General features: G+C 48.2%; 26 protein-coding genes, 5 long non-coding RNA genes and 4 other non-coding genes across 83 annotated transcripts; 20 read left to right on the forward strand and 15 right to left on the reverse strand.

The window, feature by feature from the left end:
* Positions 1 to 3890: 3890 nt before the first annotated feature.
* On the reverse strand, positions 3891 to 30275 carry SETX (senataxin). 4 transcript variants are annotated; one of them, XR_010349137.1, is made up of 27 exons: positions 30163 to 30275; positions 28554 to 28740; positions 27245 to 27425; positions 25807 to 26014; positions 25538 to 25647; positions 24877 to 25096; positions 24618 to 24737; positions 23438 to 23609; positions 22785 to 22875; positions 18107 to 22336; positions 17185 to 17284; positions 16605 to 16781; positions 15723 to 15952; positions 15019 to 15186; positions 14750 to 14906; positions 13830 to 13931; positions 13288 to 13400; positions 12548 to 12619; positions 12101 to 12250; positions 11518 to 11625; positions 10603 to 10790; positions 9886 to 9978; positions 9122 to 9286; positions 8531 to 8668; positions 6112 to 6199; positions 5736 to 5829; positions 5493 to 5631 (listed from the first exon to the last, which is right to left on the reverse strand). XR_010349137.1 is itself a non-coding variant. In XM_064393899.1 (26 exons), the coding sequence occupies exons 3-26, from the start codon at positions 27422 to 27424 to the stop codon at positions 4633 to 4635; spliced, it is 8379 nt and encodes a 2792-aa protein (XP_064249969.1). In that variant the 5' UTR covers position 27425; positions 28554 to 28740; positions 30163 to 30275; the 3' UTR covers positions 3891 to 4632. The 4 variants fall into 4 exon arrangements, 3 of the variants coding, with proteins under 3 accessions (XP_064249969.1, XP_064249971.1, XP_064249970.1); XM_064393899.1 differs by lacking the exon at positions 5736 to 5829 and having other exon boundaries at positions 3891 to 5631; XM_064393901.1 differs by lacking the exons at positions 5736 to 5829; positions 28554 to 28740 and having other exon boundaries at positions 3891 to 5631; positions 30163 to 30235.
* A 451-nt stretch (positions 30276 to 30726) lies between these two features.
* Positions 30727 to 34253, forward strand: LOC135283034 (uncharacterized). Its single transcript, XR_010348960.1, has 2 exons — positions 30727 to 30870; positions 31476 to 34253. It is a non-coding gene; the product is annotated as an uncharacterized LOC135283034 (long non-coding RNA).
* TTF1 (transcription termination factor 1) lies at positions 32688 to 42000 on the reverse strand. Of its 2 annotated transcripts, none has more exons than XM_064393398.1 (12): positions 41957 to 42000; positions 41230 to 41330; positions 40328 to 41088; positions 39295 to 39539; positions 38791 to 38976; positions 37655 to 37733; positions 37246 to 37376; positions 36519 to 36747; positions 35398 to 35487; positions 35118 to 35183; positions 34637 to 34722; positions 32688 to 34252 (listed from the first exon to the last, which is right to left on the reverse strand). In XM_064393398.1, exons 3-12 carry the CDS (start codon positions 41077 to 41079, stop codon positions 34059 to 34061), a joined length of 2058 nt encoding a protein of 685 aa, XP_064249468.1. In that variant the 5' UTR covers positions 41080 to 41088; positions 41230 to 41330; positions 41957 to 42000; the 3' UTR covers positions 32688 to 34058. The 2 variants fall into 2 exon arrangements, with proteins under 2 accessions (XP_064249468.1, XP_064249469.1); XM_064393399.1 differs by lacking the exon at positions 41957 to 42000 and adding an exon at positions 41509 to 41938.
* Positions 42001 to 42642: 642 nt separating this feature from the next.
* Positions 42643 to 100628, forward strand: CFAP77 (cilia and flagella associated protein 77). 3 transcript variants are annotated; one of them, XM_064393563.1, is made up of 7 exons: positions 42643 to 42823; positions 75519 to 75618; positions 76754 to 76976; positions 88889 to 88991; positions 90246 to 90335; positions 90722 to 90817; positions 100399 to 100628. In XM_064393563.1, exons 1-7 carry the CDS (start codon positions 42698 to 42700, stop codon positions 100465 to 100467), a joined length of 807 nt encoding a protein of 268 aa, XP_064249633.1. In that variant the 5' UTR covers positions 42643 to 42697; the 3' UTR covers positions 100468 to 100628. The 3 variants fall into 3 exon arrangements, with proteins under 3 accessions (XP_064249633.1, XP_064249634.1, XP_064249635.1); XM_064393565.1 differs by lacking the exon at positions 42643 to 42823 and adding an exon at positions 54160 to 54245; XM_064393564.1 differs by lacking the exon at positions 90246 to 90335 and having other exon boundaries at positions 42647 to 42823.
* Positions 100629 to 105520: 4892 nt separating this feature from the next.
* BARHL1 (BarH like homeobox 1) lies at positions 105521 to 111931 on the forward strand. The gene is made up of 3 exons (XM_064393823.1): positions 105521 to 106320; positions 109457 to 109679; positions 111210 to 111931. The coding sequence occupies exons 1-3, from the start codon at positions 105873 to 105875 to the stop codon at positions 111502 to 111504; spliced, it is 966 nt and encodes a 321-aa protein (XP_064249893.1). The 5' UTR covers positions 105521 to 105872; the 3' UTR covers positions 111505 to 111931.
* A 5384-nt stretch (positions 111932 to 117315) lies between these two features.
* Positions 117316 to 160270, reverse strand: DDX31 (DEAD-box helicase 31). Of its 4 annotated transcripts, none has more exons than XM_064393998.1 (20): positions 160124 to 160270; positions 159267 to 159520; positions 159005 to 159080; positions 158604 to 158647; positions 158187 to 158257; positions 157844 to 157908; positions 157027 to 157071; positions 155739 to 155780; positions 154905 to 154969; positions 154000 to 154119; positions 153628 to 153734; positions 152711 to 152946; positions 152191 to 152367; positions 149735 to 149794; positions 143815 to 143865; positions 141716 to 141855; positions 136297 to 136378; positions 130081 to 130192; positions 124817 to 124997; positions 117316 to 117738 (listed from the first exon to the last, which is right to left on the reverse strand). In XM_064393998.1, the coding sequence occupies exons 1-20, from the start codon at positions 160157 to 160159 to the stop codon at positions 117588 to 117590; spliced, it is 2115 nt and encodes a 704-aa protein (XP_064250068.1). In that variant the 5' UTR covers positions 160160 to 160270; the 3' UTR covers positions 117316 to 117587. The 4 variants fall into 4 exon arrangements, 3 of the variants coding, with proteins under 3 accessions (XP_064250068.1, XP_064250067.1, XP_064250069.1); XM_064393997.1 differs by lacking the exon at positions 160124 to 160270 and adding an exon at positions 159662 to 160031; XM_064393999.1 differs by lacking the exons at positions 124817 to 124997; positions 160124 to 160270 and adding an exon at positions 159662 to 160031.
* On the forward strand, positions 119153 to 123212 carry LOC135283333 (uncharacterized). The gene is made up of 2 exons (XR_010349153.1): positions 119153 to 119256; positions 119364 to 123212. It is a non-coding gene; the product is annotated as an uncharacterized LOC135283333 (long non-coding RNA).
* A 141-nt stretch (positions 160271 to 160411) lies between the features above and the next one.
* Positions 160412 to 168623, forward strand: GTF3C4 (general transcription factor IIIC subunit 4). The gene is made up of 5 exons (XM_064393996.1): positions 160412 to 160746; positions 161844 to 163664; positions 164739 to 164869; positions 165937 to 166025; positions 166682 to 168623. Exons 1-5 carry the CDS (start codon positions 160444 to 160446, stop codon positions 166744 to 166746), a joined length of 2409 nt encoding a protein of 802 aa, XP_064250066.1. The 5' UTR covers positions 160412 to 160443; the 3' UTR covers positions 166747 to 168623.
* Positions 168624 to 172349: 3726 nt separating this feature from the next.
* Positions 172350 to 238031, reverse strand: AK8 (adenylate kinase 8). 11 transcript variants are annotated; one of them, XR_010349148.1, is made up of 15 exons: positions 237890 to 238031; positions 235517 to 235601; positions 231616 to 231665; positions 230818 to 230931; positions 225465 to 225533; positions 219469 to 219550; positions 217889 to 217960; positions 217095 to 217295; positions 214262 to 214393; positions 211994 to 212083; positions 198152 to 198293; positions 197946 to 198035; positions 195010 to 195133; positions 174568 to 174648; positions 172556 to 172606 (listed from the first exon to the last, which is right to left on the reverse strand). XR_010349148.1 is itself a non-coding variant. In XM_064394005.1 (14 exons), exons 1-14 carry the CDS (start codon positions 237968 to 237970, stop codon positions 172369 to 172371), a joined length of 1527 nt encoding a protein of 508 aa, XP_064250075.1. In that variant the 5' UTR covers positions 237971 to 238031; the 3' UTR covers positions 172350 to 172368. The 11 variants fall into 11 exon arrangements, 8 of the variants coding, with proteins under 8 accessions (XP_064250075.1, XP_064250074.1, XP_064250076.1 ...); XR_010349147.1 differs by having other exon boundaries at positions 197946 to 198050; XM_064394005.1 differs by lacking the exon at positions 195010 to 195133 and having other exon boundaries at positions 172350 to 172606.
* On the forward strand, positions 215182 to 217379 carry LOC135283330 (uncharacterized). The gene is made up of 2 exons (XR_010349150.1): positions 215182 to 215451; positions 216634 to 217379. It is a non-coding gene; the product is annotated as an uncharacterized LOC135283330 (long non-coding RNA).
* Positions 238032 to 238082: 51 nt separating the features above from the next.
* Positions 238083 to 240978, forward strand: SPACA9 (sperm acrosome associated 9). Of its 2 annotated transcripts, XM_064394021.1 has the most exons (5): positions 238083 to 238187; positions 238799 to 238960; positions 239821 to 240023; positions 240575 to 240713; positions 240816 to 240978. In XM_064394021.1, exons 2-5 carry the CDS (start codon positions 238817 to 238819, stop codon positions 240900 to 240902), a joined length of 573 nt encoding a protein of 190 aa, XP_064250091.1. In that variant the 5' UTR covers positions 238083 to 238187; positions 238799 to 238816; the 3' UTR covers positions 240903 to 240978. The 2 variants fall into 2 exon arrangements, with proteins under 2 accessions (XP_064250091.1, XP_064250090.1); XM_064394020.1 differs by having other exon boundaries at positions 238084 to 238187; positions 240575 to 240978.
* A 4481-nt stretch (positions 240979 to 245459) lies between these two features.
* TSC1 (TSC complex subunit 1) lies at positions 245460 to 272023 on the reverse strand. 8 transcript variants are annotated; one of them, XM_064393982.1, is made up of 23 exons: positions 271899 to 272023; positions 264739 to 264801; positions 263536 to 263711; positions 262589 to 262692; positions 261812 to 261964; positions 260062 to 260206; positions 258874 to 259028; positions 258507 to 258580; positions 256913 to 257091; positions 256360 to 256469; positions 256012 to 256135; positions 255531 to 255646; positions 255229 to 255301; positions 253822 to 253920; positions 253162 to 253729; positions 252893 to 252936; positions 252201 to 252367; positions 251157 to 251339; positions 250706 to 250816; positions 250109 to 250231; positions 248973 to 249160; positions 248705 to 248866; positions 245460 to 248440 (listed from the first exon to the last, which is right to left on the reverse strand). In XM_064393982.1, the coding sequence occupies exons 3-23, from the start codon at positions 263639 to 263641 to the stop codon at positions 247960 to 247962; spliced, it is 3465 nt and encodes a 1154-aa protein (XP_064250052.1). In that variant the 5' UTR covers positions 263642 to 263711; positions 264739 to 264801; positions 271899 to 272023; the 3' UTR covers positions 245460 to 247959. The 8 variants fall into 8 exon arrangements, with proteins under 8 accessions (XP_064250052.1, XP_064250058.1, XP_064250056.1 ...); XM_064393988.1 differs by lacking the exon at positions 271899 to 272023 and adding an exon at positions 271757 to 271848 and having other exon boundaries at positions 245460 to 248437; positions 255531 to 255643; XM_064393986.1 differs by lacking the exon at positions 271899 to 272023 and adding an exon at positions 271757 to 271848 and having other exon boundaries at positions 255531 to 255643.
* A 3745-nt stretch (positions 272024 to 275768) lies between these two features.
* On the forward strand, positions 275769 to 286428 carry GFI1B (growth factor independent 1B transcriptional repressor). Its single transcript, XM_064394019.1, has 7 exons — positions 275769 to 276295; positions 281232 to 281360; positions 282670 to 282816; positions 283370 to 283632; positions 283901 to 284038; positions 284485 to 284650; positions 285067 to 286428. The coding sequence occupies exons 2-7, from the start codon at positions 281246 to 281248 to the stop codon at positions 285243 to 285245; spliced, it is 1008 nt and encodes a 335-aa protein (XP_064250089.1). The 5' UTR covers positions 275769 to 276295; positions 281232 to 281245; the 3' UTR covers positions 285246 to 286428.
* LOC135283331 (uncharacterized) lies at positions 277515 to 298766 on the reverse strand. Its single transcript, XR_010349151.1, has 3 exons — positions 298633 to 298766; positions 297842 to 297970; positions 277515 to 278552 (listed from the first exon to the last, which is right to left on the reverse strand). It is a non-coding gene; the product is annotated as an uncharacterized LOC135283331 (long non-coding RNA).
* On the forward strand, positions 291613 to 300647 carry LOC135283323 (bile salt-activated lipase-like). Of its 2 annotated transcripts, XM_064394001.1 has the most exons (12): positions 291613 to 292417; positions 295065 to 295134; positions 296486 to 296636; positions 296875 to 296997; positions 297342 to 297539; positions 297638 to 297768; positions 298185 to 298292; positions 298522 to 298639; positions 298911 to 299097; positions 299340 to 299543; positions 299778 to 299975; positions 300415 to 300647. In XM_064394001.1, exons 1-12 carry the CDS (start codon positions 292407 to 292409, stop codon positions 300617 to 300619), a joined length of 1704 nt encoding a protein of 567 aa, XP_064250071.1. In that variant the 5' UTR covers positions 291613 to 292406; the 3' UTR covers positions 300620 to 300647. The 2 variants fall into 2 exon arrangements, with proteins under 2 accessions (XP_064250071.1, XP_064250072.1); XM_064394002.1 differs by lacking the exons at positions 291613 to 292417; positions 295065 to 295134 and adding an exon at positions 295991 to 296210.
* Positions 298789 to 307140, reverse strand: LOC135283332 (uncharacterized). The gene is made up of 3 exons (XR_010349152.1): positions 305764 to 307140; positions 304637 to 304765; positions 298789 to 299529 (listed from the first exon to the last, which is right to left on the reverse strand). It is a non-coding gene; the product is annotated as an uncharacterized LOC135283332 (long non-coding RNA).
* On the forward strand, positions 302739 to 307912 carry LOC135283329 (bile salt-activated lipase-like). Its single transcript, XM_064394022.1, has 11 exons — positions 302739 to 302829; positions 303097 to 303247; positions 303671 to 303793; positions 304137 to 304334; positions 304433 to 304563; positions 304986 to 305093; positions 305313 to 305430; positions 306268 to 306454; positions 306696 to 306899; positions 307137 to 307334; positions 307687 to 307912. The coding sequence occupies exons 1-11, from the start codon at positions 302764 to 302766 to the stop codon at positions 307889 to 307891; spliced, it is 1689 nt and encodes a 562-aa protein (XP_064250092.1). The 5' UTR covers positions 302739 to 302763; the 3' UTR covers positions 307892 to 307912.
* A 767-nt stretch (positions 307913 to 308679) lies between these two features.
* GTF3C5 (general transcription factor IIIC subunit 5) lies at positions 308680 to 315911 on the forward strand. The gene is made up of 11 exons (XM_064394003.1): positions 308680 to 308854; positions 309439 to 309661; positions 309880 to 310078; positions 310792 to 310987; positions 311401 to 311505; positions 312023 to 312137; positions 312801 to 312881; positions 313382 to 313479; positions 314126 to 314208; positions 314506 to 314648; positions 315247 to 315911. Exons 1-11 carry the CDS (start codon positions 308705 to 308707, stop codon positions 315402 to 315404), a joined length of 1551 nt encoding a protein of 516 aa, XP_064250073.1. The 5' UTR covers positions 308680 to 308704; the 3' UTR covers positions 315405 to 315911.
* Positions 315912 to 316526: 615 nt separating this feature from the next.
* RALGDS (ral guanine nucleotide dissociation stimulator) lies at positions 316527 to 374627 on the reverse strand. 5 transcript variants are annotated; one of them, XM_064393995.1, is made up of 18 exons: positions 374419 to 374627; positions 324453 to 324563; positions 323847 to 324040; positions 323415 to 323489; positions 323018 to 323211; positions 322544 to 322665; positions 322195 to 322410; positions 321974 to 322077; positions 321564 to 321648; positions 320861 to 320938; positions 320679 to 320765; positions 320317 to 320349; positions 320039 to 320160; positions 319806 to 319901; positions 319458 to 319659; positions 318886 to 319245; positions 318646 to 318760; positions 316527 to 318466 (listed from the first exon to the last, which is right to left on the reverse strand). In XM_064393995.1, the coding sequence occupies exons 1-18, from the start codon at positions 374434 to 374436 to the stop codon at positions 318291 to 318293; spliced, it is 2388 nt and encodes a 795-aa protein (XP_064250065.1). In that variant the 5' UTR covers positions 374437 to 374627; the 3' UTR covers positions 316527 to 318290. The 5 variants fall into 5 exon arrangements, with proteins under 5 accessions (XP_064250065.1, XP_064250063.1, XP_064250062.1 ...); XM_064393993.1 differs by lacking the exon at positions 374419 to 374627 and adding an exon at positions 358448 to 358836; XM_064393992.1 differs by lacking the exon at positions 374419 to 374627 and adding an exon at positions 339848 to 340243 and having other exon boundaries at positions 318886 to 319212.
* A 4233-nt stretch (positions 374628 to 378860) lies between these two features.
* On the reverse strand, positions 378861 to 389041 carry LOC135283326 (globoside alpha-1,3-N-acetylgalactosaminyltransferase 1-like). Of its 5 annotated transcripts, XM_064394014.1 has the most exons (8): positions 388772 to 389041; positions 386421 to 386700; positions 385746 to 385861; positions 384946 to 385008; positions 383830 to 383880; positions 383696 to 383731; positions 381583 to 381717; positions 378861 to 380428 (listed from the first exon to the last, which is right to left on the reverse strand). In XM_064394014.1, exons 3-8 carry the CDS (start codon positions 385808 to 385810, stop codon positions 379744 to 379746), a joined length of 1035 nt encoding a protein of 344 aa, XP_064250084.1. In that variant the 5' UTR covers positions 385811 to 385861; positions 386421 to 386700; positions 388772 to 389041; the 3' UTR covers positions 378861 to 379743. The 5 variants fall into 5 exon arrangements, with proteins under 5 accessions (XP_064250084.1, XP_064250086.1, XP_064250085.1 ...); XM_064394016.1 differs by lacking the exons at positions 386421 to 386700; positions 388772 to 389041 and adding an exon at positions 386214 to 386289; XM_064394015.1 differs by lacking the exons at positions 386421 to 386700; positions 388772 to 389041 and adding an exon at positions 386153 to 386197.
* Positions 389042 to 390007: 966 nt separating this feature from the next.
* On the reverse strand, positions 390008 to 392739 carry SURF6 (surfeit 6). The gene is made up of 4 exons (XM_064393517.1): positions 392553 to 392739; positions 391945 to 392160; positions 391263 to 391354; positions 390008 to 390808 (listed from the first exon to the last, which is right to left on the reverse strand). The coding sequence occupies exons 1-4, from the start codon at positions 392644 to 392646 to the stop codon at positions 390137 to 390139; spliced, it is 1074 nt and encodes a 357-aa protein (XP_064249587.1). The 5' UTR covers positions 392647 to 392739; the 3' UTR covers positions 390008 to 390136.
* Positions 392740 to 393255: 516 nt separating this feature from the next.
* MED22 (mediator complex subunit 22) lies at positions 393256 to 399318 on the reverse strand. 2 transcript variants are annotated; one of them, XM_064393528.1, is made up of 4 exons: positions 399183 to 399318; positions 398557 to 398637; positions 398081 to 398289; positions 393256 to 394580 (listed from the first exon to the last, which is right to left on the reverse strand). In XM_064393528.1, exons 1-4 carry the CDS (start codon positions 399303 to 399305, stop codon positions 394388 to 394390), a joined length of 606 nt encoding a protein of 201 aa, XP_064249598.1. In that variant the 5' UTR covers positions 399306 to 399318; the 3' UTR covers positions 393256 to 394387. The 2 variants fall into 2 exon arrangements, with proteins under 2 accessions (XP_064249598.1, XP_064249597.1); XM_064393527.1 differs by having other exon boundaries at positions 393256 to 394586.
* Positions 399289 to 403248, forward strand: RPL7A (ribosomal protein L7a). Its single transcript, XM_064393521.1, has 8 exons — positions 399289 to 399420; positions 399959 to 400079; positions 400342 to 400491; positions 401209 to 401349; positions 401677 to 401756; positions 402076 to 402206; positions 402571 to 402640; positions 403088 to 403248. The coding sequence occupies exons 1-8, from the start codon at positions 399304 to 399306 to the stop codon at positions 403190 to 403192; spliced, it is 915 nt and encodes a 304-aa protein (XP_064249591.1). The 5' UTR covers positions 399289 to 399303; the 3' UTR covers positions 403193 to 403248.
* Positions 400198 to 400270, forward strand: LOC135283423 (small nucleolar RNA SNORD24). Its single transcript, XR_010349197.1, has one exon. It is a non-coding gene; the product is annotated as a small nucleolar RNA SNORD24 (small nucleolar RNA).
* Positions 401072 to 401136, forward strand: LOC135283424 (small nucleolar RNA SNORD24). Its single transcript, XR_010349198.1, has one exon. It is a non-coding gene; the product is annotated as a small nucleolar RNA SNORD24 (small nucleolar RNA).
* LOC135283422 (small nucleolar RNA SNORD36) lies at positions 401440 to 401517 on the forward strand. Its single transcript, XR_010349196.1, has one exon. It is a non-coding gene; the product is annotated as a small nucleolar RNA SNORD36 (small nucleolar RNA).
* Positions 401928 to 402001, forward strand: LOC135283417 (small nucleolar RNA SNORD36). Its single transcript, XR_010349191.1, has one exon. It is a non-coding gene; the product is annotated as a small nucleolar RNA SNORD36 (small nucleolar RNA).
* A 590-nt stretch (positions 403249 to 403838) lies between the features above and the next one.
* LOC135283074 (surfeit locus protein 1) lies at positions 403839 to 409688 on the reverse strand. Of its 2 annotated transcripts, none has more exons than XM_064393519.1 (9): positions 409572 to 409688; positions 408082 to 408160; positions 407838 to 407965; positions 407400 to 407482; positions 406441 to 406632; positions 405840 to 405912; positions 405298 to 405460; positions 404693 to 404774; positions 403839 to 404314 (listed from the first exon to the last, which is right to left on the reverse strand). In XM_064393519.1, exons 1-9 carry the CDS (start codon positions 409632 to 409634, stop codon positions 404248 to 404250), a joined length of 930 nt encoding a protein of 309 aa, XP_064249589.1. In that variant the 5' UTR covers positions 409635 to 409688; the 3' UTR covers positions 403839 to 404247. The 2 variants fall into 2 exon arrangements, with proteins under 2 accessions (XP_064249589.1, XP_064249590.1); XM_064393520.1 differs by having other exon boundaries at positions 404652 to 404774.
* Positions 409608 to 415822, forward strand: SURF2 (surfeit 2). The gene is made up of 6 exons (XM_064393522.1): positions 409608 to 409818; positions 410185 to 410339; positions 410560 to 410663; positions 411080 to 411271; positions 411782 to 411933; positions 412565 to 415822. The coding sequence occupies exons 1-6, from the start codon at positions 409633 to 409635 to the stop codon at positions 412646 to 412648; spliced, it is 873 nt and encodes a 290-aa protein (XP_064249592.1). The 5' UTR covers positions 409608 to 409632; the 3' UTR covers positions 412649 to 415822.
* Positions 412920 to 425961, reverse strand: SURF4 (surfeit 4). 3 transcript variants are annotated; one of them, XM_064393524.1, is made up of 7 exons: positions 425807 to 425889; positions 424754 to 424830; positions 418778 to 418964; positions 417836 to 417912; positions 417198 to 417241; positions 416089 to 416275; positions 412920 to 415822 (listed from the first exon to the last, which is right to left on the reverse strand). In XM_064393524.1, the coding sequence occupies exons 2-7, from the start codon at positions 424778 to 424780 to the stop codon at positions 415556 to 415558; spliced, it is 789 nt and encodes a 262-aa protein (XP_064249594.1). In that variant the 5' UTR covers positions 424781 to 424830; positions 425807 to 425889; the 3' UTR covers positions 412920 to 415555. The 3 variants fall into 3 exon arrangements, with proteins under 3 accessions (XP_064249594.1, XP_064249593.1, XP_064249595.1); XM_064393523.1 differs by lacking the exon at positions 424754 to 424830 and having other exon boundaries at positions 425807 to 425961; XM_064393525.1 differs by lacking the exons at positions 418778 to 418964; positions 424754 to 424830; positions 425807 to 425889 and adding an exon at positions 418343 to 418504.
* Positions 425962 to 426042: 81 nt separating this feature from the next.
* Positions 426043 to 438544, forward strand: STKLD1 (serine/threonine kinase like domain containing 1). Of its 7 annotated transcripts, none has more exons than XM_064393212.1 (19): positions 426043 to 426257; positions 426877 to 426996; positions 427420 to 427464; positions 428763 to 428837; positions 429427 to 429531; positions 429716 to 429786; positions 430410 to 430525; positions 430889 to 431001; positions 431098 to 431258; positions 431717 to 431847; positions 432462 to 432545; positions 433243 to 433359; positions 433903 to 434037; positions 434809 to 434937; positions 435735 to 435872; positions 436472 to 436600; positions 436865 to 437002; positions 437327 to 437406; positions 438229 to 438544. In XM_064393212.1, the coding sequence occupies exons 1-19, from the start codon at positions 426135 to 426137 to the stop codon at positions 438289 to 438291; spliced, it is 2073 nt and encodes a 690-aa protein (XP_064249282.1). In that variant the 5' UTR covers positions 426043 to 426134; the 3' UTR covers positions 438292 to 438544. The 7 variants fall into 7 exon arrangements, with proteins under 7 accessions (XP_064249282.1, XP_064249284.1, XP_064249289.1 ...); XM_064393214.1 differs by having other exon boundaries at positions 426901 to 426996; XM_064393218.1 differs by having other exon boundaries at positions 426058 to 426139; positions 426901 to 426996.
* On the reverse strand, positions 437696 to 443505 carry REXO4 (REX4 homolog, 3'-5' exonuclease). The gene is made up of 8 exons (XM_064393220.1): positions 443241 to 443505; positions 442509 to 442858; positions 442082 to 442234; positions 440727 to 440920; positions 440196 to 440284; positions 439898 to 439972; positions 439564 to 439638; positions 437696 to 438951 (listed from the first exon to the last, which is right to left on the reverse strand). The coding sequence occupies exons 1-8, from the start codon at positions 443424 to 443426 to the stop codon at positions 438850 to 438852; spliced, it is 1224 nt and encodes a 407-aa protein (XP_064249290.1). The 5' UTR covers positions 443427 to 443505; the 3' UTR covers positions 437696 to 438849.
* A 137-nt stretch (positions 443506 to 443642) lies between these two features.
* ADAMTS13 (ADAM metallopeptidase with thrombospondin type 1 motif 13) lies at positions 443643 to 463533 on the forward strand. Of its 3 annotated transcripts, none has more exons than XM_064393211.1 (30): positions 443643 to 443981; positions 444288 to 444354; positions 445194 to 445477; positions 445609 to 445750; positions 446088 to 446227; positions 446833 to 446916; positions 446994 to 447118; positions 447393 to 447539; positions 447880 to 448014; positions 448521 to 448671; positions 449291 to 449395; positions 449816 to 449967; positions 450068 to 450131; positions 450643 to 450769; positions 451110 to 451258; positions 452603 to 452723; positions 453331 to 453411; positions 453670 to 453851; positions 454255 to 454390; positions 455956 to 456085; positions 456727 to 456916; positions 457157 to 457271; positions 457577 to 457706; positions 458541 to 458745; positions 459219 to 459516; positions 459976 to 460122; positions 460583 to 460759; positions 461069 to 461253; positions 461539 to 463024; positions 463137 to 463533. In XM_064393211.1, exons 1-29 carry the CDS (start codon positions 443916 to 443918, stop codon positions 461695 to 461697), a joined length of 4194 nt encoding a protein of 1397 aa, XP_064249281.1. In that variant the 5' UTR covers positions 443643 to 443915; the 3' UTR covers positions 461698 to 463024; positions 463137 to 463533. The 3 variants fall into 3 exon arrangements, with proteins under 3 accessions (XP_064249281.1, XP_064249279.1, XP_064249280.1); XM_064393209.1 differs by having other exon boundaries at positions 457154 to 457271; positions 463137 to 463532; XM_064393210.1 differs by having other exon boundaries at positions 446091 to 446227; positions 457154 to 457271; positions 463137 to 463532.
* A 316-nt stretch (positions 463534 to 463849) lies between these two features.
* Positions 463850 to 474892, forward strand: CACFD1 (calcium channel flower domain containing 1). The gene is made up of 5 exons (XM_064393400.1): positions 463850 to 464416; positions 468862 to 468934; positions 469356 to 469481; positions 469588 to 469695; positions 470337 to 474892. The coding sequence occupies exons 1-5, from the start codon at positions 464290 to 464292 to the stop codon at positions 470428 to 470430; spliced, it is 528 nt and encodes a 175-aa protein (XP_064249470.1). The 5' UTR covers positions 463850 to 464289; the 3' UTR covers positions 470431 to 474892.
* A 185-nt stretch (positions 474893 to 475077) lies between these two features.
* SLC2A6 (solute carrier family 2 member 6) lies at positions 475078 to 480521 on the reverse strand. Its single transcript, XM_064393590.1, has 10 exons — positions 480366 to 480521; positions 479670 to 479832; positions 479064 to 479270; positions 478048 to 478147; positions 477123 to 477334; positions 476833 to 476985; positions 476439 to 476547; positions 476025 to 476198; positions 475647 to 475792; positions 475078 to 475561 (listed from the first exon to the last, which is right to left on the reverse strand). The coding sequence occupies exons 1-10, from the start codon at positions 480464 to 480466 to the stop codon at positions 475406 to 475408; spliced, it is 1521 nt and encodes a 506-aa protein (XP_064249660.1). The 5' UTR covers positions 480467 to 480521; the 3' UTR covers positions 475078 to 475405.
* Between the last annotated feature and the right edge of the window lie 17918 nt (positions 480522 to 498439).

The following is a 498439-nucleotide window of genomic DNA, read 5'->3' on the forward strand; positions in this document are numbered from 1 at the left end:
GGAGGTGCTGTAACAACTTTCACTGCAGGGTGAAATGTGTGAGGAAAGCCTAAACCCACCCTTTTCACCACAAAACTGCCAGCAACAACGCCAGGCTCCAAAAGCTCCATCCTGACCCCACTCTGCGTCACTCCAGGGGTTAAAACAGAGGGGGAAATGATGGGATTGCTCTGTAGCTCCATCCTGACCCCACTCTGTGTCACTCCAGGGGTTAACATAGAGGGGGAAATGATGGGATTGCTCTGTAGCTCCATCCTGACCCCACTCTGTGTCACTCCAGGGGTTAACATAGAGGGGGAAATGATGGGATTGCTCTGTAGCTCCATCCTGACCCCACTCTGTGTCACTCCAGGGGTTAAAATAGAGGGGAAACTGATGGGGCTTCTCTGTAGCAAAGGGAGTTCTTGCTTCATGCCACAGTGAAATCAGTGGCAACGTTGCAGAGCTGCACCAGGCTATAAAATCAGGTTTTCTATGTTTTCCCAATACCAGATGTAATGTGCTCTCAGACCACCTTCATTTCTATCATGCTTTTCCTGGGAGTTGGTGGCAAATTAGCCACGGGCTGAGCAGCAGACAGGTACATATGGCCAGGAGGTCTCATGGCAGTGATTTTCAATGTACAAGGCTGCTTAGCTTACATTTATTTGCACTAAAGAATAAGGCACTGGGCTCCTTTCCAAGCAGCTTAAAAAGACAAGAAAGGAGACCCGTTGTGGCAAGAGACTGTATTATATCATTAACATTATAAATTCCATTTACAATCCAGCAGTCATTTCATCCATCATTTATTCATGCACAATGGAGAGAGCATCCTGCAGTTTTAGGACCATGGTTCTCCTCATCCATGGGGCTGCTGAGAATGAAGAGCCCAGCTCCAGTTTTGGCTGCTCTGGTCTCTGGCTTTCTCACATGCTTCAGAGACTGCCAAAAAGCAAAAGTCATCTCTGGCATTACTGGGGTTCCATGTTATTTTTCAGGTGTTGTCTGGGAATGTTGTTGCAGTCCCAAGTTCTGTGTTGCTCTGGAAGCTCAGGCTGCTCTGTGCTTCTCCCCAGGAGTGCAGCAGGGGTGGGGGCTATTCCCATTCCATGGATTAGCAGAAGTGCCTTGTCAGCCTGCAGCCCTGGCTCCCAGCTCCTGTGGCACCACTCATTAGACCCAGCTGTTAATTAGCTGCTGCTCCAGGAGACAGCACTGTAAGAACTCATGGTCCCACCAGCACTGGGAGGGAGTGGAGACTGGCAGGAAGGAGAGGCTGATGTCCCTCATGTCCCCACAGCAGCCTGGCACAGCTCCTGTGAAACCAAGCACAGTCCAGTGGCACCTCCAGCTCTCAGCATCCCTTGGTCCCACCCAGCAAGGAGCCAACACCTTCCTTCTGCACTTGCCTGATAATAAACTGATAAATAAGCAGATAATAAACTGATAAACAAACTGATAAATAAACAGATAGAACCCCCTGGTGCCCCACAGACAGCCCAGAGCAGCTGGGAAAGCAGCACAGGGCACAGTGACCCAGAGCTAAGGAACACAGACTAGACAAGTACCTGCCGTGCTCTCACATCATCATTGGGAGCAATGACATGATAAAAATCCACAGCAAACCTTAAAGGAAAAATAAACAACCAGTTACACCCCACCTTTACCGCAAAGCCTATTTTGTGTACAAAGAATAAATTAAAAAAACCTTCACACTCTGAAAATAAACAGCTGAACAAAACATAGTGCAGCTCTTACAAGAGACTTTCCCTCCTTCCCAAGAACACCGAGGGGACTGGCTTTGCACTGAGAATTAAGCTCCAAGCTTAGAAGCAGCATGGAAGCCTCTCTATAAAAACCTGGATACTGCTTCTTCCAAAGGGTTTTGGCACAACCTCCAATAAAATGTTTTACATAAAGTTGTGTTGAGTATGTTTTTTTACTGACCTTTCCAACTTTAACACTCAGTAACCACTGCAAAGCCTCCTCCAAGGGCCACCAGCTCTGAGGAGTTATAAATTACTCCAGCAAGTCTCTACTCACGGCTTACACACTGACTGCCCATCACTACTCACTGCTTTGTACCACACAGTGGGAACAGCAGAGAATTTATGAAAATTGTACCTGATCTGTTTGCTCCTCATTGCAGATTTGAGGCAGTGAGAAGTGTGCTTTGGATTGGATTTTGCTTGGTTTTTCAGGTATAAACAAGAGAAGGTAAAGCTACAAACCTACTCCGAGTGGTTTGTGAAGAGGGAAGAGTGTTGTGAGTGCAATAACCCAAGCATTTTTTTATTGACAGATACAGGACTAATGACACAGACTGACATGGCAGCAATAATCTACTGCTGAAGACTGACAACTTAAGTCAGATAAATCTAGTATTAAACCAACAAAAAGGTCTGAGCCACTGAACACACCTCAAAGATGATTTATGGAAAAACACAGGCATTATAGAGTACAACAAAAATGAAATGTTAAAACAAAATTCCTTCCAGCACGTGCCAAGTACTGCTCTCAGAACACGTTCTGAAATGCAGGCTAGGGAAGGAAGAAAACTGGAAGAAAAGTTTCACAGCAACATTCTTGTGACCAAATTGAATTTAATAACCAGAAAAGCATTTCCTCATTCATTTTGTTGCCAGCTTCACTTTATTTACATCAAGGCAGCCCAAATGGCTTCCACAGCCATGGGGTTTGCAGAGCAGCAGCCTCTTAATGTGCTAAGTACAAACAGCAGGCAGGGCAGCACAGCCCTGCCAACAAGAGCCAAGGGGCTTGGAAGATGACAGTTTTTAAATATTCCTATTAACATAAAGGGGAATAACACACAGGGTATGGAGTCTGTGATGGGGAGTGACTGAAATGTCCAGTTTGTTAAGGTCAGAGTCACTCAGCAGCCTCACGAGAGTCACAGCAGCTGGAGAAGAGCACACAGGGCTGCCAGGAGGAGTCAGGGCTCACTGAAGGATTCAGAATGCAACATAACAAATAACTAAAGCTGAACAGTGCACAATGCTGACCTCACCTCACAGGGATCTCCAGATTCTCCCCATTACACTGAAACACTCAGTCCTGCACAGCACAAGGAGCTGGACAGCCCCAGCCAGCAATAAAAGCCTCCCTACACACCTCCAAGGCAGCTCCTAGCAGTAGAGCATGTTTGTTCTGGGTGTGGATGCATTAGGGATGAGTTTTCCTGGCAATTACAGCCTGAACCAGGCCCTGGTGCTTGGCAGAGTAAGGCACTGGTGTCTGCCTGAGCTGGGCCACACTGCCCTGCCTGGCAGTGGGCTCAAAGGACAAAGCTGGAGTTATCCCTGCAACAAAACAAAAATGGAACTGAAGATGATGGCTAAACTCACTTGCTCCAGCAAAGCCACAGTGCTGTGACAAGGGACAGCAGGACACTCCCTGCTTCAGGCTGTCCCTGAACATGGCACAACCTGGCTGTGCACCCAGCTGTACCAACCCTGCAGCCCCTCCATCCCTGAGAGCTGCGCTCCCAGGTTATCTCCACACAAAACTCAGTGCATGTGAAATGCTGCTCTCCTCCTCCTGAGACACACACAGGCTCCAGAAAACAGAAAGGGATACTTCAGTGACCCAAAGGAATTCTTAGTAGAAATAATTCCAGTTTTATTGTGAAATGTTATGATGTGAGGAAGGTTTTCTTAAAAATAATTTGGTTTTTTTGCTGTCCTCTTTTACTGGCTGCATGTTCTTCATCAGCACAGTGGAAAGACTCCAGCAGTAACACCCTCAAAGATCTACCTGCCCTTTTCATCCCTGTAGATCTCCAAAAGCTCCATACAAAGAAACTCAAGTGATATTACCAATAACTGGTAACTAGACCTTGGACCAAGATTCCACAGTGCTGTTGATTCCTCCTCACAGGGACACAGTGGGACCAAACAGATCTCACAGGTTTTAATCTGCAGATTGTGTTGCCACTGCAACAAGAAAGGGATTCCAACTGATAGAGCAGCAGCAAGAGCAAAACTCAAGGCACGTTTGTATAAACAAAAACTTTTCTGTTCCTATAAAAACAGGCAATAAAATATACAAAATAAGTAGAATTCTCTCCATTCAACCAATGTACATCTGCCTCACTCTACCCTGAGGCAGTAGTGGAGCACTAGAAAAAACCTCTGTTACCACATTTCCAACATTCATTTTTGCTATGAAATAAATTAGACATTAGTGCAAAGGGAAAATAAGTCTGTCTTTTGGATTTTGGGGCTGGGTTTTGTTTTTGCTTTACTCTGGTTCTTCATAAAAAATTACATCTCTAAGAAATTAGCATTTACACAAGAAAACAAGAAGCTATGTATTTGCCAAATATCTTAAAATAATTCTGTATACTGTACAAATATACACTGTTAAACATTTACAACCTCAGCTTCCTAGATGACTAAACCCACTGCTCTTCCAAGCAATGCAGCTACCCAACTTCTCTTTTCAAAACCTCAAAGGTACCATCTGTCAGGTATTAAATCCCTTCACAATTAGGGACAGGATGGGAAAGAGATCTTCTGATAGTAGTGGTATCAATATATGGGAGTTCCAGCTGTGCTAAATAATTTAAAATACAGTCCTTGCTAGACAGAAATCTGGGAATAGATTTTCAGTAATGAGCCGATAGTAAAGTCAGTGAAAGAACTTTCTTCTCTTGGCAGAGCTTGATTCTGTGTTCTCTGCTGATTCCTGGGATGGTCTCCTTGACAAACCACGAGAGTCTTTGTTCCACTCACTGCTACTGCTCTGCCCTCCCTCACTGGGGGCTTTGGAACCGCTTTTGGGCACAGCTGCTCTCCGGTCGCCCTCGTGCTGGGCTGAGTGAGGGGCTGGGGGAAGCACGCTGCACTGTCCTGCTGTCTGCTGGGCCTTCCTGGCATTTTCTGCTCTGCAAAGCTGATCCCTGGCAGCTGAGGACACAGCCAGGCCTTGCTGTGGTGCTGATCCTGGATTGCTCTGGGCTGACCGATGGCTGTCCCTCGAGGGCTGCTCCTTGCCTTTGCCTTCAGTTCGGCTGGCCAGGCTCGCCAGCCTCGGGTCCCGCGGCTTCTCTGGAATGGCACCAAGGGCTGCAGCCCCCGAGGGTGCAGGGGCACTGCTCCTCCTGGCATCTGCAGCTGCAGCCCCCGAGGGTGCAGGGGCACTGCTCCTCCTGGCATCTGCAGCTGCAGCCCCCGAGGGTGCAGGGGCACTGCTCCTCCTGGAATCTGCAGCTGCAGCCCCCGAGGGTGCAGGGGCACTGCTCCTCCTGGAATCGGCAGCTGGAGCACCTGAGGGTCCAGCTGCTCCTCCAGCCCCCAAGGATGCAGGGGCACTGCCCCTGTTGGAATCTGCAGCTGGAGCACCTGCAGGCTGTGGGGGCCCTCGGCTTCCTTGGGGCACTGCATGGCCAGGGCCAGCAGTAAGTTCCCGTGGGCTGTTCCCAGAATTTCCAGGCTCACTCCTCTTGCCACTGGAAGAACCAGCCTGCACCACAGGAGATGTCATCGTCCCTCCTTTGGCTGGGGACTGTCCTGGTGGCCTGAGCTTCAAAATCCTGAGAGCCTCTTTCTTGTAATTTTTTTCTGTTGTCCTAATAATGGCACCTCTTTTCTGAGCATCCTGAATCAAGTGATTCCAGTTTTTATCTTCCTTTAAAAAAAAAAGAAAAACAAAAAAAAACCTTGTTACCAGCAAGAAATCAACACAAATGGACAGAGGTGTCAGAGGATGTATAACCTCTTTAATCAAGGTACCTGACACAACTGTCATGGAAACCAATGCTATGTTCCTTCTGGAATGGAAGAATCTTATGTTTCAGGTGCGAAACAGCAACAGACACTCTGGCTGCTGTAACACAGGGAAGGCACTTTGAGCCATCAGAACTTCCAAAAATGACAAATTCCTCAATTTCTCAATTTCCAGGGGCTCCCCTCAGAGGCGCGGGCCTTCAGCGCCCCCTAGCGGCGGACTAACACACCCCCCTCCCGCCCTCAGAAAATCCCAAAACCCAAGGGCCCTGCAGGACACAAAGTTCATTTTCTCGCACAGACTGCAGCAGTCTGAGGGTGGTGCTCGGTCCCCCGGCCCAGGGGTGGCTCACAGAGCCCTCTCCATCCCCGCTGCACCTACCATGAGCGTCTGCAGCCGGCCCAGGATGAAGAGGCTGAAGCGGGCCCGGGTGATGGTGACATTCAGGCGCTGGAGGCTCGCCAGAAACCTGAGTGACAAGACAAAAACTAAGCTCCTCAACTACTTCTTCCACAAGAAGGTTTAAAGGGTCAGGAGCAAAAGACATAAAACGAAATGTCACTGGAATTAGCAGCGGCAGTTCTTCCCCAGACCCCGTAGCAGCAGCCCTGCCTTATGTGAAATGCTGAGCATGAATTGTGTTTTCTTTCTTTCACCACTGATTCCTTGCAGGGAATTCCAGTTCTTTCCAGCTCTTGCCGTTGCTGTTTCCTTTCTTAGAGCAAATCCCCTCTTAATGCCAACCACTGCTTCCTTAAACGTTCCTCAAAGTACTGAGGACATCAACCTCACTTCACCTATCAAGACTTTAAGCTTCTTTTTGACTCAAACTGAAATAAGATTATATAATATTTGGCGGTATTAATGGGAAAACACCCTACTGAAATACTGAACACTGCACATGAATATTTTATTTTAAAGGTGACCTGCACTGGAAGCACATCAAGGCAGACTTTTGCTTTGTCATGCTTCAAGAGGGGAGAGTATATCCTTGCAGAAATCTAGTTTTGCACTAGGAAAATTGCCTAGTTTGGTTTTCAGAGATCACAATCCATAGTACTGAAACCCAAACAAATGCTGAGTGTATTCTTAAAGGCTGACTTCTGTTACCACTCATTTACCAGAACACCAAAAAAAAGGTTTGTGAGACTAATGTCAACTATTTCTTCTCTAATGAAAGAGCTTCCAAAATACACAGCTTATTCTTTACTAACAAAACCCACAATTCAAAAGTCCAACCTAATTTGAGCAGGTTCACTATCAATGCCTGACTCTGTGGTCACTGAGACCTCATCTGCAGCAAATTCACAACCCTGCAGTGAAGACTGCAAAAAACACAGAGTCACCTCAAAAAATTTGGACAGTGCAGGAAATAAGAGAAGGAGAAGCAGACAGCAGAGTGGATCCAGCAGCAGAGATAGAGTTCCCTAGGTCTTGAGAAATGAAAGAGGGGAGACCTTGAAAGTCTACTAAATATTCCTGACAGCTTTTACAACTGAAAGACAAGTTTATTTTACCAGGAAGGAGGGGAAAAAAACAAAAAAAAAAAACATTATCATCCCTTGCAGTTTTCTTCTCCCAGTTACTTTCAGAGTAAATTTAATGCTGGACTAGCAACCCTGGAAACAAAATACTTCACTCAGGCTACAGGATGTGGCAAATACCCCATCACACCTTGCCAAGGGCAGCTGACCCTGAAACAGAGATGTCCAAGGCAACAGCATGTACAGCTGCTAAGGCACTGCACTGGCACAGCTTAAATATATAAATATATTTATAATATATAAACCTTTATATATCAATGTATGAACACAGTAAGCTGGAAAGTTCCTGCTGAAAGAGCAGAGGTTAAATCTCATGTCAGCCAAAAGAACTGGCAGGTTCCAGCTACCTTCCATTCCCAAACTCAATCAATCAGATTTCAAGAAGTCTTCAAAAGGCATTATTGTTGTTTACCATAAGATTCCTTCTCTTCCCAAAGTGGATCAGCACAATTAAAAGCAATTTTTCTTGCAGAGAATGAGTATCACAGAAACATAAGCAGTTTAGTGAAACTTGTGTGTAGAAAGATTTTTGTTGATGTGACCAGATTTTTCCTAGTTTAACTTAGAAGGCAGTGAACTCTAAGGCATATTTCATATTTTCACTACCATTTTTTAAACTAAAATGATCCACAAGTTACAGAACTCAGCAACTGCTCTAAGTGCTCTGGGGGTAAACAGCACAATCAGTCGGACAGAAAAAACTATAAAATTAAGACATCTGCATTCCCGAGTTAAGACTTGCTGCTAATCTGCCCTTATCTTAGAAGACAAGCACACTCATCTACAAATCCCATGCAAGTCTGCTACATCACATTCCAAGTGACATACACAACTAATTAACAAGACTTTTACAGACATTAACAGGACAGCAACAGCCACAGAAAATGGGTTTCATTTTGAGAACAGCACGCAGAAAGTTACAAGGTGTACCAAAAGCCACAAGAACAGTAACTGCTGCAGTAATAATGCAAAGAGCCAAGATCCCAAGGCCAACCCTGCCAAATCCAGGCAGTGGCAGGATAAGGGAGCTGTGCAAAGGATCAGCACATAATACAGAGCACACCACCAGCATTTCCCTGTCCCTCTTGCTCAGAGATCTCAGACCAGAACACCAATTCCTGCCCTGAGACACCCTTTATTCACTGACTGGTAGAAGTAACTTGCTCTCTGTAACTTTCTAACCAGTCCTATTAAAAATAGGACTTCCTCTGCAGAGTCCCTGGAAATGGGACTGCAAATGGCTGCAGGACACATACCCAATGGATCCTTTGGTGCTGTTTGCCTGCAGATGTGGCAGAGAGGAGCCCTCGGAGCTGTTTGCCCGCACACAGGACACGATGATGCAATCCTTCTCCCGGCCCTGGAACGCGTCCACTGTGTCCACTTCTCCTGGGCTGTTCAAGAAATAGAATTGAGCAGCTTGATCATTATGACTTGGATTTTTAAGCAACACATTGATGCAAATAGTCTAAACACTATCCTTAATGCTCATGTCAAACCACCCAGGGTAAGTTTCTCCTTCAGTACATGAGCCTAAAAGCTGCATTCACTTTTCTGAGATCAGCATCATTCTGAAAATCTGTTTGGGTCCACACAGCATGGAATTTTAGGTTCTTTTATTCAGAACAGCACTATAATCAAAGCATGTGGGTAATAACTAAGAATGACACTAGGAGACCATGCCTGTTTTAAGCAAAAGGGTCACACATCCCATTTAAAGGCACAACCAAGTGCCAATTTTAGCAGTACAGGAAGAAGTTGGAGACTTTTTACCATTATTTAAGAGGATAAACAAAGGATTCATATGCAAGAGCCAAGGGCCATTTGAAAGTTCTTGGTTTCTTTACCTGTTATTCTTAAACGCACTGTCCAGTTGTTCCTGGATTTTCTTTTTCTGTGCACTGTAAGGGGTGATTATTCCAATGCGACGAAGGCCCAGATCTTTCCTTTTTTCTTTAATTGTTCTAATTAACTCCATCACCAGCTTCACCTCCCGAGGATTGCTGTAAGAGCTGCACAGGACAAAAAGGAAACATTACAGGAACACTTTGAGAGATTTGAGAGATCTTTCCAATTCAAAGCATTGGCCCAGTTTGTTTGGGAATTTTGAGTCACTGCCCCTGTTTTGAACTTCTGCAGCTTTTTTTACAGAGGGGATCAAAGAACTTGGCAAGCAGACCCTGAGGAGGGGCTACTAAGTTTGGGAAGTGCAGGCAGTGAAAAGTTGCACTTCCACATTCCCTCAGCACCTCCAGCTGTGCTCTCCTTACAGAGCAGGCAAAGGGGAGGGCTGAGCCTGCCACCTCCTGGCATCTCCTCACTGTGCACCCAGGAAAGGGAACTGATAAAATCAGCAATTCAAACTCTTGGTAAAGTTAACACAGACTGTAGGCATTTAGTGGCATCTAACAGTGAGTCAAACCAGGATTAAAACCAGTTTCAGATTTAAGAAAACCTCTGATTTTTTGGTGAAATTAAATCTTATCAGCTGGAAAATGCAGTTCTAGCTACTTGACCATATTGGAACAACGAAGGAGAGAACAAAGCTCTTCTGCAGGCAATTAATTCTCAGAAAATCTAAACTTTGGCTGAATTAGAATGCAGGACTTACTCATTGTCTCGCTCCTCACGACCATCAGCTACATCAAAAATCAGGTAGGGCTGGAATGGCCATTCTGAAGAACATCTGTTCTCCTCTATTGACCTGGAAATAATATTTTTATCACTAAGCAACTGTACAAATAAGAAATTCTAAGAACTTACATTCCATTAATTTATATAATGGTTATCAAACACAAGCAACTCTCCAGAAAGAGAGGAACTAGCCTAAAGCTCCATCAAAGGAGGTCTGGATTAGATACAAGGAATTTTTTTTCACAGAAAGGGTTGTAAAGGATTGGAACAGCCTGTCCAGGGAAGTGAGAATCACCTTCCTGGAAGTGCTCAAAAATCATGTGGATATGGCATGTGAAGACATGATTAAATGGTGGAAATGGTTGACATATGAGCTTGATGGCACTAAAAGTCTTTTCCAACCTCAATCATTTTATGATTGTAACTTTCAGCTCTTTTCCTCCCCAGAATCTTTAGTTTTCCCTGCTGCCCAAATAGACTGAGGCCTGAAAATGAACTCTCAGTACTCTGTATGCATAATTTTAAGGGCTCTTACCTATCACACCCAGCACTACCAGAGATGGAATGCACATTTTCTCCCATTAACAATCTCTCCCCCTCCCACAACCATTTTTAGACTCCCAAGAACACCCTGACATGAAAAAATTGCTTTGACATACCCTCTGCTCAGGAAGAGAAATAGAGTGCTACTCACTTGGCAGTTTTTAGAGTCCTGCCATAAACATAGTTGGATGGGAAGAGGCAGATGTCTGGGTGCATCCTGTACTGCACAGTCAGCTGCACCACAGGCAGGCTGTGCAGCATGTTCCTCTGCACTTGCTCCTCCAGGTGCCTCTGCAGACGGGCCATCAGGGACTGGTCATAGCCATACTGCTGAGCTTTCTGACACAGGGAGAACAGGAGAGTTCATTTGGGATCTCACTCCCCACCAGGCAAAGTGGTTTGGTGAATTTGAAAGTCAATTTGGTGCTTTAAACTTCTAAATCCTTGACAAAATGACAACTACACATGCTTCAGTTTTCTTTGTGTGCTGGTCTTACTTCAGTAAAGGCCACCTGCACAAACCTGAATTTTTGTGTCTAGTCTTTAACAAGACAACCTCTCCCTGTGACTCCTAACACAGCAGAATTTTAAGAACATCAACCATAAAAGAAAGACTTTCAAGTGGGACTTTCAAGACTTTTCAAGAGGAAGACTTACAAGACTGTCCAGGTGGGATCTTGTTAAATGAACACACAACCTCTAAACAATTTATTGCTCTAAAGAAGCCAGCCTGGTTTTCCTCCTTTCTTCAGAAGGTGTTTAACACAGCCCTTACTGCTGGAGACAAGGATGTGCTCCTATATATTCATTTTCAAACACCTGTAGGGTCAGGAAGTCCCCTACAAACAAGAAGTCTTCATCCTCAAGGAACAGGGTAGTGACTGAAGCTCCCAAAATGAGAAAACAGAACCTGCCACAACCCAATATCCCTCACAAACCAAATTCCCAGCTTCAAGTTTGTATTGCCTCATTGAAATGTATCTTTTCCCCCCTCTTCAAATATTTTCTACTGTTCTTTAACCATATCCATTCTATGGCAAGAAAAAAGCAGAGCTTGAACACTTACTACTGATTTGACAGTAGGAGGGAGCTGTTTGGGATCTCCAACGAGGACAAGTTTATTACAGCGATGGATCAGTGGAATCAGTGTTTCCACCTCACAGGACTGCCCTGCCTTTTGGATATGCAAACAGGACAAAAGTAGAAGTTGTAAGCAAAGCAGGGAAGTATATTAAATTTCTTGTAACACAGCTAGAATAATGCAAATGCTTTAAGTTTTCTAAATAAAAAAAAAAAATTTAAAAAGAAAAAGAAGGACTTTTCTCTAGTAAAAAACTACACACAGATTTATTTTATTATTATATATGCAAAGCTCTCCAAACAGACAAAAATATAACCAAACCATCTGGAAATCTTTAAAGCAAAAAACTATGGCTAAAATGTGGCTCTAAATAAAAGCTGTCTGCCATTACAGCACCAAACAAGAAGTCAGGAAAAGAATAAATTTAAAATTATTCTTTCTCCTCGTGGTTCTACCGGGCAAGCAACCCACAAATTTTGCAGCAGCAGCCAAAGAGCCCCAGGCTGGCCAAGCAGAGCCAGGGCAGGTGTGGAGGTGGAGGAGGGGAGTTCCCCCCTGCTGCACTGACCTCGTCCACGATGACACAGCTGAAGGGATCGAGCCCCTGGCGGGAGAAGGCGGATTCCAGCAGGCTGCCCCCGCTGGTGCTCAGCGTGCAGCAGATGATGTCAGACTCCAGGATGATGTCTGCCTGCACTTTCTGGGAGTGCACCCGGACCTTCAAGCACAACAGGACACCCTGGTTAAAATTCAGCTTTAACTGCAGCAGTGAATGTTCCTGTTTGGGCTTTTTCCCAATATGGAGCCAGAGCACACCCAGATTTCACAGCTAACTGTCCACAACTTATTCAGCTTATGGCCTTGATCCATTTACCTACAACTTTATAAATGCTCCAGGCTACATCAAAACCAAATTTCACCACAGTTAAAAGACACCAGGCATAAAAATACAACAGCTGAAGAATATTAGAGATATTATTTATCTCTATTTATTATTAGAGATAAATTCTCCTACCTCCTTCAGCTGAGAAGCGAGTTGTTGTCTCTCCTTTGCAAGTCTGCCAATTTCATCATTTAACATTTGACTCTAGATGGGGGAAAAATTAAAGAGGAGCCACCTTTAGCACCACCCATTTGCCATATACCTTCTCATGCCCTAATTAATTTCCTAAACATGTAGACTTGCTCAGTCTTTTAGTATCAAATGTGTCTGAAGAAGCCAATCAGTTTCTTGGAAAGCTGTCCCCGTATTTAGGCACTGCAACACACAACACCAGATCTTACACATTTGTGCAACTGAGAAGTGGTTTACCACCAGGAATCTCTTATTTGGCATAAATGCCAAATTCTTAGACAAAAAAATGGAAAACTTCAAGTGCAACACATATTCCAAAATCTCAGATCATGAGGTATCTTCCTGTATTTTCAATGAAACAAAAACAAGAGCTTTGAAACATATAATCAATTTAAAGCATTAAGATGTATAAATATTGTTACATTAAAATCTAACTAGTGACAGAACCAAGTGAAGGCTACTGAATGACAGAGCAACAAGTGGCATGATCAACCAGTGGAAAATACTGGCATAAATAAACAAAAAAATTCCTGATGTAAAGCTCTCCATTCCCTTTCATTGTGCTACCAACCTTTCCATTAGTTCAAAAAGTGGGTGAAGAGACAGTGACACCAAAAAGCAGAGTTGTTTTTGTGTTAGGAACACAAAAGCACAAAGAGGATTAAAACTTGTCTTGTTACCTCTCTCTTCTCACATCTGTGCATGGCACGCTCTCGAGAGAGCATGTCCAGCTTCTGATCCAGGGCTTCCTTCTTCTTCTGAATGTCCTGGTCACAGTCACCTGGCTTTCTTTCTGCAATAAACCAAAGGAGAACACAAAAGGAATAGAAAAGCTGTTACAGTGACTCCAAATTGGACAAATGATTTTTTTTGCTGCATTTTCCTATTTTCTATTCAAGTTTTATCTTGTACAATGAAGACAATGAGAATTGATTCCAACTGTAGTTCTCAAATGCTGCACTGTTTCAAAAATGATGGCTTTAACATGTATGCAATGTCATTTATTAAAGAAAAAGGTCACTTTGCTTATTTTTTTTCGTTTTCCTTAGATCCTGGCTCATACATAAACTGCCATTTCCCCCCTAGGGCTGAGAAAAACAATGTTTTATCAAATACTATTTTAGAAACACCTTCCTTCTTACAGGACACATAATCCCATGTGGAAAACATCACCAAGCTCTTAGAGAAGAATGAAGAAAAGTCTGATTTCCACATTACTTACTCATTCTGTGTTCAACTTGCTTATCCAGGCTGAATCCCCGCACTTCATTGTTGATGGATTTTTCAGCACCAAGTCTCACTAATTTGATATCACCACAATTTCCTGTTTACAAAATCAGGAGTCAAAATACTCTTAAATTACTCCAACTGTCTCTATGCTTTGCTATGACAATTTAAAAAATATAAAACGTCATGGATATCAAACAAGGCTTTTCTACTTATCTGGAGTTTTCAACACTTGACTTGTACTTAAATGCAGCTACAAAAAATTCAGTAATTCCAAACTCTAAAAAATAAAGATGGTGCCCACATTTTAGTCGTGGCTAACATGAAGAATGTTCTTTTGAATTAATGAAACTACCTCTTATTCTCAGGTTTATCTAAAACTTCCAGAATTCCTAACTTGGACAATGCTGAGTCCCACCAAGTAATGCAATTGGTAAGTCAATACCAAAATAAAATTTGGTTACAATGCAGGTATTTTTCACCTTGCCACAAACTAGATGCCTTAAACAGAATTAATCTACTTTGTATTAGTCACAAACTGGGAGGAGGAAAAATGAGAAGCTTAGACATATTAACATTTTCACCAGTCTGTTTCCCATGACCCACAAAGTCCAATTTTATTCAAAATAAGGCAAGGGACTTCAAATCCTCAAAGAGTATGAACTTAAACTAACAGCATGAAGAAAGGGGCAATGTCTATACAAAACAAAGTGCAACTTATTTCAAAAAAACTCACAATACACCTTTAAGAAAATCACATTAAAGTTAAAAATGTAAGAGGATGCAGCAGTTGTGTTCTGCAAGAGGAAGAAGCTGCTCAGAGGAGCATGCAAGTACAGTACATGATCAAATGTTTCAGTTCCTCCTCCAGGTTTTGCCCATTTAACATTAAAACAATTTAAAAACAAACCATACCCAAAGGCTCCTGTTTGTTTTGGCATTTTTCCTTAAATGAAACGATGATCTTTTTCATGAGTTCATCAACAGCAGCATTTGATGGTGCACACACTAGAAAACGGTTTGGCTTAATCTTGGAATTTTTTTTCCGAGCTGTTTTCTCATTCCTAGTGTTCTGCAGATTAATTAACAACAAACAAGCTCTTTAGACTGTTTCCACCTGAGACTGAGAAGCCAGACTGTACATTCATCTGAACCAAAGCCCAGTACATGATCACATCACTTACTTCTCTCAAAACACGGGACAGGAGTCCTACAATAGTTTTTGATTTCCCTGTCCCAGGTGGTCCATGGATAAGGCAGATCTTGGGGAGTCCTGGGTGCTGCTTGACCATGGCATAAGCTGTCTCAATGGCTCTCTTTTGATCTTCATTGTATTCATTCATATATGAAACCTGAAGGAATAGACAGGGCAAAAAATAATGAAGTCATGTTGATCACACCTTCCACATCAATCTTCTATACTTTCAAAACGTCCTCACCTCTCTAGCTAGAACTCAAAAGCTGGAAGGGCAGGGAAGCTTTTGATTCTAGGTTTGCTCTAGACACACTCCCAATCCTCACCTGAGTTGTAACAAAAGTTTTGTTCACTCCCCACACCTTTATTTTACAATAGCTTTTCCATCCTATATTTTATTTCCTGAAAATTCCCCAGTAAGAGGAAAGCAGTTTGAAGCTCTATAACAATAGAGCACAAACTATAACAATAACAAAAACTGTAACAATAGAGCACAAACACCTGAGCAAGTTCAGACTCATCTCCTCCACCCCAGCAGCCAACTCTGAAGAGGGCAGTGTCTCAGTGAATTTTGAAACGTGGCTATTTTCTCTTGGTCATCTCAAAAACCAGCATGAAAAACCAAACCTGCAAAACTCACGAGGCCCAAATGCTTTTCCTGCTAACCCTGGCACTCCCAGCCTCACGACTTACAGCACTTCCTGAGGCAACAGGCAGATCTCTGGGACAGAAGTCATTGTAACTTGGATTTATGATGGGTCTAGCCAGGGGGCTCCTGCTCAGCAGCAGCAGACCTTTAAACTTTCTGTGTGTGGTCACCAGGGAGCCAACCACCACACACTTCACTTGCTTATGGACAAAGAATGACAGATTGCCTCGGGTTTGCACAGTAAGATGACAGGCAGTTTGCTGCTCTTTTTGTCCTGTTAAAGAAGAATAAAAAAAAACAAGTAGTTAATTTAAAAAGTATCCAAATCATTAATTGAAAGACACTCCAGGAAGTCACTCAATGAATTCACTGCAACAAGATGCTGTCTTCTGCTAGGGAATCAACAATGAATTCTTGCAAAATGCCAACACTTCCCACCCCACCAAAAAAACAAACAAACAGAAAACAAACAAAAAAAAAAACCCAAACAAACAAAAAAAAAGCCCCAGTGCTCTGTACAACTACTCAGATCCCTGCTTTAATAAGGCAGGCTCTGGGTCCTTGGTAATCCTGGTAACTCACAGTTTCAACTCCCAAAGACAGTGACAATTTTAGACAGAGATCACAGAAGTTCATGGCACTTCCTATCTCCTGGCAATACCGTCCTAAAGATGCTTGCAGAACATTGACTCATCACCAGTTTCTTTTTCTATGTGAAGTTCCAGAAAAATGATGGACAGCAGGGCTGCAGCTTCACTTCCTGATTTTTACAAAGCTTCTAGCACAGAACAGACCAGCTACAGAGGAAAAACAATTCCATTTCCTCTGAGGCCAGTGGTACATTACAATTACCAACAGCCAGCTAGGAAGAAACATTTTATGGCACCAAGAAGGACCCCATTTTTATTTCTAGCCCTGCTACTCACTATTTGCACAGCCAGATGCACGAGAAAAACGTGTCACAAGGCCAACATGATTCACTGTGTGGTACTCCATCCCACTTTCTTCCCCAAAAGTTTCCTTCTCCTTGTGGACCTTCAAAAGGATTAAGTCATCCTCCTTCGGATGAAGCTGCCTCGCCAAATCACTCTCTCGTAGATGAGCTACCCAAAAGACAAATTAAATCACAAGGTTGAAAAGAAAATGGTTACATTTTTTACGTGACTGCAGAAGTACTGTTAACTTTTTAAAGCTGTTAAAGGCTACAGCAAAAGATTATTGTGAAAATTTTAATTCCATCCTGCATTCTTAAGCCTGAGCACAGCACTGTATAAAAACAGAGCAAGTCAAGGACAACTTTATCAAAACAAGCTGAAAAAAATCCCAGATGAGAGAGATGGAAGAAACAAACTCCTTGCAAAATACATAGTTCTCTTACATGCATTCTGTAGCAAAATCCAAATCCTTCCCAGATTTAAAGCAAACACAAAAAACTCTGCCTCTAACTGCCAGCTCATTACAATGCATCATCTACTTGAAAATCAGATTAAAAAAAACAACCCTCACCTGTAAAATGTGCTGTATTCATGTCAGCAGAAAAGTTCTCTAAGTAGAAGCAATAACCTTTCTCTCTTACTTTCTGGTTTTCTACCCATTCTTGTGCCAGCTACATGTTGAAAAGGAAGCAATAATACTTTGAAGGGTTTAGTGTATCAGAAGAAAATCTTACCATGACTCAAAGGGCAATCAAATGAAATAAAACTATAAGACTGTTAAGTAAATATATCAAGAGTCTTACCCATTTTTTTTCTTTCACTTAAGCATACCCATTACATATAAACACACAGGGCAAACAGAAGTTCTTCCTTGCCACTCACCCATTTCATGTACTTTCTTAAACCTCTTCACAACTACTCTGAGTCTTCCCTGACTGCATTTTCACCTTAAAATATCAGTATTAACCTGGCATTGGCTTTATTTTCTAGCTTATTTCTATAGAAGTGATGCAATGACTGAACTTGAAAGCATTCAGGCATTAATTGAAGGAACACTGTTTTGTCACTATTAAGCTATAAACCAACAAAGATTAGGAAAAAAAAATACTTCCTGGACTAACCTTCCCTCTCATGTAAGTTCTCAACAGAAACCAAAACCAGGTTTTCATCCTCTGGCATTGAAAAACCTCAGTTTCTTAAAGATTTCTGTTTTGAGCTTTATACACTATAGAGAGAGGAACCACATTCTTTGCCACTCCTCTTACTGTGGGTGTGCACCCAGGAAAAAATAAACACTTCACTGAGGTGAGTAACTCTGGAAGTCCCTAATCTTAAACACAGCTGTTTGGATTATCTATCCCAAATTGCTCCTCTATTCTGATCTCTATCTGAACCTTTTCAAAGGTAAATAGAGGATGTAAACCAGGTTTTAATCTCTTGCTAAAATTTATCAGTGTTGATGAAACCAAACCAAAAGGCAGAAAGCTACTTACGGTTTCAAAGGCATTGAGCATCATCAAAGGAAAAAATGTGTTAAAATACTCATTGTAGCCCGGAAATTGGACAGGAACAGAAGCTACTATGGTCTGCAGAAGATTATTTGGAGTTCCAAAGTAGCTGAAGTTTGCAAACATTTCGTAAGTCCACTTTAGGACTTGGTTAACAAAAATGCTGTAATCGCGCTGCTGAGCACCAAGAAAAGAGGAGTAGGTTTCTCGGCCAGGCCCCCTGGAAATATTTGAAGCATTGTCATAGTGTTTATTTTGTGACTGGAGAACGTTACTGGAACTAAGGGGTTGAGGTACGTTACTGAAACTTGAAGATTTGCTCGTTGGATTTCCTGCTGGTGCAGGTTTTGGATACACTGGTGGCCTGACCACCGCTGGTTTGGCCGTGTTCACTTTGCTTTTTGAAGGTGGGGGCAACTTTCTGACATCTTCCAGATCTTTGCTGAAGGCTGCGTTCCGTGAAGAACTTGCTGAGCTGAAAATTTTGGTAGTGGAAGGCTTTTTTGTTTTAGGTGGTGGGAGAGAAGGCTTGGCAAACACGTGATCTGCCCCTGGGCTGGTGGTTGGGTGTTTACTGCAGTACTCTCCAGGTTTTTCCACCTGTTCCACACAGTCTTTGTCCTTACATTTCACAACAGCTGAAAGTTCATTCTGCTGAAGGCTTTCATCAACATCCATTTCCTCTGGGGTCTTACTACCTATAGCAGCATCTTGAACACTTTCCTCCTGAGAACATAACTCCATATCCACAGGATCTAACTGGGTTAAAAACAGATTATCATCACCTTCGTCACTGCTTTCATCTGATTTACACCCATTTTGCTTTGAAGTTTTCATCTCGCACTCAGGCAGGACAGTGCAACCTTTTCCTGAAGACTCCTCTTTATCACCTTCAAGTGCAGTGGAAGAGAGACTTGAATCCACAGGGACAGGAGGAACCACAACACTGTTACCCTCCCATTTGCTGTTCCAGTCTGAAGAATGAGGCATTTTAGAGGCATTTGCCACCTCCTCCACAGAGAGGCTCTCATATTTTCTCTCACTGGCAGAAGGACAAGAAGCCTCTTCTCTTTTTTTCTCCCTTTGGTTTTCAACAGATTCTTTAATAGCCACCAGTTCAAAACTTTGAGGCTTTTGTTCCACAGGTTTTGCACAAATTTTGGTAACTTTGTTTCTACTATGTGAACTTCCTGCAGAACTTTTCACACTTCTTTTGGCCCTTGGATACTGGCGGTCTTGGCAGGCTAGCAGTTTTTTGTTACCTTTTACAGACAAACGCTGAGCCTCGATCTGTTTGGTCCTTTTTTTCTGTGTCACTCCAATCCTGCCTGCAGCTTTGCCGTGGCTGCGCAGCAGAGCCAGGCTCTCCAGGGAGGGCTGGGACAAGTCGAACGCCTTGCGGGGGCCCTTCTTCAGGCCAAGCTTTTCTGCAGTGGACGCTGGAGCAGGACTCTGCCTCACCTTCCTTGGAGGAACCACAGCAGGCATTGACCTGCCAGGCTGAGAACGTTCTGTCGTGCTCTGGAGTGGTGTTTTGGTTTTGGCTGTTTTAACAACGGGAGGTTTTTTAGGACTTCTCTGAACAGACAATGCCGATTTACATTTTGCTGTGGTCTTCTGTGGGCTTGTGCTGTTTTTCTTAAGGGCCAACTTTGAAGCTAATGAGATGGGAGATGTAGATGCTGTGGGTTCAGGCACTTTTGGCTCCAGGGTGAAGCCTTCAGCAGTACCTTTGTCTGCACATTTCTCCAGTTGACCTTTTACATCTTCCTTGCCAACTGATTCTTCCAAGGTTGAATTAGTCACTTCTTTTGTATCATCATCTTCTTTCTGATAAGAAGTATCTTCTGTCTGCTTTTCTATTGAGCTTGCTGCCTCTTCCATGGCATCATCACTAAAGTAATGCACATCATAGCCCCAGTCATTCAAGTTATCATTCAGGCAGTCATCTGAATTACTTGTCTCAGGTGCTGGTGAAACACGATCTTGTTTATACTCCTGAGTTGCTTGCATAGCATATTCTTGAGTATCTTGCCAAGCTGAAAAAACCTCAGCTTCTGTTTCAAATTCAAAGTACTGAGAATCACATTCATCCAGTAACATGGGAGAGCCTGGAGACTTTGATTCTCTTTTAGTGTCACTATCAGAAGTGCTGCTGGAAGTTGAAGACGGCTCTGCACACACATTATTGTTCTTGGTTGTTGTTTCCTCCTTCTCAGCCACGTTTTTTTCCTCATCAGAAGAGTCTGAAATGACAATGACTTGATTGCTAGGGCGATCTCCACCACTGGGACACTTGGCAGTTTGGCCATCATTGGAAGATCTCACAGAACCTTTCACTTTCCTTTTAATATCAGATGCATTGTGGTACACTGAGCTTTCCTGGTTGGATGCAATGGGAAAATTAACACTTTTGGCATAAGCAGCTAAAGATAATTTACTGAGTTCTCTATCAACCTGGGAGTCTGATAATTCATCATCTTTAGAAGCCGTCTTCACAAAATTCTCATCTTTCTTCCCCACTGAACTGTTTTCCCTCCTGAAATATTCTGAAAACTCAAACAACCTGTCACTTGATTCACACTTCACTGACAGTGGCCTGATCATATCCCTCTTGTTTTCAGAGCTAAATGGAAAATAACCACTCGCTGAAACTTTATCCCTACAAAAGGTCTCCGAAAATTGATTTTTGCAGTCATATTTATCCAAATCATTTAAATTAGGCTGCTCCTGGTTTGAAGTTTGCACGTTACTGCTCCTCTTAAAGAAAGACAGCAAGGATGAACCTGATTTTTCTTCTGTTGATACTTTTTTCAGCAAGGTGTCATTACGCCCTAAAAGTAAAGTACTGTCATCTTCCCTCCCTTGCACACCAGCTTCATTTCTAGCAGAGTTAGAGGAATCCAGTGGTGCTTCCTTGGACACCTGTATAGTGGAGACCAGTCTGGACTGGAACACACTGTTTGCACTTGTCTCTTGCATACTTTTGCAACTCCTTGAAGATGGAGAATCAAGAGGAGTCTGAGCAGACAGATATGGCGGCGTTTTGGATTCTGCTTTGTGTTTCACTTCTGACTCTCTGCCTCTCCTGAAATCTGAATGCTCAGTATTCGAATTGAAGCACTGATCATTCGTATTGCATTTCCCTGCCACAAGATCAGAGCTCCTATTTTCCTGAACTTTCCCACATACTTTTGTTGCCAAAGAGTTCTGTGGGAAGACAAACTCCTGAGCTGATAAGTCATTAGGCTCCTTTTTAATATTCATCAAGAGGCCTTCTGTGGACGTGCAAGACGTTGAACTTCTACATGCATCTCTACATTCCTCTTCCCACGCATTCTTTCTCCTATGCAAAGGGTACTCTTGGCAATCTCTGCCTTCCTTTGACACGACAAACGGTGAATAAAGATCCCTCCTCTCATGTCCACTCATCTTGTATCCATCATCACAGGCATTCCTCTCGTGCTTTGTAGAGACAGTTGGCAAAGCTGTTGAGCTTGAGCCGCTCCCTCCAGCCAAAGAGGCGCTCAGTGCTTTACCCTTTATACTTCTTATAACTTGCTTTAAACACATTTGCAGCTCCTGGGCCTCCTGGCTGCTCAGCTGCCACCCCACAGCCCGATTTCCCCTCAGGAGGAGGTTGAGTTTGTCCAGGTACTGCTTGCAGAGGGCGTGCTGGCCGATCTGGTAGCCCTCCTTGAGCAGGCTGCGGATGAGCTGCACGCAGGCGTGCTGCACCGAGCTGGGCGCCTGGAAGGACCCCGCGGCCGAGCCCTTGGCGAACGGCCCCGGCGCCTTCTCGCTGCAGCGCGTGAAGGCTCTGCTTGGCAGCGTGGCACACCTCACCACTGCCTCCACCCACTCCTGGGAGCTGATCCACAGCAAGTGCAGGCACTTCTTACTTCTGTGCAGCTCAACGATGGACACCAAGATGAGGAGGAAGAACTCGGAGATTTTGTCGCACTCCTGGAATCGTTCGATGAGGATATCTTTGATTTCTGAGCAGAGGTAGTGGATGACCTCTACTATGTAGGCCACACCCAAGTCCTTGAGATCCATAAGGGACTGAACAAAAGGGATGAACCAGAGGAATGTGCTGTGATGGACACGCATGTCTCTGCCAATGTCAGACTGAAGCATGTTAGCCAGGGTCTGCATATCTTCATACATGTTGGGGCAGTACTCTGGGCAAATGGCAGCCTTCCAGCCAGTGTCCTAAAAACACATTCACCACACAACAGCCTCAGTGATATGCACAGTTTAATATGGCAGCTTTCTTGTAGCCAAGCTTTTTTGTTACTTCCTTTTATATATTTGTTCATTAAACAGTAACATCTCTTATATCCCAAAGTAAGCCATCAAAAAAAAAAAAAATAAAGAGCACACAGACATAACCAGGAACTAATTTCCTAAAATGTTATCTATTAAATTGGTGTGAAGTACTAGTTCCTTTAAAATTCATTGTGAACTATTCAAAGACACTGGCATGATGATATAATTTAACGTCAAATAATCAAAAACACATGAAAAGTCTTTAAAAGACACTTCATAAATGCAATACATTGACATCAAGAGATGACCACACTTGGAAATATTTATTCTTGACAATGTAATTAAGTGATCCCAGTTCAAAGAAAAGGAATATAAAATACTGGTTTAATACCTTTTGAGGCTTTTCTGTGTTATAATTATACACAATCTGACTGCAAGAAATCATGTCATCACCGTAGTCTGACTCTGGTTCAGCTTTTGTCCTGAAAAGAAACACAGATTACTACAGACTCCACAATTAAGACCCTAAGAAACTCAGGACAGACATTGCTTTCCAGACACTTAGTGAGCATTAGAACTTGTCAGTGATAAAACACACATATTAAAAAGTGTAGAGCTTGTTCTATCCAGCTTGTAAGAGGTGGGGGAAGTGACTGTCTCAGGAAAAAGCTTTCTATTGAGTTACAGATTTGCCTATATAGAACAATGCCCAGAATGCCATCTACTGAAAATTCAGGAATTTCCATAAATTTAGCAAACCTTGAACATGGCAATTTTCATTAACCTTCAGTGCAAGTTGGTTGTAGCACTAAATAAGCACTGAACAGTTAACAGTCTTCCCAATTCAGGGAAAAAAAACACTAACAAGTTTAACAGAGACACCAGAGTTACCAAAGAGAAGCAAGCATGTATTTTTTGAAGGAACATCACAATTCTAGGGGACCTACTTCAACTTTTCTTTGCTTGAAGATGGAAACATGATATTTTTTTAATTGCCACCTCCCTCCCCCAACACAAATTACAGCAGCACTGACAAGAACTGACCTCTTAAAGCTACTGCGAATATTTTTGATTTCGTTGTTGTAGCTGACACTGTTGATTATGGTTTGAAAGGCTTGGACAGGATCAATCAGCTGACCCCAAACTTTAGATCCAAGCTGATCCAAAATAACCATGAAACAGTGCAGGGCAGGCCAGAAGGGGTCAGTGGAATCATCTGAAACACAACAGGAACAGTGCAGAGGGTTGAAATGCAAGTCTTGGACATTCTTAGGCTAAGTAGAAATTGAAAGAGCTGGTTCTTATTGATTTTTCTAAAATATCAATAAAAAAGTATTCTAGTAAGTTGCAACAGTACTTTTTAGTGGAAAAATAATTTTAAAAGTCAGGCTCCCTCATTTGTACAGAGACACTGCTCCTCGTGCAGTCTTAAATCAACAGGAGCCTGGATGCCCATTATTAATATTAAATAATACTGATATTTTCCCACTCTATGAAACTGATTCTTTCACACTGGTTTTTGCAGGGCTGTGCTAAGAAGTGGCACAACTTACACAGTTATTTATACTTTCACTTACACAGCTAATTTCTACTTCACAGTTATATTAAAAGCAATTGGTACTTTCAAGTGTGTTCTTACTCCTTCATATAAGAAAATATCATACTCTCAATAATCACAAAGTTTATGAAAAATTTGTTCATTTAAGAGGCAATCCTGAGCTCACAGGCCATTCCCAGACTATGCCATGGAAACCCACGGGGTTACTAAGTCTAAATTCTAAAGTCCAAATTTACAGCTGCAAAAGGAGGTCCCCTCAAATGGACAGATGGAAAAGTCAAATTTTAAGGCAAACTGCAGCAATTCAGAAGGAGTTTCTTTACTTCAGGACTCAAAATTCAAACTTCATGCCACAATGAAACGAGCACTCTGTGTGCACAGGCAGCCTGTACATTAAATGAAAACAGTGACAGAAATTGCAGATTTGTTCTCTTAAAACCTCTAAGACGGATTTAGCAAAAGCACCACTATCCCTTCTTCACTGCAGACTTTGGATGTCATCTTTCAGTATTTGTCAGTATTGCCCAAATATTGCACCTTTCAGAAGATAAATAGGCCTCAGGTAAAATTACCTCTCATTACACTACTAGGAACTTAACAAGGAATTTCCTAAAGATGAAAAAATGAGCTATAAACTGTCTTAATCTCAGTATCAAAACTAGTTACCAGCTGCTTCTTTCTCCATAGTGTGAAGTATAGACTGCATGAAATCATTTTGTTTGTCTGGGCCCAGTAACAAAGAGTCCATTGCTTGTTCTTCCAGCACTGACAGCAACATGCAAATTCCTGCAGAAGAAAAAACAGAAGCAACCTGTCTATATTTTGAAAAAATACACAGCACCTATGAATTTGTACAGCTTTGACTTGAAAAAACTGCTCACAAATGGGAGACAACACAAACTCATTTCTGATCATAAATACTCACCCAGCCAATAGTTCTTGTAGTTGGCTGTATCATACAAATGAGCTGGCAGAAGGATGAGTTTACCCTTTTCAAACATTGAAGAGCTGTAAATATCTGGGTTCTCAAAAAGCCCCAACTCAATAACTCTGAACAAACAAGCCAGCACTTCCTCTAAGTCGTAGTAATCATCCCTGTCAACCTTTCCTAAATTCCTCGCTGTTAGGATGGCCCATCGACGAACCTAAGGATTGAAACAAATAGTTTTATATTAATAAAAAGAAGTAAATTCTGTAAGAGGAAGCACTGCTATTACAAATGGGACAAAGGCATATTTTTACTAATAGAATAATTAAAAATAAGTCATCAAAATAACCTTAGCAACAGGCTTGCTATATCTACGAGATGATGTTGGTGACAAGGAAGCTAAAATCCAGGGTAATACCTATAAAGGAAATTGCTTGGGATTTATGTGCAACAGTTGGTTTGTACTAATTTTATGTTATTTACATGAAACTGACCAAGATATTCTAATCAGAGAAACTGCATATTGTAACAGAGATCAAGTTTTATTAGCAGAAAAATGCACCACACATTTTCTAAAATCATGCAAGACAGCACTCAGTCTTTCAGTATTAGCATGTGCACATAACCAGGATTTAGCAGAACAGAAAAAGGAACTTACCACCTCATTTGGGTGTACCAAAAAGAGATAAATTCCTGGGTATTTCTCAAAGACCTGAAAGGAGTCTTGACTTAGTTCCATTCTGCAGAGCACTTCTACACACAGCTCACCTAAAAGGGTAAGATAGTTATAGTAAGGACTAATTTACAGGCTCACAAACAAAGTGTATTTAGTATCAAAATAAATTATACATTGTTCCTCTGGTTTAAGTACTGTTCATTTTCACCTCCTGCAGTGGAACACCACCACTCCCTTGCACAGATACATACTGACTTTCTCATGCAGCAGCAGGTATGGGTATTTCAGGATTTCCAGCAGGGGCACTCGCAGGTTGTTCTCAAAATTCGGGCCCACATAACCAGACAGAGGTGTCTCCCCATGCTCATCCACCAGAAACAGCTCATCCTCTCCTGCTTCTTCGTTCATGGATTTCTCCATGTGGGCAACAAGGCGGGAGGTTTCCAAGTCCCACAGGTCCTATTCAGTGGGGAAAACAACAATCAAAGTGTACTTGTGAAGAAAGTGATGAAGGACGTTTATTACCACATGCAGATAATTACACATTCAAAAATTGTAATTTCATTTTGCAAAGGTTCTTTCTACACATGGTCCAAAACAGGAAAGCTTTGAAATGGAATGCAACCGCACAAAGCACAAATATCTCACTTTAAATTGAGACTATAAAGTAATTTTTAAAAGAACAGCCTTCAAACCAGATGCAATTTCATCATTCTGTTAAATATTCATTTCAATACTTATTTTAGGTTAGTCACAAAACTTTGTTCCACTGGCCAATACACAGAAAGACACGATACAGGAAAAGATCATCTTCAGGAAGATAGGAAAAACAAATATAAAATCTTGCCTTTTTATAGATTTTGCAATTATTGGAAGGAAAAGAATATAAACAATGCAAAGAGACTGACTGATTTGCTGGATATTTGTAGGGATTCACCCACTTAACTTACTCATCTTAAGTAACTGCTCCAAACCTCAATTAGACACCAAGTTTATTCACTGCAGTAAATGGACACAAAAAGGAACTTGCAGTAGGTCCAGACACTTCCCTTATTTCCAGTCTATGGAACTTCCAGTCACATGGAATTGCACTCCAGAGCAATCTAGCTGACCAATCTAAAGAGCAACCTTTTAGACTGTGATCAATTAGCTAAAAATACATACTTTACATACACAGAAGGGAAAATAAGCTAATAATACAATAAGTTTTATAATAAGCTTTCCTAAAATATAAAATTGTATACTACTAAGGCAGAACTGCAAAAGTGCTTTAATTTTTTTGATTAATTGTATAGTCTTGCAAGGTCTGATCTCTGAAATTCAAACACAGGAGAAAATTACAAATGAGAAGTGAAAGCAAACAAAACAGGAAGAAACCAATAACTGAAGAGAAACCAGCGGAAAAGAGAAAGTACATTAAAGGAATGAGCTGTTAGTCTGGCAGATGTTCTTTGTTTCAGATGACAAACCATCAACAGCATGAAAGAAGTCCAAGCTATAGTGTCTAGTTACTGGTTTAGCTCCTGCTAATTTGAATATATGCAAAGAGGATCTCTGTTTTACAACCAGTTTGTAACTCCAGACAGTTAAAAAGCAACACAAACTCCCAAAACCCAATAAAACACAACCCCTCCCCTTACACCGAGGCTGGACCACAGAAGCCTCTTAATTAATCTCTTAATTAATTACCTCATGCAATCTTGGACATTCTTCCCTTGCTTTGTGGTATTCAACCACACACTCCAGGCAGTAACAGAGGTCATCATTGGAGCCTTCAAAATCTTCCTGGGACAGCCTTTGAGCAGCATAGTGCTTCAGGAACTCGGTGGTGTCAGCACCACTCTGTGTGCACCACCGGCATGTGCTCATTCTGGGGGGGCAAAGAAGCAGCAATTAAAGCCCAAATTAAAGCAGCAACTAAAGCCTTCAAGTGGCAAAATATTCCTTTCAGCCAGAACAATTTTAAAGTGTGGGGAGTGTCAGGATTTCAGTTACTCATTAGCAGCCTCCATGCAGGTGTTCTTACAAGATCCAGGTGCATGCAGTTAAAGAGATTAAAGCAATTAAAGGGACATCACACAAAAAATGCCTCTGGAAGGAATAGCACACACTAAAAGTAAAGCACTGTAATCAAATGTGCAAACTAGGGAAAAAAAGAGGTGAAAACTCATTTTATACATTAAAAGAAATATCATCTTTCCCATATATTGCATGATTTCCAGAACTACAATGCAATGCTCTTTATATTATTTTACTGGTGTCTCTGGAATCTAGGCCTAGTGGCACAGAGTTTAATTAGCTTCTTTCCTTAATCTCCTACTAAAATTTATAGGTCAACAAATCCCTGTTGTCACAAGCAAAGGATACTTATGCAGAACTTTCCTGTCTTTGTTATTTTTATAGACAGAAAGAATGCTAAAATTCTCACTACAGATTGCTTTCCTCTAAAAACAAAAATCCTTCACTAAGCAGCAATGGAGTCATCTCAGATCCTGCTAGCCTGAGGAATTCCACACAACACTGGAACCACAGAATGGTTTGGGTTGGAAGGGACCTTAAGGATCATTTCACTCCACCCCCTGCCATGGCAGGGACACCTTCCACTGTCCCAGGCAGCTCCAAGCCCCATCCAAACTGGCTTTGGACACTTCCAGGGACCCAGGGGCAACCACAGCTTCTCTGGGCACGCTGTGCCAGGGTCTCAGCACCCTCACAGGAAGAACTGTCTCCTAATACTCAATCTAACCCTGCCCTCTGTCACTTTGAATCCACTCCCCCTTGTCCTACCACTAAAGTTCCTGATGAAGCAAACTTCTCCTTGTAAGCCCCTTTAGACAATGGAAGGCTGCAAAAGCATGAACTCCTGAACTAACTACACAAAAAGAAAGGTGGTAACTACTTCTTTTATTCAGCATTAAAAAAAAGCAGATAAAGCCAAGCCATCAGTTTCCTCATACATACACATACAGTGGGAAAACCCAACAATTGTGGCATTTACCTTTGCAAAAAGCAGCTATTTGCTGTGCAGGTGTGCCAGGTCACATGGTGGGAAGGAGAACAGCGCTGCCCTGCAGCCAGGGAAGGGGCTGAGCCCCTCAGCCATACATGTCCTGAGTGCAGAGGGCAGAGCCCTATCCTCAGCAATCCACCCCCCGGTGACCAAGTCTCGGTGGTGTTTCAAAGATCTAGAGCAAAACAGAAATCAAACCACTGAATCACGGGGTCAGCCTGGCTGGAACAGACCTCGGAGATCCCCGAATCCAGCCCGAGACCAAGCACCACCTTGTCACCTGCAGCACGGTCGTGACTCCACAACCAAAGGTTGTAAAGTGTTTTATTCAGCGCTGGACGCAAGGGGAGAGCATCTTCCCAAACCCTGCGTACCCCAGCATCCGCAAATCCTCTGTTTATTCACAGAGATCATGCATATTCTATTAGCGCCTATACATATTCAGTATCTAACCCCGCCCATTCTCCGCACGGTGGGGAAATTAACTGCGACTGCACAGTTTATGCTTTTTATTGAGTCGGTGGTCTTTAAATGAGCCTGGGGGCCTGGAAAGATGAAGGCTCAAAGTCTTCATCGCTGTTGAACTTTCCAGCTCAAGTGTTTTCACATGCACAGTCTCTCTCTGCTTCGAATTTTCTGGCAAGCTCAGCAGTTTTTATCAGGGGTCTCTCTTATTTTGTGAGCTCAGCAGAATTTTGCAGTAACAGGTATCCTTCAGAGGGTCCCCTATCTCAGTCCCGTACCACAGAATAATGAATACCACATGTTCACATACATATTGCCCAAACTATCCTAAATTCCCCATTAAACCTCAATTCCCTTGTTTCAGCACTGAGCGCCACATGCAGCTGAACACCTCCAGGGATGGTGACCCCTGGGCAGGCCATTCCAACGCTCAAATGTTTAAGAACTCTTTCAGTGAAGGAATTCCTGCCTGAAGGATGCCCTCCCTGGCACTGCTTGGGGCTCTGTCCACTCCTGTCCCAGAGAAGAGGCCAACCCTCACCTGATATAACCTCTTCCCAGGTAGTAGATCAGCAGAAATCTGTTCAACTCACACTTAAGAACTGCTCTGGTATTTAGGTTAACAGCTGCATTAATGCATTTCACGAAGCGGTAAGCACGATTTGCAAGACAATCCCTTCTGCCATTCAAATGCGGAATTTTGCCTCGCTTTTCACTCGTAAATATTTACCTATGCCCTCTAAGCCAGGGAATGGCTGCAAGGAGCGTGGGCGGGCACACGGACGAGCCCCGGTAGGAGCAGCGCCGTGCCCCGCAGCGGCCGCGGCGCCTGGGCACGGAGCACCGAGAACTCTTTCGGTTTCGCGTCCGGAGCCGCCGCATCCGCCCCGGTACCGGTGCCGCCCCCATCGCAACCCCAATCCGCCCCGGCAGCACCGCCCGAGCCTCGCCCGCCCTGCCCGGTGCGCTCCGTCCCTTCCCGCCAAGCGCGACCCGGCCCGCCGTGAGGCGGCGTGAGGGACCCACACAAAAGGGCGGCCGGGCAGGAGCGCGGGCTCCGGGCGGCGGCACCAGCTCCGGGGCGGTGCGGGACGAGCGGACGGCCGCTCTGCTCGTCTCTCGCTCCGCTCACCTCACGCCGCTCCCGCGGGCCCCTCGGTCCGCCCGGCACGGCACGGCCCGGCCCGGCCCTCCCGGCGCCGCCGCTGCCGCCCTGAGGCCGCGGCGCTGCCCGCGCTTCCGGACGCGGCCGGAAGTGGGCGCTCGCTGCCTCCCGCGGGAGGAGCCTGGGAGGGACGGCCCTGAGGGGCGGCGGGGAAACTGAGGCACGGGCCGGGCCCGGGCGGGGAAACTGAGGCACGGGGCCGGGGCCGGGAAACTGAGGCACGGGGCCGGGAAACTGAGGCACGGGGGCGGGCTCGGGAGGGGAAACTGAGGCACAGGGCCGGGCCCGGGCGGGGAAACTGAGGCACGGGGCCGGGAAACTGAGGCACGGGGCCGGGGCCGGGGCCGGGAAACTGAGGCACGGGGCCAGGCCGGGCGGGGAAACTGAGGCACGGGGCCGGGCCCGGGGCCGGGCGGGGAAACTGAGGCACGGGCCGGGCCCGGGCGGGGAAACTGAGGCACGGGGCCGGGAAATTGAGGCACGGGGCCGGGCCTGGGCGGGGAAACTGAGGCACGGGGCCGGGCCGGGCGGGGTTATAGCCCTGGCACCGCCTCAGGGCCGGACGGTGATGGGTTCGAGCGGTGTTACAGCCCCGGCACCGCCTCACGGACGGACGGCGGTGCTCGAAAAGACTGGTTGGAAATAAACCACCATAAACTGGTGTCAACAGAGCAGGTATTTGCAGTGCTGGAGGCGAGGGGGGTTTCTGCATCTCCCTCATCCTTGTTAAATGCTGTGGTTTATTTATACAGTATTACTTAGTGTTATGTCATTATAACATCATATATGTGCTGGAGCTAATTTACATAATGCTCACTCATGCTTATAAATAGTTTTTTTCTACTAAGCTTGCTCCTCCCCAATTTAGGTGGTTTTGGGGGTCTTTGCAAATGAACTTTTCAGCTTTGTCTTCAGAGCATGTGCAGTTATCGTGTTCCTTGGTCTTTCTGGATCTAACCAGACTAAATTCTTCATTTTCTGGTTAATTTGCTTTATATTTGCCAATTTCTCATTTGTACATCCTCCTGCTTCCCAGTACAGCTACGCTTGTCTGTTTCTGAGGTTATTCACCTGGCAAATTTCTGTTTATTTAAGCATTAAGCAACTAGCTAACCATATACTGGCTACTGCATTGTAGAGAAAGTTATGATTCAGGTTATATAAATATACAAAGTTATGGTTCAGGTTATATTGGTGTCCTTTACCTCAAGCTACATAAGCATCTTGTAACTTTAACCCAAGTTAAATCAGCATCACCTTTCTCCCCCTCCTTGGCTAAGACCTTACAGGAAAGAGGGGTGAAAAAAGCAAGTCCCCGTTTGATCTTCAGCTGCTGCTTCAGCTTTGAAGTGCTGCAAACACAGCCTTGGAACTCGTCTGTCTTTGATATTGCCACACAGCTGAAGAGTTCTGTGCTGTACCACCACTCAGGCCATGAAGATGCCAGGGAAGTGCTTGGAGTGACACATCTGCTTGAAACACCCAAGTTTTTAGGGTGCTTTTACACCTGAAGGATCTGTCATGCTCTTATTTATAATGCAGTCTGATACACAAAGCTTTGTCAATGTTATTTTCTTCATCATTCTGTGAAGCCTCTTTGGTTTTTTGGTTTTTTTTAACCTCTGCAGTTTGCTCTGTTTGCAGTAATACTGAAATATCCACCTGAAAGAACTGCCTGTAATCCCATGGGTCTGGGGAAGAGGATGGCAAAGGGAAAAACTCCTCCTTGTGCCTTGCAGCAGCTGGGAAATAATCAACATGCAATTATTTACTCCTGTGCTCACAGATTGGACACCTCACCCAAGGAGATGAAGGGGAAGGAGTTTCCTTGCTCCATTCCCAGGGAGATGGAAGCCTCTTTCCTCAGGTTTGTGTTTGCCCAAAGCAGCCAGTGCAGTGATGGCTCCAAGTTTACAATTCCAGCCCTGGCTTGCTCGTATTTAGCAGAGAAACTGCTTTTAAGGAGTATCAGAAAGATTTTTCCTGGGTGGTTTCTGGGAGGGAGTAACAGGAGTGTTGCCCTGAGGTGACCCTTTGAGCTGGAATGCTCCTGGCTCACAAGGGAGTGAAAGTACCTCAGAAAAATATTTTGAAAGGTGGTTTTGAACCCCAAACATGCAAGATAATGAGTGGAGAATGAGCTAAAACAAAGGCATCTGTCCTGTCTGTACTGCTGATTAACAAGCACCAATTTCACCCTAATAACTGAATTACAGCTGGATTGAAGGCCAGGGGAATGCCCTGGAGCAGGGAAACCTCCCAGGCTTTGGGATCCCTTACTCACACCAGATCCTTGGTGAGTGACTGAGAGCAGCTGAATTAGTACTAACGAATAAATCATTACTAAGGTGAACTTCAAACCTTGGTAAACCACTGTTAAAGCTTTATTAAATTCCATCAACTTTATTGAACTCTGTCAAATTATTCTTTTCACTCTCTTTGGAGTGAGGTGCCACAACTGTTTTCTTTTAAAGCAAAGAATAAAATAAATCTCAGCATGGAGACAAAGTTTATTTCTGCAAGATTTACTTTACAAACTCAAAAACCAGGCATTGTTTGTGCTCTTGCCTGCACACAGTACAGAGCATCTCCATTTTCCAGGAAAAAAAGAAAAACTTTGAAAAATACAAACTTTTTAGGTTCAGAAAGTCAAGTTTTTCAGTTTTTAATCTTCAAACCCATAAAGCAACACACAAAGACCAAAGTGGAAGTGGTGTGTGTTTTCCTTCCCCCATCCCATTTCATCTCTTAGCTGGAAAACTTTTCCCTCAAAGCAGTGGCAATTGTTCCTGTCTCACAAAAATCCCAGTGCTTTCTCTCTTCAGAGAGACTAAAGCCAGACACAATTAAATATGGCAAATTTTTCTTTAAAATCCCTTGCTGTAAGTCACCTTCCAGACCCTCCAACAAGGCCTTTATTTCAAGCCATTGAAAGTTCTGGGTTTTCACTGATGATTATTAGAATTGAAGAGGGAAATTGTCACTTATCAAAATGACCCTGAAAAAGCAGGGATTGAGTCTTCTTGCTTCACTGTCTAGTACAGCATATAGGAAATATAAACAAGCCTCATAAAGAATTTACACAATAAGATACCTTTGGGGCTTTTTACATTAATTCAGTCAATTTACAAATAATCACTGCAGGCAGAGAGTTAAAATTATCATACAAAACACAAGTACAACCTCCATCTTATTACTTATTAAAATGTAGAAATTCTCCTTGGCAAAATAAAAATATATATGTATGCATATGTATATATATACAGTTTTGTCTCTGTATTCCAAATATTAAATACAACATTTTATATTATTTGTTTTGGTTAGCATGCAATGATGAACAGTAACAGACAAAAGTTTTTTTTCTATAAGGGTTGAGAAAAGTATAAGGCTGCATCAAAAATAAAATCAGTTGCTTTTAAGATACCTGTTAAAAAAAAAACTCAAAAGTTAGCTGTGGTGATGAAAACAGCACGTCTTAAGACTTGATTATTACAGTTTTAAAAGCAATTGAAACCTTTTTTCAGTGCCATGAATTTAAAAACAATAAAATTCTGAAAACCAAGTTCATTCATAAAGGGAAAACAGCAGCTCTGAACTCCACAAAAAAAGTAGTTTAAGACATTTAGAAAGCAACTTGTGTGCTTACATGAAAACTTGTAAAACCACAGCTGAATTAAATAAAATGTGGCACAAAAGCTCTGTTTAACTCAATCTTCAGGCTGAAACGAGGCAGTCAGAGGTGCTCTCCTGCCTCTTCCCCTGTCAGCAGCCTGGGTACCTGCAGGTGCTGAGCTGCACCCACTTTCAACCAGACCCATTTGCAGTTAGATATGCAAATTAGGCACTGCCTTTAGGACAATCCATTAATCACTCTCGTCACTGGAGTCAAAAATGTCATTGAGTATCTCATCATTGGAGTCAAAAATGTCACTGAATCTGAAAGCCTTCTGCTGCTGCCTGGCTGTTGAAGTGACCGAAGTACTGTGTTTCCCCTCTTCTTCCCTTAACTTTCCTTCAAGTTCTGGGAGTGCATTTTCATACAGATAATCAATGATTTCTATGAGAAAAAAACAAAAAGGGTTTAATTGGATCTGTAGAGGAACAGCATCTCACAGAAATTGTGTTGTCATTGTTAAATTCACAAAGTATCTGTACTGTTCTGATCACAGGGGATGCAGGGAGATCAGGCATGACACAAACATGCAAAGAGAAATTAAAATGCACAGTGTTAAAACTTTTCAGGCCAAGGTATTAAAAAGAACAGGTTCACAAGCAATTGCATGAAGAGAACATTGAAAGTTATAAAAAAAGCATTTAGTAAAATAAGTATAAAGACAAAGATTTTAGCCAATTTGGAAAAAACTGAACCAGAGTAAGTATCCTCTGAGATTCAAGCCAAAGCCTTGAGGAGCACATACATACAAACAGCTGGCATACTGACCAGAAAAAGTCCTTCTTTTCCATAAAGGGACAAAGGACACTTTTAGCCTATAAAACTTGGATTGAACATAGACTCTAGGAACATCTCTGCAAAGAGAAGAGTTCAAAAAATTAATTAGTGGTGCAAGGAACTATCATAAAGCTTAATTGTTACTGAGTTATCCATTCCTGAGAGTGATGCAAGTCAAACCCCAGCTTAGATTTAGGTAGAAAGGATGGAATACAAATAAAAATTATCCTGTAATATCAAATCATAATTTTTCCCATTAGTTGATGAACATTTGGAAGCACAGATACACAACACTCCAGTATTTGGAATGTTAAGGGTTTCAGATCTTGGCTTCCTGCTCAGTGCTATGCCAGGATACGCAACTGTAATGTTTCCAAACTGAACAATTCCTACAGTTGTAAAAGTATCAGAACTTTGATTCCTCTGCTTTCATTACCCTTTGAATCCATAGAAAGAAGGAAAGGAGGTTTACCCCATAGCATTACTGAGTTCATCCCAGTTTACTTCACTGGCATCCTCTGCTTTTGTTTCATACAACCTGTGAAAGTGAGACAGAAGCAGTTTGCAAGCAGAACTCAAGACATCATTCAGTGCTCCCAGCTCCCCCAGAAATTCCAGGACATTTTGTCCAGAGAAAGAATGATTACAAACCACGCATCAAGCTGCAAAGCAGGCTGTTCTCACCCTGCCAACTTTTATAAGCACAGCTCTAAAGTGGGAGATACAAAAACATCCCAGTGCTCAGGACTTGCCTTTTAATAAGAGTGATCTTGGTCCGTAATCCATTGGTCCCTCTGTGCAACCTCGGCGCTCTGGTCAATTTGTTTGTTAAAATTGAATTCCTTTGAAAACACACAAAACCAGGTTGCTATCAATCAATTCAAGAAATTCCAAGCATTAAGATGCTGCTGCTGTCACAGAGAGGCAGTGTTCTGCCAAGTGACAGGGGGAATTGAAGGGACACAGTTATCAATGGGAAGAATGGTCTTGTTTTACTACGAATATTAAGACAACAAAAAAGTAAAATGATATATTCAATAAAACTAGACACTTGGCTTTAACAACAAGCAAAACTATGCAAGAGAATGCACTAATCATTGTTATATGAGAGAAAAGATAGTGATTGAGAAAGATCCATCACCAATTGCCTCAATATTTTCCCATCATTCAGCTCCTGTCACTGGGGAGTCCCATTTCACAGCAGGACCTGGAGAACCCTTCCCAGCAACTGGGACATCCTACACAGTGTGTCCACCCCCAGGTGAGGTCTCCAAATTCACCCCAAAAGTGGGTCCAGCTTTTATAGGCCACAAATCAGCAAGACAAAGTGACTTGATTATATTTTTAGCTCAGGAACACCTGGATGTGATGGCACACTTCCCAACCAGCAGGGGCCAAGGCCTTGGCTGGGAGGTTTTCCCCTAAAATACCCTACAAAGAAGCTGCTATTCCTGTCAGTTGGGAAAGTTTCTCAAAATGATACATTTCTTGCAGATAACTACACAAGGTTATGTGAAAGTTTCTGAAGCAGCTGCTTTGGTGTTAAACAGCTGGCATAAGAGTCTCAATCATCTATTTTCAGCTAAATAATACTGCTGGTGTTAGTCACAATGCCCAGGGTTCAGCAGTAAGTCAACTCTGCTGCTCAGGCCTCAGCACACCAGGCAGAAATCAGAGCAAACAGATTGCTGTCAGAGAACTTGCTGCAGCTAGCAAGGAGTTATTTGTCTCAGACTCACCTGCAATTCCTCTTCTGTGCTCTACAGTCTCTTACCTGTCCTACCAAAGGATCATCATGGTACAAACCACAAGTTCTGCAGAATAAATACACCCCAGAACACATTTTATATGCCAGTTTAGTCCAAGCCCTCACCATTTCTGTTTGCACTGTCTCCAGTATCGACTTCCCACTTTGGTTTCAATCTCAGTCCAGGGCAGGGGCTGGTGCAGCTGCTCACGGTCAATCCAGAGATCTGTGCTTGACTCTTCCAGGGAGGAAAGAGAACTTGGGTTTTCTGTTCTCAGCTTTCTCCACATCACATCTTTCACTGCACTCATTAACTTCCGGGTCTCTTCCTCTGTCCAAGGACCATAGTTAATAGCTAGAATTGAAAACCCACCAGGTTAAGGCACAATTTATCATGAATGATTGGGGGAAAACAGGCAAAAGAGCAAATGTTTCCCTTTGCATGATTTTTATTTATGGGACCAACTCCTTAACACATGTCCTAGAAACCCTTCTGCATACCAAGCTTGAGAGTTCAGCCTAAACACTGAAGAACAGTCTGATCTCCAATTGTTATCTTTTTAAACCTGGCTGCCAAATTCCTTCTGCCTTTCCCATGAAATCTTCTTTTTTAGATGTCAGTTCTGTTAATAGAGTTATATTTGTTCCAATTTTTTTTCCATTTTCTTTCAGAGATCTTTCTTATCCTTTCCACATGAAAATGCAATCAGTGGTGTGAAGAAAAGAACCATCACTACAAATCAATTAATTAGACCTCATACTTGAAGGACTTTTTCCTTATGTTTAGGGCACCTATATTGTACAGTTCAAATAACATTACACAAAATGAATTGTTTTTCTTAAAATTACATACCTGACTTGATTTCAGAGAATTTCATAGCAACTGAGAGGTTAGAACGAGACATCAACTCAGAAATCTTCTTCCAATCATTGCCATGCAGAGCTTGGTACTTCTTTAATTTCTCTTTTTCTTCTGCAGTATACCTGGTTGAGGAAATGGGCACAGCTTCAGCTGTAAATTGAAACCATTTCAACCTCTTAAAGAGCTGTAACATCTGCAGGTGATCAGTGTTGATCATCACTATCACTTCAAGTCATATTTTAGAACAGAGGAATCAATAAGGGAAAATGAGCTATCAATTAAGTCACATTAACTGGCACAAATGGGAGAGATGAGCCTCATCTGAATCCATTTTTAATTTACAAATAATCAACACAGACTGATATTAGCATTCAGAAGCACTTGTAAAGTATTCCCTTACCTTCCTTTATAATTATTTGGGTCAAACATCTTCCTTGCTCGATAATATATCAGCCTCCAGGGCCGGGGTATGCCCTCAGCTGGAAGGTAAAGATCATTTTTAACAATCATTTCTAACAGTGGAGAGGCCACAATGAAACAAACCCCAAAACCCAACACCACACATTGTCATGGCCATGGTGCCAACAACAGATTCTTTCCACTCACCAGCTACAAACTGCATGGACTGTGCATTTGATCCAGGTGTGATTAAAATTTAATTGGCATGCTGAACACTCCCATTAAAGAGAGACAAGAGACAGCCACCAGGCAGGAGCTGAGGAGACCCTGGGTGCTCCCAGACTGTTCCAGCTGGGAAAAGCAGGCACTGGGGGCAGCAGCAAAAACCAAGTGAAGATCTCTGCTGCAGGGAAGATCCAGAGACCAACCCCTGGGATCACACAGCCACCCTGGGCAGCAGGGGGGACTGCAAGGCACAGGACACTGATGAGACTTTCTGCCAAATCCTCCCAGCCCAGGAGCAAACTCCCACACTGGAATCAAAGTCAGCATCAGGGAATTGTGCTGATGCAGAGGAAGGACTGTGTGGCTGAAATAACCACAGAGAACAAATCTGTAGTTTGATGCCAGCATCCTGATCCATGACAGGCTGCCCTTTACTCTGCCTTGCCTGAGATGATGGCACCAAACACAGAATAAAGCTCCTGGTGACTGAGGAGATCCCCATGCCTTGGAAGACTGGCATGGCTCAGTTCCTTCCACCCCCCTGAGTCCTGCACCTGCCACCTATTTATTGGTGACAATTTCACACAGGACTTAATCACTCACAGCTGCCATCAGTAACCTTAATTACAGTTTAGCAAATAATACACTTAAAGCCATAAAGCCCAAATGCAAGTCTGGAAGTCTTTACCATATTTAATCTCTAAACTCTTCCTATTTGAGATCAGATAATAAGAACAGTGGACTGTGCAGATTATCAACTACACCATGTCAGCACCTTCTTTTCTTACCAAATCTAACAATATCAGTGATTTTCAATTAAAAATACTTTACAGTATTATTATTTATTATTTTACAGGATATCACCAGGTTGCAGAATGCAACATTCAGCTGAGGATGAAGTTAAATACTCACAGATTTTTTCACAAAAATGATGCTCTGTTTTCAGGCGCTGGATGGTGTGTTTATCTTCTGGATACCTCGAGGTAAACAAAAGTTTTTCAGCACAGTCTATTCCAGTAAGTGCTAAGAACTCTTCAACGTTTTTCCGGATTTGTTTATTTTCCTTCTGGGTAAATCTGCCAAACTTGACAGCCATACCTAAAATACAGAAAGGTTAAAAAAAACAAAAATCAAACCTCAAGTACCATCTCTTGCACATTTCACTTATCAACAAATTCAGAGGGGAAAAGAGAAAACTGAAAGAGACAAAACCAGCTGGGAATCAGCAATTAACACACAAGTTTGGACTGAAATCTGCCAGTGTGGAAGCAGATGCTACAAAAGAAACAAAAAATCTGTCAGTGGAATGAAGTGAACCAGACCGTGGGTGCAACAGACACGACACAAGAGACTTGTCCCTCTGTCCAAACATCAGCACAGTCCCTCCTCACTGCAACAGGATTTCAGAGAGCTCACCCTGCTTTTTAAACTCCTTAAACCTCATGAGGTCTCTCCCAGCCATTTTCTTGATTGAACTGTCTGATATATTCTTCACATGAGGAATAAACTCTTCCAGTTGTTGTCTTGCAGTATCCAAATCCACAATTGAAGTCATGGCAGAAGAATTGAAGTCACCATCCACACTGACCTCATCAGAGGCTGCCAATTCAGCAAAGGAATTGTTCTGCTGCTCTTCACGTGATCCCAAGGCTTTTGGTGTCCTAATATAAAAAAAAGGCATAAAATAAAATAAAATACATCACTAGAACTCCAAATCAGAGATGTTGTTAACATCTCTACTATTAAAGGAATTAACATATTTGTTAATTACAGAACAAAAAATACTTCACACATCCACTGCCTTGCATTTCTAACCTTTTAACACAATAATTGTAATTTATTTCCAACTTTCTATACTTACAATAATCAAGGAGCTTTCTGAGGTTCTGAAACTCCACAAAACTCTCACACATGGGCACACTGAAGAATTAATGCCTCTTGCTAGCACTGGCCCACAGATTTTTTCCATCTGTCTCTTACTAGTGCTCCTGTTCTGTTTTCTAGACACTGCAAAGGCATCAAGAACTCCTTACACCAGCATTTATCTGCACACAACATTCAATGGTTCAGCTGACCTTACCAGCTGCTTGGTCAAAATGCACATGTTCACTATAAATATCAACTTGAATAAGTGAAATCCTTTTCTTTTCCCCCCATTTTTTTTAATGTGAATTGTTTGCAGGTAAGTTATTTCTATCCCTACAGTTCTAAAGAGGAGAAATGAGCCTACACTGAAGAAGAGCCTACACTGTTCTTAAAAACTGCTGTTGGATCTCCACAAGCAAACTGAGGTTTCAAAGCTGGTCTCTAACAGCACAAATGCTGTGTAAGTTCCAAATTTTCCTTTCAAACACACTCAAACCAGAATGAAGAAAAGACAAATAACACAACAGGAATGTATTTGGGGAGCAGAGGAAGGAAAAAAGCCCACAACAAAACCAGAACTTACATCACATCAGAGTCTGAGGAGCTTTCTTCCACGACGTAAGCGCTGCTCTTGGGGGCCTTTGCAGCTCTCCCAGCTGCTTTACTGGGTGTGGAAAAGGCAGCAGGGAGCTCCAAGGACACCTCAGAGGTGCCAGAGGCAGCATCACAGGCTCCATCCTCAGCTGCAGGTGAAATCCAGCCCCCGTCCTGCTCTGAGGGTGGCAGCAGTGGCTCAGCTGAGTCCTCCTGGCCACGGCCCTCCCTCCTCTTCTTCCTCTTCTTTTTGGCTTTCTCTTTGTGGCCCTTGTGTTCCTCAGGGGGAGGCAGCTCGCACACCTCATCCTCTTCAGGCTGCTGCTTCTCTTTCCTTTTCTTCTTGTGTGTTTTGGAGTACCCACAGCCAGCAGCACCCTCCTGGCTCACAGGGACACAGCTGAGCTCGTGGCTGCTGTCCTCTCCCTTCCTCCTCTTCTTCTTCCTCGGGGAAGCAGCTGCTGCAGTCCCATTGCTGACCCCCCGTTCCACCTTCACAAAGTAATTATCCAGCAGAGCCTGATGCTTCTCAGCCTTTCTTTTCAGTTTCTTCTTCTTTTCCCTGCCCTGTGCTGCTGGATCTTCAAAGAGCACTGGGGAAGCGTGGCCAGGCTCTGCATCTTCCACAGTTTCAGCATTTTCGTGGTTGTTGTTGGACTCATTTGGTTTCCTCTTCTTCTTTTTCTTCTTCTTGACAACATCCTGGACTTGAAAATCACCTGAATGGGCTTTGCCTTTCATTTTTCTTCTCTTTAAGTAAAAGAGAGGAGTTTTATTGAAGCGTTGTCATTTATACAGTTTCTGTTTACAATAAAACATCCCCCAACAAAAAGCACAAAACCCACCCAAAACCTTAACAATTAAAAACCCAATTTTATCTCAGACTCTTACTTTTCAATCCAGTTAGTTTTGTGAAGTGCCTAGGAAAAGCTGCTGCCTCCTTTGTCAAACAGATGTGCATCACAGCTGCCCCCAGCCTCCAAAGTGCTTTCCTACAACAAGAAACACTTGAATAAATTCAGTAACTATTAATAATTAACTATTTATAACTATTAATTTAATAACTATTTGGTTTTTAATAGCTAAGCAACGTCTGACTGGCACGTTCAACTCAGCTTTCAGCACTGAAACAGCGCCACGCCAAAAGCAACAAAGACATACGAGACTCACCAGCAGTAGCCCCAAAATTCCCTGATCAGAAGCTCCTGAGGGGCCGAGCTCGGCCCTGCCGGCAGAACTCAGTCACACACAGGAGGCAGGAACCATTCTGAGCACGTTTTCTACACCCAGCGCGTACACAACTCTCACCGCGCAGCACCCCCGCCCTTGAATCTCGCATGCCCAGGGCAGCTCGCCCCGCCGGCCGGTGCCGGGCATGCCCTCCCCGGCAGCGAGGGGAACGAGCGGCCCAAAGCCCCGCGGAGCTCCGAGCACAGCCCGCCCTAGGCCCAGACACCGATACACCCCGGCTGAGCGCGGCCGGGCCGCGCCCCGCCGCTCCGGGGCTACCGAGGGAGACTCCCGGCGCTCCCACGGCGCTCTGGGCAGCCCGGGGTGGGTGTGAGGAGCCCGCAGCCCGCCCCGGCCCCGCCGCCCCGCGCCCCCGGCCCGCCGCTACCTCCACGCGGTGTGCGCCCGCGCCGCCGGCCCCCGCAACCCGCGCCCCGCTCATCCGTTCCGCCCGGCGGAAGCGGCCCCAGCCGGACCCATCAGAGCGGCGCACCGCCCGTTGCCTGGAGACGGACGCCGCCGCGCGCGCCGCGAGTTCTGAGGGAGAGCCCCGGGAACGGGAACGGGAACGGCACCGGGGCCGTGCAGAGAGCCCCGGGATAGGAACGGCACCGGGGCCGTGCAGAGAGCCCCGGGAACGGGAACGGCACCGGGGCCGTGCAGAGAGCCCCGGGATAGGAACGGCACCGGGGCCGTGCAGAGAGCCCCGGGATAGGAACGGCGCCGGGGCCGTGCAGAGAGCCCCGGGAACGGGAACGGCACCGGGGCCGTGCAGAGAGCCCCGGGATAGGAACGGCACCGGGGCCGTGCAGAGAGCCCCGGGAACGGCACCGGGGCCGTGCAGAGAGCCCCGGGAACGGGAACGGCACCGGGGCCGTGCAGAGAGCCCCGGGATAGGAACGGCACCGGGGCCGTGCAGAGAGCCCCGGGCTCGGGATCCACACCCGGGGCCGTGCAGAGAGCCCCGGGATCGGGAACGGCACCGGGGCCGTGCAGAGAGCCCCGGGATAGGAACGGCGCCGGGGCCGTGCAGAGAGCCCCGGGAACGGGATCCACACTGCGACCACCGAGATAACCCCGGCACCGGCACCTCCGAGACTCCCCGGCTCCGGACCGGGCCCGGCCCAGCATGGCGGGCGGCAGAGCCGGGCCCCGGCGGCCGCCCATGAGCTTGGCCGAGGCGGGCCCGGGCACGGAGAACGAGCGGCTGGGGCTGGTCCGGCTCAGCATGCTGCGGAACCCGCTCATCATCAAGGTGAGCCCCGCTCCCATCCCTCAGCCCCGAGGGTGGGGGTCAGCGCCCCCGAGGGCAGCTCCACAGCTGAGAAGTTTCCCCTTAAAGCGGTTAAAATCAGCTTTTTCCCCCCCACGCTGATTTATCTGAGAAGGAAATTGTGTTTCCCCGCTGCTCCCTCACAAGCATGGCTGTGTGTTAACCAGGGCACAGGGCAGGATGGGATCTCCCCGCGAGGGTTTTCCCAAGTGCCGAGGGCTGGGAGCACTCGGGGACAGGGTCAGATGGCACTGGGGCTGCAGAGGGTCACACAAACGGTGTCCCCCTCAATCACACTGCCCTCGGAAGGGGCTGCCCGGGGCTGTTTGGAGCCACCGTTCTGGAGGAGTTGAAACTTGTTAAAAGTTGTTTCTAGTTCAGCCTCTCTCAACAATGTCACCTCTATTCCATGGCCTTCCCAAAGCAGCACAGCTCATCTCAGCTTGCACACAGATGTACAGACTGTGTGAGCTTTCTGTCAGGTGTGGAGAGTCCTTACAAATCCATCTCTCACATCTGGGTTCCTGTTGGAGTTGTTTCTTTGTTGGAAAATTATGTGGGAGATCAACTGCTGAACCCCCACTTTCTGCACTGTCTTTATTCTCCTGCTGTGATGATTTTTTGTCCTTGTGAAAGACCAAGCAACGCCTGGCACTCATCGCTCTGCTCTGAGCAACAAGGTGCTGATGGGTCACAGGCTGGACTCGATGATTTTGGAGCTCTTCTCCCCCCGAAGCCATTCTGTGGGTCTGTAATTAGCATTTTTAGACCTGCTGCGGAGGTTCTGCTCCCTTCCCGAACTCCCGGCACTCCTCAGCTCGTTATTCCCACTCCCATCCCTGCGCACCGGCGGCTCGCAAACTTTTAATCACCAGGCTTCGGTCGCTTCCTCCTCCTCCTCCTCCTCCTCTCCACCCCCGCAGCGGCTGAAGTGCAGCTCTCGTCCCCTGGATGGCACTCGCAGAACGGCTTCGTGCTCTCCCAGCCCGAGCATCCCCGGAGCCGCTGCTCCTCGCCTTGCCCTGCCACAATTCCTGCTCCAAGCCTTCTTCCCCCGCTTAAACCGCGGCTTTCCAGCCCGACTTGGGCTCTTGGGCTCCCTCCCTGATCGCAGCTGGCACCGGCGGGCTTGGAAGTTGGAGGTGAAATTAGGGAATTTGGAGTGTCACTGGAAATGTGAGGTTTTGCAGTGTTGAATTGTTTTGTTTTCTTATGAAACTCTAAAAATCGATTGGGGAATTTTGTCAGGCAGAGAAAAAAAGGCAGGCTTTGCCTCAGAATTCAAAAGCGGCTTCACTTGTTCAAATCCACAACTTCTACTTTCTTTCTTTTCTCTGGATCCCTGAAGTTTGATGAGAAGGAGAATTCTTACAGAGCATCCTGGCACTGGGAATTCTGAGCAATTTTAAATGGCAGGGTGTTTTAATAAATTAAGACACAATCTGGATTTATGGAATCCAGTGAAACTAAACTTGGAGCAAGTTTTAGAAGGAAGAGGTTGTGTTCAGTTTCAGTATTCTGGACCATTTCTGTTCTCTCGAGGCTTCTTTGCAGGAGGGTTTCTGCTGGTAGGGATGTGAGGGATGTGAGGAGATTTGCACCCACCTGCTGGAGTGAGCAGGGTGATAACAGGGACGCTTTTCACTCTTGGAACCAGCAGTAATTCCACTTCAGGTGGGTTCTGCTGTGGAGTTTGTGCAGCAAACTGCTGCCCCCCTGCAGCTGCTCCCACCCTGCCCCGGGGAGTGCTGGATTCACAGGGTGTCCCTGTGTCCCTGCCTGTGACAGGGCTGGGGTGGCAGCGTGCTGGACAAACGCTGGCACTTGGCACTGCACACACCGGTGGTGGCACACTGACAGCACCAGCCCTCTGCCCTTCCTCCTCCTCCTCCTCCTCCTGCTGCTTCCAGCTGCAGCCTGGAGTCCCCTCCTCGCCAGGACAGCCCTGGGGACCCAGCCCTCTGGGGAGGATGGCCAGCAGGACCCAGCACTCTGGGGAGGATGGCCAGCAGGTCCCAGCACTCTGGGGAGGATGGCCAGCAGGTCCCAGCACTCTGAGGAGGATGGCCAGCAGGTCCCAGCACTCTGGGGAGGATGGCCAGCAGGACCCAGCACTCTGAGGAGGATGGCCAGCAGGTCCCAGCACTCTGGGGAGGATGGCCAGCAGGTCCCAGCACTCTGGGGAGGATGGCCAGCAGGACCCAGCCCTCTGGGGAGGATGGCCAGCAGGTCCCAGCCCTCGTGCTGAAACCCAAGGACACAAAGATGGTTTAGGAGAAAAGGACAAAAGGTTTGGAGCCAACTGCAGCTTGGGGGAGTGCTGCTGGCAGCCGAGGGAGGGCATGAGGAGCACACAGCTCCAACAGCTGCCAGGGAGGGTCTCCGGGCAGCAAATCCACAAAAACCTGAGGCCAGTGGAGATGGATGGGACACTTAGTCCCTGATCCTCCTCCAAACAGCAGTCAGACCACAAAACAGTGGTGCAAGTGTGACAAATCTACTCTGCAGCTGCCAAAGGACATCCTTCTTTCTCTTTGAGTTATTTTATGTATGTTCTAAATATGGCATCACGTATCCAAACAAGATCCCTGGCCAGGCTGAGCCTCCTGCCTCAGCTCTGCCCAGCCCCACAGGATGTGTCTGCACACTCTGGCTATCACAGATCAAACCATAATCTTCTCATGTAAACATTTCTAGGGATGAATGCTCTGTTTCCCTGCTAGAATCTATGTTGTGTTTTAATTAATCAAGGAGTTAATTTAGTTATCAGTATATATTTGCTTGCAGCATAAAACTGAGGAAAGCATTTCATCTACTGATGCCAGTAAAAATCTGAGCAAAGCATTTTTGGTCTGTTTTCACCAGTAAAAGCCTTAGCCAAGCACTTTTCCAGTACAAACTTACTGAAAACTCCTGTGTTACAAAAATAAACCAGCTCTGGGCAGGAAATAAGAGTTTACCACACTTAACTCCTGGCAAGCTCAACACAGACTTCAGAAATAGTGACCCACAGCAGCTGGATTACATTTAGATTAACATCTTCTGTATTATATGGTACAATGAAGTTCAAGACATCACTGACAAAGCCATTGTGACCAGCAAGGAGTTGGATTTCCCTTCCTTAACGTGTGAAGGTAAATGGGAAATCCAGCCCCACGTGCCACAGCATCCCCTTACCTGTCCAGGTGGAGCCAGGGGCCATGCAGAGGGCAGGAACTGCTCTCCAGGAAAAGCCCTGAGAAGCTTCTGGCTCATCTTCAGAGCCCCTGCTGCTGCTCCCAACATGGAAAAGTTGTTCCCAAGCTGGCAGTTCTGAGGAGGAAGAGGAGGAGGATGGTGCTGGTGCTCTGCTGGCCAGGAAAGGCTGGCACCGGGTCCCAGTGCAGACTGCAGGAGAAGCAGATTTAACAAACAACCGCTGGAATGTGCAGTGTTTATTTTACAAGCTTGTTATTTACATGACAACTGATGCCAGGCTGTCTTTATTGGTCTGAATGCCAGGGCATTTAGGGTTCATTTTCCTAAGCTTTCCTCTACAGCCCTGAGGGCTGGAATTTTTTCTTTTTTTTTTTTTTTTTTCCAAATGAGATTGAACAGAAGCTACAGGATTCAGACAATACAATTTCAGCAGCTACGATCTCCAGAAGAAGAATATACGATCAAAAAGGCTCCCAAAACCACAGGAACAGGCACACTGATAGCCTTGGCTTTGGAATTGCCAGCAAAGGACGGATTAGCCAGGCCAGGAGAGTGAACTGCCCTTTTTGGTGGGTGAAGGGGATGAACAGAAGAGCTTTCCCTGGGCTCACACGGAGCCTGCTCCGTGCCCAGGAACAGCAGCTCCCTGTTACCCAAGGGACTCCACTCCCTGTGTGGGTACCAAGTAAAGGCAGAAATCACCCACCAGGTTTTCCTTTTTCCTTTTGTGCCTATTGAAGCTCATCATGAAGTACTTCTGAGCTGACTGTCACAGAGCAAGGCACTGCTGACAATTGTTGCAAAATCATTTTGACTTCTGGAAAGATCCATAGGATGGACACTGCAAAAGCAAGTGGGGCCATTTTGTCAAACTGAAATTTTGTCACATCGTGAAAAAAGAAAAGAAAAAGCTGTGATTAAGCAAGAGACAAAGCTGGACAAGTGCATGGTGTGAAAAATAATATTATAACTTCGAGCTGAAAACTGCATCATCACAAACATCTCTTGGAATAGAAATTACTGACAGGGCAGGTTTTCCATCACTCTGAAGCTTTTATTATTGACCTGGACTATGGCTGCAACAGGGCTTTTACATCTGAATGCTGTGCTTCATCTTTGAGCCTTTAACCCTCAGCTTCCTGGGTGATTTGTTCGGGTTTTTTTTAAACATTCTCTCCAAATCCACTCATCTTCTTTATCTCTTCTGGCACCAGCCTGTGGAGGAGTCAAGGTGAACTCGGCACGGTGAGGAATGGGACTGACAGGAGCAAAATCATTTGCACAGAGCACCCAGCCAGCCCAGGGAGGGCTCTCAGCTCCCCCTGCTCCCCTCGAGGGACCTGGGCTTCAGCCACACCAGGATCTCCCAACAATCCCCCCAGAGCCAAAGTGATCATCACAGCCCTGTGGGGCAGCTTCCAGAGGGTTTGGGTAACTCCCCTCAGGTGTTAGCGTTGATGATTTAAATAACTCTGCTCCCTCCCCTAACCCAGACCTGCTCACAGCTATTTGGGATCAATGCATTTATTGGGAACTTGGGCAGAAAGCAGTTTTCACTTTCTCTGTCTCTCCCTTGTAACAGAGCAGAGTATCCTGCCATGAACTCTATTTGGAATAATGTTGTTTGATTTGGTGTTAATTGTACTCTTTACCTCAAATGTGCTGAACATCCTGCCTTCTGTGCTTGCTGCTTGGGGACACTGAGGTTTAATTAGTGTTTATGCAGCATTTTGTGTGCTTATTGCTATTATTATTATTATATCATGAGTGCTATTATATTTTTGCAATCTAAGACCAGTGTTGTGCTTTTAAAAATGTATTCTGAGATGTGTATACAGTGCCTCAATAATTCATTAGAGAAATAAACTAATGAAGGGCTGGTTAGTCAAATAATCATTAGGTTTGATTCTCAGCTTTCCTTCCAATGCTCTGACTTCTAAGGGTTTTCTTCTCAGCATGAACTCATTTAAGATTTTAAATGAATTATTTGGTACACTAAGAATTAAACTCCTTATGAGCTTTAGTGCCCTCCCATATTTTGCACAGGCACTGCTGAAATAAATAAGGTATTTCCAAGAGGCAAGTAAACATTCTGCACGAATGAAAGTAGTGGGTTTTTCCTCCTGGCTGTTTGAACACAGGCTCCAAAGTGGCAGCTGTGACTCAGCAGGCAGAGGGACAGCCCCAGCAGCACGGGCCTGGGGAGCTGCTCACTCCCAAGATCCACAGGCAGGATGTAAAATGGAGCAAAAGGGCATTTTGATCCTTTATGTGAACAAAACAATGCAAATTGGTGAGACTAATAAGCCCACAAACATTACAAGGTGAATGCCTTTTATGTTTGTGAAAATCTTCTATGTTTATTTGTCTAATACAATGGAAATAAAGCTTCAAAGGCTCTTTGATTTAAAAGTGCATTATTGAAGTCAGCCAGCACAATAATAATGGTTAGACCAAATTGTTGCATTGTGACCCTGATAGCAGAGCTGCCAGAGCAGACAGCATCTGTACAGCCTCTTGCCCGACTTGGCGGGGATGTAAAAACAAAAATTCAGCCAAAAGATGAGAAGATGTAGGCAGGATAGGGAAAAAACTAAAATGAAATGGGTCACAAATGGATCCATACATTCACAGTGCACCCAGAGCTGCTGCAGGCTATAAAGTTTTATGATGAACCTAAAACTCAAGCTTTATTTTCAGAAAGGTTTAAGAAACTTTGGGGGAGAGCCACTGCCTGTTTTAGTGGTGTCCCCAAGCCACACTAAGCCAAGAGATGATTTTCAGATAATTCAAATTGAAGACAGCACAGAGAAAGTCAGGGATATCCCAAACCCCACTGCAGTGTCCTTGACCCAACCCTGCCCCAGGGACAGGGAGCCCAGCAGGCTGAGAGCAGCACCAGAGACCAGCTAAAACTTGTAACAGCACAGGAATATCTCTGTCCTCTTCCTCTCCAACCTCAGCTTCCCACTCCAACACCAATAAAAATTCCCCTTCTCTGGAAGGGGCACCACAAAGTTCCCTGAGCACAGAGGAAAAGCTGCTGGGGGCTCAGCGAGGACAGTGCTGGACAGGAGGGCGTTGGGCAGGCAAGCAGTTGGCAGCTGCCCAAGGAAAAGGTGAAAAGATTTTATTTTTAAACCTTTCCCACAATCTTTCCCCTTTTTTTGAGTGCAGAATGTAGAGCAAAGACAGCAATGTTGTCAGCAGTCACAGAGACCAGCGTTTTCCGTTCCTGATTTTTGGGAGTTTTTAGCCACACTTTTCCCAAGGGCAGATTGCTTTCCATGCAAATTCTTAGAGATGCTCTTATGCCTAATTATTGGATTTCAGAAGCTTTTGTCATCTTGCAGGGATTGTTTTGTTCTTGCTTGGCTGCTCGCATTGTGCAGATTAGACAGAACCTGCATTTCTGAGAATATTTTCCTTTTTAACCATTTGTACTTTATAAAATAAATTACACTGACTTTTGCATTCACATTTATTTGAAGTAGCAAAGATAAATGCAAGTGGGATCTACTACTAGATTTCCAGCAACAGCCTTTAAGAAAACTTCAATATCAAGGGAAATATCTAGTTTGATTTGTTTAAGCAAACCAACACGAGGTTTGTGCCTAAAAATCTTACAAGTGAAACCTGATTAAAAATAATAGCATAACTCCCAGGCTGGGGGGATAAAAACCCTCAAAGCAAACACAGGGAACCTTGCATTGCTCCATAAAGAGCAAACCAGCCTGAAAAATAACACTGGTTTTCATCAGGAGCTTTGGGTTGCTCGCCCAGGTAGAAGAGCCCCTTTGTTTGCAGCTTTTCAACTTCCCGACTTACATTTGCTGTCTCCATCACCCTCCTGGCTGCCCAACCCCTCTGGTGGCTCCCAGGGGATTCCAGTGGGATGGTCAGGACTGTAACTCCATTAATTACCACGTATTACAGTGTGTTTAAGCCTTAAGACAACCAGAAATGCAACTTTCCCTGCGTCCATCATCCCTGCTCTGCTCCCGGTGCTGTCCCACCTCTGCCACCAAAATCAGGCAGCTAAAATCGCTCCCAGCTTAGCCCCAGCCCTGAAAAGCACAGTCCCAGATCACACTGGCAGTTAGTTAGCATTTAGATAGGCTGGGACGGGGCTCTGTACAATAGGCATCAAAGCTGAACTCTTGGTGCAGCGAGAGGGATTAATTTCTTTAACCAACATGCCTGATCTGGCCTATCTCATTACCCTGCCTTGTCAGTGTCGATGTTAGATTTGATTGAAGATTATACCATTTAGGCCTTTCCCCTGCTTTCCACAGAAATCAGGCCTATTGAATTGCACATTCTTCCATGGGCCCCTGTCAATACTCAGTGGCCTGAGCCTCTAATTCTGCTTCATTTAAACTTCATCAACTTTTCCAATCAAGTGGAAGGATCTGAAATAGGCTCCGTAAGCAGAAAGGGCCTTTTTCCTTTTGTCAGATAATTTATTCTGTTTTCTCTTTCTCTCCCCCTCGCTTCCCCACCTCTTTCTCTTTTTCTTCTTTTCGCTCCCTTTCCCTGATGCTGAAAATGAGATTACAGTATTTAAATGACTATGATAATCAATCGGGGGACCTTGAGCCGAGATTGAGGTTAATTTTTCTTAGCAGAACAAAGAAGCGTGATGCCATCGGGGATTTGAAGGTGCAATCTGTGTTTCATGCTTGTATTCCTGCCCCCCCACACCCCAAAACTGCAGTTTTAGGAGTCTTTTCTTGTTACTAACTATGCAGTTGTTGTGATTTTTAAGAGGAGAAATGTAATTTTGGGGCTGATAAATAGCTAACAGCCTTCATTCAAAGATTTTAATAAGAAAAAACAATTCACATACATGGAGAGACTGCAGATCTAATGAAAGTGTTATCATTACCTTATTGATTTTTAAATATACTTGGAATAATTTTCTGCAGTGCTAGGAACAGTCCTTCCAGCCTGCACAGCAGAGTTGTGAACTTTTAACTGAATACCCCTTTTACTCAGCTACTCTTCCTACTTAGCAGCTTTCTTGGCTGCTTGGAAAAAAGTTGATGCTTTTGTCATGATTTTGCTAATCAGAAATGGAATCGCTTATGTTCATCTCAGAAGCTGCCTTGAAATGGCTTGTTAAGTCTTTAGATGATGCATTTTTGGTTGTAACACGCCAGCATTCGCTCACCTGGATCTTTCCCATTCCCTGCTCTGGAAGAGAGAAAGAGAAAAATATGCATTTCTTTGCTTCCATCCCAGCTGTCTTGTCAGTGCTGTTTTACATGCTGCCACCCAATGTTATCTTTTATTTGTGTCAGGAGAGAGGATTTGACAAGTTCAGTATACAATGTTCATTTGGCAAGGCAAATTTTTCATACCAATTTTGAGTAGAAAATGAAACCATCTTTCAACACAACGAGCGACATCATTTTTGGACAGACTTATTATGAGAAGAAGAATTGCAAAACTTTATTTCCCTGCACGATGCAGGAGAAAAACAAACCAGGAAATGAGACATTTAAACAAACAAACAAAAAAATAAAAAACCAAACCCCAAACATGTATGAATGTTTGAGGCCATCAGTTTGTTTTAGGAATAAAAAATAACCACCAGCTGCTGTCAGGTAGCTGTGGCCTCCTTTTTGTTAATCAGATGCTGCTGAATTTGGTTGCATCATAATGTAGCTTTGTTTCAAACCTTTTAAGCTCTCAGATACTGGGGAAGGCAGACCAGAGTGACTTTAGAAGTTTGTCAGCTTTTGCCAAGAAAAACAGCACTGGAGGTTTGGGAAGGGGCTCAGGGCCTGGGAGAGGGAGGGTCCAGGGGCATTTCAAAGACTCTGGGTGCTTTGCCTCCACCAAAAATCCCAACTGTAACTTCTGGCACTGCTAAATACTCTGAACAAGGCAATGAATGGACAAATCTCTCTGTAAATTGTGCTGTCCCATGTGTCTCACAGCAGGTTCCCTGGGATAAGGGATTGTGTCTGACAGCCCCCCAGCACAAGGGGCTTCTGCTCCACACCAGGACTTGCTGGTGCCACTGCAGAGCGGGGCCCAGGACACTTAAATGGATATTGCCTGAGGAGCACCATGCTTTAGACAGGGCTGTCAAAGCTCCACTGGGTGACAAATTCATTTTAGCCCCCAGCACCCTGCAGGGCTGGGAGGTGCAGCCTGAGAGCTGGGTGGGATTGGGCTGAATGTCTCCTGGTGGGAATTGATGCTCTCTGGTGCCCCAGCTTTGCCCCTCTGGGAGTTTTACCCCCAACAAAAGCAGCAGCAGCCCCAAAATGTTCAGCCCCACAGGCGTGTGTGTGTTTCAGGCAGTGTTTTGCTCTAAGAGTTTTCTGTCTTTAAGCGAATGTTGACTCACCACGGGGAAATTAAAACTCCATTAGACATTGCCACTCTGCAGAACAGACCCCATTACAGCGGTCGAGCTGCAATTAATTGGTTTCCTCAGATATTACTTAATTCTGGGAAGGCACAGAGAGATGGGAAGGACAAGGCTGATCTAAACAATAATTTCCTAAAATAATATAATCTAAATAAACTAATGAAGTGATTACATAGTTATTAATCTAATATGAAGAAGAGTCAGAAGAAAATATTGGGTATATAACAATTTAGAAAGAACAGTAGAGTTAATACCATTCTGGTTAGGCTCATCATGAGGCAATCAGCATTTGTGCTTAGGGATGGATGCTGGTTTTGCAGATTAATTATATTTTGTGCTAAAAGCTGCCATTTCAAAGTGTCCCATCTCCTGCTTTTTTTGGTCTGTTGTTCATACTCAACTTTTCAACGCCCAAATGGAAAGGACCACTGCCTATGAGGCACTGCAGGTTTGGGGGTTGTTTTGTTTTTAAAATAAAGTTAATTTTGGATTAAGAAATGTAAAGCAAAATAACCACAAAAACAGACTCCCTTGTGTGCAGATAGAATAATCAGCAATTTGAAAATATTCTGGCCCAGGGAGGGCTCTCCACAGGCAGTCCCTGTGCAGAGAGGCAGTGGGGAGCTGTGTGCTGGGGGTGCAGCAGTGCCTTGGGTGCTGTGGGGGTCCCCAGGGCCAGGCAGGGTCCCCCCAGCCTGGGGCCAGTGCAGGGAGCAGATCCAGCCATTCCCACAGAGCTCAGTCCCTTGCATCACCAGGGTAGAGAAAGTATTTGGCTTCAGGAGAATAAATAACTAGGCCTTATAAGTCATTAAAAATGTATTACAAGAAAAATACAGTGCAGCTATAAATAGAAAACAAAGCAACTCCTATATAAACTTTTACAATCCCTGCTCCTCTGACTATTTTTCACTGTCTGGTTGTAAGTGAGTTTAGCATCTGTGATCTCTGGAGACTGAGATCCCTTGAAGCTGCAGCTCTCCTGGCAGAGCTCTGGTCTCTGCCAGCTTGGGTGATGAGCCTTTGGGGACAGTCAGGAGTGTGACTGCTCAGCCTGGCTCAGGCTCTGGCCAGTCCCAAACTGGAACTTTGACTTCTTCTTCTTTTTAAAGTGGAAATACTTTAATGTATATTTGTGACAGTCTGACATGTAGCAGCTACTTCCACAAAAGATATCACCTGTCCCTGCAAGCCTCCACAGATACAGACCTTAATATGAAAAAACTCTATACAGCAAGGCATTAATCATTCAGTGATGCATCATTACTGTCTCCCTTTTGGTTATTACTTAAAATAGTTCACATAGGTAACATCAAGCGCTCAGAATAATTTTTAAACCTTTGTGAAGGAATAGATGTGGTTTTTGAAGAAGCCAGTATTTGTGCTCAGTGCTCAGCTGAAGTCAGGGTGAGTTTGTTTTCAGGGGAGATGAACTTCACTTTGTGCTTTCAGTGTTAAAGATTTTTGTCATCTGGTCTGATTTTCTTTTTGTCATGCCAAGCAATAAAGTGGAAGAATTTGGTGGTTAATACACCTTAATTCAAAGGTGTATTAACCTTACTCTGCTGGTACCCACAGCAAAGACAGCACCTCAAATTTCAGCTAAATTCAGCTGTGTGATGCTCTGAGTGTCAAAAATCAAATCCTGACTGTGACCCCACCATAAATACTCCACCACAGAGTACTCAGAGCACTGAAACTCCCACGTGTAGCTAATAGGGTGTTTCAAGGGAAGGACTGAGCTGCCTTGGCTGGACAGTGATGAACAATTAGAGGCTGCAGGACCCAGGTGTACTGAAGAATCCACAGTTAAATATTGAGGTCAGGGAAAGTAGGCCACGGATCTAAATGGTGAATCCTAATAATCCTAATGGAATCCTAATAACCCTAACAGAGTCGTGGAGGAGGACGTTTTGTGCAGCTCACATCTTAAGAAATGTGATGTTTTCATGTGTGAGAGATCCTGGGCTGCATCAAATCCCTGACTGCAGTGTAGTGACTCCAGCTGGTTTGAAAATAAACCCGGGCACTGCAGTGGGGTCACTCACACCTTCGTGGGTGTGGGGGAGAGCAAAGGAGCTCCTCTGCACATGCACCCTGGACTGCACTCCCAGCTGTGGAAACTGCTGGCTGAGGGTTTCTTAAAAGAGCAGACCCATTGGGTTAATTTCTACAGAAACGTGAAATTCAGCAAGCGATAATTGGAAAATGCAATTTCCTTTCCATGAAATGTGGGCTCTCACTTTGTTTTCCTCCTAAACTCTCAAAATCCTCTTTTCTAAAACACTCCCCCAGCTGGGGTCTCCTTGCTCACCCCCCTCCTGCAAGGCTGTCAGCAATCCACAGTCCCTTTAATTTAGGAATTTAACAAGTAATTCCAAATTGGGATGCTGGAAAACCTGTGATCGTATCTACCATGTCTATCCTATCAGATGTGGTTCTGTGCTTTCCCTGCCCTGAAAACAAAGGGGAAGAGAGTTGAACACATGGTATCCTCAGCTAGAAAGGACTTTGCTGTAAGAGGATATTGAGTTGTTTTGTAAAGCCCAATATTACGCTTGAATTATGCCTGAATAAGGAGAAAGGACATTGTTAAAGAGCCCTAAACATTGACCATAGTGGATCTTCTTTCTTCCAAGCCCTTCAGCAGCGTTGTTTTTGGCTGGTAATGATTTGGTATTGTATTTATAAGCCGTCAGGGTAATCCAGAGAGCAGCAGGAGGGGCAGTTGCCTTAAATAAAGCTTTACAATGCTGCTAATTAAAATGATCCTTCCTTTCCCTGTGATGACTAATGAGACAGAAAGAAGAACCAGGGAGGGTTAATGAAAATGTTGCAGTGAGATTCCCTATTTTTAATTGGTCTTTGTAATGTTTTAATCTTCTTTATGTTGTGAGAGTGGAAATGGAGAAATTTTCTTTCAACCTTCCTTGCACCGTGTAGCACATGGCATTTGAAACATCCAGTTCTAGCTTTATATTAGGAGTCTGTAACCACAGCTCTGAGGCAGAGTGTAGCCTTGAGATGGAAGAAGCAATTTCAGACTTAACTGAGACCAGAAAGAAGAAATGTGAAAGCTGGTTTTAAGCTCAAGCTTCCAAAGCTCCAAGGGAGCATTCATACCCTGAGGACTGGGGCTAAGATCTATTGTGAAGGATTGGCACTGATGCTCAATAGTATTTACAGCTTTAGGTCATGATGCTCTGTTAAATGCAATATTTATCCCATGAGCATGTCACAGTTCACCTCTGATGTCAAGAATTCAATTAATATTCTATTTAATAGAACACACCATGACCTAACCTTTTAATACTCTTAGTGCGTCTGAGCCCTCCTTATTAGTGTCACTTCCCAACTTTCCTTCTCAGCTGATGCATCTCACAACAACTGGGATGGGGAAATTGGGAGCAGGGGGAGAGGGGAAGAGATTTAAATTACTTTTGGACCTCACTGTGAGGATTCAGCAGCTTTATCCTCTGTAAAACCTGGCTCCCAGGGGTTTTGCACACCCTGCTTTCCCCGTTTTCAAGGGTTGGCGTTCTGCAAGTTTCAACTTTCTGTCGATTCAAACCCACAAAAGGCACCGCCAAATTTTTCATGGTTTGAGCTGATCCAGTTTCAAACAGCATTGCCCCTGCCTCACATCACATTATCGAGCTGGGATCAGGGGAAACCATTCATGTGAGCAACACCTGCAGGATTCAATCTTTGGCTTCAGATTTTGTCTGTGCGCTGTGGGGGTGGGTTATGAATACTCCAGGACAGGGAGATCAGCACTGCAGAGATTTCCCTGCACTGCATCTGGAAACTGTCTCAGGAAGTGAGAGTCCTTGGATGCACCATGATTTTACAGATCAGAATAGAAAATTGGGGGGCTCCTTCAGCGAGCAAACAGGGCTGGTGGAAATCAGAGCCTCAGAACCAGCTTTTGCCATCCTTGTGTCACCTCTAATGAGCTACCAGCAGAAAGCCATAAAAACCAGTAAATTGTGTGTTTCAGATCATATGAATTAGAAGACAGGCTTAGTAATCTGGTGGGATTTCTAGCAAGCTTTTTTAAAGAACAGAATTAATTTTAAAAACTCCTAATTGGGATCTGCTTCAGGCTGATATTTTCCTGCGCAAGACCTGCGTGACACATTAGAAATGGAAAGAGCTTGAAAGCAAATAAGTGTTTTAAATTACTCTGTGTTGTTGTAGCCTTTACATTTTGAGAAGAATTAAACAGCAAAGTGTTTTTGAAGGCAGCACTTGCCTGCCTTGAAGCAGGAGGGCAGGATGGGTTTAGCACAGAGAACACCTGGGAGGGGGCCACGCTATTACCACCCCTGTGATTTCAGCAAGATTTGTTGGGAAGATCAGCCAATAAATACAGAGCCTGTACTGCAGCTCCTTAGAGTGGGAGGAAGAACAGACATTGTGCCAGATATTTTCATGCAACTATATTCATTATTTATGCAGAAGAAGAGATATTTCAGGAAAACAGAGCTGAACCATGAGTGACAAGGTATCTTTCCAGAGCGTAGGGTGCAGGAAAATTGCACTGGGGTTGACAGTTTTTTAATGTAGAGTCTCTATTTCACTGAATTACTGCATGTTGGCATTTCAAAAGTACAAGATGACCTATTTATTAGCTGTGAATCAAACAGAAATTACATGCTAGAAAATAAAAAAGTTGTATGTTTATTCCAGCTGGTAAGATGCTTATCCTACAGAAATAATATATACAGTGAGGAAAACCTGGAAACAAAGGATCATCAATCACAAGGCACTAAATTTAACGTTGTAGGACCTGTATTTGTCATATAATATTGCAATCATATGTGCTGGTTCCCTTACATGTGATGTAATATTAAATGTATGTGTGTCATAATACTTTAAAATTTCACTACCCCTGCTCTGCTTAGGCTCCTATCACTCTCTTCCCTTTTGGAGAGGGAATAGTGGCTTGGAAACTTGGCTTTAACAGTAACAGGCTTGGAAATGGGCAGTGCCAGAACCTCAGGAGGAAGGTAACCAGCTACCAAACTAAATACTAGAAACTGCCAGGCCATGCAGAGGGAACATTTCCCTGTGGAAAGGCCAAAAGTGGGAGGAAAAACTGACAAAAGAGCCCAAGTAGTAACCCTGCACTTTGCTAGAGGCAGGTGCCACATCTGAAGGAAGCAGCATGCTATTTGAAGAGTGGAAATTCAGCTTTCCTTGGGAAGTTTGATACCTTGGATCTGAACAAAGGGCAGAAAGCAAAAGCTACAATTGTTGGATTTGCCAACTGACATTCAAATGAAGGTGGAACAGATTCCTGCCTTCTCTGCCCTCATGATTTTACATAAATAGATAAGTTACAGGAGCAAAAATGTCCAAGCACAAACCTGGAGCAGTGTCAAATGTAGCTTTATGAGTCTATTTCGTGTACCTTTCAGCTCAGAAAGGAAATCATTTTATACAGTTCCATTTTCCACTCCAAGAGTAAACACTACTTAGGAAAATCCAGCTGAATTTTTATCACATACATAGTGGCTATATTTTTTTTAAAAAGTAAAGTGAAAACCACAAATTGGCTGTGTAGAAAGAAGGTTGCTGCCAGATTTCTTCTCAAACCTGCCAGTTTTATACCCAAACCCATTCTGGAGTAGCAGCTTCCAAAAGCAGGGCTCTATTACACCCCAGTGACTCTGGCCAAGAGCACCAAACCCATCCTGACTTTGCAATAACCATGTCCTGAAGAGGGCAACTGAGCAATAACCTCCCAAAACAATTATAATTTCTGCTAATCCATCCATGTGGCAGGAAAGTGGAGGACAGCATTAAAAACTGCTGCTCCAGCAAGAATTGAAGAGAAGGAAAAACAGAACAAAAAATTACTGTTGACCATTAGCAGAGGCACATGGTGAATTTGATAAAGGCACCTTTGGTTCTGCCATTTTGCCCTTCTGGGAATGTAAAATAATCTTTCACCACCTTTAAATTTAAATCAGCTTTGTAATTGATCAGCACCAGTTGGATATATCTATTTTTACATATATATATATACTATCAATGTAATTTTCAGGCTTGTCACCACAGTGCCTGCTTCCTCACAATAGCTGGATAAAGCATATTTTTAAGTACATGCTGATCCAGGTACATTTGCAATAGAAGCAGGGCAGTTATTTCAGCTTTGCAAATTCATTCCAAGTGAACACACAGGATCTTGGGGGAGAAAAAAAAATCTATACATTAGAAACATTTAATTGACCACTTGATGTTATCCCAGTCCCTCTGTGTTGAATCCTGAATGGTAAAACTTAACATGACTCTTTTTTTTGCTTGAATTATCCTCCTGCTCTTGCATATATACAAGCTACGTGCTCTAATGCAAGACCCATCCATTTGTCTTAGTAATTTATCTCATTTCCTTTGGAATGGTGTCCCTCAGTGGCTCAGAGAAAGTGGAGCGGTTGTTTTAATAGATTTGAGTTTTATCTGCCTCTCTATTTGCAGCAGGGCATAATAATAATAAATTATGATACTAATAAGTAGGTTGTGCAGAATGGACTACAGTGGTACCACTTCCCTCCCCCTCCAAAAAAGTAATTTATGGGTACATTCTTGTGACTTTAGGGGTGTAATAAATTATCAGGGTTCGTTTTTCCATCCAATTTGAGGCAGTGCAGCTGTGTTTTGCAAGCAATAAACTCTCTTGTTGTATTTCTTAGCTAAGCACTGAAAAACACAGTGTGATTTTTTTTCCCTCCCTTCCCAATTATTGTTGCAACGCCTGGTAGCTTCTCTGTAGTTAAGGGTTTGCCAGTGCTTCTATTATAAACCTCAATTTTCAGGGGCCTATAACTTTGCTCTTTTAAATCATAGAGGGCTAGAACTTGGTGTACATCTCTGTCAATCTGGATGCTTTTTTTTCACAGAGAAAAAGGCAATTTATTTAAGGAGTCCAGACCTCAAAATCTGAGCCATGTGTGGAAGTCAGAGACACATGGATGTGAGTCGCTGGTGATGCTTGGATACCTTTTCAGCTCCTGAAAAGCCAAGGATCCCTCTTATTCTGAGCACATCCTGGGGCAATATTTGGATCCTAATTACATTTCTGACAATGCACAGGAAGGGTGGCACCGTGTGCCACTTTCCTGCTGGGGGTTTGGGGATCAAGGACAAGTCAGCCACTTGCAGGAGCTGCCTCCTTAAAGGTGATGCTCTGCAGTTGAGAGCTGCCCAGGGTTCAGGATGCTGAAAATACAGAGGGACTAAAGGAAACTGCAGCAATTCACCCTTGCCAAGCAGCCTCGTGCAGCCTCAGCCAACTGTATCAAAAATACAAAATATTGTCAGAGGGTCTCTGCAACAAGGAGAGGTTGAGAGTCTGCCTGGGCCTGGTTCCCATTCCCATTCCCATTCCCATTCCCATTCCCATTCCCATTCCTGCCCTCTTTGCAGTCAGCCTGGCACAACCAAGGGTCAAAGAAGGAAGGGAGAAAATGAGAATATACAACACCAACACCAGAACTCACAGTCTCTGCAGCAACCTCAGAACCTGGGGCTGGGAAGAGCAGTGTGTGTCCAGCTCTGCCAGGGAAGGGTGCATGACTTCCCCCTCTGGATGGGGGAAAAACCCACCTGATTTTCTCACACTGCTTTGTCCAGGTGCATTTATACCCTGCACAGCCTCTGCTCTGCATTAGGGAGCCCAAATACCTTCTAACACAAGGAGTAAAAACGATTTTGGGTTTCCAGGGTGCTCTTAGGGGGGCACCGTGGCAGGGAAGGAGCTCTGAGCCCCTTTGTGCAGGCTGCTCCTCCAGCTGCTCATCTCAGGCTGCACAGCCCTGCCAGACTAATGCTGCTGCTAAAGCTGCCTTCTACGTGATCAGCAATTAAGCTGTGAAGTCAGCCTCTTAATATTATGTTAACATAGTTCAGTATATTAAATGTAAAACAAGTCATAATTTTTAAAGGTACCTCGGCTTACTGAGTTTAAATGAAGGCAGCAGTAGGACTATCACAGCCATATGCAAATCACCTGCATTTTAAAGCTAACAATAGATTTTGCTTTATTGTTTTGGCATTTAACGAGTGGGAAAATAATAAATTAAGCCACATGGGGAATCCCTGGTGCTTTTACAAACTGAAGCAGTGCCCATTTGGAGAGAGAACATTCCCCATCTTTCTCCCTAGCTGCATTTCTCTTAACCCACCACCTTATTAAAGCTTATAGGGCAAAATTCTCTTCTCATATTCCTCTGGCAGCTCTTAGTCCACGTTCAGCTCTCTCTACCTTCCCAGCTGTCTTTCATCCTGCCAGCTCACTCTGCAGACAGGAAGCAGCAGAAGAGTAAAGGCTGGCTGGGCCATAGGGAGTCAGAAGAGAGATTTTGTCATAGTTTTAGGAAGGTTACAATAGCTATTAGAGCGTGGATGATTTTTCTACCTGTTGTAATAGGGGATGCAGCTACCAGAGCAAGGTCCATGGGAGAGGCAGCTGCATCAGGCTGTGGTCAGCAGAGCAGTGGATCCATGCAGGATCCCAACCAGCTCCTCTGCAGCTGCCTGGTGTGATCTCCATGGCTCTCTGGAGCTGTGGGGCTCCTTGGGGCTGCACAGCCAAAGGAAGGAAGGGGTTGAATGTTTTAGCAAGATGACCTCTGTTGTTTGAAGCATTTTTAAACATGTTTTTAGAAAATTAATTGGATTTTCATGTTAACTCAGCCAGCTCTTACTGATCAAAGCCCTGAGCCAAAAGTTAGGCTCAGCCACAGAATTAGAGTATCTCAGGGTGGAAGAGACCCATAAGATGGTTTGAATGGGCAGGTGTTGATCTTGCCAGTTGCAATGTTTGGCTCTCTTATCAACAGTGAGACATGGAGCTGAAAGCAGATCTTGACATGCATGCTTGCTCCTGAATGCCATCCTGGATGTGTCTTCTCCAGGCCATGTTTTTACAAAGTCACCAAAATGAAAATACAGCTCTTGATTGTCCCCACAGCTCCTCTGTGAGGACAAGCACAGCCCTTCCTTGTGCAGAGCAGCTCAACACGTGCTTGTTTTCTGTGTTACCTGGGAGAGGTATCAATTATGCACATCCATGAACCTCCCCTGCACCTGCATTCCCCCAGGAACTCTTTGCCAGCACCAAAAGATGGAGCAGAAATCAGGAACCAAGGCAAACCAGACAGCCTAAAGTGAACAACAGAAAATTACCAGGCAGAGTGAAAATTTAAACAACAGGAACACAGAAAAATACTTTGAATGGAACCCTACAAACCTCAGAGAAGTTTGGGATGTGCTTGGGGATAATTCTTCAGCTTCCCTCTCATGGCTCTGTACGAGCTCTTAGAAAAGCTCCTGTGGTCTTGCCACACACGTCTGTTTTCTGTCAAATCTGCTGTTTGTCCCACTCAGTGCATTTCATCAGAGGTGTGGAACGTTTGCTCTCACACCCACTCCACGTGGGGAGATGGGAGGCAGAAGGTTTGTGCAGCCCTGTGAATACATGAAGCACTCCACAAGGATTATGGTTATTTTCATCATAATTCTCCTCCCCTGCCTACGTTTGAAGTCAGGGATGTCTGGTGCTGAACCAGACAAGCAGAACACACACAACAGCCCAATTAGCTGTGTGTCACTAAAGCTCTTACAAACACTAATGCATTCATCATTGTGGAACTGAGATCAGCACTGGTCTGTGCTCCTGGCTCAGTTCAGTCAGGTTTAACTTGACTGATGCTGAGAGTTCCGTGATGAATCTCCTCCATCACCTCCACTGTGCAGGACAGGAAACAAAGGCAGACCTCAGTCCTGGCCACCCTGACCTCAGTCCATGCTTCCTTTGTAAAAACTGAACAAGTCTTAGCTCAGGAACAAGCACATCCTAGGCTCAGGTCCAGAGGAGTACCGGTCCTCCATGCAATGCTTTCTGTTACCCTGTTAGAAAATCTAGATGTTGCTTAAAATCGTGGAAAGTCTAAATAAGACATGAGAATAGACAGGGAAAGGCTAAACAGCAAAATAAGTGTTTGGTTCTGTAAGAGATGCACAAGCACACAAAAGCAAGCTGGCTCTAGGTAGAGCTTTTCACATTACTTGAACATCTCTTTAAAAAAATGGATTAAAATACAGATTCCCCCTATTATTTTTCAATAACAGAAGTGCAGCACAGAACAACTCACTAGTGCCACAAACTACTTTTTCATTCCTGTTTTTGTTTCATGCTTCAATATCTTCTTCCAGCTGCTCACGTCTCCTTTTTCCTTCTCCTCACTTTGATCTATTAGTTTTCCCCAGAAATGGGGTTTATAAATCATTGTAATGCAGCCCTGGGAAAGACGGTGCTTAGTGCAGGGAGAAATACATTGCAGCTAACAGCCACGGCAGGGAGGAAAACTCTCACCTCGGAGAGGGGCTTTGGCGACAGGTTACGGATGGCGCTGGGTTATTTTATGGCTGCATTCCTGCCATCAGGGGCAGGGCCACAGGGAGCGCTGCCTGCACCCCTCCACTATATTTCAAGCTTCCTTCTGCAGGCAAAAACAAACCGCCCAGGGGCTCACGAGGGAAAGGAAGAGAGGGAAAAATTGCTAAAAAGAAAGGGAGGGGAGGTAGGACAGGTGGGGATGGATCGCTGGGCTCCTGCTTTTGCACCATGGCACTTTTCTTTTCAGAAAAAGAGATGTTTGTGTGTCTTGCACCCTGAAAAGATGCCATTTCATCTAGATCACCATCATCAAGATGCCATGCTAATTTCATGCGGGCCCCATCCATTGGCAGCAGTGGCAGGATCCAGCTCGCCCAGGAGCATTCCCACCCCTTTGTGCCAAGGCTTTTGTGTTCCCATTTTGTACTCCCAGGACAAGGCTGAGCCCACGGCCACCCCTCCAGTGCTTCCCCACTTTGATCCTATGAGAGCAAATTCAGATGCTGTTTTTGTTGTTCAGAAGTTTTTTTTGTATTTAAAACCCAAGGACTGAGCTTCTCTCCCCAGTCAGGATTTTGGAAGTTGGCTATTGTTATTAAAAATATCATCTTGAATATGAAGCTGGGAGCAGTGCAAGGCTGGGCACCAGGTCACAGGGTGATCTCAAAACAGCCTTTCCAGGCCAGGTTGGTGGCAGGGCTGTTTTAGTGTTTGTGGCACAACACTGTGGCCAGCTGGATGAAGGTCTGAGCATCTTCCCAGCAAGGACACATCCCCCGAGTCTCCTCCGAGGAGTAAGAGTTAGTTCTAAATGCAGAAAACCCAACGTCATCACCAGCCAGAGAGACAAACCTTCATCAGCAGAGGTTTATGTACTTATCTCCTGCCCTGGAGTGCAGCATGGATTAGGGGAACCCATTGCCAGCCCTATTTAATTAGGGAGGAAATCATCATAAATTCCTAAGAGCAGCACAGTCACTACAAGCTACAGGCACTTTGAAGCACTCGCTGTGTTTTTAGGATCACCAGCTCCTAATAAGACCACCCCAGGCAGACACACCATCCTTTAGTTCCTAAAGCACACAAAAGAGACACCATGCTGGAATCTTAGCTCTATCTTTAACAAAGCATTACCCCCTCCTCACCCTCTTCCCCATAATTGCCTTGTTATTGTCATTGGTGCCATTGTTCATTGGCTGGGCCCTAGAGAGGCCCGAGGGAGCACTTCTGCCTTAGCTAAACCAATATCTCCTGCAATAACCCCCTGCAGTTTCCCCTTTGCTATCCCATGTTGAATAAATCCTCCATCTCTGTTTGCTGAATGATCATAAAGATATGATTGAAGTTTCAGATTTATGGTTTCCCTCGAATCGAGGAGCAGCTCCAATCATGCCAGAGCCTGTTTGCTGCCTGTTTTCTGACAGGATACACAGAAAGGGAGATTTGTAAGAGCAAAAACGAGAATGCAGAGATTAGAGGCAGGTATTTTCTAGACATGCAGTGCACACATATGCACTCATGTTGGACTCACACACTGCCAGAGCATCCTCTGTCCAAGGATCTCGCTGTGCTTCCCAAGCACCCTGCCAGGCAGGGTGTGCACACAATATTTCACTCTAACAGCAAATCTGTCTCCAGCAGCCACACAAGGGAGCCACAAGAATTGGTTGCTGGGTAAATGAGGATCCTAGCTAAAGATCTCGCTCAGCTGTACAAAAACTGAAGTGGCTGCTGAAGGCTGGCAGAGGATCCATGTTAAGGTGGTCCTCACTGTCAGCCTCAGGCTCCACATGCCATGAGCTCCCCCAGAGCTGTGTTTGTGCAATCCTCTGGATGCCTGGGATGCTCTTTGGGGAGTGCAGAGAAACCCTCTGGCTCCTGTGGGAGAACATCCCAGACGTTTGCTCTGATCAAAGCACCAACACCCAAAAAAACCCCACCACAGGGGCACTGCACTTACAGAGAAAAGCAGCTGCCCCCTGAGGACACCCAGCCTTGCTGGGGAAACAGCCTCCCAGGGAAGCTGGTGCAGGATTGTGACCTTGGGACAATTATCACCTTCCCCAGTGCTGTTGTCTTGGCCTGGGTGTCCTCCTTTCCCTTCAACCCATCCCAGCAGCATTTAGTGAAACAATCTCCATTATACAGCTGGAATTGCACAGCATGGGGCACGTTGCTGTTCAGATTCAGGTCAATATTAGTTTTTTAATGAATAAACCACCACAAAGCTGCAGTGAAAACAAAGTTTGTGACTTTGGTGTCAAAAATCTGAGCAGAACATCCAAAACACCTTCCCTGAGCCTTGTGGACACAGCACATTTGCTTTTCCCTGATTCACAGCCATTTATGCTCATTCCCACTTCAACAAAAACCTATAAAACTCTTACAGCGTGATGCAGTCCTAAATTAAATGCACTTTAACATTGCTATATAACAAGGGAGTCTTAGCTCTTTTAAATTAATGCATGCAGCTGAGAAGGGGACCTTTCCTGGAAAATTTATTCCGCTTTATTTGGAGAAAACCCCACCTCGTTCCACCTTCTCTGAGAGCAAAGATGATTTTGTGTGTTATAATGAGGAATTTGTAATAATGAGAGCATTGTGTGTTCCAGTAACTACGAAGCCAACAACACAAGACTTCTGTGAGCAGCAGTGTTTGTGTGATGTATGGTAATATTTTTCCTCAGTGCATTACAAAAGAAAAAAGCAAGATAAAAATATCTTCCATTTTCTCCCTAATTTGTAGTTTTCTGGTGTTAGCAAGGCTTATAAGACACATGCTCCCAATTAGCTGCTCCTCTTAATTTAAATGCTTCATAAATTATCTCCTGCGCTTGTGGATTATCACTTCATAATGCGAGTTAGCATTTAAATAAATAGCTGCGATGTAGGAAATTAGAGAGGTTTACAGTCTGAGGCAGCGGCATAATGAAGGAAAATACCACAGCAGCTGAACAGGGGTTGGGAGAGATGTGATGAGGCAGATATTTTTTTTTTCCCCCCCTTTTTTACCTTTTAGCAACCAAATTTGGACTGCAGCAGGGAAAATATGGGTCAGAACTCCAGCAGAGCAGCAGCCTTTTGTAATGGCTGAACACGATGGGAACATGGAGAATTCTTCAGCACGTAAAATGTCTGATTTAGCAAATATGATGCAATTAGGAAGTGACTTTTTTGAGCCAACTCTTGGTTGCCTCAGAAGGTTGCACGTTTGAAAGCAATTGGGCTGTTCATGTATGTCATACCTGAGCAGTACCCAACCCCTTATGTTCTATCCTTTAAAAAAAAAAAAATGGGACTGGAGAGAAAAACAGCAGAACAAAGCAGAGCTGGAATTGTATTGAGAAAATTTGGTGGGGAAAGCAATGAGGGAGTCAGATGTAGAATTATGTGGAATTTTAGAAATATATATATGTATATATATCGAGAGTGAAGAAAACAAGCATTAATTTATAAGCCACATAACTTCTGCCATGTTTTTAGCACCATTGATATGATCAACCTATAGGCAATGAGAGTTTTTAAGCATTGGTAGCAACTTCCCATTGCTATTTCAGTCCACTTTCACAATTATTGTCTTAAATGTAGAAAATTATGAAGACAGGGCAGGGAAAATCCTCATGGCAGCTCCTTGGAGGATTAAAGCCCTCTCCAGTGCTTGCTAGTCTTGCCTTTGGTGTCACTTCTGCTTTTTCTGCCACAGGAGAAAACTCTGGGCAGGAGTCAACCCTGTTTGACTGGCACTGGGCTCCTCAGGAGCTGAAAGCAGGCACCAGTGGGCTCAGGACCCTTTGGTGCTTGTTGTGCAGAGCACCCAAGGTTGAGCACTGCAGCTCTGGCAAGTTCAGCTCTCACAGCTCCCTGCTTGCTCACACACACAAAATGTCAAAATCATGGATTTTTTTTTTTTCTCAAAAACACTGGAAAATCATAGAAGCTTTGACAGCCTTGACCAAAGTCCAGCCTTAGGCAGGAGTAAAGTTATTAGTTCCCTTATTTCCTGGAGAAAGCCTGACACATTAGGATTTCACAGCAGCTGGCTGTAAGTGTAATGGGCAGGGTGTGATTTTGCTCCCTGGGTTTTGCAGTTACATTTCAGCAGGTTGAATACATTTTGCTGTAGGACAGAGCAAATTATTTGGGCAGGTTCTTGCATCAGCACAAGGCCCCTGGTGCTTAATGGGAGTTGTGCCCAACTGACAGCACGATTTGAGTGTCTGCTGTATTTAATATTCTTCAAGAGCAGGGTCAAATTGTCTCATCATTTACATCCCTCCAACCCTGCTGATCCCAGGGGATCTGCACTTCCTCTGAACTCAACAGGAATGAACATGGGCAACTGGACTGAAATGTGCTGGAAGAAGATTTCTGCCTGGACCCCTCAGGATTCAGGTGGAGTCTGCAGCTACACAGTTCACCCTGCAGAGAGTTCAAGTCAGCACAGCAGGAGCCTTGTTTCATCCCATAATTTTCTATTCCAACACGTAGTGTTTAGAAAGTGAAAAAGGGGCTGATCCCACTCCAACCAGCATCTGAAAGTTTACAGCTCTTCATCTTCTCCAAGTCTGCAGGTGCTAAAAGAAAGGCTCTGGGGGCCAAACTGTACCTGAGCTGAGCCCTGAAGTGGCTCTGTCCTCTGGGGCATATTTGCATCTCTGTTATCACTTTGTCTTCTGAGCCAGGCAGGAATGGCCACAGGTGCTCCTGGCTTATTCTGAGCCTGATAAGCCTCAATTTCTCTGGACTACGAGTACACAGAAAGCAGCTCTTCTATCCCAGCTGCAAGGGCTCTTCAGGTCTAAGAAAAACCTGGCAGAAGTCTTGAATTCTGAATGCAGGAGACAGCACTGGAAGCACCAACACTGGATTCCTTCAGGGAGGTGGTGCCACTTTTTTTACAGAATCACCTTTTCTTCCTAAAGGGAGTTTTAAATAATAAAATTGGAAGCTGCTGCATATCTTTCCAACTGATCTACTAATCATATTTCTTCAAATTTTATATCCCTGACCCTTGTAAAGGGATTGCAAGGAAGGCATTTTTTAAGCTGCATTTTAATAAGTCAATATGAAAGCTCAAAATTATTTAAAGCTTCTTAAATAGGATTATATTTGATTTCTTGTGGGAATAGTGAGGGATAGTCTAGTAAAGACGTTCTGTCCTGCTGAGGTTTTATTACATTAAAGAAACAGCATCCTTTTTTAACAGCAAAAACTTTATCTATTCTCTAATGAAAATGGAGATTATTCTGCACATGAGGTGACTGAAGTTGGTAAGTTCCTGCATCTTTGATCAGAGATTAGAGTTTCTCCTTGAGTGAAAGCTGAGAGATTCCTGAACCAGAGGTTCGCCTGAATTTAACAAGTTGTCTCCTCATCTCGAATATTTGAATTTTCTTCTAGGAGGTACCACAAGTGTATTGACTTCAGACAAATTCTGCTGTGAAATAACAGGTAGCTCTCAAGGCAGCCAGTATCTCATTTGCAGCCAGGGATTTAATTTGGCCTAAGAATCAGAGGTCTGTGCTGCTGGGGAACTATTTTACTATATAGGAAATGTCATATCCAGTCTGCTCTGAAAGACCCACAGTCAAATTCTCACTTGAATTCAACTCCTTTAATGTCAGTGTGACTTATATGAAGGCTATACTGGCAGCACTTAGCTTGTATGTTCTATTGCACCCATATAAAAGCAGGGGAGTTAAATAAAAATGACCTGTGTGGAGCTGGAGCAGCAGCAGGGAGTGACATGGTGTAAGCAGCAGCTTCACTGAGCTGGCTTGCTCTGGACATAATCTGGGCCAACATCTGGTCTTGAGAACATAAAGGGATTTTTCTTGAAGTAGCAGATGGGGAGGTTCAAAGAAAAGATATTATTAAGGATGAAAAACAAAGAAAAGGTCATAAGTGCTGAAAAGGACTTAAAAAAAAAGCCATTGTCCATTCTCTTTAATAATTAGAGAATGTTCTCTCATTCCCAAGTAGCCCATACCCCTCTCTCAGCCAAACCTCAGTGTCTTCACTGAAGCCAGTCACTGAGCAACAGCATTCCCTGGCAGAACGTGACTTCAGGGTTTGCAGCACAGCAGGTATCTCCAGGGCTGTGCTTCTCTGGGAAATGAAAACCCCTCTACACCCTTCCAGATCCTCTCTGGCCCCACTTTTCTCTGAGAAGTTAACAGCAAAAAATGTTAAATTTGGGGGGTTTTGCCAAGCTTCTGCATGCTATTCTGCACCCCGAGCTTCCAAATCTGCTGCCATATCAAAGACAGAATTATTTTCCTGTTTTTCCCACACTGATCTGTCCATCCATGCCTCCATTTTCCCACTGATGTTGCCTGTAGGGAGAACAAGGACTCAGAAAGGTCCTTCTCCATCCAGCTGCTCCAGGAGCACCCCATGCTGTCCCAAACCTCCCCTGCCATTGTCCCTACGTGTCCTCAAATCTATCCCAGGCCCATTGTGTCTCTTAGAGGTGAGTGATGGTTGTAGCTCAAGAAAAACCAGGCACAGGTAAGACCTCACTCAGCAGCAGCTGTAACCTGCACATTCATTTAGCCTGAATAACCCATCCCTCCTGCCAAGGGCTTTGTCTTCTGACTGCAGCCCACGTTTCTTCCTCAGGACTGAGAGCAGGCAAGGGCTGATGTGAACTTCACAAGCTGTGACACCCTCTACAGAAACACATGTGCTGCTTTGACCTTCAGCGCTGGCACAAAAACCTTACACAGACACAAATTTATCTGAAAGTCAGGAGCAGATTTAATAGAGCAGGAGAAGATCGTTTTCAATATTTCCATCTCAATTATAGTCAAACACCTCGGTGAGTCCCAGCCTTTGGGGCTGTACCTGGCCTGGCTGCTCCCAGCGTGGAGACTGTCGGCAGAATCAGCAGAAATAGCACAACTGGGCAAGGTGTTGGTGATTTATCAAGGCTGAAGTAATTCATCCTGACACGGAGGAGCTGAGGAGGAGCTCAGGGTCCAGCAGGTGCCCCCAAAGACCTGAGAGTTATACGGTGCCACACATCGACAGTAGCAGACCTGGGATCTGACTCCTTAGCAAAAAAATCCCCCTTTTTTTTTTTATAAAGCCATTTTCAAACAGCAGAAAGGCAGTCTTGTTACAGAGAGAGCCAGTTTTAACAGTTGCAATGCCATACTGCTAAAATTGTCCCTTCAACAGCACATTACCTGCTAACTCCAAAAAGAGTGACTAATATTCAGAGTCCTAGAATTTTGGGGCAAACAGGACTTTTTAATGGAAAATTAGAAGGTGAATACACCCATGAAGACAAATGCAAGTATTGTGTACACAAATACTTTCATATCTGCCTGGCCCTTTAAAACCAAAATGATAGAGTTCATTTGCATTTAGATCTCTTTGGCTCCTTCTTTTCATCTAAAGACAAATCCTCACAAAGGCTGCTTAATTAGACCAAATTAGATTTCCACCTAGTGGCTTGTCATTCATTAGAAAACGCTGTTCTTTTTTTCAGTTTTGGTAATTATAAGCTGGTCTCGCAGTGTTCACTTCAGGTTCAAAGTCTGACTTGCATTCATGATTTTGTGCAGATGAGAGGGAAATTATTCAGTCGCATCAAGTCTGCCCATTTTACAAGTTGGATAAAGATCATCGCTGGAGTCTTTTATGTAATGGGGTATACTCTTTCTTAAGTCTTTAATGATTAATTGTAATAGCATATCTCATGGCAATTTTCAAGACTAAAAGCTAAGTGCAAACAGTTGGAATGTGCAGGGAGTGCATCAGACAGTGGGTGCCTCCTGGACTGGGGTTTCCGTGTCAGGCTCTGTGTGTGGCCCTTGCTTGTTGGTGTTCCTTCCTTTTTGGGAGCAAGAAAATGGCAAGGGGCTGGTGCCAGGGGCTGTGCAGGGAGAACCTGGGCTGGAAGGGCTGCCTGCCTTCTCTCATTGCCCTCTAACCCAGCAAGGGGGACAGCTCTGCTGCTGGCCTCACACAAAACACGGCTTCTAGAGGGGAAAATCATTCAGATCCACACCTGACACTCAAAGGTTGGTGTCTAATCAGGCTGAAGCTCCTAGGGCAGGTCAGTCAGGAGCACAGGTTAGTGGAGATTGCACTTGTAGATGTACTCCGGGTTAGCAGTGTGGAGTGCTTGTAATGAAAGGAGTTAAACTCACAGCAAGATCCTTGAGCTTTGCCATTTCTGACTCCAAGGGCAGCAGTTTGCCCAACCCTTTTCTCTGGAAAGGGGAAAGATTCTTACACTGCTATAGGACACTAGAATGATTTGATCTTTGATCTCACTCTCTTCTCTCCCCAATCCAAACTCTGTTCCCTTTGCTGTCCTGCATGGGCACACTGATTCCCTGCCTCAGTTTCCCCTTTATTACAGAATATTAGTGCTCAGTGGCATGCTTTGAAGCTTAATAAATCAGGGACAGATCTCATGGTCGTCCATCAAGCAAACTTCCTTTGGCATTGACCTTTAATGCTTATGAAAAGCTTCGAAGACAACTGCCAACTTATTATTAATAATCTTCTTGGGAGTGGAAGTTACAAGCAGTTGGTGCCAGGCAGCCCAGCAGCCACCAGCCCCTGCTAGGATTTCTTCTGCACTAACAAACCCAGATTTTTCAGGTGTGTTTTTATAACAACACTCTTGTTTTACTTTCTCACCAAAATAAAAGGTAAGTTTTTCCTTCCACCTTTAAAAAAAAAATCTCATCAAATTTGCCTTTCTCAAAACACTGAACATTCCCTTTCTCATCTACCTAAACCTGATGTTGAGTTACTGTCCCCCAGAGGCTTTCAGTAGCTCAGTTCTGATGTATCCCTGCACTTTGTAGCTCACTGCCTTCTTAGAGTGTAATCAAACATCAAGCTAAGTAGCAAATAAATCTCCCGATCTCATAAGCTGCACAGCAAGATCATGTAAATGCAAATGAAGGGCTTGATTTCAAGCTGTCGCGGGGGGAAGGAGGGAAAAATGCTGGGCCTTGTCACTGCAATCACTTCACTCTGCAAGTGCAGTAAATCTGCAATAATAATAGTAATGGCAGCGTGACGGGAGGCTTTACTGTACAAGGGGGTGTAATGAAAAGGGGAACAGAAGGTAGGAAGGAGGCAGGGCTTGGCAGGATGAAAATGCACCAGCACAGAGTTTGCAGGTGTCCACAGGGCACAGACAGAGAGGAGGGGATGGGGCAGCCCCGGCTGAGTGGGAGCACAGAGGATTTAGGGATTTGCCCAGCATCCCCTCCCAGGGAAAGGCTGTGGAGGCAGGGATTAAAAATCCACATCTTGGTCTCTTTCTGTACCTCTCTGTGTGGACACGTCTCCTAGCTTTCTCAGTCATCTTTAGAAAATTGATGCAATGTGTGCTGCTGGGCCATGAACACCAGGGGACAGAACACAAATAAGTCTTGCAACACAGCCTAGAATTCTTAAAAATTCTGCACTTCCTTAAACCTTTGCAATGCCTCCATCTCTAGAAACAGTCCCATTTCAGAGCCTTCCTCTCCCTCCAAACATTTTCCAACACTCAAATACAAATCCAGGGCTCAAGCCCAGGGCTCAGAGATCAGAAACCGCCTGGCAAAGGCTCAGGATAACTCAGCACACCCAACAGCACTCACTTTTCAGCCAACCAAGGTATCCCCAGTGATCAAACACCCCCAGCACTGCACCATGACCAGTGGGAGCAGGGCACCCTCCAAACCCAGCCCAGACCTACTTCCACCAGGGAAATCACCACGTCCAAGGGGAAAGGATGCACCAGCCAAGCCCTTAAGGACAGTTTGAGAGAGCAAACAAAGCCTCAGTGCTCATCTCTCGTAGCCCTGAGAGGTGCTGATCTCTGCTGGGTGCTCTGGGAATGCTTCAGGATAAGGTCTAGAGCAGTCTTTTCCAAACTGGCTGGATAAACAGCATTTAGGATGCTGGATTTTCCTCACCGAGGTCGTAAAGGGAGAAAACTTGCAGAAGGTACCCAGAGAAAATTAGGACCGCCTGGGATGCAGAGAGAGACGGTTTTAATTAGAGCCAAGAGGTGGGAAATAAGGCAGAGAAATGACATCTTAATGAGGTTTAATGAAGTTGTCTGCTGATGGGCACAGCTGTCAGACAGATCTGTATTCCAGCCAAGCAGCTTTGTGACAGGCTAAACCTGAACACAGGGAACGGTGCTGGAACTGGGGGAGAAAGAAAAAAAAAATACCTTCTGCATCAACTTTGGCTCAGTTTCCCCACTGCTTTATGACAGAGCACACCTATAATGCCTCAGGAAAAACAAATGAAACCAGCCCAGGAGCTGGAAACAGCATTTTGCTAATTTATGAATGAGAAAGGCTGTAATTGTGGATTACATCGAGCAGGATTCATTCCTGCTACATCCTTCCCCGTCTTTGCTTTTGTAGGTAAAAAATGTTGGCAGGCAACCAGAATCCTCTGAGTTCGTTGATTTTTCTTCAGGCACAGATTCTCTCTATGTTTAACATATTGGACCAGATTTTTTTTTTTTTTTAATTAATTATCCAGCACCTTCAGCTTTATTTATTCAGTGCAAAGTGACTGTAAAATGCCACCTGATCATAAAAGGAAACAGCATGCACTCATTTTGTGATGGAGTAAACACCCAACTGTGTTAGCTTCAGGTGCTCTGCAGAAGGGACTCTTTAAATCCTGTAATTTCAGAGTTCTGCACTCGAGGGTCTGGAAGCAGCTTTGCCACAGGTTACAAACCTCTCTCCTGCCCCGCAGTTTCTCAGTGATTTTTCTCCCATCTCACACACCTTTGCCACCACAGCAGATTTCTGACCTCACTTCCCTGATCCGTTACCAGAAGGTGATCCCAGGAAAACGCCTTTTCTCAAGCATCTGAGGAACATTACACCATTTCCTTGCACACCAGTGCCAACCCACCTAAAAATAGCTGTAAATACAGGAGGAGCAGATCAGCAATGAAAGCTCCTTCATCGTGGCTGGCAGCGCTTTGCACGAGCTCCTGGCACACACAGAGTGCACACAGGGTTTGTCACTGCCACCACAGCCCTGGTGGCACTAAAACCCCACTCAGTCCCCCCAAGCTTGGGGCTGGACAGGGGACAGTCCCTCCCTGTGCTCGAGGCTCACAGGGGGCAGGTGGGGAAATGCAGCAGTGCTGGCATCACATCCCTGGGTCGATGGCTTTTATAAAGGACTGTTTGCAACAAAAAAGCTGCAGTTTCACACAGGGCAGGTCCCTAAAACTCATTTTCTGAGGAATTTGTGCTCTTGGGAGCAGTGGAAATGCCACACCTCCTTTAGAGTGTGAAGTGTAAAAGTTGGAGGAATTACAAGCACATTTTAGAGACCTCAATACAGAGCCCTCTGGAAGGGTGTCTGTTCTGGGCAGGGGTTATGAACCCTCACTCTCCCGGCAAAACTGGCTCAGTGAGAGTTCTGCCTGAGCTGAGGGTGATGCAGAAAAGCACATTGGAAAGCAGCCACCATGCTGGCAGTGTACAGGGGAGCCACGGCTGCTCTGAGCCCCTGGCCAGGGTCTGCATGTGCTGACTGGGAGTTAAATGAAAATTTTGGTGTGGATGATGCTCCTACACAAGCAGCTGCAGTGAGCTGGGTCCCTTATCAGCCTGCACAGCCTGACCTGCCATGGTGGCAAGCTGGAGGTGGCTCCTTTGCTGCTTCTGTGTCTCTGCAGAAAGGGCTGTGTTTGACTGAGCAGCTCCTGACCCAGAGTGTTCCCTCTGCAGTGTGACAATGGCCATCTCAGTGTCAGTGCTCAGCCACGAGAAGCACCGGAGTGCTATTTCAGCACTTCCATTCTCCCAGCAAGACCTGCCAACACCTACAACACCCCAGCTCTCCTAACACCCTTCCCATGGAAAATAACCTGTCCCAAAGCAGCCACATCCTGCCCTCAGGGCTCCTGGGGACTCTGCTCCAGCTTTCCCTGTGCCAGGCTCTCTCCCCTTCCCTCCCTTTCAAGCAGCAATGAGGTTTCAAGACACATCCTGCAGTGACTTCACCATGGAGATGGGAGGGGGGAGACAAAAGGGTGAGGGGAGGTCAGTTAATCCCACAGACACCACCAGGCTGGGACACACATGAGATGGGGAAGAGTTCATTTGAAAACTAAATGGAAATTATGTTACTGAGCTGAAGTTGTTTTCTGTGCTATAAAGCCCAGGCTCTGCTCTCCCTTCATCTCCCTTCTCCTGCAGCATGCCTTGTGCCTTGATTATTCCCAGGCAGGAGCAGCCATGTGATTGTGCCTGGGGAAGTTTATGTCAGTTTTTTTGGGAGGATGCACAACTTGGAAATGAAATAACTCAGTATAAAGTTAAGACTAGCTGCTGTCTCCCCAGCAGACACCACAGCTGGGCATCCCCACCAAAGGAGAGATTAACCAAACAAGACTCCAAGTCCATATCTCTTGAGTCAGGATCCCTATTTCCAGCAAGGCTAGGTCTCTTTATAACTCAAAACCCAACTTGTGTGAAATTCAGCATTCTTTAGGCTTTAGCTCCTTTTTGCACTGTGACACTCACTTGTGCAGTGGGATTCAAGCTCTTGCCAAATGGACACTCCTGGTACTTGTGGCTGTGTTCTATTACAAACTTCTGTTTTCAGGGGCTTTATCTTATCAGAAAAGATCTCTATGTTTCTCTATTAATGCTCTATGTGCTTCTCTATTCCTTTTTCTGCAGCCAGAACTTGGAAAGCCCATGAGAAACTGCTACTCCCTGCCAGGCCCTGATTTTACCTATGGGATATACATGCACAAGAGAGATGGAGGAGTCCCTGAAGGTAGGACACTGCCCCTAAAACACAGACCTGCAACAAAATCCTAATGCTAGTAGGAAGTCTCCTCTCCTTCCCACGGTTCTTCAATACTTCTCATCAAGCTAGAAGTGCAGAACTCCAACATTTACCCACTTTCATTAATATCACCCCAATTTCTTGGTGACCAGTGAAGTTTCTCCGTCACACTGGAAACTTTCAGAGGCTCACACAGAGCCCAAGCAGGGAGGATGCACCTGCAAAAGGTGATGCACCTGGGCGCTGTCATAACTTTTTCAGGGCTCCTGCTTTGTGCTCTCAGGGATGATTTCCCTTTAAAATCAGACATCCTGAGCAAGCCAGGGTGGAGGGTGAGAAGACATCCAGTTCAGATGGGTTATGGGATGCAGTGGGATGGGGTATGAAGCTCATAAAAGGAACCTTAGCCCCACAAGACCCCCATGCACAGTGCACACACATCAATCTGCTGTCCCAAAAGGAGCTAACCAAGATGCCTCCTCTTTTTCTCTGTTTCCTTCCACCTCCACTGGGACTCCATGAAGGCCAAGGGTCAGCCTCATAAAAGGGTCATGCCCTGAGACTTCATGGCCATGAACCTTAGCCCCACAAGATCCTCATGCATGGTGCACGCACATCAATCTGCTTTCCCAAAAAGAGCTAACTGAGATTCCCTTTCTCCTCTTTATCTCTGCTTCCTTCCACCTCCAGCCACAGGCCACTGGGACTCGGTGAAGGCCAAGGCTCACCCCTATAAAAGGGTCCTGCCCCAAGACTTTATGGCTGTCCTGGGTTGACTGGGTTCTGTCCCAAATTTACCCTAAACCAAGACAGTGGCCATGAACCTTATACCTACAAGACCCCCATGCACGGTGCACACACATCAATCTGCTGTCCCAAAAGGAGCTAACCAAGATGCTTCCTTTTTGTCTCTATTTCCTTCCACCTGCAGCTATAGGCCACTGGGACTCAGTGAAGGCCAAGGCTCAGCCCCATAAAAGGGTCATGCCCTGGGACTTCATGGCCATGAGCCCTAGCCCCACAAGACCCCGATGCACGGTGCACACACATAAATCTGCTGTCCCAAAAGGAGCTAACTGAGATTCCCTTTCTCCTCTTTGTCTCTGCTTCCTTCCACCTGCAGCCATAGGCCACTGGGACTCGGTGAAGGCCAAGTCTCAGCCCCACAAAAGGGTCATGCCCCGGGATTTCGTGGCCATGGGCCGTGCGGCCGTGGACGAGGGCTGCACCACAGCCCGGGAGTTTGCTCTGTACTACAAGCACATGGACATCCGCTGCAAGGACAAGGGCATCCTCACATATGGGGGCAAGGCACCTCCAGGCATGACCTTTGGCAAGCCACCACGGTAAGGGGGAAGGTTTGGGCCCTCCTCAGCATGAAATTATCCCTTCCTACCCTCACACCTAGGTCCCTCCTCAACCTCAGCTACCACAGGCCTCAAAACAGAAGTGTCCTGAACCTGGATATGCTGAGTGACAGCATCACATTTGTGTATGATGGCACTCCTGTCAGATAATCAACTGCCTGAATTTAACATACATGCCACAACACAGCCTCATTTCACCTGCAGTGGTATTGTATTTCCAGGGTGCACCATGGCAGGAAGGAATGATGAGTCTGACTCCATGTTCTCAGAAGGCTGATTTATTATTTTATAATACTATATTATAAAAAAGAATACTAAACTAAACTGTACTAAAGAATACAGAAAGGATACTTACATAAGGCTAAAAAGATACTAATGAAACTTGTGACTCCTTCCAGAGTCCTGACACAGCTTGGCCCCAATTGGCCATTGAGTCAAAACAACTCACAGCAGAAACCAGTGAAACAATCACCTGTGGGTAAACAATCTCCAAACACATTCCAAAGGAGCAAAACACAGGAGAAGCAAATCAGATAATTATAGTTTTCCTTTTTCTCTGAGGCTTCGCAGCTTCCCAGGAGAAAAATCCTATGTGAAGGGATTTTTCCAGAAAATGTGAATGCCACATAGTATTATGGGCTTGAAGCCTCTTAAAAATATCTTCAATGCCAACCCTTTAATCTAAAGGAATATGAAGAGCTGTAAGCCAGAAAATTGGCATCTCAGGATCAGAAAATCAGAGCAACAGCATTTCTACCTGTCTGCACTGGTAGAAATACTCTGGTGGAGTTAAAGATCAGTTCAAAGTTCTTTATCCTACTCTCTCCCACTTACTTCATTGCTCTGCATTGGGCAGAAATTTGGAATAGAGCAGGATAAAGGCAAAGAGGCTTCTCCCTGCCAGTGCAACTCCAGCACAAACCAGTGCTCAAAGCCTCTGAAAGTCCTGCTACTGCTGGAGCCCAGGGGGGTTCTTGCTCTGTGCAGGTCTGGACCAGACATTAGGTTTTATTTTAAGAGCTAGATAATAATCACTACCAGAAAAATAACAGCTACAAATTCTAGAGAAAAGACATGATGAACGGCACCGTGTATTTTACATGATAGTAAATGGGCTTTGCATATGCAAATTGAATGGATTTTAAAATGGTATTTAATGACAATTTTCGTAGCAGACATTAACATTAATTGCATCAAAATGAAAATGTAGCATTAGCTTGCTGTTAGCTGCAAATGCCCCAGCCATAAAGCTTTATCTTTATCAGTATCAGCCCTCATTCATTGACAGGGCTGCTCTGCAAATTGCAGGCAAAAGGGCTTTTATGTTGCAAAAGTATCCCCCAATGCAGGCCAAAATCAACATCAATTTTGCTTTATTTCTTCATAAACGGAGGTTAAATGGCTGCCTATAAGAAGCCCAGGCATGCTTCAAAAGTTTTAAGGAAAATCTGCAGACCCCACAACGGCAGAAGTAGTGAGAAAGGGCTTTTAATTGAAAGTTATTATTGTACAACTTGCCTTCTCCTTAATAGCTACCTTTTATGCAGACTGATTGTATTTATCCCTTTACTTTAAAAGCACGTTATAGATAAAAGCAAATTACTGGGATTATCAAGGAGTTGTTACAGCCATTTTGGTAAAAGTGGGAGTTTAACACACTTTTCCATGACTGGCAAGTTAGAGAGACCAGCTTTGGTGAGCATTCCCAGGACAAGCTGGTCCCTGGTCACAGCAATACCCACCTTCCTAAAAATGACCTGGCTGTCACTGAATTTCAGTTGGGTTTGGACTCTAAGCCCTGTCTGACTGATCTCACCTGGGAAGGTGCTCCAAGTGAGGCACGTGCTCGTCTGGGGACAGAAAAAAAGAGTGGCTAAAGGTCATTTTTCACAACTCCAAGCACTTCACATCTTTAAGAAATAACAGATCTGATCAACATCTAGGGTGCAGTGAATTTTCCAGCAAGAACAGCACCTGCCTGTCACCCCCCAGCACTGCCAGCACTCCTCACTGTGGCTGAGGAGCCAGAGAGCAGAGGTGCTTTCCCATGGCACTGGAAGCAGCTGAGACACCCTGCCTGATGATGTGGTGCTCTGGGACAGCCCAGAACCCCAGTGCAGACCCTGCCCAGTCTGCAGCTCTCTGCTCAGTGGGAACTGCAGCTGCTGCCAGCCCACAGCCTGCTTCCCTGGGAACCCAAATAACTCAAATAACCCAAATAACTGTCACAGGAAGGTGGCAGGGGTCGGTGGGTAATGGGCAAGAGGCTTCTTGAGCCCTGGCAACTCATCTGCAGCCCCTCCTCAGGCTGTGCTGCTAAAGGCTTCTGTCTCCTGGAGACACCAGGGTCAGGAGCTCTCCCTAGGCTCACAGGTTGGGGCTCTCCTGGATCATCCCAAATAGAAGCAAGCCCCAAAGCTGTGGTTGCTATTAGTGCCTTGTTAATCACTGCCTGGCCCTGCTGCTGCTCTAACCCAGATCACTTGTGCCTCTGAAGCTTTCTGCTCATGGTGTGTGCAGCATTCCACCAGGCAGCCTCAGACACTGCAGCAAGCTCTCTGAAGCTTTGAGGCCTCTTTCCTTTCTTTTCCTGGGATATTTACCTTCAAAGGTCACCCATACCCCTCTATATTCCCCCTGGGCACCTTCCAGGGGAGAGAAGCAGCGTTGCTTTTTGCTGATTCCCCCCCCCCCCATTCTCTCCCTCCCTTTTCCCAGAGAAATGTTTGCTACGAATCACGTGGCCAGCTTTGTTGTGAGAGTCATAAAAAGGACATTTTTCATCTCTCCTTTTTCCTGCTCTCGTTCCCTTCTCTCTCTCAGTAGCAGACAGAGATTTATTCCTTCCCTGATGCCTGTGGCATTTGGAGCTGGGAGGGGTCAGGGGAGGCACTGATGGAACATAACAGATAATGCAGTGGTTCCCCGGGGGCTTGTCCAGCTCCAGAGCCGATCCATCAGCAGGCAGTGCTCGTGCCAAGGTCAGCAGTAACGAGGATGGGGTGGGCTCCCAGCCTCCCCCGTGGGGCAACCTCCAGCCAGGCTGCCCCAGCTCATGCTCCAGCTCCTGAGCTCTCCAGGAGCTGCCTTGTGCAGCCACCCTTTGCAGGAGAGGAACGCTGAGTGCAGGGCTGGGCTCACAGCACACAGGCTCAGCTTCACCTCTCCCAGCCCTCCTTCCCATCACACACAGCTCCACAGGCTCATCTTCCGAGGAAAATTCCCATCTGTGACAGTCTCCTCCAGGAGCTAAACCCCATCCACGTGCTCTGTGCACAACACACTACAGAGCTGCTGAGGGCTGCTGTCCTCCCAGGTCTTTTCATTCAGAATAACCCCAGAGCTGTGTCCAGCCCCATACTCTGCAATAATGGCCTTGTTTTACAAGGAGGAGGCTGCAGGGCACTGAGTGGGCTGGGGTTTGATGATCCTGCAGACCCAAAGGCACAGAGGGTCTGTGAAGATCCAGGATCTTCACTGGTGTCACTCCAGCCTGCTGTTCAAGGTGCATTGGGAAACCTCAATAGATGATTTATCCTCCTGACCACCTTTTCTGGCTGAGCTTCACTGTGCACTGAAATCAGGCAACATTAAAGGACCATTTTTGGAGTGAGAAGTAAACACAAAGACGTGGGTGCTGTCTACAGCTGGATTTTAGTGCTATTGATCTGTGCAAGGTCACACAAGGAGTTTGAAGGCAGAACACTCCAGCACCAGCTCTGTCCCCAGGAGCGAGCAGGGCAGAGTGCACCCTCAGCATGGACACACTGCCCAGCCCTGCCAGGAGAGAAAACCTTCCAGTCACCTCTTGGTGAGCGTCCTAAATCTGCCTGCTACGCCCCAGAACCTGTTCCTGGGCAGGAGGAGTGCACAGACGTGCCATCCTGTGCCATGCTGCACCTGTACCTGCTCCAAACCCTGCATGGCCACAGCCCTGCCTCCCACGGGCTGCCATGCACTTGGCAGTTGGCCTGGAGGTTGGGCTGACCTTGGGTGTGCTGGCAGGATTTCCCTGGCACTCTGTCATCCCCAGGGCTCCTGCCGGGCCCTCCCCACTGTCTGCCTTCGCTTCAACTGTCCCTTTCCTGAATTTTACAGCCCATTTTCCTTCTGTCTTCATCTCCTGCCTCCATTCCACCTCCCATTCTCTGAAACTGCTCCTAATCCTTTGGCAGCTGTTTTCATCGTGTCCCTGCAGCAAACTCACCTCTCCAAAGCGTTTGGCCACTGCAATCTCTCTTCTTCAAATTGTTACACTTGGCCAAGGGCATCAGTTACCCAGTACCTCCTCTTTAATTGGTATCATTTGCAACCATCCCAATCTTTCACCTTCCCTGAGAAGGGAGATTTCTATGCTCATGCTCTGCTTAGCAAGTGGCCTTTCCACCCTAAGTGTCTGTGCTGTTTGCACACAGCCAGAACAAAGTTTAGAAAGCTGCTCAAGAGGTGCTGAGGAATTTCCACTGATAGATTTATTTTTGAGATACTTAAAGAACATTTCAGGTTGCTAATATTTGGCTGTGGAAAGAAAGCTAATCTAGATGTAGACCAGCTGCAAAGATGTCAAGGAAATAATGCATTACTGGAAAGAACCCACCAGGAAAAGCTGGACAGGCAATAAAATTGAGTATTGCAGCAAGAGTGCATCTGACCCATGATCGCTGGAAGCCAAAGAGAGTGTAAAGCCACCAAAATCCTAAAGATTAGGGCAAAAAAAGTTTTACAGAAAAAAAAAAAACAACAACCTAAGGACTGACAAACCAGATTGTAAAAATATAACACAGTGAGTGGAATCACTGTCAGGCTCATGGAGACAGAGAAACGCAAGCAAGTTAAAAAACACAGGACTCCCACCAGCTCAGATAATTACACATCCCATCCAATTCCACAGCGAAAGGCACTTGGTGCCTCTGCCATCATTCTCACACTGCTAAGACAAGAATTTCTATTTCAAGAGTAGTTTCCTTCTCCTGGAAACGTTCCAGGCTGGGTGCGTGGTTGCAGAGCTCCCAGCCCCATCTGCCTGCACCATGCCCTGGTGCCTGCAGCATCTGCTGGGGCAGGAGGACCTGTTACACCCTCCAAAAAACCCTGAGTGCACCATGAAGACACTGATTCCCCTCCAGAGTGGTCATTTGCTTGCTGTAAGAGTTTCTGACTGCTTCAGGCTGATGGTTTAAGAGAAAATAAACAGCCAAGTCAGGGTTTGACATAAGGTTCAGGTCCTGCACATCAGCCATAGAGATGGGAAAAAAAGATCTGAAGGACAGATTAGGATCCCTTATTACCAGTTGGTTTACACTGAGTAGGAAAGTAATTTACTCTCACACAGACTGGCTGTTGTCTGTGGGTTTATCTCCATTGATTACAGCCAGCTGAAGAATTTCTTCCAAAGTTTCACCAGCTAGAGCTACTTCTGGCCACAAGTGGACTTTTTTCTTTGCCAACTTCTGCTTTTTCAGCCCGTTCGATGAAAACCTGGGTCAGGGGGGAATAATCACAGAATCCTTTCTGTGAAAACAAAGCTCTTCAGCCCTCATCAACATCTTTTCCTTTCAAACAAAGTCATGTTCCCACCCAGCCAGAGAGATTCAAGCATGGGATGGAGGTCAAGGGGAAGACCTCGTGCTTTGATTTCTTTCGCTCAGCATTGGAGTGGTTTTTTTCTTGTTTTTTCTCTCGTTGGGATGTTTTGCATTTGTTGATGGCTGCAGGCTGAGCACTGTTCACTCTCAGCCATAGATCTGGACCTCCAGGAAGAACAGCTCTGTCCCACAATCACATCCCACCTGAGTTTCTCAGAGGACAACAGCAGATAACAGTAGACCAATGTGTTGAAGACAAAGCGAAATAATCTTCAATTAAGTCAGCCAAAGGGCATCTCCAACCCTAAAATCAATGCTGCACACAAATTCCAGCTTGCCAAGCCAGTTATTTAATGGGTAAGAGCTGGCTTGGTGTCTTCACTGCAAGACACAGGTTTCCATATGTGCTTTTAGGACCAGTGCAAGCAAACATCTCACTGGGCCTGGGAGGGAATAGTAAAGCAAATTGGTGCTCTTGTAACCATGTGTACTCCTAAGTACAGCTATGAGCATCTGATAAATCTTTTAAAGTGCATGTTTACAATGGATTTTATTCTTTTTACTGTTCTATACATATGAGCCCTCTGAGCAAAATAACAGATCCTCTGACACTCAGAAGAAGCCACTGCCTCATTGGCTGCCCGCAGTGAAATAATTTATATTGTTATTTCCTCACCCAAATTACAAGGATTGTAAAGAAGCTTCAGAAATTCAGAGTAATCAGTGCTTTGGAGGATCACATCCTGCAGCTGCCACACGAGTGGAAGACCCACTATTGTAACTGAGAGTTTTGCCAGCCCAAAGACTGCAAAAAAAAATTGGTCCCTGAGTGTTTTCTACCAATTTTTCTCTTGCTATTTTCTTCAATAGTTAATGGAAAGCGAGGACAAGTGGAGATCATTTAAAAATTATCTTTTGGGCCTCTCCATGGGTTTATTGCCAGGTCCTATTTAGAGAAGCATAAAGCTGTAAGGGGGCTATAACTTCACTGTATATTCCACAAGCTGTTTAGGAAAACGAGGAGCCTTTGGACTCACACCAGTTCATTTTGCCATGTCTCCCTCTCCTCACAAACACACCCACACACGTGTGTGCAGGGACTTGGAGCTGCTAATTGAATTCACCCTTATGAAAGCCTTAACAAATTGTAAGTGACCTTTTATACAAATTTCAAAGTCAAGGATTCGCCACTAACTGCACATCCCTCTTCTGCCATTCACTGTTATGCAAAACCCACAAACAATTAAAAGAAATAATGAAGAGCCCAGCGGCCCTCTTTCCTAATTAGCTGCAGGAGGCAGTGCTGGGGACTGTGGTTAAGTGCTTCAATTACCTCGACCCTCCTCGCAGCCCTTGTTAGAAGAGACAGGTCCAGGGGCCAAAGGGGAACAATTAAGGCGAGGCAGAGCCCGCAGTTTGCAGGGGGATGCCGGGGCCGTGCCGGCTCTCACTCAGGAGCCAGAGCTGTAATCATACCCCAGCTTCCTGCTGGGCTACACAGAGACAAATTAATGGGAGATAGATTGCTACCTGCAGCCCATCAGTAACCAGGGAGGCAGGAGGCAATGCAGCTCTACAAGGGAGCCATAACCTGAATTTTCCTCTGCTCTCAGCCCCCTTTTAGGGCAGAGGGACCTGAGCACTAACACCTCACTGCTGCCTGCATTGGGGTACCCCACATCCCCAAACAGAATCACAGAGCCCAGCCTGAGCTTTATTTGCTGAAGTTAATTCTGGCTGCCCCAAGGAGCCCCACAGTCCAGAGGTGCTGGAGACCAAAGTGTTCCCCAGTAAGAAACAGGTTGGACTCGACCTTGAAGGTCTTTTCCAACCCTAATGGTTCTGAGGAAACCAACCTGAGCTGCTGGGAGATTCTGTTTGGACACTTCTGTCACAGGACAAATCCTTCCCAGCATGAAGACACAAGTAAAGAATATAAAAGTGGTGCCCTTGTAGCTGTCTCCCCTGAGGACTGAAGGCCCCAAAGACAGATCCTGACTGTGCAGCAAAAGCACATCTTAGGTATAAGGACAGCAACAAGAACTAAATCCCCCTGTAACCTCATTAACCTTTCAATGAAGGGTTAAAGTTCCAGCGTAGGCAGTGGTGCAGCAGCACAATTTTAATGTCACAGGCACGGACAAATTCCATTCTGTGATGGATCTGTTGCATGAGCAGCTGTGCAGGGCCAGCCCTGCTGCCTGGAAGCTGCCACTGGGATTGGAGCAGTGCTCTGGGCAGAGCCCCCAGAGCCACTGCCTGCACCCATCCTCTGCTCCCTGCTCCAGCCCATCCCGAGCAGCAGCAGGAAAAGCTCTGCCCTGGCTGCAGAGCCACACACAAACCCCACGGGCTGAGCTCTGCACTGAAATATTTACGTGCTTTTGAATTATACAGGAAAAGAAAAAAAGCACTCGCCAGTCAAGTTTTTACCCTTTTGCCACAGAACTTAGCAATCAAATTGATTGCACCTTTCAAGCTGGTGTAAACCCCCTTCCTGAGCAAAGTCCTTTGCATCCACTTTAGCCAAGCACCTTTTTTTGCAGCTGATATAGAAACCTTTGAAAATAAGTTTGAGGGGAGACTGACAACCTTGAAACCTCAAGAGCAGCATGGCATTGACGGGCGCGGCTCCCTGAGCTCAGTATTATAGATAGATTTTAATTTTATTTTAACAAAATAGCTGTCTCCAGTGGAAGAAGCATCAAGAGCTAAATGAGGACCCGTCTTGAGCTGAATCACGTTGAACAGACCTCGGCACTGTCATTGATTTTCTGGGAAGAAAAAAAATGCCTCTGGCTACTAAACCAAATTAGTAGTCACTGATGACCAATTATTTTGCCCCACTGTGAACGGGGAGGCGTACTAAAATTCCAGTTTGTCAGACCCAAGGCTCTCTTCTCAAACGCCTTTCAACAAGCGTGTACCAAAAATCTCTCAGATGGTTCTGATGCCTTCCTGTTTTCGGCAACTTCTCCTTCTCCAAAGTTTTAATGAGCTGCTGCTCTGAGGACAGCCTGCCACAAAGTGAGCCCTTCCCTGCACACTGGAGCACTATTTGGCATTGGCACAAATCACAGCTGTCAGGATTTATACACACATACACAAAAAAAGTGTCAGCCTAATGTTTGCAAATTATAATTACCATTTCTCTTGCATGTCCCTGGTGCCTTCATTTTAGATAAATCCCAGCTCTGAGGTATCAGCTGCAAAGCACTGAAGGCTCATATTGAATGGAATAGATTTAACTAGTTTGTAGCTCATTTAAGGCCTACACTGTTTTATTTTAATATTGTTAATACTTTATTATACTTTTTAACACTGTTTTCACAGTAAAATAGCCTATTAGGAGGCTGCAGCTTCTTTTCCAGGGGATGTCTGGCAGACTAGAATTCCACATTGTATAACCAAGTTAGCAGGTGCTTGTCATTTCAGTTGAAAATAGGTCTGTACCCTGACTCTTGAAAGTAAATTAGAGAGATTCTATTAAAGAGACAGGAACTGTTTCAGGGATAATAGTTTTGAAAATGTGCACAGATAAATTTTAAAATATTTAGGAAATGTCAGCATTAGAAGTGGCTCCAACTATTTGACTATAAAAGGAAGCAGATGAGTATTTTTTTCCCCCTACAATTATAAATAATTTGTTACATCCTATCAGAACTTCTTTGCCTTTCCTTTCTGTGGCAGGGTGCTTGTGCCAAAACAAGGAGATCTGAGTTACTGTGACTGGGTTTTAATGTGCAATAAGCATTTCCAGAGGATGCTTCCCCTGCTCTCCCCGCAGCAACAGCAAAATCCTCCCTGTCCAGCAGCAACATCTGGGCAGGGTGACAAAAGGAAAGGGAACACACCAGCCATTGATCCCTGTCCTTAAGTAACACCAAGGCAAAAGGACATTTTCCCAAAGGCCAGCTGCAAGCCAGGGCTGTCACACTGCCAAGCAGCGCCGATGCCGGGGCCAAATTCCCCATCCCTCTGCTGAGATCAGGCTTTGACCTCCAGAGGAAAAGCCACCTCGCTGAGATCTCTGCAGTCACCTTAAAGAGGTGTTCCCTGATGTCCCCTGCTCTCTCAGAGCCTCTCTCAAAGGAGGAAAAGCCAGAGGAAGCCTCAGAGCCCCAGCAGGGCTTGCGTGGAGCAGACGAGTCGTTCGCACTGATTTGAGAGAGGCAGTTCATGCGTGCATCGTTCCAGGCATGACTCTATACTTTGCTGGATCAGGACTTAAATGTGATTAATCACACGGCAGGGAAGGATCTCTGAAGAGCATCAGCCCAAATGTGTCCTTTCGAGCATTTACTTACGAGCCAGCTGTGGACTCTCAGTCACCAACTGGCTGGTCCACTGGAGATGGTAAAAGTCACCTCCATAGAGATGGGAAAATACATTCAACTTCAAAAAAAAACCCCCAAAAATCAATAATCAAAGACTACACACAAAGGCTTAGTGCTTTCCTGCATCCCTCCCTGCTATTCCTGCACACAGGAAGGGTCCTGCCTTGGAGAGCAAAGGGACAGCAGCAAACAAGCAATGCTCACCACGTGCTGGTGTCAGGAATACCAACATTTACACCACACTACAAGACTGGAGACCCAAACAGATAATAACACACTTTGCCACACCTTTTAACCTTTTAAATATTTGGCCCAGCTGTGATCAGCATGAAATGCCAAACTGGAAGGGAAGGAGGGGAAAGAAAAGGGGACAAAGGGTAAATGTCAGCGTTGCCTTTGGCACTGGGTGTCTCCAGATAACGATCTGGAGCAGCAGAGCTGATTTGCAAGCAAAGGCTTGAAAAGCCCTGCAGCATGTGATCTATGAAACAGGAGGCCTGCAGAAGGATGTCTCCTCTGATATGAATGTCCCCTTGGGATGGATATTGCTGGATTGCACATCCAGCATCATTAGAAAACACAACCATAGATTAGGCTGTTTTGAAGCATGTGGTGTGCAATAATTAAGTAATAAAAGTCACCACGGGGGTGAAGGAACAAGAAACAGAAGAGTTACTATTTGCATACAGGCTGCTGGCGCCCTCAGTGATCATCAAGGATTCTCCAGGCTGCTAAAAGCTGGCAGCTGTCAATTCTGGACCCATTCCTGCCAGAAGCCAGGGAGCACCAGCTCACTCTGTGGCTTGTGGGCTCTTTGCAGAAACAGGTGGAGTTGGTGGCCCAGCAGCTCCCCCAAGTCCCCAGTGTCCTGCAGTTGGTCTGGATAGGCAGGGAAAGCCCTGGCTCTGCTGTGGGAGCTGCAGCTGGGGGCTCTGCAGGCTACAGTAGGAGCAGAGCTAGGGGTGAGAGCTCCACAGTCATCAGCTGCTGCCAAGATGGGAAAAGTCCCTCCTTAGCAAGGTGTGCAAGGACAAGGACCAAGAAAACTTGAGCTTGAGGTCCTTCATCGCCTTCAAGTGTTTGCTTCTGGGGGAAAGGAATGGCAGCAGGACCATGGGAATTACTGATTTGCTGTCCCTGCCACTGCCAGGTCTGCCTGCCTTGGTGGCTGATGAACTATCCTCACTTGCAAGGAGCAAGGCTCAGCAGTTTCAGGCTGCAGCTTTGCCACAAGCTGGTCAGGTTAATGCCACCTCAGAGCAGCTGAATGGGACACTGGCCAACAGGCAATTGCCTTTTGAGACTTTTTCTAGAACCAGGGTCATGGGGAACTCCTCCCCTCTGCTGTCTCCTCCTTGCTCCCTGAAATCCTCTTCCAAGGGAGCTGAGGCACCAGACCAGGGCTCAGCATTCCAGCTCCCCTTTCTGCTGCAGACACCTGCCCATCTGCATTGGGTCCATTTTTAGCCCTACTCAGACTGCTTAGGACAGCACTTACTCCTCCACCCCATCCATCATTGCACATTTGCAGCCTTTGGTGCATCACCAGAGAGATTTCAATGGCAAAAGCAGTGCTATTTTAGCTAAACACACTTGGAACCCAGGGGTTCTTGCCCTGGAGGGAATCCAGCCAGAGCTGCTCTCCTGAAGCTCTAACAGGGCCCAAAGATGAGCTGCAGCCTGTGGTGCCCCGTGGTCCTTCCAGGGCTCAGAGCTGCTGAAACCTGCCCTGTAAAAGGTTGTGCAATTGTTCCAGTCCTGGGAATGCCCTGGTACAGTTACCACAGGTGTGTGCAGGCTGTGGTGTGTTCACTGCAAATCATTGTGGGTTTGAGGTTTCCTGAGGAGGAGAAATCCTTTCCCAGTGCGAGGCTTCCTTCATGTTCTCACCAGTCACTTTCCAGGAGCAGAAATGTGAGCCAGCACAAGGAGACAAAGATTAAATTGGTGTCTTCTCAATGTTTTCCAGGCCTTCCACTCCCCTTTTTGACATCATGCAACACAGATACAAGGAGCTGTGGATGGAGGAGCAGAGAGCCCGGACTAGAGTCCAGCACATGGTGAAGAAAAAGGTGGGAATAGTCCAGCAATGCTTTCCCCTGATGTGCACAGCACCACTGGGCACAACCCCTCACTGTCCTACCCCCCAAGGGACAAATGGGCTGCTCCCAGCCCTGGGAAGGGCTCTCAACTGGGAAAACACCCCCTGACTACTAAAAGGCTGATGAAGCCTAACAAAGATGAGCATCCCCCTGCCAGGCTGTCCTTTGGACATCAGCTCTGCTCAGGTGACCTGTGACAGTGGCCACAAGAAAGGAACGAGCAGCAAATGCTGAAAGGACAGCCCCAGCCCTGAGCCTGGCGTGGTGAGGTTGATGCAGCACCCACAGCAGCTGTTGGAGTGTAAGGCTGTGCTGTTAAACAAACCAGCATTGTAATATCATTTAAAAGCAGCCAATGACTGTTTTATTAGTTAATGGCTCAAAGAAGAGTCGGGCTAATATGGTAATGACCAATTTCAATGGGCTTACTGCCATCACAAACTGTGCTTTATAGCTGAAGTGCAGGAATACAGTGTCCTTAATTAGCAGCTATTTTATCAATACACCAGCCTGGGACGTTGGAAAGTGCATCCCTACTTTATCTATTAATGACTAATGTTTTTAATCACTAAGTTGCCTCCATCAAGCTCCCAGCCACCAAAGCTTGCAGCCACCAATTACTGAGTTAAGCAACCCAAACCTGTATCCTAGACCACAGAGCAGACACACCCAGATTCTCAGGGTATCCAGGTACCTGCACTGGCTTGTGCTGGGATTATTGAGCACTGTGGCCTGCAATTAATCAGGAGAGCCAGGAAACCCCACCATGGTGGGGGTGCTGGAAGTGCCTTTCCCAGTTAGGGATGAGCCACTCCTGTAGCTCAGGGCACAGGGATGCAGTGGGCAGCAGTCACCTCCCAGGGATGCTCTATAAACTGAGACTGACAGCTGCTCGTGTGTTTTAGCTATCAGCATTGGCTGCATGGACATGGAAACCTCCCCAGATCATGGAATTGTGATCATCACCCCAAAGCAGCTTCTGGCCTGTCCATCCCAGTGTCACTGCATTGCTTGACACAGAGATGGTGTGCATGGCTGTGCAGCAGTTTGAGCCATGGGTGTTTCTCTTTGGCTGCAGTCAAGAGAAGTGCAGCTTTGTGCTTTCCCTTTTGTTTCATCCATGGCCGTGGTTGGGTTCCTGCCCCAGCCGCAGCTCTCAAACCTTCAAATCTTTCCTTCTTCTCTTTCTCCTTTTCCTTCTTCTCCCTTTCTCTTCCTTCCCAGAAGTGGCATCCAGAGACGAGGGACAGCTCACTTTGCACATCTTCTGCAGATTTTCCACACTCCTCCTCTCTCATTGCCCTACCCTGGAAGGTTTGTCTTTCCTCAGTTCCTCTGCCCTGGTGTTTCTCTGTGGTTGCCACAAGAGGAGTGCAGCAGTGTGAGCCCTGGTGTTTCTCGTTGTTTGCCACAAGAGGAGTGCAGCAGTGTGAGCCCTGGTGTTTCTCTGTGGTTGCCACAAGAGAAGTGCAGCAGTGTGAGCCCTGGTGTTTCTCTGTGGTTGCCACAAGAGGAGTGCAGCAGTGTGAGCCCTGGTGTTTCTCTGTGGTTGCCACAAGAGGAGTGCAGCAGTGTGAGCCCTGGTGTTTCTCTTTGGCTGCAGACAAGAGGAGTGCAGCAGTGTGAGCCCTGGTGTTTCTCTTTGGCTGCAGACAAGAGGAGTGCAGCAGTGTGAGCCCTGGTGTTTCTGTTTGCTGCAGGTCGGCGAGGTGCGCGAGAACCGCACCACGTTCCTGCGCACGCACCCGCTGCCCGTGAAGGAGGAGTCCTTCTGGCACCCCCGGCGCTACGAGAAGGTACAGGCCCCCACAGCCCATCCCCTGACTAAAGACAACTTTTCTGGGCCTCTACAAACACCTGACAAATCAGGGACACTCTCCAAGCTTGCCCACGTGCCCCAATAACATCCTTAGCACACAATGAATGAGGTTCTTAACTCAGAGCTCCCCATGTCCCAGACCTTAAAATGGTCCCAAATCTGTTCAACCTTTTGAGCATCAGGGTGGGATGTTTTTGCCAGCCATAAGCCCTGGAAGAGAGGCAGCAGTCGTCCAGACAATAACATAATTTTTAATATCACAATTTTTCTGTCACAAGCTTCCTGAGATGAGAAACATCTTTTTATATCTCACTGTGAGTACAGGGGTGGCCTTTGCTTTACAAGTGCCCCACACAAGCAGGACAGTCACACCTGCATTCTGGGACCCTGCCATTTCATCAGCTCTCCCCACAAACCACACCAGATGTTTCAAGAAGCTTTTCCACCCCAGGATTAGAGCTTTCCAGGAAGCTTGCACTCTTGATACCTCTCTAAACCACCTGATTGACAATATTCACCCTGAGACAAAGCAAAGGATCTGGCCAGGTTAGAGATGTCCTTGACACTTCCTTTAATTGATCCAAATAAGAGCCAAGATGAAGATTTCTTGTTCTAGTGATGGGACCTAAACATCTCCCTGAATTCATCTGTGCAACCTGCTGTGCTCTGGGATACTTGTTAGAATTCCATTAGCTTTGTTTGTGGTGTAAATTATATGGAAACTTCTCATGAAGAGCTAGGGGGGATTTTAGGAGAGAAGGGGAAAGAGCTGGACCAGTGGAATGGAAAGGAGACACCAGAAAGTGAAAGCACTGAAACCCTGCAGGGAGGTTTTTTTGCAGGTCCCAAAATCATATTTGGCATTGATAGATACCACTGCAAAAAGCTCTCAGCTCTCTGTCCTGGCCCTTCTTCTGGTGGGGTTATTTTTTTTGCCACGCTGTTGATTTCTAACGGCAGTTTAAACAGCGAAGAAGCCCTGTGGTTTCCTGAAGGTAATTTACTTGTACAAGTTGGAGAGTTTTGCCCAAGAAATGTGCTTTGCACCACCTTGATGTATTCCTCTCCTGTCCTGTCTAAGAGTGCCCGATTAGCATATGTCAGTAATCATTTATCCCCACTGCCTGTCAGCTCGGAGCTGCACGGCAGCGCGAGAACATGACCGATCGCTGTTAAACAGATTGTGAGAGTCACACGAGATCCTGGGGCAAGCCTCCTCTTTAGAGCTCCTCTCACCCCAGACCTTTCCATCACTGCTCATTTTTCAGCCTGGGTTTTGCTTCGTGCTTTCCCTTTTGTTTCATCCATGGCTGTGGTTGGGTTCCTGCCCCAGCCGCAGCTCTCGAACCTTCAAATCTTTCCTTCTTCTCTTTCTCCTTTTTCTTCTTCTCCCTTTCTCTTCCTTCCCAGAAGTGGCATGCAAGGAGGAGGGACAGCTCACTTTGCACATCTTCTGCAGATTTTCCACACTCCTCCTCTCTCATTGCCTTACCCTGGAAGGTTTGTCTTTCCCCAGTTGCAGATTTACCAGGCACAGCCCACATTAGAACTTGGATCAAGGAGTTTGTTACTCACTTGACCTTCAGTGCATGGTTTCCTCCATGGAAAAATAACTCCTCTTGAACATCCATAAATGTTTACCCAGTTAAAAGCAGTAACAACCTGGAGGAAGTTAAGGATTCCCAAAGATATTTGGTGGTCTCCAAACTGTTCTTCAACAACTCCTCTAAAGGAGGGTTCTACAGAGATGATGGAATGGTTTTAAAAGCCAGACTGGCCTAACCCAGGAACTCCAGGAGTCAATGTCTGTCCCTCCTTTACTGAGGTGACAAATGGCCAAAACACTGCCTCTAATCCATGTAAAAACCTCATCCTACTGTGCAAGAAGGATGTGAAAATCAACCACAAAAGTATCACCTCACAGAAAGCTTGTTAGCAGACTCCATCTGCATATTCCTTTGGTGGCTTTGTCCTGCTCTGACCAGTACAGAAGATGCTCATGACTTGAAAAATACTCCAGACCCTGGGCAAGAATGTTCAGAGACTCCATTGCCTGGCCACAGCCTCACTTTAAACTTTATTTCCATGTGCTCCAAGGCAGGTGTGAGGTGCAGGAGTGTGATATTCTCAAGCCACCCATCCTCCTGGTCACTCAGTCACCCCATCATCTGGAATAACACCTTTCAGTCTGGCCTGCTCTGGGTCTGAGGGGAGCAACACCCACACACTGAAATAGTTATAATCCAAAACAGGGGCAGCAGGAAGGTGAGATTTTGTTCTTTAGGCCCATAAAAATCATCAAGATGGATTTTTTTTATCCCCACTGTGACCCCTTACAGAGAGCTGCAGAAACTGGGCATGGATATCTCTGCTGGCTCTTAAACTGGGCTTTCCATTCAGTCCCTGGCACCATGAAATCTTGCCCAAGAATTGGAAGAGAAGAAAACAAAGGAGCTTTTCCCTCCCCACTAATTGCATCTGCTTGCTCCCTGCCTTGCCAGAGCTGCATGACATTACATAGTCATTCAGTCAGTAAAGTATGGACAAATTGACTATATTTTCATTTGGATTTAGGTTTCAGCCCCACTGCTTTAGAATAATGGCCCACACTGTTAAGCTAACTGGGTGATTTACAGGCTCTCCCACACCGGGTGCTCCTGCTGTCTCTGCAGGACTGACCTGGCCCGAGGTCTCCTGGGCCCCCCAGCTCACCAAGGCAAACAAAATCACAGGGAGCCACTCCTGTCCTGATGGGCAGTTCATTAGGGAAAGTTGCTGCATCCAAGTGGCTTTTTATTTATTTTTTTTAACTAAACCAAGCAGATGTTAACTCCTTACTCACCTCAGCAATATGCTTCTGCTGCCCTCCTCTTCCTCAGCCACCCCCAAAGCAAACAGCCTCTGCCTTGCTTTGCCTGCAGTGACACAATTCCAGGGCTCAAGTTTTGCCAGCATGGCTGGGACTGTGCCCCAAAATTTAATTTATTTGTAGATGTGGGACCACATTCCCTGGGGACTGTACTCCCAGGCACCCAGCATGGACATAAGTCATAGAATGGTTTGGGTTGGAAATGCACCTTGAAGATCATCTTGTTCCAGCCTCTCTGCCGTGAGCAGGGACATCTTCCACTGGACCAGGTTGCTCAGAGCTCCATCCAGTCTGGCCTGGAGCACTTTCAGGGGTGGGGCAGCCACAGCTTCTCTGGGCAACCTGTTTCAATGCCTCACGACCCTCAGGGGAAAAAAAATTTCTAGTATCTAATGTAAACATACTCTCTTTCAATTTGAACCCATTCTTCCTTGTCCTGTCACTCCAGGTTCTTATCAATGGTCTTGCCCCATCTTTCCTGTAAGTTCCCTTCAGGTCACCCCAAAGTCTTCTCTGTTCTAGACTGACCAATCCCAGTTCTCTCAGTCTCCTGTCCCCCACGTTTGTCCTGTCCCTGTGTCACCTGCTGGCTCAGGCAGAATTGTGTCAGCCGAACTCTGGAAAGGACATTACTGCCCAAATGTAGCATCTCCACCTGTGCCAGACCAGGGTGAGGCTCCAGCCACCTCCACCTGAACGTTTGGTAGTCACTGTCCAAACCAGTAAGCCAATGCTGGCCACCCCCAGTATATTTCCAGGGCTCTATCAAGTCAGGAAGGATTCAGGCAGCAACAAAGCAGCAGCACAGGACAGAATTCACCAACGTGTCAAAACAGCTCCGCGCACCTCCTGTCACTGACACACACCAGGGTTCTTCCTTTGCTCATTAGAGAATCCCAGCTCACAGACACACTCAGGTGGCTTGTTTACTTGACCAAGCAAGGGGAAGGAAAGGAAATGCAGCAACTTTGGACAAGACTTTTGTCACCGTGCGCTGCCTCCCCGAGCAGATGAAACGCGCGGCGCGGATGCGCGATATGAATAAGCGATAAGCAATTGACGAGCAAGTGTTCGGGTACCTTGGCAAAAGACTTAATTTGCAACCTGGCACAAAATCAAAGGCTCTGTCAACGGCTGAGCGGCTCTCCTGCGTACGCCTTGCATTACCTGGGAAAGCTCTGTCAGGTAAATTTCCACTGAAAGTAATTAGAGGAATCCCCACTGTATAAACTTTGCAGCAAAAATTCTGGGCTCCGGAATTTGATTCTCACCAGGGATCCGATACCTGCTCGCAGCCTGATCCTTCGTCAGAATTAACAGCTGAGGTTTAACACGTACACACAAAAATGTTCTGCATTTTTTTTTAATGCCTTACCTCTATTTTTGTCTATGGAGCTGAACTGACAAGCACAGCTCATGTAATCTTGCAGCTGTTGTCTTGTCAGAAAAGCCACAGATTCTGCTTAAATAACCTGGGCTTGGTACACACAGCACACAGGGCTGGCTGTTCAGGTGCAGCATTGGTCCTCCTGGGTTTGAGGGCAGAAAAACTTCTGGGACTTGGAGTGCTATAAAACTCATCTCCAGGGGCCTAAATAGTGCTTAAATAATAAAGCAATGTGTTCAAGAGCTTCCTGTCACCACACTACCAGATCAATCCTCCCTTCAGCTGGGACTTTGGCTGACCAAAAAGAATTAAAATCAGTGTCAGCTGCTGGTTGTTCAGTGGCCCAAGTGACACGAGCTGGTCGCTCCCAGCCCTGCAGTATCAATCCAAAGCAGCATCACTGGCCTGTGGCAGGCACGATGCAAACAGAGACCACAACACCCTGCAGGGCTCCAAACAGGCAGCACAGACTCAGCTGCCCTGGGCATGATCCCTGCACATCTCCTCGGGGCCCACAGCCACTCCATGGCTAGCTGCAGCCTCTGGGCCCCTGTCACCCTCACTGCATTTGCTTGCAGATTCTGGAGGTTTTCTTGGTTTTGCCTGCACAGTCAAAGATTCCAGCAACACAATTGCACAAATCACAGCAAAGCATTTTCATGATCCAGGTTTTCCCACTATCCCTTGTGCCCTCTGTATCCCCAACCTCTCATCCCACCCAATGCTGCCCTCTGTCACAGATAATTTTGGCTTGGAAGAAATATTTAAGGGCCTTCTAGTCCAGTTCCCCTGCAGTGAGCAGGGTCATCCTCAACCAGGTTTTGTTTCTCAGAGCCCCATCCAACCTGACCTTGACTGTTTCCACAGATAGAGCATCCACCACCTCTCTGGGCAAATTCCAAGTATTTCAACACCCTCATTGTAAAAACTTCTTATATCTTACCTCAATTGACCCTCTCTTTGTAAAAACCATTACCTGTCACGCTCAGCCCTTCCCTCAGAGACAGAGTGACCATCACTCCTGTGCCATTTCCATTGCTCTGGACATCTGATTGACACAGGAAAACAGCAGCCTCCTGTGCAGCTGTACAGCCTCGATCATCTCCAGGGCAGGCTCCACATGCAACCACACCCCAGCAGCCAAAGGCAGCACAAGGAAGAGTTGGCAGCCAATTCCCCTTGCTCTTCTGGAGATTCTCACCCACGAAGGAAGAGATTTTGGGTGCTCACGGCTTGTGGCAGGGTGAAACCACACACGCTGTGTTGGGTTATGGGTGAGCACCTGCCATTGCTGCAGTGCACAACTCCATGGAAATGTTTTTTAAATGGGTTTGGGGTTTCATTCATGGCTCCGTTCTGGCTTCTGCAGAAATGCTATTTATCAAGATAACTTTAAGTAAAACTCTTGCCTGGCATGAAAAGGGTCAGGATTCAGATGTCAAGCACACGAGGTCAGTGTGAAAGCTGCCAGCTCTGGTCTGACCCTGAAACATCTGCCAGGGAGGTGGGGGGCACACTCCAGGTTACAGCTCCAGTGCGTTAATTCTTCTTTCCTCATGCTGTTGTCCAGACCAAATGACCAGTGAAGCCCAGCAAATATCTGTGGCTATTATTTTCAGGAAGAAAAAAAAAAAACCAAAACCCACAAATCTCTATAGGACATTAAATACAGCAGTCCAAAATCTCCAAGCACTGTTTGAAACCTTCCTGGTCTTGAAGCAAATAAAGATCATTTAGCCCAGGCTCCCTCATCCTGCATTTCCCTCTGTTCTTGGAAAGGTGGGGAGAGAAAAATCAACCCCATTCGTTAAGCCAGTTAAGCACGCTCCTGGCAGGAAAAGCCACATTATTTGTAACCCTAATAATCCAACACTCACCTCTGAGCACAGCTCATCTTGGACAGAATAACGTCTGTTTTAAAAGTACCTGCCTCTCTCTAACTTGTCATGGCATTTGTTGACAACCCTATTGAAAGCCGCTCTCGGTGCGGCTGTGAAGGATCTTTCAGCACCTCTTTCTCTTTCCTAGACAGTTTTTGAAAGGGAGGGGAGAAAAAGAAAAAAGCCATCAATACAGGGGGAAAAAGGCATCAGCAGCCAACATCGGCTGATGAAGCGCCTCACCTGGGCCCCCAGCACACCGCCTCCAATTAAATCAAAATGGTTTGTTTTTAATGGTCTTTTACACTGACAAGTGGGCTATCATTCCAGGCCTAGAGAGCTGTCAGGGAGCCGAGGCAAATCCTCCGTTGATAATGCCCAATGCTTCCAATTAGGAACCGGGGCCGCTGCTGGCGCACTAACGATTCCCCAGCCTCCCCAAGGCCCCTTCGGCGTTGGCTGTTTGGTCTTGGCTCTTCCTCCGCCGCAAATTACTGACACAAAACGGAGGCGCCCCGGTGCCTCCTCACCACGCCGGGCCCCGGCCCTGTTGGATTTAATGAGGCGATGGAAGTTTTTGCGGATCTTTCGCTAAATTCTTTTCTTGTTTGACAGCTGCTTGAGTGTTGACCTTATAAAAGATTTAGTGTTTCTCATTATTTTCTGTCAAGCTTTACAAGCGGTGGCTTGGCGGAAAAATCATTTGCATCTCGATGCGTGCGCGCGCGCGGGGTGGTTTTTTTTTTATTTTATTTTTTTATTTTATTTTTTTATTTTATTTTTTTATTTTGTCTGTAAGGGGATGCTCGGCGCGCTGAGCGCACCCTACCCCTCTCTGTATTGTTTGTTTTGCTCCCTCCCCTTCCTGAAAAAAATCCACTGTTTTGTGTTGTTTTGGAAGAAAAAAAAAATAAATAAGCCCCAGGATTTGTTAGACTCCTGTAAATGAAGGAGGGTTTGGGAAAGGGAAAAAAAAAAAAGGAAAGAAAATAATAGAGATTGGTTTCCTGTAAAGTGAGCACAGGAAAGTGTTTTGTCACCCGCTAAAAGGATTCGATCAAATGGATGATGGAGGAAGCAGGCTGAGTCCCGGTGCAGCTTTGTTGTTAAAGTGAAAAATGGTGCAAGGCTGGGGAGCTGCTGGAGCAGCTGGGCAGAGCCAGGCAGGTGCTGGGAGAGCAGCAGGGACAGCCAGGTCTCCATGGATCCTTCCAGGCCACGGGGAGAGCCTGGTGCTGTTCATTACCTGCTTCAGGCCTCTCCATGGGTTCTTTCTCAAGTCACCAGGAACCATTACACACAGCTCTAGTAACTAAAACTCCCCACTTAAGCTGAGCTTATTTTGCACCCAAGGGTGCTCACAGTGCCCAGCACCCACCAAACCCTGCTCAGGCTCTGGGGTTTGCTGCCATCAGGGGAGCTCTGACCTCCCTGCCCCAGCCTGGCCTTCCTGCATCTCACCTGCAATTTATCAGCCCTCACTTAGCACACCTGCCTTAATGTGCCCTCCAATTTAACACATTATTGTAACTGTGAAACTCTAAAGATAATACCCTCCAAATACAGATTGAAGTTTTAGGAGTGGTAATTATTTTTTTTGCCCCTCTAATTCTGTGAAGCTAACACTGACATTACAACGTCCCAGCTGCAAGGGTCCTGCAGGTTTTCATTTGTCAATAATAAATGAAATGAACAGCAGCAAACATTGCTCCTCTGCAGCAGCTGGAGCCCATAGCAGCTCCATCATCCTGCAAGGAAAACCTTTCAGCTTTTTCCTACAAGCCATATTCCTGTCCTGCTGCAGCTCCAAACAAAACCCTGGCATTAACAACCCATAACTGCAGCAGAGTAATGGCAAAGATCATCAGCTGTCTCTAGAGGAGGTACCTTTGGGTTCATCATTTAAAATATGAATTAGAAGAATCAGAGATGAGGATTCATCACTGGCATTGACTGCTCAACACCAGTCTCTGTCATAAAAAGACCTTTGACCCAAGGACACCCTTATCTGGACTCTAATGACTGGGAGGGTTTCTCATTTTTTAAAGCAGCACTTGGCCCTGTCCTACACCTGGTGCTCCCCACTCACTCATGCTGAGGGCAGGAGCTGGCACCCCTCACAACTTCCTCAAGGCTCTGCTCACTTTAATTACTGCCAGTTGTGGCTCGGTGGGACATTTCTCACCCAGGAGCTTTGCACCGAGATTGGAGTGAATAAAGTGCTGTTTCCTCTCCTATGGCACCACCCCATCCCAGGCAGAAATGTCCCTGTGGCCAGCACTGGTGGATGAGGGAGCCTGATATTCACGAGAAGCAGCTCAGCTGTCCCTACCTGCAAGCACTGGATTTTTCTAAAAATCCCAGCTGCAAAGGAAAAACTGCTTCATCTTTAGTGGCAGGTTGGAGTTGGAACAAGCAGTGATTGTCCCTGCCAGCTCTCTGGGGTTACCCACCTCCTGCAGCAGCCCCTGCTTCTGCCTTCCCCACCTCTCCCTCCCCGAGAGGGGTTATGTCACTGCTGCTATTTGTGAAAGAAAGCAAAAACATCCAGAAACAGCTGTCTGAAGTTAGGCACTCAAATGCATATTTAAGTACCTGAACGCCTTCCTCCAGAGAGGGGGAATAGCTAAATACGCTTTGTTTGTCTTGATTAATGAGATCACTAGCAAGCTTTTCAGGGCAAAGACTGCTCTGTATTTTTACATATGCAAAACCTGCCATGCAGCCAGCCTGAGCAGGGTGGGTGGGGGAAGTGGGAGGCAGCTCAGCACAGGCACACAGGCAGATGTGTGGCACAGGGAATTGTGCTGGGGGCCCCCCCAGTCCCAGTCACTGCTCCTCCCGTGCAGTTTTGCTGCACACAGCTGTGTGTGAGCCCCACTGCTCACCCCAAAGGGCCCTGGCACCTTTCTACCCCCAGATTGCTTCCCTTTTGTTTGCTGTCATGGGCATTTTTTCACCCTGGCCTCACTCAAAGGTGATTCCTGGGGAGCTGCTGCTTTTTTGTTTTTAGGGCAGGTCATGTAAGAGTCCCTGACCTCATCAGGGACTTCTCTGGGAGCTCTGAGCCCATCCTGGCCCCTCAGTGAAGAACCCGAGTCTAATTTTGTAGAAAACAACTCATATTTACTTCAGGGCCCACCTTAGGGCATGGCACCCTTTGAAAATGTCAGACAACAAACACACAATAATAAAACTACAGGGCCTTGATGCTAGAGCAGGATAAGAATCTCCTGAAGTCAATCAGGAAGCTACTCCTCATTTTAAGCAGGTTAAGTGTTTAACTTCAGCTGGAGACACGTCTCCCAGTCAGGCAAAAGCTCTTGTGCAATCTGCAGTCTCCTCCCTCTCTGTGCTTCAACCTATTTTCTGTGGCTGGCTCCTGGCTGTAACCAATCCCCTCTCTGCTCCTTTCCTCATAGGCTGAGCCTCGTCTCAGGACTTTTCCAGACCCTGAATCCCGTCAAAAGGCTCTCAGTGCCTCCCACTGAGGAGTGCCTGTGAGCTGTCCCCTTCCCCAGAGGGCCCCCACAGCAAGGATGGTGCTGGGCACAGCCCTTGGACCCTGGCATTCCACATGCAACAGACTTTCAGGTTTTACAGAGTTATGCTAATGCAGATATAGCCAAATAAATCATAAATATAAGAGGAACAGTTCTGTCTCAGCCTGGTCATTGCTTTGTGTCAGGTGCACAGCACAATCCTGGTGATACCCAGGAGCAGGGCAGTGCTCACACCAGCACAGCCCCACAGGGAGGCAGGACAGGCTCCTTCCCTGCTGGTTCTGGACAAATAGATTGGATACAGCCACGTCCTAGCTGATATCAAATCTGTAATCTCTCATCAGGCCTCATTTCTTTGCCAGAACAGCTTCCCATCAGTGCCTGATTCAGCAAAGCCTTTGCCTGTGTGAAGGAATTCAAACACCTGCTTCGAGTGCTCTGCCAAACTGGGCCTCAGCACAGGCACTGCCTCTGCTCTAAGGCGGCTCCAGCCAGCTCCACACCCCCTCCAGCAGCTGCTGGTGCCTGCAGGCCCCGAGGGCTGAGCCTGTCCAAGCACCCACTGAACAAACTCAAACTCTACCAACACCAACTCAACCCACAGGCTCAGTCAGGAGCCAACACACATTTGGAATGCATCTCCCCCCAACAGAGCATTTCACTTCAAACACCACTTGGTTAAAAGTGCCATTATTTAAACTGTGGGTCTCCATTATTACTAAAGGAATAATTGGTACCTCTTACACAGTCTACTTCTCACATCTACCATGACAGCTCAGAGTTTACCAGCTTTTTAAGCCAAGTTATCTCCCAATTTTCATATTCTCTCTCCCATGGCACTTGGAGAGCTCAGGTGTGCTCACCCCAGAGCTCTGGGAGGTGGATCTGCTGTGCTGGGCAGCCCCAACTGCATCCTGAGCTCAGGTGGATGTGCCAGCATGATTTTGCCCCCCACGCCTTGGTACTGGGGTTAGCCCAGCCACCAGCAGCCAAAGGACATGAAAAACCCACACTGAGCTCAGGGCTCACTGCCCCTCAGATTTCCAGCCAAACCCCAAAAATAAAAGTCCTTTATAACGTCACACTGCATTGCTCAAGACGAAACAACAAAGTAAATTGCAAAGGCAGCTTTATTTTACCCCTCAGGACAAGGAAGGCTCCCCAGGAGCTGCTCCAGCATTTCCCACACCCCTCCCTAGGGCAGCTTGTACCTCAGCCTGCCCTTTTATAAGGAAGGAGCTGTAACAAACTCCACCCTGCCCACACCTGGGCTGAGGGAGGAACAAAATCACCTGCTCCGAACTGAGAAAACCCTGGTACATGTTTTCCCCTTTTTAGTACAGGCCTCTAAATAAAACCCATCTGAAATAGTAAGGGGGATAACAGCAGGGCTTGCCAAGCTGGCAGAGGTGGATTATAACCAGAGACCCTCCCCACCTCTCCAGGGAGGGAGGAAGCTGAGCCTAAAGTGACTTGTCTTGCTAAAAATGACACTTTTTATGAGAGCGTGAGAAGCCCAGGCACGAGGTTTGTCCTTCTGCCTGCTGGGAGCCACCTCCAACTCCCAGCCCAGCCACAGCATCCCTGTCCCCCTGCAGCAGCCACCGAGGTCCCCGGGGTGTGCTCAGGGAAGGAAGCACCTCCAGAGAGTCCTGCCGGGCTGGGAAGGGCTGGCACAGGACAATGTGAACCAAACCCCTGCAGAGCTGCTGCTCGGGACAGGCGCAGGAAACCAGCAAAGAAACCAGAAACCCGAAAATCATCCGACAAATAAACAAAGTGCGTTCAGGAGACACCTCTGAGTGCGGCTCAGAGCCGACAGATCTGACCACGAAACGCTGGGCAATGTGCCCCAACTGTCCGTGGTGTCACAGCTCGGATGGGCAGAGCCTGCCCCGGTACCCCCCGGCCCGAGGAGCCCTGAGCCCGCGTGTCCCGGCCCCGCGCCGCCCCCGCTCCTTGTCCTGCAGTGACACCCACCGGTAACGGGCTTCCACCGCCGCTGCAGCTCCTCCCCGGCCGCCCGTGCCCCCCTTGCCCCCTCCCCGAGCCCCCCTCCCTCTCCTGCCGGTGCGTTCGGTTACCGGAGCATCCGAGCATCCCTCGCTGCTCCCGCTGGGCACGGCGCCCCGAGCGCCCCGCCGCCCTTCAGGAGGGCTCCTCCCTCAGCCAGACCCTTCCAGGACAGCGGGCTGTGCAGATATTTCTGGGTTAACCCTTGCTCAGGCACCGTCGGAGCTCAGCAGCCCCTGGCGCAGCTGTGGAGGGGTCCCGGGAACACCGGGGTCAGCCCCGTCCCTTGGCCCCAGGGCCAAACCTGCGCTGGTGACAGGAACCAGGAGAGCCCAGCACCCGGCAGGGTGGGAACAGCAGCTCCCAAAGCTGCCACGATCCTAAATCCACACTGGATTGTGACTGAGGCTTGTGAGGAGGTGGCTGTGAATGCAGTTGGCATCAGGGGTCTCCTCTTGGCTGATTGTTTGTGGACAAGAACAGTCTGGAAATCGGGGTTTAAGGGCAGGCACACAGAGGGAAGGAGTGTGCACTGCTCCGTGGTCTGTGCACAGCATTTCCTCTCTTTGCTGGGAGCCACAGAAAAATCCTTGGAGCCCCACCTGTCCAGGGTCTGGTGATGGAGGAGGGACACCACACATGGGCAGAACGGGGCACATTTCTGCCTTGGGGAGTCTGAAACAGCTTAATAAAATAATGGCATTAATAGCTTAATAGTAATACTAATTTTAGTGTCATTAGAACAGGAGTAGCAGCGCATCTGTAGCTGCTGGGAGCCCCAGGTGTGGCCTAGGAGTGACATCTGTGTCCCCAGGGCCTTGGCTGGGAATGGCACCTGCTCTGGGAGAAGGGCTGTACCCCATAATCAAATACCCCCACAAACTTTGTGCATCGTGGTGTCATCTGGGGACTTCCTTGTGGTTCTTTGAAAGCAGGTGCTTTATTCAAGCCTCACCAGCCCTATCCCTGCATGGCTGATCCAAATCCTGATCCTAATCCCACTCCCAGCCCTGCTGCCTTTCCCAGTCCCGTTCCTGGTCCCAAATAAAACCTCAGCACTGGTCCTGATCCCAGTGCAAATTTCCAACCCAAATGTGGTCGAACAGGGAGGCTCCCAGAGCCCAAGAACCAACACAAGCCCTGCCAGGAGCTGCCAAACCCCATCGGGGTCTCAGCATCATTTCTTACCAGCACCACTTCCTGCACTCCCCGGTCCAAAGGGACACCTGGCCCAGTCCCGTGGATGGGGACATTGAAAAACTGACCTGGCCCCCATCCCCATCCCCATCCCGGCTCTGTGCTGGGAGGCAGACAGGGCACAGCAGCAGCAGGAGCCCCTGAGCAGGGGCAGGGAGGCTGAGCAGCCCTCAGCACGAGGTGCGGGCAGCCTGGGGCCGGGGCTGGAGATGCTGATTTTGTTCCTGGGCTTGTCCTCCTCTGAAGTTCTTTTGTTCCGCTGCCCCGACCGCAGCCGGCCCCGAGCTGCAGGGCCGAGGGCAGGAGGTGCCGGGGGCCCTGCCTGCGCCGCTGCCCGACAGCTGGCAGCCGGGCTGCCCCCGGGGGGCTCTCCCCTCCTTGGTCGCCTCCAAGCTGCCGGCCAAGGGCGGCTTTGGAAGAGGGACAAGATGCAGCTGACTGGCCGGGAAGGTGGGGAGCAGAAGAAATCGAGTGTTTGAGAAATAACCAGCGACATCGCTTTAAAGTGACGCAGCTTCACGCGCCCGGGTGTGGACATTTTCCTATCGCCGCGGAGAAGGCTCTATCCACGGGAAAAACCCCTAAATAAACCCTCGAGGAGACAGCAGCCAGTGTGACCGCCAGGAAGGTGGGAATCCTGCGTGAGCCTCTCCGGCCTGGGAGAACAACAACAGCAAACCCCCGACGGGGCGGGAGGGAGGAAAGTTGGTGTCCCCGGCAGGACAAGGCAGGACGGGGCAGCCCTGCCTGAGGCCATCGGTGTTTTATTTAAAACGCGATTGACGGCAGAAAAACCCCGCTCAGAGCGCGGTCCGTGCCCAGTTGCACCAGTTGCACCGCGGCTGGGCGCTGGCAGAGCCGCTCCGGCAGCGCTGGGCGGGGGTCGCGGTGCCCGGAGGCCCCCGGACCTCTCTGCTCGGCCACAACCGATTTCCAGGGCAGGCAACGAAATTTCGCAGCTCCGAGGCTCATTTCAGGCTCAGAGCAGCCGCCTCAGTGCTGGGGGTTTGGGAGGTTTCGGTGCTTTTTCGTTCCCGTTTTTTTTTTTCTTTAATTTTTTTTCCGGAATTTTTTGGTTTTAATTTTAACGCCCAGCAAAACTTTCCCAGCTCGGGAGGGACCGGCAGCTCGGCTAATTGCGGGGGGAAGCGCTCAGAAAGCAGTAACCCCTCGATAACCCACCCAACGCACACCCCCCCTCCCTCCGCGGCTAATCATCCCATTAAGAGCCCCATCAGCGGGATAATGACAGCAAAAGAGGGCGGAAACCGCCCGGAAAGCGCGGGGATCCGGACCGCAATTAATCCCCGTTAATCAAGCCCCGAGGTGTCGCCTGTTGGGGAGTGCCATCCCCCAAAACGCCGGGCGGCCAATGGGCGCGTTCACACGGCTGGGTGGGGGGCGCGGGGGTCCCCCAGCCGGAGCTGCCCAAGTTCAGGGTTTTTCTCCCCATTTCCCCCGTTCCCCCCCGGGGAGGGCGCGGCTCTCCCGCCGCTCTCCGAGGTGCTGAAGGCACCGGAGCGGCTCCGGCGCTGTCCGAGGTGCTGCGGGCTCCGGAGTGACTCCGCTTTCCCCCCGGGCTGTGTCCGAGGGGCTGGCGGGGAAGGGCCCGGCGACTGGCCACCCCCTCCGCCCTCCCCTCGCCCTTCCCCATTGATTTCTGGATCATTAAGTGGTTAAGGCGCTGCGAAGCCTTCACTATCGATCGCTGCCTCCCCACCTCCGGCTGGGAGCCCCCGGGCTGCCCCCCAGCCCCGCGCCAACGCCGCTCCGGGCACGGGTGGGGTGGCCGGGACCCCGGGTGAGGCTGGGGTCCGTCCCCCCTCACCCCACCCCCTTCGCGGCCAAAGTTTGACTCTGCCTCCCTCTCCCCCCCTCTCCTGTCTGTCTGTGAGTGCAGCTGGGCGCGATGCTGAAGACGGAGCAGCCCTGGATCTAACGCGCGGCGCCTCGGAAAGCCCTGCAGCAATTGTTGCCCGGATCCCAGACTGAACTTTGCTCTTTTTTTATTTCTTTTTACCTTGTTTTTAATTTTTTTTTTCCTTTTTAATTTTTTTTTTTGTTTTGTTATCTTTTGTTTTTTGTTTTTCCCTCCTGTTATCGTTAATTATCATTACCAACCCGCTTCCGCCGCGCCCTCCCCTCGCCAATGCCCGTGTGAGCGCCGGCACCTCGCGGGGGCCATGGAGGGCTCCACCGGCTTCGGGATCGACTCCATCCTCTCCCACCGAGCCGGCAGCCCAGCCGTGCCCAAGGGGGACCCGCTGGTGGGGGACGGGCGGTCCCCGCTGGAGCTGAGCCCCCGCTCGGAGGGCAGCAGCGGGTGCCCCTCGCCCCGCTCCCCGGGCCGCGAGTGCCTGGAGGCGGCGGCGCCGCGGCCGGGCCTGGATGCGCATCTCCAGCCGGGACAGGTCTCGGCTCCCTCGCAGTCCCGGACCGTCACCTCCTCCTTCCTCATCAGAGACATCCTGGCCGACTGCAAGCCCCTGGCAGCCTGCGCGCCCTACTCCAGCACCAATGGACCTCACCCGCAGGAGCCGGCGGGCAGGATCCCCACCAAGCCCGGCGAGGATTTTAGGGAGAAAATGGAAAAAAACACCAGCAGCTCCTCCTCGGACTCGGAGTACAAAGGTAAGGGCGGCTCGGGCGCTGGGCTGTGCGGCGGCCCGGGAGCCTCCCGGAGCTCTGGGGTCTCGCTGCTCGCTCAGGGCGGGTCACGGCACCGGCGGCCCCCGGAATGACCGAGGGGTCGGCACCGGCTTGGGGAAACTTGGGGGTTCGGGGCTCGGTGGGGCTCGGCTCGGTGGAAGGGGTTGGGGCAACGGGCGCATCACGAAACGCGCCGGGGAACGCTCCGGGGCCGCCTCCCGCCGCCAGGATCCGGCTCTGCCGTTCCACCCGCCGGGAAAGGAGCAGCCGAGACGGATTTCTGCCAGAGGAAAAGAAAAAAAAAAGAAAAAAAAGAAAAAAAGAAAAAGAAAAACCAAAACAAACAAACCAAACCAGAACCGTAATAAAATAATCGCGTAATTGCCAGGGATTTCCCCTGCTCCGGCGAGAAACGAGCAAGCCGGTCGGCGGGGTTGGATTCGATTGTTGTTATTTGGGTTATTATTTTGGAAATCGTTCAAAAGCGAGCAGTGCAGACGGGGAGCCCCGGGCCGCATCCACAGCGCCGGCGGGGCGTGGGGGATACGGGGGATGCTCGGGATGCTCAGCCCGGGCCGGGGGCTTCGGCCTCCCGGGCCCCCGCGGCCCTTCCCGGCCTCCCCCCGCGGCAGCCGGGGCAGGGAGAGGCACAGGAACAGCACGGGGGGATTCGGGGTCAGAGCTCGCCCCTCGGAGCAGTTTATCCCACCCTCGTCACCTCTGCAGAAACTTTTCTCCGGGAAAACTGTCCGCCGGCTGTTGGCGAGGGAAAGGAGAGGGAATCCATCCAGCTGGGCGGAGAACAGGCAGGTGATGGCACCTTGAGGGGCCGCTGAATGTGGGGGGATTGGCAGGAAAACAGGGGGGCAGGCTGAGCCCCGTCCCGGCTACAAACGCACCCTGGGCTCGCCCGGAGCCGCTGGGCTGAAATCTGATTAATGGAGGAAAAAATATTCACCCAATTTAGCCTCAAAGGCGGCGGCAGGCTCTGGACACCCAGAGCGGGATCCATTCAGGCTCTGGACATCCAGAGAAGGATCCATTCGGGCTCTGGACATCCAGAGAAGGATCCATTCAGGCTCTGGACATCCAGAGCGGGATCCATTCAGGCTCTGGACATCACGGGGCGATTTCCACTCCTAACGAAGGATGGATCCCGGGCTCGGGGCCGGTTCTGGAAGTGCCCCGGGGGGAAGCATCGCCCCCAGCTCTTTGCAGGGCCGGCAGTGCCGCGATCCCTCCTTGGCTGTTTGTTCTCACCCGGCCCGAATTCCTGCAGCTCTTCTCCCCCTGCCCCAAATCGCGAAAGAAGCGAGGGGAGAGAAGAAAATCGGGTTCTCTGCATCCCCTGAGCCGGCCGAGCCCTGCTTTGGGTTGGGGTCGTTTTCCAGAGCCCCTCGGCTCCTCTCCCGTCCCTGCGGCGGGACAGCCACGGCCGCGCTGCAAATGCCGTTTAAATGGGGGAAAAAATCCTTTAAATTGCGGGGGAAACACCGCTTAAATGGGGCGCAAAAAAACCCCACTGCTTAAATGAAAGGGGGAAAAGATTAAGCGGAGGGAAAAAGAAAAAAAAAAAACCAAAACCAGTTTAAATGGGGAGGAAACCACAGTTTAAATGAGGGTAAAACCCCCGCATCAGTGGCGGAGTGAAGATCCCGCTCCCAGAGCGATCCTTTTTGGGCGCTTTGGAATCAGCCTTTCCCGGGGCAAAACGCCCCAAATTTACTCCGCAGAGGGGCTGCGAAGCTCGGCCTAACCCCCAGCGGCCAAAGTGCCGGAAACCCCTAAAATACATATTTTTATATGTATATATTTAATTTTTTTAAGCTAGGGGTAGCCAGGGGCCGGTCCGGACCGAGCAGAGAAGCCGTGGCCGCCGTTCCTGCGGCTCCTTGGCGGGCAGGAACTTTTTTAGGAGCCGAGGATCATCCCAGGGGCCGGGGGGGATTTTCCTCCTCGGGATGCGAGAGGCCAGACCCGCGAAAAAGTCCTACAAACTTTGGGGCCGTTCCCGGGAGAGAGCGGGGCCGATCCCCTGCCCAAGGATCATCCCCGGCTCCTTCTGCCCGCTCGGCCAGAGCCAGGGTTTCTGGTTGAAGGGTTTCACTCCCCGGTGGCTCAATTAACCGGATTATTGTCTTCCTACAGAGAGAAATCAGCTCGCGTTCGGCTCCAGCCTTGTCCCTGCTCACCCCCGCCACCAGCAAATTTAACATAAAACCCTGTAAAAAAAACCAAAATCAGGAACCCAAACGCCGCCGATTTGTATAAATCGAACCTATTTGCTCCATGATCTCCTCCAGGAGGGTGGAGAAGGCAAGCACAAGCAGGAATTTATTTTCCCCCTTTTATTTTTGTTGCCGCTCCGTAATTTTCCCATCACCTTCCAACATTTTGCGGCGTAAATTCCCGCATCGTTCCGACCGCGCTAACGAACCGCCACCAATCCCTCTCGTTCGGCCTTTTTTAAAGATAAATAACAGCCCGGGCAGGGGTTTGTGAGCTCCTTTCCCCAGTTTTTCGTTGTGCGCCCTGGAGAAGGGAGGTTTGCTGCGTGCCCCGGCAGCGTCCCCGGGAGGACGGAGGATTCTCCGCGGAGGGGAGAGGCAGCACGGCAACATTCCCCTGCAAAAAATGTGGGCTCGCAATTTTCGGGTTTGGTTGGTTTGTTTTGGTTAAAAAAAAAAAAAAAAAAAAAAAAAAAGAAAAATAAAGAAAAAGAAAAAAAAAAGAGAGAGAAAGGTAGATAGAAAAAAAAAAAAAAAGGAAATTTAAAAAAATCCAAGCACCGAGAAAGCTTTTGAGTTTGGGGGAATACGCCCAGAGGAAGGTCCTGCCCCGAGAGAAATGAGGGGTGAGGGGGATCGGGGGGTCTGGGCAGGAGGGCGGCCGGGCCGGGGGTTCTCTCGGCACAGTCCAGCGTTGCTGCTCCGATCCCAGACCCTCGGGACGGGGAAAAGCCGGGCCCGGCTCGGGGAGCCCCGAGTTCCCCCTGGCAGCCGGGGTTAAAATTTACGGGGGTGCAGAGCGAATGTGCCGTGAGCCGAGCCCTGCACTGGGTCACCCTCTCTGCTGATGGTGATTCCCTTCCTGCCCTGACCTGGCCTCTTTTCCTCAGTGAAAGAAGAAGGGGACCGAGAGATCTCCAGCTCCCGGGACAGTCCCCCGGTGCGGCTGAAAAAGCCGCGCAAAGCCCGCACCGCCTTCACCGACCATCAGCTGGCCCAGCTGGAGCGCAGCTTCGAGAGGCAAAAATACCTGAGCGTGCAGGACAGGATGGAGCTGGCCGCCTCCCTCAACCTCACCGACACGCAGGTGAAAACGTGGTACCAGAACAGAAGGTAAAAATGCACCGCTCCCTCCTGCCCACAGCGCCGGGATCCCGCCCTGCTCCCCTCCCCGGCCGCGCACCCCAAACCCGGCAGGGCTTTTGCACCCCACAGCCGGGACAGGGGCGATGTGCGGCCCGTCCCCGCCTCTCCCGGGGCTTTTCACCCCAAAACCAAGGGGAGAAAAGCGATGCCGAGGCAGGGCGGGTGCGGGGCAATCCGTGCCCCCAGCCCCGGGGAGGCAGGAGCGGGCTTGCAGCTAAACACAACAGCATAACACATCGGCCCATTAATAATAGATACCAATTACTGCTTTGGGCATCAATAATTAACACCCTTTACAGTAATTACACAATTATTATTATGATGAATAATTTACTGGTGGAAATAGGTTTAGCGCTTCAGCGACAAATCTGTAAAAGGGCTGGCGACGCGGTGGCTTCGGTGGGTTTGTCCCGACAGCGCCAGCCCCGAGCTCTGCCACCGCCACCAAACGAGGAGCAGCCCCCGCCCTGTCCCCTCGCTCCTTCCAGGGTTTTACCCTCCCTCCCCATCGTTTGCAGTCCCGCTTCTCCACCTGCAAAGATCTCCCCATGTCGGGGAAGTTTAGGGGCGGCGGGGGAGGCTGTGATCATCCCTCCTCTCCCCAAATCCCTCCTGCAAGGACAGAGCCGAAACTGAGCTCCCAACCCTTCCCAGGCAGCCCGGCCCGGGGCGGCGTGATCCTGGGGCCGGGCTCCTCCACGAGATCCGGCACACACACATGAATATATATATATATATTTTTTTAAACTACATTTATATATATATTTTTATATATACAAGCGTATACCGATATATACGCATATAAAAATATACACTTGCATATATACATATATACATATGTATGTGTATTTAGACACAGATATAGATGGTATAGATAGATAGATAGATAGATAGATAGACAGATAGATATAGACATAGATGATATAGATATGCCGCAAACGAATTCCCCGGGCCCCCGCCCCACGGCTGTCCCCCCGCGGGACTCCCGCAGCCTCCCGAGCCCGGCCCCGGCAGCCCCGGCCCGGGGAGAGGGTCCCGGAGCATCCCCGCTCAGCCCACGGATCCCCCGTGTCACCCTCGGCTCGTGTGACAATCTGGGATTTACACGCCCAGGAAGGGCCGGAATTTCTGTCGCGATTTTCATCGCCGGGATCCTCATCCCGCCGCTGGGTCCCAGCCGGGCTGTGGCTCCGGTGCTCCCGGGAAAGCTCCGTGGGAGCTCAAGCCGGGCTGCCGCGGCGGGACCGCCAGGGAGATGAGCTCCCTGCCCCCATTAAGGGGGTCTGCATCCCATCCCGTTAAATCCCATCCCGTTAAATCTCATCCCGTTAAATCCCATCCCATCCCTGCCCCACAGGAGAGGCCGGCCCCGGGAGCGGGGATGCTCAATGAGAGCAGAGCCCGGGGAAAGGGGTGTGCAAAGGGTAAAAAGAGCCCGGGAGCGGCTTTGGGATCATCCTCCCCTCCTTGACCCCTTCTCTCGCCTTGCCCCTCCAGGACCAAGTGGAAAAGGCAGACGGCGGTGGGCCTGGAGCTGCTGGCCGAGGCTGGCAACTATTCGGCCCTGCAAAGGATGTTCCCCTCGCCCTACTTCTACCCGCAGAGTTTGGTCTCCAACCTGGACCCCGGCGCCGCCCTCTACCTGTACCGCGGACCCAGCGCGCCGCCCCCCGCCCTCCAGAGACCCTTGGTGCCCCGCATCCTCATCCACGGACTGCAGGGCGGCAGCGAGCCCCCGCCGCCCCTGCCCCCGCTGCCCGGCGTCCTGCCCCGGGCAGCGCAGCCCCGGTGAGCCCCGGGAGCCCGGGCAGCCCCGCCGGGTCGGGGGGCTGGAGGGGGCCACCCCACCCCTCTGGGGCCGCGAGCAAGAGACAGACTGCCGCTCATCCCCAAATATATATGTGTATATATATATATATAAAATTATAAATGAATCCACCCCCTTCCTTTTTTAAAATAATATATAAAGAATGCAAGAATCAAAGGACAGGCTTGGCGGGACGGAGCGGGCAGAGCTGCCCCTCGCCCCGCGGGGCACTCGCCACCTTCACCCCCTTGTGCCCCCGACGGGCAGCGGGGCCGCTGTGTCCCCTCCTCGGCGTGGGATGGGGTCGGATGCTCCGGGGGGGCTTCGCCTCTCCGCCCCCTCCCCAGGAATGATCGGGGGAGCCGAGCCACACCTGGGCGGCTCGGGGAGACCCCTCCCCGCTTTCACCGGCTCCCCGAGCCTGGGGCAGCCGCCGGGAGGGACCGAGGTGTGGCCCGGGCCGGTGGCCCCAGCGAGACTTTGGGACGTCCGTAACTTAAACTTAAAAAAAAAAAAATTAAAAAAAAAGAAAAAAGAAAAAAAAAAAGCGGTGGAATGTAAATACGGTGCAAAATGTATATGAATTATTTATTTGTGAACCCTGAGGGCGTATTTGTGTAAGTGATTCTTGTCAGTCTGTATCCCGGGGCCGGCCCGGCCGGGCTGGGGGCGCGGGGTTGGGGGGGGGGGGCTCGGGGCGCCGCGGCCGCTCCCGCTCCCCCCTTTTTTTTTTTTTTAAATGTGGAAATAAAACTTCTTTACAAACACACGGGTCTCGCCTCCGCCGGCCCCTTCTTCCCCTCCCGCTTGTTTGCTCTGGCAGAACGGCGCCGATGAGGGAAAGGGAAAAGCAGAGAGGAGTTTTCCCACCTCCCATCGCTCGGAGCCCCCCACTCCCCGGGGCTCGGTGTCCCGTTAGAGCTCGGTGTCCCTTTGGAGCTCGGTGTCCCCCGGAGCTCGGTGTCCCCCCGGGGCCCGGTTCCAGTGCCGGCATGCGGGACCGGCCACGGGAGCGGCGGGGGAACCGGGGCAGCCCGGCGCGTTGATAGCCGCGACTCCGGTGAATTAATAACGCTAATCTTAAGTGTATAATTGCCTAAAGTGCTTTAAATGACCGCTTTGGAAAATGGATTGTTTCCACCCTTTAAAAGTGTCGCTCAGCTCACCAGCGGGCCCGGCAGCTGGTGCCCGGGACAGCCGGGCAGCGGCTCCCGGCTCGGGGAGCCGACAGATGGGCTGCGGCTCCCCCCGGCCCGGCCGCTCCCCCGGCTGTCTGCGAGCCCCCCCGGCACCCACGGCCCTGCAGAGCCCCCTGCCCGGCTCCCCGGGCCGGGTCCCAGCGCGGTGCCCCGGAACCCCGCGATTGTCGGCTCGGCCAAATAAATGCGCGGCCACGCCTGGGGCCAGAGCCCCCGGCCTTTGTGCATGGCCGGCTCTTTGCATGTGAATAACGGGGTTTGGTAAATCCCCGCGCCTCGGCTGGGCGAGGAGGAGGAGGAGGAGGAGGAGGAAGGGGGGTCGCTGCCGGCTCGGGGTTAATGAAGTGGGAAAGGAGTCTTTCAGAGAGGCCTGCAAACAACCCCCTCCCCGGGCAACAACCCCCGTCCCAAATCCTACATGGATTGACTTAAACCCAGGGGATAAGTGCTTTAAATTAATCTCATTGAATAAGAATGAGGCCAAACAAAACTCTTTAAAATCATATTAAAAATCTATCAAAGGACAACTTGCAGTGGGTGTGCTTTTCATTTTGTGAGCGCAAAGGCAAGGAGCATACAGCAACCTTCCTCCCATTTACACAGCAGGAATGTGAATCAAAGACATTCTCTAATATTTAATTGTCCTTGTAGCCGTAGCAGATTCCTCCTCTTACATTAATGAAGTACAAGGCTTCGTTACACGTTTGTAATTGCAATATTTAAATTTGCCATTTCACATCTGGAAGGAGCTGTACCAGTGGAGCCAGCACCATAACAGGGTGCCAGGGTCCAGTTTGTGCTAGGAGCGTGGTAGGAGAGAGCAGGACAGAGCCCTGAGGAATCCTCTGCCCTGGGAAGGGGAATGTGCCAGGTGTGGTGGGGAGGAAAGAGAGCAGAGGGGACAGGAGGGCTGGAGCTGCTGCTGCCAGGGAGATCTCACAGCAGAGCCAAGCCTCAAGATGAAACAGTTTAGGGAAGACACCACAGGCTCTAAGCGGAAGCAGCACACTTGCCACATGAACAGCATCGTGTGTGGGAGCATCTCAGCAGCCTCAAAACCTGCTGGAGGACCAAGCTCACCTCCAGCCTGCGTGCAGGGACTGAGATGGGAGCTGGTGCCCCACAGCAGAACCCACCAGCACTGGCCCTGCACCTACAGCAGCCCCTGAGCAGGCTGGAAATGTTTCCAGAGGATGGTGCCAGGTGGGCGCAACCCTGGCAAAGCCCCAGGGGTAGGACAGGCTGTGCTGGGTTGAAATTATATGAAGGAAAAAAATGGAACAGTAGAGAAGCACCAGTCCCAGCAGGGAAACCTTTGGGTGTTGCAGCAGTTCTGCTCCAGAGATTTCTCCAGGGTAAGAGCCCAGCAGACAAACTGCTGCTGGTTGGGCTCTGTCAGCTCCAGGCTCTGGATGCAGGGAGTGCAGTGGGTTTGCCAGGGCCAAACACAGCCCTGGCTCTCAGGTCCCTTCCAGGCTTTCACCCAGCTCGAGTGCCACCTTCCTCCCCTCCTGGCACAGCTTTAACCAGGACCAGCACCTCAGAACAGCCACAGCAAGAGCTGCTGCTGGACATGCCAGCACACACAAAGCCATTGCAATCAGCAGAATTGTTTCTAGCCAAGGTATTCCATGGCTTCATCCAACACCAAACCAAACTGTGGCAGAATGCAAAGCCCAGAGCACTGCTGCTTTTCCTGCCCTCTCCCAGGTTTAAGGAGAAAACAAGGTGTTGTACACAGAGAGGTTCTGCTGCTTCCTACCCTGCCTAGTTTTGGTGCTCTCAGCAGTCAGGGCTTGTCCTGTGTCTGACCCAGCCCCAAGGTGACCTCCTTGCTTTTTCCTAATCCAAAGCCTTGCAGAGTGAGCTCGAGGTGCTCCAGCTGCAGAGGAGAGGAGGATGTGAGCTCCCACCACAGGTAAAGGACACGGAGCCAGAAGAGAGCTGAGAAAACACAAGAGCATCTCCTGCAAGCTCAGGGTGTGAGAGCAGGGAAGGCAAACCCAGCTAACCCTGGTCTGACTCACAAGCAGCTCTGTAGAAAAGTTACACAGTGCTATTATTTCCAGACCAAATCCAGGGGTTTTGGGCTGCAGGGCAGTGAGGCCCTTGCCCTCCACCACAATCCAGACAAGCAAACATGACCAAAGCCAAAACCAAAGCTGCAGCTCCACCAACAGTGCCAAACCCAGCTCCCCTCCCCTGCCAGCTGTGCAGGCAGCTCCCACCCAGCCAAGTCCCCTTCAGCACCATCACCTACCTCAGGGCAAGAGGAGACAAATTCAGAAGTTCAGGGCAACATCCACCTGCTCCATGCCACGGGAATCCACTGACACCCCTGGCTGCTCCTCTGGCATTGGGTGCTCAGAGGATTTGGGAACCCCTGCACAAACAACAGCCTGGTCCTGCTGCAGGTGGAGATTTTCAGGTGGTGGAAGTGATGGAACTCCAGAGCAGCTCACAGCTCCAAGCACCACACCCTGCCCTACCCAAGTAAAAGGGTGATTTGAGGGAAATCAACCCCAAACCTACCAGGTTCTTACTGAATTGAGTGGTGCACAAGGGTGAAGCCAGCTCAGAGCCAAGCTGGAGCTGCCCAAGTGTAAATAAGGGCACAATTTGATTCCTGCCCACCCAGCCACAATTCAAACACCTTTTTCTCATCAGCCTTCAAGTTTACTAGGAGAAAACTCAAATGCAATGTGCATTTAACTTCAGGTGCATGTGCACTTCTTTTAACACTTTCTTATTCAACAATCTCCTCCCCTCTCTCTTTCCCTAACCACTCAAGCAATCAAGCCCTATCTGCTACAGATGGTGAAGCTGAAAGAAAAAGGCACTCTAATATTTTTTAAAAATCACTTTATTCATCATAACCATTTGTAGTGTTTCATGCCCAGTCAATACAGGCAGCAATGAGATCTCCTGATGTCTCTCACCTATGTGCTGTTGGCTTTTTTTCCTACTATTATGAATTTGCCAATAGTCCCTATTAATTCCTACGTGACAGTCAGCCAGGAGAAGGTCATGTACTTTCCCTTCATGCACAAGATCATTCCCAAACTTGCACTCTCTGCATCATTCTGAGTCATTTTCATCCTCAGGGGTTTCTTTTCTGTTTAAGTTGACATTTGCCTTAAACCTGATTGCTCTTCCAAATAGTTCTCATAACAAAATCAGGTGGGCTTTGTTGTTATTTTATTTTAATCTAATAAATGATTGTAACTTCATTCTCTCTGAAAAATCATGGTTAATTTGATATTGGAGCCTTTCTATCATCTTTCAGAAGTGTTGAAAAAAGTACTGCACTGAAATTGAAGTGTTTGATAATTGCCAGGGAGGAAATAAAAATTCTGGTTTCAAAAGTTACCTTCACTCCAGAAATTAAATACTTTGGGGCTGATTGCTGCTCTCCTACAATCCTTTGTATGACTCACTACAGCCCAAAGTAGGTGCCCTCAATTCTGTATTTACAAGGCATCATTTTCATCTGTTTACACTCCTTTTTCAGTGCTTTTCTTCCTTCTGACATCTGAAATTGCCACTATTTGAGCACTTTCTGCTCCTGCATTAAACATGCCTGGCTCAGGCCATGGTGGGCTGCTCTTCCTCATCCCTTTCCTCGAGGAAGACACAAGCAGGGAGCACAAAGCTGTGTTTTGGCTGGGTTTGTGCTGTTCTCACCTGTGCCCTGCTTGGTGCTTGTGCTCTAGGAGGGGCTGGAAGAAGCAGAGGGAGATGGAGGGGGACAGGGGAGGCTCATCTGCAGGAGCTGGGAAATCTCCTGCAGGCTTTGGGGGCACCTTCCCACTCAGAGTGGGAAAATTTGGGTTTCATTTCACCCACTGTGGTGAAGAAGTGCCAGTCTCAGCACACTGGGGCCACCCTGCATCCCTTTTCCCAGTGTCCCAGTTCTCACATGGGAACAAGATGGATGGCAAATGGGAAAAGCAAGAAGTGAAATCCATTAGCTCAAAGCAGGCCCAGGCAAGGCAGGGAACCCCAAAAGGCTGGGTCATGACCGGCAGGGGTTGGCAGGAACCTGCAAAGGCTTTAATGTTCAGAGAGGTGAGACATCTCAGACTCCCTCTGTGTTACATAATCGGGAATGACAGCACGCTGCAGGCAAGGAGAAGTTTGGAGACTGCTGGGTTCCACTCTGGCTCCTTCCCACAGTGACAATGTTTGCTCCCGGGAGCTCTGACAGGGAGCTCTGTGCCCAGGAGCTCTGCAAAGGGACTGTGTGTCACTGCACTGAAGAGCTCTCCACAATCCTGCCACTGGCAGCCCTGCAGGTGGCAATTCTGACCAACAGTGACCAGGGACAGACCTTGCCCAGTGCACAGAGGACAGGAGAGGAGGTGGCAGCAGTGTGGCTTCATTGCCTGAGACAGGAGCAGAAGTGCTCCCTGCACAGTGACAGGGCACAGGGCAGAGTCCCCTCTCCATGGTGCTCCTGGGACACCTCCCCTGCCTTACCTGGCTGCAAACAGCAAGTGAAGGGATTGTGGAGTGTTCCTGTAACTCCACAATCACCTCCTGCCTGCCCAAATTTGTCTCACTTTCATGCTGCACACACATCACATTTCTCTGAGAATCATATTTAACCTTTTTTTTATTTTTCTTGCTAAAAAACCATCTTAGGAACACGGTGCATCTTCAGGAGGCCACATTCAATTGCAGCAGGACACGCCTAGATTCCATTCCACTTGCACCTATGGAATGAAGGGGAGGAGGCCAAGATCCCCAGGATCCCTCCCACGTTTGCCTGATAAATTGAAACACTCCTCAGCTGATTTGGCAGGTCACCCTGACCCCCAGCTGAGGCACTCAAGCAGCTTTTCCAGCCAACGACTGGAAGGGCCTGGCTTATGTTGGAATCTGCTGGTTGCCAGCTTTTCTCTGCTTTTTCTTCTTCTTCTTGACCTTGGCTCCAGCAGTGTCCATCCCACTGGAATATTCAGAGCACAGGAGCTCAGCAAGGCGGCGTTTGCCAGGGGTCTTCTTGAGCAGCTCAGACCTGGGCAGGGGGAAGAGCACAGGAATTCAGGAATTTGGGAATTGAGAACCCCTTCTCCTGCTGGGTGGGTTCCTGCAATGCCACTGACAGCTGCACATTGGAGAAGGAGCAGCTCCCTTTCCTTGAGGCTTGATTTGAAATTCTGCCTCGTGCAAAATTAGGTATTGTTGTGACAGGTTTTCCACAAAGGTGGCAAAATATCACGGCGTTTTTCAAAGCAAGCCTTTGTTCTGTACAAATGCTCTTGCAGGGTGGTGGGGAGAAGGAGGAAAGCTTGTGTGCCTGAAGGCTGATGAATGAGGTGACACAGCAGTTTGGAAATAAATAATAATAATAATAATAGCCCAATGACATTGAACAATGGAAACATTTTATAAACACAGCTTAAATCCAGAGCTTGAAAACACAACCCCCTCCCAAACAAACCAGGGGAAAATTAGAATGTCATGAGTCTAAACCCAACAGATCCAACAGATTTTCTTTTCTTGCAGTGTCCTGCAGCCATCCCATGCACCTCACAGCCTCCCTCTCCAGAGACTGGTTTTTGCAAGAGTAGCTGCATTTTGCATGGCCACCAAACTCCATCATGGATGTCCCTGCAGCCCTAAACTGCCAGCTATAAATACAAAAACCCACTCAGCATTTTCCCACCACGAGTTCTGCCACTGTCCTGCTCTATAACCTTGGGCAAAGCTCACCCTCAGTTATTTAAATCACAATTTGGGTGCAGGACCAGTCATTCCCTGCCTCATTCCCATGGTCCTGAGCACAACAGGGCGTCCACAGCTACTGGTGCTGGCATGTCCCACCCTCCTCCTCGTCACCACAGAGTCACAGGCTGGTTTGGGTTGGAAGGGACCCTAAACATCACCTCATTCCTTTCCTGGACCAGTCCAACTGAGCCCCTTCCAGCCTGGCCTTGAACACCTCCAGGGTGCACCTCTCTGAGCAGGTTCTAGTAAGGACCTGTAACAGAGCTCAGGTGTTCCCAGAAAAACAGAACAGAAACCTGTTTGTCCCTCTGCACACGAGGGAACTGAACTGAACAGCAGCTTTGGTGACAGCACAGGGACTCAGCCCTAAACACTCAGTCCTAAAGGTGACACCTTCCAGCACTGCCTCCAAGGCCCTTCAGGTGTCCAAACCCACCCTGGGTGTTGAAGGGAAGGCAGAAATTCTGGCTGCAGCAATGGATCAAGGCATTCAATGGCCAAACCCCCAGGGAGGACCAGGGAAGTGAACTCCTGGCTGCCTGGGCTGTTTGCTTGCTCCCTTCCCACAGCCTGTGCAGGGGTATCCTCTGCTCAGCCCCCTGCACCAGTGGGTGCAGTTCCTATCTGACACTCTGATTGTTGTCTCCAAGCATTTCCTACAGTAATTCCTGGGTTTCCAAGCAACAGACCAGTTTACTTAACAACAGGGAACTGTCTGCTGCAGAAGGACAAGGAATCCACCAGTAGCTGCAGGGCTGAGCTGCGGCTCAGCAGGGAGGTTGTCCAACACTTTATTATCAATCAGGTGAAATTGCTGCCCAATTAGTAAATCAATACTCCCTGCTGAGGTGATCAGCTGTAGGCAGAAAAGCAGGGATGCAGGGAAAAGGGAGCTCTCTCCCTCTAACCCAGGGCCACAAAAATCAATGGAGTTGTGCTGTGGAACCTGTGCTCATCACAGACAGGAGAAAAGCAGCTGTCAGGGCCCTGTGCAACCACGAGATGGAAGAGCTACAGGGAGCAGCAGCAGCCTGCAGTGACAGCACACCAGGAAGCTGCAGCAGGTCAGGGCCCTGATTGCTGCTGTAGAGCTGCAAATTCCCCTCTCTGCCCAACTGGTGACAGTCTCTGGGGCTCTGCCAGAGCAGCAGGACAACCACAGGACACCTTCCTTCCCTCACCAAGCTTATGAGACTAAGCCCAGGAGAACTGAGCAAGACCTTAACGCACCCCCTGAGCATCCTTGGGCAAAGTTTTTAATCTCTTTGGCCTCCATGTCCATTCTCCCAGCTCCCTGTGCTTTTTCCCTGCTGCTGAGGGCTGGTGGGATGTTAATTTAAGGGAGCTGTGTGGTGATACTGTGGCTAAAAGCTTCACAGAAAGGCTGTAAATGTAAAGATGCATTTGCAACACAGACAGAACCCATGTTCCCATCACTGGAAAAGCACATGGAGGATGAGCATCTCTTGCTGTGATCTCATGTCTCTATACTGAGACAGAGGAAGGAATAAAAGTCTCAGGTTTAGAGCTGCCTGTGCACATCTGTAATTAAGCTGCAACGTCACAAAAGCTGGTACCAACACCCTCAGCAGAGAGACAACAAGGAAAAAGAGGAACTATCCCCAGATGACTTTGTTATCTCCTGAAAGGCTGGAAAAGACCAGGCCAAAGTTTTAAAGACAAAAAAAAAAACCTCATATCCTCCAGAAAACTGGAATGATTTTATTTCCTGTCTGAACATGAGAAACTTGTGAATTGTACTAAATACATCACTGAATGATGAAAAGGCAGGAGAGGAACATCTGGAAGAAGAAGTGTCCAGCTTCAGTTCCCTTCTACACTTGCAGAGCTGTTCCCAGCCTGCTGCTCCCCTTCCCCACCAGGGATCTCAGGGATGCTGGTGCTGCCCAACCCTCCATCTCTGAGGAAATCTGAATGCTTTGGACTGATCTGCTGGCTCAGAAGATGCCCCTGCTCATCTTTCACCTCAGTGTGGGTGAGCTTGCTCCTGGAGGTGTCTCTGAGCCTGGCTGGCAGCACTGCCTGTTCCTTTGTCTTGCTGTGTGAGATGCTGCTGCAATGCAGTGCACAGCTGCAGTGACCTTTACCCAACTCCCAGCATCTGCAGCACCCAGAGGCTCCCAAACTGCTCCAGCTGAGCAAGGAGGAGGGTGAAGTCCTCACACACAGCCCCAGAACCCATGGTGTGTCTTTGGAGGAGACCCGAGGAGGCAGTTCCATTTATCAGAAAACATTTCAACGTGGATTGCACTATCAATCTGCCTGACAGCATCTCCAGCAGCTCCTTGACACCGTGCCAGCAGCAGAGCTGGGTTACCTCTGGGCCAAGGCTGCTGCAACACCTGCTTTTCCTACTTCCAGCATTGGATGAACCATCTGCAGCCAATGCAACCCTGTTTGGGTTGGTTTTGCTGCTGTTGTTTTTGCAGAGTGGGGGCAAGAAATCCATCAGCAATCCTCCCCTGCTCTCGACAGCTCAACAGATGGCCCAGGTCCTCTGCTCCCAGCTGATGCAGATGCTTGAGAAGATCAAGGAAAATTGATGGAATGAGCACCAAGCCTGTTCCAGAACACTCAGGGCAGGGTGGTCTCCACACTGGGATGTGCTGAACAGCAAAGCCCACCTTGCCCTGCTGAAGTCAAATGCATTTCAGCCACACAGAAACCCCAGTCTCACTTTCACTGCCATCCCTTGGTCATCATGCTATGGAAAAAGGACAAAAGCAGCACTGGGAGGCTGGGATCCTCCCAGCATTCTTGCTTCTGTCAGGCCTTTCCCAGCCTAGAGAACAGAATATATTTCAATTAGAGAGAGATGATAATTTTTGGTGCACAGCCCCCAGCACAGAGGTTTTCCAGCTCTGTGGGCAAGCACTGTTAACTTGATTAGAGATGGAGCAAAGGCTCTGTGCTGCAGCCACAGTGGAACAGGACAGTAATAAAGGGCACTGCTGTATGCAGGAAACAATCAGATGGGTTTTACAACTATAAAACTTTAATTTCATACGAGGATTTCTTTTATAACATCATGATGTGGTAGCCAGGACTCACCTGTGTCCCTGAACTGCCTTAATGAAGAGTGATGGTGATGTTTCCTTTCACAGCAGCCATGTCTTACTCTCATTTTTGGCTCCATTTGCCCATGCTCTCACCTAAGCTCCAGTTTGGCTTTCTAGAGCAGACTGCCCAAAGTGAAATTCCCAGTGGGCAGAATTCCAAAGCTGCATTTTGACTAATTAAGTGATATCAGGAAAGCTCTAAATGTGCACATAAAAACTGGCAAGCAAAGTGCTTCTAATGATGAGAGAATTGCTGTGCAGGGAGGCCCAGCTGCAGCCTTGAGTCACAAGCCCTGTATTTTTTCAAAATTGTCAATGCCAAGATGTTCAAAAGTGGAACCAAGGATGTGAGGGGGAAAAGAAGGTAAAAAGCCACGAGTTTGCACCCAAAGGAAACTGCTGCCCTGGCCATGTGAAGGACACAGAGCTCCTGTTTCCCAGGAGCTGTCTGATTCTATCTGACCATGCTGAAGAATTAACACAAAGATCCTGCAGCCAGAGCCTTCAGGCCATGCCCATCTCCACATCAGAGCAATGGCACTGTGATAATGATGGACAGCTCTCAAACTCCTCTTCCTGATCCCATTTCACTTGAGGGTTGGGCTTAAACTCTGAAGCACAAGGGGGTTTTCACCTTTGTTTTTATATCACTTTTTGCATATGCTGTAGAAATTCTTGACTCTCATAAGTAAATTCAATATTTCTGAGCATTTCTTGCATCAGAAATTCCTGTAGCAGGGAGTTCCACAGAATCAGCTGAACTAGAGTCACCTTTCTTTGTGATGGCTTGAACTCACAAAAAAGCCAAATTAAGTTGCAACTGCTCACTGCAGTGAAAGCCTTTGGGGGCACACACACTACTGGCCTGCCTGATTTCAAAGGGAAAGCAGACCCTCAGCTGATCCAGAATGCCTGAGCAGCACAGGGATGCATGCTGGAATGGCAGTGGGTCTTTGGTATTTGCATTTTGAAGGAGTTACAAGACAAGTCTATCTGGCCTGTCAGCCACTTCCTCGGCGTGCTGCGACTCCACGGTGCAGCAAGGACAGCTAATCCCTCAGTGGAGCTGGGATCAGCTTCCTTGCCTCCAGCCTGCAGTCAAAGCAGGAGCCCAGACACTGACTGAGCTGTGTGCTGTAATTCAATATGCAGTATCTGGTTCATGGGCTCATCTCTCACCTCAACACAGCGTTGCAACTTTCTGAAAACATCGCCGGCAATTATTTTTCCGTCTTCAGATCGGGTTTTGTGAGATCCACTACAGCTAAAGGGACAGCTGGTCTGCACAAAGACCTCTGAAAAATGCATGGAAGTGGACATGGGCAATGAGGAGAGGGCTGCTCCCACATTTCAGCACTGAAACATCACACACCTGGCTGCTCCCTCTCGCTGTCTCACCTTCCCCCAGCAGGCTCTCCAAGGAGGCGCCGAGCACAAAAGGAGACTTCAAAAAAAAAGAAAAGTTTTCTTTGTCCTCTTAAGGAAACGTTTAATGATTGCCTTTACCCCACTTTCAACCTGGAGTGCCTGCTCTTTATTCTCTAGGCAGGTGCTGAGAGATGAGGCTTTGGTGAGCAGCCTGATTAAAAACCAGTATCAGATGTTGGGAGACAATGTGTAATACGACAACCAGCACTCACAGCATCATGTGAGAAATATAATTAAAAAGATTGCTCTGTGACTCTGCTGTTATCATTTCAAGCCTTGCATTTTACAATTGGAAACCATTTGTCTTCTAAATGGCAGGCTAAGTTTTGCTTTCTGCTTTGTCAGTGTGAAATCAAGAGCAATTCTCTAAGTTAATAGCATAATCTTGGATTTATGCAAGTGCAGATTGAATTTGAATCAATATTCACTTTCTCTAAACTATCCTTATAAATACTAATATACCCTCTCTCTTTATTTATTTATTTTTTTAAGCACACGCAGGAAAAGCTGATTAAAGCCAAGTTTCACAGGCAGGAACAATTGTTGCACATCACAACTTTGGCTATTTTCTGTAGGGTCTTAACTTTGCAGATGCTCCCGGATTTGAAATCTGGAGCTTGAGCCGTGACAGAGCTGTGCAAAGTCTGCCCACTTTCCTTGAGCTGCAGTTCTGTGATCCACGTGCAAATGAGCTCCCAAATCACTCTCAGACCATTTGTTCCAACACCTCCACATCCCCCAGCCCCACACGCCCTGTGTGTAAATACCTACTGTATCTTGAGCTTGTCTGTGCTATAATGGGATGAAGACTTGGGGAGGAGGAACCCCCATCTAAAAGAGGTTTGTAACAAGGGAAAAAGTAGCTCTAACAGAGTAGCAACATCACAGGAACAGAGAGAGGCATTGTTACAGGCCAAGTAATCCTGTGACACGCTACTGTCAGTCATAGCTTGACACCCTGCTGGGCCAGCAAGACATCAAAGCCCACCCCATACCATCTTACATGCTCTTTATCAGCTAATCAGGCTATTCTTCCCGAAATAAAGCTCCCTTAAATCCCCTGCTCACAGGGGCATTCCCATCCTGTTGCCCATCTGCTGAGGAGGGTCAGCTGGAGCAGGAGGCAGAGCAGTGGCCTGTCCCTGGTGGCTGCTGAAAGCAGGACAATGCAGGCTCCAACTTTTTATTTTCAAATCCCTTCCCCTTGCATTTTTTTTTTCTTTTCACAGGATAGGTGCATGTGCAAGAGAAGTGCCCAGCCCTGGAACAATTATGTGGATTAGTGCTTTAATTGCATGGCTGATTTGCTAACAGGGTTTGTAGCAACAATTACACGGAAAGAGTCACAATTGATGCTGGTAAAGAAAAAAGATTTTCCTCCTTTGAATTATTGCAATGATTTTACTGAATCCTGCCATTGCAGTGGGGAAGAGAGCGTGTCCTCAGCACTGTGATCCCAAAAGAGAGGATTATCTGTCCTGTGGACCCAGCCCAGAGCAGGCAGGATCAGATGCACTGAGCACCTTCAGCTCCCCCAGAGGCACAGCAGAGGGCTCGGGGCTCCTCCAGCAGCACCAGGGAGTCTCCAGCTCCTTACACAGAACAGGACCCAGAACAGCCCTGAGCACACACTAGAGGAGACAGAGCTGCAGCTCTGGGCTTGCTGCACACTGTTCTCAGGAGAGATCCCACAGGATTTTGCAGAAATGCTTTGGCCAGAGCTACTCACACCTCCAGGTTTGCAGAAGGATCATTTCTACCAACAGATCTGCTTTTTTTACACTCAGTTCCTGGAGCAAGCCCAACCACCTTGAGGAGCAAAGCACAGCACAGCTCAGGAACATCAGACTGACCTACCTTTTTGGTTTTGGTTTGGTTTTCCTCTTTGAGCCTGCAGTTGGAAGAGCAGTCAGGTTCTGGGGGGCATCCCTCAGCCCAAAGCTCTTGGCCACATGACCCAGGTGGAGAGATCTGATGTGGAAGATGTGCTTGAGGTCCTTGGGATAGGTGGTATAGGCACAAAGGAATGACTGCAGTGCTGAGGGGAAAGAAAAACACCAGTGAATTCTGTTTGCTGCTGCATTTTTTTATAAATATACACACTTAAAGATTCAGCTGTTGCAGCTGAAGGGACACGGGGCTGGTCCTTTGGGACACCTTCTGGTCAGCAGCTGGCAGAAAAGGTTGGCATGTTAAAAACCTGTGAAGGTTGCACAGTACTGGTACAATCCCAAAAGGGGAAGGTAGGTGCTGGGGAGGTGTTAGGAACTGAAACAAAGCTCCACTGAGTTGCACTGGGTTTGGCTCCTGCAAGGCTGCTCCTTTGGCCACAAAAGCTGAGTTGGTGGCACTTCTCTCCAGAGTCATTGACACTGAGTGGCAGCAGATAAGAGGAGAGTGAGAACAGAGATGCAGGGATGAAGAAGGAGAAGCATGGAGATGGCACAGGAAGACTCCTCTGATATTAGAGTCCCAGTAGTCCATGCATTTTTCACCAGTTACCAGCTAGTCCCTTATAAATATCTGAGAGCCGGATGGATTTCCTGACTCATCAGCACACTGAGAACAGAGCTCACCTTCTCAAAAGGGAAAAATAATAGAACTGTGTGCAAATTTCCCTTCCCATCTTTATATTCCTGTAATGCCCTTCCCTCAGGGCTCATTGCTCTAAAGACAATCATCCACTAATATGAGCACTACCTCTGCTCCTCCCCGTCCCCAGAACGTTCACTACACCCGGGCTGGCCCTTGCTCTGGGAATAGAGGGACTTCCAGGAAGGAAACTCTGCAGCTCAGAAAATGCCTCCCCTCAATCCCCTGCTGCTCCTCTGCTTGCTAAACCTCCTGTGTGCCCCCAGCCCTCACTCCAAAGCACCTCCTGCACCTTCCTCTCCCTCTCACTCCGGCAGCAGTGAGCTCTAAACTCTCACCTCTCCTGCCCTTGCCTGTTGAGCCACCAGACCAGCAAGTTTGCCCACAGCTTATGTCTAATCTCTTGGCAGCAGCCGGAGATTGGAGTTTATGAACAGTAATAAAAATGTCATTTTAGCAGATCAGCTCCTGGAAGGACCCAGGGAATCCATCAAAGCTCTGTTTACTGAGCAAAGCGAACTCCTTTTCCCAATCGATGAGAAGAAAAGATTGAGTTTTTTGCACCTTCTTCCCAATTTCACAATGCTGCTCTTTTAGAGGCTTCTGAGCACCAAGAGACCTGTGTTTTCCCAAAAAAGAGAATGCTAAATTCCAAATACTGTCTCAGTCTCCTGTCTGAAGGCCATCCTTCTGAGGGCTTATAAACCAGCTCAAATGCTCTCAAAACTCCTGTTCTGCTGCTTTTTTTTTTCATAAAGTTATTGGTCAAATTCACCTATGAGAGAAGGTGTAACTCTTCAAAGGGAACAATAGGAACTTGCTCCTGCTTTGAATTCAGTCCCATTGGAGCTCATACAGCTGTCTGCCTCACAGCATTTGAAATGGCTGATATAAAAATCCCATTATTATGAAGGCTGAGCTCACCTCCCCCAGCCACGCAGAGAGGAAAAGCTGCTGGTTCCAACTCCCCAAATCAGAGTTAGAGAATCCAAAGTGTCAAAGGCTCCCCCCTTCCCCAAGTCCTGACAGACATCTGCCAGATCCAGCTGTGAGTCAGAGCACACAAAAGCAGGGAGAGCTGCAAGGCACTAACCCAGAGCTGAGCTGGAGCTGCAGGTCACAGTGCCAGCCCAGGAACCTGCTCACCTCCCAGCAGCTCAGAGCTGAGATGTTCATTACAGCACCCATGAGACTGAAATGAAGACCTTTGTGGATGAGATTCTTTTTAAAATCTTTACTATCAGGTCTTTAGACCTCTCAGTGTTGCCAGAGCCATGTTTTCTGGCTTTTATGTGCAATTAGAGTGGCCAGATACTGAACGCTTTATTGGATTTTTCTTTTTTTTTTAAAGTTGAAATTCTTTTATGATTTTGTGATCAAAGAGACAGAGCTTTAGGAAAACAACTCACAAAGACTGGTAACAGTGCTGGTCAGGCCATAATTCATGTACAGGGTTCCTTATCTTGATGCCACAGAAACAAACTGACTGAGCTGTTGAGAGTTTTTACCACACCATCACAAGTCTAAGGTAACATGTACTGCCTCGGAGTGGGATTTGGACTCTTACCCATGTAAGACAGAGGATTTAGATTGGTCCTTTGCACCCCTGCATCCCCATTTTTTCTCCAGGAAATGCAAGTGTGGAAAATCAAAGGAAGAAAAGAAAAAAGCCAGTGTGTTCTATGTATGATGGGGGTTAGATGGGCTGGTTTGTTGGTATTTTAACCAGGGGTAATGGGATATGAAAGGGAGACAGGTGACATAACCTGCTCACAGGTGGCAGCCAGCTCCCAGCACTGGCCCCAGGCAGGGCCTCAGCAGGGCTGGATAAACTGGGAGGCACTTTGCCAGGGCAGGTGGGAGCAGGAGGGAAGGAGGAACCAAAACCACCAGGATTTGAGCATTGTGCCACAGACCTGGGCTCCTGTGACTCTGCTGTGCCTCTCCACACACAGGCACTGAGGACAGAAAGGAGGAGGCAAAATGCTCAACTGCTGTAAAACTGGGAAATGAGCAGAGGAAAGCAGGGTTTGCTTCCTTACCCTCTCTGTAACTCAGGATCAGTCTCCTGAGCTCCTTCTGGCCCCACAGCCCCAAAATGAAGCACCTACCACCATGCAAAGCCTCGGGATGAGCATCCTCCACGTCCCAAAAGGGGCTCCACTCTTGCTGAGGTTCATCCTTCAGGTAGCAGGGCCCAGCCAGACCCCTCCTCCCACCCAGCTCACTGCTGATCAGTCAATCAACTTTGAAGGGCAGCACCTTCCCTGAACCATTTGATTTGAGTGTGAAAACCACGGGACCCAGAGGCAGAAGGGGAGAGTGGGCAGGGAGCCACTCGCCTTTTGAAAGCAGGCTGCAGTGCAAACATTGCTTATTAACATTGACTAGGTCAGAAAACGGGGAAAAACAGAAAAAGAGAGAGAAACAAATGCATCTCTGGCACAGTTTCCAATTGATTGTCTGCCATGAAAGCAAAAGCCAGCTGCCATGTTAATTATTCATGATGCCTGGCTCAGAGGGGAGGAAGAGGGGCTTATGGAAGCCACTCAGCAGTGGAAAATTTGCATATGTAGATAGCAGAGTTGGAAAAAGAGGTGGAGTGCTCCTCTACAAGATAAATGGGATGCACAACATTTCAGCATTTCCTGATGTATTTTCTGTGCTTCTTTTCTGTGGCTAAAGAAGTTATTAATGCTGAGGTCAGCAACAAGTGTGTGTGTGCACAGTGACACTGGGTAGAGAGGAACCACAGAGGGTTTTTAGGTGTGACCAAAGTTATTCTCTGGTTGTTCCTGTCACAGGCATTTCAGGTTAGAAGTTTGCATGGGGCACAAGAAATCCCAAGGGAGCAGCAAGAAGCTCATCCATGCAGAATGAAAGATTATGATCGTGCCAGTCACATGCTTTGAGATTGTGGATTTAAAAGGGCAGCTGCAAAACTACACCACACACCTGAAAATGGGTGCAAGCTCCTTGTGTAGCAAGTCCAACACTTCCACTGCAGGAGGAAGGTGTTTGAAAACCCCAAGGAACTGAAATCAGCACTGCAACAGCTGGAGGTGGGGTGAGATTTCAGCCCAGGGATGTGCAGTGGTGAGGGGGAGAACAAAGAGTGAAACAGCAGAATTTCAAATCCTCTGCCCCTCAATACAGCCACACATAAATAAAAAAGCATGCAGAATAATTGGGGTAAGCAGATAGTCACAGGAGATACTCTGATTGCTCTGCTGTGTCATCACCTGAGAAGGGAGCACAACTTTCAGAAAAAACCAGCACCTTCGACCTCCTGAACAATCACTTCTCAAGATTCCAAACAATTTTCATGCTGAACATGATCTTGAGAACAGCCTCTCCTTCTCCAGTTTCTCCAAACACTGTATAACTCCAAGAGCAATTTCCCCACATGGTTTTGGGCCCCTTGGAAGGTGCTCTCAGCAGGTGAGCACACGAGGCACACCTGTCCCACACCTGAATGCAGGTGCACACAGCAGGGACCCAGAATGATGCAGACCATTAAAATTCATCTCACCAGAATCCTCTTAAACTGGAAATGCTGCAGAACTGAAATAACTTCTACACAAGCTTGGAGAGCAGGGCTTGACTCAGAGCAATGAGGTAAGAAAGAAAACAATCAGGGAGATGTGGGAAGAGGAGACTCAAAAAAAGGGGAAAGGCTCCATCCTAATACTGTGAGCAGCAATGGCTTAGTCTTTCTCATAAAGGGTTTGCATTTTGTGGTCCTGTCTCAGTAACTCACACTCAAATTCCCAGTAATTGCCCAGGAGCTCTGGGGCCTGACTTCCCACAGTGCCTACCCTGCACCACCTCTATGGCTCCTCTCAGGGGACAGTTTGGGGTTCCTTTTCCTACCACATCCCCAGCCAGATTTTAACCTTTCTCCCAAATCTGTCTTCCACTCCATTTTCCAAACTGAGAGGAAGAGAGCAGAGTCTCTCATGCTGCTCAGTGACACCTGCTTGGAAAGGATGGCACATCAAACCCCAGACCTGTACACAGCTACAAGCATCAAGTCCATCCCAGTTTTTATTCTTCCTGCCTTTTTGAGTTGTTGCCCCTCTCTCTTTTATCTCCCATCCCAGTCAACCGTCTCCAATCCAAGATCCTTTCCTGGTCAGGGTTATGTGTTGCCTTTCAGGCTTCAAATTCACCCCTGGGGTGAACTGGAGGCATCTGATGGGAATTGCAGCAGGATGTGGTGTGGGAAGTCACCCATCCTCTTCCCAGCCTAACACACACAACCCACTCACTCCTGTGATTGGGTCAAAGCCCTTGGATGTGAATCCCACTGAAAGCCAAGACTAAATCTCATTTGCACATAATATGAGAACGCCAGAAATTAACATTTAATATCACCACAAAGCCTTCTGGGCCTGCCTCAGCCCCCTGCAGAGCCCAACGGCCCCAAAATGTTTCTTCCAGGCCTTTTCCCTGATGCTGTGCCCCAGAAGAAAACCTTGGCAGCTCCTCTGAGCCCTCGTGGGATGAGTGGAAGGAAACTCACTGACCTTTCTTTGCCCACTGGACAGTCCCCTCGCTGGAGTGGACGAGATTTTCAAATTTTGTCTGCAGGACTGTGGCCCTCTCCCGGACTTCCTGAGGGTTCTTGCCACAGGATTTCTACCAGGGAGGCAGGAGGATTAGAGGAAAGAGAGAATTTGAGTCAGGAATAATGAAGCAGTTTACAATAGATTTAATAACAGTAAAATCACACAGCAACTACCCAGGGGCCAACAAAGGTAATCCTCTCAATATTACTAGAGGAAAAAAAAAATCCAGATAAAGATGTTAAAGTCAGAGCAGCCAGCGAGCGCCGTGTGGTGGGGAGAACAAATCAGTTTTAATTTTGTGTTTTCTAACATCTATCACGTATCTTTTTTCCTTACTTTTCTTTTCCCTTCCTTTTTTTTTTTGGCTTCCAGGTACAACAGGCCAGATCCCACTGCCAGTTTCCATCGGAATTATTTGGAAAAACTCTCCCCAAACTCTAAACTAACAGTTTCAGAGTGAAGCTGCAAGCTCCCCTGTGCACTTCCCCAAAACACCCAGGGCAGGAGACCACGAGATCCACAATCACCCCCAATCACCCCAATCTCTCCAGAGAAGAGACCAAACTCAGCAGCTGTGAACAAAGGCAACCAAATGAACTTCTCATGAATTCCAGCATGGATTTCTACATGAAGTTTCCTGACTGCCAACACATCATATTTGACTGGAACTGCCATCACTTGGCTCCTCTAGAGCAGGACAAGCCCCTTGCACCAAAGGCACGACAGAATAAACTTCCTCAGGCCAAAAGGGCAATTTTGCACGTGTTCCAGCTTTCCTGGGATCAGACTGCAGGATGCAGTTCAGGAAATGGAAAACAAACATTCCTGGGAGCAAGCTGTTACTGGGAGGAGAAGAGAGGCTCTCTCCCTCTCTGAGGGATGCAGGCAGAGAAAGGAAATGTGGACCAGAAAACAAGAGAAATTTTTGATGGGAAGCTGACAGCAAAGTGCACAGCCAAGCATCCATGGATGTGCACCTCTCCCAGAAAAGGGCACAGCTCTCCAGTGTGACTCAAGACAGGAACCAGCATCCAAGTGTGAGAGTGCCAGATCCAAGGCAGCAACTTGGTAGTGGTCAGGCCCCTCACCCCAGCAGGGCTGACTGAATGCAAACACCCAGCTCCTGGGATTCTGCAGGAGCCCTGTGCCAAGGCAGCAATCCTGCTGTTCCTCTCTGGCAGATCTGCATGCTAATGCTGCAAACCCCTCTTTCCTCTGCACTGCTGCCAGGCCAGAGCAGCCACATCCCCCTGACACCACAACAAACCCCAGGGATGTGGGGCTGCCAGCACCTGACACAAAATGCTCTCCTGTCCCAGATGTGCCACTCTGTACCCAACAGCAAACGTGCCCAGAGACAGACCTCAAGTGTAGTTTAAATGCCCTGCACTGTGCCCTCTCTGAAACTCAGGATCCCACAGCTTCCAGAATTCCAGCAAACACACCTGGGGCTGCAGCTCCTGCTCCCTCACTGCCTGACTGACTGTCCACCTGCACCTCCACAGCCTGGCTATTTTAACTCATTAACTCCCAGGTTTCTGGTCTCTGATATTTCCCAGTCCCCTCAAGAAAGGCTCACGACCCACCTCACAGAATCACAGCATCATTTAGGTCAGAAAAGACCTCCAAGATAATTGAGACCAAACTTAGACTGATCATCACCTCGTCCAAACCATGGCACTGAGTGCCACATCCAGTCTTTCCTGAACACCTCCAGGGGTGGGGACTCCACCACCTTCCTGGGCAGCCCATTCCAGTGCTTGACCACCCCTGCAGTGAAGAAATTCTTCCTGATCTTCCACCTGAACCTCTCCTGGTGCAGCTTGAGGCCGTGTCCTCTCCTCCTGACCTTGTTCCTTGGGAGCAGGTCCTGACCCCCACCTGGCTGCACCCTCCTGTCTGTGAGCTCTCTTCCCTGATCCTCTTTTTCTCCAGGCTCAGCCAGCTCCTTCAGCTGCTCCTCACATAATTCACTCTCTGGACCTTCCTCAGCTCCTCTGGACACTCCTTTCACAGGTTCCTTTCACCTCAGGTGTGCCCTGAAGCTGAGACCCTCCCCAGCCCAGGGCCCTGCAGAGGTTCAGTGCCCCCCAAGTGCAGCTGCCTGCCCAAAGTGGCCACTCCTTGTTGTCACCACCAACTTTCCACCGATGTGAAACACAAAACTTCCTGGCCCCGCCTGCTCCTCCGGGCCCCCAGCACTTTCCTTTTGTTAAGCCTCCTGGCAGCACCAAGTGTCACCTTCCCAGCGCTTTTTAATATGAATGTGAAATTAGTGAGGTTTGCCCTTTCCCCTGGCGGACAGAATCCTCTGTTATTAAAAAGTAAAGCACTTTAATAATGAAAACTTTTTCTCTTTTTCCTGTGTTTTAACTGTTTAAAATTAATGAGAAGGGCATAACGGTTGTCAAAGCGATATTGAAAGCTGGGTAGCCAGGACCGAATAAGCACGAAAATCCCTCCAGAGTGTTAAATAAACAGTGCTTCAGCCCCCTCTGAATCCCTGTGTTGGTTATTGTATACATTCTGTAACAGCACTCAGAATAGATCTGAGCACCAGGGAGGCAGAAAGGTTTCAGAATTCCAATAAAGGCCTCAAATTAAAGACAGCCTGGTGCGAATTCCAGGAGAAAATTAAAGAGACCTCAAGCTTAAGTGACAGGTGACTTGCTTCTGTGTCACAACTGTCAGGGGATTTAGTGATAATATGGCAATATATTACAAAGGACTTTTCTTATTCCCCCCTTTAGGTTTCAAAATGAGGCATCTCTTCTTCCTGGTGCTGGGGGAAAATAAAAAAAAAAAAGTAAGACAAAAATGAGGGATAAAAAGCTAGGTGCATAATTTCCAAAGTGTGAGGTCAGTGCAAGAGATATAAATAAAAAAAAAGCAAATGGCAGGAAACATAATGTCCTCGGAAAACAGCTTCTCCCCTCCTCCCATCTCCAGTTTGTCTTTTATCCCCTTCAGACCCTTGAGACAGAACTCATTTTAAAATTGCACCCTAATGGGCATGAAAAAAAAAACTGTTTTTGATTCCTGTCTTCCAGGGAGGTTCATCTAAAAAAAACAAAAATCCCCACCCCAATAATAATAATAAAAAAAAAGAATCTAAATTTATAACTGACTCAGAGGCAAACTGTGAAAATAAAACCTGCCCATGACTGAGTGTCTGGACAGATCAAATAAATCAGTGCTGCTGGAAGGGCATGGAAGCCATTCCATGTGCTTTACTCACACAGGCAAGCTTTAATCCTGGTTTGGATGAGCAGGACAATTAATTTGAGACCTTACACATTTTTCCAAGACCCCAAAGATGAAAGCCTACCCCAGAGGTTTGCTTGATCTGCATCCCCATCCCTCTGTTAAATAAGCAGCACTGTTGCCATCAAGAAGAAACAGAGGGATAGGAGAACTTTTTCTGCCTTGTGATTCCTTAAAATCCTGTTCTGGCAGACCCCAAACCACTGGCATAATGAATGTGGACAATAACAGTATTTATGAGCTAAAAGAAGAAATGCAAGAGAAAAAAGTCAGGATGCAATGTTATTTAACCAGTTTGAGACATCAGGGTAACTCCTAAAAATGCCAACTCCACCAGGAAGAGATTTATGGATTTCAGTCAGAAGAAGGAAACTTCCAGTGATGAAGATGGCAGGTTTAAGGTTTGAGAGGTTGGGATAAGTACTGAAAACTTCTGACTTCATTAAGAGAACATGATAATGGAAAAAAAAATTGAAACACAGTAAGACTAGACTGAGGTAGAGAAGTTCATTCTTAAAACAGGAAAAAAAAAAAAGAAAGATGGGGAAACCCACCAAAAAGCCAGGCTGTAACATCTCCTGCTTCCATTATACTTCAAAACAAAATGAAGGATTTTGTTTTAATAACAACTTTTTACTAACCTCCACACACCTTCTCTAGAACTCACCAAGTCCCCCTTGCCCCCCTCCATAAAAGTTGAAAGATCAAATTTATTCTCTTTGTAGGCAGGTGAACATTCACACGCCCAGACATAGCCACATATATATTTCATATACCTAAATATAAAATATACATTTTACAGGCACTTCAGCTTGCTCCCTGGCTGCACACAGAAGCCCAAAAAATACATGTTCCAACGTGGTACTTATAATGGACTTGAGTTGAGGCAATGAGAACTGAAGAGCATCATAATGAGGTTCCTGTGTGCAGGACTATAATATATACATGACTCAGAGCACGGAGAGCTGAGAGCAGAGCTGAACCTCCCTCCAAAGGCAATGTCCCAACAGGATCAGCTCAGCTCCTCCTGACACCTCCTCAATCCCTCCTGTCCCACTGCACTCCCAGTTTGTTGTACTGCCCATGTGGCAAATTTAGGGAATTTAATAGAGATTAACCCTCCTGAAAATTGGGAAATTTTGCAGCTTCTGGCTGACCACTCAGAGCCTCCATGGCAATAGAAACATGCAGCTAACAAACACAACAAGTCCTTGATTGCATTAATATATTTTTCAAGTCATTCCTGAAGGAGTCTGTTTCATACTGACAGAATTGCTGTAATTCCATCCCAAATAACTGATACAGAGTTTTTCCCATATAAAGAAACTCTATTCTTAAATCCCAGGTCTTTCACAATTGAGTCACATAAAAACTGGTTATTCTGTATTTCTAAGTTCCTGAGAGAGATTAAAACCATCCTACAACCACAGTGGATGGATCTCAGCTCCAGTGAAGTCAACAGTAAAATCCCACTCGCTTTGATGTCAGAGGGAAAAGAGGAATTTAATCCCACCTTTGAAAGCAAAAGGAACCAAGTCCTTCTGTGCAAGTTCCTGTGTGCAGCACCTGGCATGGCAGGGCCTGCCCAAACCAGCAACTGCTCCTTTCAAAGAGGGGCTGGATTTAGAGCTTTTTGGAAGGATAGCCAAAAGATGTGTGTTTAAAAAATTCTGTGCTTAAATGGGTAGAGCATTTGACAATTTGGAAGCATGGTAGAAATACCAAACAGGCTTGGTTAGGTTTTTGTTGCTAAAAAGGGATTTTCTCCTGCAGCTTTTCAAAACTTAAATTGAAATTTCCTGGAACAAAATATGTTCTCTTTTTTGCCCACTTCCCATGAAATAACATTCATCCCCACATCTGGAACAGTGAATATTCTGTCCCCTGTCAGTAACAAATTTAAAGTACAATTTCTGCATAAATGGAATTGTTGAAAAAGTCTTCAAAGGAAATCTGAAGTCACTCTCCCTATAAGCACATTTGGGACAAAAGGAAAGTATTTATACATGGAACTATTTAAAATAATTTCTGCTCTAAGAAAGCACAACTGAACTTTGTTACGAGGCAATATCCTATGCACAATGCAGCCATTTAAAACACAGGCTTTACAGGCTGATTCCAGCCAAAAACAGTGGTGGGAGAGAGCTTTAAATAGAGCTGCATGTCAGCTGAGCTCAGGCCTGGCTGTGTGAGAGGTGCAGGAACACTGAACATCCTTCCCAGGCCGTGTTTACCAGGAACACCCCAGCTCCCAGCAGCCAACGCCTCAGACACGGGGTAACAAAAGCATGGGCAGGCAAAACAGCAACAAGAGAGAAAAAAAAGAGTGTGTGCTGCATCATGCTTGACACATTCTTGACTTGCATTCAAAATGCAGGTTCTGGCAGGATTTAATTTGCCAGAGCGCAGCAACGCCCGAGACATCAATTGCAAATGAGTGAATTCTGTGAATTAGCAACTTGAAGGCAGACCCAAAGCTTGCCCAAGTCAATAAAAAGGTGCCTGTCAACTCAGGGAGCTTTGTTTTAGGCTCCAAGTAAATACAGATGATAAAAACCCTTATGTAACACATCACCAAATGCATTTTCTTCATTTCTTCAGAGAGGTTTAGAGCCATTTGTCATCTCCAACAGTATTTTAGTGCAGAAACACAGGAAAAACAGGAACGTTGTGAGGGAAAAAACACAGAGCTTTTGCATCCAGAAACTTTCCCTGCCTGTTACAAAGATATTTGCTGAAGAGCTAGCAAACAGCTGCTTTCTGGGAACAACAAAAGACTGAAAAATTGTGATATAAGGTAGTTCTATAATTATTTACACTGTCTGACATCATGGATGTAAAGACAGATGCTGAGGCAGGAACACTTGTGATGTTGGACTGGAGCAATTCCAAAGCAGCAGAGTGACTCACCTTGCTTCCTGGTCTGTGCAATTTGAAGCGATCATCTTTCATCAGGGTGGCTAACACCTTCTCCATCTTCAGCTCTGAAACACTGAGGCAACAAAGACAAAAAATTACTGTTCCTCCTGCTTTGGAACACAGCGTGGAATGAGCCACAGACTGGTAATGGAGAGCAAAACAATTGACATTCAGAGTTTAACTTGACAATTTATTCCTGAAATACTCAAGGTCTTGGTGCAGACACTCCCTCATCACCCCTGGAAGTGGAACCACTGTAAAATCCAAACCCCTGCTTTCAGTGGCACAGAGACACAACTGACCCACAATTTTGTCACTGTTTTAAGTCACAGACAACACACACACTCCAATTCTGGCAGAGCATCAAAATAACTGAGGGTGGACCTTCCATTCACTGGTAGTCTCCTTGGCTCTCAACCAAGAGGAACTGATTAAAGAAATAAATTGGATTACACTTCCATTATTTTCATAGTTTTTCTTTCCTTGCACTGAGAAGCACCAGGACAATTGGGTAGCACCTGGTTATTCTTTTCACCAAAAGAAACTCAAGACAGAGCTGAAGCAGCTCATAACATTAATACTTCTTGTAAATTTGTTTTGTAACTATAAAGAATAAAATCTGCAACCGCCACCTTGAACCCAGGGGTTGTCCAACACTTCTTTTTTTCACTCAGGAGCAGAAGATTGGTTGTGTATCTGTGAAAAACAGGCACCCACAGGCTGGAAACACCTGCTCCACTTTGCTTGCTACTCCTGCCACATCTTGTCTCCTCCAGTTTAGCTCCCAGACTCTCTGGAATGAGACACAGTGCTCAAACCTCACTCAAAGAATGGTACTTTCACATTTACACACATTTGTTTCTACCTGTGTTAATGACCATTCTCACAACACCAAAGAGCTGAAACTAAAGGTGTGCAAAGACACAGCTCCTTCCTCTCACAGTCACTCAAGCTCAGAGGTAACAGCAAAACCCTGAGGAACTTTTCCCATCAGCCAATTCCCCTGCAGCTTCCTTCCCTCTGGTCACATTTTTCTTTCTTTCCCACAGGATCCTACATGACTCCAGCTCCTTGCTGCCTCACTCAGGTCAAAGCTCAGAGGCACTTCCCAATGGACAAACTCACCCTCCAATTCATTTATAGCCTCCAAAGCCACCTCAGACAACACAGTTTGATTTCCTTTCCTGCTCTGAGAACTCACCTCTCCTCTCATCTGAAGTGCAAAGCCAAAGCCCAGCCCATTAGGGACTCCACAGCATTTTTTTTTTAAATACAGGAGACTCATTCAGCTGTCCTAGCCAGGCTTCACACTGGGCATTTATTTTCATTCTGTCGACTCACATTCCTCCTGTAGGCTCAACCAGATGATTTATTCTCCAGTCCTGCTTGCATGACACTGCTGGGTCCTGCTATGGCCCAGATATGGAAATGCTTAGAAAACTGCTTCGTTTCCAAGTGAGCAGCCCTGCTTAAAGGTGCATTTACAGGACACCAGAAATTCTTTGTCCTCTTTAACACTGTCTTAAGGGGCACACACAGCCCAGGTGACAGCACAGGAACAGCTGTGCAGCTTCAGGCCATTAATATTACAGCTGCATCCAAACTGGGTCCCCTTTCCAAGGGAATTACTCAGGTCATAAAAGCTGATGTCTGTGGGCCCAAATTTTCAGTCATGGGCAAAGGTCATGTCTAGGAAAGAAGCCAAGGAGTTCATTTGGGATTAAACCCATCTAAAGAAGACAGAAATCTTTGGGGTCCAGCAATTCTCAGATGCCTGAATCTCAGCTGGTCAGAAAGCTGCCTGTGGTTTCTGAAAGGAAGCATTGCTGCTATTCTTCAATTTGTAAAGTACAGAAAGAAATTATAACAACAAAGGCATCTTCTTCTTTTCACTCCAAGCTCTCTAACACCTGGCTAGCAGGAATGGATGAATTTCTGCCAGTGTTTGACAGGATATTGTGATCCTCACCTGCTCCCCATCCTTCCCAGCTCAAGCAACAAAACCTTTACTTTTGCAACCTGCCTTTTCAACCTCAGCCAACTCAGCATCACAGCATAAGGGAAGGAGAAGGTGCAGAGGAACAGCCATCCAGCCTGGAAGGGATGGGCCAGGGTGGCCATAGGACACCCTACAAGGGAGAGCAGCCCCCCAAGTGCAGCTGGGGCACCCCATGCACAGATTCCTTCACAGAGGATGCAGAGACAGGCGGGGCAGCGATGGGGAGAAAGGGAAATGGAGCATAAAATGACAACTGAGTGTTCCTCTGTCTGGTTTTGAAAAGTATAACAGCAAATTAAAACATAAATGGTAACCACTTAAGCAAGAAGAAAGCAGACCTCCCCCTGCAAAGGTTGCTGTGACAGGGCTATGAATGAAAATGTCAAACCTTTGACATTGATTTGTAGGAGTTGTCACCCCCTCTCGGGTCCTCCCCTCCCCTGGCGTGTCGCCAGCAACAGATCCCTGAACTGGGTTCACAGCAGGGAGCAGGGAGGGGGAACAGCACAGCCGAGCAGGGAGGGAAACGACTGGAGCAGGGAGGGAAACGACTCGTGCCTTCACGGTGATGCCTCCTCCTTTATAAATTAGTTAGGCTGCTGTTAGCAGATAAAGAAATTATCTGATAGCTGTCGAGGCAGGCGCTGCGAGATTGCAGCTGAAGGGGCTAGAAGAGACATAAAGGAAAAAAAAAAAACCAAAACCTTGCATTTCTTCTGCTTGTTGCCTCCTCCCTTTGAAGGGAAATCTGTTAGTTTTGCTTGGAGCTGAGACAGAACATTTTGGAGTCTATCCCTTTTTTTTTTTTTTAAAAAGGAAAGAGGGAATGGAGAGAAAACATGAGTGTGCACGTGCCTGCACATCCACATTTACAGCTGGGCAGAGCAGCCACAACTTCCAGCCACACAAAGCCCAAACTGAAAGTTGCAGAGAGAAGGAGGCAGCTTTGCTGAGCCCCAACAGGAATTACTGATCTCAGCAGAGCCAAAGTGAGATCGTTTTGGCAAAGGCTAACGCTGCTTTTCCACACTGGAAGCCAAGGAGAGGCTTCAGGTACCGGTGAAAATTAATTGCAAGCGATTTCCAATTTCAAAGGCAGTCATCTCTAATTCCGAAGTGGATTTTCATCCAGGAACAAAGCCACGTCTGCTCTCATTACTTCCGACTCTCAACATTCCTGGACTTACTCCCATGCATGCTGGGGTGGGTGGAGGGGTTTAGGAAAAAACTCTGGGTCAGATCCTCATCTCCAGTAAATCAGCAGAGCAATGCTCATTTACACCAGCTGAAGGCTGCGGGGACACATCTCATGCTTTGTCTTCTTCAAAATACATATTTTATGAAGTATTTACATTTCAATAAACCCAGCGGGAACTTCATTTAAAAAAAGGAAAAAAAAAAAACCTCAACAAATTAAAAAAAAAAAAAAGATTCACAACACACACTCATCCTCGACAAAAACCCAAGAGATTTAAAAATTAAGCTAAAAACGGGGGAAAAAAAAAAAAAAGCAAACTCCAGTAACTTGTGCAGACCAAGTCAAAAGCTACAAAGACTTAGGGTAAAGGAACAGAAATGAGCAGTGCTTAAGAGGCTCGGTGACAGTCCAACACACGCTGTCTTTCGCCCTCACACTGAATTAAATTGTCAGGATTATCACCATAATGCTCTGTTTATGAAGGGTAACAGCAATTTGTGCTGATGGCACTTGCTGCCTTGAGCTTCAAGCTGCCTTCCTGCATCTTCTCAGTAATTCATCAGCTCCCTGCTCTATCCCAGTGCCCCTTCTCCTCATCCGTGTGGGAAGAGCAGAGAGGCCGGATTGCCCCGTGCCCGTCAGGCACTCGCTGCCTTCCCTCTGAGCATGGGGGTCAAGGAAGGCAAATTACACTCCTTTCTGGCAAGTCCTTCATCTGCAGGACATAAAACAAACAAGCAAAACAAGAAAAGGCAATCCCCAGAGTTGTCTGGCTCCGAAAAGCGAAGGAAAAATAAATTTACGTAAATCTCCTCCTGCTTATTCAGAGTCTTCAAGATTCCTGAAGACCGTGGCCAGCTCAACAACAGGTCTCCTTAGCAGATGTAATTACCAGCCTGAGTGACACTTCCCTAAACTTGTTAAAAAACAACAGCATTGGATAAAAGCATTAACATTTAAAATAAAAAGGAAGGAAATTTCTCTCTCCTTCCTCTAACAATACCAAAATATTATAAAATAGAAAAACAGAACTTTCTACTTGGAGTTAAAAATTCACAATTATGTGGGATTTCACCTTTAAATGTCAGTGCTGTTTGTTACATGAAAAAAAACCCTGTCAGCTTAGCCTTCCATGTCTTGCTGGTGTCTGCTTAATAGATAGTTACCTGGGATGATGGATGGCTCTTTGTTAGACCACTAAATGGCTCACAGCCTAGAATAAGCCTGTATTTACTGCCAACATTTGTTTGTTTCAAGGATGCAAAACCAAATTCGATTCCAAGCAGCTCCACCCGACAGAAACACAAGAAATAAAAGGGAACTAATTTGTGCATGAGTTTACAGGGCTCCATCAACACTGCTACAACACTGAAGGGACTCTGGTGATGTTCTCAAACGCTGAGAGACAGCAGAGCAGGGAGCAAGGGGAGGCACAAACACCCAGCTGGCTGCTGAGGAGGCTGGAGATCCTGCCTAGCGATGCTGAGCAGCCAGTTGTGGCTTTTCTCTACAAAAAGACCATTGTGCAGGCAGAGCTGGACTAAAATCTCATCATGTGTCAGCCATCAGGTACCTGACTGCACACTGGGCTGGTTCTTACTGAGCCTGGCTTGCTCTCCTTGCTGCTACTCCCAAGTCCAAGCCAGAGCCAGGCAGGCTTGGAAGCACACCCCACTTTGGGGCTGCAGAGCCCACCCTCCCTTTTTGCCTCCCAGGACCACACTGGGCTCTCACCACTTGCCAAAGCCTCTCCTGTTCCCGTCACAAGCCACTTAAACAACACATCTTGGTCAACTAACTGCAGATATGACCCACATCTCCCAGCAATTTCTCCCCCAGACCTCTCCCAAAGGGCCAGCACAGTCTCTGACAAGATGGTGCCACGCAGGCAGAGGGCCAGGGACCATCTGACAGGCTCGTCTGACTCGTGATCGCCACGATTTGAACCCAGGGCCAGAGAGAAAACAATGGAGTGCAAAGGATCTCTGACTATCCCTGCCCCTCACCACACACACTCACTCACGCACAACCTGTCAGGCTGATGATTTTCACACACTTCCCTCTTCTCCTTTTGCTAGTCTGGGGCCAGGCCTAGATCACGAGAATTAATAAATTCTTATTAAAACCTGCACGAGACACAGTCCCGCTGAAAGTGCCACGGAAGGTTAATTAGCAAGGATGAGCTGAAACTTTTGTTGGCGTTTCTGACTCACTTAATCTTGTGAGAAGCCAGCAAGCTGACATATTCTGCCTCCGAAGGCGCCAGCACGAGCAGGCTGCTCCCGCGGCAGCCGATGCGCGCCGTCCTCCCGATCCGGTGGATGTATTCCGCAGGTGAAGCCGGAGCGTTGTACTTCAGGAAGGGGAAAAGAGCAATTAACGGGATGTTAATTAGAAACCACACACCCAGCCCGCTCACCTGGAACAAAAGGCACACCCCACACGCTGCAGCTCCCGAGGAATTGGGCTGTTTGGAACACGCCTCATCCTCGGAACCATCACTCAGCCCCTCAGCCGCGGCGGTTTTTTGACATGTGGATGTGACATGTTGGCCAACTTTCAGATAATAGGACAGTTTTCCCCATCTCAGTGTCTCTCTCTGCCTTTTATATTTTATTTCTATACAGAAACCTGTTCACTTCCCCTAAAAAAAAAATCAAATCTGATAAAACCTCACACCAAAGAGCGCCCAGGACTGCCCACATGGAGCAGGGAGCTGCCTGCTCTGCATTTGGGAGAAAAACCACAAAACAAAAAAACAGCTGATGCCAATTTGGAATTGGGCTAAATTGCTTTGTTTGGATTAAAGCAAATCATAGCTGGTTACAGGGTAGAATAAATCTAAGAGAGAGGAGGGAGTGCTTTCAGCAGTCTGTGATACAGGTAGCAACTGTCTTCCCCTGTCCAACTACCAGGCACCATGAAAACGTTCCTTAAAGACCCCCCAAATCTAGCACTGCCTCTCATTTACCTCACTGGGAATCAAAACTGCCCAGCTATTTGCAAGATAGGTTGCAAGGGTGACACATTTCCCTCCCTTTAACCTCCCCCTATTCTTTCCCCCCCTTCCTCTCTTTCCTGGAAAAAATGAACAAGCACAGAGATACTGCTCAGAAATGAGCCCTCAGCAGTTTAACTGGAAAAAACCCAACAACCAAAGCCCACTCTAGTGTTTATACCTGTGCCCTCTGGCAAAGTTTCTACTGGCTAGAGGTGTGAGTAAGATGCTGTGAGCAATCTAATTGCTCCCTGCAGGTCCTTGCTCTTGGACACAGCTCTCAGGACAGCTGAGATTTCGCCTTCTGGACACACAGAAGTCTCCCAGGGCTTTAGGTAATTTGCACTGCGTTCTAACACTGGCAACTATATCTTTGGTTAAATTATATTAATATACAGATCTGGGAATTAAAGACTTCACTTCCACAGCCTTCATCGACTAGCTGGCTGCTATAATATCATTCTTTTTTTAAGAAACACAAAAATCAAATCAAATTTGTTACCTGAAGGGATGAGGTAGAAATTAAAAAGCTTTGTTGAGGCTCTGTGCCCTGTTCCTTTTACCCAGGTGTCGCTTGATACATGTGAATCTCTGGATCAGTTTTTCCTCTATTCAACTAACCTTTTTTTAATTATAAATCTTTTATAGAAATGAAACCTGTCTCATGCTCTCAGCCTCCTCTTTGAAACGACAGGCTGCTATTTTTAAGGTTCAATCCATCTTCCTTTGTTTCTATTTTTTTTTTCCCTAGGACTGTTATTTCTGTCAACAGCAATGCAGCAGTGTGGGGTTTTGTTGGGCTTGTTTTCTTCAGGGAAAATCTGAACCATGCAGTTCTGGAGGCTGGATGCCTGCAGCTACTCAGCCCCAACCCAGCCAAGCCTTACTCAAAACACTCAAGTCACTGCACTGGCACTACTGGGCAACTCAATTTTTAACATCAGGAATGCATTTAAACTCCTCATGGAACTGCCTCCCCAGCAAGCTCAGGAAAGCAGGAACAGAACTGCAAGAGATGGCCAGGATTTCACAAAATTTGGCTTCCTAGGTGGGGAAATGGAGGGTGCTTCATCTCCAGCCAGGAGAAACTCTGGTAACACCAGAGTTATCAAAGAGAAAAACAGATCAAGACTATCCTAGCAATGCTTTATCCTGCAAAACCCAGAGTCCCAGTCCTGCAGTCAGGAATTTGTGGGTCTCCCACACCTGCAGGTATCAGCACCAAGATCAGCAAACTGCAGGAAGGTTCTGGACTGGGAAGGGAATTCATGTGAGCAAGGCTGCAGTTAACACAGACACACACAGCAAACCCACCTGTACAATCCACGTCACTTGAGGCAGGTCCAGCCCCCGTGCTGCTACATCCTTTAAAATTAATAAGGAAATCACTTTAGTAAAAATCCTTTGGAGTAGAGTGAGGAGTCTTCTGGGATGGCAACTATGTCTGAAAGCAACTGGCTGTGCAAGTAGGAATTTTATATGTCTAATTTGGGGAGAGATGGACTAAAGGTCAGAAATAACATTGAGAGTTTAAAATGTAAGGATTGTTGGCAGTCAAAAATGCAATGCAATCAGAAATTATCCACTACTATGGCCCAAAGCCTGCAGGACACACCTATTTCAGGATGGTGGTGTTGAATTACAGCATTTTGCTACAGCCCCTGAGAGAATCCACTGTATAAATGGTAGTGATACCTTTGGTTCTTCAGTTTGTTTCACTGATGAAAAGAGATCTGCTCATGAGCACCTACTACCCAAACATAGAGAGGCAGAACTAAATCTCTGAAAGGCAGCACTAGTTCTCAGCACACCTTTATCCACAGCAAATCTAAGTACTAAAATCATGCTGCTTATGATGAAAAGGGGAAAAAAACCATAAAGGCCAATGGTCAACAATCCCTGGCCTTGGGTGGAATGTCCAAAGATACACTGATCTCTACCTACAAATAATTAGTTGTTTCCTAGGTGATGGTCTGAAGTTGAGGAGCAGATGACTTGCAGGTCATCTGGCCCTAAAATAAAAGGCAAACAAACAATTTAGCAGAATCTGCAGGAAGCTGGAGCACAGCTTGAGGAGAAGGGACTTCAGCTATGCCTTAGATTTGCACCAGTCTGGCTTTGATTTGGAGAAACAAAATGCAGCTACGAAGAAAAGAGTCTGAGGCTGCTGTCAGAGTGTTATCTGATGTGCCAGCTGGTGAGAAAACCCATCAACTTGGAGAAGGACTTGAATGAGACCCTTTAGTTATCCACAGCCAGATATCTCCAAAAACATACCCCCTTCTGAGAGAAAAGAGAGTTTAAATGCTATCCAAAACAGAGAGTGCAAACACATTTCAATCTCCCTTCTTGATTTTCTGTTCATTAGTAATGTCCTCACATACTCCTTGGATTTTACATTCACCAGGTGCAATAGCAGAGCAGGTGTGCAGATTTAACTCTGTTAGGAAATGTTTTGCAACACATGTATCTTTTAGCTAGTTGCAAAATAGAATATATTAAGGACGTAAGCAGGAGCTTAATGTACTAAAAATGTGTCAGCCACCCACTGAAGTGTTTTCATGCAACTCCCACACACGTTAAAAGAATGGGAAGCTGATGTTTTGGCAGCAAAGGCCTTCCCATAAGCACTAACCAGGCTGTTTTGTGGCTCCAACTGCAGTAAAAGAGGAGACACTTTCCACAGCGCCCACTCCGAAATAATGCACACTCGCGCTCCAACACGCTCATTAAGGAGTGACTTGTTCCCAGAGTCAGAATGAACAGATGTACAAAAAGCCATTTAAAGGAGGTTGGAGAAAATAAATCAAGGGAAGTCGGGAAGCGTGTAGAGCAGTTACCAGGATAACAAGGATATAAACTCTGCAGCACGATCAGACAGCAGCGCTGACGGCTGATTCCGAGCTGGCTGGCTCTGTTCTTCCACGCTGACAAGGCTTTGGTCTTTTCCCTTACTGTGCTCTTCCTCACCCCCAGGAGCTGAGGAAAGGCTGGCTGAGGAGAGGGCTCTGACCTTGGCACAGGGCAGTTTCCCCAAAATAAACCAAGAACCAAGACACCCCTGTGGTCTGGAGCACCTCTAACATGAGAAGGAGTGGAGAGCACTGGCAGGAGCCTTCCCTCTCATCCACCCAGATTCTTTCCCTACTATTCCAAGATAATTTTCTCAATATCTCAGCTTGGAAAATCACTGCCACACTCAGCATTTTCATGTGCATTTGTCCAAGCTGAAAAGGTTCACTAAAAGCCTCATAAACAGCCAGGGAGAACATTTTAGGGGAAGGCTTTCTCCCATCACCAGCCTTGCATTCATGATCACTTTCACAGTGCCACCAATTCCACTCAGTTGTTACTGACACGCAACAGCAGCTACTCTCCTGGGGTTTCCCTTGGCTCTCTTTCACAAGTCTCTTGGGATTTACTGGTAATTGGAGTGTTTTGCAAACTCTCAAAGATTCCTCAGTATCAGTCTACCCGTGTCTCCTCAAGCTCCTTTTCCTCAAAGACCCTGGCAGAGAGCAGCAAGGCAGGACTAGGGTAAAAAGTTTGAGTTGATTTGCTTTCCTCTGCTGGCAGAGCCCGTGATTTTCAACTTCTCAGAATTTTAGAAAAATATTTGTGGGTCACCTTTCCAGAAGAGAGAACACAACCCAAACAACAACAATCCAGTTTTACACTTATTCCACACACAGACACACTAACCTGCTGCCAGTACTCTTTCAAGAAGCCCAAGAGATTTCCAATGCACCACTGTCCCCTCTTTTCCACTGCCTCAGATGGCACTGCTCCTTCCATGTGTGACCTCACACCACCATTCCTTAATTACAGAGAAATCAAGGATATGACACCTTGGCAGGTCGCTGCTGCCTCCTTTCCACGGGCAATGGAAGGGCCAATTCTTCAGTGACCATCTCATGGGAGCAAAAACCCAAAACCAAACCTACACCAGTGTCATTTTAAAAGATAACCTGAAACCATAACCACGTTCCTGCCCTGATCCCAACTGCAAAGCACACAGGGGCATAGAATCAAGGAACAATCCACCTGAGGGATGCTAAATAGGCTAAAATTTCTGCTCTGAACAATTCATGTTACCAGCCTGTGCTTGTGGGTACAAGAATGGGGTACAGGGGTGAGTGCCAGGGAATGGAGGGCAAAAAGGTCACACTGAAAGCAAGTCCTGTCACTGCAGAAGATCAGAACCAACAGGGCCACAAAAGTTTTGCAAGGGCCTCGGTTTGCTCAGTCCCTCTCACACAATCTAATTAGGGCAAAGGAAATTGCTAAAGTTGCTTTTGAAAGACACTCAATGGTGAGGTCTTGAAGGCCCTGAGCTTGACAATTGGCTGCCTACATGAGGCCTAGAAGTACAGATGGAAGGCAGCTTGCTCAGGTGCCAGGCTGTCAGTTGGATTAAAATGACTCATTTATTTACCAAAGAACCTCACAAAGTGCTTTAGCTAACAGGCAGAGAGGGCCTAACGGCTCTCCAAGCTGGGGAAGAAGCTCTCGCGCCTTCCCGGCCTGCCAAAAGTCATTACTGCCGAGTGTGGAAAGCCATCAGCAGGGTAGAGACCCCCGTCGGCAGGGTGACAGATTGGGCTGCGTAATCAGAGGAGGAAGGGGAGAGCACAGAAGCTGTCAGAGGCGAAAGCTCTTGGCTGGGGCCGCCAGAAAACTGGCAAGATGAGTTAGCGTGACTGAGTAAACAGCAAACAATCTCCAAATGATCTTTCCTCCCTCCCTGGAAGAGATGAACTTGTTTAAAAGGCACATCCCAAAGGAAGCCGCAAAGAACTTTCAGTGAAGGAGAGAGAAATAAATCTGGATGAGGCCCTCTGAGATACATGGCCCTTCTTTATTTTCTTGTCTGCCAGCTTATATTGTCTGGCAAAAATATTTTATGGGCTATATTAATATACATATGACATAGAGCAAATTAATAAAAGGAACAGCAGGTCCCATTGCTTACTAGAGCGGAAAGATGGGTGGAGAACATGGCATAAGGGACAAGGGAAGGACGGCAACATTATTTGTGTTGCTCTTTTGTGAGCCAGGTTTCAAAATTTTGTGGGCACAAACCACGATTTTGCAATGAAAAGAACAGAACCACCTTTCTGCAGAATTTTTTTTTTTTTTTTTGCTGATATGGAGAAGAGTGTCAGAAAAAGCAATGCCCTTAGAGGCAGGAGGTGGTCACAGAGCCTGGCTGCCCTTTGGACATCTGCGTTGGGGAGGCACCTGTAATGTGGGACTGGTGCAAAGTGTATCTCTATATTAAGGTGTCCATATGGTCCCCATTACTGTGGTAACAGGCCACCTCCTGCTTTCAATGCATTTGTCCTCCCAACATCTCTGTAAGATGGAACTGTGCTACTTTCCCCATTTTACAGATGGGCAGATGAAGCACAGGGAGATTTTGGACTCAAGACACGCAGCTCACTGTGCTTAACGTGCTGACCATGTGCCAGCTGAGGCACAGTCACCAGCACCGGCAGGAGCTGCGTCCCTGCCTTGCAGGAAATGCAAAGCAGCTTAGATTGAAGAGGAGGAGGAGGCTTACAATAAATGTGTTACCTTACACCACCCTCATCATGGCAATCCAGGTTACTCCACGTTATCTCCCATTTATGACCATTATCTCCCATTTTTGACAGGTCAGGAGCAAACCCACAACCACTGCTGCTGAACTGACATGTGGCTACTTGCCTTGTCACCCCAATTCCACCTGCACAGAGTCTGTGGCATGGCAGGAAATCAAACCACATCTCCACAGTGTCTCAAGAGGGGAATCCCATCCACCAAGGTTTCTTTATCCAAATTCTTTTTCCTACCTCGTCAACAGTTGCACATTTCCTGACAGATTTTTCCTGTCACAGGCTGCATTTTCCCTTCAAACCTTCTCACCCAGGAATTGCTAGCCTAGTGATAGCAATGGTTTTGCTTTTTCTTTGTCTAAAATTGAGCATTTACCTTCCTTCCAAACCCATTAAATTGGAATTTCAAAACCAAGATGCATACCTGACATTTCTCAGTTATGTGCATCAAGGATAACAAAGTTTAGCTGTTTATTTTTCAGAATTTACCAAATCTTTGTATCTTCAAAACAATCTACAGCACTGAATGATTTAAGCTTTACTCTCCTCCCTAGTTCTGACACTCAAGTATTAACTCTATATACAAGGGAGCCAAGTTACAGTTCCACTTATGCACTGCAAAGATGCATTTTGACCTTGATCAAATCACTGAAAGGTTGTACACACAAAGCAGGACCAAAAGGTAACAGGTAGAATTTTACAGGTGACATAATAAATAATTTGGCAATGCTAAATCAAGCACTCCTATATACATGGCACTCCTAGTTTGAACTGTGGGCAGAAAAAAGAAAAAATTCATCTCTTCACATTCTGAAAAAATTGCAACTAGTTTCCTTTAAGAATAAGGTGCAGCAAGAACAGGAGTCATTTCAGAGCTGGAGAGGGTTTCTCAGCTCTAATTACTCCCGATCGCTGTAATTTACAGGTTTGCAGTGGGTAGAAATCGCCAAGATTCACACGTTTTCAGATCAACAGCTGCCACTATTAGAGAGCAAATCGTGCAGCCTTCTGCACCACTGCAGCAGCCTGTGGCCCTGGCAGGTCAGGAGCGAGAGGCAAAGGTGCCACCACAACCCAAGGGTGCCAGCAAACTTCAGCAGAGGACAAGAATTTCACCCTCAGCACCCTTGGAAGGAGCTTGAAGGGCACAAGGCAAGGAGAGCAGCAGAGCATGTGCTTTTCCTTCTCTGGTTGGGCTCCCCTTTCCACCTCTGCAGGTGGTTGTTTTTAACCTTGGGGTATTTATTAAGATGGGAAATACCACATTCCATCCAGTTTTCCTGGCAGTTCTGGGGCACACTACAAATCAGGATTGCATTCTACTGGCTGTATGTAGGGGGCAAGGTTCCAGCTTCAAAGGAACAGATTTTTCCAGACATAAGACCAAGCAAAATACTTGGTGGTCTCTAATATAAGACATACAATTCTTCCTGTATATGGTAACTCAGCAGAAGATCATGTTAGTAGTTTGCAAAGAAGGCCCCAGTCTTTACTGAACACGTGAGATGCAGAAAAAGGAGATGACTTTCCTCAAGGTCAGACAGTGAGCTGGAATTAGAGCTCAGTGCCAATTCCTTGGTTACCCTTAGGGATCAGACCATTAGTGTGGAGCTCCAAAGTGACTCCAAGTTACTCACAGTGCAAAGCAAGATGCCAGTCTTGGATTTTAGGAACTCCTGGAAGACCTCTGTCCTTTCCTAGAAGATTGAAAAGGAAGAATTAAAAGACTGCTTATCACATTACAATCAAACACAAAGCAAATTAGCTGGGGTAACAATTTAACTGGGTCTTGTTCACTAGATCATGTACAGATCCAAAAGCAAAGGAATTGGCCTCACAAGTGCCAGACTCTTACTGCAAATGGAAAAATCTGTGGCACACAGGTGTGGTCCCAGGTAGGAAGGCAGTGTCTGGGGAAGCCTGGATGCATTTGGACAAATCAGAGCAGCCAACACCTCCACAGTTTGCACAGAAGCAGAGCCTGTGTGTGCCAGCAAACAGGAACTGTTTTACATGGAGAGGGGATCCACAAAGGATTAGGCAGCACCAACAGAAGCACTGGCACACTTTATGGGCAAGACAGGCTTTGGTGGAAACAAGCAAAGCTGGACGTGTTCACTGCTGTCTGTCCAGTCACACGATGGGCAGGATAAGCCCATTTTGTTGACACAGTGATATAATCACATCACAAGAGATCAGCCTCATCATGTGCCCAATGGGGCATGCACACAGCCACTGCTCTGACTCTGGAATTAGAGTGTCAGGGATGCTCAGCTGCACACTGAACTGCTGTGGGACAAGGCTTCAAAGTAACAGGGCAGGAGAGATGGTCAGAAATCCCTGCCCAAGGGGAAAGGAGGCACCTTCCCATGCTTTCCCTTTTACTGGCAAAGGCCACCAATGGGGCTGATGACATTGGGATGGAGGCTGCTCCTTCCACCAGGGTCAGAGCAGCCTTGTCCCCATCTCTGCCCTGCTCCTGCAGCCCCCACTCCTTACATGAGCTCAGGCCCACAGGCAGGGCCATCCACAGCACCCAGATCCCAAATTACCCCCAGCAGTCTCTGAGCCATTAAAGGGAACTGCAGGAACCCAGTACAGCCCCTCAGCTCCCCTCAAAACCCTCCTGCTTTGTCAGTCCCCAAACCTTCCCAAGCACATTCCAATTATTTTAACTAACAGCTTTGGGGTGTGTTTTTTTTCTTGATGAAACCACAAAAACTGACTCTATAACTCACATTACACCACAATGATATTTGCTATCTCTGAGCACCAATAATCAAAGTTCTCAGCACAACTTGGTCTTCACTTGCCAATACCACCTCTGCACCTACACTCCTTTTTCTGCTCGCTTTCCAAAATATCCTTATTTCCACATTTCAAGCCTTTCCCTGGAGTTCTGGCTAGGAGCTAAGTGTTACACTGATGATAGAGGAGAAACCTTACACACTTGACTCCCAGCTAGAGGTGCTGTTCCAGAAAAGAAGGGAAACTTGGGCCTTGCTGACACACTGAACCCTCTGCTGACAAAAATTAAAGAAGAGAGCACGCTGTATCTTGTTGACAATGACAGCAGCCGTGCTCAGCAGTACCATATGGGATCCACAATTTAGCTCCATTAATGCTCTTAATTTGAAGACATCAAGCACTAATTACACACTGGGTACTAAAAAGGCAAAACCCTTCCCCTGGTGCCAGCTACTTAGTGGTGTTCTGTTGGCTTAACAGCTGGTCAGGGTAGAGTTGGGCCAGACCAGGCCTGCTCACTTGCTCAGGCAGGCAGGTTGAGGAAAGGCCAGACTGCAGGGACAGCAAAGCACATGTTTCTGGTCTCCACAGGATGGGAATGAGTGAGAAAAACAATGGCTCTTCACCTCTTGCTTCATCAGAAGAGCTTTATTCATTTGCCATCTCTGCTGTGCAGCTCAGAGTAGAGCAGCAGCTCTCTCCATCACAGACCAAGGGCAGGATCTGGGCCTGAACTTCCAAGGGAGGTCTCTCAGCTATTGTGAGAAACTTTGCAGTGACAGTTCATCTGACATTCTCCTCCTGGCCTCTCAGCCCTCTGTAGCAAGGCCCAACCTCTCCAATAGGTCCAAAACTATTTTGGGGTAATCACTGTTACAATATTATTATTCCATCCCAGGGAAAACAGCAGTCTGTCAAGACACTGCTCTTCAAAACCAAAGCAAAACTGCTCCAGCCTCATTTAATGGGGACAACTCATTAGGCAATAATATTTTGGGGCTTAGAAAAGGTTTTTCTTTGGCATTAAAAGTCCGTCTTGACTGCATGAGAGAGAAACACAGAGACATAAATGGTTTAGTGTACCCACTGGGAAGAGAGAATGGCTGCTCTGCCTGCTGAAATAACACATTTGCTTCTTCAGGTGTGTTTTTCAGATATGGCTACCAAGATACTTTCCAGAAATGGGACAATATCTTTATTCTCTTTAGCAGATGGAAGACTGAGGCCCCTAGAGGTGAAATGACTCTCTGTCCTCTCTTCTGCCCTCCTCCCCAAAATAGCCACATAATAAATCACAGGGAAAAAGGAGTAAAACTGCAGGTCCTGACATTTTGAGAGTGCTTACTTCCTGTTCCATGTTGCCGTGCAGACGTAGAAAACGTAAGCTCACAGAGGAGAGGGGTGAACGTCCAGCTTGTTCTGACTCTGGCCCTCCTGAAAGGACCTTTACAAGGAGCTCGTGGTAGAATTCCACTTGTTCACAGCTGGAGAAAAAGATGATCATCTTGTGGCGCTTTTCAAACTGCAAGAACAAGAGAATTGCACATGACCACTTCCAAAGGCCTCTCCCAATTCCCTGATCATGAAAAGATGCAGGTGGTTTACACTTCTGGAGATACAATTATCTGGGAAAGGATTACAGAGCCTGACACCAAACAGAGAGCCCACAACAGAAGAATGAGTACATGCTGCACAGGGATCTCTCTGCCAGCATGAAAGACACAACAGCACCTCAGCTCTCTTGTGGTTCAAGATGCACTTCAAAGCCCTGGATCTAATCCATGCTATCCTCAACAGAGGAACAGATAAAGGAGCTGGAAAGGGCAAAGGGCTACTTAGTAATATAAATGCAAACAGAGTCTCACCTTGCATTTCTGCAGGATAAAAGCTGCTAACGTGACAAGCCTCAGTTTGCTGGGCACCATCATGACATACTGCTGGAGTGTCTCTGGAACAGCAAAGTTTTCTTGCTCCATGCAGTTCAATGAACTGCTGGCTTCCCTGTCTGTTTGTGATGCTGGCTCAGGCACCTTCTGGATTTCATCTGCTATGGAGATGCTGACAGGGTCGTTCAAGCTGATATCAGCCAGGCGTGTCACCCCTAAACCACAGAAATGAGAGACACGTGAGGCCAGTCTGGCCTGGGATGATGAACTCACACAAAAAACCAACTAACAGAGTTCCAGTGAAAAGGAGTGGAGGGCAAGAACCCAGTGAGACACCCTCAGTCACTGACAGCACACCCTCACAAACCTCAGCCTTTTTAAGGCTTGGCTGATGTGGACTCCACCAGAACCTGGACAAGACACTACAGCTCACTGTGCTATTTTACAGTACATGAATGTCTTTATGGACAGACAGCATTTGGCAGGCCTACTTTTAAATGTGTGTGGGAAAATCCCAGCAGATCTTCACTCTGTCAGGAATACAGGAGTCAGAAGGCCTGGTTCAGTTCCTGCCTCAGCAGCTTGTGTGGTACAGAGCAAAGCATACAACAGCTTAGTTTTTTGCCTTAATTCTGCATTTGTAAAGCACACAGATGAACTTTCAGGTTCATGCTGACTTTGCTATGGAATTTGGGAGACATATGTGGAGACCATGGAAATACATACACTGACAGAAATTCCAGGAATAAAGGAAGTGCCATAAACCAAAGAAATTAACAGAAAATTAATTCCACTCCTGCAAAGGGCTTCAGACTGGGCTGTAATAGAGGCAGACTCAACCAACTATTCTGCAGTTATTATTCAGCTACAAGAGCCCCCATCTGTCCATAACCCACCTTCAGTGAGGGTGGCTGAGAGCAGCACATTCTGACGTGTCTCTCTCTCAGCATTTAAAGCATTGAGTATCACAGCCACATCCTTCTCAAAACCCAGGTCCAGGATCCTACAGAAACACCAGAGATGGTTAAAGGTGCTGTAGGAAGGAGAAAGTCTTAATACTGCATGACATCTTTGCAATGAATAATTGCCCAACAGTCTGTCCAAAGTGGGTATTTCATCCTAATCCCAGACATCTGGTGCTTGGCTGAGGCCACTGAGCATGAATGGATTAAAATCACACCCTCTCATCATTTAAAATAAATGTTTAGCAAATTATGATGCAGAGGGCATTGTAATAACTCTCCATATCTGAAGACTTGGAGGTTTACCTGTCTGCTTCATCAATGATCAGCCACTGAGTGCGACGGAAATGAATGCACTCCGTGGACCTGATGTGATCAACCAGGCGGCCAGGAGTGGAGATGAGGATATTGATCCCTTTCCTTAACCTGTGCAGGTTTAAAAACAAAAAATAAAACCCAGGGAAGAGAAAGAAAAGAAAGAAAAAACAACTCCATTCAGGTTAGCATGGAACAGGACCCAGAGTGAGGAACTGGAACCTACAGAGGGAAAAAGTGTCACAGTAAAATCAGGGACAGCACATTCCCACTGATAAAAACTGATTTGTTTTGCCCAGCTAAAATTTATCCTTGATCATCACTGATACTCTGATACTCAGAGGCACACTCAGTGCTAAGGACAGGGTGGAAAGAAATAATAATATATAAAAAAAAATCTAACACACCCCAGCTAGGTTTTCTTTTCTAATTGAGTACTTGTTTTACCGTCAAGAGTAAACTTCTTTTTGTGTATGATTATATAGAGAGATATGAAAATTCCATTTTGGATTACCAGCTTACAATTCAATTCTTGAAAAGGGGAAAGAAAGGAATTTTTAACACCAGGAAATCTCTTCTCCAGAAAGCAATTTCCCCCATAACAAATACAGTTGGTGGTAAGCAAATACAGGTGTTTGTCAGAAGAGGGAAAAAAATACTGACACAAGAGCTCATCTTCACAGAAGGCTCATCAACATTTTAGAAATAAATTCAACTGGGGGAAGTGAATGTTTCCTGCTGACCCAGCCACTGTGCCTGTGTAAGATCCAGGGGATCACAGCTTGATCCAAGCTCACCATCCACCCTCCCAGTAAGAAAAGCTAAAAAAGAGCAGCAGATAAAGAGTCTGTAGAGCAGAAGGATCCAAAACACAATTTAAGAAGTTGGTTTCCTACCTGGCTTTTTCTGATTTTCTCTTTTCTCCCCCCATTAGCACTCCAGGCACAATCCAGGTAAACGGCTACAGAAAAGAAAACCAAGAACAGCAATGATTCTTCTTAATAACAAGACAAAGCCTAATCAAAAAATGATGTTTCTTGGCAAAAAAGAGAGAGGATGGGGCTGACAGCAGAGTGCATGTGATGTGATCACAGCTCCAGCACTAAAAAAAAAAAGACTTGTAAGTCTCTTTTTAAGACTTATAAATTTATAAGACTTATAAATAATGAGAAAGTACCCTATTATTCCAAAGAAAAATGAAGAGGGGGTGGAAATATGGATCAGATAAATAAATGATTTAAACACCTTCTAGCCCAATGGTAAGATACTCTGCCTCAATTACAAGGAAAGCACTACCATTTAATGATTTTAAAAGCCTTCTCATTTCTCCAGTCATTCAGCTGGCAAAGCAGTTCCCCAAGTCCTGCTCCCCATCTGAAACCCATCTGTCCAGTATTAGTTTCAGTAAAACGGTCCTTGTCACCACCAGAGTTTCCATTCATAACTCAGCCCGAGACAATGAAAGGTATTTCTACAAACAAATGGCTCTGAAAATCAACTGTGCTTGTTTATCAGCACATGTGCAACTAGGGTGCCATAATTAATCACTTAATTGCTCATGTAATAATTTAAAACATGCCATAGGGAAATCACACACTTAAACACATTTATCTTTAAGGACCAAACATCTTGCCAGGTGCTGGATTTCCTTAAACCTCCAGCTGAATTCACAGGAACTGAAGTTGTTTAGCTCCTTACAGGAATAAGAACACAGAGCATTGAATTCTTACCTTAAGTAGTTTCTGGATTGTGTCAAAACTTTGGAGTGCAAGCTATGGAAATCAACAAAAGAAAATGAGCTCTGACAGTCTCTCTGGACCAAAAAGCTGGATTACAAATCCCTATGGCCCAAAAATCTGTAAATTAATCTAGTTATGTTTATCAGAATTCTAAATGCATCCTTAGTTTTTCTTTTAGAAGCTGCTTATTAATTTTTTCTCTTGAATAATCTCTCTTTTATTGTATTTTGACCTGCTCAAAAACCTCTCTACTGGCTCAGCTCCATGAGCCAGCTCTCAGGACAAGAGAGACTTCTGCTGGCTTCTGTGAATGCCCTGGGGAGAAAACAAGCTACAGGCACAGATGATTTTGCTTCAGAGGAAGAATAAAAGAGAAAATTATAGAAATTCTGGGGAAAAAAACCACCATGAAAAGGAAATACATAGGTCAATTCTCTTCTGGCAGCCCTCACTGCTCCTCACCTGACCCATGAAGTGATTGTGCAACTGGATCTTTCTGCATTTCTTTTCTCAAGGAAGGTTATTGCTTCCATTACAAAGTAATACCAATTGTAATCACAAATTATCTTCCTAAGCACTCTCAATGGCAGCCCTTTAAATGAGCTTACACAGTTTCCTCCATGCTTAGTATTCACATGGCATCCTAAAGAGGCAGTAAGTTGTTGCTGTAAAAATTTAAATAGCTTCAGAGCCTTCTCCTTTCAGGTAACAGAGCAGAGATATTGCACTGCAGGCTGCATAAAATATTGGACCCCAAATGAGATACCTGCAATCAATTCTCCACATGGAAGTTATTATCGTTTGACATACCAAACAAAAATAACAAAGGTTGATAACCTCTTCTGACACTGCCTTTGCAGTTGCAAATAATATAAATTAAATAGAAGAGTTCAATGGAGAAACCAACTCTTGGAGGCCTCAGCTTCAGCATTCACTTATGGATTTGAATAAACAGCTTTGAAAATGAAATACTTGTATAAAGCTACACATTTGCAAAGCTGAGTTCATTGGTTTTACTCATTCCCCCTGTAGGAGGGAAGCAGGAACCCTGCACTGAGCCAGGGAGCTTCTGCAGCCTCCACAAAGGTTTCCAACTGCAGGATGAGAACTGAGAAACTCCTTTCTTGCTCTGCTTGGCACTGAACAAAAGTGACAACACTTTCTGTGAGGGCAAGATCTGAGTAAAAGGACTGAGTGTTTTCTGATGTGAGGAACTCTGGTGGACCCACACCCCCAAAGAGCAGTGCTCAGACAGATGGAGAAAGGAAAAGGCACCTACCTCCCTGGTGGGGACGAGCACGAGCGCGTAGGGGCCGTCGCTGCGCTGCAAACACACAAGGGCAGGGCTCTGAGAGAAGGCAGCACTGAGCACAGCCCTCCACCTGCTCCCAGCCACCACTGAAGAGCTTCAGTGCAACTCTGTACATGACATTTTAGGGTATTTCTGCCCCACAGCTTTTATCAAATCAAGTTTTGCATGTATCAATCCTACGCTGCCTTCTTGTCCCTCTGGGAAAGCTGCTCAGAGTCAAAGCCAACTTTTTCTTGCACACACATGTTGTTGTTTCACTCCTGTGCTCCTGAGCTGCAGGGATGCTCTCCTGCTCGATGCACAGCAACATTCTCTAGGAGTGACAATCCAGGATGGGCTGGAAATGCTTCAACCCTTCAGTCAGGATGATCTCTTGCCATAAAATGCACAAGAACTGCAGCAGCATTTTCTGGTGTATGATCCAAACTGGGAGCATTACCCAACCCCACTCCATGCCAAAGGTTACCTAAAGACATGGCAGTAACCTTTGTTTTCAGTTCTTCTGGCTGCCAGACCATTTCTCCTGCTCTCTACCTTCTCCACACCTGATAATTTAGCCCATTTCCAATTTATCCTGCAGCATGGAGCAATGGGGAGTGGCTAACATTGATCTTGTACCATCCACACCTCAACAGAACTGGGAAATCCCATCTGTCACATGTACAAATAAAGGGGAACGTGGATTGCTTGTATGAAAAAGAGACAGCAATGACTACAGGAGCTGGATTTTATTTTTATTAATCTTAGTATCAAAAGCAAATTTGCTTAGTGCTGCTGGACCTACCTGTATTTTGGATTCCATTCCTTGCAAAGACTGCACAAGTGGAATCCCATAGGCAAGAGTTTTACCTTTTTGGAAGGGAGAAAATAAGAAAACTTTCCATTAAAAAAAAAAAAGTGGCAATTTCAACACTCCAGCAAACCAAAGCCCCATTTGCCCCACCATTCTTAAACTGCAATCACAGTCTGGAAAAGTTTCTATTAAGTAGAAAGTTTACAGAATGGAGGATTAAAAGGCAATTCAATAAAGGGGCAATTAGAAAAGAGAGGTGGTATCCCACTAAGATCTACCTAAATAAATGCAGTTAACACACCCTGAGGAAGGACAGTGACAGCTCAACACTGACCTGAACCAGTCTGAGATCTCACCAGGGCATCTCTGCCTTGCAGGAGCACAGGAATGGTTTGCTTCTGAACACTGGGTGACAAACAAAGCAGGGCAGGAATTGCAGATGCAACACAGGATGGAATTCCAAGATTTTAACACACAGTGACTGTCTCAAAATTCTTCACCCCAAATTCCCCATCTCTGCTGTGCAGCTACATCAGCTGAGGTGATTTCTAAGCAAAGCCACTGGATAGGCAGCAGATGTGATAAATTCAAACCAGATGGGATCATGATTCAAGTGCAGGAGTCCCTACAAATCCAACAGCAAACAGGACAGTGGTACTGTGGCCTTCAAAACCCATTAAATAGAATGAGATAATCACAGGTGATTGGCTTTTAGGGGTAAACTGCAAAGTTTTGATATTAATTGGCTTACCTGGTCATGCTGCATATGTTTAGGACAGTGTTTATTGTGGAGATCTAGAGAGATAATAAAGAGAAATAAAGGTTTTATTGTCAAACTGTTCCTTGTGTTACTTCTTGTACTGCTAAGGCAGAACAAAACCCACAAGACTGACATTTATTCCCTGCATAACTGGTCCATAAAGTTCCCATCTCCTCAAAATACTTCTTAGTTAATCAGAATTACACCACTGCTGATTTTCTGTGGTTTTTTGCTATTACAACTGCAAATAGTGAAGAGATCAGGACATGGACCAACACCCCGAGTGCCAAAATCAGGTGAAGTATCCAGGTCACCATGAATAAAGGCTCCCTGACCTGCTCCCCACCCAAAATCCCCAAGTTTCTGAGGCCTGCAGCCCTCCTGCCACTCACCAGATGTGGGTGCAGCTCCAGCTGGCTGAAGGAATCTGTAGTGAACACATTTTCCTGCACCTGCTGCACTTCTTTTCTGAGTTGGGGGAAACAAAACCAAAACAAACAGGAGGGTTACAAATGATACAACAGCATTCTACATAATCAGCAATGAAACTCCACCTACCAAGCAACTGCTCTGCCAAGCAAGGGCGAGAATTCAAGACAATGAATTTCAAGGCACTGCAAAGGGTTTTTTTTTCTCTCCATTTGTCTAAAATACCTGTGAATTTCTGGAATGTCTGGGTTGTTTTTAAACAGGCTGGATGTCTTGATGAAAGGTTTGTTCTTCTGGCTTTCATTCTGTTTGTCAGTCAGCTGCTTCTTGGGAACAGATTTTTGTGATGAGCTTCCCTCCTCCCTCCTGTCAGCCTCCGTGGCACCCTTCCTGAAGGTGTTTAAGGATAATTTACGTTTCTGTTTCACGGGTGGGCTTCCATGTGGTGAGGGCAGCTTCCTTTTCAGAGCACCAGATTGCTTTAAAGTGAAACAAACCGGTCAGCAGTGACACACAAACATCAGAGCCTTATTTTTGGAATCCCCCACTCCACGACTAAAGAAATCAGAGCTGGTTTCTGCAGCTACACAAGTCCTACCCCAGCAGTTCCACCACCACACCTGACACTTCTGACACTGCTGAAATGCCGTGAGCGACCTGAAGCCGTATCGAGTGCTCAGCCCTAAAGGATCCCATTCAACTTCTCCAGTGGCTGCGCGGAACATGCTTTAAAAATCTCTCTCAGAGTCACTTTAAAGCCCCTGCAGACGAAGCAGAGCGGGGAGAGCACCGCGCACCGCCCGTCAGAGGGAGCGCGGCGAGTCGGGGCAGCGCCGTCCGCCCGCAGCTCCCGGGGCTCGAGGAGCCGGATCCCGGGGCTCGGGGAGCCGATCAGCCCCGGCTCGGGCGGGGGAGAAGCCAAAAGCTCCATTTAACAACTTGAGGGACGCTGCCTCCCCGCCCGGTCACGGTCCCGTGTCCCGCAGGGTCCCGTGTCCCACAGACCCCACGCTCCTTCCCTTCCCTTCCCTTCCCTTCCCTTCCCTTCCCTTCCCTTCCCTTCCCTTCCCCTCCGCCCGTACCCTGCCGAGGCCGCGCATCCCCACGCCCGCCGCCATGTCCCGCCCGCTTCCTCCGCAGGGCCCCGGGGCCGCCTCCCGCCCGCCCTGCCCGGCCCGTGAGCGCGGCGCGGCGGCGGGTGCGGAGCCTCCCCACGACCCCGGAGCCCACCCGGCTGCCCGCCCACCCCGCGGCGCTGCGGAGCTCCGTGAGGGCTCTCCGCGCCCCGCAACCCGCGCTGCGGGGCCCGCGGGGCGCGCAGGCGGCGGCGGGGCAGCCGCGGCCGGGCCCGCCGGGGGCTTCGGCGGCGGCGCGTGCGCGCGGCCCGTGAGGCGGCGGTGACATGGCGGCGGTGGGGCGGGAGGAGCCGCCGCTGGCGCTCGAGGCGGCCGCGGAGGAGGCGGCGGCGGCGGCGGCGAGCGCCGGGTTCCGGCTCACGGCGGTGCGGCGAGAGCCGGCGGTGCGGCTGCAGCACGGCGCCAGCGGGCTGGAGCCGCTGGCGTGGTCCGAGGACCACCGGGTGTCGGTGAGCACGGCCCGCAGCATCGCCGTGCTGGAGCAGCTCAGCGACGTGCACAGCGGCGGGCAGGACATGGTGATCCACCGCACCGCCGTGCCCGCGCCCGCCGCCGCCTGCATGCTCAAGGTGAGCGCCTGGCACGGGCTCGTTCAGTGTGTGAATGTCTGAAGGGGGAGGCGCAGGTTGGACTCGGGAGGTTCCTCACAGGAGGGGCGGTCGGGCTCGGAATGGGCTGCCCAGGGAGCCCCGGGCTCGGAATGGGCGGCCCAGGGAGCCCCGGGCTCGGAATGGGCTGCCCAGGGAGCCCCGGGCTCGGAGGTGTTCAGGGAACGACTGGAGGAGCACTCGGGTGACGAGGTGGGGATGGGGCACGGGCTGCACTCCGTGATCCCAGAGGCTTTCCCAACTTTAATGGTTCTGTGGTTTTTCACCACGGTGCCGAGCAGTAAGACAAGAGAAACGAGTGTAAACTGATAAACAGCTGCGCCTGAACACGAGAAGAACTTTTTACCTGTGCAGAATCCACGGAAGGGCTGGACTCTCTCCCTCTGTGGTCCCTTCCAGCCTGACCCATCCCGGGATTCTGATCCTCCCCCTGGGGACCTGCCCTGCCCTGCCCAGAACTTTCTGCAGGCTCTCATTTTAAAAGCACAGGAGAGAGAAAACCATATCCCAGTGATGTGCAGGGGTTCTGAAGCTCTGCTGTTTTACTGAGAATCACTTGAGCTCCAGTACAGTCATTTCAATACAACTTTAAGTAGAATCATCCTTTGTTTTGCTACCAAAGCTGAAGGATTTTTGCAGCAGGGATTTCTCTGGCCTTCAGGGGAACATCTGACTTTTCACAAAGATGGCAGATGTGGGTGGATATCTTATTAAATAATACTTTTGTTGTTGTGAATCTGATTTTATTTTCCAAAACAATGCTGAGAATATGGAATGGAGTTGAGATACTGAGTATTTACATATTGTGCCAGGTATCTTTAAAGGAACAAAAGTATGAAGGCAGGCTCTTTGATTCAGCAGACAAAAATTCAGTAGCTGAGAGTCAAAACTGTGCAAATTCATTAATGAAGCTGAAGTCTTTAGGAGTGACAGCAATTAACCAGTGGTGGTGATTGGGGATGCTCTGTTTGAAGAGAGAATTCATTCCAGGAAAGTCTTCCTAAAAAAAAAAAACCAGCTGTACAATAGTTTTAAAGGCTCTTTGTGTTCTCTTTTAGGTCGGCCCAAAGAAGGAGGTGGCTGAGTGCAAGGAGAAATTCGCCAGCTCAGTGGATCCCACCGTCAGCCAGACCTTCATGCTGGACCGGGTGTTCAACCCCGAGGGGAAGTCGCTGACCCCCATGCGGGGTTTCAAATACTCCAGCTGGTCCCCTCTGGGCTGTGACGCCAACGGGAGGTGCCTGCTGGCCGCCCTGACCATGGACAACCGCCTGAGCATCCACGCCAACCTCAACCGGCTGCAGTGGGTGCAGCTGGTGGACCTGACCGAGCTCTACGGCGAGCGCCTCTTGGAGGCCGGCTACAGGCTGTGCAAGGCTGACGCTCCCTGCGGGGAGCTGGGAGACTTCCCCGAGTTCCAGCGGCGGCACAGCATGCAGGCCCCGGTGCGCATGGAGTGGTCGGGCATCTGCACCACGCAGCAGGTGAAGCACAACAACGAGTGCCGCGACGTGGGCAGCGTGCTCCTGGCCGTGCTCTTCGAGAACGGCAACATCGCCGTGTGGCAGTTCCAGCTGCCCTTCCTGGGCAAGGAATCCATCACTTCCTGCAATACCATCGAGTCGGGGATAAGCTCCCCCAGCGTGTTGTCCTGGTGGGAGTACGAGCACAGCAACCGCAAGATGAGCGGGCTGATCGTGGGCAGCGCCTACGGCCCCGTGAAGATCATCCCCGTCAACCTCAAGGCGGTCAAAGGCTACTTCACGCTGAGGCAGCCCGTGGTCTTGTGGCAGGAGATGGACCAGCTGCCCGTGCACAGCATCAAATGCATCCCTCTGTACCACCCCTACCAGAAATGCAGCTGCAGCCTGGTGGTGGCCGCGAGAGGCCCTTACGTGTTCTGGTGCCTGCTGCTGATATCCAAAGCGGGGCTGAACGTGCACAATTCCCACGTGACGGGGCTGCACTCCCTGCCCATTGTCTCCATGACTGCAGACAAGCAGAACGGCACGGTGTACACCTGCTCCAGCGATGGCAAGGTCAGGCAGCTCATCCCCATATTCACAGACGTTGCTTTAAAGTTTGAGCACCAGCTGATAAAGCTCTCGGAGGTGTTTGGCTGTGTCAGGACTCACGGAATCGCCGTCAGCCCCTGCGGGGCGTACCTGGCAGTGATCACCACCGAGGGCATGGCCAACGGGCTGCACCCGGTCAACAAAAACTACCAAGTTCAGTTTGTCACCCTCAAGACTTTTGAGGAGGCAGCTGCACAGCTCTTGGAATCTTCCGTTCAGAACCTTTTCAGGCAAGTGGACTTGACGGATCTTGTACGCTGGAAAATCTTGAAGGATAAGCACATTCCTCAGTTCTTACAGGAGGCGCTGGATAAAAAGATAGAGAGCTGTGGTTCCACTTACTTCTGGAGGTTTAAGTTGTTTCTCTTGAGGATTTTGTACCAGTCGATGCAGAAAGCCCCCTCAGAGGTCACGTGGAGACCTTCACACGAGGATGCCAAAATCTTGATATCAGATTCCCCTGGGATGGGCAGCACTGAAGATGATCAGGAGGAAGGAACTTCGAAACAAGCCAGCAAGCAGAGCCTGGGGGACACAGGCAAAGGTGTGGACATTGATGACACTGCAGAGGATTCTCTCCATCAGTCAGGTGACACTGGAGGCCGTGAGCCAATGGTAGAAAAGCTTCTTGAAATACAGGCACAGATTGAGGCTGTAGAAATGCACCTGACACGAGAACACATGAAACGGGTGTTGGGAGAAGTTTACCTGCACACGTGGATTACAGAGAACACCAGCATTCCCACCAGAGGAGTCTGTGACTTCCTAATGTCTGATGATGGCTACGATGACAGGACAGCACGAGTAAGTGGCACCACTGCTCAGGGGATTCTGTGTCACTGTCACTTCCTTGCCCCCACTCCTGAAAATACAGCTGGTCTGGGAAGGAGAGCTGTGGTCATGTCATCCTTGCCAGTGAGATTCTGTAGAGCATTCAGCTTAAATTGTCCTTCCTTGGTATTGTGGAATAGGAGGGAATGTAAATACAGATGTTGAAATTTGGATCAGGTGCAATAAAGAATAAAGATGCCTGAATTTTTGGAGAACTGGGGAGAGGACTGGGGTTACTGTGCTTCTGTCAGTGGTTTAGAACATGAACTGATTGAGGGATGTTTGTTTTCATTACTCAGTTTATTTAACCCATCATCTTTGCACAAGTTAAATTCAGGAGTATTTCCTCTAGTCAGTCCCACTGCAGATGTTAAGAGCTGGTGTAGTGTGGTGTTCTCCCTGCTGGCATCACAGCCAAGTGTGGCCATCAGTAACTCACTAGCAAAGTGCTCTGGCAACTGCTGGGTTCTTCTGGCATCAGTTGATATGAATTGAAAGTTTGAGAGGTTGCTTTTCTTATCTTAGAAGAATCTTGTTTCTTTTTTATAGCGATGAAAAGCAACTTCTAAATTGTATTTTATCTACTCTGTTTGCTGTCACACTTTAAAGGTCCCTGGGATGTGGTTTATATCTATTGAAATATCACAGACAAATTTGATCACATAAATGTGCTATAAACATTGTACTCCCAGATGAGTGCTGAAGACATCCAGGTAATTTCTGAACAGGAATTTTTTTTTAGCACATCCACTATGATAGGCATGAGGGAAAGCATTGCTGTTATGGTCAGTGATGTGATATCAGTTCTTTCAGTACTTTTAAAATTTGCAAGGAATTACTGTTTTTAAAGTCTGTATCCCTTTAGTGTGAGACAGAAATCTTTAGGAGAACAGGAGAAGAAATGAATACTTACGGATACATTGTACTTCTTACACTTTGATTTTTTGGGATTCAGCTTATTCTGTGTCACTCTGAAACCACAGTGAGGTGTTCCTGAAATACATTCCCACCCTGGCTGTGTCACTGAGTGCCTCCCGTGTGTTGCAGGTGCTGATTGGGCACATCCTGAAGAAGATGAACAAGCAGACCTTCCCCGAGCACTGCAGTCTGTGCAAGGAGATCCTGCCCTTCACCGACCGCAAGCAGGCCGTGTGCTCCAACGGCCACATCTGGCTCAGGTAATGGCTCAGGCCACATCTGGCTCAGGTAATGGCCACATCTGGCTCAGGTAATGGCTCAGGCCACATCTGGCTCAGGCAATGGCCACATCTGGCTCAGGTAATGGCCACATCTGGCTCAGGCGATGGCTCAGGCCACATCTGGCTCAGGTAATGGCCACATCTGGCTCAGGTGATGGCTCAGGCCACATCTGGCTCAGGTAATGGCTCCGGCACCCGGAGCTCGTCCCCTCTGGGCATTCACACATTCCTCAGGAGCTCCCTGAACCACCTGTTAGCACTGGAGTGAAAAGGCATGAGGCATCTTAGCCATGCTGCAGGTTTTTTCTGTCCTCTTCCATAAAAGCCAGGGCACTGGAGGTTGGATTGGTTCTCTTAGCAGGACAATGTTTTTATAATAAAATGGTTTTAAGCATCTTTTTTTAGGGGGAATATGGGGTCAGGGAGAAAGCAGGCAGGGGAAAATTGAGGATAAGTCATCCTTTGGAACATCACTTGAGGGAAGGTTTGTTCAAGCTCCTTCAGCATTTGAAAATAAAAGCAATTTAACAAGAAATTATTGAGAACAGGCACATTGAGAAGCCAGACAAATGAAATGAAATTTTAGAAAATGAAATATTAGAATTTGAAATTTTAGAAAATGAAATCTTTCTGTACCACTGTGGGAGGTACATGGACATTGTCTCTGGAGCTGTGTCACCAGTTTGTCACAGAAAAGCTGTGCCTAACAGGTTTTGTGTGTTAGTTTGGTAAATAGTCATGGCCTTAAGGACACCCTGGTTCTTCCCTGTGCAGTAGGGCCTCAAGCTTTTCACCTCCTCTACTGTATGCTAGAATTCTTTTGTCAATGATATATTGAGTTTTAACCTTGCATTTTTGTGTCCATATGCAATTTGGTACGCTAGGGAAGTTAATAAATATTAATTTTCATATTTAATGTGGTTCATTACTGCCTTTACTCTCATAAAGCAAACTGTGAACAGACCCCAGCCTCCAGTCAGGGCACAAGAGCAGGTGATAAAACAGTAAACCCCAAACCTCTTGATAAAACTGCTTGTCTTTCACAGGTGCTTTCTCACCTACCAGTCCTGCCAGAGTTTGGTGTACAGGAGGTGTTTGCTTCACGACAGCATTGCACGGCACCCAACCCCAGAAGGTAAAATGGTCCTGGGGCCAAAAGAGGCAGGATTGGGGCTTTTTAACTGTTACCTACAAAATGGCTTGAGTTTGTTTCACTGATTTTACTCTTTTAGGTAATTCCCATGTGAAGCTCTGCATTTCACAGTGTCCTGGCGTTGTCTGGGCATTAGTGACATGTTAATTGCAAATTAATAATTGTAGAAATTGAGGTATAAATCCACATTTTAATGAAAGCTGGGTAAACACATAATCTGTGCTGGAATGCTCCAGTAGTTAGTTTGATATTCAAGTTGAATATATCAGCATCCAGTTCTGCAAGAGGGATAAAGAAACAGGAACCAAGGACTGTGTTATGTGAGGGATCTAATTTCAGTTTAGAAAATGAGAACGCTGCAGTTCCATGATGATCCTTTACTTTTTTTTTTTTTCCTATATAGCTATGAGCATGTAAAGATAAAGTATGGAGTTTTCACCTTAATTGTGTCCCCTGCTGAGGTGGAATTTAATCTGGCATTACTTGAAATTTTAGGGCAGAATCAGAGTTGGATTTCACTGAATTCTCAGTCACTCCTGCAAACTGTCCAGGATTCCTGTTGAGTTTGTGCATCTCAGGTGTCATTCCTCTGTTCATCTCTGCCTCCAGATTGAAACAACTTGTTTTCTTATTTGCAGATCCTGAATGGATCAAGAGGTTATTGCAGGGACCTTGCACCTTCTGTGATTCTCCTGTGTTCTAGAGAAAAGCTGTGTCAAGACTGAAAGTATTTTCTCTACTGCATAAGCTCCCTTCAGCCTGGGAGGATACAGAGCCAGGAACACAGACTCTGCTGGAGGGAGAACACCTTGTCCACTGCCCTGTACATAGAACATCACAGGTTCTACAAACTCCTGAAATCCAGAGCCCATTCCATGCTCCAGAAACAGGAATGCACCTGGAAGAGCCAGTTTAAAGCTGTTTGGAAATGCACCCAAGGAAGCCTCAGCAGCTGGACACTGCCAAGAACTGGAGGGTTGAGCACAGTGGGAATTGTCCTTTCTGCCTGACACCAGTGTCAGTTCCCAAAAGTGGGATGGGAACAGCAGAGCTCACTCCTGAATGGTCTTGGTGGGCAGAGAAGGCTCCAGCTTGCAGTGCTGTCCTTTGCTTTTTAACCACCCTGGCATTTGCTGTAGAACATGGAACTCTCCAGATAATCCATAGTTCCAGTCCTTGCCCAGAGGAGCAGGTGCCAGTTACAGCCATAGGAGTGAGTTTGGCCATTACATGAATTTCACTGAAAGTCTAGAAGAGTAACAGCCTCAGAACTGTAACAGTGTTTCAGTCAGAAAGGTGATATTGGCTGCCTGGGATCAGTAAGGATAATTTTGAAATATAATAATAATAATTATTAAACTAATAGCAATTAGCTTAAACACTAATATATATACATATATATAAAATTTCCAATGCTCTTAATTCTCTTGCCCCACTTCCTTTTTCTGAACTAAGTTCTAACTCCTTCCCAGCTCTTGCCAAAGTATTTGCCTTTGGTTTCACTTAACCCTCTACCAAGAGGAATCTTCTTTTCCAGAGAAACTCATTTACCAAAAGCATTACCAATTAACACTACTGTCAATTAAACTGACAGTCTCCCTCATACAGCACCTGAGTTTTATACAAATCTGACACACAAATAATCACTCCCAGCTGACAGTTTTGTGAAGCTCTTTGTGTATCCCAGAACGGTTTGGGTTGGATGGGACCACAAAGCTCATCTCATTCCACCCCTGCCATGGCAGGGACACCTCCCACTGTCCCAGGCTGCTCCCAGCCCTGTCCAGCCTGGCCTTGGCACTGCCAGGGATCCAGGGGCAGCCACAGCCAGGGCCTGCCCACCCTCACAAGGAAGAATTTGTTTCTAATATCCCATGTAACCCTTTTGGAGCCATTCCCCCTTATCCTGTCACTCCAGGCTCTTTCTGAGAGGTAGAATTTCTCCATCTCAAGTGGCCGACTCCAGAAATTTATTTTGCCTTCTAATTGTCCTATCAGAAAAACCATCTTTTTTATCATCTGTTCCTACAGGGAGCAGAATCCTTTTCAACCTCCTATGCAGTGTTAGAGGAATAATACCTCCCAAATGTGTGTGGTTACTTGGTACAGTTTGTCTTGTTAGCTTCAATCCCTGCTGTCAAATAATCCTGAGTTTGTGTATTTCCATTCTGCAGAGTACCACTCGCAGAGGTGTCTCCCTGTCTGTGATCCCTGACACTTCCACTGTGTGGGAGGTGCTCTACAGCTCTTGAGAAATCATGGAATTGTGCTGACACTCAGTCTCCCACCAGTGCTTGTGTGATTGGTGCTTGTTTCCTCCATTCAATGACTATGCATATTTTGTTAATGTTCCTTCACCTTTAATTGGAGCAATTTTTTTTCAGCAAACATTAAAGAAGTCAGCTGTCCTTCTGCTCAGTGTCTCATGCATTAAGCATGATCATGCATTGACTGAGAAGAACATTGCTGTAGTAGCCTAGAAACAGCAGAAGCACATTAATCTGTAAAATAATTAGCCTTGTTTGTAAATATCCTTGGAAGTGATACCATAATTGTATTAAAGAAACATTTAGTTTTTTATTGCTGTGCATTGAAAATTGAAATTACTTCAGTGTGTCTGCAGGGAAGGGAAATGTAGCTCGTGTTGGTATCCAGTAAAGCCAGGAGTAACCTCAATACCCAACGTGTGTGAGTTTGGGGCCAGCTCTGGTACCTGGGACAAAACTCCCAGTGCTGGTGGGGCCTGGGGGAACAGAACCTCCCTTTTCCTATGAGCTGAGTAGGGGTTTATTCCTGGTGGTGGAGAAGGCTTTGTCAATGGAAGCTGCAAGTCCTTGCCCTGGCAGCTGTGAGAGCTCATCAGTAAATGTTCCAGTTTAGAAATTCTCCTGCCTGTGGAGAAGGGGAGGGAGCCCTACAGAACCCTGTCCCAGTGCTTTCAGAAAAGTCAAAGAACATTTCTTTGGCCATCCTGACCTACTGAAATGTTTAAGCCTGGCTGACCCAAAGGTTCACATGATAACAGATTAGATTGGTTCTTGCTGATCATTTCTGGCAGTTCTCTTGAATTTCCCTGGACTGAGTTTTAATGCTTTGCCATGGAGAAGCTCTAGCACACCTCACATTAACATTGCAGCATTAATGTTTATTTTCCCTGTCTTTCAAGGCACTAGATGCTCAGTCTGCCATTGCCAGTTTATTTAACCTGGTTTCAGACTTCTGGGAAAATGGATTTTTAAAGCCAACGATGTTGTCTTTGTCTGCCAGTGGAGATCCTTTAGCAAAAAGCTTTCACTCTTCCCCCTGACCTGTTCACAACAGGTACAGAGGAATTTGGATTTAATTTCTGTGTAAACCAGCACTTGTCCCTAAGTGCATTTTTAGCCAGAATTGCAGAGCCCACCTCACTCAGTAACATTTAACCCCTGCTGCTGACCTGAGTGGGTTTGGCTGCCCAGCGAGCACTGAGGCTGCTCCAGGAATCTTTTTATGCCTCAGATTTGTGAGGGGCAGTTCTGGGCACGCAAGGGTTGGTCCTGCTCTTGTCCTGAGCAAACCTTGCTGTCACCTCACAGGGAAGGGGAGCAAGAACGAGACCTGCTGCCAGACCCTTGTGTTACTTTGTCATTATCAGAGCTGCCTCCTCAAACCAACACATCTATCAAGGCCCAGTCTGTTTTGAGACATCAACTGAAGTGTTCAAAGAACAAATCCCACAGAACTGGAGTTTATCTCCTTAAGTTTTTGCCCAAGTTTTGCAGGATACTTCAAACAAGTGACTAGTTGGAAGATGTCAACTCCTTCACCATTTGGTGGTGAACACTGGGTGTTCAAGGGCCCTCATCTCCAGAGGGAGAGCAACATTCCAGCAGAGACTGAGGGTTCCTGCTGCTCTTTTTTTTTTAATGGATTATGATACTTGCAGCTGAGAATTAACAGGCAGAGATCCTGTTTGTCCGGAGCTAAGGTGTCATTTTCCCTGAAGAGGAGCTCCTGACAGCATTTAAGATTTGCTGCTCATGCTGGTATCACACTGGGAGTTAATCCCTCCTCCACTGGGATGAAGAAATCATACTAATCCAAGTTGGATGGATAAGTGGAACAGCTCTGGATTGTACAGTGTCTTGGTACTAGGTGCCATTCTTGGAACTAAGAAGGAAGTTTGGGGTCACAAGGACTCAGTCCTGTGTCTCCAAATTACACCCCCTGCTCTGGGATTGGTGGTGAGGGACCTCATTGCTGCCTTTTACCTCAGTTCATTTATGGCTCTGGGACTTCATCATTCAGTCACCCTTTCCTTTGGTGTTTCCTCACCCTCTTAATCCTATTGTGTATTTCTAGAGAGGAAATACTGTGGTTGTCAGTGCATACATAAAGACAATAAATATTCCTTGGGAGAGAGGAGAAGGAGGAGCCATCCCTGCTCCTCAGAGCCCTCACCACAGAGCAGGTTGGGGTCAACTCCATTCCCTCACAGGGAAAAGTGAGAGCAGGGAAATCCTTGGAGAGCCACAGGGAGTCCCTGCAGAGGTGCTGCTGGAGGAGGGGATCTCCTGCCTGGGGGTGTCCAAGTGTCCTTCCACCACTGAAGGATCTGCTGTCCAGAGCTGGTGGACACAAAACTTTGTGGAACAGTTGGACAAATCAACCTTGTTGCTAAAGTACGTAATTAACAGCATGACTTATTACAATTTACAGCACAAGCTCCAGGCAGCCCTCTCCACAAAGTGTCTCTGGGAAGCAGAGTGATGGAAGATGTCCATTCCAGAGCTGGGCAAAGCTGTGCAATCAGTAACGTCTGATCCCTGCTGTGCTCCTACCACCTCCTCTTCACCTTGTTTTTCTCATTGCTCAACATTTGTTTTGCCAGAATAAGATGCTAATAAAATCACGCCTAGTTACCAAATTGGTTTTCAAGTGTTGCATTCCAATTATAAAAGCCTAATTCCTGCTTCCACCCACTGAACCTTTTTGGTATTAACAGGCTTTACTATGCAAAGTCATGCAGGGGCTGTTTCGTTTACAGTAATTAAATGAATGTCAATTGTTTTAGTTGTTTCTGAGGGAGAGTTCTACATGAGTATTAGCATGTTCTGCTAACCCTGACGTTCTGCACTTCAGGCCTGCTGCAAACCCTTGGGGGTTGACCACTGACCTGAGACTCCTACCCAGACATGCCAAGTGCATCTCAATGAGACTGAGCTCTTTTTCTCAGTTTCTATGGAACCAGCGGAGCGGAACTAATATAGCATCCGCATATAGATGAAAGAATGAAGAGGAAAAAGGGCTTTACAGCTAAATTAATTAAGCAGATGTACCTGTCTAATTAAAGATGCGCTGTCCCTTTTGTACCCTAGCTGCAGTACAAACAGTATTTAAATACACTCTCTATCCATTTCATCTATCAAAATATTTAGTAGGAACGCTCAGATGAAGGTGATATTAGCAAGATGAGCTTCCCATGTATTATTAATAGAAGGGCTCCCAATTATGCATGAATGCTGCAGCACATCTTCGTAGCAATGGCAGAAAACCCAGCTGCCCAAGCAGTCACCAACCAGCACATTTGTAACAGGTAGGGCTGTTAAAGATGTCCCTGCCCAGCTGAACACAGGGTTTTGGCTGGCCCCTGTGCCTGGCAGCAGCCTCAGCCTCAGCCTGCTGCTACAGGCTGGAATTTCTCAGCTCAAGAGGCACCAGGGACTCAGATTGCTTGGATTTGGCTTTCTTAGGTTTCAAAGGTATTTATTCTGAGACTTATAGAGCTGCCCTCAAGGCTAGAAAGTCCAATTCCCATCCATCAACACCCCTCCCCTCCCAAAAGTATCAAAAATTCTGACTTTAAATTCTCACAAAATAACACAAAATCCCCATTGCCACTGGGACAACTGGGGTCTTTCCACCTGAAGTTCCAAGGGTTTGCTTGCAGGGACAGAGGGAGGCAAGGAGTGCCTGGGTGGTTTTGGTGGAGAATTAAGACACAAATACATCTAACAGCTTTAATACTCCAAACTGGCTTCATGGGTCTTACCTAGTGAAGACAAAACTACTATTCAGATACAGAAAAAAAATTATTAAATTAAACACAGGACTTCCCCAGCCACGGTGTTTTGTATCTTGCATCATGAAACAAAAGCCAAACAACTTTCCCAATTTCTTATCCTCAGTACTTCACTCAGCCTTGGTGAGCTTCAGATTTAGCACAGCTTAACTGAATTCCCCCTCCCTGGTGATAACCTGCCACTCCAGCAACCAGACTGCAAATATTACAGGGAAAAATTTAAAATCAACTCTTCCACAAATCAACCCTTTGAATTATAAACTTCTAATGTTTTTTACATGGAAGGGGCTTAATGATACAGCTTTCTATGAACTCAAAGATAACATAAGGGTCTTGGTCAGCATTGACATAAAAGGCATCTTGGTAAAAATCCTGCAGGGCCTTGACATTGCTGTAATAGATGTCCAGGCGCTTCTCAATATTTTCTTCCTCATCCTTGGGGTTCTGCCTGAGCCTGGCCTGGATCTCTGGAGTGGGAGCTGGTCTGAATGTGGTGTGGTATCTGGAGAGGAGAAGAAATGCCAAGGTTTCAGCTCAGCCTGGGGACACAGCAGCCAGTTCTGCAGCTACTCCGTGCTTTTACCTGCCACAGTCCCTTGGCCTCTTTCTGCTCCAGGCTGGGGTTTTAAAACAAAGATTGGAAATTTCAGGGCAGGTAATCTGTCAAGAATCCTGGATCCTCAAAGGCCAAGGGTTTCTCTGATGGTGACAATGGTTGTGTTCATCTGCTCTACACAAGGAGAAATTTCTATTACATGACCCAGTGCTCTGGGTTCAGAAGCATTTCCAGATCTTTTACTTGTAATCTTTGATTCCCATCTTTAAAAAAGCATCTAAAAAAACCCTAACCTTAAACATAAACACAGCCCTGTACCCAGCATTGCTGGGACCTGTCACTTAAACTGTGTTTAAGGCTCTCAGGCATTTAATTGCTAACATTTTTATGTAGTAGCAGAAGGTAAAAAGAGGTTAATTCACCTGAGATAGGTTTTGGTTATTTTTGATTTTCCAAATGCCAGAATTTGGCTTCCCTCAATTCACAGCTCTGGCTTGCCTCAGTTACTTCAGCAGGAAAGAGGATTTTCATCCTCAGAGTCCTGTAGCAGTGCCACAGCTCAGCTCAGCTGACACCAAAGGAATTCTGATGATGTTCCTGCATTGCCAAAGGCTCCCAACAATCTCTGAAAGTTCCTTTGCAATCAAGTGTTCAAATTCCCTGTTAGAATTGGTAATCCTAGCTCTGATTAAAGATCTCCTCTGCCCTAACACAAAACCAGCTTCTCCCTCTTCCTGTACAGACAAATTTCCTGAAATTTGGGATATTTTGGGATATATTCCTGATATTTTGGGATAAATGCAAAACCAAGGAGACAGCAGAGTTTGTGTCTCATTTAGGGCACAGCTGAAGGCCACCCCTGCCCTGCAGCCAGAGGGGCAGGCTTTACACATGCCAAGGATTAGACACAGCACCTAAAAGAATTCAATTCACGGAGAACTTGTGAGGAATAAACCCCAGAGTGTGGCAGAGGGAAGCGTGTGAAGTGGAGCAGATACTGAACAGCCTAATCCTAATGATAAGAAATGCAAAGATGTGGGAATGATTTGCTTCAGCCTGCTCCTTTCTGCTGAACAACCACATTGCTCATTACTAAAGCAAAGAGAGCAGTTACAGCAAATCACTGCTGCTGTCACAAGTTAATGCTGCACCTCGAGTGAGATGTCTGAATAATCATCCATCACTTTGGGACAAATCCACTCCTTCTGGCCTTAATCTTGGAGGGCTCAGGATTTGTCTTTGATGCAATAGGATGCACTCAGCCTTTAGAAAAGCAAAAGAAGGGTTTAAAAATTATGCGTGGGGAATCATAAATTTATTTGTGATTTGTTCCCTGGAAATCAAGTGTGGAGAAGGTAGGAAAGCTGAAGGTCACTGGTGGGACAAGGGGATGTGACACCAGTGAGAGGAACCACCCTTCCAGTGACTCAGTGACTCAAAGGAGTTTGCTCTACTGAGCAGGAAACACATCAATACCTCCCAGCAGACAGGACCATCACAGGAGCCTGGGGAAGTAAAATGCAGCAAGTTTTCCATTTTCCCCAGCTGGGAAACCTTCAAAATTCCCATGGGAATGTCTGAAACCATCTGCATTTAGGCTAGGTTTCAGACATCTCCCCTCAGCATTATTTTCCCAACCAATTGAGTTACCATTAAAATATTAGACTGAGCTATTTGCTGCTGTAGATTTCAGGCACCAGGATTTAAACCCCCCTGCTCTGAGCTGCTGCTGCAGCAGGAAGGTGGGCTGGTGCTTCAGGAGCTATGAAAGTTTTAACTCTTCTTTTAAGGAATCCCTAAGCAGGAGTAGAGCATTCCTGAGCTCCTTAGATTGCTAAGGAGCCGATTTGATGCTTTCATCTCCCTGGCAGTCAGGAAAACGTTCGACATGAGGCAGGAGTGCTCACCTCTCCCCAGTGACAGGATCCGTCCTCCGCTGGGACAGGCGCTCCATGATGGCCTCGTAGGGCAGATTAAAGAAGAACACCCTGTGGAGAACACAATTACATGAATTAACATCCTGAGAGCAGCACTTGTGACCTTCAGAGAGGGAGGTAATCCTCACCAAAGGAAGAGCAGCAGTGACAGTGCCCCAAACCTGCAGAGTCACGAGTGTGAGCAGAGGATTTCTGCACAGCCTCTCCTCGTGTGTTTGGTCTGCAGGCTCAGCAGGGCAGGAGCTCTCTGGCACAGGACTGTGTGTGCTGGGTGCTCTGGCAGCTCAGGCTGGGCAATTGCAGCTGGAGCCTCTCTCAGTCTGTCCCAGCCTGCTCACCACCCCAGCACCTCCCTCTGAACTTCTCCAGATCCACTTCCCAACCCACCCAGCAAACAGAATCACAACGACATGACCCCAAAGGTAAATAAAAACCTCTGCTGTTCCTGTCAAGGACAGAGAAAGACCTTGTCTGCCAGAAATATGCATTTCTCCAGTGCCCATGAGAAGGATTTTCCTCCTGCTGTTTCAGTTCTCTTGCACTCCTGTTGCCCTTGTCTCCCCCCAGAGTGAGTCCTCTGCTCTCCCACTGCTGCCCTGCATCCTTCAGAGCAGGATGGGTGCTAGGACACAGCACAAGCCCCACGATGCTGCTGACAATTCCCTGTCCCCTCCAGCAGCCCTGCCAGGGCACAGGGAGCAGCTCAGCAGGGCTGGGCCCTGCTGGTGACACTGCTAAAAGGAAATATTAACGCTGAATGCTTCATTTGAAGATCAGAACCTGCAATTCCCATTGAGCCTGAGCGAGGCAGAGCTGCTGAGCCTCTCTGAGGGGCAGCCCCACGGTGTCACTGGGGTGGGTCCCACACAGGAACAGCTTTTCACTGGGGGCTGGAGCAGGACTTGCCAACCCATTCCACAGAGATGACACAAACTCCCTTACGTGGATGCAGAACCAGAAAACAAGCCCCACATGCACCCAGACACATCCCACTGTTGCATAAAAACTGCTGTGCCCATCTCACATTGATTCCTTGTCTTTTTGGCTCATTACAGTGCTCCTGTTAATTTTACATTTGTGTTCAAAAGCTCCTCAGCAGAAGATTCCTGACAAACTGCTGAGCATGGGCAGACAGGAATCCCCTGTCCCCCAGCTATTGGAGCCTGGAGCAGACCTGCACAAAGATCACATTTAACAATTAGCTCAGAACAAAATAAAAAATAAGGCTCCTTTGAACCTATGAATATCATTTTCCCCAGCGAAGCACAAGCTGAAGGCTGTAAATACATCTTTCTTTACAACACACCTTCTCCTGCTGCTGCCTTCAAGGCCAGGCTTCCTGTTTTCATTTTTGTCTGCTTCTCACAGGAGATACTGCGTGGTTTAGACATTCACCAAAGGAACATTTTACACTGACTGGGTGGGATCAGACCAGATGAAAGGCTGAGCTTTACCTTGGCATGCACATAGCAGATTACTAGAATCCTTTGTAGGATTTAAAGTTATGAAAATCATCTCTCTTTTCAAATGTTTACAGATAATGACTTCTATTCACACTGTGGTAACAAAATAACAGCCAGGAATAAAACATTCAAGATCTTGGAGATTCCAAAGACAGGAAAAGAACAACAGTTTCAGCACTCTTTTATCCCTTACACTCTTAACATTTTGTTGTTCTTTGTTTCTGTTGCCCAACAATGGCACAAAAACGTGATTGTCAGAACAGGTAACATCTGATGATATGTCTCAAGATAAATATTCTAGTAGAGAGGAACAACATTTATACAGTCATGATAATTGATACGGCTTCCTATTATATCCTGAGATAAACAAACCCACTGAAGGATTATAACCTGGCATATCAAGAAAGCTTGTCGTAATTCATAGTTAGGAACACAAAAAGTATTATGGTATTTGAAACAGAAGAGCCTAAAAAACTCCACTTAAAAAGCTGCCAACAAAATGAACTCTGAAAGCCTTGTCTGAGGCTCCCTTCTCTTCCAAACAAGATGCTGCTTATTATCCAGTCTGGTGTCACCATTAAAGAGGAGTGAGGGGAGATGTGGGAGGGTGCAGACATCCCTGCTAATGTGGATTTTTTTCCCCCACGTGCACTGTGTAAGAGCACACACAGAATTTGCTGTACAGCAGCACAAAGTCCCAACCCAAGGGTCCTTCCAGTGGAAGGTGGGATGCCTTACCCTGCCACTCCACACATCTCCCACAGATGAGAGAAAACAACACTCCCCAGGGCTGTCAGTTTACAATCGTTCAGAAGCAAGGAGAAAAAAAAAGATGAAGGGGAAAAGCACTGACAGAACTACAGTCTAGACTTGAAACACTTCCAATTAGAAAGCTTTATTACCATTTGGAAGGAGACACACACCCCACACAGTCTATTAGGCAGCCCCAGGAGGTTTACTCACAGGAGTAAAGCCCATTCACATGGAGGCAGGCTGGGAAGGGCCAGCCTTGGCTATCTGACACATCCCTGCAGCTCCTCAAGGTGCTTGTGGGCAACGTTTGGCCTCTGTCCCTTGCTCAGGCTCCTGTGACTCTGCTCACATAACAAAGCTGACCCTCCAACTGCCCAGGGAACACATTGGGTGGGTTTCTCTTGGAAATCCTCATAACAGAGGGCTGCACCCATGACCTTGATCCAGCAGCAACTGGAACAACTCCCTGCATGTACTGGGTTCCTCTCCAAGCAGAGCTTGGCCCCTTCCACACAGCAGGCGTGGTTTTCTCACATAAATGCATCCCCTGTAAAGCTCACTTTAGGAATCAGCCAGGCTTTGCATGTTGTAATGTCACAACTCCTATCAAGGGGAAATATGAAACAGATGTCATCAGAACTGGTAGACAGGGAGGAGAGGAAACACGGGCTCATATCAAAGGACACGACATTACCCTGCAGGATTAGCATCCAGCACAGCTCCTCTGCCACAGCCCCCAGCTGCAGCAGGGGAGAGGTGTCACTCAGCACCAAGGGCAGGGAGGGCTGGCCACAGGGCACCAGGAATCCTCACTGCTGTGCCACAGGGCCAGAATCCACCTGTGGGCAACCAGAAATCGCTGGCATCCAGCTGGAGACTGTGGGGGAAAGTTGGTGCAGCCTCTGAGGATAAATGTCCCCCTGACTCCCACTGAGTGAAACCAGAGATTCCTAAGCACAGCTCTGTCCTCTCTCCTTTGTTCCATCTCCCAGGAGAGGGATATGTGGGAAAAGGTCCAGTCCTGTCAGCTTTTATAGATGATAAAACTGTGAACACAAATGTTAAAAGGCACAAAAAAATCCGTGTGTCAGAATCCTGCCTCTTCCTCACTGTACTTGACATCATTTATCTAATCTAGTGCAGCTTCCAGATACATTAGAGAGATTAAATTCCAACAAATTAATAATGATGATGACACCTTCACTGTGTACCCAGTCAAATGAGAACTTGCTGCCTTTGGATGGTGATGAAATGTATTCCAGCCCTAGCAGCTGGAATGTAACTCTGTTTTCCTACCAGCCATCTGGCATTCCAGAAGAGCATTCCAGCCACTTCTGACTATTCAGACAGTGTCATCTCAGAGCCTGGAGGGCACCAGAGCATCCTGCTGCTTCCCCAGGCAAATGGGGGAGGAGAGGGAAGAGCAGGGGTGGCAGGGGTGTTATTTCAACCTGGATTCTGAGACAGGGTTTTGGGGAAAATGTGTCCCAACCACGCCATAAGTGAAGGATTTGTGACCTACACAGCAGCATTCAGCTAATCCTGAGCTGCATTTGTTCCAGATGGCAACCAACCCATTTAATCCAAGTTATTAACAACTGGCAGTGCTCAGTGCTGGCCTCACAAGAATTTATTTGGTGGTGGTTTTCCTGTTTTCTGGAGATAACCACACTGGCTTCCAACACCTGGAAGGGAAACATTTTGAGTGCTGCTGTAAGAGAAGCAGGTGTGCCTGAACCCTGGAATCCTGTGAAAAAGGAATGCTCCTGCTAAGGACAGTCCCTCTCCAGGATGGCTCCACTGCCCTGCCAGCTGCCTGCACATCTCCAGGGAGATGTGGAGATGCTGGAGCTCTGCCTGCAGCCAGGGCTGTCCTTTAGGCACAGCTGCTTCGTGAGGCTGGCCTAGATGGATCCAGATGTTGGCTGTTCTAGACCTGAGCCATTTGCTCAGGTCAGATTCTCACCCCTGGCATTTCCCATTGTGAACTGGGGGAGTGGAGCCCAGAGCCAAGCCCTTTTTATAGAACTATTGTCTGTGAAATCAGATCATACCATGCAATCAAATCCATGCCTTGTTTTCATTTAAGGATGCAAAGACAACACAACTGAATATCTGAGACAGGATCCTGATCCCACCTGGCTTTTAAAAACAGAGACACTGACTTGCTTGTGGTTATACCAGGGCCAGGCCAAGCTTTGCAACAAAGTTAGGATGCTTGAATTAAAACAAAAACACACCCCCAGCCAATACTGGGCCACTTTTAATGCACCTTTTAAACTTTTGAGTTGAAGCTGCAACTTTAAAAATAGTAAGTTATTAATCTTTCCCTTATTTTCTGACTCCTATATATCTTCTCTGTCGCAGGCAGGTACCAGCTGCCATATTCCCATTCTTCATGCTCTGCACTCTGCAAAAAAAAAGAGGCCCCTGCTGGCCAATTCTTGTTTAAAATTGTGCATAATTGATAGTGGCAAATCTACCCCAGCTGTGTCTAAAACCTCTCCAGGGGCAAGAAAAACACTCTCTGTGACTGTCATTAAGTACTAAATTAGCAAGTGCTCCTGGCAGTTTACAACGTACCACATCAGTCTGCTTAAAAAAAGTGAAGAAAAAGTGAAGATCAGATGCCTTTGTGATGTCAAAGTTGCAGCAAACTTTGCTGGCAGAACTTTGACAGACCCTCAGCTAAATCAGAGCAAAAAAAACAGGAAGGAGAGAGTGAAAGAAAGAGAGAGGAAGAGAGGAAAAGTTATCTCCTTTTCCAGGCAGACAAATAGAAAATGTCAAACTCAAGGCTACAAATAACTGTGCCTTTCATGAGGCACAGAACATCTTACTCCATCTGGAGATAGCAACAGTGCTCCTGATGCTGTGGCACAATTCCCCATGGAAAACAGAGCTCCTGGAGGATGCTGCTCTGGCAGTGCAATGGCTGCAAGCTCTGTAATTGAAATATGAAGGTGAGAAAGAGCTGAGGGTGAAGTGCAAGGATGCAGAAGGTCCTGAAAGGCCACCACAGGCACAATCCTCGTGTGATCCCTGGCACAAACTCAAGCTCCTCCCTTTGGTTCACAAAGCAGCCAAAGCAGGTGGGGAAGGAAATCTCAGAGTTCTCACAAATGCATGGAAAAGCCTTGGGGGCATCATGGACTGATGGCAGAGAGACAAAACCATCCCTAAAAGCTGCCCTGAATCTGGGTAAACTCTAAGACTCCCATTGTTAAAACTAACCATATTATTAACTTTTAAAAGTTTCAAAAAGTGCACAAAACTGTACAAACTTCTGGATTTTAGAAGCAGAAAGGAGCTGGATGGCAGCTCTGGTCAGGCTACAAAATTATCAGCACTGCAAAAAGGTTTTTTCCTTGGGTAGCACCACTGAGTGATCACAACAATATGACAAATCAAGTTAGTGATCCAACTTGACAGGTACAAGGAGGTTCAGATTTGAATCCAAGTTATTCCAGATAAAACCCTGACCATTTTAGCTTTGTTGACTTTCCAGAGATCCTGACTTGGATCAACCAATTCCCCTAAAGAACATCCCCTGCCCTATGGCAAAAAGACACCTTGAACCTGACTGAAACCTTGCTAAGCCTCTTCTCAGGCACCATGGCCCAGACACAGGATGCCAAGCATGTTATATTTCCACAACTGCATTCTGCATCCCAAATCCCCCTCTTAAAAATGAAAACTGGTTGCACAGACCCCATCTACCTTCTCCCCAGGCCTGCTCAGGGCTCAGTGCAGCTCCCACCAGGTGTTTTGCCCATGAGTAACCAGACTCCAAAGGCTCTGCTGAGGCTGCACCCCTGACTCGACCTGAATCAGGGTTTATTCCCTACCCTAAATACTCCTCCTGCATGTCTCTGCAATGGATAAAATGATCCTTATCTCTTATTTATGGAAGGAGCTGTTGGGAGATTTTATTCACTGATTTCTTTCAAACTCTGGGATATCTCCTGATGAAAGATGCTTGATTCTATTTCGGGAAGTAATTTCACCCTCTAGGTTTCAACCATAAGGGAAAATACACTGCATAAACACTAAAACACAGGTTCATCAGCACAAGATGAGCTCTTACCACGATTCATGGCAGGACAAGCAATTTCCAGCCCCTGGAACTTCTCAAATGGATGCATTTCTGTCCAATAACTACAAAAGGCAGCTCAGTGGGGCACTATTCCCAGGACACAGCTGCTGGCCAGGGGAGTGAGATGAACAACACCCTTTGAGGCTGCAGATGTTCCTTCCCCCCACCAGCAGTGCAGAGTTCTAGCTCTGGTGGATGCTTTCCACCCCTGAGATGGATGAGCTGGGCTCCAGCAGCCCAGACAGCCAAGGTGACAGGGTCCCCCTGTGTCCCACCCAGCAGCCTGGTGGCTCAGCAGGGTCCCAGCAGGTGCCACACCAGCTCACAGAGAGGGAACAGGCACTGGTGCCTGTCTGACACAGCAATGGACTGGGTCTGGAGCTGGGGTAAAGCAAAGCAGCTCCACGGATTCACAGCAGCCCAGGCCTTTGGGCAGCCAGAGCCCTTCCATGGTCTGCAGGACTTGGGGCTGTGCAAACATCACAGAGAGAGGCACTCAGAGAGAGAAATGTGCTCGTAGGAGTGGCTTCAATGCATTTTTAAAGCTTCTTTGGAGGAGGCAACATTAACTCTTTCTGTGTGCAATCAGTGCCTTGGATGCATTAATACCTGCATTCAAAACTGCTTTACATTTCTCTCCTCATTTCTATTCTTTGCCTCCTCCTTACTCTCAGCTGTTATTCCAGCATCTTTGCATTCCCCCTGGAGTTCATTCCAGCGGTGCTTTATGAATCACAGAATGAGATGGCAGCCAGCAGTGCTTTAGAGGAGTGGGGCTGGCACCGTTTCTGCCCTGCACAAGGTTAATCAAACCCCTCCTCAGGTAATCCACAGCCTCTGCAGCCCCAGAGGCTCGAGGTCAGGAACCTGAACCCTCTCCCCAAATGCAGGCGTGTTTCCTCAGATCCCTGCAATAATTAGATTCTGCAAAGCAAATCTGGAGCAGAGCAACAACTCCAGGGTTAAGCACCAGCAAACTCATCTCAGGACTGATGCCTGTCTGCAGCTTGGCCAGCACCTCCTGCTCCTAACAAGGCTAAAACCTATACTCTTCTTAAATAAACGGAATCAAATTTAGAATAAATGATGCTTAACCCCCACCCCCAACATTTAAACACTAACTTTTGTCGTTAGTAAGATATTTGGTATGTAAAAATAAATAAAAGAACTGACACCGAAAAAGTGTATGATTTGGGGGCAAGGGGAGGGAATAAAAGAATGGATTATAATGTGTCATTTTATATATGTGTCAAAGGAAACCAATTTCATAATAGGGAATAAAAATTCCCTGTTTAAATACTGTCAAATAAATCCTCAAATGTAATAGGGTTCACTTGTGGGGAAAGGAAAACTAAATCTGATTAAATATTAATGTGGCGTAGTATTAATTAAGAGAGAAAAAAGTCCATCAAGAGAACCCCAATATGTTTACTGTGTCCCCAGGAAGCTGGAAAATTTCACAATCAAGTGTGTAAATGTTCTAAAAAAGGGTCCTGAATATTTTATGAATATTTGTCATAAAACAGAAATAATAACCACTGTGCAGAGCTATTAGAATTAATATTTATGCTGCCCGCCATGAAATATTCATGGGGACAGAGAAAGGGGGGCCCGTAAGACAAGAATTAATTTACATTGGGCTTGGTTTACCCGCTGGCTTGATGTTTAAAGACGGCTTGACAAGGCTCCATATGAATCCGTCAGTCACTTGCAGCGGTAGGTGGGGTGAAGGCAGGGGGAGGCAGGGGGGGAGAGCGGGTCCAGGCTGCTGACAGCTCACAGATTGAGTTTCTGACAGCCCTTAAAAAATCTAAACGGCCCCCCACCTTTTTTTCCTTCTTCCATTGCCCAAGGCGCTCTGTACTGCCACCGTTCATCCGATCTCCCCTTCCATCTGCTGAAATTAAGGAATTAATGAGCGCTATACACTTTACAGCAGGCCCCAGGAATGTTTACTGGTGATTAAATTATAATGCAGCCGAGCTGTATAATTCATGAACCAATTAAAGGAAGTGTTAGTTGATTTGATGGGATGAGGACGTACAAAAAGCATTTAACTAATAGGGAACCGTGGGCTGCCGGGCGCTTTGGCTTTCTCGGATTACGCGGCTAATTGCTCTGCTTTATAGGGCTGTCACAGATAGCCATACATATTTCATTGTTCTCAAATACTTCAATTGTTTGCTTTCGTGTTGCTGCTGTAATATGTAGAAGCCCAGCCAAACTTCAGTGTAGTTAAAGCACTACTCTGCAAAAGCAGGTTGCTCCGGGAGGAGGGAGGGACCAGAGGGGCACGAGGAGAAGGCTGGCTGAAAAGGAGTAACTTAAAGCCTCAGAGTTAAATGTCACTCAGCAATTACATGATTAAAAGGTGCAACATATGATAGTCTTTTGTTTTACAACTTTTTGGACACTAATATTCTATGCTGACTTCACCGTGGAGGAAATATTGGTGCGCTGAGCTGCTTTTTGTTTTTCTAATACCGAGGAGCGAACAAGGAAGGTGGAAAATGATTTAAAAAATCCAGCAAGGAAGAGCTAGATTGCTGTGGTTATCAAGAATAACACATCATGTTTAAACTTAGCTGGTTTGATATTCTAAAACACACGAGAGATGAAGGAGGTTGATTTCCCATCCCAGAGAACGCTCGGTGTCTAATTCCGAGAGCTGCTCATCCCAACAACTCCAGTTTGCTGCACAAGGAATGGGGGAATTTGCCATTCCTGCTGTTTCACAAAGGACTCCCCCACAGCTGACAGGCCACAGGGTTTGATGAAACAGATTCTCTGGATTTGAAGGGGCCTATCAGTCAAGTTATTCCTCAGTCGAAACAGGCACGTTCTTCCAGCAGTGAAATCCCCAGCCCATATCCAGAGGTATTGCTGAAGAAATTAGGTACCATCAGATAAACACCTCACACAGGCACGATTTTGTGTTTAGATCCTGGACTCTATTGAGTAAACAACAAGCTGGATGAATACTGGATTTCTTTAACTCAGTGATAAAGACTGCAGAGCTCCATGTGTCCCTGGCAAGGTGTTTTGTCACCCACCTGAGGGACTCTGTGGTAAGTCCTGACCTGTCTAATTTGGAGCTTTCCATCCCTAAGTGTTGTACAAACACCAGCTCAGCAACTTCCAAGATAAGTTATTATGTAAAGTTTATAATCTGCTTCATCCCTTTCCCTGCAGCTGTTCCCTGCAGGATCTGGGTTTGGAAAGCAATCCCTATGGAGACCCTTCCACCAGAAATCAGGATGTCTTTGCAGTCCAGTGCAGGTGTTCAGCAAGAGACCTACATTCAGTGAATAGTTACTTTTTTTCTAAAAAGCAGAGCAAACCTAAGTGGCCCCAGAAAGAAGGAGCTGCACATCCCATTTCCCAGGGCAGCACTCAGATTAGGGGCAGTCTGGGTGGAAAAAAAAGATTGGGGTGCTAAAGAAAAAATATTTCTCATATAGCTTGACACTGATGTTAAAAAGCATGCAAATTAAAAATATATATTTTAAATAATTTCTTTTATTCAGGACTACCATATATTGATAGTGTGTCCCCAGTTTCTGGGTTAAGTGATGCAAAACTTTGGCTTAGTTTAACAGGTAGGCTCCAAAATAAGGGATAATGACACCAGTCACACAGCAGGAAAACTTGTCATCAACCCACTGGGAGGCTGAGTAAAATGGAAATTGGATTGCCTGCTCTGGAAAATAGAAAGGTTAAATTGTCTGGGAGATAAAGTTGATCCTAAACTCACCTAAGTGGGCAGGGCCTCGGCTGTGAAATCTGACTTTCCAGATAATCATGGGGACAGTTCTACACACATATGATCTTGGGGGGCTTTGAAGTACCCACTGCAGGATTAAACACATCTGCATTTTGGTAAAATCCATTCAATTACGTTTCTGACATTCAGCACCTGGGACAGCAGCAAAGAGTGTTGGTTAATAATAAAAGTGTTTGTACAAACTGAGCTCAGAGACTGTCCCAGGAACAGTGAGCAGCACTGTGGGCATTACATGGGAGAAAAGCAGAGGTGAGGGCAGGCTCAGGAATCACTCTGAGCCAATGATTCCTAACAGGAAACGTCAGAACTTGGCAATGTCAAGGAATCAGAGGCACTGCAGAAAGTATTTTCTTTGTGTCTTTTGAAGTGCCCTGGATACAATCAATCATACAGAAAAAACTCCTATATTTCAGTTCAATGTGGAAAGGGCTATTTGCATTTCAATATGTTCAACTTATCCTGCCAATAAAAACATGGAATCATGAAGAAGAGATCAGGCCACTGGAGTGAAAAACAAGAGATGACATCCTGCAGACCTTTCAGATAAAACAACTTCTTGTTTGTAACATTTCTGTTGACGTCCCAATATTTCTGAATGATTGGGTTTTCAAATGAGATCAGTCAGCATGCAAATAAGGAAACAGGATCAAGACATCTCCCATATCTGATTGGATAGAGAAATTATCAAAAGACCCTTTTTTCATATCAAATTTCCATCACAAAAGGTCAAACTTTCAACTCCCATTACTTTTGCTAACTGCATTTCACTGTGCCTGCCAGCTCATTGCTGCTGCTGTTTTCAGAGGAAAATCAGAGAAGTAACAAACGATTCCATCTTCTCCCACATCTGTCAGACAGGATGGACAAACACTTTTTAATCTTACTCCATTTTTCTCTGCAGCCCTAGAAATCCTTGCAGCCAAAACATCCTTTCTAACCTGATTAGCTGTTCCTAGGTTGCTTTTATTTTTCTTACAGGTTCTCTTCTTATTTTCTAGCCCACAGACTGACAGAGCACCAGCTGTGTTGCCAGGATGTTTTGTCCTACAATTTGGCCATTTAAAACACTTTTTGATGTGTGCTTTCCTAAAATATATGTCCCTGTGTTGTCTGGCTGGACTGCTGCCTAAATACACAGGTAATGGATGTTCCAGAAATGGCCCAAGACTCAAACACTCAGCTCACACAAACTCAGAGGAGCAGCTCAGCATCCCGAGGTGCCATCCTCGCTTTTCAGGTTTAAAGCTGAATCCTGAACAGCAGGGATAGCAAGTGGGACAAGCACAAGAAAAATGAATTCATTAGTAAATTGGCAGGACTCGATGTATTTGTTGCTCCTGGTCCCATAAAAATTCTCCCTCACCATGATTATCATTGCAACATATATAACCCATCAGATCAGTACCTAGAGGCTTCTGTTACTCTGATTTTCACTGTTGTTCTTATTACTCAACAACTAAATGCTTCACAAAGCCATTTCCTGCAGAAATATTTATGTTCCCAAATGTTTATTGGCCCCTCTATCATGATCAAGCTTTTATGAGCACTCTATACAGAACTCTGAATTAAATACATAATTCCTGCTCTATCAGATCTGTGTTTGTCTATTCCACACAGCCAGGCACTGTGGTGAACCAGAGAACACCTTGCAGAAAATCTAATTTATATGGTAAAGATATTTCTATCCACACTGACTGTGAGGGCTGGTGATTACAGGAAGCTAATGAGAACGAGGAGGATGGAGGGTTTAAATTCCATTAAAGGCTTTTCTTCATTGTGCTGGTTGTCCTGAACAACCTCTCCCAGAGATTTCCACACAAGCACAGGCTCTGAACCATCACAGGCTGGAAGGAGATGGAGGAAATGTCACACAAGTGCTTCTGACTTGCTCCACACCACACAGGGACCACGACAGCTCAGCTACATGGAATAATCAACCCTCAGTCCCCTGGAATCTGCTCCTCCTGGCAGCTCTGAGCCAGGACCACTGAACAGCTCAGATCAGGAGCTGATTACTTCCTTCACCTCTGATTTTTCATTTTTCTTCTCCTGTTGACCAGCAGTGCTTGTGGTGATTTGTCAATGTCTCTTTGCAGCAACTAAACTGAAATTCTGGCCTCTCTACCAGCACCAGATCAATGTTCTCAGCTCCTCGGTGCCCAACAAATGCCAGATGCAGAATACAGGGAAACTTCTTGCAGATAAATCCTTGGGAATGGCTGGAGCTGTGCCAGGGGAGGTTTAGGGGGGCATTAGGAAAAGGTTCTGCCCCCAGAGGGTGGTGGGCACTGACCAGGCTCCCCAGGGAACGGGCACAGCCCCAGAGCTCCAGGAGAATTTGGACAGCAGGGACATGGTGGGATTGTTGGGGTCTGTGCAGGATCAGGAGTTGGGCTCCCTGATCCTTGTGGGTCCATTCCAGCTCAGGATATTTTATGATTCTATGAAAATAATAGTGAATACAATTTATCTGTAAGTTTCTGCTCTTCACAAGTCTATTACTATTGACACACTAATCATCAGGCCATTAAATGGATCAAAAGTCATTATCTGAAAGGTTAAAATCTGTAATGTTCTCTTTTTTCCTGAGACGTGTCTGGTCAAAGGTATTTTTGAGGATGAACTGAGGATTTCAGTCACTAGGTAAGATCTGGAGCTCATGGGATTTCATAATGGGCTCTTCAGAGTAGATGAAGAAAATATAAAAGATCTGCTGGCTGGAAACTATATTTGACATTCAGATACATTCATGACTGAGGTGTGGGATTCTAATAATGACTAACTGCATAGGAAGTTATTCACTCTTGGATTGATTGCACAGGCAACTTTTAAACAGAGTGATTTCTCCCCGCAAAGATACTCTAGTTCAAACAAGGCTCTGCCTGAACCTGTTGTGAATTACAATGTGTTTGGAATTAATCAGACAGAATCTGACATTTAACAAAACAGAAGAAGATGGATTTTTCTTCTCAGAACTATTTTAAATGAAGACTCCTGTTCCTTAAAAGGGCCACCCACCATGCACAAGTGTTTGTACCCAGAAATCAGCTGAAGGAAAGGGCACTCACCTCCACTTGCAGCTTGCACACAACAGGAAAATGTGAAAAGCTGAATGTTTATATTATTTCCCCACAAATAACACAGAATCCTGCCTAACACTATAATGAAAAACACCTTTTACAAAATCAAATCCTCTAGTTCTTCTGAGGGCAAAGCTTCCAGGCTACCCAACAATCAAGAATTTTCCAAATGCACAGTTCAGACAACCACACAAACTCAGCAGCACACAGACTCTGTGCACCTTGTAAGAACGAGGAATATTCACAAATATGAGCCCTTTGCAGAATGTTCTTTAAGGGCAGGAAGGAAACCAGAACAGGTTTTTGTGTTGGCTTCCAGGAAAGAGCTTACACTGCCATTACCATAAATCACCCCAGAACATCCACAGTGATAGAGCACCTTTCATTAAAAAAAATACTGCAGCTTCCTTCAGAAGCACTGCCACTTGCCATTTCTTTGAGGTAATCAGATAGCTGTTAATTAATAAACCTGTCAGGTGAATTGTCCTGCTCTGGTCATCATTATCCATTCTGTAACAGAATCCTGCTCTCATCACTGCTATCCACCCCATAGCTTCCAGCTCAATTAACTTAATGCTATGCAAATGAGAGGCTCTCCTCATCATTAGCTTATAGCCCACAAATGTTAATAACATAATTGGGCCTTCAACAGGGTAATTAGACACGATTTCTTCCATTAGTCTTACAAGGCTAATTATTGTTGATAGGAGAGAGGGGATGAGTCCCAGTGCTGCATGCAAAGAGGGGCATCTGGTTAAAGCAAATATAGACAAACCATCAACAAGGTAAAACAACAGTTGAGATCCAGAGCAGGGTCAGGTAGGGATGGGGCGAAGGAAGACACCACCAGGAGAAACTTAGGAACCACAGGAGAAAAGAAATCCTACAAGGCAAGAACTAAACCCAAATATCCAGCCTGATGCTGGAGCTCTCCTGCCCTGGGCAGTGAAACAAGGTGATGCTTAATAAATCCAAGGAACCTCCTCTCAAGATTTTGCAGGCAGGGCAGTTGGGAAGCTGTGCTGATCAAAATTTTCGGATTTGAGATACAAATGTGCAGCCACAGAGAAGATCTTAAGAACTGAATTTATTCCTCCACTTCCCATGTCATTGTGCCCAACCATTACTCCTGCCACCACTGGGTTGGTTGGGTTGGATCACAAGATTTTTCGAAGCAACACCTACTTGCTGTAAGAACCAGAGGAAATGGTCTCAAGTTGAGCCAAAGAAAGTTTAGATAGTAGGAAAAAAATTCTTCATGGAAAAGGTGGTCAGGCATTGGAACAGGCTGCCCAGGGAAGTGCTCAAAGTGCTCAAGAATGTGTGATGTGGCACTTGAGTATGTGGTTTAGTGGTGAACACCATGGTGGTGCTGGGTGGAAGGCTGGACTTGATGATTTTAAAGATTTTTTCCAGCCTTCAGGATTCTGTGATTCTAATTATAAAACTGGAGTACACTGAATTATTTAATAATCACAAAGCAAAATGCATGTCATCAATTTATTCACAGAAAGGTAAAAAAAATCTGGATTCAGTGTAATGGACTGGCAGTAATATTTCTAAAAAAAAATGGCAGCAAGTTTCCAAATTTAAATTCTGTTTTAGCTGGTGGAATGAAAGCTCAGGATTTGTTCCTGTGCCAGTAAAACCTGTGTGTCTGTGAGTTCTGTGAGAAACCTGGACTTTCAAAAGGAGGAAGAAAACAGAAATATGGCAGGTTCTCCACATCCACCACCTTAGCTTTTACCGTTCAGTGTCTTGCTGCAAAGTGTTTAACAAAAAGGTAAAACTAAGGAGTGAACAGGACTCAAGGGGTTGAGAAAACACATTATTCCTTTATTTTGTATCTGTTTGACTTTGGGGCACATTCATGGCCAATATGAATCCTTTGATTTCACTGCAAGTATGTGAGGAGGAACCTTTTCTAAATTCTTGTCCTGAAAATCAGCTTAAATTATGTTCACAGAAGTAGCAGCTTTTAGTAGAAGGTTAAATGAAACCATTACTCTTTTAACCTTCTGTACCTTGACCTTTGGTCAGTCTCTCAACAGAACAGGGTTGTTCACTCAGTGAATATCAGTGGGATATTAATCAGCATTATGTCAAAAGAATGACAGACCACAAGTTTTAAAGAATTATTTTTATCAAAGCATGGCAGTGCCCTACTGAGCTAAGAGGTACAGAACCTGTTAGGAAAGGGTAATGTTTAAAAGCCTCTGTGGAACAGATAAAAATCTTTCACAAGGTGTATTTCAAAGGACAGCATGCTGTAATGTGGAATTTTGCAAACCTAATGGGTTTAGGGACAGAAGTGATGATCCTTGCAAAGCATAAAAGCTCTGGGTCACCTCTTACACCTGAGCCAAAGGAGGCCAATCTGAGTGATGGTGATTAATACATTTATGTGACTCAGGTGATCCAAGCCCATAGAACTGGATCTGTCAGACATCAGGGATCATTCCCACATCTTTCCTGCAGAATAACTATTGCAGGATTGTTCCCCTCTCTTAAATTGCCCTGCACTTACTAAACTCACTCACTAGAAAATTCTGAGCAAACCTCTTGTTCCAAGGCAAACAGCAGTAAATCCACTGCTGTTTTTTTTAATGAAGATTACACTTTCTAATCCTCGTGGTAATGACAAAACAGTCTCCATTCAATATGCAATATTCCTTGTCAGTTTTAATCACCAAAACTGTATTATATTTGCTACAGACTGATGTACTTGTCTTCCCAGACCTTCAGCCTGGACAATCCAAGCAGAAGCAGCACAATTCCTGTTCTGCTGAGGGTTTTCTGCATGGGCCAATTTTGTCACATGAGCTCTGAGTAAAGCCTTGCTCTGGGATTGGTCCCAGATCCAAGGAGATCACTAAATCAGAGCACAGCTGGCACAATGCTGTCCATGTTCTTACCTCAGAAATTCTGAATTGCAGTGATGGCAGAGTTCATAAATTCAGTTTTAACCTGTACAAGATGTAAGGGTGGCTTTACTGCATTTATTCAGAAGGATATTCAGGCAAATTCAGCCACCACACTACTGAAGTAACCATGATGGGAGATGCTGTCCAGCACAGCCCTCCTTTCCCCTTGTGTTTCCTCAGCCACTAAATGTTTTTATTTACAGTTCTCACACATGCAAAACTCTCCTCAGTTTTATCTACACATGTCCTCTTAGCAATGCAAAGAAAATGTCCTGGTTAATTAAATTAAAATGCTCCCATATTTTATATTTAAAGTTTTCCTCCCTCACTCATTTTTCAAAAGTTTTTCTGGTTCAAGGCACATCTCAAAACCAGTATCTTCATTACAAAAACACTTCAAAGCCAGCCTTGCATGTGTATGGTTTTTGTGTGTTAACTCCTGAGTTAATTAAGGTGAAATTTTGAAAATGACTGCTTTATACCAGGAGAAAATAGTCAGAATTGACCAAGCACATCATATTTTACTTTATTTATTGGCTGTGAGACCCACCAGCATTGCACACCGTGAAATGCACTGATGGTGCAGGAGTGCAGCCCCAGCTTTTCCTAGGCTCACATCCCAGCAGAATCGTTGGTTCAGAGGGACTCTGGGCCAGAGAGGCTCGAGAGGAGCTGCAGGAGGAGCTCAGGCACTGCCACAGCACTGCTGGATCCCAGCCCAGAGTCAGCCAGGGGAGAGAGATGAACAGAGCAAACAGAGACCTGGGGAGGGCTCAGGGAACTCTTGGGGCTCCAAAATGTGTGAATAAAAACTGCAGCAGAGTGTAGAGGGGGAAAGCACAGGGTTAGAGTTAGCTACTATTTAAATGACAACACTTGGATTTCCTTGGCTGTTTCACTTCATTCCTTAAACCAAAGTTGTGTTTAGGTGAATGCCCTGAACAACCTTTGCTGGTTTGTAGAGATTGGCATCACAAATTTGTCATTGGACTGAGACATGACTGGCTTGCTTTGTCTTGTCTAAAATTCGCTACCAGTGCCAAAAAACCACCAAAATTAGCCCAGACTCTGCTGCTTTTTCAGAATTTTCCCTCTGCAGTTTGGTGCTGAGCCTTGATGTTGGTGGCATCTTCCAAGAGAAACAGCTCCAACTAAGGGCAACCAGGATAGAAAGGTTGCCCTTAGTTGGACTTGTTTCTCTTGGAAGTTGCCACCTTCAGGTTTCCTAATGTTTCTTCATTTGTGAGAGATAGTTCCTGCAGGAAAATCTCCCTCCTTTCAGCAGTAAAAGGAATGAAAGGGTTGTGCATGTGGTGTTGGGCCCTTAAAAATAACAGTAAAAATAAAAATACTGACTTAGAAGTAGAAGCTTTTCTTCTTTCTCTTCCTGGAGACGTTGGAAGCTTGCTGAGATCAGAGCACTCCTTAATTGCTGTATCCAGGATTTCACCACACAAACTCCATCAAGAGGAGCTTGTATGAGATGAGGTAACTTCTAAAAATAATCCCTGCCTCCCACAACTGAAGCCAAATATACCTCCTATCCTTGTTGGAGCAAAATCAGCTTGTGACAGCAAATGCAGAAAGATTTTAGAACTGCATTTGATGTTTTGTTATTGCTGGCTCAAGATGCATATTAATGCTTCTCCCCAGGAGAGAAAGGCTCTTAGGGGACCAATATAGGTCAGGCTGAATGTGCAGCAGAAGTGACATAATCTTTTTATTGTAATCATCCAATTTTCTATCTATTGGATTATCTAAGAGCAAGAGCTTCTATTCAGAGCAGTGTTAGGAGGGAAGAGAGAGCACAGTCTGAGGAGGAGGAGAATGGAGAGTGGGGATTCCCCACCAGTGGCTAAAGCTCACAAATCTGAATTAGGAGCTGCTGCCATTGGGTTTGTGTGCACAAAAGAATGAGGGTGGGTTTTTGCACTGTGTGGAACCCCTGGGAGTGCTGAGCAGAGCCCTCCTGCCACAGGGACACGGGAGGGAATGGGAGACTCCTGAATATATTTTGTCCATCACTCCATGCCCAGTGGTGCCTCTTGCACTGGAGGCAGATCAGGAAACAAAGGTAAATGACTTAATTGCTTAATTACAATCTTGTTAAGGAGCAGGATAAGTGTCCAAACACTTGCATCAAGAGAGGAGACAATCACTGAGTTAGTCCTGTGGAAAAGGGTTCAGCAGTAGGAACTGGATTAAACTGATCCCACTCCCTGAGTGAAGCAGTCTCAGGTGAGAGGAAGATTTGCTAATTCTGCCCAGTAAATGAGCAACTTTGCAAACATTGGGATTTTGGTGTGATTCCCCCCTTGGCCAGGGTGCTGTGGTCCCTCAGAGCAGGGCTGTGGGTGAGAGGGGCAGTGTCTCTGCTGGGGGGGAGCACAGATCAGGATTCCTCACCTAAACCACACTTCCCAGAGTTTCTGTTCCATCCCAGAGCTCTGCAGAGCTGCTCCTTCAGCCCCCACTGCCCCTGGATTTTACCAAAGCCTCTTTGTTTGGTTATGGAGGAGAAGAGCCCAGCTGAGATGGGAGCACTGGAATGCAAAGGGAAAATGAACCCAAACCAATTAGTGATAGTGAAGAGTCACTAAAGCAGCAGCCACAGAATGGCTGGAAGAGTGAGCTGAGAAAAAAACTGAGAATGACTGAAACAGAGAATTGTGCTGCCTATTATTTTTACTATTTTACAAATTAATCCAAATCCTACATAGTTCACTTGGACTTTTCCTACAGTTTCTCTGTCTCTGGTGCAGGCAAATTTTATTATACAGATTTAGTCCCTTGATTACCACATCATTTTTCTGTTGGGGCTTTTTTTTTGGCCTTAAAATGAGGGGAAAATAAGACATAACATTTCTTCTTTGCTACTTATCAGATTTTTGTATGCCATCAACTAAAACCACAACTATTATAAATGCACAATATCCATCATTTAAATTAGGTCAAAGTTTTTTAAATGCTCTGTAAGATTTTTCCATGTCAGAATAATTCAATCACTATCATGTTTCCTTGACGCAACTATTTTGGGATTTAGCTTGTTCCTTGATAGGGATTTAATTAAGTCATTTACATGTAATTTCCAAATAAGTAGCTGTTGCAAAAGGCAGCAAAGAAATGAAAAGGCAAAAAGGAGCCTGAAGGCAGGAGATCTTTAACAAAAATATTTCTGATATAGAAATGAATCTGAGGAATACATATTCAGCGATAAGTATTCCAGTCCATGTCTGGTAAACTCTCAGATAATGGCAGCATGGTGGGGTCACTGGGGTTCTATTAGCTCAATTAATGAGGAGTAAGATAAGGCTAACACCCAGCTCTTCAAACGGCTCAAAAATAGAGCTGATAGTAATGGAGTTATTAACCTTCGCCAGCCATTGAATTTTACTGCTGATTCCAACTCCATTTCCTAGTTCAGGCCTCCATTAATAGGCTGTTTATTATCCCTAATCCACATTGGGATCAGCTGCAGAAATATGAAAGCCCCATGTAAAGACTAAATAGTTCACAAAAATCTCCTTTTTTCCCCCCATCCTGATTTCTTCCTTTTCAACACATTCACAGATTCTTCCTTAGAAATTAAGGACTTCATTATCCTAAACTGTTTGAATACATGCTCTCAGCAGCGTGGTGAAAAAGAAGCTTTAAGTATATTATGTAAAAAGATGACATAATTGGGAACACAGCCACATCATTTTGAAGACCAAATAAAACCCTGCTGGAAAGCTTGCACTGGAGAAGCTGCTGCTGTTTATTTTCTCTATTGGGAAAGAAACAAGCTCAATTTTGGAAAAATGGGTATTAGAAATATAATATGGATGTATTGTTGGGCCAATCCTTTGGCTCAGCCCTCCCCTGCCCAGCTTTGTCTGTTCACTTGTATCATTTGTAATGCAATTAATCAACACTGAAAAGCAAAATAACTGACCCTGGATTCAGATCAGAAGGACAAAAGCAAGGAAATAATGGAGGGGGAAGTGGCAGTCCCAGGAGAGGCAGCAGCAGAGCCTTTGGCACTGATGGGAGGGCTTGAGGAGAGCTCAACACAAACCTGCTCCAACTTTAACACAGAAATCTCGAGTTAAAGGCTCTCTTTAGATCTCTCTGAGTTTGAACTCACCCAACTGAGATTTTTGACACTTTGTAAATTTTTTTGTCTATTTTCAGTGAAAGAGACAATGTTTAGTTACCCCAGTCTGCACACAGAAGTTGTTCTTCCAAAATCTGTCCCAGTAACATCTGACAGAACATCAGCAATTATGAGTGATGGAGTTAAGGTCAAAATAAAAATGTTTATTATACCCACCTCCAGTACACAGTACTGCCCTCAAATGCAGTTCTGGCTGTTCCACCTCAGCATAAAAAAAAAAAAAAAGCTGGAATGCCCAGAGAGGGGAGAGAACAGGATGATCAAAAGAGTGAAATGATTTCTAGGAAAAAAAAAAAAAAGGATAAACAGATCAAGGTTCTTTGTCTGGGAAAAAGGTGACTGAAGGGCAAATACAAGAGGCTGAGAAAATCAGGAGTGTTGGGAGACATGACCAGGGAAAGTCTGTAACTGCTTCTCAAGAGAAGAAATACACCTTGAAAAAATTATGAAGCATTTTGATATGACACCCATTGAAATAAGAAACTCCTTTCTACATGATTTGGTGGCCCAAAGGTCTAAAAAGAGATTATAAACTCAAGGAAAAGGGGTGATTAGAAGCTTTCCAGAGAATCCTCTGGCTCAGGGAATCCTTAAATTTCTGACTGCCTCAGCTGGCCCAGCAGAGGAAGGATCAGGAACCAGCTGAAGGTGACAACCAGAGATTCACAACACCACCCTGCTGCTGCTGCTGAATCTTATTTTAACTCCAAGTTTGAGAGAGAGAAAAAAGGATAAAAAAATACCTTGGTGGCCATTACACTGAATTTTCAATAGAACCACCCATGGCTATATTATACATTTATTTTTGTTGTTTAAGCACTGATTAAAACAGCTAAAACACTCATTTGGGTGAGGAACTGCATTGAGTCCTTTGTGTGCTGTGGATTGCAGCTCAGGTGGGCACTGAGCGGTTAATGGCACTCAGTGGTTAATCTCCGAGTCCCAGTTGAGAGGCCATTAACAGATCCAGCTCCTTATTTGCCCTGAAGGCTGCCCCGGTTCAATGCCAGCAGGATCCTGTCCACTTAGGCAGGAGCTGCTTCACAGGGGGAGCTCAGGGCAGCTCCCTCCTCTCTGGGCTCTTTGGGAGACAGAGTTTGCAGCTTTTGCTGTGCCAACCCTCATTCTGCTGCAAATTCTAATTTAAAGAAACCCCCTACTTCTTCAGTGCAAACTGAATTATTTTCCTTTTTGTTCCACAGCAGTTCTTTGGATGTGGTAGCTGATGCTGTATCAGGTTTTTTTTTTATTATTACATTTTAACAAACTTTATAGCCCATTTTGTTTGTTTTCAAATAACTTTATTTTCCTTCTTTTCTACCATCAATTACTAGGTTTGTTTTTCTTTCTGTAAGATGGAGGAGTCAGGAGACTGATCCTGCTCAATGCTGTATAATTTAGTATTATGTGTGGTAGCTTTATGAGGTGGGAGTCAGATAAAACATAGTATTTGAACACTAACCATTTATTAGCTCTAAGGAATAGATTTGTGACTTGACAAGCAGACAATAACTCTGGGTTCTGATCAGCCAAAGAGGTCTACTCTGAGTTCAAAAAGCAGAGTAACATTCTCTTTCACAAATAATTTTGTTTACTGATGTGACTAGATTTTAATAATAAACTTGATATATATGTAAATTTATTTTAATCTAATTTCATCAACAGAGCCCTCCTAAAAATGAGACTTTGTAGATTGTTCTATGTCTGATTTATAGATTTCTACATCCTATTCCCAGATTGATTTCAAGGCTATAATTCTATCAGGTTTTTCTCCTGATGTCAGAAACACCACCTCTGCAGATAGTGTTTTATAACTAGCATCACAACTGAAACTGAATTACTGCCCTGCTATCCTGTGCTGCAATGTGTCCTTTTGTTTATAATCACCCTCTCTCCCTCACATCCCTGCCACTTCAGCTTCATGGGAAATATCAGCTCTGAGATCAATCAGGGAGCTCGATGCCTATTTCTGTCCCTCACTTCAAGCCCTGTATAAAACAGGGACCAAATTCCAAACTCAGATGTGAATGTGCACAGCTCTTTAAAGTGAAGGGAGGCTGAGCAAACGGATCAGTGCTGAATTTCCAGCCATCCAATTCTATAATGAGTTGCTCTTCCTCCCTTGATGAGGTCTCAGTGCTGGAGGGAGCACATGGGGCACACTCCAGTATTCCCACTGATCTCAGGGACTCCGGGTGTTCAGGGATTCTGCACTTCCTTCTAAATGCACAAGAAGAATAATCTGTGGGAAATTATGTTTCACTGAGTCCAGCACAACTTTTGAGGTTCTTTCTCCATTTTTTTTTACATGCAATGGATTCCTGTTTAAGATGCACAAAGTCTTACTTTGGATAAATAAAGTTACTGCTGTTTTCACACATTCCCTTTTCACACCCTGATGGATGCACAGCTCCCTCCCTCTGCACTCCCCTCTGCTCTCTCTCTACTCAACCTCAACTTTTTCCATCCTTCTCCTACCCCTGTTCAGGAGGGAATCCAGGGCAATCGCACAGGAAGAGTAACTCTGCCAAAATTAAACACTGATGTGGGTAATGCACCTCTCCTACCACTACTTTTCAGATAAGAACTTCTTCCTCGGAAGCAGAAAATCACAAATTTCCAAGGTTTGCCTTTGGAATGGCCACTGTGCCAGCCAGTGGGATGGACAGAGCCAGGAAGGCCTGGGAAGGGGATGGAAAAGCCTCTGAGCTTTGATGAGTGCACCAGCACTTTAAATCCTCACCTTTGGACCAGCTGTGACAAGTAACTCTATTTTATTTGCTTGGCGCTCGTAACAGTTCTCTTTGGATGCTGATGTCTCTCATATTACATTTCTGAACAATTCATTATAGCTCAAATAAAATGTAATTCTCGTGTTGTTTTTAATTATTTCACAAAACCCAAAAGTCTCATAATGAGCTCCTTGCAATACCAATATATTTCCATGGTATTATGTCAATGCTGAAGAAAGAAGACGTAGATCCCCCCTCCTGCTGCAAATAAAATACATCTTCTCATATAATCCAAACTTTAATCCATTTCTTATGGTTTGGCTTTGGAGGCAACTCAAACAAATAACCAGGACAACAAACCTCTTCTCTCTCCCACAGTTTGGCCATCTGGAGCATTTGTCAGGCCAGGGCTCTATTTCCTCCTCTCCAGGAGCAGCACCCCTTCCCTCGCTAAGGAAACAAAAACTGAGATGCAGCAGCACAAACCACGTCAATAAAGGTCTGTATCTTTCCACAAACAAACCTTTCACATCCACAACGGTGTGATGGCTGGATTTCTCCCTTACCTGTTGGGATTGATCTGTGCTTTCTGCAGCTGCTCCCCCTGCTCCGCGTCCCTGGGGAAGCCAGAGAGCACCCAGCCATTGCTCAGGCAGTCGAGGGCGCTCAGGCGTTCTGTCAGCAGCTTCAGGACAAGGTTGTCTGGCACTGCAAGGGAGGAAAAAGGTGACATTTATTCTGTCTGCTGAGTCTGCAGTGAAGGGAGAGGCTCACAAGCCCTTCTGGAACCAAACCAAACAGTTAATCCCATTTAGGGCTGACTGGCGTTGGGCATTGTTGGGTTCTGCATATTTATTGTCATGGAACCTCCAAACTCTCAAGGAACTGTAGGAGCAAAGCAAAGGATTTGGTAAAACCTGGTGCCCACATAATTTTGCAATGTCCTTTTTCCTCTCAGCCACTCTGGACTGGTGGCACAGTGACGTGTGTGACACAATCTTATCAAAATGCAAAAACAATGACCTGAGGTGTGGAAAGCAAATCCTGAGACAGAAAAGGAATTTCTGAGCATTCTGGATTGAACTCAGCAGGTGATAATGGCTCTGCCACAAGTCTACATGTGCTATTGCTCCAATTTACCCAAAGGCTTGAAGATCTTACAACTGAAAAGAATTTTCAAACTTAATTTCAACAACCTTAACTACTGCATTGGCAAACCCTTAATTTTAGAGCTAAAAGCTCTTTTTCCTCTATTATTATTTTTCTTTAGGGCAAGAGAGAACATCAGCAAGAAACTGACTGGGATCTCAACTACTATGGAGCTTCTAAAATTCTCTTTAGTGGGACACAGTGGTAAGGAAGTATCCTGCACATTTTCACTAGAGTCTTTATAAAGTAAAATATTTCAATTAAGATACTTAAACTTTTGGGGTTTTTTTCCTTTTTTGGGTGGAAGGGGTGTGCTCAGAATTAAATTAAGATCAACAGCCAGTGGGATATATAAAAATATAAAATCTATAGAATCTATAATCTATAAAATCTATAGAATGACTATAGATTTTCCAATGACTGTTGTCATGTCTTGGGCTCAGTATCAAATAATCCCAAAGAAAGGACAGCAAAATCTCCTGGAGCTGCTTCCCAAAGCAGCAGCCAAACCAATTCCCAAGCAGCAAGGAGAGCCCCTTCCCTTTATCTGTCTGACACACCAGTGCCTCCACTGAAAACAAGAGAGAAATTGCTACATAAATCCCCTTCATGGCAGGTTGATGTTTTGATGCTCACCCTGCCATCACATCTGCATACAAAAATACAACAACAAGTGCTTGTAGGAGAGTGTATGTGTCAGATTTCTAGCACTGCACTTCTCTTCGGGACAAGCTGACAGCAATCTGCCTGGATTTTAGCAGAGTGAATTATTAGCAGTGCACAGTTCCACCCCAGGAACAAGCAGGTTTTAAACTGCAATGATAGAATCCATTTGCTCCTGGAATTTAACATTGTGCCTCTATCATGAAATTCATGGCTTCTCCTTTAAATAATCAAATTACTGAGTTTACAGAACTGCGCTCAGGATTCAATGTACCAGCAAAAAGAGAGGAAAACCGCAGGGAATTAATTAGGAAACAGATTAGTGTATTAATTGAGGATATCCACTTCACATTATAAAAGAACAAGTTAAAGAGAGTAATAATGTCTGTCTGCTGAAAGGAGAAAAAAAAGGAGTGGAATAAACCCACACACTGACAAAGAGCAAAATGACAATGCAAAAACTGGGTATTCTGTCAAAAATGGGATTCATAAAATTAACTGCAACAACAGCACAGCAGCAGGAAGGAATTTTATCAGATGGAAGCTTCTTCCCTATCCAAGACTGAACTGCAGGCAGGCAGGGCAGGGAGAGCAGGAGAATTTCTGTGCTTTTTCCAGGGCAGTTGTCTCCCCACCCTCCAGCTTACAAACACAACACATCCTAGCAGAAATAAAGAAAAACAAACAAACCCAAAATTTCTCTTTCCCAAAAACATATTCCATACAAAGAGCAGTGGAATTTCCCCATAGTCCAGAATTTCTGCAGCATTAAACTTTCTTCATGTGTGTTATTTTATGACAATTCCTGCTGGAATCATTGACATGGATTTACAGAGATGCCAGCTGACATGATTTTATTTTTTCATTTCGGAATGCTGAAAACAGTTTTGCAAGGAATTGGAATAAAACATACAAACTCATGAGTAGGATTCTGGCAGAGCTGACATCCCTGTCAGCTGAACAGGGATCAGGGCAGAGGCTGGAAGGAAATGGCACGGAAAGATGGGTGTCCTGTGCTGCTGAGCTTCTGCAGATCCTGGGAGATTCCCCAGTTCCAGATTGCTTCCATCCTCCACATGGGAAGGAGAAACACTGCAGCACAGGAGGAAATGAAACAGAAATTGTGACAGGAACCTGGGGCATCTCCTGGGCCTGAGCACTTCCCACAGCCTTCTGTGACCCCTGAGGACCAAAATCCTCCACTGTGGTCACTATTTTGGAACAAAACTCAAGCAATCACACAAGGGGGAAAAAACCCTGAGATGCAGAGACAAAGAATTAATAGTTTATCTAATGACATGCCAGGTTTGGGGTGCTCTGAGGGATGCTGGGGACACCTGACACATCTCTCCCTCCAGCCAGGAGTGACTGCAAGACACCAGCAGCACCATGTACACATATACATCACTGAATAATATAGATGCTTACATATTTTCTGTGCCTCCCTCTAAAGCTTGATGGTGAGAAATAAAACATAAACAAGTCAGACAGCAAGCTCTGCTCTCCTCTTGATTAGCAAACATACCTATCACTTCAACACAATGGGGGAACAGAGCTTGTTGGCTGCTTGGTGGCATTACAAAGTACATCAGCTGCCCTTGAACAGGAACAGTCACACTTAAAACAGCTGCATTAAAACTGTAAAACATCTTCCACAGACCAGAGGGAAGGAAAAAAAAAAAGAGAGGGAAAAAAAAATCAGTATTATTCTTATTTTGTAGTACAGACAGAGTAGGTAATGAAGAACTCTGCAGTACAGAATTCCTTTTCACTCATGTGGAACTGTCTCTGGAATGTAAGGCAAATTAATAACCTGTAATTGGAGGGGCACACAGCCTGTCAGGAACTAGCCAGAGGTCTCCTGGTCTTAAGCACATGACCCAATGGGCATATAGCAAAGTAAAATATAGAGATTTCCTGATGAGACAGTCAATCTACATGTTTTAAGGAGATTATGAAGCACAAGAGCTTTGAATAATCAATTCCTTTTCAACATAAGCTTGTGTGAGTTTCCAACTCTGAAAGTTGGGGGAATGAGACTCAGGAGAGATTTTACTTTATCATTAGAGAAGTCCAAAGCTAAGTTTCTTGTAAAAATTACAATGTGCTGCTGCAAAGAGATATCCAGACTAGCTAAGGTGGGAGCACGTCTCTATCAGGGAGAGAAATCGAGGCACAGGAGCAGAATTCAGCCCTCAGAAGTAAAGCTGCAGAGCCACTGAGCTGCAGTGACTCCTGAGAGCACCAGGCACAGCTGAGGACAAAAATCCCCACACAAACCCCACAGCAAACCCCAGGCATGGAAGAGCAGCAGGACGAGGCCACAACCAGCTCCAGATGGAAATGCAATTTATCTGTGCCTGCACCAACCCCACACTCCGTGTCTCCTTCATCTCCCAGCCTGTTTCACCACATTAATGATCAATACTGCACCCCTGAATTGGCAGCTGTGGATCTGAGAAGTGATTTAATCATTTCAGGGGTTTGATCAGGTAGAGGACAAGGCTTAAAGTGCTGCTGCTCGTGCTGGAGCTGCTGCATGGACACCCAGAGATTTTCCATCTCCAGGGCTGTAAAGCAGCACCTTCCAGCAGAGCATTTAAAAAATAAATTTACTTCTCAGAGCTTCAAAGGTTTTCACAGGTATCAGGTGCTTCTCATGAGAAGTGCGTGCTCCTGAAGCTCACAGGAGTGTGGCCTATTAGCTCTTCCCCAATCCGTGGATCTGCAGGACTAACAGAAACCAGGATCAGGCAATCAGGTACAAAATCAGGCAATCAGTTACAAAATCACACCATCTGCACCAGACAAAAGTAACAGAACATTAAAGGCACAGTCTGAAAGGGGAAAAACACCACTTGAGAGATTACAGGGCACTATTCTCCAATAACTTCAATGCTGTCAGTGCTCTGAGCTATGCAATTATCATATTTAAATTGATACCTCCTCCGTGTATTTCCCTTTAAAACAGACTTTTGAAGAGTATCAGCTCACTTCTCCAACCCTATAAAACCTCAATTCTAAGTACAGCATAAATGCATTTACAGATCCAAATTCTGTCAGCTTTGTGCTCTAAAAGGTCCTTTTGACAATCCTGTCCATCTATGCTTTATCCCACTTATTGAGATTATTTTTTAGCAAGGTCTGAAGACTTTCACAGCTAATTTAAATGCCTGAGGCTTGATCCCAGTAGTTGACAGGTAACATCTTGTCCTGAGTACAAGCTACTGCCAAACACTACTTTCCTGAATTGTCCACGAAATCCCAAATTTAGCAAAGCGTGAGATTTCCTTATTTTATTGCTCTAGAAACTCCGGATGATTCACAATGAGTAAATGCCCTTTTCTACTCTGTTTTTTTTTGCCCACATAAAGGTGCTCAGAGATGGTATCGATTGAGATTGTATAAATTGGTTTTTAATGTGTTTGAGAATGATTTTGCAGTGATTTACCACAGCGTGGGCTGATGGATAATTTCGGATATTCCTCCGAGCCGCCGGTGGGTGAGGATGAGCAGGGCTGTGGCAATAACCCCAAAAAATAACCCCAAAAAATAAATAACCCCAAAAAATAACCCCAAACACGGGGCTGACTGCCTGCAGCGGCGCCGGCAGGAGAACAGCGGGCTTGGCCTGGCTGCAGTCGGGAGAGGGGATCGGCTCCCCCGGGCATTCTCCGGGGGAATTCTCGGGAGGCTCCGACCCCACGCACCCCGAGGGTCCTGGGGAATCCAGGGGGGCTCCGGTCTCCGCAGCCCGCGGGGTCCCGGAGGCTCCCGGGGGTCTCCAACCCCGGGATGATCCCGCAATGGTCCCGGGGCTCTGAGCCCCGCAGGATCCCGGGATGGTCCCGGGATAATCTCGGGATGGTCCCGGCGGTCCCGGGATGATCCCGGCGGTCCCGGGACGGTCCCAGGATGGTCCTGGGATGATCCCGGGCTGGTCCCTGGCTGTCCCGGGCTAGTCCGGGTGATCCCGGGCTGATCCCTGGCTGACCCCGGGCTAGTCCTGGGCTGATCCCTGGCTATCCCGGGCTGTCCCTGGCTATCCCTGGCTATCCCGGGCTGGTCCCGGCGGTCCCGGCTCTCCCGGGCTGTCCCTGGCTGGTCCCGAGCTGTTCCCTGACTGGTCCCTGGCTATCCCTGGCTATCCCGGGCTATCCCGGGCTGTCCCTGGCTGATCCCTGGCTATCCCTGGCTATCCCGGGCTATCCCTGGCTATCCCTGGCTATCCCGGGCTGTCCCGGGCTATCCCTGGCTATCCCTGGCTATCCCGGGCTATCCCTGGCTATCCCTGGCTATCCCGGGCTATCCCGGGCTATCCCTGGCTATCCCTGGCTATCCCGGGCTGTCCCGGGCTATCCCTGGCTATCCCGGGCTATCCCTGGCTATCCCGGGCTATCCCTGGCTATCCCTGGCTATCCCTGGCTATCCCTGGCTATCCCGGGCTGTCCCGGGCTATCCCTGGCTATCCCTGGCTATCCCTGGCTATCCCGGGCTATCCCGGGCTGTCCCTGGCTATCCCTGGCTATCCCTGGCTATCCCTGGCTATCCCGGGCTATCCCTGGCTATCCCGGGCTATCCCTGGCTATCCCTGGCTATCCCTGGCTATCCCTGGCTATCCCTGGCTGATCCCTGGCTATCCCTGGCTATCCCGGGCTATCCCTGGCTATCCCTGGCTATCCCGGGCTATCCCGGGCTGTCCCTGGCTATCCCTGGCTGTCCCGGGCTGTCCCGGCCCGTTGTGTGTTCTCTGTCGCCACCCCGCGGTCACGGCGGGCAGCGCAGCAGCGCCCGCGCCGCCGGAACGCCGCGAAAAGCTCGGAATTCGGGCAAAACCGCGCCCGCTCCGGGTCTGCCGAGGCTCCTGAGCCCCGGCAGCGCCCGGCTGGCTCGGAAGCACCGAGAGCATCTCCGGTTCTGCCGGGCTGGAGGAAGGGACAGCGAACACGGCACCGCCGCGGGTGTCACAGGGACCATTCCCACAGAAATCCCGTTCCACTCGCTCGTTCTCACTGCCCAGAAGGGCTCCTGCAGGAATCGGAGTCATTCTTTCAATACACTAAAACAAATAATGCGATAAAATATTTAATTTCCACCTCTAATGTATTTTTGCTTCTTAGCAGATATTAGAACCAGTCTTTCCTTGATTTTATTTTTGGTTTTTTAGGTTTTTGGTCATTTAAAATAGGAATTAGCTGTATTAAAGTGGAAATGATACTATTTCTAAAGCAGGTACAATCCCAAATTATCGATCATATATATAATCATAAATGGATATTTGTGTTTATTTTTACTCCTTTTGTTTCTGCAGAGACACTACAGTTGGACAGAGAACAATTACACTTCAAACCCATTGGACTCCTCATTTCCATTACCAACCAAGCTCCTATTTCCTCCTTATTTCTAAAAGCTCAGCTCTGCTGAAGAACACAGCACAGAATTTGACCTACAAACCCTTCTTGACAGTGATAATATTTTTTAAAAAAGGAATAAATTGGTCTGATAAACATGGTGAAAAACATTGTGGCTTTTTACACCAAATCCTGCTCGTGCTCCAGACCCCCAGGAGTGGGATGGATCCTGCCCTGTGCTCTGATCCCCTTCTCCTGACACCTCCCAGCCACATTTAAAAATAGAAAAGGATGCACAAAAGCTGTTTCATGTTTTCCTTGTCAGGCTGTTCCATGCAGCAGCCTGGTTCTGTTTGTATTACACCCCGTGAAACAGAGCCAAGCCCAGAATTTTATGTTAAACTCCAAAAAAATGAGGATGCTGACAACATGCAATGTGTTTTTCCTTTTGGGTTTTGTATAAAGGCTCCTATGTTATCTCTCTGCACCCCAAACTCAAAACCACACAGAATTCAGGTTAGCAGCCCTTTGGTGAGGAGACAGTGCTGCAAGGAAAGGAGCTCCCACTTCCCTAAATTTTAAAGAATAACTGTCAGCAATGAAGATCAATACAAATATTAAAGATTAATACTTCACTTTTATATTGTACTTTGCTGATTAAATGCCTCTGACAACCACGAGGCCCCAAATGGCCAAGGGCCACATCTTCACTCAAATCCATGAGGGTTTGTGGCACAAATATTGGAAAATTGATCCTCCAGCAAGAGCAGGAATGGTGAATATCACTGCAAAACCATTCCACATAGCCAGGACCATACCCATGAGCTGCCTGATTATCACAATTGCTCCAGAAAACAACTGCACTCCTCTCTTTAGTCAAATCACATTTATTTTGCCTGGTCTGGCTTCCAGGGTTGGCTTTTTAGGGTGGATTTTTTGGTGGCTTTGTTTTTACTCTTAACTAGGGTGGTCTTTAAAAATATCTTTGTAGACCAAGGCTCACTCCAGCTCTGAGTATCTGCCAGACAGACACACCAATCTGGATTGCAGAATAAAGAAAAATACATTCTAGATTTTCAAATAAAGGAAAAGGGAATTCTGATTTATCATCTTGCAGTGATTCTACACACGAAAATGTAAAATTCAGGGAAGAAAATTACAACCTACTGCCTATACATCTGCATTTAAAACTTTCTGTTCACAAGCTTGCATTAAAAACATGGCCACCAAAGCCAGGAAATAAAAAAAATATATTTTATTATGTTCTCTTGACCACCAATTTTCTCCTAGTAGGAAAAAAGACTGCTACCTATTTTCCATAAAAAAACCTTTGTAGCAGTCCCAGAGGAAAAGTCAAAAGTTTGACTTGAAAAACGGAGCTACTTCAAAAGCATTGTCAAACAGAGGTGAAGGTTTCTTAAAAATGCATAAATTAAAGCGTGGTGTATTCATAAATATCTCTGTAACTTTACACAGTTTATTTGTGAGCAAGTTGTACATTTAGGGGAGCTATAGAATTGCTGTAAAACTAACTTAAATCAAGTAGAAAATCGATTTGTTTATTAGCTCCTGTTTGGACTCTGTGTGTGTGTGTGTGTGCATGTGTGTGAAAAATGAAAGAAAAATGGAGAGTTTTTTTCAATAATAAAAAGGGAGTTGCACTGCAGGGCCCCTAAAGCTTGTGAAAAATTAAACTCGACGGATTCAAACTGTCCTATTTCCACTTCAAAAGAGAAGAGGCACTGAGCTCTTCCCAACTTATCTTCAAACGCCCAGCACCCTAGAAAGTTTCTTTAAAAAAAATAAAGTCTCTAGTTCCCCCAAGCACTGTACCCGTTACTGTAGCTGCTGTCTCTCCCTCTTCTAATTATACCCATGTGAGTCTATTAATCAACTTGTAAATTATTTAGAGAGCCATGCGCTGTCTTCAGCCAGTACAAACACACTGCATGCAAAGGCTTGCTGAAAACCAATGGAGCTCCCAAAGGGTCTCTGCAATGTTCAGACAGCTTGCAGCTCGCCAGTACAGCGCTCTTAAAAACAAGAAATAACACTGAGCTTACCCCCTCAGATATCGAGATTTACTCGTCCTTTCAACTCGGAAACTCTCGGCGAGTTTTTAACAAAAGAGGAGCTGCTCTATTGTCAAATCTGTGCTTCGGGCTCAGTGATGAGAATATTAATTTGGTGTCAAAAAAATAAAAAATAAAAATAAAAAAAACAAACCCACCCCGAACTGAGCAAAGTGTTTTCAGTGAGACTGTGATCACAATCGCCAGGGGACCCCAACTTTCAGAGGCTGCACCAAAAAGCACCCCTTTAAAACCACTGCAATTTAAAATAAGGGGAGAGCTGTATTTGTACGAGTAATAGTTTTTATTAGAAAACAGGAGAAATTAGGGAATTCCAGATTTTACCCCCTACGTGCAGGCTGCCATTGGGGACAGCTTCAGATATTACAACTTAAAAAAAATAGAAGAAGGGAGAGGAAATAACCAACACAGATTGTGTGTGTTCAACTCTAACAGGCTGCAAACAGTGCAACGTTATGTGTGTTCCATGAATCACTTCTCTTACCTCCTGAATCTTCATTTTGGTGGGAAAAAACCCAATCACCCAAACTAAACAGCAGTTCTCCCAGCTGAAAAGCAGAATCTTACTGGTTTGGGAGTGGTTTTTTCCTTCATGCTGCTTTCCTGTCATCTCACTCTTCTTGGCTCTATTTATTAAAGCCTCACAAACTGATATATTAATTAGCAGTGATCACTCCACGCTATTTCACCACAAAACTGGACAGACTGACATGCAGATTCCAACTGACTGATGACCTTCCCTATCTCTGTGGTACCCCCAAAATGCTTCTGCTTGTCCTTTCATTAATACAGTGCAAACATCAGGGACATTTAGGTGGGGAAATAAAAAATACTTTCTGCATTTTTTTTTTTTTTTTGTTCTCTCAGGGTATCAGATTCTGACAGACATCTCTAAGATGGTGAACAAAGATCATGCAGATGGAACTTTTAATTAATGTTTGTCCATGTTTTCAGTGAGACATGTCCAGCCCTCCTCAGAATTGGAGCAACCTGAGGACAGGAATTCTGTTGAAAGGTCTCCTTCAGGCCTGTGGGGTCTCATCTGTCCAGGGGAGGCCCAAGTCTATGGAACTGCCTCCTCAGAACATTTCAGAAGGAATCAAACCAAATAAGTTAATTTATGGCACTTCTCTTGCTGCCTGTGGGAGGGTTCTGGCCACTGCACTCACCTCTAACTCCATTTCTTCCCAGGCTGCCCAAGGAAATGGTGTGTGCTGAATTTAGCATTATTGACCAAGAGTTAATCTAACTGGAGTTAGGGACCAGAAGATTGGTCTTAGACTGCAATGTTGGTGATTTTCTGCCCAAGTATAGTGAATAATAACTACCCAGTACTCAGTGAGACCACACCTTCCTAAAGGAACACTCTCTGCATTTCAGACTGGTTGTTTGTCCAAAGCACAACTCAGTGTTTATGACAGGCAGAAAGCTGTCAGGTTTCTGAACTTATCACCAAAAATGCGTTTTTCAATATCTAGTGTGCACCTGTTGTAGACTAGAATGTCCTGGGAATTAAAAAAATAATGGGCTTAAAAATATCTATGCTGTCTTCATTAGGTAAAATAAATCATCATACACAAAACTGAGGATTTTGACAAAAAGCAGGTCTTGATGAGACACCAAACATTAGAAAATACAGACAATGGTGATAGTGGGTTGCCTTTTGGGGTGAATAACAGAATTGTCTGGGCTGTTCCTGAAGTACATGGAAATACATGAAGCAGGAATACAGGAAAAACAGCACCAAGAATGTGGATGGACCCTAAAGCCACGAAGAGATGTGGGTTAGCCAAGCAGAGCTGGAGCAGAACAGGCAGTGGGCAGCCTCAAAAACCCAATAATGAGTCAGCTCTGGACAGGCAGGGCTTTGAGCCTCCTCACAGCACCACAACACGCCCTGTTGGCACATCTTAAATGACTAATTGTATGCAATCAGTGCTGTCCACAAGAAGGGAAACACGCTGAGATCAGTCCCCTGGGGGAGCATTTTAAGAATATATGAGGCATGTCCTCAAGATTTTATGGCGCTGCTTTCGTTTTGACAAGTAATGATTTGAGAACAACTTTTCTCCTGCTCTGCCTTTGGTTCCCCTGCTCTGCGGAATGTCACTTGCAGGATTCCCCACCCACAGGCACAGCTAAGCCTCTCAACAACCAGAAATGCAATGAAAAGGGTGAAGTTCTAATTGCTTTTCCACTTCCAACACTGTCTGCTATTGGCTGCAAGTGAGATTTTCTGGGAACTGACTGCAGTCAATCATAGCAGGAGAATCTTTCCCCTGTTTTAACCTGGGCTGCAGCAAGAGAGCAAAGATGCAAAGATTCTTTGCCCACCTTTCCTCTTCAGTACCCTGTGTTATTCCATTTTCTCCAAGCCTCTTGTGAGGGCAGTAATGAATTCTTGTTAGTGTTTACTAATGTAAATTCATTCTTTGTTATCCCTGGGAGAGGAGGATTAGCAAAATGACAGAACTTATTATTTCTGGTTTTGCTGGATGATATTTATCTTTATTCAGCCCTTAATTTTGTGCTGTGTCCCACCAAATAAAATATATATGTGCATATCAGCAAATCTAAGGCAGAATTTTTAGCATAATGCACAGAAATATAGTTATGATCCCTATTAATATTCAGAAGTGTTCTACAGCTTTTTCTGTGCATGCTGTATTAAAAAAATTAATCTAAATCTGAAATAATTTCTAATTTGGAGGAAGAAAGGAATTACAACTTCAATTTCATTTTCCTGAAATGAAAGCAGCTCCCTTGGACTAAGGATGTGCATATTTTTAGGACTGGCAAAAAATTATGATCTGTGCAATTATTTTACTCTACTGGGAATGCATCTCCTTTAAGGAACTTTAATGGTTAAGATGGAGTTTATAAAACACACAAAGAACATTTTAGTAAAGGAAGCTCTTAAAGGAGCTATCTTGGAATAAACAGATCATCCAAACTCCCATCTCAGCCATAACTGAAATTTAGAGAGTGAGGTATTTACAGTCCTCCTCTGCACAGAGAAGAGCAGACAGTGAAATTACAGCACGCACATAAGATTCTGAAATCAATGGGCACCATGGAAGTCAGGCCTAGAGCTTGAAAGGATCTCCATGTGGGAGTTGAACTGCACTCAAAACCAGCCACACCCAGGTCAAACCAGATCACAGGAAGGAATTGTGAAAAATGTGTATTTTATGATTGGCTTTTCGCAAGTATTAAAATGAATATTGTATGTGTAGGTTGGAAAGTTATGGTGTATTAATTTTCTTAAATAGAGTTTTGGTTTATAACATAATGTTTGAGTAGAAACTATGCTATGTAAGATATTTGTTTAAAAAGGATTCACACCAGATAGAAGCCACAGGACACCTAAATCTTTCAGAGAAAGGGAATTTATTGCTCCCTTATCAGCAGAAAACTAACTTCTTCCCACCTCGCTCAGACAGGAAGGCAGCATGAGGATTAAGAGGAAGAAGTTGACAGTGACCAGACAGAATCCTGTGTTTGAATGGAATTTATGCATCATGTATGAGATGTATGAATATGCAATGATTGTTTTTAAGGGTTAATTCTCTGTTAATGGGTGTCCTTTTTCGGGCTTGTGCTGCCCAGAAAAAGGTACCCGGACATCCGTATCTCTTTGTTTTTATTGTCTCATGTTGTCCTAATCTCAACTGTTCAAATTTTATTATTCTAATTATATCATTATTTTTATAACTATTTTATTACTATTAAACTTTTAAAATTTCAAAAAGAAGTGATTGGTGTTTTTCACAGAATTATTGCCACACCTGGAGACCCCGGATCCCCTGCACACCACACTCTGAGATCCCCTGCCTTTGAGTCAAACTCAGAAAATCCTCTCCTACATCTCTGTGCCCATTCCAGAGGACCCAAATTTCCCCTGTCAGGCTGCAGAGGTTCCTGCTGGGCATTGCCATGGCCCCAGAGCAGCTCCCAGCCCTGAATGCACTGGGCTGCTGACTGCAGCAGGGATAAATGCAACCCATGCACTGGAGATGGAGTTCAGAGTTAAAATCCATAACCCTGAGGCTTGATAAAGGGATGGCACCCCCAAAGCTGCAGGCTGCCAAAGATCTTTTGGAAAAAGTGCTGAATCTCAGGGTTTGTTATCAAGGGAACCTTGATTTAACCTCAGTTAATTTGAAAGGCTCGTGTTTCAGAGCTGTCTAATTCAGCCTCTAATTCAGAATTAAGCTTTTGTGCAAAAAACAAAAGAGATTTTCAAACTTTTCACCTTACCAAATACATTTTTGCTAAAAATAAAGGACAACACAGATTTTTCTCTTTGCTCTGGGGGGGCTTTGCTCAAAATTCCATTAATACTGAAGTTTAACAGAGATTTCCCCATCTTCAGCACGATTGTCTCCTGGTGTTTGTACCACTGGAAACCATTTGTGCTGCTCCCAAAAGTTCCTCTTCCAAGCCATTGCAATTGGGCAAAATAAACATTCTTCCACCCTCCTGCAACGTGACTTGTCCTCTTTAATTACAGATATTCTCTGATTTCTAACACCCACCACACACAGACAGCAGGACAACTGGGACAGACAGACAGGGTGAAGCTGCTGCCCTCAGGAGCTCAAAGTATTTTTGATTTATCTGAAATCCCTGCAGAATTTTCCAAAAGCAAAGTATACTCAGTATTTGTTGTGGCAGTCCCCTCCCACAACCAAAAATGCTGACAGAAATGAAGTATAAAGAAACTTTAAGTTTAAAATATTTACATGAAAGTAAAAGAAACTATGGTAGCATTCTAAAAGTCAACATCCAAATATAAAATGAAACACAATATTATTGTGCTTTGAAAGCAGTTTGACACAATGGTGTGCTTTAAAAACAGTTTGAACTGATACAGAATTTTAATTTAGATTTAATTAGAGATTAAAATATGGAATTCAGATTTCAGAATGTGCACAAGAAATCTGAATTTTGCTGGAGCAGTGAATATTTGCTTTGAGGATATAAAAAAACCCCTTAGAAATCCAACTTCTGTTACACAATGCTACAAACCCCATGGAATAAATGGAATTAATTGACTTTCAGGCTACTCTGACCAAGAAAAATTCACTCAGAATTTGGTTTTTGCTACAGATTTGTAACCACAGTGTAATGAGACAACAATGTGCCCTACCTGGGCATCCACTGTCAATGTAAGGCTTAACGAGTTCTCCAAGTTTTGTGTTGTCTGCAACAGCTTCCTTTAGCAGTTGCCCACAGCAAACTAACAGGAAGGAAGAACAAAAAAGACACAAGGTTAAATTTTAAAAAGGAGGCAACAAAGAAAAGAAAAGAAAGGAACCCAGAAGCTGCATACTGGAATAAGGTCACTGAATAAAATAAAAGTTGTATGTTTTTTGAGTTTGTTGTTAGGGTTTTGTTGGGGTTTTTTGGCCAAGCAGAGTGAAAAGCAAGCAGAATGAGGGTATGGAATGAAAAAAAAAAAATAATATATTTGGCAAAGAACGTATTAAAAATGGAGAGAATGATATTAATCAAATATATTTCTGAAATAACAACTCAAGGGATTGCTAGTGGCTTTCACTTTTTATAAACTTGTAATTACTGAATGAAGTTCCAGCTGCTGAACAGCATCTGAAGCACGCTGCTGGAGGTGCAGCATAATGCTCAGCTCAGGAAGGGCCTCCCTGGATCATTTAATGATCATGTAAGGATTACATTTAAAAAAACTGTGCTAATGCAATATTATCATTGATTCCAAACACACCCAGAACACCAGGAGATGCAGATTTCAGGTTTGAGCCAGGACAGCTGTACAGGAAATATTCCTGGTTTGGGCTTGGAGAGCAGTGGCTGCCCAGGGGAGGGAGGGAGCCACGACATGGGGAGGTCACACAACAGCAGAAATCCTGGCTACAACTCCAATCTGGTAAAAATATTAGCTATAATTCCCCCTGGAGATGATTCAATTAATAATCCTAAATTGATTCCTTTCTTCCTGGAATCAATAGCCCTGACAGGAACTGCCTTTGATGGGAGGAGATGGAGCCCTTTAATCAGTTTATTGCTGTTAATCACACTGCCAGGCCAACCCCCCAGCAGTGCTCCTGGGACAAAGCTGATAAAATTCAATGTTTAAGTGACAATTTGAACAGTCACCAGTTGTCCTGGAGAAGCAAATTCATATTCATAATAAATAGTGTAAAAAACACAACAGAAACTCAGTGCACAGACCCCAATTTAAGACACCTAATGAGTACACACCTAAATTCAACCCAATTCATGAGACTATTTAAATATAGATTTAAATTTTTGAGCCTGAGCTTCATGCCCAATGGCCTAATAGAAATTGTGTGCTGAATATTATTCTGAAAAGTGATGGTATTCCAGCTCTGTATTAAACACTTAATTTTTCCTAATATTTGAGTTATAGAATACTTAAAATAAAATGCAACATATGGGTAAAGCACTGGTAATGGTTTTTAATAAAAAGAGCTGCAACTCTCTCATATTGTAGTTACTTTAGAAAAAAAAAAAGCAAATTTTGACCTAGATGGAACACTATGAAACCTGCAGTTTTAGAAAAAAAGTTGAAAAAAATTCAAAAAGGACCATAATTTTTATTACAGTCAAGCATGATTTGTTTTCTTTAAACTAATTACATAATTAATAAAAATACAGCTTTGAAAAAATCTACAAATATTTAGTTTCTCACATGATATTTTAAAATACAGCAATGGCACAATAACTGACATCAGAAATATTCTACCAGAACTGCCTTTTGCTTAACTAGCATGATGTGACTAATCAGCAAATTTTACAGCTAGCAGACATTTGTTTAAAATAATTTATGGCCACTCCACTGTTAGAAGACATTATGAACATGGAAATTACTGCACTGATGCTATCACCAAGCTGCACTTTTATATACAGAACTTTTTAATATTTAAATTATAATCATGAACAAGGCTCATGCAGAAATTTCTGGACTTCCTTTACAGAAGAAAGATGATACACTTTTAACTAATTCCTTCATTTTCTCACACATTACTTGAGCTGTGCAGAGCCTGAGACCTCACTAAAGTTCAGAGTGAATTATATTTTAAAAGTGCCCCAATTTTGGTCAGAGAGCTGAAACTGAAATCATTACTCATGATCCACTGATCCACAGAAGAATTCAGAGCACTGCAGGAGTCTAACAATAGAAAAAATACAGATGTAAAAGGTATAAAAATGATGAAATGATGACTAAAAAAACCTTAGAGATGGTTTGTCACACCATATATACTTGGTTTACACTTCTTCATTCAAATACTTTTCACTTCCCTCCAAGAATTGACATCCACAGCAATGGACAAAGGTAAGAAAGACAGCAAAAGATAAAGGATCAAAAAGAGAGAAAGGGGGAATTGAGCAAAATGCATGTTTACTGAGAACTTACTGTTGACAAGATCATATTTCTGAGCTATTAGTGCTGCCTGCAGGCTCTTCCCACTGCCTGGGGGGCCAAAAAAGAGAACCCGGGGAGTGAAGGGGGCAGCAGATCTGTGCCGGGTTTGGACAAAGGCAAGAACTGCAACAGGGGAGAAAAGCAAAAAATTAACCCATTTCCTTAAAAAAAAAAAAATATATATATATAATAATTAACTACTCTCTTCTTTAAAGAAAAATGTTGATCATGATTTATTTTATCAATGTAACATCCAGACTCTGCACCCAAAATCAGGACACTGATATAAAACTGTCCTGTCAGCAATTCACTCTGAGAGGCATTTTAGAAATCTCACTATCATTACATTCCTCTGTCTTTCATCAGTGCCTGTCAAACCATTTTAAAGAGCAGATTCAATTAATAATTGTTCTCTTACCATGTTGTTTTTAGCAGAAGTAATTTTTGCTTGATAGCTACAATTTTACCATGCAAATTATAGAGGGCTGTAATTACATTTAATACTTTCTGCAGTTTCTGAACAAATATTTAAGTGTAAAAACTTGAGATGTTAAATTAATGACATTTATCCAGCTGTGTGTGATTAAGACTCCTAATTACAATATTACAGACTTGTAGCACAGTGTGTCATGACACTGCTCAGCCTTGACAAAGCAGAACTGAGTGTGGATGTTTTATTCTTTTACCCATCCTTTTTGTGTAACTTGTAAAGAATATTTGAGCTTCTCTGCCTGATTCCACCCATTTGCTGGACACCATCCTCCTAAATTTTGCTTCAAGCAGGAAATAGCACCTTCAGGTCAACCTGCAGGTTCGGAAAGACCACGGGACTTGTGAGGCATCATCAGCACTGTCACATCATAGAGACCTGGACTTGGTCACAATCCCAAAAGAGAACCTGAGAGATCACCAAGAAGCCAAAAGGTGTCACAGCACTGGCAGTGAGGACAAACTGGGGTTGTGTTTGGACATAGCTGTGCCCATCTGATGGCTGAGAATGCCAGAGAAGGGAGCAGCTCGAGCCATACAGGTTTTTCCAGGGATCAGTCAAATTCCAAAGCTAAACTGTCTGGCACTGATCCCACCTGCCATGGTTGGCCATGCCCAAAGCAGCCAGGACACATCTGCACAGGCTCTGATTCCCCTGGGATTGCAGTGGATACAGCTAAAGGTGAGCCCAGGTGAGCTGCAGCCTCTGTTTTTGTGAGATCTTCAGTTCCAATACAAGACTCTCTAAAGAGTCCTTGTAATAAAAAAAGAATTTTAGGCTAAGGAATAGGAGAAGCTTAAACATGACTGTTGGTATGAGTCATAAGCTGTATTAAAAAGCACAAAAGGATTGGTGGGCAACACCCTGAGGATCAGGATTTCAGGAGCCATTGTCAAAACATTGCTCTGCACCAACAATTTTTCAGGGAACCCTCCCTTTAATGCTTTGGTATGATGAGAAAATATTTTCTAATCAAGAAACACCTCCAGAAAACTGTAATTTCAACATAGCAGACCTAAACTAAAACTGCAGCCAGGTGGGATTGCATCCATGTCCTCCTGCAGAGCTGGGATCCTGCACTGCCCAGCTGCAGTGGGGGTCATTCCCACACCAGGGCAGCAGCAACTGCATGCACTTCACAACATTTTATAATTGTGTGAAACGACCCACAATGCTGCTCATTTTTGGGAGAGATCTCCTCTTTTTTTTTTTTTTTAATGCTAGCTGGGGCAATAAAAATCTAAACAAAAAACCCTGGAAAATCCTACTAGAAAATAGTGTTTGCTGCATGGCTTCCTAAACCCTGAGTATCAGCTACCCAAGCAGTGCTCCAGTTATTCTGAACATTTTCCACAACCCAGTGTATTGAAAAGCACAAACATTACAGGCAAAGCACCCTGCTTACAAATGATGCTTAATTTGCAGTAAATAACCAAGTTAATTAGGAGTAATGATCCCCTAGACAGTCTCCACATCTAATTATTCTTTTAAAAAAATCTGGCTGCTTGATGCACTGCAGAAAAAAAGATCTAGAGAGGATTTTTTCATTCCAGTTTTCAATTTATCTCACTACATTATTAATTAATAATAATTAATATTCAGGCACTCACATTTTTATTTACAATTCAAGGCATGAATTCTTTATGAATGATGATATGAACTTTTAAATTTAATTAAGTAATTTAGAGGTAATTAATGTGGAAATTCAGAATATAAACTTCCTACTTGTTTATCTTAAAAGTGCAGCACTTGTTATTAAAAAAAAAGACCTTTTTGAGATGCAAAATTACTGGGATATAAGAGATCATCTGCAGACTGACAGCTACAAAGTACATCAATTGGTCTTCCTGGCAGTTTCCTTATTCTCTTCTAGAAGGATCAACATTAAAAGTCAGACTGCATTACAGTCTAGCAAAGGCAAACAAGAACTGATGAACAGGAAAGCTCCCAGCACAAACAGCTTTTAAACAATGAAATGTTCCCAGCTTTGAGCTACTCCTCCTTGTTGTTCTCAGACTTTGGAAGGTACTGGCCCTTTGGGAGATGAACAATTGAGCCACAGGGCTCCCTTTTAGAAGAGACACTCACAGAAATGATGGTGACATTTGCTCTACTGAGTCAGCTCTTCCTTGGCAGGGCTGTGAGCTGAGAATTTCCAGTTATCTGCACTTACTCCAGTAAAATAATTACCAGGAGCAGCCCAAATGCTGCTCTAGAGAGAGCACAACTCAGCTGGGAGCCATCTGTGCTGCCTAATCCTACAAAGTGACTCTAACAGCCAGGAACCAGCCCTCCAACAGGACTTTCTCTACTTGCCACAAAGCACACATTTACCCTGAGAGAGAACATCCACGGAGGGCTGGTCTGCATTGATGGATTTCAGAACTTTCTGGTAGATGTGGAAAATCTCGGGGAAGTTTCTGTGATATTCCAGCAGCTTCCTGGACACCTCCTGCTCTGAGAGATCTTCTGGTTTCACCAGTCTCTGCTGCACCTGGGGGTCACTTGGCCAGTCAAAGGTTGTGTGGAAAACCTCTGCAGGGAACATGGTTAGGAGCTGAGAGCATGAATTAACAGATCTCTCATTAAAAATGTCCCTCTTCATTCCACTCCTCAAAACATCCAGTCTGATTTTTTTATTGAGCTATGGCAGGATTCTATCTCGTGATGGATGATTGATGATAAAACTCAACAGACAATACAGAGCTGAGTCGATTTGACAGTTTATTTTATTTAATAGAAATGCTTTTATTTAATCTAATACAAATTATTTTATTTACCCTAAGAGCATCCTTGCAACTCAGAAACAAAGCAGGACCTAGCAGAGATGCACAGGAAAATTATAAACTCACATGGACAGATCTAACATTTAAATATTCTGTACTGCCACAGTCCACTCTTTGCAGGCTCAACAGTGAGCCTTTTATTTCCCTGTATTTTATTGGCACTGAAAATAACACAATATCAACAAATACCATTTCCAAACAGCTGAAATTTATAATTACAAATTCCTACTAGTTCTTAAAGGGACCCCATTTAAATTTAACCCCATTAGTAGTACTACAATGTTTGTGAGACCAAGCAACACTGCAGTCTGCAGTGGAGGTCAGGAACAAACAATACTGCACCTTGTGTGAGGGGATCCAGCCTTTTCCCACCACTCCTCTCAATCAGCACAGTGTCTGGGGCATAGAGCATAACTAGGCAACAAAAAGGGAAAAGGAGAAAAAATTAAAAATGTAACTCTTGTTAATTATTTGTTTTATTCCCTGTAACTGTTCAGATGTAGCCTAATATTAAAGGCTGAATTTATCTTGAGCTCATTTCATTTCCCAGCATTCTCCCTGCAAATATTTTACTTCACTTTTAATCAGAATTTTGCTTCACCTACTAAACAATACAGTGGGATAAAATATCCATGAATCCAGTACCCATGGGCACTAACTGTCCCCATTATCCAAAAAACATCACCAGCAGCAATAAAAAATTGTCTCTGGAGCCTCAGACAGAAGTTCCCACTGAGCACTCAAGACTGATTCTCTTCTACACCACAAACATTACTTTTCACTCAGGTTCTTTGGTGGTGAGAGCAATGAAACTGATTTTTTTTTTATATATATATATAACCTCACAGAAAAGTGTTCCAACTTGATTAGAAAGCATCAAAAGACGAAGAACCTGTCAGTTCCCTGGGTTGCTTTTGGCTAATCATCCTTGCAGTTAAACACTGTAATTTAATTACTATTTTCAGTGCATTTGATTACAGGTTTCAAACAAGTTCTTTTTATGACTTTCTTCTTTGTATTAAATGGCTTTTTCAGGCACTTTTCTCCCTATTAAGGTACTCACACACAGTAAATCTCATCTCCTCTCAATCTCCTTTTTGATTAACTAGACAGACTGAGCTGTAAGATTCTCATTCAGGTCTTGGTGGCACAGATATAATTGTGAGCAAAACTCAACTTCAGATGTTATTAGGTATATTAAAAATACATGCAAGTACTAGACATTAAACATTTTTGCCTAACTCTACTGCAGTGATTCTGAGTTCTTCATTAACAGTTGAATATCATCCAAATCAAATCCAAAGTGACAATTCATCAAGTTGGATAAATTCTGTTCACTGTGCACTGGCAGCTCTGCATTTATCATTTCACACTGCATTCCACACAATTTTTTATATTCCAAATAGGTCCTTTAACTACAATTTGGGACAAGTGGCTTCTCCTCTATGGCAAGGGCAGCTGTCAAGGTCTGTTAAACATTCCACCCAAAACCAGCCAGAATCCAGCCCCACTCTGAAAGGTCAAGCTTAAAACCATCACATTTCCACTTCACTTGGTGAAATTTACATTCTCTAATTCAATAGAAACATAAATTTGTGTTTAGCACATGAGGAACTGGTTTAGTCTGAGGACAAAAGCTGATTTTTAGAGAGGGAAGTCAGGAGCAAAGCCACTTGTAGCTGCTCAAACCCACTTGGTGTAGGGAATGGAATTTACAGAGCTCTGACGTGGAAGGAGAAAAGGCTGTGAAAGACAGGGCTTAAAATCTCCCAGGTTACCTCAGACTTTCAACCCTACTGAAATATTCTGCTGTCTGGTGACTGTCTCCAGCATTGGTACTGAATTTATTGAGGATTTTTTGAGACAAACCCTTCTAGCCTTTCCTCCTGGATGCAATCACACACAAACCTTGTACTGCTTACCAACATGCCTAGGAAAAATGCCAGATGATTGCAGCAGCCATGCCTGCTCCTGATTTTCAGGGAAGCCTTCCAAAATCCATCCCTATTGAACAAAAACATGAAACAGTTATTGATCCTGGAAGGGAAAAAAACCCAAAATTCATACTAAATCTCAGTGCTGTTTACACAAAAATTACCTCATTCTGATCCTTCCACAGCACAGTATTTCTCATGGATGCTTGTGAGAGAAGAAAGCAAACATGGAGCACTGATATTTTTGTGAAATTCATGCACTGATTCCACTGCCACACAGCAATGGGAACTTATGGATTGTAGCAATGATTTTTTTTTCATGTTTCAATCTTAAAAATAAAAACAAACCAACTTCTATCTCAAATAAAAACAACCCAAAACAATTTCTACAGTTCTGAAATATTCAAAAGGACACCAGCCCACACTGTGTATATATATATTAAAAAAAAAGGAGCTAAACAAATCTAAAGACAGATTTAATGCCAAGAATACTGAGGGAAAATATGCATGCTTTCATTATTTTCTTAAATTATACAGGAAAACTCACAGTAATGGAACCAGCGTTCCCAGAGCTAATGAAGCAACAGAGCAAAAGAAAGAAAAAAGAAAAAAGAGCCTTTTGCTCCCTTAAGTCCTTGTTATAGCCAGCTAAGTGTTGGATTGAGCATCTTTAAAAAAACATTTACAGATCTGTGAAATACCGACGGAGAGCTGCAGCCTCGCTCAGTTTTTGTCTGATGCAGTGTTTGAAATCTAATCCACTTCCCAGGCTCACATCTGAATCTTCTGAGCTCTCCCTAATTTATCTGTCAGTTGCCTGAGCACACAAGTCCTTGCTGTTCTATCCCACCCCTCAAAATAACTTTGTGATACCACAGGAAATCTGGGAGCCATCTCCGTGCTGAAATAAAGGAGATATTTTAATATTGCATTAGCTGGCAATCACTCTCAGCTCCCTCATAAATCTGGTGCTCTGTCAGGGTGGGGTCCAAAGGTTCTCCAATATTTCAGGGAAATCTATCTCCAGGACTTCTGTGGGAGGGAATGGGCCATTCCAATTACACAAGGAAATAGAGCAGACTATTTAAAATTCCTTAATTAGCCTGGTTGCAGGAACATGTCATCCTGCTGACAGATGTAGAAAATACAAGACTCAAGTAACTGCAAGCCATTTTTGCCACTCCCAGTGTTTGCTCTGCCAAATTAGAATGAACCACTGGCTAAGGTCACACAGGTGCTGAGAAATCAATTTATCCCTCGGGACTTGCAGAAGGCAAAGCTGAACAATGTTTGTAGTGCTATGCCAGGGACTTCAGCACTAGTTTGGAATAACTGTGTACAAAATACATACATATAGACCCAGATCTTCTAGGGAGAAATGGCATCTGAGGTCTGATGGCAAATAAATCGATGCCAATTTACAAAGACTATAAATCTGGCTTGTTTTCTCCACTCTGAGTGTAACATTTTTGGAAACTAAAACAAAACAAATAAAAAAAAAATAAAATTGCCCCACAAAACCTGAAGTCACTACAGCTTATGGCTCAAATCACATAATGTGCAACAGGCAGTAAAAACAATACTGTAACAATAACCAATCCATACTTTTAACAATCCACAGCAAACTTCAAGAGGTTTACACACAAATTTCAAAGGTCCTTAAAACAGGCAATAAGCAATTTTACAGCAAAAAGTTCGGGCTATTTAGGAAAACAAAGCTCAATAAATAGCTCCCTGCAGAAAATATATTTTAAGGCATTAAAAAAATGCAAAACCAACACACAGTACAAAAACAGTGAGCATTTTGGAGCTGATTTCCAAAGGTCTCCGAGTTGCAGGGTATCAGTCAGTCCCTAATTAGAATATATTATCCATCTACTTGACACTTCAGTGAAATGTCTATTCCAGCACGGGGCTGCAGCTTTGTTCAGAACAGGTTTATTGATATTCTGCTGCATCCCCTCTCCATACCCCCAGTGGCTCGGTTCTGTTTTATCACACATCAAAAAGGCCGTATGCTCAGGGCACCCCATGCACAGCTCGGAGCTGGAGGTCTGAACAGCTGCAAGTGGTGTGCTATCACAGGAGGGACAAGCTCCAAGCAGATGTCACAGATAAAATAAAAAAAAATTCAAAAAAAAAAAAAGGGAGAAAAAAAAGAGTGAAAACGGAGTGTGGCTTGGGAACGGAGCAAGAGGAAGGAAGACACAGCAGAGCAAGACCTGACTTACAATATGCCTATCATGCTTTATGCAAACACTGGTCTTTTTTTGCCCTCCTGACTGTCATTAAAGTGTAATTAGTAACTTCACATGATAAATTTGTTTCTTTAAGAAGCCATCTCTTTTTGGTTCTTGATAGCAGTAACCTTCTATCCAGGCGTGGATTGCACCTTATCACACCAAGGCTGGAACAAAGCTAAAAGTGAGCAATTCCACGGTGCCTGCACTCTGTGGTCACTGCTCCCTCTGTCCCAGCTGGAACCTCCCTGCTGTCCCACATGAGCCCTGCAAGCAGAGATTCTGCTGCTGCCTTAATGCCAGGTGAGCTGCTCCTTGGAGACCCAGGCCATGCTGGAAAAGCAGCAGCAAGGATGCACTTTCAAAGGCATCACTTTCCTCTCCAGACTTCAGGAATCTGGAGAAAAGGAACTGCTCAAGGTCATTCCCAAATGTAAATCTCTCTGCTTTGCTGGCAGTTCTCTCAGCTATGATACCAAGCCTACAGACTTTCACACTTTCCACCACGATAATAATGACTTGGGTATTCAAGTTCCCTCCTGTTATTTGACCTGAACATCCTCCATATTTTTTTTTTAATTACCAAATCCAAAATTGACACTGCCTTTGAATAAAGAAAAAGAAGCAGCAGAAAGAAATAATGCTGAATTATGTGGCACATTAGGAAAAAAAAATCTTAGCTAGAAGCACAAAGGTCATGAATACAGCTGTTTTTAGGAAAACAAGTAATCACAACAGTTTTTCCACATTATTATTCAGTGGTTTTGAATAAGAATTACAAGGTTTTCACTCCCAAATAAAGAAAGGGGTCAGAAAATAAGACATACACCAAAAAAAATAATATCACTAATGGCTTTGCCAGTAGGGATCTAAAATTCTGGAGATTTTCAGAGCACAGCAGACTGAGGAGTGCAGCAGAAATACTGACAACCCAGCTCTTGCAGCCCATCAACATGAGCAGTGTAGATGATGGAAAGTGCTCAAACCTTGCCAAATTTCCCACTAGAAAGGAACCTCTTATGCCCCACATGAGTTCTGTCAGTGGAGTAAGGGTAAGATGTTTTAAAAAGTTCCATTCTTCTCAGAAAACAGAAAATGTGAACAGGCAGATTCTCTCCCTGGATAAATCTTTGTAAAATCAATGTCTTTGCATGGAGTTTCACAGAGAAAACATTATTAACTTTAGCTAACAAGGTAAAATCATTATTAACTTTGGTTAACAAGGTAAAATCAAACAGAACCAATCAAGGTAAACCCAAACAGAGCCAATCAAGGTAAACCCAAACAGAACCAATCAAGGTAAAACCCAAACAGAGCCAATCAAGGTAAAACCCAAACAGAACCAATCAAGGTAAAACCCAAACAGAGCCAATCAAGGTAAAACCCAACAGAGCCAATCAAGGTAAAACCCAAACAACCAATCAAGGTAAAACCCAACAGAACCATTGTTTTTCTTTGCCTTCCCTTTCAAGAGCAGCCACAAAAAATGCCCATCTCAGCTCATTCTGCCTCTCTTTGTGTGACTCACTGGGCTAAGCTTGGTTTCTAAAGATCCTGACCCTGCAGGAAGGTGGCTCAGCTCTCCCTCAAACACATCCTGAGCAATCTCTCTCCAGCTCCATGAATTCCCTCCACAACCCCAGCAGGCAGAGGGGCTGCAGCCAAGCTGTGCTAACCCTGCAAGATGAAAATTCTCTGTATCAGCCTCACAAGAGCCAGGCTCTAACATAATGTCTGCAATAAGTTTCCTGTGAGTGCTGCAAGACCTCCCCACCTGATCCCTCACAGCCCTGACTAGGTTTGTGTTACAAGAACACATAACACAGGGCCTCAGCAGAGCTGTTGATCAATAAAAATGTTCTCCTTAGAGAATGCCAGTGACATCTATAAACCTGTGAGTGTCAAAACAACGGCACAAAAAATCCTGTATTCCTACTGTCAGTGGGATGAAAGCTGCACAATTAATGCCAAGGCAATGACACCACAAGGAGAAATAAAACAAACAGCTGGTGGTACTGTGGTCCAACATGCTGCTCCTAATCTGGGAACATTTTCAGTGAAAACATGCTGACTCATGTTTTGAAAGAAATGGCATAAATCTGGTCAGTGATGTAAAAACCCTACAGCATTAATTCTGCTTTGAGTTACACACAGAAAATATTACATATTAAAATGCATAGATCCCTTTTCAAAGGAGAAAATAATTTGTGGTCACTTTGTGTGTATCTATATATTAATATTAAGATTTTTAATAAGCATCACACCTTTGAAAAACAAATAATGTGTTTTTTCTGAAACCAGTTGGAACCTCAGCTGGGTTGATAACATCCACTTCATTCCTGCTGCATGTCAGGGAAGCTTCATAAAGGTTTTTTTTTTATTTCCCTGGTTCTGTAAGACACCCAGCACTGATTCAGTGCTGCTGGTGACAACAACAGGAACACAAAATGCAGGCAGGACTCTGTGCAGCCGTTGGCATTTTAACCACCTTGTCACCTTACTCATACATGACCTAATACTTAAAATAACTCACTGAGAGATCCTTCCCTCATTATTGACAGGAGAACTAAAGCCATGCCAACAATTATAGAAAGCACAGGGAAAAAAAGATGGAAAATAAGGTGGATGCAGCCTGTGGAGAGCGATGGATTTTGCTTGTACACTGACAGTAAAACTCACTTTAACAAAGACTGGGAAAAGTAGTTGCTGAAAACATATGTTCTTTTAATCAGGGAAAGAGACCTGTCTGGAAAAATGAGCATTTTTGAGAGGTTTTAGAGCTCTTGTTATAAAAGAACTAAAAATACCACACAAATGAACAGGTCACTGTACCACAGGTGGTTTTATGCAGGTTCTCCTGCCAGCTGAAGGGCCTAGGTCCTGTGTGCATTTATTACAAATAAAAATACATTGAGTGCTACCAGATATATAATCTGGAGTGCTAAGTTACTATAGTGAGTTAAAGTGAAGTAAAATAGCTCAGCTGAAAAGACCTTCAAGGAAAACCAGACAGACCCATAGAATTCAAGCACAGTGAACAGCAATACAAAAGTTTAATTCAACCTTGCAAATTCAACATTAATAGGTCAATTATAGAGTAAGGTCGGCAGTGTTTTATGAAGAAAAGTTGATGCTATTTAGGATTTCTGCAAATCCCTTTACTTTTTTTTTCTTAAAAAAATCATTGTTTCAGTCTCCCAGATGATGAAACATAGAGCAAGAAACATGGGATGCCACAGCTTTGAGCACAACTAAACCTATTCAAGCTAAGAGTGAAAATATTAATTATTACCCAGAAGACAATATATTCAAATGCAGTGTTTCCTAACAGAGGAAGGAAAAAAGAGACACAACAAGAAAGAAATAAAACCTAAATTAGTAACGTTAAGACTCCTTTCCTCAAGAAGAGCCAAAACCTTAACAATATTGATTTCTATCTATTTTCTGTTTATCTTTTTTGTCCACTCCATCTCTGCCAGTTGCCCCAGGCAATCAACAAAGCTCTGCTTGTTCAGCCTTTGATCATCTCTGTGCTGGAAGATTAGCATATGCATACTCTCATCCTCCCCTTTATCCTGTTAATAAAGCTCCAAACTCCCTCCGCTGATGTTCAAGAAAGCAAGCAGCTCGGGAGCCCCGATGGTTTGCCCCCATTCCCTGCTCTGCTCAGGACTTGGAATGCTAAATACCAGGCACGAGTTGTGTAAGTGCTTATCCAGCAGCCCTCTGAGGAGCAATTCTTACTTGTTTGATGCAGTCCACGTTTGACAGACGTTCCTGGATCAGATTGGCCCAAAGCGCGTTGGGAATTTTCTAAAGAAAGAACAAAACAAAAAAAAAAAGAAAGAAAAAAAAAAAGGGCTGAATATTCACAATTGAGTTCAAAAGGAATTTCACCATGCAGGCACGTTGTGGTTAAAGGTGAAGTGAGATGTCTTCTTGGAAATAAAGAAATAAATAATTCTGTGCCAGTCCCGGGTCATTAACATGAGTTAACGACAAAGAGTTAATAAGGGCACAAAAATCAGTGTTAAAGGGAAGCTGAGCACAGAGCATGAATATCCATGAGGGTTTTGCACACTGACATGGAAGCAGTGCCAAGTTCTGCACACTGACACACACACTGGACATCAGACCTGCAAAGGGATCCAGAAGAACATCACATCCAGCTTCCTTTTAACCACACGGGTCTGACCCTGACTGCTCCGTGTGACACAGGGCTCAGCTCTCATCAGGGACCTGCCAGCTCTCAGTGACACAAACAGAACCTCAGACACTGAGCAAACAACACAAAGAGCCTGATTTTCAGGAGGTTTGTTTCATAGCTTCAAGTAACTCTCATCATCCAAAAGGTTTATTTAAAATATATTTTACAGTTGAACTTAGTTTATTTTTAAACTCAGGACTGTGAATTGGGATGGCAACTGCACCTGCCAATATTTTCAAAGTGCTGTTTAGTTCTGTGACTGCTGCTTTGCCCATCTCTAGAGATGTTTTGTAAGAAGGTATTTGCTATGTGACAGAAGAACAAAGTTCCTATACAGATCAGCACCCCTCAACATTTCTTCCATTGCATTTGATTTCCTAACAAGAAATCAGCAATACTCTCCTTTCCTTCTAGTAAGAATTTGCTCCACTAGCTTGTTAATTTAGGCTTTCATTCTGTGCTGAACTTGGTTAAACTCTGAGTTAGCCAGTTTAACTCAAAGTCTAAACTTCTGCTCATGCAGCTCATGACAGCCATTAATCATTTCAATAAATGACTTGTCTTATTTATTCTGTCATTATTGGTAAAAAGAATACTCAGGAAAAAAAAAAACAACAGAAAAACAACTTGCAATCAGATTCTCTACCTCCCAATTAAAATAAATTATCTTTCACTTAACAATGCGAGCTTGACTCTCTGTTCCCTTTAGTTCCACATCCTGTGGCTTCTCATGTCTTTTTCCTAACCACTTTAAAGGGTATAAACATAAAAAGGAGTATTTCTATAGGCTGGGAGGGGTAGACAGGGCAGGAATCAGATGCTTCTCTGTATTCAAGATAATCTTTCAACATGTTTTTCCGATCTATATATTATTCCAATCTAATTGCCACCAATTGTTAATAATTAGACAATTGTCTTTTAATAAGACAATTAATTACATTACAAATCAACTAATCCTGAGACTCATGGCACCTGGAAAAAATATTCTTTGGAGCAACTCCTTTGAACTTCAATTCATACAGTGAAAAAATCTGGCTGATGATGTGGGAGGATTTCATAAAATCATCTTCACTGGATGCTGAAACAATCTCACAAGGAGTGGTGGAAATGGTCCCAGAGAAGGCACTTTGAAGCAGGGTGGAGAAAGTGCTCCAGAACACACAGCAGAGCCCAGGAGGGCCAGGCAGGCAGGGTTTGATTTGTTTATCTCTTTTGTCCCCAGCTCTCAGTGCCTCTCCTCACATCAGCCAGCGCTGGAGCAGGCAGCAGAGCAGGAGGGAAGGAAATTGCAGGGTTTGCTGAGAGCCAGCGGGTCCCCAGGGTGCTCTGGCAGAGCCTCCTGCTGCCCCTCGCTGCTGGAACCTGTCACCTTCCAAAGGGGCACCACGCTGCTCCCAGGGACAGCCAGGGCCTGCCTGCTCCTTTCATGTGTCATGTCAAACCAGGCTGCACGCTGCTCTGCTCAGCAATGCCAAACCAATTTAAACCAAATTTATCCGCCCTCCTCTCTGTGCAGTGCTGTTCTTGCTCCTGCCTTTGGAGAGGGGTTTGCTGCACAAAAACAACCAAGGACACGCATTCAGGTATTTCAGAAATATTTCAGTGTTTCAGCTCCTTCTGCTCTCTGTGGCTCAATTCCAGTCTCATTTCCTGGGCAGTTTTCCCCCCACCGAGCAGTGGCCTACAAAATCATTTTCAATAGGCTGCTTGCAGAATGCCTAATTATTCCACTAGAAATCAGGATATCTGGTACATATCAGGCAGCCCATTTATAATTTATCTCTCATAAACACATAAATATATGGTGAGCCTGGGAGGTGGGATTGCACTTCCCAGAAATCTGCAGCAATGGACAGTGACACACATTTGATGAAGCCAAAGCACACCTCACCCACAGAGCTGTCCCAACACTCAGAGCAGGTAAAGGAAAAGCTTCTGTGGGATTTTGGTCAGGTTCAGAACCACTTTTCTGGTTTAATCACTATTTCCATACTTGCTGAAAAACTGTACCCACTCATGATTAATTTTAAATATTCCATGTTATTTCAGGAACATCATACTTCAATTTCCATGCCTGGTCTACTCAGAGTTCTATTTCATTTCCCTTTCACAAAATTCCCACACTTTTTTGGTAGGGCAGCATTTTCAGTAGACATTTTTCTTGGAAATTTTGGATATATTTGCTCTGAAAACAGCTTCAGCTAAAATTTCTGGCTTCTCCACATTGACACCTTGGAGAGAACAGCAATCAAGTTTGAAGAAATTTACTTTAGGATCCTGAATATCATGAATGTTTAGATTTAGTTTGTCCAGATAAATACACATGAAAGGCTTTTTTGGATACACAAACCTGGAACAGTTTATTTTTGTTCCTTCAGAGTGGCTTACCTTGGAATAGATTGGAATGCTGACCATGCATAGTTAAGGATGCCTTGGATTTATTTTTCTCTTCCATTTTATTTATTTTTAAAAAGCACAGGGACATGACACAGCTCTGGAGCAGTTTTAAGTTATTAGGTATTATGCCAACACCTTAACTGCAATTTAGTGTAGCATTAAGAGCACACCCATCCCATGATCCCACAATTACCACAGTTGTTTCAACTTCTTATTTTATCCAGTTAACAGGAAAAGTGAAACATGCAATAGCTCATCATTAGACTTCACTATAGGAAAACCTGAAGATGCTTCCTATTAACATTATAATAACTAGAGATGAGGGAATAATTTGCAATGATTTATCCAAAAATGTAGCCTCTTTTTCTGCTCATGGAATATTTATTGGTAGCTTGTGGTTCTTCAATTTACTGAATATTCAAAAATATCTGACTTCTTTTTGGAGTATTTTTACATGCAGAATGATCACATTTTGCTTTGAACACTCAGTATTTAAAATTCACTACCTGAGCTGTGCTCATTAGCAAGTGGCCAGGTATGTGTGGGTGAATGATTGCTTGTTCAACTTGAAAAATGGAGCTTCAGAGAGCAATAATGGATTTTAAAAATGCCTTCCATGGCTTCCTGTGCCAGGAAAACCCAAATGCTTTAATGGGTGAACACAAAAGAGATGAAAGCTTGGCTGAAGATGAGTAGGTAAAATATGTGAATCTTCACACCAGACTCTCCAAAAACCACAGCCTTAGCTCCTGCTTTTCCTCCTCATTTATTAAATTGCTTTGGCCAAGACTACAACTTTTTAATGCCCTGTTATATCCAAACTCATGTAAAAGCACTTGTTCTGCTCCTGAACATTCATCCCAACCTAGAGGAATCCAGGAGCTCCCTCCTAATTCCAGGTGTTACATTCAGAGAAACAAACTCATATAAAAGAACAAAATTATTTAGTGGAAGGGTCTAAAAATCAAATCCAAAGGCAAACTGCACAGTGCTGAACCACCAGCAGCCTCTGCTCTGCAGGCCCTCCTCACTACCTGATTAGCCTTGACATTTTTGACTTTCATCTTCCACACCATCCATCTTTTTAAATCAAATAAGCCCAAAAGGACACCCTTGAAAGTGCATCTGTATAGTCTGAAATATGTTAATAATTACAGTAATTAAACCAAAGGGAATTTTTGTTTTAAATTCTCCCCCTCCAAGTATAAATTTATGAACCTATCAAAACAATCTTTAATAATTAGAACTAAGATTTCAAAGTACATATTCTCAGTAAGAATAATTCCATATCACCCCAGCCAAATGCAAACATTTTTGCCAGTGAGTTCAGGGAGTTCAAGGAACTCTTTCCTCTCAGATCTTGAAGTGTGCTACTTGAGGCATCTCCAAACTTCATTCACTAATCCAGTATTTTATCCAATTTTATAATCACTACCCTATTTTAGCCAAATTTTCTAGGGAAAAAGCCCAAATCTGTGTATCACACTATCTGCCATCTCAGTAAATTACAAATATGTTGGCCAATTCCAATTCTAAATTGGATTTAGGAGGGGTGTAGAATTCCTACAGACAGGAAATTGCTTAAATTTTTATGAAAATGGGTGATAAGGGACAAAACAAACTCAAACTAGTGGACTTGTTAGAGAAAGTAAAAAAAAACCCAGACTTCTTCCAATCATGGAATGCCTTGACACTGGAGAAAGGAATCAGCCAAAAAGGCAGGAATCAGATACTTCTCTGTATTCAAGATAACCTTTCAACACGTTTTTCCAATCTGTCACTAATTTTTAATAATAAGACAATTAATTTCTGATCAACTAATCCTAGGAGTCATGACACCTGGAAAAAATGTTCTTTGAACATCAATTAGGATACCCACAATGAATGGATTTAAAAATCAGACTGGAGCAACTCAGGTGCACAGAATTGGGGAAAATTCAACAATCTGAGTCAGCTGCTCCTGCCTCAGCTTGAGAGCTTCCAGGGCTGTCAGGAGCTGACTGGATTGTCATCCTCCTTTTGAGTTAATGCACCAAGTAAGTTATTTGTGTCATGCTACAGAGAAATCAAGCATGCACAACTAAGTAGCACTGTCAGATCAAAAAAAGTTCTTTGTGTACATATTTTCCAGAGCATTTTGTACCAAAGGAGACCTCAGAGATTAATGCTTATTTTATCGAGATTATCAAACATGCCCAGATAGAAGACACTGTGTTTAATAATAGAATGAAGCATTCTCCAGGCTGGATTGTGCATTCCTGGATTTTCCCCAGTTCTGCTGCTTGTTCCAAGGTTGGGATTTTCAAGACCTCCTTTACTTTGCATTGTCTCCCTCTCCTGCCCCTGCTCTGTGTCCTGACACACCAATGTACAACACAGAGAGAAGAGAGACTTGGCTCTCACCTGCTCCACTCAGCAGTGGAAATCATGGGAATGCCACGTAATTCCTGTTCTGTGACATGAGAACAATTGTTATTATATTCTCTTACACACCTGGTTTCTTTCTTTATATGCCTTTGCTTCCTCTGTCTGCATTAATACTTCCTTGAATAACAAAGTCTCCTGAGAGACACGTATGGCATTGAAATGTTTACAAAGCCACATTGCCTGAGGGGAGAAAAAAAAACACAGGCTGAAATATTTGGTAAGAAAATGAAGCAATTTTTTTCAGAAGGCTGCAGAAAGACAGAGCTTTCCTAGCCATACATTTAAGTACACAGACATATATAAGCAACTTTAAGTAGTTTATTATAAAGATGTTAAAGAGTATCCAGCTTTGAATAACGACTTTTTCATCTTCTGTACCTTAACACAGAATTTAAAGAAGGAAATATTCTTCCTGCCATGCCCTCAGCAGCATCACCTGCCGTTTCTGAGGTTCAAATGCAACGCTGACCATTTAATGGTGCCAGTGGACATGAGATAACTGACCATGCAAATGGGGCAATTCACAGCCAGGGAACACCACAAATGTGTAATTAACTTGCTTCCCCCAGGCTAATTAGTCTGCTAAAAGGCTGGGAAAACAAGGCAGGCAGAATTCTGTTGCATTCCAGTAGTTTCACTACCTGAGTGAGTTCTCACAGACCTCACTTGAAAATATCTATTTAACCTGCAGTGTAACACGCAGGTGTATCCCTCAGGAATGTCGCCCTTTAATTCGTCTTGTGCTCATCCATCACTTGGCTAAATCTCAAAATTCTTTTCCCAGAATAAAATTAACCAAAATGCTGAGCTCAGTAGAAAGTAAGAGAGGGGTAAGTGCTACAACACTGAGGGTAAGGTACTCACAACTGTAGTTTTCCCAGAAGCAGGTGGACCAAGGACACAAATTCTTGGAGCTATGGAACAAGGATATGCAAATGTCAAGGTGCAGAACAGCAAAAATCCCCACCAGTTTCCCATAATATCAATGTAGCCACCATGAAACAATTATTTCAGCTGGAAAGCTGCCTCAGTGGAGATTTCAGGATTGGGCTCCAGTGGGAAAAAAATGGGGAACAGAAAATCAGTGCCAGCTGGGTCCTCCTTTAATCTCCGTGGTCAATGAGATTAACACTCTAACCATGCCACTTGGAGAGATAGATGAGATATGTATATCTCAATCCATTTAAACACATGGAGAGTTCAGTGGGTGAACCATAAGGTACAAACATTTTCTTTCCTGAGTTTGACTTTTATTCCTGAAACACTGATTCAGAACTAACACATTTTGTGATGAAAAAATATTTCAGTTTTTAATTTCACCTAAATAGGTTGTGTCAGGGCTCAGGGAAGATTTAGGTACTGCAGAATTAAGGACTCCCTCACTATGCTTTTTGACAGCTGCCTTCAATTTTTCTAGTCACCATTTAAAGTAATTTTCCTCATTTCTGTTTCTTGTGTTTCTCTGCTGCAAGTCCCTCTCCTTTCCCTGAGGGGGCAAGGTGCAAAAAAAAGCATCCCAGCTCTGAGGAATTCTTAATCCAGTGCACACACACAACACAATAGGCATTACTGCCCTGAGCTCGGTTGGGAATGAATTAGAGGCAAGACAAACACGAGAAAATGGAGTTGCTCTTAGGAAAGTATTTGGAACTTTTTCCATAAATACACTTGGGCTGCAATCCCTTGAACTGTCATTTTATATTAACAGCTTTGATGTTTTTTCCCCCTATGCCACAGGGAGGAAAAAAGCCCCAAATCAGAGTCTGTGCAGGAGGGACTGGTTAGTATTTACTGGGAGTAAGATGGGTCAGAGCAGAGGGGGGATCCACTCACCCAAAAACCTCCTCAGCTCTCCACAACCAAGGGAGATCGTGTCTGATGGGAGCAGACAGGCAAGGATGTGAAATGTATTTTCATGAGGCCTTCCATGCACTTAACAGTTATTGGGCAGGTGCAATTTTTAAACATACATGAAACCCAAATTACAGATTCATCTTTACAAAGTTATCTGACTTGGAAGGTTTAAGAACAACTCCCCCCTTATTGGTTCTTGCAAGTGCAACAGAACTAGTACACAATGTAGAAAAATACTTTAAAAGGATACATCAGCTGTTTTTATCACCTAATTTCTTTCAAATGTAATGTGATTAAATCCTAGGGTTTTTTTTAAAATCTAACACCTTGAAACTCCAGCCTGGTACTTAGGAATTATTTATAAACAGCGTCATAAAAGAGTGCTTGGGTGCCAACACTAATCAACTTCTTCAAACCACTTCAAAGAAAATCAAAAAACCTTTCCATCCACAGATCCTTTTGAGGTTTAACTAGGAGCATGATTTAAAATTCACAAGAAAGCCCTTAGGTATTGAAGCTTTAATACACAGCTTTCTTGGACAAACGTTTGATAAAAAACGAAACATACCATTATATACACCATCTCATGCTTTAATATTGCCCAGGGCTACTGTAAATGCTCACTTTGTACTAAATCTGGTTTGCTCTCTGCTTAGTGGCTGGCAGCAGATGGGGCAGTGTAATTCACTGATTTACTCATTTGCACACTTGTAGGACTCCTCTAAAGGCTTCTCCCCAAACATATGACACAGGGGCACTGCCAGGACACCACTGGGTGTAATGTTTAACCCCTCCAACCAACAAACAGTCCTTTTAATACTGTATTTAATACTGCAGCTCCAAAGCAGCAGCCACATGAAGGCAGGAAATTTTGGGAAATGCCTTTTTCTTCGGTAACAAATCATATTTAACTCTGTGTTAATCTCAATGAGATGCTACAGGATTTACTCGTCCAAGTAAAGCAAGTTCTAACATTCGACAACAATTTTAGCAACAACAAATTACTCCTTTTGTCAGGTGTAAATTTGGGTTCCTATTCCTAAAGATGGGTTCCTATTTGAATCCTGGAATAGCACAAAACAACAGCTGGACTCACAGAATTCCATTTAAATCCAAAAGATTCTATGATTAATATTAATACAGCAAAATTTGCTTAACTTGGAAGAGAAATCCTTTGTCAAAGAGGAGAAGCACAGGGTACATACTGAACATTCTTGCAGAACTTTTTTACATTCCTTCAGAGGTTTGAGTGCAAAGGAGCAGCTGACAGAAAAACCACTCAGACCCTGAAAGTCTTTTTCATTAACAAACCAAGATACCACGTAAAAAACTTGCATTTCTGAATATGAAAGAATTATCAGTCTTTATGTGGCCCTTGAAGGCTTTTAGAAGGAACACATGAAAGAACAATAGCACAGAGCCCGAAGCACAAACACTTTGCCACACATTTGACCTACAAGATTTTCAAGGCAGTTGTAAGCTATAATCACCATTAGACTTGTTTATATTTTTTAAAGTACTTTGGATCTTATTATTAATTAAAAAGGTTTTCTAACCTCACACCTGGGATAGATGCAATGCTTCTTTTCCACACATCTCTGTTTGAAATTTTCTCTAGGGCTAAAACTGTCTAGGCAAGGCAAGATCATGAAAATTCATCACTTTACTGATGGCTCTAATAAGGTTTTTTTTTCCTTCTAAATAGTCAGCACCTTCCGCCATGATCAAAAAGTAAAATCAACTCTGCTACACATTTCTGTTACATTATTTTCCATATAATTTAGTCTTAAAACAACATTTAGGCTTTAATTTTAAGTGGAGCTCCTCTCCTTCCTTAACAGGGTTTCCAGACCAAAAGCAGACAGCATTTTCCCCTTGACAAACAACTGCTGTAATTCTGTCTTTAGCCTCTAAGTACTGAAGTCATGAGATGGAAACCTGCCTAATTCTGTTAAAATAATACTGTGGGGCTTCAGGACAAATGTTAGCCCAATATGAAGAAATTTTATCAGCATTCTATCAGACTGCAGGAAATTCTTCCACATATTTTCCATGGGTTTACAAACCAGATTGATTATTCACGCTGCCTGCACCAGAAAAGGTGAAAAAAAATATTTTTTTTTTTTCCCTTTAACATATTTAGCAGCATTTCAATCACCATCCATCTGATCAGCACCACTCAGAGCACCTCCAGTGATAATGATTTCATTGATGCTGCAGCAGAACTTTCATAATGGTTTACTCAGGTTTTAAAGAAACATCAAAGCTCCATGACACCAGCTCTCCCTGACAGCTCACGCAGAACAAAAATTGCAGTTCACTTGTGCATATCCAAATATAATCTGCCTAAGGGTGAACAGTTTGTAAATCAAATAATTTGATTGAGGGTACATGCTTTTATTGTGCAGAATACAGACTCCACGTTCAATTTACCAGGTTTTGTTCCACAGAGCAGCAGACACACTCACTGCTCCTTCAGCTGAGGAACTCATTAACAGCAGCCAGTAACAAACTAATCAAAAAGCAGAGAATCTGCCAGCCCAGGTAGAATAGGAACCCAAATTTACACCTGACAAAAGGAGTAATTAGCGAGCTTAAAGACAACAGGAAATATCAGATGGGGCACAGAAGGCATTAATAATTGATACAGCAGAACTCTTTGTTATTCCCTTAGAGGGTTTCATTGTTATAACTGTTAAAGTGCATTTCTTATTAGATTACCCACTAAAAAAAGAAATTAAAAGCATCTTGCCTATAACTATTCCAAAATGCTCACCTTTTTTTTTGTTTTCCCCCTCCCCAAGACTCAGCCTGAAAAGTTTGATCCATCACTGCCAAGGGCAGCGCAGCTCCCAACAGCTGTTTACAAATCAGGAGCTGAGCTGCTTCTGGTGTCTCCATTCCCACTTACCATCGTCATTGTTTTGCTTTAAGTGGTTTATCATGAACTCAATGGGATCATCTGGCTTATGGATTAATAGCTCTTCAAGCATGTTCTGGAAATAAATAGGACAAAGTCAGGGGAAGGTTTAACACGGCTCTGCAGTCGTGATGTCTCGCATTCTTACAGCAATGTTACAGTGAGGATCCTAAACGATTTATAAATGCTTATTTATTTTCTTTCACAGACAAAATTGAGACTTCAGAGCCTATTTTAGATGCTGAACAACTGAAGATGGTCAGAAAATTGCCAGTGAAAGAACCCAGCCTATTTGTGTTGGCTCATTTATGGTACATATGGACACCAGAAAGGTTTGGCTGGAGCAGCCTGGGGTTGAAAATGGTTGAGGCAGCACTGACATAAAAACCATGCAAGGAGTTTGAAAACCAGAGTTAACTTCAATTTGTGTCTCTGCAGGGCAAGATGAACCTTCTGTAGCACATCCCACAAGCCTCTGACTAGCCCAGAGGAGTGCAGAAAGGACAAGAGCTGTGGGAAACAACCACAGAAATGCACATTTCACACCTGTACCAGCCTTGCCTCCTGCATGAAAAGCAGTGGGGAGAAAAAAGCAAAAAAAGGCTTAAAGCCTTGCCTTGAATTCTGCTTTGGAGCCCATTTTCATGTTGAAAATGAGGTTATGCAGAGCCTTGTTTCAGCTCCCATTAGCAGTGGGGAGCTTGCAGTGGTTTCAGGGAGGATTTGGGCTTTACAGGCAGAAAAAATAAAAACTCTGAGAACTCCATACATTTCCTAGCAAGACATTTCAGCCCAGCCACGAGTCCTGCAATTAAAGCTAAACATCAAACAGAACTAATGCTCTAATTTAGACAAGCTGCAGAAATGCCCGTGCTGGAAGAGACATTTCTAAAGAGCAGTCATAACACTCTTATATTTGCAACTAAATTCCATAAAGTCCATCCAGTCCATAAAAATTTATATCCTCACCGACTGATTGTCTCTTATTAGAGTGGCCTATTTTCCTTTTCTGCTTCATCCACTTCATTAGAATAATTGAAACACTCAGTTTTGTTTATGAACTGGTGATGGTGCAAGTTCTGATGCATCAAGGTCTGGGTAGCACAGAGCATAAATGATGAAATTTGTATTTTTATTGGAAGTTCATTAAAAAATTATTACTTTCCAGCAACATTTATTTAAACTAAACAATCTGGATTCTGCACTACAGTTACCAGCACCTTTATAAATAACAAACCTAACAAAATCTGGGTTTATTATAATTCAAAAATGTTCAGGCTGACAGTGATTGGCACTGTTTCTTGCCCAAACCCTTGTATTTATCCAATTCTGCTGAACTCAGTTTAATTTCACAAGAGTTGATCTGTTAATCTCTGGGGGAGGTTCATATTTTGGGTCTCACGTAGTTTTTACATTTTGTGTTCTGTAAATGTTTTAGCACAGCAGTTTCAAGCTCTGTTTGTGTCATTATTCTGCTCCAACACAACTGAAGCACAAAAATACCACCCTGAGTAAATCCCACAAACATTTTATGTCACATGAGTCCCTGCAGCGGCATTCAATGCCTCGTGGCGTGCAAAACACAATATTTCATTTTAAAAAAATCTCAAATGCTATTCTGCACTAGTCATAATAAACAGAGAAAAAAAAAATTATAGCAAAAAAAAAAAAAAAGGAAAGGAAATAAACATTTGTGTGCATTTCAGTGAGCTCCGAGCAAGTAAAATTGACATTTTAGCAGAGTTAAGAGCAGCTCTCCAGCAAGTTCTCCTGTCAGAACGGCACCAGGACATTTATAAATTCACACAAACCTCCCCACGCACGACACAAAGGCTTTTCCCGAACTTCCAGAACAAACCCCACCCTTCCCTAGAGCCGGGGAACCAGCCCGGCCAGGAACCGCAACCACAACGACGCCACAAGGGAACTTTTCTCGCTTTATTTTTGACACCTCGGCGAAGAGGAGGGCAGGGGGAAGGGCTGTAGCCGGGGGAGGAGCAGCAGGCGGTGACAGCCCCGGCTCAGCCCCGCAGAACCTTCACCGCGATCCCGTCTGGCATTGTCCCCCCTTCCTCCTCCTCCTCCTCCTCCTCCTCCTCCTCTTCCTCCTCCTCCTCCTCCCCGTCCTGCCTCGCCTTCCACCCACTCCTTTCTTCCACGGGACGCCAATTTCTTCCGCAAATCAAATTAAATTTAAAAGCCGCAGTAAATGCCAATTAAAATTATTAACTGGGAGAGCCCAGGCCAGCGTCCCGCGCACGGACACCCGCCCATCTCCGTGCCCGGGATCCCGCCCCGCTGCCCTCCCCGCCGATCCCCGGTGTCCCCGCGCCGCGGAGGCGCTGGCGGGCGCTCCCCGTTCACCTGCAGCAGCTGGAAGAGCCCCCGCTCCTCCGCGTAGGCGCCCGCGGGCGGCGGCCACGGCCGGGCCGCGTCCTCCGCCATGGCCGCCCCTAGCAACGCGACTCGTTGCTAAGGAGGCGTCATCACCGCGCGACGGTGAAAGACCAATCACCGCACGGGGGCGTGGCCACGGCGGCCTTTACAGCAACGGGATTGGTGGAGACGTCATGGAGCGCCGGCGGTTGCCATGGAGACGGACGCCGGGCCCGGCCCGGCCCGGCCCGGAGCTGCCGCCCCGCCGCCGCCCCAGCTCCGCCCGGTAGGAGCCGCGGGGCGGCCGCGGCAGCGCGGGGGGCGGGCGGGCCGGGCCCGGGCGAGGCCGCCCCGAGAGATTCGCGTCTTGCCGCGGGGAACGCGCGCCGCGACAGAAGGCTCGGCTGCCCCGGGGTCCCCCCGGCTCGGGCGCGGCCCCGCGGGGTTTGTGACACCGCATGGCCCGCGCTGCCTCTGCTGCGTGCCGCGGCAGCGCCGGGGCCCCGAGTGACTGCGGGGGCTGCGGGGCTCGGCACCACACAGCTCCCCTTCTTCCTTGTTATTTTCTTTTTTTTTTTCTTTTTTTTTTGTTTTTGTTTTTATTTTTTGGGGTTTTTTTATTGTTTGGTTGGTTTTTTGTGGGTTTTTTGGGGGGGTTGGGTTTTTTTAGTGGTTTTTTGTTTGTTTGGTTGGTTTTGGTTTTTTTGCGTTGTTTCTGTTGTTGTTTTTTTTTTTTTTTTTTTGTGGTTTTTTTTTTGTTTTGTTTTGTTTTGTTTTGTTTTGTTTTTTGGTTTGGGTTTTTGTAAGTTTTCCACTGACCTCCACAATTCCAGCTCAGGCAAACACAGAATCGCATCATTTCTAAAATGCAGCCTCCTGTCTCTCCTTTCCCCCCAGATCCATCAATAAGCCAACATGAACGAGGTGGTGGAGACCCTGAGGAAGATCGAGGACAAGTACAAGCTCTTCCAGCAGCAGCAGTTCACCTTCATCAGAGCCCTGGAGCGCAGCCGGGAGGAAGCCCATGACTTGATCAGGCCCGTGTCATCCATTGTCCAGGTACACAGCCCTGGGCACAAAGGGCTCAGCAGGGGCTGGGGAAATGTTCCTGCTGAAGGGAAGGTGCACACAAAGGGCCCAGGAAGGTCTGGGTGTGACTGAGGGGTGGGGAGAGATCTCCTGTGCGGGGCTGCCGGGATCCCAGCAGCAATCTCCAGGCTCAGCAGCACTTTGTGCTTCAGCTGAAGCTGCTGAGGCCCAGCCACAACACAGGGGTACAGGAAAACAGTGAAAGCAAGGCTCCTTGCCCAGCACAAACACAGGGGTACAGGAAAACAGTGAAACCAAGGCTCCTTGCTCAGCACAAACACAGGGGCTGCAGGAAAACAGTGAAACCAAGGCTCCTGTCCCAGTCTGTGACCCTCAGGCTGCAGGAGCAGCAGGCCTGGCCCTGCCCCTGCTCTTGGTGCTGCTGTGTCTTTCCAGAGTGCTCGTTCACAACAATGGCTGTGTCACACAGGGAGCAGCAGGGAAGGAGGGCTGGCAGTGCCACGTGGGCACGGCGTGTGCTGGGCTGCTGAGTGAATTCTCTGGGAATTTTTGGAGCTGAAAAGTAGAACTGAGAGCACCTGGAGGCAGAGGGGGGGGAAGAATCTAAATCAAATCAGAGCTGTGGATTTGAGAGGGCAGAGCTCGGGCCCCAAACCCAGCTGGGTGGCACAGGCAGAGTGAGAGCCAGGCTGCTGCCAGGACGAGGACACTCCATGAGCTGCTGTCCTTGCCAGGGCTGCCTCTCCCAGCCAGAAGGGCTTTGCTCGGTGCCTGGAGAGGATTGTGGCACGCACGGCCCCGAGCCTTTTCACCCCTTTGGGATGTTCCCATCCTGTGTTTCCAGCAGCACTGGCGTTCCCCCCGTGCAGGTGCAGTGCTACAAGGACCACCACTGCTACAACTCCACCGACAGGCGCGTCCTCAGCATGTTCGTGTCCATCTGCAGCGAGCTGCGCTGCCTCTGCCGCAGGATGGAGGCGGTGCACGCCGGGGACAGCGTCACCAAGGGCCTTTTGGAGAAGTGCAAAGTGCTCCTGAACGACAGCAACGACCTCACTGCCCTGCGAGCCACGTAGGTGCCTCCCCAGCCCGGCCCGGCCCGGCCCGGCCCGGCTCGGCTCGGCTCCGGGCATTTGGTGTCGCTGCTGGGGCTGGCGCTGCTCATTCCCCGCTGGTTTCACAGCAGCTCTGTCTCAGCCCCTGCCTGGCTCCATGAGGGCTCAGGGCGGTGCCCAGCTCGCTGTGGCAGCTCCTGGCAAGCAGTGCAGTGTCCCTGCACAGCGAGAGAGCTGCTGTGTCTGCCCAGCCCCTCTGGGGCGCGGGGCAGGGCAGGGGTGCCCCGAGGCCCCGGCAGTGCTCAGGCAGGGCCCCTGCTCCTTGCTGCTGCTGCTGCTGCTGCTGAGTGCACGGAGCTGATTTCCGCAGGGCAGTGTCTGTGTGGGCCCTGCAGCACTCCAGGCCTGTGCCAGGGTGGGTTTTGGCAGGACTCATCCATCCGTGGGCAATTCCATCCGTGCTTTTGGGGAATGGCTCCTGTGCTCTGCAGCTCTCCCCTGGGCTCTGAGGGCTGCCAGGGCTGCAGGGCTGGGGCTCCTGTGCCAATGGCTCCCCTCTGTCCCACAGCTACCCCCACCGTGTTGTGAACCTCCTGAGCCTGGAGGAAGCGAGGCATCGCTACGGAGGGGTGGTGAGCCTGCTGCCCATCGTGCTAGACAGCATGAGGGAGTGGGTCACACACTCCAAGAGGAAGCTGCTCTGTGTTGTGAGTCCCTCATGTGCCATGTGCAAGAAGGAGACACCTGCTTCCCAAACAGAACCTGCAGTTCAGACCTCCGATAGTAATGAAAATACTGTGCAATTGCAGGAAAAAGATTTCCAGAAATTCCTGGCGGCAAATCAACCTCCGCCAAAAAAGGCACCCTGGAGGCCACCAGGCAAACACCCCTATTAAAGGATCAGAGCTCCTGCATCGTCTGCTCACACCTTTAAGCACCTGGCTGATCAAATACAGTGCAATGAACACCAGAGATCCATCCTGAGCCCACTTTCTGCAGCCAGCCCGGGACACGTGCATTCCCCCTCCCTTGCTGATGTTCCCACTCTGCTCCTCACATCCCCACAGAAGCTCCCTGGGCCAGCACTGCAGTGGGAGCAGGGATCACTCAGGACTCAGCAGGCTCTAAACTCTCAGACATGAATCTGGGACAAGTCATTTGAAGCAGGATTTTAAATTTTCTAAGCCTTCTTCCTGACTAACATCCCCTCGTTGCTGCCACAGGCAGGGGGTGAAGAGGCTGCCTGTCTGCAGGATGGGATGCAGAGCAGCAAAGGGCTGACATTATGGATTCAGACACATCTTTGACATTTAGATTTGTCTCTAAACCTCCCTCACCCTCAGGGAAATCGTTTGTTTAGCTGGACCACAGAATCCCTGTTCACAGGACACTAAGGGGGTTTCCCATAGCTGCCACTGGCTGCAGAGGCCAGTGCTCTTCAGCTGGGCTCTGCTGCAGCCTCCGGCAGCTCCTCACACCTCAAAACATATCCCCTTACACCTGTTGACTCCTGTGCTGTCAGAGCTGGAGATGTAAAGGAGAGCAGAGTTCATTTTGCCCTTAGCTTGTGTGTGCTGAGAAGAGCCAAACAAAACACCCCTGTGCTCCTCAGACTTACACAAATTAAAAGCCATTTCCAGTCCACGTGATCCATGGGAATGTGGTGGGAGCATCATGCTCAGATGGTTCCTGTTCAAACTGCAGACTGACCTGCCTGTGCTCTCCCTGCTTCAGGGCAAGGTTAGTCTTACATTAGGCCAATGTCCCACCCAAGGGGCAAGCCCACGATGGCCCTGGGGCTCAAAATAAGGAGCATGAGGTCAGCACGTCCCAGACCCTACAGCCCTTCCTAAATAAGTGTCCTCCCCATGTCTGACTGCTCTTGTCCCCTCCAAATTACCTCCTGCTGGAAGACACTCCTGAACAAACAATTTCCCCTTTCATACCAGGATCAGTTTGCTGTGAGAAAGCTTTTGCCTTAAAATCACCAGGTTTTGGCAACAAGCAGCTAAATACAGAAGGAAGAATTAATACAGAGGAGGGGGCATAGGATGGAATAACAGCTCAGATGAAATGGAAAATATTTCCAGGAGCGTTTTTATTCCTCACATAACCCCACGTTGTTTTGCACTTTTTTCCTTTCCCCTATCCACTTGCACTCAATGCACCCACCCAGTCTGGAGCAGAGCCCTATTTTTAGGGAGATTTGATGCAACTGAACTGAACCTTAGTGAACTCAAAATGGTAACAGAGGGTCACAGAGCAGCTCCTGGGCACCACTGGGGCCACAGCCAGTGGAATGTCACTGTCACCCTCTCTGGCTTCACTTGAGATCCATGGTGCAGAGGCAGCTTCAGGCTGAAAAATCCAAGTTGTGGCAGCTGCCCTGTTGTGTTCCACGGTGCAGACAAGTGACAGTTGCTGCCTTGGAAAGGTTTTCAGGACAAGCTGCTAAGACTGAATGATGACAAGTGCTGGGGACACAAGAGATGCTATGCCCAGATCTTGTTTCCAACCTTCTTGGCCCTGTCCTATGGTTTAAATTTGATCACACAGGCTGTGAGGAGACCAAAATTATCCTCCAGTTTGTAGCTCAGTTTCAGCTTCCAGGGATGAGCACGGCACAAATGGTTTTTCAGAACAGTCCTACCAAAGCCAGTCCACCACTGCTGCTCAAAACTCCAGTGCAGTTGACATTTTGCACTTGACCAAGGTGATACACACAAAAAAGTTCCCAAATTTCAATAATAAGATTCATACATGCAAGAAACAGTTCCCAAATCTTAGTAATAATTTCTAGCCTAGCCCTATCCTTTCAGTCAGTGTCATGCAGCCAAAATTTTAAGACCCAAGCAGAAAAATGAGTGCATAAAACTTGCAGTCTGAGGTTTGATAATGACAAGACCAGAATCTGTTGGAAGACTGCAAAGTTAAGTCTCACAAAAACATCCAGACAAATTACTTAATTTCCATACAAGTTCTCCTCTTCCAGAGTGGATGGACACTTCAAAAGACAAAAAGATACAGCAAGAATTGTTTTCCTCTACTACAAATCAAGCTGTTTGAAGAATTTACATAAACAGGATGTAAATGCCACACACAAAAGTGCAATAAAGTTTTACTTTAGCCTCAGTGAGCATAAAATTGCAAGATACACACTGAGAAAGCAGGCAGGGCAGCAGCCTGACTTTCCTACAGATCTGTCACTTAGTCCAGGAAATAAATGCTGCTTTTTTTTGTTCAAAGGCTGAAATAGACACATGGGCTGGTAATAGATGATACCAACAGAATCCTGGCATCTGAATGAATTATCTCTGTGCTCCCCTTGATTGAGCTAAGGGTCAAATCAGGCTTTTGTCAAAATGAGGAACCTGATGTAGTTGAGGGTGTCCCCAGTCAGTGCAGGGTGGTGAACTGGATGAGCTTTGGAGATCCCTTCCAACCCAAAGAGTTCTGTGATAAATAAATCATTCTGTGAGAATCATTCTGTATGCTCAGTGTGGCTCCAGCCTCTCACCCACCGAGAGGCCAGGCCAGAGCTCAGCCCCCGAGGTGTCAGGAGTGGCAGAAGGGTCGGATCCAGGAGAGCAAACTCCGCATCCCAGAGATGCGAGCGAGGGATGGGCTTGGCAGGGCCTCTAGCGGCCGCCTCCGAGCAGTGTCCAAACCTCTCACCGGCAACTTCCACACAGCTCCAACAGCCCTGCTGTCCCCAGTCCTGAACCCACGGGGCTTTTTCAACATTGGTCACAGGTACCCAGCCCCGGGACACAGCCCAGGGCAGCTGCGGGGCCCACTCCCATCCCCAGGGCTGTAATTTCAGAAGAGCCAGCGGCTGTTCCCTGTCACCACCAACCTGTTCCCCGCATCATAAACACCCCGAGGCAGGAGAGGTTTTCCTGGGAGTCCTCAATTCCCCTGGTGGTGCTGCAGCAGCAGTTTGAGCTTTCAGTCAGCTGAGCATGGAGCACAGGCAGCTTCACAGAAACCAGGAATAGCGTCTGGCAGACAGGAGAGATCAGCCAGCCCAAAAGTGGAGTGAAAAGACCTTCAGGGGAAAAAAAAGTCCAGCCAGGTAAAGCCTACAGACACCAAAACTGTGATGACCACAAGTCAAGTATTTGAACAGTCTTGTCTGGAAAGGAAAGCCCATGGGAATGCAAACCAGGCTTCCTTTGCAGAGCTCCTGAGTGTGAACGGATAAAGCAACTCAACTGCTGTGATTTCCTATTTTGTGACCACTTTTAAAATCCACCATTGTGCCAGCAGATAAGTAGTTCCAACAAATCAGGATCAATCAGCACAGATATTTTAATTTCCTGAATTGGAAGTATTTCCTTCCCTAATGTCTCCTGTGTGATTATCAGCTGTTATGAACTGCCAGATGTACTGCTTGGCATTAGTGAGTAAGGAAGGCACTTCACTTTTCCTCTTTCTGTACCCCAGTAATACACTTCTGTGGGTAATTTTTATCTAGTGATTTTTTTACACTGGCAAGTGCAGCTTTGCTATGCCAGGCTTAAGGATGCCTTATTTTGAACCCATTCTGGTTAAGGGCAAGCTAAATTCACTTTGTGCTTTGTTTTCATTTTACTACCACATGCTGTAGAACTAATCCCAGTGCAGGGGTCCAAACAACTTCTTGTGTCACTGAACTCTAAGATGATGTTTATGGTATTTTCTATATAAAATTCTCCATAGACATTACAAAACATGCCAAAGCATGTTCACAATGTGCCACTTGCACAACTTAGACCCTTGTCTGGGTTGCCCATATTTAAGAATTATACTTAGTCCTTACTTGGAATGCTGAGGCTTGTGTATGGATTACTAAACTGCTTTGAGCAATCTTTCAAATATTCATTTATTTCAAGAAGAGAAGGGAAAAAACTCCAAACAAACAAATAAAAACCAATGAAAGACCAGAACCAGTGAGAAAGTGCCAGTCTGAGAAAAAAGCAAGAGAACAACCTTACCTCACCAGGTTAAGCTTAGAAAAAGTGGCCCCAAAATTCCACATGGTCTGAGGAAATGTCCTCGTGTCTGCACTGTATGGAAGGGAAAAGCACAGACAGAGCCAGCTCCTGACAGCAGCCCCAGCTTTGCAAACAAGGCTCTGACATTTCCAGCTATTAATTTCTCTAATCACTGTGCAGTCCTGGCCTGCAGGAGCAAGGCCATGCAGAAGCTCACCAGCAGACTTGCAGCACTGAAGTGTTTGCAGTTCATTTATGGATTATACTGGCACATTTTTGGTGAGTTTGTTTGGCACAGAAGAAAAGAAAAAGGCTTTGGCTCCATGCAGAAAAATGAGCTTCTAATGGTGAATCCTGTGCAAAGGGGCAGCAGCTCTGACCTGCTCTGGACTGTCCCATCTGGGAAAATGTTTGGACACTGAGCTCCCTTCCATGTGTTTGGTCCCAGAAAGGTCTGGCAGGGAATTTAACACAGAGTAGTGCAAAACAATACATTTTATTTGTTCACAGTTAAACACAAGCAACTGCCTTGACATTTTAGAACATTCTAATAAGGACAGCAAAACCTCCTTTTGGTTTAAGTTCTCTTTAGCTTACGATTGTACCATTTCCTCGTATTTCATATTTATGGCATTTAATGTGGATTGTTTAACATGCTTACAAAGAGCGAGGCAGGGAACAGATTAACTTGACAAAGACAGCAATTTTAGATTTAACTAAAAGCAGTCAGTTAAAAAAATCTGTTTCCACTTCACTGATGGGACCCCTTCAAACAAACTGCAAGTTAACTACATACAGCAGATCCATGATTTTTAGACTTAGGAAAGAAAATTGCAAAATTTGTTCCTCCATAATCTTTGTGGTCCATAAACAAACCTAAAGTGGTTTCCATTACTATCCTGGTACTAAAATCCTGTTTAAAAGAAGAAAAAAAGCCACCTTACCAAAGAGCTTGCGTTGCTGCCAGGGCATTTTTGTGACTGACACAAAACCTGCCTCTCCTGGGAACGCCAGACCCGGGCTGGGCAGAGCAGGATGGGAAGGAGCTCCTCCAGCATTCCCAGCTGAGCTGGCCCATCAGGCCCTTTGTGTGCAAACCGTTCACTGCCCAGGCTGGGATCCAGTGGGAGAGGGGCAGGAAAGCTCCAAATCCTAAACACGCTACCACGTTTGCTACCACTACGTCTGAGAAAGCCTAAAGACAAAACCAGGCTGCCACTTACAACCAACTCTCTACTCTCTACTCCATGCAGAGTCAGCTTTGACACAACCACTGAAGTTCACCTCTACTCTCAGAGTTCAGACTGACCAACTGAAAGGACACGGAGAATAATTTAAGACAGGCAGAAATGTGTTCAGACCTTGGAGTTACGGAGGAGGCGGGAAGGGGAGCACGAGGCCTGGCAGCAGGGAGCTGAGCTGCTCTGACAGCCTCGCTGCCTCCTGGGCTAAGAAGGGATTTGGACTACAAATGCAAGTGTGCTTGGACTTGATTTCTGTGTGAGGTGGTTCTTAAACAGCAGCTGCCACCCACAGAATGTTTAGGAGAAGAGGCCACGAGTGATGCAGGGGAAGTGTGAAGCCTGAACCATCTGAGTACAGCTGGACCCAGCCACGGGGGACATTTAAAACAAGCACTGCCTTCCTAACAGCAGGCCCTGTTCGAAGGAGATTGAGTCTGACCACTGACAAGCCCTGATCCCACAATCCTCCTTCACAGAAGGCTCATAATTGACTTAAAACATAATTAACACCAAAAGGCTTCACGCCAGGATTCTGATTTCAGTGTGAGCAGGATTCCTCCTCAGCCCTGTCATCTAAGGAAGGAGGATGAGGGTGAAGGGGAGAGACCTAGAGCCAAATTGACACTGCTGAACTCAAAAATGTGCTGCAATCTGAGTAGGAGGGCACTCAAAGGAAACCATGCTCTCCAAGGCAAGTCTGAAAAGGTATTGCCAGGAAGAATGAAGCCAATTTCTTGGACTCAAAACATGGTGGTCTTGTTCAAACAAAGAACAAATGAAGAAGGGTGAGGCAGCACATTTCCCTGATTAGAAAAGCAAATTCTCCTCTGCAGATCTTCATAAGCTTGGAATTCTACCTCCATGTTCTGCATCCTCTCCCTGCTTGAGTAAAGCTTCCTCTTCCCTCTTCTCCCACCCCAACTGCTCTCCCATACAAACCAGTGTGAGGTCAATCAGGCAAACACTTCAAACACCATGAAGATCTGAAGCTGGTGCTTTAACAAGTCTTCAGCATTTACGGTCTCTTCTGCATTACAAGCTCCAGTTCCTTTTTGTCTGTTCAAATGTAACTTCCCAGGAAATGTTAAGGACAATATAAACAATGATCATGAATTAGGGTGAATGAATCATTTTGCAGAGGTATAATGTTCTTTAAACATTTGGGTATTGAATCAGACTCCAACTTAATGAAGGCTGGGCTCTGAGGGATGTGGGACAGTGGACAGGCAAAAATAGAGAATGCACTGGAAAATCCTAGTGCTGCTTCTTTCCAGGATGAAAGGAACCAAAGTCACCTGGACAGGCAGCACAACCAACTGCTCTAAATGGGAAGCTTGCAAAGAAATACAAAGCATTCAGAGTAAACTCACAAATGTTAATTTGGCCTCATATTGCACTCAAGTTCATAAACGCAGCCACTCAACTGGGGGCAGGGAGAAAGGGAAAAAAATACTTGCAAATGCTAACAGTTGTCCCTTCAAATTAGTACACGCTGCTAAGGACTGAATTTGAGAAAGAAGCAAGAGTTAGGCTGGGCATTTTCAATTCCAGACCCAAAAATCCACTTTGCATTCATTCAGCAGCCTCCTTCCGTTCCTGGCCATCGATCCTGCTCCGCTGCATGAGCCACTGCTCAGACCAAAGAAACATAAAAGCTTTTAGTTAAACTTGCACTCACGCCTCCTGTTCTATGCCAAGAATATGAAAATAACACTGATTGACTATCTTCCTCTTTAACTGTGGTCATGATGAGTTTCATTGTAGTCCATGATATGAAGCTGTCCAACACTGCTTTCCTGGAGCTTAGGCGAGAGGTTTTCAGGGCTTGGAGGGGCCTTGGACTCCATGCTTGGATCTTTACATAGTTCAGTCTTTAGGGCATCAGACAGCCTGTTGATGCTGACCCCCTCCTCATCACACTGGCTCTCACTCTTGTTGCGAAATAATTCTCGTGCCTTCATTCCAAGGAAGCTCTTGGAGCTGGGGAGTGAACCTACAGTCAGTGGGACAGCAGTGGAGGGCTCCAGCAACACAGATGTGTCCCAGCGACTGCTCAGCCTCTGGTTCTGGGGTTTTTCTGGGGTGGAGAGCTCGCTGCTGCTGCCCCCCTTACTGCTACTGCTGCCTCGGGTGCTGGGAGGTTTGGTCTCTCCATTTCTACCAAGTGTTTCTTCACTGTGTCCTGCTGTATCTTCATTACCACAATCCAGCCTGCTTGGGGAAGAGAGAGGACACAGTGTCAGAGAAATTACAGTAATTAAACAGTGGAGAGGGAAATGCTGGCCAGGGCAGATTACTTTGGTTACTTTCCCTTTCTGCCTCTGGCTATGTACTTCAACAGGTTTCCTTTCACACTCTGGGAGAGACAGGGGGTAACCAGATGTGTCACACACTCAGCTTTGCACATCCACTGTTTTTAAGTCCAAAACTGACAATAATCCCCCATGGCTCCTGCAGATTTCACACCACCACCCTCACCTTTCTTCTGCTGCTTCAGCTGCTTCTGTTTTATCATCTTCAAGTTTTTTCAGTAGACTGCTCTTCTCCAGCCGCCCAAACAGATCCAAAATCTCCAGCTCAAATGCCTGGGTGATTTTTTTCTGAGCCTTGTACCTGCTTTCTACTGCCTGCAGCTGACCCCTGAGCAAAGAGAGAAACCACAATGTCCAAAATCTCCAGATTCTGCCTCAGCTGTGAGAGTGCATCTGTCAAAGCACAGCTAAAATGTTACACAGGAAACCCCTACCTTGCTTGAATTTTAACATCTTCCAGGTATTTCTTTTGCTCCAGGAAGAGGTGGTCCTTTTTTGCAAGCTGAGATTCCAGTTCAGCTATCCTTTTCTGGGAAGCATCGAGCCTTTGGCTTTGCTGCTGAACACACAACTTGGCTTTCTCCAGTTCTTTCCGAAAAGCAGCGTGCAACATTTCAACCTCCTCGAAGCAAACAACACAATGGTAAAGTCTAATTTGATCCTGTGTTATTTTTATTGGTGTTTAGACATGTTTCTGATGTTATAAATAGGCACATTTTAAAGCAAGCCAGAATAAAAGCAGCATTTCTAAAAGCAGATATAGAAAACCAGCCCTGCTGAGGATGTACACTATTAAAATAACTACACATCACTGGAATTTATTAGCACATTAATGTTCCTTATGAAAACCTCTTTTCATCAAAGCACTCTTGCCAGTTCTGCACTGGATTAGAGTAGACAAACTCTATTTTAAATCCATTTTCCAACACGACCTTCATTAAATACCAGTAGAAGATTTCTTTTCAGTGTATTATTCACCTTCTTTAATTACGTGCTCTCACGCAGGAACAGTTATATTGTTGTGTAATTTACTTGCTTCTAATTAGAAAAAGGTTTCTTTGAAGTCAGGAAGTAAAACCATATGAACCACAGTGAAGTTACTGTTAACTTTTAATAGGAAAATGACTGAGTGGGAAGGCTGAGATGCTCATTTTGAAGTAACACCTCACAAAAACCCGTAAAATCCTTGTTAAGATCTTTCCACAAATTCTGGCACTACTATCCTGCATTATTTTACCAACAATCTGCTGTCAGTTACATCTGAGCAGAGTAAAGTCTTGACTTTTGGAAAAGAAATTGTTAAGAATTTACATCAGTTGGCTAAAACAGGCCCCAAGTGTACCTCAACAACCCTTTCTTAACTTTCAGAAGGGGCACTGAAGATATTCCTCAAACCCACAGGGCACAAAACATCTGAACAGAAGATCAAACATACAATCAAATCCCTGAAAATCAATTTCAGAACAAAGAGTCTGTTAAGTAACAAAGCCTTTCCTTCTGAACTCAGGGCTGGGAACTGCTGGATGATGACCTCAAGGGAAGTCTCCCCGAAAGTCCTCTGCACTGGTACCTTTGTAGTGTCTGTGTGCTTGTGCTGCAGCTGCTCCAGGTACAGCTCATTGACCTCCCCAAGAACCAGCAGCTGCCTGTTCAAGAACTCCATCTGCTGTTGCACTGATTCACTGTTGGAAAGCTGGGAAGGGAAATGGAACAGAGTCCAACATTGGGATGAACAGTTCAGGAGAGTCACAGCTGACAGGCACTGTGTTCACAGAGTATTTTTATGAAGAAGGGAAACAAAGGCTAAAATCCAATGCTTCATAGGTAATTAAGTGTTAAATAAATTGTTTTCATAAAGAACTTTTCATTTCCATTCAACTTATGATATAAACAGTATCAGTTGTCAAGATTAAGCAGTTTTAATATAAATTCATAATGCTCAATCTGCAAATCCCTGCTGTGGAAAAAGCCAAAATAAGAAGTTTCAGAAGCTCTTTAACTGAGTTTAGAGTTTCTTCACCAAAATACATTTTTGTGTGTTGTTTTTGTGCAGTTAGTATCAGACTCTGGAGCTCAGCACAGGCTTCTTTCAGTTCAAGAAAGAAAAAGCACCTAATGGAAACTACCACATAAAAATAATCACAAAGACACAAAGGGACCCTCTTACCTTTTGAGAAACTTGGCTAAGCAGCAATTCAGTGTGACACACCTTGTTGTTTGCCTTCTTTAACTCTAACCTCAGATCTGCTATCATGTTCCTGCAGTCTTCCAGCTTGGTCTGTTCAAGGGACAAAAAAATGACTCAGGGTTCTGGAACTTCACTAAGGACAGCAAAGGCACAGAGCTGGGAGTCTGTAAACCCTCAGCAGTGGAAATCAAGTTATACTGACCCCTCTAAACCAGCTAAGAACCTGCCTTTTCCTATTTCCAAGCTGAAGACAGGACAAAACAGGATGATATTAAGTTAGGCACTTTCAATTATGCACTGTCTTATTCTGAATCAGGACAATCTCTCTAATAAAAATGTGCAGTTTTCTCTCAGGTATTTCATGCCTCTTTATGAAGAAAGTTATTTTTAAAACCAATAAGTAGACAACAAATTTGTTGCTGCTTCATACCTGCAATTCCTGGCTCTGGTTGTAGAATTCCTCCCGGTCGTGCTGCAGCTGTCGGATCTGGCTGTGAAGCTGAGCCACAATATTATCATGTTCCTCCTGAAACTGGTGGTACCTTGCCTGTTCTTTCTGCAGACTCAGTTTCAAGGCCTGGATCTCCTTTTCCTGCAGTTTCAGCTGATCTTTCTGTTAAGAATCCCACATGATTCATCAGACAAGACACCTGCTTAGCAGCTAGGACATCTATGCTCAGCCAAGCAAAGCTGTCATTACCAGCATGCAGGAAAACACTTTTCCACACACACATTTTATACAGAGCATGTTCTCAAGGCTGTTGGGGCTTGGCTTGGTTTTGGCTGAAAAGGAGATGAAATGGTGATAAGGGTGGACAGGCTGAAAACTCAGTCACATTCAAAACATGAATGAGCAATAGCCTATTTTTCTACTGCCTCTCATGCTTTCAACAGGAACTTGGGCCTCACTGCTGAAGCAACAGTTCATCTTTCAAAACCTACTTGGAAGTTTATTTTTGGCTCCTGTAGTTAATTATCAGGAGGTGAAACTGTTGATGGAATTAGCTATATATTATGAAACACACCTAAATTTGTACTGAGACATCTTTCAGTGTACTTATATCTTCAAATTCTATCACAGTGAACACCTCTGGAAAACAACACTTGAGTTTCCAAAGCTTTTGTTGTTAGTCCTCATCTGAGCAAAAGGACAATACTTCATCAAATATGCAGTAAGGTGTTTAGCCAGGCATTGAACAGCCACTCCACTAACAGGGAAGCCTTTACCATTACCCAAAGGCAAGTGCTGGCAGGGGTCAAGCAGGAAGGATTCAGATGCCTGCAGCCAACTCCAAACTCCTGGCATTAATAACCACAGCACACAGAACTCATGCACGAGTCACTCCACAAACACCGACTTCAATAAAGCGACAAATGAGGCTTCTTTGTTAATTGAGTGGTACCAACGGACACCAGCCAGGCCAATTAACACTTTTAGCAGCACCAGTGTGTCTCAGTCAGCTTCCCAGCTCACCATGGCAGCATTGTGCTCCTCCAGGGCCGTGGCTTTGATGACTTTGCGCAGGAGCCGGCGGTTGCGCAGCGCGTGCTGCTGCCTCTTGAAGCGCTCGTACAGCAGCTGGTTGTGCAGCAGAAGCAGCTGGTTCCTCAGGGTGTGAATCTCATCCGAGGGGGGAGAACCTGCAGTGGGACACAGGAGAGGTTACTGAGCTGCGTTCTCTGCTTTATTTTATCTTCAACACAAAAATCATAAACATTTCTCCCAAAGCAATGGGTATATGCCTCAAATGGATTGCTCCTTTGATTAAGAAAAATAAGCCAAGCCACCATCACCACAGAAGCCTCAGAGCACACAACTAAGACATGGACACATAAATAAGCAAGAAAAACCATCAGTTTTAGATTGAATGAGCAGTGAGAAGATGCAAGGATCTGTCAGATGACCAGCAGCACAGTGAAGCTTAGCCACGCTGAAATGGTCAAAAGCAGAAGCGTCGAGAATTTTGCACTTTTCCAAGATGAAAAAAGCAGCTCATCTCTCTGGAACACAGCTATTTGCTATGCAGATAAACCCTCCACTTAGTGGAGGGCATAATTTTTCTGCAGCATTAGTTAAAAACCCACAAGCAAAAAGTATGCAGGTCATTGTTTAAGCAAATCTAATAATAGAGGAACAGATTGCCAAAACATGAGAAATTTTCTCACCTCCAAAGTGAGTCCAGTCAGCAGATTTGCTTGGCAGAGACAATCTGAAAAAAGAAAATGCAGCATTAACAGGTAAGTTTAAGTTAAAAAAAAATGGAATGTTCACCTCAAAAGAGCTTATAGCCTGGTAAAAGTACAATTAAGGTCAGTGGGTATAAAAAGATTAGGGAGGAACTGTGCAGCTGCTTTTTTGGCACAACTTAAAATTAAGCCAGCACAAAAAAAAAAGTAACAATAAAGTCTGCAAAGTAAGATTTTCAGTCACCTACTTGTTCAGCTCCTTAGTGTGTGCATCTGCTCCTTGCTGAATCAGCCTGTCCAGCACTTCCACGGGAGAAGTTGAGGACATGCAGTCTTCATCCTGGGCTCCCTTGGTTTTCTTTAGCAGCTCCTCAGTCTTCTTGCCAACAAAGAGGTAGGCAGTCTTTGGTAATGCAACCTCAAAGAGGTGCTCATAGAGGGGAGGCTGCCCACTCCCAAACACCACTCTCCTTTGTGCTGGTACTTTACAGGGGCTGGGAGTGAGAATGCTCGGCTCCCCAGAGGTTCCTTCCCTGCTCCCAGCAGGGCTCTCCCCAGGGCCTCCACAGGGCTTGTCTATGGGAGTAAACGTTTGTTTGGGTGTTTCCCGTGCACCCTCAGGCCCAGGCTTGTCCAGAGATGTTAAAGGCTCAGAGGTCTGACTGTGTCCCTGAACACTGGAGGCTGCTGAGTGGGTCTTCTTCTGAGAGCCTGACAGACTTTCGTTTGTGCGGTAAAACGGGGAGTCAAATCCTCCTCTAGGCACCATGTGTTCAGCATCGGTCGTGATCTCGGAGATCTCTTTAGATATTGCATCTGAGGAGAGGGGGAGCACCATGATGCATCTGGTATTTCAACAGGACAAGCATTTCCTTAGCTAAGATGTAGGTAAGGAGGGCAGACATTACCTTCCTCTCTGTCCTTCTCAGCGCTATCTTCAAACGACAACCCACCTAAAAACTCTGGAAGATCACTTAAGGTTACTGAACTTTTACTACTGGGTATGTCTGAAAAATAAAAAAAGAAAAAAAAAAAAGTTAATTTTACAGGTGCTGTTTTCTCCAGGCTTAGCATAGCACAAAACACAAGTCTTACTGCTGTAAGGTCCTCAGAATAAAAGCTTGTCCCTCCTTCAGATGCCTCCTCAGAGGAGGAAGGTATCTGACTGTTCCACTCCACGTGGAAAACAGCTCAGAGATCAGTCACAGGTCAGACCTGATCCCAAACTGTAATTTTGTAAACTCAACATCTGCTATTGCACAACATGTGGGAGGAAGGATGTGCTGTTTGCAATTTAACCCATTAAATAAATAAAATAAGGTGGCTCCTGTGCACTGTGACTGCTTTACTTCCACATTAGCATTAACCTCCCCTTTAGCTTTTGAACTGGCTCCACAAGGACACAACACCTGCCTCAAAAAAGGAAGTTTAACAATCTGATGTAATACAAACTTGCCAGTATGTGGCTACTGATCAAAACTGAGACAGCAGCTGTGGGATACACACTGCAGGATAGAAATCTCATGCTCAGCTCAGTCACAGATCAGGAACTCAGTGAAAAACTTTGCCTGTTCATAACTTGGAATTCAAAATATTCAGATTCCAGTGGTACTACACAACTACACCACAGAAAACCAGCTTTAGATTTCACCATCATCTCCACTTTGAAGATGGTTAAGATTCACAGCACAGAAGTCTCAAATACAGTTCCAAAATCCCTTTCTACACCTGTCACAGAGGTAGATGACAGAAAATGGAATCTACATTTACCTATTAAAAGTTGACTTACTCAACCTACTGATTTCAGTATTCCAGGAGACTTTAAAATAGGTTCAAGAACAGGAATATAATTGTAGATAGAAAACAAAGTTTTTCCAGAGGCCTTTAAGTGGGAGCATCATATCTATCCTTATGTGCAGCCTTACAGTTTGATCCAGACATGTGACAGTAAGTTGATCTAGCAAAATTTAATATACAACTTGCTGCTTCTAATAATAATCCTCAAAAAAATCAGCTCTTATAAAAATAAATATCCCTTTTCAGCCTTCAGTTTATATTTGCATTTTTAAATATGCAGGAGAGCAAGGTAAAAAAATCTCAAGCTATTTCTGAACATGAATGGTTAAACTGAAATCAGAAGCATCACAAGAAGGTTTTAAGTTGAATCACAGTTTAAGGCAGGATCCTGGAACTACAAAGAACTCAGGGGAAAAAAGAACCCGTGGAAAAGTGTTTGGGAATTGGAACAAGTGTCAATAAAAACTGGAGTTGTTCACAATTGGCTGTAGTAATGGGGAGAGGAAAATGGAGTTTACCCAATGATTTATCGCTGTTTATGACATTTTGCTGTCGGTGCAGTAAAGGCCTCCCAGAATCTGGTTTGTCCTCCTGGAAAACAAAATAAACCCAGAACTCATTAACTGCCTTAGATTTCACTGGCAACTGTGCAGCTGGAAGTGGCAATAGTTGTCTACATTTAGAAGAGTTTTTGCAGTGAAGTGCAAAATTTTTTTATAAACCACCTACTCTGATTTTTCTTTCTCAGTTAAGGTCACTGCATTAAGAAAAGTCAATGAAAAAAAAACCAGATTAGTTCAGCAGAAGAATTTTGTAATACCTTTTTAGGAGGTGTGGCAGCAGCTGAAGGGAGTGAAACATGCACAAAGTCATCTGAAGTGCAGGGTGGAGGAGGAGATGTGGCTGGTGTTCCCAAAGGTGTTCCTTTCCCCCCTGCTGAAAAGGAGCACAAGTTCTCTCAGCAGGCTGCCCCTTCCTCCTTTCAGCTGAACATTGTATGTGAAGAATTGTACATTTAAACACCTCATAGCATTTATTTCTTAAATCTCTTTCAACTGTTCATCAACACAAAAGTGCAGTTTCCCAAAAGTTGTTTCAGATTTTGGCACTGAATTCACAAATTTCCTCTCAGTTTGCATCAGCACTGCTCCAGGTGAGGTACTCAGCTCTTAGGAGTAATCACTCATCCCTATCAACTGGCACGATGTGGCATTCCCACTTAAAAACTGCCAGTAAAATTTACAGCCAGAATTTCCAGTAAAACAAACCTCGGAGGCCTAATTCCAAAATGCAGCACGTACCAGATGTGCCAAAAGCTTTGCTGTAGGGCTGTGATGCAGACTGGGATGACTCTGATGGGACAATGCCGGGGGACGTCGGTGGCGTGGTCATACCACACACTGCAGAGGGGCTCCAGATGGTGACCTGGCACAGAGTGAAACACAGCACAGCTCACAAAAGGAACATGTGAAGCACCTGCTTCCAGGTCTGTACACAGTTCAACTCAGGAAATTCAATTAAATGTGAAACAAACACCAACTTCTGAAGAATTCACAGCACAGCTCAAAACCATGGATTTTTAAGACTGGCACAAGAAACTATGAAAGTGCAAAGAATGAAAACTTGCTGGGCTTCATCTTCTGCTTTACCTGCTGTGGCTCAGTTGACAGCCTCGTGGACTGTGGGCTCAGAATCTGAGGTAGCTGCCCTGGCATTTGTGATAGTGTTAACCGAGGAGTGGAGTATGGGGTAGAAGTCCCTGGAAGTTAAATAAAAGAGAAAATCAAAATTCCAAAGCATTCAACACATCAAATACAAATCCATTATTCTTCTGGCTAGGACTTAAAGGCTTTCAATCAAAGCATTTCAAATCCATTCAATATACACAATTGTAGCTAGAGACTTTTGTTCCAGCTCAAGAAAATATCTGTTGAATACATTATACTACAGCTTTCTCCTTTTTTTTTTGTTGTTGTTTTGAGGTAGGGAGGACAGGGGATGAAGAGATAAGGTTGAGAACATACTGTATGTCTGCACATAGAAAATATATCTATGTATTTATTTTTTTAATGATAGTTTATTTTCTGGTGTGTAAAAATCGGACTTCAAGTGGGATAAATTAGTGAGATGGGTTTTTTTTTTGCTCTATTGCCAGTTCTTCTCCAGCAACTGGGTATTGATTAGCCATCAGGCAGGTCTTACCATAGCTGCTCTGTGTGTCAATGTAAGAGCTGGCACTGGGGTCAGTTTGATGATGTTTTGAGCTTGTGCAGAGTTTCCGAGACACAGAGTAATAACCATCTTCATAGGAGGCTTCTGCAGGGTCCAGGGAGATTTTGGCACATTCTATCACAACATCATGAGTTTCTAGCCTTTTCCACCTGCAGACAGTTTTTGGATCCAAAAGAGTAAGTTAGTCAATTATTGTTAAAAACAAGAGTTCCTGGAGATAGGAGGAATTGGCTTGTAGGATGGCTCATTTGTTCCAGGCAGCTTTGCATGCTCCCAGCCAAACTGGAACAAGGCACCAGACAGAAATTGCAACCAGATGACTTGTGAGAGGGGGTCTCAAAGAGGAGACAAACAGCTTTGACACAGAGATCCATAAAGGTCTGCCATGGAGCACTCTGGAAAGGAGGAACAGCATACGAAGACTTGGTTGATCCTGAGCTTCAGCAGCTGTAGAAATCAGCTCAACTACACTCAGATGTTGGTAGTCAAAATTTAGACATGCCAGCAGTGAGGGAATCTGTATTATTTAAGCAAACACTGTCTGAAATGCCAGTTTCAGATCTGTGGTTTTCCTCCCAAGTTTGGGAAATGTTTTTTATTATTACTACCTCCTTTATCCTGAGAACTACTTCTCACTAAATTAAACAGCCAGATTAGATCTGCCCAATATTTCCGGGGATGGAAGTTCACTGTAAAGAAGAGAAAGCCCAGAAGGCTGTCTATGAAAGGCTGGGTTGCTTTGGAAAGTAAAATACTCTCTGTCCAAGATACCAAAAGAGAAGGTTTCCACTGGAAGGTTTGTGCCAATTGTGCTCCTGAGTGGTGCCACCCTCCCCCCTGCAAAATTGTGACATTCAATGGGTTCCCAGTTAGGAGTGATTTCCTAGTGGCTCTGAAAAGCAGGGCAAGAGCACTACTGTGCAGCAACAAGAGTCAAATTCTCCTCTTCAGTGGCTGGGCCTGTGGAGACAAGAGAAAAGCAGCAAGTGGTGCTGCTGCAGGCAAATGAGCCTATTGCTAAAGAAAACTAATACAGCTGATAATGTTAACACATACCTGTTAAAAGAACTGATCTGTTAAATGAACCAATATCTAGGTACCAAAACAAGACACACTGAAGCCATTTTGAACACTTAAATCCCATCAAATACTTCAAGAAACCCAAGGAATATGACCCAAACCTTCAGCCAATGAAGCATCTCTGGCAGTTTCACTTTACTCATAGGAAAACTGTTTTAAATCTTTATGAGGATGTTTGATCATTAAGTCATAAAATAAGATAAAGTAAAGTAGAAGACAGATGCCATCCCAGACACAAAATGAATTTAGAATCCAAACATTGTTGTTAATGACCTTTCACAACAGTTTCTGCTTATTCATCCAGCTGAAAGCTGGGATGAGGAAAGTCTACATGTTTACCTGGTGCACCTACAAATCTGGGTGGCAAAACACCCCCACACAAACTAATGCTGACAGAAAAGGTTTTGCTGCAACCTTCTGAAATAACCCCACAGAAAGCTGCTCGATTTGAGCCTTTCCTAATAGCAGAGAGAACATATAATACCTTCGTGGGTCCAGTTCATGGTCCTTGGATCCAGTCACTAACTCTGGATGAATTCGCACATGTTCCATCATTGGCTGTGAGGAAGAAGAAGGACTTGTTATCAGTGCAGCACCTTTGGGCTGCACTAAACCACACAAAGCTGATGAGAAACTACTGGTCTAATAGTTCAGGAAGTCACATTTAACAGATAATACACATCACCACAGCTTCAAGAGTTGATCCCAACTGAGCTTTCAATCAAATTGATCATTTTTATACTGTTTTGTTGAACAGTCCTCAGGTGAATTACCAAATTAATTGTATTAAATTGGAATATACAGCTATAAATTCCTTGCCTCAGATAATACACAGATGAGCAGCATTTTACCTTGACTACTTCTTCAAAGGTCTCCAGGTTTTCCTTCATACTGTAGTGAGAGCGCAGAAAGGAGACAAAATTGCAAGGATACATTCCATAAAGACGATGAAAGAGAGAATAAACGCTGGCATGAAGATGGACAAGATAAATCTCTGCCACATGACCTGGAAAAAGTAGTTAGAATCTTTTTCATTACATTGGAGAAAAGAATGAAAGTTCTAAGAAAGCAAACAAAGCACTTTTAAATTTGAAATGTTAACTGGAACAAGTCTTCTGAGGTACAAATAGTCCCTATAGAAACTGTGAAGTCTTCTCAGAAAACAAGCAACACTTAGTCATCAGCTCACAGCAAACCCAGAAATTAAGATAAGGACCACTAATTCCAACCAGTGTGCTGTCACTCTCAAAGCACAGCTTTGTTTTTATTCAAGTTAGTTAAAACCTGAAACTCCTCTACACAGTGAGCCAGAGTAAGACTGACTGAATGATTAAAAAAGGAAACTAAGGTTTGTTTCACTTTAAAAGGTAAAACCTAAAAGCTTGTAGCCACCAAAAGCAATCACAGCAGACAAATCTTAGTATTCACCTCTGAAGTTGCAATCCTACTTGCAATGCAGAATGGCTCTCTAAAGCAGTTCTATGTGCTTAACACAGCATTTGTTCATTCAGCCGTGAGCCTCACTCACAGATCCTGCTGCTGCTAGACATCAGACCCCTTACAACAAATTCAGCAAAGCCAGGGCTCTGAGAAAACCAGTTTTATCAACCTTCATCACTACTGATAGTTGCACATTAAATTAAACTCATATATGTTGCTTTTTTCCTCACCCCCCTCCCCCATTTATATCTGGGAATATCAAATTCCTCAAAATCTGCCTGAAACATTAGCATTTTCCCTTCTCTCTCCATTAAGATCAATCTCTGCCTTTCACTGTCATCAGGGCAGTACTTTGGTTCAGTGAAATTTCATGCAGTAGCAGCATCACATGGAAGATTCTAAGAGACTTCTAAATTCTGAGCAAAGAACTCCCCCATGCTCTCAAAGAACAGAACAGCTTGTGGGCTTAACACATCATTTTCTGTGTTTAAATCATCTCAGACCACTATGAGTCTCACAAAAGAATGTGCTCACCAACTGCACACCAGTCACAAGGATACTGCAGACCACAACTGCATGCAACAAAGTAGAAATCTCACCTGGATTCTGCAAGCACCAGGCTGAGAGACGCCCAAAGATACCAAAGAAATCATGAAGGTACTGTTTGCCAGACTGAGGGATCATTGGCAACATGGTTATTAGCACTAGGACACCTGTGGTGAGTACTACTACATCTGTGTCAGTCTGCAAGAAGGGAAAAAACCTGCATTAGTTAAATGTGTTGAACTTCATTTTTTCCAAGGATGAAGTGAACATTGAATCATCATCATCATGGAAAAAGTTCTCTATTGAAACAGTCCCTCTGAAACCTACCAGAATTTAATGATCCAAGATTACTGAGTTTTTCATAAACAACTTGAAGAAAAAATAGATTTGGGATTCTTGCTCCTACTCTGCTGCTTTTCTGTAGAAACACTTGGCTTAGTTAAAAAGGGAACATCACCACAGTTCCACAGCTGAGTAAAAACAATTACTGGTATGTGAAGCATCTTATGTGCCACCTTCCTTCCTTCCCACAGCTAAACACACACAGCACTCAGAGGCTCAGAAACTGCAGATCTGATCAGGGTGTTCAAGGGTGTTGGCCAGTTACCAACACAGGGGTCAAAAGCTTTTCTACTAAACCTGGCTGCTGGAAATTTCCCCCAGCAGTAATTCCAGCAATGACCAGAACACCTTGGTTTGTTCCACAAGAAAGGGATGTGGCAGTACAAACCTTTGGCTGGATGAAACAGGAAGAGAGAATCAGATTTTAGGAAAGGACACAGAAAATGTTCAAACTCTTTCCTTTCTTCCTCAGTTTAATGCACATTTTCTTTGGTAGCTCCTCTGCTTTGTCAGCACTGGGTGTCTCCCAGGAGCCACTCAGGCTGAAGGGACAGTCAGTTTTTAGGGATTCATCCTCCTCTGTGTGTCTACAGCCTCTACTCTCCCTCAGTCACACAAAACCTATCAGAGCACATTTCCTGTCCATCCCTACCCTCTGTCCACAGCCCCAGAACTTCCACACCTCTGTCCTACTCCCAGCAGCTTTCTGACACACTTCATTCCTCCCTCAGTCACACTGCAAAGGGCAACAGATCCTGTCAGGAACATCAGGAGTTCCAGTAACAGCAGCTGGAGCTGCTCCTTTGGCAGCTACAAATTTGTGGTGGTTTTGTTTTGAAGAGTGCTGGCACTTGACTGCATCGTGCATTTAAATGTGACTTCATGACTAATGTGGAGTCTTCACTATCATAATAAATTCCATTACTGACAATGCATTCTAGGTCTCAAAGCACTTTTCATTCCTTATTCACTGGTACAGTGCTGTACAGTATTACACCTCATCAATCTGCAGATGAGGGAAAAAAACCACAAAGCTTGGGGGAACAGCTACCTCCTCGTAATCCAGCATGTCAGTAGCTAAGAAGGGGAAGTCTGCTAATTCCAAGGTAATTTCATCTGAGCCCATCTACACTGCAAGCAGAGGACACACAAATTCAAATTGCACCAGTGGGAAGTTACTGTATTTCTCATTAGGTTCATATTCAAGATACCCATCAACTTCACCAAGGGCCTTCTTGTCTTTAACTTATTTTGGAGAAGTTTTAATAAACATTCCTAACTCACAGTGACAGTGGCTTTCAGAAACAAGATTGTCAGCAATAACAGCACCAGCACAGAGTATTCAGCTGATATTAATAGCACTGAGGCTTAGCTAAATGACATCAAAACAGGAATCAAATGCCTTGCATCTGTATGCAAGTTTACTCCAGGTGTTTTATAGACAGCCCTGACAGTTCTTACCTTGAGACATTTAAGTAATGAAAGCAGGAGAGGTGCTTGAGAAAGTTTGTGTTTCCAAGATGGTTGTCGTCTTATCACGTGTCCCAGCAGAGAGAGGGTGGGTAAACGAGTAGCAGCTTTGCCCATATAATCATTAATTTTGTCCAGTAGATGCTGACAAAGGATTTTGCAGAGTGGTAAAAAAAGAATAGTATTTATATTGAACTGCTCTATACCCTTTTTCACCAGTCTACATTCAGCAGTTTGTCAATATGGAAACTATGGGCATTTTACAAATATACAAGATCCCAGAGGAAACAGAACCCTGCAATAACTCTGAGCCTACTGGTAGACAAATGCAAACTATACAGGCCAGAAGCAGTCACTGCACTTTGAAATGTTTATAAGTAAATAATAAAAAAAAAATCATCTGGGCAGCAGCCAATTTGTAGTGCCACTTCCAATCTATTTAAAATCCTTACTTGCTCTCAAAATACCCAATTTGTTTTAGGCTAACACATCCTGCAGCAGGAGCAATGCAAAGAGACAACATTAATCCTCCAAACCCTTTCCTTTAGAGGTTCTTTGCTTAATTGGGTCAGTTTAAGCAACTCTGTAAGGAACAGAGACCTCTGAAGTTTTTTTTTTAAAGCTTAAACTACTCTTACTACAGAGATACTACATCTCTACAGCAAGGTAATTCTACACCAGAGTGGAACCCCTAGAGTTTTAATGGATGCTATTTAAAGGCTGCTTCAAGACCAGGCTAAAATCTGCCATAACAAGATTGTTTTTTACCTTGTCATGAGGCTCTTGCAGAGTGGACAGAATATGCAGTGCCTGCTGAGAATTGGTTTCCAAGTAATAGTCCACCAGGTTGTTGACAAGCATAGGCCCACGGTCTGTCAGTTTGGGGACAGCAAGGAAAAACCCAAAAACATTCTCAGTACACTAAAAATGAAGTATTTGCTACAAGGACATTGCAGAACTTTTAAGCAACTATTACACAATTTCTAACATAAAGCTTGGTGCTTAGGAGACCTTTGGGAAAATGAGACCTCTCAACTACATTTTCTGGTTCCAAACAATTCAAGTGACTGCATTCAGCTCAGGGAAAGGAAGCAGGTTTTTAACAACCAACAATTCCTGTCTAACCATAAAATCCCACAGGTAGCTGAGCTGCAAGGGTGCTTTACCCAGTGAAGTGTTCAGGAGTGACCTGATGTTCTTTCCCTTCAGCAGACAAAGGAGAGCAAGTTCAGGGACAAGGACACTGGCAGTGCTCTCATGCTCTGAAAAGGCTCTGTCAGCACAAGTGATGCCTCAACAGCAGCAATGACTTTTCACAAAGTCTCAGTCTGTTGTTTTGTTTGGGAGTAGGATTTTTTGTTATTTTTTTATTAACAAAATCCCACTCGTTCCCATCATGTGGGTGACACTTAATTCCTTCTAGATACACTTGACAAAGAAAGTTTTATCAGCTCACACTTGAGGCTCTGCCTCAGGAAAAGCCAGTCATTTTGTAATAGTGTTTTAACAATTATGTAACAGACCTTCCATTAAGCAAAATGGACTGAAGAGAAGCCTCAATCCTTAAAGCAATTTCAAACCCAAATATCAAGAGTTTCTTTTAAGCTCCATTTGTAAAGACAGTATTTGACAGCAAAAAAAAAAATCCCACATTATTCTACCTTTATTGATGTGAAAGCAAAACCCTTCCCAAAACTACACAAAAGGATACATACCACAAATGAGATTATCTTTGAATGCAGCTGTTATATCTTCCAGGACACCCAGAATTGGAGAATCCAGCATTGAGAGGAGCTCACCAACATTTCCTTGCTGTGCCATGATGCACGTACTGACATGAATGTGGAGGTTAAAACTTCAGGAAGTTCTTCATTGGTGTCTTTCTACCAGACTAGGAGAGAAGAGACAGCACATGAGTGAGCTTTTCCCTTTCCATACAAAATCTCTCATCTCTCCTATTCCTTTTCCACATAAGTGCCCATTTAACACTGAGAGGATTGTGAGGGTTTCCACACCTGCAATAAAAGCTGTAAGAATTTCCAAAAAGCCAATGAGTCATGAGCAGGGTTTTCTTCGTGTTTTTCACAAAGACATTAATCTGTTTTGCAGAAGACCTCAGTATCTACATTGTCTGAGCATTTTCTTATAATTTTTTTTTTTTTAATTTGTTCTCCAGGTCAGTAAACTGAAGCTAAAGTTTTTAATAAAATGTAAAAAGCTGCCTGGAATCCCTTCATTCCTGAGTTCTTACAGCAACTCTTCTTCAAACCACCTTTCCAGTTCTCTACATAAGACTAAAATCTGGAGAAAATACACACCTCCAGATCCTTCTCCACTCCTGTGACCAGGTCAGGAATTCACTGCCCTGGGCTCTGCATTGTTGCACTCTGAAAGATTTGGGCTTTAAGACTTTGCAACGTGGCCAGGCTGCAGCTGTTGGGAAACTCAAGCAGGGCTGCTGCTGCTGGGCAGCCTGAGCAGCACAACACACTCTGACTTCTCTGGTGTGATTTGTGACCACAAACTCTGCAGTGCAAAAACTGCAAAAGTATTAAATGCAACAGGGTGCAGATAACAACTGGTCAGCTGCACAGTGCTAGGAGCAAATCTAAGCCATGTCAGGCTTTTAAAATGGCTTCTTCCCATGCAGCAGCACCAGAGGGGTTCAGGTGTCACACTGACCTACCTACCACCAAATGAATAGTTTTTATTTCATCCAGAAGAATCCTACACCAAACCTTTCCCAGATGAAGAACAAATCTGGCTTTAGATCACACCTCATATTATCAGCAAGGGTTTCTTCTTCCCTCCCACTCCAAGCTAGAATACATTTTTCACTTCCCCCATGGAAGGCAAGACTGACACATACCAAGTTTACACACAAAATTATTTTTCTGCTGCACTTGTGTTTACAGCACCTGTTCTGTGGATGAGCTGAGCTTCTGTCTGCAATGCTGTCAGCCACACACCTTTCATGATCACTAATAAAGAAAAACCAGAAAGAGGTTAAGAAAAGGCACAATTTATGTCTTCCTTATCACACCAGGTATATGTTCAGAGCATCCCTAAGTTTTTTACACAGAACAGAAGAGTTGAGCACCCCCTGCATGAGAAGTCAGCCCTCAGTCTGAAAAGCACCAAATGGTGCTGCAGTTGCCCTTTCCAGAGCTGTCCACAGATTAAGCTGTGCAATTACCTCAAACTAGATGGTTTTCACAAGACCATGGTTTTGTACTGTGACCCTTCAAAAGCTGCTAAAGTTTCATTTATGGCAGGTAGAATCTTACACAGAAAGGATTCTTCTCTATTCTGAACATACAGTAATTAATTTAAGCCTGTAAATTCTATCCAAAACATTTTTAGGCATTAGCCAAGGACCACAGACCACTGCTCTGTTTTAAATAATAATGCTGTAATTACCTATATACATATAACTTTGTTGAATATTTCTGTTTAACAAAGTCATTGGACAGCAGGAGTTAAACTTTGTCATTTGCAACATATCACCCTGCAGTTGCAGAACTGCCCAAGGTCACTTTTCTTAGTGCCACCAGACATCAGCTTACTCAACCTGGCACTGATTGCAAATTCAAAGGTGATAATATGGCACCACACTCCCAACTGGCATTTCAGTAGCAACAAGCTGGCTGGAGCATTGCAGTAATCACCACTGCAAGAACATAAAACCTCACCCTCACTTTTCCATGATCACAACTGAATAGTCCAAATGAAACTCCAGGTCATGTACAAGCAGCCAGCAGAGTCTGATCACTGAAGTGTTTAGATTTAAATGTTATTTCCTTTCCAGTGTAGCTGGCAAAATGCTAAACCTGCAGACTTCAAACTGGCTGGTAGTGTGAGCAAGACTTGGATAATAATAGAATAGAGACTTGGGGTGAGGGAAGTTGCTTTGTACTGAAAGCAGAATGGTTCTATGCTTTTCACAAAATCAGAACTGGCATTTGTTGTGGTTTAGGATTTTGGTTTGGGGTTTTTTGTTGGTTTTTTTCCCCTACATTGTGCAGACTCCAAAGCTTCCACTCCTTCCTCAAAGCGCTTGCTGTTCAGAAGACAAACAATGCTCAGAGTGACACCATCCTTTCAAAAAGTTTAAAGCCACACATCCATGCAACCTAAGAAGTCGGCCCTCCACTCTGTTAGTCATTTTGAGGAATCAACTGATTTTTCCATTTCTAGTAATCATTTTAATATTGAATTGATTCAATGAATGCATTTGCAACATTGTATGGGGAAGCAGCTCCCCCCAAGGAATGTGTTCCTTCATTTCTGAGAACACACCTTCCAAACAGGCCTTGCTGGGCCTCCATTTCTATCAGGACACAGCCTCAGCTGTGGTCAAGCAGCAGATTCACCAGCCTCCTAAGCAATATGAATCAGTTCTTTAAAGTATTGTTAACAAAAGAGATGCATGGCCACACCCCCAGAGCAACTGCAAGCAAAACCTGTTTTAAGAATTAAAGCAGCAGAAACACACGTCTGCTTTTTTACCCCATAAAAACCTTGTCAACTCTCCTCTCTTTGATTCCCATCCCCTACCACTGAAAAGAGTGATTCTTTTCTTATTGTTCTTCAGCAATACCATTGTTTTGGAGGAGATCTTTGCCACACCAGTAAAAAAATCTCAACAGCAGTTTCACTGATTCTGATATTGCCAAAGGAAAACCTGCAGCCTGGTGAAATCATAAACCACACTTTGGATGGGCTCTGGAAGTCAAGCTCAACAAACCTCTGCACAGAGATGGGGTAAACCCTGGTTAAATGCTGAGCAGGTAGGAGGATTTCAAACTTTGTGCCATTGTGCTGCCACTCACAAACCCTGCCATCAGATAAGGGTGAGGTGATAAGGCGAGCTCAGCACTGATAACCCACACAGGTAACAGATCATTTCCCAAGCTCCCTGACTAAAACAGATGGCTGGAGTGACCTTGTGCCAATAAATCTAATAATCCATTATTTCAACTTTTATATCGTGCATTGGAGTTCTTTAAAGTAGAGCAGTCTCCATGCCTAAAGTATTCAAACTATGAATGAAAGTATTTCAAAGCACATCTGAAAATGGGGCAATGTTACACACAGGTACCTCATGAGGTGCAAGTTTATCTGAAGTTACACCAAACCAGTCAATGCTGTCACCCCACTGTACACAAATGGCCACAACTTTAAAAAAGCAAATCACAGCTTTCTCAAGGTAAAGGCATTTGTCATTTTAAACTCTAAGTAAGACTGAGATGCTCCAAATCCGTGCCCAACACAAACGAACAAGGCAGGAAATTCCAGCAATAGCCTTCAATCATGTCACACCTTTTTCAGGCAAAGGCAGCTGAGTAAGTAGTTCACAGGCAAGAGGCTTTTAGTCAGACAAGGCTGTGCCCTGGGAGCTCAGCTCCGTGGTGTTGGTGTGATTTATCACAGTCCCACCAGCAGTTTGTGATGTGATTTTCAAATCTTGTAATAAGCACAGCCCGGGTTAAGGGGCTGCCATCACCTTGTGGAACAGCCACCGACTGTCAGGGTATTTTGTATCTGGAATTGATACTTGTGCTGTGGACAGGACATCCCTGACACCTTTACAGCATCACATCACCAGCCAGGCTTTCTGCTCAAATACACAGTTACAAGATGAGCCTCTCTAATAATGCTTCCATCCCCACATATTGCAATCATTCCCTCATCAGAAGAATTTCCACATCCCTGCAGCCATTCTTGCAACTAAAAGGATTAAAGAAGTAAGTTTTCCATGTGATTTGAGTCACTGACTCCTCACTAACTTTTAAAACTAGTTTTATACAAAAGATCCAAAGTACTTGGTTAGTAAAGCATAGAAAAAAGTCTGTTTAAATACCTTTTAAAATGCAGCATTTTAATCTCGCTGGAAAATATCACACCCACAGCATTTCTTATATTCAAGAGCCTTCTTTAAGATCTACTTGGTAAAAAGTATTAAAGTATCAATACAGCTTTGGAGCCATCTTACAGAAGGAAAAGGAGAAGACAAGAACCGAGTCTAAATTTATTTTTTTTCAGTAGCTAATTTAACAACACAAAACAGTTTAAGCTACAAACTCCAGACAAAGGGAGAGACTGTAGAAATATTAATTGGAAAAGGCTAAACAGAGAAAGAGACAGCAGAGTATTCCCACAGATTACGACTTCTCTAAGTATTTCTGTCAAGAGAAGATGTTCTTCTGTTCAGTGTATTTTTATCCCAAGGCAAATGAAAAAGCAGCTGGTAGTGCCAGTTATGCTGCTCGCAGGGCTGGGGAGGAGGGGGACACACCACAAACACACCCTCAGCCTTTGCCGTGACAACACCCAAATTCAGACAGCAGGAGCACCTCTCCTGGGGGAGGGGGATCAGCAGCAGCATTTTAGCTCTGCTCATTAAGCAGCAGTTAAATTGAGGGTGTGTCAGTACCTGGTTATTGCCCCCTCTGCCCCAAGAGGAAAGGGGATTTCAACACCACAGGAGCAGCAGCTCCAGATTTACACTTTTCCATCAGATTTCTGTGGCAGGTGGGCTCAGGTCACGTCCCCAGGTACTGCTTTGGCAAAAGCCACGAACGAGGACAGGATTTTACAGCAATTGTGCTCAAAGAAAAATTCAGATTGACAACACAGCAGCCCTTTTCACTCCCATCTCAAATGTTGGTCATGAAAGGATTAAGCCTAACCCCCTCCCTTTCACCACACAAAAAACTGAAGCCCATTTCATGCTTCCTAACCATGCCCAATCTCACATTTCCCTCACAGTTAAAATGAACATTGCCATTACACAAGTGAACATAAGCAATGAATGAAAAGTTCCAGCAGGGACAAAAACCACTGGTGGCATAGGAAAGCAGGCAGCTGATAATTCCCTTTTTAAACACCCAGAAATAATTAAACACTCTAAACCTCATTTCAAACTGATCACTACAGCTGGCAATACAATCAATTTAATTTATTTATTCATCTTTAAAGAATGAAGGTGTCTGGCTGCTTCTAACAGTAAATATTTTCCTGGTTATATTAAGATCTAATACAAGATTCCATAACTGAATTAGATCATTATTTATAATTATAACTTGATATTATACACATTCTCTTGTACTTTGTTACAGGTGTTTAACTGACATGGGAACAGGAATATCACAAAAAAACCCCAAAACCAGCAAGCCCAAACAAAGAGAGAAAATGATATTCAGCAATATTTAAGATTCTTTGGGCTGTGCTAATACACTATTGCTAATTGCTACTCATCACATTTCTGTCAGAGGGAAAACTGTTTAAAAACAATCCATGTCATAAAAAGCCCAAACATGGAAGGGCTGTCACTTCACCCTCTGGCAGAAGCCAGGATAACCAGGCAGCCACGAAAGGGAGTCAGGGAATTATTGCAATTCCTCACACACAACTGCATGTATTAATAGCAAATAAATAAATAAGAACAAGCCCTGGCTTTCTAGAACAATTTAATTAACACTACACACAGAAAGTCAGCCCAACTATGGAATCTTTTTAACTACAAACAGGTGATCAGAGAGCTCTAAACTTGGCACTAACACAAGGACTGAGACTCCTAAATCTCTGCAGCATTTTTTTTTTTGATCCCAAGAGGATCCTTTTAAAACATTCACAGAGTTAGGCAGCAATTCAGTAAACCTTGAAACCACTGCAACCTATCTAATGTACTCATCAAGGCATTTTAACTGCTCCAAGAATTAAAGCCAGCATTACACAGAGCAACAACAAATGATGTGTAACTGTAAAGTAAAAACAAAACAGGAATAATGCCCAGGAAAGTGACAGCAATTCACCACTGCAAGAACTTCACTCTGGATCTTAATGTGCTGCTCAAAGAAATGCTTATGCTAAGAAAGGAAACGTCATTACTTGTCCTCATTATGTTTATTAAACTACATGAACACGTAACACCAGACACTAAGCTGTGCCATCCTTAAAATACACACCTGTCTGCAACTTGCCACAAAATCTGGTGCCCTCCCCTGCTTCCACCACTGCAAAGTGCTTGGATTATTTTATTTGCTTATTATTGAAGAATCCCAGAATGGTTTGGGTTGGAAAGGACCTTAAAGCTCATCCATCCATTGCATTATTCCAGCTCCCAGCCCCATCCAGCCTGGCCCTGGGCACTGCCAGGGATCCAGGGGCAGCCCCAGCTGCTCTGGGCACCCTGTGCCAGGGCCTGCCCACCCTCCCAGGGAAGGATTTCTTCCTAATAAATGAAAATTATCTTTTCCAAAGATGCATTTGTGTGTGTTTGCACCACGCTTGTGTTCCAGGCCACTCGGTTTGCACAGAGGCTGAATCACAGCCCCAGCTCCTGTCAGGGCTGACAAGGTGGTGCCTGGCAGTTGGAAGAATTTCAGGAATCAGGACAAGTCAACATCCCAGCAGCCCAGCTGCAAATAGAGCCAGCATTCATTTTAAACGACAAATAGTTACTGAAGACAAATATTTGTCCAAACACCAAAACATCTGCAGTTGGCCAGTGTATCTCTCATGGGAATCCATTAATAATGCCACTTTTTTAGTCACCATAAAGGTAACAAAGAGTTAAGGTGTCAGGATTAAACACAGCCAGAGACAAAATCATTTTAATTAAAGCTTATCTCATGACACATTAGATATTCTGACTGTACTTCATGGTGTAAGCCCCTGCAATTCCCCACAAATGCAGCCCTGGCTGAACTGGGCTCCTAAAAAACCAGAACAAATTAAAAAAAAAAGCAAAAAGGATTTTATACTGAGTAAAGGATTTTAAGCCCCTGATTTTATTTCAAACTTCAGTGTGGCACAGCTGTTTCTGATAAGCAGAGTACCTGACTGCTGCTCAGCAAAGGCAGCAGCAGGCAGATGGATTCCCAAGGTTTGCACTGATTATTAGAACTTCCAGAGTTTTCAGATATTTACTTTCTGGTTGTTCATACACGTAAATTGAAGAGGAATTTTTTTCACCTAATGGGATCCCTTCAGCAGCGCTTCAATTCTGACATTTTTCCAACAACTATCCCCAGAAGTTAATGCCAGGAAACTGCAGGATCAGAGCACACAAAGAATGAAAACCTGTATTAGCACCCACTGGAAGGTTCTCTGCAAACAGCAGCTCTGGAAAGAGTTCTGCACATCAAACCTGATCCTGGTTTCTGGGTCATTTCCAGGGGGTTTGAATCATACATTCCTTTAAGGCACGTTCTTCCTTTCCCTCACTGCCTCGTAAGAGATTCATGAAAAAAACCCAACCCCGAAGAGCAAGGAGAGAAGCTCTGCCCAAACTGATAAAACAATGACAGAGGCTGCATCCATAGCAAACAAAGGGTGAAAACTTCAGAACTGCAGCCTTCCAAGTTCTTTGTGATAACAGGAAGCAAAATGTTTTATTGTAGAAGTAAACAACATCCTGACTTCACATTACCTACCCAGGAGCAAGGAAATGAGAAAAGCCTTCCTCACCGAGGGGACAGACTTTAACAACTGCTTTATTTAAAGCCCAACCCCAGACAAGGGAACCTCCTCAGCAAGTAACCAAGGCAGGGGAAACCTGGAAATCGCTACTCAGCCTTTGCCATGGGGGTGCTGAGCCTTTTTCGATAAAAAGCACAGAATTAAAAGGGAGCTTTGGCTGGTGGGGGGACCCTGCAGGGGGGGTGGGGGGGAGGGGCAGCACCCCGGAGCAAGTTTGCGTGAAGGAAGGAAAGGGGACAGAGGGAGGCAGGAAAGGGGGCGCAGGGGGAACATCACCCCCCCGCCTTCCCCATCCCCCCGACCCCTTCCCTTTCTCCTGCCGCCTCCTCCCCCAGCCCTTTCTCCCTGCTTCGCCGCTCATCTCTCTGCTCTGCCTCCTCCTCTCCGTCCCCGCGGCCGTCCCCGGTGTCGCCGCGGCGGTGGCGGCGGGGGGCGGCCCGGCGCACTCACCTCGCCCTCTCCTCCCCTCAGCTGTTTACCACTCCGGGCTCCTCCGGCCCACAGGGCGCCGCCATCTTGGCCCTGCCTCCCCCTCCCATCACAGCGCTTCGCCCCTCGGATCCCTCCGCCGCACAACCTAGTCCCGCCTCACCGCCTCGCTCTCCGCTGGCTGCCCGGCTTCTCTCCCGCTCCCTCCCCGCTCCGCTCGCCGCCCCCGCCTCACGGGACGCTCCCTCCGCGGGGGGTGAGCGGGGGGGCGAGCCCGAGGCCGCCGCGCCCCCGCGGAGTCCCGCGGCGGAGGGATCTCGGCGGGGTCAGCGCTGCGGCGGGCGGAGGTCGCGTGATGCGGGGGGCGGGGCCGCGCGCGGGCGGTAAACAAGGCCCGGCCCTGAGGGGACGCGGCGGGCGGAGCGGGGTTCGGGTTTTTTTTTGTTTTTCCCGGTTTTTACCTGGAGATCTCCGCAAAGTGCGGGGATGTGCTGAAAGGGAATAAAGAACAGCGCCTGGGAAGCGCCGTTCTGTGCGGAGCGGTGCTGGCGGGACACGGCTCTGGTGGCTCGCGGGCTGCACCCCCGGGCACGCGCCCCAAGTCTCATTGATTTTAATTGACGAGCGTGCAAAGCTTGTTTCCTTCTCCTGTTTTTTGGATCCCTGGGGAATTAGCCGTCCAAGCCGTGCACAAGGATTGTGTCTTTGTTTTTGTTTTGTTTCCCCCCCCTAGAATGCAGCAGCCGCAGGACACAAACACCCCATCCTTGCAGATAAAGGTTAATCTTTGCCTGTGGAAAATGCGGGGTGGGGGAGAAGAAAGGAAATCACCCCGGGGAAGGATCTCCAGCCTGCGGCGTGGTGTGCCACGTGCAACAGGTTTAAAACTCAACATTTCGGTGCCCAGGCTGGTGGGATCTGTTTTTCCTCCTCTGAAGAGGAGCGGCTCTGCCAGGGACACTCCGAGGTGCCTGGTCTGGCTCTGGAGTCTCCAAAAATTGTCCCCAGAGCCCAGCAGGAACCACAGATATTAAATTTGCAAGGTGGAAATGAGGTGCAAGGGGAGGAAAAAAAAGCAGATCAGAGCCCCCCATCTGAGAGGGGTGGGTTGATTTTTAACTTCTGCAGCGGTTTTTGCGTTTCCCAGCTCTGATCCCTGCAGGACTGAGATAGTTCCTGCCCGCTGCACCTGCAGTGGGTTGTCCTGCTTCACGATGAGATAAGAGTTGCTTGGAGCCAGCATATTTTTAATCTAGTCCTGCCTTGTGCCTGGCAATTAATATTTGTTATGGTCTGGACAGAGTGATGGTCGTTTTTTTTTTTCCCTTGATGTGCAGAAGACATGTTTGTTTAATCTGCCACAGAAGAGAGTGGAAATTAAGATGAGCTTCAGAAAAGAGCTGGAAGCAATTAGTTGTGTTATTTTACTGGGACTTAATTGCTGTAACAGTCAAATTGACAAAGAAAACATGGATGCTATAGCAGGGGTTTGCTGCTGGATTTGAAAGGAGAAACAACTGCACTAAAAGGGACATGTTAAGTTGTAATTAGCCTGTTTATTATTACTGAGATGTACATTTAAAAATCTGTTTACTTAGGGTGCACTGGAGCATGTGGCACGTAGAGCACTCCCAGCAGCACACAGAACTGAACTGTCCTTGTGTGCAAGCTGGGCTCTCTGCATCCCCCATGGCCCGTGTGGGTCAGGGCCAGGACAAGCCTCTGGGAGCCCAGATAAGCTCTCTGTGGCTCTCCCTTCTCTGCTGAGCCTGAACAAGAGAGAGCGGGGAAAATGATATCGACAGGAAGAACATAAAATAAGAGTGACCACACGGGGTCAGCTCAAAGGTTCTGCCAGCTCCAAATGCACCTCCAGCTCTCTGGGTTTATAATTCAGCTTGTGTAAGTCAGCTTTTGGTGGTGCTTTCAGTGGAGAGGTGAGCAGAAGCCACAGACAGAAATCCAGGAAATGGTAGAACATAAGCCAAGCTGACTGCACTCCCATCCTGCTGCTTTTTGCTCTACAGGAATCCCTGAAATCCAAGAAAGGGAGAAGGAGGAGAAAGCCCAGCAGTGTCCCCGTGTCCCCTGGGGCTTTGCAGTGTGGTGACCTCGGTGCTAGTGAGAGTTTCTGTGCTGTGAGCTCAGGGATCACTGTCTGCTCTTACATCTGGCCTGGTGGGCTCGTGGCTGCCTGGGGAGGCAGAAGAGCTGCTCCAGCTCTTCCTGGCACTGGAGATGGAGGCATCCTCCTTCTCCACAGTCCTCCTGGCAGCACCTCTGAAATCAGCTGCCTGGGAGGGTTTTACTGAACATAGAATCTTGGAGTGGCCTGGAGGGGACCTTAAAGATTTTGACATTACTTTTCTAGGGATTTTTTATGTGGTTGACTTACTTGGACCGTCCCAAGTTTAGGAGGCACATTCTGCAGCCATTTGCACTTTGTATCAACGTGAAGTCTGTGCTCAGGGGTGCTGGCAGACGCCAGCTCCAATGTTTCATAAAATTACATCTCAGTCTTTTTCATTTGTAATTTTCCTGTTTTGTTTCGTTCCTGTAACTGTCTTCGTACCAAACCCTGAAGCTGCAATGTACATTTTGGGTTTCTGTTACAATGCTTGTTTTTGTAGCGGGAAATGTAATCCCTCCAATGCCTGTGTTTAAGAGGATGCAAATCAGCTCCCAAGCACAATGCCTTGGGAACGTTTCTTTCATGCAAAACTCGCCTAGATAAATATGGAGGGGAGGAGGGAGCGGGAAAAAGGGATTGTTCGCTTCTATAAACAACAAGAATTAATTATGCTCAGTATTATGACAGATGGGTTAAGATCAAAATCTGAATCTTTCTCAACGCGGGTGAAATCCACGCTCCTATCTCCGAGTTGCATCAGTGCCATTGCACAGCCCGGCCGGTGCCATGGGGCAATGCCAGGGCTGGCACCCCTGCCCGTGCTGCCACAGCCTTGGGGACAGCAGGCCCTGCCGTGGCTGGTGCAGAATCCCTCAGCTCTCAGCCCCGGGCGTCCCTGGATCTGCTCTGTCAGGGAAGCCCCAGCCTCCCGCTGAGCCCAAAGAACAAAGGTTGTTCCTTCCTGGTGTTCCCCACCCTGGGCTGCAGCAGGAAAAGGGACCCAGCAGGGCCACGCAGCTGTAGGAAGCAGTGAAGTGCGTTTGGAAGCTCGCAGGGAGCAGGAAACTCCATCTCCAGAGGAGTTTTCCTGCTGGTGGCAGTCCAGCACTCAGCACACAACAGCTGCTGTACGCTTCTGTACCTCTGGAAGGATGGATTCCTTGGAAGGCATCTCTGCACTCTCGGTTCCACAAGCACAGAGGGACATCTGAAGGGACACACAGCCCATGCCACGGTGCACCTGCACAGCCAGGAGGGCTGGGATAACTAGAGAATAGGTGGAATCAAGGGATTACTCCCATTCTCTCTCTCCTGAATATTTGGGGATTTCAGCTCTCCTTGTTTGTCTCCAAATAAGAGTGATGCCCAAGGATTCTAAAAGAAAAATCTGTTCTCCAGCTCCTGTTCCCTGCTGTGCTGGAGACAACCTGGGGACAGTCACTCTGCCCCTGCTCCATCCTCCCTCCTTCCACTGGGCCATTACTTTGACACTCAATTATTTCACATTTGCAAACCCGTTCTCATGCCTTTTTTGAAAGCAAGCGATAGAAGTGCAAATTCTTATTATTGCTCTTGAAGAGCTTTTTGCAAAGCTGTTGTTAATGAGCTTGCTTAATGAGCTTTCTTAAATCTATATTTATACCCTGTATACAGCTGTATATAGATAGAGCAGTGCCTGAAATATGTGTGGATTGCACACGCATATGCCTGGGAAAATGAAGGGTGATTAACACGCATCTTCTTCGGTTATACCATGCAAGTATTTATTCGTTTTTCCTTGGAAATTGGAGAGATAAAAGATCCATTCTGGAATAAAATAATTCTGTGCACATGTGCTTGATGGTTTTGTTTATGAGCCCCAAGTATGTGAGTGTGTGTGTGTGTGAGACAGATGGTGTGTCTGTTTGTGAGAGATATGATGCGGGGATGAATGTCTGTAAAAATACAGGTTTCTTAAGGGCTTTTTATAATTTTTTTTTTTTTTTGAAGGAAAAGACAAAATAACAAATGCCTGCTCAGTACATTATTTCCTGTGTCATGCTTTTTGTCAATATGACAGAGGAGTATTCCTGCAGAAGGCAAAGCTGCCCCCAAAAGTGAAGGGTGCTGCCCCCAGGGCTTCGAGCTGGGCATCGTGAATTCTCTTCAAGTTGTCAAAGTCCTGGGAAGTTTTGATAAGCAAATACTTTCTGGGCTCTGCCTCTTATTGGCTGTTTCTTCACCGCCAGATTTTGACACAAATAATCTGATTGAAAAATCAGGGAGGGGAACAGGGGGAAAAAAAAACCAGAGAGAAAAAAGGAGAAGTATCTATTTCAACTGACTGCGAGCAAGTGAAAAAGTGGAAGAGGAGTCCCGAGAGAGGACGACGTCTCGCTTGTCTGGGGAGATTTCAAGGCAAATCCAGTAAAGCAAAGTCCCTCAAACAGGTGATTGATTTATTCTTTTAAACACTTTTAATTGCATTGGTTTTCTCATTTTTCTGATCTGTTTTTTTTTAAGCTTTTTTCCTCCTTCTTCTTCTTCTTCTTCACTTATGTCTGCAAATATGTAATAGATTCCATTGCCTAAGCCACTTGTCCTGAGGGCTCCTTTGTGGTAAGAGTTCACCTGACTCATTTGAATTGAACCTTTTGAAATTATATGCCATGTGCTTCACTTTTACACATGAAAATGGTGATACAACAAAATATAAGAGGTGTCACAATGGTCTCAGGTACCTGTGTCCCAGCCAGCTCCATCGGCAGGACCTGTGGAGTTTTTTACTTTGCCATTGAGGAGAGGACAAACTGTGTTTTTCCTTTTAATTAATTGCTCTTTTATAGAGCCAGACCTTAACACTCAGAGAGCAGCACACCTCTGCTGCCATCACCTGTGCCAGTTTTTGTAGATGACAATTCCTCTCCCATTCAGGATTTTTGCTTTGAATTCATCTTTTATTATTTTTCCATCCTTTTTGAATATAAGCTGATTAATCTAACAATTTTTTAGCATATGGAATTAGCTATTTATAGGCACTTCTCATATCACAAGATTGATTCAATGCATTAATGGTTTGCAAGTTCACACTGAAATTGCATCTGTACATTGAGGAGATCTGGAATTTGGGAGCTTGCACTGTATAATTCCATCCATGGAACCCCAAGGCAAAGTTTCCTAAAGCCAGTGGCATTCCCAACATCACAGGGAGCTATGTGAGCTTTCCAGAGAACAAGTGCTGCAGTTACAGTCTAAATATGTTTTTTTCAGGGTGTTGCAGCTATACCAGCATTTCTGTTCAACTTCTTTGACAAGATTTCCACCATAATTTGCTGTCCCTGCCATAATGTCCATTTATCCAGTCTTACCACGAGAATTAAAAATGTCCTGTTCATTTTTCCAGTAAAATTACTTGCCCAAAGTACATTTGATTGGACAAGGGTGGAGTAGTAAAAAAATTATTAATTTTGTTGTAAAGACCTGAAATTCTTTCAAATGTGACTTTATATTTAAAAAATCATAAAACTTCTTATTTTATTTTATCTTATTTTATTTTGGTTCTGAAACCACAGACGCATCATGTTCTACTTTGCACTTTTTTCTTCTAAAATGTAATCTTTTGAAAGAGGATCTATTCTGTATTTTTGGAAGCTTCACTTTTTCCAGAAAAATTAAAAAGAAGAAAAAAGCATGAAAAGGGCAATATTAATATATAAATAGAAATATAAATATATAAATAATATTTATATATTTATATAAATATAGATTTTTATATAAATATATAAAATATAGATAATATAAATTAAACAATGGAAAGGAAAAAGTGTTTTTTAGTCTAAAACTTTGTATGCTCATCAGCCTTTCTGAGGATGTACTGCTAGTGAGTACTAGCCTTGTAATGCCAGTTAAAATGTAGAGTTTCACTGAGTGTAGCAGGAAAAAGCCTTTAGTCTCTACAATTAACCTTGGAAATCTGAAACAGAATTACTTGAATTTAGAGGAAGATGCAAGTCAGCTTTAGAATGGAGCTTTCACCACAAATTTGGTTCAGCATGGCACAACCCTGCAGACCCTGTCCCCACCAAAGGCTTCATAACCTGATTCACTGAGAGTGTGAATTTCCTCTAAATTACATCAAGGACCAGTCCTGTGGGTTTGGGAGCTGAGAGCTGCTGTGCAGTGAAGTGAGAGTGAGGGCTGCATGAGGAGCACAGGGTGCAGTAAAATGAGGATCCTGGAGGCAGAAGCCACCCTAAACTAAAATCCAAGCCCATTTGCAGTGTTTCAGTGTCCCATTAGAGTTTTACCTGGGGTACTCTGCAGAATCATCCAAAAACTTTGCTGAGCATGAAGGAACTTTGAGTTTGAGCATGCAAATGCTGGATCTGCGTTCAGATCTGACTGGGGAATTTATAACTGGAGAAGAAACCCTTCTAAGGGGCTTCAGGTGAGGTGCCCAAAATAGTGAAGCTGCTTTTTTCCTCTTGGCTCCTGCTGTCTTTTCCTCAAGGCACATTAGAGCATTATTATACAGCTGCATGAATGGCAGGCTCATAAGAATGTCAATTCTGGCCACCTACTGGGTTTATGTCCTATATTGAATTAATAAAAATGCCAGAACACTTCCATTTTGGATGGGCACTCCTGCCCTAGCAATAAATTCCCTCGTGCACTTACCAGTCCAGGTAGAAACAGCTGCCACAGAGGCTGAAATGAACAAAAAAAAAGTTAGTTTTCAGCAAAAGATTGAAGCTAAATTCTGTGAGAAGCTTCAATAACTCTAAAACGTAGCAGGGTGCAGGGTCCATTGTCCACAGCACTGCTTTTCCTGGGAAATACTGTGAGCCATTAGGAGCAGCTGATCTCTTGCTACAGATAATCTGGAGTTTCAAGGAAAAACAGTCCTTTTTCCTCCCACAATCTCTGCTTGTAGCTTTCCTCTAGCCTGGATGTGTGAATCACAAAGCCAGTCCAGTGCAGTTGTTAATTAACTCTGCTTTGGGCTCCCAGTTCCTTTTTTTTTTCTGTAAAATGGGGTGGGGGAAGGTGACTTCCTTTTGCAACGTTCAGTCCATTGAGGATGGTTGTGCTCAGTCGTTATCAGCACTCAGGATACTGCACCAAATTTGACTTTTACACAGGCTGGGACAAACACATCCAGAAAGATTCTCTTTATTCATGGACATCTGCTTTCAGGCACCACTGGAAAAGAGGGGCTGTGCTTGGTGCTGGCTGTACTTGGCATATGGGCACTGCCATAAAACTTTGCTGGATTGCTCAAACCACCCATCTCCAGTCCTGTGATTTACCTGGCTGAGCTGCCCACAGGCTTCTCCAGGATTCTCCAGCCTGAGGGCAGGGAGAGTGGCTGTTCCAGCAGCTGGATGCAGCCTCTCACCTGCAGTCACCCACTGCCACAGCCTCCTCCTCCTCCACCGTGGAGGAAGCCCAGGGGAACCAGGAGCTGGTTTAATTCAGGCAGAGGAATCTGATGTGTGAATTTCCTGGTGTGAATACCCCTCATTGTGGACACAGTGCTGCCCCACCACGTGGGAAAACCCCTGTGACAGGAGTGGAAATTCCAGGTTTGAAGGGTTTAGAGTGAGGCAGCACCTTAGCTTGGGGCAGGTGTACAGTGCAGGGTTGGGTCAGTGCATAGCTGGGAGTGACCAAGAGCTCAGCAGTGCTGCTGGAATGGGCTGAGCAGAGCTGCTGAAGGGTTCTAACCCACTGCAGAGCAGCCCTGTGTCTGAGTGCAGCTATTTCTGTGCCTGCAGCTTTTCACTGGGCAGGGACTCTTTACAGATCTTTGAATAAACCTCATTAGAGGGTTCCAGGAGAGCAAAAAGCAGCCGTGTGTGCTTCAGTGCCCCTTCCCTCAAGGGCCTGCTTATGGTCCATCCTCAGTGCTGTTCTGTCCTTTCTCTAAAATTAAATTAAAAGTCTGTTCATGGCCTCAGCTTTCTATTATTCATCTCAAGCTACACGTAAATTTCTTGGAAAAAGATTAAGAAAAACAGGTGAGTCATTTCAGAAGAAAAAAAATGGTTAGAACCAAGAGTTATCCCTGAAATCATAGATGGAACAGTGGGAATCCTGGACCAGATTTACAGAGACAGCAGCATATCCAAAGGCAGCTGGGCTGGGGGCACCCTGGCAATCCCCCTGTCCCCAGCAGACCTGGCTCTGGGAATCCCACAGCTTTGGGCACCACTGTAAATGTGGCCCTCAGGCCTTTAAACAAAACACCACTGGGCTCTGTGATTATATTTAGCATGAAGGGGCAGTACAGGCACTTCTGAACTCTGGGGAACAGACCTTTCCATCCCTGCCTGTTTGGGATTTCAGGACTGCTCTGTCCTTGGACAGACATTTCATATCATTCCTGCTTAACAGGTGCAAATGTTATGGATTTTGGGGGGTTTTCTTTAGTAAATAAATAAGTTCCACTGGACTGCTCTCAGGAAGGAACAAAACTTAAAAACAGTTTCCAGTCAACAGAGAGCCAGGACTTAAATGCTGACTTTTCAAATGAAATATAGCAAGATTTGTTTTTAGTGCCTCTATCCCAAACAATTACAAGGGAAAATGCAAATACACATGCAAATAAAGCACCAGCTGATATTAGTGCACACAACATTGTCCCTGTTGCCACCCTGCCTCCATCTGAGCAGTTACCAGCCCCAGGGAGTGGGCACAGGGTGGGCTGGGTTCTGGGTAGCAAAGATAACACATGCATTGCAAGAGAATTTGGTATGATTAAATTTCAGCATTTTATGTTTGTCCCTCACCCGCCTTTTCAACGGTCTGTAATATTTGAGTTGGGTCCAAAAGGTGACTTCCCACCCAGCCCTCCTGCTCTGCCTCTGCTCTCTTGTTTGTCAGACAGAACTCCAACTACTCAAGCAAGAGGGAAACCCTCCACACATCACTCTGCAGGGATCTCCCTGTCTCTCTCCTATTATTGGTGTAGTTTCTATCATTATTGTTTATATAATAATTTCACAGTGGAGCCCAGGTCGTGGTTTGGGACTGGGCCCTTCCAGGTGCAGCACAAACACTCAGACTTTCTCCAGGGGCGATCTCTAACCCATGGTTCCCTCTGTGTTCTGCCAGGGAGAAGATCAGAAATGCAGCCTGTCCTGTAGTCAGAGCAGGACTGCAAGAGACAGGTTCTGGCTTCCAACGTGTCTGCCAGACAGTTTTGGTCTGTCACTCACATCTCAGGTTAAGCCTGTCCCTGTTTCTTTTTCTGTAATCCTTTGCCTCAGCCTGGGGTGGGTTGTGAAGTGTGATTTTTACAGAGTGCACTTAATCTGAAACAAGTGGGAATTTACTCCTCAAGCCACAGAGGTTTACGTGGTGTTTCTTTGTGTTTCATCCCAGAAGGTGAATGGAAGATGCCACGTTCCTTTCTGGTGAAGAGCAAAAAGGCTCACACCTATCACCAGCACCGCTGTGTGGAAGATGACCTGCCAGTTCTCACGTGGGCTCCAGTCACCTCTGCCTTCACTGGTGAGTCAAGCCATCCCCTGGCCTTGTAGGAACAGACCAAGGTCAATCAATCATTCAGTAGGCAGCTAAGGGAGCAGGATGAGTGACCTAAAGAGCATCCAAGGGCTTCCACACAGGGATGTCAGTGTACGGGCAAGCTGATCCCTTACTGTGTGTCCTTTCTCTGCACCAAATCCACTCTGATCCTCCCTTTGTTTCCTGCTGGGTTGCTGGGGAGATTTGAGCTATAAGATGCTGTGTGGAGTTGGTCACATTTGGGAAAAATGACCAACTTCAGGCCACTTATAGCTGGGAAAAGAGCTTGCACTGGGTTGTCAGTGTTCTACAAACTCACAACTCTGCCAGCTCCATCTCTGGCTCACTGCCCACATTCCCTCTGGACTGCATCTTCTCTACCTCGGGGTTTTACCATCACCACCCAGCACAGCTCTGCCATCCCTGCTGTCCTCCCTCTGCTCCTGCTCTCCTACAGCCATCCAAGCAGTGGCAGGGCCAGGGTAATTATCTTCTCCCTTCAGGCACCATTCAAATTTTCTTTATTCAAATTTGAGATCAGTTTACCCTTTGTTCTAGAAAATGAGAGTCTAGCCCTGAGATAAGTTTGATAAAAAAGAAAGGAGGTAACATTTTCATTTCCATTCCTGCCATCATCCTTCAGCCATTTGTTGTGTCTCTGGTGCAGTGGCAGGTTTTGACAAGAGATAAATACTGTCCTTCAGCAGATCTATCCCATCTCCAGCAGAAAGGACACACATGTTGGACTTCTGTGATTTTAGATTTTTACTACAAAGTTTAACAAGAGTAGGTTGGTGTCTTTAAGGGCTAGGACAAGCATGGAGAAATAAATGGGAGTGTGGGCAGGAGGAGACGAGGCTCAGTCTGCTTCCCTATTGGGCTGTCCATAAATCCAAGTTAACAATACCCAGCTCTCTCAGGAGAGAGGTGGGGAGGTTAATAAGTTAGTGATTGTTAGTTACCCACACAAATGGAAATGGTTTTAAACAGGGAAATTTTTCTTACAGACATAATTCCAGGGTTGATTTTCTCTAACTGCATCAGGTATCAAGGATCCTATCAGCTCATCCTGCCCCCTCTGCCTTGCCTATCTCATCCTGCTTGGAATTTCCCTTCCTTAGCAATGGACAAACCTTGAATGCTGATTCACTGTGCACTTCCTCAGGGAATTGAGCATGGGCTGCTGTGTCCAGGCAGGGGTTCACACAAGAGTTCAAAACTCACCTAAACAGACTCTTCTTGTAGCAGGAAGAGTGACACAGCTGTGACCTAAGTGTGACACTGCTCTTTACAGCCCCAGGAGACAGGACACCAGAGGACATCAAGAAACAGGACCTGGGATGTGTGGTTCCAAAACAAGAAAAAGACCCACCTGAACTGAAAGAAGAGAGTGTCCCTGTCCAGTACCTGAGCAGGATGCTGCCAGGCCCTTCAGCTCAAGGTTGGCTACCCAAAACCCCAACTGCAAAAGAGATCAGGGCTGAGCTGGTTATGGAGCCCTTAAAACTGGGCCCAGATTTTCAGTAAATGAGAATTCTTATTTTGACAGCAGTGGCCAAACTTGCCACAGGCAGAGCTCATCAGGAGCATTCTGTATTTCCCTTTACAGTTCTGGTCTACACCAGAAAGACTGAAGGATTTTGCTGTTATTCCCAATGAATTAACCTCCCCACATTAATGCAGCTCTGTGCTATGTGGGTCGAGGCAGGTGCCCACAGGATCCTTGTTCAAACATCTCATCAAGGAGGGCTAGCAGGGGGCTTCATATTCCCTTAGCCATAAAATTTCCATGGCATTCTTTGCCATAAAATTTCCTCAGATTGAAATCAAAGTCACGATGGGAACTTTACCTGGGGAAACAGGATTTGAATCAAGGAGAATTTACTAACTGCAACTCCCGAGGTCAGGCAAGATGGGGAACTTTTTAACAATGGCAATGATGGGGAACTTTTTAACAATGGCAACTCACCTCTCCCTCTCCTTTACAAACTCAGAGATGGCCATGCCAGGGCTGCAGATCAAGGACTGCACTAACACAGCAAGCACCCCAACCTTCTACAAAGCTGGCTTTTCCTGGGATGCTTTCCACATGCCATACAGCTACCAGCAGATGTCTTCCAGCATGCAGTCAGCCCTGCTGAAGCACCCTGTGAGCCTGTATGGGAGCCACCTCCTGCCCAGCACCGAGCCCCCCCTGGATTACAGCCTGCATTATTCCTCAGACATGGAGACCTTCCACTGCGTGAAGTGCAACAAGGTGTGTGTTGGATGGAAACCTCTGGGATGGGGAGGGCCTGGAGGGATTTTTATGGCACACATGAAGCATGAAACCCATTCTTCAGTCAGGCACACCAAAGTGTGTGGCTCAGAGCAGGGCCTGCGGTCAGGAGAACAGGGCAGTGGGAATGCTGCAGTCCACATGAGCTCTCACAGAGGGGAGAATTGAATAAAGAGAGGGAATTGAAAACAGAGATGGAGATACAGCCACCTCACGTCAGAGAAATCACAGGGATTTTGTTTTGCAGGTGTTCTCTACTCCCCATGGACTGGAGGTCCATGTCCGAAGGTCTCACAGCGGGACCCGTCCCTTTGCTTGTGAAGTGTGTGGCAAAACCTTTGGGCACGCTGTGAGCCTGGAGCAGCACACCAACATCCACTCCCAGGTGGGTGGCATGGTTCCAGAGAAGCAGCTCTGGACCTCAGCTCTTGCTTAACCCATTACAGAGGAAGTGACACTTCCTAGGTTACAAACGTGATGCCTTTCCTGTGGCACGCAGTGACAAGGACAGGAGCTCTGAAAACCGCAGGTCATAGCTCTTGGTCCCACAAATCTCAGTCTGCCCTTCAGAATTCCTTGGAAGGGAAGGGAGGATCATTGCTACTCGCTCTTCTGTGCCTCACCTCCTGCTAAAGGGTGCAGGAGTTAGGATCACAAGATGTGATCTATTTCCATAATGAAGCCTCCCTGCATTCCCTCTGTGCTGCACCCAGCGTTATCAGTCCACGAGCCAAGGAGATTTGCTTATCAAATCTACAATTCTCATCACTCTTCAAGCTCTGTCACATGTCTTGCAGCCTCAGACATCCCATGATTTTCCTTCCCCAACAGGAAAGAAGCTTTGAGTGCAAGATGTGTGGGAAGACATTCAAACGTTCCTCCACCCTCTCCACTCACCTGCTGATCCACTCGGACACACGGCCCTACCCCTGCCAGTACTGCGGGAAGCGCTTCCACCAGAAGTCAGACATGAAGAAGCACACGTACATCCACACAGGTGAGAGACCAAATGTTCCACGAGAAAACCAAAATTAGAGCCCATCATGCTGATGTACACGCACATTCCCCAAGCACAGAGGTGTTACACTGGGGATAAGTGTCCAGAGGCACTGCAAAGTCATTATTCCATGTGGGGTGAGATAGCAGGAGGAGGAAGCACATCTGCCTGGCAAGGAGGTGGTTATTGGCCAGCCTGTGGTGCATGTGGGGTTGTACCCAGACCTGGATGCAGGGAATGGGTCACTCAGATGGAGGGGACTGTCCCTGGTTCTTCCCACCCTCTGGATTGGGTCACAATCCAGACACATCACCAGCAGAGCTGGGCTGGCAGCACCCTCTGCTAAAATGCATTTCTATCTCTCTTCCTTCATCTGTTAAAGTGGGTTTATTTTTACCATTTTCTGTCCCCTGCAGGGGAGAAGCCCCACAAATGCCAGGTGTGTGGCAAAGCCTTCAGCCAGAGCTCCAACCTGATCACCCACAGCCGCAAACACACGGGCTTCAAACCCTTCAGCTGCGAGCTCTGTGCCAAGGGCTTCCAGCGCAAGGTGGATCTGCGCAGGCACCGGGAGACCCAGCACAGCCTCAAGTGAGGGCTTTTCCTCCAGGATTGTCCCCAGCACCTCCACCCAGCTCATCAAGCTCCCGTGGTGTCCTGTGTTCCCCTGGGGACTGGCCACGTTGTGATTAGCTTTGGTGTTTGGCACCACAGGGCCTTGCACATCCCAAAGGAACCTGTGGGAGCTTTCACTTTTTGATTGCAACAGGTACCAGCCCAGATCTGACAGCACCTGCTCAAGTGTAAATCCAGAGGAATTCCTCCAAGGTCACTGTTACTCTGGCTTTACACCAGGAGCAGAATCCAGTTCTTCAGGCTGCCCAGCGGGGAGGAGGGGACTCCTGGGCTGGTGGCAGCAACAATCTGTACAAAGCTGGTGCTGTAACCGTGCTCTGCTCTGATGCTTGGGAAGATAAGCCCAGGGCATGCAAATAGATTGCATTCAGTCAGCTGTGTTCAACCTGGACAGGCCCTCTGCAGAGACTTGCCCAGGCCATAAATTCTGCCAACAGACACCTTAAAGTCATTTCTTTCAGCAGAGCATTTACTGTGATCAAATGACAAGTTAACTGTGCTGTATTTTTAGCTTGGAGTGGGAGGAAAATACTGAAGAAACAGCTCCTATCCCTAGCAGATAACAGGGGTCTCTAAATACATTCCACAGACACACCATGCTGCAGAAATCCCAAGCAGGCTCCAGGAAGAACCACAGCACCAGGCACAAGCTAATAATCCCCATGTCTTGGTGCCATGGGAGAGTCTGGCTGCTCTTGGAACTGGGGCTGGTATGTCCCCCAGTATTTCCCTGCATGCTGGACATGCCAGCTTAGAGCTGTCCTGAGCAGCCCTGAGTCACTGCATGGGCAGCAGTGACCCTGGATATCAATGTCAAGGGCCAGATTTCTGCTTGCCAGGCACTCTCCTCAAGGAGGAAGTGACTGAGCCTGTACATGTTGGCAGAGCATGCACGTACCTCACAAGTGTTATACAAAGACAGCAGTGGTATTTCCTCCTTTTGCCAGGTCTAGGGGTTGAAGCAAACACTGAAGCAAGTAAAGAACCAGTTCCCCTCCAAGCTCTGCCAAATTCTCTCTCTATAACCTTTGGCAAGGCACTGCACTGGGCTTTTGTTTTTCCACCCCTCCTGGTGGCGTGGGGCCATTCACTCAGGTTTGTGGAGTCCCCTGAGTTGTTAACAGGAAGGACAAAGTATTATTATAACACAGACAAGTGTTTTCAGTTAATTGGGGCATTGTAGCAGCACATGGCTCACTCCATAACTGCATCCCTGAACACATGGCCTTGGACAATGACACCAGTGGGAATTACCCTGGGAACAGGCTGTGGCCATTTCACTACAGAAGCTTATGAAGGAATGCCCATCATGGGCAAAGAAAAAATGATCCAAGTGGAAAATTCATGTATTGCCAGGAGAGAATTGCCCTCAGTTCCACTGCTGTAAATCCCAAGTTATTCTCCTAAGACCTAAAATGTTCTTGTCCCTTTTATGCTGTGCCTAAGCTGTAAGTCATTAATATGTACCAAACCAGAGTTTGTACTCCTGGCTTTACTTGTACACTGTAAATATGTATTTATACTTATTCTAATGTATATTTTTATTGCACTATACCAGACAGTGACATGTACAGGCCTGCTGGGATTTATCTGATAAATCTGTTCCTTGTTTGTAACTGGGCTAACACAGTGAATTTCATGTGCAAAACATTCATTTAAAGAATGGCTCACACCTGACTCTGGGGACACAGGCAGTGGGGATGGGGTGCAAAAGGAGGAGGGAAAAAGTCTAGGATTGCTCTTTATGGTTTGAGTGGGGATCAAGATGGAAATTCACATGCAAGAAAGGCTCCCATTAGAGAGACTTTCATGCTGGAGACAGATTGGTGCAGAGCCCCAGGGAGCCAGAGCCAGCTCTGCAGAGCAGGAGGGCACACCAGGTACAGGGAATGTGTGTCCAACAGACAGGGCCAAAGCCCCCCAAAAATCCCTGCTGTCCTTCCCTGAGCCATTCTGGGGAAGGTGCATAACCTGTGGTGGAGCTGGTCCCCAGCCCCACACACCTGTGAACACCCACACATGCACAAGCCTTGCTCAAGGTAAAGCCACTTCAGCTTATTAAAATTACTGCCCAAAATGCAAACTGTGTTTGTTATTCCCCTTGTCCTCCACTAATCTGCAAACAGAAATATTCAAAGAGGGTGTCAGCATCTGGACTGCTCAGGAGCAAAACCCTCCAGCCCCAAACCACAGAACACACCAGCACAGACTTCCCTGGAGACAGCAGCGGGGCCTGACTCATGTAAATCTTCCCAGTTTTGGCCATTTGGAGTCAAGTGCTGGCACACATCAATTGGCAAGAGTGCCTGTGACCATTCATAAAACCAAACCAGACAGCTGGTTCTTCTGAGCCTCGTGAAGAAGAGCTGCTGTATCCATTAGATTTTCATTCCTGTCCTTGATTTCCAAGTACAGAGGAGCTGTAACCTTCAATGGACAGCTGAGATCTTCTCTCCTGTGTGCTCCTACAGCTTCTCCCTCCAAACACAGCACACATCACCCCAGCACTGTCTGCTATTTATTTCCCCAGGACTCCAGGGTGGGTTACTGAGCCCAGACATTCCTCAGGAGCAGCTACACCGGAGGAGGCAGCTGGAGAGAGCTGGTGTTGTTAACACTTAGCCTGGTGCTTGTGAGGAGCCTGGGAGCCCATCCCAGGAGATCCAGGGACGACTTTGGCAGGATGGGCAGCGAGGGGAGGAGCACACTGGGATGGCTGCAGGCAGTGTGCTGCTGCAGAGCTCAGGAGAGCACAGCTGTGGCCAGGGCAGTGCAGGGGATCCAGGCTGACCCACAGGCAGTGTGTCAGAGACACAGCCTGTGCAGGGGAACAATGGCAAAGGCACCAGCAAGCCAGACAGGAGGTGACAAAAGGGACAGGGAATTAACTTGCAGTGTTTTCCACTAAGACACTACAATTTCTTCCTCTTTAGTAATGAGTTGCCACTTCAAGATCACCTAATGCCCAAGCCCTGGCATTGCTTGATGCCTATGGATGCCAGCAGCCTGAAGGAAAAACATGGCAGAGCCCCACTGCCCCCTCTTCCCTCCCAACACAGCACGCCGTGGGCAGATCTGCTACAAGGAGCAGGCAAAAGGCTGCCCTGATCCTTGGAGCTGCTGAATCCACACCACGGGCACCCAAGGGTGCTCAGCAGCCATCAGGACCAGGCCATGGCTGTCACCAACTCCAAACACACCTGGCCTTGCTCTCAAACATGCAAATCTTTCTCAGTTGTGATCACTCTGGTACAGCCCCTTTCTCATCACCTCCCCTTGCATCACAAACATTCTGGTCAGTGAGTCAAGGAAACAGATAGCAAAAAGCAAAATCTCAACTAATCTCTGTGGCTGAAGAAAGAGCTGATTGTTTTTGCCTCTCCTTGAGCAGGCTCTGTATCCTGTACTTCCCCAGTCCCCCCCACACCTCCTTCCCTTTATTGCTAGGGAAAAATAAATCCTGGTCTCTGGGCTGTTTTGTTTAGCAAATGAGGGACATGCAAAGCACTAACCCCGGGCATTGTCAGGAGGAGAGAGGTGCCTCTGTGTCTTCCAGACAGCCTTGAGGCACTGAGAGCAGCAGCCCAGAAGAGCTGTGATTAAGGGTGGATTTCAATTTGGACACGGGATGAATCTGTCTTCCTAATGAGGGCAGAGCCAGGGGACACCTGCAGGAAGCAGAGGGGTGTTCCCAGCCAGCACAGCATTAGGCTGGAACTTATCTTCAGGTTATAATAACCTCACAGAGTGCAATCCTGGAGAAGGCAAGAACCTGAAGCTTTCTTGTGTTGGCAATAGTTAAGGAAGCCCTAAACAGAACTGAGAGGAAGAACAGGGAAGAATTAGGCTCCAGTTTGCTGCAGGTTCTACTGGTTAAAGTTACTTGCTGAATCCGCTTCCTTCCTGCCTTAGACATCACAAGAAAGGGTTTTCAGTAAAAAAAAAGGTAAAAGCAGAGTCCCTTGTCCTCACAACACGTTGCTCCTCAGTCTCAGGTGATGGAGACACAGCAGCAGTTTAAATTCAGCCCATCAGCACAGCACACAAAAGGAAACATAAAGGTGTGGGGCAATCTCCCAGAATAGCTGCATACACATTTCCTTGCACAGGGAAAACATTCCTGCTTGCAGTTAAGGGCCTAATATGGGTTTGGAGATGGAGCTCATCCTGCAGTGCTGCTACAGAAGAATAAAAGATAAGTACATCACAAACCAATTTTCAAACCTTTAATTTGCTCACAAAGTAGAGATTTCTCCCCCCATTTTGACCTGGAATAGCACATCCACTCAGAGAAGGCAACCCAGAACAGCCACACAAAAATTATTCAGGGATAGTGAATCTCTGTGCTGGATGAGAAGAGAACACAGATCTCTGCAGAATTCCTGGCCCACCATCTTAAAACTGACAGTCACCATGGACACACACTGATCTTAAGGCTGCAACTTTAAAGTGAGACTTAAGATCTTCCACACATTTCCTGCATGACCTTGGGCAAGACTTGAGTGCTGGATTTCTGGAGTTGTTCAGCACACTGTGAAGCTTTCAGAAGATCTTCACCCCATCTGTGAGAGGAGGATAATCATTCCCCCTCTCTCCTTCATTTCACTTGTTTATTTCAACGGTAAGATAGCCAGGAATGAGAGTGCTCCTCCTTATCTCCCACATCCAGCACCTCACACAATGGAGCCTTGATCTGGGCTGGAACGCCCAAGAGTGCCAGCAATAACCAGTGATGGGAACTGAACCCAGCAGAGCTCCCTGCTCCAGAGCTGCCTCAGCAATCCTGCAGGAGGGCACAGAGACCCTGAACCCACTGAACTCAAAACCAGCAGAGGAACAGGGTGAGCAGCAACACAGGGAGGATAAACCAGACAAGAGCATCTTGACTTGTGAATAACATTGCAGGGAGAGAGACAGAGCTGGGTATGAGCTGTAAACATCCCACTCAGTGCCCTCACTCTGAATCTGCTGCTTCAATCTGAGCACTCCTCAATCTGGTCCTTGGGCTGATTTTGACCTGTGGGCCCAAGGGGGATCTGTGTTCACTGTACCAGCAAGGCAGGCAGAGAGCAGAGAGTCCTCAGGAATGGGGAAATCTGGGGCTGGGGAGGAGCTGAGCATGCACTGAGCTCAGCTTTGGTCTGATAAGTTTATCAAGCAGTGCCGGCTGCTAACTGTCAGCCGGGGAAGGGAGCCTGTTAGGGAGGAGGAACAGCTCCCAGGGCAAGATAGGACAGCCCAGGCCTTATCAGAGTGCCTGAGCCAAAGAGGGAACTGGAGAGTGAGCACTTTCCAACCACTTCATCTGAACAACAGACAGATTGGCAGGAAAGGCCTGTCAGCCCTTTGCCACCCAGGCAGCCCCCCATCCGTGCAAATAACCCGGGCAAGTGCAGCCTGGGAGCTGCAAACGTGAGCACTGGGACCTGAGGGAGTGCATGGAGAAGGTTTTCTAAGAGCATTTCTGAGTGTGAGAGTCAGATTGACAACAAACAATTCCGATGCTTACTGAGCGAGCTGCTCCTGTTCAGTGCCCAGAGCAGCTCTCCCTGTGCTGCCTTCCCTGAGGTTTGGGAGGGGGATCTGCCCTCCCAGTTGCACCAGTCACTAAGGTTTGGTGTACAGATAATTGCTCTGTCTCTGAAGAATAGTAAAGACCCCTGAGTGAAGAGAAGGGGGAAAATCCTGACTGTTCCCATTTGAGTTCAAAAAGCAAGAGTCAGCAATACCCCTTACAGCTTCTCCCAGGGCAGCAATAACCAAATCAGTCCAGCTGAAGATCATACCAGAGACAGAGACACCCTCCTGTGTTTGGGTGAGCTCCCCTGGACCTGTGCAAGCTCCCTGTGCAAACACCTCAGCCATGACAGAATGAGAGATCCCTGCAGGGCACATCCTCTGCTTGGTTTCCCTGATGAAGCTGGGTGGTGCAGGATGGACCAGTGTCACACCTGCAGCTTTACCATGTTTCTTTAGCCTGCACACCATGCTGTTATCAGGTCACTGCTCATCCAGACCGTATGGACAGCCTTCATCCTGCATCCCACCACCTTTGGTTCAGGCTGCTGTCTTGGGTCTTGCCTGTATCAGGGGATTTTACTGAGATGCAAGCCCTGCCCCTGTGCTGGCAGGATGTGCTCATCCTTGGCTGCCTGGCTGCAGTGCCAGGGGACACCCTGCTCTCTGTGGGATATGAGGCAGGAAACCTTCAGCAGTAGGTCAGGAGATCTCTGCAGTGACCTGGTGACTCAAAGTCTCCCTTTCTTGATAGGAAACATACCTAGGAAATGGTTTTTCTCTCTTAAAGCACTTATCTAAACCAGGGCTGAAGTCCTGCCTTGTATGCACCTACTTCTCTCCCTGAAGAGAGGGAGCCCAGTATCTGTAGGCATCTGAAGTTACACCAGCTGAGTCACAGCCCTGTGGTTTCTGCACCACTCTCAGGCTGAATTTCTCACAGCTGATTCTGCTCCAGCCCATAATCTGCAGTTCTCCAGGTCATGAACAACCTCCAAGCCATTTAATTCCTCTGTGCATCAAGGGCTCCTCAGCAAGCTCCAGCAGCCATATTCAGCACCAGCTAACACAGTTCTGATGTTCAAGACATCCTCATGAAGGACAAGGGGTTTAAAAACCCATCTCCATTGATTCTGCCTTCCTCTTGGATAATTTTAAAGCCATGGGACTTTATCTTACATCCCAGGCTCATCTATATTAGGAGCTTTGGTGGGATTTTTAGCAGTGGTCAAGTTCACTGTTTTTTTCTCTCTATAAAGTAGAAGTTATCTCTTGTCTCAGTTGAGGAAGGGGAAGTTGGAGATGACAGAGCATTCCTGTTCCTGAAAGGGCCCCATCCTGAGAGTGTGGACATGGTGGAGCAGTGTGTCAGTCAGACATCCCTGCCTCAGCTCCTTATTTAGATCCAGCCTGTAGCAGCCTCAAGATCTGCAGATAAGAGCAAGGTAAAATTCCTGCACTTGCACAGCAATACACTGGAGTGGCATCATGAAAAACCCCACAAAACCCCATAAAGCATCAAAGCAAGGACTCTGCATTGGGATCTCCCAACCTGCATTTTTCACCTTAAAATATTTGCCCAAACTGAGTAGGACAACAAGAAATGGAACTCAGGTGAGCTGGACTTGCAGTCTTGTTTGTTAACCAACTTTATCTTACCTCCTTGAAATATTAAAACTAAGTAGAACGTCCCAAGTTAAAACTCTTTTCTTAGGAAAAGTATAATGTACTATTGGTAAGATTTTATTTCTGATTGATACTTATGAGATCTGCACAAAACTCATTTTCTAGTGTCTTAAAGGCAGAGCTGACAGGGCAGAAGACCTTGGGTTTCAGACTGAGTGTGCATGAGCCAGCTGAGGTTTCTCATGTTACCTGGAAACAGCTGGAAAGTCAGAGAGCCATATCCCTGTGCCTGCTGCACAGTGCCATAGCTGTGGTGGTGGAGAACTCAGCAGGACTGATAATATTTTACATTTGAATAGCTCATAGTGCCTAAGGGTTTCAAAAGGGCACAACATCCATTAGGCAGCAGGATTTAGCCCCCAGCCTGCAAGTTTTCTCACAGCATCATTATTAAATTTGCAGAAAATCCAACACAAACTTTGTAGTCAGGAGGAACAATATTTTCTGCTTTGGGGTACCAGCTCCTCATCCTCTCTTCCTCAATCCCAAGTGCCCAGCAATCTTAGCTGGGAAGGGAATGTGACTCAGGCCTTCAACTGAAGGGCTGGCACCTGCAAACCCTGAAGGCTGGATGTGGCCCTGGTTTATCACTGGCCACCAGCTGCCTCTACAGCTCTTGCCTCCTCCCCAATGATTCAGCAAATCTTCTTTGAGGAGAAAAACAAGCACACAAGTGAACAAATCACAATGTCAGATTACAAATATGAGCGGGGAAAAGCTGCGGCTCGAAGGAGGGAGATAAAAGTTGGTGAAGTTACACGAGCCAAGGATGAAAATGCCCAATAAAGACAAGGGTTTTTTTGAAGGGAAGCAATAATAACATGAAAAAAAGTGTTGTAGTTGGATACTTAATGCTGTGGAACATTGCTAAGAGTAAGAGAACACAATGTGGAAGGAAATGAAGCATATTCTACCCTCTACTATCTGGGCATTGCACAGGGCTGATAGGGATTTTTACTGGTATAGATGAGAACTGAACAGTCCATTCTGGTTTACACTGGAACAGAGTTCCCCTAAGAAAGCTATTTTCAGAAGGAGTTTCTGCTCTCTGTAACCAAAACTTCCAATAATCCTGAAACCCTTTGCCAGGCACTTTGAATGTCACTGTTCCTGGAAAAAAGGATGCAAGTCATTAGCAGAGGGCAGTTGGAAGTAATGTTTTAACTTCTGACAGCTTTGGCCACTGCATCATATTTTTATATCATAGACCTTTTCCATAAATGTTTTGTTTCCTGCTTGAGGTGAAACACAGGATCAGTGTAACAGCTCTATAGAATAAAAAGTAAAAAAGAAACTCCAGCCAGACCTCAGCTAGGAGATGTAGTATTTCCTCTAAAGGCATTTCACTCTACTCAAAGTAGACTTCCAAGAATGCCATGAAATCTTAGGGAAAGTAAGTGTTTGGAATTTATGGAGAGCTCGTGCCACATTTGAGGAATCTCTCAGCCCCATGAGTCCTCCAGGATCTGTGAGAGAGACGCAGCCTCCCCCTGGAATTAATTCAACACAACAAGTAAGCACAGAAGGAAGGGGAGCTCAGGAACTGTGGACACATATGGGATGGATAAACTGTTCCAGAGGGGTTTGGGCTACATACACTGCTGCTGTTCCCTGGGAAATACAGAAAAACCATGGCACAACCCAGAGGCTTTCCCCTCGAGCTCACCCGGGGTATTGCTGCTGTGTAAGTCATGTAAAGAGTGCCAGGGGTGGCTCCTTCTAAAGCATTTCCCTGTGCTGTGCTGCCACTTGCTTTCACAACCCTGGGAGTCCCCCCTCAGGTCTGACAATACTCAGGTGAGCTCTAGGACTCCAGTGTCAGCCCACCTGGAAAGGGGAGAACTTATCACCAAGTTCAAATGTTTAAAGTGTGGCTACAGAGAAGATGGAGACTCCCCTTAGGAGGAGTCATGTGGAAAAAACGAGGGGCAATGGGTACAAGAGACTTCTGGGGAGATACAATTGGATACTAGAGGACAATTTTTTACAGTGAGAGCAATCAGTTATTGAAATAACCTCCCCAGGGAGGTGGTGGATTCCCCAACACTGGACACTTCTCAGATCAGCTGGACAGGGTGCTGGGCTGTCTTAACTAGACCAGGCTTTTGCCAAGGGAGGTTGGGTCAGGTGATCCTTGGGATCCCTTCCAAGCTGGTGTTCTTTGTTTCCATTAAAATGTGCTACTGCTGCACCCTACAGGCTGAAAACAGTTCTTTTATCATTAATCACAACTTCTAAGCCAGGCTTATGGTTTTGTGGGCAGAGGCTGGCTCCAGGGAATTTGCGACTTGTTCTGTTTCTGCCCCATGCCCCATGTTCACGAAAGGAACCCAGCAGTTCCCACCTTGCTGGGATGAGCAGGAAGAAGAGCAGCAGCTGTAACACAGACACACAGACATGCCACCACCCCTGACTCAAAGACCCCACAGTGGTGGGGGGCACAGGGCTCAGCCGTGCCAGGGATGTCCCACATGCTGGATCCCCGTGGGGAAGGGAGAGCTCAGGAACAGGGGGGACATGGGCTGGAGACCTGCAGCTGCTGAAGCTGCTGCCTTGCTCTGCTTTATCCCTTCAGGTCTGGCACAACAGAGGAGGCACAGGGAGAAACTTCCTGGCAAGAGCCACTCCAGCAAAATCCATTTGAGGTGAGGGGACCGGGGGATGTGGTGAAAAGCTCTGCCCCTCCCAGCACACCCCACACATCCTGGGATGCAGCAAACCTGGCTGTCTGTCATGAATAGATGCCAAGTGTTCCTGTGCACACCTGGCCCTGATTTGCTATGCCAGAAGAAAAATCTGGAAGATCTCCTACAAGAAACATCTTTCATTTTCTCACTGTTGTCCTTCATCTGTACTTTTTAAAGGAAAAAAAACATAATGGAATTTTCCTCTTGCATTGGCTCTTGATGCAGAGGTTGGGCCAAAGCTAAATGAACCCACTGGTCACTCAGCTGAGTCCCTTCTCTTCTGGAATCTGGAGCACAAACTTCATTTTCACATGTTCCAGTGGCAGCCCCATGTCTGTGTGAGCCACGGGAAAATTGCAAACCTGGTCCCTTCCCTGTTTCTTAGAGAGGGATATAACAATTCCCTGTTTTGGAGTGAGAACCTGATTGGCTTCAGCAGGACCTGTCACCCACACAATGTCATCTTTGTGGTGAAGAAAACACAACTAAACCACTGGATGCTGCTGTCCAGACCTGGAAGAAAGTGTTCACCAATGCTGTGGATAAATGGGTGTCTTCATTTTCATAATAACTGGCTAATGAGTCCTCGAGGAAGCTGAAAAAGCTCCCAAGAGAGAGGCAAGCATCCAAAAGAGCTGGTAATACATCAGAGAGGAAAAATAACAGACATGTTGCATTCCCAAATCTCTCTGAGTGTGGGAAGTACACTCTGATCAGGATGGTGGCCATGTGGAAAATAGAAAAGATACCTGAGGAGATTGGTCTCCAGCCCAAACAAGCAGCACCTGCAGGGCTCTCACAGGGCCATGCCTATCAGCCAGGGACTGGCTACTGAAGGACAAGGTTGTGGAGGCTGCCCTGCTTCAGCTCCGAGCCAAGCCTGGCCCATGGCATTGGCACACACCTGACTTGTGGCTTTATAAACACAGCCCTCCCGCTGGGACTGTCCCCTCAGAGCTGCCCTCACCATGGCTCGCTGGCACATCCTGGCCTTGGCCCTGTGCTCCTACCTCGGGGTAGCCTGGGCTGCCACCGTAAGTGCAAAGGCTGGCTTTGGACCCTAAACATGAAGGTTTTCTCCTCCTGCCGCTTGTCTTTGGGACTGTGGGGGAATTGCTGCTGCCTCTCTGCTCCCAAGGGCACCTGCAGGACACCTGCACAGACACAGCTCCAGTGGCACTGTGGGCTGTCCACGAGGCACCGAGGGCAGGGATGGGGAGGGTGGGATGGGAATGGGTGGCAATGTGGGAAGCCAGAATTATGGAGGACAGAGCAATGGATTTTCTTTTCTCCATGGTACCTTGTGTAGCTGGGTGTGGTGCACACCGAGGGAGGATTTGTGGAAGGCAAGAGCAAGAAACTGGGACTCTTTGGGAGCTACGTTGACATCTTCAGAGGGATTCCCTTTGCTGCCCCTCCAAAGACTCTGGAAGACCCCCAGCCTCATCCTGGCTGGGATGGTAAGGTCCAACTTCTGAATGCCTTTGGTTTGGGGCTTTATTTTCACTTCTCTCTCTTCAATCTGGCACATATGGGAAATGTTACAACATATTACTCAAACTGGTCACAATGGCAGGGCAGTCTTTGCTGCCACTTACACTGGACTCAGAGAGGAAAGGATGGGTGAACAGAACCTTGCAACCGAAAATGGAGCTGATGCACTAACTAGGACATGCTGTCTTCCCTTTCCCCTCTTAGGAACATTGAAAGCAAAAGAATTCAAACAACGTTGCATGCAGGTGAAGCTGACACAGACCGATGTCCGTGGGAGCGAGGACTGTCTCTACCTGAACATCTGGGTCCCTCAAGGGAGAAGACAGGGTATGAGCTTGGCAGGGACCTGGGATGGACTTTCCCACCTGCCTTGTGTGCACAGCTTGTGCTGCAGCCTCTCTCAGCAGTTCTGCTCCATAGTGGGCAGGTGCTGAGCAGGGATTTTCAGGGGCAAGGGTGGGAACTGTCTCAGACAATGTCCCACCTCACCTTCACCCCACTGGGAGGGTCAGCCTCTTGAGCAGAGCATCAAGAGCAAATGCTCCTGCAGAGCATCAAGTCAGCTCCTGCCCAGGGCAGGTGGAGCAATGCTCAAGGAGGGGGTGAGGGATGGAGGGGCAGCACCTCCCAGCTCAGTGGAGCTCACTCTGCCCCTGTTCTTCTCCTCCCAGTCTCCACCAAGCTGCCTGTGATGGTTTATATCTACGGCGGTGCCTTTCTTCTTGGAGGAAGCCAGGGAGCCAATTTCCTGGACAACTACCTGTACGATGGGGAGGAGATCGCCGTGCGGGGCAACGTCATCGTGGTGACCATCAACTACCGCGTGGGGCCGCTGGGCTTCCTGAGCACCGGGGACGCGAACCTGCCAGGTAGCCCGGCCGATCCCGCCCTGGGGCTCTGTCCCGAGCGCTCAGCTTGACAGCTCGGCTGTGCCCCTGCTCACTGCCGGCTGATCTCTGTCCCTCAGGGAACTACGGGCTCAAGGACCAGCACATGGCCATTGCCTGGGTGAAGAGGAACATCAAGGCCTTTGGGGGTGACCCGGACAACATAACCATCTTTGGCGAGTCGGCCGGTGCTGCCAGTGTCTCCCTGCAGGTGAATGCTCCTCCTTGGTCCTGATCAGAGCCCCTGCCCTGTCAGTGGGAGAGAGGGACCCCTTGGCACTCACCTGCTTTCCTCCCCACCTGCTGCCTCATTACCGTCCTGCCCTGGCCAGCACAGCAATGCTCAGCCTCAGTGCTCTGTAGCTGCTCCTCCTCCTTCAGCTTCAGCAGTCCCACCAGTGCAGCCACATGTCCTGTGAAGAGACAGCCTTTACTTTCCATGTCCCACTCCTCTTCTCAACATCTTACCATCAAACTTTAAACTCCTGAGACTCTTGAACACCACAATACCTGGCAGTTTCCCCAGGCTGAGTGCACAAGCTCTGGAGTTATCAGAAGGGTTTGTCAGGCCATGGTCTCCTCAAGAGTTTGTACCCAAACCCCTCTTGTTTGTGTTTTGCCCCCCAGACACTGTCCCCAAAGAACAAGGGCCTGTTCAAGAGAGCCATCAGCCAGAGCGGTGTTGGGCTCTGCAGCTGGGCCATCCAGAGGGACCCGCTCGTCTGGGCCAAAAAGGTAACGTGCAAAGTCATGTCTGAAGGACTATTAAAAGAAAGAAACCAATTCCACAGAGGAGAGCAGGGCTAGGAAGGGATTGGGCAGGAGCTGTGCCTAACAGTGTTGTGGAAAGTTGCTGCTTTGAGATTAAAATGAGATTAAAACTAACCCACATATTTGACTGCATAAAAACAACTCCTGGCTTTGGAAGTAATGCTAGGATCTTTCACTCTCTCTTCTGCCACAGCTTGGAGAAAAGGTGGGCTGCCCAACAGACAACACCACCGTCTTGGCCAACTGCCTCCGTATCTCTGACCCCAAAGCCTTGACCCTGGCCTACCACCAGCAGCTCACCCACCTGTCCAGTAAGTGCCCTGGCCTGTGTTCCAGTCCATCAGCCCTCCTGGGCTCTCCAAATCTCCTGCAGGACATTGGGTCAACTGCCAGGAGTGTTGAGGTGGTGCTTGTGCCCTTCAGAAAAGGGACTTTAATGAGAGCTCTTGCAGTCACCTTTCTGTGGGCAGATGCACACTGCACCTGATGAACACTGCCCATCTCAGCCTTTGCTTACGATATGCCAGAGCACACATCTGTGTTTCCTTGCCATCTCACAGACCCCACTCTTGTCTCTTGCAGTGCCCCTGGTGCACACCCTCGCCCTTGCTCCAGTCGTGGATGGGGATTTCCTCCCAGACGTGCCAGAGAAGCTCTTTGCCAACGCTGCCGACATCGACTACCTGGCTGGGGTCAATAACATGGATGGGCACATGTTCGCCGGTGTGGATTTACCCGCCATCAACCGCCCGCTGGTGAAGGTCACTGCGTGAGTGAGATGCCCTCAGAACCCTCAGAGGAGACATCTGCTCTTCAGTGTAGCTCCCAAACCCCACGGAGTCAGACCTGAGTGGACAGGGCACAACCTTCCACGCAGGATGTCACTCCAAGCCTGGGCGCCCAGGCCTTTTGTTGCCGAGTCCAGAGCCTTCAAGAGAAAGGACCAGGCAAGAGCTCTGCCCTACCTGAAGCTGCTGGTCAGTAATTAATGAATATCATTTATCTTTTCAGTGACCAGGTGTACAATTTGGTCAAAGGCCTCACCGTGGACAGGGGCGAGGCTGGAGCCAACGCCACCTACAACATCTACACACAGAGCTGGGGTGACAAACCTGAGCAGGAGCTCGTGAAGAAGACAGTGGTGGATCTGATCACTGACTACATCTTCCTGATTCCCACACAGGTGGCACTGGACCTGCACCTGCAGAATGCCAAGTGAGCAGCTCAGCCCTGGGGTTGTTGTACATGGAGAAGGGTTAGGGTGAGAATTGGAAACGAAAGTTAAAAATGTTTAAAATTTGCCTCAGGATGTTTTCTCCTGAAACCACCCCATGTGAGCATCTTCCAATTCTGAACTTGTGGCCCTGATGGTATTTGGAGTGTTGGTTGGGATTTGCAGCCCTTTTTCTGCTTTCTCCCTGCTCAAAGCCAGTCTCTTTGATTTCCCAGGAGTGGCAAGACCTACAGCTACTTGTTCTCGGAGCCGTCCCGCATGCCCATCTACCCCCGCTGGGTTGGGGCAGACCATGCTGATGACCTGCAGTACGTGTTTGGGAAGCCCTTTGCTACCCCCCTGGGCTACTGGCCTAAGTACAGGACTCTCTCAAAGGCCATGATCGCTTACTGGACCAATTTTGCTAGAACTGGGTGAGTGATCTGTGATTTGATACAGCATTTCAGGCTGCTGCCTTTGCCCAGTAAATTTTTAGGATCATTCCCAGAAGTTCTCTGTCTTTGTGTTGTGAGCAGGGCTCTGTGTCTCACAGGGCTGGATCTTGCTCTGGCTTCTCCTCATCCATAGCACGCTTGGGGAAGGCAGAGGCATTTTCATGACTTATGATCTCTGCTTCCACTTGATGAGTTTTACTCCTGAATCCTTTTGTTCAGGCAGGACATAAGTCCCAGTGTGAAGCTGGGATGATGCCAGTGGGGATGGAGAGAGGAGACTGCAGGTCATCCACTCATTTCTGGCAGGCAGAATTCCTATTGCTTCTCCCAGTGTCGAACACTCTGCATGGTCATGCATTAAACTGCATTCCCACGCTGCCCTGATAAAACTGAGCTTCTGTGTCTCCTTTTTGCCCAGTGATCCCAACAAAGGGCATTCAGATGTGCCCGTTTCCTGGCCAGCCTACACCAACAATGACAAGTTCTACCTGGATATCAACCACAAGATAACCAAGAACTCTGTGAAGCAGGACCTGAGGTCCCGCTTTGTGACCTTCTGGAACTCGGTCTACCTGAAGCTGCCGCAGGTTGCCAACATCTCCCAGTCGGAGTTAATGTTCTGAACCTTTAAAGACAGTGCATTAAAGGCTTGTAGCTGAGTGACTCTGGTTCTTATTTTGTTTGCCATGACAGGATTTTTTTGCAAACATTAAGGTCAGGCAGGAAAGGGCATCCATTTTGTGGGCATCCATTGTGTGTTCCCACGGCTGTGACACCCCACTGTCCCAGGGAAGCTCTGGCAGCTGGGGTCCAGGCTCTCCCTGCTCAGCCAGCTGTTGGCCCTGGTGTTGTTTTTCCTCCTTGCCCCTGTGAGCCCAGGCAGGACAGCCCCAATCCTGACCTGTCCTCTGGATTTCCCTGTGCCACCAGCAAGGCTCCTGCTACTGCCAACTACATCATAGAGAGCTACAGCTGCAACAGGTGAATGCAAACCTGTGCTGATCTGCTGCTTATCATGCACTGACATTGCTCAGGAACTGATGGGGCAGAATAAATCCATGGGGGTGGTGATTCCCCACTGGTTTTGGGACAGCGGTTGGGCTGGACTGGGCTGAGGAGCTGCAGCTCTGAGCAGGGCAGGACAAGGAGCACAACTTGCCACAAACCTTGTCCACCACATGTCCTCATCCACACACCATACACTGGACGTGGTCTGTCCATGCCCTTGTACCCTGTGGGGAGAGCAGGGGGGCCCAGCCATGCTGGAGCTGCCCCCCAGGCCTGGCTGGTGTGGAGAACCCAGGGCTGGTGTGGGACATGGGGGCTGCGGATGCTGGGAGGAGAGCACGGGGTGTCACAGGGAATGGGACCTGTGTGTGTGTTGAGGTTCTCCATGCAGAGAGGTCAGAGGATGGGGAGCCCACCCCTGGGGAGAGCCAGGGAGCCCCTGCAGTAGAACCATCCTCCTGCCTGCTGCCAGAGGAGCAGGGCCAAGGGTGGGCTTTCCAAGGATCAATGCCATGTGTTCCTGTGCTCTCCTGGCCTCAGCTGGCTTTGCCAGAAGAACAATCTGGGAGATCTCCCACAAGAAACATCTTTCATTTTCTCACTGTTGGCCTTCACCAGCACTTTTCAAAAGAAAAGAAATTTCCAGATTGAGTGGGTGCCTGCAGTTCCCTCTTGCTTTGGCCCTGCAGCAGCTCCAAGAGGGCAAATGCAGAGGGTGAAGCCTTTCCAACACATTTCATACAGATCAGTCCTGAGTTTTGGAGGGTTTTCTGCCAGCCAGGGCAGAGCTCCTCTGTCAGTGTGCAAATGAATGTAGTTTTGAATGGATTTTTTAAAACTTTCTTTCTTCAGTGGTGCCATGAGAGTCTTTTATGGTACCAGTGTGTGATCAACAGAAGTTGGGCCAAAGTTAAACCAACCCATTGCTCGCCCAGCTGAGTCCCATTTTAGAAATCTGGAACACAAACTCCATTTTTAAATGTTCCTATGAAGACTCTCATTTCACCATAAAATGCACAAGAACCCTTTCCTTCTTTGCTTCTCTTATCAACAGATGTTCTACCAGCTCTGGGATTAAATGTGGAAAAGTATTGCACACCGACAGAGGAGTTTTCTGTTGGAGATAAATTTCAAAGCTATTGTTTGTATCTGTCCATTCCCCTCTCTCTCTGACAAACACAACAAGGAGTGAAGATGACAAAGAGCTGCTGCCATGAGCCTGCAGAGATAGGAGGAGGAAGGAAACTTCAAGCTTTCTGATAGCTGGGGCAATGAAATGGAGACAGAAATTCTGGACTATGTGTGAACTTGATGAGCAATCTGGCTGCTGTTGGATCAAATCAACTTTAAGACTTGCTGTCATTTTGAATCTTTTACATTCCCCAGTGTATTATGAATGCAAGCTTCTCATAGGTTGATGATAATATGTTCTACTGCACAGCTTAATATGATTTCAGCCCCCTTTGCTTGGATGAGGCTTCTCAAGACTCCAATGGGATTAATTTCTCTGGAGTTTTCTGGGACTGAGCCATTTCCTTTGGTTTGGCCTCCAGCCCAAACAAGCAGCACCTGCAGGGCTCTCACACGGCCATGACCATCGGCCAGGGACAGGCCTCAGGCTACTGAAGGACAAGGTTGTGGAGGCTGCCCTGCTTCAGCTCCGAGCCAAGCCTGGCCCATGGCATTGGCACACACCTGACTTGTGGCTTTATAAACACAGCCCTCCCGCTGGGACTGTCCCCTCAGAGCTGCCCTCACCATGGCTCGCTGGCACATCCTGGCCTTGGCCCTGTGCTCCTACCTCGGGGTAGCCTGGGCTGCCACCGTAAGTGCAAAGGCTGGCTTTGCACCCTAAACATGAAGGTTTTCCCCTCCTGCCGCTTGTCTTTGGGACTGTGGGGGAATTGCTGCTGCCTCTCTGCTCCCAAGGGCACCTGCAGGACACCTGCACAGACACAGCTCCAGTGGCACTGTGGGCTGTCCACGAGGCACCGAGGGCAGGGATGGGGAGGGTGGGATGGGAATGGGTGACAATGTGGGAAGCCAGAGTTATGGAGGACAGAGCAATGGATTTTCTTTTCTCCTCCTGTAGCTGGGTGTGGTGCTCACCGAGGGAGGATTTGTGGAAGGTGAGAGCAAGAAACTGGGACTCTTTGGGAGCTACGTTGACATCTTCAGAGGGATTCCCTTTGCTGCCCCTCCAAAGACTCTGGAAGACCCCCAGCCTCATCCTGGCTGGGATGGTAAGGTCCAACTTCTGAATGCTTTTGGTTTGGAGTCTTATTTTCTTCTTCTCTTTTAGTCTGTTTTTCTCAAGCTAAAGATGTTCTTGGCTGCTTTCACCTACTAATCATGGCCAAGAAAAATCTCTTTGTGTCCTGAAGGGTCTGAGAGTCTGTGTCTAAATGTTCTCAAGATACTCAAGTAACCCTGGGAAGTAACAAAACTCAGGCATCACACTTGCACCTTGCCTTCCCCATGCCTTGGCTGTCCACAGCTTGTTCAAAAGGGAAAGTCTCCCAGTTTGTCACTCCCTCATACCAGGCACAGTGGCAGGAGAGGCTTTGCTGCCACTGCACTGCACTCAGAGGGGAAAGGATGGATGAGCAGACACCTTGCAATCAGAAAATGGAGCTGATGCCGTGGTGTTCCCTCTTTCCTTTCAGGAACTCTGAAGGCAAAAGAATTCAAAAAACGTTGCATGCAGGTGAAGCTGACACAGAATAATGTCCGTGGGAGCGAGGACTGTCTCTACCTGAACATCTGGGTCCCTCAAGGGAGAAAAGAGGGTACGAGCTTGGCAGGGACCTGGATGGACTTTCCCACCTGCCTTGTGTGCACAGCTTGTGCCGGAGCCTCTCTCAGCAGTTCTGCTCCATAGTGGGCAGGTGCTGAGCAGGGATTTTCAGGGGCAAGGGTGGGAACTGTCTCAGACAATGTCCCACCTCACCTTCACCCCACTGGGAGGGTCAGCCTCTTGAGCAGAGCATCAAGAGCAAATGCTCCTGCAGAGCATCAAGTCAGCTCCTGCCCAGGGCAGGTGGAGCAATGCTCAAGGAGGGGGTGAGGGATGGAGGGGCAGCACCTCCCAGCTCAGTGGAGCTCACTCTGCCCCTGTTCCTCTCCTCCCAGTCTCCACCAAGCTGCCTGTGATGGTTTATATCTACGGCGGTGCCTTTCTCCTTGGAGGAAGCCAGGGAGCCAATTTCCTGGACAACTACCTGTACGATGGGGAGGAGATCGCCGTGCGGGGCAACGTCATCGTGGTGACCATCAACTACCGCGTGGGGCCGCTGGGCTTCCTGAGCACCGGGGACGCGAACCTGCCAGGTAGCCCGGCCGATCCCGCCCTGGGGCTCTGTCCCGAGCGCTCAGCTTGACAGCTCGGCTGTGCCCCTGCTCACTGCCGGCTGATCTCTGTCCCTCAGGGAACTACGGGCTCAAGGACCAGCACATGGCCATTGCCTGGGTGAAGAGGAACATCAAGGCCTTTGGGGGTGACCCGGACAACATCACCATCTTTGGCGAGTCAGCCGGTGCTGCCAGTGTCTCCCTGCAGGTGAATGCTCCTCCTTGGTCCTGATCAGAGCCCCTGCCCTGTCAGTGGGAGAGAGGGACCCCTTGGCACTCACCTGCTTTCCTCCCCACCTGCTGCCTCATTACCGTCCTGCCCTGGCCAGCACAGCAATGCTCAGCCTCAGTGCTCTGTAGCTGCTCCTCCTCCTTCAGCTTCAGCAGTCCCACCAGTGCAGCCACATGTCCTGTGAAGAGACAGCCTTTACTTTCCATGTCCCACTCCTCTGCTCCTCTTCTCAACATCTCACTTTTTACTTTAACTCCTGAGACTCTTGAACCCCTCATAACCTGGAAGCTTCCCTGGGATTGGTGCAAGACCCACAAGGCCATTCACCTGTTTTGTCAGGCCATGGTCTCCTCAAGAGTTTGTACCCAAACCCCTCTTGTTTGTGCTTTGCCCCCCAGACACTGTCCCCAAAGAACAAGGGCCTGTTCAAGAGAGCCATCAGCCAGAGCGGTGTTGGGCTCTGCAGCTGGGCCATCCAGAGGGACCCGCTCGTCTGGGCCAAAAAGGTAACGTGCAAAGTCATGCCTACAAAGCTATAAAAAGAAAAAAAAAAAACAATTTCCTAGAGGAGAGCCTGGCTAGGATGGGATTGGGCAGGAGCTTTGCCCAACAGTGCTGTGGAAAGCTGCTGCTTTGAGATTAAAACCAACCCACAGTTCTGCCTCTGTAAAAATAACCCCTGCCTTTGGGAGCTAATTCTAGGATGTTTCTCTCTTCTGCCACAGCTTGGAGAAAAGGTGGGCTGCTCCACAGACAACACCACCGTCTTGGCCAACTGCCTGCGCCACGCTGATCCCAAGGAGTTGACCCTGTCCTACCACCTGCAGCTCACCCACCTGCCCAGTAAGCGCCCCAGCCTATGATGTGGTCCCTCAACCATCCTGAGCTCCCCAAGCTCTTGGCAGGACTCTGGAGCAACTGCCAGGAGTGTCGAGGTGGTGCTTGTGCCCTTCAGAAAAGGGACATTAATGAGAGCTCTTGCAGCTTTCTGTGGGCAGATGCACACTGCACCTGATGAACACTGCCCACCGTGCAATGGCAGCAGTGGCAGAGGGATTATCCAATGGCACTGCCTTGTCCTCACAACAACTGTTTGGGCTTCCTGTTCTGTGGAAGCAGCAAGAGCAATCCCAAAAAACAGCTTGTAAACAAACAAACGAACAAAAAAGATCATACCCCTGCTATTTCTATTTGAGTCGCTGGGTGGAGTGCAGGAACGCTGCTGCTTTTGTGCCTGTGGGGATTCCTTTCCCAAGAAGATTCTCCTGGAGCTTCTGGTCACAAACCACAGCGTTTATCCAGGGAGTGGCCAAAACACTGCCGTTCAACTGCATACTCTGGTCTGGCTGTCCTGACACTCAGACAGCTTGGCCAGGTGGGATGAGAAGTCCAGCTCTTTCCTATCTTTGGCTGGGTTTTTGGGAAGGGATTTGAAGAAGGAGAGGATATGTGGATGTTACCAGGTGCTGTTTGCCTGGCAGATCTCTTGCTCTTCTCCTTCAACCATAGTCATGAGATTTACCCTGCATCTGGGTGACCTCCTGTTCATGCTGAAGTCACTGCTCAAGCTGTCATCCACTTGGGCCTGTTCTTTACTGAGCTCTTTGGGTCATGGGATATGCCAGAGCACACAACTGTGTTTCCTCACCTCCTAACAGACCCCACTCTTGTCTCTTGCAGTGCCCATGGTGCACACCCTCGCCCTTGCTCCAGTCGTGGATGGGGATTTCCTCCCAGACGTGCCACAGAAGCTCTTTGCCAACGCTGCTGACATCGACTACCTGGCCGGGGTCAATAACATGGACGGGCACATCTTTGCTGGGATAGATTTACCCGCCATCAACCGCCCGCTGGTGAAGGTCACTGCGTGAGTGAGATGCCCTCAGAACCCTCAGAGGAGACATCTGCTCTTCAGTGTAGCTCCCAAACCCCACGGAGTCAGACCTGAGTGGACAGGGCACAACCTTCCACACAGGATGTCACTTCAAGCCTGGGTGCCCAGGCCTTTTGTTGCCAAGTCCAGAGCCTTCAAGAGAAAGGACCAGGCAAGACCTGGTCCTACCTGAAGCTGCTGGTCAGTAATTAATGAATATCATTTGTCTTTTCAGTGACCAGGTGTACAATTTGGTCAAAGGCCTCACTGTGGACAGGGGCGAGGCTGGAGCCAACGCCACCTACAACATCTACACACAGAGCTGGGGTGACAAACCCGAGCAGGAGGTCGTGAAGAAGACGGTGGTGGATCTGATCACTGACTACATCTTCCTGATTCCCACACAGGTGGCACTGGACCTGCACCTGCAGAATGCCAAGTGAGCAGCTCAGCCCTGGGTTGTTGCATATGCAGGAGGGTTAGGTTGAGAATTGGAAATGGAAGTTAAAATTGGACTTAGGATGTTTTCTCTTGAAACCACCCCATGTGAGGTGATGCATGTGAGCATCTTCCAATTCTGAACCTGTGGCCCTGACGCTATTTGGAGTGTTGGTTGGGATTTGCAGCCCTTTTTCTGCTTTCTCCCTGCTCAAAGCCAGTCTCTTTGATTTCCCAGGAGTGGCAAGACCTACAGCTATTTGTTCTCGGAGCCGTCCCGCATGCCCATCTACCCCCGCTGGGTTGGGGCAGATCATATGGATGACCTGCAGTACGTGTTTGGGAAGCCCTTTGCCACCCCCCTGGGCTACTGGCCCAAGCACAGGACTGTCTCAAAGACCATGATCGCTTACTGGACCAATTTTGCCAGGACGGGGTGAGTGATCTCCTTTCCACATTTGGGCTTGATGCAGCCCTTCAGGCTGCTGGTCTTGTCCAAGAAGTTTTCAGGATCATTCCCAAAATCAGAGTGCTCCATGTCTGTATTTCTTATTCCTGAATCCTGATGTTCATACAGAAGTTAAGTCCCTGTGTGAAGCTGGGATGATGCCAGTGGGGATGGAGGGAGGAGACTGCAGGTCATCCACTCATTTCTGGCAGGCAGAATTCCTGTTTCTTCTCCCACTGTTTGATTCTCTCTTTTCCTCTCACTTAAAGCCTGACTTGAGCAGACAGGGTTCCTACCAAAATCTGCAAAACTGAGCTTCTGTGTCTCCTTTTATTCCCAGTGATCCCAACAAAGGGCATTCAGACGTGCCCGTTTCCTGGCCAGCCTACACCAACAATGGCAAGTTCTACCTGGATATCAACCACAAGATGAGCAAGAGCTCTGTGAAGCAGGACCTGAGGTCCCGCTTTGTGACCTTCTGGAACTCGGTCTACCTGAAGCTGCCGCAGGTTGCCGACATCTCCCAGTCGGAGTTAATGTTCTGAAGCTAAGAAAAAAACCATCTTTTAGAGATCATTAAAGGATTGCTTGTAGCTGAGTGGCTCTGTTTCTCTGTTTTCTGTTTCTCTGTGGTGGCTGGCAGAAAACCCTCCAGCACTCAGGACTGATCTGTATGAAATGTGTTGGAAAGGCTTCACCCTCTGCGTTTGCCCTCTTGGAGCTGCTGCAGGGGCAAAGCAAGAGGGAACTGCAGGTACCCACTCAATCTGGAAATTTTTTTTTTTTTTTGAAAAGTGCCGGTGAAGGCCAACAGTGAGAAAATGAAAAACCACCTCGCTAATGTCAAGGTCAGGCGGGATGGAACATCCTGAGGGCAGCGCGCGTTCCCCTGGCTGTGACAGTCAGTGCTGGCCAAGCTGTCCTTGTGGCAAATTACATTCTCACCGTCACCTTCATATCCTTCATCTGCCGCCTTTTGTGGCATTAAACATTGCTGAGATGAAGGCTGAAGTTCTTAGGAAGCAAAAGCTTGTTTCAATGAGAATTAACACCACATTCCTTGCGTGATCAGAGAAACGTACGGCTGCACGCCAGCATTTGCTCAGCTCAGGATTGTTTCCCCTCATTATCCAGGCAGGACAGGGACAAAACAACCCACAGGGGAGGTGACTGTGTATGTGTTTGTGCCCACAAGCTGGGCTGAGGAGCCCCAGGTAGAACAGGACGAGCTCAGGCCGCCCTCAGGCCTCGCCATCCCCACAGGCCCAGCCCGGCCGGGCCGCTCTCGGAACCTTCGTGCGGCGGAACCTTCGTGGCGCGGCCCGCGGGGGGCGCCGGGCGGGAGCGGCGCGGCAGCGATGGCGGCGGCGCGGCAGCGCGGCCCGCGGGGCTCGGCCGTGCTGGAGCTGCCCCGCGCCCCGCGCCTGGTCTGCGTGGAGTACCCGGGGCTCGTCCGCGATGTCGGGGCCATGCTGAGGACGCTGGGAGGAGAGCAGGGGGTGTCGCGGGTGAGGGGGGCCCGGCGGGTGTGGGGGCTGGCTGGGCAGAGGGTGAGGGGCAGGAGGCCCAGGGCAAGGGGATGGGGCGGGGATGGGCAGAGCCTGCCCGTGGGACCCTCTGTGTGAGTCGTTCCAGCCCAGCGTGTCCCCACGCGGGGCCCGTGGGGGGTTTGGGGGTGATGCCGCTGCCCTGCTGTCCCCCAGCAGGGATTCAGGTGGTGTGCAGTAAAGTCCTGGAATCGTAGAACTGGGTTGAAAGGGACCATAAAGTTCATTCAATTCCACCCTCTTGCTGTGGGCAGGGGGCATCTTCCCCTAGACCAGCTTGCTCCACCCTGTCCTTGCAGGGATGGAGCACCCTGTGCCAGAGCCTCCCCACCCTCACAGGGAAGAATTTCTTCCTCACATCCAGACTATTATATTTTAAATTTATTTTTCCTGATACCCAGGCTGCGAGTGGCTGCACACCCCTGTGGTGTGGGGCAGGGATGATCCCCTGGGGCTGTGTGAGGGGAGCAGCGTGTGGGGCTGGCACAGGGGCAGGGGCTGTGTGCGTGGCATGCTGACAGGGGCTGTGCCCCCCTTGCTGACAGATCTACGCCGACCCTGCCAAAAGGCTGGAGCTGTATTTCCGCCCCAAGGACCCCTACTGCCACCCCGTGTGTGCCAACCGCTTCCCCAGCTCCACCATGCTGCTCAGGGTCAGCAGGAGGACCAGGAGGAGGCAGCAGCTGGACCCCCAGGAACAAAGCCAGCCAGAAGTCCAGTTTGAGATGGAGATTCTGGGGATTGTCACCACTGTTTACAAGTTTCAAGGTAACCTTTGGGATTGCGTGCAGGTGGCTTGCAGGTGAGTGTGAAGGGTTTCCCTTAAGCAGTTGAGGACTGGAAGGAAAATCAAATGCTGTTGCAGCCTCCTTGCTGGAAAAACCTTTGCATAAACTTGTCAGACTCCTGCTCCTGAAAGCTGAGTGTGAGAAGAATTGCTGGATTCACAGCAAACTTCACAATGTTTTAACTTCTGTTTCTTACAGGAATGTCTGACTTCCAGTACCTGGCAATGCACTCTGGCCCTGATGGCAAACAAACCTCCATGTACGACAAAGTCCTGATGCTCAAACCAGAGAAGGAAGAGTTTTTCAATAGGGATTTACCTCTTTACATCCCCCCACCCATTTTCTCACGTCTGGACACTCCTGTGGACTATTTTTATCGCCCAGATATACAGCACAGGTCAGTGCCTTTCCTCATGATACATCTTCCATGTGTTTCACCCTTTAATTTGCTGCCCTGTGCTGATTTGGCACAACAGAGGCAAAAAAAAAAACCACCAGCAGCTGCCTGGCAGTGGCAACCCCAGCAAAATTCCACTTGAGGGTTTGCCAGGTGAGGGGAGCTGGGCATGAGGTGGAGATGATGGAGTCCCAGCTCACCTCACACATTTTGGGATGCAGGACCAAGGGCAGGGTTTGCAAGGATCAATGCCATGTGTTCCTGTGCTCTCCTGACCCCAACTGGCTGTGCCAGAAGAACAATCTGGGAGATCTCCCACAAGAAACATCTTTCATTTTCTCACTGTTGGCCTTCACCGGCACTTTTCAAAAGAAAAGAAATTTCCAGATTGAGTGGGTGCCTGCAGTTCCCTCTTGCTTTGGCCCTGCAGCAGCTCCAAGAGGGCAAATGCAGAGGGTGAAGCCTTTCCAACACATTTCATACAGATCATTCCTGAGTGCTGGAGGATTTTCTGCCAGCCAGGGCAGAGCTCCTCTGTCAGTGTGCAAATGGATGTAGTTTAGGAGTTTTGAAATTTATTTAAATTTAAATTTACTTCCTTCAGTGGTGCCATGAGAGTCTTTTATGCTACCAGTGTGTGATCAAGGGAACCAAAGTTAAAGCAACCCATTGCTCACCCAGCTGAGTCCCTTTTGTGTTTCCCTGTTCCTTAGGGAGGGATACAACAACCCCCAGGTGTCTGCTGAGAACCTGATTGGCCTCAGCAGGGCCCGGCGCCCACACAATGCCATCTTTGTCAACTTTGATGATGAGGAAGTCCCAACTAAACCCCTGGATGCTGCTGTACAGAACTGGAAGAAAGTGTGCACCAACCCTGTGGATAAAAAGGTGGAGGAAGAGCTGAGAAAGGTGTGTGCCTTCCTGCTGGTCTGAGCACTGTCCTGCAGCAAGCTGCGGAGGGAAAAGTACATTTTTTTCCCTAGAAATTCTTGGTGATTTTAAGTGCCTGGTACAGGTGTGAGTAGATGCTGGTGACACTGCTGTGATCATTTCAGTTCTGCAAGTCAAGCTTTGAATCTGTGGCTTAACTCACATTAACATCAAGTCCCTTTCTGTGCCACGAGTTCTCACCTCACCATCCAGTAGCTTCTCTTGAGGGCCAAAGGCCCCGATATGGACCTGAGTCCACTTGGCAAGCTGCTGTGCCTTTGGGAGCCCCTTCCCACTGCTGTGTGCCTGTCTGTGTGTCACAGTGTGCCTGTCTGTGTGTCACAGTGTGCCTGTCTGTGTGTCACAGTGTGCCTGTCTGTGTGCCATTGCAGCTCTTCGAAGTGCGTCCCGTGTGGTCTCGCAATGCAGTCAAAGCCAACATCAGCGTCCATCCAGACAAGCTGAAGGTGCTGCTGCCCTATTTGGCCTATTACATGGTGAGTGGTACATCTGTGAGCAAGGGGGCATCACCTGCCTCTTCCTGGTCCTTTACCACTTCTCAGGTCCTGCCACTAAGTACCTGAGCTTAATTTAATGTAAAGAGACAGGGGGAAGGAAATGCTTTAGAACCAAAGTTGAAGCCAAGGAGGATTCAGTGACTGTTGGCTCCATGGGTTCCAACCACCTCTGCAGGTCAGGCAGGCACTCCAAGTGACTGTTCACCTGGCAGTGGTAGCAGAGTTTTTCCACACAAGCACTTGGCTGTGACCTTGCAGATTGGTTTACAAACCAATCTGCACACAAAGCACACAAATATTTGTGCTTTGATTGCCAAGTGTATGAATGTATTTCGGTGTATAAATACTGGCATGGCAAGTGAGCAAAGAGCTGGTAAAACAAATATCTTTGGGCAGTGAGGAAAAATATTAGAACTTTCCAAGGATATTGCTACTGAAGGTAGTTGCTACACTGTGGTGCTTTTTTGTGACCATCTTCCCTCATGTGTTTGTGCAGTTAACAGGTCCTTGGAGAAGCTTATGGGTTAGGTTTGGGTATGACCCCAGAAAACACCCTGAAGCAAAGATTTATCAAGTGCTGGACTTCCGAATTCGCTGTGGAATGAAATATGGTAAAAGGGCCCAACCCACAGAGCTGCTCTCTCTGCTTTCTGGTTAATCCTGGTAGTATTTTTCTTTTTATGTGTTTTTCAAACTCTTTTGCCATATTTCTGCTTTGATGAACATGTCACCTTTTGAGCTCCTTGCTTACTGTAGTTCTTTTTAAAACTCTTGTCATACTTTCTTTCATAGTATGCAATAGCTCCTTCCTCATTTGGCACATTCTAAGTTCTGCCTTTCCTCCTCCATGTGTTCCAAGCCCAAGTGAGTGTAGCAGAGCATCCTCCTCCTCACTCAGGGGAGGCACCAAGCAGGAATTCTGGTGCTCACATAGCAGCTTTTCCTCAAGGACCTCAGCATTTCCTGCAGGATGCTGGTCTCTGACCTTGGATGTGGGGTTCTCTGTTTTGATTTTGCAAAGGACAAGTTGAGGAAAAGGAGTTTCTGATGCCATCTAATGCCATGACAGAGCTGGCATCCACTTACTGACATCAGATCACATTTCCAAGTTAAAGGGTTTTGTTGATCTCTTCTCCCCACCCTGCTAAAACCAGCATATCCCAAAGACCAGCCTGCCCTTCCCACAAGAGTCCAACCCTTGTGTTCCTGAGCTGGGGATACTCTGCTGAGTGCTTGCCCTCAGTTCATGACTGGATTTTGGTTTTCACCTCCAGGTTATGCTGCTACTGACATGCCTGTGAAAGCAAAACGCAGCACATACAACTACAGCCTGCCCATCACAGTCAAGAAACAAGGTATGCTGGGCCAGGAGGGCTGCCTGGCTCTTCTGCTTCTCTGTTTGCCCCCTCCTAGTCACAGGTGGTGAAGCTGAGTTCCTGTATTCTAGCTGAGCCAAAACTGGAGCTTGTTTTCTGGTAGTAATATTGCTGCTGTTAAGTCAGAGAAAAATCTGCTGGGAGGGGTTGTGGGAGTCTGGCTGAGCCACAGTGTCTGTCAGCAGGCAGGAGGGAGTTCTGCAAGCCACACTGGGAATTCAGAATTCACTGAGCTGCAGAGAATGGGGGAAGTTCTCTTTTCTATGTCAAAGGAGAGTAGAAAATGTTAAAATTATGAACAAATGAGCTCTGGAAAAAGCTGCCCAAGTCAGCACTTTTCCTGGGACTGTCCAGTAGCATCTCTGAAGGATGAGCAAAGCACATGCTCTATTGCTGGCTGGTTTTGTTGAATCAACAGAGAGAAGTGACAGTCCAATATGAAGGATGTCCCTTATTAGGACTCTTTGTTTTCCTTTCAGGAAGTCACACAGTCAGTGTCCACGACCTGAAACAAGGGCTGGGTTCAGCTGGTACATCTGGGGAAAAAAAGCCCCCCTCCAGCAGGTATAAGCTGAAGGTAAGCATGACTTTGTGTACAAAAATCTTGGAATATCTCAGTGAAACGGGGATGGTTCCTGGATTTTCAGTCATTAAGGGATCAGCTGTGAGTGAGTTGATGTGCTCAGGTTTGCCTGGGAAGCTCCCAGTTGGATATGGCACTATGGAACACCACCTGAGTGCATTTTGTTACATGCTGCAAGGTGGGATTGGTGCTTTCCACCCTCATCATAGATGTGAGGAGTATTTTGTTTCAATTGATAAAATTTGAACTTCATGGGCAGAAAAGTGCAAAAAAAATCACATGTCTTTATCAGGTCATGCTGCAAAATCCAACAGGGTGGAATAAATAAATAAATGAGTCTTGCTATTCCTTTTTTTGCTAGAATGAAGCCCATGATGCACTGCTAGGCAGTGACTGGCTGCAGAGCTGCAGGCTGGAGAGGTGAAGTGTGCTCTGCACAGCAGTGCTGGTGTCACTGCACTGCAGTGCTGCAGCGACACTTTGGGGCAGTCCTCATTCAGCTTTATCTTCTGCCACATACAGATCTATGCCTTAAAACTTTTTCCTCTTGGAAGTTCCATGTTCTTGAATCAGCCCATTGGGAGTACTTTCTTTACAGCCTAAAATGCACATGAATCCTTTCCTTCTTTCCTCCTCTCAGGAATCCGTTTACATTTTCCGAGAAGGAGCCTTGCCCCCTTACCGCCAGATGTTCTACCAGCTCTGTGACTTAAATGTGGAAAGGTACTGCACTCTGACAGCTGAGTCTTACTTAGAGACAGATTTCAAAGCCTGTTGTTTATACCCTGTCCATTCACCCCTCTCCCCCTGAGCAGGAACATCAGAGATGTTCAGTTGCTCAGTAAAAACAGAAAAGTTTTTTCACGCGTGAACTTCCTTTCCCATCTGACAATTACCTGGATAACCAACTGTGCTATTCCAGCTCAGTGAAGGGAAGTGGAAGTAAACCAATGTGTCTCATTTCAAACTCACTCCTGAGTGCAGAAGATTAAGGTTTCCTTCCCTTTTGCTGCTCTTTAGCCTGCAGAAGATCATCCATCGGAATGACGGCACGGAGTCGGAGTGCACGGAGAGGGACGGGTGGTGCCTTGCCAAGACAAGTGATGACCTCAGGGACAGCATGTCCCTGATGATAAAGCAGATCATCAGATCCACCAGACCTGGTAAGGATGCTTTGAACATGAGGATGTTGTAGTTGGCACTGAGGCAGAAGTGTTCCTGCATCCTCTGTGTGTTCTTTGGGACGTAGCACATTCCAGTGTAGGAGCTGAGGCTGCTGCCTGCAGTGGGAATGTGGGCTGGCATTAGGGATGGCTGGGAGTTAAGGTTTTTTATTTACTCTTTCCAGTATCAAAAGCCCTTCAGCTTTTAAATGTCTTCTGCACAGTGATAATCAAGTTCTTAATTCTGACTGATGTATCTGTTGGTGGCATTTTATTTTTTATTGATATTATTGCTCGACCAAGAAGTGAGAAAATAATTTCTTCTTGATGCTGGGCCAAAGCAATAATATCCCAGTGAATTGGGTCAGAATGAGGCAGGAGAGGAGGCACAGCACTGCAGCTCTTCTGTTCTGCTCTCCTTCCTGCACTGTGGAGATGGATTGGTCTGGGCTTGATCAGATTCTGTTAAGTTGTGCAGTGTTAGCTGTGCCCCTGAGGCTGCTGCCTTCCTCTCACATGTTCTGTGAACTCAATTGCAAATGCCCCCAGGTTGCACTGAGAGAGGCATCACAGTGTCTTTCTTTCTTCCCAATTTAAGCTCTTTTCTCAAATACAACAAGCAATGAAGATGGCAAAGAGCAGCTGGCATACGAGTCCGGAGAGGATGAGGATGATGAAGAGGAGGAGGAAGAGGACTTCAAGCCTTCTGATGGGAGTGAAAATGAAATGGAGACAGAAATTCTGGACTATGTGTGAGCTCAGTGAGCAGTGTGGCTGCTGTGGACAGAACTATCTCTGCTCTTGCTCCTTGAGAGCCAAGGGCTCAGCATCAGGATCTGGGAAAGCAGAGCTTGTACTAAGCTGATGATGTTCTCTCTGCACTGACTTCTGGTGGGCAGCATTCTGGATGTTTGGGAGCCACTGCCTACATTTTCAGAATTGCTGGCTGAGAAACTCTCCAGCAAGCTCAACAAACTCCCACGAGTGAGCCCAGAATCCAAACCAGCTGGTAACACAGCAGAATATGGGAGAAGCTGCATTCCCAAATCTCTCCATGTGTGGGAGTGCATTCTCTCCAGGCTGGTGGCCATGTGGAAAATAGAAAAGGTGCCTGAGGTGCTGGGAGAAGAAGCAGTCCAGTGCTGCTGAAGTCTCTAAGCAGGTTCTGCCCTTCTGCTTGTCCACAGGGAATGGAAATACTGAGCCAGGCCTTCAGCACTGAGCCTTGCTGGTCATCTTGGAAATAAAGCCAGCAGGAAAATACACTTTCTGGCAGTGAATAATTCCCTTCCTGGGGTGTAGTGTTTGTTGTCCTCATTACCTGATGCACTTCTCAGGTCTGTTTTGACTTCCCCAGCTAGCAGGTGACAAGGACTGAAGGCAGCTGGCAGAGCTCCAGTTGCACAGAAGTTGGCCACTGCCAGCTGCATTGCTCCCACCAAAAGAAAGCCTCAAAAATTAAAGAGCTACTGACATTTTCTAGATCTTGTGCATGCTCCAGTATGTTCTGAGCACACCTGAAAGTCAAGCTTTGTTTTTCAAAAGGAGTTAAGACCTCCTCTTCTCCTCCACTGAGGAGGCCCTATGGGCTGTTACAGTTGTTTTTAAAGCTGTCACTTGTAACAAAAATGGTAAACTAAACAATTTGTAACTGGAAAATGCAACAGTTTCAATTCATGGGTTCAAAGGAATAGTTCATTTCAAAATTGAGCCATGGTCCCTCAGCCAAAAAGCCTATTTTTCAAAACAAAGTTCAACCCACCAGAGTAAAACATAAAGTATGAACTCCCTCACAGTCAGGCCCATCCCTCTTTCTCCAGGAAGGTGCTGGCATTTTGGGGAAGGATGACAGGACAAGCCCTGCCTTGGGGCAGAGACTTTTGAGCATCATTATTTTATTGCAAAGACTAATTACATTGCTGTGTACAAGTCACACCGGGCAGTGTGCTCCTTCATTGAAGTACAAAATACATACGGTACAGCCAGTCCCCCCAGAGGGAGGGGAGGGGACAGTCCCAGGGTGGGCAGCAGAGGGAACACCCTCCCAGGGCAGGGCAGGGCAGGGCAGGGCAGGGGGGAGGCAGGAGGCTGCCCCTGCGTCAAGGAGCCACGAGCTCCCATCATGTGCATCGTGGGCAGCCCTGCCCGAGGGGCCACGGGGCTGGAGGAGCTCCGTGCCAGCCACACTCACACCCAAGCAGCCTCTTCCTCACCAGCCCCAGCCCCTGGAGGGTGGTTCCTGTCCTGGAGCAGGGGAAGGCACCACAACCACCTGGGAATGCTGGCGGGTGGGAAACGGAAAAGGTCTGCTGGAATGAAGTGGTTAAAAAACAGAGAGGGAGGCAGGAGCAACAAAAGGTCCCCCTTTGGTTAGTGTTTCCTACAATGATTAAAAGAAGCATCTCTGCCCCTGCTCGAGCAATTAGTGGTAGAGGATTTGGGAGGAGGGGCTGGCAGGGTCTGCACCCCATGAGCCAGCATCCCTCCCAGCAGCCTTAAATAGCAGGGGTCACAGGACAGGGACTGGGCTGCAGGGCAGGGGGAGGCTGGATTAGTAAAATGTACAAGTTTGCCTCTTCTATTTACAACCAATAAATACTGAAAAAAAAAAAAATCAGTAAACTTTTTTGTTTTATACAAAAAAAGAAGTCTCATTGCTGCTTCTCCCGTGGTCAGTGTTTGAAAAAGTCCGGTTAAAGCCCAAGGTGAGTGGCACTTTCTGTGGGTCAGGCAGTGGCAGCTGGGGCACCTGGAGCACCCTGAGCTCTGGCCCCTCGCGTGCCCGCACAGACCCAAAGTCTCTATTTACACAGTTTCACACAGAACTTTGCTCTCCTCTTCCTCAGGCTGGCAGCACTGGGGGCACGGCCTGAAGCTCCCCCTTGGCAGAAGAGACACTGGCATTTGATCTTTGGTGCAAGTTTGAACTGGCCCAGTCCAGCTGGAGGATGTGCTGGATCGGGAGAGGAGCGAGACCACGCAGGCTTCCAGCTGGGGAGAGCACGAGGCACCCACTCCATCATGGCACAGCCACGGGCTCCTCCACGGGGCTCAGCACTGGTGCAGGGCTGCATCCTCCCAGCCCAGGGCATCCGTGGCTTCTCCCAAGGGCAGGACAGGCAGAGCTGTGCGGTGGTGGCAACGCCAGTGATCCCAGGGAGGACAGACGTGGAGGTAACACTGGGAAAGCTGGGAAAGGGGGCTTGGCAGCCCCTTCCAGGGTGATGGTGGCTCCTGCTCTGCTCTGTCACACAGCCCCCTGCATGTCACTGCTCCTCGGCTCGCTCAGACACAAGGCACCTACGGCAGAGGCGGGCTCCAGCTCTGGGCTGGCCGAGTGTCGCACCGTGGAAGGTTAAAAAAACAAAACAAAACAAAAAATAGACAAATCCCCCCCCCACACTGCTGCCTTCCTGTGTAGAAAAAAAGACCTGATTGGAACGGGGGCTTGTGCAGAGAGAGGCAGAGGCCGACAGCATTGCCCAACTCTCAGCTCTGGGTGCGGAAGGGAGGTGCACGGCCGTCGCCCGTGGGTGAGGGTCACTCCTCTGCCCTGCAGGGTGGCACAAGGAGTGGCCACAGCCAAGCCTGGAGCAGCTGCCCCCAAGGCCCCGTCGGTGATGGGTGGCAGTGGGGCTGAGGCTAGAAGATGCCCTTGGCGATCTTCAGGCCTTTCTGCTTCATCCTGGGCAGGGTGGAGCTGGAGCCGTGCTTGATCTTCACCCCCTTGGAGAAGCCCCGCTTCTTGAGCACAAAGTCATAGTTGGCAGCGGAGTTCATGGCGTAGAAGACGTTGGCGTTGTCGGGGATCTTCAGCTCTGCAGGTGAACAAGGATGAGGGTCAGTCAGGGAAAAGGGACCAGAGTGGGGCTCAGGTTTGTCCCCAGGTGCTGGGACGCCTCTTGTTGCCACCTCATCCCAGCTCCAGCCCGGTGCTGCCCAGGCTGCAGGGCTGCATGTCCCCAGGAAAGCCCCCACACCCAGCACACACACACACCTCTCTCCTCCGAGATGATCTGGACAAGCTCATAGTCTTCAGGCCGGTCCCCATCCAGGTTGTGTTTGGCCATGGCCTTGCGAATAACCACGGGGGTCTTGTCCTGGCTCGTCACCTGTGAGCACAGAGTGCTGTCAGCTCAGAACCCTGCTAAAGCCTCCCCACTCCTCCCAAACCGTGCCATGCCCATATCCAAACATGACAAGCCGCCCACCCCTCCCTGGGGGGGGGGTCACTGACCAGGATGCTCTTGTACATGTTGCCGTTGTCCACAGCCAGGCTGACCCGGATGATGCAACAGTCGTCGACCTGCTGGTTGTAGAGGGGCAGCGAGAGTGAGGAGTAGCTGGAGATGCCGGAGACCGAGCGCTTGTGTGTGCGGGAGGCCGTCACCGGCGTGGAGGAGACGGAGGAGGAGGAGGCACTGCTGGAGCCTGAGCCGATGCCTGACGTGTCCAGGGAAGAGAGGGAGGTGGATTCCCAGAACTGGAGGGCAGGGAGGAGAGGGGATGCGGAGGACACAGTGGGTTTAGCTTCTCCATCGGCCACAGACGGGGCGTACCAGCGCTGGGGGAGGGAGGCCAGAGGGATCTCACTGACCTGTGACAACGGGGGACCGACACAACTACAGCCACTGGAGGCACGGGAGCCTTGCCATGCTGCCAGAGCAGCCAAGGGCAGGGGCCTCCCGAGCAGCCCCCGGGCCCCCCGCCTGCTCCCCCCAGCCCCAGCGCCGAGGCAGAGGTGGGACAGTCCCCACATGATGGCCACAGTGGCCCTGGGACCCCTGGACCCTGTGAGCTGCCACGTACCTTCTTCTCCTGGCAGTCGGGGGACTCGGGGATGAAGCTGATGTTGATCTCCTCCACGTCAGAGCTGCTGGAGCCAGCAGAGGTGACACTCACTGAGTCAGTGGCGTCCCCACTGCACAGGTACTGCCCACACTTGAGCTGGTCGAAGGATTTGGAGTGGGAGCTGCCGCTGGCACAGGGCTCCGTGCTCGGTGGCTGCCGGCTGCCAGGAGAGAGGTGGGGCAGGTGAGAAGGGGGCAGGGTGAGGGTGCATTTGGCTGGCAGGACAGTGGCCATGCCTGCCTGGTCCCCTGCAATGTCCAGCCAGAGATGCCCAATGCTGGCCCCCACCTCCCACCGGGGACTCACTCGCTCCATCTCTTGATGATGCCCGTGTTTTTCTTGGCCTTCAACGTGTTGCTGGCTGACTCTGACAGTGGCTCAATCTCACATGACAGCCCATAGCTGCAAGGGGAGAGAGGAGGGTTTGAGCTCCCTGTGCTGCAGAGCAGAGAGGGGAGCAGGGGGCAGCTGCTGCTGTCAGAGGAAATGAGAGGTGGGACCTCCCAGGGCACAGCACAGCCCAGACCCTTCTCACTCACCTCTCGGCCTCGCTGAGCCGCTCCAGGCTGTGGAACCACTCCACGAACTGGTCCTCCTGTGTGAAGCTGTAGTTGTTGCAGGCTGACTGGAGCAGCTTGATCTGAGCGATGACTTCGAACTCCTGCAGCAAATGGAAGCCATGAGACCAGATTCCCCACCCTCAAAACTGAAGAACACAAAGGATAGAAAGGAGAGGGATCAAGCCCAAAGTGACTGGCACAGCCTGGGATTGCACCAGGTCAGCCCTGCTGTGCAGCTGCCAGCGCAAAGCTCTCACCTTCCTTCTCTTCTCAAAGTTGATCAGCCCACCCTGGAAGAGAAAGAGATGAAGGTCAGGATGGAGCAGGCAGAAGAATATTGCTCCCTCCCCAGTCTATCTCTGTTGTGCTGCCACTGCAGTGTGAGTAACCCTGCTGAACAAAACAAACCCATTTCCTTGGGACAGAGGTGGATGGGCAGAGCTGGATATGGGATGTGGGATACAGGATGTGCAGTGTGGGATACAGGATGTAGTGTGGGATACAGGATGTAGCGTGGGATACAGGATGTAGCGTGGGATACAGGACACAGGGGGGACCAGCCTTCCTTTTACCAGCCCAGGCTCTGGGAGGAAAGGGAGGACAGGGAGGAGGTACATACATCCAGGAAATCCTTCATGGCCGTGTCCAGCATCACCAGGTCCGTGAGGAAGGTGCCAAGGTAGGGAATGGTGCCCTGCATCACACCCTGTGGGGACAGGAGGGACAGTGGGGTCAGCAGAGCTGGGACCAGCCCAGGCAGCTGCTGGGGACGGGGCACAGGGACAGCCCTGGCACACTCACCATCTCTCGCTGCTGCTGCTGCCGCTTCTGAGCCCGCTTTGGGTTGATCTCCAAGGTGGCAAATTTGGATGTGCCCTCCTGGATGGTGGGGAGAGGTGGGATCAGCACAGGTGGGAAATGGCACTAATACCTATTAGCTAAAATTCACACCCACTTTCATTTATATAACCTTCCTTGTAGGAAAGAGGAGGGAATCAAAGCTTTTCCATGGCTCACAGAGAGGAGAGCTTAGTGGATAGGAACTGCTGCTCTCATTTCTGTATAAATGCCTCCCTAATGGGACGTTTTGTTCTCTGCATTTTGTTTCCTCTCAGTCCCTAAACCAGAGCTAGCCTGGGATCTGTGGAGAAGTTCCACATGGAATAAGGACATTTTTGCTGCAGCCTTTCACCAACTCCACACCCCACCTGGCATCAAGAGGACTTTGCACTGGACTGTTAACATGCAGCTGCCTCTGGGGACAAGCTGTCACCTGGTGTTCTGGATCCCATCCCAGTGCTTATCTGTTCCCTGAATTGATTTGCCAGCTCCAAGTAATAAGTTTTGAGTGGAGAAACAGAAATTCCAGCCTTGGTCTGAAACCCCTGCCTGCACCGAGGCCTGTGACTCCAGCAGCTCTGCCAGGGCTTTATCCCCGTGGAATGCCATGGAAACCTGAGCTGCCTGCCAGGAACAGGGCAATGTGGGTCCTCCTTCCCCCTACCTTGATGAGGAGCTCCCGGCTCAGCGAGTGGTTGTTCTCGTCGGAGAAGATCTCTGAGAGCTCGTGGAACGTGCGGAAGCTCTCCCTGCACAGGGGGGACAAGGGGGAAAGTCAGCAATGCTGCACAGTGAGGTTCCCTCCTTGGGCTCTCTTCTGCTCACCCCAATGACCCCAGTTAAGCTCAGCTCCAGCTGGGCCTTGCTGTTTGGGAGCTATTCCAAGGTGTTTCACACGGAAGGATGAGGTGCTTTTATTTCCTCACCTTCCTGAGGTCCCTGACACCTTACACTGGTCCCTGGGTTTTGGGCACACTCCAGGAGGCAATGCTGGAGCTGAGGTGATGCCATTGACACATTCAAGTGCCACAGCACATCCTTCCCCTTGGAAGCAGCCCTACAGGAGCTCCTTACCTCAGGACCTCATCCCAGGTCTTCTTCAGCCGGTGCACGGCATTGCACTGCAGGGCCGAGAGGATGGCTCGGAGGGAGGAGAAGTTCTTCAGGATGCGACACTCCTGGGGGCAGACAAGGAGAGAGCAGGATTTGGGTTAAAAAAAGCTGGAGGATCTGCTGGTATTCCAGCAGGGCACAAGCTCATCCCTTGGGTGGAGGCGGGAGGGGGGCTGTCCTACCCGAGCCACTTCGATCCACCGCTCCACCACCTTGGCCCTCTGCTGTGGCTTCAGGGACCTGTCCCCCAGACAAGTGGCAATGACACAGTTGGCCACGCTGTTGAACTGGGAGACCGTGGCACGGATGGTGGGGGCCAGGTGCTCTTTGCCCTTCTTGTCCCTCTGGGACCAGATGCAGCCCAGGCAGTGGTAAGGCACCACTTTCTTGAACAGCTCCTGCAAGATAAAGGGATGGAGAAGGGCTTCTTGGTGTTTTCTGGGGAGAGAACGGGCAAGAAGGAAAAAGGGATGGGCAGAGCCAGGCCCGTGCCCAGAGCACCACTGACCCAGCTGGTGGGGGACTACTCACAGCATCCATCAGTGTGAACTGCTCTGCCACCATCTCTGGGGAGAAGGAGAGGAAATCTGGCTTCCCATCACCAACCCCATTCTCTTCCACCAGCTGGAAGGTGCAGCTGCTGTGGTCCACAGCTGCAGGAGACAAGGGTGAGTCTGGGCACTGCAGTGCCCACACCAACCCCCCGAGACACCCACACCCCAGCTCCCAGGCTCTTCATCCCATCTGGCTTCACACCTCCAGCAGCAAGGCTCAGATAAAAGGATAGTCATTTTAAACCTGGGTGCAAGTGTCTACAGAGGATTAAAGGCAGATTAGCTAATCCACTTAGAAATCCCACTCCTGCTGCAGTTGGATTGTCTTCCCTCCGTGTAAACAGAGTTCACAGGTGTTCAGCCACGTGGCTCAAGTTCTGGAGACCCTCGATGCAGGATTCCCTCCACCTGCAGCCCCAAATGAGCCCTGGAAGCCAGGGGAGGACCCCACCTTCTGCCTCGGCCTCGCTCTGCTCCTGCTGCTGGAACTGGGCCAGCAGGATGCGGGCTCGGCGCTCCAGGTCGGAGCCGGGGATGTTGTGGCGCACGTAGGAGATGAGCTGCTTGAGGCAGGCAAAGTCGGGGGGCTTGCGGAAATCCTCCGAGTACTGGTCCAGCCAGGCCCCCAGGATGGAGGAGATGGTGCTGCAGGAAGGGCGAAAACACAGGCAAAGGGAATCAGGTGCCAGGAGAAACCTCTGTGCACGCCCACGATCCCAGGAGCAGCGCTGGGATGATCCCATCCCAAAAGAGCTGCCATCCCTCCCAAAAGAGCTGCCATCCCATCCCAAAAGAGCTGCCATCCCTCCCAAAGAGCTGCAGAGCAACCACAGCACAGGCAGACTTACTTCTTCAGCTCCATCCTCTCATCCACAGTGTGCCTGGCGTGGTCCCCATTGGCCTGCACGTGCAGTTTGCCATACCTGGAGGGGCAGAGGGGAGGCAGTGAGCACCCTGCACTCAGCTGCCTCTCAGAGCAGCCTCTTCTCCCTCCACACCACCCCCAGCCCTGCCACGGGGTCTGGATGAACCTGCTATGCAGTGTCTGCCCCCTCCCTCTGCCACAACCTCCCCATTACAGGAAGGGAAGCAGCCAGCACTGGCCACCACACTGGAAAAGCTCCAGCTTTGCAGAAATGTGTGTCCTCCCTGCCCTGTCCCAAAACCTTCAAGCAGACGGAGCTGGCAGAAGCCACCAAACCCCCAAGGCATTGCAGCAGGAGATGCTGGGGCTTTCCTGGCCACCCCCAGCTGTGTTTTGGGGCTCAGGGCAGCCTCACCTGTTCAGCAGCAGGTCCAGCACTTGCTTGGTGGTGGCGAAGGCCCGGTAGGTGCACAGGAAGATGGTGACATAGGTGGAGTCATTGCCCTTGAAGGCTGAGACCAGGTACTCCACCAGCTTCTCCAAGGTCCCGGCTTTTATCGTCCGCACCTTGCACGTCTCGTAGAGGTTTAAGGCTGACTCGTTCTCAAACTGCCAGGACAGGAGCAGAAGTCAGTGGGCTGACAGACAGACACCATCGAGTGCAAAGTGCTCCCAGGAGCTTCACAAGGTCAGGTCTAGGCTGGGATCCCCACAGCGCCTGAGGCTCTCCTGACTGGGAAAGGAAAGCTGAGTCTCCTCAGACAGCAAACACCACAACTCAGCCTAGAAGGCCTGAGCACTTGGGAAACCCCAGGAAAGGCTCAGGCTTGCCAAAATCCAGATACAAATCGGAGTTGCCCTATTTTTTCAAAATGGAGCTGCAGATTGTTTCACCTGTACCCCTTCCCATGCAGCAGAGGGCAACAGGTGCTCCCACTCCCTGCTCCCAAATCAACACATGATTCCCATGGCAGGGAAACGTCTGAATCCTCCCCTGAGGCAGGAGGAGCCCCCAGCTTACCCCCAGCCAGCGCTGCCCTTTGTTGGCCGTGTGATGGAGCTGCACTTTCCGGAGGGATATGCTGTAGATCACACCATCCTCCAGCTCTTCTCCAATCTCCTGTGTGGAGCTCTGCATGGAAAGACAAGATACACCATGAGATAAGGAGAGCAAAGCGTGGCAGAGACGCTTTTGTGGCTCCTGCGAGGGATCCCAGCAAGCCAAAGGCAGCAGCTGGCTGGCAGGGAGTCTCCCTCACCTGCTCAGAAATGCAAACCAGGTGACACCAGTATGTCTGGCTGGCTGAGCCCTGGCTCCACAGTGGAGCCAGGAGTTTGGGAAGCTGCTTTTGGAGTGTCCCACATCCCCTGGCTCCATTTCTCAGCCCTTCAGCAAAGCCAGGCTGTGCCAGTGCAAGGTGGGACCCGTCACAAGGCAGGCAAAGGGACAGTGACAGCACAGCCCAGTGCCCAGCCCTGGCTGCTCCCCGAGCCTCTGCCTGTCCCGTGAGGTGACACTGGCTCCTGGTCTGAGCAGAATCTCAGAGATCTGAACCAAGCACCCTGGTGCACTTCCCTGATAAATAATCACTGTCAAACCAAGCTGCCCACCAGCCCATGGCATGAGGCAGAAATCCAAACCTCAAAGCTGGGGGGAAAATCCCAGAAATCTGCACCAGGGTGGGATCAGGCACAGCCAGGACTGATCTGGGCACAGGGTTCAGGCACCTCTGGATGACAGGCATCCAGCTATGAGGCTCCTATTTCTGCTCTGGGGGATGGAGAGCACCAACAGTTTGGTGAGGAAAGGGGTGCTGCTTCTCAGGGCAGATCCCCAGGCACACACCTCCCCCAGCACCACAACCAGCACGGGCTCAGCAGCAGCTCCAGCCCCACAAGGACAATTTGGTTCCCTCCTCCTCCCTAACCACGCTCTGCTGAGTCAGTGCCTCCCTTAAGAAGATTTATCCAGATCCTTTTAAACACTGCAGGGATCTCCCCCGCCCTCCATCCCCCTCACCAAATGGCAGGACATGGACGAACACACACCAAAACCCACAGCTCAGCAGGAGGAGAAAATGCCCAAAAGCTGGCTAGAGGGGGAGGTGACCATCACTGGGACACAGGGCTGTGGGGACAAACCTCTCCTGCCAGAGCCAGCCCTCAGCTTTCCCTGCAACTGCCCCTCAAAGAGGCCTGAGCATTGAAACAACACACTGAGGAAGAACTGACATGAAAGGACTCAGGATGGAGCCCCAAAAGTGATGCTGCTCCCTGCAAAAAAAGTCCTTTATCAGCCCCACCACAGCAGTGCTCACTGCTCTGCTCTCACACCTGCTCAAGGCAGGGTTGTTCCTCACAAGAAATCAAGGCAGGGAAGCACAGCCAGCCCAGAGACTGAGGGGAAGCCTGAAAAAACCTCTCATTCATGGCTGTAATGAATGAGGGCAGAGAATCCCCCTGGGCAGGGTTACTGACTTTTTCACTTTCTGCTGAACCTGCTTTTCTCACTTCATGCCAGACTATGGAGAGGTTTGGTTTGCTGGAGTTCAAGTGAACATCAGGAGCCTTTCCCAGGGTTCACTGGCTTCCAGAGCAACCCTGAGAGCACCCACATGAGGCAGCAGACACCAAACATCCTCCCTGGCACCTGTGTCTGACCCTCTCTTGTTCTGTGCTCTGAGATAAATTATGGCACAAATTCGTGTTCAAGTACACAGCCCTGGGGACTGGCACAGCCTTGGGAGAGGGCTGCCAGCACAGCTAAAGCTTTGTGTCCACTCTGGATCAAATATCTGCACTGACAGCACCTAACCAAGTTGTCTTTCTTCCACCTTTAGATGCTGTTTCCAACAAAAACAAAAAAACCCAACCAGCCAACCAAAAAAAAAAAAAAAAAAAGGCAAAGAAATAAAAAAAAGAAAGCCATGGAAATGCTTCCTAATTTGTCCTGGGCTCTTTCCCAGCCTTCATCACCCGACCTGCATGTCAGCCCTACCCCTGTGTACCTCCCACTTAAGCTGAGAGGAAAGCTCTGGGTCCAGCAGGACCAGAGCCCTGTACAGTCTAACTCAGAGAAGAGATTTGGCTAGGCAGTTGTAAACCCCAGACAAAAATATCAAGAAAAATCAGATGCTTGCTGACATGCAATTAAATTCATAAATTAAATCACATGGGAGGAAAAAACCACCTCAGGATCAACCCATGAATCATTGGCAACTGCTGTGCAACTACAGTGGAAAATATTGCCACAACTGTGCAGGGTTTTCACTCTGCATTTCATGTCACGTGCAGGGGATACACCCCACTCTGATGTGCAGAAAAGCAAATTTCATTTCCTTCCCATATCCAAGGCTGTCAGATTCATTCATTTTTTGCCTTGCTGACTTGTGCGCTATCCCCCGAAGTTCCCCCTTTGCAAACCACACACGAAGGCCACGGCTTCCCAGCGGTCTGCAGGCTCCTGCCAAGAGCCAGGAGAGCTGCTACACTGGGACATTCTAAAATTTGGCTATTTATATTCCGTGTGAGCTTCCTCTTCCCTACGGCTGCTCCTCCGAGATGCTGATTGTGCATTCCGCACACGTCGGTTAAAAAACAACCCAAAGCAAAAAAAGCAGCAGCAGGACAGAGCCAGAGGGGTCTCACTCCAACACCTGCACCAAGCACACGTTTCTGCCCTTGCAGGTGAGCTGGGAGCAGGGACAGAGTCAGAACCTCGAGCTGTGGCTTGTGTTTGTGCTGGCCACCCAGAATCCTGCGCTCCCAGCCAAAGCTGCATGCCTTCAAAACGCTCTCTGGAGAGACAGATGAGTGCTTTCCTTTACTCAGATTATTGGAAATGACACTGTTTCTAAAGAGGCAGAGCAGACAGGGCCTTGGAGGCAGCAGTCATTGAATATTGCAACATCACTGCTCCCCACTGCCTGCCCTGCACATCTGCTGGAATCTTCTGCCCCTCAGAAGAAGGGAACGTGAGTCAGGCTCAGCCAGCACACAAACCCTCCTCCACCTCAGCCTGAGGGTGAGACACAGGTGAACAGCCCCTTCTGTTGGCACAAGGGATGAATCCAACAGGCCCGGGCAGTGCTTTAAACATCTGCAACAAGATTTGATGGTTATGGCATCTGCACCTTCCACCAAATTCATACAGGAGGGACCCGGCAGCCCAGAAAGTGAGGTCCCACACATTTCAAGATGGGCACCAAGAATTGGAATACACAAAAAAAAATGAAGGTTTGGTTTGCTTTTCCCAGCTCAGTGTGCAATCCTGGTCCTCTCCACACATCAGGAAAAAGGCCTCTGGCTGGAGGGGCACAAGGAACAGCCACATGTTTAACTCTCCCCAGTTGTGCAGAGCAGAGGCTTTTGCAGAAGCAGCCGTGAGTGAACTCTGCAGGAGTTCATCCCCTGAAATATGAAACGGGAGCCTGCACCAGATGGCTGCCCTGGGCCTGGGGACTGCCTCTTCCAATTGCAGCCAGCCCTGGAGCTCCCACTGATGGTTCAAAGCTTTTGTGACTCCACCAGGGAGGAATTCCTGCTCCGTGCAATAAACTCTCCTGCTCTCTGGTGAATGTTCTTGTACTCGGCGTGGTGTCAAACCCCACGTCTTCACACAGAGGATTAATAAGGAGCTCCAAGATGCAGCCAAGGTTTGTGAGCCTGGAGGAAGGGAGTGAGGGACCCTGAGAGCCAGGCAGAGAGCAGCAGCAGGGACTCTGCCTTCGGCTCTTCCCGACAGATGAAAGGAGGGGAAAATGCAAAAACCAAACAGCAAAGCAAAACATTGGCTCAGGCTCTGCATTTTGGAAAGTGTCTGAGCTCAGTCACAAAGGTGGTTTTAGTAAGACAGGAGCAAAGTGCAGGATTAAGCGTGAGCATGGCTGCATCCCCACACTTACACACAGACAATTACCCAACAATTACCAGGTCTTAAGAGCTCTGGTCCCACGTGCCCCAGGTTAGTGCACTGGCCTCCAAAGGCACAAAAATAATGAACTGTTAGTGGAAAAAGGTATTAATTTCAGCACACATGGAGGAGGCACAACTGCCTAAAGTGCTTTTGCTGATGCTCTCTGGACCACAGCTGGTTTAACAATCAAGATATTTGTGTAACTCTGCTCCCTTTTCTGTTGAGTTACACAAAATGCCTGTTCTACAGACAGGTACAGAACAGCTGAGAGTATCTCTGCACTGTGATTTCAAAGGGGCTGCTGCTAGCAGCCACAAGAGAGGGGCAGGCACTAACCCTGCCCGTGGGAAGCCAGGAATGTGTGCCTGTTGGGAATTAACAGCCCCACTGGCTAAGGAGACAAGAAAAGGCAGAGCTGAGCCTCGGAGACGTCACCAGGGGTTTCCCATTGAAGCTCCACGCTTGCACAAGCTCAAAAGAACCCGATGAAAGGTGGTAAAGCCAGGAACAGCAAGTGGGGGTTTGGTCTTTACAATCCCCAGCCCTTTCTCAGAATAATCCCTTCCCACTAGCAAGGGGAAATGGGCCTTTCCGGAAAAACGAAGGAAACCGGCTCCAGCAGGGCCCCTGCCCAACACCAACCCCCAGCTCACTTTCATTTCACCCCCAGGAGCAAACCCTGAAGCCCTGTGACTCTGGGACCTCTTATGCAAAGCTGAGCGTATGACATTATGTAAAAGGAAATAGGAAAAAAGTCACCCCCGGGTAGTGAAAGGAAAACAAGCTCAGTTCTGTGAACCGAAGATAAAGACCACAAAAGCAGAAGCACCCTCTGTCCTACACGTCCAAAATAAGCACACACAGCACAAGGCTCTTCCCCATGGGGACTTCCAGGCAAAAAGCCCTGTGGTGGCTCTTCCCCCACAGCTCTGCCTCGAGGGATCATCCACTCCTGGCACTCACAGCTTCCTTCCCCTGGCTGTGCTCAGGAAGGCTACAAGGACTACCCCAAGTGCTGAGGAAGCTGACAAACATCCCCTGTTCCAGGGGAAGGAGAGGTGCCCACGCTGGTGACTCACAGCATGCCCTTTGGAGCAGCAGCCCCACCGAGGGCAGGAGCACTTCTGCTCCAAAACACGGCCGTGGTGGCACTGGGGTGGCTCTCTGCAGCTTCATCTCCCAATGTCTCCTTCCCCCCTGAGTGCTCCTGTGGCTGCTGATGGAGCTCAGTCCCCTGCCACAGCTGGGTGCACCCAGCCCCTGCTCCCCATGCAGAGATGTTCAGCAGAAAGACACAATTCCTTTGGGTTTTCGACACTCTCTGCCTTCCTTCCTGCCTGCTCCGAGCTGCCTCAAACCAGGACCAGTTCCAGCAGCCCATAAAAACACAGCAACAAAAGGGGAAACAGGAAAAGAACAGAAAAACGGCCAGAAGCTGAACTTAAACCCACCATGAAAAAGGGGTGGTTTTGCCAGGACACCAGGCCAGTGGCAACAGCTGAGGGCTGTTCTCTCCCCAGCAGCTCCTGGGCTCCACAGCTGGGTTTTCCTGACACTCTGCTCCAGATGTTTCAGCACAGAAAGCTGTGCCCCAGGGGAACAGCCCTGGAGCCAGTGCATCACCCAGCACCAGAATGGGGCAGAAAAAGAGAAAGAGAGAGAGACAGAGGCCACATCACCCCATATCTGCCTCTTGTAGGGATCTTACACCTCCTCCCTTGGGCTCTGCAGGTCCCAAGACCAGAGGGGTTGCAGATGGTATCCAAAGGCAGCCTTCTCCACCCTGGCAGCTCAGGGAGAAGGGAAGCTGGCAGCTGGGTTACAGAGGCATCTTGTGACTCACACAAACTGAGTCAGTGGCTGGAGCAAGGATTAGGAGCTCAGCGCTCGGTCCAGGAACAGACAAAGCAGATAAGCAGGATTCCTCTCCCCATTTGCTCCTGGTTTGCTTTTAGAGAAAACTAAGAGCCTTCCCATGTGGAGAGACTTTTTCACTCTTTTTGTGGTTTGGAGATCAAAGACTCTGCATGGCCACTCCATCCCCAGCCTTCAAGGGGCAGGATCAGACCCCTGATGTGGGGAAATGCAGGTGCTGGGGGATCAGGCTGGCAGGGGGACTCCCCAGGGAAAAACAAACTCCAGCCACAAAAGGGATGACCCGTAAAGTGCAAACCCTGAGTTTCCTACACCCAGGAAACCACCAGCCATTTGCACCCCATGTGGAAACACCACCTCGTGTCCCCTCCCAGCGGACGTGCTGGGATGGGCTCCCCAAGCAGGCTATTCGAAGAAAACTGAGTGCAGCAGGTTTTGCTTCCTCTCTAAGTCGATGGAAAAAAAAAAAAAAAAAGATCCTGCCGACACAGCAGATGTGGCTCTTGCTCCACAGCCCTGAGCCCTGTGCTGGTGATGGCCCCAGCAGCATCCCTGCCCAGAGCCTCTGCAGGGGCAGGCTCGGAGCAGAGGGACACAGTGAGCTCACGGAGCCACTGCTGCACCACCGACTCGCCCACACCCCCGGGGCATTACTGGAAGTGAAACCAGAACGGCGCGGCTGGTGAAAAACGGTGCATAAAAAATTAATGCAGGTACTGCTCTCTGCGAGGTTAAATAAAGATCGAGCGTCTCGTCCCAAGTTGTTTCAGCTCAGAACAAAAGGTTTGCGTTTTACTGAGATGGAACGGAAAAATCTGCAATAAAAACGTAACTGAAACAAGTTCAAAAACGGATTGATGTTTTTTTCTGGGTGTACAGTAGCACCTGGAAGTCACATGCACATGACAGTTCCCCAGTGCCTTGTTCAAATGTGAATTAAAACACAGTGCCCTGAAGAGTTCCAGCCTACCTGACCTGATGCTGCTCTATGAATTCCACCTCTGAAGCAGGGCCCTGGTGCACCAGATGTGTTATTTCTGGGGCAGCAACAGCTGCCAGGTGTACTGGGGAAGGCATGGAGGTGAGGTTGGCACTCAGAGATGATGTTACTTGAAGCTGATTGGAATAGTCACAGCTAAAATGTCAATTCTGGCTTCACACCTGTTCACCAGGACACGCAGACTTGTTCCTTGTGGCAGCTCCAGGGCAATGCTTGTCCTTTGCATGCATCAGCACCTGCAAGTGGCTCCATCTTCACAAAAGCCTTTACATTCCCAGAGATGCTAAACCTTGAACACTCTCCAGCTCTCAGCCCATGCACCAGCCCAGACAGCCAAAAAATTTGTCTTAAGAGGCATCAGCTGCAATAAAATCAGCTCCTTTTGTCAAACCTGCCCCTTGCCCTGGCACATCCTTGTCCTGCATGAATGAAGCGCTCCCCTGGGCACACCAAGGTGGGATGTGCAGGAAGGGCAAAGCAAAGATCACAACTGCCAGGTCCCACTGCCCCCACAGTGACATTCCCAGAGAGTTTCACCCCACAGTGTTCCCCAGCAGCCTGGTTAAACTGTAAATGTAAATGTCTGTGCAGTAACTCGCCTGCTGCAGCTTGTGGAGGGGAAAAGACAGCAAAGCCACATCTCCCTGGACTTTTGAAGCTGCACAGACTGGGGGCTGTCCAAAAGCCACAGCCTTGCCTGGCCACACTCTGGCTGACAGAAACAGCCCCTTTCCCCTCCGTTTCCATTTGAACAAGGTTAATTTCAGTTTAGCTCAGACACATCCTCAGTTTAGCTAAGCTGAACCGAAATAAACCCGGTGAAACAAACGTGCCCACCCATGTGTTTACTCCGCCTTACACCACTGGCATTCCCTCACACAGCTCCGCAGTGTGAGCAAAGCTGGCAATCCCGGACCTTCAGGGCCCCCTCCTCAAAACCCCACGGCCACAGCGCAGAGGATGCCCGGGGGGCTCGGCTGCCAGCCTGGCTCTGCCAGCCTGGCTCGGTGGCACAGCGACAGCCCCGGCCGCGGCTCTCCCTTTGTGTGCGTGCCTGCACCAGGGTGACCCAGTAAACAGCTGAAGCAGAGAAAATGCAGGAACAATCCAGCGCGGGGAGGCACAGAGGGGCTGACGGTGAAGGGAATAAATGCGAGGCTTTGTTCTGCCCAGCTCCCACCCCGGCCGGGATGACGCGCGGCTCCTCCATTTGCTGCTGCCGTGTTCTCCCCGGCATCAGCCGGGCTCGTCCCAGCCTCCTCCTGACACCCGCAGCCCCAGCGTGTCCCAGCACAGCCCAGCTGCGGGTTTCAGGCCATCCCCTTCGCTCCGCGGAGATTTTTTCCCCTTGCAGGGCATCCCGCTACTTGTTCCCCTCCCCGCGGCGCCCGTGGGAAGGTGGAAGAGGCAGGAGCCAGAGCTTCTGCTTTGTAATCAACAAAATCTCACCTTGGGAGTATTACTTAAATAGGTGTCAACGAGGCAGGAGGTGCGACAGGAGCAGGTGGCAGCATGCCGACACCTGGGGGGGGATCGGGATGCTCCGCCAGCTCCGGGTGATTTCCACAGCTGAGGCAAATGAGATTTTACTATTAACTGGCACTTTTGGGGAGAAAACCACTGGAAAACGACAAAACTCCCGCTGTTGTCAGGTGTCTGAACACAGGCACCGGGAGCCTCAGCAGTGAGGTTTGGCCCCTGAGCACTGAGTGTGCCAGACCTGCGGCACAAGGAATGCGGGTGCCCGGGCTGGGAGGATGAATTCCACCCTCCCCGGACCCTCAGCCCTGCTCTGTAGGTGCAGGTTTGGCCACGGAGCATGTCGGAGCAGCTCCAGCACCGCACAGGTGCCTTTCCTCCCGGTCACACCCCTCGGTGAGCCGGCACACACGCAGCTCCCACCCCCACTCATCTGTCCCTGCCACCCTGCCCCTTGATCCTCTGGCATTAGCAGCCACAGGTGAGCACTCCTGCAGCTCACCCTCCCGATTAATAAAGTCATTTTGGGGGACACACCCTGGGATACCCAAAAAAGCTGAAGTGCACAATGACCGTGGGGCAGCATCCATGTGAAGAGGGCAGAGGTGCCCACCTCCCTTCCCTGACTCCTTTCCTTTGATGCTCCCTGGACTAAGACCAGCCAAGCCTCAAACATCCCCAGCGCTGATTTTGCTGAGGAACACACCAAAACCCATGGGAATGAGAACTGGGAGAGATGGAGTTTGTGGAACACCCCCCCCAAGAAGCACCTCAGGGAAGAAGAGTTTGTTATGACACTGCTCTGATCCATAGCTACGCTCTGAGTCACCCCAGCCCTGCCAGGGAAGAACCAGCCAGGCCTGTCCCGTCTCCGTGCCAGTTCTCACTGTTGCAACAGGGACAGAATCGAGTCAAGCACTTTGTCTGGAAACCCAGAAATACCAGTGAGTGTCACCAGCACCGGGCACTGCCAGCATTGCTCAGCACGGGGCTCCTGAGCAGCAGAACTGCAGCTGGGAGCAGAAAGACATGAAAAATATAACCAAAAGCAAACAAAAAGCAGCTTTTGGAGGAAAGCTGGGCTGCTTTAAGGTGATAAACCAGCCTGAGTGTTGGCCTTGCCCTGGAGGGTCTGCAGTGATTGCTGGGGTCACACCATCAGCCCCAGCTCACATCCCCCAGCCCCCAGGCTCTGCTGCTGCCCCAGTGCACAGAGCCAGGCCTTGCCAGCAGCAGGGCTGAGCCTTTTAGACAGCTGTCTGGCCAAAATCCCCGGGGTTTCAGCCTAAACTGAAAGGTGAGGTCCTGAACCCCCCAGCCACATGAAGGTGGAGCTTCAGCATCTTTATTGACTTCCCACAGCTGAGCTTTGCCCCTGCCAGTCCCAGGCAAGGTGCTCTGCTTTGCCCAGCTTGGCTAAACCCCGGTTTCCTGAAGTCAGTTCCGACTCCTAGAGGTGAACCCAAAGCAAACACATAATTTCACAAGCACACACTGGCTGGAGCAGGAGCCTGGGGCAGCCTCTCAGCTTCAGAGTCTCCATGGAGACCCAACCACTGCAAGGAGCGGGGAAAGGCTGTGTGGTTTTGCTCCATCACATGAAAAGGAGTTCTGGTAAGACGGGTAGCCAGCCCTTTGCAAAGCAGGTTTCCACACAAGCCCTCAGTTCAGCTGCTGGACTGTGGTTAGCAGAAAGCAAAGCCGCTCTAAAAATAATGCCTCAGCATTCCAGATGAAGCTGCCTCCGATGAGTTTCCTCTCCAATCTGCTCTGTTTGCAAGTTAGACCAACTTTTTTTCCCTTCCATCAGCTCCGAGGACTCGTCTGGTGCCTGGCAGCCAGAGCCATCCCCATCCTGCCTCTGCTGAGCCCGGGGCTCCCCAGGAAGCTGCTCCCAGCTGCTTCCCTCACCCCACGTGTGGAGGGAAGACGCCCTTTCTCGTCCCAGCATGTTTCTGACAGCAGAGCTCATCCAAATACCAACGGTGTAATGCAAACAAACTGCTGTGGAGCCAGCCGAGGCAAGGGCCACGCCAGGAGCCTCTGCCTGTGCTTAATCTGCAGCGACATTCAGCTGTCACACAACTCTGACCCTCAGGTGGAGGGAACTCGGCGTTATCTCCTGTCAAAAGTGCTGCCCTGCCAGAACCCGCGCCAGCACAGCCCCGGGAATGTAACCAAAAACCGGAGAGGAGATCTGCACAACAGCACAAAAACAAACCCGAACCAGGTGAGAGGGACCAGCTTTGGGGAGCTGCAGTCACGGAGGAGCTTTGGGGAGCTCAGTCACCTCCTCAGTGCAGCAGGAGAGCAGCGTTTGCTCAGCACAGCCCACGCTGCCACGTGCAGAATTGGGAAAGGATTTTCCCGGCACCTCTGGCAGGGCTGTTCCCAGGTGTGAGCAGAACAAAAAGCCCTTCTGCAATCCCCCCGTGCCAACCCAGTGCCCAGAGCAGCCCCTGCAGCTCTGCCCCTGCTCCGACCCCCTCCCCGTGACTCCCTTCAGGCTGCGATTACTGGGATTACTGGGATTACTGGGATTAGTGCTCCGTGCCCCAGCTCAGCACTCCCTTTCCCTAACGGCTCAGGAGCAAAGTCCAAATGCACGGTTGCTAGGGCTGCTGTGACGTGCAGGTGAGTCCCCACCTGGGCAGTGAGACACCTGGGAAGTGCAGTGTCCAAACATCCCACCCCTGCCCTGCTGCTGGTGTTCCCAGGAATGCTCCAGGGAACAGGGGCTGCCACACAGTTGCAGCGTGATGCTTCTCCCTGGGCACCAAACCCCACTGCCAGCCTCACCCTCCAGCCCACAGATGCTTCCCTCTGCAAAACAAAGATCCCACAGACCCCTGGAACAACAGACACGCACTTGGGACCGGCCACGGATGGGATCTCACCCACACAAACACCACATTAACCCGCAAAAGGAGCCAGTCCACAACCCAACTCTTTCTCCCCGAGGCCAAAGGAATGTTTCAAAGCCCAATCCTCCTCGCCCAGACCCCGCCAAAGCAATGCACAAACCCTGAGTGGCCACGAGCTGTGCTGGAGCCCCCCGGGGCCCCCCGCCAGCAGCTCAGCCAGCTTTGTATCCAAATCCTGCTCCTTAGCAACCACATTTTTTTCCCCCCTCTTGCTGAGTCCGTGGGAGATGAAGAAATATTTGAGAACTGAGACAGCCCTGCTGCAAGGATATATTTAAATAAAAGGAGCATGGACGTTGGAGAGGCAGTCATTAGGCAGCTCTGGAGATAAGGGTGCTGGAGAAAGTGTGAGCAGGGCATACCCAGCCTTTAAATGTGGTCTGGAGTGACCTAAATAAGCTCTTTCCTCCTTCAATTGCACTCCCCTCGGGGGACACAGTGGCTGGTTAGAGAGCTGGGAAGGGAGATGGAGGAGCTGCTGGCCAGACCAGCTCAGGGGGCCCTAAAAACAGGCTGGCCCTAAGAGTGGGGTGGGTACAGCCAGATCCCAAATCCCAAACAGTGGTGGGGGCTAAATGAGACCCATCCCTGCAGGCACAGCTGGCCTGATGCTCCTTTTGCTCATCACACCCCAAAGCCAGGCACAGGGAAGTGGGGAAATACCCCAAGACTGCATTTGTTGTATTATTATTTGCCCCTGCCTGGTGATGCCACCCTGAGAGCCAGAAAAAACCAGAGGCTGCAGTGGAGCAATAGTGTGACCTGGGCCAGGGGGCTGAAGCTGAGTGATGCTGAAGCACAGGGGTGGCCTGGGGGGTGGTTTGCTCATTCAGCCCGTGAACAAACACAGATTTCAGTTTCTAGGGCTGCCAGTCTGGTACCAAATCCACTAAAGCCTGAGTGAGGCCCCAGTATGGGGATCCCCACCCTTATGGGAGCATGGCACAGCAGCCTCTGAGTAAAACAATCATTACACAAACTCATTTGGAAGCTTCTCTCCAGCTTCTCTCTAACCATATCAAGCAATAATAATTAAAAAAACCCCTCCCACCTCTGTTATTCCCACCCTGCACCAGCCACCAACAATCAGCATCCCAGGCTGCTCCAGGCCTCGGCACCAAACCCCTCTGGAAGGGAGCCAGAAGGTAGATGCCCATCCAAGAAATACCAACAGATGATGTTCATCTGGCAAATTGCAAGGGACATATCAGGTTGTGCCTGGGGGAGGAGAACAGGCTGGGAGAAAAGGATCTTGTTCCAAAGGCACCATAGGAAGTGAAAAGAAAATGGCTTTTATGAGATATCTTTGCCTCTCCCTCCCAGCTGTAAAGAACAAGCGCTGACCTATGAGGCATCTGGGCTGAGCAATTCAAGTTTTCAAGGATTCATTTAGCAACTGAAAATCTCCTAATTGTTCAGAAAACAAACACAGCCAGAATTACAAGGACTTTTTTTTTTGTGAGGGCTTTTTTTATTAGAGTCAGCCCAGCCTCCTCAGAGGTTCAGCAACATCAGCTGCATGAAAGTTTCAGTCTGTGTCATCTGCAGGGGTGTTTTAGGCCATTCTTGGCCAGCAGGACCAGCAGGGCCACCAAATTCACTCTGTGGCTCCTGTTGGACTGGAAGGATTGACACTCACTGCTGAATACGGAATGGATTAGAACTGAAAAGGTCAAAACAAAAGGTCTGCAGAGCTGCCCTGTCAATCCCCCCACCTGAAACAGTCAGTTTAAATCTTCCATCCCCCGTGGTTAAAATCCTGGTGAGAACACTCAGCCAGGAGGCCTCCAGTGATGCTCACAGTGGTGCCTGCTGGTCGATACCGTTGCTGTGGGATACAGGCAAAGTCTGCCCTGCTGCCATCCCCTGGGGCTCAGCCAGGACCAGAGAGAGCCACATTCCCTGCAGCCTGCCCAGCAGCTTTCCAGGGATCCTCCACTCCCCGTGGGACCTGACCATCCACCCACAAACTCTGCCAAAACCCAGCACGGCTCCCTCCGGCAGAGGTGACAAAGGTGCCACCGTGTCCTGGGGGATCTGACTGAAATAATCTGCCTTCTCCTCTCAGTGTGCATCTCCAGCTCTGCCTGAGGACTGCAGCCCCACCAGGCCACCGCAGTTGTCACAACAGTGACACATTTCTTCCTTTCCCTGGTCAGGCACTGAACACCCTGTGCATCCCAAAGCTGCTCAGGGGGTCACAGTGCACCCCTCTGGGCTTCCCCTTTGCTCAGCATCACTTGGAAATAGGAAAAAAAAAACCAAAAAAGAAGGAATGTCTCTGCTCAGCACTGGGGGGAAAGCTGGAGGATGCTGGGGCTGTGCTCTGAGCACTCCCCAGCACAAACCCAGGGCAGAGATGTGGGCACAGGCAGCTGGGAGCAGCTCTGGCTGGCAGCTGTGCCCGTGCCACGCTCAGGTGAGCAGAGCTTTGCTCAGGGCCGTGCAAATCCTCCCTCAGCCCCATCCTTTTTCTCTCACATCGCCCAAGATGCTCCAAGCCTGCCCTGAGCTCCAGAGCTCCCTCCAGCCGGGGCACACCGTGCCAGGCAGGCTGTCCCCTGGGATGAGAGCAGCAGCAGGCTGCATCAGCCCCTCTTTTCCCTCTTCTCCTCCCCCTGCTCCTGCTCTGCCTGCCAAAAGCGCGGCCCCTCAGCCTCCCGGCCGAGGCTGGACTTCCTGCCAGGCATAACACGAACCAGATGATGCACTCCAAAGCATGTCAGCACGCCCACCCCCAGGAGAGCCGGGCGGGGAGGGGAGAGCGGGGAAAACAAGCTGCACGGAGCCTTCCTGAACCCTCGCAGAGCTGACGAGCTCTGCCACCAGGCCAGGGGTGAAGCGGAACAGCCGCAGCCTGAGCTCATCCCTTCCTGAGCAGGACTTTCCACCGCGGGTTGCGGGGTTGAGTGCTCGGGGGAAGGAGCCCCTGCCCTCGGCGGATATCTGCAGGGCAAGCAGAGAGGATTTCGTGGTGATCCCCCCCAGTGCAGCGGGAAGCATCCAGAGCAGCACATCTGCAGCTGGCTGCAAATCCCGGCACGGCCAGGCTTGCTGACCCTCGCTGCTGTTAACCCCTGCACCGCCGGGGCTGCGACTTCTCAGCAGCATTTTCCTCCCTCCGAGCTCCTCCTGGCACACCGTTCGCTCCCAGTCAGCGACACTCCCACCACACGGATGATGATCGTCCATTACGAAGATAAAAGGCCCAGCTCTGACTCAGATTATTTCGGCTGCCTCCACATGCATCTGCCATCAACAAAGCGCTCGGGCCTCGCTGGGACCAGCCCGACTTCGAACCACCCGAGGTTGAATCCAAACAAGCACAAATATTTTTTTTGCATCCTCCAGGAAAAGTCCTCCCGATGCCCGTAACCTTCCCAGAGGACGCTTTTGTGGTTTGGACAAGCCTGGAGCCTTTACAAACAGCTCAGAACTGAGCAGACTCCTGCCTCCCGCAGCCAAAGTCTCAAATAAAATATTAAAAACCCGGAGTTTTAACAACCTGCCCCTTTCCCTGGGTGCCTGGAGGGAGAGCATCTGGTTCCTCCCGACAGAGCCTGCCAGTCCCCAGGGGCACAGGCACTCACAGCAAAAAAAGCCAAGCAGGGGCACCCATTTGTTGAATAAAATGAAACACCTAAAGCACCTAGAGGGGGCTACAAGAAGGCTGGCGAGACTTTTGCAAAGGCGTGGAGTGGCAGGATTTAAGCTGAAGGAGGGTAGATTTAGATATTAGGAAGAAATTATTCTCTGTGAGGGTGGTGAGGCAGCGGCACGGGGTGCCCAGAGCAGCTGTGGCTGCCCCTGGATCCCAGGCTGGATGGTGCTTGGAACAACCTGGGCTAGTGGGAGGCGTCCCTGCCCATGGCGGGGGTGGGCAAAGATGACTTTAAAGATGATTTTAGAGATGATTTTCGAGAAGATTTTAGAGATGATTTTCGAGATGACTTTAAAGATGATTTTCGAGATGATTTTCGAGATGATTTTCGAGATGATTTTAGAGATGATTTTCGAGATGATTTTCGAGATGATTTTCGAGATGATTTTCGAGATGATTTTCACGGTCCCTCCCAACCCAAACCGCTCGGTGATTCCACGGAACAGAATTCTGCGAAACTCACAACTCTGCAGACACCCACAGCCTCCGGGCCGGCCCTCCCCACGCTGCCAGCGAGGCGGAGCCCCCCAAACCCCCCGAACCCCCCAAACCCCGCACTCACCTCCAGCGGCGGCAGGTCGGGGTCGAGCTGCGTGAAGCTGTGCAGCACCACGGGGCTGCTCTCCCCGGCCACCTCCAGCCTGACGCCGCCCCAGAGGCTCCTCGCCCGCCGGCAGCCCTCGAACATCCTCTCGGGGCCGGCGGGGACATGGTGCGCCGGGGCCCGGCGGCGGCTCACCATCGGCGGGGCCGCCGCATCCCCGGCCCCGCAAGCCGCCGCCAGCCCCCCCGGCTGCCCGGGGAGCCGCAGCGGGGACGTGGGGGGCGATGCTCGGCGTGGAGGGGAGCGGGAGGAGCCGGCAGGCGGGGGGAGCCCGCGGCCGCAGCGGGGAGGGAGAGCGGCCCGGTGTGACGGGATGGAGCCGGCTCGGCGGAGGAGCAGGAGCTGGATTTCCTCCCGCAGCCTCCGCCCGCCCCCGGGGGCCGGCCCGGCTCGGCTCGGCCCCCTCGGGGAGGGGGGACGGGGACGCGGCGGGCGGGCAAAGCCCCGGGGCCGCGCGAAGGGGCGGCGGGCGGGAGGAGGATGAGGATGGTGAGGATGGTGAGGATGCTCGGGGGGCGGCGGGGCCGGAGCTCCAGCCTCAGCTCCAGCCTCAGCGGGGCGTGGGGAACAGCGGGGTGTTGCCGTTGGTGGGAGGGAGCGGAGTCACACAGGTGACAACGGCTCAGGGAGGGGATCTTTGTGTCACCAGGTGCCCCTGAAGCACCCGCGGTTCGCGCACCGCCAGCCACGGGAGAAGTGTGAACTGCCAGCGAGTGAACATCAGCAGCAGCACGTGTTTTCATCCCAGCATTATCTCAGCCCCTCGCTGGCCGCAGCTGGGCTTCGTGACACGGTCACAGCCCCGCGGCAGTGTCCCCTGCGGGGCGAAGGGATGTGACACTGATGGGAGGCAGTGCCAGCCCCCCATGCACAGCCAAAGGGGGGCTGGGGACCCGGGCACCTGCTCTCGGCCCAGCAAAACGAGCCTGGGGGACAGCAGGGCTGCAGATCCCACTTTAGAGAACCTCTGCGATATAATTTTGTTTTCAGAGGCAGAGAGAAAGGGGCAGAACTGTTTGTCATTCATCAGCCCCCCGTGCTGAGCACTGCGTGCCCCAGCCCTCCCCTGCTCTTCCCTCCTCACACGCTGCTCAGAAACTGCATCCCAGGGCCGGGCAGTGCTGCTGACACCACCAAAACCTGGACTTTCATGCCTCAGCTCCCTCTGCAGCTGAAATAACACCAGCTTCCCAGGGCCTCCCAGCCCTGCAGCTTTATTTCCAGCGAGGATGGAGCCAAGGCTCACATGTCCAGCTCTGCCCAGGGCACCAGCAGCTCCTGCCCGGGCAGGAAAGGATTAACAAAGCTGCCAGGCTGTGATAGGCTTCCAACTGGAAAGTTTACCAGGCAGAAGGATGAGCCAGGACAACATGGGCTATTGTCCTGCTTTATCTGGAGCCAAAGAGGTCAGAGGGGACTTCCTGGACATCCTGGGAAAGGGGACCCAGCCCAGCAGCAGGGCCTTGCACTGCCCGTGGCAGCCCCACACCTCTGGGGGCAGCACACAGAGAGATCCAGCCCTGATCCCTGGGGGCATCACACAGAGATCCAGCCCTGATCCCTGGGGGCATCACACAGAGATCCAGCCCTGATCCCTGGGGGCATCACACAGAGATCCAGAGATCAGGGCTGGATCTCTGCTCCCTGGGGCAACACACAGAGATCCAGCCCTGATCCCTGGGGGCAATACAGAGAGATCCAGCCCTGATCCCTGGGGTAACACAGAGATCCAGCCCTGATCCCTGGGGGCAACACACAGAGATCCAGCCCAGATCCCTAGGGGCAATACAGAGATCCAGCCGTGATCCCTGGGGGCAATCCACAGAGATCCAGCCCTGATCCCTGGCGGCCACACAGAGATCCAGCCCTGATCTCTGGGGGGAACACAGAGAGATCCAGCCCTGATCCCTGGGGGCAACACAGAGAGATCCAGCCCTGACCCCTGGGGGAACACACAGAGATCCAGCCCTGACCCCTGGGGGGAAATCCACACTTTAAGCCTGCCCAGGCACCGAGCTCCAGCCCTGCTCCCTGCCCAGGTCACCCTGCAGTGCCAGGGGGGCCAGGGCAGCTCTCTCCACGGCAAAAGGATGTGATGCTGCTCCCTGCAGAGGTGTCCCCAGCCCCGGTGACATGTCATGCAGGAACCACGTGGCACTGCAAGATGTGCTGTGAAACTCAGGGCTATGCATCCCTTTGCTTGGGACATGCTGGAATCAGAGGCAGGGACCTGCTGAAATCAGAGAAACATGCTGAAATCAGAGGCAGGGACCTGCTGAAATCAGAGAAAAATGCTGAAATCAGAGGCAGGGACCTGCTGAAATCAGAGAAAAATGCTGAAATCAGAGGCAGGGACCTGCTGAAATCAGAGAAAAATGCTGAAATCAGAGGCAGGGACCTGCTTTCCAGCAGAAATCAGCGTTGCCTCTCTGGACTCTGAAATATTTGGGAATGAGGCTCTGCTTTGCTCCATGTTTGAGTCTTAGGGCAGAGAAATCACAGCCCACCCCTGGAACTGCTTGGCACAGCTCGAGTGCACACAACAAACAACAGCAGCACTCATTTCCAGCCCTCCCAGAGCCTCCAGCTCTGTCTGACCTCTGCAGAAAGATGCAGCTCTGTTTGATGGGCAATTTTCACCATCCCTCGGTTGACCACTAAAGATGGTTCCAGGGGAAAAACACTTCTGATAATGGATAATAAATAATATAAGGCAGGAAGGCAACTGCAGGGGTTTAAAAATAGCCAGTCAGTTTCCTCTCTCCTCTCTTGGGAACCTTCTGGGTCTGAAAAGCAAAACACTCAAGGCAGGGTCAGGAGCCCAAGTTCAGGATGTTTGCTCTGTGCAGCTAACCCCAAACACTCAGCCGTCAGGGGCAAGGCTCTTGAAAATCATGAGATTCAAAACAAATAACTTTTCAGGGCTTATTTGCCTCTAAGCACACAGGTGAAAGAGAACGGGAGGGATCACACCCTCAGGCTTCCCTGCAGAATCCTTGAAGGTCGAGAAATTGTTGCAAAATGTGATGAATTGACAGGCACGTGACTTCAGGGATTTAAGAAAACGATCAATGCTTGAGTGACTCATTAAAAAAAAATATATATACTGTCAATTTGCACTTGGCAAACTCAGCCAGAAACTTTTCACAACACACTGAGCTTTTCCATGTCATCTGTAAATGTCCCATGGACTCTGGCAGGCCCAGGAATTGGGTGCTGAGAAATTCACCAATTTTTGTCTTTCCACCACTCTGAAATCAGCTCTTGGCTGGATGAACACAAACCCCACACCCAACACCAGAGCAGCTCCTCTGCTGCAGCCTCCAGCCTTTCCTGCAGGGTCAGTAACGTGAGAGGGTAACACAGAGGAACTTTTGGAAACTTTAAGCCAATTTTCTGGTTTGGGAATCAATTTGGGTCAATCTGTTACAGTCAGGACCTGCAGATTCAGACCTCAGTTAATAACTGGGCTCAGCCTGGACCCCAAATTGTCTCTGCCCAGCTCGTGGTGTCTGAGCATTCCCTCAGCTGCATCCTCCAGCCCTCCTTTGCTTTTATCCCTGCTCTGCTGCTCAGTGGGGCTTTCCAGCACGTTTCCTACAGAGCAAAACTCACAGTGACCCAGCTCCTGTGCTCAGTGTTACTGTGTTTTTGGGGGTTTTTTTGCCATCGAGTGAGGCTGCCCACCCCAAGGCATGGCTCACAAACACTCCCACGGGAGCTGCTCCTGCCTGGCATCACCTGCAAACACCCCAGTGCTCCTGCCACCATCCTCAGGGCAGTGCCAGCACCCCCAGGGCACTGCCAGCACCCCCAGAACACTGCCAGCACCCCCAGAGCAGTGCCAGCACCCCCAGAGCAGTGCCAGCACCCCCAGGGCAGTGCCAGCACCCCCAGAGCAGTGCCAGCACCCCCAGGGCAGTGCCAGCACCCCCAGGACACTGCCAGCACCCCAACAAACCCACATTCCCTTTGAGGCTCAGTGAAATCACAGCAGGAGCGATGCCAAGGGCTGCAAGGAGCTGATCCCAGCCCCGAGCAGGGAAGGCAGGAATCAGGATTCCCTCACAGGAATCACCCTCACAGGAATCACCCTCACCACCCCACACTGAGCCCCTCTGCAGCATCCCACAGCCCCAGCTCCCACTGCTGGGCCAGCAAAGCACCCAGGACCCAAACCAGCAGCCCCTGAGGGGAACTGGGCTGCTTCATGTGGGAGTTGCAACACGACCCAGCCTCTGTCCCAGCTCTGGCACCAGCTCACAAGGCGAGTCTGTGTCAGGCTCTGACATGGAGCCCTTAGCACTTCCTTCTATTGTGCAGCTGGGGAAGCCCTTCTGCTTGCTGTTTTTAAGGCATTTTGGGGGAAAAGTGCTACCCAGTTACAAGAATTACTAACTGGAGGTTAGGCATTATGTGCTAGATCAAAACTTTTTGGGCATTCCGATTTTAATAGGAAAAGACTTTTGTTTTCACTGCTGAGGATCAGCTGGAAGGTTATTTTATAAGAAGAAGAAATAATAATAATAATAATAATAATAATAATAATAATAATAATAATAATAATAAATAAACAAGCAGTACTATCTCTTCCACTTCAGGATGAGGGAAGCTGGAGCAAGAAGGGAAAACAATGTCACTGCTCTGTTCATACATTCTATACAGAGATGTGAGATTGGGTCCCCCCAGATTTGGGGACCAACAGACCTCAGACCTTCACAGACCCAATTCTCACTCCCAGCATGATCAGTGCCCTGATTTAACCAGATTTTAGATGAGAGCCACCCACCACTTGCCACAGCTTACAGCAGGCATGGATTTCAGATTCTCTGCTGATTATTTCAGATCCAGGGCAGCTGGATCTCTCTGCCTCCAGGCTTTGGGCATTCTTTGGAGCTGTTTTTGACAGATCAGGCACTGTGAACTCTTTGTGCTGGCAGGGAGGGAGGCTGGCTCGGGCTCTCCTGCCCCTTGTGCCCCTGGTGCCCTTGCCCAGCTGCAGCACCCCCTGCTCCCCCCGGGGGCAGCTGGGTTCATTTGGGAGCACATTTCTCCTCCACACCCCCATTAACACAGCCAGGCAAGCCCCTCACTACTGTCAGCTCCCAGCAGAGGAAGCACAGCAAATCCCAGGGCAGTCAGGACCTGAAAGCCTCCATCCAGCTATTCTGTGGTTCATTTCCTGCAGCTCCAGGCACGGCTGGGCCACGGCAGCTCCTGCCCAGGCTGCCACCTCCCAAAGCTCAGCAATCATTCCACAAGCCTTGCAGACTCAAGAGCTTCCAGGAATATTTCTCCTCCATCCTGCTCCTTGCACCACTCCCTTGGCCGTAGCAGAATCACAGATTTTTTGGGGGGGTTGGGTTTTTTAGATTCAAACAGGTTTGGGTTGAAAGAAACCTTAAAGATTGACCTAAAGATTGACCTAAAGATTCAACCCCTTCCTCTAGCCCAGTTTGCTCCAAGCCTGGCCTGCAACACTTCCAGGGATCCAGGGGCAGCCACAACTTCCTTGGAAAACCTGTGCCAGGGCCTCCCCACCCTCACAGGGCACATTTTTTCCTAATATCTAATCTAAATCCACTCTCTTTTATTTTAAAGCCATTGTTCCTTGTCCTGTCACTCCAGACCTTTGTACAAAGTCCCTCTCCAGCTCTCTTGAAGCCACTTCATGCTCTGGGATGCTAAAATTGCCCCAGAACCTTCTCTTCTCCAGGCAATTTATCAGGTATTTGAGGAGCTTCCATTAGGGCAGCAAGCAACAACACAAACATCTGTTTTCCAAACTTTCTGACCTCTAAAAGCTCATCAGAACAAGGCCAACATGTGAGGTGGGGGGAGATCAAGCCACTTTCTCAGAAAGAAGCAACCACAGCACGCTTCAAGCAGGCACCTGGATTCCTTCACAGAAAAGAAAATACTCAGAAAAATAAGATGCAAGATACAACTGTTAATACCAAAATATGCCCAAAAAGCACCGAGAGAGCTCAGAGCGTTTTGCAAGGCACTGCTGGCAGGGGGATGCAGGGCCCAAAGCTCACAAGACACCCAGGGAGTTTTGTCAGGGACATCCCCACACCAGGAGGAAGCTGCAGCTCCCTTTTCCCACGTGTTCTCCCTTTTCCCACGTGTTCTCCCTGGATTCCAGAGTTCAGCAGGCTTTAAGCTGCTGCAGACACGCCAGAGCCCCTCTGCTGAGCACCTTTATTTCTTGAGCTGTTTGTCTTTAAAGGCAGCTTTTATCTCCCCATCACCTTTCTGCCAGAATGTTTCAGTCAGCTCTTTTAACAAATACCACCTAAGGTGCCCGCAACCAAAAGGAAAACAGGAAAAACATTTCTCCCTGTTGCTTAGCAATCAGCGTGTGGCGGGTTCAAGCCTCCCAGGTGCTCCGTTATTGTAATTTCCATCCTTGCTCCTCTGCAGAGCAGCCAGGGAAAGGAAAACCACGGGTGGGAAAGAGGGGAAAGGTTATGGAGCCACAAAAAATTGCAGGGAAAGGTGGGAAGAGGTGTAGCCCCTCAGGATAAGGGAAACTCAGTTGTGAAATCAAGCTGTTCCTTCTAATCTGCCAGAGAAAAAATTAAATGAAATAGCGAGATTTCATTTTATATTGAAAAGACACAGGCACCACCTGGGTGGATACAGAGCAGAGCTCTGGCTCTGCTCACCTCTCCAAAGCACATCCAAGGGCAGGCAGTGCAATTTTCCACCCACAACAACCAGCCAGAATGACACGTTCAGCTGAGTCGTGTAAAAGGAGAATCCCAGAAACGAGAGGCTCTGCAAACTGATCCACGGAGAAATCCCAGTGGATAACAGGAGACTTTGCCGGGCAGAGCAGCTCTTCCTCCTCCTCCTCCTCTTCCTCAGCTCCTAGCCCAGCCCAAGCCCAGCCCTGCTGCAGGGACAGGGACACCCAGCTCACCTGTGCCTCCGGATGGGGAATGGGACTGGCCTGTGCGTGCAGCCAGGAGAGCAGGAGGGCAGCTTTATCCCAGCTGTATCCCAGCTTTATTCCTGCTTTATCCCAGTTTTGTTCCACTTTGTTCCAGCTGTATCCCAGCTGTATTCCAGTTTTATTCCAGTTTATTCCAGCTTTATTCCAGTTTTATCCCACTTTATTCCAGCTTTACTCCAGCTGTATTCTAGTTTTATTCCACCTTTATTCTAGCTGTATTCTAGCTTTATTCCAGCTGTATTCTAGCTGTATTCTAGCTTTATTCCAGTTTTATTCCACCTTTATTCCAGCTGTATTCCAGCTTTACTCCAGCTGTATTCTAGCTTTATTCCATCTTTATTCCAGCTGTATTCTAGCTTTATTCGAGCTTTATTCCAGTTTTATTCCACCTTTATTCTAGTTGTACTCCAGCTGTATTCTAGTTTTATTCCAGCTTTATTCCAGCTTTATTCCAGCTTTATTCCCACTGTCTCTCCTGGGCTGGGAAGGCCAGGAGAGGCTCCCCCTGCCCACGTGACAGCACGTGCAGGGCATCCCCCGGGGACATGCTGTGACCCCACACTGCTGTTCCCCTGGGGACAGGGATGCAGGCTGGCGTGTGCCACCAGCCCAGCACGCTCAGACTCAGCTCCCTGAACCTGCACAGCACCAATCTCTGCCCTGCTGCTGGAAGGACGTGCCTGGACACACACACAGGGGAGGGAGTGATGCCACAGAGCTGCTGAGGAGCCCAAGAGAAAAGTGATGCCATAGCACAGGCACAGGGAAAAAGCACGTGGGGCTGATTCCTTGCACAAGATTATATTATGTCCAAAGGCCAGCTTGAAAATGGAGCCAAACAGGTTGTAAGGTGCTGAGTTGATCTGAAGAGATACAGGTAGGGAAATAAAACAGATTTGCACAAAGTTGTCCCAGTATAGGAATAAGGTGGAGCAGATTTAAATGCCAGATCAGGGGGATAAACAAAGCCACAGCAAAGCTACACACACAACATTAATAACACCAATAAATAACTGAGATTACTGAAAACAAGAAACCCAGTTAAACAGGAACAGAGCCCCTTAAGAGGGGATGTGAAAAGGATGTTCCAACAATGGTCCTGTATCTCCTCTGACCGCACAAACGTCAGGGAAAGCATAAATCAAACCCCAGACACGTCGGGAGGCTGCAGGAAAGCTTGGTCTGAAGTGAGGAGTGAAACCTTGGAGCCAGGCTCCAGCAGAGTGAGGAGCTGGTGTGATTGAAAGCCAGGAGCCAAGAGAGGAGCCAGAGGGCCGGAACAGCCTCGGGGATGAGGGAGAGGAGCTGCAGGAGGAGCAGCAGAGAGTCCGGCAGCCAGCAGTGCTGACACTGCGAGGCCCCTGCCAAATCATCCCGGCCAAATTCACCACGGGCTGGGCAGGGATGCAGTGAGTGGACATGAAAACATCGTGCTGTAACAGCCTGAGCACACACTTGCTGGTGTTGGCCACGTGAGAGCCAGGAAAAGGGGCTGGCAAGAGCTGGAAAGGGAAAGTTTCACTGCCCGGCCCCGAGCTGGCTCTTGCAGAGATGAAACAAACAGTGACATGGCTGAAAAGTCAATTAAGGATTGGAAAAGTCTTTCAGTATCCCCAGGTATTGTTAGGCGCTCAGACAAAGGATGTTTAAAAAAAATTATTTTCCCTTTGGTGATTACCACTTTGAAACGTTTCCGCTCCACATTGTTTTAGAGGGGGAAGTTATTCCAGGGCCTCTCTCCACGGCCAGCAGAACTCTTCTTGTTGTGGGGGTTTTGGCACGGAGGAGCAGTGCTCTCCCAAACAACACCGTGTGCCAGCAGCTGAGGGGCCAGGTTTGTCCCTCAGAAACATCAACAAACTCATCAAGTGCCACCAAGTCACACCACGGCTGGGTCTGGCCACAGTGCTCTGACCCTCCCAACTTTTTACTCTCGAGTCCATGATTTATGTTGTTTTTCCTTCAAGCCTTGGCTCTGGGAATCACATTGAGTGCCAAAAGAATTTCAGGTTTTATTAAAATAAAAGGTTATCCCATGAGCACTGAAACTACTTGTGTTGCTTCCTATGGTTTTGTGTCTCAAGACCGGTTTTGGTGCCTAAAAATGCACGAACTGAGAATGAAAATGTTTTTGCGGTTAAGTGTTTGTAAAAGCATCTCCCACGTGGATTTGCTGGTGTCTAATAATACATGAACTCATGCTACAGATGTTTTGGGGCATTTACAGGATTCTTTTCCTCCTCTCAACCTTCTCATTTCATCATCTCTGCATAATTATCCGCGAGCCCTCGGCCAGATCTGCCACGCAGGGTTCAGGAGTCATCTGGGGAGAGAGGGCACAGCCAGAGGGACACCGTGACAGCAGCAGCCTGACTTTGGTAGGAAATTAGATTTTTAAGCTCTTTCTGGCTCCCTTAACTGCAGGGAAAACAGTGAGGAAACACAGCCCGAGCTCCTGCAGGAGGGTCAGGGAGCAGAGAGTGGGACAAGCTGCTCCCCGAGGGGCTCACCCAGCCCTTCACAGCAGTGGAGCTTCTCCCCTCTTTGGCACAGAGGGCACAGCCTGATCCATCCCTTCCTGAGCTGCCAGCACCATTGCATTGTGACTCTTTAACCCCAGCAGGGAGGATCAGACCTGCACTGAGGTTCATTTCCCAGTGCCACGCGGGCACGGAGCACTGTCAGGGTTTCCATGACACGTGGGCACGTAACGCGGTGGCACAGAGGGTGCCACCCAGCCAGGGCATGCACTGAGTCATCTGTCACAACAGCCAAACCCCTGGGGAGCTTCCCTTTCCCCCTCCTTGCCCCAGCCCTGGCTGAGAGTCACCTCTGACAAGGCTCCTGCCCGGGACAGGTGTGCCAGGGCACAGCTGGCACTCGAGAGCCCCTGGGAATGGAATTGTGCCACAGGTCTCAGACAGGGTCTGGTGCCATTCTGAGGCCGGCTGGATTGTCAGCAGCAGATTATAGATAAATGAACAGCTGGGGAGGGCTGGGAGGGGCAGTTCCCCCCGGGGCTGTGGGTGCAGAGGTGTCAGGGGAAGGTGGAGCTGAGCCCACTTCACTTGTCCTCTCCTCCCCTGTGCTTCCTGCATGGCCAAACAGAAAGGGAAATCCGGGATTTTCAGCTGCTTTTGATTCCCTCTCGCTCTGCACACAGCTGGGTGGGGAGGGATCAGCCTCCATTTCCTGCCTGCAGACAGCTCCAGGGCTGCCCAGGCGGGATCCCCCCGGCCAGGGGCTCCCCGACCACGGCCAGGACACTGCCAGACCCCACAGGGCTGGAGCAGCTCCTCCATCCTTCTTCCCCTGCCCTCAGCTCCTCTCCCCAGAGCCCCCAGAGGTGCCTCCCTGCTGCTCTGCTGGGCCAGCCCAGGCTCTGGCACCACAAACCACACTGCCCCTCCTTCCTCCTCGGCTGCAGTTTCTAACTCACACTCGGTTTCCAGTATGGGAAGGAGAAGTGCTGGGAGGGCACTGTGATGAAAGAAAAACCCCTGACTCTCACAGCAATGCACACGGGAGCCTAAAGGGAGAAGGATGAGCAGGAAGGGGTTATTAAGGGAGATTTTGGGGTGCTGCTTTCCTGGCAGGCAGGAGAGGAAGCCCCCTCGTGTCAGGTCAGCACTGCATTTCCCTGTCACCAACATCACAGTGAGACACTACCAAGATTGTCACACCCTGTCCTCCCAAACAGCTCCTCAAGACACCCAAACCAGCCCTGTCCCCCCAAACAGCTCCTCAGTACACCCAAACCAGCCCTGTCCCCCCAAACAGCTCCTCAAGACACCCAAACCAGCCCTGTCCCCCGAAACAGCTCCTCAAGACACCCAAACCAGCCCTGTCCCCCCAAGCAGCTCCTCGATGCCCCCAGGTGAAGGGCTGATGCTCACAGCTGCTCTCTGGGAGCTCACAGCACCCGAATTACAAAGGCAGCTGTCAGCAGGATGGGATTGGATGTTTCCCACTCCTGGGCTGTCAAGTGGAAGCAAAAAATCCCAAGTCCTGCTGCCAAAAGCTGCTGCAGCCCCAGCACAGCCAGGGACAGCCCCAGCACAGGCCCAGAGAAGCCAGGAGAGGAGTGAGGACACAGGGCTGAGGGGATGCCTGCACAGAGGTGACGCAAGAAAATAAATCAGATTTTGGATCAAACAGCCTTTGAGGTTCCTAAAGTCAGGCCTTCACCAGCATCTTTATGGAGGTGGTGCCCCAAAGCCTGAGCTCTGGAGCACAACACTGGGATGCACCACGTGCTGCCCTCTCCAGACACCACGAGTGATGCCACGCACAGGAGCCCAGAGTTAAAAATACCAAATATCACAAGTCCTGCCCCAACAGAACCAGCAGCCCTGCCTGTCCTGTTACACCATTATCACATGATGGGGCAGGCAGGAGGACCTGGGGCAGCAGAGCCAATCCTTCCAGCACTGCTGACCCCACAAAGCTCTGCAGGTTGATAAAAGAGCCAACCCCAAGCTGCACCTGGCTGTCCCCCCTCCTTGCAGGGCTTTACCACCTCATGAGCAATTTCCAAAACCAAAGATGCTCTTTGCATCTCAACAGAATTTAACAGCCAGCAGTGGGCAAATCGAGCTGATACAGGCCAGGGCTTTTCTCAGCAGTATTTGGAGCTCCCATGGCTAAATCCAGCCCTACCAGGGTGCAGCAGTGGTGCCTGTCTGTGCTTGGCAGTGCCCCACAAAAGCAAGCTGCTGTGTCCTGCTGGGGACAGCAGCGAGCAGCGAGGGGCAGGGGATGCTCCAGAGCCGTGTGATGGCTTTGGAGCCGAGCCCAGAGCCCCGGGGCTCATCGGGGCTGCCCGGGGAGCAGCCCTGCAGGCTGTGTGTGACAGGAGGACGGTTCAGCAACGCCACGGGTCACAGGAGCACACACAGCTGGTGTCAGCAAGGAGCAGTGCCATCACCCCTGTGGTGGCAGCCACATCCGAGGCCAGGCAGGGTCCAGCCCAAGGCGTGTCAGGCACACTCAGGATTGCCACTCTCAGCTGTCTCTGCTGCTGCACAGCCCCAGGGCTCCCTGAAGCAAGGGGTGATGACATGGGGTCACCTCGGATGGAGTCCCTGGGTGGGAGATGCCCGCGGTTACACCCGTGCTCTGCTGTTATGTGAAGGGTTGTGACGGGGCAAACCCTCCATTTCCCCGGTGTTTGCAGCTGGCACACTCTGAATCCATGGCTGTGGTGGTGGCAGCCTTGTCCCTGCAGGACCTGGAGGGGATGGAGCCAGGGGCAGGCAACACCCACACCTCCAACTCAGCACCTCCGCCCAGGGAGGGCAGGATGGCCAGGGGCAAACAGCCCGTGCTCTGGCAAGGACCCAAAGCAGGCAGCAAGCAGCGTGTGCTGTGCCAAAGCAGTCAGCAAGCTGGGTTTGCCTTATTTGAGCACACTTGGGATGGCTGGCAGCGCTCACGGCACACTCCTGCAACAGCTGCTTCTGCCAGTGCTGCACCGGGACAGACAACAGCAAATTGCACCGACAGGCCCTTAACTGAACCAAAGTGTCAGCAGGCAGCTGCTCCGTGGCCGTGAGTCAGGGTGCCCAGCCCCGGGGGCAGGGATGGAGCCTCCTTCCAGCGGCACATGGCACCGGGAGCTGGCTGTGCAGGGATGGAGCCAGCACTGGGATCTGGCTGTGCAGGGATGGAGCCAGCACTGGGACCTGGCTGTGCAGGGACCTGGCTGTGCAGGGATCTGGCTGTGCAGGGATGGAGCCAGCACTGGGACCTGGCTGTGCAGGGATCTGGCTGTGCAGTGATCTGGGTTTTCAGGGACCTGGCTGTGCAGGGATCTGGGTTTTCAGGGACCTGGCTGTGCAGGGATCTGGCTGTGCAGGGATCTGGGTTTTCAGGGACCTGGCTGTGCAGGGATCTGGCTGTGCAGGGATCTGGCTGTGCAGGGACCTGGCTGTGCAGGGATTTGGGTTTGCAGGAATCTGGCTGTGCAGGGATCTGGGTTTGCAGGGATCTGGGTTTGCAGGGACCTGGGTGTGCAGGGATCTGGGTTTGCAGGGATCTGGGTTTGCAGGGATCTGGCTGTGCTGGGGTCTGGCTGTGCAGGGATCTGGGTTTGCAGGGATCTGGGTTTTCAGGGACCTGGGTGTGCAGAGATCTGAGTTTTCAGGGATCTGGGTTTTCAGGGACCTGGGTGTGCAGGGACCTGGCTGTGCAGGGATCTGGGTTTGCAGGGATCTGGGTTTGCAGAGATCTGGCTGTGCAGGGACCTGGCTGTGCAGCTGTCTCAGCAGCTCCCAGAGCCACCAGAAAGGCTCTGCTGATCCCACGGGATGGTCAGGATGGAAATTGAGAGCAGAGAGAGAGAGAAGGCTGAAAATGCAGGGAGAGATCCCATTTCACTGGAGAGAGGGAAAGTGCAAAATGCAGAGCCTGTACCTCCGGGAAAACCATGGCTACAGAGTAAAAGCTGCAGGAGGAGCAAGTTCTCACATTGCCCTGAAGCTTCAGAGAGAGAAGTTGGTGCTGAAGGATGGGGAGGAAGAGCAAAGAAGCACAGAAACACTCTAGGAGGTCACCTTGAACCTCACGCTCCTAGCTAGGGACAGCTTGTAATGCCCCCAAAATCAGAGGGTTGACCTGGATGTGCACCAGCTGAGGATGTGGCACAGGGCGTTTTACCTCATTTTCTCACAAGCACTGACCCAGCCAGGCCACTCAGGAAAAAACACTGAAAATAGACGGACTGAACAATTACTGGAAACATCAGCTCCTTCTGCCTGCAATACAGAGAATTAGCAGAGCTTTAACTGCACCAGCAGCTCTCAGAGGGCAGCAGTGAGAGCTGGCCAGGCAATTCCAGCAGTGAGCACACGTGGGGTGCCCACCACAGACCCACTGCTGAGGCCACACACGGGCAAGGCACAGGCGTTTGGTGAGCACCAGGCACCTCAAAACCTGCAGCCAGCCTGTCCCAGAGGTGACAGAGTTCGGGCAATAATGACAAGCCCTTGGCCAGCACGAGCCCCAGGACAGGCTGTACCCCAGGGAGCGGCGTCAGAGGCTGGCTGAGGCTCCAGAGGTCTGTGCTCTCACTCTGCCTCAGCAGCCCTTGTCTGCATCAACAGCACCCTGCTACCTGCTTATTTGTACTAACCCTGGTATTACTGGCCTGGCACTCCCAGGGCTGTATTTCTCATGTTTATTCAGTGTGGGAACACGAAGACTCTGGTTTTAGCACCACTGACCCAAACAGCAGCAACAGGGCACCCTTTTCCCCACCCCTTTTAAACCAGTGTAAGGGCTCAGCCATCACACCAACTCTTCCCTCTCTGCAGCCTCACCCAGGGCTGGAAACAGGGATTGCCACCACCCCAAAAGCTCCTGGGACAGCAGCAGCCAGAGGCACAAAGCAGCGTGTTCCTGGCCTCACGGATTCAGAGCTGGACGGGCACAAATGGTGTGGGATGGGCTCAGCCCTCAGCCTGGCCAGGGCAATTCCCAGAAGTTCCAAGACTTTACAGAGTCCTCCTAAACCTCTGCCCTTACAGATGAGAATTAAACCTGGGAGTCTTTTTCCATAGTTTCTAATTACCTCCAAAGAAACCAAGCGATGATTTGCCTGAGGGAAAAGGAGAGTTTGGCCAAGAGCGGGGATCGAGGGATTTGTTTTTAACTGCAGCCGTGGTCAGGAAATGGTCCTAGAGCTCATTTTCAGCTCCTCCCTCTTGATAACATCTCCCATATGCACGCAGTGGAAAAGAAACAGCCTTTGATACAGACACGGCAGGCTTTGATTCACCACGGGGCCGTTGGCAGCTATCACTTCAGCCCGGGATTGACACCAGCATCAGCTCCCTGGCCCCGTTTGACTCCCAGCTAAAGCCTTTCCAGCCCCGATGGGGGAAGTAACACCATTCCCAGCCCGTCCTGAAGGATTAATTGGCTATTTATGCAGCACTCCGAGGTGATGCCGCTGCTGCGGACAGGAACAATGAGGGCGGAAATTAGGAGCTCATTACTGCTGGGCTGAAAGTTTTCTTTCCATGTGCTACAGGACAACGTTTCACCCAGGATGCCCGGGTTGCAGGCAGCTAAAACTCTTAAAACTCCGCCGAATGAGGTCTCAAATGCGGCAGGGAATAAGCCTGTGCTACAGCTAATCATTGGTTCCCATCTCCAGCTCCTCTGAGCCTGGCTCTAAGGTCAAACCAAGCTTTTATCTTCTCCTGTATTTCAGTATGCTGAGGGGAAAAAAAATAATATTGGAGGAATAAATTAGCATGTGAAATGTAATTTAACTAATTAGCTCACTGGAGTGGAAAATATTTGCTAACCACTTTGAAGTCAGTCCGACTGCACTTATTAGGACATCAGAGAGGAGAAGGGAAGGAGGCAGAGATGGGGAGGCCGCCCAGGACAGGCTGCGGGGGCTGCAAGCAGGACAATGAGATGAGCTTTCCCATCGCTTTCCATCCTCACACGGCGCTGTGACCCTGAGTGGCACCGGCCTGGCGTGCCCTGGGTGCCCAGCCGGGTGGAGAAGGCAGGCAGGCAGGAGGGATGCGCGGGGAGCGGGCAGCAGCATCCCGGGCATGGCTCGCTGCTCCCTCCCAGCCCCGGCAGGGAGGGGATGTCGCCAATTGAGGTGACAAACAGAGAGCCATAAAGCTCCGTGTGTCAGGGAAGCTGCCTGAGATGCCACAAAAGGCCGTTGAGTCACTTGCGACAGCCTGCTCATTGATTTCCCCACCTTCCACGCACAGAAACTGCTGCTCTTTTATTAGCAAAGCTGTGGAAATCCCTCCCCATCACAGCAAAAGAGGCAATTTTGCAATTGCTGTGGCTGAGTTATGAAAGGGGGGATTGACAGCCCCACTGGAAGTGATCAAGGGAGGCAGAAATGAGAGCCTTGTGTGCCTGATACACAGCTCCACACTGAGGGAAACCTGGGGGGATGCTCACCCCCACCCACCCACTGAACCTGGGCATGAGCACCTGCCTGCTGCTGAAATGTGCCCCAAAGGAGACCCAGGCCATTGCTGGGGCACTGCAGTTTCCCTGGGAAACAGGAAAATGAGATGAGATCCCAACAGAGTTTGCTGCCCTGGGAGAAGAGACTTGACCCAGAGGTTCCAGTTTTTGTGAGGTGTCCCCAGCCTGGGCTTTGCCTTGCTCCTTTTTGAAGTCAAAGCCTTTCTCCCTGGGAATCCAGCCTGAACAAGGTCAGTGGTGTGCTCGGTGAATGTGTTTGCAGCAGGAGCAAAGCCCATTTTTCCAGCCAGGCCCTCCCACAGGGATGGCCCAGATGTGACTGACACAGACAGACAGAATCCTGCAGAAGAGCCCCAGGTAACGCAGCCCCCAAACTTTCCCCAACCTGCCTGTGTCATCTCCAAGAAGAAAGGAAATTAACGAGCCTGAAATAGAAATTAAAAGCCTGAAATAGAGGGGGAAATGCCAGCACTGCTCCCTCCCTGCTGCCCACGCAGACCGGGAAGCGCCGGCAGGAGATGAGCAGGGACCTGCGGGTGGGTGTGAGACTCCAAACCCTGGGGGAATGTTTCAGCTCGGAAAGAGGAGCTTCTCCATCACCCCACAGACAAAAACGCCACTCAGGATTTCCCTGCTGGGGAAATTCCCAGTCTGAGTTCTGCAGCAGATGGAGATCCCAGCGATGGGACCCGCTGTGGTCCTGCTTCCCAGGGATGGGAACTGAGCCTCAGAGCAGGGCCACGTGAGCATGGAGAGCAGAGCAGCCCCTGACCCAGCTCCTGCCAGACAGTGCCCACCCCTGGGGGTTTCACCCCACTCTACCCAATGCAGGAGAGGGCAGGGGGTGAAAGCACCAGTGAGCAAGGCTGGGAAATGTGAGCAAGGCTGGGAAATGTGAAAATGGGGATGCTGGAGACCCAGCCCCTGTGTGTCCCCCCTGGCAGTTGGAGTTTCCCAGGGAAGCCCTAACCTCTCCTGTCCTGCACTGATGCCCCAGCCATGACCTGAGCTCTGGGGACACCCTGATGTGCCAGTCATCACCCAGAGCCTCACTGCCAGGACTGGCTGTCACCCAGCAGCCTCCAGAGGGCTCGCAGGAATTGTTAAAAACCCAACCAACCAAATGAGAAAATAACCCAGCACCAACACACTGCACAGCCTCCTCAACAATTATTTCTATTTTCTGCTAAAAACCAGGAACAGGACAAGCAAGCAGAGGTCCCTGAGTGAGCCAGGCCAGGGCATTCCCCGTGCCTGGCCCCAGCTGATGCCCAGAGCAGGGAGGGAAGCAGGGAAGCCTCCACCTGTGTTGGGCAAACCCTGAGGATCCCCCTCGCTGCAGCAGGGAAGTCCAGCACCGTTTGCACTGCTGAGCGGCAATGGAGAGGCCCTGCCACAAACCTGGAGAAATCTGCTGCTTGGGAAGCGAGCTGAAGGAGAATAAAGCACCCAGGCACTGCTTCACCCGCTTCATCCCCCGCTCCCACCCTCCCTCCTTGCCAGGAATGCTGCAGGAGGCACCTGCCCACCCCGGCACACCCCAGCAGCTCCGCAGTGGCCGTCACAGGTATCCTCATTATCCTCATTAGTGCAGCAACACCGTGGATCCTGGCAAAGCCCCCCGGGCTGTTTCTAAAAATAGGAGGCTCCCTGCAAGTCCCTGTAGGGATACTCAGGATGCTGGGCATCCCAGCCCTGCAGGAAAGTGCTCCCTCCTCCCCTGGAACTGGGCTCGTTTATGTGCTCTCATTTCACCTCTTTAAACACACAGACAATGCTGAAGAGAAGGTAGCAGTGATTGTGACAGAACAGTTGGTGGCCATGGAGAAAATCCAGATTTAAGGCTCCTGCAGTGACACTACACGCCCTGAGCAAGAGATGGGCTTTCCCTGCTCCAAAAATCAAAGCAAGTTTGGCCTCAAATTTTAGCAGCACCTGGATCACAACCAAAACCCTCACACAGGTGGGACACTGACCACTCACCACCCACCTGCCCTAAAAAGCATCACCCCTGATTTGGGCTCTCCAGTAGCTTTATCCCAGGGTCCCTCATGCACAGCAGATTCGGGGGGTGTTTCTGCGAGGGGCAGAGCGAAGGTGGCAAGAGGAGCCCTCAGCAGGAATCCCCTGACCCACATTGGGAAGCCCAGCCTCCCTCAATGCTGCAATCGACACCAGTTTTTGCGTGGTGAACCAAACCCTGCAGCTGCAGCAGAGCGGGAGGGCAGGACCGCAGCGACAGTGACAGCGGGCAGGGCAGCCACCAAGGTGTGTGAAGGCAGAGCCAGGACACACAGCCGCCTCCACCCCAGGCCGGCAGGGCAAGGACACGCACAGCAAACACTCCCGAGCCACAGCACGGCTCCTACTCGGCGCAGAAAGGCTTCCCCTCCCTCCCAAACCCCTCCTCTCGTTTTGGTGCCCTGGCTCTGGCAAGCGCCACAGCCTCGGGACACTTGAGAGAGGAAACGGGTCACATCTGGAGGCGGTGCCAGCTCCTGGCACCGTCAACTTTGCCAGAAGTTCACCACCCCCGGCTGGTGCCGGGGTGGGGTCACAGCACCTCACTGCCCCTCGCGTGTCCCCTCCGTGTCCCCGAGCCGGCAGCTCCCTCGCCTTTTACTCACGTCGTCATCCTGCACGCTCAGGGGGATGTCCAACATGCACATCTGCACAGGCTGCACCAGAGCCTTCTGCACGTTGAACAAAGGTTTAGCCTCCATCTTCCCGGGGATGGAGGGGCTGCTCATCCTCCTCCCTCTCCTCTGCCGGGAGCAGCTCCAGCCCAGGCGGCGACACCGATCGGAGACCTCTCTCTCTCTCTTTTTCTCTCTCTCTCTCCCCCCGTCCAATTTTGTCAGCACATCTTGCCAACAGCTGCTGCTTCTTGCCGCTCCTACGAGCTCTTATTTCCTCCCTCGCGAATCAAAGAGCAGCGAGGAGCTGTGCCGGGGGCTGGGCGTGCGCGGCTGGGGAAGCAGCCCCGGCCAGCCTGCCCCGGCTCCCCGCCTGCCCCCCGCTTCTCCTTCCTCCGGGGCTGAGCTCGGCTCCGGCTCTGCTGGGCCCCGGGGAGCTGCCCAGCCTCATCCACATGCGAGGCACTCGCCGAGCCCTCGCATTGTCTCGGAGGAGCACAACAGGTCCTGCTGCTGGTGGGTTGTGGTTGCGATCACACCGCGTCTGCGGCACTCGCAGCCTTCCCCCCTGGCTGTTGTGACAGGCAAACAGGCAGAGCTGGAAGGATGAGAGGGTGTGAAACACACGGAGGATGAATGGTCGGAGATGGAGCCTCCCCCTTTCTTCTCCCGTCCCTGTTTTCCATTGTCAGAGGCAGGTTCAGCTCAACGCCTTCCTGTGCTCCAAGGACCACAGTGAGGCTTCAATAATTCACATCCACGGCGTGCTGGGGAGCCTTGTGGCACCGAGAATGCAGCATGGCACTGAGAGACCACCAGTGCTGCTGATCACTTCGTTCCTAGCACAATTGTGTGTGGATGGTTTTGCCCAGGTGAGCATTCCCAGCTGCCTTTCCCACCAGAGAACCTGTGAATCCCAACTGGAGCTTTGCTGAAGGAATCACGGCACAAAATTGGGTGTGAAAAGCACCTTCCTACAGAATTTTCACCAACAGCAGCAGTGGGGTGGGTGCCTCAACACGGAGCAACTGGTGTTGTCACCTGCAGACACATCACACGGATTTTACTGCTCTCACAAACAGGAGGGACCTGGGCCGAGCCCCTGAGCCACCACCTCACCCCAACAGCTGCAGAGGCCAGGCTCAGTGGCAGGGGTGACACCAGGGTGTCCCTTCCCAGCGAGGGCAGCAGGACAGAAACACTTTGGTGGGCCAGGGGAGACACTGGGGCCAGCCACACACCCAACAGAGGGACCAGGGAGAAACGCCAGTGAAAATCCCAGATGAACTGGAGTGATGTCCTCACACTGCCCTTCCTGCCGGGCCCAGCAGGGGTGATAAATGGGATGAGCAGACCCTGCTCTTCCTGGGTGCTTTGTGGGTCCCACTCCGAGGAGCCTTGCAGGGCAAAGGTCCGGGGCTGTGCAGCCTTTTCCCAGCTTTCCCAAACGCAGCCGCTGCCCGAGGCCACAAGGGCGGCTCGCAGCACGCCGGGGTGTGGGAGCGGAGCCCAGGAGCCCCGCTGAGCCAGGCATTCCTGCGGGCTTAGGTAAGCCGGGCTTGGCAGAGCCCCGCTCAGCGCTACGCCAGCTAAGCCGGGCTGACTCATCCGCGCAGCAGCCAGAGCCAAGAGCCGGGCTTCGAGGGGTCTCACACGCTCACGGACCCTCCGTGCCCCTCGCAGCTCCCAGCTGAGTCCCACACTCAGCTGGGAACTTCCCTTCCTGGGGGAAATGCAAGGATGAGGAAAGCAGCCCTCGCCTGCTGCAGGAATGGGAGCTAATGGGCAAGCCTGGAACAAGACCAAGTAGGGATAAACCCGCCATGAATTAAGTTTTAACTGGAAATTAGGCGGATTTTTCATCCGCCATATGGCTGAGATGAGCAGCAGCGAGGACAAGAAGGCAGCACTGCAGCAGCCCCAGGAATGGATTTGCAGGAGAGGAAAGAGGGGAGATCACAGCTGGAGCACGTGCACAAGGCAAAATTCCCAGGGCCATGCCCCAGCTGCTGACTGAAAGAATTTTGGCAAGTTTTTTCAGGGCAGAGAGGCAGTGCCCCAGCCCTGGAAACTCCCTGGCACAGGCAGTCTCTGTCCTGCTCCTTCTCCATTCCTTGGTGACTCAGTGCAAAGAGCATTCCCTCTGAGGACTGTCCCACATTTCACCAGCCCCAAACCCTGCCCTCAGCACAGGCAGTGCCCGCAGCTCAGCTTCCAGGAAAGGTGATTCAAGCTGTGCCTCAGCCCCAGCTCAGGTTACTCACCTGCCTGCAACAACTGGTCAGCAGAGCTCGGCTTTCCAACAACAGCTCTCCAGTAACAAGAGGGCTTGGTCAGCTGAGATTGCAGCTTCCAAACAGCCTGAGAAGGACACAGATTTCACACTCAAGTGCCAGAGTCTCCAAGGGCTACCATTCCCAGGAACTCATCCTGTTCAGCAGCTGAAGTGTACTGTGGGAACAGGAATCTCTGCAGAGGTGGTGTGGAGGTGCAGGAGCCCCATCACCTGCTGGTTCCCTGGTTTCTAGGGCTTCCCTGGACTTCCAGGGCTAGGGACAGACTCAGAAGCTGTCACACACCTCTGCCAGGGCTCAGTGTGCTCTGCTGGCCCACACAGCCCAGTGACCTCCCACCTGGCAGCCACAGAGATGCCAAAAGGGACAATCCTTCTGGGAAAGTGACAAACCACGCAGGCAGGCTGCAAAGGAAAGTAAAATTCCAAGTGCAGAGTCCCAGGAGGGACACCAGGCAGAGGAGCAGCAGCAGAGGTGGAGAGAAGAAGAGATGCTCCAGAGATCCATCCCAAACCAACAGGAACGGGACACGGTGGGTTGAGGGGACCTGGGAGCTGCTGAGCAGGGAATGCTTTGGTCAGAGGCAACCAGACAGGTGTTGTGGGCATTCACACAGCCCCAGAGATGGTGAGGAGCCTTCCCCTCCTGTGCTGGGGCCAGCTCATGCATGTCCACCCACCGGGGAACAGAGCTGTCCCTCACTAAACCAGCAGCGTGGCTCTGAACCCTTCCCACTGGCAGATCTGCAGCAGAAACACAAAACAAAACCCCACTGTCAAAGCAGCCCAGACAGGATGATCCCACGCAGATGTTTGAACGACAGCTTCATCCTCCTGCTCCCCCAGTCTGGCTGACGTGAGTGCAAACCCTGCTGGGATCCCAGATCTGCCAGCAGGAAACCTTCCCCGTGCAGGGAACACAGAGCAAACACCCCCAGGCTGCAGCCCCGCAGCAGCACGGGCCAGCCCTGCCCAGGGAAGGGGAAATCTTCTCTGGTGCTGCCTCTGGAGGACAGGGAAGCCCCAGCACTGATGTTTCCCTGTTTTATTTCGCTCCGGAGCTTTGTTGTGGCAGCTCCAGCTGAGCAGATAAAGCCCATCAGTGCTTAGCAACCATTACTGGGAAAATACAATTTTCCAGTAAGAGTCTTGGCAGGAACAGAGCAACTGCAGGGCAAATTCATTGCAATTCCCATGCTGGGTGCATCCTGCTCCCAGCCACTCTGCTGCTGCCCCGGGGAGAGAACGGCTCCTGCACTGGGATGTGCAGCCACTCCTCAAGGTCCAAACAGCCTCTGCCACCCTGCAAAAACATCACTTTGAGCACCCCACGACTGAACCTCTGCACAGGTGAATGCAGCTTTCAGGGACAAGCTCAGGCACAGGAGGATCTCAGCACCCAGCACCGCTGAACGTTTGGGATGCTCCAAAAACCAGTGACCAGCCTCTCCCATGGAGCTGGGCATTCCTACACCCAGTGACTCACAAAGGGAGACTGGCTCCAGTGCTTGATGTCAAGCATCAAAGACCTCCACAAAATGAAAGAAATTCCCCAGGAATGACAATGGTGAGTTTGTTTTTCAAAGGAAATTGCAACTCCGTGCTCAAACATCGCAGCATCCTGCACCAGAGCACGGTATTTGAGAGAAATGACACAAAACCTGCAGGTTTATTTTCACTGTGTGAGGCTGATAGAAAGGCAAAGGGGAAAGAAAGTGCCACGAGGAGTAAATGGCAAATGGAAAATCCCAACAGCTCTTCCCTTTTGGCACTTCTCAGTAATAGAAAGAGGAAATCTGGTTTCAAAACCACAGAAATCCCAACCAAACAGCATTTCTCTGGAGAAATGTGGTGTTTACAGAAAGCCTGTGGGTAGGTTTAGAGAGGCAGACATGGAGATGGAGCCTGGTGGGACTTCCAGGAGACCATGAGCAGGTAGGATACCTATTTCCCAGTGAAAATCAAAATCACCTTGAGGTCCAAGAGGGATTTCTAATAGGATATACACAACCTGTCTCCTCCCAAACTAGTTGTGGGAATAAATCCCTTTGATTTGAACCTTGTTTTTAGGCATTTCTTTGGAGAAGCCACTGTCATTTCCTCAAAGCCCCTCCTGAGAGCAGGCACAGCCCCTGCTGCACCTCACACCTCAGTCTGGCATTCAGCATCCTGAATGCATCCCCATGCTCCCCAGAATAGATACATATGCAAAATTAATCCACAATCAAGCCCGTGCAAAGCACGAGACAGCCTTTTAATAGTGCAGAGCAGCAATTACCAGCGTGGAGTGAAAGCCAACGAGCATTAAAGGCGGGGTGCGGGAAAACCAATCCACTTTCCTTGGGATTCCTCCACGCGTTTGCCACACACTTGAGGGATTTCCATCTCCACGCTGCCCTGGGGGCTGAGGGTGCACGCCGGGAGCCAGCGTGTCCCCGTGGGCAGGGGGACATCCCCTGCGGTGCCCGGGATGCAGCTGTGCCCGGCCGGTCTCCATGGAGACCGTCACCGCAGCAACGGGGACCCGCCGTGCTCCCGGGGCGGGAGGGGATGCGCGGGGACCGGGAGCACGGCTCCGGTGGGAGAGGGAGCAGCGGGAGCCCGCACACCTCCCGATCGGCGGGGGAAAGGGATCTGCTGCCCAGGCGCTGAGCCCGGTGCCCGAGGAGCCGGGAATGCCGAGCCCGGTGCCCGGGGAGCCGGGAATGCCCAGCTCGGTGCCATGAGAGCCAGGAATGCCGAGCCTGGTGGCATGAGAGCGGGGAATGCCGAGCCCGGTGCCCGGGGAGCCGGGAATGCCGAGCCTGGTGCGGGAATGCCAAGCCCGGTGCCCGGGGAGCCGGGAATGCCCAGCTCGGTGCCATGGGGAGCCGGGAATGCCAAATTCGGTGCCAGGGGAGTTGGGAATGCCGAGCCCGGTGCCAGGCGTGCCCTCTCACGGAGAGCACGGCGTGGGCACGGGGAGCGAGCCCTGCTCGGGGCTGCCATGGCAACAGCTCCAGGGGATTCCGCAGCCTCCCTCCCTCCCTCCCTCCCTCCCTCCCTCCCTCCCTCCCTCCCTCCCTCCCTCCCTCCCTCCCTCCCTCCCTCCCTCCCTCCCTCCCTCCCTCCCTCCCTCCCTCCCTCCCTCCCTCCCTCCCTCCCTCCCTCCCTCCCTCCCTCCCTCCCTCCCTTCCCGCGGAGCTGGGGACAGAGATCGGCGTGGGAACACCCCTGGGGATGCTCCAGGAGGGGATTCCTGCCCTTGCACCGCCGCACAGCCGTGCCAGGAGCGCTCACACGCAGGGTGGGGAAGGAGCCCGTGCCCCTGGGCAGACCCCCACTCCCTGCTGCCCCCGTTCCACCCCCGAGCGGGGGGAAGGAGGAGGACGGGGCCACACAGCTCCCTGCAGTGCACGGCAGCTCCCGCCGCCCTTCCCGGCGATGGGGGGAAGGATGGTTTCGCCCCAGGATGGTTTCCCACCCGACTGAGCCCTCCCAGTGACACTCCGGGGTGTCCCCACCCCACCTGCACCACAGGGGAGAGCCGGGCGTGGCTCTGCCGCCGGGAAATCCCTGGCACGGGGCCCCCAGCTGCCTGGATTGCCGGGCTGGCTGTGCCCCTGCACGCTGCCCCTCTTGCCAGGCTGGGCACACACCCCAGCCCTTGCTCCTGGCACTGCGGGACAAGGCACACGCTGCCACATGTCCCCTGCAGCTCCAAACCTAAGGAGAAGCCTCATTTCCCCAAGCTCCTGCTGGCAGGGGAGCTGCAGCACAGGCAGCCTGGGGGCAGGAATAAGCTCCCAAATGCCAGCACATGCTGTCCCCTCCAGGGCCAGCGCTGGGCACTGGCCTTGCAGGGACCAGGCGGGCACAGCACAGGTGACAGCAAGGCTCAGCTGTGCCCGCACCAGCCCAGCAGCAGGACCAGCTGCAAATATCTTTGGTGGAGAAGAGAAAGATGCCAGGGGGAACCAGCTGGGGGTATCAGCGGGGCAGGACATGGTCACCCGTGGTGATTTTTCCATTTTGGGATGCTCCAAAAACTAGTGACCAACCTCTCCCATGAAGCTGGGCACTCCTGGCACCCAGTGACTCACAAAGGGAGACTGGCTCCAGTGCTTGATGTCAAGCATCAAAGACCTCCACAAAATGAAAGAAATTCCCCAGCAATGACAGCAGGCCAGAGCAGCAGCTGCCTGTGGCAGGACCAGGCTGGCAGCAAGGCCAGGGCACCTCTCTGGGCACAGGCCTGCAGGCAGCCAGATGTTTGCCAGATGTGGGGCATCCACTGATTCACCCACTTGGCCGAGTGCTGGGCAGGGCTGCTCCCTTCAGCACATTCTCCAGGGCTGAGCTGGAGCTGAAATAACCCAGAGGGGGGATTCCAGCCTCCCCAGCCCTGGAGCTCGCTCTGAGGGTGCTGCTCAGCCCAGCCCAGCTCCTGACGTGCTGTAACCACACCAGAGGTTATCTGCAGATCCACGCCGTGCTGCCTGGCACACGGCAAGCCCCGGGCTCCAGAGATAACAGACACGGCTTTGGCAGCCTGCAGCTTTCCAGCCCTGCACCCTGAGCCTCCCGACCCTCCCTCTTCACCCCGTTCTGCAGCCCCCAGGGATTAAGGAATTCTCCACCACGTGCAGCCCCCTCTCTGGCACAGCCAAAGGATGGGAAACACTCTCTGCACGGCCAGATTCCTGGAGCGGGTGGATTTTTCTGGAAGTTTCCCTGCTGCTCCCCCACCCTCCCGCCGGGACAGCAAAGGTTCCAGTGGCTCTCCTGGCTGTGCAGAGCTCTCCCTGCTGGGTCAGACCGGAGAGAGGCATTCCAGCCTGGAATCCCCTGCGGGAGGGCAGGGACAGGGCAGGGCGGGACCGAGCAGAGCCCGAGGCTCTCAGCCCTGGTGCAGACAGCCCAGAGAGCACAAAGGAGCTTCCCTGACCTCCCGGGGGCTGGGGGCTTTTCCAGTGCTGCCCTGTGCAGTGAAAGGTGCAGCCCACCAGGGAGGGGCTGGAGCTGGCTGCGTGCTGGGGACACCCCAGAAATTCCTGAATGAGCCCATCCTGCCGAGCTGCTGATGTTTGCTGGCAGCAGAGAGGAGGGCAAAGCCCCCCCAGGCGCCACAGAGCAGCACCTGCTCTCAGCTTTCAGGCCAAGCCATGGTTTTTGACTGGAGAAAGGGAAAATTGCTGATTCCAGGGATTCCTGTGCACCAGCCCAGCAGCAGGGATGGGAGCAGGGGACATCCAGCACTTTGGGACAACCAGGGGTGGCAGCAGGATCCTCAGTGGGATCCCAGGCACTGCCCCAGCTGCATCCTTGCAGCTGGCATGAATGGACTGAGAGCAGCCTCTGCACTTCAGAGAATCCCAAACTGGATGGGACCCACGAGGATCATCAATTCAAACTCCTGGCCCTGCCCAGGACACCCCAAGAACCCCACCCTGTGCCTGGGAGCAGTGTCCAAGCACTCCTGGAGCTCTGGGGCTGTGCCCATTCCCTGGGGAGCCTGGGCAGTGCCCAGGGGGAAGAACCTTCCCCTGATGTCCAACCTAAATCTTCTCAACCCAGCTCCAGCAGAGCAGAACTCAGGGTCTCCTTTTCTCCAGCCAAAAAGCCAAGTGCCCTCAGCCACTCCTCAGATGGCCCCATGGAGCCTTCACCATTTTCTTTGGAAAATGCTTTAGCTCCACAGATATCTCCACAGATATCTCCACGAGCTCTCTCTCCAGGGATGAAAAGCATCCCCCACAGTAATTGGGAAGGGGTATGACTGGGTGCTGAAAACAGAACTGAGGTACAATTACACCAGGAATCTGCATCTTTATACACAGGGTGATAGGGAGTGATATCTGAAGTTTTCTTTGTTTTGTTCAAGCCAAAAATGCCGAATCCGATGCAAAAATCCATTTTTACAGAAGAAAGGATTTCCAATTCTTGGCGTTCAAAGCATGCCTCAAGAAGGAATTTTTTCCAAACACTTTCCAGTAGCTCTACATCCTTTTTTCCTTATTTCCAGCAGTGTGGGGGGCAGCACAGAGGGGGCAGCTCGTCCCCTTTCAGCAGCCCTGGCCACACAGCCCTGCTGGGCTGGGCTGGAACTGGGATGAGGCTCATTCCCAGGGGCCCTCCATTGATTTCCGTTGCCTGACGACAGGAAAGCTTTATAATCCTATTAACTAAACACCCTTCCAAAGGGGACTTGTGTAAGCAGTCACAGCCACCCAGCCCCAGCAAATGCCCCAAAAATGCCCCAAAAGCTGGGCTGTGACACCCAGAGTGGCCAGGGAGGGGTCAGTGGTGGCCAGCACAGGGAAAATTTGGATGTCACCACCAAACACGAGCTCTGGCTGCAGGCCACTGAGCCACAGACTTTGCACAGGGACATGGTGCCCACACAGGCAAATTCACAGGAGCTGGCCCCTGAAACACTGACAAATCTCACTGCACCTGGTCCTCCTTGTGGGTGTCTGACAGCAAAAGATACACAGCTTGGCCCAAAATATATCAACATTCCGGGGGAGAAGGGAATTTCCTTGCTGCTTTCTAAGGAGAAAGGATACATTTAACTGTATTTGTAAAAGGTTTCAGGAGTGCAGCCCTCCCCTCCCAGTCAGCATGGACAGTGCGGGGGAAAAGCCATGAATCCAGCACGCAGGGGGTGTAAAATCCCAATTTCTGTGGCAGTCCCAGGTACCCAGAGCCATGTGGGTGGGAGAAGCTGCCAGGCTGTGCTGAGCTCCGGGGAAACGCAGGGACAGGGATGGAGCAGGGACAGGGACAGGGACAGGGACAGGGACAGGGACAGGGACAGGGACAGGGACAGGGACAGGGGATGGAGCAGGGATGGGGACAGGGATGGAGCAGGGACAGAGACAGGGACAGGGATGGAGCAGGAACAGGGATGCAGCAGGGACAGGGATGGAGCAGCCATGGGGACAGGGATGGAGCAGGGACAGAGACAGGGATGGAGCAGGGACAGAGATGGAGCAGGGACAGGGACAGGGATGGAGCAGGGACAGTGATGGAGCAGGGACAGGGACAGGGATGGAGCAGGGACAGGGATGGAGCAGGGACAGGGACAGTGACAGGGACAGGGATGGAACAGTCATAGGGATAGGGACAGGGATGGAGCAGGGACAGGAACAGGGACAGGGACAGGGACAGGGATGGAGCAGCCGCGGGGACAGGGATGGAGCAGTCTCAGGGACAGGGACAGGGATGGAGCAGGGACAGGGATGGAGCAGCCGCGGGGACAGGGATGGAGCAGTCTCACGGACAAGGACAGGGATGGAGCAGCCGCAGCTCCCCCAGCTGTCACACCAGGGGTGGGCGCCTGCCCGTGCCCCACCCCGCTGGAATCCCTGCGGGATCCTGGCAGGAGGAGGGACACAAAGGCGTTTCCAGCGGCAGAAGCGCTCCTTCCCCGGCTGGGGGAGCGTTTATCAGCCTGCCTGTGCCTCCGGCTGCTCGCACAGCACTGCCAAGGGCCGGGGCTGCTGTTGGCCCTGACGGGCACAGGGTGGGCTCTCTGTCAGGGGACGTGATGCCACAGCACCACCAGCAGTGCCAGGCACGCAGGGACAGCACGGGAGGCTGGGCATGGTCTCCTGAACCACCCCTGCCTCCTTTTGGGCTTATCCCAGCGGGGTAAAATCAGGGACACGGAGGACAGTGTCCAATCCAACCCTGGGCACGGGCTCTGCCTTCCAACCCCCCCAAAAGGCACAGGGCTTGCACCAGCCTCGTTATTTTGGTGGCACTGAGGACAGCACAGGCACCAGCAGAGCCTTCCTGTCACCATGGAAATGCTGAACGGGAGGGTTTGAAGCCTGCTGGGACTTTCAACCTCTCAGCCAAGAAAAACAGGGCCCTTAAACATCCACAAGCCCTCGTTTGTACGAGGGGAAGATTTGTGCTGCCTTTGGCCTGCTGGTCATGGGGCAGAAAATGTGGGACTTCCCCCAGGGTAAAAACCTCATGGGCTGAGATAAGAACAGTTTAATTATTGAAATACAGTAATAATGATAATAATGAAAAAGAAAGGACGCCCAGCCCTGCTCCTCCAGCCTCCACACGGGCAGAGCCCAACCCCTGCCCTGGGCCATGGCTGTGACCCTGTTCCTTCAGTTTAGGGCCATGGCTGTGCTCCTGTTCCATCAATTCAGGGCCATAGCTGTGCTCCTGTTCCTTTAATTCTGGACCATGGTTGTGTCCCTGTTCCATCAATTCAGGGCCATGGCTGTGTCACTGTTCCATCAGTTCAGGACCATGGCTGTGTCCCTGTTCTCTGTCATTCAGGATATGGCTGTGTCCCTGTTCCTTCAATTCAGGACATGGCTGTGCTCCTTTCCCTGTCATTCAGGACATGGTTGTGTCCCTGTTCTCTGTCATTCAGGACATGGCTGTGCTCCTTTCCCTGTCATTCAGGACATGGTTGTGTCCCTGTTCTCTGTCATTCAGGACATGGCTGTGCTCCTTTCCCTGTCACTCAGCACATGCAGCAGTGCCCAGGTGTGGCCAGGCTGTTCCTGCCTGCCCTGGACTTTGCCACCCCACCCTGGCTGCCCGTTGTGATTCACCCCAGGGGTGTCACACCCCCGGGGGAGGGTGAAGAGCTGTGTGACACTGCCGAGAGGGACGGGCAGGAAACACTCGGTGGGAAATCCGCTGCGGGATGGAGCCGGCGGGGCCAGAGGAGCGGCTGCCGGGGATTTCAAAGGGATTGCTCCTGGCTGTGCTGAGGGATGACCTCGACCTCCCCGCTCCGTGCCGAGGGCTCGCACGGAGCCGGCCGGAGCTCCTCCAGTGCTTGGCAGGGTTTGCTTCCTGCCGCCAGCCCCGGCAGGGTGTTTATGGCAGGGGAGTGGGAAACGGAGTGGGACTGCACGGAAAAGGAAAGATAAAAAGGGGCAGCGGAAGCCCCGAGAAGCCCATGAGGCAGAGCCGGGTGTTATCAGCCCAGGGAGAGCAGGCTCACACGGCCACATCCTGAATCCCAGCACAGCATCGCCCCCAGGCTGTGCCAGCGCCCTGCACGTCCCCTCCAGGCTGCCTGGAGTGCTCCTGCAGTGATCCCCCCTCGGAACACGGCAATGTCTGCAGCACACCTCGCTCAGCTTCTCCCCTCCTCCCTTTCTCTTCCAGACCCTACAGGGAAGTGTGGGGCTGCCTTGCCATCCCACAGCTCTGCCACCACATCTAAAGCTTCTGATTTTCTCCTGGTGCCCCACAGGGCAGCACAGAACAGGAATGGCTTCTCCACCCTCTGTGACCCATCAGGCCCCCACTGCACCCCTTCCTTCTCCCCAGACCCTTCACCCTGCTTCCCCTTTCCCCCATCTTTGGACCCCCTCTCCAGGCAGGGGGGTGGAGAACATGAATTCCATTTCCAGGGAGCATGAGGCTCGGCAGGGACAGGAGCCCTCAGGGCACAGCAAACCCGGGAGCACGGGGGGGGGCTGTAAATCCGTGCGGAGGATGAACTCCCGCTGCACCGCAGGGCCCGAGGGAGCGGAATCTCCGTGATCCCGCAGCCCCGAGCCGCCTTTGGCAGCAGCTGATGGCTCCAAACGCCGCCTCTGACCCGCGGCCAGGGCTGCAGAGCCGGGATGTCAGCGACAATCCGCGGAGACACCCTCGGTGCCCTGGGAGCCGAAAGGTCCCCAGGAAACCCAGCCAGTCAAACACGCAGATCCTCGAGGAAAACAGGCGGCTGAGCCCCAGGGCAGGTCACGCCGGCCGGGCTCGGGCGATCCCGCCGGGAAAAGCTGTCAACATCTGCAGCTCCGCCAGCGCATCCCGGGCGGGGAGGGATGGATTGCGTGTGGGAGCACCCAAAGAGCTGGCAGCAGCTGCCACAGCCCCCCTGACCGCCAGGGCTGTGCCAGCCCAGCCGCAGCGCCCCGGGCACGGGCTTGGCGCTCCTGATGTGACACCGGCGGCGCGGATGCGACAGCGACACGGGCAGCCGTGCCTGGCGGCCCCGGGGAAAGGTCAGGGCCGGGTCCCTGCTGCCCACGGAGTGCTGGGGGACAGCTGGGGCAGCTCCCAGGCACGAACGGGAGCGGGGGATCGGGGATTTATTTTCATGGGAAGGACGCGGTGATTGTCGCGGCCTTGCTGGGGTCTCCCACGGCTGTTCCCTCCTCCGTGTCCTTCGCGCTCTGCAGTCTCTAGATGCTCTCCAGCATGCTCTCTGCGCTGCTCTGCCTCTCATCCTGCTGCCCTGTGCTCTCCGTGCCAGCAGAGCCCCCCCAGCTGCGGCGGCGGGGCTGGAGATGGGCGAGGATGGAGCTGCCTCCACCTCGGCTCCTCCAGGGCGGGCAGTGCCCGCACACCGAGCTCTGCTCGTCACAGCCCAGCCCAGCTTGGCGTGCTGGGCTTTCCCAGGGAGCCGGTGCTGGCTCCGAGCCCGCTCCCATCACCGCTGACCCTTCCCAGCGCTGAACCCACGGCAATAACTCATCGGGAAAACAACAGTGCCATCTGCTGCACGGCCCCGCCGGGCTCCGGGCAGCCCTGGCCGGCCCACGCAGGGTCACACAGCCTGGCAGTGCCACCGGGCACAACACAGCGCCAGGCAGCGCCATCAGCAGGGAAGGCGGCCCCACAGCTGTCCTGGCATCAGCCACAGCTGGATGGGCTCTGGTTGGCACAGGAAGCACAGGGCAGCAGGATGAGAGGCAGAGCAGAACGTGCACATCTAGTGACTGCAGAGTGTGAACGGGCTCCCCTGGCAAAAGCAGGCAAAACATCTTCTCTATCAGCCCCTGGAGCTGAGACCCACCTTCCATCCTCTCCACAGGCAAGGGGAGGGGAAGGGGGAAGCAGCCCCTAACACTCACCAAGCCCTGGTGAGCTCCTTCACACCACCCTGAGCATCTCCTTTGGGGAGAAGTCCCAGATCCTGGCACTAGGCACCACGCACTCCCCCAGCTGAGCTGTGTCACCCCGATATCCCAGGGAAACTCCAGGTGGTGGGGACACCCGGGAGGGCAGGGTCAGCCTGGGGGAGCTGGCAGCAGCTCCCCTGCCCCTCCAGGCTCAGCCCCTGCGTGCAGTTTCCAGCTAACCAGCCCTGCCCCACGAGTGGTGGCAGCTTGGTGGCAGCTTGGTGGCAGGTGAAGCAGTTTCCCTGCACACACTGCCTGGAAAGCGTGCTGGCATCCTCCTCAGATGGGTTGCTATAGCAATGGGAAAGGTATCAGAAGCAAAATCCATCCTGATGGATAGTGCAGATTGCTCTGGACATCACCACCTGAGACAGAAGCCCTGACTGCCCTGATCAGGTCCAGCAGTCAGGCACCATTTAGGGAATGACAGAGTGAAAACACTACGAGGAGATGAAAACCACAACCCCAAAGACGCCCAGAATAACCACAGCCCTGAAAATCCCCTCATTTCTTCACTGAGCAACCTGGCTCAGAGATAACCCACTGCACGGAGCTAGGGGATGTCAGAGCCATCATTACAACATCCCAGAGATTTATTCCGGAGCCTGCAGCAGTCGCTGCATCCTCTGCTCATGCCCGATGAGCCCAGGCACACAGACCCGGGCGTGAGTGGGAGCTCCAGATGGAGCGGCTGAGCCGTGCCGAGGAGGGGACTTTGCATCTCTCCACCTGCTGCCTCCCAGCCCCTGCTGCCAGCTGGACCCTCCCTGGCTGTCACTTGTTGCCAGCTCGCCCCGCTGCCCCTGCAGAGCAGCTCCAGGAGCTCGCTCCGAGCCGCTGGAGCCGCTTCAGACGCTGGGGGCAGATGAAAGGGGAGACACGAGCGAGGGCAGCTCCCGCCGAGCTGAGCTCCCCGCGCTCGCCGCCTCCTGCCCCAGCCAGCCCGAGGCTGCTCATCCACCATCTGCTCCCTCCTGCCGCCCACACGGCCAGACAGGGACACGGGGGTGAGCCTGCAGCCCTGCCTGGTTCAGGATGGAAGCCTCCTTCCGAGCCAGCTCAAGAGCAGGTTTCCCTTTCAAAGGCTGAAATTCACCCTTGCACGTGAACCTTGGCTTTCACATGTCGGGACACCTGGAACAACACACCTGCAGCACTGAGAGATGAAAAAAACCTCCTTGTTTGCTCAGCTTATTTACTCTGCGACACTCAGTTTTACCAGTTGTTTGTGTGGGTCTTTCCCTTAGCAACCAGGGAGAGGAACATTTACAAGGCATGAAAAATGTAGCTGTGCAGCCCTCAGAACTGGCAGGGTGAGGCTGCGGGTGCAGCTGGAAATTCCTCTTAACTGGTAGCCACAAACAACGGGACCTCAAGGAATTGCACCCCTTAAAAGGCAGAGTGGCTCATCCCCTTGAGCAGGAGGAACCAGGACTTTAAACCTCTGCTCTCCACCCACGCAGGATGCTGGGCTTGGAACAAATATCTCTACATGGCTCAGTTTACCCATATAAAATATACCTATAAATACATATATAAAATGGGGTGAGCATAAAAACGTGACAGGAAGACTAAAGCTGAGAGCTTAATGCAAAACATTCTGTAGGATGCCACATGCATTCCCCAACATGGGAAGCTGAGCTCCTCTGGACATCTTTTTCCAGACAGCCTTACACCTTTAATCTTCTGGATCTCCCAGCAAGATCAATCTTCCCACTCCATAATGACAGAAAACTCTTGTTCTTGACCCTAGGCAGGGCCAGGACCCAAACTCCAGTATTTTGGCTGCCAATCCCCTTTTCCAAAGGGACGAGCCACCATCCAGCACACACCGGTGTGGCACTAGGGCCTGGCTCACACACGTGCCCCCAAGAGAGTTAATTCAGCTTTTAATTGGGCTGGACCAAGGTGAGTGAAGCCCAGACCAAGGAGATCCACAGAGTGCAGGAGGCAGCTCTGGAATGCACATTTTCCAGCCCCAAAATGGATCCCAGCCCACTTCTCCAGCACAGCATCAGCCCTTCCCTTTATTCATTCCTGGTCTCCAAGGAGCCATTGCTGCCCACTTACATTCCCAGCACCCCCCAAGGGCAGCAGGGATGGGATCAAACATCAGAAGAAGAAGAGAAAGCAAAAATGAGAGGAGCATCAGGACCAAACCTAGAGCCATGCTCTGGTGCCACCCCCAAATTTCATACCTTGGCTTCACCCTCCCCTAACCCAAAGCACCAGGGGGGTTGGGAGTGCAGAGCTGTAGCCCACCTCGGCTGGATTTAGCTTTTTTAGCCTCATAAACATACCAGGCAGAGACAGGGGACCTGCTGGTGCCCCTTGGCCTGAGCGGTGCCAGGGGAGCCGGCCCTGGCTCGGCGGGCAGCAGCGCCAGCCTGGCAGCAGCATCGCAGCACGGCGCTGCTGCAGCATCGCGGCGCCCTCCGAGCCTGTCCCAAACCTGTCCCTTCCCCTCCCCATCCGCCAGCTCCTCTTCTCCCAGCCGCATTAAACATCGTACAAACAGAAAGCGAAAAAAAAATCAAGGAAAAAACACCGAAAAACAGACTTCCCCCCCGCTCCCTCGGCAAAGCTCCTCCGCTGCACACCGGGGCTGCTGGCACGTCCAGTGACCCCGGCCCCAGGAGGCAGCAAGGCACGGCCACCTGCAGCTACAGAGCCCCCCGGCTCCTCACCCTCATCAATCCCCCGCGGACACCGCCCCGAGCCCCGTCTGAGAGCCGGGACCGAGCCCGGGGACAGCCCGGAGGGCCAGAAGCGGCTCCCGGCGCACTCACCTGGCTGTCGATCATCATCGTGCCCCGCTCATAGCCCCGCGGCCGCGCCGAGAGCCGCTGGCCCCGCTGCGGGGCCGGGGCCGCGCTCAGGGCCGGGGGCGATGCTGCGAGCCGCCCATGGGCCCCGCCGGCCCCGCCAGCGCCGAGCGCCCAGCGCCGAGCGCGGCCGAGAGCGGAGAGCGGCGGGGGCGGAGCGGGGCGGGCGCCGGTACCGGCGGGGAGGCAGGGACGGAGGGACGGAGGGACGGAGGGAGGGAGGGAGGGACGGAGGGAGGGGACGGCTCCGGCTCCGCCCGGCCCCGGCAGAGGGGCTGCTCCGCACGGACACCGCTCCGGGGGTACCGGGGCGATGCTTGGCGTTTTTGGGGTGTTTTTCCCCCGGAGCGGGAGGCACCGGGCGGACCCCGGCGGGGAGAGGGGAGAAGAACTTGGGGAGTGGTCGAGAGAGACCCCCGGGACCCCACGGGCTGTCCGGCTCTGGAGGAGAGACCCGGGTAGCCAGGGCACCCCACGCTCCTCTCCGGAGCCCGGCACAGAAATGGGGTGCGGGGGGACCCCCGGGCAGCGCTGCGGGAGCCAGCGGGGTTTCCCTGGAAACAGCTCCGGTCCCCATCGTTTGTCATGAGGAGGCCGATGCCATGAGCCATTCCACGGGGAGAAGGAGCCGGGAGAAGGCTGCAGTCCATGGCCGAGCGCTCCCAGGCGCTGCGGGGCTGCTCCTGGGCACAACACCCCGTGCTGGCCCCAGCAGCCATCCCCGATTTCTGCAGGGGGTGAGCGACAAGGCACAGCCCGCAGCACCTGCCCGTGCCGCTCCTCCGTGGCTCGGGGCCAGCTGAACCAGCAGCTCTGGCCGGGGAGCGCAGCCAGGAAAGGAAAAGGTGCTGCCAGGGCTCTGCCCCTGGCGCTGGATGCTGCTACAGAGCGACATCTTTCTAATTATAGTAACGGTGTCAGTGAGAAACGCGGCGAGAAAAACACGCACGCCAAAAGGTCTAGAGCTGTGTGATTTGCTGCTGGCAAAACTCGCCAAAAACCACACCGGAATGAAGCGCTTTTTAAATGTAATTTGTACTCATCTGGCTTGCTTTAAATCGGCTGGAGGTTCAGCAGGGGAGCAGGGGGATGATGTGGGCATACAAGCAGAGGAGATTTGTGGTTGAAACTGCCTCTTTACTCCTAAGGCTTTACACTAGTTTTACACAAAACAGCGACATTTGGTGGATCTATGTTTCAGCTAAATATAGCACAGGAAAAGTCACGTCAGTACAGCAACACTCGTGGGGAAAGGAGGGAGTCTGGTGGGCAGGCAGACACTCAAATGTCACTCCTCAGATGGGTTTTTCTAGTGATGCTTCCCTAAAACATTTGATTGTGTGGAGCAGAACTCCAGGGCTGGGGATTTACCGTTGGATTTTACAACCCAACCCACTCCTGTAACTCCTTCTCCTGTTCCTGCTGTCCCCAGAACAGCCTGTCACTGTCACTGTTTCTGTCACTGTCACTCCACCTGGAGAGCAGCTGTAGCTCTGTGTGTGTCACCCCCGGGGTCCCACGGGGACTTGCTGGGGCAGGAGGTGAAGCAGAGCAGGTGGGATTGAAGTGAGAAAATAATAACCTTGGTGCTAGGAGCTGCCCTTCGAGATCAGAGCAAATCCCCGCTGAGTGCAAACACAGAGCAAGAGACAGAGAGTCCCTCCCTCAAAAAGCTGAACAGGGGAGGTGACAAAGGGCAGGGGAGTGAGGCCAGCAGCCTGGCAGGGAGCTCCCAGCCTTCCTTGCCACCACCAGCTGCACGAAGGCAGCCGGATGCACGTGGCTTTTGCACAAGCTGGTTTTGTGCAGGGAGTGTGTGACTGATGTTCTTACCCCCTCTGCTCAAAGATCATCTCATTTCCGTGCCCCACAGGCACAGATCTCACCCACAGAGAGTTTGAGTAAGCCAGTCCTTTCATGAATGCTTCCGTGTGGTACAAAACGACATTTCTGGTCAAAACTGTCAGGGAACATCACCTGTGGGAGGGTTATGGGAAATCCAAACCAGAGAGGAAAATAATCCTAATCTGGCTAAGTGGAAATGATTCTTGTGTTATCAGTGGGGAGAATGAGAGGATCAGAGCCTGGCCCCACCTCAGATCATATCCAGTGCTGGAAATTTCTGTTTCACATCACACAGAGAAATTTGCCCTTTGGGGGTGGATGCACTGGGCAAGACAGCAGCAGGGAGAAGGAAAGAAACAGCCTGTCAGATGAGTGCTTAAATTAGAGGGACTATGAATGATGAGTCTGTTCCAGCCGAGCAGAAAGGGATGGAAGGAAAAAGGGGCCCTTGGGAAGGCAACAAGCTGCTGCTCTGAGGCTGGGTCAAGGGCTTGAGTGGGAAATACCTTGAGAGCACAACCACATCCCCAGGCAGTGGGGTTTATTTACACGTGGTTGCTCAGTTTTCATGCAGTCCCCTGCATTTCTAAGTCCAAATTCCTTTGGCACAAGAACACGTAAGACAACGTTGTCCCCCATGAGAGTGGCACTGTGCTGCCTGCCTACCACGTGCCTCAGTTTCCCCACTGGGTGTGGGTGGGGAATGCACATCAGAAAACAGGTGCTGGGGAAGCTCCCACCGTGCACACAAGCCTCAGGCTGCACAATGCAAACTGGGAGAAGGAAAGCTGGCTGCTGCTGCTGGGGGAAGGGGATTAATCAGCAGGGGATGACAACAGAAGTCCAGCCTTTCATTAATTACAGCAGGGCACGAGCTGATTCAGGGAGCATCTCCCACACGGCGCTGTGGGGGTTTTTTTCTGCAGACATTCTCCTCTCCCTGGAGGCACCAGGAGTTGGTAGGTACTGCTTCAAACCACAGCCCCGTGGAGCAGAACTGTGTCACACAACACAAGCCATTCCCCTGGGGAGAAGCTGCAGGCCTGCCAGGAAAATAAACACGTTTGGCACAGCACAAGGCAGGCCATTATGGTGTCAATCAGAGGGCTGAGGATTCAGCCAAAAGGCAGCTCGGATGCAGGGCTCAGACCAAGCCCTTCACAATTTGTCCAAAACAGGTACCCCAGAAACACAGACCACCCTCTATCACCCATCATCTGTGCTGCAGAGCTTCCTCTCACAGAGGATTTATGAGTGTCTGCACAGAAACCCAATAATTAACGTGGCAGGATGAAGCCCTATGGCTGCAAACCCAGAGCAATTTCCAGCAGAATTAAGGCATGAGGGGAATTGGCCATTGCTACAGCTGATCTATAGATTTGTGGCTGCTATGGAACTTCACGTTTTTCTTGGAATCTGAGTAGTTTTCTATGAGGTCTAGCCCAGCCCAGCCACGCACTGACACCAGGAGATAAAATTATCTGGCTTGAATGGACAGCTCCTTCTGGCTGGTAAAGAATCCATATGCATATATGTATAATTAGCATAATGAGAACCCAGTTTCAGCATGGCCTTGAGGCCCTAACTCATTTAACAAATAAGAAACAGACAGTATTAATCCTGGGCTGGTTGGAAATGTATCTTTCTGGAAATATTTGGATGAGTATTTTTCCTCACCATTTTGGCTTAGCTGAGGTGCCTGGTTACCCAACATACATGGCAGGGGTTTCAGTTCTGGTTTAGTTTATGTAAAGGGGCATCTTCCTCCTGCACCACATCACTAAGAACAGTTTGGAGAAAATATAATAAAGACCCTTTGCTGGATTAAGCACAAATCAGCCAACCCAGCTGCCACTGGGGCTTTGGGGCTGGAGGTATTTCAGGTACCTTATCTGTATTATGGGTCCGTGAAAGCTTTTCTAATTAGTCTTCTGGAAGATGAAATGCCTGCGATGACAGTGGCAAGTGCCATTTCCAGCCTGCTCACAGGACTGAAACGGCTCGTTAAGTCATCTGCAATCAGTGGTGGGGCCCTAAAGCTTTGCATACTTGATTCACTGCCATACAGCAATTTTCTCATGTGAAGAGAAGCAGGAACAGTCAGGCACCTCTTCCCTATTTTCCCTCTCTCTGCCAAATTAGCTTTTTTTAAACTACATTTTATTTTTTAGCTTTTTTTCCCCCCCTAAACTGTTCCCTTAGAAACAGCTCACCCTTTCACCCTGCTCCTCCTCTCCCTGGTTCCTGCAGCTCCCGTGGCCTCTCCCTGCTCCCCCTGAGAGAACATGCTCAGCCCTTCTGCAGCACGGGGAGATGATGTTGATGGCAGCCCTGCTGTGACAAGGGAGGTGGCACAGGCACCCCGGTGTGCCCTCAGCTGCTGGGACTCCCCCGAGGGACCTGCCAGGCTCTAAACGCCTGGTTCAGCTCCTCAGCACACCCAAGGAGAGGAAATGTTAACCCCAGCCCACTTCCAGCTCCACGCTGAACTCCCAGCTCCTCCAGAGCATTTCATGATGGAATGAAATCATCCTGTTTGCTGGAAAGGCATCAGCTCGTGCTGTCAGCTCCAGAGGCTCCTCGCCAATTTATTTCACAGAGCTCAGAAAAATTGGAAAGGGTTGAAGCAATGGAGAGGAACATGAACATCTCCAAACCAGATTTTCTGTGTTGGAAAAGATTACATGATCCACAGAGACATGTGACCCAGGGAAAAGGTTCAGAGCACATCTGTGATTGAAATAAACCTGAAGAAGTTCAGCCTGCTCTGAGCTGTGCCAGTTCTGTCTAAACTTGGGTCTCCAAAGCACGGACTGGAATTTGGGAGATAACTGCTAGATGAGTTCACGCTGTTTGTCCTGTCAGACCAGGGCTCTTACTGGCAATGCCTGGCACCAGCTCTCTGCTGAGAATGTCCAAGAAATCCTGCTGCACACCAGGCACGGACAACGAGCTCTGAGTGCAAGTTTCCTCCTGATTCTGACAAAAGGCATTAGTTTAAATCACAATTCAGGAAAATTTATTGCCCTGCAATGTTATTTTTTTTTTTTAAGTGAAAAGGTTTACCAAAACCCAAGGTCTTCTCCTCCACAGGAACGTCAAATACCATTTTGATCTGGTTAGATTTCCACCAGGCCTCTGGAAAACGCTCAGGCAAAGGCAACTGCAGCCATGCATTGGATAACTGGCCTTGTGGATGCTTTTTTGTGTGCTGCAGCCTCAAGCAGGATGTATTTACAAAGAGTGGGAATCCAGAAAGCTTTTCAGTCTCACCTGCACTTTGCTGCTTCTGAAATGTGTTTACACTCTGCTCTCCAGAGGAACTATCCACACGTTCCCTTCCCAGTTTGCTCCTACCAGGAACAGAAATTCAAGGTGAGGCACATTGTGCAGGAGCTAATTTTGGAGGGTTTGGCTGCGTGGAGGATCTCTCTGCAGAGATGGTCAGTTTCTGACCTCCTTGTAGTTCTTATTCACAGTGGAAAAACGTATGAGGCGGATTTCGGGCGGCTTTGGCTTCCTGTCATCCCATATGTACTCTGGAGAAAGCACCTTGGAGGGTTTGTGGGACAGGAAATGCCTGTTGAGGTGACTCTCCTCCTGCCAGGCTGCCATGATCCCGTTGGCTTTGTCTGCCAGGATGGTCATGTGGCAGATCTTGGTGAACTCATAGACCTTCTTGACCAAGCCTCCAAACACGGCCCCTCCGTAGTAGAAATCCCCTTCTCCCTCAGGGATGAAGGCCGCCGAGGAGCTCCTCCTCTCATAAGGGAACTGCTCCCGTGGCACATGGAAGTAGCCAGGGTGGATGGCTGCCACCATGTCCCCCAGGGTCTCGGGGCCCCAGGGGTTGTGGAACACCATGTCGATGTCCAGGCAGAAGAGGTACTGCACCTGGCCGTGGCTCTCCCTGGCCACGTGCTGGTTGATGGCCTCCATCCTGCGCATGGAGATCTCCTGCCAGCTGGGCTGTTTCTGCACGGGGACGGCGACCAGCCTGCGCCCCGGCTGCAGCTGGGCGTGGGGCATGCTCTGGGGGCTGTCAGTGAAGATGTAGTAGTTCACCCGGTAGCCCCGCATGAAGTGCTGCTCCGCCGACTCCAGGAAGCGCCGCACGAACCTCGTGTACCTGAGCAGACACAGCTGTGGGCACAGCAGGGACCAGCAGGGCCGAGCTGCGCCCCTTCTGAAGGGCTTGGAGTGACAGAGAGGAACAGCAGGGACCAGCAGGGCCGAGCTGTGCCCCTTCTGAAGGGCTTGGAGTGATAGAGGAGAGGGGCGATGCCTCAGGTTTAGATTTTCTATTTTTTACATTCTGTGCTGCTTTGGTTTGAGGGTCTGGGTTCACATCAGGGGATGGTGAGCTCTCTGCACAGAGCAGGGAGACAAAACAATTCCTGCTCCAGCTGGGGACCAAGGACAAATGATCCAAATCTCAGCCCCAAGAGCACAAACATGGACTGAAGAGAGAAAAACAAGGATGGGACTCCATAACCTAAAGCTGGAATTGGACAATTAACTCCAATATGCAAATGGAGCTGATCAAAGTGTGAGACCTCGTGACCAGTTGTCCATTTTTGGTGTCCATTTTTGGGTTGTGCTGCCCAAGGTGGATCTATTGAGGCCTCTTAATAAATCTCTACTTTGTTCTTTAGCTCCATCTAGTCTCTGTTCTAGGTCAGCCTTCACAAGGCATCAGGGGAATGGCCTCCAGCTGAAGGAGGGCAGGGTTAGATCAGATTTGAGGAAGGAATTGTTCCCTGTGAGGGTGGGGAAGCCCTGGCACAGGGTGCCCAGAGAAGCTGTGGCTGCCCCTGGATCCCTGAAGTGTCCCAGGACAGGCTGATACAACCTGGTCTAGAGGAAGCTGTCCCTGCCCACAGCAGGGGGTGGAAGGAGATGGATTTTAAGGTCCCCTCCAACCCAAATCATTCTGGGATTCCAAGGGGATGTGTGGTGGATTATGAAGAGCATTAGAGAATGCAAGACAAGGAGTGAGGAGAGTTCCCTGATTAGCACGACCAGGTGTGGTGGAGGATGAGGAATAAGTGGATTATCCCCATTTTGACCAGCTCTAATTCCCAAGGCACCTGCTAATTGTTCAAAAACACTGCCCACACCTCAGGAACCTCACGTGTCGTCATCCCATGGCCTTGTGTGATTACATGGGCACAAAACCTCCTATAAACTGGGGCAAATTTCACGAAAAGGAAAGCCAACATCATCTTTCCACAGAGGAAAAGCATCACCCCAAGAACTGTGCCCACTGAGTGCTTTCCTTACTTTCCAACAGCAAAGGCTGTCACCCCTATGGTGAGGTTCAGGGGTCTGTAGGCACTGTCCAGGATCTCAGGCTCAAAGGTCCCTTCCCAGACGATGGGGGCCAGCCATGGTGTGACTGTCAGCACATCCTGGCGCCTGAAGGGGGGAAAAAAACCAGAAATGTTCATGAAATGTAACTGTTCCTGCTGGTTTTGAGGCCAGTAAATGGGAAAGAAGCACGAAAAAGGCAGCTAGAGGAGTGTGTGAATCAGCATTAATTCGCCATGGAGGGTATTAGCTCAGATATTTTCTCCCCGCACTCTTATTTGAGGTTACAGAGCATGGATATTTCAATTCCTGGGCTGAAATTAAGCACTTAACACATCAGCAAAAACCTGAGGATCTGCTAAAATCTCATTTAAGGACTTTTCTGCTGGGGAGAGTTTAATGACCACTGAACTCTCAGAATGGGAAGCTGTGCCTATTTGCTATCAGCCTGATGCAGAGTGTTACAGGCAGATTAAAACACAAGTAATAATAATATGAAAATTATTATAAAATATAGCCCATTGCTGTGTTATTAAAGCACAGCTTGCAGCATGACAGCTTATTTTCCCAGTATTTATATATAGCTCCAACACATTCAGATATAATTTAAAATGCTGTATGTCAGCCAGCATTCAAATGTGTAACAAAGTTAGAAAAAAATCCTTAATCTCCTGTGAGGGAAGTGGAAATACTGAATATAAATGCAGCAGAGTCTGATTCTGCCCTGTTACAGCTCTGCAATGCTGTTTCAATTTGCTGCTTTGTTTCCAGCGTTTCATTCTTGCCTTTTTGATTCTAAAAGGAGATGTCATTTATGGTGGAGCCTGCTCACATTCACTCCAGACCAGGAGCCCTCTGCTAATGAAATTTGTCACACACAGCACGTGGCCACACCTGGGGGCTGCCACCTGACACAGTGCCAAGGCAAAACAGCACCAGAACAAACTGGGGGGGCTGTGGGGAGCAGCCTGGTCCAGTCAGAGCCTCCAAGCCAGATCTAATGCTTTCAGTCTGAGAGGATGCAAGAATAACACTTGCACTCCTTCCTGCAGCAATGCCTGTGATTGAAAGATTAAATTACACAGGAGGAAGAATTTGGGTTGGGGAAAATGTACTGACTGATCTGGGTTTCTGAGTTGATTATCCTCTTTATTGGAGAGGGAAGGAAACAGGCATGTTCATTTCTCTAAGCATGGTAAATTTGATTTTACAGGGCTGCCCTGGGTTTCCCAATGAGTCATGGTCACCCTCTCAGTGCCAGTGAACTCCCTGCAGAGGACACAAAAAAAGCTTCAGGCTTCACCCCTCGTTTGTCCCAGAATATACCAGATGATTTAGCACAGAAATTTATTCCAATATGGAAGAAATATTCAGGCTGAGCATATCCTGAAAATGTGGGGAAAATAATATATACATATATATATATATATATATATATATATATATAGTGTGTGTTCCAACAGGGTGTGTTTATTAGCATGCAAAAGATTGTGGCTGTTGAAGGTGAACTGCTCCAGATAAAAGTCAGGCCAAAGGAGGCTGTAACAACCTGAGCTTGAGGAAATTTAACAACAACTCTCTCAGACAGTTTGCCCATGACACTTCTCAGAGCTGCTGCCCCAAATCTTCCCTTAAACTCCCTGCTTTGGCTGTGTTTGCTGGAGGCCACACAGAGCACCTGCTTCATTTTGCCCTGAAATGGGTTCAGAGCTCTCCCACAGCTGGCTCCACAGCTCCAGAAGGTATTTCCCACTTTCAGATATCACAGATCTGTAACATCTTACATACAGATAAGAGAAGGAATTTCTTACTTACAGATATTACAGATCTGCCACCTCAAAAAGAGCTCCTGGCTACGTCAGAGAGTGTGTGTGCTAATGTAATAATTGGGAATTAACAGGAAGTGTGTTAATGAGTGTACAGTAACCAAACCCAACCTCAGGGCAGCACAGGCAGCTGCTGGCACACCCCTGTGGCTGGATTCTTGTGGAACAAGGTCCTGCTCAGTGTGCCCCAGGACTCTGTGAGTGCTGCAAAGTGCCCAAACCAAACTCAGCAGAAACAAAGTTCAAACAAAGAAACTTACTTTGGCGCCAGCACTCTTGGCTGCTGATAAAATAATCTGTAAAAAGGAAGAAATACCCATTGAATAGTGCATGAATATGCCTGGAAGAGAGGAGCAGCAGTTTAAAGGTCAGGAGATAAAAAGCCAGTACTTACTGGGGGAAAAGCTGGATTAGCTTCTCTTCTGTGTATTGGAGTTTCATGGAGCTGCATGGTGGGGTGGGAAATGAAAGGGATTATTATGCTTTTCTTAAAATATCAGCCAAGCCTGGCTTCAGGACCTGCTGTGCAAACCCAGCCCCAGCTGCTGTGGACGCTGCCCTGCCTGGCCCAGGGTTAGGCATCCCCTGCACACCCCTCCAGGGCTCCCAAAGGGACAGAACACACACACAACAGGGGCAGAGAGGTGCTGGCAGCAGTCCCAGTCTCTGAGGAAATCACACTGGGGTTTAGGGGTCAAAATCCCTGTGGGACTGTCAGCAATGATCATGTATGTGCTCCACACCCTGCAAAACTGCTCCTGGTCACCTGGAGGGCTGAACTGCCTGAAATGATCACATTTCTGGGCTGGAATAATCACAAATACCTCCATGAAACATCATTTTTTTTTTCTATTTGCGTGGCTTGGCTTTGTTTTTAGAAGAACAGTAGGTCATGGGAAAAGCCCCAGCTTGTCCTGTCCCAGCCCTGGGGCAAGGTGGCAGTGAGGAGGTCACTGGGGCCACGGCCCTGGCCCCTGCACAGTGCAAATTCTCTCCTGTGCAGCTCTGGGAGAGCTCTTGGCACCCAGGCTAGGTCAGGCACAAGCTCAGGAGGTATTTCCCAGGAGCAGCCTCCCTTCACCTGCTCGGGTGCAGAGCTCAGGTGCTGCCACAGCACAAACACATCCCGGGAGAGGGGGCAGAGCAGAGCTCAGAGGGAGAACAGGAGCCTGATGAGAGCTGGGGGTTACTCCTGACTGTGCCAGACTCCTCCTGAGCCTGTTCATCTCACCTCTGTGCTTCAGGTGTCTCTGTCTGGTCAGGGGATCCTGAGAGCACAGCTGTGGGATTACACCCTGATAAGGAACCCTTTAGTCCTGGCCTCTGGCACCCACACCAAACAAAGCCTCCCTCACCTGTGTAGCATTGGTAGCTTTTTGTTTTGAGTGACTAATTACAGCTTCGTAAATAAAGAACAAGCCCCTTGTTGGTCAGTGTTTGTGTTGGCAGTGAAGAGCAGCACTGTAGCAATGAGCTGTGTTACTCATCAGGCACAGAACAAAATACTCACAAGATTTCAGGGCAGGGAAGGTAGTAGGGCAGGTAGTGAACTTTTCCACTCCCAGCTACAGCCCTGTGAGAGCAAAGAGATGTTTTAAGATAGGAAATGTTGAAGGAAACCTTCCTAGGATTTTCCAACACCACCTAAGGACCTGGCAAAGATTTTGAGAGGTAACTCTGGCTAACTCCATATCTACTTTATTAATTAGTGTAGGATCTGCTGTGTTCACATTTTAACACAGTGTCCTGCTGCTGAAGCAAAATGCAGCTACCCACAAGGTGAAAGTACAGCAAACTGCAGCATCATAAAACTGCAATAATTCCTAATAATTTAATAATTAATATTTCAATACTTAACAGAAATGCCTTACTCAGATTCCCTTCCAAGGATGTTTGAGTCTGCTCCATAAGCCATACTCAGTTGTCAGAATATTCAGTTACAGAATTCTGTGTTTGAAAGCTGTCTGGTGACACTGTGAGTTTGGACTGTGTGAAGAGACAAATAATCACCTCTGCTAAGGCCTGGCCTGAAATGCAACTGGAATATTCTCTACTCAAGCATTTGTTTGTGAGTCACTATGGAGTTAGCAGCCTGATTTGGACCCAATTGCTCTTTTTTCCTCTTTCCTTCAGGGCCTTCTCCCTCTACCAGTGCTCCTTTACCTATGACACAAATTGCTGTTCTTTCTCACAGCTGGAAGAGGGGCTTCCCACAAAATGCACAACCTTTATTTTTGTGTTCTAGGAGGTTTAGCACAGGATCTACACAGGGTGTTTTAGGTATGACCGAGCTGGCCAGCAAATGCTTACCAGATAACTGCAGCAACACCGCCCAGGCAGACAAGAGATCCCAGCAGAACCTTCCTGGAAATCATATCTTCTGGAGGAGAGGGAAGGGCAACTTCTGAATTCCAGCAGCTTTCACTCTGCAGAGAGCAAACATAAAGGGAAAAGGGCTGTAAGTGCCTCACTCTGAGAGAAACTGATCATTTCTCAGAGGAGGATGGAGCTTCTTGGTAGCTTCTCTTTCAGTCTTTCTGAAGTGATAAACACAGAAGGCATCAGACTGTAGGAGCCAGGGCACTGAGGCAGATCTGTAAAATGTCTGAGCAAGTTTTTCATTTCAGGGAGCTTCAACCCCAGCTCTAGTGCATGGGGAGCCGTTCTGATTTCATTCCACTTTCTGTAGATTCCATTCTTTCACCTCAAGCACGCACCCTTTGCAATTGAATCAAACACTCACTCCTGTCCTATCAGAGAGCTAACAAAGTTTATCACCTGAGCTGATTAACTCCACCTTTCACAGTCCAGGAACCACCGGGGGCACTCCCTGCAAAGGTGCCCGAAGGAAAGGTAAACTGAGGTGTGAGACCAACAAAGGAACATTTCACAATCCTAATGCACCTTGGGTAAAGATTAAGCCAAGGAAATTATTTCCTCTACGACAGCCATGAAAATCAACTTTCCCAACCCCAGCAGTCTTACCTTAAAAGCTCAAATCAATCTCTTTTTCTGTTTACAGGGAAGCAAAGGTGCCCACAGTGTGAACTTTGGCTGGTCCCCGTGTTGAACACAAAATGCATTTGTGTGGGGCCTCCAGTACAAGCACATTAATTGTTATTCCTTTCATTATTTACTTCAGTGAGGACAGCAGCAGGGAGCTGTGGGTCAGGCTCGTGGGTTTTCATCTCACTCCTGCTTCCTCAGGACCAAACCAGATGTACTTCCAGCCAGAGCTTTCTACTTTCTAGAATGTGATTGGAACCTGCAGAGAAGGAAAAAGAAAATAAAAAGAGAAAAAGGCTGTTTATCAACCATTTATAAAGATGGTAGCATTTATACTAAGGGGAGGAGCTGGTACATGATGCTTCCTGGAGGATGCTGGAGTAATAATCCCAGAGGTCATTACTGGCCCTTGGTAAGGCACAGGACAGTGCCAATGGATCTGAACAAGCAGGAGTGATTTTCCTGCTTTAATTTCTTTGGCTGGAAAAAGACAAGTGGCAAAAAGTCCTTTCATTTGCTTTGCTGTGTCACACAGAAATCCTTCTCCTTCACTTTCCTTTGAGAGAATCTAATTAGCTTTCATCAGGAAGCATCACAAAATCCTACTTAAAAATAATGACTAACTATATATATACACAGATGTGTATGTATGTGTGTGCATCTATATAAATATACATCTTAAGGCCTTCCACCACTTAAAACCTTCATGGATTCATGCTGAGCAGTTCTGGATTCTTGCCTGAAAATGCTGCAGATCCACAAAACACAGAAAGAAGTACAAACAGCCTTCCCCCCCAGGCAGTTGTTCTGTGTTTTGACCAGATTTATCTCATTCCTGTGCTAGTTGTGTCATGAGAGCTGCTGTGCTGACACCAGGATTTGTCAGTGCCACGTTTCTTACCTTGTGCTTGATGCTTCCAGCACACGCAAAGCAGATAAATGTGCACAGGGGAGTTCAAACAGATGTTTTTCAGGCATTCTTTGAGAGAGGGCTGCACACAGAGCAGGTAGGAAAGCCCTTCTCATCAGCAGGCTTCCAAATTTCCAACCAGGATCTCACCTGCTGCAGCCCAGCTCTGGGCAGTCTCCCTTTCCATACTCTGATGTTTCTTTCCCTCTTCTCTTCTGTGACCTCTTTCAGTCTTTCTTTGTAATTGTCTAACTACAAGATCTGGGATTATTTCTGTCAGTTCTGACTGGACTCTAATCAGCCTATTCTCATTAAATTGGTGTCAAAGCACCCCAAATTCCCCTGCTGAGCAGTGAAGTAAAGCTGGATTGCCCCCCAAAACTGAAAAGCTGTCACAGTCCATGCATTCCACAGGACATCTGCCTGCCTTGCAGGACCTCAGCACTGGGATGACACAGCCTGGGCCCAAATGCCATCCATGTGTTTTCTGTGGAACCTCTCCCAGCCAGGTGGGAGGCACACAAAACCTTGTACTTGACCTCATGGAAACAAACTCAATTTCCAGGCTATTTGTTTTCCTGAATCCTGTTTTCCTTGGGGTTTGCAGCCCCTCCCAGCTTGATGCCACTTTCCAATTGCATAAATATCCTCTCAACATTTCCTCCCAAAGCATAAAGGAATACACAAACAATCCCTTTGCAGAATCTCCTGGGGATTCTCATTTTCTGCACCTGACCCATGCTCTATCTCCATGGCATCCAGAGGCTGAGAGCACAGAATTTGGGTGATGGGGAAGGACAGAGGCTCAAGAACAGAGAGAAGAAAGGGGGCTGATAGTTGTCCTCAAACTGGGCAGTAAAATTAACAAAGAATAAACAAAGAATTAAAAAAGATCTGGGTGTTTGGTTATTTTAGTGCAGTTTCAGCTGTTGTAATGGACATAGAGCACGTCCACGTGTCTTTTTACAGAGTAAACATCTAATCCCTCAGGAAGAGAAATACACATATTTTGAAATATTACATCATTAGGAGCACAGCTGATGCATTCCCCTCTTATTTTCAGTTTCTGTGGTACAAACCTGCCAGAGCACCAGAGCCAGCTGAGACTGAAACATCCTTTGCATCTAAAGCCTTCTCACTGAGGTTTACCTCAACTGATTTACAGTTTGCCATGAATACAAACAGAAATTAAATAGATGTGGTTGTAGCTGATGAAAGAATCTCCAACCAAACAGAAATCCCAGCTAAAGCATTTTTAATAGTTACTCAGGTTCCTTGAATTTGTTCAGAGAGTTTTTTAAAGGGATATGGCTGAAAGCAGCTCTGTTACTCCCAAATGAACTTGCTTGACCTCCCAGAACAAAGCATTACTTTATCTTCAAGCCCTGCTTGGAAAGCATTCTGGACAGCTGATAAATACCTCACTTGTAGACCGTTCCATGGAAAATATTCTTTGCAGAGCAACTATTTCAGATTTCCAAACGTGGATTTCTGATTTCTACAACTGAAGTGGCAAGCTGTGAGTGCAGGGCTGTTCAGAAAGTGAAGAAAGAGAAGATATCCATGGGGAGAGCTCCAACTGTGCCCGAGGAGAGCTTTCCTTGCTGGACTCCAGCGTGGAACAGGCTGCAGGAACACAAATGTGCTCGGTCACACCTGAGGCTTGAACACAAATTCAGCACAAATCCACTGCAGAGTCAGATTACAGCTGCACCAGGGAGTCACCTGGGCTCTGGCAGGGATCCAGCTGGGAAGCACTGCACAGCACAGCCTGCGTTTCCCTCCCAGCACATTCTCAGCTCTAGTCATAAGGCAGAAAAGAGCTTCTTCCAAAAAGCCAGATCAAGAGAATCCAGAATTCAACCAATTTATAACACCCCTGTGCTCAGTATAAATTATCAGTTCACACCAACCAAGATCAGGAGGGCATCAGCAAGGTTTGACTGATCTCAGGGGCAGAGTTGCTTTATTTTCTGGATTGTTCCCACCAATCTTCCCCAGGCTGAATTGCCAGCAGCCAAGCTGTACTTTCCCTGCTGAGCTGGGCAAACAGCTGCTCAAATTCACATTTGTATTTCTGTACCAACAACAATAAAGGAAAAAATTGGTAATGACCCAATACAATTTTGCACTGGTGAACTATGCAGAGAAGAAATCCTTGAAGGCACCTGTGGTTGCCAGATTTTTTTTAACCTAATTTTTTATTATTGCCAAAGGCAGACTTGGAGCCAATCCTTCTGCCATCAGGATCAGTGTGTCCTATGGATGATCCAAAAAGATCAGTTAGCTCCACAATAAATCCATGCAAATGTACATGTGTTTATGTGTACATTGACCTAATGCTGATAAAACATAACTTATAAATGAACAGCACTGCCTAAAATTGAAAATTATTTCCAGTTTTCTTGTGGTGGGGAGGATAAATGAATCCAAGATTCACTGTCCTTTCCAAAGGTATCATCCAAGTGCATATAAGCAAAGGTTTTACTATCTTTGTGTTGAGATGAATCCCATGTTTGGTCTTTTTGCCTTTTTGTTTCCTCTTTCCCATTCCCAGGGGATGCAAAGATACTGTGCCCCATTAGAGGAAGCAACAGCAACTGACATTTCCCCTTTAGAAAAATAATAATTCCTATTAGAAATCAGCCAGAAGGTGTTTCTTTAGGATAGAAAACTTTATTAACAAACATACAACTGTTTTTTTTAGCACGATGAGGCTGGGAATCTCACACACACCCTGTGTGACAGACCCTGGAACCCCAATGCCAGCAGAGCTGCCTCGCTCTCACTTTAACCCAGCTTTTTTCAAGTCCTCTGGCAGAACTCGGCCCTTCTTCCGAGCCCTGGCTTTCTTCTTCTCTATCCTCTCCTTCTTCTTCTTCTGGATGTTCTTCTTGCGCTTGTCCTGCCGCTGCTGCATCTTCTCCACCACCCTCACAGTGCGTTCCTCCCACTGCCTCTTGCGCTGCGCTCTCCGCTTCTCCTTGCGCTTCAGGGCCTCCTTCAGACGCTCCTCGTCGTCACGGATCTTCACCCCTTCTGCCTTATAGAGGGCATTTGTCCATTTTATCTTGGTCTCCAGCTCCTGAGCTTTCTTCTCGTCCTTCTCCTTGAGCTCCTCCAGTTTATTCTTCCTGGTCTCCAGCCTGCTCAGCAGCTGCTTGTAGTTCTTGCCTGTCAGAGGAGTGATATTGCCTTTCACCGCTTTCCTCTTCTCTTTCTTCTTCTGGACCTTGTTTAACTCGTTCTCTTCATGAACTTTAACCCTATTGAAGACAATGTCAGTTTTGCTCTCCTCCTTTTTGTTTTCTGGCTCAGCTGGTACCTCCTCAGTCTCTTTCTTCTCCATTTTTGCCTTCATCTTCAACTCCTTCCGTCGGCGTTTCTTTCTCTCCCTCTCATACTTCCTCCGCTGCCTCTTCTCCAGCACTGCAGGGGTTAACTCCTTGGCATTATCCTAAGGAGAAGGATGGACATGAATGAGAAGCCTTAAAGGGTTAAAGCAGAAGTAAAAGCGGGCTGTTGCCCAGTTCTGATTTCAAACTCCTCCTAAGAAGCACCACCTGTGCTGTGAAGCTGTGACTCCACTGTTAGAGACACTAAACACAGAAACATTTCAAACCCTTTGCTTTCCCCCAACAGCCTGTAGCTGTTCCCTTGCAGGCTCTCACCATTTTGTTTTTTCCTAAAAATCACCAAAGGCATGTTCTCTTTGAAGCTGGCCACATCTTTTCTCATAGGTTTTTCCACAGAATATACACAGGTCACCTGGCAGTCCCTACAGGCAATTCCTTATGAGCTGGAATAAACTCAAACCTTGAGCCTGGGATCCTGTCCCCACACACCCTGGGAGGCTGGGGAGGATTTCAGGGCACACACACACATATGGATACACATGCAGAGTCCCATACCTGTCCAGAAGCCTTTTTAATCTTCTCGTGGAGTCTCTGACGCAACAGACTGATTGCAGAAACAGAAGGGGAACTCAGTTCACTTTTACTTCCTGAAAATGAGAGGGACAAAATAAAAATACTTAAAAAGCAGCACCAGCTAAACAGTAGCACTTTCTCTGGCTATGGGAAAAACTCTGGGAACTCTTTAGATGCTGTGAATGGAACGGAAAATCCAAAGAAACCCAGAGTTTCTATTTCATTGGTTTCTTTAGAATTTCCCCTTTCATCATTCAACACTGCCAGCAGTGGCCTGGCATGCCCTGGGGCTGCCTGGCAAGCCAGAGACAAGTATCAAGCTTGTGGAACAGAGAAGCTCAGGACATCTTTTCTCTGTGATCTGGCTTTTCATTGTCATAAAAGAAAGCTGAGCTGGCAGGACAGGGATTGCATCCACGTGTAATTCCCAAAGTTACTCACATGCACAAAACCTCTGCAGTTCAGTTAAACGCCGTTTCCAGAGAGCCACCCAGTGGTGATGGCACAAATTCCTGTCCATAGGCAAAAGCCTCTGGGGCACATCAAATAAGCAAAGATGTTCTCAGTTTAGGCTTTCCAAACTAGACTTGTGTGCAGCAAGTGAAAAGCAGCCAGCTCAGGCCAGGTCACTTTAATCAGACCATGGCAAAGCTGAGATTCTTACCTGTAGCCAAACTCTCCTTTCTGTTCTGTGTGCCACCCTGTGGAGATGATTTGCTGGCTTGAGGGGCTGCTTTCTGTCCTGGAGTGGGTTTACTGCTGTTAGAAACCACCTGTTTGGCTGAAGGAGCATTCTTCTTCTCAGTTTGCTTCCTGGGCTTCTTTTTCTTCTGTTTTTTGACCTGTCTGCCAGCATCCTCGGGCTGGCCTGGCTTAGACACTAGAAGGCAAAAACAAATTACACAATAGAGAACAATGCTGCATTCCCACTCATAACATCCTGTTATTACTGAACACTAAAGTTCTAGCATCACAATGGCATATCTTAATGTTCAAAACTTATACGTTTCAGGATTTCTTTAATTAGACCAAACATCCTTGCACATTTCTGTAACATCCCAGCTCTCCACATCCATCATAACAGAGAAAGGAGACCACTGACTGCCAGGGCTCCCAGTATAATGTGTTCGGGAGCTCCGTGTTTGAGCAGATTGGTTTTTTGTTAGAAACCGGCACAATCCCGAGCCAAGCACCCCGTGGGGGCACGGCTGTCGCGCCCAGCCTCCCACAAACCAGTCAGAGAACAGAACCGAAGCGTTACAATTCCAGTACCCAATTTCCTCTTCCGAGACTCCGGGGCGTGCTGCACGCCGGCCCTCCTGGCCAAGCCCTGCAGGTAGGAGTCCTGGGCGGCCAGGCTGGCCATTGCCGCCCCGGGTCCCAGAGCTGCCGGGGACAGCTGGGGACAGCTGGGGACAGCGGAGTGCTCCTCGTGGAGCCGCCGGCAGGAAGTGATGGATGGAGCGCGCCGGCCGGGAAGTGACGGCAGCGCCGGGCGCACGGAGCCGCCCCGCCGGGGCTGCCGGGGATGCACCGCGTCCCCCGGCCACACCGGGGCTGCCGGGGATGCACCGCGTCCCCCGGCCACACCGGGGCTGCCGGGGATGCACCGCGTCCCTCGGTCACACCGGGGCTGCCTCGGATGCACCGCGTCCCCCCGGGGCTGCTCCGAGTTCTGCGGGAAGGCTGCGAGCCCCGTTCCTTCCACACACCTCCCCGCAGCCCCCGGTTCGCCTCCGCCGCACGTCCCAAAGTTTGTTTTTTTTTTTTTTTTTTTTTTTTTTTTTTTTTGCCAAGCCTCCGTTTATTGGAGGACTAAACCGAGCTTGCCCCAGCACCGGGGTGAGGTGCCCAGTTTCGGGAGGGTTTGTGCAGCCCCTGTACGGGAACAGCTGCAGGGAGCTCATCCCCTCCTCGCAAGTGCACGCTCATATTGTGACACTTTCACAAAGCCTCGAGGCTGAAAACACACGCCTTAAAAATTATACAAAACAGTCAGTTTTATTAAATCACCTAGTTACAAAAATAAATGGAATGGAGGAAAAAGAAACCAAAAAATAATAGCAAAAATTCACATCCTAAGAAATGAGACATTACAGCAGAAAGCTGGGGAAGCTCAGCTCAGTTGTTGGAATGCCCTGTGGCTCTGTGGTGCCCGTGACACCGAGCTGTGGTGACACTGTTCAGGTCAGTGGCATCTCCCTTTCAGCAGCACAGCTCGAGCCAAGGCAGAGCCACCACAAAAGGAAAGGACAGAAGATGTGCTGAGCTGCTGAACAGCTGCAGACCAAGCACCAAATGGGTTTCTTTGGAAGGAAACAGAGTAACTGAGTATTCCTCAGTGCTGTCAAGATTTTTCCATTAGACAAAACTAAAAGCCAACATAAACAGTGGCTCCACGTTAGCTCAGACTACATTAACAGGAATTTCTGTGTAAACACTGAGGAAGGAATTGACTGACTAAAGCATGACACTGCTTCTCTTTGTGGCTTTGAGCAAGTGGTGTCATTGATCCCTCAGCCTGACCCCTGTCTGCCTGTTCTCCTTCCAGGGGGGAACACTGCTCTTCCATAAGGGTCTCCTGGGATCCTCCTTCCAAATCAAGAGTTCAAGTTTGTAAAGCATTTTGACAGTGAAGACTGTTGTGTAAAAGTACTATAAGACTCTTTACAGTAGACCAGAGGTTGTCACATGCCATCCTGAGAGAGCTTTAAAGCAGCCAGAACGTCAATAACCTTGGGAAGCAGAGTAAAAACCCCAACATGCTCACTGCCCCCACATTTGGCTCAAGTTTATCCCAAAGAAATTCACCTCCCAACACTCACATGGAAACAAACTTCTAAGACCTCTAATGAACTCTACACCTAACTATCACGTTAAAGCAAACCTGACTCTGTTTTGTAATAACGAGATTCACTTTGTGTCTACATATCTCTTAAGGGACAGGAACACTCCCGGCAAGGTCCTGGCGTGGAGGAAGCACTGCAGCCACGCAGGGGGCAGAGCCCTGCCAGCACAGCCCCAGCGCCTCCTCAGGACAGCAGGAGGAAGACTTGGAGCAGCGCGGGGCCGTCCCGGTGCAGCGGCCCGGCAGCAGCGGGTCCGGGTCAGGAATGCTCGGCGGGGCCCGCCCCGTGCCCGTTCACGTGCGGGTGCGACGGGGTGGAACTCTGCGAGGTGACAACGCTCTGCTCGGCCGCGGCAGCTGCCAGAGGCATCGAGAGGCTCTCCGGGGACAGCGTGGCAAAGTCTTGTCTCCAGTAGGCTTCGCACAGTGGGAGGTCATTGCTGTCACACAGACTGTAGCTTTCCAGAACAAACAACCCCAGTGAGGAGAGAGCAGGTGTGGTGACAGAGGAGGGGAGGGATGGAAAGGGTGGAGGGAGCAAGACAGAAGCAAAGCATTAAGAAAATGGCAAAAAAAATGCTGGATGTAAGGTCTGTGTTCATGAAATCATCCTAAACCGTGTGACATTGGCTTTTCCTAAGACACCCCAACTAAGGGCTGGTCCTAAAATCTCTTGGGCCTGGTGAGGATTGGGGCAATTTTAGAGAAGAACTATGGCTACAAAATAAAACAGAGGCTCAATTCTAATCCAGACACTCCAAGTCTCTGAAAAGATCTGAGCTGAAGTCCTGGCACCCCCAAATATGCAACTTCTGCTACTGATGAGTGAGACATGGACCTTACCCACAATTATTTTACTTGGAATTAGACTGCAACCTATGTGAGGAAAAAATAGAAATCCTGCTTTAAATTTTACTTCAGCAAAAAAACCTGCCACAACTGTTTTGGGGCCTGTCCCAATAAAGAAGAACCCTATTTGCATCCATGCCTGCCCTTTCAAAAAAAGTGCTCCACAGGTTTGGATCTCCCAATGAAACTTCCCAGTTTGATTATAAAATACTGACAGCTCCTGCCTTTTCCCAAAGAGCCTGAGCTAACAGTGCTTCTAAAAGCAGCTGGCTGGACTCCAACACTGCATGAACCAGCAGTGTGGGAAAATAAGGTTTTTAAACAACTGGCTAATTCTTGCCCATACTCTGAGGAAAACATAATGTGGAAGGGCCAAAACTAAAAAGAAACATGGAAGGAACTGGAACAAAAACAACACAAATCCCAAAGAGAAGAAGGAGCTGCACACACAAGAGACACCCAAGACAAAGTGAGTGCTGGAGCAGGAAGCAGCTTGCATTCAGAGAAAAACAAACCCAGTGGGTCAAGTGATTTTGTTGTTGCAGCTTTATTTACATTTGTAATGTATGGACTGATGCTTAGGGAAATATTTTAAGTATAGAAATATGAGACAGTTCATATTGCACAAACATGAAACATGTGAGATTTAACCCCACACTCAAGACAGCTCCTGTGATCTCAGAGGAGGGAGCAATGGAACACAAATGCAGGTCTGGGGGTTAGGATGAGAGAGGGCAAGCTGGACTTGCAGTTACCACTTTGGGGAACAAGCACACAAAGCACTAGGGGCAAGCTGAGCTCTCTTCTGGCAGCATCACCCAGCTGGCTTTGCAGGAGAAGTGAGAAGGCAGTGGACACAGGTTTTATATCTGGGGCTTCTGTAAAATCCCTTGGAAGATCAGTCCCCAACACAGTGGAGCTGGGTTCAGTTAACAAAGACCATCAGGACTGAACCAGAACTACAACTCCTGCTCTGTCAGACCTCAGGCCATGATTTCCCAGGAGGACCTGAGCACAGCATCCACACTTCATGGCAGGGGAGCTGCTAACCACGTTTCAGCTGTGTCAGAAGCACGACTGCTTCTCCTGCTGCCCCAGTTAGAACAGTTGCAGAGTCTAAGCTCCACCTCTCAGCTAGCACCCCTCAGAGTCAGGGTCAGTGAGCAGCTCTGCACAGCCAGGAGCACTGGCCAGCCTGCTGCTCTGTCCTGGGAGGGCTCCTCAGGGTGTGGAAGGGATTTCACTGCTCCCCTGAGGCACCCAGCCAGTCTGAGGGCAGAGGGACACTCTAGAAAACTACTTGATCACAGGGCAGGAAAACAGATCCCTTCAGGACAATCTTCTCAGGTTTGGTTTCAAGGACCTGCTTTTGGGTCTCATCAAAAGGCCCATGTGCACATAAAAAGCCTGGCAAACACCTGACCCTACAACTGACCAGGCATTCCCAGGACAGCAAGGAACTCCCCCTTGGGGGCAAACAGGCTGTTGTGTTGACAGCCACTGGAACATGGCTGTGACATAAGAGAAACCCTTTCCCCCCACATTAGACAATAAAATTTCATTAAAAATATTGTAGTATTCTAATTATAAAAGGACTTTGAATAAATCACTATTTCTGTATTTACACAGACACAATTTCTTTGGTGCAGAAAAAGACAGGAAAGAGCACAGGAAGGGAGGAAGTGCTAAAAGCAAATGACCAAGTGCTACATGATAACAAAGTGTCAGATCACAGCTCTGCAGAGCTGTCAGGTTTCCTCACCTCATGACCCTTAAGAAAGAGCAGGAAGGCAAATCCATCAGATGTACACCAAGATTTGTGCTTCCATGTTAGTTCTGCCAGCAAGGGCTGCTTTATGTGGGCCAGGCAGGTGAGCAGACCATGCCAGCATGGCCAGAACCCCTCAGGGCAAAAGTGAGAGTGACCAGCACACAGTGGTGGCAGCCTGGGGACAGGGGAGGGAAGCATGCCTGGCACTTGTGGGGCACTCTCATCCCACACCACATCCCTCTGGAGAAGCTCACTGCTATGTCATGGACCTATCAGCACCTGCACAGGTGCTTGGGCTTGTGATCATCACAACCTCCTCAAAAAACTGAAGTTTGAAAAGCAACTCTAAACTTTTACCTCTAAGCTGTGTCATATTATTATCATTTTACTCTTAAAATACATATATTACTCATAAACAGTGGCCTTATTTTCAAAGATATTGAGCAATTTAGTTGACTTAGCTGGGGTTACATTCAGCATTCTTAGAAAAATGGAAAAGGCAAGCATAGAAAACCTGGTCAGTAAAATTTTAAGTAAGATTTTTTAAAAGTTAAGTGTTTGTTTGTAAGTCCTAGAATTATTGCACTGACTTCACTTAGCTTGGAAAGTGCAGCCAAAATAACCAGGTTCACATTTGTTTTCTTCTGCTTTCATTAACTGAATCATTAACTAGAAGTGCTGGAGTGCATGACAAAAAAAAATAAAGTGTCTGAATTCTCTAAAGTCTGTTTGCTAAATAAGAGGCTTTTAAAAATATTAAAAATCCCACAAACAAATCAGTAATAAGTAATTCCTTAGAAAATCCTATCACAATACTTCATAATTCAATGAAACTGAGCAAGGCTTTTTTCTCCTTGCAAATTCTGACCCCAGCAGGGCTGGGGCAGTGGGCTGTGGAGGAAAAGGCACAATGTGTGACCAGGTCACTTGTGAAAGGACTCACCACCAAGGTGAGGTGACACCAGCTGACATCAGCACAGCTCAGCAAGCTGGTCTCTGCAGGGAGGGAGCCAGAGGCTCCTTCAGAGGGATTTCTCCAAGGAAATTCATCTTCTTTTCTAATGATTAAACAGGAGCCTAAGGAAATTACCTATCAAACCTGGGCTGCTGTGAACACCTCCTTCACCAGGACATTTAAACCCTGCAGGGTATCCACAAGGAAAAGGCAGCTGCTTTAGTTGAAGAAAAAGAGTTTGACCTAATTAAAAACAGGACCGAAAATTTTTGGGGACCATTCTCAACAGCTATACTGTATGGGCTATTTGATAGTCTGGACTAACTACCCCAAAAAGGCCTGGAGTTGTGAGGCAGAGTCCACTGCCCTATTTGTACCTGGAAGAGTAATATTCTTCTTCTAGCTCGTAGAGGTCAATGGAGATCTCATCCCGCAGGGCAATCAGCTTCTTGTCACACTCCTCCTGCAGACTCCTGAGCTGCTGGTTGCGCTGGTTGATGGCCTCGTTCACCGAGGGGAAATCATTGAGGATCAAGAACTGCTTCAGGTCGGACACGAGCTTCATCAGGGACTCGCCAGCTCGGACCTTGCAGCAGCGAGGAAAATCACACACCACATCAGGGCTCTGCTCCAGCTCCAGCACCTCCCAAGCTGCTCCTTCAGCCCAAACTTTGGATAAAAACTCCCCACAATATGAGGATTCTGATGGAATTCTTGCCTTACCTTCCCCAGCCACCCCAAACGTGAAGTTGCTCTGCTGGCAGCAGTCCTTGGGAGTGTTACAAAGACCCAAAAATGAACCAAACCTGCAGGAGGTGCTGCCCACAGGTCTGGGCAGTACAGGGCTACTCACAATATTTGCAGCTCTGACATGCATCTCGTAGTTATCTTGTTCACCCTGGGTTGCTCGAGAGACTTGAGTTTCATCCTCAATCTAAGGAAAAAAATACACAAATCCACCTCTACATACTTAAAATTCAAATAGGCAATTACTATGTTATAAGGTACAATATATGGGAATATATATGTCGGTATGTGTGTGGATTTCCTGCATATGTGGATATGTGTGTGAATTTCCTGCACATGTGGATATGTGTGTGGATTTTCTATAGATGTGGATATGTGTGTGGATTTCCTATAGATGTGGATATGTGTGTGAATTTCCTGCATATATGGATATGTGTGTGGATTTCCTATAGATGTGAAATGAGATCACACATTATGTATGTGAAATTTACATCTGTATAATTCATACAGTGTTCAAGGCCAGGCTTGGAGCAGCCTGGTCTGGTGGAAGGCGTCTCTGCCCACGGCAGGGGGCGGAAAGAAACAATTTTAAGATCCCTTTAAGGCCTTTAGCATTTGGGGATTCTGCAAAAGGTTCTCCCCTCACAGCCCCTTCTTCCTCGCGTACCCCCGCCCTTCTCCGCTTAGCACCCGGGGCGCTCCCATGGGAGCATCCAGCCCGCTCAGGCCCACCTTGGCCGTCTTGATGATCTCGGTGAAGTTGTCCATGATGGACTTGACATCGTCCTTGAGGCGCTTGTTGTAGGACTGCAGCAGGGTCTCCTTGCTCTGCGGCAGCACCCGGGGCTGCGCCATGGCCGCGCCTCCCTCACGGCCCGGCCCCGCCCTCCCGCGCTCTCGCGAGACCTCGCGCGCCGTAGATATCTCCCGGCATGCCTCGCCCCGCCTTTCTCTCCCGCTGCCCAAGATGGTGAGTGCTGGCGGCGGCGCGGGGGGGCCGGCGCCATCCGCCGCCATCTGGGCTCATCCGCCGCCGCCCATGGGCTGCGGCAGCGCCGCGAGGGTGCTCGGCTGGCGGGGGAGGCGGTGCAGCGGTGTTCCGTGCCCGATTTGCGGTGATGGGGGAAGGCCGCGCGCGGGCCCGGCAGCCCGGGCCGGGAGCCTGCGGCTGCTGCGGGCTCGGGCAGCCCGGCCGGGCCGCAGGGCCTTCCCGGGGTAGGTCGGGTCCCGGTGGTCGGTAAATCACCGTGGGGGTATCTTGGCTGCTTTCGGAAGTGCCAGACCGGGCGAAGCGATCATCACGCTCGTTTTAATCTTTTTTTCCTCTCGGGGTGGTTTATAAACCTTACAAACGTAAAGGGATGGACTTGCTCTCTCTGGAAGAGGGGGGCGAGCATGGGAGGCCGCAGGCTGATGAAATGCCTGGGAAAACAAATGCATTTCTAGGTAATTTACGAGCACGCGAATTTTGGAGGCAAAAGAAGACCAAGTGTGTTTCTTTTCTGCAGCCGAAAGGAAAGAAGGCCAAGGGCAAGAAGGTGGCACCGGCCCCTGCTGTAGTCAAGAAGCAGGAGGCCAAGAAGGTTGTTAATCCCCTCTTTGAGAAGAGGCCCAAGAACTTTGGCATTGGTGAGTAAGTGGATATTTGGGGTAGTTGCACCCATGGCTTTTTTTCTTGTTTGATGAACAGATTAAGCTACAAACACTAAAAACCACTGCAGGCTTTGTGCAGTGCTGTTGTACGAGGCGCAGATGATGTGAAAGAATATTTGCTATCTGAGTGGTCGTGCTGACACCTTACCACCAAGATCACTGATGCTCCTGTGCCTTTCCCGTGCTGCTGCTGCTGTGGATTTGGGGCAGCCCTGAGCTCAAGGCTGTGTTTTTTCAGGACAGGATATCCAGCCCAAGCGTGACCTCACGCGGTTTGTGAAATGGCCGCGCTACATTCGGCTGCAGCGCCAGAGGTCCATCCTCTACAAACGCCTCAAGGTGCCTCCTGCCATCAACCAGTTCACCCAGGCCCTGGACCGCCAGACAGGTGAGCATGAGCCCCACAAGCTTCTCCTGCCTTGGGTTCTAAATGGGGTGTGCCTCAAAAAAGGGCAAAGAAACCAAAACGAGCCTTAACAAAGGGCTGGGTCTGTGGAAGTGTTTAGGGAGGCTTTAATAGCCACCAGGGTGGTGTCAGAATCAATTGGCTGGCTTAAATCTTGGATTGCTGCTGTGTACCTTGAAAAGGGGTTTGGAAAATACCAAAGCTTTATTTACTGACCCAAACCCTGCATTAAATCTTAACTGTGATTCCATTCTTCCAGCTTGATGTAGATCTATCCAGGGTGGTATAAACAGATTGCTTGAGACATCTGTGGGAGTGCAGGTTTTGGAGGAAAACTGGCACTGAAGGAAGAAGGGATTTAGAGGTCTTCTGTGAATGCAAAAAACTTTGGATCTGTGTAGAACAATTTCTTCCTTACACATGCTCCTTGCTTTAAAAGAACCATGCACTACCTCTAACCATAATTGCTGTGGGGATCCCCAGACATTTCCTCATCCAATCAAGGAGCTCTCAGTGCCATCACAGCAAACAGGGGCTCTCAGGGTGCTCTTCTCTGGAATTGTGCAGATGATGATCACTTTTTGCTGTGAGAAAAAAATGATGCCAACCACCAAGATCGCTGATGCACTGCAGTATTTTTTTAAAAAGAACGCTCAGATTTTCAGGTCATGCAACTAATTAGTAGGTGTTCTCTTCCAGCCACGCAGCTCCTGAAGCTGGCACACAAATACAGGCCTGAAAACAAGCAAGAGAAGAAGCAGAGGCTGCTGGCTCGTGCTGAGCAGAAGGCTGCAGGGAAGGGAGATACTCCAACCAAGCGGCCGCCCGTGCTCCGAGCAGGTGACTTTGCACCTGAGCTGGGGGAATGTGGAGTGTGGGAGAGAGAAAACTGATAAAGAGCTGGTTCTTCAGCCAGCCTTGGACAAGCTATGGCAATGATGTTATGAATTTCTTCACCTGAGCTCAAAGTGAAGAGCAAAATAGACGAGCTTTTTAACCCTGAGCTTTAGCAAGTTGTCCATGAAATGTCTTTGTGCCACTGATGTTTTTGTGAAATTTTTGTAACTTCCATAGTGATGTTGTGCTATGGAATCAGAGTTGGCTTGCAAGAAAGCTCTGAAATTGACTGAGAGGAATCAAAGCTTATATATTGAACTTGTTTTTCAGGTATCAATACTGTCACAACTCTGGTGGAGAACAAGAAAGCTCAGCTTGTTGTTATTGCCCACGATGTAGACCCCATTGAGGTGAGCATGTTACAGGCTACCTGTGTAACTCAGGGTGGGGTCAGAAGTGCTTTTAAGGCAAAAATAGGGTTTAGGACAAATTGCATGAAAGAGAATGCACAAAAAAAAAAAAAAGAACTGGATGCTTGTGCATGTTTGTAGTTGTCCTGGTTGGACAGTGAGGCTGGGCCCTTGCAATGATGTTTTGAATTTCTTCACCTGAAGCAGCAGTGAAGAGCAAAACGAGCTTTTTAACACTGAGCAGCTGGCACAGCCCAGGCTGGCAGCCAGCACAAAGGGATGTTCTCTCTCCGGTACTCAGCTCTCCCTTCCCTTTCAGCTGGTGGTTTTCCTGCCAGCCCTGTGCCGGAAGATGGGAGTTCCCTACTGCATCATCAAGGGCAAAGCCAGGCTGGGCAGGCTGGTCCACAGGAAGACCTGCACCTCCGTGGCCTTCACCCAGGTTAACCCGTAAGTGTTCTGGGAGCTCTCTTGATTGTCTCGTGGAGAAAGCAAACTGCTCTAAGCACAGGCTCTAGGCAGGTGGGTAGCAAACTTGGGTCTCTCTGAAATAGTAAAATTTAAAACACCACCTCTGTAGTGTCTGATAAAGATGTCTATCAAATTCTGAAGGTGCACGTTATTTTGGTTTGCCAAAAAGGTGGTTACTCTAAAATCTGAGCAGTGCAGACTCTGAGTGTTAACCCTTCATAAGTGATGCTTTTGCTTAACTTGAATAATTGGGTTGTCACTAGAATCTCTCAAATTCTATGGCAAAGTATTTATGGAAAATGTTAAATCGAGGCTCTAAAGGAACTAAAACTGTCATCAACAGGGAGGATAAGGGAGCACTTGCAAAGCTGGTGGAGGCTGTCAAGACCAACTACAATGACAGATATGATGAGGTAAGATTCTGTGTGCTGCTGGCCTTGTCTTTTTGCACTGTTAACAGAAGGGAGAAATGGGACATAGTGACATCAGTTTATACCTGCGTGTGTTATACCTCGGTTTGCTTACAATGTACTCAGATTCTCTACCTGAGGATGGGGTAAAATGTGAAAGCTGTCAGCAGGTTAGAAGTAAACACCAACCCCTAGGGCAAGGATTTTAGAGAGGGCAACAGCTTTTGCTACCTAAACTCCATATCCCAAAGCCAGAAGTTGTGGGATAGCTGAATCCAACATCCCTCATTGGGAAAGACTTAAAGCTTTTCTCTTTGCTGCCCCAAAATGTAGTGCAGTGCTTGAAATGTACAGGACTTTTTAGTTGAGGGAGCTCTTCCCCTTGTGCAGAATTGAGTGCCACAGTGGGAGATGGAATGAGGTGTCTGACCTGTTGTCCCTTCCTTGCAGATCCGTCGCCACTGGGGCGGGAATGTCCTGGGTCCAAAATCGGTGGCGCGCATCGCGAAGCTGGAAAAAGCCAAGGCCAAAGAGCTGGCCACAAAGCTGGGCTGAAGATGTACTGCATTGCACCATGTTCTCTGTACATAATAAACCCAGCTGTTTCAGTGGTCTCTGTTCATGGAGTGTTCCAGGCAGGGAGTAGCACAGTGGCTGTGCTGTATTTCTGTGCCTTCCATCCAGTGGCAGAACAGCGCTGGGCAGAAACGGGGGCACAGAGCTGGTTAGTACTTACCTTGGAATAACTTTCCTTAATTACTAGTCCTGTACAGTAACTCCTCTCTCTTGAACACACAGCCCAGCAGCTCAGCTGCACATGGGGTGTTGAAGTTGACTGGGCTGGGCTAATGCTGGCTTTAAGCCTGGCTTTGTTTTGCAAATCTAAATTGGAAATAGCTCTTGATTTCTCCTTACTTAGGACTGGGTTACAGTATACAGGGTTATACAGTGTTACAACCTTCCACACCTGCAGTGCCCCTTGCAATGAGGGCAGGCTGAGGGGGGGAAAAAAGACTTTCCTGAGTGCTGACTTGGCCTGGTGGCACTGTGGAGGCTGCCAAGGCTCCAGCTGTGGTAGTTGCTTGTTTTTGCCAGCCCTCGTGTTGCAAAGCCACAGGCTGCCTTCCCCAGCTAGACCTGAGTGTCCACAGTAGCCTCTAATTCAGGTTTGCTGCAGTTCATGTAAGATGCATGATGCAAGTCACAAGGCAAAGACCTGCAGGCCTTTATTTATTCTGCTGCAGCTGCTGTGAGCCACTCCTGACTTCAGGAAGGACTACTTGCTGCAAATAGGCTGATTCACAAAATCCCCTGGATTTGTCTTAAGAAAAAAAAATGGAATTGTTAAAATATAGCTTACAACCAACATGGATAGAAAAACAGTATTCTTGTGAGTACTGTTGAAATTCAGGGCTCCCAAGCTGTAGCCAGATCACACTGGTGGGAGCTCAGTTTGCAGGGATTGCTTGAAGTCTGTTTGCAGCTTGATAATTTGTTTGCTCAAACTGCTCTGGCATTCCAGGTGCTTCAGTTATTTAGGAGTGATCAGGCTCCTGTCATCCATAAAAGTCTGCTCTTGACTGTAGCACAAAGATATTCCTTCCTTCCCTTCACAGAGGTACCTTCTGTATAAATTTCTTGTACCACAAGAAGGAAGTTGCAGCACACAAGCCGTACCTGTGAGAGAAAAATCACACATTGATTTTCAAAATACTAAAGAAAATATTTCCAAGGTGGACTGGGCCTCCGTAAGTCAGCTGCAATAACCAAGTAAAAACACCTGGCCCAAGCTATTTAGGTTAAAACTGGGCTTTTGTAGCTCAAGAGCTCCTCCAGGCACTCCAGAGCAGCCTGGGCTGGTCCCTTACCAGGTGACAATGTACTGTGTGTGCTCGGGCTGGTCCCTTACCAGGTGACAATGTGCTCAGGCTGGTCCCTTACCAGGTGACAGTGTACTGTGTGTGCTCGGGCTGGTCCCTTACCAGGTGACAATGCACTCAGGCTGGTCCCTTACCAGGTGACAATGTACTGCATGTGCTCGGGCTGGTCCCTTACCAGGTGACAATGTACTGCATGTGCTCGTTCCGCAGGCTCACCCTGGTCTGGCCCCCGATGGGCCCCCCTGGGACTGTGCTTCCTGTGGGGACAACACAGCCAAGTTAAATCCTTGTCTGCACAGTGTGTAAGAACGGAAGAAAGTGATTAATCTGGTGGATGCAAGCACTGGTGTTTCCAAGTTCACAGAAACCCAGAATGGTTTGGGTTGGAAAGGACCTTAAAGTTTATCTCATTCTACCCCGTCATGGGCAGGGACACCTTCCTCTAGACCAGGTTGGTCCAAGACCTGTCCAGCCTGGCCTGGAACACTTCCAGTGATCCAGGGACAGCCACAGCTGCTCTGGGCATCCTGTGCCAGGGCCTCCCCACCCTCACAGGGAAGAATTCTTTCCCCACATCCCATCTAACCCCACCCTATGGCAGTTTGAACCCACTCTCCCTTGTCCTATCTTTGGTGCTCCTGACAAAAGTCCTTCTCCAGCTCTTGCAGGCTCCCTGTCACCTTCAATACAGTGGGCTGGCAGAGCACAGGAAGAGAAAAAGGGGAAAGGGAGGGAGAGTGATGTAAATTGGACATGGGGCTGGGCTCCTGTGTGACTTACTGAAGTCTGCATCGATGAAGATGGGCTCAGCACCGGTCACCCTGGCCATGGCCTCCAGGTCCCGGTAGTGCCAGCGGTTTTTTTCAATGTTGTTTTCAGGCACAAAGGGTTTCCTTTTTTCTGTTAACCTCACCACCCCTGTGAGATCAATCTCATCTTCAATCTGAGGAGAAGTGCAGGGGAAAAAAAAAGGAATGTTTCAAGATTGATTTCATATTCTGACACATCAAGTCCTGTCAGGAAAATGTGGCACTTGAAGGGTCTGAACATAAATGAAGTGATTGTTCCCTGCCATGGGCAGTGCTGTAACACAGCAGGGAAAAAAGCAGAACAAGAACAGCTCCTTGTTTGTAAAACACGTTATTTGCTGAACAAAAAGGTGGGAATTAAAGGTTTGTTGTATTTGAAAAGTGCAATGACTAATTAAATCACCTGCCACGATAATGCTGAACATAGCTCCTGCCTTTCTGGATTAGTGAGTGGTGCCTCTGGGTAAGCAAGGGGCACAAAGTAACATCCCCCATTCCCTGGATCCCCCTTACCTGTCCCTTCAGCCTGGTCTCAGGTTTCAATTTGTTCTTGGGCACAAATCCTCGGTTGACTAAAATCGTGACCCTAGAGTTACATAAAAAAGCACTGCTCAGGAGTGAATAGGAATTTATTCCTGCTGCTGCCTAGAACTAAAGACCAAAGAAAGAAGCAACCCACGTGTTTGCTGCCACTTTTGCTGTCACCTGAATGCACATTATAAAGGAATTTAAATACAATTTCGAATGGAGCCTCAGTGATGTCACAGACTGAGAGATACCTTTTAAGGCAGGGAAATACAGGTTGGATATTAGGAAGAAGATTTTTACAGAAAGGGTGCTAAAGTTCTGGAATAAAGGGTGATAAAGTTCTGGTCTGCCTGGGGAGGTGGTGGAGTCACCATCCCTGGGTGTGTTTAACAAAGCCTGGATGTGGCACTGGGTGCCAGGTTTAGCGGAGGTGTTGGGGCTGGGTTGGACTTGATGACCTTTAGGGTCTCTTCCAACCCAGTGATTCTGTGAATTCTGTGAGTGACAGATACAAACCCAACCACCAGCATTCAGATTCTCCAAGGAGAAGTGAGTGCTCCCGTGGAGCAGGACGCTCCTGACTCACCCCAGCTCTGTGCAGTAGAAGGGGGTGATGACGTTGGCCCCGTTCTCCGGGTGGGATGCGATCCTCCCGGCCTCGCGCGCCTCCCGCTCGGGGTCCAGCAGGGAGCGGGGCAGGAGGTACAGCTCCCTGGAGTGGTCAAAACGGCCCCGGACCTGCACGGGTCTGTACTCCAGCTCCTTCAGCTCCATGGGGCTGCGTGCAACAAGAGGAAAACACAATCATGGCTGTGCTAGGTGAATTCAATCAGATTTTATTGTGGGACTCTCCTTTTCGCTAATGGCTCACTCTGCATGGAGCCTGTTGGCAAACAGGCAGAAGACAAATGGAATATGGCTTAATGTTTTTCAACTGTCCCAGAAAATCAAATAGAGATGATCAGGAGCATCCAGGGGGAAGTTTTTTTCCACAATATCTGCAGCCCAGGTATCACAGAGCAGGTGGACTCACTGCCCGTGCATCCAGCCATGGGAAGCGTTTCTTTCCCATCCCATCCCAGACCATGAAATCCAACAACTGAGTCCTTCTGAGAGTTGTGCCAGGTGACCAAGTGACCTTAAAAATCTCTCTCACATCTGAGACAACTGCTCCAGGGCCTGCTGTTGCTCCAAGAGTCCCTGTTGCAGTAACAATTCCTTTGGGACACCACAGACACCCAAGCCCTCTTTCCCCAGCAGGATTAAAAATGCTATGAATTACATCCCACATTCTCCTGAACAGAGATTCATCCTTCCCCATGCATTTAGAGTATCCCACAGGAAAGAACTGACACATCCTTTTACTAAAAAAAAAAAAAAAAAAAAAAATCAGGATCTCTTTCTAATTTGCTGGCACATCCCAATTTCCATTGCATCCCTTCATTTTCATGCAGGTCAGTTCAGCACAAGCTCATTAGTGCATGGTCCATATCTAATATTCCCAGTCAGTGCTGTGTAGACAACAAACCATCCCTGTTTCCATACTCTAATGTCAGAGGGATGGGATCTGCTCTGATTCTTGATGCCAGCTGTGCAATCAAATCTAATTTCCACTTGCGCCGCTGAACCTGGAAGTAAACAAACACAAAAGTAACTCCTCAGGGTAGAACAGAGCAATGTAACAACCCCAGCAAGCCTTAAAATCTTGGTCACAATTTTATCATCAGACCTGGCCTGAATCAGGGTAATTGGAGATATGAAAATAGAAGTTAATGAATTTAATTTGAGGAAATATTTATACTAAAATAAAAGTGTAAAAAAATTACTTCCTTTAAAGACTTAAAAATGGACACTTTGAAAACAGAAATGTAAAATAACAGCAAATCTTTAACCTGCCTGTTGTCTGAACTAGATCAAACAGATGGAAAAACTTGACAGTCCTCAAGTGCTCATTTTCTGACAAAATGAAATATTGATTTGTACCTGCCATGTGCCGAGAGCGAACGTGGTCAGAGGGACGAGGAGAAGGCCCCATTTCAGCAAGGCATCCTCTCCAGATGTGCCAGCAGCTGCTGTAGAACCTCCTGGTCTGCAGAACCTCAAACAAACATCTACAGAAAACCAGAATAAACAGGATTCAGAGAAGAGTTGCCAAATTCCTGCAGGAAATATTACATCTTGGTTCTAGGGTGAAACAGGGCAGAAGCCCAGACAAATATTTTCTTACCTTTAGTCTTTTGAACCAGACCAGAACCTCCCTTAGTTAGACGACATCCAAAAAATGTTCTGATCAAGCACTGTGATGACTACACAGAATAAGAAAGATCCTTTGTCATGTTGCTGCTTTATAAAACGTCTATTTAGGAGATATCAGTGACTGATGATTGTGTTAAATATTTTTTTATCCATTGATTTAAGTCTCAAATGAGCAACTGCCTGTGAAACACTATGGGTTAGGCTATAATTTAAATGAAATAAGATAAAATTTCAGTTACAGAGCTGCCTATAGCAGAGCAACGAACTTTCATCCACGCTATCAGCAAACACACAACAGCTTAATCTATTCTTGACAGAAACAAGGGCCTGCAGGGGACAGGATGAGGGGACACGATGAGGAGACATGATCAGGAAACGAGAGAAAGGGACTGGATCAGGGGACAGGATGAGAAGACTGATCAGGAGACAGGATCAGGGAACTGAAACAGGGGACAGGATCAGGTAAAGAGAGAAAGGGACGGGATCAGGGGACAGGATCAGGGAACAAGAGAAAGGGACTGGATCAGGGGACAGGATCAGGGAACTGAAACGGGACAGGATGAGGGTACAAGATGAGGAGACATGATCAGGAAACGAGAGAAAGGGACTGGATCAGGGGAAAGGATGAGAAGACTGGATCAGGGGACAGGATCAGGGAACTGAAACAGGGGACAGGATCAGGTAAAGAGAGAAAGGGACGGGATCAGGGGACAGGATGATTGGACATGATCAGGGGACAGGATCATGGAACAAGAGAAAGGGACTGGATCAGGGGACAGGATCAGGGAACTGAAACAGGGGACAGGATGAGGGTACAAGATGAGGGGACATGATCAGGAAACGAGAGAAAGGGACTGGATCGGGGACAGGATAATGGGACACGATCGGGGGACAGGATGAGGGAATAGGATGAAGAGATAGGATCAAGGGACTGGATCAGGATGAGGGAACTGGATAAGGGGACAGGATGAGGAGACTGGATCAGGGGACAGGATAAGGAGACTGGATCAGAGGACAGGATGATTGGACGTGATCAGGGGACAGAATCAGGGAACTGAAAAAGGGGACAGGATGAGGGGACATGATCAGGAAAAGAGAGAAAGGGACTGGATCAGGGGACAGGATGAGGGGACAGGATAAGGAGACTGGATCAGAGGACAGGATGATTGGACGTGATCAGGGGACAGAATCAGGGAACTGAAAAAGGGGACAGGATGAGGGGACATGATCAGGAAAAGAGAGAAAGGGACTGGATCAGGGGACAGGATGAGGGGACAGGATAATGGGACACGATCAGGGGACGGGATGAGGGGACAGGATAATGGGACACGATCAAGGGACAGGGTGAGGGGACAGGATGAGGGGACAAGATCAAGGGACAGGATGAGGGAACAGTATAATGGGACACGATCAAGGGACAGGGTGAGGGGACGGGATCGAAGGACAGGATCAGCGGCTTACCCGTCCCGGGCCCCGCCGCTCCCTCAGCAGCCTGGGCCCCGCTCGCAGCACCAGCGCGGCCATGGCAGCCCCGGCCCGGCCCGGCCCGGCCCCGCCCGCGGCCCGGAACGGGAAACGCGCCCGGGCCCGGCCCCTCGCGATGGCAGCGCCGGGCCCGGGCGGCGGCGGGGCCGTGCCGGAGGTGCCCGAGGCGGAGCGGCTCTTCCTGAGGCAGCACCCGCTGCTCAGCGCCGCGGGGCCGGGCAAGGTGCGGCCTGTGAGGGCTGGGGGGCACCGTGAGGGAATGAGGGGATGGGGCCGCCTCGCTGCGGGTCCGCGATGGGGACGGCGCCGCGTGGTACCCGAGGGGCTCGGCCCAGAGCGCTGGCCTGTCCTGCCCTCCTCGCCCTGGGATGGATACGGGAAGGGTGATCAGACATTGGAAGGGGGAGGTGGTGGAGTCCCCATGCCCGGAGAACGGCTGGACGCGGCACTGAGTGCCACGGTGTGGTTGGCAAGGTGGGGATCGCTCATAGGTTGGATTCGATGATCTCAGAAGTTCTTTCCAACCGAACGGACTCAGAGATTCAGTGGGATAAACCCCTGTTCTCCTGACCATCAGTGTGCTTTCCAGGTGAGGTGCAGGCTGACAGGACACGAGCTGCCCTGTCGCCTGTCGGAGCTGCAGGCTTACACCAGCGGCAAGAAGTACCAGCGGCTCATAAAGGCAGCCAGAGAGTTCGACTATGGCACGTTTGAGCCCCACATAGTGCCCAGCACGAAGAATTTGTACGTATTCTTCCTCCTGTTGTTATGCTTTACACTTTGTTCAATCCCAGACATAATGTGGTTGGGCTTTACGAAGTTCTTAGGAACTGGATTTGGGGAGACTGGGAAAAGATTTATAAAGTATTTATCAACTTTGAGCAACTTGCAGTGCTTGTAAGTGAGAAGTTCTGAAGTCACAGCACACTTTAACTCTGTTGCTGGCCCTTTCTGTGTCTGTCAGACACCAGCTGTTCTGCAAGCTCACCCTCAGACACATCAACAAGCTTCCAGAGCACGTCCTGCGTCACGTCCAAGGGAAGCGCTACCAAAAGGCCCTGAAAAGATGTAAGTAGCTTTTTTTTTTTTTTTTTTCTTTTTTTTTTTTTCTGAAGCTGTACCAGGCAGCATTTATTTCCTGAGCTGTTAAAATTCCAGAGTCTCTCTCTGAAGTGGGTGGGACAGCTTTGTTTAAATTGACAGCAGTGTGTTACTATGCGTCCTTCTCAGATATAGGGAGCAATTGGCTTCTAGCAAATACGTTGGAACATCCTTCCTTAAGAGGATCAGCTCTGAAGCTCCCCCAGGGAGTGTGATTCTGTCCAGCACAATCTGTTAACATCTTCCCTGGTCCATGGTGTCACTGTAGATGTATATTTGGAGCATACTGGACTTTCAAGTTGCATTTCCTACAAGCTTGAGCTGGGAATGGGAGGACTCAGAGGCTGGGCAGCTGACCAGTGCTGCCTGACCCTCTCTCTTAGATGAGGAATGCCAGAGGGAAGGAGTGGAGTACGTCCCTGCCTGCCTGAGACAGAAGAAGCAGCGGGCACAGCACCCTGATGACCAAACAAACGGGAGCAGGCAGCCTCACAGGAAAGAGGAGTTCTGGGAGCCAAAGTCCAGTGAGGAGGATGGAGAGGAGACAGATGACAGCATGAGTGACCTGTACCCACGTGAGTGAGAGCCTTGGTGTCAGCCATGTCCTCAAGGGAGTTGCTTGGTTAATTGTCTCCTGGTTTCTTTATACTGCCTGATGCTGGTGTGCCAGAGGCACCTGACTTCATCCAGCTGGGAGTCCTTGGGTTTTGGAAAACCTTACCACCACCAAATAAGAAATAGTTGATGCTAATAACTAGTTGGATCATGCAAGGTGTGAGGAAAGGGATACAAAATCCACTGGGATTTGCTGTTTTAAGAATCTCCACTTTCCTTGTTTCTCAGCAAATCCTTGACAGAAGGTGGTCAGGCTTAGATCTGGAGGTGCAAATCCATCTTGCTGCAGGAGCAGGGGTGTAACACATGGCAGCACCTGTGCTGACATTCCCAGAATGGGAACAGAAAGAGCACCAAGGCACATTTCCAATAAAACACCCACGTTTATTCCCTTAGTATTCCAGGTGGAAGCACCTTTAAAGCAAAGTGAGGGGAGGCAGGGAACTGATTTTGGGCTGAATCTTTTTTAGCTGCCCTCTTCCCAGAAAAAAACCCCTCAGCTGCAGAGAGCACAAAGGGCAGCGATGACTTCGTGTCAGACAGCGAGGACGACGGCGCCAAGCAGAACGGAGAGCACGGGGCAAGGAAGGATGGCAGCAGAGCAGCTGGCAAGAGAGGAAAGGTGGGAGTCATCCCCCTGCCTGCAGCAGCAGGGGGTGTGGAGCTGGCATCCCAGCCCGTAGGTGTGCCAGCTATTCCTGTCTGGGAACCAGCAGAAGGTGCAAAGCTGTTCAGAATAGATTTTTCCCTGTGTGCCAGACAGTGACTTGCATCCCGAGGTGTGAATTCCTGCCAGGCAATATTTATCCTGGCTGGGGTAGTGAGGGATGTTCCTGCCTGTACAAAGAGCTCATCTTGGGTGGGATCCTGCCCCACAGCAGCATGGAAGGAAAGCTGATGTGTGTCCTGTGGGTTCTGTAATTGTTCTCCAAATACACAAAAAATTTAACTGTTTTGCAGCCACAGAGTCCCTCTAGACCATTTTTCTGCCACTGCTTTACATTACAAATGTGTCAAAGTAGAAAGTTAGGGCTGGATAAAGTTTTGATTCATTGCTGCAGGGAGCCTGTCAGTTCATACCTAATGAAACCATCAGAAAGGGCTGCTGAGCTGCAGATCCTGGCTCCATGAGCAGACTTGGGCTCATTCTGGCTGTTGAAAGAGATCACACTCAGTTTCTGTTTAAGCTATCTCAGGAAAGGCTTTTTCTGGATGTTAGAAATAAGCTGATTAACTTTTTTTTTCCCCTACAGAAACAGACAGGCCCTTTAAAGAAGAAATTCAAGAGCCATCATCGAAAACCCAAAAACTTCAAGAAAGCAACCAACGGGAAATAAATTCTCTGATAAATACCTGGCTGAAGCCTGTTGTGTAACAATTCCAGTGGGAGCCCAGGATGAAGTGTCTGCCCATTCCAGTTAACTGTTACAGGTGTGAAAGGAATAATGGGCTGGAATTAAGTTGCATTCCAAGCCAGCCCCACACTGAGGGTAGGATGTCTGCTGCAGTCAAGTCCAGACAGCTCAGATTTTTACAGAAAGCTGGTTTTTGTTAGGCAGGAAAGCACAGCAGCTCAGCGGTGGAGCATCACCAGCCACACACGCCAAGTGGATACAAAGATGCCATTGTTTTATTTTGATTGTTTTCAAAAATCAAAACATTTTCAAACACAACTAAGGTACAAAATACAGCATAAAATGAGAATTTATACTTATTTCTTTTTTTTTTTCCACATAGAAAGCAAAAATATATTCAGAATGAATTCCAGAACACTTTGCAGAGCCAATTGGTAGCTGATATCCTGCTTGTGAGAGCTTCTCAGCCACGGGGAGAGGTCACTGAATTTCTGGGAGATGCACAAGTACAGCAGTGTATGTAGGAAACCAGAATCTTCTGCATCAGGACTCACAGTTAATAAGTCTGCACGTTGTGCTGCCTAGAAGTATCTGATAATGCCCTCCACCTAGCTGCCCCTGGAATGCTGAAGTATTCCTGCTGCAGGGAACAGCAACAGTTCCTTTTCTAGGGTCTTTTGTTGGGAAGGGGACTTGATTTTCACAGAGGAAACTGGTCAATATTTCAGACTAGTCTGTCATCCTGCTCCTTAGTTAGGACACAAGGAAGTAAGTTGAGAAAGACAAGGGGCTACTTGCAGGAGTAGTTTCTGTCATTTATAAATACTATGAACATCAACAGCAGTTCAGGTATCTGAGAGTGGCTGCCTTGATCAGTCTAGAACCGTTGTAAGAGCTGCAGTGGAACAGTGAAAGGCTCCTGTGCTGCAGCTCTGTGACTGACAGGACCAGTTTGTTTAGCCAGGAAGAGTCAGGAACACAGAACACTTTGAGGTGAAGACTTCTCTTGCAAAACTTTGAAGAGAAAGCCATCAGTGACCTGCCCTTAATGCTGAATTCCCCTTCCATCAGTCTGGACGTGGGGGTTGGACTAGAGGATCTCCAGAGGTCCCTTCCAACCCTGACTGTTCTGGGATAGCAAATGGCTTCCTCCAGCAGCAGCACACCTTGCCCTTACAGAGGCTATTATCCCCTTAGGATGATGAAATCACTGGTTTAACTTTCAACAGTGCTCTTCTATTTTTTATTAGTTCTTTCAGCCCAGTTTTCTCTCCTAAAAAGCAACTGTTTAACTTAACTGTCCAGGTGAGTGTCCTTATCAGGAGACCCTGGGGAACAGCTCCCATTGGAGATGTTCAGCTGAATTCCTCCTTGAACAAAGAGCTGAGCATCTTCCTCAGGGGAGGCAAGAGAGCAAGGAATCAGTGTAATGGTAGGAAGTTGGTAGGGCTCATGCTGTCTAGAATTCCTCCACAATCTAGTGAAACAGGTTCACACCTAGTTGACTAAGAGAGGACACAAGGCCTCCCTGAGCAGCACTAAGCATGGTCATGGCACAGAGGTCGTGGCACTGAGAAGCCAAACAGGGCCTTCCTCTCCTCACCCTCCCGAGTTCCTCCCAGGGAAGGTTCACCCCTGGCTGCTTCTCCACTGGCCAGGCTTTGCACTCACATTCCTCAGCTAGAACCGTTTGCAGAGTTGGGAACAGGGGCCACTTGCACATTTCCACCCTGCACAGCTCAGGGTGCTCTGAGGTGGCAGAGGAGGGGCTGTGCTGGAGAGCTCAGCAGCCCAGCTCTTCAGCCAGCTGGGGCTCCTACAGCCAAGAGACTGACAGAAGTGAATCTAAGAAGCAAAGACTACAGATTAGGAGATTGACTGCTCTCATCTGGCAAGTACTGAGTGCACAGAAAAGGGGAGTTTCTGTAATTCTCGAGACATTTTCACCATTAACCTGCCATTCAAATATGAATTTGGGGCATATATGGATGGAAGCTGGTTAATAGCAGAAAGGAGCTTTTATTATGGAAACTGCAGCACAACTTGGCTCCCTTCTTGGGAATTCAGGAGGAGCAACTTTTGGGGAAAGAATGTAGAATAAAGAATTCTTTTGGCACAGAATTTTCACAGAATCTAACGTTCTGTCTCTTCAGGATTATCTCCCCCACTTCCTTTAAATCTGATTAGCAATACAGGATTCATGATTAACAACACAGGATTTCCCCTTGTTCCCCTCAAGGGCAGAACTGGGACATGTTAGAAAATCCTCTCCCTTTTCTTACCCAGAAAGCAGTACAACTACTTCCAGGGTTTTCTTTTTGCCTTCTGTTCAGGAGCAGGAAAGACCCTTCCCTGCTGAACAAAAGGGAATTACAGGCCTCTGAGCAGCAAAATAACAGTGATTTTCTAGGTTTTCTGTGATGCTGCTTTCCACCTTGATAAGCAATGCTATAACCAGCCATGGAACTCCTTATGCACAAGACAGTTTTGATAAGGGTAAGAAAGGGGATCCACTTTTTTAGTTATAGCTACAACCCAACACCACTGAATGATCCAGCTGTATCTGCTCACCTTTCTGCAAATTTTAAGACATTGCTGACATTCCAGACAGCAACTGTTCTACTGCAATTCACTGAAGCATCAGCAAAATGCAGGTTCCTTGGGTTAGTTCCAAATCTAGGAAGTTAGAATAAGCCTAGGCAACATTCCTTGAAGAAATAGGATTTTATCTATTGTATTACTGGTGCCACAGTAAATCAAATTCAAAACATCTGTGCCTTTTATAGGAAGGGGGCATGTACGTGTAAAATGCTGGCAGTTTTTGTTGAATCCATAGAGAATCAGTTCTGGACTTAGTACAGTATGTCCCAAGAAGTGTTGCTATTCCTGTTACCACTCTTTTTTCTTCTCGTCCATGGAGACTCCACCAGGACCCAGTGCAACCACGAGGAGGAGCCCTCCAATGACAGACATGGTCTGGAAGAAATCGTATTTGAGGAAGTCGTGCATGGGCTTGTAGGCTGGGACGGTCCAGAAGGCATTGAAGTAGATGTTGATGCCAAAGAGCCAGATGACCAGAGTCAAGGCAGCCAGCTTAGTCTTGAAGCCAATTGCCACCAAGATAATCAGGGCTGTGCCCACAATGTTCTGCAGAATCTGCAAGGAAAAAAACATTAAAAAAACCCATTTACTTACACAGTTCTTAAGCAGAAAATCAGCATCAGAGCAGAGCTTGGATAAGTTCAGTTGTCATGGCATAGATAACCTAATAACATTTTCTAAAGTATTAATTTTACTTACAGATTTTCTAAAGTATTAATTTTACTTACAGATTTCAATAAACATTGAGATCCTGCAGCCCATCTGGGCACTGGTGCTACATTCTAGTTACTCAACTCATACTTTACTGCTGAGATACTTACAGAAAAGAAGTTCATGTCAAAGTGTAGCAGTGTCATGAACATGAGGACGAGCAGCACACGTCCCCCCAGCTGCATGTACTGCTTTGGGGAGCTCTCTCTCATGGTGGGGACACCAGCAAACATGCTCTTCCCCTCCGAGCGGGACTCAGCCAGAAGCAGCAGCAAGCCTCCCCCAAGGGCAAGATTCCTACACAAATGGGGAAAAAGGAAAAAAAAAAAAAAGGCAGTTTAGAGTTTAGTACAGCTTGCACTGATCTATATCTGTAAAGTCTTATCTGACAATTTCAGTAAGGATCTATGTGAGAGTGAGGAGTGACTTGCTCTGCACCGTGGGATGTGTTGGTCTGTGTTAGACTTCCCAGCCCCAGCAGCACTGAGCACACCCAGGATTTGGGGGAACACAGCCTGCCAGGGAAGTCCAGCACCCACCACTCAGGCACAGTTGCTTCAGGGGCTGTTACAACACGGATTTCGTTGTGTTCCAGTTATTCTGTACCTCAGGTTTAGCCATACATGCCAAAGTAGTTCAGAGGTTGCTTTGAGAAAACAGAGCAGCTGAAAAGTTACACATTGACAGGGCTGTAGGAAGCCCAGAGTGTAGCTCTTGTGCTGGCCTCCCTCAGAGGGGTGCAAAGGCAACAGCCAGCCATCACTCAGGGCCTGACAGGAAAGCTCATGTTTAGAATCTTGTCTTCTCCTTAGGGAAGGTGTTAAGAGGTTTAAAATCCCAGAAACCACTCCAGTGACCGCATGCTGTAGTTTTCTCAGAAAATGGCTTCAGTCATGCAGAAGCAGAGTTGCTATTTTAGCCATTTGGGAAATAAAAGCAACTCTGATCAAGTGTAGACAATTGGCTGAGCTCTCAGCCAGGTTAGCAGCAGAAGCACTTGGATCCTAGTGGGTTAGGATTAGTCTTTCCCTTCCTGAACCTGCTCTCTTTAGTTTAACATAGTCCCTCCTGATTTTTCAGGAGCTATAATTTCTTCTTTAATATAAATGCATCACTTGTAAAATCTTTCTAGTAAATACTATGTACAAATGTCATTTCCTCTGCCACCAAGTGTCAGTTTTCATTCTGTTTCCATAAAAACTCCCAGAAGCAGGCATACCTCATCAAGAACTTCAGGTCCCATAGAATGCTGTATGCAATAGTCTAGACAAAGAATAAAACAGGTTAAAACATCATAGAAATGACACTGAAGTTTTGAGTTTCTGTTACAATCTCAAGGCTGTATCAGCCACAGCAGAATTTGATTATAAGCACAGTACAGTGAGGGAAACAAGGTCATTACATCAGTGTGGTCCAGTGAGTCTGTGTAACACAGGGAAGGGAAGGCAGAATTTGATTTGTGCTTTAGGGGCCCCAAAATTCCCTGGTTTTGTAGGGGAAGGATGCTGCTAGATAGGATCCTTTGTGATGGGAACAGAGCTGAAGGCCAAAGCAACTGCAAGTTCCACATTTGGCTCATTAACTGACATCCAGGTAAATTGCCAGTTACTTCAGCTAAATTGGTCAAGGTCAAGTATTGAATGAATCTCTCCAAGCTGACTAATTGCAATTACATTTATTGGGCACATCAGGAGAACAGAAGCAGCAAAATAGTTCAATGCCATCAAGGACTGGCACCAAGCCAGGGTGGAGAAAAATTCCATGGTTGCAAGTTATATTTAAACATGTTGGGAGTACTGGGGCTAAGAGAGATTTGAAAGATACAGTTTAGAAGGGATGAAGATTTAAGCCTCCTACCTGTAATGCTATAATTCCAAACAGTCCAAAGCAGGCATATTGCACAAAGTTCCTACTCAGCACCAGGATACAGCCACCTGAGGTGGGGAAGTTGAACACAGTTACACTTGGAAAAGCTCCTGCAGGAATGCTAACTTGGATTTTCCTTTTTCTTTTGTGAGGTAACTGCTAGGCCCATCATGCTGTATTCCTTTTCCTTAAAAGGTTAAAACCCAAAATCTTTCTCAAAACTTCCACCAGAAAGCACCAACAGCCTTTGTCACTTTGACATGAGGACTGGCAACTGCATTAAATTAAGGTGACCCTCTACACAAAATAGTGAGGGCAAAAAAATCTAAATCCAGACACAAGATGAGGAATTGGCAATCAGGGACATAATATAAACAGAACAGGATTTTTCCTCTCTCCATTTCTCACAGCCTGAGCCACCCAGCATACACATAGCACTGCACTCCTTCAGGGATTTTTCTGATTCCTGAGCTTTGGAAATGTTTCTGACACAAGCACCTCTCTCAGGCTTAAATGCACCATCTCCTGGGTAAGAATTTGCCTTGGAGATGAATGCCCATAAAAACAGGAGGCTGAGAAAGTCTCCACATTCTCCTGTTTAAAAAACCAGGAGTATTTAATTTAGAGAACTCTGGGTGTGGCTCATATTTATGGATACATGTACAGAACTGAAACCAGATTGTCCTGATGAATTCTTGGCATCTCTGACTCAGAGGCATTGTGTCACAAGGAACTCTCTATGACTGCTTCCAGGAAAGGCTGAAGCAGGTCAATTCAGAGCTCTTTCCATTCAGCCCATGTAGTACTATCATTTCTGAGCTGTCAGAAGCCATCAGGAAATCAGCAAGGCATCATCCCACGCTGCCATGACTAACAGAGCTGCAGCCACCCTGGAGAGCTCTGCCTGCACTGAACAGCCCCAGAGCCACTTACTCAGCTGCCCAAAGAGGTTTAGGATGACAAAGATGGAGGCCAGGATGTAGCCACAGTTCCACGTGCCATCGATGTAGTCCCTCTGCTCACTCCACTGGAACCACATGCGGATGCCATCCTCCAGGAAGGTGCTGATCAGGCACAGCCGGGCCACGTGGGGCAGGTACTGCTTGGTCACCCTCAGGAACTGCAGGGGCACACAGGGCATTAGCAGGGAAAGGGACACTGCAGGGTAACACAGCCCTGCTCTCTGCACACTGGGATCAGCACTTCTCATGCACTCAGGGTCACCAACATCCAGAGAGAAACTGGGACTTGGATTTAATGAAATGCTTCTTCATCCACTGGGAGCAGCAGGGGAAATTTGTTGTCATTCTCCATTGGACTAGGACTTGGAAAAAAAAGCAGAATCCAGCAGCACATTTCTGTGTAACAGGAACTGTGCTTTGATGGAGCTCTCCTAATGAAGGCTGACCTTGGTTTTAGTTTCTCTATCTCAGGGTTTCATGTTACAGCTCAGCTATCAGATAGCCCGGAGCTGAAAGGGCAATCCTGCTCCCACCCGTGTGCTCAGGCACTCAGCACCCTGGAACAACCCGGATTCAGGGAGCCAGGCTGAGAGAAGACAAGTTCTGTACAAATTCAAAAACATTACTAAGTTGTTTGCCAAACTCATTCCCTCCAACAGCTCAGTGCAAACAAAGCACTCGAGCAGCAGCAGATCTTAGCTCCACATAACCACTGCATGGAACTGCACCCTCTGTCCTCTAGGTTTTTATTTCCATTCAAAGGAGCATCTTCTGCAGGAAGGAAACAGAGGTTTATAGCCACACTTCAGTGCAGTGGTTAAAAGGAAATGATATCATCGTGTAACAGATGCTGAGCTGTAGTTTTTGGGAATGGAAGATGTATCTGGGCCTTCTTCACCTTGCAGGCTCCTGGATCAGTTTGCTCTGCAATTACAACAATTAAAGGAACAAATACAAAATTACCAAACAGAGTCTAGAGGGTGGTGCTCTATAGGGCTGTGGGGTGCACAGGAAAGCTTACTGCCTCTGGGTTAGGACAAGTGTTTAATTGTCAACCCATTTTGTAGGCAGCACTGGTTATTACTTAATTGAGACTTCCAGCAGGAAGGAGACAAAAGCCACTTCTGACAGTTTATTCCTGCCAGCAGCAATCAGTCAATACTAAAGGCTATGCAAATGACAAGCCTAGCTTACTGTGCAACTACAGATTATCACAAGAAAAAAAATCAGCAAACATCCTTAATGGTCAATTAAATAGTTAATATTGGAACGAACTGCACTGTTGTACTGCCTGTATCCAGAGTCTAAGGGTCAAAATTCACCTTAATCAAGTGCATTTTAAGTGCAGCTGTACTCTGCCTCCTGAAGGCTGCCACTTCAGGCTTTTTTAAGCCATGTCAACAGTTGGATGAATGAGTCAGAAGAGAATTTCTGATCTTTGTCACTCACTGAATGAGACACACATCTTGGTCTACAGCTTTCCTCCCTCCTGGGTTTCACTGTGAGGTTGAGGAAACTTGCTGAGGAATACTAAGAATAAAGTTCTTACAAACCAGAAGTCGTTTGTAAGATACAGAATGAGCAACTTTGGTGTAGAAAGAAATGAAAGAAGACAAGTGCTGGGAATCTGTAAGGAAAGGATAAAAACAGTGTTGTGGTAAGGCTGAAAAAAATCAGCAAATAGAGAGTATCTTCCTCCAGGCCTCATCTTTGCTGTTTTGAAGTGGGAGTTGACCTCATTTTCCCCTTCCCTGGAACCATGAAGAGCACGGGTGAAAGATCCAAGAAGACATTTAACATTTACCTGTTCTCTTGGCACACAGAGGGAATTTAACACTGGCCATTAAACACGAGTGCACACATCCAATGGGCTCCAGACAAGTCAGAGGCTGCAGCCCATGGCAGCTCCAGTGCTAAGCAACCTCACATCAGCCCTGGGCACCCAGAGCTCCTGGAGCTGCACTCCAGCTGAACCCCCTGTACACAGCAAGCTCAAATAAGCTTCAGAAACAGCCTGTGGGAACAAACAGCCAACACAAAGGAACCAGGAGATGCAGAGAAAAAGGAAAAGAACAACTACACCACGATTACAGGAAGAGAATGTAACAGGCATCAAGGGATCTCACAATTAGAGGATCTGGGTGTAAATCACTCGAGTAATTTAACTAAAGATGGCATAAATGACAAGAAACATGAGAGCTCCAGCAGTAGGACTCAGTGAATAGCACCAGTCACCTGGGCCTGGCCCTGCACAGCACCAGCACTGTGGGGCTCAAAAGCTGCACCCTGAGCCCTCTTCCTTTAAGATTCACACAGATCAAGTGGCACACATGGGAAAATTGCAGTTTGATACCTGCAGCTAAGAAATGGGACCTGGAACACACCCTGCACTGGGCACAACACATCCAAATCCACTGATGGAGGAGGTGGCAGCACTAAACTCACAACATCAAATAAATGAAAGGCTCTTTCTGCTTTGGGCTATGCATCAACTGCTTTCCACATGTCCTGTCTCCTTGGAAGAGGTGAAACATCACAAGAAAAGACAAGAAAATGCTAAATAAAACTATTTTAAAGAAGAACAGCTGGTTCTGTGTTGGCAGCCAAGTCACGGACATATGCCAGAGGGGCTTTGTGTTGCCACTTCCCCCTCTAATGGGATTAGAAAGGCAAAGATAGATTTAAATGCTCCTTTAAGTTTAACAACCAAAGATGCACAAGAAGATCCAGGGATCCCTTAATCAAAGCTCTGCTCAGCCCCCCATTTTTCTAAAGGAGGACTGAAATGTTCAAACCCATAAAGGCCTGACCAAAAGAGAGGCAATAAAGTGATTCATTTGGACCCTACCTCCAACAGTTTCACATTTGCTGAAAGTCCACTCTGTGTTGATAAAAGTGTGTGTACCATGGTACAATTACAGATATTTTAAATCCAATAAATGGATATGACTTGGGAGTTTTTGCAGGTATGTTCTGTCCAGGCACAAAGCCCTTTCCTGTGTATTCATGTATCAGGGAAGTTCTGATTAAGGTGAGGAACAGCACACTGCTCATCTATACAGAAACCCTCCTGAGCTGCACAGCATTATTATATATATTATTAGTGCAGAGCTTCTGATAAGGCACATCCCAAATATCCTGAACACTTTTGAGGCATTGCTTTGTTCTGGGAGAACAAATTCCTCCAGCAGCTTGGGACACCACTGATCATTCCTGGAAAAAGATGCTCAATCCACAGAGAAAAAAAAAAATCCCTTCCTTTCACCAGCTTGGATACATTCACTCAAAGAGATCCCACCCCAAAATCACAGGGACAGCAAAACCCATCACATTCATTAGCTCAGTGCCTACAAAATATTGTAAAAACTGGGAACAGGCTTTCCCATTTATTTCCAAAGGCAGGAACAGGGCTCTGACCTACTAGAGCATTGCCAGCAATATTAATTAGGTTTTTAATTGCAGGAAGATTTCTCAAAGCTTTTCCCTTCCCTTCAAACCAACTCCCTTTTCCAACAGGCTATTTATTAATGAAACCTTTAAAATGGTACTTTTAGTAATTTATTGCATTTTACTATCATTCTTCATGGGAAATTTTTTCCTCAGCCTAACCAGAACAGGCTATTGGCTTATAATGACAAACAATCAGTGCACTGCCATGACAAAGTCCTAGAGAATATTTCCAAATTCAATTTTTTTAATCTAACTGACAAAGCTCAGACTAACAATGAAATGTTTTCTTCTCCCTTCCATTTTCTAGAAAATAGGATATTGAGGACAAGAAATAATGGGTTCAAACTGAAATGTGAGCTAGAAACTGGGGAGAAATTCCTCCTTGTTAGGGTGGGGGGCCCTGGCACAGGCTGCCCAGAGAAGCTGTGGCTGCTCCATCCCTGGAAATGTCCAAGACCAGGCTGGACAGGGCTTGGAGCAGCCTGGGACAGTGGAAGGTCCATGGCAAGGGGCAGAACAAGATGGGCTTTAAGGTCCCTTCCAACCCAAATGGTTCTGTGATTCTGTATCAGAATTATCTGGACAAGGCAGATCAGCATTTATCTTGGAAAATTAAACAAACTCCCCCAGTCTGGCTCTCCCTGCAGCCCTCTCACTGCTGTGCAATGACTCAATAGTCTCCCTGCATTTTTGTTCATGAATCTTTTTTTTTGAACAGCAGAAATACCAAGCACCCACATTCCTAAGGATTTATTCCTAAAGATTATTACAGACACCAGGAAAGTTGCCTGAGCTCTGCTCCCTCTTAGGAAGGGATTACAAAGGAGAGACAAGGCCCCAGATACAGCTATTTTCAGTACTCGGTGGCTGCACTGAAGGGGTTGCCAAGTAATATTTCAACAAAGAACACTAAAAATGGGCTTAATTTCTGAGTATGTAAATTACTGAGTTACTAACACTGAGCTGGTGTTACAGTGTCCCCTCACTGCAATTCCTCACAGCTCAGAGCTGTCTATTACCAGCAATCTCACAACCAGTATTGCACCTCACTCGACTTAAACATGGAGATAACTGAACCAAGTGAAAAAAAAACCCTCAAATTTTTCTCCTGCCAGTTCAGCTCCCCAGTTCAATGACAGAAGTGTTGGTGAGAGAGAAAAGGGGAATGCAGCCTTGGGAGAAGGAGGACAAGCCCTTTCACTGACAGCTGGCTGTCTGGCAAGCTTAGCTGCCTGTGAGGGCAGTTCACCTCTGGATTAAGAGCCACTTACTGCTGCTGAGCATCCTGGCACCTAGGGCATAATTTGTTAATTCAAAGGGAAATTACAGTATCTGAGAAAAGCTAAGATTTACTGCTTGAATTTAAGGAACAGATTATTCTTGCTTTTGTAAGAGACATTCAGGATTTCCTGATAAGCCATGGAATTAGCTCTAACATTCTCCCACAGGGGTTTTATGCTACACAAATTAAGACTCATTATGTACAGAGAGTGGAAAAAGCAAGAACATCACTGAGAATGCATTCAGCTCCCAAAACAGCCACTGTCCAGCCTCCACCAGGGGAGTTTCAACACAATTTCAGTCCAAACATTCCAAATACTTTTTTTAATCCAAGATGAACTAACAGCTCCTGTAATGCCAAGTGTTAAGCTCACAATATATACCAAAGGTTAGTGTTTAGCAAGTCACTCCTACACTGGTGTGACACTGAGCTTTAGCAGCACAGACAGCACTGAAAGGCTCCGATTGAGCTACCAGGCAGAATTATCACAGGAGTTATTACTCAGAACACCATAAAATTATTTTGCAATCTGCTGGTAAGAGGAGCAAAACTCTAAATTCTGCAGCTTAAGGCAAGACTCATCTTTAAACAGGATGTGGCCAAGCACAAGTGAATTTGTGCCATTTAAAACTCACTTTAGGAGGAGGCAAACTACATTTAAGCTGGACAAAAGAGCTTTCAGCAGAGTGAAAAAAGGGGTGTTAAGGACATCTAGAAATAACCCCACAGGAATAAATAGAGAGGTGTTATAAAAAGGCCAGGACAAGCATTGCAAATTTTGGCAAGTAATGTGAACACTGCAGTGATGGTTTACTTTCAACTCTAAAAGGAGCATGAGGACAAGGTAAACAGAGAATGGCCAAGATAATCCAGATATTCCTCAAACTGAGTATTCCACACACTACAAAAAGCTTTAATCTAAAACTCTAAATCGAGTTTTCCTTCTTCCTTCTGGGGGTGGGGAGGAAGTGCAGAACAGGTTTTCCCAGTGAAATCAGTGAAAGACAGAGGCAGCACAGCCCCCTCAGAGCTGTGACGTGTTATTGTGCACCACACAACTCACACTAAATCACAGTGGTTGTAGAACCAGGCAGAATCAGATTTTCCAGCCAATTTGCTGAATGTGATTACTTGCTGCTTCTCATTGTCGATTAGATGAATCACCATGACTGTGAAGATCTTTGCAACACCATCCCCAGCAGAGCAACTACTTACACTCAAAATAATCCTGTTGTCAGACATTGTAAGAGATCACAAACTTCTATTTAACAGAGAAATCACTCGGGCCTCCACTGAAATAAACGTAAGAAGGTTTACAAGACAACATCAGCTCGTTTGCTTTCCTTCTGCCCCAATCCTGAGCACAGCACCACGGTGCTGACCAACCTTTTCCAGTTTGGCCTTCCAGACATGAATCAGGGTTTCACGAAATCACAGAGTGGTTTGGGTTGGAAAGACCCTAAAGCTCATCTGGTTCCAAACCCCTACCGTGGGCAGGGACACCTTCCTCTATCCCAGGTTGCCCCAAGCCCTGTCCAGCCTGGCCTTGAACTCTTCCAGGAATCCAGGGGCAGCCACGGCTTCTCTGGGCAGCCTGTGCCAGGGCATGCCCACCCTCACAGGGAGGAATTCCTCACTAACATCCCCTCTAACCCTGTCAGGTTGGATAACCCGGCTCCCCACTCCCCTCTGTGCCCTCTCCACCAGCCGGGACGGCTCCTGCTCTCCTTGGGGACAGAGAGGAGCGCTGTCCCCAAGGAGCACTGGCTGCCCGAGAGGCCGGGGGCGGTGGGAGCCGGGCCCGGGGTGCCCTCGGAGACAACTCACAGGAAACTCACAGGAAAGATGGAAACAGAAGCAGGTAGTGAGGAGGCAGAGTAGAACGGCTACAAATCGAAAGAAACTCAGGCTGGGCACTAGGAAGGAATTCTTCTCCGTGAGGCCCTGGCACAGAGCGGCTGCCCCTGGATCCCTGGCAGTGCCCAAGGCCAGGCTGGCCGGTGCCTGCAGCAGCCTGGGCTGGCCGAAGGTGCCCCTGCCCACGGCAGGGCTTGAACGAGACCATCTTTAGAATCCCTTCCACCCAAACCGCTCCGCGGCTCTACAATCCCACAAACCCGCCGCCCCGGCACAGCGCGGCCCCTCAGCGGCAGCGACCCCGCCGCCATCCCGGCCTGCCTCAGCCGGGCCCCTCAGCGTGGCCCCGGCGCACAAAGGCCGCCGGCCGGGCGCGGGGTGAGGTGGGGGGGGAGGCGGGCGGGCACGCACCTGGTCGGCGAAGTCCTCGGCGGTGTTCATAATGTCGTTGTGGCCCATGGCGGGGCCCGGGCTGGCTCGGGGCGGGCGGGGCGGTGGCGGGGCCGGGCCGCGCTCGGTGCAGGCGCTGCCACGTCGGACGGGCCGGGCCTTGAAGGCGCCGCCGCGCCGGCGCGCGCGGGGCGGGGCCTGCCCGCCGGGACACGCCCCGCGGGCACGCCCCTCGGAGTTCTTAAAGGGGCCGCGCCCCCATCACTTGTTGGGGGGATTCACGCCCTCAGGGCCGCTGCCCCTGCGGTCACGGGTGGGAGGCTGGGTTTTGTCCCCGCCATGGAAAAATATGAGGTGTTTCCCTCAGGCTCAAGCTGTACCCGGCAATAAGCAGCATTCTGGGGGTGTTGGTGGTGCTGGAGGTGTCTGTGTGGGGAGGCTGGGCTGTGTCCCCGCCATGGAAAAATATGAGGTGCTGCCCCCAAGCTCAATCTGTACCTGGCAATAAGCATCATTCTGTGGGTGTTTGTGGTGCTGGAGGGGTCTGTGTGGGGGTCTGTGGCCAGGGCAGGCTGTGAGGGAACATAGTTCTGAGTCTGTCAAGTTTATGAGGGGTCCATGGCCCTGGGGATGGTGTGGGGAGCAGCACACCACCAAAGGAGGTGGGGGTTCAGTGGCCCTGAGGGGTTATGTGGTCCTGGAGGGGGTCTGGGGGTGTTTTCAGCATGGGGAATGCCCTGAAGGGGAGGAAGGGAAGGCCTGTGCTCCTCTCAGGGGCTGAAGGTGTGGGAGTCCCAAGGTGTGTGTTCCTCTCAGGGGCTGGAGGTGTCCCAAGGGCTGTGCTCCTCTCAGGGCTGGGTGAACTTGGGGTGTCCCAAGGGCTCTGTTCCTACAGGAGCTGGGGGTGTCCCTGGGTGTGTGCCCCTCTCAGGGCTGTGTGAACCTGGGGTGTCCCCATCTGTGTCCCTCTCAGGGCTGTATGAACCCGGGGTGTCCCTACTCCTGCCCTGGGGAGCCGGAGGTGTTTTCTCTCTGGAAGGTTTCCATGGAAGGGTTTTTTTTCCCCTGGGTTGTTCTGCCTGGCTGAGCAGGTGCTCTGGGTGTGTCCTGGGCAGGTGCTGGAGCAGCTCCAGCCCGGGGCGCTGGGCACGGTGCTGGTGGCTCAGCTGAAAACAGATGAGGGTGCCCAGAAGAAATATGCAATAAAGCAGGTGAGCAGGTGGTTGCTATGAAAACAAGAGCTTGGTGTGTTTGTTGTCTCCAGGGGCACCAGGATAGTAGCAGGAGATCCAGCTGCTGGGTAGGAGTGGGCTTGCTTGTTACTGTGCTGCTTTTTGGGAAAGTGGGAGATTCAGAGCAGTTTGCTGGAATGTTGAGGCTCAAAGTGGGGAAAGGGCAGCCCTCAGTGCTCTCACCTCAGCTCACTGCTGCCCTGACAGTGCAGAAACATTGTCTGTCACATATGTATTTTCAGCTCTGTTTTACCCATCTCCTGACACCAAAACTGCCCCAAAGATGAGAGATTTGACCTATCATAGAAAATTGATGTCATTTGCACCTTGGTAAGAGTGTTCTGGCTCAAAGTTCCCTGAGGTTTCTGTTCCAGTCTCATCCCTGTTGTTTGTTTGGTGCAGGTTGAATGCATCGACCAACACCAAGCAAATGTGGCCTTGAAGGAGGTATTGGTGCAGTCTTTTCTTTACTACTTCTCTTACAAAGACCAAAGTCTTGATAGAACCAAGTCTTTTATCTACAAGGATTAGCTGAGTAAATGAGTAAATCAGGTAGGACTATTTATGGGGGGTGCTCTCTGCCCTCTGCTTGGGCTCAGGCCAGGGTTTGTATTAATTGTTATTTATGGATATGTAAACTCAAATGGACAGGTCTTCTCAGAGGACAATTCCTTCTCAGAATTTTTGTTTTGTGAAGCTAAAGGACAAAACTCATCCTTTTGGCCTTTAGGCTGAAGGAGAACCGTGGTCTGTTTGTAGTTTATTATCAATAATTCAATGTCTAGATAATATATTTACTGATATGCTAATTTCTCAGAGTTGGATGTTTTTATTGTGAATTATTTTCTCCCTTTGTTGTACCTTTTTTTTTTTTTTTTTGGTGCAAGCTTTGTTGTAGTGCCTTGAGTAAGTAGCATCAGAAATACTCTTAAAAGACCAAAAATGTTTTCAATAAAATAGTGGAATAGCACATGATGGATGATTCTCCCAGTGCCCAGTATGCACAGCATCTGGAGTTGGAAAAGAAAGAGAATAAATGTCTGTGCAGATATTTTATCCTGGTCAGACCTTTCTGACCTCTTTCTGTACCAAATATGGCATTGCCAGGAAAATTTGTTCCAATTTTCCTATTGAAATAAATATTGAATTACATCTATTAAAATAAATGCAGTTGTGCCATTTGGGAGCCTGGCTCTTTTTAGCTTTTTCTGTTGTGCCTGCACGGCCACAAACACAACTACAGGAGAGTAACCTCAATTCTTTTTATCTTCCACATAATCAGCGAGCTTGCTGAAGTGGTTAGGATTTGTTAGAGCCCTGCACAGAAACCACCTTCAAGGAGATAAAAATCTCTCGTGCCATTGTATTTGCTGAGGTTCAAGCTTGCATGGAGGTTACAGGAAATAATGGCTGCACTTGAAAAATCATCCTGACTTACATTCTAAGAAATGTTTTCGGGTTAGGATGCTAGGAACTGAAGAAGGGGGTGGTTCACACATCATCTCCCTGTGGATCAGTTTATGTCTTTGAATCTCACAAGGCTGTTGCAGCACTGAGGGAAATATTTTCCTTCTTTCCACATTTGTGTATGCAAATATTTAACAGAGCTGGCACTTTGGAAGGGTTTGATCAGAATTGTGACATGAACAAGTGAGGAACTGGCTTTGGGAGTTATTTAAAGTCCTGTTAGAGGGAAGGACTTGTAGCTGTAGAAGGCTGTCTCTATTTTATCTTTTTCTGTGCAGGCAATGGATTTGCTAAAACTCTGCCATTCTAACATCTGTACTTACACGGAATTGTTCCTGACTTGGAATAATGAGGTGAGAATGGAACAGGATTAGTTAAACTGGAATGTGTGGTTAGTTCTAGGCACACGAGCCTCTTCACAGATTTAAATTTGGGGTCACCGGGGTGAGATGCTAAAAAAGAAGGTTTTTTGATTTGAAACAATCCTGATTTTTTTTTTTTTTGGCTCCTGAATACACACACTAAAAAGCTGTGAATATGTATGGAGTCCATCACATGGCAGACTCCCAGATTCTGATGGGAATTAGTGTGCAATTCTGATTTTCATGCCTGCATGAAAACCCTTCTATAGGGCACCATAAGAAGCTGAAAGCTCTGACTTACTTACTTGGAGATTTTCTTCAGTGCTTGGACAGAACCTTTGATGATTTTATGGATGCATAATTGATTTGAATCATCCTATACAGCTCCAGATAATATACCTGATAGTGGTGGTTTTATTTGCTAAAATAATGAGCATGCTGTATTTTTAATGAAAGAAATGAAATATTGTCTCTTCTGTGAGAGAATCATCATCTCAGAACCCTTTTGTACTGTGAAATCACACCCTGTCTCTGTTACCTGCAAACAATTCAGCAATTTGGGTGCAATGTTTTATTGCAGGTCTCATCTCTGTTCCTCTGCCTGGTAATGCAGCACTCAGGCCAAGGAGATCTCTCAGCTCTAATCAGGGAAAAGAGGCAGAAGTCAGAAAAGATAGCAGGCATGGTAAAAAGTACAGAAGAGGCACCTGTTTGAACTGAGAGGTGTTGCTTTTATGGTATTCCTTCCTTCTGAAAATCCTCCCTAAAGCCTTCAAAGCACAGGAGGGTGGTTTTGGAAGCTCACTTCTGAAAGATATTTGAAAGTTCCTCTGTTTGTGTTACACTTTCATGTCTGTTTCCCTCCACAGGTGGTTCAGAAGTTCCTGGGACAGATGGTGGATGCTTTGTTTTACATACACAAACAAAATATTTGGCACAGGTGAGCAGAAATCTTGTTTTCTTTGTCTGACAGGCTCCTGTTCTTTGCAGTGTTGGTTCAGCAGTGCTCAGAGGCAGGGAATTTTACTCTTCCAAAAGAAGTAGGGGGTAGAAGTTCCAGACTTTAGATTAGTTTTTTTTTTACTTCTGAAGTTACCTATTTCCTGAGTTTTGTCTGGAATACTCATTTGATTGAGGTATTATCTCCTGGGTTGGGTTGTTTTTTGTTTTTGTTTTTTTTTTTAAGAAATTTGTCCATCTCTGTAAATGCTCACATTTTGGTGGCTGTGATGGACAAAGTTTGTGTATCTGAATGAAAGACAACCCTTGCATTCCATGCTCTGATCATTTTGTGTCCAAATCACAAAATTTAAAGCATTTAGAGAGGAAAATAATTGTATTTTGGTTGATTATCACTTGTATATTAAAATAAAAAAAAAGAGAACCAACAGAACACAAACAAAAAATGTCCAAACTAATTCCTCACCCCCCCCCCCCCAAAAAAAAACCAAAAAAAAACCAAACCCAAACCAAAATTTCTGAGGGATAAAGATGCAGGGAATTTGTAATTCTATGTGATTAGACTCTAATTTCACAGGCTGACAGAAAATATTTGTGTTGCAGAAATCTCAAGCCATCAAACATCCTGGTGACTGGTGAACCATCCTTCATGCTGAGTGACTTCAGCCCTGAAACACTTATGGGTGATGAGCTGAAATGGAAAATCAGAGTGGAAGAAGGTAGATATTTGTTTTGCTGTTTTTTCTTTCCTACTGTATTTTTAAAAGGTTTCAGTTGTGATGGATATTTTTAGTCCTCAGAGAAAAATTTGGAAAGAGGAGAAATTTATCTTCCCTTTCCTTTCTCTGCATTACACTATTTGCCTTCCAGAGAGGATTTTCATAGGCAGTTGTCTGTAGCATTAATTGTGCTCACAAGTGAAAATGTAGATATGTGTGAGTTTCTGCAATCAGTACAGTTGGAATCCTTTTTAGCTTTGTCCTCAGGAGCATCTCAGAAAAATATTCATTGGTTACAGTGTGTTTTGTAGTTTTTGGAAGCACAATGTCAGCAATGTCACCATATGATTCCTGTTTCTACAGAAAGCAAGTCCTGGATGGCTCCAGAAGCATTTGGATTTTCTTTCACTGAGAAATCTGACATCTGGTCCCTGGGCTGTGTCCTCCTTGATATGATGAGCTGCTTTGTTCTGAATGTGTGTAAAAGTGATTTATTAGGGATTTAAAGGGTCCTGGCCTCATCAGGATACCCCTGAGTGTGTCAGGGCTCTCTGACACTGTGCTCTTCCCAGGCAGAAGAGATAAAATCCTTACTGCAGGACATCAGAGGGGACAGCAGCTGCCTTGAGAGAGTCCTGGCCCTGATGCAGGGTGGAGAAAGCAGCTATTTGCCTTTCTTTCCACTTTTATTGATGATGCTACAGATTGAGCCCAGCATGAGACCCACAGCAAGGCGAGTTCTGGCTGCCTGCCCTTGATTTATTTTGTCCGAAACCTCTCCTACCTCCACAAACTGGCAATGTTCACTGCTGTTGGAAAGGGTTAACATTACTTATCTTCCTGCCTCAACAAATGGAGTTATTAAAGATTTGATGTTCCTTCAGAGTGGACACTGAGATGCACAGCTGTCCCTTTTTGCAGTTATAATATAAATTCATTTACACACAATTTTATGAGCCTGAACTTGACACCTAAGCATGGCTTGTGCAACATGAGCTCTTTCTTGAGCTGTTTGGAAGTAAATTAAGTTCTGTCAAAAATAATCTAGTCTAGAAGTTTAATATTAAATTAATACTAAATTTAATATTAAATTTTTTATATCAAAATGAAGCAATGCCTGTAGATTTTTTTTTCCTTTCTAATTTACCAGTTCTAACTCACTGGTGCTGCTTTTGTCCCTCAAAATTCCAGGGAACTGATCACTGTTCCATTTGTTGGGAAATGCCTGACTTTTGCTGGTGACACCTCAATAAAACTGAAGAAGACTCTGCCTACCACAACAACAGATATGCTCTTTCAGGGAGGAGTTGAAAGTGTTCTAGGTAATAAGGAGAATAAAATGAATGTAAAGGTGATTTTCACAGGAAATAGACCCTTCCAGTCAGCATGTATTCTACTCGGAAATAAATTCTTGGCCACTCATTTTACCTGCAATAAAATGGGATACTCTTTGGAGCAAGGATCACTATGCAGCTTTTCCTCTAAATTCCTAAGGTTCTCAGCCATTCCTGCTGCAAAAGTTAAAAAGGTCAGAGGTCATTCCTCAGAAAATCTGGGAGTCCACTTCTTTTGTTTGCATTGTAACATGTTTGCTGATTCATGCCACAAGCAATCTGCTCCATTATTTTCCTTCTAAGTAAGGAGGATGTTCTTTTAATCTGAAAAGTCTATTGGAATAATGCATTTAAAGCTCCTATTCCTGCTCTGGTTTAATATTCCAACAGGTCCCCAAAACCAGATATATAATGCCAAATACATTGTGAATCATAACACTTGGTAATGAAATGTTTAATGAGTTGGGGGAAAAACTCTCTTTTCAACAATCCCAAATTTCATTATTTTCATTCACATGAATTCACATCTTGCACAAAACAGAGGCAATTTGAGTATTTTGTGTAAGTGTGGAATGGTTGGAAGAATTTCCTTGCTTTCTCAGAATTCATGCAGGCTTCCTGGGATGTTGAAGAAGTCCAGGCTAAAGGCATTCAGCACCTTGCCAGCTTTGTAAAGGATAAAAGTGGTAAGGCACTATTTGATCTATTTATTTATTTATTCTGCTCCTTCCTTACATTTTGAGATACTAGGAAGAGGAAAACATTTCTAATGCCCATAAATAAAAATGAAATTGCTCTGTTCCCATTTCTCCAGACCAGTAGCTGATGGGATTGTGTTAGTACTTGCTCTGTACATGCTTTTGTTAACCAGCAGAGGGGTTTCACTGGATCATAAAAATGGGCACTGGGAAAAAAAAACAAAAAAAAAAAAAAAAAAAAAAATAAAAAAAAATCCCCTGTGATATTTGAATTGGCAACAAACTGACATCTAAGGAAGGTAATTTCCACAAGCCCTGGGATGACTTGGGGGTAATTCCTGGGGCTGCAAGGCTGGCAGAGCAAAAGGAAGCCACGCATGGCTAATTCCTCTGTCTGTAAAGCTGTGAGGGTGAAAACTCTGCATTTTCTCCCAGAAGCTGCACATTTTTCAAAAGAAGCTTTCAGATCAAGATTCATAATTCAAAGCACTGTGTTAAATCAGCTATAAAATACTTTGTGCTTTGGCAGCATTGTAATGCTGGCATTGGCTTATGATGTTAAAACTCAGGGTTATTCTTAGCTTTAATTGATAGGAGGCATTTCCCACACAGATGAAAACAATTCACTCTGTTTTGTTCTCTTTGATTCAAGAACCTTTCTCAAAGAATTTCTTTTCCCCCACAGCATTCCCCTATCTGCTAACATGCACAGAAGTGATCACTCTTGCCATGAAGGTTCACACAGATTCTCTGGATATACAAGTAGAAGGCTGCACTTTATTGCTTGAAATTCTTAGTCAAGGTACAATTTTAAGACTTCCTACTTCTGCTGGGTCTTGTAAAGATTTCTGAACCCATTACCTGCTCAATTAACAATTTTAGGGATGAATTTAAAGAACTAAAGGAAGTTAGGCAGCTTTGTGAATTCTCATGGCCTTCCTTCAGGACTGGCATACAGCAATTCTGTCTTAAGAGTTAATTTTAAATACAGGTGCTGATCTTGTCCAACCAAGTTTGTTTTCATGTTATATGGAGGGTTGCTAGAGAGATAAGATTATTGTTGTTTTGATGTTTGAATTTTAAACCATAAAAGTGGTTTTGGGTCTCTTGTGTGGTCCCTGCTGTCACTTTCATGGCAATTTACCCCAAAACCACCTGATGATATGAGATAAAAAATACTAGTAATTAGGTTTCAGAAAATGAAAGTTTAACGTAACTTTTGCTTATTTTATGTGAAGAAATGCTGCTAATTGAATGTTTTGCTATGCTGATTGCAGGGCAGGGGGTTCAGATTTCATTCAAAACCACTGAAATCTTTGTTCTATTCCCATGTTTGTGGTGACAGCTCTGGAACAGGGGGTGATGGTGGCCCTGGATGAGAGTGTGGCCAGCTGCCTGTCACACACAGTGAGAAAACATTCTGAAAATGAAGAATTCCTATCAATGCTCTGCACATTATTGATGATGGTTTCAGCCAGTGGTGGGTCACCTTGCTCATTCTTTGGGGAATCTTAATTTATTTTTACTTTTTGAAACAAATCCAAGATATAATACAGAACTTGTGATTTCACTGAGAGGTGTGGATGTCTGTGGGTAATTATTCATTTAATAGTGGTAATATTGGTAAGACTGACCAGATATTGATAACAGTCCTGAAAGTTTAAGATACAATGCTGAGGCTTCAGGGATTTACAGGACCACTCTAATAGAATTGAAACCATTCTCCCTAACTTCTCTACTTTGTTTTCTTTTCTTCTGAACTTGTAATTGCTAAATATTTATTATATTTTAGTTGTTTTCAGTGTCAGTTCAACAGTCATCAAAGACTGTTTTTAGATGTGGTTACAGTAGGATTTAGCAGCAAGGGGGAAATCTTCAGAAAAATAATTACAAAGAGTCATGTCTAAGACCAAACTCTTTTTATCCAGCGTTTCCTAATTCTGAAGCTTAGTTTGAATCGTTAAAATGGAAACAGGTAAAAAATTGTAGCTTCCACCCTCTCAGTTCCTTTCCTGCTCTGTGAATTCCAAGTCTGTGAGGAAAGGGGATGGCGAGGCATGCATTTGAAAGGATCAGATGTGTTAAGTGCATCCTGTTAAAGAATTCGGTCTGTTCTCTTCCTCCTTTTGTCCAGCTGATGGGCTCATGTTACCGCTCTGTTGTCTCAGTTTAAACACCTTAGTGCTGCCTGTTTCGAGGCCAGTGGGTGGGACAAAAATACCAGATTCTATAGAATTTCTGTGCTTTTCAGAAGTAGCTGCGGAGAACCTAAGAAAAGTTGGAATCATTCCGGACCTTCTGTCAATTTTGAGACGTTTTCTTCATAATGACAAGATCTGCTTCTCTTGCTGTGCCGTTCTCTGGAGCTTGGCTGTGAGTGGTGAGTAGAGCACAGGAGTTTTGTGCCTGCACTCGTGGGACTGAAGGGCTGCAGGTATTGAGCCTAATTGAGTTCAGACATTCCTGTCGCCGGTATGGGATTTTCTCCCATTCTTGTTCCATGGAGATGGAATGAGATGATCTTAAATATTCCTTCCAGCCCAAACCAATCTGATTTTGTCATTCTGGAGAGTTGTTTCCACAGCACTGCTACCATCACGTTGTGATCCAAAGTTGGATAAAACCAAAAATTAATGCAGCATTTTTAGCAACCCTTTATGTGATAAGGTGTCAAATTTGAGCCGTTCAGGCCAAGATGTGACCTGATTTCACATTTCCTGATTTGTTTGTGATGTATTCTTGTGGAGGTGTTCTGATCATCATGCAAGGCTGAAGCACAGATTGTGCACAGTTTCACCTGGTGTGTTTTATTCCCTCTGTGCAGCAAATTACCCGTTGGATTTATGGGACAGCTGAATTTCCATCCTGCAGCCTGGATTCTGTCAAAACTGTGGTTATTTCTGGAGGCTTCTTGCTGTGATCCGTATGCATAATTTAAATGACAAAGAACACTAGTTCCTGCAGAAGTTCAGCTTTCTCCAAAAACAGAATTATTTATTGGTCCTGTATTTGATTCTGTACATATTTGATTCCTTCCCTCTGCTGCCCTCCAGACTAAAACAATGTTGCATTATTCCAATGCCAGCACCCATTAAGGTTTTGCTGATAGAATTTGACATGCAATGATATCATTACTTCATTAAATAACTCAGCCTGGTGCATTTCCTTTCTGCTAAGGTAATTCAGAGAATAATGCAGACCAAGCAGAGCTGGCAAGTGCTCTCCCTGTCACCTCAGCAGTGCTTCAGAAACACCTCCAGGATGGAGTCGTGGCAGAGTCTGCCTGCTCAGCTCTGTGGGCACTGGCTCTCCAAGGTGTGTGATCCCAGTGTCCCTGCTGTCCCTCGGGCGTGGAAAAGGCTGGGATGTCTGTGTGTCAGTGATCCTGCAGCCCGGGCTGCTGGGCTGGAGAGGCTCTGCAGATGGCAGCAGAGTTAGGAACTTGCATCCTCTCTTGGCTGCTCTTCCTGCACTCGCTCTGTGACTGCCTAATGAAGCCATTTTTGATGAGCTGTAGCAATTAAATCACCAGGTACTGCTAATGGGGAGTCTGCTGGTGGGTTGCTAATTTGCTTGGTTGATTTGGAAAAGTATTTTATGTTAAAAAATAAATAATTTTTTCATTATAATTTGCAATAAGGAACCCATCTTTGCAGTACTACTTGTAGTAGTTACTACTACTGCAGTACTACTCTGTCTTATTTCTTCCTCATGCAGCAATATTGTCACATTTACCTACTGCCAGCCCTTGTGCCATTGTTCCACTGAGAAAAGCTGAGCAAAACACCCTCAGCAATCTCATTTCTATTCCCCACCAGTAGAATTAGTTGAGTATTCAGGACTCTTTATTATTTTGGCTTGAAGGATACTGAAATTTTGGGCTTTTCTGTGTGTTTTGTTTATTTTCTTTAAAGGTTGCTTAACTGACAGTGACTACGAGCCCACAGCAGCACTTTTGCTGGATGCAGTCAGGATGAACCCAGAAAGAGCAGTGCTGGTGAAGAATGGCTGCCTGGCATTGGCCAGCCTCGTGAGGCTCTCAGGTAACATTCAGCAGCTCTGCTTTTATCAATTACCAATCAGCTCCATCAACATGAAAGTAATCACTAAAATCACTTCTGCCCTGCATGACAGTGTCAGCTGCATGTCTGGTCTTCTACTTGTTCCCAAATATGCTTCAGAATAGTTGTTAGGAAGACTGAAAATAATGGGCACAACTTGCTGAAAACGTGACATGAGGCAGCTGGTGAGGGGCTGGGAAGCAGATGCAGCTGCAGAGAGCCCAGCAGTGCTTGTCTTCCTTGCAGAAACTGCAGCTTTGGCAATTCTGCTGGACTCAAAGGGCAGTGGAACAGAGCTGATCAAAGATGAATATCACCTTCATCCCAACGAGCCAGGGGTGGCAGAGGCTCTGTGCCTGCTGATGAACGAGATGGTTCAGTATGGTGAGATGGCTGCTGCTGCCACTTGTCAAGTCTCCTCCTCTCTCCCAGCCCCAAAATCAGTAAAACCACAACAGCAGCTCTCAGGGACATGTTAGCTGCTCTCAGGAAAGACTTATGTCTGAGAAAGCTCCAATTTATCCTCCTGAGAATTCACTCCACTTGTTCCAAACAAATACCACTCTGATGGTAAAACATTTTAACTTCATCTTCTCTTGCCTCCTCCTTGTGTAGCTCTGTCCTCTCCCCTTCAGCCTGCTCCTTTAGCTCCTGCTCCACTGGCAGTTGTGCTATAACCATAAATTTTCTTGTTCACTGGCACTGCAGATGAGGTTATGCTGAATATGAGGTCCCAGAAAATGGAAAAGCTGCTGTGTGAAATAAAACTCCAGTTTCCATTTAGCACGGTATGGAGAAGTCTCTATGATAATAAAATACATTAGTATATTATTTCTGGTGAGGGATTTGATTATAGTGCAGAAATTTAGAGAATTAGCTGCACGTGGAGTGAAGAGTGAGTTTGTAAGGATAGTTCTAATTACTGAGAATAAGTGATTGAAAGTTGTTTTTCTTCTTGTTGTTGTTAATGCTGAAATTTAAAAAAAAACCTATGTTCTGGTCTCTTGCAGCATTACATGAATTTACTACAGTCTTCATGGTAAATTAGGCTAAAGTTTACAGGAATAAAGCCAGAAGTATATTACATCCAATTTATTTTTGGTTTGGAAGTAGCATCGTTAACAAATGAAAAAACCCAACAAAAACTTTCTGACAGTCTGTGGGAACATTTAACTTACATTGAATTTCACCAGTCAGTCACACTGAAAAAAAAAAAAAAGGAAAAACCAGCAAAGTTATCAGAATGTGTTACACTTATATTTCTTTTGCAATGGATGCTGGCAAGGAACTAATAATTAGGTTTGTCCATCAAGCCAACAGAACTGGTTAGTCTTAATTTTGCTGATTTTAGTAATGTATTTACAGAATTGTTTTCAAAGACAGTCACAAACTGTTCTCCTGCAGGCACTGCCTGCACCCCTTCAATGAACACTGCAGCCACAAGGTAGCACAGAAAAAATAACCACAGAAGGGGAGAAAGCTCCCTCTCCTGTTGGAACAGCAGCCACTTCAAAGACCTATGTTAGACACATTGTTTTTATTAATAAATGAATACAAAAATAAGTGGAGCAACAAGGTAATCTTCTGACAATTCTCACATTTCCCTCCAGGAGATTCAGACCCTGGTGAATGCAACACTTTTGAAACTGAGGAAGGAAAAACGCTTTGTCTGAGAAGAAGACTTGGCCACTGCTGGATACAAAAGCCTGGATCTTCCATTAGAGGACTCTTCTCACCAGAACAAAGAATATTGGGCTATTAATAATATACAAACAGGTATTTACTGATGGTTTGGGTGCCACAACTGTGTAACTAACAGCAATAATTAAGAATTCACCTCGCAGCAGACCTCACTTTGTGGGCCTCAACATACTTGAAATAAAGATTTCAATCCTCAGAGTTTTGACAAAGCAATAACAGTTTCTTCCTTCATCTATCATAATTTATTTTTTTAACTTATTCAGTGTCTATTTCCATTGAAGAAATTTAACTGATGAAGTTCTTCCCAGCTGCAGGCATTTGTTACAAAGTTGTTTGAGCAGAGCAGCAGGCATCAGGCACAGGGCCCATCCACAGGGATGCCAGCAGCATTCCTGCACTTCCAGGTTATTGTAGCATTGTCTATGGATTGATTTTATGAAGTAGCTGCTGTCAGTTCTGACTTATCTCTAAATCTGGAATGTGACATCAAACCAGCAAATGCTGCAGATGAAAGATTCTACCCTGGGTTTTTAAGTTTTACAGTTTTTCTTGTTAGCTTTGTTCTTAACAGCAGCTTCCCATTTCTTTTTCTCCAGGGTGTAAAGTCTCATAGCTGCTTGTGCATCCTGGATCTGAAAGAGAACAGACCAGACAAGGATGTGAGATAAAAAGCAGCTAAATCTTCCATCATTTTAATACATCCTTGCAATTAACATTTCATTACCTCTTTTTTCTTGTGCCTAGTGAAAGGGATAAATGGTGTATTTAGAGTCCAGGGCCACCACAAGGCTCTGCATTTCTGATTGTTACTTGGAAAGTCCTAAGAGAACTTTGATACAGTATCTCTGAGCTCCCCTCCCAGTTTTGCTTCCCCAGTTCATTCCTCTTTCCCATCCTCCTGCCCACTGAAGTAAAGGATCTGCTGAGGTTCAGGTGTAGCCTCTCCCACTGTTTACCATCCTGCCACAGTGCAGAATGCTGCTTTCAGGGTAAACAGATCTTCATCATTACTTTTCCCCCGGGAATTCTGAAGTAACAATTCAGAATTAAGAGTTGACTTGTGCAGAAGTTGTTTATGAAATGAGTGAACTCATTTCATGAAATTTTATGAAATGAGCCAGCTCAGATGTCAGTGCCACTGCTGCTGCTGTCCAAGCAGGGCTTGCTGAGTTTCCCTGGGATGAAGGCACAGCCCTGGGGCCTGAAGCAGAGCCCAGAGCTGGGTGTTGTGAGCAGGTACCTACCGAGCAGTGCTCTGCTGTCTGCACCTGAACATTGAGCAGCTTCTCACACAGCAGCTTCAGGGATGGCCTGGAACTCTAGGACAGAGCAGATCATAAACCATGCTGTCTCACAGGACTTCAAATAACAGAGATGGTGTTATATAAAAATGTTATGTTCCTCAAAGAATAGCACACCTTAGCCTCTGCTGGTGAAATACCAGGAATAATTAATGAATTAGGAGATTTGTGTGTGCATAGGTAGGAAAGAAGGAACAGGGTCAGGTAAAAGCAAGCACAGGAGTGAGTCAGCAGCTCTGGAGTCTGTTAATTGAGCACCTTCCCAGCAGTCTCTTACCTTGACTCTCTGTTTGAAAGGTTTGTATCTCTGCGTGTCCCTGATCTTCTTGTGAGGGTGATCAAGAAGTAGGACCTAGAAGAAATCAGATTTCCAGTCTAAAATGTGTTATTGCATGAAACTTTACAGAGCTGAACGTGCAGCTGCCCCTTATTTCCTCCCACCCACTGTAAGAGACACTTTAAAGCCATGCAAGGACAAGACCCAGCTCATCCAGGCTGGGTTCAGGAGCTTCCAGGAGCTCAGGTGTGTTCCCTTGATCCAGAATGATTTATCACAAACTTCATTCTCACTGTACCTTCAGGTCATTCCGTAAGGCGTGTCCAACTAAAATCCTTCCCTGCAGGATCTCAGCCACCTCCTTCTGAACTGTTTTAAAGTCTTCACCTAAAAATGCCACACAAGGAAACACTTTCCATGAGCAACCACTGCAGCTTTTCTGGGAAACAACTGTTGATTTGTATAGTACACTGAATCTCTGCCTGCTAGAACACAGAGAACTCCATAAAGAGCACAGCATGGAAATAAAATTATTTTTTAATACTATATTCCACCACTTAATTCCTTCAAGGGTGCAGAGAATTCTATAAAGAGCACGGCATGAAAAGGAAATTATTTTTTATACCATATTCCAGCAGTTAATTCCTTCAAAGGTATCAGTGATCACTGTATAAAAGCACTTCTTCCCACAATCTTTCTTAGCATTAAGTTTAACTCAAATCTCAGCATTTTGTTTTCCCAAATTATGTCTCAAGCCATTCCAAGCCCAGCCAATGAGGCTGCTGTGCCAACCCAGTGAACTGTCCCTCTTTGGGGGCACCCCTGGTACCTGTGTTTATGTTCTGAGGCCGGATGCCACTGACAGCTGTCCTGTAGTCTGTCACCTTCTCCGTGGGCTTGACATACTTGTCATAGACACACTTCCCAAACTGGTTGACGATGGACACCCGAGCCAAGATGCTGTCCTCGCCCTTGGGGCCCACCCCCACCATCTCACAGTCCATGGCCACGGCCTGGGTCAGCCTGGAAGGCAAAGGGACACTTGGGGACACCTGTGAGGGCCCAGCTGCAGCTGCCAGGGCTCACACCTTGCTGTGAGCAGAGCAGAGGCAGGGCATATCATGGCAGCTTGTAGCCATGATATTTTAGTGAGAAATCCTCTGCTAGGATTTTTCCTGTCCTGAGGAGCTGAGAGCCTCAGGAAAGAAATGTAAACAATAACTGTGTGCTGCTGTGGAATGCCACAGGTGCATCTTCCATTGGTCCATGTGGATTGTTTTCAATTAGTGACCAACCACAGCCACCAGTGCCAAGGCTGTGAGCAGTCACAGGATTTTTGTTATGCATTCTATTCTATTCTATTCTATTCTATTCTATTCTATTCTATTCTATTCTATTCTATTCTATTCTATTCTATTCTTGTCCTTTGTAGCCTTCTGATCCTTCCTCTCTCTCTGTTCTTTTAGTATAGTTTAAATGTAGTATTTTAATATAATATATAACATAATAAATCAGCCTTCTGATGAAAATGGAGCCAAGCCTCGTGTCCTCACACGTGGGGTCCCTGCTGCCAAGACAAGAGCAGCTCGCTGTGCAGGTCAGCACTCTGACAGCTCTGATATCATGATTGTTGTTTGATTGAAGGGATGGGACTGCAGCCAGGCTAAAAACAATTTACTGTTCAGATAAACATCAGTCTCATCAGGGGCTGTGAGATTTATCAGGGTAAGCAGTTGGTTACAGCTCAAGAGTAGTTAGAAGTTCTTTGTTACAAGACAATTTATAACTTTCTAATCTAAAGGACAGTTGCTACAAAGTTTATTTTGTTTTTCTATTACTTATTTCTACTGTAATGTGTATATTTTTATCTGATGGGCTATTATAACATGTACACACATGTTTCTATTGTAACTTCTAAGCTCTTAGCTCACTCTACACAATTACACCCTTTCATTATAAACCCTTCACTATCCTGTTAATACAGTTTTTTACTTATTTAAGGTATACTCTTACAACTATAAACATGAGTTTAGGATTTTCCTGCTTAACATCTGTGTACTTTATTTTTACATCAATCTAAGATTTTTCTAAGGCTGCAGATCAAACCCTTCAGTGTCTCTGGAAGTTTCCATCTTCCCATTTCTCACACTCTGATGCCATCCTTCCCCCTGCAGTGTCACTCACCCATCAAAGGCCTTTTCCTTAACCAGCACCTGCTCCACAGACTGGCACTGCTCTGTTTCAAGCCCCAGGTTCCTTCTGGCAATTTTTGCTGCTTCAGGTCCTAGTGCTGCTTCAATATCCTTGGGATCAACGTCATCAAACCAGATGTCAGCCCTGGGAAGAACAGATTTAATTACACTTAACACTCTCAAAGCAATCTGGTGTCTGTTGTACAAAAAGTATCTTTACTTTTTAAACCAAGAGATAAACCCTGTGAAAAGTCCATGACTGGCACCTCTGCAGGTTTCTTGCTGTGTCTGAGGAGTTGGGGCAAACTGTTCCTTACTTCTTTCAGAATTTAGTCTGGAAAAGTGCAGCTGTTTGGAATGTACCTCTCTGTGCTCCTCCCAAAAAAAATACATCCAGAGCTGCTGCCTGAAATACTCACTCCTTGGGCTGCTGCTCCACGTGTTCCTCAGCTTTCCTCCTCTTGTGTTTCAGCTCATCCTTCTCCTTCACAACAATGCCATTTTTCTTCTTTTCTTTGCAGCTTTTCCCATTGCTTTTGGTGCCATTTAAGTTCTTCTTTGCTGTACCCCCCTTGGGTTCTGGCTTGGCCAGAGCAGGACTGGCTTTAGCAGCAGCACTGTCCATTTTCCTTGTGGATTTGGCTTTTAGCACATTCCCACTCCCACTGACTGCTGGGACTTTGGCTGCTTTGAGTGGCTGCTTCTTTGTGCTCTCTGTTTGACCTGTGGAGCTGGGCTTCTTGCAGTTATTTGCCTTTTGTTTCAGCACCTAAAATGACATTTAAAAAAAAAAAAGATAGAAAGATAAAGGAAAAGAGCCTGGAAAAGAGAAAGCTTTAGAGTGACCTAATTGTGTCCTTCCTAAAAGGAGCCTTCAGGAAAGGGGGAGAGGGATTATTCACAAGAGCCTGGAGGGCCAGGATTAAGTTCTTTCAGCAGTGTTAGATGGATTTTGGGAAGAAGTTCCTCCCTGTGAGGGTGGGCAGGCCCTGGCACAGGGTGCCCAGAGCAGCTGCGGCTGTCCCCGGGTCCCTGGCAGTGCCCAGGGCCGGGGTTTGCTGGGGCAGTGCCATCTCTGCCTGCCACCCCTCAGCTGCATCCCTGTCCCAGCTCCCCGGGCTGCCCCCACCGCACCCCCCGGTGCCCCTCACCTCCTGCAGCGCCTTCCAGTTGGAGGAGAACTCCTGCGGGTTGCGGGGCGGACCCACAGCCGCCATGCCGGCCGCGGCCGCCGCTTTCCCCAGGGCCTTCCTCTTCTTCCTCCTCTTCTTGCTCTTCCCGCGGGCCGCGCCGCTCGGGCCCGCCGCCTGCGGCTCCGCAGGGCTCTGCTTGGCCATGCGGGGGTCAGCGGGGTGGGATCGGGATCGGGACCGGGATCGGGACCGGGATCGGGATCGGGATCAGGGGACAGCGAGTCCCAGCCGGGCCGGCGCTACCGCAGGGGGACCCGCACAGCGCCGCACCGCCCCGGCGGGGAACGCCGGCCCGCGCTTGGGTTCCGGGGTGGAGGGGGCGGTTCCATGGTTCCGGGCCGGGGGTCGCGGGGTGACCCCCGCCCCACACGGGTGTGTCCCCAGGGCCACACGGCCCCCGAGCCGCCCCTTGGCCCGCGGGGCTGGCGCACAAGCTGCAGAAGCCGCGGCCATTGCGCAAGGGCGGCCGCGCTCCAGCCGCCGGCGCGGCCGCGGCCCCCGCGGGCCCGCTCGGAGCGTGTTTGCTCAGAGGCCGTTTGCTCAAAGGCCGCTCTTGCTCTTCCCTTCCGCTCCACGTGATGCTTTGAGCCCAAAACTCTCGGTGCTGGGCTGGGAGAGCTGGGCCCGTCCGGCATGACCGTCAGCTGGGCGCTGCGGGCGCTCGCCGTGCTCCCGCTGGGGCTGTGCTGGCTCCCCGAGGTGAGTCTGGCCTCGCACCGGCCCTTCCAGGAACGCTGCCGGCCTTCTAAGAAAAGCTAAAAAAATTTAAAAAAAAAAAGAAAAATAAGAGGAGACGACGCGGTTCTAAGCCAAACTCCGTCCGAGGTCGCTAATGAGGAAGATGAAGCTGCTCTGTCCCTTGTGCAGCCCGTGCTGCGGCGGAGCAGAGCCCTGAGGGCTGGCGCTGCGACCGCGGGGCTGCTGGCTCCGTTCCTTCCAGCTCGGCTCCAGCGAAGGGAGAGCCTCGTGTCCATCTCGTTTTGCTCTTTCTTTTTCTTCTTGCAGAAATTCCTGGGCGCTCTGGAGGCGGGAGATGTTCTGTCTTACTTTGGAACCCGCTCAGTGGCTGATGGTACGCAGGGCTCAGCGTCCCTCGGTTTAGAGCACACCTGGCCGCTGGTTTCTGACCTGTGTGGCTGGCAGGGCAGAGAACACTGATTAACCACCCCTGATTAACCACCCCCGATTAACAACCCCTGATTAACACCCCCTGAAATGACCAGCATTTCGTGTTTCCCAGTCCCAGTGCAAGCGAGACAACGTGGGTCTGAGTGTGAGTGGATGGAGGGATGTGTCAGAGCTTCAGATCTGCTCAAGGAGATGTGCTCAACCTCTTTGCACATATCTGCTCAGTCCCCATTCTCTGTGTTGGTGTTTTTCTTCTGATAAAAGCTCTAGACTAAGTGTAACTTTAAATACTTGTTAATTATTATTTTTAATAAATGCACAAATAGATTTGAATTTTGGGTCTGCATTGATGATAGCTCAGAATAAAGATGTTTTGAAGTCTCAAATCCCTAAAGAGAGGGTGTTGTCTCCTTGCGAGTTCACCTAGTGCTCATCCCAGTGTCTTTGTCTGCATTGTGATAATTCCCACTCAGTAATAATTAAAATCTGCAGGAACAAAACTGTCTCAGCCTTTTTAGATGGACTGTTCTCTGTATTGGGAGAGCAAAAGCTGCAATAAATTCGGTGCCAGTTTTCTGTTGTGTGTTCCCAGTCAGATTATCCTCACTTTGGAATACACAAAAGCACAGAAATTCTCTGGCTGTTGGCACCATGACCCCACGATGCCACAGTCGTCCTTTGTAGGGAATTTTTCCTGGGGAAATAAACCTTACCTTGGGTTTTTGTGTATCAGCCTTTCTCATAACTGCTCCCCTTGTTCTGGTCTTGTTTCATTTCTTTCAGTACCTGAGTTTGTTGTGGCTGAGCCAGCTTGCTCTTGTCAAGAAGAACATTTTGGGCTGAGGCCCTGCCGGGTCCAGCACTGCTCCATCCAGGCCTGGGGGCAGCTCTATGCCTTTGAATTCCTCGAGGACCATGCCCTCCTGTCCTCCTCCTTTGTGAGCAGCCAGCTGGTGAACTCTTCCTTGATTTTACTGAGGAGATTCCCAGGGAGCTGCTTTGCAGGTGGAAAATCCCTGCAGCCTCCTGGGGCCAGGAGCAGAGTCACTTACTGTGAAGGGCAGCTGGTGAGTATGAGCAGGAGCAGCCTCTGGGGTGGCAGCTTCCTGCACCAAACTGTGTGAACCATCCACTGAATAAATCCTTGCCATCCCCATGGACAGCAAATAACTCAGAGGTGGAATTTTATCTGCTTCAGCAAGGAGTGGTCACCGTGGGCGAGGAGAAGGTTCACATCAGGCCAGTCAGGAGCAAAGATGTGGCTCTGCTGAAGGACCTCGGCTTCTCCAGCCCCCATATCCTCTTCAAAAGTGCTGCAGGAGAGGCAAAACCAGCCAGAGGTAACAGCCCTGCTGGAAAAGCTGTCTCCTGGAGCATTGCTTCCATGAGCTCAGAGGAGAAATTGCTGTTTACAAATACAGGAGTAGACCTGAAAAGGTTCCTCACCTTGCTGAGGTGTGCCCAGCGTGTCTGGTGTGGCTGGTTGCTATTTTGATAGCACAGGTGTGTTGCTAAAGTTGCTGCCAGGTGAAAGACACCACCAGAAGTGGGAAAGCTGAGCAAGCCCCTGCAGAAGTGGACTTGCAGCTGAGTTGTTGCAGCTTTTGGGGAGAGGGAGTGGATCTGTAGGACCTTTTATGGTGCATTTGACTCCTGGTGTCCCTCTGTGCTGTCCAGCAGGGTGGGCTCCTCCTCGCCTGCACAAGAGGGCTGAGGCAGCTGTCCAACATCTGGAGCTGATGGTGGTGGCAGGGCCAGATGTTTACTTGTACCACAAAGAGGACACGGAGCGTTACGTGCTGGCCAACCTGAACATTGTGAGTGCCTCTGGCCTTGGGACCCCGTGCCCCAGGCAGGACCTCAGGGGGGTGGCATCAGCTGTCTCTGGTACAGAGTTCATGTGCAGGCATTCCTCTGTGCTTCCCTGGGCATGAAATCCCCCCAATTCCCTTGTGCAAGGAGTAAAAGATCTTAGAGGAGTTAAAACCCACATAGAAAAGCTAGCTCTTCATTTCATTACTCATGTTACAACTCAGGTAAAGAGTTTTCTCACCCTGTTGCTTTCAGTGGGATTGAGCTAAATCCCACTGATTTTTTACATATTTTACATTTCACTGTTTTATTTCTATTGCAGAATTTTCATTTCTCTTTCTGCTATTATTAAGAATTTTTCTCTGTGTGTACTGCAGAAAAGCCTGTAGCATTCACTCTACCCTGTGAAACTTTTCCTGCAGATTCTTCTCTTTGCTTCAGAGCATCTGACAAATCCAACCACTTCTCATCTCTTGACAGATTTATTCACATTTGTAGTGCATATGTTAGTGCTGTAGTTACCTTTGTAATGAGTGCAGCCCAGTTTTTGGGAGCAGGGAGTGGGAGTCCCCAAGGCCCCTTTTTTATTGAATCCTTTGTGTCTTCTCAGGGAGCAGAGCTGCTCAGAGATGCCTCCCTGGGGGCTCATTTCAGAGTTCACCTCATGCAGATGCTGGTTTTGAGAGAGCCAGAGGTAAGGGGAGGGCTGGGTTTGAGGCTTGCCCAGGCTCCAGGCTGTTTGGAACGTGCCAACGTGTGCCTTCCCTGCAGGCAGAGCTGAACATCACCACCAACATCACCTCCTCCCTCATCAGTGTGTGTGAGTGGAGCAAGAAGGTGAACCCCCAGAACGACTCTGACCCCCAGCACGCTGACATTGTCCTCTACATCACCAGGTGCTGAGCTCCCTGCCCTGGGAGGGACTGGGAAATAGGATCAGGTTGTTTTGGGAAATAGGATTAGGTTGTTTTATTCAGTTCTGCTTGTCTGAGGAGGTTTGGAATGTGGAATCATCATAAAATTTGAGCAGTGGGCTCAAAAGTAATGTCAAAATGTCTTCATGTCAAAAGAAATGTTAGATAGCTGGCAAGGCTCAGATAAATTCAGCTGGATGTCTAGACCTGGCTTTTTTAGCTGTGGGGGGTTCTTTGCTCTTTCCTCTTTATTTAGGTTTGACCTGGAGTTGCCTGATGGGAACAAGGAGCTTCGTGGAGTGACTCAGTTAGGGGGAGTCTGCTCCTCCTTCTGGAGCTGTGTCATTACCCAGGACACTGGCTTTGACCTTGGAGTCACCATAGCCCATGAGATTGGGCACAGGTCAGTAGGAAACTGCCAGAGCAGCCCAGCAGGTTTTATTCAGGTAAAAACATCCTCCAGTTTAAGGAAAGAAGCCAAAGGACCTCTTGAAATAAAAGGGAATTCCCCATGGATTACTCTAACCCTTTTGGTCATCATCATGGACTATTTTGGAAAGAGTTTCTTGCATTTCTTGCATCCCTGCATGTCCTGTGACAATTAGAAGCTGCAAAGAGGAGAGAAACTCTTTGTGACAACAGAAGAAGGAAGGGCTGCAGAGGGAGCTCAGTCCTTGCTTAGAGAAGGGAGGCTCCAGCCTCTGGGTTTCCTCTTCTCAGGGCTCTGTGCTGCTTCTTTACAGCCTTGGCATTGCCCACGATGGGGAGGGGAATCTGTGCAGCAGCAGTGGTTACATCATGGGCTCAGCAGGAAACCACAACAGCATCGACCTCACCTGGTCTCCCTGCAGTCGGGAGCAGTTCCTGGCCCTTGTCAGGTAAGGGAATGGTTGAGTTCTTCAGCTCCCTATGCTGGGAGCTTAAGAGAGAAAAACTCAAAGAATAAAAAAGTTTCTTGCAAAATGAGGAACAGTGAAAAGCTTGGGGTTTGTTTGTTTGTTAGCACTTGTTGCTGAGGTTAAACCCAGTTTTTGCTTTACATAGCTGGAAGTGGCTTTGGTTGGTGCCTGACGTGCCTGGGCTGGGTTGGATTTCTCAGACACTGGCTCAGCCTGCACATTTTATTTACAACATCAGAGCATCCAGGCACTGCAGGCTGTGCTGGCTGGGTGCAGGACAGGAATGGATAGAGCTCCAGCAGCAGGGAACTGTGAGAACCTCCAGGCAGCTGCTGCAACTAAATCCATCCCAGCCCACAGCGAGCATGTGGTGTCTGGGAAAGCAGCAGCCAACTCCCAGAGTGAAACTCAGCACAAGTCTGCAAACATGTCCTTGTCCTCACTACCCACAGCTGGGAAAGTGTTATTCCTCATGTTTCTATCAGTACAGGCCAAACAAGCTGCTTGAATGACCTGCCGGACATGGACGGCAGCATCCCGGGGTGGAAGCCTGGCTTGTACTACGGAGCAGATGAGCAGTGTAAAATTGCCTTTGGGAGCGTGGCCACAGCTTGCACCTTTGCTGACACCAATGTTGTAGGTAGAAAGTTTGTTTGTCTTGCTAAGGGGCAGCTGGGAAATGTTCAGGAGCCAAAATTCAGGAGAACTGGCTGGCAGCATTTTTATTCTGAAGGGATCGAAGGTGCTTTTCTGCCACAGATTTCTTGGCAAAGCTTTCAAAATGTTTCCCTTCTCTTCATCACCTCCTTCCTCCACGTAAATCTGCTGTAAGGTTTGCACAGTTGGGTGCTGTTGTGCACAGCTGGCAGTGCTGGGTGCACCCACTCAGGGTCCTGCCTTGGGGAATTCTTGTTCACTGGATTCCTCCAGCTTCCCTGCCATGGCTCAAATCCCTTTGTCTGGGAAGCACAGCGTGTTTAATAGCTGCCATCTGGCCATGTTTTGTTAATGAGGAAACACAAAGGTGGGTGCAACTTTAATTGCTTCAGTTGATCATCTTCCAGCATTACAGCTGGTGATCACTACACTGAGGATCTTTTGACTTGCCCACAGCTTTTGCCCAATAGCAGGAAAAATGAAGGAATTTGCATTGTTGGGTGTCAAGGAGAAAACCTGGGGCATGCCCTCTTTAGACTTTTGGTTCTGTGTTGTTGAGCCTGACTCCCTGAACTCCCTGATTTTCTTGTCACACCAGGACATGTGTAAAGTTCTCTCATGCCATGTACAACCAGCAGACAAATCCAGCTGTACTCGGCTTCTGGTGCCCCTCCTGGATGGAACTGAGTGTGGCATCAACAAGGTAAGGAGGCTCCCACCAGGACTGGGTGTGGGGGCTGTGGGGCTCAGGCAGCAGAGCTCTGTCAGTGTCTGGCACTCACTGCCCCTTGGTCAGGGAGCTAAAACCAGTCCTAAACGGGTACTGTTATGTCCTGATCTTGGTCTTTCCACCTTGTCTTTTTCTCTGGAGTTGCTTTGCAGTTCTATAGCCTGATATCTGAGCTCTCCTTCTACTTGAAACGACCTGTGTGCTCTTTGCTTTGACCCCAGCCTCATGTTAGACCCTAATTAGGAAGGGGACTCTTCAGCCTCTTGTCAGAAGGTGCCTCATTCCCCCTAGGACTCTGTTACTGACCTGCCAAAGACAGGGACTTGTGCCAGCCTTTTAGATCCCAGCCCTGCTGTGTTCACTGCTGCCAGCTCTGTGTGTTCTTGGTCCTAGTGGTGCTCCAAGGGTCAGTGCAGCTCTCTGGAGGAACTGAACCCCATGGCTGTGGTGCATGGGCACTGGTCTGCCTGGAGCCCCCTGTCCCCCTGCTCCCGCAGCTGCGGCGGGGGCGTGGTGCTGAGGCAGCGCTTCTGTAACAACCCCAGGTGAGATGTGGGCACCTGCCTGTGCTCAGGGCCTCAGGGGTGAGTCTTCCTCTTTGCCTGGGACAAACCTGCCTCTGTTGAGGAATTCTGTCATTTCCAGGCCTGGTTTTGGGGGGCAGGAGTGCCGCGGTGCCAGCATGCAAGCAGAGATGTGCAACACGCAGGTAATGGAGCTCAGCAGCATCTGAACCTCTGCCTCACTGTTGAGCCCTTTGAGGGATGGGTGTTTTGTGACTGTCCTTCCCACAGCTGACTGCTCTGGTAAAGATCTGGTGTACAGCCTCCATCTGTCTGACAGCAGGAGAGGTATTTGTGCCATGGAAGGCAGCAGGATTATTTAATAGCACTGTTCACATGTAATGAAGCATTTTCTCTATGCCCCATAGCAGGACAGATGCTGAGAAAATAGTGATTCACAATGATGGTTTTCTTCAGATGGGCTTTCTTGTATTGTTCCTGTTTTCCTTATCTATTTATTGTGTATAAATTGCAAAGATATCAGCTTCCAAGCACAATTCTCTGCATATCTGCAGCCTTCCTTTAAAGTGGTTTTCTTTCTTTGCAGTTGTTTGGGTGTTTTAATCACCAGGCACTGCATTTTGCCTTTAGCTAGAGGGTTGAATGTCAGTGCTCAGTCACTTCCTTTCCTTACACAATTATCTCTCTGGGATCCAGGCCTGTCTGGTCACCCAGCAGGACTTTATGGCTGAACAGTGTGCAGCAACAAATTTAAAGCCACTGTACCTTGATGTAGAAGCACCATCCTTTTATACCTGGACCTCTGCAGTTGGCTTTGCCAAAGGTAAGAAATGTGGAACCCCAGTTTGTGCTCATGGACCTCTGTACTTTGGAATGAAAAGGCTATTTCACTGAATTGGTTTAGTTTTCACATGAAACCTGGGTGCTTTATGAGAGATCATAGAATCCCAAAATGGTGTGGGTTGGAAGGGACCTTAAAACTCATCCCACCATGGCAGGGACACCTTCCACTGTCCCAGGCTGCTCCAAGCCCTCTCCAGCCTGGCCTTGAACACTTCCAGGGATGGGAGTCCACAGCCTCTCTGAGTTTTTCCCCATTGCTTGATGAGCAGCCACGTGCCTTCCTGAAAGAATAACCCCTTCCTTGTGCCTGCCTGCTCCAGGGGACCTGCTCTGCAAGCACATGTGCAGGGCTGTGGGCAAGGAGTTCATGGTGAGCCGCGGGGACCATTTCCTGGATGGAACCAGGTGTGAGCAGGATGACACGGAGCACCACGGGGCTCTCCAGCTGTGTGTCATGGGGAGATGCACAGTAAGTGACTGGGGAGTCCAGGGGAGCCCCTGGCAGGTGATCTGCACCACAGGAGTCAGGGGAAATCCTGCTAGGAAAAAACAAAGTGTCCCAAACAACAGAGCAAGCTCTTCTCAGAAGAGAGTTTTGTTCTTGGTGTGTTGGATGGAATCCAAAATCTACTGTTCTGTCTGTGCATCCAATGCCCTCTAGATAAGACATTCTGCTAATTATGTAGTAAACACACAGGGCTATTCATCCCTAATCCAAGAAGCAATTGGTTTATGTGTTGGTGGAGGAGACATCATTAGCTGCTCAGCTTGCCTGCTGTAATTAGCCCCATAAAATGCTGGCTGTCTTGGAGGGAAGTTCCATGTCTTGAATCACTGAGTCAGTGGCAAGATAAGGAGCAAAACCTGGGCATCACAAGTCGACAAATTGATTTTTGGGGTATTGCTGATCAAAACTGCAGTCTAGCTCGTGGAGTTTTTTCCTGGATTGGACCTGAGGAAGGCATTCTTTCCTGATGACCTTGGACACAACTCCCCCGCGCCGTCTGCATTTTAGGAACTGCTCAGTGCTGACCCGGCTGGATGTTTTCTGTTGTTTCTTTACATTCCCAGAATACTCCTTGTAAATTTTATGTTTTTCTCATTATCCTCGTGCTCACCATGTTTTGTGAAGTGTTTCCCCCTGTGAACAGCAGAGGGTGTAGGCACAACCTGTTCTGATTTTGGCTCTTTCATTGGCAGCAGTGATAAATATGCATGTTATGGCAGCTTCCAAGGCCTGGGATCAGTGGCTGCAGCATAAATTCAGCAGTTGCACATGTTTTGCTGTTAAGCCTGCTGAGATCCTCCTGTAGCTTTGTGTAAATTAGTCTTGTTCGTGGGAATGGGGATAGAATCTCTCTTCTGAGTTCCATGGCACTGAAGTGATGTGAGCTAGGTTTGGCTTTGGAGTCTGGGGAGCTAAAGATTCCTTTAGAACCTGCCATTCATGTTTACTGTCCTCTTGGGCTTTTGTTTTTTCCTGCCTTCCTCCCTCCCTCCAGAAAGAGTTCATAGAAGAGAGCACAGAGCTTTGGGTTTAGGTCACAGGAGAGATTTTTTGGGCTGCTTCTTATGGGAAAGAAAATGTCACAGTTGCTGAGAGTTGTGCTCTCAGCTAAGACCTCCCAGTCCCTGGCTTTGCACTCTGCTGCCCAGTGGCAGCCCTTGGTACAAACACATCTTTTCCTTTGTTGTCTTCCTAAATCCAGATTCCAAATGGAAAGGGCAGTTTCAGGAACTCTGGATGTTGCTTTTACTCTCTTGTTTTCTCAGAGCAGGCCAGGCTGACAGCTCTCCCCTCTGCTCCCCTCAGGCATTCGGGTGTGATGGCCAGATGGGCTCCAGGAAGGCCATGGATCCCTGCAAGGTCTGTGGGGGTGACAACTCCACCTGCACCAAAGTGAGTGGATCCTACACAGAAGGGAAAGCTGAAGGTGTGTAGTCCTCCCCCTCAGGCTCTGTTTGTGTGCAGTGTTCCAAATCTTCTTCCTTCCCCCTTCTGCTTCTGCTTGGTTTTATTTTATGGAGGGTATGGAGATGGATTTTGGGTGGTCAGTGCTGAGGGAGGTGGGCAGAATGCCCTTTTTGGTCATAATTCTCTGAATGTGGGTCAGAAATGTAACTGTTTGGGAAGTCCTGTAAACTGTTGGGAGCTGGGGGTGATATCAGATCACAGAATCATAAATATCCCAAGGGACCCACAAGGATCATCGTGTCCAGCTCCTGGCCCTGCACAGGACAGCCCACCAATCCCACCATGTCCTTGAGAGTGTTGTCCATGCTTCCTGATTTGCTAAAATTGGGAACTGGTCTGGCTCTTGCAGTCTCATGTAGAGATTAGCAGAGAACCTAAAAAGAACCAAAGAAATGTGAGAGCAGGACACAGGATGCAGCTCAGCTGTGTTTGCTGTGTCACCATCACTGTTCAAGGCAAGGAGCAGGCTCAGGGTGAATTTAGGAGTTGAGCTGCAGCCCCCATCCTTTCCCACAGGGTTTCAGTGGTGTAAGGTGACCACATCTTTCTCCTTTCCACCCTTCCAGAGTATGTGACATTCCTGTCCCTGCCCTACAACACCACCTCAGTCCATGTCACCAACAGGAGGCCTCTCTTCACACACCTGGGTGAGTGGAAGGAAAAGGAGAGGAGGGGATACAGGCAGGGCTGAAAGGAGCTTGTGCAAACAAAGAAATGGAATTTTTGGTGCTTCATTTTGCTTGTGGGATGCTCTCCAGTGGGAAGCTGTAGGAGCCAGGCTCCATGGGATGCCAAGCTTGGATCAAACTGGTTCCTGCCAAGTGGGCAGCCAGCAGCTGCCAGCACCAGGGGATCCTGGTGACCACATCATGTCTCTTAACTCACTGCTCCTCTGGCTTCTCCAGCTGTGAAGGTTAAAGGAGAGTACGTGGTGGCTGGAAAAGGAAAAATCTCTCTGAATGTCACCTACCCATCAGTTCTGGAGGACAAGCAGATCAAATACCGAGTGTTCCTCACCCAGAACAACCTGCCAAGCCTGGAGGAAATCCATGTGGATGGGCCAACACAGGAAGAAATTGAAATACAGGTGAATTAAAGCAGCAGAGTTGGAAGGGGGCCAGTCAGAAGTGGCCTGGTTTGGGTGGCTTTGCTGCAGAATCCAGGTGTGGTGATTCAGGTGACTCAGAGCCCAAGGCTGGGGTTCACTGAAGAGTGATGGGATTGCTGTTCTTGGGAAAGGCTGGGGGTTGGCTCCCCACAGGCAGGATTGTGTGGGTAAAACCACCCTGAGTTAAACCTTCTGCTTGGCTGAGTCACTTTCAGTGCCCAGAATTCACAGGGTGGGTGCTCTGACTGCATCTGGCTGGGACTGAGGCACTGCAGTGAGGCTCAGGACTGGATGGAAAGAAGGGAAACTGGCTTCTCCTTCCTCCATCCTGAGAAATAAATCCAAGTTTTCTTCTGCACTGACCACAGATTTTCCTTCCCAGGTCTACAGGAGGTACACAAAGGAGTATGGCAATGCCACCAACCCAGACATCACCTTCAGCTACTTTGTCCCCAGGGAGAGCCTGACCTATGTGTGGGTTCCTCAGCAGGGCCCATGTTCAGTGACCTGTGGGGAAGGTGAGGCAGCAGGACTCAGTCTTTACTTTTTATGGAGACTTCTCCTTTGGTCTGAACTGAATTTCAAAGCAGATTGCTGGAAATGATTGCTAGTGTTCAACTGAACCAAAGGAAAAAGTGGTTTGCTTTTGAATTAAATTAACTAATCAGCAAATGAGCTGAATCATCAAAATGATACTGAAAATGTTTGATCACATAGAGGATTTTTAAATAGGTTTTAACTGAACTCTTGGTTTTAAGACTAAATAAATTTCTCAGATTTTTCAAAGTTACTGAAGACTGTAATTTGAAGTTGGCTAAACATCAGAAGTCTGAGACCAAAGAGATATCTGGTGTCTAACTAAAGCCTCAGAGCTAATTATGAAACTTCCTTCTTTGAATTCTATTCCTGTGCCATGGCTAATCCTTTCTGCCTCCCTAAAGGAATCATAATGCAGATTGTAACAGTTCTCTCTGATAGATGGCCTGACATCTTGTTTACCAGATAATTCAGATCACACTGTCAGGCCTCTCAAGACTTCTGTGACAAGGATTTAGAAAATGCATTAATGAATATTTATGCAAGTCAATCCACACAACTGGTTATGCCTGGAGAGCTTTTCTCCAGCAAATCCCCCAGGTGAAGTGATTGCTGAAACCCTGGAGCTCAGAATGCTCCAGAGCCTCCAGCTAAAGCAGCCACAAACAGAAAAAAAAGAATGAGAAACTCAGGACTTAACAGAAAGTTGGGAATCTGGGCTGAAATTGCACCTTGAGAGCTGAAAGTGATGCACAGCCCTCCTCAGCAGCAGTCATTATTTGAAAACAAGGAGGGCAGAGCAAAGATGAGGCTGCTGATGGATTCTGGACATTTGGTGCTCAGGGGCATGCTGCTGGAGATTCAGGAATGCCTGGCTCTCCTTGTAGCCCATTCACTGAAAGGAAGCTCCTTTTAGCTTTACTTGTAATTTCTTTGAGTTTGACTTTTCATCTGCTTTGCTTTTTATGTTCATTATTGTTAAAAGTCTTCTCTGTAGCTGTATCTTATGAATATTTCATTCCTAGCCTGCTGCAGGCACTGCAAGTCTCCAGTTTCTCTCCCAGTGCCTCTGTTTTTGGCTGCTGCAGGTGCCTTTGAGGAGGTTGGTGCTGTTTGAGCACAGGGGCTGTGTGATGATAGTATCTGGTCACTTCTACACAGTGGCATTTAAAACCAGCTCCCTCCTAGAGCCTGTTTGCTGTCCCTCATCAGTCAGATCATTAGAAGTCATTTGTTCCAAATTATGATTGATATCTTTGTTCTTTCACACAGCCAGCTTAGAGCAACCTTTCCATTTTGGCAGTGGGTTATCAATCAGACTTCTCCTCTGCTGGGGTGCTCACCTTGGAAAATCACTTTAAAACTCTTGAGGCAGGTTATATCACAAAAAGGAGTTTGTGTGTTTACAGGAAGTCTGAATTCCCACACAGCCCATTTTCTTACCCAGGTGATCCAGTAAAGCAAAATCACTGCATCATCCTTCCATAACAGAGGGGAGCTGTTCACTTCGGTTGTAACTTCAATTCCTTTTCCTTTTGTGTCCCAGGGGTGCAGCCAGTGGCTCACGTGTGCTTTGATCAGACCAAGAATGAAGTAACAGAGGATCAGAGGTGTCTGGAGCTGCCACAGCCCCTCCCAGAGCACAAGCCCTGTGCCATGGAGCCATGCCTCTACAGGTTGGTGTTCCTGGGAGCTCAGCTCAATTCCTGCCTTGCTCTGCCACTTAACTCAGGCTCTGTATTTGTGCTGTCAAGGTCAAAAAAAAAAAACAAGAAAAAAAAAAGAAAAAAAAAAGAAAGAAAGAGAAGTAGGAAGTTGTTTTTTCCTAATTATAATGGGATAACAGATCCCAAACCGTGTTCTGTCTCTCCTGGTCCTGTGAGATAATTGAGATGTCAGCTGAAGGAATGGGAAATAGCCCTTCAGTGTTTTACAGTAATCTGCTAAGTGAAGTTATTTAAGGGCATATCCAGAAGAAGATGCCTCTCACATTCTTTCCAAGATGGTGCCAGCAAAGAGGGTTGACCCTTGTGATGATTTTTTGGGAAGGAAGACCAAGGGCCAAGCCTGCCCAGACATTGCCCTCAGAGACCTTTTAGTGTTCAACAAAAAGTGATTGCACTGTCAACTGTAGCCTATAGCTTAGGTGCTTTTAGTCCTTGAAAGGACTTAAACTGTCCTCTCAGTCACATCCAGACAAAGCATTTGAAACAGAGAAGCTGAATATTCTGCATGACCCATTTCTGTAAGCAGTCCTGAGTAAGAAACCTCCCTGATGCAGATGGGAAATGGGGTGATGCAGCTGCCTCCCATTTAGGTGGAAGTTGTCTCAGAGAGATGAATGCTCTGCTGCCTGTGGGACTGGAGTTGCCCAGCAGAACCTGACCTGTGTGCAGTTCCATGATGGCCTGGAGACTGTGGTGGATGACAGCCTGTGCCCAGCAGAAGAAAAACCCCTCTCCCTTGTGCCATGTGTGGTCAATGTCTGCCCCTTGGGCTGGGACAAAGTGAGTTTGCTGCCTGGGCTTTTCAGGAACCTCACTGGGAGCTTTGCACTTTTATCCAGCAGTTAAGAACCAGCAGCTTACTCCTGGAGCCTGGAGGGTTGTTTGCACCACTGCTCTGCCCAGTTAAGAGTTCATCCTGTCACTTTAGACAGCTCCATCCCTCTTTAATGTGCTGCTGGATCCCTCAGTTCCTCGTGGTGGTTTGTTTAGGGCAGCTGTTTTTTGCTCTGTTCTGAGGAGGAAGATGCACGTTTACTTCAGCCTCTGGAGTCACTTGGGCATGTCCAGCTGGAAAATCAGACTGTGTATGTCTGGAGCCCTGTAGCTGGGGAGTGTTCTGTCTCCTGTGGTAGAGGTGAGGCCTTTTTGTGCTGCAGGGAAATGTTGCTTGGCTGTGGGTGTGAGTTCAGCGCCTGGGAACCTCGGGACCCAGCTGGTCTTTCCCCCTCTACAGTTCCAAGAGTAGCTGTGATCACAGTTTTTTTGGAACAGAATAATTGGAGGGTGGTCTGGCTGTGTTTCAGAGCTGGGGGGATGAGTGCAGTAAGAGTGCCATGGCTTGGGCAGAGTTTGCTTGTTTTTTACATGCAAATGTGACACTTCTGACCTATTTTCAACCCTTGCATCCAAACCACACAGTCAGATTGCTTCCCTTCCTAGGTAAGGCTCAGCTGCACTATGTTTGTGTGGCTTTTGACACCAAAGAAGAAACCCAGGAGGAAAACTGTCAGCCAGTGCCAAAGCCAGAGAGCAGGGTGGAAGCTTGTGATCTCAACCCCTGCCCACCAAGGTAAAGGAGACAATGAGACAATGAGGAGTTCTTTCTTTCTCTCTCTGTTTGCAGGGACATGGTAAAGGAAGGGTCAGGCTACTCTTCCCTGCTTTGGAAGCACAGCCAGCTGCAAAAACTGTAGCACTGCTCCATACTCAGCAAACTCAGAGTGTTTCCTGTGCTGGTACATCTCAGACAGAAATCAGTGTAGTCCTCAGAGTCTGAGTCCAGAGAAAAACTGAAGACCTCTTGATCCCTTGTTACTCTGGGGAAGCAGGAACAAATCTGTAGTTGCAGAAGGTGGTGACACATTTGCCAGCTGTACAGTTTCCACAGAGCATCAAGGAAAGTAGCAAGAATTAAATATTCTCAGAATCTGGAACAGCTGCTGTGAAAACTGAAGGAAATGCATTGCACTTTCCTTAGGATTTGTGATGAGCTTGTCCTGCCCTGTTTGCTGTAGGACTGGAAAGTTACTGCAACTTTTCTTACAGGATGCCACTCCCAGGGCCTCTGGGTCTGATCCTGATCTGAGTTCAGGGGTGTGAGTGTTTTGGAGGGAGATAAGATTGTCCCTGCAGTTAAGCCCGTGTGTGTCACTCTGGGGAGGGCAGTGATGGACACAGAGTAAGATTCAGTGTGGATTTGAAATCTGTGGGCTCCTGGCAAAATGGGAATTTCCTCTGTATCCAACTCCAAAGCTGCCCCAGGCTGCATTCCAAGCACCACAGACCATGTGAAGCAGAGGATGAAGAAGGAGAAAGGGTGAGGGAGCTGCAGTGCCTTTTCTGCAGTGAGAGACAGGGTGGGGATCCATCACTAACTCACTTTTTGTCCTCCCTGCCCTGTCAGGTGGAAGGTAACCCCAGCAGGGCCCTGCTCCTCCAGCTGTGGGCTGGGCTTGGCAGTGCAGCTGGTCACCTGTGTGCAGACCCTCCACGGCCAGGAGGTCTTGCAGGAGGAACATTTGTGCCCTGTGGCAGAGAAGCCCCTCACCAGTGTCCCCTGTGTCATCCGCGCGTGCTCTTACGAGTGGAGCTTCAGCGAGTGGTCAGAGGTACCTGCTCCCCTTCACATGCAGAAATTTTCCACCTCTTCCCTTCTCTGGAGGCTGCAGGGGAGAAATAACAACTTCTATTGTCTATTGGCTTCCCACAGAAATGCTAAACTCTTTCCAGGGTGTTTTCCATCCTTTCCACTGCCCTGTGTTTAGCAGCCGTAGGTTTGCTTCCCACCTTCCTCAGCTCAAGTTTTGGCTGCAGCTTAGAAATGGTTTTGGCATGTTTTCTCCTGGAATGCAGATATTTTGGGATTTTTTTAGGAAGTGGTTCTGCAATTTAAATATATAGTTTGGAAGGTCCCCTGGAAGGTGGGGCATCTTATAGCTGATGGAACAAGAGCACTGACAGGGCAAATGGTAGAAGAGCATCAGTGAACCCCCCCAGATCATGCATGAGCTTATCAATTCATTTATTTCCAAAGACCACCTGGAATGCAGGGATAAAAGCCTGTGGGTTTGTTCTTCTGCAGTGTTCAACGTCCTGTGGGAATGGCATTCAGACCAGGCAGGATTTCTGCCTCAGCTCTCTGACCCACAAGGCTGTGAACCCCCTTTTCTGCCGGCACTTCCCCAAGGCCATCGTGGTGCGTGGCTGCTCTGCAGGGCCCTGTCCTGAGCAGGAGGGGACCCAGTCCCCTGGGGCAGAGCTGCAGCCAGTGACACCAGCCACACACCTGCCAACAGCTGCAGCTGCCCCAGAGCACAGACACAAGGAGCTGGATGTGCCTCAGTCTGCTGGGCCCCGGGAGCAGACAAAGCCCAGTGGAGGTGAGGAGGACACGGCCAAAAGGAGCTTCTTGTGTGCAGCTGGGCTGTGGGGATCCTGCTGCCAGACAGGGACAGGAGCATGGGAGGGAATGCATCTGGCTGGGAGGGAAAACCTGCTGTTCCAGCATGTCCATGTCACCTGAGCTAGGAACAAAAACTCGCTTCCCTGTCCTTCCCAAAACTCTTCTGACCTGGGAGCCTGTGGGACAGCAGCTCAATTGATTGTTTAGACAACACTCTCAGGCACGTGGTGTGATTCCTGGGGTAGTCCTGTGCAGGGCCAGGAGTTGGATTTTGGTGATCCTTTTGTGGGTCCCTTCCAATTCAGGGTGTTCTGGGATCCTGTGACTCTTCCTGTGCTTTACCCAGAATATGTGACCTTATCTTATAGTGCCACAGAGGGAATTGTTTCCCTGTATTTCCTTCTGGGTGTGTTTCTCACCTGTCTCTGCTGTCCAGGTGTCTGTGGAAACCTGTTTCTCAATGCCACTGGCATCATCAACATGACAGGCGTGGAGAGCAGGGACTGCACGGTGGCCATCGGGCGGCCCCTGAGGGAGGAGATCTCAGTGACCATCCTGGAGAGCTCCCTCAACTGCACTGCAGGTACTGCCTGGAGCTCTGGGGTCCAGCCTGGCCCTTTGGCAAAGCTGCATCTCAAGCTTTTCTGGTGCCTTGAGAAGCTCTGGCTGCCTCAGAGTCTCTGTAATCTCTGAAACCATTTTACTGAGTTTTTCTGTCTCACCAAGTTGTTGCCAGGTGGAACAAAATGAAGATGCTGCTTGTTCTCCCCTCACACAGTGGTTTTCTCCCTGTTTTGTTGGTAGATATGAGATGAAAGGAGCTTATGGGGTTAAAGAAGCTGCTTGTTTTGGCCTGTTATAAAACTAATGTACCCTCTAGCTGGAATCAACAGTTAGATTAGTTAACTGGCCTGTTCTCATGACAGATTTTGATAAGATAGAAACAAGATGCAGAAATTACTTGATTCCAGACCTGTCTAAGAGAGACTTTGGCTTTAACTTAAAAGAAAAGTGTTTCTAGGCCCTGTGCTCTTCTGTTCCAGGTGAGATCCTGCTGTTTTCTGGGCGAATGATGTGGCGGACAGGCTGCAGGAAGCTCACTCTGTCACTGATAAATTCCAGAACCAACACTCTGATTGTGAAACAGCGTGTTGTGCTGCCAGGAAACGGGGTCATTCTGCAGTACAGCAGCAGAACTGCAACCAAAAAATATTACCAAGGTACTGTACTGAAAGTTTTGCTCTTGTTTTAGATTAAGGCCCACAGAGTTCCATGAATGGTGGTTGCCTATGGAAATCTATGGATTGTTAGCAGCTAACAATGCCCTTCTTGAGGAGTGTTGGATTCAGTATTAATTGTGGACTGCCCCTTTGTTTTAAAGCAAACCCCCTCAGGTATTTGCTGATGCTTGAAGGCCCCCAGCTGAAAATCCCTAAAGAAACTGTTCTGCCTGTCATTTAAATGATTTCTTCCTTGGAGGTGCTGGATACTTCTCTAATCCATTTTTTCTTCTCCCTTTGCTCTGTCAGACTGTGACCAGCAGCTGTTTGGCCCCCAGGGTGAAATAGTGAATCCTGTGCAGTTTCCTGAGGGGAGGCAGGGCATGGTGTGCCGCACTTTCATCACGGTGGCTCCGCAGCAGCGCATCTCCATCCGTGCCCTCAGCACTGACCTGGGCCCTGGGGGCAACCACACTCACTTCAACTACATCCTGGTGAGGAGGCAGGAACCCCAGTGGGATGACTGGGGTGGGAACAAACCCATCTCCATTAGAGATTTCCACCCAGATGCACAGTTCAGTCACAAACCCGTGCCTGGGATCTCTGTTGTGTTCCCATCTCTGATGGCAATGAGAATTTCTGATATCTGCTGTATTTCTTCTAACCTTTGTAGCACAGCTTTTCCCTGAGTGACCAATCTGCAAGTCTCCAGTATTTTTTAAGCACTTATTTCATGTCTAGCCTGCTGAGGTGAAATGGTTTGGTTTTTCTTCCTGCAGGTCCGAGATGTCAGCACCATGAAGACAGTGGTGTTCCATGGGAAGCAGCAGTTCCTGTGGCAGTCAACAGGAAGCCAAGCTGAGATTGAATTCCATGAGAATGTTAAGGATCACAGAACCCATTTCTGGGCTGAATATCATGCTATTGAGCCTAAATAAAAGCACTGCCCTGAGAAAAGCCCAGTTGGTCACTGCTGCTTGCTCACAGCACACATTTAATCTTCTTGCAACTGCTTCCGCATCTGTTGAGTAAAAGCAATGTCTGCTGACTCCTTTGGGATCTCAGTCTTGATAAAGGTCATACAAAACACATGTAACCCCCAAATATCTAGCAAATCTTCCTCATATGGATTTTCTGTCTGATTTGGTTGGCATTAAGGCACTTTACATGTCTGCAGGAGGTGACTTGGGCACTGGAGTGTCAGGGTCCTGCCTCTGTAATGTGGTGGGACCTTTTAAGAGAGTCATTTGATTTCTTGGTGTTCCAGTATAAACCTCTGTACACCACAACTAACATTTTAGCCATTAAATTCACCCTCTTGCAGTGTAAATGCCCCTCAAAACTGAGGCACAGTGAAGTTCTGGAATGGAGTAAAGAAGGCAGAGAGGTGTATGAGGATAAACTGCCAGCACAAGGAGATGTGTGGGGTGGGCAGTGCCACCCTAGGACAGGTCACTCAAAGCTTGAATGTTTTCAGAAATTGGCTGAACTGAGGCACTGCTGGGCAAGCCCTGGTGACAGCTGGCTTTATGTGGGAGGACTAAATGACATCCTGAGGTCCCTCCCCAGCCACCCTTTCTGTGGTTCTACTGTTGGATATCTGACAGTGATACCACCACTTCTTTTCTGTGAGAAAATAAAAGTATGAATGCCAGGTTTGATGCCAGGTCTGACTTATTCAGATAAGAACAGCAGCTGTGCTATCAATCTGTATCTTCATTTGACAAGAACTGTGGCTGAGGCTGCATGGACAAGCTGTGGCAGGAAGAGGGATTTTAGAGCAGTGGCAAATACACAAGCTTCATTTAAATGAATTTTTTAGGTTATTTCTTTTTTTTTTAGTATTTTGAACATTGGGCTGTGCTTTGGTCCAAATCTGTCATCCTCCTCAAAATCACAATATACTGCTTCAAGGGTCTTTTCTGCACCTGGAGCCTGGCTGGACACATCTGCACTTGCTCTTCATGCTGGATGCAATAAATGGTTCTGCCTGGGCAGTTTTAACCCTGCTCCTGCTTTCTCTCAGTTGGATTCTCTGACATCCTTCTACAACCACAAATACTTTCTTAATTAATAACTGTTTTTTTGCTGGTTAAACCTGGAGGTTTTTGCTTGCCAGCCTCCAGATTTACGTTCCATTCCTGGAGGAGCCAGAAAATAGATTCCTGAAGTGAGATCTTCGAGGAGCTGGATACATCAGCTATCCCTCTGCAGTGCGTGGGTGATGCAGGCCCTGGGCCTTCATTTCCTGTCTGACAGGAGATGGTAATGAAAAGACATCCTTTCCTTAATCCCTTTTTTGTAACCTTTTAGCAGATGGGATCTGTCTTCCCACTCTGCTCTGGATCCCAAGTCTCACTGCTATTTATTGTTCCAGATCGACTGTGCAGAGCTGGGCTCTGCCTGTGTTCCACGTTCATCTGCACAAAACGCAGCTGTTGCCTTCCTCATTTGGGAGAGTTCAGCGTGTTCCCCTGTCCCATTTGGACACCACCAGCTTGCCAGCTGGGGCATCTACTTGCAAAGTGCTACTTCTGCTCCCATTTTCAGGGAGAAAACCTGATTCCAGTCAGATAAGGGGAGTGCAATCCTCTTATCTGGAGAGCAGAATTTTGCAACAGCGTTCAGTTCCCGTCAGCGTGAGGATTCCTGTTTCCCTTTCTGGAAAAGCAAACACCAAATGTTAAGGATCACTGGGATCACTATGGAACACTAAATGTTAAGGATCACTGAGATCACTAAGGGACACTAAATGTTAAGGATCACTGGGATCACTATGGAACACTAAATGTTAAGGATCACTGGGATCACGAAGGGACAATAAATGTTAAGGATCACTGGGATCACTAGAATCACTAAGGAACACTAAATGTTAAGGATTACTAGGATCACTATGGAACACTAAATGTTAAGGATCACTGGGATCTCTAAGGAACACTAAATGTTAAGGATCAGTAGGATCACTAAGGGACACTAAATGTTAAGAATCACTAGGATCACTAAGGATCACTAGGATCACTAAATGTTAAGAATCACTAGGATCACTAAGGATCACTAGGATCACTAAATGTTAAGGATCACTAGGATCACTAAATGTTAAGGATCGCTGGGATCACTAAGGAACAGTGAATTTTTAAGGCTTGCCTGGATAACAACACCCAGTTGTTCCCAGGGCCGTCCAGAGCTGGTGTGAGGTGCGTGGCGGTGCCTGTGCTGATGAATATGAGCAGCAGAGCTCTGCCCACAGCCTTTTAATGCGAGTGACATCAAAGGCAAAGCCCTGCCTGCTGCCGGGGGGGACCCACAATGCAGCTGGAGAGAGCCGTGGAGCAGCTCCAGGCCCGCTGGCATCACCGCCCTGCAGCCAGCCACCCTCCATTGTCAGCCCTGGGGTGCCAGCCCTGCATGGGGACACGGGGACAGGCCCAGGCCTGCCTTTAGGGGCTGTCCCCGGGGCTGGCTGGAGCAGGGGGTGACACCTGGGGGCTCAGGTGGGCAGCAGGGCGCTGAGCCCCCGGCAGCGGGGGGAGATGAGCTCGCAGGATGAGCAGCTCCCAGCAGCAGCAGCAGCAGCCCCCGAGGCAGCAGACGCCGATGAGGGCATGACCTGGTGGTACAGGTGGCTCTGCAGGATTGCCGGGGTCATCGGGGGCATGTGTGAGTATCCTCTCCCCTCTCTGAGCCCCCTCCTGCATGACACTGCTCATCCCGGGGTCCTGCCAGCGCTGTGGGGTCACGCTGGCTGTGCCATGAAGGGGTTTTGGGGTGATGGGTCGGTGCCAGCTCTTGGTTTGCTGTGTTTGGGGCAGGAGGGAGAGCCGTGGCTGTGCCTGCAGCAGGGTGGGCTCAGCTGCCCACGAGGGATGTGCTCTGTGCTCACTGAGCCTGCTGAACTTTGGCACCCGGCAGCGGGGACGTCACGGGGCAATCTGCAAATCCCCGAGGTTCTTCTTGCAAGTGGCACTCCCTGGCAGTGATGGGAGCAGCAGCTGAGCCCTGGTGCCTGCCAGGCAAATTAGATTATTTTACTATGAGCACCAGGCTCATGGTGGTCAGGTCAGGGCTGGAAGAGTGGCCACAGGGTTTGGTTTATCCTACTTGACTTTTGAGTGTTCATATGTTCCTACAACTTGTTTTTTTCCCCTCCATCCTCACTGTCAGAGCATGTTTCCCATTGCTCCTGTTGCTGATTGCAGAAGGCCTGCCCGTGGTTTTACTGAAGGTGAAGAATGGTTTTGGTTTGTGCTGTGTGCTTTTAAGGGGTTTGGTAGGACACAGAGAGCAGAGCTGCAGACCCAGAGTGAGTTGGCTGAGCTCAGAATTACCTGCTGCTGAAAAAAATTTTCCCAGGGAAAGAGTCTCAGCAACTTTGCCAGAAATCAGCCTGTCCTGGAGTGCTGTTTTGCTACATTCTGTGGAGAGATTAATAGCTCTTAAAAGCAGGAGGGACTGTTATGACCGCTTAGTCTGATCTCCTGCAGAGCACAGGATGGAGAATTTCTCCTGCTTCAGGTCCACAAGTTAAACAAGAAGGTTTCTCAGCCAGTGCAATCAGCCCTGATTTATTCCATCAGCTGGAGCTTTGTGTCTGATCACCCTCTCCCCCTGCCTGCCTTTTGTCTTGGGGCTGGGCTGCACAACCCCACGATGTTTTTGGAGCTGACATTTGCACCCTGTGGTATCACTGTGCTCCTGAAAGCTCTTTTTGGCTGGGCTGGTAAAACATGTGCTGCTCTCACCGTTCCATGTGCTAGGTGCTGAAATCCTGGAGGTGTGACAGGATTTGGTGGGACTGCTCTGAACACCCCGTGCCCTGCCGGAGGCCCCCGCGCTCCTGGCCCGGCCAGCAGCCAGGAGAACCAGCTGGGAAGTGTCTGTGGAGCAGGTCCCAGGTGGGGGTTCAGAGGAGCAGCTTCTTTCCCACGGGCTGTGGCTGTAGCAGGAGCCTCAGCACTTTTCCTGCAGTTTTATCCCGTGCAGAGCTCGGGGTGATGTGGATGGAGGGTGAAGAGCTGGTGGGTCATGCTGGTGGCACTGCCAGCCTCATGCTGCAGCAGCTTGTGAGTGGCTTGAAAGTGCAAATTTCTTCTTTTTCCCTCTCTGTCTTTGTGTTTCAAAGCAGCTGAATTATACTTGGATTATTTTCCCAACCTTTTGTTCACGGCTCTGCGACCTCGTGGCTTGTTTTTACAGGAAAGATGAGAGTTTTATGTCTTTGGGTGAGTCTGGGAGAAGCTTTTGGAAGAAGAGTCAGGTTCTTAACAGGGTTTGCCAAAGATTTGGGGAGTGACAGCTGGCTCTGGAGCCCTGACTCTCTCTTTATCAGGCAGAGAATGAGGCACAAACTCTCTTTATGAACAGGGAAAAGGGGGATTGTGGAAAAAACAACCACCCATACTACCAACATTCCTCTTCAAAATGCTGCTTGTTCAGCATCACCTTGTTGAAGGTGGATGGTTTGGAGAAGAGGTGATGAATAAACCAGCAAGGCTGGAGTTTGCTATTCTTCTCAGAGCTTGCTGTGAAAGAACAGAACTAATTTATAAGGGTTGTGAGCAACTGGATTGTAATGCTGCTACAGGGCTGGATTATTTCTTACAGAAGGAAAAATTCCCTCAGAAAGGAAGAGAAACTTCGTTAGTGGAGGTGAGACCAGCAGACAACATCTGCCACATGCAAACACCTGCAGCCACAGCTTGCTTCAGCCAGAAAAATCCAAGGGCTGGAGCAAGAACCAGACAGACAAGGCTCAGGATCCCTTTCTGGCTCCTGCACATGCTGGCTTGGTGACCTTGGCCAAGTCCCTTCTCTCCTTGTGTTCCTGTTTGTAATGGGACGAGGAGAGTCTGTGGCTTTTGTAAAACACTCTAGGAGCAAAAATAGGCTTGTGTTGAGGACAGTGACCAGCTGCTGGAAATGAATAGAGCCTTTGTAGGGAAGGGTGTCCTTCCCCCTCATTTTAGCTCCCAGTTATTTGTGCTTCCTCAGGGACTCGAGATGGGACAGCAGTTAAACAAATGGCAGAACTGTCTGTCTCCCATGGCTTACGTGCCACGGAGCATTATCTGCATTTTAACCCTGTTGTGAGGCCTCTGCTCGAAAAGAAAATATTTTAAAAAGAAATCTTTGCCTTGGCAGGGGTGGGATCAGCTCCTGCCCCGGTGGGACAAGGATGTACCAGGCTGTGAGGGACAAGCAGCTCTGCAAAGGAGACCCAAGGTCACTGAGTTGTTCTGTGGCTGTTGGCAGCAGCTCTGGGGGCAGTGCTCCTGTGATCCCAGACCTTTGACTCCTTTCCTGCTGCTCCTGCTGACGTGGGGCTCTCTCAGCTCTGCTTCCTGGGTCATTAGTCCTCTGGCAACCAGGCTGGTTGCTGAGCCAGGACTGCTGCAGGGCTGTTTTGGAATGCTTGGGGACAAAACCACACCAGAAACCTGGCAAAACAACCCCTGGTTGGTTTGATTAGGGGAAAAAAAACAAAACAAACTTGCTTGGAAAAGAACATCCTGCTTCCCTTGGTTTGTTGTGTGGTGGAGACCTGCTGGGAGCTGCCTGGACCACTCTGCTCTGCTGTGCTGCTCAGCAAGGCAGGGTCCTGCCCCAGCCCTGGCTGTGTTTTGGGGATAGCTGAGAGGTTTTGCTGCTCTGCTAATTATAAAGTGCCAGAAAGTCACTCAGAATTATTGTCAGGAATGTCCTTTCCTGGGGGACAACGAGTGCCACGAGCCTGGGGTGCATACCCCGAGCTCCTCTTCCATCAGCACCCAAGGGTTTGGTGGTCACAGGGAATTAGAACCCCCTGGTTGTGCCCTGCTCCCCATGCTGCCCACAGCTCCCAGAAATCCTGCTGGCCATTGGTTGCACCTGTGACCATGAACAGATCACCCCACCCCCGTGCCTCAGTTTCCCCTGCAGTGTGGGGACAGTGACACTGGAACCTGTGGGGTGGGAGGGTGAGAAGTGCCCTTGGAGCACGGATATTAGCACAGCCTCTGGAATATCCCCTCTGCCAGCTGATCTTGTTCTTGCAGGACTCTCCAAAAGATTTTGGGTCCTGTGGACCTAGTTCTAGAAAGTGTTAAAAAATAACATTTTTGGAATTTCCTAAGACCAGGAGGTCCCTTGCTCATGGGATGACCTTCAGTCTGTCCTGTCATTGCCTGCAATTCTGCTTCCCAGCCTGGTAAACAAGGATAACTATTTTTAAAGGAACTTTGAGGATTCAGCAGTGACTGCTTAAAAGAAACCTTGCAAGCATGTGCCAGGCTTTTGAAGGTCAGGGCTGCTCACAGCATCTCTGCTCAGGGATCCCCTCAGCAGACACCCAAAATCCTCAATCCAGGGCTGGTCTCATCCTCAGAGAGAGAGGCTCTGCTGCTCTCCATCACCCCCAAGACAGCCTTTAAAGGGTATAGGATCCATGTGAGGTGGAGTTTTGCAGTGTGATGATGTTTGCTGGGTGTGTGTCTCCTGCCCTCCCAGCTGGGCTCGAGTTCCTGGTGCCAGCCCTGGCCCTGGCAGAGGGAAGGGGCCGGATCAGGTGCCAGGAACACTCTGCAAGTTTAATGAGGCAGCAGAGAGGTGGATGCAGCTCAGCTCAGTCACTGCTTCCTGGTTCCTCTCCCTGAGTTACAGAGCCAGGAGCACTGGGGCTATTTTGGGCTTTATTCACTTCTTTTTGTGTTAGTGGAGACCCAAACTTGGCTCTTTTCTGCCCATCTCTGGTGAAGCTGTACAGAACCAGCAGTGAGTGGCAGGTGCTGGGTTCACCTCTGCTGTATTTATTATTTTCCTGTGTGAAAGTCATATTTCTGCTGAACTTGCCCTGTGCTGCTCAGAGGTGGAACCTGCTGGCACTGCTTGTCTACCTTGGAACATAAAATCCAGGTGCACATCCTGGACTCCATGTGGAAGCAAATATTGTTCTACACAAGGGAAATAATTGTTGGAGCAGCACCCATTGCAAAAGGATACCAGAGGAGGGCTCTTCCCTGCATTCCAGACTCCTTTTGGGCCACCAGACTTTTCCATCCACCATCCTGTGCTGGCCAAGGGCACGCAGGGTTGGTCATGGTGGTCACTGAAAGCCTCTCTCTTTCCAGCCTGTGCCTTTGCTGGTCTCTGGAACTGTGTCACCATCAACCCCCTGAACATTGCAGCCGGCGTGTGGATGATGTGAGCAGGTTTATTTTCCTTTTCTTGCTGGGAGGGAGACATTTGTTAACCAGACACATTGAGGGGGGCAAGGCTGCCCTGCTTGGGCAGTGGATGGGAGTAAAACATCCATCAGGCTCTGGGAATTGCCAGACTTTGCTCCATCGGGCAGGTTGGATGTTAGGTTTATTCTATTTATATTATTTCTTTATGCATTTTTAGGTAAATACTGAGATATCCTTGTCCAAAATTAATCTGGGGCTGCAGGGCTTGGAAATTTGGAAATTATCAAGAACTGGGGGGAGCAGAGCAGGGCCCAGCCTCACCATTCCCTCCACCTGCACGGAGCATGGAGTATCTGCTCTCTGTGGGCCTGGGGGGCATTGATGACCCCCATGTGGTGCCTAAAAGCAGCATTAACTCTGCTTTTCTCTCTCTGGAGGCTGAACGCCTTCGTGCTGTTCCTGTGCGAGGCCCCTTTCTGCTGCCAGTTCATCGAGTTCGCCAACGCCGTGGCCGCCAGGGCCGACCGGCTGCGGGCCTGGCAGAAAGCAGCTTTCTACTGCGGGTGAGGATGCTCCTGGGGGCTCATGGTGGGCACATCCTGGGGAAAGAGCACCCCTGCACCCCGTGGGGAGCGGGGCCCTGCTCTGAGGGCCGGCCCTGTCTTCCAGGATGGCCGTGTTCCCCGTCATGCTGAGCCTGACGCTGACCACGCTGCTGGGCAATGCCATCGCCTTCGCCACTGGCGTGCTCTACGGCCTGTCGGCCCTCGGAAAGAAGTAAGGGAGATCCAGCTGCTCGTGGAGGGCAGGGAAGGGGCAGATGGAGCTCCAGGCCCTGCTCCATCTGCCTCCCTAAGGCTGTGCTTTCCTCGTGCACAACCCGTGCTGAGGTGTGGACGCGGCCAGAGAAATCTCCCTCACGTCAGAGCCCTGCGAGGGAAGGTCCTGGGGCTGCTGAAGCTCTGAGATTTGGCAGTTCTGAGGGTCCCACTCTTCTGTCTGCAGCTGTTGGGTGGATGGGTCTAGCCCTGGGGCAGAGAGCAGTTTTGGGGGTCGGGAAGGGCCAGCAAGCATAGTTTGAACTTGGAATCCCTTGGCATGGAGAGCCAGGCCCCAGCTGGGACAGTCCCTGCCATCCCCACACTGTCCCTTCTCTCCACAGGGAGCTGCTGAGTTTGGGAGTTTGGCAGTTCTGAGGGTCCCACTCTTCTGTCCGCAGCTGTTGGGTGGATGGGCCCAGCTCTAGGGCAGAGAGCAGCTTTGGAGACTGGGGAGGGCCAGCAAGCGTGGTTTGACCCCTGGAGTCCCTCAGCATGGAGAGCCAGGCCCCAGCTGGGCCAGTCCCTGCCATCCCCACTGCTGTGGTGCACCAGTAGGAAACACGTTTCTTCACCCCACGCTGTCCCTTCTCTCCACAGGGGAGATGCCATCTCCTACGCCCGGATCCACCAGCAGCAGAGGCAGATGGATGAAGAGAAGCTCACGGGGAGCCTGGAGGGACAGGCTCTCTGAAGGACACGAGCTCAGGGTAGCATCTCCTGGACACTGAGATGGTGAAGATGTGGAAATCCACTCTGCCCTTCCCTCTGTCCTCTCCACTCCCTGCTACACCACGATTTCCCTGGACACTGCAGCAACTGGAAATCTCAGGGGCTGGGGCAGGCTGTGTCCTCTCCTCACTCCAGCAGCCAGACCTCAGCACGTCGTTCCTTCTCTCCTCAAACCTCAACCCAAACTGTGCCCCTATTTTTTAATCTTTTATTTTCTTTTTGCTTGCAAAAAGAATTTTTTTTCCAATATTTTCTGGCCAGCAGAGGTGCTGGCTCTCTGAGTGCTGCTTTCCCAGCCTTTTTATTATTTTTTGGACTGCCCTCTGGATGGGTGAGGAGGGACAGAGGACCTGCCAGTGCAGGTTCCACGTGTTTAGGAACACTCCCTGGGATGGCCCTTCCCAGGTACAACACCTAAAACCCCCTGGTGCTTAACCTTGGTCTTCTTCCACTGTTTTAATTACGGGACCAAGCACTGGAGGCATTACTGCATGGGAAAGGATTTCCAGCAAAAATTCATCTAAAGATAAAATCCATCTCGGCAGGGGAGCTGCCAGAGCTGCTGGGCAGATCCTGGGACCTCCAAAGCACAGTCCCTGCTTCCTCTGGACACAGCTACAGGCAGTGACTGCTACTTACTTGAATTATGAGAATTAATTACTTTGTCTTAATAAGGGCACTTTTCTTAAGCTTCACTCTTTTACTGGGGCAGAAGGGAAACAATATTTGCTGTACCACAGCTGAAAAGGGTGCTGTTTCTTGAGCTAAGTGGGATTTTTTGCTGGTGTGATGTGCAGGAGCATTCCTGCCTCGTGAGCCTGGGACTCTGCTCCTGCATCCCTCCATGAAGGGACCTGCTCTGCTCGCCTGGTCTTTGGGATTGTGGTTTTCTGCATCAATCCTGAGCTGGTTTTGTATGGGAAGGTGGCACAACTTCCCTGTGCAAGCAGAGAGGAGGCTGCACCATTTCAGTGTGGACAGCTGGGATGTTTTACTTTGCTATTCCAAGTTCTTTCTGTGGTTTTCACATTGTATTTTCTGTTTGCTTTGTACCATGCAGTACAAAACTGCTCACTGAGCCCAGATCCCCCTCTTCTCATCCCAGTTTCTCCTGGGGATTTTAATTTATTTGATTTTTATATGGTTGGTTTTTGTTTTGATTAGGAAAAAGGGGAATAATTTATTTCTAGTTATTTAAGTACTTTAATGGGACTCATTTTCTCTGGATATAGGAGAAAGGAGTGCTCTGTTTCCTGTCCTTCACAGGGCTGCCTCATTTCACCAGGGGTCTCTGAACCCTGGCTGCTGCAAAATCCAATTTCAGCCTTCAGAGTGTTTCTCAGACTCTTCCAAAAAAAGTGTGCTGTCCTTTGACCCCTTTGTTTTCTTCTGGGCCACAAGCTTGACAAACTGTGTTTTCCCCCTCTTCTGGGAGAGAGAAAGGAGGAAAACTGGGCTGTAAATGCTGGACTGGGACAGCCACCAGCACTGTGTGTCCCTGTTTGAATCCTTGGGTACAGAGGGGTTGTGCTGTGCTCTGAGAAATGCTGCTGGAGGCTGAGAGCTGTCTGTCTGTCAGAGGGGTCTGTCCATGCTGAAAACTCTCCTTAAACCCTGCCCTTCCCCAAGCTGCTGGCTCCTGTGAGCTGCTGCTTCTTCCCTGGAGCTGGGAGGATTCCCACCAGCCAGGATTTCCTGGATGTGGGATTTTTTTTTCCTGCACCCTTTTTGTGCAAAGCCCCTTTCCCCCCACCTTTGAACTGGGATCCCGTGTCTGGGATGCAGAGCAGGCACCACCAGTCTGGGTTTTTTTCCCACAAAAGCAGCTTTTTTCCCCTCAAAACTGTGCTGGTTTGGAGCCCCCAGCCTTTGGCTGATCCCTGGTGCTGAATGCAATGCCTGCAGGGGGGGAATGCAGGAGGAATGGGGGGTTCTCCAGAGGGAATAACCTCTGGGTGCTGCACGGGCAGAGTCCTGCCTCAGGAATGGGCACGTGCTTTGATTTCAGGGGGGTGTGGGGAGTTCTGTAGTGTTTAGTAGAGGAATGTTGCAGACTGATGCATGTCAGTGGTAGGGACAGCTTTGCTCTGTGAGTAGTGCTGCAGTAGCTTTAGTGTCAGGAGGCCAAAGGCAAAGCAGAGCTCAAGGGCTGAGACTTCCAGGGTGCTCTGAGGAAGCACAGAGCTGGTGGGACCCTCATCTGCCACTCCCTGCCATGGTCCCTGGGGCTGGGGCAGGTGGGTGCTGCTCCAGGGCACCTGCAGGGCACTCTCTGCTCCTTGGCACCCAGGCAGAAGTCCCAGCAGGGCTGTCATGGTGTTTTGTGGCAGCAGGGTCTGACCCTGGGGCTGAGGCAAGGGAGAAATCTGCACCAATCTGCCACCATGAGCGGGTGGCAAAGCTCAGCGAGCTGAAAATGGGCCTCAGGGACTGCCCTGAAAGAGCTGAGCTGGAGCCTTTGGCCACAGGGAAGTGTCTGTCACCACTGGAGGTGTCCCCAAGGGTGGTGACTCCTACAGGGGCCCGTCTGAGCAGGAACTCTTGGGAATTTTGGCTGTCTGGTGCAGCTGGAACCAAGGCAGGTGCTGCCAGCGTGGCAGACAGGCTTGGTGACAGCTTGTAAGAGCTGTAGTGACAGTGAGAGGATGGTCTCACCCCCGTGTGGGCCTGTTTGATGGAGATAGGAAGGAGCTTTAGAGTAGAGTCACAGTAGTTAATGCCAGTGCATGGTGGTTGTTAGTTGTGTTTAGAGGCACCCTCGGGGTGCTTGGAGCTGTGCAAGGACAAATGAAGCTCAAACCCTGCTCTGGGAGGTTTCACAGGCTGCACCCAACCCCTGCTGAGGGCATGCAGGAGGGATGGATCCAGAGGGGCTCTGTGCAGCAGGGCCTGCTCTCCAGGCCTTGGCAAGGAGGTGATGTCAGGGCTCAGGGGGTGACACGCTGAGGACAGCGAGCTGCTGGCACCGAGGGTGGCAGGAGCCCTGGGGAGCAGTGGCCTGTCACACACCAGTCACCAGGGCAGTTCTATGCACTGTGCCACTCTTCCATGCCTCTGCCACTCGTGTGTGGTGGCTCAGTGTCCCCTGGGGCTGCCCACGGGGTGTGGAGAGCAGGGCAGAGCTCGCTGCTCTGGGCAGGAGCTGCTCATGTAACACCCACTGATTCTCTCTGTGTGCAGTGAATAAAAACACCATTCTACCTCTGGAAAGAGCCACTGTGATTTCTCACACTCCAAACGTTGTAGCAAAAGCCCTGGACTCACTGTGCTGGAGGAAGGAGGTCACTCAGAAAATGCTCCTCCAGTGAGGTTCTCTCAGGAGCTGGAGCCCAACCTCGTTTCCTAGTGGGGCATTTCCTCCTTAGGCTGAGCCCTGGGAAGCTCAATTCATCTCTGTCATTTTTTTCCTCAGGAAAAAAACATCCACTGTCTTCAGGGAAGGGTTTCACTGAAGTGAAGATATCAAGAGCTGGTCCATAGCCCTGTGAGAAAGAGAATGCTCGAGCACAGGGCTGCCAGAAATCCTGGTCTTCAGAAAGTCAGTGGAAACCAGAGGCTCTTGAGACCTCTTGTAGTCAGGCCATGCTTAGAAAAAGTTGTGTCCCAGCCAGGGCTGAACATCTTTCTGGAAAAGGGTCTCAGCAGCAAAGGGTAGGTTTAATAGTGAATGTTTTCTGTGTTTTTTATTTTGGCCCACCTCTCTCACTCTGTCCTAGGCTGTTTTAAATTAATGCTGTGATAAAGCACATCTTCTCTTAGGTGATTTCTCATCTCCTGCTGCAGGAGATCAGAGTGGCAGCTGGCACATCTGGAGGGCTGGCTCAAACATGCTGTTTTACCCCCTGCTTCCTCAGGACAGCAGGAATGTCCCAGGAACAGCCCTCAGGGTGCCAAGTGCATTTCAGGAGCTTGGACAAATGCTTGGGCACAGCTTTGTGTGGACACATGCTTGTGTCCCAGCTCAGCCTTTGTGCTTCTGCCCTTTTGGGAGGAGTCAGGGTGAGCAAGGCCATTTGTTCCTCACAGCCATAACCACCTCCTGCAGCTGTTTTACCTCGGGTTAACTCTAAAAAATAATTGTAAAAGGTTCTTAATCTTGCAGGACACACACAGGAAAGGGGTAAGACTGATTTGCTACTAACTATGCAGTTGAAATCTCAAAGTGATGGAGGTGGAGGCACATCCACCTCCCTCTTTGTGGCTGGGTCAAACCCCAGGGTGGGAAGGACCCACCCCAGCACAAAGTGTTGTCAGTACTCACTGTGTCTTTCCCACAGGGAATCACTTGCACTACAGCTGGATGTTTGTCTGTTCCCATTCTTTTGTCCTGGGTTTTCTTTGTGAGCTGTATTTGGTCTTACTCTAGGCTTCTAGTGTAATGTGTGTTTTTAGAGCAATAAAATGTGGCAGCTTTTGATACAAAAGATCTGGCTCTGCCTCTTTTATGATCCTTGAGTGCCTGAGACTCCTCTGGGGAGCTGCAGGCTGCTGTGGTCCCCTTGCCACAGTCCTGCTCTGCCTCTCCCATCCCTCCCTTCCCTGCAAATCAAGGCAATGTCTTGCAGTTGGAGGCAAAACTGTTTTATTCTTGCAGCTACATGATGAGCTTTTGCCAGAACAGCTCCAGCAGCAAACTCAGCTCCAGACAAGCCCCCAGACCCTCAGGCTGCTGAGCAAAGGGCAACCACAGTCTCCTGTCCACACTTATTCTTCCAGGACACCTTTATCTCCAGCCTGGCCCTGCTGGTGACCTGCTCCCACCCCAAGGGGTGACAGGTAGTGTTGGGTGACAGGAGGAGAAGGTAAAGTTCCAGCTGGCAACTTCTACAGCCAGAGCAAGATGATCACTGCTGCCCCTTCCTCTCCCACAGGGAGCTCCAGCCTCCACGTCCAGCAGCACAAGTTTGCTTTGCCCTCAGCCTGGGCAAGGGCAGCTCCTACCTCAGGAAGGACCTCCGGCCAGTCCTGAAAAAGGCCTCAATCTGCTCCAGGGACCTGCCTTTGGTTTCAGGGACACAGCAGCCTGTGAATAAGATGTTCCCAGCACTGATGACAGCGAAGAACAGGAAGGGCACCTCGAGGCCGAAGGCGTTCTGGAAAGTGGGGCAGAAAGCAGCTGTGAGCTGGTGCAGAGAGGGGCTGGGGAGGGGCTGCTGGACACCCCCAGGCAGTACCCACCACGACTGGGAGGAAGAACTGGGTCAGGGTGAAGGCTGTCAGCCAGCTCACGACCACACAGAGGCCCGAGGCCACCCCACGGGCTTTGAGAGGGAGGATCTCTGACATCAGCAGCCAAGTGATGGGGCCCCAGCCCATGGCGTAACCTGCAGGGGAGGAGGGAAGGGGATCAGCCTTTGAAGGTCACTGAGGAGTGCAGGAGAACCCTGAGCAATCATTATCCCTCCCAAAGTGACTTCAATGCCCCCTTTCTTGCTCTTCCAGGGACATCTGCCTTCCTTCCACCTCCAAACTCAGCTCCTTGCTCCACATCCCCCTGCCTTGGATGAGAAACACCCTTCCCTGGCTGGTGGCCAGCCCTGTGCTCTCTGCACCTACCCATGATGAAGAACATGGTTGCCAGGAGGGGGATGAGGGTGATGTAGTTTGTTGGCCCAGCAGGGAGGCTGGCAGAGCTCGTCAGGGTGGTGTTGGCCACGGTGCCGTTGTGAGAAGCTGGCTCAAAGTGGATGTAGAGCCCCATGGTCAGGTTGGAGACCAACATGACACCAGCTGTGGAGAGAGGCAGCAGCACAGTGGGAATGAGGGGTGAGTGATCCTGTCCGTGCCAAGCTCCTGGGAATGCCCCTGCTGAGGAGCTGAAGCACCACCAAGGGAAGGAGACCTCCCTGCCTCCCTTCCTGAGCCCTGCAGGGCTGAGCTTTCCACTCCTGCACACTTGCAGAGCTCCTGAAAATCCTTCAATAAGAGCTTCCCTTGGGAAGACAGTGGGAGAAGTGGAGAGAGCCACACCTGACACAAAGAGGAGGATCTTCCTGCCAGCCTTGTCCATGGACACAGCAGCGATGGCCACCGCGGACAGACGCACCAGGCCCACCAGGGCTGCATCGTACTCTGCTTTCTGCAAAAAACCAGGGGCGAGCTGAGCTGGGGCAAGGGGCAGGTGCCTGCAGCTGCTGGGGACTTGGCCAAGGCTGTTCTCCTGGCAGGAGACTGGAGATGATGAGCCTGAAGTCAGAGGAGGAGCAGGGACACAGTGGGGCCAGTCCCGCTCCCCATCCTCCCTCAGCCTTTTGCAGGGCAGGTCCTTTACAAAGGGTTTTGTGTCTGTGGGGAAGTGGGGGAATTGGGCAACCCTCACTGAAGGCCCAGGCAGCCTGAGCAGGAGCAGAAGCCCAGGGCTCACCAGGATGACAGATGTTTTCTTGAATATTGGCTGCAGGTACACGAGGATGCAGGTGACCCCCGAGAGCTGCTGCAGGAACCTCATTGCCCCCGCAATCAGGATGGGCTTGTACAGGAAGGGGTCCTTGAGCTCAGCACAGGAAACCCGACGGCTCTGGGGGCACAAAGGCAGACACACAAAGTGAGAACACCTCTGGGAACCATCTGGCATCCAGAGGCTGGCTCAGGAGTTGCCCAGAGGATGGATTTTGCAGTTTTCATGTTACTTCTGCCCATGCTGAGCTTCCTCACCTGTTTCCTCACACTGTCCTTGATCTGTTCATACTCCCGGGCATAATCTGTGTCCTCACCCCGCAGCCAGCACAGGGAGCCCAGGGCCTCCTCCTCCTTGCCCTGGGAGAGCAGGAACCGGGGCGAGTTGGGCATGAAGCAGAGCAGGAGGACCATGGCAAGCACTGGCACCTCCCCAGCCACGGCCAGCCAGCGCCAGTCCAGGACCAGCCCTGCCAGAGCAGCACAGTTAGGGGAGAACTGTAAGAAAAACCACTCAGGAATGGGTGTCCTGGCCTTGCCTCCACCTGGGCACCCCAAGGATTTCATTTAATAAACCTAGCAGGAAAAATAGGAATAATAATTTAAAAAATACATTTAAAATGTATTCTCTCCTATTACAGCATTTCCAGCAGTAGGATATGGGGAAATTCCAGCAAATCTGAGAGTAACCAGCAAGATCCTGCTGCAACCAGGGCATGTGCTGGCAGGAGATGCACAGGGATATCATTGTGTGCTGCCCTTCAGACCTGACAAAACCTCATCAGGACCTGGGTATGTGGGCACAGCGATGGCCACAGGTCCACATGGGCTATGAATTCATCCCTCAGAGCACACACACCAGGGCAAGGAGCATGAATGACCCTGTCCAGCCCCCTCAGCACAGCTGTGGTGGTGGGTACCAGGGGAATTGTAGGAATATAAAAAGGTAAAAGACTTTAGAAAGTGCAAAAAGGTGAAAGTAGATACAAAGGTAAGAAAGGTTGGGAAATTTCTAAACTTCTTAATGGAAAACTAGGAAATTAAAAACCAAATGAATACATTTATATTTATCATATAGCAGAGGGAACAAGACCTCACCTGCTGAGAAGGTTGTTTATTTTATTTTAAGCTCCCCCTCCCCACAGTGTTGCCCTGGACACTGGGACACCACGGAGATACTTGCCCAGTGCATACAGGACGAGGGAGCCCAGCACTGCCATGATCTGGGGACAGGCACCCAGCATCCCCCTGACCCCCGGGTGGGAGATCTCCGAGATGTAAACCTGCACAGGGACAGCACACACTTCACAGAGCTGCAACATCCCCTTGTCACCCGCTGCTCCTGCCCTCTGGCACCACACAGTCACACCCTGTGACCGGAGGAAACCCAAATTGCTGGGGAATTGCCCTCTCAGGTGGTGACCTGCTGGGTCCAGCTGCTCCTGGCCAGAGGAGAGGACAGCCTGGCCGGCAGCACCACTTCCCTCCTCCCCTCGGTGTGCCAGAAGTGCTCCAGGGACTCGTTACTGGAAAGAGGTGCCCTGCTGTTACTCAACCCCTGCCTTCCCCTCTCTGTGAAACACGAGCCTGCAGTTTGGGAGGAAATAACTGCTGGGAGGAGCAGGGGCTGAGGACCTGCCTTGTCTTTCCTGCAGGCCAGGAAATCCAGCACCAAGAGCGGGTACACCCTCCCCACCCCGGTGCTGACCCGCTGCATCCTCCCCATCCCGCTCGCCCAGACAGCCCTGGGGCTCTGCTGGTACCTCCGAAAAGCAGCGGGGTGCCCCAGCCTCATCCCCCAGCTCATCCAGCCCATCCTCAGCTCCTCCTGCCCTGCAACCCCCAGCCCATCCTCAGCTCCTCCTGCCCTGCAACTTCCAGCCCATCCACAGCACCTCCTGCCCTGTAACCCCCAGCCCATCCTCAGCACCTCCTGCCCTGCAATCCCCAGCGATCCATAGCATCTCCTGCCCTGCAATCCCCAGCCCATCCACAGCTCCTCCTGCCCTGCAACCCCCAGCACATCTTCAGCACCTCCTGCCCTGTAACCCCCAGCCCACCCTCAGTTCCTGCCCTGCAACCCCCAGCCCACCCTTAGCTCCCGCTGCCCTGCAACCCCCAGCCCATCCTCAGCATCTCCTGCCTGCAACCCCCAGCCCATGCCCAGCTCCCGCTGCCCCGCGTTCCCCTGGCAATCACCGGGATGGAGGCGGAGGTCACTCCGCCGGCGTAGCCCGTCAGCACCCGGCCCAGCAGCAGCATCCAGAGGCCCTGGGCCCCGGCCAGCAGCGCGTATCCCAGCGCCGAGGGCAGAGCCGAGAACATGATGCTCAGCTTGCGGCCGAGGCAGTCGTTGAGCAGCATCGTGCTGAGCCCGCCCGCCGCCGCTCCCAGCGTGAACACCGACTGGGGGCATGCAGAGAGAGGGGCTGTGTGAGCCTGGCACCCCCGGGCACCCCCGGCTCTGCCCCATCCTGGCAGGAATAACCCTACTCCTTACCCTGAACCAGGGCATTGAGTGAGCCTGGCATCCCCTAGCTCTGCCTGCACCCTGGCAGGGATAACCCTGCTCCTTACCATGAACCAGGGCATTGATGAGCCTGGCATCCCCCCGGGCACCCCCGGCTCTGCCCCATCCTGACCCCCAGCTCCTTATAACCAGGGCACTGTGTGAGCCTGGCATCCCCCAGCTCTGCTCGCACCCTGGCAGGGATATCCCTGCTCCTTATCCCAAACCAGGGCATTGAGTGAGCCTGGCATCCCCCAGCTCTGCCCCATCCTGGCAGGAATAACCCCGCTCCTTACCCCGAACCAGGGCGCCGTGTGCTGGTCCAGCCTCAGCGCAGGGCTGGGATGAGCCTCCAGGGCAGGGATGACGGGGGAGGGATAAACCAGGGCGAAGCCGAAGCTGAAGTTGCCCAGCACAGCGGCAAACACAGCCAGGTAGAGCCGCTTGTTGTGGAGGCTCCTGAGGGAGGCACGGACAGACAGGGACGTGTTGGGCGCCAGCAGAAACTTAAACCCAGCTTCCCCCAGCCTTGGCCGGGCTCTGGTGACACCCACGGAGGGATTTTCCTGGGGAATGGCTCTGCACAGCCCCGGGCTGGTGGGGTTTATCTGTGCTAGTGCTTCTCTCTGTGCAAGGCAGTTTTCAGGGGGTTCAACAAAGCAAGAAAATCTTTGGAGCTTTTTTTGGAGCAGAAGCTGGAGCTGGGGGGCACCAGGGACCCAGCAGCAACTGGGAAAAGGTTCTTTCAAAGCCCCCGTGCCCCCAGCAGAACCTCTTGCCCCCAGAAGATCTTCCAAGAGCTTCCAAACCCATCAGGCTTCCAAGTGGGCTCATCCAGCCTCCTTGGGCAGGATGAGATCCCATCTTAAAGCAGCTCAGCAATGGCAGGAACATGGAACAGCTCTTCCCCCAGCTGCCCCCAGCCCACCGCCCTGGGGATGGGGGGCACAGCCCAACCTCTGCCCACCCTATGGCCCCAGCCTGCTCCTCACCTCAGGTACTCCTTGTCGAGCCTCCTGGCAGCGCTCTCGGGGAAGGTGTGGTACGAGGAGCTCGTTTTCCTGACCAGGGGCTCACGGTCCCTGCGCTCCATGGCCGTGCAGGGCTGCGCTCGGGGCGGATGCTGGGGCTGCCCAGGGGAAGGGGAAGAAGAGGCAGCTGAAAACGAAAGGGGAGAGGCTGCCTGGCGTTGCCTAATCACAGAAATCTGTGCCTCGTGGGCTCACACCCCGCTGCCCCTCAGCAGGAAACTGGGGGGGCAGGAAAACCAGCAGGAGGAGAGCCACGGGGTGACAGTGACAGAGATGTCCTGCACCCTTCACCCTGCCCAGCCCCGCGGACACCAACCCCTCCCACTGCAGTGACACTTGCAGGGATGGTCCTCACAGAGCTGGGTTCACCAGCAGAAATGTCCCTTTGCCAAGGTCACGACTCTCCCATTGAGGAACTGGTACCAGTCAGACCGGCCCAGTGCTGTCTCTGTTTACAAGGGAAAATTCCATCTGTGGGAGCCTCCAGAGCCACCCTGGGAAAGGGTTTCCAGTGTGGAACAGAGGTGGGGAAGAGGCAGGAGAGGAAAGCAGAGGGAGGTGAACATGGGGTGAGCACGAGGAGCAGGGAACAGGGATGAAGGGCAGTGATGAGGAGGGAAATGTGAGAGCAGCATCTCTGCCACACTGGGTGGGCTCCAGGCTGCCCATGGGTGAATTTGCCCCCTCACCCTGCTCCCCCAACCCCTCAGGGCTTTGTGGGCACTGTTGTGCTGGGACATCTGCAGGTCCAAACTCACCCTGTAGGAAAGGGCTTCGTCTGTGTCTTGCCAGCTCTGAACCCAAAGCCCCTTGGATTTAATTAGCAAAAGCTCTATTTCCCCAATCTACCACAGTGCTCCTCTTGTGTCCATCATTCCCCTTGGTGCTTTTTGGAACACGTGCACCCCCAAGCCTGCGTGGGGGCTGCAGTGCCACCTCAGGAGCTGCTGTGTCTTCCCTGCGTGCAAGCTGGTTCTCCTTCTGCAGCCACCAAGGGCTGCCTCTGCTGTCTGATCCTGCAGGGGATTTACAGCTGACTCAGGCACTCGGGGCTCTGATTTCCCCGTAGGAAGAAAGGTCATGGATTGGTGGGACAGAGGGGTGGGCAGGACAGCTCATCCAAAAAATGTTCAGCTCTGTGCTGGTCTGAGCAGGGAGGTCACAACAGACCTGGAGCTGGTCCCTGTGCCCGGGGCTCCCTTTCCATCAGCAGGCACCACCAGTTTCCTCCCTTGCTTGCACTTTGCTCCATGAATTTGGGCTGGTTTCCACTACATGATTTTGCAGCATCCATCCCTGAAACACAGAGGGTTCTCCAGTTTCTCTGCAGATTTGTCAACTGCTTCAAGCAGGAAATTACTTTGTGTCTTGAAAACCCTCCAAGCACCTGTAACGCCTGGAAGGGAGCTGCTCGGGGGGAGCTGCTGTCTGTGCTGCTCTTGGCTCAGGGCTGAGCCCCTGGCTGGTCTGTCCCCAGTGTCCCCTGAGGGAAGAGGTCCCTCAGTGTGGTGGAAGAACTCCTGGTACTACATCCTCGCTCTGCCCTTTGTTGTTTTGTTGGTTTTTTTTTTTTTCCCCCTAAAAGTGCATTTTTGGTAAGGAGTAAAGGATCCACCACCTTGCTCCAGATCTCCCTGACCTGCTGTGGGTCCTTCCAAGACAGACGAGGGGTGGCTGAGGTGAGAGCAGACTCAGTGGCAGTGCTGTCTCTGGTGGGCTGTGCTTGGCCATTGTCACATGGCAGTGGCTCCAGCCTGTCTGCAGCAAATAACAGCTCCAGGGTGAGCTGGGGAGGGCTGAGGTGCCCACTTCGGGAAAGCAGAGCAACCCCTGGCTGATTAAAGGGCAATCTGGTTTTGTTGAGAGCTGTTGGCTGCCTCGGCTCGGTGATGCATTGCTCCAGCTCCCCAGGACCTTCCTCCCCCCCCAACAGCTGGGAGATAGATCATGAACATATGCAAAAAAATAACCAGCATCAAAGCCACTTGGCAACTCAACTAACCCAATCCATAAATTAATTTCTATCCCTCTTGTAAGGGAGAAATCAGTCACTCCTCAGGGCTATCCATCTCTATCGCTCATCTGGCCACATCCTTTCATAAATCTTGCTGTGAGTCTGAGCTGGTGAGTGCTGGATCAGGATGGAAGAACGCCTGGTGTCTGTGCTGGGCTGGGGCAGCCCCGGGACTGGTTTGCCCTGGCCTGGGGCTGGGATGGTTCTCTCTGCATCCCCCACATCCTGAGGCTGGAGCAGAGCTGGGGTTTTGCAGGGTGCTGCTTAGGGGGTGATTTTGGGGAGTGTGGTCCCTGCTGAGGAGCCATCAGGGTGGTGCAGAGGTGAAATGATGAAATGTTTCCTTGCACATCAGCGTGTGCTGGGTTGGCAGAGCCATGCAGGGGGTGGCTGCTGGCTGCTGGGGACACACAGGGTGAAGGTGGGTGCTTGCTGGGGTCTGGATACACCCCTGGGAGGTGCAACTGGGGGACTCCCAGCTCAGGAAGCAACTCCAGCTGCTCCTCCCACAGCTTCCCAAAACCCCACGGCTTTGGGAAATAATGCCTGCACCCCCAGCTCCCTGTGGGCACCAGCACCTGGAGCCCAGGTTAGCTTTTCCAACCAGGCAGACAGAGCTCAGCTCTTCCCTGGCTGGATCCCTCAGCCCACTCCCCCTCAGAGAGAAAATCACCACCTTCCAGGCTGCCATCTGTTTATTTTGTCCGACTCTGAACTTGCTGAAACGTCTTTCGATGGATGAAGGAACGCAGAGTAGAAGAGCAGAGCCTGGCAGGCTGCATGGTGAGTGGAAAACAGTTTTTTGGGGCTTTCTGGAGTTTGAAGGCCTGATGATGGATGTGCATGAGAGGGATGGTAATGGCTTTGTGAGTATCCAAACACAGAGCAGAGGAGTAACTCTGCCTGATAGACTGAGAAATGTGTGTGGGACAGGATCCTCCCCGCTCCAACACGGAGCTGAATGATGGAGTGCTGCAGCTTTTGGGAAGGCAGGCTGGCATGGGCTGCATGTATTGGAAAAAAGGTGCAAAGAGCTTTGAAATCCTGTCAAATCTCTGCTGTGAATGCGTCGGAAAAAGCTGCATCTTGCCTCGGAATGAGGCTGGAGGAGCTTGCAGTGATCTCAGAGGGACTCGCTGTGGTTTTGACCTGCTGGGCAGGGCTGGTGCTCCCTGTGCCTCCTGGCTTCCCTCTTCCTGCCTTCCCACTCTGCTCCCAGCGTGCAGACCTACTGACAAAAGTGATGGGTTTATGTGGAAATTTTGTGGGGATAAATATTTGCCTGTCAGCAGGGCTGGGTCCGAGTGTGATTTCTCATGTGCCATTTGGAGATGACATTTCCAAACAGAATTAAAATTTCCCATTGAGGTTATCTGGGGTTTTTTGTTGTTTATAAGCTGGAAAAATGGTTGAATTTGAGGGATTTCCTTGTTGCCACGCAAATGGAAGAGTTTCTCATGTCCCCATGCTTGGAGTGAGGGGTTTTAGTGTCCCACTTCCAACCTGGCTACCCAAGGATCTGGGATGAGCTGGAAGATGTGTGTGTGCCCTCAGCTGGGTGGGGAATGTACCAAAAGTGGGATATTTTAACCTGCTTGGGGGACTTATTTGATGTCACATGAAGTCCCATGACCCACAAATTCCATTGGCTGTGGTTACAAGTGAAACTGGCACAGTGCATAAAAAGGGGACGTGGAGAAAGGTTCTGGGTTTCCAGCCCTTCCTGTGCCATGTGGTGACTTTGTCACTCTCTGTGACTTCTGTGACAGCTTTGGGTGTGAGCAGGGTCAGGGCAGGACACGCTGCTGGACCCTGGATGTCCTTGAACCCCCTGGATCTGTCCTGCCTTGCCTGGGTGCTGTGGGGTCACCTGTGCAGTGACAAACGCAGGGCTGGGTGTCCCCAGGGATGCTGAGCTTTTGGATTTTCCCCAAAATCCAGCACTGGGCAGGATGAGCTGGGATGTGGCAGCTTCCAGCTGGGGAGGGCTCTGATGGCTCTCAGGGCACTGGTGCTGAGCCAGGACAGGGTTTGGGTGCTGGGTGAGAACGTGGTGAGCTCAGAGCTGCACATCCACGGAATCCCTGCAGGGATGTCTCCAGGGCAGGCCTGAGAGGCTCATGGTGACCTCGGGATGAGGATTCTGCCACTGCCAGGCTCAGCCCACATCAGGATGCAGCCACAGGGGCTAAAAATTGAACAAATGCAGGAAATATCCTGCACATCCAGAGGCACCAGCAAGGTTTTCAACGCCCTGTGTTTGCTGGCAGGTGGCAGGATAAATAAAATTATTTAAAGAAGAATTTTAAGTACACCTTTTTTTTTTTTCTTTTTTTTTTTTTTTTTTACTGTGTCCCTCTGGAGCTGCTGGGCCAGGCTTTGGAGCAGTGCCTGTTGTGATGCCACAACCTGGATTTTTTGGATCCCCCTTCCCTTGCCCACTTCTGCTGGGTATTCTGAAGTTGAAATTACTTTTTCTTTGATGGCAAGGACTGGATTTCTTTACACTTGGGACAAAAAAATCTCCCCCCTAAATTCCTGAGAGCTGCTGCCTGCTCCCTCTTTGGCTCCGTGTGGGTTTTGCCTGTTTAATATGATTTAAAAAAAGAAAAAAAAAGAGGAAAACAAAACATATCATTTCCTTGCTTTAATGTGAGCCAATTATGGCTCGCAGGCTGTTAACTTCATCACCACTTCTTCCAGCAAAGCCCTTGGTAAAATAAACCACAGCAGAGCTGCCTTCCCTGGACCTGCTGTCCATCACAGCCTGGAGCCACGGCATTTTATCCATCCCCCCTGGCTGGAAAAAAAAAAAAACAACAAACCCAGGGGCTCTGTCCCACACATGCCCACTAAAATATCCCAGCACTTGTTGTACATCTGCTGAAGGACACCAACTGGAAAGGAGATTAGGGCTCAGACTCGGGCTGGGCTGTCTGCCCCTCCTAATGAGGAACACATTGGAGCGCGCCCGCGGCTCCAAATGGCAAAATCAGGAGGCTTTGGGAGGGAGGAGGGTGCCAGGGCGTGGGACAGAGGGGTTGGAGTGTGCCAGCAGCCGGGGAGAGCCCACAGGGGCTGCGTGGGGTGCTGAGCCCAGGGGATGCTGGCAGCTGGGGACACCTGAGGTGCTGCGGGGGCTGGCCCAGGGTAGCAGGGATGCTCTCGGTGCTGTCCCCAGGGCCCTCCTGTCCCTGCACTGTCCTGCCCACTGCCCCAGTCACACCCTGAGGCAGGTCTGACCCCTCCGACCCGGGCACTGCTGCCTCGGGGAGCTGGAGCTGGGTGGGGCCCAGCCCCTGTGAGATCCCACATACGGTGGGGCACCTTTTGTGTGGTGCTCCCAGCTGCTTTGCCTTGGGAAGAAAAATGCTCTGGGCATTTACAAGCCTGTCAGGGCCATCCCCAGGAGCAAGGTGCAGGTCCCTCCCTTTCCCACCTTTGGCCACTTCCATTTCCCTGGAATTTTGCACTGGGACCCTGCACCCATTTGCTGGTGACTGCATCCCCATCTCCTGAATTGCTCCTTCCCCTGGCTGGGATCCAGGGCAGGAATGTTAATTTATTTTTATTTATTTTGTGGCTAATTTGGGACTTTAGGCAGATCTGATACTCACTCCTTCTGCTGCAGTATCCTATAAAAAGGCCAAGATGAGCTGGGATTCCCGTACAAGGGCCAGTGGGAGGCAGCTGCATCCTCCAAGCAGAAGAATCAGGAGCTTCTGATAAACCCATTTTTATAGGCACCTTTTAACCTGTTTATCCTGCTGTCAGAAAATCTCGTGGATGGAATTTGGAGCGAAAGCAGAGACCTGAAAGCACATTTCTGCCCTGCTGCTGATCTGTAAATGAGATAATCTTGTTACAGCCACCTGTTAGTCCTGCAGTGACTCTTGAGGATTTCTGGGCAGATATTACATTATTTCAATGCCATAACAGTGTCCTGTCCTGTGATCCTGGGTTGTCCCCAACACCCCAGCCCTCAATTGCTTTCCCATTTGATATCACTGAAAGTGGCACCAAATATCTTCAATTAAACCAAAGTGGACTGGAGGTTTTGGAAGCTCATGGTGAACCAGGATTTTATTCAGGGGCCTTTAGGGAGAGCCCTACATGCATTAGAAAAATCCTCAAGCACCTTCATGGCTTGGAGTTTCTCTCAATTTTGTGACTGGATAGAAGAGAAAAAACCCCAAAAACGTGTCCTTGCCATAGGAGTTCACTCAGAGCCACGTGCCCATGCCACGGAGCTCCTTTCCCTTCCCACCAGCTTTGCTGCAGCTCCCTGGGATGTTGTCCCTGCACGTTTAAACCCCACGGGCCGTGTGTCCCCTGCAGCCCCTGAACTCTCGGTCACCCGGCAGGTAGGCCTGACCCCAAAATTCATTTCCCTTGGGAAAGCCTCCTAAGCCCCTTGCACATCCCACTGCCCGCCGGGTCCCTAACGGGTGAGCCAGACCTTGCAGGAGGATGGGATGTGAAATCCGGGGGCAGGGGTGGCAGGTGTCACCCCTCGCTCTGTCCCTGTCCCCTCCCGGGAGCTCCCCGGAGTTTTTGGGTGTTTGCAGCCCCTGGGGCAGTGCCCGTGTCTGGAGGAGCTCATGTGAAAGCCATTAAAAAGCGTAAGGAAAGGGAGCACGACGGTTGGGAATGGTTTTGTTTGGGTTTCTGAAACGTGCGCATGAAAACACTGTGTGGTTTTCTGACAAATTTGAACCAGCGCTGCTCAATCCGCTCCAGCGCTGCTACTGTTGATCTTGCAGACTGTAAAGCATTTATTGGAGCTGCTTGAGGCGAACTTAAGCATCTGTGGAATAACAAGTCCAGGAAGTAATTGCATCCACAAGGAAAATATTTTTATGTATAATTCAGTGACCCATTTTATAAACATTGTGGTTCCACCTTGGACTTTTTTTTTTTAATCCTTTTTTTTCCCTTTTTTTTTTCTTTTTTCATCCACAGCTTTTCCTCTCCATACGTCTGGGTTTAGTGATCCGTGTGGGGCTGTGTTTAGTGGCTCTGTGGTGAGGGTTTGGCGTGGCATGGGGTGTGGAGTGGAGGGGAAAACCCTGGTGCTGCAGGGAGATGAGGACCCAGCTCCGAAGGTGGCACCACTGTGGGGTGCTCCAGGGAAGCAGAGACAGCGTGGATTGCTCCTGCTGAGCTTGGCAGGCACAGAGGAATTGTTTCGTGGCAAAAGCTTTTCTTTCTTCCTCAGCAAACCAGCTTTACGAGAAGATGAGTCACTTCCAGCCTGGGTGGCACAGTGCTCGCACGGGTCTGGGGACCTGGCGACTCCATGGCCTCTTTTTGGGGTTTTGGGCTTTCATTTCCAGTAGGAATTCACCCCTGCCCCACCTTGGTCACCCCAGGAGCTCTGTTTGGTCTCACAGCACAGGTGGGAGCTGGAAGGAGCTGCCTCACAAAGACCTTTGTACCCTGCCTGTGCCCTGACATGGCCAGTTTGGGGACAGCACTGGATACAGGTGTTTGAATGTGTGACAATTTAGAAATAGATTTGCTCTGACAGAACAAAGGTATAAAAAGATAAAGCTGCAAAACACTGTGTTAAAATTACACTGAATTTTTGTAGGGTTAATAATGGCACCTTACCCAGGGCAGAGCTGCCCCTCCTGGAGAGTGGGAGATTGATGGCCTGGGACCTCGCTCCCCCTTTTCCTGCCATGGGTTTGTTGGCATCTTTCCCTCCTGGGAGGAATGAAATTTAACTCAAACTGAGTGGTGAAAGGCCTGTGGCTGCTGTGCCATAGGACCAGTGCCATCTCCTGTGTCCCCATCCTCGCTGTGACATTGGGGATGTGACTGAGCCCTGTCAGTGCCTGTGCTGCTGGGATGGACCCGCCACCTCCATCCCAGCTCCTGTCCCTCTCTCTGTCCCTCTGCACCGGGCACGGCTCAAACAAAGCCTGGCAGGGCTGAAAATCAGAGAGTGAAGCTCAAGCATGAGGTGCCAGGCTGCGCCTCCCTTGCTTTTCCCACTGCTCCCATCACCTCCAAACAGCTCTGTCCTGCCCAGGGAGCAGCCATGCCAAGGGCAGCCACAGCCTGGGGCCAGGCCTCGCTCCAGGAGGGAGAAGAAAACAAAACAAAACAGGCTTGGAAGTAAATATTATCTGAATATAGAGGAACGCGATGTTTCTTCATACGGGTCTAGAATTTCTGCCTTTTAACAGCTAACCTTGACTCAGCCAATATCCACAACATGCAGCTCTGGCCAAAATATGCTGGGCCTTAAAGTACCACAACAGCTGTTTTTCTTGCTAAAATATGACATTAAATTTTTTGGACGGCTGGATGCTTCCTTGATGAAAGTGGAATAAGGGGCTATTTTTCCTCTCCCTCTTCCCCTCTTCCAGCCTTTCCTCCTCCTTCCGTGCAGGGTGATAAAGCAGGAGCCTTTGCAGATATCCCGTGTGGGCAGACCCCGTGGGCCAGAGGGGAGGGGGCTACAGCCCAGGGGAGGGGGCTGCTGCTCACTGAGCCCCCCCTGGTTGTTGCTTGATCCCTCCCATGCCCTGGCAGGGTCAGTGCCAGCAGCAATTTCAGCCCTCACGTCTTGTTTTGCCCATGTCAAAGTTTTCTGCCCTTAAGACGAGGGCACTGCTCGAGGGATGGGGCTGGTGGGTTTTGTGCTTCAGACCCTCTGTTGTCACAAAAGGGACAGTTTGGGGCTCTCCAAGAGCTCCAGTTGTGGTCAGTGGTGTGGGGCAGGAGCCTGGTGGCCACATCTGAGTGAGCCAGTGCTGGTCCCCGTCCCTGAGCTGAACAATATTTGGGGAAATTGCTGGTGGTGTGATCTGGCGCTGGCTGGGATCTGCCCTGCTTTGTCCTGGGACACCAGGGAGGGCTCGTGCAGGGTTTGGAGCTCTGCACACAGTGCTCTGGTGGTGTCACCTGGTGTGACAGGTGCCCTTCATCTACAGATGACCTGCATTCCTCAGGATGCCACAGGCACAGAGATGGGGATTTGCAGTGGAATCACTGCTCTGAGCCTTAAAAGGCAGGATGGCCATGGTGGCAGCAGGGATTTGTGGTGGCTGGGGACAGCAAGGTGGCTACTCCTCAGTGCTGTGGCCATCCACAAGCAGCATCACCCCGTGGCCCCTGTTTGTGCTCTGGGGCACTCGGGGCTCACTCCCACCTCAGGGGCGATGGGGCAATATCAGGATGGGGTGCCTGCTCCCCTTGTCCCCACCCCAAGGGCTGTCACTCCTTGCCCAGCTTTCTGTGCACAGCTGAGGACAAACTCCCCGCCCTCCACGCCTCATCCTCCACTTCTTTTCCCTTTATTTTGAAGATCAGCTCAATTTTAATGGGAGGCAGAAGAAATTTTAAAGTGGGGAGGTGGCAACCAAGCCGGGATGGAGGTTCCATTGCCCAGAGCATCTGGGGCTCATTGATTACTCTCTGGAGGTTGGCTGATAACCCAGCTAGGGCTCATGAATTTCTCTCTGAAGGTTGGTTGATAACCCAGTGAGGGCTCATCAATTTCTCTCTGGAGGTTGGTTGATAACCCAGCGAGGGCTCATCGATTTCTCTCTGGAGGCTGGTGTGGCACGGGCAGGCTCTTGATTTGGGATTACCCATTTCTCCTCTTATTTCCACAACAATCCCACTGCAGGACCTTCTTCATCCCCGCTTCCTGCTGAGTTTATTTAGGAGCATCCACGGGTGCTCACGGCCGGGATGCCCTCGGGGGGTGCCCGGGGTGGCGGGTGCCGGTGGTGCCCGTGTTTTTGGAAGGGATTCGTTCCCTTTTCCCGGCCGGCGAGCATGTGGTTGGAATTAGCGGCGCGGCTGCAGGGGGAGTGGGCAGCTGGGTTTCTCCGGAGCGTTTCAGTGCTTAATCTCTGAAGAATGCAGAATGTCTGTCTGGACGGCCCGGCCAAAATCAACTCCGCGGCACGGGGAGGCCAATATAAACGTTCATGTTTTGTGTCACCGAGATTTCATTAGATGTTTTTTATGTAATTGCATAAGTCGAACTACCGTGATGAAAATGCCACAGCGAGCAAATGAGATGAATTGTGAAACCTCTCCTTCGAGGAGACACTGGCCCCCTCTGGGCCATGGGGATCCAGCTCCAGCCCCTTCCAAGGTGCTCGGTGACCTTTTGGGGATAAATAATGGGTCGTTTCCCCATGTCCTGGCTCTCTACCCCTCGCCCTGATGTCAGCGTGAGCTCAGAGCTGGGCCAGGAGCAGGTTTCCCCATGGCCAGTGCTGGGAGGCAGAGGGGCTGGCTGTTCCTGTGCTCCAAAGGGGCTCTCATCCCTCCTTGGAATCCCGGGGGGAGGCAGCAGAGTGGGGGGAGAGGATGAAAAATCTCCCATGTCTTGGTATCTGGGTAATATCACTGCCCTCTTGATTTCCTGCTTTAAACCCTGGTAGAGGCAGGGATGGAGAGTTCAGGGCTCAAGCAGCATCCCCAGAGGTGCTGTGCCCCATCCCCATCCTCTGACCCTCTCCACTAACAACAACAACTTCATTAATCTGTCCCTTTAAGGCCTGGCGTGTTTTCCCGATGATAACAGATTAATGCTAATTTAATTAGCCCTGAAGCAAGTGCTTGCTTGCTTCAAACCCAGACATGCTCCAAGGGCTGCTGAGTGCTGTGACACCATGCTGCTGCTCATCCCATGGAGGGCTTGGTGAGGTGACAGCCCATCACCCTGCTCCTCCTCATGGGGACAGGCTGGACCCACGGTGTGCCAGCCCAGCTCAAAGCCTCTCGGGTTCCCTGTTGTTGGGATGACCCCGAGCCAGCCCCATGGTCAAAGAAAGAGCCAGAATTCTTCATTTGCAGTTCTCAAGGTTGCTTATTGTTGCTTATCTAAGATGTTTTCTCTCTGGCCCACCACAGGCCTGTCTGGCAGGTCGGTCTGAGGCACACACACACAAACTCTCTGCCCACCTCTCGGGCTGGTGCTATCTTTTATACTAAAAACTACGTATACTGTGTTTACAATTACGTTCCAATACCTATCACCTATGTTAGACAGTGACTTTCTACTCTAAACCAATCTGTGAGTGCCAACATCACCCTGAACATGGATGCCAGGGAGAAGAAAGAAGAAGGACAGGGCACACCCAAATCCCCCCATCTTGGAGCCCCTGACCCCCATGTACCGAATCCCAAACCCCCCTGAACAAGGCTCTAAACCCCCCTGTACAATGCTCCAAAATTTTTCCTTCACCCTGTGATTGCCACTACTATTCTACTTAAACTTTTGTGACCTGTGATTCTTCATACAAGACTGGTAATTCCTCCCAGGGGCTCAGATCGAATTCCCAAGTGTTTTTGGCCTCCTGCCAGGGCTCGTCAGCCACCTGCCCGGGGCCCGAACCACCCAGATCACCCAGAGGCATGTCCTGGGTTCGACACAGCCCGGGTTTTGCTCCGGAGGAGGCCGTGCCGTGGGTTCCCCGTGGGGCTGGGAGGCAGCCGGCACCACGGGAGCCGCGGGCGCTGCATCCCCGCAGCGGCTCCTGCTCCGCGCTGGGCCGGCCGCCCTGGCCGAGACACATCTGCTGGCCGGGAGGGCCTGGAATTCGGGATATTGTTTTTCTGGCGGGGAGCGGTGGGTGCCAAAAGCCTGATAAATTAATCACCTCTGACATGGGTCAGTCCAGCTCTGGCGTGCGCAGGCTGGGCCCCCTGAGACGCTGCTGCTGCAACGCCAACATTCATCAAGCGGCGAGGCTGCCCCGGGTTTTGGGAGGGGGCAGCTGCTGCCAGGGAGGGGTTTGACCACTGCGGTCCTCTGGGATGGCAGCACAGCTCTTCCAGCTGCCTGTGCCTGGCAGTGCTGCCACCTGACATCACTTGTTTTGGAGCAGGACCTGGCTGGGTGGCTGCTGGGGGATGGGAATGGATTTAGGATTGGTGCAGCTCCTGTCACAGCAAGCTCCTTGCCCAGGGACTGCTGGAGTGCCAGTGGGCACACAGAGCCCAGGGAGGGTGCCTGGGATGGGGATGTGGGGCAGGAAGACGTGCAGGGCATGGAAGATTTGCAGGGCATGGCAAGGATGCGGCTGCTGGAGGTCACAGGCAGCTTCTTGTGGCCCCTCAGCCCAGTCCCTGAGGTGTCCTCTGTTGGAAGCTGGGTCTGGATGTCCCTCTGTGTGCTGCTGAGCCTGGGCTGGGCCAGTGGGGTGATGCTGGTGCACCCAAGGTGAGAACAGCACTTCCCCAGTGAGCAGCACCACGGACCTTCTGTGGTGGGTTTTACTTTGTGAGGATCTGATCAACCCAGCCTTTTTGCCCAGGGCAAGGCAGGCTCAGCCTGCACCTCACCAGGCTCCTTTGTCCTTGGGGAGGGGACAGGGGGCCACAGGTCTGTGCTGGTGTCCATCCCTGGGGGGTGGCAGTTCCTGACCCTGCAGAGTCCCCGCTGCTCCCTGGAGAGATGATGGGGAAGGGCTTTGTTCAGCCCTGCTGGGCTTTCTGCACAGCTGTGGAGCAAAGGGGATTTTCCTGGTTTTAATGACTCCTCTTACCATCCACCTCTTCCCCTCTCATGTGCTGCTTCCCACCCTGGTAGCTGCCAGCAGCAGAATTTGTTTTACCTTCCTTGGGAATATTTCTGCTCAGAGAAGGAGAAAGAAGGAAATAGAAGGGGAGCAAAGCTCAGGGGACAGGATCCTACAAAGCCTTTAAGAGTGTCAAGGGCTCAGTTTGTGCTTGGCACTCCCCGAGGTGTTCACAGGGCTGCTCTGGCTGGCAGGAGGTGTTAAGACACCCAGCCTGTGCTGTGACCTCCAGGTGGGATCAGAGCAGATCTTATCTGCACCAAGCAGAAGCCTCCCTGCATCCCTCCTGTCCTCCACTCGCTTGCTCTCCTTCTCTCCCCCTTTTATTTTTTTTGTCCAGACATAATTAATGTAAACCAAATGCTTTGTGCACAGCTGCTGGCATCCTGAAAACGTTTTGTGTGTGGTCTCTCCTTTAGCCTGGACAGGGATGTAGCAAAACTCTGAGCACTATCCCAGACCTGCCTGAGCAGGGAGCAGCATCTATTGCACAAGAAGCACCTTGAATTTCTGCATTTCCCTCGTGGGATGAGGTTATGGTTGAACTATGGAGCTGCCCTAAAACTTAAACTCCCAAATCCAGTCAAATTCAAGCTCAACTTTTCTTGCTGGTCGTGCTAAGCTGAAACCCCAAATATCTGTCTCATTTTTGTGGCTGCCTCTGTGTGTCTGAGTTCCCCCAGGGCCTAAGAGATGCTCATGTAGCAGAGCTGCTGTGGGAAGGATGTCCTCATGCTGCTTTTGGTGCCTTTGGGCGCAGGGAACAACGAGATCTTGTGATTTATGGGTTTTTTCCCACCCAAAGGGACAATTTCTGATCACTGCTGTTGTCACTTGATCTTTAGGGCTCGAAGTGTGAGGTAAAGAAAGTGTCTGGCCCTACTTGTTTTGCTCCCAAAAGCCCAAGCAGCAGCTGAGTGGCTCCTGACATCCTGCAGCCTCTGGATTCCCTTCCTGCACCTTCTGCACCCCCACACTGAGCTCTGCTGCAGCTCCCCCTTCCCAATCCCTCACAGATGGTGCTTTTCCCCTCCACTGCTCCCATCACTCCCTCAAAACCCCAGTGTGACATCTGGGATCACCAGCAAAAATTAGCAACTTCCGTGTCCCACACCCTGCTCGCTCACCCTGGGTGTGCTGGGAAAGCTGTGTGGTATCTAGGCCCTCCTGGTTCCCAAAAATCCATTTTTTTTTGGTCAAAAACCCCTCTGGGATGGTGCACTGAGTCCTGCCATGGTGCAGTGAGGGTTGTGGCTGTCCTGAGTCAGTGGCTGAGCATTCTGCAAATGTTGGAGCTGAGTGGGAGCATCTGAAATCCCTGCGTGGCCGTGCTTTGGATTCCGGGATGATTGGGATGCTGCAGATGCCTGGGTGAGAAGGTGGGCTGGGTGGAGGGCTGGGGAGTGACTCTTCTCATGTTTCTGCTCCAAAACTGTCTCTGTGTTGTGGCTGGGAGATGGGAATGACACCTCTGGGATGAATCCTCCCAGCACAGCTTGAGGTGGCTCCTTCTGGGGAGGCTCAGAGCAGAAAACCCATGTGCAACAGGACAGCCACCATTTGGGGGCAACATCTGTAATTTAATTCCTCAGACAAAAAGCACATTCACGTGTCCACACAATATTTTAGTTCAAAAACCCCAATACCTGGACGAGGTTAAAGGGAAAACTTTCAAGCAGCACATGGGGAGATGTGGGTGTGCAGGAGGGGCTATTTCTGCTCTCAGTGCTTGGCTGAGTGATGCTCACAGATGAGGGAAGGGCTCTGATTTGCAGAGAAACCCTTCCCTGGCTCCCCATCCTCACACCCAGGATGCTCTGTGGGGCTGGAGGATGCCAGAACACAAACTGTCTGCACTGAGTGCCCCAGCAGCACCCGGGCAATGACAATTTTAAATGAGTGAGAGGTTGAAAAATAGCGAGTGAGATTTTTAAAAAGGTCCCCTTGGCCAAGGAGGCAAAAATTCTTCCTTGTGCAAGTGAGATGCTTTAGGAACTGCCTTAAAATTAATCCAAAACATGAGCTCGGCTCCAAATGAGTGGGACTTGGCAAGAGGGCTGGACACATTATCTTTAAATATAGGCAGGCATCCTGGAGGGTTTCTGGTGGTTTTCCTGGTCACTTATTTCTCTGTCTCCCCCTCTGCTCCCCATCCTTGCATAATTCTCTCCCTTTTAATTCCTCTTCCCACATTTTGGGAATGATGTCTCTGCAAACCAGGGTTGCAACACTGAAAAAGATTTTGTGTCCTGTGGCACTTTTTCTCAGGAGAGCATTGCCTGTATGGCCAGTGACCTCTGTCCTGGGGAGGCGGTGGCTCCCAAGGGTCGGAAAAGGAGTTTTAAAGGTGTAAATTGGTACAAATGGGTGTAATCCACCTCTACCTTGGGGATTGGGGCTCTCATGGATGCCAAGCTGTGCAAAACGGGAGTGAGACCTTGTGTGCTTGTGACCACCAGTGCAGCGCCCTGAGCGGGGCCTCATCGGCCCCAAAACCTCCTGTGACAGGGGCAGCAGTGCCCAGCACACCAGGAGGTTTGTGACAACAGCTTCTGAGCTGCTTTCCTGGGCTCTTCATCTCCCTTTGTCCCCTTCCCACCACAAACACCAGGCTGGGGCTCACGGAAGCGAGCGGGGCTCGCTTTAGGCCGGGAAGGAGAAGCCAGTCCCTGCCACCAGAGCAGGGAGGCTCGGGACCCTGTCAGGCTTTGAAGCTGGAGATGTCTGGCCATACAAAGACACATCTGTGTTTAATCCTTCCCCCTGTAAGCGAGCCTGGGCCGGGGCAGGGCCCAGCAGCCCTCGCTGTGCTGCGGGGATGTGTGCGGATGCGTTTGGAGGGCCTTGGCGGTGCTAGGCCGGCTAGAGCCACATGTTCTTGCGAATGCAGCTTCCTATTGACTTGTTAAACATTTGCTATTTATCAGATTTTGCTTTTAAACTGTCTGTAACAGTCTGGGAGAAGTTGTGTCAAAATCCCTTCCAGATGTGAAGGTGCTACCTGATACTTTGGTTATAACCTGGACCCTCGCTCCTGCTCCATTCAGATTAGCTCCACTACTGTGGAAATGAAAATGCAAATAAAGACATAAAGAGAGTAGAGACGTGTGTAAAACTTCCCCCAAACCTTCCCTTTTACAGGCAAAACGATCCTGCCTTTATAAGGAGATTGTGAGTTTTATCAGTGAACATTTGATGTGCTGGAAAACCAGAGGAGAGCAGCCACCATCCCTGTCTGCCCACACGGGTGTTTTTAAAGCATAATTGACTTTTTTCCCCTCCATTTAAATAATGGTTCTTTGGGTCTGGGGCTTCCCAGACACATCAGCTCATTTTATGGGCATCAGGTGATGTGTGCAGTTGGAAACCTGAGCGTTTCCCTTGCATTTGGAGCACGTGGATCAGATAACGATGGCTCATTAAAAGCTCATTGAAAGGCGGTTGCAAGGTCGGCAGCCTTCCCCAGCATCACCCACTCTGCAGACCCCCTGCCCTGTCCCTTTCCAGGAGAAACTTTGGGGCCACGAGATATTCCCAGCTTAGAACAACTCCCTGGTATCTGTCAGATCATGCAGGGCCCGAGCCAGCTCCCATCCTGCGAGGGAGGGTTTTTCCACTGCCTTTAAGAGGCGCTGGAGCGGAGCCATGCTCTGTGTAATGCGGATCCGGGAGTGTGCGTGATGCACTGCATGATGACAGAATTTCTGGGAGATTGGCCTAAACAGAGAACCTTGGACCTGAGGCTGCTCTGCCTGAGGAGTGGGGAGGTTGGAGACACCAAAGCTGGGCTTGGAGAGGGGTTTTTCAGCTGGGGAAGCATCCCTGGAAGGGCCCAGAGGGTCTGGCTGTGCCACATCTGCCCTGCCCCAGGGTTTGGTGCCATAGGTTGAGTCCAGACCTGTGCCCATGTCTGGTGCTGCTGGGACAGAGGACACCTGGGAGGGTGTGAGGGGCTCCCTGCAGCACCCCAGGTTGGCTCTGTGCCCCAAAACACCCCAGAGCTGAGTGGCTCAGTCTGCAGTGCCCCAAAAATACCCCAATGCTGCCAGTGGCCCCGGATGGGGCTGCCCTGCCTGCACCAACCAGGCTGGGAGGTTTGGTTGGGAATCTTGCTGAGAGGAAAGAGGAGGGAAGAGAAACGTGCTGGACCATTGTGTGGCATTTTAAGCAGAATCCTGATGCATTAATGTGTTTTTCCTCTCATGAATGCTGGGTTAGGCAGATTTGCACCCTCACAGGAGGTACCACTTTACTGATTCCTGTGGTTGCCTCTGCCCTGATTCCACCCTGATGTTCCTGTGTGCCTTCTGGCTGCTGGGCAGGGCAGGAGACCTCCTTTTTACACCCAAAAAAGATGTTCATTGGGGCTGGGATAGCTGGAGCAAAGCTGAGAGATACCAAGTGGTCCCAAATAGGTGCTTCAGTTGCTCCATCTCCCTTTTTTTCCAGGCTGATGGACAAGGCTGGGTTCTCACAGTGCATCTGCCCCATGTCCTGGGGCTGTGGAGCCCCAGAGCTGTGTAGGACATGGCCGGTGGCTTCCTTTTGCCCCTACAGACCTGATTTATCCCTCTCACAGGGCATAGGCACATCAGAGCTGGAGGGGGATGGAGGACCCCAAAGCAAGAGTTCTCCCTTGGACTCCCCACAGAGCTTCTTCACCTACCACTGCTCTTGAATTTCCAGGAGAAACTTTGGTTCTTTTGGCAGTTCCAGGGAGAAGGCTGCTCCCAATGAACTCCTGGTGCCTCAGGATGGAGCAACACCACGCTCTGAAGTGGGGTGGTGTCACTGGCCTGACAGCTTCTAAGTGGGCACAAGGAAAACCTTGGCCCCACCACCTGCATTAACCTGGCTGGTTTCAACTCTTGAACATTCATGGGGGAATGGCAATGGAAGGGAGAGGAGGGAAGAGCAGTGTGAGGGAAAAAACCTGAAACTGTCTCTCAAAATCACATGGTGATAAGGCCTTTTCTGGAGTGCCCCATGCAGCTGGCAGCAGAAACCAAGCTTTTATGTTTGGGTCTGGCTGGTTTTTCACTTTCTGCAGCCAAAAGGATCTGGATAAAGTTTGCCTGGAAGATTAGCTGGCATTGAGCCTGACTAGACATCTCTTGAAGCCTCCTCTCCAGCAGGCGCAGGTTCTGATTCCCTCCTCCGCCAGCCCTGCCCTAAGCAAGTGTGGGGGAATGTCCCCTGGAGGGACAGTTCCACCAGCCCTCTCCCCTCTGGAACACCACATCCCTGCAGTGGGAATGCTGGGGAGCATGCAGATGAGATCCCAAGGGATCTTTGTCACCAGGGTGACAGGGAGGTGACACTCCACAGCCTGAGGGACGGGACTGGGAGCACAGAGCCTCAGCACTCACAACCCTTCCCTAGGGACACATCCTTCAGGTGTGTGCTCTGATACCAGAACTGGGCTGGGGAATGGGGTGCATGGGAGCCCCCCAAGCAGGGCTGGCCTC

This window comes from Passer domesticus, chromosome 18 (genome assembly GCF_036417665.1).
Source record: "Passer domesticus isolate bPasDom1 chromosome 18, bPasDom1.hap1, whole genome shotgun sequence".
Lineage (NCBI taxonomy): Eukaryota > Metazoa > Chordata > Aves > Passeriformes > Passeridae > Passer > Passer domesticus.

What these genes read in the sequence shown, in the direction of transcription:
- SETX (XM_064393899.1), bottom strand. Translation starts at nt 27,424, where the DNA reads ATGAGCACATGCCGGTGGTGCACACAGAGTGGTGCTGACACCACCGAG. An exon ending in GCTGCTGCATGAGAAAGTCA is followed by an intron (nt 25,648 to 25,806) that starts GTATGTATCTGT and finishes TTACCCTTTTAG; the next exon opens with GTGAGCTGTGTGTAGAAGTG. An exon ending in TGCATCTGGCTGTGCAAATA is followed by an intron (nt 15,953 to 16,604) that starts GTGAGTAGCAGG and finishes CTTCTTTAACAG; the next exon opens with GACAAAAAGAGCAGCAAACT.
- TTF1 (XM_064393398.1), bottom strand. Translation starts at nt 41,079, where the DNA reads ATGAAAGGCAAAGCCCATTCAGGTGATTTTCAAGTCCAGGATGTTGTC. An exon ending in CCAAATAATTATAAAGGAAG is followed by an intron (nt 37,377 to 37,654) that starts GTAAGGGAATAC and finishes TTCCTCAACCAG; the next exon opens with GTATACTGCAGAAGAAAAAG. An exon ending in AGACAGTGCAAACAGAAATG is followed by an intron (nt 35,488 to 36,518) that starts GTGAGGGCTTGG and finishes GTGTTTTCAAAG; the next exon opens with GAATTCAATTTTAACAAACA.
- CFAP77 (XM_064393563.1), top strand. Translation starts at nt 42,698, where the DNA reads ATGGCGGGCGGCAGAGCCGGGCCCCGGCGGCCGCCCATGAGCTTGGCC. An exon ending in GGAACCCGCTCATCATCAAG is followed by an intron (nt 42,824 to 75,518) that starts GTGAGCCCCGCT and finishes CTTTTTCTGCAG; the next exon opens with CCAGAACTTGGAAAGCCCAT. An exon ending in ACCCCCGGCGCTACGAGAAG is followed by an intron (nt 90,818 to 100,398) that starts GTACAGGCCCCC and finishes CTTTCCTCATAG; the next exon opens with GCTGAGCCTCGTCTCAGGAC.
- BARHL1 (XM_064393823.1), top strand. Translation starts at nt 105,873, where the DNA reads ATGGAGGGCTCCACCGGCTTCGGGATCGACTCCATCCTCTCCCACCGA. An exon ending in CTCGGACTCGGAGTACAAAG is followed by an intron (nt 106,321 to 109,456) that starts GTAAGGGCGGCT and finishes TCTTTTCCTCAG; the next exon opens with TGAAAGAAGAAGGGGACCGA. An exon ending in ACGTGGTACCAGAACAGAAG is followed by an intron (nt 109,680 to 111,209) that starts GTAAAAATGCAC and finishes TTGCCCCTCCAG; the next exon opens with GACCAAGTGGAAAAGGCAGA.
- DDX31 (XM_064393997.1), bottom strand. Translation starts at nt 159,766, where the DNA reads ATGTTCCGCGCAGCCACTGGAGAAGTTGAATGGGATCCTTTAGGGCTG. An exon ending in CAATCCAGAAACTACTTAAG is followed by an intron (nt 154,970 to 155,738) that starts GTAAGAATTCAA and finishes TCTTTTCTGTAG; the next exon opens with CCGTTTACCTGGATTGTGCC. An exon ending in AGAAAATCAGAAAAAGCCAG is followed by an intron (nt 154,120 to 154,904) that starts GTAGGAAACCAA and finishes AAACCTGCACAG; the next exon opens with GTTAAGGAAAGGGATCAATA.
- GTF3C4 (XM_064393996.1), top strand. Translation starts at nt 160,444, where the DNA reads ATGGCGGCGGTGGGGCGGGAGGAGCCGCCGCTGGCGCTCGAGGCGGCC. An exon ending in CCGCCGCCTGCATGCTCAAG is followed by an intron (nt 160,747 to 161,843) that starts GTGAGCGCCTGG and finishes GTTCTCTTTTAG; the next exon opens with GTCGGCCCAAAGAAGGAGGT. An exon ending in ACGGCACCCAACCCCAGAAG is followed by an intron (nt 166,026 to 166,681) that starts GTAAAATGGTCC and finishes TCTTATTTGCAG; the next exon opens with ATCCTGAATGGATCAAGAGG.
- AK8 (XM_064394004.1), bottom strand. Translation starts at nt 237,970, where the DNA reads ATGGCGGAGGACGCGGCCCGGCCGTGGCCGCCGCCCGCGGGCGCCTAC. An exon ending in CATTTTTCCTAGGCATGTTG is followed by an intron (nt 217,961 to 219,468) that starts GTAAGCAGTACA and finishes TTTGTTGCCTAG; the next exon opens with TTATGCTCTATGCCCCAGAC. An exon ending in GAAATATGATCTTGTCAACA is followed by an intron (nt 212,084 to 214,261) that starts GTAAGTTCTCAG and finishes CCTTCCTGTTAG; the next exon opens with TTTGCTGTGGGCAACTGCTA.
- SPACA9 (XM_064394020.1), top strand. Translation starts at nt 238,817, where the DNA reads ATGAACGAGGTGGTGGAGACCCTGAGGAAGATCGAGGACAAGTACAAG. An exon ending in CCGTGTCATCCATTGTCCAG is followed by an intron (nt 238,961 to 239,820) that starts GTACACAGCCCT and finishes CCCCCCGTGCAG; the next exon opens with GTGCAGTGCTACAAGGACCA. An exon ending in CTCACTGCCCTGCGAGCCAC is followed by an intron (nt 240,024 to 240,574) that starts GTAGGTGCCTCC and finishes TCTGTCCCACAG; the next exon opens with CTACCCCCACCGTGTTGTGA.
- TSC1 (XM_064393982.1), bottom strand. Translation starts at nt 263,641, where the DNA reads ATGGCACAGCAAGGAAATGTTGGTGAGCTCCTCTCAATGCTGGATTCT. An exon ending in CATGAACTGGACCCACGAAG is followed by an intron (nt 257,092 to 258,506) that starts GTATTATATGTT and finishes AACTGTCTGCAG; the next exon opens with GTGGAAAAGGCTAGAAACTC. An exon ending in TTAGCCAAGTTTCTCAAAAG is followed by an intron (nt 250,232 to 250,705) that starts GTAAGAGGGTCC and finishes TTCCCTTCCCAG; the next exon opens with CTTTCCAACAGTGAATCAGT.
- GFI1B (XM_064394019.1), top strand. Translation starts at nt 281,246, where the DNA reads ATGCCACGTTCCTTTCTGGTGAAGAGCAAAAAGGCTCACACCTATCAC. An exon ending in GCCAGGCCCTTCAGCTCAAG is followed by an intron (nt 282,817 to 283,369) that starts GTTGGCTACCCA and finishes TTACAAACTCAG; the next exon opens with AGATGGCCATGCCAGGGCTG. An exon ending in GCACACGTACATCCACACAG is followed by an intron (nt 284,651 to 285,066) that starts GTGAGAGACCAA and finishes TGTCCCCTGCAG; the next exon opens with GGGAGAAGCCCCACAAATGC.
- LOC135283323 (XM_064394001.1), top strand. An exon ending in GCCTCATCCTGGCTGGGATG is followed by an intron (nt 296,637 to 296,874) that starts GTAAGGTCCAAC and finishes TTCCCCTCTTAG; the next exon opens with GAACATTGAAAGCAAAAGAA. An exon ending in CGGGGACGCGAACCTGCCAG is followed by an intron (nt 297,540 to 297,637) that starts GTAGCCCGGCCG and finishes TCTGTCCCTCAG; the next exon opens with GGAACTACGGGCTCAAGGAC.
- LOC135283329 (XM_064394022.1), top strand. Translation starts at nt 302,764, where the DNA reads ATGGCTCGCTGGCACATCCTGGCCTTGGCCCTGTGCTCCTACCTCGGG. An exon ending in CGGGGACGCGAACCTGCCAG is followed by an intron (nt 304,335 to 304,432) that starts GTAGCCCGGCCG and finishes TCTGTCCCTCAG; the next exon opens with GGAACTACGGGCTCAAGGAC. An exon ending in CTGCACCTGCAGAATGCCAA is followed by an intron (nt 306,900 to 307,136) that starts GTGAGCAGCTCA and finishes TTGATTTCCCAG; the next exon opens with GAGTGGCAAGACCTACAGCT.
- GTF3C5 (XM_064394003.1), top strand. Translation starts at nt 308,705, where the DNA reads ATGGCGGCGGCGCGGCAGCGCGGCCCGCGGGGCTCGGCCGTGCTGGAG. An exon ending in CCTATTTGGCCTATTACATG is followed by an intron (nt 311,506 to 312,022) that starts GTGAGTGGTACA and finishes GTGTTTGTGCAG; the next exon opens with TTAACAGGTCCTTGGAGAAG. An exon ending in CATCACAGTCAAGAAACAAG is followed by an intron (nt 312,882 to 313,381) that starts GTATGCTGGGCC and finishes TTTTCCTTTCAG; the next exon opens with GAAGTCACACAGTCAGTGTC.
- RALGDS (XM_064393989.1), bottom strand. Translation starts at nt 340,027, where the DNA reads ATGGTGAGCCGCCGCCGGGCCCCGGCGCACCATGTCCCCGCCGGCCCC. An exon ending in CCGACCTGCCGCCGCTGGAG is followed by an intron (nt 324,564 to 339,847) that starts GTGAGTGCGGGG and finishes CTTTCCATGCAG; the next exon opens with AGCTCCACACAGGAGATTGG. An exon ending in AAGGGCAGCGCTGGCTGGGG is followed by an intron (nt 324,041 to 324,452) that starts GTAAGCTGGGGG and finishes CTGTCCTGGCAG; the next exon opens with TTTGAGAACGAGTCAGCCTT.
- LOC135283326 (XM_064394014.1), bottom strand. Translation starts at nt 385,810, where the DNA reads ATGATTTCCAGGAAGGTTCTGCTGGGATCTCTTGTCTGCCTGGGCGGT. An exon ending in GGTGTTGCTGCAGTTATCTG is followed by an intron (nt 385,009 to 385,745) that starts GTAAGCATTTGC and finishes TTGCTCTCACAG; the next exon opens with GGCTGTAGCTGGGAGTGGAA. An exon ending in CTAATCCAGCTTTTCCCCCA is followed by an intron (nt 383,732 to 383,829) that starts GTAAGTACTGGC and finishes TCCTTTTTACAG; the next exon opens with ATTATTTTATCAGCAGCCAA.
- SURF6 (XM_064393517.1), bottom strand. Translation starts at nt 392,646, where the DNA reads ATGGCCAGCCTGGCCGCCCAGGACTCCTACCTGCAGGGCTTGGCCAGG. An exon ending in GTCTCGGAAGAGGAAATTGG is followed by an intron (nt 392,161 to 392,552) that starts GTACTGGAATTG and finishes TTTGCCTTCTAG; the next exon opens with TGTCTAAGCCAGGCCAGCCC. An exon ending in AAAGGAGAGTTTGGCTACAG is followed by an intron (nt 391,355 to 391,944) that starts GTAAGAATCTCA and finishes TCTCATTTTCAG; the next exon opens with GAAGTAAAAGTGAACTGAGT.
- RPL7A (XM_064393521.1), top strand. Translation starts at nt 399,304, where the DNA reads ATGGCCGCGCCTCCCTCACGGCCCGGCCCCGCCCTCCCGCGCTCTCGC. An exon ending in GCCGCCCGTGCTCCGAGCAG is followed by an intron (nt 401,350 to 401,676) that starts GTGACTTTGCAC and finishes CTTGTTTTTCAG; the next exon opens with GTATCAATACTGTCACAACT. An exon ending in ACGATGTAGACCCCATTGAG is followed by an intron (nt 401,757 to 402,075) that starts GTGAGCATGTTA and finishes CTTCCCTTTCAG; the next exon opens with CTGGTGGTTTTCCTGCCAGC.
- MED22 (XM_064393527.1), bottom strand. Translation starts at nt 399,305, where the DNA reads ATGGCGCAGCCCCGGGTGCTGCCGCAGAGCAAGGAGACCCTGCTGCAG. An exon ending in AGATCATCAAGACGGCCAAG is followed by an intron (nt 398,638 to 399,182) that starts GTGGGCCTGAGC and finishes TTTTTTCCTTAG; the next exon opens with ATTGAGGATGAAACTCAAGT. An exon ending in GAAGAATATTACTCTTCCAG is followed by an intron (nt 394,587 to 398,080) that starts GTACAAATAGGG and finishes TGTTCTGGAAAG; the next exon opens with CTACAGTCTGTGTGACAGCA.
- SURF2 (XM_064393522.1), top strand. Translation starts at nt 409,633, where the DNA reads ATGGCAGCCCCGGCCCGGCCCGGCCCGGCCCCGCCCGCGGCCCGGAAC. An exon ending in CATGAGTGACCTGTACCCAC is followed by an intron (nt 411,272 to 411,781) that starts GTGAGTGAGAGC and finishes AATCTTTTTTAG; the next exon opens with CTGCCCTCTTCCCAGAAAAA. An exon ending in CAGCTGGCAAGAGAGGAAAG is followed by an intron (nt 411,934 to 412,564) that starts GTGGGAGTCATC and finishes TTTCCCCTACAG; the next exon opens with AAACAGACAGGCCCTTTAAA.
- LOC135283074 (XM_064393519.1), bottom strand. Translation starts at nt 409,634, where the DNA reads ATGGCCGCGCTGGTGCTGCGAGCGGGGCCCAGGCTGCTGAGGGAGCGG. An exon ending in TCGCTCTCGGCACATGGCAG is followed by an intron (nt 407,483 to 407,837) that starts GTACAAATCAAT and finishes GTTTACTTCCAG; the next exon opens with GTTCAGCGGCGCAAGTGGAA. An exon ending in ATGCAGTACATTGTCACCTG is followed by an intron (nt 404,315 to 404,692) that starts GTAAGGGACCAG and finishes TTTCTCTCACAG; the next exon opens with GTACGGCTTGTGTGCTGCAA.
- SURF4 (XM_064393523.1), bottom strand. Translation starts at nt 425,854, where the DNA reads ATGGGCCACAACGACATTATGAACACCGCCGAGGACTTCGCCGACCAG. An exon ending in TTGGAATTATAGCATTACAG is followed by an intron (nt 417,242 to 417,835) that starts GTAGGAGGCTTA and finishes TTCTTTGTCTAG; the next exon opens with ACTATTGCATACAGCATTCT. An exon ending in GACCTGAAGTTCTTGATGAG is followed by an intron (nt 416,276 to 417,197) that starts GTATGCCTGCTT and finishes CCATTTGTGTAG; the next exon opens with GAATCTTGCCCTTGGGGGAG.
- STKLD1 (XM_064393212.1), top strand. Translation starts at nt 426,135, where the DNA reads ATGAGGTGTTTCCCTCAGGCTCAAGCTGTACCCGGCAATAAGCAGCAT. An exon ending in CAGAAAAGATAGCAGGCATG is followed by an intron (nt 429,532 to 429,715) that starts GTAAAAAGTACA and finishes TTCCCTCCACAG; the next exon opens with GTGGTTCAGAAGTTCCTGGG. An exon ending in TGAGCTGCTTTGTTCTGAAT is followed by an intron (nt 431,002 to 431,097) that starts GTGTGTAAAAGT and finishes TGCTCTTCCCAG; the next exon opens with GCAGAAGAGATAAAATCCTT.
- REXO4 (XM_064393220.1), bottom strand. Translation starts at nt 443,426, where the DNA reads ATGGCCAAGCAGAGCCCTGCGGAGCCGCAGGCGGCGGGCCCGAGCGGC. An exon ending in GTGGAGCAGCAGCCCAAGGA is followed by an intron (nt 442,235 to 442,508) that starts GTGAGTATTTCA and finishes TGTTCTTCCCAG; the next exon opens with GGCTGACATCTGGTTTGATG. An exon ending in AGACAGCAGAGCACTGCTCG is followed by an intron (nt 438,952 to 439,563) that starts GTAGGTACCTGC and finishes GTTCTCTTTCAG; the next exon opens with ATCCAGGATGCACAAGCAGC.
- ADAMTS13 (XM_064393209.1), top strand. Translation starts at nt 443,916, where the DNA reads ATGACCGTCAGCTGGGCGCTGCGGGCGCTCGCCGTGCTCCCGCTGGGG. An exon ending in TGGTTTTGAGAGAGCCAGAG is followed by an intron (nt 446,917 to 446,993) that starts GTAAGGGGAGGG and finishes CCTTCCCTGCAG; the next exon opens with GCAGAGCTGAACATCACCAC. An exon ending in AGGAAGAAATTGAAATACAG is followed by an intron (nt 453,852 to 454,254) that starts GTGAATTAAAGC and finishes TTTCCTTCCCAG; the next exon opens with GTCTACAGGAGGTACACAAA.
- CACFD1 (XM_064393400.1), top strand. Translation starts at nt 464,290, where the DNA reads ATGAGCTCGCAGGATGAGCAGCTCCCAGCAGCAGCAGCAGCAGCCCCC. An exon ending in AAAGCAGCTTTCTACTGCGG is followed by an intron (nt 469,482 to 469,587) that starts GTGAGGATGCTC and finishes CCTGTCTTCCAG; the next exon opens with GATGGCCGTGTTCCCCGTCA. An exon ending in CTGTCGGCCCTCGGAAAGAA is followed by an intron (nt 469,696 to 470,336) that starts GTAAGGGAGATC and finishes TTCTCTCCACAG; the next exon opens with GGGAGATGCCATCTCCTACG.
- SLC2A6 (XM_064393590.1), bottom strand. Translation starts at nt 480,466, where the DNA reads ATGGAGCGCAGGGACCGTGAGCCCCTGGTCAGGAAAACGAGCTCCTCG. An exon ending in ACACGGCGCCCTGGTTCGGG is followed by an intron (nt 479,271 to 479,669) that starts GTAAGGAGCGGG and finishes GCATGCCCCCAG; the next exon opens with TCGGTGTTCACGCTGGGAGC. An exon ending in CCTCGTCCTGTATGCACTGG is followed by an intron (nt 477,335 to 478,047) that starts GCAAGTATCTCC and finishes CTGCTCTGGCAG; the next exon opens with GGCTGGTCCTGGACTGGCGC.